Raw genomic sequence first — 576,716 nt, forward strand, 5'->3', positions numbered from 1 at the left:
ACCCACCTCTCACCCTCAAACTAGGACAAACAAATATGTGTGAGGTTGGCTCTGCTAAGAACTATAGTTCAACACATTTATCTTCCCTCATCATAGCTTCCCACTGAACTTACAAAGCATTTGTACTACCTTTGAGATAGAATAGACAGAAGAATTATTTCATTTCTAACATTTCCCGAGATGAAATCTATAAAATGTCAAACAGATATGTATAATAAATTAGTGAGCCTGAATTATAATTGATTTATCTATTTCATTCCCTAATTTCTTATTATTTTTGGTTCAGTGAATTTATCTTTGTCTTCGAAGTGGAAGGGATAGAAATTAAAGCTACCAATGTACTCCTAACTCTTCACTCTTAAAGCTACTCATTTAGAAAACTGTATTAGCCTGGAGTCCACCCAACTGTCACTCACAGGGAGCCTGGACAGGAAAATGTGGGGTTGACTCACTATTGAATATGATGGAGCAATTAGAAACCCTCAACGTGATCAGGGGTTCCCAAATGTTTTCACTTCCTGAAACCCTTAGAAGCGCAACTATTTTTTCACAGTACTCCTACGCCAAAAGAAATGGCAAACAGCTCAGTTTATTAAGTAGTTAGGTCCAAACAGCTTAATACATATTTATGCCCTAACAACTTAGTAGCTGTTTAAAGAAAATAATACACATACATTGGAGGAGAAAATGATACTTCATTTTATTCTCAAATAACCAGAATCACGTCCTAAGGGGACGTGTGTGCCTGTTGGGCACTGTGCAACTTCTCAAACATTGGGATCAGATTGGATACTGCCATCCTTACTTGATAGCTCTATTTTTGACCTTTTGAGAAACGTTTTTCCCTTTTAATTCCTACTATTGTTTATTTTTACCTTCTCTTTTTTTTTTTTTAAGAATTAATGTTGGCAGAGATTTTTACATTTGCCCATATAATTAATCTTCTCAACTAATTTTCGGCCTCCACTTTCTAGATTACATCTTTGTTTTCTATTCCATTAATCTCTGCTCTTTATTATTTCATTTTTTAATATAGTTAATGGGCTTAATTACCTATTTTATTTCTAACTGGTTAAGTTGAAATACCTAGCTCATTAATCTTCAGCCTTTCTTCTTTCTTGATATAAGCATTGAGACTCTAAGTTTTCCTCTTAATATCCTTTTAGCTGCATTCCACACATTGTGAAACACAGCCTTTTTATCATTCAGTCCTAAATATTTTCTAATTTCTGTTGCGATTCTCCTTAGACTCACAGTTGTTTAGAAAGGTTTTAAAATTTCCAGGTAGAGGTGCTACATTCATCTTTTTGTTATTGAAATCTAACTTAGTGATTCTCCTACTTCCACGCATCAGGGTTCCCTGGAGGGCTTGTGAAAACACAGATTTCCAGGCCCCCTTCCCAGAGTTTCTGATTCAGTATGTCTGGGTGCAGCTCTGCATTACAGTAGCCACCAGCTACGAGTGGTTATTTCGATTTCATTTAATTTACTTTGAACAAAATTAAAAATGCAATTCCTTAGTCATGTTATCCACATTTCAAGTACCCAACAGCCACATGGGGCTAGTGGCTAGTGTACAGGACAAAACAGACATACAACATTGTGCAGAAGCCTCTGCTAAACTGGAGTGGTCTGGTTGAAAGGGTCTAGGAGGCACAGCCTTAAATCCTTCGAAGTTCTTAATAAAGGGTCTTACATTTAGTTGTATTCTTGACCTGCTCTTGATCCTGAGGTCCAGGAATCTGGACATTTAACAAGTGCCTCAGTTGATGCGTGTGAGCTTGTCCCTACAACTGTGTTTGGCAGCCACACGTCCAAGCCCCGTCCTGTCGGGCCTAAGTCACACTTTGGACCCCTAACTGATGTCCTCATACTCACCTGTTCTCCCCCAGCCCACCTTCCCACAGCAGCCAGACTGACCTCTGAGGAAGGCGAAGCTGAACCAGATGTCCCCCTGCTTAAAACCCGTCCCAGGCTCCTCACTGTCCTCAGGATCAAGACACAGGCCTCCCCTGGGCCTACGGGCCTGCCCACAGCACTGTCGTGCTAGGGGACAAAGGGTGGTTGGCTTGTAGTCTCCCCCTCTAGCCCCTCAGCTCTTGAGGGCAGGCACGGCATTGCCCTCAGGACCTGCGGGAGCTGGGCACAGAGCAGGGCACAGTGTTTGTGGAATGAAGCGCCTGACGGACGGGCTCCGAGTGCTGGTGGGGGAGGCGCACTGTGCTGGGCTGTTTGCCTGGCAGGGCGGGGTCAGTCTGGGCGCTGCAGGCTCTGCTGGCTCCGGGCTGAGCTGTACCTTGTGGGGCCTGCTGGGGCCATGGGGGTGCAGGAGGATGGAGCTCCAGTGGGGGAGCTGCTGCCTGCCTTTATGGCCTGACGTGCTGGCTCGTCCACATCTGCTCAGGTGAACGTGTCCTTCTCGCTGTCCCTGGAGCTGCTCTCCTATCAGAGGCTCCCGGCTGATCGTGAGTGGAGAGAGAGAGATGGTGTTTACCCAGAATCTGCTCCTGGAGTACCCCAACCGCACCACTCAGGTGAGTCCCAGGCCTGCTCCACACGCTGAGGGTGGTGGAACTGTTCTGGTGGGGTCAAAGGACAAACCCTGACAGGGCTCTTAGAATAAGAGGAGCCTCAGCTTTTGCCTTGTGGTCCCAGTCTGCCATGGAAGAGGCCTTGCCCATGGAGAGATGAGGGTCATCCATCTTTACTTGTCTTAGGAGCTCAGAGCAGGTGAGGGACTGCACAGTGGAAAATCAGGGAAGGCTTCCTGGAGGAGGTCGCATGTGAAGCCTTCTATTTAATCAGTTTAATGAAGAGAGAAGGGAAACTAAACTGAAATTCAGGTTGAGGGAATAACCTGATGAGGGGGGACAGGGAGCAAATGAGGCAGCTGAGGAATGACTCTTGGGCTTGTGTGGGGCTTTGGGCACCAGGGAGCACCCTGGGCCTATTTCCATGGACTGCGACAGAAGGTCATGGTGCTGTGGTATGGAACTGAGTTAGAGAGGCCAAGGGAAAAGATGACATGGGCCAAAGCCCAAAGGGAACACATGGCTGGACAAGAGTGGGGAGGAAGGCAGGAGGGCGACCCGACAAGGGAGCAGAAACCACAGAGCTTGATCAGGGCAGGGGTGGCAGGGGGAGCAGATGGTACCTTGCTGGCCGTTCACCTGCTCAGAATTCCACCACCAGCCTCTGGCTTTAGATGGCGGCGGCCCCCCTTCCGCCCAGCATGTTGCTGCCTAGACGCTCCTCAGGGATGCCAGACTTGGAGTCCACATGGTTGCCCACCAGAGATTGGGGGAGGAGGGGGGCTTCCTGGGGCCATGCATGGAGCTGCCTGCCCTCATGAGAATATCAAACTTACCCTCAGGGCAGTTGGAACCATGAGCTGGGGTTTGGGGCTTGTTCTCAGGACAGTGGAAGTCAGAGGTCAGCCAACCTGGAGCCATCAGGGAAGGCGCCCCCAGGAGGCTGAGAGGGCTAATCCCCAAGGCCACGCTTATTTGGGAGCATCAAAGGAAACACTGAGTGAGAAAGCCCCACGCCATGCATGGTACAAATGGAGAAGTTCTCATTATTCCTTCACATTCCATCCCTGCCTTGACAGGTACATACAGTGGGACCATAAAGTGTGTCCTCAGCTTGCACTGGAGCTGGAAGCCCACCCACCCGAGCAGATGCCTGGGCTACAGGTCGTGGGCAGCAGGGTGGAGGCACAGTCCTGTCCTTGCCTACTCCTGGTCTTCACAGACACGGCCCACCCCACACCCCAGCCACAGAGCTCCTGGTTGTCCCCAATGGTTAGCTAAAGACATTAAGGACTCTGGATGAACCTGTCCAACTCACTAGCCTTTGGGCCTGGGTCTCTGGGTTCTCCAGACACAGTCAGGTTTGAGCCAGTCATCTCAAGTCCGACACGGTAACTTTATTGTCATTAACCACATCTTAGCTCCCCCAGAAGGGGCCATTTTTGGACATCGAGGGCTGGCCTCAGAGCAGGACTGACCCTGCCCCTCAAGGTGGACTAGCCCTGGAATTTGGGGCCTGGAATCCATGGCCCCATACCCAGCCACTCAGCTCCATCCTGAGATCATTTTGGGGCCTGGCTCTCAGTCACCCTGTCTTGTCTGCTGTCTCTTCTGTAGAAGGTGTGTCGGAAATAAGTCTGGGTCCAAATTCATGGCATTGAGAAAGGTGTTCTTTGCCACTTCCTCAGTCACATCATCACAGAATGCATCCTGATCGTGCTCCTGAACAAGCCATTGGAGAAGAAGGCATGAGCGGCACTTTTTGGGAGCTGAGAAAAGCAGAGACTCTGGGGCAGCTCCAGCCACGACTGGCTCTGCGTTCCTGACAGGCGGGGCTTTCCCTCGCCTGCAGGTCCCCAGCCAAGCTTCTCCATGAGCCCATGACGAACCCTCGCCTGTAGGATCAGGCCTGTTCCATCTCCTGACCCTAGCCAGACCCTTCACTCTTCTGCACCTTTGGGGTTCTGTCCCCCCATCTTCATTACTAGCATTTTCTGAGCACTTGCCACCTGTCAGACACTGTGCTTCACGTGGATTTAATCCTCCCAAAAACCCTGTGAGAGAGGAAGACGAGGCTACATGTTTTTACCTGTCTGTGCCTCAGTTTCTCATCTGTAAAATGGGGGACAGTGACAGGACCTTCCTTGCATGTAGTTGTTGTTAGGACAAAGCGTGAAAAGCCACGTATAGAACAGGACCTGACACGTAGTAAACCTTCAATGCCTGTTAGCTATTGTTATTACTATATTATTTCATTTTGCAAATGAAGAAACTCAGAGGTAAATGAAGAGTCTCGGAGATATTAGATAACTTCCCTGTGAACATCTAGGCGGTGGAAGCAGAAGTAGAAATGCAGGCCCCCCCACCTCCAGAGCCTGTGTTCTTAACTACCATGCAGTTGCTCTGCTGCATTGCACTTCCCTCTCTACAATGGGGCAAATGCCTATTCATCCTCCAAAGCCCTACTCAAATGTCACTTCCTTCAAATGTCCTTCAATGTCACTTGAAGGCAAAGAGAGGAGAGGACATAGTCCAGGCTGGGTCAGAAGAGCCAGGCAGGACAGGCGTTGACAGAGGCTGAGCTGGATGGAGTTGGGTGGTGACATCCAGGAGAGCTAGGGATCCGGCCATACACATAGAGTGGCTCTTGTGTCACAGGCCCCTTGGGCACAGAGGCAGGGCTGGACAGCCTCTGACGTAGTCTCACTGCCAAGGGCCTGAGAACCAGGCCCTGGGCTGGCCAGAGCCCAGGGGCCGCACACTCCTACCTTGTATGTGGGGAGTAGTTGTCCAGATTATCGGAAAGGGGCTGGTTATGTGTTTCTGGAAGCAGGGAGGAGAGGGACAAGGGCAAGATGGCTGAGAGGCAGCTGAGAAAACTGGCCAGGAAGGTGAGGCTCTGGCTGATGAGGGTCAGCGACAAGACGGCTCCAGCCACCCAGGCCAGGGACAACAGCCCCAGTTACTCAGACCCGTCGCCCTGGAAGGAAAGGTCAGAGCTTGCCTGGGGTGCCTTGGGAGCCTAGAGGCTGGAGAGAGAGGAAGAAACAGCTCCCCCAAACTCCACACTCTCCAGTCTCCACCCTGTCCCGACTCACAGTGCGACCTTGGAGAATTTATGAACAGTTCTCCATTGATTCAGAGTAGGGAGTCATTTCTTCTGGGCCTACTTCACGGGGTCAGGAGTGGGAGAAGTAAGACCCATACAACGCTGAGGGGGTGTGCAGGGAGAAGACGCAGGCAGTGATGCTGGCTGGGTAGGATGCTGCGGCTGCCGGCACCGAGGGCCCTGCAGGGAAGGGCCTGAGCCCCAGAGAGGCCCAGACACGGTTCAGCAGTCAGTGCAAGGCAGGGACCAGAGGCAGACGCCTGGGGCCCAACGCCAGTTCTGGCACTTGCTCGGTCTGACCTTGAGCCAGTGCCTTTACCTCTGATCTTGTTGTCTCAAGTCGGTCTAAAGACCACGTTTAGGAGATTTTTTTACGAGGGTTAGATGGGGTAATCCATGCAAACCTCTTCGCACGCTGCCTGTCACCAGGTGAATGGCCAGTCTTAGTTGCTGCTATTCATCTTGTGATTGTCCCTCTCTCCCCTTCTCCCATGACACTCGCCCACCAGGCTCCTACCTGAGGACAGTGCCTGAGGCGACCAGGCTGCACTCTCCCACCAGGATATCAGGACCATCACGGATTTCAACTCTGAGCCAGACAAAGGGACCGCCTGAGTTTAGGGCTGTCCTCTGCTCAGGACAGGTGGGGGAGGCCTGCCCGTCAGCTCTCCCTCAGTCCTTCTCAGAAGGCATCTCAGCAGTCCGGCCCCACCACCTGGTCAGCAGACTCAGGCATTCGGTCTAAGGAGGGTCAGTCTGCAGAGGCCCAGTCAGACTGGGAGTTAGTACATTTGCAGTGGGAGAGCTGGTCAGGGGGGAGTAGGAGGTCCCACGGGGACCCCCTGTGGCCTCTCAGGCCGCCATCTACCATGCTGGACTCAGCCCCCCACACCTCTGCCTCCAGGCACCCTAACGCAGCTCCCCTCACCCTCACCGCCTGCTGCTCCCTGGGCATCCGACCAACCCCTCAGCATCAGGCCTGCAGACTTCCTGCTCAGGGCTCTCCCGCTTTCCTTCTATCCTCTCCTTTCATCAAGGTGGACAGAGGCGTGGGGTGTTTGGTCCCTGGGGCCCAAACAGCTAGACATTCTAGGCTGCCCACTCTGGGCAGCCAGACTTGTGCATTGGAGGAGAAAGAAAGGAGCCAGCAAACACCATTCTTCAGGCCTGATGAAGCGGAAACCGGATCCCCTGCTCACCGACCTGGAGCCACTGAGTTTGCAGCTCCTCTGTCAGCCTCTGCTGGACCCTGCTTCAGCCCCACTCCCCACTCTGGGCCCAGCTTTTCTTGACTCTGGGATGAAATTGGAGATCTGGTTTTATCTGTTGGGGATTCTATTCCTTGGTTCTCTCACAAATTTGAGAGTTTTAAACATTTCTGCTTGACTCAGTATAGACACAACTTTAAAAAAAACAAAAGCCCCATCAAACAATAGAAAGTGAATAATGACTTTGTTTCCCCATTTTGTCTCAGCCAGTCCACACTGCCATCATCTGGGAGAGGAAAGGTCCCACTCAACACACATGTAATTCCAGCCCCCACTGAAAGAGAGGGGGTCCCGGAGGCGGGCCCACGATGCCACCGCCTCAGCCGGGCACAGAAGCCAAGGGGGCTCTGTGGTTAGCAATTCTGATTGGGCGAAGCATCTTAATGTCCTCATCCTCAGCCCTGCCGCTCTCTAGCCTGTGACCTGGAAAACAGTCATTGTCCTAGGGCTCTTTGAAATTCTGAAAATATTGCCAGCTGCGCCCCTCCCCCACCCGCGCCCCCAACCCTCCACCCTTCCTTCTCTAGTTCTGAGCCCACAGGGGACAGGGGCAATGTGCCCCCTGGGAAGGAGAGGCCTCCATGCAAGAATAATTCCTGAGAGTTGAGCCCTATCTGACACTCCATTTTCAGTGGGCAGGTTATGCTTTCCTGGTAAAGGTACAGTTAACAGGCCTTTCCCAATCAGAGGCTACAGATGAGAGGCAGGGCCTGGGGCAGCAAGCAGTTGCAGGACTGTCTTTGCCGCATCTGTTCACGCTAAACCACCAGAGCTGATGTGGATTGGAATCAGGTGAAGGAGGCTGCCCATCTCCCACCCGCATAGGGACAATTCCCCTGCACAGCATGTCCTCCTCTCCCAGCCTCTGAGAGCTGGGAGTGCCCTGTCTTGGGACCCCCTTCCCTGGGGAGGGCGGTGCTCTAGTGACTGGTGTCTGCAGGGTGGGTGGGCTGTGGGTGCAGGAGGCAGACGCCCAGGGTATGTTGTCGGCTGGACCGGGCAGGAGGCCGGGGGAGGGGTATGAGGAAACAGGAAGGCATGGGGAGCCCCACCTGGGCGGGTGGGCTGCACCTGGAGGGAAGATAAGGATAAACACATGAAGAAGCTTTGGAAGAGCGTCACACCCAGGCTCCACTTCCTCCCAATCTGCTCCAGGAGATACACCGGCGCCAACCTCCACGGTGCCGCGGATCACCTGTCTGATGTGGACGTTCATACCCAATCCTTCATCTTGAAGTTCAGCGTGAAATAGCTGTAACCGACAAGTAAACCTGGAATGAAGCCAGGAGCGAGACACTCAGAGACAGACAGACACATACAGACGGGGTGAGGATTGAAGACAGAAGCAGGGGGCGGGCGCAGCGGGGGAATGGAAGAGAGAAACAGACACAGCGGTCTGGGAGCCGTGGGCCACGCAGGGTTCTTGGGCCTTGCTCCCCTCGCAGCCCGACCATGCCCGTTCCCTCACCAGCGCTCCTGGCTTGCGCCTCTGTCTGCAGCCCCTGCTAGCTGGCCCTGGGTACTCACCACACGCAGCCCATCATCAAAGTCACTTTGCGCAGTCGCCTGTCGCTGTAGAAGTGCAGGACTGAGGCATTAGCCACCTTCTTTCCAGACAGCTGTGGCCTCAGGACAAATAGGAGGAGCCAGAGGCGGGGCTGAGCCCACAGTTCGCTCCCCACACTATGTGCCCCCACAGCGTCAGCCTGGCCTCTGGCAGGGCTCCATTCTGCTGTCACCATGCTCCTCAAGCAGTGGGCTGAGGACGCCCTCTGGGCCCAGGCCACCACTGAAAGATGAGAGGGAAGGGGCCTTCCACAGCCGCCTGCCCTGGCCCCACTCTGGACCCCAGGCCTCTTACCTTGTCCGACAAACTGAAAGGAATGGTCGTCTTGTTCACGTCAGCGGCAGAGCGTCGCACCTGCTGGCCTCCTCTACTCTCCGTTCCTTCATCAGCCACGTGGGGACTCCGGGAGAATCCTGCATGGCCCACCCCGCTCTTATGCTTCACTCCAAGATGCCCCAGAACCCAAGCGAGCCCCACCCCAGCGTCAGCGGAGGCCATCCTGTTCCTGCACGGGGTCACTCAGATGTCAGAGGGCTTGAAGGCGACCACCAGCCTCCAGGAGCCCTCTGCCCCATTGGGCAGTCAGCCCTTCCCCTGTCCAGGCCACACACATCCTCCTCTGCTGCTCCGTGGCACTCTGGCCACTCGCTGCCTCTGCCCAACAGTTTCTTTCCCCTCCGCCACCTCTCAGAGCTCTTTACTTTCTATCTCAGGGGTCATCTCCCCCCGCCAGGCACACTGAGGGTACTGTTCGCTATGTTCACACTCCCTATTACAGTCCCATTCTCATAGCTGACATTTCTCCTCCTGTTCCCTCTCTGGCTCCTAACAGCCTAGAGAGTACGGGGCGGGGGGGGGGGGGGCAGGACCCCGGGTCCACACCCAGGGCCTGGCCCCTGCTGGCTGAATGGAAGTCTCCACTCTGTCCCATCTCCCCCCTGCCACGTCACCCGTTGCTTTTGACCTCAGAATAAATCTAGTCGCTCAGTTCTTCCCAATCCTCCCAGGCTGTCAGAATCCACATAGATGGACAGTTAAAGCACTTTCACGTTCCAGGAATAGTATTCTGTGCCCTCATCTACACCACCTGGTTTACTCTCCACGCAGCCCTGGACCCTCCTGCGGTTATCCCCGTGTCACTCCCAGCCTCAGGGAGGAAGGGCTTGCCCCAGCTCACAGAGGAAGAGCCAGGTGAGCCTCCGTCCCCTAATAAGGCCCTCTTTACAAACAATGCCATCAGCGCCTGCGGATTTCTAACCCTCCCCTTCCCGTTCTAGCCTGGACTCAGGGGGCTTGTCACTGTACACACGCGCCCAGGGCACGAGTGACAACTTCATTCCCATTACCTGCCCCCTTCCCAAGGGAACCAGTAGTCACCCTGTCATCCACTCAGCCTGCAGATCTCTCTTAAAGAGAGTCATCAAACTGGGACTTCAAAAAAATGGAGGATTGACCACACACCCACTAAAAAAAAGAATGAGAAAAGATATCAACTCTCAAGGACAAAGAGAGTGGGAGAGAGCACAAAGTGGAAGAAAAACTTAACAAATGCATGAAGCCCACAAGTAGATGGAGAACTGCTGACTAGGTGTGCAGGCAAAGCCCGTCCACACAGGTGTAGGAACACTGGGCAGGAGGACTGTCCTGGCCGCAGGGGACCCGGGACACCCCAGGCCTCAGATATAGGACTCCACTTCCCTCGCTAGTTGGCACCGAGAGCACAGGTGGCTGAGGAAGTAGATGCGTCAACCTCAAGGGTCAAGGCTAAGGATAAACACAGGCGAACTGAGTGCAGGTCCCCATGGTGATGACAAGAGTCCCTGCTCCCAGCCCCTCAGCTGGGGGCACAACGGCCTGGGTCAGCCCACTCCCCAGCTTTGGGACCCCTCAGGGGAAAGGCAATAGTAGTGGTTCTCAAACTGTGGTGAGGGGACAAGCAACAAACATCAGCATCACCGGGGAACTTGTTAGAAATGCAGATTCTCGGGCCCCACCCCAATCCTATTGATTCAGAAACTCTGGGGGCAGGGCCTGGTCATCAATGTTTTAACAAACCTCCATGTGATTCTGATGTTCGCATAAGTTTGAGATTGTTGACCCTAAAGGATTACCAGTCAGTCGGTCAGTCAATCAGCTCCTGCTCACAGTTTCTCATTAGCTTCCTAGCGACTTGCTGTTAAATATGGAGGGATGACCAAAGATCACTCAATATTAAACAAAAAACCTCCCAAATGAAAAAGGTCCAAAATAATCAAGCAGGAAAAAAATTGTCCCCAGAGGACACAGATACTGTAGGGAACAGGTGAGAAAAAGAAAAACTCTAACTTTTATCCTCAAAAACATTTGTGAATGTTTTGCAATTTTATTTCCATAAAATGATTTCCAAATACTATTGAGAAGAAAACAACACACAAAACAAAACAAAACAAAAACACTAAAACCAGAGAATAAGGAAGAGCAGTGTAACCAAATGTTACCTGGAACTTTTTTGTTCTAGAATTTCAGCTGAAGTCCCAAAGCCAGAGACAATGGATGATTACCTCACATTCTAAAGAGAGGTGTTACCACATTTGGGACAGAACTTAATAAAACAATTCAAAACAGCACAGCAGTCCCTTGCCCCACTCACCTGGAGAGGCTAGAAATTTCCAGTTCATGGAAGTGAGAGAGTCTTCAATCCCTCCCCTCCCCGTACTCCTGTCATCTATGCAAGCCCAGGGAAGGGGACTGCCTGCCTTCGTGAAAGGTTGTCTTGCCCTCTCAGTCTCTGGCTGGGGGTTGCTGATTCCAAACCATGAGTGGCAAGTGGACCCTGATGTCTTGAAGGCACCCCACTTACTAGGGTGAGGAGACCTCTGCAGAAAGAGGTTGGGGGTCGGGGGAGGTCACAGAGCATGAGGAAATGCCAACGCTACGAAGACCCAGAAATGGGCTCCTGAGGCACCTGCATTTGAACATCTGCCCTCCAGATTCACTGATCATGATAATAGCCCCTCACACTGATTTTTGTCTCTTTTCTTTCCCCATCCCCTGCCTAGAACTTGAAAGATCAGAGCAGGGAGACAGCTGATAAAGGGCAATGGACAAAACAGACCTTATCCCCTGAGCTGGCTAGCCACCGGGGAGAAGCTATGAATTGGATGTAAGATCCGGTTTTGAATTGGACTGAACTGGATTTTTTTAATGCCTAAAGGTGAGTCTTAATGATCAAAATGGGACTTTTTCTTACAATTAAAAATGACTGGAAAGGGATGAAAACTGCCCAAGATATCGTCAAGGATCAGGGAAGGGAGAGCTGACAGAACGTGTCTGAAGGCAGTGGCTGAAGAAGAATGTACCCCATTCAGTAAGCGGTCTGCTGGTAGTGGGTAGAAGTACGTAGAGATCTACCAGAAGAAAGAGCTAAAAGACTTCTGTGTAACAGCGTCTAGGAAAGGAGCCAGGGGCTGAGATGCTGACTTATTTTCCATCACAAACCTATTGGTACGACTTCGGTTTTAACCATATGCATCGACTGCATTAATAACATTGTTAAAAAATGTTTTAAGGTCAAGCCGTGAAACATTATTTCCCGGCTACATGACAGAGTCGTGCCAGCTGGTACCGTCAGCTGGTCCCCACCCTCACTTGGGTATCACCACGACTGTCAAAGCTGGTCTCCGTCTCCTGTAGAATCTGGAAGGTCCACAAGCCCTCACTCTTACCTGGGAACCCACCCTACCCATCCATATTGTGCACGGTGCCGTGGTTACAAGGCAGCGGCTTGGCGCCAGACAGGCCGAGTCAAATCCCAGGTCTCCCACTTTTTAGCTCTGTGACCTCGGGTACGTTAGTCTGACCCTCTGAAGCCTCCGTTCTCCTCACCCCCTCCAGCCCCCATGACATGAGACTGACGCCCATCTTTTAGAGCTGTAAAGATCAAATGCGATGTCCAGATTACATATGATCATTTCTTCACAAAGAACTGCCGACCCCTTCACAAGGTGATTTCAGCTCTCTTCCTCTCACTTCGCGATTGGCCTTCTCTTCGGTTTCTCTCCTTTTGCCACCTGCCCGCAGGTAGCAGTGCCATCTCGCTCTGGTTCACCATCCCTCCTCCATTTTTGTTCCTTTAGTTGTCCCTTCCTAGCTTCAATCTCTCCGGCTCCGGTCTGTGACTCCGCTACAATTAAAAACATCAGCTACCCTTCCCTGATTCTGCCTTAGCTGCCCTCGGACGCCATGGCTTTTCCCCTGCCGACCTCAACCCAACACTGTGTCCTGGAGGGCTCCATGTCCCAGCCCCTCCTCACTCCTCGACCCCCTGCCATGCCACTAAAGCCACTTCAAGATCATTTAGGTCAACAGACATTTTCCCAGCCTCGTTTTTTTTTTTTTTTCCCTTCAGAATTGACTACTCCCTTGTCCTTGAACTCTCGCCCTTCAACACTTTGCCTTCTGGTTTGACCACCTCGCTGACATCTCTGACGGGGTGTTAAAGCTGGGGTTCCAGAGGCTCTGCCCTTGGCACTTTCTCGTCTCATCCAATGCACCGTCTCCCAGGGAAAATTCTACCCACTCCACCCTTCAAGGACCCTCTATACCCTTCAACCTCCAGCCCATTGGACCGCCCCCCCCCCGCCGTGCATGCCCTGTACTGCTTTGCTCACCAGATATAGAAGCTGAGGGGGAATACAGGTGCCCCACCAACCAGAAACAGCAGCCACCAGCGGGGAATGCTGTAGACAAGCCCCGTCAGGAACACGATGCCCACAGAGAAAAAGCAGTGTGCCAGGATGATGGCGTGGGCCCAGGGCTCACCCACGAGCCACGCAGTGACTGTGCAGAGGCCAGGAGGACAAACTCACGGTCGGTGCAGGGTCCTCAGGGCTGCCCCTGCACCCAGCCTTCGGAGATGCCCCAGCTGTGCTTGGCACAGTTCAGACTGGGCACAAGTTCTCCTGTTTGCTCGTGATCTGCCCTACGTCCAGAGACAGCCCCCCAACACCAGGCAGAGTGCCCCTGTGTCCCCCAAGGCACACCCTAGGCCCCTTGCCTGACCTGCTAATCACACAAGAACTTCCAGTCCTTCTTGGCCTGGCTGCTCCCTCCAGACACCTCTCACTGAGGAGGCCCGGTTCTGAGCACACCTCACACGCGGCTGACAGGGTGAGAAAGGCACCACTGCCCTTGTCTTTGCTCTGAGTGCATCAGTGCTTTGGCCACTTAGGCCTGGCCTCTGTGGAGGACCCAGATCTCTCCGGCCAGGCTTTGGCCAGCTCCCAGCGAGAAGGGTTTCCTGCCAGGGGAGCCCGCGCACACCGGGAGATGGCAGCTGTAAGGCGGCAAGAGTGTGTGTGTGCTTCCAGCTTTCCCATCACTCAGGCCGGGGAGGAAATCCCAGCGCCTTCACTTAACTGCTGGGTGACTCTGAGCTAATTGTCTGCCTTCCTGAGGCTCGAGTATCCTCCTCAGCTAAAGGCATACTAGCACAGCGCCTGCTAAACAGTACTGCCAAGACGAAACGAGCCAATACACACAGAGGGCTCAGTTGCCTGCTGGGCCCTGCTGCAGAGCTCAGTGTAAGCCATGTGGAGGGCGTCAAGGGGTCTGAGAGGGGAACGCGGGGTCGGAGGCAGCTAGGATGGAGGATGAGGGTGGAAGGGCCGTCGGGTCACAGATTCTTTGCACCTCCTGGCAGCCTGGGTGGAGGCTCCTTCTCCCACTTCCCACGTATTTGGGCCACCCTTCTGCCCTTTGGGCTCCCAGTGAGCGCACCAGTATCACCCCCGCCCCCCACTCCTGTGCACCTCACTCCCATGCACCTTGTCCCACACTCCCTGTCCTACCCCACCCTCCCCATGTGGCCTAGCCTCACCTAAAGATACGCTGCTGATGCTGTAGCCCACCAGCGCCTGGGACACCCCAAAACAGAAGAACAGATACTAGTGAAAGCTGTTGAGGAAGGCTGTTCTGCAGCCAAAGATGATTAGCTCCAGCAGAGACAGCAGAATGGACGGGTAGCGGCCCAGCCTGAGGTTACTGGAGGGAGGCTGTGCCAGGCCCAAGCACATGGGCCTCCACAGCTGGCCCCAGCCAGACACCCGGGGCCAGGACCTGAGCCATGCAAAGGCCTCTAACGTACCCCTACCGTCGCCTCCCCCAGCTTCAGAGTCAGCAGCTCTGAATGCCCACCAGGAGGAGGCGGGGGCGTCCTAGGGACCAGGGGAAACTCTGGGAGACTTACTTGTCACTTATGAACCTGAAGACAAGCAAACCTATCAGGACACCCAGCAGGAACAGGGTCTGCATCGTGTCCATGTTAAGTTCCTTGCCACACACCAAGTCAAACTGCGGGTTATATGCAGAGATTGGCCACAGGCCTCCCAACCCAGATCCGTCTTCTGGGTCCAGAGATTGAGCCTCTTCCCAGGGTGGGCCTTTAGGCAGAAGGGGCCTGGGACGGGGACACCTCACTGTGTGTGTAGCATGCCTCATCTGTTACCTCTGCTCCCGTCCTGCATCTGGCAGACTCTGGGAGTCAGGCCTGGAGACAGGGACCCGAGGCAGAGGCCAAGCATGCAGGGAGGGGGCGGGCAGACGGAGACGGCACTGAGTGAAAGCTGGCATCACTGAGCACCCCTCCCCAAATACAGATGCTGGGACCCAGCCTAGAGATTCAAATTGGGCAGGTCTGTGCTATGCAGGCCCAGGATGCAGCTTAGACTGAGAAATTCTGTAAGAGGTATCTTGATCAAAGCTGTTTCTTTACCCAACTCCTTACCTTCAGTGAGTTCAGAGGGCGGAGCCACAACTACAGAAGAAATTCCCCGGACAGATGGCAAACCCTGCCATCAGCCTTTTGTCTCTTACCCCTCAATCCACTCTAGCTTCATGGCTAAGACAGACATGGCCAGGGCTGGGCAGCAGGAATCCTAAGTTTCTGCTCTGGCCATCCCTCTGCAGGGTGACCTTGTGCCCACTGCTTCCCCTCCCTAAGCCTCAGTTTCCCCACCTGCTTGGTGAGGACAAGGGAACATCTCTGGGCCCATGGGATAGCTACACACAACTCAGGACGAGACACACCTCATTGATCAGTGATCGCTTCTTGCTGTCAGGATAAATCCACCCATCTTGGCATGACTGTGTGTCGTTGAGGCCACACTGGATGATGGAATCCAGATCCCAGGCGACAGGCAAGGACATGAGGCATGTCTGGAAACTGCCATTGGGTTCCCAGGGGAGAGTCAGATTCAGCTGCTCAGCCTCTGACTGGTTGGGGCCACTGCTAGTATCCAGCTGGTGTTACAACAGGGCTTCTGGGCTGCGAACACGAAGGTGTCAGCAAACATGAAGAAGGCCAACAGGATGTTGAGGATGAAGGTGAGGGCCACCAGCCTCCGCTGGAATGTGCCAAACTCCCCACCACGTTCAGGATGTTGGTGAAATTTTCATCCTGCTTGGTTTCCATGGCCTTCAACATGTGTAACAGCGTCTGCAGAGACCAGGAACAGGGGCGGACGGCTGCCTCATGCTGGTTCAAGTTTGCTGGGATTTGAGCTTCACTTTCAAGCTGTGTTTGCTTACCATCTGTTCAAAGAAAGGATTCAGCTCAGTCTGTACTGACACCACTTCCCAAACCTCAGAGGTTAGCATAGGAGCCACAGACCAGAAATTGGCCTCTCTGGCTTGGAACAATTTGCAATCCAACTTTGATGTCCTCTCCCTTTGCTTCTGAAGTTTCTTAGTTAATATAAGTTGTCCCCCACCCCGCCCCGCTGGCACCCCCATCCCTAATTTTTTTTTAAGGTTTTAGAAAATGCTATGCTTCTTTTGTCATGAATGACTGAGTTCTGAGTTCTCCTGCAACTTCCCCAGAACTGAAACTTTGCTTATACGCACACCAAGACACCACCAGTCTTGCAAAAGGAGAGGGCCCCAGGGACCATTCCTCCAAAAAAAAAAAAAACCCACAAAACAAAAAGAAAAAACCAAAGAAACAAAAAAACCCCAAACAAAAACAAAATCTGGATCAGGAGTAGTCAGGAAATGAGAGGCCAAGGTTAATGGCTAGAAGCGTTGGCCATAGAGGTGGGGGGCCAGGGCCTGTACAGTGGGGCTCCAGCACAGTAGGGTGACATACATCAGCATAGAGCCAAACCAGAGGCAGGTCAGTGGGAGGAGTGAGGTAGCAATATTGATTGTAAGAACAGTACTTTGGAAAGGCAGCATGGAGTGGTGAGTGGGAACTAAGTTCAAAACTCTGTTTTGAGCTGAAACCCTCATCAGGGCTGAAGAGGTCTTGGGGTGAGGCACCCCTTGGCTACCAGCAGAAGCAGAAGCAGAAGCAAGCCTGCTCTGAAGGAAATGGCTCCAAGTTAACACCTGCAAGATGTTTACAGATTAAGATCAAGCAAAGAGCTCAAAACAAAGATTAAACACTTGAGAAGGCAAGCCATTCTGAGAGTCTACAGAAACCAGAAACAACAGATTTAGACTATGAACTCATGATTTTAAATAGATATAGATGACAGAGATAGAGAGATATAGATATGTGTGTACATATATTTTCTATCTCTGTCCACTGAAATGGCCTAACAGCAGTAATACCTTAATAGCAATGTTCACACCTAGTCCTCAGATCTTGGTTTCTAAATAAAAGAACCAGGGTTCTTTGGAGAAGTAGTTGATTCCAAAGCTGGGGCAAGATGAGTATGGAATGTCTTGTGGTGCCAGAAAGTAAGGAAGTGCCCCCAAAATGATGGAGGCCATATCAAAAGGACACAGGAGCCAAATAGAAGGAGCCCCCAAATATGGGACAATTTTAGCAACAAAATACATAATGAAAGTAATAGATTATAACCCATAGAACAAATATATCTGAGTCCATGCTGATAGAAATAGTTGAAGAAATAAACAGGAAAAAAGGGACAGCTCTTCTTCCTGCAGAATTCTAATTAAAATAGATGGAAATGATGGAAATAGAAAAATCACTGTTTGGCAAGCATTGCAGTTAAGTGTTGCAGGCAAGAATCATTGATGGATATTAAAATTAGAGGATGAAAATATGAGGAACTGATATTTGAACAGTGTCAAAGTATCTCCCCACAAGATACTTAGGGAAAAATGATAACTTTATAATGAAGAAACTTAGCAAGACGCCACTTCAACGAAGTGATGAAAGTTCAAGTTACCAGTAACAGGACATGTTGACATCATGTACCCCTTGATGGCATCATGCGTTAAGAAGGGCACATCATCACTTCTGAGGTATTCTTGCCAAAAAATGAATCATGGGAATATAATCATGAGAAAACACCAAACAAATTTAGGGACATTTTACAAAATAACTGGCAAGTGCTTTTCAAAAGTGTCAAAGCATGAAAGATGACGCCTGAGGGACTTTTCCAGATTGGAGGAGACTAAGAAGACACGACAACGAAATGTAATGTGCGATCCTGAACTGGATCCCAAACCAGGAGAAGAACATGAGTCGATCTGTACAATTTGCCAAAATCAAGTAAGATCTGTAAATTAGTTAAGAGTATTGTAATGATGGTAATTTTCTGACTGAGATTATTGTACGATGGTTAAGCAAGATAACATTAGGGCAAGCTGCGTGAAGGAGAACGAAAATTCTGTGTATAGTAGTCCCTCCACCCATTGTTTCTCTTTCCACAGTTTCAGTTACCTGCAGTCAAGCGTGGTCCAAAATTATAACATGGAAAATTCCAGAAATAAACAATTCATACGTTTTAAGTTGCATGCCATTTTGAGCAGCACGATGAAATCTCCTTTTGTCCTGCTCTGCGCCACCTGGAATGCGGCCCATCCCTTCGTCCAGCGTCTTCATGCTGTGTACATTCTCCACCCATTAGTCACTTAGCAGCCGTTTTGGTTATCAGATCGGCTGATACAGCTGTCCCTGTGCTCAAGCAATCCTTATTTTACTTAATAACGGCCCCAAAGCACAAGACTAGTGATGCAGGCAATTCAGATATGCCCAAGAAAATCCGTAAACTTTACCATAGGCATGTGTGTACAGGAGAAGACATAGAATATATAGGGTTCAGTACACCCTGAAGGGACTACTGTACTCTTTTTGCAACTTTTTGGTTACTTTAAAATGATTTCAAACCAAAAGATATCTGAAGACAGAGAAATTGAAAAAAAGACACCATTTATAATATTAAGAAAAGGTAAACTGGGAACGAATCTTACAAAATATGTGGAAAACACCCATTAGAATGGCTATTATTTTAAAAAATGTGTTGGTGAGGAAGTGGGGAAGTTGGAACCCTTGTACATTGTTGATGGGAATATAAAATAGTGCAGCCACTGCTGCCGTTCCTTGAAAAATTAAAAATAGAGTTATCATTTGATTTAGCAATTCTACTTCTGGGTATAAGCCCAAAATAATTGAAAGTAGGGATTCAAACAGCTATTTGTACACCAATGTTCATAGCAGCATTATTCACAATAGCCAAAAGGTGGCAGCAACCCAAGTGTCCGTTAATGGGTGAATAGGTAAGCAAAATATGACATATATACCCATATATAACATATGTATATTATTCAGCTTTAAAAAGGAATGAAATTCTTATACATACATGCTACAACATGGATGAAACTTTCGAATCTTACACTAAGTGAAATAAGCCAGTCACAAAAGGACAAATATTGTATAATTTCACTTATATGAGGGACCTCGAGTAGTCAAATTCAGAGTCAGAAAGTAGAATGGTGGTTGCCAAGGGCTGGGAGGAGGACACAATGGGAAGTTATTGTTAAATGGGTACAGAGTTCAGCTGGGGGAGATGCAAAAGCTCTGGAGATGGATGGTGGTAATAGTTTCACTGCAGTGTGAATGTACTTAATGCCTCTGAACTCTACCCTTATAAATGGTTAAAATGAAAGAACTCGTAAACTCAACAGCAAAAAACAAAAAACAAAAAAATCCAACAACAGATAATCCAGTTTAAAACTGGACTGAGGGACTGAACAGACATTTTCTCAAAGACAACATACAAATGGCCAACACATACATGAAAAGGTTCTCAACACCACTAATCAGCAGAGAAATGCAAATCAAAACCACAATGATATATGACCTCACACCTGTTAGAATGGCTGTTATCCAAAAGGCAAGAAATAAGTGTTGGCAAGGATGTGGAGAAAAGGGAATCCTTGCGTACTGTAAGTGGGAATAAATGTAAATTGGTGCAACCACTGTGGAAAACAATATGAAGTTTCTTCAAAAATTAAAAATAGAACTATCATATGATCCAGCAATCTCACTTCTAGGTATATATTCAAAGGAAATGAAATCACTATTTCAAAGAGACATCACGCCCATGTTCATTGCAGCATTATTCACAATAGCCAAGGTATGGAAACAACCTAAGGATCCATCAATGGATGAATGGATAAAGAAGATGTGATGTTATTCAGTCCTGAGAAAGAAGGAAATCCTGCCATTTTTGACAACATTAATGGAACTTGAGAGCATTTTGCTAAGTAAAATATGCCAGACAAAGACAAATACTGCATAGCATCACGTATATGTGGAATCTTTAAAAACAAAAATAAAACTCAAACTCATAGAAAGTAGAAAAGTAATTTCCAGGGATTGGAGGGTGGGAGAAATAGGGAGAGGTCAGAAAAAGGGTAAAAACTTTCAGCTATAAGATGAATAAGTTCTGAGGGTGTAAAACATGGAGACTATAGTTGATGACACTATTGTATAATTGAAATTTGCTGAGAGTAGAACTTAAAAAAAAAGATAAATATATGAAGTGATAGATGTGTTAACTAGATGGGCAGAATCCTTTCACAATGTGTATGTAAATCAAAGCCCCACAATGTATACTTTAAATATCTTACAATTTTATGTCAGTTACACCCCAATAAAGCTAAAAATTTTAAAGGGTTAAAATAGTCAAGTGTATGTATATTTTATCACAATAAAATGGTTTAAAAATATGTGCAAGACCTGTGTACAAAATAATGATAAAACTTACAGAAATATGTTAACAAAGAAAAACAGAGATATAGTTCATGGTCATGAATAAAAGTTATCAGTTCTCCTCCATATCGATCTGTAGATTCAGTACAATTCCAGTCAAAATCCAAAAGATATCTGTTGTGACACATGTCAAGATGATTCTAAAATTAATATGACAAAACAAAGCCCTAACACAATTTTGAATAATAATAAGAGGGAATGATATGTCCTGCCAAATAGAGAAATTTATTATAAAGTCCCATTCATTAAAGATAAAGTGGTATCAATGCAGGAATAATTAAGTAGGAAGCTCAGAAGTTAGACCTATGCAAACAAAGTTTTGATGAGAGAGAGAGAGAGAGAGAGAGAGAGAGAGAGAGAGAGAGAGAGAGAGAGCATGACAAATCAGTAAGTGAAAAACAAAAATTAACCATTGGATTCCTGTCTCACACCAAAAACAGAAAGTCCAGTCCTATTAAGGACTAAAATTTCGAGAACAAAACTTTTAGTAGAAAATATAAGGAATATATTTTTGATTTTCAGGTGAGGGTTTCTTAATCAAACCACAGAAGCTAAACATACCATGTTAAAGTTATAAATTTGACTTTAAAAAAAATGCAAATCCTAAAGGAAAAGAAAAACCAAGTCACAACTAGGAGAATATATTTGCAAACACGTATTACTGAAAATAAAATTAGAATCAAGAATATGTAAAGAAACCTACAAATCAATAATGAAAAGACAATATAGAAAAATGGGCAAAAGACACGAATGGACATTTCAAGAAGAGGAAATTCATGTCCACAAACATGAAGAGACGTTCAATCTCGTTAATAATGAGGGACATACAAATTAAGACCTGAATGAAATATTTCTACTCATTTGCTTAACAAAACTAAAGAAGTCTGACAATACCAAGTGTTGGAGAACGTCTATTTTTCATACATTTCTGGCAGAACGATGCATAGTTCCACTTTGGAAAACAACTTGGCATTGTCTTATAAAGTGGAATACTCGCACACTTTGTGACCCAGCAGATCTACTCCCAGGTGTACAATCTGAGGGAACATTTACACATGTGATCCAGGCAATGACTACCAAAACGTTCATGACAACACACTCCAAATATGAAAAAAACAAAAAAGGCCAAATGCCCATGGACAGAAGAATGGATGAAGTGTGGTATATTTATATAAAGCACAATACAGAAGTGAAAATGAATACTTTTCAGTTACATCCATTAAGATTGACTGGCCACTGCTGGCTTTGAAGATGGGAAGGAACCATGAGCCAAGGAATGCAGGCAGCCTCTAGAGGCTGGAAAAGGCAAGCAAATGAATTCTCCTCTGAGCCTCCAGAAAGGAATGCACCCCTCCTGATGCCTTGATTTCACTCCAGTAAGACCCACTATGGACTTCTGATTTCCACAACTGTAAGGTAACGAGTTCGTGTTGTTTCAAGCCACTAAGTTTGGGGTAATTTGTTACAGCAGCAATAGGAAACTAATACAGTGTATATGTGTGTAAGGTTGGAGGGGTGGAGGTGTGGAGGGGACAGAGGAGACGTCCCAGGAAGCGGGAGGGAACATGTGCTGTCCTCACACATATTAGGCTTTCGGTCCTAGAGCCAGCTGTACCTTTTCCCCTGCAGGGTCCCCTTCCGGTCCTCCCAGCATCACCTGAATACCCACAGGGTTCTGACAGTCTGCCAGGGCCTGGAGCACTTGCTTCCTCTACTGATTCCAGCGATCCCTGGCCTGGCGGACAGGCCCCAAGCAATTAATTCTCAATGTACAAAAGAGGAAACCGAGGCCTGGAACAGGGAGGCAGAGCCAGGAGCAACACCCCGTCTGAGGACCGGAAATGACCGGATGCCACACCTGAGAACTCACGCTTCCTTTGAGAGCAGTCTGCTCTTTCCATCGACTCCCGACAGCCGGACGTGTCCTCACAGGCTCCTGTCAACATCTGTGCTGTTTATGCCACCTGGCCACTGCCCGGGTATCATCCTCATTGCCACCCTCCACATCCTCCATCCCTTCTCCCTGGAGATAGGACCACAAGCCAGCCCCGGCCAGACCCTTGGGAACAGACCCTTTGGGTCCCAATGGTGACCAGAGAGTGGTGTCACAATGGGGCAGGGAGGTCCTCGGGATGGGGTAAGAATGGTGAGGACCAGCCTTCTACTCCGGGGGCACAACTGGCCATAGATAGTAGGGACAGGACGGGGCGAGGCAGGTGGAAACTCTCCACATGAGCCGGCCCCATGCCTTTGTGCAGACTTCCCGGCACCAGGAGCAGCTGCACCACCGTTAAGGGGCCCTCCTCCAATGAGGGAAATTCTCCCATCCTTCCAGACACAACAGATCCATCCTCAGTCCCCATGCCTCAGAGAGGAGGCTGGGGAGGAGAATCAGAGGAGGACGAGGCCCTCCTTTCAGCCGCTCCCAGATCTGGGTAGAGGTGGGAACAGCGCTAAGGCCTGGCCCCCAGGGCCTGGCCCCCAGGAGCTTCACGCCCATCTCTGTGCAGGACAGTTCTTTCACGGCAGCAGAAGGCGCGGGGAGAATGGAGGTTGAAGATTCAGTGGTGAGAATTTTGGGGAGCTGCCACCGGAGGACTTGCCTTTCCTCTGAAAGGAGGTGGAGAAGCGACGGTTAGGAGGCAGGTGAAGGGAGGGATGCAGAGTGGAGGTTCGACAAAGCCACTGGTGAGAGTTGGCAGACAAGCTGACTGAAAAGTAGCTGCTGGGAACGCTGGGTGCCATTAAAGGCCCATTTGAGGCTGACGACCCTCAATTCTCGGAACAGACTTGCTGGGCAGGTGACAGTCTGTCTCCAGCAGCGCCCAGCAGTCTGGGGGGCAGGGAGACAGAAGGCACATAATCGGGCTCATGGCTGCCATGATGTTGTTGGTTGGGTCCAATCGAAGGATGGAAGGATTGAAGCGCAGGGCGCTGGTAACAGAGAGAAACGACTTCTATCTCCCAATAGAAGTGAAAGTGATGGCTTCCATCCTCCAATCTGAGCGGAGGACACAGGTGGGCAGGCAGTAACAAGGTCAGCAGACCGCAGGGGCCAATGAGGCTAAGGATGGTGGTGTGGACAGGACGTTTGCGTGCACCCCAGACCCCCGTTTCTGTGTGTAAGCCCTAGCCCCCAATGTAATGCTATGTGGATATGGGCCTTTGGGAGGTCATGTAGGTGCCATGCGGCCACGAGGGTGGGCCGTTGTGATGGGATTAGTGGCTTTGGAAGGAGAGGAAGATCTCTCTCCGTCCATGCACCAAGGTCCATGTGTATCTCTTGCATGCACCAAGGAAAAGCCATGTGAGGGCACAGCGAGAAGTGGCTGTCTGCAAGCCAAGAAGAGGACCCTCAGGACAACGCGACCCTGCCAGCAGCCTGAGCTTGGACTTCCAGCCTCCAGAACTGTGAGAAAATGAATTTCTTTTGCAAGCCACCCAGTCTGTGGTACTTTGTTATTGCAGCCTAGGCAGACTCAGGCCGATTCAGTGAGGGAGCAAACAAGCCAGAAGGCTGGGACGCTGTGCTCAGAGAGTGGGATGTCTGAATTAGAGATTTCTTCATTTATTCACTCATATGTCAGACATTTTTGAGAATTTGGAGGTGGAGATGAATTTTCCCAAGCCAGAGGCAGGAGCTGGAGTGGAAGGCACAACCATGAACCAGGCAGCTTTAGATGAATGAAGCTGCATGAGATGGAGGGCCGGAGGTGGGAGCAAGGAGAGATGTTTCTACAAGAGGAGGTTCCTCCAGGTGGGAAGGGCCGAAATGGTCGAGCGGTCGCCATGGGGAGTAGTGAGGCTGTCGCCCCAGCTCCCTGGCTGTGAGAGGATACGTGACCAGAGGAAGAGGCAGGAGATGGAGTACCCTTCTAGAAGGGCTGAGGATACGGGGGCTTCTGCTGAATTTGGAGCAGCAGATCCAGAAACACAGGTTTGAGACCATGGGTGGAAGTGGGAAGGTTTGGGGCCGGGTCAGTGGGGGGTGTCAAAGCAGAGGAGTTGGCTGGGGAAGTGTGGGGGTGCCTTCGACTTTGGATTGACATAGTGAATACAAGATGCACAGTACACTCGTCAGTCTCAGGGGTCTCTCTGAGGAGGGTAGGCACGGGTCCTAGCTGCCAGGGGCTTCCCCTGGGCAGAGCTAAAAGAAACCGAGATGCTAAGCTGCGTGCCTAGGGCACAGGCCAGGGAGCAGCCAATCACAGGGGCTTCACCTCCTAATTTGCTCTCAGACCCAGCCTCCCCCAGTTCCATTGGCATCGACCCATTTCATCACCAAATGCAGAGAGGATCAACTGAGGTCGTGAATGTTGGCAATACATTTCATCGTCGTACTGATGCTCTGCCTGGCTTCTCTGCTTCTACTTTTGATCTCTTCTAACACATTTTTCATATAGAGGGTAATTATTAAAATGCAAATCTTACTGGGCAGCAATGAGAAAAGAAAATCAGTAGCTTTCAGTACCCTCAGAACAAAGTTCAAAATTAAGGACCTGGCCTTGCAAGCCCCACCTATGTCTGGTGCCTCAAATTCCCAGAAATCCTTGCAGCTGCAGCCCCTGCTCATTGCTAGTCTTCACTCGTAGAGGGCATCTGCATCCCCTCCTGCCAGCAGTTCTCTCCCAGGATATCCAACCTCAAGGGGGCCTGCCAGGCCCGGCACACGGGGTCAGCGGCCTTGTTTAACAACACGGTGTCCTCTGTTCCTCAGCCATGGTATCGTTCCGAGTGAGCGAGCGAGTGAGGCGAAGCTTAGCAGTGTATGAGTCAGGGCCACGCTCAGGACTCAGCCCTGCCCCGTGCCTGGCAGTGATCTGGGATGGCAGATGGCCCTCCTTTCTTATCTAATTGGACCATGAGGGCAGATTGCTGGAGCCCTTTGCCTTTCACACCCAGCCAGGGCACCTGAGATTAGAATCCTTAAGGATCAGTGTAGAGGGAACTACAAAGTCATCCACTGGAAAATGGGAAGCCTGGAGCCCAGAGTCAGAGGGCTTCTGCCCCCAAGGCCCGAGAACTGAGCCCAATACTAGCCCCCACAAAGCTAACCATCACATGAGTAATGGGCCCACCACTAGCATGTCCCCCGAATCTGGGCTCTTCTGTGCTCACCAACACCCTAGGGAGAACAGCCACTGCCCAGCCCAGGCTGGCCACTGCGCCTCCGGGTAGAGTCCAGATCTTATCCTCTGAGGTCCCAGGGTCTTGGCTGCTCACCTCCCATCAGCAACTGCTAAAAGACGAACAGTGTCCAGAACAAGGGCACTTTGTAATATATACATACATACATACATACATACATACATCTTTCTCCCTTCCAATGGCTCACAATCCCTAAAGAAATAAAAGTCTCTAAAGACCTGCCCAGAGGCAATAGGTGAATCTCATTTATGCTTGTGTCAATAAAGGATCCGTTTAAGTGTCTTTCCAGGAATGAAGATCGTTCTGCCTCAAAAGGATGCAAGTGTCCACATGTTAGAGGAGGAAACTGCCTTCGAAACAGCTGTCTCCTAACTCCGATTCAGGTTTTTCCCCCCCTTGGCAGTTTCAGCCTGGGTGCCACATAATGCCAAGAAAGACTTCTGACTGTCCCCAAGGGGAGAGTTAGACGTGGGACTCCATGACTGGGTATGCAGCAGGAAGTTAAATAGAACTTTTGCCTGTCATGTCCACGCTGAGAACTGTGCATAATAAATATCCGTGTAATCTAAAGAGAGGAGCTGGACGTTTCCATGCTAGATCGACAGAGAGAAAACTGGTCCAGCACCTACCTCCACCTCCACGCTCCAACAGAGGAACTGAGTGTGAGGCACGGAGGCCTGAGGAACCCTTTTTTGAACCTTTGTGCCCGTGAGGAGAGACGGAACCTTACTGTCTGGAAAGAGGTCAGCCAGAGATGCGTTTGAAGGCAGGGCAAAGGAAGGCGTAGTGGCCAACCAAGCTCTTTTCCCTTTCTTCGTGGCACAAGGATGTACGGTGTTCTTGTGGGCCAATCAGCTGCTGGGGAAGGTAGGCTGGCCTGAGGGACCCCACCTGAGAAGGGGAGTCTTCTATGGTAAGGATGCGAGCAGTAAGAGAGACGACGCGACGCGGGGAGCACTGTGGGGTCTCGAGGTCAGTGGTGAGGACATGGCTCATATTAAGGAACAACCAGAGGTCCTGAGAGGATCTGGAAAGCCATGGATATGCCCCGAGAGAGAGCGACTTTCTGATGCCTGCTGGAGTGCACTGCCTGATGATTAGCCAGCACAACCGGGAAAGAACCACAACCAGCGGCAGCTAAGTCAAGACTGCTGTGCTTTCCCCTCGCCCTGCGCGGGCCCTGCAGGAGCCAGAAGCAGCAGACTGGGAAAGGGAGGTGGGGGGCAGGAGAGAAACAGAACCCGGCCCGCTTTCCCTACGGCTGGTCCGGAGCCACACAGGTTAGCACTGAGCTGAGTGTGGGGCAGGGGGATGGAGGGTCTTTGAGGAGAAAGCAAGACTGAAGCTTTGATTTCCACAGGACACGGTCTTCTCTCAGTGGATGAAATGTGCCGGGGCCCCACCTGAGCCAGAGGGCCTGGTCCCGCCAGTAGAAGGAACCACCACTGTCTCTTCACCCATGGCCTTTTCATCCACTGCGTGGACAGACTCCACAGTCCACATGTTTTCTCCTTTCCTCCCCACTCTTGGAAAGGCCCTCTCCAAGTGTTCTGCTCTGGGCTTGACTAAGCTTTGAGGACAGGGGGACCCCAGATTGAAGGCATCAGGGGGTGCCACACAAGCCTACAGGAAAACAAGCCAAAGACCCACCCAAGACCTAACCCAGAGGAGGGTGTTAGAGGTGGGATCTGGGATAGAAAAGATGATGAAGGACGCAGGCCCTGTCCCAGGTGCCCCTGGGAGTGGGCTCGGCGATGGGTGCCGGTGCTGAGCCACGTCCATCAGCAGAGCTGGTCTTGCCTTCAGGTCTCAGACGTGTACAGGAGAATAGAATCAGAAGTACGTGCTGCTCACAAAGGCCAGCCCTGGGCCGGAGGTTCTTCCTGTGGCCTCTATTTTCTTTTCTGAGGGCGCTGACTTCAGAGACCTGGAGAGAGCAGAGGCCTTCACTGGCTGACCAGGACATGGTCCTTGGCCGTGTCCCTCCCCAATCCTCCCCAAAGCAGGGGGCATCTACCCCAAAGCCAGTCAGGTATCTGTGGTTCCTGAGGCCCCCCGAATGTTGGTCTCTACGCAACAATGAACGGATAGTGAGGGAGAGGCTTGGGCTTCTAGGATAGGGGCCAGGTCCTGGGCTTCAGCGAAAGCAAGCAGCTCACTGTGGGTGGGGCCCCTGCTCCAGGTCCGCGATGGTGTCCTTCAGGGTCTGGCCGCGTGTCTCTGGCAGCAGCGCACAGAGCAAGCCTGCCCCGATGGGGAGGCTGCCATAGATGACCATGGGGAGGGCTGCGTGGTACTCGCCCAGCAGGATCACGAGTGGCGTGATGATGCCCCCAATCCTTGACGTGATGCCCACGAGCCCCATGCCCGTCTGCCTAGGGGAAGACCAGTACAAACTGAGCCGACCCAACCTCAAATCCGGGCCACAGCGCGCCCTCAGCACACCTCCCCGGGAGAGCCCGGACCCCTCCTTCTGGCTCCCACAGGCCTGCAGGGCCTCCAGGCTCACCGAGCCTTCCTCCTGCACATTGAACTACCTGTCGGCCACCTGTGCGACGCTTCTCCCACCTCCAGGCCTTTCTGTCTGCCTGCTACATGCCTGCTCGCCCATCCAGTCTCAGGTCAAAGGCTGCACCTCTTGCCACCCCACCCCCCACCTGCCTGTTGCTTCCGGGCCATTCGTTCTTAGACTTACTCCATATCCCAAGGCCAGGGCATGGCCTACCTCTCTGTGGGTCCTCCACCAGCCTGGGGACAACTTGGGGGATGGAACTAGCTTTCAGGTTGTCCTGGACCCCACCCAGCACTGCTGTCCCAGAGCCAGCCTCACAAGCTATTTGTGAGACAGCGGTGAGGACAGCAGAAGGATGGTGTCAGGAGCAGAGGTGCATGAGCTGCACCAGCAGCCTTACCGGATGACGGTGGGGAAGAGCTCCGCAGAGTACACGTAGGAGATGGTAAACCCAGCAGCCGTGGCAAACTTCCCCACCACGGCCAGCACAGTGACCACCACGGGCAGATCTGGTGAGGGATGCTGGTCAGCCCCACGGAGGGCAGATGGCGCCATCACCTGGGCCCTGCCCCCTGCCCGGCCCAACCCAGCTCCTCACTCCGTCTGTACCCGAACCCCAGGGAAGCCCTCGCCCTGGAAAGAAAAGCAACGGGCCTCTGGCCACAGGTGAATGCGGGTGGGAGGGGCCGGGGGACAGCCAGCCTTGGTACCTGCTGGGATGAAGATGATGGTGATACACATGAGGCCACCCAGAACCAGAGTCCCCAGCTGGCTCCACCTGCGGCCAAACCACTGCATCATGAAGATGCTGGAGTAGCGGGCGGGCACCTCAACTGCGCCGAAGATGAGCTGTGTCAGGTAGATGTCCAGGCCGAAGTCCCCTACTTGGAGGCTCAGGCCGAAGTACCCCAGGCTGTCCACAAACCTACAAAACGTCCAAGAGTCCCTGTTACTGCTGGATGATGAGACACCATGACATTCAGAAAGAGAAAGACAGCCTGACTGGCCAGAAGTCAAACCAGAAAACAGTAGCACCGCCAGGGAGAGACCCAGTCATTCCCACACAGCCCATCCCAGCCAGAGAGCCACCATCCCACATGCCACTGACACACACCAGGGAAGTGGCAGCCCTTGGCTCGGGCCCCAGGGCACTCACCAGACGCAGAAGAGAATCAGGGTCACCTTCCGGAGCTGGGGGTGTCTGAACAGATCCAGGGCATTCCCTGAGGGGCCTGTCTTCTCTGGGACCAGCTGGGAGGAAGACGCGGAGTGAGGGGACAGCAGAAAGGTCTGTATGTGAGAGGTTTGGGGTAGGGCAGGCGCGGCCTGCTGGAAGTACCTGGCTCAGGAGCTCTGGGGAGAGTTTCCGCTTGTTGACCGAAGCTGCCTTCTGGAGCACTTGTTTAGCCTCCTCAACCCGCCCCCGGGTCAGGAGCCACCGTGCCGATTCTGGCAGAGCCCTATAGGTCAGGATAACTATGAGCTTGGGGTACTGTTTCGGTACACACTGAACCCCACACCCTGTGCAGTCTGTCTCCCTGACACGCCTGAGTGAAGGTGAGGCTGCACGCCAAACCCACCGCGGCACAGCTAACCAAGGGTGGCTGGCTCCCAGGAACTATCTCCTCACCAGAAGTAGAAGAACAGCAGCAAGACAGGTGCAGTGCCAGCAATCTGGAAGAGCCTCCAGTTACGGACACCGTAGGCAAGGCCTGCAAGCGCCATCTGCCCGAGCGAGAAGGTGCACTGGGCCAGGACCACAGCCTGAGTCCTCCACGAGGGCCCCACCCATTCTGTAACTGTAACAGAGAGGCTGAGGCTGGGCCAGGCCCTGCCCGCTCACTCCGCCTGGGTTGGGGCCTCCGTCCCAGCTCAGGAAGAGCAGGTGTGACCACTTCAGGTGGGGGTGCCTGAGGCCCCCACAGGCAGTCTGGGGCGTGTGGCCAGACCCCAAGGACTCACCGTGTGGCCAACGGCTTCAGGGCCCACATACTCACGGAGAGTGACATTGCTGAAGGTGTATCCAGCAACGGCAGTAGCCACAGCAAAGCGCAGGACCATGTAGAGCTCGAAGTTGGGCATAAAGGCTGTGGCCAGACCGAAGAGCGCGAAGAACAGCAGCTGCACCAGGATAGTGGCCTTGCGGCCAATCCTGGAGGAAGAAGGGGGCAGGGCCAGGCGGGACACTCTGAGGGGAAGAAGCCAGGGAGACCCAGCCCTACCCTCCCCCATACTCTCTGTGAGGGGGGACACGTGGCCCCATCCAGGGAGCCCCACTTGAGGGAGACCAGTGACCCTGTGCCAGGAGTCTAAGAGCATGCTGGGTAAGGGATGAAAGGCTCAGGTTCTTACCAGTCACAGAGGGGTCCAAAGATGACAGCACCCACGAGGAGCCCCGCCATGTACACTGACTGCGAGGTCGCCTTCAGGTGCTTCCGATCGCAAACCAGGTTGAACTGAGACGGACAGAGGCAGATGTTGAGACTAGGGGCAGCTGAGTGTAAGTCCTTTGACGTTTAGCCCACCCACTATAAACGGCTCAGGGAGATGCCCACGGTTCCCAAACTGTGTGCCAAGGCACCCCAGGGAACCAGGGTGATCTCATGGGGCACACAGTCGCAGGTGTACACACACGGTGGGGCTGGGGGCAAGGCACTTGTAGACATACTGAGAGAACGTGACAGACAGACTGGGAAACCATGGGGAGAACGTGTGTCCACATAACTGTACACGTGTCTGCTGCATGTGCGCACACAGTGAGTACATGTGACTCACCCCTACCCACCCTGGTTTGTTCTGTGCCCCAGCCAGTTCTGTGACCCCTGCTCACAGCTCAGCTCCATACACAAATGCACGTGGGGAAACGTGACACGTGCGCGCTTCTCCAGAGCTCCTGGAGGTGATGACTAATGCCTTTTGAGTGCTAACTCTGTTTTGGGTACTATGCCTCATGTGCATTATCTCATATAATTCTGACATCAATCCTTGACTTATCATTCTATTCCCCTAAGGAAGGAGAGGTTAAGTAGTGAATCCTAGGTCCCACAACTGGATGTCAGGTGCGTTCAGACATCTCTACTGCCCCAGACACGGACTGAAACTGAGTGAAAACTAAGAAAATGTTTGCTGAATGAATGAATGAAGGAATGAATGAACTAATACCTAGTCAACCGGCCGACCATTATCGTTAAGTAACCTTTAGTAACAAATTAATCAATCCAGATAATACCATTGTGCTCACACATCCGTTCTCAAGGACAACTGTTAATTTTTAAGACCTTTGAATATGTGTCAAGCAATTAATACCCCGTGGGAATGAAGCAGGGCAGGACAGGGGACTTGGACTTGCTCCACCTAATTCTATCCTGTGCGGCTTTTGTTTAGCAGCCACAGATTGCCTTTGTAGTTAGACGCATAAATAATAATGAATCAAAGCCTGCTGCTGTCAGGGTGTGGAGCCAGAATTGAGTGACTTTGTGGACCTTTGCGCCTGTTAGCTGATCTGTTGGTGTGTTGGTTTCCCATGTATGAAATGGGGATAGAATATACATACTGCATAGTATCACCCAACAGGATTAAAGGAATCAATGCATGTAACATGCTCAGTACAGTGGCAGCCACACAGGAAGCTCTCAGTAAATGTCAGTTCAGCTGAGGGTGCACTGGCCCCTGTGCTCATGAAACTCACAGCTGGTGACACAGTTGTCTCAGACACGAAGGGCTGTAGTGACCTGAAGGCATGGGTGCCAAGCCATGGGACTCTTCCAACGCTAGCTTCCCTGCTCAGTAGCCACCATTCACTACCTTCCTGTTGTTTATATGCCCCTTATCTCGTTAAATGGCCATTGTCACCCCATGAAGGTTTACCATTTCCGTTGTGCAGGAGCAGAGACTGTGGCTTAGAGAGGTGCCAACATGTCACCAAGCTTGTATGGTGGCATCATGTTGCAGGTGGAACAAAGATGAAGAGGGCTCCTGCTTGGGACTCCAGTCAGCAACCACCCCGGCCCTAACGCCCCCAGTGGATGGTTCTGTCTGGGGCCTGCCACAGTGGTCCACAGACTTCTGCCCCCATTGCATGGAGCACACCCCATCACACCTCCCTTCCCTGCTCCAAAACCTTCAGTGGCTCTCTGGTCTCTAGGAGAAAGCCCAAATTCCTCAGCAGTGTATCTAAGACCCTTGAAGAGTTGACACTTGCTTATTTCCCAGCCTCTTTTGTATGCCAGTATTCCTCAGACATACCCGGCATTTTCTCCAGACGCTGGACCTGGCTATTCTCTGCTTCCCCTTCGCTCTCATCCCTGGCCCTTCTTTGCTCCCGGGTCAGTACACACTGTTGTAGCTATTCACTGACAGTCTATTTCTCTCCTCATTCAGAGATTCATGTTTTCTTTCACCGAGGATGGGCACCTACAAAAAGTGGGATGTGTCGGAGGAAAAGGAGAAATGAACTTTGTCCTTTGAGAGCGCACAGTCTATGAGGAACCGTGCTCCTTTCTTCTCAAATTAGGACTGTTCGTATTTCCGTTTGAATAGGAAGCTGCTGGTTATAACAAGGAAACGGGATGTCAGCTCAGAGAGGGTCCTCTGAATCAGTGTGGCACAGCCCCTCCTCATAGATGAGAAACAGAGGGAGACGATCTCCCACCGAGGTACCTCTACGCTGGAACCCAACTTGCGGTCTCCAAGTGCCCCAACTTGCTATTCCCTTGGGAGTCACGGCCCTTGGCAGGGTAAGCGTGGGTAGGAGCACGTCAGGGAAAGGCACGAAGTCCAAGGGCCAACACAGTCTAGGGTGATGACTGGGGTGGAGGGGGAGGTCCCGTGAGAACATCCCGTGCCCGTGCAGTTCCCACAGGCTGTCCCTCCCTATTCCAGACACACCAAGTTCTCGCTGCTCCCAGACACGGCACCGCTTCCTGCTACCAGGCCTTTCTTGCGCTGTTCTCTGTCTGCAAAGGCCTCCCCCTCTTCTCTATCAAATTTCTTCTGGTACCTTGGTGCTCAGCTCACATACCAACTCCTTCTGGAAGTTGCCTGCCCCATGTCCTCTAGGAGGAAGCAAATTTTAGCCTCGGAGCCCACCCAGTCCTGTTTCCACCTTCAAGGAGCACGGATTGTCCCTTGACCATCAGGGGTCCTTGGAGAAAGGGAACAAGGTGCCTCCTTCCTCTGACTGTTCCCTGCACAGTTAATACTTAGGGGGCTTCGGCTGAATAAAATTCTGTGACTAGTGCAGCACAGGCTGTAAACAAGGGCTCCGAGAGAGGGCTCCGAGCCAGCCGGAAGTCTGCCTGCCTTTACGGAGGCTGCTATTCGGCCAGGTGGACAGAGAGTGCATAGCACGTGTGGTGGTAGGTACACCCACAGCATCTGAGGACTGGGGAAGGCCGCCACCTACTATGGAGGTGCTGCTGGGCAGATAAGCCAGAGGCCAGTGAGCGTTGGACAGGCCGAGGCTGGGCTACATCCAGAGGCTGGAGAGCTCCGTGCTACCCTTTCCCCTTGCGGTGTAGAATGAGGGGGAGGGTCAGGAGGAAGACTGGCAGGAAATATCCTCGGACTGCCAGGGTCCTGGGGGCAGGCTTGTAGTCACATACTAAAAAGTGAACGTTTACCTTTGGTTAAAACATTGCCCTCTGAGAGCCTCCAAGAATGAAAGACTTTTTTACCCATAGCGGGGAAAATGAATGTTTAATGTCTGGACTCCAGATTGCCCTCTCCACAAAGGCTCTGCCACCATATAGGTGAGAGCTGTACAGAACCTGCCATCAACATCCCCACTCAGGCTTCCTCCCTTTCAGCTTCTCTCTCAGTCTCCGCCTGCCTGCCTCTGGGAGCATGTGACTCTAGAACTCTATCCTGTAGATAACTGAGCATTTGCTCTTGCGAATAAATTCATTTTCTTGGAGGAACCCAGCCCCCTACTCCCACTCCAGCCACCTCAGGGCAGGAAGAGCCCTGGGAAAGCATGGAGGCCCTCTGTTGCATCCCGGATGGCGAGGTGAGGCTCCAAGTGGGGAGAGGGCTTGGCCAGGCCAACACCACGGATTGACCATGGAGCTGGGATTCCCCCACGGGCTCCTGCTGCCCAGCTCCTTGCAGGAGTGGGAGAGAGCACACATAGTCCAGGAAGCCCAAGTCAAGCCAGCAGGAAGGCAGACAAATGGACAGGGGAAAGGACAGTATAAGAGAGTGAGAAAGACACAGAAAGAGAGGTAAGCAGGCAGACATGCAGAGGCAACTGAAAGACGATGGCAAATGGACAGACAGATGGGAACATGGGAGAGAGAGAAAGGCATAAAGATAGGAAAACAGGAGCCGGCGGAAAAAAGGCAGGCAACTGGGCAGAGAAGCAGGAGGAAAGACAGAAGGACAGGCCAACGTGAATGGATGCATGGGCAGACAGTGCAGACAGAGAAAATGGATGGAGAGGTAGAGGCAGAGGACGAAGAGAAAAACAGGCATATCCATGTTTATTCATTCAGTAATGAGGAGATAGAGGCAACACCAGTGACCGAGGGCGGAGGGTTAGGCAGAGGAAGTGACAGACCCGAAACGGAGGGCCCAGACCGGCACACGGGCAGCCTACCTCATTCACTAGGGATGGCTGCCTGTCTTCAGGATAGTCCCAGCCCATCTCGCAAGCCTGTGTCTCATTGAAGCGGTGGCTGAGGATGTCCTCCAGGCTGGCACCGTCAGGGGGCGGCCGGAACATGAGGCAGGGCTCAGGCTTGCCTGCGGCATCCAAAGGCACGCTTAGGGACAGCTGCTCAGCAGCACTCAGGTTCCAAGTGTGGTTCTTGACCCAGTCCACGGAGCAGTGATGGGTCTCATCCAGGACCATGAAGACCTGGGCAAACATGTAGAAGGCAGTCAGGAAGTTGGGGACACTCAGTAGTATCATCAGCTGTATCTGGAAGCGACCGAAGTCGCCTATTTCAGCCAGGACCTCAGAAAATTGAGCCATGTCTACTCGTCACCGCGTCCTCAGCCCTGGGCCACCCAACAGCTCTGCACCTTGATCCTGGGTTGCTGGCTCTTGTGGGCCGTGTTGACAGCTGCAGTAATTAATGTTTAATCCCACCTTGCTTAGCTCCACCTTCAACACCTCAGCCACCTGAGGAGGACAGAATATGATGAAAACATAGTCCACTCTGGATTGCAGACTCCGAGCACACTTTATTGACTGCGGGAGAGATACAGGTATCACGAGCAGAACGAGAGGGCCTTCTCAGGCTCGGCACACAGGAGCGAGCTTTAGCTTATTTAGGGTACAGCACACCCTCCTACCCCCACCAGTCACATCCAGCTCAAAGCCCTCTCAACACAGTAGAACAAATTCTGGCAGGAGTTACAATACTCAGGGGACACACAAATCCCTCCTGGGTCCAGCCCACAGTAGGCTGTGGAGGATAAGTCAGGAGAGCATCAAGGACCCAGCTTGCATATTTGTTAACTTCGTCAGTAGCCCAGTCTGACAGTAACTTCTTGACATTGAACTTCTCTTTCTCCTGTGGGTCTCCGGCACCTGGTAGTATGCAACACCAGTCAATTCCAGGGCAGCTCGAAGGCCAGGAGACCCACCCAGGGCCTAAATGCCTTTCCTTTCCAGCAACGAAGACAATTCAAGAATGCAGAGCAATTACAGAAGAGCTAAGAATTGCATTTTGAGCTCTACTCTAATCAAAGAACAAATGATAAACACAATCCCCAGATAAAAACAAATACAAGCTGCCCCAGAGTAGCCCTAGCGCCCGAGGCAATCTCAATGATAACAGAAAAACACAAAGTCTCCCTCTACCACCGGCCCAGCTGTGGAAGCCCTAACCTTGCTGGAGTCAGGATTCTTACAGGACTGGGGCCTAACAGAAAGGCAGGACGTGAAAGAAGAATCTCCCAGATACCACCCCTGCCCCCATCCTTATTCTCCAGCAGAAAGTCTTACCGGATGGAGGTAGATCAGGGCTTGGAAGGTGTCTGGTTCAGTCATGGGAGGTGGGGAATGATGGACAAAAGAGAGCATTAGGGAAAAATACACGTGTATGCTTGCACGCACATCCACATACTTGCTTGTGCATACATAGAAAAGCCTTTTCATGTTTTGAATTTTGAACCATTTTAAGAGCTGGGCAGAGAACGGGTAAAGGCATTACAAGGAACAAGGCTGTACAGTGTGCCTGTATCCACCTGGCTGCCTGGCTGGCACAGCGTCTGGCTGCCTGCTAATCAGCACGTGAGGGCAGGGCAGAGGCAAGTTCCCACGATGCTGCATATGGAGAGCGCTTTCCTCCCTGCCGTCCACCCCAAACTCCCACCAGGCTCACCCGTGTCCCCAGCTCTACTTTTTCTTCCTCACCTACCTCCTTGCACGTTCTTGCGCTCAGCATCACAACTGAATTGCCCAGAAAAGGATGCTCCCCCTTGCCACTGCCCAGTTAGGAGTTCCTATCATGGCGGAGACCTGGCGGGGGTGGGGTGGGGAGACCTGAGGCCTCATGACTTCCTCATTCCAGTCAGGGAAAGGATTTTTGCTGCTTTTGGCTCCAAGTAACCAAGGGAGCTGGAGCTAGGAGGCAAGAAGCTTGGGCTCTGCTACTCATTCATTGTAATCCTAAATCTGCCCCTTCTACCCCTGTGGGACTCAATTTCTCCATGTGTGTAAAGGGAAAGCTTGAACTAGATGATCTCTAAGGATTCTTCCATTCTTGGTGTGTGATTCTAAACTTGGAGACGGATAGATGATGAGGAGACTCCTGACAGATGAGTGAGACAAAAAAGACCTTCCATAGTTGGAACTATATGATCCCCAAATCTTGGTACAGAGGTGATGAATCCCAAAGGTTTCACTTGACGTCTACATTCCCCAAATCCTAATTTTTTGGTTAACTTCTTTCTCCTGTCACTATCCCCCATTCCAACCATTTTGCCAAAGGCTCCCCATGGTGCTTCAAGGCCCACCACCCGCTCTCTTCCTTGAGGAAGCCCTCCCAAGATCACTGTAGCCCCAAAGGGCCTCGCTCTGCCCTGTGGTCTCACTGACTTGAGAGGCCGTCTCCAACACAAGCATGGGTGCTGGTCTGTGACTTCTCCACGTGGCCTGGTCACTCCCACCGCCTTCTGGGAGACTGCAGGACAGGATTGGGGTTGCCTCTGGCCCGTCAGGAAGAACCTGCAGGTTGTCTCCCTCCTCTTCTCCTTGTGCCTGCCTTCATTCAAGGGCACAACTAAAGCCAAAGAGGGGTGTAACAGGAGTTTTCTAACCACTAGAGCTGTTTGTAGAATGAACACACTTTGTTTGTAGGAAGTATTCAGTACCATCTTTGGTCATCACGTGTCCGAGGAGCAGAGGGTGGTGGTGGTGCGTGTGCCTGGGGGACGGGGAGGTATTTCTGAAACATTGCCTATTGGGATGCACAGATGATGTCTCAAATCTTTTCAAAATATGAGAATTAATGATTCCAGTAAATAAAAACTGGGTTCAGACTTTCGATTTCCAGTCCAATATGTAGGAAACTTGAAAGTTGTCCCTCCATCCTAACACGTAAAAAGTTGAACAAACTGAAAAATCAAGAGCTCTTCTTAGGATTTATCAGAGAAGTCGGGTCAAAGGGTATACTGCTGTCTCTCAAATTGGAGAGACACACAGGTACATACAGAGAAGTATAAATTACTGGAGTAGAAATCCACAAACAGAAATTTGCACAGGAACCAACAACAGAGTAGAAAAACCTGAACTGTAGTTGAGAAATTCCTGGAGGCTCAATGTGGATAAAGCTGAGAGTTAAAAACTCCAAAGTGGGATCCTCTCCCTTTTGTGCATTTTACCTCCAGGAGCTCTACCAGGTTCACAGTGAATATCCAAGAAAAATGCTGTGACCCCTGGAGCGTGGGGAAAAAAAAACCATTTTGAAATATATGAGAGCATTCTGTTCTTAACAAGAGAAACTAGTTAACCAGAACCCTCAAAGAGAAACCAGTTAACCAGAGCCTAAGCCGCTGGGGTTTTATCAGGGCCTAAATGACTTGGAGGAAGGGAAATGTCCAATTCCACCCCCTTTAGCCATCATGTCGGACTTAAGGGGGTGGGGACACTGAGAAGCACGTGTGAAATTCGTCAGGTCACTAAAGACTGAGCCTAATCATAGGACTACAGAATGCTGTCCCTTTCCCCACACCTTACCACATCACTAAAACCCTCTTTACAAGAATTCCTTTTACCGGTGCACCATGTTTGGCTTTCAAGAAAAAATATTACAAGGCATGCTAAAAGACAAAAACACAGTTTGAAGAGAGATGGCTGGCAGCAGAACCAGACTCAGATATGGCAGGGATGTTGGAATTACCAGATTGGGCGTTTTAAAAAATATGCTAAGGGATCTAATGGAAAAAGTCAACAACATGCAAGTACACATGGGTAATGTAAGAGAGATAGAAATTCTAAGAAAAAGACATGCCAGTGATTAAAAACAGTTCAAAAGAAATGAAGAATGCCTTTGATGTGCTCATTAGGAGGCTGGACAAAGCTGAAGAAAGAATCTCTCTGAGCTTCAGGATATGTCAATAGGAACTTCCAAAACTGAAAAGCAGAAAGGAAAACAGTGGAAACAAACAAATCAGAACAGAATATCCAAGAACTATGGGACAAGTACAAAAGGTGTAACATAGGCATAATGGGAATACCAGAAAGAGAATAGGTACAGAAGAAATACCGTGGTACCTCGGTTTTCGAACGTAATCCATTCCGGAAGACCATTAGAGTTCTGAAACGTTTGAAAACAGCCGACAGCTAGGCCTCAGGATCTTGCACTCAGTGGAAGCCGCATGACATGTTCGACTGCTGAGGCATGTTCGAAAACCGAAGTATTTACTTCCGGGTTTACAGCGTTCATAAACCAAAATGTTCATCAATGGAGACATTCAAAAACCGAGGTACTACTGTATTTGAAACATTGACTGGGAAGTTCCCCCAAATTCATGTCAGACACCAAAGCACAAATGCAGGAAGCTCAGAGAACACCAAGCAGGATAAATGCTAAAAACACTACAACTAGGCCTATTGTATTTAAACTGCAGAAAATCAAAGATACAGAAAAAATCTTGAAAGATGCCAGAGAAGGAGAAAAACCCCCGTTACCTATATAGGAGCAAATATACGAATTACACTGACTTCTCCTCAGAAAGCATGCAAGCAAGAGGAGAGTGGAATGACATAGCTCAAATGTTGAGAGAAAAACCCACCAGCCTAGAATTCTACATCCTGTAAAATTATCCTTTAAAAGTAAAAGAAATAAAGACGTTCTCAAACAAAAATTGATGGAATTTCTTATCAGTAGACTTTGCCTCACCCGAAATGTTAAAAGAACTTCAGGCAGACGGAAAATTAGGAGTCAGAAACTCGAAACTTCATAAAGAAAGAAACAGCATCGGAAGAAGGATATGTGAAAGTAAATAAAATTTTTTATTTTTCCTTTTCTTAGTTGACCTAACAGGTAACAGTTCATTCAAAGTAATAAGAGCAATAATGTATTAGATTATCTACACATATATTGGATTGATTTAGTATTTTGTTGAGGATTTATGTTCACGAGAGATACTGCTAATTTTGTCATGTCTTTGTCTGGTTTTGATATTAGGGTAATGCTACCTCATAGGAAAAGTTAGGAAGCATTCCCTCTGCTTTTGTCTTCTGGAAAAGATTGTAGAGAACTGCCACAATTTCTTACTTAAATGTTTGACAGTATTCATTCACGAACCCATTTGGGTCTAGTGCTATTTTGGAAGGTTACCATGTTTCCCCGAAAATAAGACCTAATCGGAAAATAAGCCCAAAAATGATTTTTCAGGATGACATCCCCTGAATATAAGCCCTAATGCGTTTTTTGGAGCAAAAATTAATATAAGACCCGGTCTTATTTTCAGGGAAACACGGTATTAGTTATTGACACATATCTTTAATTTATATAGGCCTGTTTATAGACTCTTCTCATGTGAGTTTTGGTTTGTCTTTCAAGGAACTGGTCCATTTCATCTAGGTTGTCAAATATGTGGGCATAGAGTTGTTTGTAGTATTCTTTTATTATCCTTTTAATGTCTATAGAATCTGTAATGATGCCCTCTATTTCATTTCTGATGTTAGCAATTTTGTCTTTTCTTTTTTTCTTAGTCTGGCTACAGGCTTGTCAATTTTATTGATCTTTTCAAGGAATAAACTTTTGGTTTTGTTGTTTTTCTCTACTGTTTTCCAGTTTGTTTAACTGATTTCTGTTCTAAGTTTATTTCTTTTACTTCGTCTTTAATTTGGTCTCCTTTTTCTAGTCTCATAAGGTAGGAGCTTAAATTACTAATTTCAGTTCTTTCTTCTTTTCTAATATATATATTTAATGCTATAAATTTCCCTTTAAGCACTGCTTTTGCCATATCCCACAAATTTTGATAAATTGTATTTTCACTTTCGTTTTGCTCAAAATATTTTAAAGTTTCTCTAGAGATTTCTTTTTGAACCAATTGTTATTTAAAAATGTGTTCTTTAATCTCCAAGTATTTTGAGATTTTTCTAGGTATCTTCATGCTATTCATTTCTAGTTGAATCCCACTGTCACCTGAGAGCAGACATTGTGATTTTTATTCTTTTAAATTTATTAAGGTACGTTTTGACACAGAATGTGGTCTACCTTGTTGAATGTTCCATGTGAGCTTGAGAAGAATGTGTTTTCTGTTTTTGGAGGACATAATCTACAGATGTCCATTATATCCAGTTGATTGATCGTGCTGTTCAGTTTAACTATGTCCTTACTGATTTTCTGCCTGCTGGATTTGTTCATTTCTGATAAAAGGATGCTGAAGTCTCCAACTATAATAGTAGATTCATGTCTTGCTCCTTATAGTTCCATCAATTTTTGTCTGATGTATCTTGATACTGCTTTTAGGCAAATACACATTAAGAATTGTCTTCTTGGAGTACTGACCCCTTTATCATTATGTAATACCACTCTTTATCCCTGATAACGTTTCTTGCTCTGAAGTCTGCTGTGTCTGAAATACAGCTACTCCCACTTTCTTTTGGTTTGTGTTAGCATGATATATCTTTCTCTATCCATTTACTTTTAATCTATGTGTCTACATCTAAAGTGGGTTTCTTGTAGACAACATATAGTTAGGTCTTGTTTTTTGATCCACTTTGACAATCTCTTGTCTTTTATTTTATATATTTTAGACCATTAACATTTAAAGCAATTAACACAGTTGGATTAGTATCTACTACATTTGTTACTGTTTTTTGTTCATTACTCGTTCTTTGTTCCTAGTTTTTTCTACTCTTTTTCTGCCTTTTGCAGTTTTAACTGAGATTTTATATCATTCCATTTTCTCTTTTTTCTTAGCTTATCAGTTATACCTTTTCTTTTTTTTCCAGTGGTTGCCCTAGAGTTTGCAATATATATTTACAACTGACTGAAGTCCATTTTCAAAGAACACTATACCACTTTACAGGTAATGCTAATACCACACAATAAGAAAATAATCCTAATTCTCCCCTCTTGTTCTTTGCATCATTTCTGTCATATATATGGGCGATGGGGTGTGTGTGTATATGTGTGTGTGTGCGTGCGCACGCATGTGCATGCCTGTGTGTGTGATTTTATCTTCAATGCAGAAGACAGAAGCAGAGGGAATACTTCCTAACCTATTCTATTAGGCCAGCATTACCCTACTATCAAAACTTGACAAAGGCATTACACGAAAAGAAAACCAGAAAGCAGCATCTCTCATGAACAAAGATGCAAAAATCCTCAATAAAATAGTAGCAAATCGAATCCAATAATGTATAAAAAGAATTATGTACCATGACCAAGTGGGGTTTATCTCAGCTATGCAAGGAACATTTGAAAATCAACATTTGAAAATCAATTAATGTAACCCATCACATCAACAGGCTAAGAAAAATCACATGACCACATCAATAGATGTAGAAAAAGCATTTGACAAAATCCAACACCCACGCATGATAAAAACTCTCAGCAAACTATGAATAGAGAGAGTGACCTCAATTTGGTAAAGAACATCTCAAAAAGCCTATAGCTAATGTCATACTTAACGTTGAACAACTAGCTTTTCTACTAAGATCAGGAACAAAGCAAGGATATCCTCTCTCACCATTGCTTTACAACATCATACTGGACATCCTATAATGCAATAATACAAGGAAAGGAAATAAAAGGTATATAGATTGGGAAGGAAGAAAACTGTCTTTATTTGCAGATGACATGATTATGTACGTAAAAACCCAAAAGAACTGGCAAAAATACTCTTGGAACTAGTAAGTGATTATAGCAAGGTTGCTGAATGTTAGGTTAATCAACAAAAGCTAATCACTTTCCTACATACCCACAATGAACAAGTGGAATTTGAAATTGAAAATATGATGCCATTTATGGTAGCACCCCCAAAATGAAATACTTAGATATAAATCTAACAAAATATGTACAAGATCTATATGATGAAAACTACAAAACTGATGAATTAAATCAACAAAGAACTAAATAAATGGAGAGATATTCTATGTTCATGGATTGGAAGATTCAATACTGTCAAGATGCCAATTCTTCTCAACTTAATCTAGTGATTCAACACAATCTCAATCAAAATCCCAGCAAGTTATTTTGTGAATATTGACAAACTAACTCTAAACTTCATGTGGAGAGGCAAAAGACCCAGAAGAGCCAACCCTATACTGAAGGAGAAGAGCAAAGTCAGAGCACGGACAATAGCTGACGTCAAGACTTACTATAAAGGGGTCAGCCCGGTGGCTCAGGTGGTTGGAGCTCCATGCTCCTAACTCTAAAAGCTGCCGGTTCAATTCCCACATGGGCCAGTGGGCTCTCAACAACAAGGTTGCCAGTTCGATTCCTCGACTCCCCAAGGGATGGTGGGCTGTGCCCCCTGAAACTATGATTGAACATAGCACCTTGAGCTGAGCTGCCATTGAGCTCCCAGATAGCTCAGCTGGTTGGAGCACATCCTCTCTACCACCAAGGGATGGTGGGTTGTGCCCCCTACAACTGACAACGGCAACTGAACCTGGAGCTGAGCTGTACCCTCCACAACTAAGACTGAAAGGACAACAAGCTGACTTGGAAAAAGTCCTGGAGGTACACACTGTTCCCCAATAAAGTCCTGTTCCCCTTAAAAAAAAAAAAAGACTTACTATAAAGCTACCATAGTCAGGACGGTGTGGTATTAGCAAAAGATTAGACAAACAGATCAACGGAACATAATAGAGTGCCTAGAAATAGACTCACAGATTCAAGTGATCTTTGACAAAAGACCAAAGCAATACAATGGAGCAAAGGTAGTCTTTTCAACAAATGGTGCTGGAACTACTGGACAACCAAATCTAGACACAGACCTTACTCTCTTCACAAAAATTCACTCAAAATGCATCACAGGCCACATTGTAAACTGCAAAACTATACAACTCGTAAAAGATAATGTAGGCAAAAATCTAGATGACACTGGGTAATGACTTTCTAGATACAGCATCAAAGGCATAATCCATGAAAAAAATCACGGATGAGCCAGACTTCATTAAAATTAAACCTTTTGCTCTGTAAAAGACACTGTTAAGACAATGAAAAGACATGCCACAGACTGGAATAAATATTTGCAAAAAACATATCTGATAAAAAAAACTGTTATCCAAAATATATAAAGAACTCTTTAAACTCAACAATAAGAAAACAAACGACGTGATTAACAATGGGCAAGAGACCTGAACAGACATCTCACCAAAGAAAATAAACAGATCTAAATAAGCATTTGAAAAGATGTTCAACATCATATCACTGGAGAATTGCAAATTAAAAGGAGATAGCACTATACTTCTGTTACAACAGCCAAACTCTAAAAACACTGACACCACCAAATGTTGGCAAAGATGTGGAGCAACAGGAACTCTCCTTCACTGGTGGGAAGGCAAAGTAGTACAGCTACTTTGGGAAGACAGTTGGTGGCTTCTTACAATCCACAATTGGGCTCCTTGGTATTTACCCAAAGGAGTTCAAAATTCATATCCACACAAAACCCTGCACAATGTTTACTGCATCTTTATTCATAACTGTCAAAACTCAGAAGCAACCAGTAGGTGAATAGATAACAAACTGGTCCTTCCAGACATGGAACATTATTCAGTGCTAAAAAGAAATGAACTATGAAGCCATGAAGACTTGTAGAAACCTCAAATGCTTATTACCAAGTGAAAGAAACTATTCTGAAAAGGCTATATGCAGTATGATTCTAACTTTATGGCATTCTGAAAAAGGCAAAACCATGGAGATGGTAAAAAGATCAGCAGTTGTCAGGGACTAGTGGGGAGGGAGGAAATGAACAGGCAGCATACAGAGGATTTTAGGGCAGTGAAACTATTCTGATCCTGTAATGATGAGTACATGTCATTACACATTTGTTCAAACCCACAGAATGCACAACAGCAAGAGTGAACCTGAGTGTAAACTATGGACTCTGAGTGATAATGATGTGTCAATGTAGGTTCGTTCGTCAACTGTAATAAATGTACTATTCTGGTGCGAGATGTTGACACTGCGGGAGTGGGGGGGGGTCTGTGCATGTGTGGGTTCAGGGGTTATATGGGAACTCTGCGTACTTTCTGCTCAATTTTACTATGAGACTTAAAGTGCTCTAAAAAATAAAGGGGTAGGTGAGCTGACCCAAAGGAGGAATTCATGAACTGCTGCTTTGAACAATGCGACTATGAAGAGGCAGAGCTAGGGAATCAGGCCTCTGAACAAGCTCTGATAATGTCAGAGAGAACAGGCAAGTGGAGAGGCTCTGTTTACTCTTGCTGCGTCCCCTTGCCCCCACAGATGCCATGATCACTTCTAAATGACTGGTATCTCCTCTCTGTCCCCACAATAATCAGAGTCCACTTTTACAACCTGCTTATCTTGAATGTAAATTCAATCAGATCTGTTATTGTCACTCCGAGGCTCCCAGACTTGAGCTCTAGATTACCAGGAGCCACAAGCAGTCCTATCGTGGTTCAAAGGCCATCTTCTGCTGGGAAGGACTTACGATCAGGGAGCTTACTTATCTAGGAGGTGGAGGAATACGGAGGGGTCTAGAATCTTACATGAAATCCCACCATTGCAACATCAAAGCCAAATGGGGACAAGTTCAGCGCTGCCCTGAACTTTCTAACAGGGACTCCCAAGGGCTTGAATCTGGCATCTTTCCCCAGCCTAACAGTACAAACAGAAGCAGTTAGAAAAGATCAATACAAGGAGTTCCCTATCTCACCCTATGAAATCCCCTTGGGCAGATCTTACCTTGCTCTCTTCCGGGATTTCAGTTTGCCCATTTGTACAAAGGTTTTAAGCTGCTGTAATTTGTAGATAAATATATACTTTCTTTAGTTAATGTGCACTTCGGCTTTTCTCTATTCGCATGAAAAATTAAAGTTAGCAGTGACTCCCTGACCCACTTCCCACTGTTCCCCACTAATAGCCACTAGAGTCAAGAACCCGTACACCACGGCAGACAATTTCCTCTTTATTGATTAAAAATGATGGAAACATGCAGCAATACAAAATACAAAGTCCAAAAAAGGGGGAAAAAGTCAAATATTTCACATCTTCCATAATCTAGCGTACGTCACGAGGAGGAACCTCCACTTATTGATACACCATTATTCTATCCTCCAGATTATCAAATAGTATCATCTGGCTCTAGATTTGGTTCAAAACTGAAGCAAAACCCCAAACAAATCCATTAGTCATTTAGAAAGACCACACATTTGACAAATAGCATTGGCACATGTTACCTTGTGCTAAAGTTAGTCCCTACCCCAGGGGCCAGTGATCCTGGGGACCTCAGGACAGAGGTGTACCTTGAACCACCACTCCTGGAGAGGAGCCAGGTCGCTTACTAGGTCACATGCTGTCCCACCTGGCAAGTTTCTGTTCACTTATTTTCTCAGCATCACTGCATAAGGCAGCAAAGGGAGTCCACCATACATCATGCAGAAGAAAAATAACACTGTCCTGGGTTTGGTGTCTGACTCCTAATTCCCAGCAGGGCAAAAAACGAACTGAAAGGAAAGAGAAAGCCCTAGCCCACTTCTACTGTCATGCCTGTCCCACTGCAGTTCAAAGGTAACGGCCGGCTGGAGAAATGGAACAGGAGGGTGGGCTGCCGCTTCCTCCCAGCCTGGGCTTTAGACCATCTCCAAACAGAAAGCTAGAACAGAGTGATGCTACCACCTCTTGGATTCATAACTACATTATGATGGGCTTGCTTGCCACCAAAACAGACTCTAAGGCAAGCCACTAGTCTTGTGCCAAAGAGGACACTATCTTTTTTTCATACCTATTCCAACATCTCCCTGTCCTCCCTCAACCTGCCTCCAAGAGAAAAGAAAGAAAGGAAGAAAGAAAGAAGGAAAGAAAGAAAGGGAAGCTAAATATTTTTTCCAGCAATCTAATCCATCTTCTTTACTCTCTCCAGCCTCAGCAGGCTCCCTCCTGTTAACAATCCTGCTGGGATCATAGGCTTTGGTGTCTGATCCTCTAATCTACTTCCCAACGCTCATCTCCAATTCATGCCCTTACCCTCTCCCCCACGTCCATTCCTTCCCAACATGCCTTTGCATCCAGAGTAGGTGAAGCAAGCCCAGGACTAAAACTATAAGCTCAGGATGAAATAAGAACTTTAGCAAGTCAGCTGTGGGGAAAGCTTTCAGAGATGCTACAAGAGAAAACTAGGTGAAGCCATCTTGTTATTCATAGACCAACAATGCTGGAAAGGGCTGAAGCCATTCTGTAAGAGGCAACTCTCCCTTTTTCATGGGGCCACAGTCCCTCTGTGTGTTGTTTTAAGGCCAGATTGAGGACACCTTTCATATACAAAACTTGTTAGGGCTATTTGCAGTTAGGCAAAGGCTGTGAAACAGTAGGACAAAAAAAAAATTAACCCCACTGATAATTCACATATTGCATTATGAGTGCTCTTTTTTAAAAACCTAAAGAATAATTTATATTATTTCTGTAGAAAATCAAATGAACACTGTCTACTCATAAATCCTAAAAGTCACGGCACATGTGGTTTCCCTTTCCGCCTTGGGTCAGGTTCAGCGCACCGCAGTGGGGACCCCCTCCAAAGGGTCAGTGCAGGCGAGGGGGCCGAAGGCAGGCCTCTCGGGCCCAGTGTGAATCTCCTTTATTGCTGCAGAAATCTCAGCCTTGCATTTCCTCATGACTTGGAGGCCAGGCAAATTGATTTTCATGGGAGGAATGAGGAGCAGTTTTTCTTCAATTTCATTTTTTAAATTCTGAAAATAAATACTTCCACAATGAAATGAGTTATGATTTTTCCTGTTCAAAAACCACTGCTGGGAAAATTCACGTGTACAATCCATTCCTTGATGTTTTCTCTAAAAACAGTCTGAAGTTTTCCTTTGAAGGATCTGATGGCTGAAGTCTGACTACAGTCAGATGTTTTGCACCAGCTGAAGTTAAGGCTAGCAACCCTTTCTGGAGGGAGTGGTGAAGAGGGGTGCCTGAGAGCAGCTTCAGCAAAACGCTTAGAAACATCATGAACAAAACTAGAACACAGTTTAGGCTGCCTCCATCTGAGGCTGTGCTTTTTCCTAACAAAGGTTGCTAGAATTCACATCAGATACAAAAAAACAAAAAAACAAAAAAACCAAACAAACCCTAAATTAAATTCTCTGGGCTCCAGATAAACAATCAACTTCTAATTGCTACTTCAGTGGGGTAAAGAGATATCCCAAAATGCCCACATCCTGTCAGGTGTGGGAGAACAGGCAGCATGAGGAAGCCCAATATAGCTGCTACTTTCCACCCAGTGTCATCACTGGAGTAAGGCAAGATGAGCTGAGAAATCTCCCTCCTGTGCCTTGAAGCACACGGGCCGCTTCTCAGATGGAGGAAGACAGGGGACATGTGCAGTAAGTTTACAAACGGAACTCTTTAAAGGGATGCTGGCCACTGGTGATCCAACTTTTCTTTCCCTGTGGGAAAAAGGGGGAATGATGGCAGGAATAACATAAAGAAAGACCTCTAAAGCTCCTAGCTGGGAGGTTTGTTGCTGGGTTCTTTGGCAGTAGTGGGTTTAGGCCAACAGAAGCAACAGAGATACGCATGTGTGGGATCTCCTTAGGCCGCCTCTTCCAGGGCTGTGATTTAGCTGATGCTGAGCTGGGCAAATCCTATTAGTTTACCATCATCGGGAATATCCGAGCCTTCGACACCAGATGCCTAAGAACCAAACAAAACGAGAAGCTGTGGCTATTTATAATCAAAATTACAGGTAGCAATTAAAACTGCTATGGGGACTATGAGAAGGCAGGCAGAGGGGGACAGGTCCCTGGGATACAAACAGGAGGCAGATGAAAGTGTCTCTTCCAGAAAGGATGGTGGCTGGGCACATAGCTGGAGTCCAGTTGGCTAACAACCTCTCCTAAGAATAGTCAAGGGCCTGAGGTAGGAGACTTCCTGGGAGGGGCAGAGGAAGGGAGACCACTCAAAGGAAGATTTCAGCCCGGGACTTGGGGGGCACTAACTGAACACAATCCACCATATTTTATAATTCTCATCACCCCGGGAATATGGAAGCTGGTCTGAAAGGGCTGCTGGTATGCAAAAAAAGTAAGATGGTTTAACATGGAGGAGGAAGAGATGAATACCAGTTTGAAAGTGACAGATCGATTTGACTGGGGTTCTTCCACAATTTTCTGCAAATTAGCTGCCACTGTAATCATGCAAACAGAGAAAGTAATCAGAAACTTAGTAAATCTACTTTCAACCATATTTTAAGAACTTAAATCGTAGTTTAGAATCTTCTATGTACAATCAAAATGGAAGCAGAAAGAAACCACTCCCCAAACGAAAGTATCTTTTAACTCAACTTCAAGTAGCACAAATACATCTTGAATCACTGTCACATTACCTTTCTTTAGCATGCTGTATTAACGTAGGAAAGACACTCAGGTGAAAGAAGTACGATTTGCCTATTCAGGGGCCAGAAAACCCTAGAATGGGAATCAGCAAACCATGGCCTGTGGCCTATTTCTATCCTGCCTGTGAGTTAAGGGTGGTTAAAAACAACAGAGACTGAACATGGCCCCCAAAGCCTAAACTATTACTATCTGGCCCTTTACAGAGAAACTTTGCTGATGTTCCCTAGACATTGGTCTTTTCCTTCAGTAATACGTACCTATGGCCTGTGTCTTCCTGCTTTTTCTAGGACTGTAATCGCTAAGGATTTTTGCTTACCTCAGCTCCACAAAGGTAGAGTTCATCCTCCACAATGGGTTAGACACGGCCAAGCTTACACTAACTTGTGACTTTTGCCATCACTTCTACCAGGGTCTCTCAAAGAACTGGGTGTGCTTTCACTTACTATCTTCGGGGGTCACAAAACAAACTCAGAAGTGAGATTTTTGTTGTAAGGACCTGTCCCCAAGAACTGTTAGTTCAGCCAAGCTAAGAACCATTTCAAGAATCGTTAGACATGCTCAGTGGAATCAAAGCCTAGTATTCTTGGTCCTAACTGCACAGACAGAGACACAGGGGCACAAAGGCAGAGCACAAAGCAAGTTACCTATTACTAAATCCCTTCCATCGACCAGGCCAGCAGAAATGAGTTCCTGAGAGACACCTTCCGCTGTATCTGCAAGGACAAAAAAGATGTGCTCCATTTCTGGTCCATGCATGTCACTGCTCTCAGAGCGGGTGCTGGCGCTGCCAGACTTCAGCTGCTGAATCTACAGGACCAAGAAGGCAGGTGGGAGTCTTCCTCCCGCTCAAAGGCTTTTCCTACGACTGAGACTATTTTAAGTGAGGGATTCTCACAGGTCTAGTGAGAGGGCCAAATCAATACCACCAGATGGCAAATCTCAGCTCAATGTAAAGATAACTTTCTAGATAATGGTGTAATTTAGGTGGGTTCAGGCCCTTCCTGGGAGAGCACCTTACAGTGATGCTGCAGAAGAAAACTACTCTGAGGGCAGGCCTGGACCTGAGCCCAATGAGCTCTGAGACATGACGACGAGCATGTACCATCTCCAGGGATAATAATAAAAGTGATTTTTTTTTCTCAATTAAGTCTTGAGAGAATTAAATGTAATTTCTTCTCTTTGGGGATCATACTCCATGTTTTTTGCTAAAATCATTTTCTTTTTTCTTCTGGTGGGCTTCTCTTCATATCTGCTTATTCTAGGTGGTATAACCTGAGCAGTGGGTGTACCGAGAAACTAGATGAGGAGAGTTATCCCCAATTACTTTCACCTCTGACTCAGTGGGGCTGCCTCCTGAAGACTGAACACTGAGCCCCTCAAGGGGGATGGGGAGGACTGGGAAGGGTTGTGCACACATTTGAGCAGATGACCAGAGATTTAAATTAGTTCTTTAAAATGTAACTCTGCCTTTAAAATGTAACTTTAAAATGTAATTCTTAAAAGAACTCTGTTCTTTAAAAAGTAAAATGGGTACACCTCTGTACATCTTCATCTGTTTTCTTTAATAGTTGCTGATGATACTGAGACAGCAAGAAGAGAAAGCATGGCACACAGGCCAGATATCCTGCTGTCCACTTCCCAAATCTGAACTGTGAGTAACGAAGGCAACAAGCCTTGTCCCAGGGAGAAGCTCATGGCTAAAAACTATGCATGACGGGGCTTAGCTTCAGCCTCAGAGAGGAGACTGGAAGCCTTGTTTCTTCTTTATTGTCATGGAAGACAACCATGTTCAGTGATAAGAGCAAGAAGTTTGCACTCTGACAGAGCTGCGTTTGAATTCCAGCTACACCTCTTCCCAGCTGTGTGAACTGCAACAAGTTACTTCATCACCTCTCTCTAAGCACTGATTTCATCACCTATACAATGTGGACAGGAATCTTTCCTTATGAGGCTGTATTGAGAATTTAATGAAATAATGCTTAGCACACGCCTGGCCTAAAGTAAGCAGTAAATCAGAGCTATATTAATTACTGTTAGTATTAAACAGTTGACCCTGAACAATGCAGGGGGCGGGTTGGGGGCTCTGATCACCAGTGCAGTCGGATAACTTTGGACTCCACAAAAACTTAACTACTAAGAGCTTCTGTTGACTGGAAGCCTTACCACTAACATAAAAAGCCAATTAATACACGTTTTGTATGTTATATGTATTATATGCTTCATTCTAACAATAAAGTAAGCTTAGTAACATTTTCCTAATGTTATTAAGAAAATCATAAGGAAGACAAAATACATTTACAGCATTTATCTTTTTAAAAATCCACATATAAGTGGACCCACGCAGTTCAAACCCATGTTGTTCAAAGGTCTACTGTACTAGGATTTCTAAATGAAGCTAGTAGTAACTAAATTGCATTTTTATTTTATTCATATGCTTCCATAACTCTTTAAATCAGGAACTTTTGTATAATCCTGTAACAGCAAAATATATCTAAAGGACAAAAACTTCACAACACATTTCATTAAACAAATTAGAAGTTATTTTGTTTTCAGGGCCTCACCTCTCCCAGGAGTAAATTCGAATCGAATATCATTTAGTTCCTTTTTTGAATTCCTATGGAAGAAAACAGAATGTGTAAAATCAATTTCTGAATTTACGCATACAGACTCTGCCAACATATATTAGGAAAGCTGTGCCTCCACAAAGATTGTTCTATTCCCACAGATCATACGATTAGTCCTAATGAGCTCACGCTGCAGGGCTCAGAGCAAGCAACTCAGAGTGACCATCTGATTGTCCTACAAACCTTTTAACATATGTCCTCCAGCGATCGATATAAAAATCTCATGTTTTTGAGGTGATCCTTATAAGCCTACTCCTATCCTTATTCCCAGTAAGATGATCATATAAAACCAAGAGGAAAATGTGTACGAGCACAGGGAGGTGTGACTAAAATGACACAGGATGCCCTTTTCAGCCTTACCTCCACTCCCACCCCACTCTCCCTATGCTTAGGAGAGTCCCTGTTCAAACCTGTAACTGGTGAGGGGCAGTGATAGTGATCACACACCACACACACCCTGTACTGAGTTTAACCAGCCTCCCTGGAGATTCTGGCTGAAGGTGGAGAAATTAGAACATTACGTCTAAAGGCGTAGACGCCTGATCACTTAGGATCCGAATCTATTTTATCTAAACAATGCAGAGGGCTTAGGCGTATCTGGCAAATACTTGAGGATGTTACTGAAATTGTGCCTAAAATACAGCTACCCATCTCCAACACAACCTGCCCCAAGGTGACTTTTTCCCTTGCACTACACCTCCTTTGTGCAGTTGCATACAGACTTTCACTTCTGCACGTATAATACCTTAAATTTGTTTTTAGCTATGTTAGTACATAACACAAATCAACTTCGAACCTCAACTTGATTACCAAGTGAGGCATTTCATTTTCTCTTTTCTTGGTATCCTTCCATAATAGCCAAAAGTGCTACACATAGTCGGCTTCCTACATAACTGTTCAGTTATTCTTTCTGAAACCAGAATAAAATTAAGATAGAATGTTCAGCATCATTTTAGTGATTTACCTGGCAGGCCAAGCACAAACACCTTCAAAGATAATATGCTAACTGAATTAAACCTCTTCTAGTCATTTAACTTCAAAGTCTTTATTACTGAGAATAAGAATCTAGCCTAGTCTTCCATAAGCAGGGTCGCAATAGAGTCCATTAAAAAAACCCACCTTCTCAAAAGCTAACTATGTCACTTTAAAAAGTACCTTCTCCACCTTCCTGAAGCACAACATGTCAAACAGAATTTCTGTACCGTCTACTAACTGCTATAAGATTTCAAAACAAAATTTTGAAAAGACACAAGTGGTATTCTTTATGTACAATTAAAATAGGATAAGATTATCAAGACATTCTATTAATTCAGAACTATTTGAGATAAAACAAGGTTTACTGAATAGGCTTCTGTAAAGGAAAGGTAACCAAATCTGCTTTCTTCATATTTATAGCATAATTTCATTGCTCCTAGTGGTAAAATCAAAACATGCTCAAAACAGCTCTTGCTGTCTTTATCTCTAATTATGGTCATACCAAGAGGAAGGAATTAGGTGATGGTAATCCAGTGGAACTATTTTTAAAATGTTACTAATAGTTAAAGAAGGCCTGAGCTACTTCAGGTGATGCTTTTGAAATTAATTTTTTAAAATGCATTTATAAGTACAATGACCTAACTAGAGTAATACAACAGCCATAGCTATTCAGACAGCTAATACAACAGACAAGAACGCTCTAGAATCCTAATCCAACTATCTGCAAAGGGAGAAAGAGTTAAAATAAACAGATCACCACCGATGGCACTTCCTGTGAGTTAATTGTCAGGGACTCTCCAGATGCCCCAACCAAGAACTGTCAATTAAGAATACTTACTGTAAAATAGAGAAAAGAACTAAAAACATGCTTAGAGGTTTTTCCTTTCATCTTTTTAAGAACAAGGCCTTTATTTGATTTATCACAATCAGAAAGTGCTTCACTCTTGGGTTAGTTGGTCTCAAGAGTCCATGACATTTATATGGTCATAATCACAAGACTAATTTTGCAGATAAATGAACTAGTGCTGCTCCCCTAAAAATTGTTCCTCAATTACAGATCACACTCCTAACTTAAATACTTATCCTGCAAATGGAAATTCATCACTGTTAGTGGAGAACAACCAAGAGAATGTGTGTTATCAGTTGACCTGTTAACATCCAGGGACTCACAATGTTGCTATTATTTCTCAGGGAAACAATACACCCACAAGCCAACTTGCTGCTGGAAGGATATACAATCCTATCCAGTTACTCTCAGGCACAGACTATTGGAATAAGGAGTAACTTTCGAAGAGAAAACAGCATATTTACAATATTCAGAAAACAAAATAAAAATGTCTGCTTACCTTAATCTTAGTACTAGACTGATGGGGATCCTGGTTTCTTGTGAACTTGCTCCTGAAGAATCAGCCTAAAAAGCATTGAAAGGCATAAAGTCATTGCATGGACTATTAAGCGTGGAGGTGACTAATGGTCATCTGCAGAGGAACGTCCACTTGGCAGCAATTTTCTTCAACTCCAGGTGAGGCCATCCTAAGTCCCTAGGGCATTCCCTGCCGTGGGAGGACATGTACTCCAAGGAAGCAACCAGAGCTGAATGTCAGCCTGAGGCGAACACAATTAGAAGATAATTCTCAAACCCATATGAAATTCTGTATGTAGCCACATTTCAATTTTATATTTCTCAGATCCCTGTTCCCCTCTACAAGGGTGAAAAACACGAAGCTGGGTTCTTCCCTTTTAAAAAAATCTCCCAGTGTACCATATGGAAACACACAGGGAGGATCTAAATTGGCTGCCCCTTCAGGAAGCCACCCAACTTGGAGGTTCCAGGTCTTTTAATGGCTAAACTAATCCTCTCTAAAACCTGGACAGCCACCCCTTGCTTGCTGGAGGGATATACATTCTACTTAAGTTGTTTGTAAAATGAACTCCATTTTTCTATCAGTTTCATAAGACAACTATATCTTTTCCCACATGGGCAGACATGGAAAGCTTGGGTGATGAAAAGGTTAAATGAAGTCAGTACCACGACAAACTGGAAACGCTCAAAGCAGTGGTTCTAAAGGCAGACCACCACTGGGGTGTACAAAAATGGAAATTCTGATTTTTTTTCTATTTCTTTCCATCTAAAATGTTAGAGGAAAAAAAAAGAGCCTCTAATATTTAATAAATGAACAGACTCTGAAACCCTTACTCTAACCGTAGAGCATAAGGTCACATGTTACATACAGTATTTGAGGGTCCTTAAGGAAATGAGTGGGAGCTACTCAGCGGAGAAAGGGGGGAGTGCGGGGGTGGGGGGATGAGGCCCTCGTTCCCTCGGCTGCTTTCAGAAATTTGTGCGATTTACAGATTTACAAATATGTGGATTTACAGATTACATTACCTCATCTTAATAAAACCAACCCTCACAAAATTGACAAATATCTTAAAAAGAATAATATAGGAAAATCATGGATGGGAGATAGTATTAATAAATACAAACAAAATAAGTGAACAAAAAGAAAACAAAACAGCTAACAATTCTCCTAGTGTCAAGAGGAACTCAGTCAGCTGCATTCTCAAGTAAAACATAATAATGATCTAGTAAAAATCTGATAAATTAACCCCCAAATTTTTGATGTTTTGAATGTTTCTATCATGAACTTATTTTGTTACTGAAAAACCTTTGTGATACTTGCAAAACTCTCCTAGCTGCCTACCTTACAACTGGGAAAACAGAATTTCTAACTTGTTTCAAACCCTACCAAGACATCAACCTAGTACAGTGTGTGTGTTCCACATTACTCTCTGCTTCCTTCATTGACCCAGAAGGTTGACCACTAAAGCGTGTCCCTGCTTTACCTGAGCTGTTTTTGCTGGCTCTGTGGGGTGCTGGAGAGAGACTTGAGTTGGCTGTGCAGGCTGAGGTAGATGACCAGAAATCTGTTCTGGAACTTGAAGTACAGTACCCTCGGGATCAGGTGTTGGAAACAGCTGTAACAGACACATACACAACTGCAGGTCCGCAAATAATGTTGTTTTGTTCAAAGTCACTGAATGAGGTTGGCTGCACCTCAAAAATCTATGCACTCTTTTGTGTCTGGCTTCTCTCACTTAGCATAGTTTTTTGAGGTTCAGTGATACTGTAGTATTTTAGTCTCCCCAATGCTGATGTATATCAGTAGTTCACTTTTTCTTCTTCAGAACAGCAGCTCATTGTATCATATTTATTTTTAACTACATCTATTCTGACCCCTTTACCCAGCCAAACAGCACTTTCAAAATACAGATTTAAGTATGTAATACAAAATTATAGAAGCTACATTCTTTCATGCCTAGGGACCTTCAATTACATATAAAGAAAGACAACCAACCAATGACTCCTTGATATATCTAAAATGTTTTTCAAAATGGATGTGAAGCTTTATAGCTAACACAGATATATATTACTTTGCATGTTTGAAACATTTCATAAATTTTTATTATATAACTTGGGAGAAAAAAGACTTGATGTTGAGGACAAAATCAAGTTAAACATTTTCAAAATTATAAGTTAGTGAAAAAAATAAATCAATGCAAAGGCCAAAATTTAGAGTTAAAGGAGAAAAAGAATTGAAAGGGCAATAAGAGAGGTAGGTCTAAGGGCTGATAACATATAAGCAAAATCAAGGCGACAAGGAAGTAAAATTTTGTGTTCATTTAGCTTCATTTAGAGGAAATCAAAAGTTACTAATCTGTTCTGGATTTTGATAGAAAAACAGAACTTTAGTTTTCAGGGATCAAATATATGGTGATGGAAAGAGAACTAACTGGGTGGTGAACACACAATGTGATATATAGCTGATGTATTACAGAATTATACACCTGAAATCTATGTAACTTTCCTAACAATTGTCACCCCAATAAACTTTAATTTAAAAAAAGATTAGTTTTGAAAATGTTAATATAATTCTTAGCACTATTTCAAAAGGACAGTTAGTTCCCACAAAGTGTGCACATGTTTACCAATAACAAAGATAAAGGTTATACAAAACAAAGTAATGAGAGGATGTGGAGAAATTAGAACCTTATGCATTGCAGGTAGGAATGTAAAATAGTGCAGTCACTAGGGAAAACAGTATGGCAGTTCCTCCAAATATTAAAAACAGAATTACCACATGATTCAGCAATTCCCTTCTGGATATAGACCAAAAAGAATGGAAAGCAGGGAATCAAACAGGTATTTGTGTAGCCATATTCATAGCAACTTTATTCACAACAGCTAAAAGATGGAAGCAATCCAAGTGTGCATGGACAGATGAATGGATAAACATATGTGGTATGTACATGCAATGAAATATTATTCAGCCTTAAAAAGGAAGGAATTTCTGATACATGTTACATATAAGCACTGAGGGCATTATAAGTGAAATAGCAAGTCACAAAAAGACAAATACTGCATGATTTCACTTATATGAGGTATCTAGAGCAGTCAAATTCAGAGACTAGAAGTAGAACGGTGGTTGCCAGAGCTGGGAAGAGGAGAAAATGAGGAGTTATTACTTAATGAGTACAGAGTTTCAGCTTTGCAAGTTGAAAACAATTCTGCAGATGGATGGTGGTGAGGCTGCACAACAGTGAATGTACTTAATGACCTGAACTGTACACTTAAAAATGGTTAAGATGGTAAATTTTATGTTATGTATATCTGACCATAATTTAAAAATCAACAGCAAAGTCATGAGCATGAGAATATGAGTATGAGCGTGTAAGAGTTCATGTGGAGATGCTATTTAGGCAAAGGCACAGGAGAAGACTTAAAAAGAAAAACTCTGGATAATCTGTAAAATACCCCCTCACTCAATTTCAGGGAAACTACAAATTAGTCAAGGTAGGTTAAGTTAGAGAGTAACAAACAATCTTAAATTCTCAGTAATTACGAGAACAATAGTTATTTCTTGAGCACACTTCATGTCTATCTCTGGCCAGCAGAGGCTAAGTTAGGTATCATCCTCTTTCAGGGATGCAGGTCACAGTGGCAGAGACAAGGGAATCCAGGAACTACTGAGTGGCTCTTCCTGCTCACATGTCACTGGCCAAAGTTAACTGCCATGGCCATACATCACTTCAGGGGCAGGGAAGTGCAATTCTACCATGTACCAAGAAGAAAAGGAGCCAGAAATCTTAATGAACACTAGTTCTAATATAAATGTCAGCTATGGCCTATTATGCTGAGGTACAGTATTTATTTTCAGTCTTAATAGAATATTATGTACACGAATCCTGTACATATCATGTATACAAATGGTATACTGTGCACACAAATGACGTGGAAAAAACAGTTACTTTAAGCATAGTGGCAAGAGCAAATTGGTATAAGAGCAAAACGTGTGCCATTAAACGAATACTGAGCTCAGAGTGCACACTGCTTGATGGAAGATGGTATGACAGGATGCACCCCTGAAATGATTATTGTCTTCAGGTCATGAGCATGGGGCAGGCCAGCCTAACAGGATCCTGTTTAGTAGGATTCCCCATCACACTGAGCAGTGACTATAGATAACTGAATCTCTTTCAGAAGAGAAGACGCTGGGGGGAAAATTCAAAAAGAAAAGGTAGCATATGACAAATTCCTGAACAGATTAATGCAAAAAGACTACTTTCCACTTCAAGCACCTTAAGCCAAAAAAGTAACTCATAAAGTCAAGCAAGCAAAGAAGAACATTCTGGGCCCTTGGGCCAACTTTTAAAATGAGTGCAATGGTTGGGGATATGAAATACAGAATGGGGAATATAATCAACAATGTTATAAAAAATATGTAAGGTGCCAAATGGGCAATGGTCGTATTAGGGAGATCACTTCATAGACTGTGTAGATGCCTGGCCACTGCAGTGTACACCTGAAGCTGAAGCAGAGTAATATTAAATGTCAACTACAATTAAACATATATATACATATATAAATAGTCATGGGATGTGGAGCATAGCATAGGGAATATAGTCAACGGTATTGTAACAATAGCTGTTAACAGATTGGGGGGAGGGGTTATCACTTTGTGAGGGGTGTAAATGTCTTACGGTGCTTTGTACACCTAAAACTAAAAAAAAAAAAAAAAAAAAAAAACGAAAAAAATACCAAAAAAAAGAAAATATATGACTTCTGAAAAAAATGGATAAACAAAAAAAGAATTTCAAGACAGTAGCAGACGGCATTAAACCAAGAACAAGGCTTTTCTAAGTGTGGAGACCTCTGTGGCTGCACAGGCTGCACACCCACGAAATCACCCTGCCTCCGGAGGGATGTGCATGAAATTTGCCCCACTGCTTCATCTCCTCAGAGCTCTTGGTCCAAATACACCATAAAGTCACTGGAAGTGACCACAGGCTGTTCTGCATAATGAAACTGTGATGTTGGATAAAATTCAACCAAACAACTCTTTATTGCTACACAGTCAACATAAACCCCCTGCAATACACAACAGAGAAACACAAAAGGAAATGAGAGTGACCGCAGAGAATTCAAAGCAACCCAACCAGTCCTATAACGCAGAGCGACTATGAGCAGGTGAGCTATATGATGCCTTCAGTGCCAGAATTCACTCAAGGTAATTGAAAAACACTTTAGACTTTCCTGAAATCATTGCATTCCCCCTGCAAAACACGGCTTGAAAGTAGAATGCAGGACAAGCAGAAATACCACGAAAGACTGTCTAGGGATTAGAAACATAGAAGTTTTTATGTTTCAGAAATAAAGACCATAAAAACAAAATACCTATATTTAACTGTTCCTGTGGATGGCAATGAGATATTTTTAGAAGAGAAAAGCTTATATGGTATGTATGCCTTGGCTTGTTTAGATCAGGTTAGATTGCAATGTAATGACTAACCAACGTCAGGTTTTCTGATTAAACAAAACTTCATCGTAAAAAATAAAATGAGTTCAATGGTACCAATTTACTGCCGAAGTCCATTCAAACTCAGATAAAATCCACTGGTATAAATTCTCATTTCCATTTAGGCACATACCGTGTTTCCCAGAAAATAAGACCTAGCCAGACAATCAGCTCTAATGCATCTTTTGGAGCAAAAATTAATATAAGACCCGGTCTTATTTTACTATAAGTAAAATACTATAAGTAAAATAAGGTCTTATAGTAAAATAAGACCGGGTCTTATATTAATTTTTGCTCCAAAAGACACATCAGAGCTGATTGTTCGGCTAGGTCTTATTTTCGGGAAATCACAGTACAAAAAGAATGTGCTTAACATAAAACAAAACCCTATGCTTTAACAATTCAAACACCACAGCTACTTACCTCAGAATTTGATAATTCTTTCACTCGGGGAGACTGAAAGAAAGGCAAAAAAAAGGAGGCTCGTTAACTCAAAACTCATATTAGTTGTAGTCAGTTCCAAACTGCAAGGAATATTGAAATGCAAGTCAACTCTACTGCATTCTGATCCATACATTAACTCACCAGTAACTCTAGTGAAAGTTTTCTGGAAAAGGAAAACTGTTGTGATGCTATTGTATTCTTTGTCCAGGTGGCCTATAATGCATCAGTATACTTACAGTATTTGAAAAGGTCACAACTTGAGATTCCTAGCAAACCTAATGGGACCGAGTTCTCAGCAGGGAGGTTGCATTCCTCAAAGTACAATTCTTTCTATTAATCATGAACATATTATATGCATAATACCCCAGACCAAAGGTAAACCTTCAAGCTAATTATTCAACACATTCTCACCCAAGAGTAATTTGGATTATGGGCTTTAATGGAGAAAACTCTTGAACCAAAATTGAAAAAACCAATTATAATCTTCCACATGAAAATCTAAGTTAAAATTTATTTAGTAAATTGTAATAGTTAGTAGTAATTCTGGATACAGACACTGGAGAATACAAAAACAAGAAAACAAAAACAAAAAATCTTAATATGTCTCTAAACAAATATCAATTTCTGGTGAATTCTACCAAATACAGAGTTAGACTACTTAAAAGGTTAGTTTAGGTTTCCTTTCTTTCTTTTTTTTAAAGTTTTCATCACCATTTTATTAAGGAGACTCAAGGTTCAGTTAATAGCTAATGCATCACAGCAAGCATATGGCCAACCAAAACCTTTTTTTCTAAACTTTATATTTGGAAAAAAATTTCAAACTTATAAAAAAGTCATTAGAAATAAGAACAATAAAAAGAACATCCCTTACTCAGAGTCACCTTTTCTCCTCTTTGCTTTATTATTTAGATGCTCACTTTCCCTCTGTTTTCCTTCCAATATAGGATGCAGTCTGGGATCATGTATGGCAGTTAACTGTCATGTCTCGTTAAGATTTTTTACATCTGGCACATAAACACCTTTGAAGAATGTATCTATCCCCCAAAACACACACACACACACACACACACACACACACACGCACATGCACACGCACGGGCGCGCCACCCAGGATATACCAACTAAAGAAGTGATATACTACGACTTTTCCAACAAAAGGTTAGCAGACCTCAGGAACAACGCTCCTATTGTTACTCTTTCAAGGTCATTAATCTTGTCTTCTGCAATGCCTAATCAGCCATTAATCCTACCTAGTGCATTTTCGTCTCAGATACTGTAGTTTTCATCTTTAGAGTTGGGTCATATGTATAAACTCTAAATATATTCGAACAGACTAGCCAGTAAAATTAACTGGGCTCCTGTTGTTAACCAGTTGTTCAAAAAATTCTGTCACTTGCATTTTTTATATTTTAGCTGGTTAAGCTGAACAGAACCACAGAATACAGTATTATCTCAGAGGCTTTAGACAAAAAGGTAGAGCTCCAGCTAAAGCATATAGTTTAACAAAAGTTACCCTGAGTTGTGATATTGCTGCTTTCCCTTCCTCACTTTCTTCATCAAATTCGTCATCACTCCACTCCCAACCGCCATCTTCTGTCTTATGAAGACGGCCACTGGAACCTGGTACTCTCCGAACCTGCTCGTTGGAAGAGACAAGTGAATTAAGGTAATATTTGACATTTACTACATAGAAAAGTCAGTCATATTTTCCTCTCCTTCTATTACTTCAACACAGTAAGCAGATAATCATTTTCCCCATAAGCATCCTCCACCACTCACTTGCTCTCTGTTCACAATCTCTACTCTTTGTTTACTCACAACCACTGACTTTCCCTATACGTAGTTCTATGCTCTGGGCCCAAACATCATTCAAGTTCTTATGTGAAGTCACAGGTCAAATCCGATTAATGGTTTCATGACCAGAGATGTTTAAAAAAAAAAAAAAAAAAAAGTTACATCTCCCAAATAAATAAACCCAAGATGAAAAATATTCTGCTTTTTTTCTTTTTAATTTTAATTTTTGAAATCACAGTTATACAGTTTTAAGAGTACTATAGCTGTGTAAGTTTTCTTAAGAAAAACAACAATCTCCTACCTTTCATCCTTTGCCCCACAAGCAACCACTTTCAACTCATTTTAGCTTTTTCTTTCAGAATTTATATTCATCTCTCCATGTAACATGTTCTTATTATTACCCATTGGTGTTTTTGGTTTTAGGAATTATCTATTGGACTTCCCACTATGGAAGATGAGAATTTAACCCCATTACCAACCCCCTACTCTTTTCTCAAGATATGTGTATACTGTAATTTCGGTTAAATCAATAGTCAGTGTTTACATAACATGATTATATAATTCACACAGCTGAGCCTTATTGTATATTATAGTTACTTTTTTTTCCTGCATGACATCTTTGTTTCCCCTGGAATTATTTCTATGTACTTGTTACATTTATCCTCCAATTCTCTCCCAGCTATGTAAATCTTCTTACCACTTTCATATACATTACGTATTTTATATCAGTATGACCTTCTTGAGGAAGCCTCCTGATCTGCTCTATCCTAGAAAGGTTTCACACCAGGTTTGGTACTTTAGATCTCACTCTACCATCATCTAGAGGACCATGCTTCCCGGATCACATGATTTCCCTGTTCTTACTTTAAGCACTTCCTCCACTACTAGCATGGCTCATTTACTAAGGCCATGTATTTCTGAATATATCTTGATTCCATCTCCACATTTCCCTCACAGTTTGCCTGCTAAAAAAATGTCTGGGATAGGAATCATTTTCTTTGACCACATTGAACATAACTGCTTCATTATGATCTGGCTTCCAGAGGTACTACTGAGGTCATTACGAATCCTGATCCTGTCTGTAATCGTTCCCCCTTCTCTGGAAGGCCACAGAATCTTCTTTTTGCCTCTAGTGTTCTGAGCTATCATGGTAATGGGCCTTAGTATTGGTCTATTTTCATTCATTGTGCTGGCTTTCCCAATCTGGAAATTCATGACCACCAGTTTTAGAAATTTTTCTAGAATTATTTCTTCAGTGATTTCCTTCCTTACTTGTTTTTTCCATTTTCCTTTTCTGGAACTCTTTTTACTCAAATGTTGAACCTTCTTAAATGATCCTCTAATGTTCTCATCTTTTCTCTCCTGCTTATTTATATCTTGGCCTTTTAAGCTCTGTTTTCTGGGAAATTTCCTCAACTTTACCCTACAGCCTTTGTACTGAGTTTTTTCATTTCTTTTATGTTTTCTGTTTCCAAGAGCTTTTTGTTGGTGGTGTCATTCTCTAAATACTTTTTCTTTTTAAAGTAACAACTTTATTGAGATATAATTCACATACCACACACTTGACCGATTTAAGGTATACAATTTGATGTTTTTCAGTATATTCAGAGTTGTGAAACCTCCGTAATAAAATTTAGATTATCTTCATCACTCACTCCCTACCCCTGGAAAAGAACACCGTACCCATTATCAGTCACTGCCCATTTCTCTACAATCCTTCCAGCCCTAGGCAATGACTATAACCTACTTTGTTTCTATACATTTGCCTAGTTTGGGCATTTCATATAAATGGAATCGTACAACATGTATGTGGTCTTTTGTAACTAACTGGCTTCTTTCAATTAACATAATGTTTTTAAGTTTCATCCATATTGTGGCATGTATCAGTGCTTCATTCCTTTTTATTGCCAAATTATATTCCATTGTATAGGTACATTTTATATATTCATCAGTACACAGACATTCAGGTTGTTTATACTTTTTAGTTATTATGAATAACGCTGCTATGCACATTTGTGTACTTACTTTTGTGTGTACATGTTTTCAATTCTCTTTGACATGGCTAAGAGTAGAAATGTTGGGTCATATGGCAACTGTGTTTAGCCTTTTGAGGAATTGCCAGACTACTTTCTAAAGTGGCTGCATCATTTGACATTCACATTAGTATGTGAGGATTCCAATTTCTCCACATCTTTATCAATACTTATTACTGTCTGCCTTTTTTATTATAGTCATTCTGGTGAGTGTGAAGTGGTATCTTCATTGTTTTCGTATGGTGTGAGGAAAGGGCCTAACTTAACAACTCACTCTGGTAGTTGCAAACAGTGATTTAACATAGTATAGAATTCATCCATCAATTGTCTAACATACCTTTTCCTCGTACTAGATACCAGAGTATCAAATACCTAGGCATGCAGTAGACTAATGATTATTTGCTGAATGAATATATCAAAAGAATGCTAAAGAAAGGATTGAAAGAAAATGAGTAATACTTATATAATTATCAAAGTATTACTTAACATATGTACTTTCAAAATGCAAAAGTAAATTCTTAAGTTATTTTCCAGGAAACTGAGCAAAAGCTCTATTTACCTTTCTAGCTCTTTCAGTAATGGTTGGTGCTCTCTGCAATATTTTTTCTTGAAGAAACTCTTTATTCTGGAAAGGAAAAATAAGTATTTTCTTCTTACAAGATGTTTTTATTGAACCAAAAAAACTGACAAAGAAATGTTCACCACAATTAAAATGTGGCATAGTAACTGTTTTACAAGAAAGTTTGAAAAAAAGCTTCCATTCTTCTATTCTGAAGCTCCTTCAGTACATTAGCACCATGGGTTTATACACTGAGACAGAGCTTTAGTGTACTATATAAACCAGTATCTATAAAAAGTTTGCTTTACCATATGTCCTTTGGGATCATGGTCCCATATTTACAACTACAGTAACATCCCATTTATCTGGTATCTTTGGGAAATGAGATGTTTACCAATTCAGTAGTAAACCCCGAAAGGAGAGTTCTGTATTTTTCACAGATTATATTTATAATGGCAAAATTTAATATTCACTGTTCCTGTTATATGTTTAAACTGCTGACATTTAAATTAATTTATATGAAAATAATTTACTTATTCTAAAGGATGTATCTTAATTATCAAAGATTGTATAGATAGTGCCCTTAGCAATTATTTGATCTACTATCATTCTTCTAAACATAATCATTTTAAGATAATGCAACTTCTGAGCAGTGAATCTAATTTAGGTAACTTAGAAAGATCAAATGGATACATAATATCAAAAGTCAGAATTTCCTACCTTGGCTTTTTGGAAAAATTTGTGCCTCAACAGTTCTGCTGCTGTTGGTCTAAAACCAGAAAAGAAAGTTTTTATAGTTATTTCAAGTGTAATGTGGTATTTTATCTTCAAAAATGAGAAAATGATTTCTTGAGCAACAAGATTAAAAACTCAGTGTACTCCATTTTCCTTAATCTGCTAAAAAGAAAAAAGTAGGATAACCTTGGTATAAGACATTGAGTAGAACAAAAACTCAAACAGAAATGTTCTGATAATAATTATTGACATTGAGTAGAATAAAAACTCAAATAGAAATGTTCTGATAATAATTATTGTAGGTTCTTTGAAAAATTCATTAGCGAAATGTTTCTTTTGGAAGCATGATTTCTTAGAGGCTTCTAATATATCTGCTATTTAATATTATTTCCCAAGAAATAGACTAGACAATGTTTACTTTAAAGAGGCATAAAACTACATCTAAACTCACCAAGTCCTGGGCTTTTTGCTATGTGGCTGCCTGCCAGCCTTCAACTTAGATAACTACGTCTTATAATAGATTTCATAATTTCCCTTAAAAAATTGCAGATTCTTAAAGTAATATATATTTCCCAAATTTAACTCCATTTTTAACTCAACTCTGCACAGTCTTACTTCCTTTGAGTAAAGGCATCATTACCAACTTTACAAACTTTTAAATAAGTATGATTGAGAATACACAATACTACACTTGAGAGATTAGACCTGATTACGCCACACACCTACCATAGAATCCTGAGCAAATCACTTCGCTAAGGTTCAGGATTACCTGGCCAAGTCCCTAAAAATAGTGGTTCTTAAACACTGCTGTGCATTCTATCTAGGAGCTTAAAAAACACCCCGACACCTACGCTACACCCCATACCAATTAATGCAGAATCTGTCGGGGGAAACCCAAGCATCAGTAGTTGTTAAAATTCTCCAGGTGATTCCAATGTGCACTCAAGCTTGAGAATCAGCGCCTCAGAGGACTAGTATCAAGATTAAAAGAGAGAATGAATGTGAAAGTGCTATGCAGACTGACAACAGACATTAGCATTCTGTCAAGATTGCAATATGTTCAAATAGTTTGCACAATATTGTTTCCTAGTATGAGTCATTCCTTTCTCCGAGGTTCATTTCCTTCTTTCCGATGTACAATTTATAAGAGTTGTTTAAGTACTAAAACATGGCTGGAAAACTCAATCCTTGAAAAAGATCTTAATTTCATGCTTAACTCTTTAATAATAGTTTTGACTAGCTGGAGAATTCTGAGTTAACAGTTATTTCTCTCAGCATTATTCCAGTATCTTCTGGCCTTAATTGTTATTATTGGGGGAAGTGGCTATCTACCTGCTATTCCTAACAGTAATCTATTCCTTCAGGGTGCATTTAAAGCTTCTATATGCCTTTGTGTCCAGTAGTTTCAGGACCATGTGTACAAATGGGGAAAGGAGGATGCTGTTTGGAATTTTGGGGGGTGGTCTTTAAGAATGTAGGTATTTCAATTCTAGAAAATTCTCAACCATTATTTCTTTGAATATTGCATCTCCTACGTTCTTTCTAATCTCGCTCGTCAAGTCCATGTATACATATATGTGTATGTATGTATATGTGTATATGTCTGTTACGCACATACACTCTGAACCTTCTCATTCTATCCTCTAAATGTTCATCTTTCTTTTCATATTCCCACTTTTTATCTTTCTGTGCTACATTTGTGCAATTTCCTCAGTACAGTGCAGTGTGATTAAGAGCAGACACTCTAGTCAAACTGTATGGGTTGAAATTCCAGCTCTCTCCACCATTTATTAGCTGTGTGACTGACTTTGGGCAAAGTTACTTAACCTTGCTGTGATTCAGATTCTTCATTTGTAAAACAGAGAATATAATACTGCCCTCCTTATAGGATTACTATAAAAATTAAGTGAGATGATATACGCGAAGTGTTTATAACAGTATCTGGTAACTTGCTTACCGTGTTTCCCTGAAAATAAGACCTAACCGGACAATCAGCTCTAATGCATCTTTTGGAGTAAAAATTAATATAAGACCCAGTCTTATATTATATTATACTATACTATACTGTATTAGACCTGGTCTTATATTATAGTAAAATAAGACTGGGTCTTATATTAATTTTTGCTCCAAAAGATGCATTAGAGTTGATTGTCCGAATAGGTCTTATTTTCAGGGAAAAAGGGGAGTAGTCAATAATTCTCTCTTCTTTTGTTTTATTGGCTGTTCTGTTTAACCAGTCATATGCGGGTTTGTGTTTTTTCTTTAACTCAGAAATGTTCTAAATAAGGTATAATTTTGGTTTACAATCTGGAATAGCTTCCACATCTTCTTTTTAAAAATGCTTTTTATTTTGAAATAATTTTAGATTTATAGAAGTGATGCAAAGATGTAGAGTTCCACATAGCCTTCACCAGCTTCCTCTAATGTTAGTATTTTACATAACTGTATTACAATTATCAAGAAATTAACTAAAAATATTAACATTGGTACAGTACCATTAACTAAACTACAGACCTTATTCAGATTTCCCCAGTTTTTCGACTAATATCCTTTTTCTGTTCCAGGATCAAACCGAGGACACCATGTTGCATTTAGTCTCATGTCTCCTTAGGCCCCTCCACTCTGTGCCACTGCCTCAGTCTTTCCTTTCCTTTCCTTTCCTTTCCTTAACACTTTTGAAGAGTACTGATCAGGTAGTCTGCAGCGTATTTGTCAATTTGGGTTTGTCTGATGTTTTCTCATGCTAGCCTGAAGTTGTAGATTTTGGGGAAGACTACACTACCTCAAAGACACACTACCTCAAAGGGGTGATGTGTCCTTCTCTCTGCATCATATCAAGGAGTATATAATAATCGATGTGTCTTATGAGGAAAAACTGAGGGTTGCTAGATGGGCGGGAGGGGTGGGGGGTGGGGGGGAGGGGGAGGGGATTGGAGGGCAGTCGGTGACCACAGGATGGCCACGGGGTTTGAAAATTAATCTGGGGAACGTAATTTGGTGGTTACCAGAGCGTAAGGGGGTTGGGGAGTGGGGGATGAGGGTGAGGGGGATCAAATGTATGGTGATGGAAGGGGAGCTGACTCTGGGTGGTGAACACACAGTGTGATTTATGGATGATGTGATACAGAATTGCACACCTGAAATCTATGTAATTTTACTAACAATTGTCACCCCAATAAATTAAAAATAAATTAATAAAAAAAAAAGGAAAAAAAAAATAATCGATGTGTCTTAATACTGGTGATGTTAACCTTGATCACTTGAAGAAGATGGGAATAAGGTGTCTATCAGGTTTCTCTACTCTAAAATTGTTTTTTTTTCCCTGTTTCATACTCTATTCGTCAAAAGCAAGTCACTAAAAAGCAAGTCTAGTCACCCTTGAGTAAGGGAATCCATTAAGGTTTTAAATTTTAATTACTGTATTTGTCATTTCTAGCAGTTCTATTTGATTTTGATCTTTTTTCTTTTTGGTCATAATCACATTTTTTTTCTTATGGTTAAGATATTAAATTATTTTAAATACACTTATTTAATGGTCTTTTCAGGTATCTTTGCATTATCCAAAGTTCTTGGAGCACTAATCCTTCTGCTTGTGGTGTCTGCTGACTCTAGTTCACAGTGTAGTTTCACTCTGTTTTGTAATTTTGGATTGTAATCTTCTCTTCAGTGGGGCATTATGTGCAAGAATCTCACGGACCTGGGTTTTGTGAAGTGTTCTAATAGTGCAGTTTTATGATAGCTTCTGCCAAAAATAAAACTGGCTTGGAAATAATTTTACTTTCTAATCCTGTAGTTTCCTGGATAACATGGGTAGTATAAATGAAGACTGTAAACCTGCAGAATGTCCAGGTCGGAGGCTTGATTATTCAGCAGAGATTTTTTCCTGTGTCTTTGTGACGATGGACAGATTTTTTGTTTTCTAGTCTATCTTTTCATTCAGGATGCAGACTTGTGGTCCTAGCTTTATGTAGAGATCTCAGTTCCAAATCCCCATTGGACAGGCACCATATCTCAGTTCCAGTCCCCATGTAGAAGTGAGAATGAATAGTGCCCCACTGCAGGCAGCCACAGGATTAGTTCACATGATTTTTCTTCTCTAAATTTATGGCTTCTTCATTACTTCTGGCATCTGAGAACTTCCCTTTATTGCAAGCTCATCTCTGGATTTGTTTTTTTAAGTTTGATAGATTTATCCAGCATTTCTGGGTGTTTGTAACAAGAGAATTCTGTTATTTTAGACAAGTAACTTGGCAGAGGCAAAACTGTTCCCTATCTTTTATACCAATTTACTCAGAAACAGAAAAAAAGTTCTAAAAACACAGGTTTGAACTTTGCTCCCTGTATTTTCCTTATCCTTTCCAATATTTCCAACAGTAAATTCTGAAGCCCCATTAAATATATGAAAGTCAACTAAAACCATTTTCTTTTGTTGATCATTAGAAAATTCAAACTTAAAGACCTCTTAGTGCTAAGAAACTGAATGGAATATATATGCGAAACAGAAAAATAAGATATAGTGGGAGCAGAGCCCGAGGTTAGGAATCAGGAGTTTTGGATTCAAGTCCCACCTCTATGACTAGGTAGCTGGTTGACCTCAGAGGTAAAAGGCTGTACTCAAGGATCTCCAATATTCTATGATTCTGTTTAATTCATAAAGATACACATTAGATGATTATGTTATTTATTTGCTTGTCATCCAATCTGCCTAGTGTTAATGTAAGCTCTTCGAATTTTTGGTTCACTTACTAAAATATCTTTCCAATAAATAAATAAATATGATTATATTTAAACATTTGCTATGTATATTTCTTTTATTATTAAAACTGTAAGCAGCATTAAGATATTTTACTTATAACTTTTAAATGCAAATTAAAAACAAGCCCTCACACTAATTTGACATTTTATTAATACAGAATTCACAACATACAAATTCATAATTATAAGAAATTAACCAGGAAATAGCTGAACTACTTAGGATACATCATATACTAAAAAGAAGAAAACAATTTATTCATTTCCAACCTAGGGTAATCGTCTGTGTATTATTTTTTTATAGTTTATAGTTTCTTTGAATATGCGCAAGTAATTCCCTACATATGTATGTATGTGATTCCTAGACTTCCCACAATGGATTACATATTAGATGAAGAGAAAAGTAAGCTTTATCTCATATTTTACCTTTTTTCAGGATCCTTTTGAAGACATAACGAAATCATTTTTCTAAATGATTTTCCATATTTTTTCAGCATTTCTTTATCTTGAACACCAGTTTCCAAAGAAGGAGGATCATTTTGCAGTGTCAGCATCAAAACCTGTAAGAATTTTCAATATAATAAAAACTTAAGACTCAGTAATGTTAAATATGGTGGCCAAGATTTTTCAATATAGACTCAGAACCCAGAGTATTTAGGTGTTTTCTACGTAAACAATATCCTATAGAAAATTGGCTTCCTAGACGACGTGCCTGCCAGAGCTCAACTGCATCAACACCGTTATGTTTGTTGGTTAGTCCTTTCATGTCTTCTGTCCCCATTCTTATACTGCCAAACTATCTTTAAAACAATATTAAAACCATAGCAAAATTCGGAGTGTGACCTTGCTGACTTCACTTATTCATGGCTCTGTTTCAACCTGACACCTTGTAATCTGGCCCTCTCTTCCTGGAACTCCTCAGAAACTTCTATCATAGAAATCACTGATGATGTCCTAGTTAACAAAGATACAGCCTATTTTTTAAAGTTCTCATTTTTCCTACCTTCCCTGAATTAACTGACTATTCTGTCCATCTCTTCCTTCTTTGACTTTGACTTTCATGGCAACATACTAGCTTGATTCACAGAGATGTAAGTAATGAAAGTCATATTTATGTGATGGGACTTGGGGTTATTTGTGGTTTTCTATACTGTTTGACTTTTTTTTATAAAGTATAAGCTATTTTCTAAACACCAAGACAACACTAAAAAATAAAAGCGGGCTATAATCAGAATTATTACTTGCTTTTCAGATTTACATTTACTGAAACAGAATTACTAAGGTTGGTGATATTTCTCATTTTGAGCAAATAGGTTAATATCTGGCTATAGGCAGGAGTCACTGCCTATAATGGATGAAAACTAAATCTCATGCTCCCCCAACCTCCTTTTTTAAAGAATAAGACATTTCTTTGGCCTAAAAATAGCCTCCCACCTTACAGTTATTAAAAAAAAAAAAATCAATCCAGGCTAGCCCAGTGGCTCAGGAGATCGGAGCGCCATGCTCCTAACGCCAAAGTTGCTGGTTCGATTCCCACATGGGCCAGCGATGCGCCCTCTACAGCTAAGATTGTGAACAACAGCTCTCCCTGAGACCTGTACTGCCGTGAGCAGCCGGAGCGTGGCGTGAGCTGCCGCGGGCTACCATGTGCCGCCATGAGTGGCTGGAGGCGAGCGTGAGCGGCCGACTACCGACCAGCGACCAAGACTGCCTCAGTGAGAGGGAGCGCAAGGCTCATAAATACCAGCATGGGCCAGGGAGCTGTGTCCTACACAACTAGACTGAGAAAAACGGCTTGAAACGGGGGGGGGGGGGGGGGAGGGGGGGGATGGGGGGAGGGGAGGCGGGGGGGGGGGGGAGAATCCTTCTTAAATCCTTATGAACATCCACTTCCTCCTGAGAATCTTCAACCTTTATGAAAACCATGGCCTTAAGACATCACTAACCTTTCACAGAATCAAAATTTCACCAATAATATATGCACGTCAATACATGTATGTTTAAATATGGAGAGAGAGAGATTTTTCATAATATCCTTTTACTGGTTTTGTCCCTCTCTACAATGTTAGAGCCTTAAAGGGGACAGAATGACATTTTAAGTGTACTAAGATCATACAGATGTGAATATCAACATGACAACAATTCACAACAGTGGTCTGACATTTTAAACAGTCAAAGGGTATCTTGTAAAATGGGCAAGCAGAACTTTACACAATAGCTACAGCTACAAACAGAAGACTAGAACTCATGTGCATATTAGAACTAAGGGCTCACACAGATAAAACCAGTTACCAACAGTACTGGCAGCACCATCTTGAAACCCCAAAAACTCACTCTGGCACTAAGGTTGGAGGCAGGATTACTAACTACGTTTCAGGTTAACTATCACATCAGCATGTAATTATAACCCTTTGCATAAAAGCTGCTTAGTGCCCTACCACAAAGCAAACTTTTACTTGAACTTTAATTCAATAATAATGAGAATAATACTTACGTATGGCACATGGACACTTTGCATGAATTATCTTACCAAATATATGAAAAGCACTTAAAAGTGCCAGGCACAGATAAATGCTCAATGAGTGTCAGCTATAATTACTGTTAATATGTAACCCTTCCAACAACCTTATGAAGTAGACATGATCAGCATCCCCATATTAAGGCTGTCCTACACAGGTGACTGTAAGGAACACACACTAAAATGAGAGACATCAGATCCTAACATCAAACTAATTACCGAGTCAGAAGATGGAGAGTCATCATACAAAAATGTCCACTACAATGTAGAGTCATCCAACGGTAAACACCAAACATCTAATACAGATTTCAACTGCTACAGGAGGTACAAGGAATACAGGGCAGAATTCTACGGATAAAAATGTCAAATGCAGAGAGGCTCTGAAAAGGTATTGGGGCAGTATTTGGAATGTGAGCCTCACCTTCATTGGCGGATACTTATGGTAAGGAGCTGCCCCTGTGGCCAGTTCAATTGCTGTGATCCCAAAACTCCAGATGTCAGCTTTGAAATCATAACCTCGGACCTGAAAAGAACAGAGAGATGTACATGATGGCTTTTACCCCCCTAAGTGCACTTGTAAAAGGTAGCTTCAAACATGTATCACGGACTATGAAAGTGTTCATAAGCTTTAAATCAGGGGTGTCCAAACTTTTTTCAACGGTTTTCACCAAGGGCCGTATGCGGTAAAATACACAAACAGCCGGGCCACTCACTGGAGGTGAAGTACGTATTGCCTCACCTGGTTTATTTAAGTAAACTAAATGTATTTTTGGAATTTGCTGCGGGCCAATTAACAGTGGATCATGGGCCGCAGTTGGCCTGCGGGCCGCAGTTTGGACACCCCTGCTTTAAATCAATAAAATATCTAAAGTTAGCAAAAGCTAAATATACTTGGTAAGAGCAAAATTTTAAAAATTAAGGAAGAGGCAACCTGAATTAATGTTCACAATGGGGAAATTGTTAAATATGGTATATTCACTTAAAGAAATACTATATTAACTAAAAGCAGTGGTAATGAATTCTGTATGAAAATACAGAAAACCATCTGTGATAAAGCACTTATGAAGAAAAAAGAATACAAAATTGTTCATAAGTTTTGATACTATTACAAACAGGTATATAGGCTATAAAAATATGGAAAAACTAGAACAAAATGTTAGGCAGTGGTGGTGAGTCTGTTGTTTTCAAAATTTCCTATGCTGTAGTATTGTTTTATCACCTTAATTTTTATAATGAAAAAAGTTACAAAAAGTGGGAATATTTTTAAAGTTGTTGGTGTGAATATCTTGCCAAATTTCTCTCCTGTTATACCGTTACCAGTACATTATACAAGTAAATATTTCAGTTTTCTATTCTAAGCAATATAGGAGTAGAAATAGTTTTGGGAGTGTGTGGTTTGAGACCTAAAATTAAAACTCCATATTCTGTGCTGTCTTGACATCTGGTAAATAGAAGGGTCTCTAATGACCTAAGGGCAAGTTACCCTCCCCCTTGCTCCTGAGGATAAGGTATCCTAGCCGAACGACCTTATTATCAATTGGACCAGGTGTAGTTCCTGCTTATCCCTGAGTAGCAGGTTTCTTCAGGTCGCTGCCAGCCCTCAGAATTATTCAAACGAGCCAATCACATCCACACAAGGAAACCAAGGGGCATCTCACTGTCTTGCTACTACAAAGCCTGTCTGCCACAGTAACAGTTCACTCTCTTCCTGAGTACAACCCCGCGTGGCATGCAGTGTCCTATTCCGCCCCAGCTACGTGTATATGCAATTATCAGTAATTGTTTTTAAACTTTTAAACCACTATTACTTTTGCACCAACCAAATAACTGCTGTCAACCTCATCGGTCCAGTGTCACATGTTGTGTGCTAAACCATCCACATAACCCTAGGGTGGGAATCCTTCCCTCACCAACAGGGTGAAGACGGGCATTATAACAGAGTGAAAAGTAAATTCAGTTCTACACACTGAGTTTGATATACAAATAAGACATGTCTGCAAAACACCTATAGGGAGTTAGAAATATCTACCTAGAGGCTGAGGAAATAAGACTGGACTGGATATAATTTAGAAATAAGTAATAGGTGGGAAGCAAAGAGAACATCTAGTGAGTATGTCAAAGATAAGTAGAAGTCAAGAACAAGGTCCTGGGGAGCAGGCTCATTTAGCAGTAGAAGGAAAGCCAGAGAAGTCAGAGAAATGGCCTGACAAGTTGATAACAATGAGAAAACTACCTAGGGAAGCTAAGGAAGTGAAAAGTGGGAATGGCCAATAGTGTCAAATGCCACGAAGAGAACAAGGAACAAGAAATGAGAACTGGATTTGAGACTTAGCAGTTTCTGTAAGGTGACAGGACGAGTGACATCAGACTGTAGTTGTCTGAGAGCAAATGGGAAACGGGGACATGGAAAAAACTAGTCCCTCAAGAACCACAGCAACAAAAGTACATGTAAAAAGATTAGGTCATTTAATTAAGGGAAATATTATTAAACCAATCTTCATTATATTATTCCTTAGGTTGTCTTTGATATAAACCCTGAGTTTCACATGTCCTTTGTAAAGTTCTACAATCGGTTTTTTTTTAAAAGGGAGAACCAAAGTTTTAACCAAGGAACAGAGACATGTATTTCCCAACGCTAACCTAATACAACAAACAAAAGCAAACACTACTCAGTGTTTTTCAAATTCATAACAAAACCCTAAACCATTTCAAAAAGACACAGTACCTGTTCCATAACTTCGGGTGCCATCCAGCAAGGGGTTCCAACAAAGGTCTTTCTTACTTTATTTCGGGTAATATCACCACCAGTTGCTAAAAAAGCACTAACCCCAAAGTCTAAAATAGAATACAACATCAAGGTATTAGAAATAAAGTAACATAAATGAATAGGAAAATAACATAATGTAGTTATAGTCCTATATACAAACAGAATGATGTCTTCCTCCTGCTGAACTTCTTGACTAAATTAAGACACACTTTACCAGGTCCTTCATTCCATTCCTCTCCACCCCAATATATCATCATCTCAGATTTTCCTCCTTGCTCCAATCCCTTCTTTTCATTTCATCTTCCCAAACTGAAACTCTATATCCATTAAACAGTAACTCCCCAATGCCCCCTCCCCTAGTCCCTGGCAACCACCATTCTACTTTCCGTCTCTATGATTTTGACTAAGTACCTCAAGTGGAATCATACTGTATTTGTCTGTTTATAACTGGCTTATTCACTTAGCAAAATGTCCTCAAGGTTCATCCATGTTGGAGCACATGTCAGAATTTCCTTCTTTCATAGGCTGAACAACATTCTATTATATGTATATATGACATTTTGTGTATTGATTCATCTACTGATGAACACTTTGGTTGTTTCCACGATTTAGCCACTGTGAATAATGCTGCTATAAAAATGGGTGTACAAATATCTGTTTGAGTCCCTGCTTTTAGTTCTTTGGGGTTATATACCCAGAAATTGCTGGATCATTTAGTATTTTAATTGTTTGAGAAAATGCCATACTGTTTTCCAGGGCGGCTGTACCATTTTACATTCCGACCAACAGTGAACAAGGATTCCAATTTCTCCACAACCATGTTGTTATTTTCCTTTTTTTTTTTTTTAAAGATTTTATGGGGGAAGGGGAACAGGACTTTATTGGGGAACAGTGTGTACTTCCAGTATTTTTTTTCCAAGTCAAGCTGTTGTCCTTTCAACCTTAGTTGTGGAGGGTGTGGTTCAGCTTCAAGTTGTTGTCCTTTCAGTCTTAGTTGTGGAGGGCACAGCTCAGCTCCAGGTCCAGTTGCTGTTGTTAGTTGTTAGTTGCAGGGGGCACAGCCCACCATCCCTTGCGGGAGTCAAACCGGCAACCTTGTGGTTGAGAGGACATGCTCCAACCAACTGAGCCATCTGGGAGCTCAGCAGCAGCTCAGCTCAAGGTGCCGTGTTCAATCTTAGTTGCAGGGGCGCTGCCCACGATCCCTTGTGGGACTCGAGGAGTTGAACCGGCAACCTTGTGGTTGAGAGCCCACTGGCCTATGTAGGAATGGAACCGGCAGCCTTCGGAGTTAGGAGCACAGAGCTCCAACCACCTGAGCCACTGGGCCGGGCCCCTCCACCCCTTTTTTTTTTGATAGTAGCAATCCTGATGGGCGTGAGGTAGTATCACCTTGTAGTTTTAATAATTAGTGATGTTGAGTATCTTTTCATGTGCTTATTGGCCATTTGTATATCTTCTCTGGAGTAAGTCTATTCAAGCCCATTTTAAGCCATTCTTTTAAGTACTAGGAGTTCTCTATATATTCTGGATATTATTAGTCTTTTGCCATATATGTGATTTGCAAGTATTTTCTGCCATTCCATGGGTTGCCTTTTTACTCTGTTGGTAGTGTCTTTTGAGGCACAAAATTTTTGAATTTTCATAAAGGCCTATTTGTCTTTTTCTTCTGGTGTCTGTGCCTTTGGCATCATATCAAAGAAGTCAATGCCAAACCCAATGTCTTGAAACTTTTGCTCTGCTTTCTTCTAAGAGTTTCATTGTTTTAGGTCTTACACTTAGGACTTTGATCCATTTTGAATTAATTTTTGTACATGGTATTAGATAAGGGTACCCCGTTTTCTCAGAACCATTTGTCCTTTCCCCACTGAATAGTCTTGGCACCCTTGTCAAAATCCTTTCACCATACACATGAGGGTTTACTTCTGGGCTCTCATTTCTATTCCATTTGTCTCTATGTCTCTCTTTAGGCCCACAACATGCTGTTTTTCACTGTCGCTGTGCATTAAGTTCTGAAAATAGGAAGTGTGGAATCCTCCAGCTCTGTTCATTCTTTTCCCAGATTGTCTTGGGTATTTGAAGTTACCTGAGATTCCACAGGAATTTTAGGATAGGTTTTTCTATTTCTACAAAAACATCACTGTGATTTTGATAGTGATTGCATTGAATCTGTAGATCACTTTGGGTAGTCTTGGCATTTTAACAATACAGGTGTACCCCGCTTTTCTAAAGTTTGCATTATGCCACTTTGCTTTTATGAAAAGACCTACATGAGTACGTTTTCACTAACCGAGAGAAATGCAAACAGGATTTTTCTTTTACCAACAAATCCATTACCATACTAATGTAGGTCCTTTGTGAAAGCAAGTGGCGTGATGTGAACTTTCTAAACGTGAGGGACACTCTTTACACCATTTTGGCTTACAGAAGGGTTCACAGGAACAATCTACTTCAGGATAGCGGGAGAAACTTGTACAGTATTCCAGTCCATGAACATGGAATGTGTTTCCATTTATATATGTTTTAATTTCTTTCAACAATGTTTTGTAGTTTTCATTGTACAAATCTTTCCTCTCTTGGTAAACAACTATGTATTTTATTCTTTTAGATGCTACTTGTAAGCGGAACTGTTTTTGTAATTTCCTTTCAAACTGCTCATTGTTAGTAAATAAAATGCAACTGATCTTTGTGTCCTTTGTGTTGACTTTGTATCCTACTTTGCTAAATTAATTTATTAGTTCAAATCGTTTACAGAATGTTCAGTGCAGACCCATGTAATCTGCAGAAATAATTTACTTTTTTTTCCAGTCTGAATTTCTTTTATTTCTCTTGCCTAATCGTTCAACCTAGATCTTCCAGTACTATGTTAAATAGAAGTGGCAAAAGCAGACATCTTTGCTGTGTTCCTGAACTCAGGGAAAGCTTTCACTCTTTCATCATGGAATATAATGTTCATTGTAGGTCTTTCATATATGGCTTTTAGTAAGGTGTGTGTGTGTGTGTGTGTGTGTGTGTGTGTGTGTGTGTATGTATGTATGTATACATATATATAGACACACATATATGTATTTTATATATATAATATATATATAATCTTGCTGTATTGACTCTTCTATTAATACACAATGTACTTGTTTCCTGTAACCTTTCATGATATAATGTCTATTTTATCTGATATTAGAATAGCCAGCCCTGCTCTCTGTTTGGATACTATTTGCATGTATTTTTCCATCTTTTCATTTTCAATCTATTTTGTGACTTTAAATCTAAAGTGAGTCCCTTATAGACAGCATATATTTGGATCATGTGTTTTTATCCACTCTGCCAATCTGTCTTTTCATTGTAGAGTTAATCCATTTACAGTTAAAGCAATTACTGATAAGGTGGGACTTCGGTCATTGTGTCATTTATTGTCTACATATCTAATAGTTTTGCTCCCATTTCCTGCATTACCTCTTTTATGTTTAGTTGATATTTTGTTATGAAATGCTTAAATTATTTCTCATTTCCTTTTGTCTATATTCTATAGCTACTTTTTTTGTGGCTACCATAGCAATTACATTTATCATTCTAAAGTTATAACACTCTAATTTGAATTTATACCAGCTTACCTTCAATAATGTACAGCAACTCTTTCCTTTTACAGCACTGTTCCCACCCTTTTTGGTTGCTGCTGTCACAAAATTACATCTGCATACACTGTGTGCTCAGAAATATAAGGGACTAATTCTTTTAAATGCATTAGTCTCTTAAATCATGTAGGAAAAAAAAGTTGAGCTACAAACCATTGTTACAATACTTATAATAATGTTTTTTAAACTTGTCCATGTATTTACCTTTATCGAGATCTTTATTTCTTCATACTGCTTGGAGTTATTGTCTAGTCTTTTCGTTTCACTTTGCAGGACACCCTTGAGTATTTCTTGCAGGGTAGGTCTAGTGGAAACATTCCATAGCTTTTATTTATCTGGGAATGTCTTAATTTAGCCCTCATTTTTGATGGACAGTTTTATTGGACATAGGATTCTTGACTAACAATTTTTTTTCTTTTAGCTCTTTGAATATATTGGCCCACTGCCTTCTGGCCTCCAAAAGTTTTTGATGAGAAATCTGTTGACAACCTTATTGAGTAAAACCTTGTATGTGACAAGTCACTTCTTTCTTGCTGCGTTCAAGATTCTTTGTCTTTGGCTTCCATAAGTTTGAATGTGTCTCTGTGTGAGTCTCTTAGAGTTCTTCTTCCTTGGAAATCGTTGAGCTTCTCGGATGTTTATATTCATGTCTTTCATCAAATTTGGAATGTTTTCAGTCATTATTTCTTCAAACATTTTCACCACTCCTTTCTTCTTCTGGGCCTCCAACAATGTGTATGTTGGTCCACTTAATGGTTTCCAACAAGTCCCTCAGGCTCTGTGCACTTTTCTTCACCCTTTTCCTTTCTATTCATCAGACTTGCTACTTTCCGTTTCCCTATCTTCAAGTTTACCAATTCTTTCTTCTGTCAGCTCAAATCTTCAACTAAATTCTTCTAGTGAGTTTTCATTTCACAGTACAACTTATTGCACTTTTTAGCTCCAGAATTTCTTTTTGGTTTCTTTTAGGTTTTCCTTCTTTAGTAATAATTTCAGTTTGTTCACACATTTTTTTCTTTAGTTTCTCTATATCATCCTTTAGTTCTCTGAGCATCCTGAAGATTGCTGTTTTAAAATCTTTGTCTAGTAGCTCGGCCATCAGCTCTTTTTTCAGTATTTGTTGATTTATTTATTTCCTTTGCATGGGTCACACTTTCCTGTTTTATTGAATACCTTGTGATTTTACTGTTGAAAACTGGAGACTGGAATTTAATAATATGCCAACTCTGGAGATCATATTCTACCCCTTTCCCAGGGTTTGTTCATTTTTGTTCTTTTTTTTTTTTTTCGTTGTTGTAGGCTGTGTCTGTGTCAAGCATCAGTCAAAGATATTAACTTAAGTTCTTCTCAGGTCTTTTCTGCACTTTTTCCTGGGCATATGCAGTCACTTTCCAATTTTCCCTGTACATGTAGTTGTTTTTTAACGTCCTAGTCTCTAATGTCTGGCTCCGAAAAGGGAAAGAAAAGAAAAATGAAGGGAAGGAAAAAAGGCGCTGAGCCGTTAATTCCCCCTGGAAGTCACTTGGCAGGGGGGCGGTGCAGCAACAATGGCTGCTCACCTCTTTGCCCTCACCTTTGTGATCAAAAGCAGCAATCAGTGATCAGAGGAAAGATCCCTGATATTTGGAGGACAGGATCCTTTTTGCCCACCATGGTTCCCACAAGATGTGTGCAAGCCGCTCCAAAAACATGTGCACAGCTACCTGCAATGTGGCTGATAGTTAAGGAATGAGTAGTTCTGAAATTGGCCAAAATTAACCACAATTTATCTTCCAAGACTTCCTTTAGAATTTCCAAGCCTTTAATGGACTACAGAATTCCAAAATAGTTACAGTAGGGCCTCACTTGACATCATCAACAGGTTCTGCAACTTTAAGTGAATTGATGTATAACGAAACCAATTTTACCACAGGCTTAACTGATATAAACAAGAGTTAAGTTTTTATGGTATCTCATCAACATTATAATGAAATAACATTGAATGAAACATTATTTGAGGACCTGCTGTACAAGAGACAGATTCTGCCAGTTCAATTGTTGTCTAGGTGGGGAGAAAGATTTCTGGTGCTTCTTACTTGCCCTCTTCATAGAATCCTCGTCTTTAGTTTTTCACCACTTGATTTTGCTTCCTTAAGCAATACAGCACAATTGTGTCTGGTGTTGAACTTACATAAATGGAATCACACGCTGTATATTCTATTTGACTGGATTCTTTCATGTTATGGCTTTATAATTTACTAACGCTTTTGTATGTAGTTGTAGTTCTATTCAATTTCATCACTAGATAGTATTCTAATGTATAACTTAAACACAATTTATTTATCTATTCTACTAATGAAAGACTTGGGACTGTTTCAAACTTTCAATGCTTATTAGTACCGTGGCACACATAAGCATGAATTTCTCTAGGCCATACACCTAGAAGCCAGTCTTAGGGTATGCATATCTTAATAAAATATTTATACTAATTTATATTCCCACATCAGAGTGAGATTTTTCCTTGCTTTACACCCACACTAACTACTGGTATTGTTAGATGCTTTTGCCAGGTCAGTCAGTATAACATGGTATCCAGTGTTATTCTACTTTGCATTTAATTGATGACTAGTGAGACTGAACACCTTTTATTATATTTATGTTTTGATGTCTTCGTTTGGGAAGTTTTATGCCCATTTTTGTAATGAGCTCCTTACATATTCTAAATTTCAGCCTTTTGTCTGTTATGCATGCTACAAATATCTTTTCACTCTGTGGTTTGCCTTTTTACCTATTGATGATGATAAACTGTTCCTTTTTTTGATGAATAGAAGTTGGTCGTTTTAAAGGAGTCAAATTTATAATCTTTTCCTTTATGTTAGAGCATTATGTGGCTAGGCTAAAATATCCCCTTACCTTAGGACATGAAGATGTGTGCCTAAGTTATCTCCTAAATCTGAAGAAATAATTAAATTTTGGGTGATTATCTTCCTCCTGCCAAATAACCTGACTGTTCCAGCAGTGCCCATGGGACTAAGCTGAGGTTTGCTCAGATGGTCTGCTTGTCAACAATCCTGTAGTAGAGCCACTCTGGAGTCTCAGTTTGGAGGAAGGGGTATTTTACCAGAACAGCCGCTTTTACAGGACCTGGACTACAACTCTTATCTCTTCAGCTCTGAATCTCCCCAAAGTGCACTGCCCCCTCTCAGATGCCTCTTCTGAATTGGCATACACCCCATTCCCGCCAGGACAGAAGCGGCTCTGTATCACCTTACTATGGAGTATTTATTCTTAAACACAATGAAGTTTCTTGAGTACTTCTCCTTCAAAGGAAAGTACAGAATGTCATGAGAACCCATAGAAGAAGACCCTAATGGAGGACAAAGAGTGGATAACTAAAAGCTAATGAGTAATGGTCAGAAAAATGTCTAAGATCAAAAAAGAAGATTGAGTAGTAGAGGATTATCTTGAAAATCAGCAGGGATGTGCCAAAATAGGATGCTTGACTAGAAATGGTCCACGGAAGAGAAGAGCAAATAGACTAAGAAACTATAAAAGATGAGTAATGTGGTTCTACTGACCATTATCAAAATAAAAAGAAATACTAATCATTACCTGCAATCTGTACTGAGCCATCTTCTCCAAGAAGAATATTTCCAGCTTTCACATCTCTTTAAGAAAAACAAAAGTTACATATTAAAAAAACACCTATTCTTTGGAGCCACATAATCTAAGCAGTTGTTTACTATATTCACACAACACTGGCATTGTTTAAGTGTTCTATTTTGCATGAAAGAGCATTAAGGCAATAGTAAAATTAAAAATATTTTTTGTCACTTGTACTAGAATCCAAACATTGTAAACAGCAAGCTAGAATAACATATAGCTTTTTACTATGAAATCTAGAAAACACAAAATGATTAAATACTTGACTGGGATGACAGTGGCCAAAGAATGTGATCCTCAACTACCTTCATCTAATTCTTTTTGAAATAATACTGATTTATTTTTTCAACACCCTGATACATCATTAAAATTTGGTTGAAAAAGGATAATTCTATGACTGTAGCACAAAGATAGATACAAATTATTCAAACATCTCTGTATTTTTATTGGTAACTATTTATAACTTAAGTAATACATGAATATGTTCTTGTTATGAAAACTTAAACATCGCTGAAAAGGCCAAAATCCCTTTCACCACTATTCTGAAGTCTAGTATTCTCTCTAAAAATTTCAACCATTATCAGTCTGGTTAATGGAATGTTTCTGTGACATATCTAGGTTTTTCTTCCAACATAAATGTTATTATACCATCCACTATACCTTATTTTTCTATACCTTATTTTTCTCATGCAACATGTTAGTAATATTTAGCAAAATTTAAAATCACAAAACCTATGAGTAACAAATCTACTTCTTGATAACCTAGAGAAACTCTCACAGTGTACAGGGAATATAAAAGAGGGTTCACAGCAGTATTATTTGTAATAACAATCCCCAAATGGTAACGACCTAATAAAAAGCCAAGAACAGCAGAAAGGTTAATTTGATTCTGTTACATCCATGAAATGGAATAAGGTCAATCAACATGTTATGACTTTAAATGCCCTTTAATACAATGCCCTCTAATATATATATGGCTAAGTGAACATGTCAAATGGGACGGTGCATTTTGTATGACACCATCAATGTTACACACACACACACACACACACACACACACACACACCAAACAAAGAGCAATGAATGGCTGCTTCCTTTGGTGGACAGGAGTGGGACTGGAGTCAAGGGGAACAGTGTTTGAATATCTTGTAGGAACAAACTCATCTATTCATTTTGTAATTAAAATAAATATAATTAAATAAAGAGAGCTAACCCTTGAAGCTATTAGACAGGAAAGAAAAGCAAGGCTAGCTCATGGAGGAAAGCCTTGTCTGTCATGAAAAGGAACTAGTGAAAAGCATAACACTTTATCTCCCTGGCTTTGTTTTGTTTTCCTCCATATTTAGCTCTAACCTTGGTAAACAATGAACAAGTTTCGCAGCTGTGTGTAGCATGTGTAGCAGCATCACCATCCATACCAGAGTATATAATAACTTTCTGGAATATATACTAAAACGTAAGGAAATCATGTTACCGAATATTTTGTACTGCTTATAAATCCAAACAATTTACAGGACATTTTCCCAGAGACTGACTTAGAGTGGAAGCTGACTCACTTTGCTCTAAAAACCTAAAGTCTCTGATTCTAGATACTATGAACAGGAGAGAACTGAGGACATTCCCTTGCCTTGGTGACAAAGACCATTCAACTGAGTCAACCATGAACCTTCACCTCCCTTTTCTGAGTTCATTTGGAATGACACCTAAAACTCAACGGAAAATACAATGTGTAGTGCAGGCCTCCTCCTCTGTGCTTCTTCAGTAGGCTGTAACCCAGTGTTAACACAGATCATAGAAATATGATCATATTTCTGGGTCCATGTCTCTCACTTCACCATGAGCCATATCTGAGCCTGCATCTCAATACATTTCTGTATCACCTGCCATTTAATTACTTACTGGGTATTATGACTAGAACATAGGAGGCATCTCCCAGATATTCATCAAAATTTAAATAACTAAATAGGAGACATCCTGCCTCAAATTCTCTTATAGAGATAAGTATGATATTAAGTAAATGGAAGAGTGAATAAATCTAACAAAACATTAAAATAAAACTTGATTGCTTCTAAAGAGAAGTATATTAAATCTATCATTTAATCCAACTAAATATCAAAATAAAACTTGACTGTCCCCTCCCCACCACGCCAACCCCCAACTCTGTTCCAAATGTTAGGGTTATAAACCAATACATTGCAGTCTAATAGAACAACCCTAACTATCGATCAGTAGGAGACCAGTTAAACTGTGGTATATCTAGATAATGAAATACAATGAATACTAATGAATATATGTGTTAATATGCAACAATCTTACGTGAAGTAAGAATACAACATATAGTATGGTGCTATTTGTCTGGTTTTGTTGTTGTTGTTTGTTTTTTAAGCAGAAGGGAGAAGGATTTATACATTATGTTAATATTGGGCTAAAATCTCTCTGAAAGGAGTCACAAGAAAATGGCAAGAAGTGGTTCCCTTCTAGACCAGGGTACTAGAGGTTCAGGGAAGGAAGAAGACTTTAAAAAACCTTTTATTTTTGAGAACAGTTTAGAGTTACATAAACATTGAGAAGATTGGCAGAGTCGTTCTCACATCCCTGGCACTGGTCCCCCTGTGGTTAACATCTTACATTAATACAGTACCTTTGCCACAATTAATGAACCAATATTGATGCATTACTATTAACTAAAGTGCACAATTTATTCAGATTTTTTAAGTTTTTACCTAATGTCCTTTTTCTGTCCCAGGATCCCATCTAGTATACCATATTATACTTAGTTGCCATGTCTCCTTAGGCTCCTCTTGTCCATGGCAGTTCCTTTGACTTTCCTTATTTCTGATGACCTCAACAATTTCGAGGAGTAACTGTCAAGTATTTTGTAGGATGCCCTTCTAATGGAATTTGAATGATTTCTTCATGACTAGACTGGAGTTATAAATTTTTGGAAGGAAAACCACAGAAGTGCCATTTTCATCACATCCTATCAAGAGTACATAGTATCAACATAATTTAGCTACAGTGGATATTTAGAAGACTTATTTTTTATGATCTACCATTTTGTGCTGTTTGAAATTTTTAAGCCATGTATACATATTACCTATTTAAATAATATTTTCTAAGTTTTTGTCTTTCATAAGTGAAGAGACAGTAATCCATTTCAGTGAACCTTCACTTTGGATGACTACTTTTCCTAGTCAATTCCCCAGATAATCAATTCATGTTTCCTTTTTGAAACCACAAGTACAATTTGTAGAACAGCTTACAGGAGTAAAAGCAGAGGAAAATCATGAAGCTAAATGGCTCACTGGATAATCAAACACACCACATTCTGTCTTCACATACTACAGGACAATTGACCCTTCAAGGAAAACATCTGTAACTAAATACCTGGAATTCAATATAGTCCTTGATTAAAGAACTGTTTTTACTCTATCACAAAGAGTATCAAGTAACCCAGCATCCCCAACAGTTAAATCCTTCATCCACTCTTGAATAGCAAGAACAGTGAGTTTTGTTTTTCACAGTTTACTGCCAATTCTCATGTCACTGTTGCACCAAAGTTACAAATTCCTTTTAAAATTAAAAGTAATGTCATAAACATGCTTGACTTTCTTGTTAGTACAGAACAGAAGAGAGAAACACAAGTTTCTCCCTATAACATTCTTATGACTCATAAATAGGCGTAGTTTATGGGAAACTTGAAAAATGTCAAGAGAAGCAACAAATCGAAACAAAAGTTGGCAAACACATTACACTTAGGCATCTTAAAGTGACTAAATATCTAACATTTCTGTTAGAGCTAACTTTAATGAGAAAAATATTTGGGTGGGTAAATATAGAGAGAAAAGTACAAGTCTAATTTAGAGATCTGTTCATGCTAGTCAAAAACCTCTGAAGTCAAGAGGTTCAAGGGGAAAACATAGTAGAGATAGAAGAAAACAACTGAACTTTAAAGATATGAGAGTTAGCAAAAACTACTTAAAATATCCACTCTGTTTCCCAGTAAAACAATTTTCTCCCAAGCCTGCTGAAGTCTCAGTGTATCTCAGCCTTGGCTGCACATCAGACTCGCTTGGGGAGCTCTGAAAAATTCCAATGCCAAGGTCTCATCCCACACCCATTAAATGAATTTCTGGTGGTGGATCCAGGAAATCAGTACTTATCAAAGTTTCCCAGGTAATCTCAATATGTAGCCAAGGTTGACAGTCTCTGATTTAAAATGTAACATAGAGAATTTCTATTACAGTAACATGGCAAACTATGCATGGCAAACAGACTTTTATCACTACTACCCAGCAGGTTTTTGCCCCAAAACACACCATTCCCCTACTACAAACTCAAGGATACCCTGGCTAAATTAGGGAGAAATGTGTCATAGTTGAACATGAATTAAAAAACGAAATCCTAAAGTTTCAGAAATGAAAAGGGACACTTAAGAACCAGAGCAGGGAGCCTTGGGAGACAGAGCAAAGACACTGCCCCCAAATGGCTAGGTAGCTCAGGTTTTAAAATCCACCCCTAAACAGAAATATGGTACTGAGCTGGTTTATGGGTGAGAAGGAGAACTGAGACTCTTCATAAAGCCAGGACCCACAGTGAAGACTGAGCCACAATGAAAGGAAGATACACTTATCAGAGGTAAGCCAGCGTAGCCATACTAAAATAAGACCTAATGGTCTTTAATACAAAAGCATTTTTAGGAATAAAAAGGGTCCTTATATAGTTTTAATAAAAGAGATAATTCACCAGAAAGATAACAATCTTGAACCTATATGTATCTAAAACATATCTTCAATGAGAGAGAGAGTAATATTTCAAGGGGGTCATTAGGGTTGTAGGGCTCTTTCCTACTAACTTCTGGCCTCCATTGTTCTGATATGAAGTCAGCTCTTAACCATATTGACGCTCTCTATCTTAGTCTGTGCAGACTGCTATAATACAAATACCACAGACTAGGTGGCTTAAACAACCAACATTGATTTCTCACAATTCTGGAAGCTGGGAAGTTCAAGATCAAAGCTGTGGCAGATTTGGTGTCTGGTGAGGATCTGCTTCCTAGTTCATAGGTGACGATCTTTTTGCTGTGGCTTCACATGTCAGAAAGGGCAAGAGAGTTCTCTGGTGTCTCTTTCAAAAGGACACGAATCCCATTCATGAGGGCTCTGCTCTCATAAAGGCCCCACCTCCAAATACTATCGCATTGGGGACGGGAATTCAACATATAAATTTTGAGGGGATACAAACATCATGTATAGCTTCCCCTACATGATGAGTTGTTTTTCTCTTGCTGCTTTCAAGATATTCTCTTTGTGTTTAGATTCCCACAGTGTGACTATGATGAGTTTAGGAATAGATCTCTTGGTGTTTATCTTAATTGTGCTTCATCGGGTTTTTTTAAATTTGTAGATTGTTTTTCTTTAAATTTAGAAGCTTTGGGACATCATTTCTTTCAATATTTTTTGTGTTCCTTTTACTCATTTAGCTAAATGAGAGTTAATACATTTTTACAAAGTAGATGTTAAAGTCATACAACCAAGCACAGACTAAATTTGTGCCTGAACTTGACGTGAACCAATTCACTTTCTAAATAATGACAGTGACCTTAATGTGCGTTTCAGTGTGTATTTTGGGTCAGTTTTACTATTAACTATACAAAGTCTGCATATGTAAAGGTTTAGGAATAAGAATATACTTTTATTGTATTCTGAAGACTGACTTTTAAAAATAGAGACATGGTTATGTCAAATAAAAGATACTTGGTATATTTAAAGAATAATAATTCCAGTGGCAGATCTAAATTCTATTGAGTTAGTAACTAAAAAACATAACTGATATTGAATCAATGTATAGCCAGCTGCATTGATTAACACAATCCTTTCCAACAGGCTTTGGAAGCCGACTGCCTAAATTCAGATCCCAGCTCTGTCACTAGACGACACCCTTGCCAAAGCTTTGGCAAGTTACTTAATCACTTTGCCTTGATTTCCTCATCTGTAAAATGGGAATGATAATAGTACCTACCCCATGAATTAACTGTGAAGATTAAATGAGGTAATGTGACAATGCATTTAGAATAGTACTTAGCATACAAGTTTCAGTGTCATTATTATCTATACCAGAGGTCAACAACAAACATTTACTTAAGGGGCTAAATACTTAAATATTTCAGGCTTTGTGGGCCAGATGTTCTGTCACCACTACTTTGTTTTTCTAAAACAAAAGCAGCCATAGACAATCTGCAAATGAATGAGTTGGCTGTGTTTTTGTTTTTTAGAAACAGGCATGAGGCTAGATTCAGCCTGTGGACCATAGTTTGTCAATCCCTGATGATCTACATGGCTATAGAAAAACAATTTTTTTTCTCTCTCACATAATAGTCTGGGCATGAGTGACACATCAGTTCAGTGTGGTGACTCTATAGAGTCAGGGACTCAGGCTCCTATTTATTGTTCTACCATCTCTAAGCTCTTGCTGCATTGTCTAAGATGGCTTACCACCACATCCACATTTCAATGGAAGGAAAGAAAAGGGAAATAGAGGTTATGCCACGTTCTGTTAGTCATGGTTCTCAGGACATTTGGCAATGTCTGAAGACATTTTTGGTTGTCACAGTGGGCAGTAGGGGGAGGTGCTACTGACATGTGATGGGTAGAATCCAAGGATGCTGCTAAGTATATCCTACAATGCACAGGACAGCCCCCACAACACAGAACTGTCCAGCGCAAATGTCAATAGTGGTAGGGTTGATAAAACCTGATAAGGAACAACTTGGAAGTAGTACACGACACTTTTCTTCTCATCACAGTGGCTAAAAACTAAATCTCATGGTTATATCTGGCCTGCATGGCTGGCTATAAAATGTTGCCTTTCTTCCGGATGGTCATGTGCCCAGTAAAAATGTAACTTTTTTTAATTCAAGAAGGGGAGACATATTGGGAGCCAATAAGCAGTCTCTGGCATATTTCTTTCGAGAAGATTGCTTGATGAACATAGAATAGAACTGAAGTATTAACTGAATTATGTTCATTGCTAGTATCAAAGTATGTATTCACAGGGTTATCAGCATCCAAAGGACAAGAATCCTCTGTTTTTAGGGTACTTTTCTTTTTAACAGTGTGGGAAATACATTCCCAAATGTTTACTCTTTGGTCATATCCGCTTTTCAGTCATTTGTTAACACATTATTTTAACTTCGTACAAAACGATAAGGTACAATTTTAGATGAAAAATCCTATTTTCTTAAGAATATACCTTCAATGTTTCCAAGATTTCTAGTTTATATATTCTTCCTTAGGAGTCAATTGTTCTTCATCTTTATAAAAAGAGAATTCATTTTCCTTTTTGAGACTTAAGTAGGTTGGAAAATTTAGACTAGAAAGAATTATCAACTTTTTTCTTAGAGTGAAATGCTTATATAAATGGCTGATTCCATCTATTATACGTTGATTTTCTGTAAAATGCTATTTTCAGAGTAACCAAATCAAAAGTTTATGTGAGGGGAAAGGGGGACTGGTACCTTGCATTTTTTCTCTATATTCTGATTACTCCTTAAAACCTCAGTTTTCCAACTTGGTAGTTGTCTAGTCTTTAATCAGTTACTTTCCTTGGGCTTTGCTTGTCTGTTTGCTAAAGAATTAGGGTTATGTAGGTGATCTTTTAAATTGAGGTATAAGTGACAAAACTTAACACATTTAAAGTATACAATGCGATGGTTTGATATATGTATATACTGAGAAAGGATTTCCTGCCCCATCAAGTTAATTAACACATCTATCACCTCACATATTTACTTTCTTTTTTTTTTCTTTTGGTGAGAACATTTATGTTTTTAGCAAACTGCAGTAATACAATACAGTGTTATCAACTACAGCAGGTCCTGGAATAACACCGTTTTGTTCGGTATCGTTTCATTATAATGTTGATGAGATGCTGCAGGAACTTAAGTCTTACTTACACCAATTAACTTATGGTAAAATTGGTTTCATTATACATCATTTTGCTTCAAGTTGCAGAACTTATTGATGTTAAGTGAGGAGTTACTGCATAATCACCATACCATACATTAGATCCTCAGACTTTATTCATCTCATTACTGCAAGTTTGTACCTTTTACCAACCTCTCTCTATTTCACCCACTCCCCAGCCCCTGACAACCACTTTTCTACTGTTTCAATTAGTTCAACATTTTTTTTAAGATTTCTCATATAAGTGATACCATGTGGTATTTGTCATTCTCTGTCTGGTTTAATGCACTTAGCACAATGCCTTCCAGGTTCAACCATGTTGTCACAAACAGGATTTACTTAATTCTTATGGCTGAATAATATTCCATTGTGTATATATACCATTATATTTTATCCATTCACCCAATAACAGACACTGAGATGGTTTCCATACCTTGGCTATTGTGACTAATTCTGCTATGAATATGGGGGTGTAGATATCACTTTGAGATAGTGATTTCATTTCCTTTGGGTATATATACTCAGAAATGGGATTGCTGGATCATATGGTCGTTCTATTTCCAATTTCCTGAGGAAACTCCAAATTGTTTCCCATAGTGGCTGTACCAGGTTATATTCCCACCAAGAGTGTACAGGAGTTCCCTTTTCTCTACATCCTCACCAGCATCTGTCATCTTTTGTCATTTTGATAATAGACATCATAACAGGTGTGAGAGGATATCTCATTGTGGTTTTGATATGCATTGCCATGATGGTTTGTGATGTTCAACACCTTTTTCATGAACCGCTTCACCATTTATGTGTCTTCTTTGGAAAAATGGCTATTCAGGTCCTTTGCCCACTTTTTAATTGGGTTGGATTTTTTTTGGCTTCTGAGTTGCATGAGTTCCTTGTATATTCTGGATATAACCCCTTATCAGAAATATGGTTGCAAATATTTCTTCCCATTCATGTCTTTTTATTTTGCTGATGGTTTCTTTTGCTGTTTAGAAGCAGCTTTTTAATGTAGTCCCACTTGTTTAATTCTGTCTTTGTTGCCTTTGCTATTGGTGTCAAAAAAAAAAAAAAATCATTGCCAAGAACAATGTCAAGGAGCACGCCCAGTATATTTTTTTCCAGGATGTTTATGGTTTCAGGTCCTAAGTTAAAGTCTTTAATTCATTTCAAGTTGATTTTTGCATATGATGTAAGATAAGAGTTCAGTTTCATTCTTTTACATATGGATATCCAGTTTTCCAAACACCATTTATGAAGAGACCATCATTTCCCCATTGTATATTCTTGACACCTTTGTCAAAAATTAATTGACCACGGCCGGCCCGATGGCTCAGGCGGTTGGAGCTCCGTGCTCCTAACTCCGAAGGCTGCCGGTTCAATTCCCACATGGGCCAGTGAGCTCTCAACCACAAGGTTGCCAGTTTAACTCCTCGAGTCCCGCAAGGGATGGTGGGCTCCGCCCCCTGCAACTAAAATTGAACACAGCACCTTGAGCTGAGCTGCCTCCCGGATGGCTCAGCTGGTTGGAGCACGGGCTCTCAACCACAAGGTTGCCAGTTCAATTCTTCAAGTTCCCGCAAGGGATGGTGGGCTGCGTGCCCTGAAACTAGCAATGACAACTGGACCTGGAGCTGAGCTGCGCCCTCCACAACTAAGACTGAAAGGACAACAACTTGAAGCTGAACGGCACCCTCCACAACTAAGACTGAAAGGACAACAACTTAACTTGGAAAAAAGTCATGGAAGTACACACTGTTCCCCAATAAAGTCCTGTTCCCCTTCACCAATAAAATCTTTAAAAAAAAAAATTAACTGACCACACACAAGGGCTGACAATTAAGTTCATGAACTTGTTGCAACAATGTTGCTAACCTTTTTTGATATCAGAGGGATTATTCATTATGAATTTGTACCACCTGGACAAACAGTTAACTAAGTTTACTATTTGGAAGTGCTGAAAAGGCTGCATGAAAAAGTTAGATGACCTGAACTTTTTGCCAACAATTCACGACAATGCATCAGCTCACACAGCACTGTCTGTGAGGGAATTTTTAGCCAGTAAACACATAACTGTATTGGAACACCCTCCCTACTCACCTGATCTGGCCCCAGTGACTTCTTTCTTTACCCAAAGATACAGGAAATATTGAAAGGAAGACATTTTGATGACATTCAGGACGTCAAGGATAATACGACAACAGTGCTGATGGCCATTCCAGCAAAAGAGTTCCAAAATTGCTTTGAAAGGTGGCCTAGGCACTGGCATCGGTGCATAACTTCCTAAGGGGAATACTTTGAAGGTGGCCGTAGTGATATTCAGCAATGAAGTATGTAGCACTTTCTCTAGGATGAGTTCGTGAACTTAATTGTCCTACCTCGTATGCATTTGGTTTTTTGGGGGGGGGTTCTCTATTCTGTTCCATTGGTCTGTTTTTATGCCAATACCATACTGTTTCGATTACTATAGCTTTATAATAGAGTTTGAAAGCAGGCATTGTGATGCCTCCAGCTTTGTTCTTCTTGCTCAAGACTGCTTTGGCTATTTGTAGACTTTTTGCTGTTCCATATAAACTTTAGGATTGTTTTTTCTATTCCTGTGAAAATCCCACTGGAATTCTGGTAGGGATTGCACTGAATCTGTAGATCACTTTGGGTAATATGGACATTTTAACAATATTATTCTTCTAATCTATGAACACAGAATCTCTTTCAATTTATTTGTGCCATCTTCAATTTCACTCATCAATGTCTTATAGTTTTCAGTGAACAGATTTTTCACCTCCTTAGTTAAATTTGTTGCTAAGCATCTTTTCTTTTTTTTTAGATTTTATTTATTTTTATATGAATTGCTTACCGTTCACAATTTCAAATATACAGCCCTCTCAAGTTTCTGTTTAGTATCTTCTAGGTGTTACATATACTAATTCCTTTCTCAAGAAAGAAGCCTTTCATTTTACAGTTTTATATTATTTTACCATAGAATCTAACAACTACGACAACAAAGCCATGAGTAAGAGGCTTTTTTTTTTCAACAAAGTAGGAGTAAGAGGTTTCTTTTTTTTGCTTTTTTAATTTTATTGGGGAATATTGGGGAACAGTACATTTCTCCAGGGTCCATCAGCTCCAAGTTGTTGTCCTTCAATCTAGTTGTGGAGGGCGCAGCTCAGCCCTAAGTACAGTTGCCGTTTTCAATCTTTAGTTGCAGTGGGGCACAGCCCACCATCCATGCAGGAATTGAACCGGCAACATTGTTGTTGAGAGCTCGTGCTCTAACCAACTAGTCATCTGGCCTCCCCAGTATTTTATTCTTTTTGATGCTATTGTAAATGGGATTGTTTTAATTTCTCTAACAGATTGTTCTTAGTGCATAGAAACATAACTGATTTCTGTATAATTTTGTATCCTGAAATTTTACTGAAATCATTTATTAGTTCTACAGTTTTTTGGTATAGTAGAGTTTTCTACACGTAATACCATGTCATCTGCAAATAGATAGTTTTACTTCTCCTTTCTGACTTAGATGTCTTTTATTTCTTTTTCATGCCTAATTGGTCTGGCTAGGACTTCCAATAAGATGTTGAATAAAAGTGGTGATAGTGGGCATCCTTGTCTTGTTCCTGATCTTAAAGGCTTTCAGCTTTTCACCACTGAGTATGACATTAGCTGTGGGTTTGTCATATGTGGCCTTTATTATGTTGAGATATGTTCCTTCTATACCCACTTTGTTGAGAGTTTTTATCATAAAAGAATGAATTTTGTCAGACACTTTTTCTGCATCTATTGAGAAGATTATATGGTTGTTATCCTTTATTCTGTTAATGTGACATAGCACGTTAATTTACAGGTGTTGAACCATCCTTGCATACCTGGGATGAATCCCACTTGGTCATGGTGTATGATCCGTCCAATGTATTGCTGAATCCGGTTTGTACTATTTTGTTGAGAATTTTTGCCTCTATGTTCATCAAGGATATTGGCCTGTAATTTTCTTTATTTGTAATGTCTTTGTCTGGCTTTGGTATCAGGATAATACCGGCTTCACAGAATAAGTTTGGAACCATTCCTTCCTCTTCAATTTTTTGAAACATTTTAAGAACAGGTATTAATTCTTTGAATGGTTGGTTGAATTCACCTGTGAAGCCACCTGGTCCTGGATTTTTATTTGTTGGGACTTCCTGACTAAAGCTTCAATTTCATTGCTTGTAATCAGTTTGTTTAGATTTTGTATTTCTTCCTGGTTCAGTCTTAGAAGGTTATATAGTTCTAAAATTTTTTTCATTTCTTTCTGATTGCCAGATCTGTTGGCATATATAATTGTTCACGGTATTCTTTAATGATTCTTTGTATTTCCATAGTGTCAGCTGTTAACTTCTCTTTCATTTATGATTTTATGTATTGGGGCTCTTTTTTTTCTTGATGAGTTTGGCTAAAGGTTTGTCAATGTTGTTTATCTTTTCTAAGAACCAGTTCTTTGTTTTATTGATTTTTTTCCTCCTATTTTTTTACATTTCTATTTCATTTATTTCTGCTCTGACCTTAATTAACTATTTCCTTCCTTTTACTCAATTTGGGTTTTGTTTGTTCTTCTTTTTCTGGTTCCTTTAGGTGTAGAGTTAGAATGTTTATTTGGGATTTTTCTTGTTTCTTGAGATAGACCTCTAATAGCTATAAACTTCCCTCTTAGAACTGTTTTGTGCTGCATCCTATAAATTTTGGAAAGTGGTGTTTTCATTTTCATTTGTTTCAGGACAGTTTTGATTTCCTCTTTGATTCACTGGCTGTTTAGCTGCATGCTGTTGAGTCTCCATGTATTTGTATTTTTTCCAGTTTTCTTCCCTGTAGTTAATTTCTAGTTTCATGCCATTGTGGTCAGAAAAAATGCTTGATATTATTTCAATCTTCTTGAATTTATTAAGGCGTGTTTTATGGCTTAATATGTGACCTATTCTGGAGACTTCCATGTGCACTTGCAAAATGTGTAATCTGCAGTTTTCGGATGAAATTTTCTATCAATGCCTATTAGGTCAATCTGGTCTAATGTGACAGTTAAAGCCATTCTTTCTGTATTGATTTACTATCTAGATAATCTATCCATTGATGTGAATAGGGTATGAAAATACCCTATTATTCTGTTACACAGCTTTTTAAATGCTTTCTTTTTTTAAAAAAAAAGCTTTATAAAAAAATGTTATTTTACAAAGAGCTTTTGAGAAAATATTCAAGATACAGATATAAACTGAATAAAGAAAGGAACAGACAAAATTATATATACAGTTTTGTTTTAAATATTTTTAAGGACATAAAAGAAACTACAAAGGAATATTCCAAAAATGTTATCAGTGATTGACTACAGTGACTGCCTCCTGGTAGGAAATTAGGAATTTTTCCAGGTTTTTTTCTTTTTCCAATTTGATTAAAGATTTTGTCACTTTTAAAATACCTATCAGCTGTGTAATTAAAGCCCTAACCACAATGTGCTGGAATACAAAGAACCATATTAACACTCAGATTGTGATTAATTCTGCAAAAGAATGGGGAATGGCCTCAATGAAATGATATAGCACAGCTACCACTGTACTTATCCAAAAGAGGAGTATTGTCTCTTGCGTACCTGTGAATCTGTCCGTTTTTGTGCAGGTATTCCAACCCTTCCAACACTTCTCTGAGTATTGTAGCAATGGTAGGTTCATCGAGGACTCCACTTTTGTGTTCCCCCTTGGCCACAATGTGCTTAATGATATCCAGAACAGACCCTGAAAACAGAAGACAGTTTTCCATAAACTTTTAACTTATTCAATGTAACTCAGAGACATTCTGAAATCAAAACACATGTAAACCTTTTGATAAATTTAATTGTGTGGGAAAAAAAGAAAAAAATAGCAAATACAAGGAAATACAGAAGTTTAAAATTAATAATTGATTCTGAATTCCAATCTAAAACAGAAAGTAGCCTGCTAATATCCAAACAGTAGTGTTACACCAGCATCATCTTTATACTTCTAATGAGAATGTGGAAGGTAGTAGAGAATTTTTAACCTCTGAAGAATCCCTAGGTAAACCATGTCCATCAATTAAAACTTGAGTATAAGATATCACAAACCCATTTAGGTTTCCCACACCACGTTAGAGTATGCAACACTGTATGAATAAAGACAGAAAAACACAATTAAAACGCAGGTCAAATTACAGAATACTTGAAAAGTAAAGCTCACATGTGTATGCAAACTAAGTTAAGGGCTAAAATTATGTCTCAAGTTTATAGAAATAAAATAGGTAAGGCAAAGAAAAATCTGAAAAGAATAAAAATGGCAGTTCTCTTTAAATAACAGCCTAGATGTATTATCAATCTCATTCTTCCGAGGATGGGAAATAATGTTCCTACTAAAAATTACAGGGAGAGAGGATAAAGACACTTGTACAATAATTAAATCATAGAATGCTGACTACCGTAACTGATGATTATAATTTTACAAAGTTGGCTAAAGATTCGTAAGATTTCTAGCAGTACAGTGGCCCATAAAGACGAAAGAACCAAAACAATCTCCAATATTAGAAACTGTACCCAGAAGTCTGGAACATAATATAAACTGCACTGAAAAGACTGGAAGCCCAGTTCTTGACACAAGACTTCAATGATCAAGACTAAAATTGAAACAAACACACACTTCTGATGAAAACCTGCCCTGGTGGGTGCTTTTTATTTCTCACACTTAAGAAGAAAAAATGTATTCCCAAATAGATGAAAAGAAGCGGTCTAGATGGAATCCTCAAAAAACATGGGAGGATTGAACTCATGTTTACTTTAGCTCCCTCTTGAAATCCATTAACTTGATAAAAAGGGCATGAACGCAGAATGAAGAATAAAACAAGAAAGAAGATAACAGAAGAGAGACAACAATAATTTCCTGGAAGAAGGAAAGCAGAAAAAAGAACTGACTAAGCAGAGTGGAGAAACTTCACTGCTTGCAGAGAAGGTATGCCAGTTAGGAAACAGTTATCTCTACTTAACCTAGAGCTCCAGAAAAGCTCAGAACATAAGGACCCCTCGTAAGGGGAAATGAGGGGGAACTGATGGAAAGGGTTGAAAGCAGGAAATCTTGTTGGAAGTTCATATAAGGGAGAATAAGATTCCTAGAACCTTCCTCCTCACTCTGGAAGAAGGCCACTACTTCTCTGCACCTCCAGCAGGAGACAGGCAGCTTGTGCTCTGTAGACGAAGAACCAGGGAGGCTCCAAATACCAGGTAACATTTCCTAATACATTACCTCACTTCCCCTCTTTATTGCTGGGATTCACAAGACTGAGCCACAAAGGGGAAAGCCCAAGGAAGAACTTCGGTTCTGCTTAGTTTAACTAATCACACATTAATCCCCAAAGCAAAGTGACTACACCAACAGGTCACATAATTCATGCTTCTGAGAAATCAGGCCACATAAGAACTGTTTAGATGACATCTGTATAAACGCAAATTGAGTTATATGTTTATAATGTAAAGAATATCTAAAATAAGAAACGCAAAGGGAGAAATTCCTACTAGGAATTAAAAATTAATACAATTTATTCATTCAACAATTAAGCCATGTTATATGCAAGATCTAGAACTGGGTGCTACAGAATACAAGATATATATGGCATGACTGCTGACTTTCAAGGAACTTCAGTCTGGTGTTGCAAAGAAATTGATCAACAAAGACCCTAGGCACATAAAAGTTATTAGATCTGTATTTTTCAAGCATTTGAAGTAGGAGCTCCCTTTCAAAATCTTAGAAGATTTTTATTAATTTCACATCACCTAATGAACAGCGGGGAAATTAAGGCAATGCATATCCCCAGGCTACGTCGAGAACACATATTCTGAACAAGGCTATATGAGATGCGCCTTCTTCCCTGCGATAGCAATGTCTTTCTAGTTTCAGTCTCCCATAATGTAATTTTCACAGGTGGAAGGATAGATGATCATACCACTAAGATCTTCATCCTTAATTGGAAAATACTGGCCCCTTCTTTTCTATATGATTTCCTGAGCATCTTACCCTACAGGTACTACTTTCACTTTTCCTTTCAAAAGCTTTCTTAGCTTTTGATTTCTAAAAATCTCACATTGCAGTTTGGTGCTAATAAACTGTAGAAATAACTATTTAGATAAAAAGTACTTTCAATATCTAAAGATTAAACTTCCTGTATTAATAAATCTCATCATTCAGTATCAAAGTTTTAATTAGCAAAAGGTAAGAATATTATAGTTACAGGGAAGCATTATGAAATAATTATAATATTGACACACTTAAAACTTATTTTAAACATGACATCCACCTGGTTATTAGGGCTTAAGAATGACAGTTACAATTCATATTATGATCCAATTAGCTTATTAAATTCTACATTAGTACAATGTTGCCAAATCAAAAATATACACTGCTTTTGTTTTAAATATGTTGGCTGAAAAAGTTGATGTGCCAGAAGGTAGCCTATACAAATCTCTGTTAACTCTGGTTATATATATTTTTTAATTATTCAAAGGGAGACCCTGCTCATCAATGATCCTCTCCTGTCACTCTCTCTCTGCTCCATCTGTCATCCTCCGTTAGTTGCCAAGACACACCACACTCCATCCCGCGTCCAGACAGTTCTCTGCAATGCTCCCTTTATTTAGATCACGTCTCCCATCTTCCCTGACACCACCTCCACCTCCCATTTCACATGGCTAATTATTACCTATTCTTCAGCTCTCAGCTGAACATCGCTTCCTGAGGGAAGTCTTTGCTAACCCTGCCACATCCATTCTCGCTCAATAAGGTTAGGTTCTCCTGGTACTTGTTCCCACAGCACCTAATACTTCTTCATGGCACTCTACACACTTGTAATTAATTATGAGGTCCACAAGAGCAAGGAACGGACAGTGTGATTCACCAATGTATCGGTGATCGATAAGTATTTGATAAATGGCATTTTAATTTATCAGCTATCTCGAGTTTCCTCCTATTTAAAAAAAATTTAAATTTGTGCTTAGTTCTACCTTTTGTTTTCTAAATATTGCATAATGTATCTCTTCAGTGTAAATGTGTATTCAGTCTATAACTGCAAAAACGAGATTTCATTTTTCTAAAAAAAGATGCAAAATTTTTAATATTTAAAAATTAATACTTAAAAATTTTAGATGTAAGATTATGCTGACTCATAAAAATGTAAATAATTATAAAAAAGAATTATTGCCCGAAACATGTTTGAAAATTATAATTCCAGGAAATATGTTGAGTGCTAGCCTGAAAAAATTGGGCACTGCCCCAGGAAACCTAAGGCAGAAGGGACAGAGAAGTACATCTAAAAGACATTCCACCCAGATACATGTTCTGCCCCTTCTGCAATCAGGACATATACTCACTGAGATAACAACAAGAATTCTTTAAAAAAAAAAAAAAAAAAAAAGGTCATTCTGCTTAAGAGTAGCAGAAAGGATGGGCTGGAATACAAGTATGGATGAAAGAATTAGGCAAACAATTTATTCCTATTCATCAGAGGACTGTTTAGCAAAACATTAAAAACTGTATTACACATTTTTGTAAATTACAATAAAGAAAATTAATATATAGGTGATCAATAACAAAAGATACAGTATTACCTAATATTCCCATATCTGTCCATACTGAAAGAACCATGCTTGACCACCATCTTGAAAGGTGGTTGGTGTTAGCAAGGCTTCCAACCAGCATATGAACAGGGCCTTTAACAAAGCAATCCAGTTTCTCCAGTGTGTCACTAATGGGATTGAAACAAAAAGGTGATTCTGGCTACACTGAAAAGCATCAAATAACAAGGGATTATTATTAATGACTAAAATTTCTCGCGCACCTACACAGTGACGGATGCTTGACAAATGTTATCTCATTTACTCTTCCCCAATACCCTCAAATGCAGAAAGGTATCCCCACTTAACAAACAGGTTCAAAGAATTGAAATAGTTTGCCCAATGACATAGAATTGCTAAGTAGGACAGTTAAGAATTTAATTCTAAAGCCTATACTCTTTACAGCCTGTCTGGGCAAGTAAGGTGTTTGGTAAGGTATGGTACTGAAATTATAAACAAAAATGGATCCTCTTTTCTGTAACCCTACATTCTAAAATGGAAAAATCAGGCTCCCACACAATATACATACGCAAACAAAAACCAAGCAGCATAATGGGAAAGTCGGTGGCTCCATCACTCTCAATGTTGCCACGATTCAAATCCATACATTAGCAAAATGTCTAATTGTCTAATTTACTGTACGGCATGGGCCTTCAGGTAATCGTTACAAAATGTTCAATCTATACATGCCAAGGGTCCACTGTTTGCAATCAGCAATACTTACATTTGATTCTAAGAGCTAAAACAGAAATAACTGCAAATTCACTGCAGGATAAAGCATGTAATTAATTAAGTTAATGTAGGGGACCAAGATTTTCTATGTAACAGTGTAAACTTTCAAGTGTAATTTGAAAGTTTTAAAGGTCTGTAATATTAAACTTGAATTGGAAGCACTAATGTCAAATCATGATTTATTTTTAATATACTGTATTTCCAAGCTCTTTCCACTAGAAGCAATGACAAAGCAGTAGCTATGAGCATCCCAAGCATCCAGGATATGCTTTCTAAATACCATTTCCCAGGAAAAAGACCAAAGTGCCTTAGAATATTGGCTGATTCTGGGTATGGGAAATAGAAGCAATAGAAACATGAGCCAGGAAATCTTGAACCAAAAAACAAGGAAGTTTTCAAAGACTGATGGATTCCTATCAAAAGGACACAAAAGTAAGCTTGAAGGGACTCCTCAAACTGACAAAATTTTGGACAACCTGAGCATCAAAAGAATAGAACACAATTGATCGAAAGACCCTGAATATATAAAAATCCTTGAATCTATATAATGATAGTCAAAAAAATGAAAGCCTTACCCAATGGGGGGGTTGGGCAACCCTCTCATGTGCCACCACTGGATGTGATCATTAAACTCTTTAAAAACTGGTTCTTCAATAAAAGAACCAATTATTTATCCTGCCTTTTCAGTAGGAAATACAATACAGATTAATCAGTGAGCCCCAGTACATAAGGTAAAGTTCCTTTTCTCAGAAGAATGCGTTTATAAATGTAAGAGAAAGGATGCGATAAGAAATATCACCATTCTGCAGCCCCTGACGAAATAATTGATTCAAACAAAGATGGTTAATGGATGCTAAAATCATCAGACAAAAGACTTATGGGGAACTGGATACTCACAGTGCCAAAGTGTCATCTCACAGATTACTTGTAAGCTGCAAAGGGAAGTTAACTTTTCCATGGAGAGGCCTGGCTATCATAATCTTAAGCAATCAAAATTAACACCACCATTAAAGATCCAACCAGATAGCAAATACTGCCTGACATGATGCAATATGAAGTACACAGCATCACCTACAAAATACTCTGTCCAAAAATATTTAAATTAAATCTAATCAAGCCTTTAGTGCTACTTTTCAATTTTCAAGAAACAGAGGAATATAAATCAAGTTAAATATCACCAGGAAGAGATAGGTAGATAAATCCAGATAGTCACCATCAGATCCTTCAGACCAGACCCTGCCACACGTTTATGTCATGGAAAACAGGAAGTGGGAGGGAACAATCCTAGATTCAGAGAAATTTAAGAGGCATGACAACCAAATGCAATGTGTGAAACCTGTCTCAACTCATACAATAGCATTGTTAGCAGATATTATATTCTCAGTATCTCCTCAAATGTAAATGTCTATGAAAACCAAACCAGGAGAGAAAGGACATTTTTATTAACTTTTCAACCCATGGAAATTAACATTTCATTGTACTTTACTCACCTCCACTTAACAGCTTCATGACTAGCCACAGCTCATCTTTTACCACAAAAGATGTGTAGTAAGACACAATGTTAGGATGATGGCACTGACTCATGGCTTGAATTTCTTTCTACAAAGAAGAGAAAAAACGTAACTTATTATATGCAAGCCTAAAACAACACTACAAGTTAGTGAATACAGACTGGGAATCCCAAGACTATGTGACAATCTCTCTGGGCTCTCCAAGGCCTGACCTCTTCAAGAATGGTTAAAACCAAAAACCACTTAGTTTCCCTCCATCCATTCTGACTCGACTCCGTCCTTTCACTACACTAGCAATCTCTGACACCAGAAATATGTACTCTTTTTCACATCTTGGCACAGCACCACAGAGGTCTCCACTGGGACACATATTTTTACTTCAAGGTGCCCTTGAAAAACCATCTTGGGAAATCTGGTTTTACAGTCAGAGAGGATAATTACTAATAAACAGAGGATGGTTTTTCGTTTGTGGTTTTTTTTGTTTTCCCTTCAAAATATTGTTTCATCCCATTTTTGTGAAACAGATTAACAATTCTCATTCTAAACTTCAGAAATATACTGAAGCAGGGCAAGAGCATAAACTAAATCCAAAGTAGAAACCTGAACTAAAATTCTAAGCTTCCACAATTTCAGTTAATGGATTTAAATTAGGTTTGGTATGATACTGCCTTATAAAGCCCTGTGTGAACAGGGCCCTGCTCGCCTTTTTAGTCTCATTCCTACTCCCTCACTTATCCTGCACTCCAACACACCCCAGTCCTATGATCCAGCCACACTAACTTCAACTGAGCCATGTTTCTTCTAACATGGACATTTTACCCTGTTGTTCCCTCTGCCTCAAATACACTTCCCTCATTATTTTGCCTAGCTAAAAAATGCCAGTTCTTTCTTCTGAACTCAGTCAAAACATAAATATTGCCTCCCAGCTCCCCAAGTCGCGTTAAGTGTCCCTTCTCTTAGCTTCCAAGCTCCCTGTGTCTGTCCTTACGTCGTGGCACATACATATTGAATAGTACATTGGGTGCTTATTTGTCTGTGAGCTCAAATGAGAGCTAGACTGAGAGCTCCATGAAGACAACTTAAAAGTGGATTCTTAAACATTGTAGAACTTGTCATACTATACTTTAATCGCCTATTTATTTTTCTACATCCCTCACAAAACTGTAAGCTCGATGAGAGCTGAGACTCTATTTCTGGCACTTATTGTGCCTGGCACACAGTACACCTTTAATAAACACGGGCTGAATAAAATGAAATCGTACAGCACTTTACACTTTTTACTTATTCATATATTTGCTCTATGCCCTTGGTATTTGTTCAGTAAGATCAAGCATGTAAAAGTTACCCATAATCCTTGATTCATAATCTCTGGCTCAATAAACACCAGCTTTCCTTTTCTTATCTTCTCTAATTGAACGTCAATTCCTTTATGGCAACGACCTTGACGTATGCATCACTGCAACCCCCCAAAGTCACCAGCACAGTCATCTGGACGACAAGCTAAGTAAATATGAAGGAAAAGGAAGAAGGAACTAAAGAAAACACCTGCCTGTTGACAGTTACACAGGATTCAAGCAGATATGATATGCACATATGGGAGGGAATACATAGGACAGCACGTACATGCCAAATGAGTAGTCAAGATATTAAATGTTACAAAAATCCATAGGAAAGAACAGTTAAGTAGGCAAGAAGTCTTCACAGAAGAGGTGGGAGCTAGATTTAGTTCTGCTGGATGTGGAGACATTACAGGAGATATGACAAGGTGAAAGGCATATAAAATTACAAAAAAAGATGAAATATGCAAGCGAGATTTTACAACACAGTGAGTAAATCTGTCTAGGTTAAATAGTTCATGCTTTCAGCAGATATTTACTAAGTACCTACTGTGTGCCAGGCACTGTATTAGGTGCTTGACTACAATGGTGAGACCTCATGAAACTTACAGCCTAGTGAAGAAGTTAGACAAATACTAATTTATAACACAGATTGATAAACAGTTTGATAGGGGAAGTACTACCGTGTTTCCCCGAAAATAAGACCTAACCGGAAAATAAGCCCTAGCATGATTTTTCAGGATGACATCCCCTGACCATAAGCCCTAATGCGTCTTTTGGAGCAAAAATTAATATAAGACCCGGTCTTATTTTCGGGGAAACACGGTAGATACTGCATGACCTCATCCACGAGGCAAATTATCCAAAAATAGGACTAATAATCAGGGAAGGCTTCCAATAAGAAGTTGAACTACACGGACACTGAAATAGGAAAGACAAGTAGGTTTTTACCGGATTTTACTGTTCAATTACCTGAGACCATATCCAAAAAGACCTTTAACTATGGACTAGAATTTAGGTTTCATCCTAACAGCAATGGAAAGGTATCAAAGGTTTAACTGTATTTTTTTCATAAAACTCACTCTGGTTGTAACGTAGAAAATAAATGAGAAAAGGCAAGACCAGAGGCAAAGACTGTTTAAGGCTGCTGCCATGACCCGAGTGAGAGACGATAGTGGCCTGAAAAAATGAAAAATAGGTAATTTTTCAGTTTCCATAACTGTACTATGGTTATGTTACTATAAGGAAATGTTGGGTGAACGACATATGGAAACTTTCTCTACTACCGCTTTTGCAACTCTTCTCTAAGTTTAAAACTATCTCAAAATAGAAAGTTTTAAAAAGTGACAATATGAATGAAAAGAAAGGGAGTCAAAAGATAACACTAAATAGGTATAAACAATAGGACTTCGTGACCCATTGGACGGTAAAGGTGAGAGAGAGAGAGATCACACACACATAATGCAACCAGCTGGGGTCAAATTGTCCAAGTTCTTAAATGTTAAGGGTTTTGAGCTTTATCCTAAAAAAGATGCACCACAAGGTGTTTTCTGATAGGAGACTATCAGACAACCATAGAATTCAAAGATAAAAAGTCTGAACTATTCCTTTTCTTCTATTCCTTTAAAGGGGAAGGAGGAGCCTTCCTTTATCTTAATTCCCATTGGAGTTATCTTTTTCCCTTTCCTTTCAAAAAAAATAAATATATATTAATGCTTTGCAAGAGAGGTATATTCATTCTGACTCAAATTTCCCAGCAGCTTCCTCAACACTTATAAGTGAATTCCACCCCTACTAATGAAAGTGCTTTCTTCAAAGTCCTCCATTATCTGCTAATGCCAGCTCTTTTGTTTGGACTTTTCAGTTCCCCATGTGAAGCTTTTTGAAGCAATGTTTTAGTGATGACTTTTCATTTCTTCATGAAACTCACTCATTTTGATTTCCACTATTTACTCCCTGGTTTTCTAATTACTCCAGTGTAAGTAGTTTTCCTCCATTTCACAAAATTCAGTCAGTCCCCAAGTCATGTTCATTCATTCATTCATTTATTCATGTAGCATGAACAAAACAAAGTCCCTGCCCTCATGAAGTGCTTGTCCTAGTACTAACAATTTTTCCATCTATAAAATGTCTAGGGAATCTGTGTCTTCCTTTCCATTATCACTGTTGTTTCTTGAATTTAGAGTCTCCATACCTATTTCAAACTATGGGTTGCAACTCATGAGTCATGAAATAAATTTAGTATATCATGTTAAAAATAAACAAAAGGAAATAGAAAATCAGAGTGCGTTCCACATAATATAACGAAGAACTGTTTTATAAAAGTGTTGTTTCAGTTATATTAATATCTATAAATATATACATGACTATGCTATTTGTTCCTGATTCTAAAACCCTGACTGGCAGGACCTCCATCCCTGCCTGGTCAGTCTCCCTAGTCCTAGTGGCTCAAGACACAAACATGTCCACGAAGGCCTCCAACTTCATAGCTGGGAGCTCTCTTCCCCCCCTTACTTCCATAGTACTTGATACCGTTCCTAGGCATTTGTCAGGCTCTGCCTTGTACAGCAGAGCACCCAGTCTTCAACTATACTGTGAGACTCTTGATAGAAGTAAAAACATTTTAAGCCTCTTAATGTTCCCCTCAGATGCTTGTCCAATGATTCTAGTCCTAGCATCTACTAGAAAAGAGAAAAATTTCAAAATACTGCACTATATGCCTTTCTTAGAGAAAAGCCTGTAATATCTCTGGAGAAGATACATGTGGTAAGATCTGACAGCTGATTTTCCCATCACACTTAGCAAAAGTTGTCAGACAAGAAAACATTGTGACATTACTGCCTCCTCAGTAATAACTGTCACACATGACACACACCTGTAGTTGGTTTACAGCAGTGCTCTCTGGAGAACCCAGAGCACTCTTTTGCACTATAATAAAGATAACTTTGAAAATAAATTTTAAAATCACCACACCAAAAGTTTAGTGTGTTGATCTACTAGATTTTTAAAGGTAAACTTAAGGGCTTCATAGCTCTCAGAAATGGAGCTTTTGGCACTCAGATCTCAGGTCCTGACACCACAAACACCACAAATAAATCAGGTATTATTTATACTCCTGATGTTTCTTCAGGGTTTAGTGAGATCTTACCTGCTTGCTCCCCCAAAAAAGCCAATTATCTTGAACTTTCTTGACTAAAAGTTACTTCCCTCCACCCTTACTCATTTGCCAAATATACAGATAACATAACATTTGTAACATAAAGCTTATTGGAATATATGGCCAAAATTTATGGAGGTCTAATTTTTTTTCTTTTACTAAGCTACATCAAATTTGCATTCCTCTAAAAGTAAGGCCCTAGTGTAATAATACAAATATTACTTTTAAGAATGACAACTATTTGAGATGTTCTTTCTATTTTTGAACTAAGATTATAATCATTTTGTTAGTATTATATGAAGTAGAAAAGACTTAGGCAAAAGACGTGGTTTTTAATCCAGACTCTGTCACTTACCATGTGATCTACTTCCTTCCTGTATAAAATGGGGCTACTACCTATCTCAGAGATGTTTTTGAGGTTAAAGTATACTTAAGTGCCTGGTACTGAAAAGATGTCTGCTCTTATTTTCATGTGAATTTAGTCAAGTTATTTAAACTTCCAGCCTCAGTTTCTTTAGTCACGAAGTAATAAATAAAATTTTCACTCATCTTTACATTATCCTTATGTATTTATGTAAAATAACTGGCAAACAATAGGAATTCATGTTGGGCTTCTCAAATTCCAGTCTTAATGTGGAGGTTAAAAATACTGTTTTTCTTTAATAGACTTAGTTTACAATTCAGACTTGTTTGAAGATCGCTGCAGTTCAAACATCCAAATTGCGCTCTAAGGTACTGCTGGCGTCTGTAAAGCCAGGATCACCAAGCAGGACTGCAATCAGCATCTGCTTACAAGTATGTGCTCTCCCACCAGAGGCAGCTTGAGATCACTCCCGCTACCCACTTCTTCAGCTTCTGCTCCTGCATCGCCAACTCCTGAAGAAACACACTTGTCTCGTCTGCTATGAGTTCAATATGTAATTCTATTACCTGTTTTCCTTTTATTCCAATGATTTCCTAAAACTCAGTACAGACTATACTAGTAATTGAATCCACTCTGGGACACTGGAAAAACTTCTGGACTGTCAGATCATCCCCGTACTGATTCCTACTCTATGACTAGCTGTATATCATCTTAGACACATTACTTAATAAAATAATAATATTAGTTCATTTAGTTCATATTTGCATGGAAGTTTAGTTTTCAAGTACTGTGCCATCTGATCTTTAAGAAAAACTTCATGAGGTACACAAAGAAGAAGTAATATCCATTTTAAACCAAAGAAACTGAGCATTTAAAAAGTTACACGATTTAAAAAACGGTCTTATTTCCCTTGGTAAGTACCTATTACATACTTAAAACTACTCAGGATGTCATGCTGCATAAAAGAAGTACAAAACAATCCCTGTGTGACTAGCTTTTAATGCCACAGAACATCTCTTGCTGCTATTAATCCTCGGGACTCCCTTTCGTCTTCCTTCCCCTGGCCTTTGCAAAAGCCAGTGCTGCGTGGGGTCATTCTCTCATCTTGCATCAGTGGTCAGAATGCAGACTGCACCATGTTCCTAGGAGACCAAAAGCCTTTTAAAGGATATTCCATTTGACCTAGGAATCATAATTGCATGATACTATTTTAAGGAAAGAGAAGTAAGCAAGCATTGTTTATAACAATAAAAAAGAGAAAATAAGGTAATCGTCCAATACCAGAGAATAGGGTAAATGAAGTGTGGTCTACTTATTCAATGGAATACTACACATGTATTTAAAATTATATTAATTCATATTTATAGACACAGAAATAATTCTATGATAAAGTCTTCAATAAAAACAAGTATATGATTATATTATCACAAATACACCAAGATGTTTAAATGTACAGTCAGAAAGATTATATAGCAAGTGTTAATCTCGGAATGAGAGGATTATAACTTTTCTTCGCTCTACTTACCTGGATTTTTATAAATTTTATAATAAGCATTACTATTAACGAAAAAAGTCACAAGCCTTTAAAAACAAACACAAAATCTTCCAGTTATTTCCCACTCTAACATGAATATACATGAGTATATTGCTCCACTTAAGAAATATGAGATGGGGGCGGCCAGATGGCTCAGTTGGTTAGAGCGTGAGCTCTGAACAACAAAGTTGCCAGTTCAATTCCTGCATGGGATGGTGGGCTGTGCCCCCTGCAACTAAAGATTGAAAATGGCAACTGGACTTGGAGCTGAGCTGCGCCCTCCACAACTACATTGAAGGACAACGACTTGGAGCTGATGGGCCCTCGAGAAACACGCTTTCAATATTCCCCAATAAAAAAGAAAAAAAAGAAATATGAGATGTGCATACCAGGAGTTCATCCATGCTAGTTTGACATTTCTCAAGGTTTATCCGTTTGATTGCCACCTTCTCCTTTTTAGGGGCACAATATGCTGCTTGGACCACAGCCGTTGCTCCACTCCCTAAAGAAAAATACATAAATAAATAAATAGATGGACAGATAAAAACATGACATTTCTAATGCCCACACAATTTTAAAAAGAGAAGTTAATCTTTATCGTGTTCCTACATTCAACAACAGATGCAGAGAAACACTGAAAAGCAGGGTGTCAATAAAAATGAAAGCCTCAACCATTTCACAGAATTGCCAATAAATACAACCCCTCCCAAAAAAATCAAAATTACTGAATATGATAGTGTGGGCTCACATTCCTCTGCTCCTCTCCTCTAAATACAACTAAAAGCCTGGAAATAATTCAAAAGACAATCATAAAATGACTCTGAGAGGTAGAAAGAAGATGAACTGGCTAGATCTTCCCAGTATGAGTGAGGAAAGGCATGACTGTGAGTTGACCAGGTTTTCCTTTCATCTCCCACATATCATGAGTGGGCCCCAGAGGAGCCTGCAACCTGGAACCACCATCAGGGACAGACAGACAGACAAACAAATAAATGAGAAAGCACTGTTTTCTGGCCAAAGGATTGTGAAGAGGGCCGCTCAGCAGAGACCTAGAGGGGAGACAGATTCCCCAATCCCTACCCAGGACAGTGGGGGACCCAATGTACTGGCAGGGTCTTCACCCTACACCAGACAGCAGCAGGCCACATCCACCACAGGGGCAACTAGGTCCCTGTCCCACACCTGGGCAATGTCCACCCAACTGCCCTTAGCAGCAGCAGCAGCAGCAGAACTGGGGACCCACACCACACCCACCAGTCAGCCCAGTAACACCGGTACAGATCAAACAGGAGCTCCTCTGGAGCCAGAAGAATAAAGCAGAAGAAATAAAGCAGAAGACACTAGCACTGCAAGAGCTTGGAACACTAAATTACCATAGGAATTACACAGCTCACAAAAGTAGGCCAGGGCCTACACACTAAACCTAAATAGAGGAACTGCCTACTAAAACAGAAGATTTAAATAGGATCAAGAGTCTCCTAACATTAGTATCCTAAATGTCTATGATACAGTAAAAAATAATAGTAACCACATGTCATATTCCAAGAACCAGGATGTCAACACCAAAATGAATCACATGCTGGAGGATTTTAAAGCAGCCATTATAAAAATGCTTCAACAATTAAGAATTTTAATAAAATAATTAAAAATCTTAGTACAGAAATAGAAGTTATTAAAAAAAAATGTACCAAATGAAAATTACATAACTGAAACATACAATTTCCAAAATAAAAAATTTGCTGAACTTAAGGACAAGATCAATAGTTTACTCAATCTAAACAACAGAGAGAAAACAGACTGAAAAAAAGAAGAGCCTCAAGGAACAATGAAATAAAATACCTAAAGTCCATGTGGTAGGTAGAATAACGCCCCCCCCAAAGACATCCATATCCTAATCCTTGCAACCTATGAACGTCACCTTATATGGCAAAAGACTTTGCACATGTTATTAAGTTGAATAAAGGATGGGAAGATTGTCCTGGGTTATCTGGGTGGGTCCAATGTAATTACAAGGGTCTTTATAAAAGGAAGGCAGAAGGGTCAGAGGAGATGAGACAATGAATGAAAGCAGGTCAGTGATAAGAGCCCTAAGCCAAGGAGCAAGTAATGACTGACACGATATGCAGCAACACAGGTGAACCTTGAAAACATTATGCTATCTGAAAAAAATTCCAAAGACACCCTATTGTATGACTCTGTATGAAACGTCCAGAATAGGCCTATCTATAGAGACAGAATATAGCTTCGGAGTTGCCAGGGGCTGGGAGAAGGGGAGAATGGGAAGTTACTGCTTGAAGGGTACAGGCTTTCTTTCTGGGGTGATGAAAATACACTGGAATTAGTGGCGATAGTTCCAAAACACTGTGAATATACTAAAAACCAATGAATTGTATGGTTCATTTTAAAATGGTCAATTTTATTTTATGTGACTTTTATCTCAATTTAAAAATGATAAGGGAATACTACAAGCTACTTAAGCTCAAATTCAACAATTTAGGAAAAAATGAAGCAATTCTTTGAAAGCAACTACCAAAATTTAGCCAAGATGAAGCAGATAACCTGAATAATTCTGTAACTATTAAACAAATCACATTTGTAATTTAAAAGTTATCCAAAAAATCGCCAGACACAGATAGTTTCAATGGAGAATTTTACCAAGTATTTTTAAAAAAATAAGTAATAGCCATTTTACACAGTTTTCCAGAAATGGAAGAAGCAGAACACTTCCCAACTCATTTTATGAAGCCAGTATTACCAAGACCAAAACCAGACAGAGACATCACAAAAATACTACAGACCAGTATCTCTCATGTACTTAGCTGCAAAATCCTTAACAAAATATTAGCACATCGAATCCAGCATTAGATGGATAATACACCACAACCAGGTAATATGTCTTCTAGGTAAACAAGGCTGGTGCAATATATTTTTTTTTAAAATCAAAATCAATGTAATATGCTGTATCAACAGGCTAAGGAATTAAAATCATATAATCGCATCAATAGACACAGAAAAACTTTTTTTTAAACTTTTATTTATTTAAGTGTGTTTTTCCAGGACCCATCAGCTCCAAGTCAAGTAGTTGTGTCAATCTAGTTATGGAGGGCGCAGCTCACACTGGCCCATGCGGGGATACAACTGGTGTTAACGAGCATCGTGCTCTAACCAACTGAGCTAACTGGCCGCCCCCATAAAAACTTTCTATAAATCTAATACCATTCATGATAAAAAGCTCTCAGCAAATTAGGAATAGAGGGGAACTTCTTTAACTTCATAAAGGACATTTATCCATAAAAAACCTCACAGTTAGCAACATATTTAATGGAGAAAGAATAAATGCTTTCCCTCTAAGATTGGGGAATAGATAAGGATGTCTATTTCATCATACTTATTCAACATAGTACTTGAAGTCCTATCCATCACAATAAAACAATAAAAAGAAATAAAAGGCATATGGATGGGGAAAGAATAAAACTGCCCCTATTTGTAGATGATGTCATTGTCTATAAAGAAAATCCCAAGGAATCTACAAGAAAAGCTCCTAGAACAAGAGAGTTTAGCAAGATTGCAAGATATAAGATCAACACACAAAAACCAATTGCATTTCTATAGACTAACACAAACAAGTCAAAACCGAACTTATAAAACACAATACCATTTACAAGTGCTCCCACGACATGATTATTTAGGTATGAGTCCAATAAAATACAAGCAGGATCTATATGCTGAAAACTACAAAATACCAATGAAAGAAAGTAAAAAAAGGCCTAAATAATTGGACAGACATACCATGTTCATGGATTTTTAAAAACTAAACATAGTAAAGATGTCAATACTCCTCAAATTGACTATATATAGGTTTAATGCAATTCCAATCAAAATCCCAACAAAGTATTTTATACACATAGACAAGCTTATTCCAAAGTTTGTATAAAAAAGGAAGGCACTAGAATAGCTAACATAATAGTGAAGATAAACAAAGCTGAAGGACTCATACTACCCAATCTCAAGACTTATTATATAGCGTAACAAGACAGTATAGTATTGGCAGAGGGAGACACACACACACACACACACACACCCCAGAACAAAGAACCCAGAAATAGATTCGCAGCAATGTGCCCCATTGATTTTTAACAAAAGTACAAAAGCAGTTCAGTAGAGATGGGATAACCTATCAGAATAGGTGAAAAAAAAAATTTAAATAACACACCAAATGCTGGTGGAAATATAAAAATTGGTATAGTCACTCTGGAAAATAGTTTGGCTATTTCTTTTAAAACTGAAAATGGACTTGTACTATTCAGCATTTTTATGCTTGGGTATTTACCCCAGTGAAATAAAAATATATAGTAACACAGAAATTTGAATATAAATATTCATAGCAGCTTTATTTATAATAGCCCCAAATTGGAAACTACCCAAATATCTTTCAACAGATGAATGGTTCAACGAACTCGGGTATATCCATATGGAGGAATACTACTTAGCAACAAAAATAAACAAACCACTGATATGCACAATTACTTGAAGAACCTCATGGGCAGTATGCTGAGTAAAAAAAGCCAATCTCAAAAAGTTACATGTTTTATGACCTCATTTACGTAACACTCTTGAAATAGCAAAAATAATAGACACGGAGAACAGATTAGTGGTTGCCAGGGATTAAGGATGTGGAGAGAGGGGTTAAGTACGGCTTAAAGGGACTATGACGGAATTTAGAGTGGGATACAGTTGTGTACGTTGAGTTTAGGGGGAGCTACACGTAATAAAACTGCATAGAACTATACACACATGCACACAAATAAGTACAGTACACATATAACCAGCAAAATCTGAATTCTGTGGATTGTTTTAAAAAAGTGCCTAGGCCTCAATTCATCCCCTACCATTAAAATAATCTTCAAACACCATTTGCACAATGTCACTCCTCAGATCACTAAAGCACAGCAGCTATTTGATACTGTGATACTTGAAACTGAACACGTTAACTAATTTTCCATACTCCAGATGCAATTTATTTTATCCCCATCTCCATGTCTTTGTGCAAGCCATTCACCCTGCTTTCTACACATTAATCCATACCTCCCCTTCCTTTCAAAGCCCAACTCAAAACTCACCTAACTTTGGGAAACACCATGGAAAACACACTTAGATTCAAACTTAAGCTCCACTGCTATTAACAGGGTAAGTCTTCATTTCCAGACTATGTGCCTAGATATAGTAACGCTCAACGTCACTAATATTTGTTTATTCACACATTATTTTACTGTTAGATATTTAAACTGTTAAAAGACACTGCCATGTCTCCTCAAGTATTTGGCATAATGTAGGTTTATTACGCTTCTAAAGTACTTCATTCTTTACCAAAATACATGAGGACAAATTATCCCCACCAACTCACCACCTCTACCCATTCCATTAAAACTGTAGTTTTTTCCAACGTTTTAATCACTGGTATTACCACAGACTAAACGTTCTCCTGTAAAAATACTCAGCCTTGGGTAGAGATGAATTGTAAACACCACAAAAAAGAAAAAATGTGCAATCATTAAATTCTTCCCCCTTTCCTCTCCATTCTCTCATCCATCCTCTTCCCAAATACAAAGTAATTTCACCAAAGTGTTGGCAAACAGAGCAAGGGAGAAGAAAAAGTGCTATATGTATTGTACTGTAATTATGTTAAGAAAAAGCAACTTCGGGCAGGCCCAGTGGCTCAGGTGGTTGGAGTACCATGCTCCTAACACTGAGGTCGCCGGTTCGATTCCCACATGGGCCAGTGAGCTGCGCCCTCTACAGCTAAGATTGTGAACAACAGCTCTCCCTGGAGCTGGGCTGCCGTGAGCAGCCGGAGTTTGGTGTGAGCTGCCGTGTGCTGGCGTGGGCTGCTGTGTGCTGCCGCGGGCTACTGTGTGCCACCATGAGCAGCCAGTGGTCAGCATGAATGGCCAGCAGCCAGCACGAGTAGCTGGCAGCCAGCGTGAGTGGCCGGCAGCCAGCGTGAGCTGCTGTGTCCTGCTGTGTGCTGCCGTGGGCTACTGTGTCGCCATGAGTGGCCGGTGGCCAGCATGAGTGGCCAGCAGCCAGCAGGAGTGGGCGGCAGCCATCGTGAGCTGCTGTGTGCTGCCATGGGCTGCTATGTGCTGCCGTGGGCTACCATGTGCCGCCATGAGTGGCCGGTGGCCAGCATGAGCAGCCGGCAGCCAGCGAGAGCTGTCGCGAGCTGCTATGAGCGGCCGACCAACGACTGGCGACCGACGGCTTCAGCCGGGGGAGCGCAAGGCTCATAATAGCAGCATGGGCCAGTGTGTCCATACCAACTGTGTCCTATACAACTAGACTGAGAAACAACAGTTTGAACCGGAGTGGGGAGGGGGAAAGAGAAAGAAGGGGGGGAAGAAAAAGAAAAAGCAACTTCGATCAGAGTGCTTCCTGTAAAATGCAACATGCTTTCAATACTCTGGGGGAAATATTACCTACACACTCTCATACACAACATTCACTTTAGAGAACACTTACTTTAATAAGACCCTGTCTCAGCCTGTGAAAGAACTAATTAAATCTACTAAAAGAAGTATATGGCAGTATAACATCTAGGACTTTAAAACTTAAATTTCAAAAAGGAAAAAAGCAAAGAGCAAAATACTCTATTAGGATATACATATATGTTAAGTTTTCTGAAAGGATACACAGAAACTATTGTTTCCTCATTTTGGCTGTCTCTGTATTTGTTTCTATGTATTAGGTAGATCTGCTACATCTCCCAGTCTTGGCAGAGTGGCCTTATGTTGTCCTTATCCTGTGGGGCCCAGTGTTGCAGTCTCCATGGTCACCTGAGCTGTATGTTCCAGGAGTGACCCTTGTGTGGGTTGTGTGTGCTCTCCTGTTGTAGTTGAGCCTTGCCTGCTGTTGGCATGTCAGTGGGTGGGACTGACCCTCAGGCTTACTGGCTGTGAGGATTGGCCACGACCACAGTGTACAAGCTGCTCTGCTAGGGCTGACCACACAGAGTGGAATTCACTCGAGTGGGTTCTGGTGCCTGTGGAGGCCACCCTTTGGGCGTGCCACTTGTGGGGCTAATTGAGTGCTTTCTGTTGTGGTTTAAAGCTGGCGACTGGGTGTGCTGGTTCTGGGGCATCTTGGGAGGGGCTCTTGTGCAGGTAAAGGTCAACCAATGCCTATGACTGGTCCAGGGCTACCTGGTAGGAGCTATAAAGCGATCCACAGTTGGTCTGTGCTGCCTGTGCTGGACCTGGAGATGTGTAGGAGGGGCCATGCTGGGAACCAAGGCCAGCCATCACCAGTACCGGGCCAGAGGCAGCTTAGCAAAAGGCCCAGGGCATGCTGAGGCCTGTGCCACCTGCCAGCTGCCCATAAGGTTCAGTTACTGAAAGAACCTCAGGTTGTACAGGAATTGGGTGGGGCAGGGTCTCAGGGAGTTATCAACATGGGGTAAGTGGTGTTCATGGGGTTAATGGAGATTAAGGTTTGACCCCAGTTCTGAGCCCGGGGCCACTCTGCAAAAATCTCAGAGCACACTGTAGCCAGCCACCATCAGCCTGGGATCCATGGACCCACAAGAGTTGTCCAAAAAAAGCTGCAGTGCGGACAAACATACTGCCTACCAGTTGCAAAAAAAGCCTCTGGCCTTGTGCAAATTCAGTGTGGCAGAGTCCCAGCAAGTCACCATAACAGAGTGAACAGAGCTCACCAAACAAATGAAAATTCAGATTTGGCTGTGTAGGGAGAGGGCTCAACATGAAAAAGATGATGTCTGCCCACCGGCTACACGGGAGGACTCAACACAGGGACAATGGTGGTTTCCCCCCAGCCCTTGCTCTGAAGCCACACAGCTCAGTCACTTCACATGTCTTTGGCACCTCCTGAGCTGTAGTCCCTACAAGGCAGCCCAGGATGAGTGCCTGGGTGGGAGACAGCCTGTGCACAGGCCCTTTAAGAGGACACCTGGGTTTCCAGCCACCTTCCATTTCACCTGGACAAAAGAAATCCCCACAGATTTTTAGTCAGATGCCATGGGGCTCCTCTTCCCAGCACTGGTGCTCCCAGCTACAGAGCCTGGCGTGGGGCGAGGAACCCTCGCTCTTCAGGAAGGACCTCTGCAGCTGAGATATGTCTCCAGATTCTCAAACGCCACACGTGGATGTGGGACCAGCCCGTTTTGCATCTCCACCCCTCCTACCAGTCTAAAGGTGGTTTCTTCTTTATATCCTTATTGTAAGACTTCTGTTCAGCTAGTCTTCAGATGGTTCTCTAGGTTAACTGTTCTATAATTAGTTGCAATTTTAATGTGGTCACAGGAGGAGGCAAGCACAGCATTTACCTACTCTGCCACCTTGACCAGAACTCAGGATACAGAGAAACTATTAAGAAAGTTAACTGGGAATGGAAAAGGAACATTTTATCATCAGAAAAAGACAAAAGAAAAAGGAATAAAGTACTGATAGATGTCACAACATTGATGAGCCTTGAAAATATGCTATGTAAATATACCAGACACAAAAGGCCATAGATAGTATAATTCCATTTACATGAAATATCCAGAATAGGCAAATCCATAGAGACAGAAAGCAGATTAGTGGTGGCCGGGGACGAGAGTAAAGGGAGAATGAGGTGTGCTGCTAATGGATATGGAGTTGCTTTCTGGAACTATGAGAATGTTCTGGAATTAGTGGTGATGGTTGCATAGCTATATGAATATAATGAATTGTACACTTTAAAAGGGATAATTTTATGGTACGTGAATCTCAATAAAGCTGCTATTAAAAAATCTCTTCAAGTACGCCACCAAATTTCTATTAATGTGCTACAAACATCAAAAATTGAAAACAATTAACAAATATAACTATATCATTCAACAGAATTGTGTGAAGCACACATACACTACCATAGTCAACACTGACATGGACAGATCCAAATCATAATTATAACAAACTAAGTGAAAACTTGTGCACAAATTTCACGTAATGTAAAATTCAAAATAAAATCTAATATTCAAGAACACATTTACCATTCAATGACATCATCCAACAGTGTACTTGAACTATTTTGACACTGGTTTAGGTGCACTAACATTGCTTGATAAAAATGATCCAGTAGGCTACTATGGAGATAGTTTGCAGTTTGTCTGCTTCTTGGCTGAGCTCTCTCTATTCAGTATATGAGTAGAGGTCAAAGTTCGGCAGAATGTTAGTACTTACCATTGTTTCCTCCCACTCCCATCCCTTCCTCTCTTAATTCCTGCTGTGTGTAAACTCAGAAGAAAACTTATCAATTCTCTCTCTTGGCTTCAGTGAGAGGCCACTGCCCTACTCTGTGAAACACCAGAGAGCATGGAAGCTAATCAGGCAGGTCACATATCTGTCTGGCTAAGATGAGACAGGCATCTCAAGTCACAGAAGAGTAATGTGGCCTCCACAGGGTACCTTTGGTCCCAGATAACAGACATCTTCTAATATGTAAATATGGTCCCTTTATCATTTTAATTTTCACAAATGTACTGTCTAGTGGTATTCTTTTTAACTAGGATTAATTCTCAAACAAGTTATTCTACCCCCAGGTAATTCAAAATTATTTCTCTCATACACTTAAAATCTGAAATACCATCTTTAAACATACTAATGGCATGTCCTACAGAAACCAAAACCACGCTGTGGTTAAAAATATAGATAGGGAATATCTGATTTTAAGTTTAGTTGTTATCAATTCCTAGTCATCATTAAACACAGAATTAATTTCACTATAATAATGAAACACTAAACCTAGGTATTACCAATCATAATTGTTTATATACTAACGTACCTTTTTTTCACTGAAAGATTCACTCACTTAATAAATCTCACTAGGAGCAAGATATTAAATCCTGCTGTAATTTAACAAATGGCCAAAAGAAGTTGCTAAACGTTTCCCACACCTGATGATAAAGAGATGTGTAGGCTCCAGTTCTTCAACAATCACTTTCATTGACTGCCATATGATCTTCCCAAAACAAATACCAAAACATTGTTCAGCAATCACAAATATTTTAAGGTACTAACATAAAGGATTATGGTGATGCAGTAAAAACTCCCTACTTTCAATACCACTAATTCAGAACAGTCAATGACGTTCTGTCATCTCAAAAAATTTTTCTTAACAGAAAATACAAACTACTCATGTAAATATGAGGATAGGGAAGAATATCTTAAAATGTATAATGATTTTAACTACTCATCAATTTTTACAAGAATTTTAAAACATACGATTAGAGATACAAATTTTAAAACATTTCATCTCTTCAGGTGGAATTTTTCAAACTACAAGTCAACTTACTGAGCTTCACCATCATTTTTCTTAAATAGAATAAAAAAGAAAACATCAGTCTGCATTGCACATAGTAAAGAAAATGCTATTTTGTAAAACTTTTATTTCAGTACAAACACACATGCGAATGTATAAAGGTACTCTTAGAAATGACTTAGTCTCTAATGACCTGCTGCTCTACTGCTCTAATGACCTCTACTAGGCATTAGTCTAATATGAATACTACTACAATGGAAAAAGTAAAACAATTTCCAATAAAACAGCCTAATCCAAACTGTCACCATATTACACCGTGCTGCATCTCAATGCACCATCCCCTACGTCCCCACTTCTTCACTCTTCTTCTGTCCTCTCCTAGTTAGTTCTTAACTTCAGTCTTACTGTACATTACACACCAGAATGGATTTATGTGCAAAAACATGAGTGAACTATCTCCTAAAGTCCTTCAAACTGGCTAACTTCATCTCTTGAGACAGAAAAGGAGCTACTCAAAGACATGAGGACTAAAAAAACGTTCAGAGTATCTCTCTCCACTTTACTGGACTCAAAAATTTAAGAGAAAGTAACAAATGCATATTATTCTGTAAGGAGAAAAATAAATCAAGTGAACCTAATCAGTTGTACATATTTCCCCAAAAATTTTGGCCAGCCATCACTGTAGCAGATGTACGTTCTAAAAATTTTGTTTTTAAGTATTCTGTAGTAAGGTTTTGCATTCACTAAAGAACTAGCCCAGACGGTTCATTCTGAAAGATGACTAAGGCATTGTCACCTGAACCATGGAAAATACAGGAACTTACAATTTTGCAAACACTTCTCTAAATAAGGTCTCTTGTCAGAGTCACGCTGAAAAGTAAAGCTCCTAGAACTGGTGAAACAGATGTAAGAATAGTCAAAAAATCATGCCATTCTCTCCACACAAAGATGAAAATAAAGACACCCTACCATATGCTTTGAGTAATTATTCAAGCAGCCTGATGGTTTTGCAATGAGTCATCCCTCCCTCCTGTTCACTCTGGTGATCTCTCATCTGAACGGATGCTAACTCTTACATCCTTCTGGATGCTCCAGCCAAAAACCTTCTAATCTTTTCTCATATAATCCTAAGGGCAGAACTCTAACTTCAAAATATGTTATATCCAGCATCTGACTGCTTCTCACTACTTCCACTGCTCCCTCTCTCCCCTGGAAAACCTCTCCTTCCACCATTGCACCACTTACAAAACTATTCTCCACTCCAAAACTATTCTCCAGCCCAAATTCTCCTTTTCAAAGTAAGTCAGGTCGTATCAATCCTCTGCTCAAAACCGGCAATTATTTTTCCATCTTACTCAAAGCAAAAGCCACCCACAAAAGTACCCAGAATGACTGCCAAGGCTTCACACGATCTGCCGGTCAGGACCACTTCAGATCGCTCACCTGCCCACCTCTCCATTCTGTCTCACTCTGCTCCAGCCACTCTCAGTTCCTTGACGCTTAGTCACGCCAGCATGCTTCTACTTCAAGGCTTTGCTCCTGCAGTTTCTCTGCTTGGAACACACTTCCTGCAGATAACCACAGCATTCACTTCTTCACCTCCATCAGGTTTTCCCTTAAATGTCACCTTCTTAGGGACGCTTTCACTGACCTACTTAAAACTCACCTCTATCCCCAATCCCCAACCCCTTTCCCTGCTTCATTTTTGTCCTTCAACACCACTAGATTATAAATTCCAAAAAAGCAGGGATTTCTGTCTGCTTCACTGCTGTATCTCTAGCATTCAGAACAGTGCCTGACACATAAGAGGAATTCACAAATATCTGTTGAATAGATTAATCAATAAAGTACTGGCATGTATTGTCAAGAAAAAAATGACTCTCTTGGGGCAGAACAAACACAAAACAGGCCAGTTTTCATGGGCATTACCTCACAATTACCACGATGAACATGAATTTTTATTGAACACTTTCTCTGTGTACCAAGTACTATGCTGAGCACTTTCTATACTTGCTTTTCTTTTTCCCGTTTAATCCTCACAATAATCCCATGAGTTAGGTATTAGTGATCTTACAAAGCAGTACAAGAAAAGCAATGGAAGCAAAAGTGAGACTTATGAGAGGCAGAGTGGGGTCCAGAAACCAGAACTACATGATGGTTCAACACCACGCTCTTAATTGGTAGGCAGCTGCCTCTTTAAATTAAAGCTAACATTTATTAACTGATTACTATGTGTCAGGTTAAATTATTTACTTGCGATGTCTTATTTAACTACTTTAATTAAAAAGAAAAAATGAGGCCAACATTTTTAGTTGCCTATCCAACATACAATTTTCCCTTCTCCTTTAATAAAAGAAACTTTGACCTGCTTTGTTGGAAGTAATCATGTGCCCAGCTGAAAAGCTTAATTTCACAGCCTCCCGTGCAAATGGCCAAATTACACACTTCCAATAAAATAGACATGGAAGTCACTGAGTAAGGCTTCCAGGAAAGAAAGTCCTTTGAAAGGGAGCCAAATGAGTTGTCACGTGCCTTTGTCCCTTTGCCATATTCTTCCGGCTTGGAACACAAGCACGAGGCGAGGAGTGGAACAATTCTCTTGCCACTATGAGAGTCACATGCTCAGTGCGGTGGAGTGAAAAACGGGCAGCCTGGGTGCCCGATGGTAGCTAGGCTGCCACTCCAGTTTTCTTGTTATATAAAGAAGGAAAAAGTATTTTATTAAGCTACTATTATTTGTTTCCCACTACATGAAGCTAAACGCAATCCCTATTTGCTACAACTTTATAAGGTTGTGGGTCTCAAACTGGCCTTAATGAAAATGTCACCACAGCTAAGTCTTTCAATCAGGGGAAGAAAATACACTAACCATTAAGCATCACTCTACTGATACAGCATTATGTCTTTCACATTTATGGAGGGGCTAGATAGAGGTAGGATCCTAGGATCTGCATTTGGAAACCACTACTTTAGACATCAAAATGTGTGGCTAGTGAACAACTAATGAAAATAAAAAAGGAGAGGGGAAAGTAGAGAATCAAGCTAGTGGGTTGCCTTCACCAAAGTTTCAAAGCTGGGTGAATCATACCTTACTAAAAACAGATCTTAAAGAATGATTTTCTAAACCTAGTCTGAGGTAAACAGTAAATGTTTATCAAGACTTTTCAAGATGCATTCCAATAAAAGCCACATGGCATAGCCCTGGACAGACTGGTTTCCCACTTTGCCATCATATTGTATTACTGGCAATAATATCATGGGTGGCAGGGCCTTATACAGTTGTACTACCATGTCCAACACAAATCCTTAGATCCATCAAAACATGAATGAGATCTGGAAGTAAGAAAAAAAGATGCAATGATGTTGCACTAAGCATTAAAACAGGTTCAAAATATTTAAGTGTTACAAGATTTCAAACTGAATACTATTTCATGACAATACCAAAAATTAGGAAATGTAAGGACAAGGAGAAAGAGAAAAGAGTCAGAGATAATAACAGCAATCATTTTACGAAGCATTCAATACAAGCTAAACACTTTCCACAAACAATTACACTTAATCTCCAAACAGCCCCACTAACATGGGCACCATTATCCCTCTTTAGAGGCAAAAGGCTAACTCTAAAACCAGTTGTATAAATTGCCCAAGATCACATACATAGGTGGTAAGAGGTAAAGCCAGGTTTTGAATCCAGTCAGTCTAACCCTCAAGCCCATACTCTTACAGTTGCTTCAACACATGTCAAATATAGTACAACACTGGGTCAGAAATTCTAATACAATAATAGAGGTTAGGAAGGAGCTCAAAAACACTGAAAAGATGAATGATTTATAGTGAGAATAATACTAACATTTTCTAGAAGTAATTATACTTAGAGAACTTCAAATCTTGCCAAAGCATAATTGTTATAATACAAGTCTTTAAAAGGAAGTCCTTTGAATTCCCAATCTGTATGCTTTTATTATATTCAAGGAAGGAAATTTTCTTTCCTCTAATAGGATTTTGCCAGAAAAAAAGTTCACAAAACAGAATATAAGAAATTAACCCCCCGAATATTATAGTGCTAAGTAGCATGTGTGGAAAAAACTTACAGCTCAAACAAATATGCTGTGATGAGAAAGAACATACATTATAGCATGTCCTTAAAATACAATCCTTTGACAACAGAAAATTCAAATGATCCCTGAAACCTTTTTTTCTGGACTCGATCATTTGTTCCCTGAAAAAAATTTAGTGTAACCTGAAGAAATCGAAAGATTTATTTTGAAGACTACAACTGATTACAGAATACTGTATTCCAAACATTTCAGTATGGAAGCAAAGTTAGAATAAGAATACACTGCTTTATTGAGACTTGCAACTCGTACTAGGCTGTAGTTCAAAGAAAAACTTTGTTTTCCTCCCTGTGGGAAAGATGGGGTGAGTGTGTGTGTGGAGTGGAGTGGAATGATGTTAGGAACTTTAGGAAACTTACTAATGAGAGGGAGAACATTTAAAAAACTACAAAATAGGATACACAAAAGAGAATAAATCCTACTACATCCAAAAAGGTGATCTACAAAATTATTTGCTCCTCTCAGATCTTTTTCATTATAAGAATATTTCCTTTAATCTGTCAGGCTATTACCACCATCTTCCAGTTTATATTCGAAAACAAATCAAATACAGATGCAGGAACAAGGATCCTGAATTAGACAACAGGAGAGGTGGACACCAGTATTGGCTCTGCCACTAATTAGCTCTACGACTTTAGACAAGTCATTTTACCTTTCTAGGTCTGAGTGTCTTCATCTACAAAATAAGATGGTTCACCTTATCTCACACCATACAGAAAATTAACTCAAAATGTATCAGAGGCCTAAATGTTAGAGCTACGACTATAACACTTAAAATAAAACATAGGAAAAAAATCTCCATGATGTTGGATTAGTAAAGATTTCTTAGATACAACAAAAGCACAATCGATAAAAAAATGATAAATTAAACTCTTATCAAAATTCAAAACTTTTGTGCTTTAAAAGACATCAAGAAATTGAAAAGACAAGCTACAGTATGGGAGAAAATATCTGAAATCACGTATGAGGTGAAAGATTCACATCCAGAATGAATGCATACATTCATTATAGTTGTCGTTAACACAAACCCTTATTGTTAAATAAGAAAACGCGATGCGCAACCCAAATGGGCAAAAGATTTGAATAGACATTTCACCAAAGAAGATATATGAAAAGCTAATAAGCACACAGAAAGATGCTCAGCATCATTAGCCATTAGCGAAATGCAAAACAAAACCACAGTGAGAGTCTACTTCACACCCATTAGGATGGCTATAACCAAAACGACAAACAAATGGTGGCAAGGATATACTGTGTTTCTCCGAAAATAAGACCTAGCCAGACCATTAGCTCAAATGTGTCTTTTGGAGCAAAAATTAATATAAGACCGGGTATAATGTAATATAATATAATACCGGGTATAGTATAATATAATATTGGGTCTGATATAATATAATACCAGGTCTTATATTAATTTTGCTCCAAAAGACACATTAGAGCTGATGGTCTGGCTAGGTCTTACTTTCAGGGAAACCTTCATACATCACTGATGGGAATGTAAAATGGTACAGGCACTATGAAAAGTCAAACATAAATTTACCATGTGACCCAGCAATTCCACTCAAGAAAAATGCAACATGTTCACATGAAGATTTGATGTGAATGCTCACAGCAGCATTATTCCAAATAACCAAAAAGCAGAAATCCAATGTCCATCAAGTGGTATCCAAACACAGGGACTAATGTATAATACAGGCTACGACATGACTGAACCTCAAAAATAATTATACCAAGTAAAAGAAACCAAACATAAAGGATCACATATTATATTTACATGAAATGTCCAGAAAAGGCAAATCTATAGAGACAGAAAGTAGATTTGTGGTTGCCTGAAGCAGGGGGTGGGAACAGGGAGTGACTACAAATGGATGTGAGGCATCTTTTTGGAATGATGAAAATGTTCTAAAATTGGATTGTGGTAATAATTGAACAGCTCTGTAAATTTACTAAAAAACTATAGAGCAGTACACTTAAAACAGGTGGAGTTTATGGTACATAAATGATACCTTCATAAAATTGTTTTAAAAAGTGAAAAAATATTATGGTAAGTGAAAGAAGCCAAACGCAAAAGACCATATATTATATGATCCCATTTATATGAAATGTCCAGAAAAGGCAACTCTAGAGACAGAAAGTAGATTTGTGGTTGCCCAGGGCTCAGAGTGGGAACAGGGATTAACTATAACAGGCAAAAGGGATCTCAATAGGGTGATGAAAATATCCTAAAGCTGGATTATGCTGATTGGTGCGTAACACAGTAAATTTACTAAAAATCACTGAATTTTATACTTAAAAATGGGGAATTTTATGGGTTAAACTATATGTCTGTAACGTTATTTTTAAAAATAAGGTGGTCTATTCACACCCACCAAGAAATGCTGCTTCCTGTCAAAAAAAAAAAAAAAAACTGATCAAATCACATTCGAGTTCTTAACCTTTTATCCATGGACCACTTTGAGAATGAGATGAATACCAACCTATCCCAGAGGGCTGACTCCCTTTTTCCCCCACTCACTGGACACCCTATTGGTCTGAGAACACCAGTCTCTAAAATCTCTTGAGTCCAACGCCACCTTAATAGCTAATGGCATTAAGAATGACCACAAGCATGCTCTTCACCCTAGAAAGATGTACACCTTACCAAAAAGGAAAGCAAAACTCCACTTCTGACACGATCATAGGGACCCCTTTCTTTACTTTTCAGACATCACTTTGGAAACTCCCACCTAATCCCATTCTTCAGTATGAAACTCTGAGGGACCCAGAAGCAATCAGTCAGACAGACCTAGCTAGCTGTCTTTAGAACCAACCAGTACGTGTCAAGACTCAGCATGTATCAAGAACACAGGCCATGAAGTGACTTAAGGAAGAAGACGTGATGTCATTCAGATAAAACTCAGCCCAGATTTGTTTAGAAACAACAGAAAAGGGGGGAAAAATGGCCAAGTTTCCCTAAAACACATACTGTACAATAAACACACCAAGACAGCTAAGGAATTTTCAGCCAGCCCTTGTTATAAAACTAATTTTGAGACAGGATGCTGATCTAGTAAAGTAGACAATCTTGTTCCTCCAGTACACAGGGGTCTGCTCATGTCACTTGGACTAAGCTTCTGTTTAGCTAAACCCACCCCACCCCCTTTTGATTTCTAAAGTCGATGTCCAACAAATACTTCACCATCTCCAGTCCCCATACTTCCCCAATTACTGTACTTCTCTGAGAATTACAATCTATGTCTGTGAAAGTTTGGTGTCTGCCAACTGGTATTCCTGGACCCCCTTCAAATCCACTCCACACACAACAGCCAGACCCACTGGATTATGTCATGTCCCTGCTTGAAGTCCTCCAATAACACTTAAAATTCCAAAATCCTTACAAGAGCTGAGGTCCCTAAGATACGGCCTCGTCTCTTACCTTTCTATCCACTTTTATCCTTTCTATGCCAGTATTCCTTCCTTCAGATCCTAAAACACATCAAGCTCTTTCCCTCCTCAGGACCTTTGCATTTTCTCATCCCTCAGTAGGAAAAATCTTCCCTAGGCTCTTAAGCTTCCTCCTCATACTTTAGTGCTCAAGGTAGTAAATGCCTCGAAAAAAGAATTTTCCTTGAAAGCACCCTTAGGAAATCTCCAGGTTATTCCCCATGAGAACATCTTATTTCCTTCCTAGCACTTGCCAAAACCTGTAATTCTTTTTGTCTACTTTTTTAATGTCTACCTCCCTGACCAGAAAGTCAGTTCCAAACAGTCGGAAGTTGTGTCCACGTTGCTCAGTGCGGTACCTGCACCTTCATCTAAAGAGGATCCCCAGCTCCACCCCAGCAATGCCTGGCACTTCGTGGGCACTCAAGGGTTCTCGCACGGATGCGGGAATGAACTAAAGCACCCTTTCCCACAATCCCCCAAATAGGTGGCTGTGCCACAACTCCAATATCCCATTTTTCGCATAGCCTCGTAAAGGCCTGTCCCACGCCTGCACTTTTCTTTCTCTCCAAGAAACATCTGTCGCTCAGGTTCAAACATTTATCACTACACAGATCTCTCACGAGCCCCTCAAACCGCACCCTACCCTGCCGCACAGGCGCGCCACTCAAATTCCCCTCCCCTCTTCACACGCGCTGCACAAACCCAGACCCTCACCCACGCGCGCTACAATCCCCTCGGCCCCAGGAGCGCGCAAGAATTTCTGTTGAGTCCTGCGCTCCGGGAGCTCCCGCGGGTCCCCACGTTCGCGCGTGTCATCCGCCACCCAGAGCGGCGCCTCCCCCCTCAGCGGCGCCAGCTCTCACCTATCACCTCCTGCAGCTCATAATCGTCCCTGTTGATGGACCAGGGCAGGGCACTCGACTCCTCGGACATGACGGCGGCACAGCTCTCGGTCCTCCCTCAAACTCGCTGACCTCTTTCGTCTCCTCGCCGCGCCTTTCCCCACCCCCAACCGCTGCCGCCGCGACCCCACCAATCGCCTCAAGAATAGCCACGGGTCGGACGGCGCTTGGGTGAGGGGGTCACAGAGCGGCAGAGCGGCGGGAGCTCGAAGCTCCGGTAGACCTCGCCTCCTACTTCTCCACGTCCCGCACTCCCGGCCCGGTCCAGGTCCCGGCCTCGTCCTCGTCCTCAGCTGCAGCAGCGACAGGAGCTTCGCCTGGGCCCAACCCCTCTGTCCCGCCCTCCACCCCAGCCCCACGCACGGGCCAAACTTTCCCTTCTCCCTCCACCTGCCGACACGCAGCGCGCTGACGTCACCGCGCCGGGCACTCTCCGCCTCGGCGCCCGCTACCCGGCCGCCATCTCAAGTGTGGCTGGATTAGCAGCGAGCAGGCAAGAAGCCCGAGAAGGTGGAATTTGACAGTGAAAGGGAAGAAATGCTTAGGAAGGAGTTCAGCGAGGTCATCGGAGAGCCACAGAAGAATCTAAAGTAGCACAGAGGTGGCAGCCACACTAAACATGGCGACCAAAGGGCGGCCGACTAGAGGGGGCGGGGCTCCTTCTGGCTGCGAGGGCACGTTGCCGTCTCCGTCTTCGCATTCATTGGTTTGTTTGAGAAGGAATCAGAACGGCAATGGGTGTGTGTGGACGTCACTCATAAGTTAGTCCCGCCTCCAGGCTCTGTTCGTTTCCTGAGCACCAGGGCTCCAGTTCTTCAAGGTTGCTGGTTCTCTGCTCGTTTTACCCCTTTCCCTGGAGCAACGTTAACGGTGTAGCAATTACACCCTCAGGACGTGCAAACGGCTCCGCAGGGTGTGGATAAACCCGAGGGAGCAGCTGGGTGGGGTAGCCTTCGGATATGGACGACTGCCAACTAGGATAAAAGGCCTTGGGCTACGGACACAGTGGAACCGGAAGCTTGCCCAATGACGACACTTTTTCCAAGGCGGAAGTTCTCTCTGCAGCTCCGGTTGCGGCCTCCCTGCAGCCCTTATTGGGCAGGGAGGGAGTTCTATCCATTCTCAAGTTTGGGTCTGCAGCTCAAATGAGCAACTGTGTTGGGGCCTCGGAAAGTTGGGGGAGTTTCCCCTGACGCGGCTTGGGCCATTAAACAAGTGAGATTTGGCCCACGCGGTTTGGCGTCGTTTCAAGGGATTTGACTTTTGTGTGACCTCATTGAACTTCAGTTTTCTCAGGGTGACCACTTAGGCCCATTGGGAAGTTAATGAGGTGAAAATCGGACGCACTTGGCGAAGTGAAAAAAATATACATATCAACATGGATTGGGTTAGGTGCAAAATTGTTCTCAGTTGAACATCTTTCAAACCGGTAGTAGTCATTAAGGAAGAGACCCTCACCGAGGCCCTGCCTGCCAGGCACTGAAGCCCTTGTGCTGTAGAAGGTCTACTGGCCACAGAACTAAAGCAGTCATTTTGGAGCTATTAGCAGGTTTCCACCTGGTTAGTGAGATTGGAAAACGTTTCGTGGAGGAGGTGGCTTTTGTACCAGACCCTGAAAAGTTGATTTCAACAGGTGGAAATTGAGAGGCTAGACTATTCCAGTCACAGCAAAGGTACCAGAGTTCCCCAGTTTGAAGGCAAAGCACAGACCTTGCTGTAGAAATTGATTTCAGCCATTACTGCTGACACCTTTTTTACTGCCATGTGTCGCCTTTTTCATTTAGCAGGGAGAAGAGGGGTGGAGGTCAAACACATCAAAGAGGAGCTAATTCTGATAGTAAAGATTAGAGATCTCAAGATTTATACCAATAGAAAGATCCATAAACCAGAGATTCTTAACCTGGGATTGTTGCCCTGTGTGAATCATGGACAGACTTCAGAAGGTTTATGGGTTTTTTTTCTTTTTACTCTTTTGAAATTATATACAGAATACTATGTACTGTAGGACGAGATTTTGGCCACTTTCCTTTATTCCCCTTTCCCAGTGAAAAGGAGCTACTAACCTAATAGTGAAAATTCAGGATATTAATTGACCTACCTTCTTGGTGGTTAGGGTCACTATACAGTTATTAATAGATTCTCTTCTGCTTCCTGCAAGCACATAGCTTGATGGTTTGAGCCAGAACCTGTTGTGCAGATCTGGTTATTTTATTTCTCCCGTCTCCTGGGCTTTCTCCATGCGACCCGATAGAAGTTAAGATTCCATGTGTTTAATGAGAAAGGAAGTGGTGGCTGTTTGAGGCCAGAGCCCAAACCTCAAACCTCTTTTTCAGCTTATGGAGTATCTTCCATGTGAGAGCACTGACATAAACATTGCGTATACAGTGGTAAACAAAGCAACTTAGTTCCTGTTTTCATGGAGCATATAGTCTAGTAGAGAAACAGCAAACAACCACGCAAACATAAGTAGTTATGTTACAAAGCATCATGCAGGAAAAGGTCAGTGTACTGTGATAGAGAATAGTAGAGAGTGCTGAGAAGACCTTTGCGGAAACAGAGGGAGCCAGCCATGCAAAGAGTAAACACAAAGGGGTTTTAGGCACTTGGAAGCTATTAATAAACTAATCCTCTCTTTCCTGTTAGGCTGCTTGTCCTTTTGTATGGCTCCCTCAGTAATCTTTTGGGGGATTGGAGAAAAGGGAAACTAGGGTGATTTGGGAACCCTGTCCCTAATAGCAACATTTCACCAAATCATACCTTGGTTTCTTAAAAGTATGACATGTTTTCCTGGGCAGAGGGAGCTTGTTTTTCCACACATTTTCAAAGGAGTCCTTGTCTTCATTTGGGTTCCTCCCAAAATTAGGCTCTGAACCGGGATTTATATGCAAATAGTTTATTTACGAGGTGACCCCACCAGGTGCTCTGAAGGAGTGGAGAAGTGAGACAGGAAAGAAAGGAAGAAAAGTCATGAGGGGCTATTGTGCGGGCTCAGTCCTGCTGTGAGCAGTTTGAGAAACTGGAACACAGGTCAGAATTGTCCCACTAGCAGTCAAGGAAGCTGAGGTATAGACCCACCAACTCTTTTCGCTCTTTATAATGCTCCTGCACTTCTGCCCAGCTCGGTGTTGGGGAAAGCACGCTCCTAAAGTCAGAATGCACAGGCAGTCCTCCTCGTGTTCTAGAACTCTGAAAGCAAATTTCAGAGTCGAAGGCCAAAGGGTATCAGCAGTATCTATAGACAGCATCTACTACAATGTGTAAACCACAAAATTGAGAATCACTGGACTGACTAACCGGGAGAGAAAGGACATTCATGCTCCCCCTTCTTTTTTTGTTGCCTTTAAGCAACTTACCTGCATTGTGGTTTGTTTTTTGCACCTGCCGGGTAGAGGAACAAGGGCTGATTTCAAGACTAGTGGTGTCTTGAAGTGGTAATTACAGCCGGAATAATTCAAGTTTTATAGGCTCCATTAATGAAAGAAAGTTTTTGAAATCTAGAAATTAATGTGTGCCCTATGAGAAACCTGAATATAAAGAAAAGCACGATTTTATGTCTCTGTCAAAAGCTGATTTTCTTAGCAGTTCCATGTCAGTGCTGGGACCAACTACAGACTGCTAAAATCTGTTCCCCCACCCCACCCCATCTATTCCCTTACCACATGTCACATGTAGTAGAACGTCATCTCTTGTAGGAGAGGGGCAACACCCACACGTCACATACGTGTGCATCCCACCTTGTGCCTGGAGTATGCATAGATACATATTCAGGCACGGTGTTGATTAAATAGATGAGATAGAGGAGAGGAGACATGAACAAGCGAGGAGTCAGGAGCCTGATGAGAAGCTGATACCTTGGCAAAACCAGGAAGTGAATATCCAAAGCGACAGGCACTTAGAACCTGTACGAAATAGGTAGGTGCAAAGGTTATTGTAGGGAGAAAAAAATCAGTCCATGCCGGAAAGTAGTTTCAACATCAAGCTAGATTCTGAGCCAGAGAGTAGCTTCCGTTTGCCCCTGCTGGCACCATGCCAACTGGATGAGCTCAAGCTGAGTGAGCAAAAGATGGGAAATACCTGACTGAGGTGGAGCGAGTTCCTAGGTGCTGCTACGTTTCAAACACTATCTCTTTAATGGTTTTATATGTCTAAAAACCTATTTCATTAGAATGTTTATTGTAGTGCTATTGTAATAGGAAAAACTGGAAACAACCTTAGAGGTAGCCACTGATAGAGAACTGGTAATTGCTTGTATATGCGTATATTATGTGGGACAACTCAGGATACATAAAAAAAAAAAAAAAAAAAAGTGTGTGTTGGTGTAAGTAATCCTAGCTGAAGTAGCAACCCAAAAATCTGGCTGGGTTAACCCAAAAGCTTATTTCCCACGCAAATTCCAATAGAGATGTCCCTGGTTGCCTGACTTAAAGTCTGGTTTCTCATGTCTTCGGCAGTACTAATGTTTATGATACCCCCGCAATCTACCCTTCCCTTCTTTCATACCGAGGGGACTTGAACACTCTATTCAACCTGGTTTCACTGTGCCTCCCTTTGCCCCTTTGTTCAGGCCATTTCTCCTTCCAGGAATGCCACTTGCCTTCCCCACCTGTCCAAGTCTGACTGGCTCCGCCAGGTTCAGCTTGTAGGTCACCCTCGCCTCCCGCCTACTTTGAATACTTTTCTGGAGATTGTTCCAGCCCTGAGGGAAATATTAGGTACACTCACCACCTCACCCAGACTATTTCTGGGCACTTAGCCTGTGCTGCCACATGGCCAGTCTTCTTTTTTTGGGAATATTCTATACTTCAAATTAGGCTGCGGGTCACCTGTTCCCTAGGTCATCTAGGGATACCCTATCACTAGAAAGGAAGTAGACGATTTTTGTGGCGTTTGCGGTTTGTTTGTTTGTTTGTTTGTTTGCCCACCTTAAGATTGGTGGGCAACATGAGGATAGTTGAGAAATTTATGAAGAGTGGCAGGCGTTTCTCTCTCCTTTTTAGGAAAATTTGCAAAAATGTATATACTGTTTAATTCTCAACCTTAGACAGGAGTAAATCATCTCCGAAGTGGGTGTAGTTTATAAAAACACTCAAAATGCAGCTATCGCTCACTGTTTAAACTCAGGAACGGAATACTCATATTTATCTTCTGATAACTTGGTATCCCTCAGTCTCTGAACTCGAGAACTGAATTGCTTCAGACAGCATGGAATATAATGCCTAGCTTTTAAAACATAAATTCAGGTAAAAAGCCCAACAAAATCTTCATAGCAACAATCAGATTTAAGTGCCTGTCGCGGCCAGGCAATGTGTGCTAAGGGATACAAATACCTCATGGGGTCAGCAAAATAGCCTTGTGAGGCTTCTGTGCTGATTTTACAGATGAGGAAACAAACTCAGAAAGATAAGAAACTTGCCTCCAGAAATTCTTGGAAATGCTTAGCACAGGACCTAACTTGTAAGTGCTCAATAAGTGATAGCTCTTATTTGTCAGTTGGTGGGAATAGAGTATTTCTAAAGCATTACAGGGATGGAGGTTAAGCAATAGTGCCTACCGTAGGTCTGACTCAGGTCTGCTTACTCAGGTAAAACAGGTTTCAGCCACCACCTGTGTGATGCTGGTCACGTCATACCACTGCTGCATCATTGTTGCTCCTGGCACTGCCTAATTTCTTACTGCAAAATCTGATTAAGGCAAAATCTGATTAAAATCTCATAGCACTGCCTAATTTCTTACAGCAAAATCTGATGCAGGCTTTATCTTTGATCCCCAGTGGAGTGTGAAGCCTTGTTTGCCTTTAGCGCCCAACCTGCACAACGTGAATTTGGGGTTTTAGGTTTACCAAAATTAGAGAGGCCCCTGCCTGCCTGGATATTAAGTTGGAAATTTCAGGACACCAGGAAATGGGGACAATCAAATGCCCTATCAAATGCAGGGCACAGACATTTACGAACTGTTCTCCATGTGCGTAGCTGTGAGCAGTCTGCCTAAAAAGGAGATTGTCTCCCATCACCCTAAGGGACCTGGGCTCCAGAACTGGTGTGACTTCCCTGGTGATGGCAGCAGACCATGACAGTGGGTGGGCTCCCTATGACCTCAGAGCAGAATCCATGCTCTGGCCACACCATCCAGCAGACAGAGAAGGTGTTATCTTACTACTGTGTTTCCCCAAAAATCAGACCAGGTCTTATACTGTATTTCCCCCAAAATAAGACCCAGTCTTATATTAATTTTTGCTCCAAAAGACACATTAGGACGTATTTTCAGGGGATGTCTTATTTTTTCACGTACAACAATCTACCTTTATTCAAATACAGTCATGTCATAACATACTAAATGCACCTGTCCAGCTGATGATCTTAACTGGGGCTTATTTTCGGGGTAGGTCTTATTTTCAGGGAAACACGGTATTATCAGATTCTTCTGGTTGAGTGTTTTGGAGGTAACTTGGTCTCCCTAAGGTGAGTGCTAGGCCAATTCGCCCCCCAATCTCCCCATGCCATCCTCTCACAGAGCATCTAGTTGGACATGAGGATAATAAAACACACATTGATCACTTTCGTAGAATTATATAAAAGTGTCCTACAGAATACCCTGCCCAAGAATTGAACTCATGAAAATCCTAGAAAGAAAAATAATTAATTTGGTGGCTTGTGGTAACTATTATAGAGTAGTGCTATAATGGGTCGCCTTATGCACCCGATAAGGCTTGGGACACAGCCTGAAAGCAGGAAAACAAAGAGGAACTAACCGCATATTGCACTATGGTCGTCAGAAAGTAAAGCTGTACAGACTGTGTTGTAGCTGGGAAAAGCCTTTCTCTTCTCAATGTGTAGTTGGGTAATTTCACCTGGTAATGTGTGTGCATATGGTGTGTAGGGTGTGTTACTGACATTCCACGTGGCAGGGAGACTTTGGAAGGAAGCAAATTTGGAGTGTCAAAGCCCCCTTGGAGGGTCCTGGTGAAGCATGTGTAAATGCACGAGCACACACAAACATGGCATTCTTCTAGGTTAAGTAAGCAGGCTGTAGGAAATGTACCACCAGGAGATAGGTGTGCCCACAAATTGCCTGGGGGAAGGGAATGGATCTTAGGGCCACAACCCCGGGATGTAGAAAGGGTAGGGAAGGAATTTGCACTATGAAGATTTGAAGAAGAGAAATGGGCAGAACTGAGGGCAGCGGAGTAGAACCAGAAACTGGGATGTGTACACAAAACACCCTGGCACAAGGTCTTAAGTTTTTAACAGGGATAAAATTCGAGAGATGGACCATCAATATAATTGTCCTTAGAGCCCTAGTTCACAGTTGTCCTACAACCCTCATATCAAAAGCCGTGATGTTCCTTCCATACTGTAGGGATGGATCCCCAGCCACCTGTAATATCCTGACTATGGGGGTCACTATACTGGTGGAAAGCAAGGGGAAATAAAAGCACCACTTAGTTTTTGTTACCTATGGTCATATGGACAGGAGAAACAGAAGAGGGAAAGCCAGGAAGCCAGGCAGGCTCCAGGGTCCACATTTCCTCCTATACATCCTCCCCAATCCATCCAAACCTTGACTCGGAGAAGCTATAGAATATCCAAGACAGATACGGAAACTATGAAGAACCCAAGAACATCAGAGGCTTATGGACCAATTCCCCAGGTGTGGCTTGGGGGAGGCTGCAAGTCACTAGGAGAAGCCTTGCGCTTGGCTTTGTATCATGTCCAACATACTGTAGGAACAATAATGTAGGAATGATGGAGGGCAGAGTCTAGGCCAGTGAACACCAGGATACCACATCTGATCCCTCACAGCATATATTTGGTCTGCAGGACAGCAAAAGCTTCCCTGTGCTGCATAAAGGCATGAGGAAGTGTTGCAGAGGCTTGTACAAAGCACTGGGATGAAAAGGCTACAGAGGTAGAACTTTGTGGCACATGGTCAGGACTACAGGCTTCGGCTCTGGGTGCTGGCATTACACTCCAAAGGCCAGGTGAGGACCCTGCATCTCAGCAGGTAATTAGAGGAACTCCAGAAACAGGCCAGGTATATCATGACAGAACCAGAGCACAGCACAAGGACCTGCTCACAGGGATCCTACCACAAGATCACATTTGAGCCTCTCCTCTCCTAGGAACCTCTTGACAATGTGAAAGGGGAAGGAGAAGAGACCTTCCCTCCAAAGATGCTGCTAAAACCAAAAAAATCTAACATATTGTTTACTGGCAAGCCTAAATCTCCCCTTCCCACCCAACAGGGTGGGGACTCATGGGAAAGATTAGATTATAGGATTATATTTAATAGCAGAATCATTTTGTCATTTAGGGCCTTTTGGTTGCTACTGACAGAAGACCCAAACTGCATACGGATGCTAGCTTTCCTACTGTAACAATAGCCAAAATAGAAATTTGTTTCCTCTGACATAAAAGTCTGAGGAAAAGAAGTCCTGGGTGGATATTTCAAATCCATAGTGTCGTGGTCCATCCTATGTCTGCCATCCTCAACATGCACCTTCTAGCTCCCAATAATCGAGTCCACCAACCCTACGTATACATGGCTTTGTGGTCTTTAGCAGGGTGACCACATGCCCAGTTTTAAAACTCTGGAATTCTATTCCTAAAGGAAGAAAGGGACGCTAGATTCTGGGGACAGTCTCTGCCACAATTGTCAGGAGGCAATTTCCACTTCCAGTTCAATGGAACCATGGTAGTGTTCCTGGTGAAAGCATCCTTCCTTTTGGCAATAGGACTTCCGAACCCACCGTGCCCAAGGTTGCAAAGATGGGAAGCCCCAAAATTCCTTTCTGTTCATTTGGTGTAACAGTGAGGAAGGTCACCTCCTCTTTTACCCCTTATTTCCCAAAGCCGTGCATTCTGGTTTTGGAGGAAATGGTACCATGTACTAGTTGCTGATTTAAGGCTTATAAATGGAGACTTAAACAAGCCAATCCACTGTTCTACCAGACTAGCACTTTCTGGGTGATGGGGCATGTGGTAAGACCAGTAATTCTAAGAGGATGAGGCCATTGTCACATTTTATTTGCCATAAAATGTGGCCCTTAGGTGGAAGCAGTGTCATGTGAGATATCATGGCACTGGGGAAGGCATTTTGCAGTTCCATAAACTGGTGGTGCCAGCAGAAATGGCAGGGGAGGCAAATTCATACCCTTGATATGTGTCTACTCGTGTAAAGACAAATAACTTTCTCCCACATGTTGAAAGAGATCCAATAGCCAGGTGTCTGGCTGGTCCCTCTGGAAATGGTGCCATTTCTAGGCTCAACACAGCTTCTGAATATGCAAGTTGGGCATTCAACAGCAGTACTTAATATCGCACTAAATGCCTATGGTACAAAAGAACAGTTGCAAATCAATGACCTCAGCTTCCATATGAAGAAACAGGAAAACAAAAAGAATAATTTGGATTCTAAATAAACAGAAGGAAAGAAATAATAATGATCAGAGTGGAAATCAATGAAATAATAAACAAAATTCAATAGAGAAAATCAATGAAACCAAAAACGGATTCTTTGAGGAAAAAAATCTACCCAGTTGTTAAACCTCTAGTCAAACTGATCAGGAACAAAAGGAGGGAAGACATAAATTACCAATTTCAGGAATGAGAGAAGTGACATCACTACAGCTTATACAGATATTGAAAGGGTAATATGGCAATGTTACGAACAATTTAATGCCAATAACTTTTAACAACTTAGCTGAAATGGACAAATTTCTTGAACAACACAAACTATCAAAGCTTATTTAAGAATAGACAGCCTGCACAGATTTATATCTATTAAGAATTTTGAAGTTGTAGTTAAATTCCCTCCCACAAAGAAAATGGTGACAATGGCCCGATCAGCTTGGTGAGGGCAACTCTATGTTGCTGAGCCTGTGCACTGTCTCCTTCCCTGTCACATGGCCACTCTGTAAATGGGTCTATTGACCAAGCACCAGAGTATTTGAGGAAGGACCATCTGATGTCCACAGGTGGCACCATCGTTTCCTCCTGATTATTGAGTCTCATCTACAACAGGCGCCCTTCGAAGTGCATTGTGATATGGGACACGTGAATATCTTTACACTCTGTATTGCAAGAAGCCCATCTTTCCCCTGGACCTCCTTGTCACCAATCTTCTCATCTGTTTCTCTCTAAATTCTTGACCAGCTGGTCATCCTATTAGCCACTGCCCATGAATCAAGTTAGATCTGTATCTTAGATAGGTCTATAGCAGAGTACTGCCCACTGGAGACTACTAACTTTTGGAGCCACTCCAGAGTGGGCTGTGGTGCAACCGTTATCCACTCATGTCTGGTTCCAACTTAAGTGTACATTCATCTGTAACAGAAGCCTGTGCTTTCTTTTCCTCCACTAATTGATCTAATGTGTTCAATATTCCCAGAAGTGGGATTGCTAGATCATATGGTAGGTCTATTTTTAATTTTTTGAGGAACCCCCATACTGTTTTTCACAGTGGCTGCACCAGTTTACAATCCCTTCAACAGTGCACAAGTTTTCCCTATTTTCCACATCCTTGCCAGAATTTATATACCATCTTGCTTTTTAAAAATAATAATGTTCATTATAAAAATAGTCACTGGTAACATATTAACGCATATGTAAAAGTCTATGTATTTTCAACCAGCATTTCATTTTTTGTTAGGAAAATTAACCAAATTATGTTTTTTGAGGACCTACTTATTATACCGGTCCAAGTCAAAAGCAGAATATAAACATAAACCAAGCAGGACTCTGTCCTCAAGGAACTTAAAGCCCAGTTGAAGAATAAAGGCCCAAATGCAGGAAAACCCGAATAACTCAAGAGTTAGATGACACCGTCCTCCATAGCAGATATGCTGGCTTGTCCCAAAGGCAGTGTGTCCTCCAAGTCCTGCAGACAAGCCTCTGTGGGCCAGAGGTTCTGAAAAACCCCCTGGAGGCAGAATTGGTGGAGTAGAGACTAGGAGGTGAAGAAGGAGACTCAAACAGTAAGGGAATAACTCGGATGGGGAAAGTGAGGCACCTCTGGGGGCTGGCAGACTGGTAGGACAAGACCCTCTGGGTGCAGTAGGGAGCCCCTGGAACACAGGCTGCAACGGGGTCCACGCATCTGGTTGTGAAAAGACAGGTGGAGATTAGTGATTATGTACACATAGATTAGGGAAGTTGATAAGCACGGTAGTAATTTCTGCCTCAGGCGATTCCATAAACAAGAATGAGAAATGACTGCTGGCTGGGAAGAGGGACTCTGGGATCCTCAGAATCTCTTCTTTCCTCAGATCAAATCGCACCAGGTCCATTCCAGTGTCCCCTATCCTAAGCACTCCTGTATCCATTCAACCTGCAATGAACTAACCCTGAGGTCCTGAGGTCCTGACCAAGGGTTTGCCAAGTCCAAGAGCCTGAGGTAAGCATCACATGATCTCTGCTCTACCGGCTCTTCCGTTTGAATATCCGTAAGTGAAAATAAATGTGTTTTAAGAACACCCGCCTGTCTACTTCAAGTTACCTCCTTCTAGAGCAGCACTATCCAACAGAAACATGTGAGCCACATAGGTCGTTTTACGTTTCTTAGTCGCCATGTTGAAAAAAGTAAAAACAGGTGAAATTAATTTTAATATATTTTATTTAACCTAATATATCTAAAATGTAATTTCAACATGTAATTTACATAAAAACTGTTGATGAGATTTTAATGTTTTTCAGTGGGTCTTACACTTCCAGCACACCTACCTCGGTTCAGACTACTCACACTTTGAGTGCTCAGTAGTCACATGTAGCTAGTGGCGGCCGTCCTGGGCTGTGCAGCTGCAGAACCTTGCTGCTGAAAGTGTGGTTCCTGGAACAGTAGCCTTGACATCACCTATCAGAAATAAGGAATTTCAGGCCCCGCTCCAGATCTAATTCATCGGATTCTGCACTTTAATGGGATTCCCAGGGGACTCGTAGGTACAGAAAGATTGAAAACCTGGAAGAGAGATATAGGATACAGGCATACCTTGGATATATTGTGGGTTCTGTTCCAGACCATCACTCTAAAGTGAGTATTACAATTAAGCAAGTCATAATCTTTTTGGTCTTGCCTTCAATTTATAAAAAATGCAACCTCTGTGAAACACAATAAAGCAAAATACAGGAAAACGAAGTTTGCCTGTACATGGTGTTTTGGCTACCCAACATCAGCATTTCTCCTTGTTATCCAGGTTCCATGCCACGATTTCCCTCAGCCCCTGGTTTAGACAGATCTAAACCAAGCAGCACCTCAATTTGATGCTGAGCACTATGATTGGTTCAGGTATGTCATGGGACCCAATCAGTCAAAGAGACCCAATGAATCCTTTGATGGATCCTATCCTGCTTAAATGAAAAAGGCTGTAAGTTCTGGACCCATCTTGGAGTGTGATGGGAAACCCTGCCTGTATGTGAACACTGCAAAAGGAGGAAAAACCAGACACTGATGACCCCATTTGAGCCCCTGCTTCAAACCTTACAGCTTGACTTTTCAGATGTGTGAGCCAGTAAATTCTCTTTTGCTTAAAATAGGGTTGTATGCTAGTGAACTACCCAACTCCTCTTGTACCCGAGGCCACTGCCTGACTATATCTTCTTCAATAGTCTACCTATGCTCCCAAGAAGAACACATTAGATCAATTAGTGGAGGAAAAGAAAGCACAGGCTTCTGTTACAAATGAATGTACACTTAAGTTGGAACCAGACATGAGTGGATAACGGTTGCACCACAGCCCACTCTGGAGTGGCTCCAAAAGTTAGTAGTCTCCAGTGGGCAGTACTCTGCTATAGACCTATCTAAGATACAGATCTAACTTGACTCATGGGCAGTGGCTAATAGGATGGCCAGCTGGTCAAGAATTTAGAGAGAAACAGATGAGAAGATTGGTGACAAGGAGGTCCAGGGGAAAGATGGGCTTCTTGCAATACAGAGTGTAAAGATATTCACGTGTCCCATATCACAATGCACTTCGAAGGGCGCCTGTTGTAGATGAGACTCAATAATCAGGAGGAAACGATGGTGCCACCTGTGGACATCAGATGGTCCTTCCTCAAATACTCTGGTGCTTGGTCAATAGACCCATTTACAGAGTGGCCATGTGACAGGGAAGGAGACAGTGCACAGGCTCAGCAACATAGAGTTGCCCTCACCAAGCTGATCGGGCCATTGTCACCATTTTCTTTGTGGGAGGGAATTTAACTACAACTTCAAAATTCTTAATAGATATAAATCTGTGCAGGCTGTCTATTCTTAAATAAGCTTTGATAGTTTGTGTTGTTCAAGAAATTTGTCCATTTCAGCTAAGTTGTTAAAATTTATTGGCATTAAATTGTTCGTAACATTGCCATATTACCCTTTCAATATCTGTATAAGCTGTAGTGATGTCACTTCTCTCATTCCTGAAACTGGTAATTTATATCTTCCCTCTCTTTATTCCTGATCAGTTTGACTAGAGGTTTAACAACTGGGTAGATTTTTTTCCTCAAAGAATCCGTTTTTGGTTTCATTGATTTTCTCTATTGAATTTTGTTTATTATTTCATTGATTTCCACTCTGATCATTATTATTTCTTTCCTTCTGTTTATTTAGAATCCAAATTATTCTTTTTGTTTTCCTGTTTCTTCACATGGAAGCTGAGGTCATTGATTTGCAACTGTTCAGTATGGGGGTTCCTCAAAAAATTAAAAACAGACCTACCATGTGATCTAGCAATCCCACTTCTGGGAATACATCCAAAGGAAATGAAAACACTATGTCAAAGATGTATCTGCACTCCCATGTTCCTAGCAGTGTTATTTACAATGGCCAAGACATGGAAACAATGTATCTATCAATGGGTGAATAATTAAATAAGTTGTGGTATTAATATATATAGCCATCCCTCAGTATCCTCAGGGGATTGGTTCCAGGGCCCACACACCCCCATTCCAAAATCCACAGATGCTCAAGTCCCTTATATAGAATGACATAGTATTTGTATACAACCTACATACATCCTCCCGTATACTTTACGTCTTCTCTAGATCACGTTTAATACCTAATGCGATGTAAATGCCATGTAAATAGTTGTTATACCGTATTGTCAGGGAATAACGAGAAAAAAAAGTCTGTGCATGTTCACTACTGGCACAGCCATCATAGGTCTAACCACATAGTACACGTCAGATACAACGTAACTTTTTAAAAAAATGTTTTTGATCTGTGGTTGGTTGAATCCTCAGATGTGGAACCCATGGATATGGGGGGGCCAACGATATATACAATGGAGTATTATTCAGCCATTACAAAAAGGAAATCCTGCCATTTGTGGGAAAATTGCATGAAGGTGGTCAAAAAGTACAAACTTCCAGTTATAAGATAAATAGGTACTGAAGATGCAATGTACAGCATGATTATATTTAAAACTGCCGTATGGTATATTTGACAGTTGTTAAGTGAGTAGACCCTAAGAACTCTCATCACAAGGCAAAAAACATTTTTTCTTTTGTGTGTGTGTGTGTGTCTATGAGATGACGGATGTTAACTTATCGTGGTAATTATTTCATAATACATGTAAGTCAAGTCACGCTCTACATCTTAAACTTACATGATGCTATAGGTCAATTATATCTCAATAAAACAAGGGAGGAAACAAATTGGAAAATTTTAAGCTTTAATCATTGCATAAGCACTCAGGAACTTTTGTTTTTACTTCATTTTTATGTTAACTTAGAAAAAAAAACCATTTTGTCTTGAGGTAATTATAGATAACAAAGGAAGTTGCAAGAATAGTAGAGAAGTTCCTGGACCTTTCACACAGTTTCCCCCAATGGACACATGTAATTATAGTATAATACCAAAACCAGGAACTTGACATTGGTACAATGTCTGTGTACAGTCTTTTGCCATTTTATCACATGTGTAGACCCGTGTAACCACCACCAGAATCGAGATGTAGAACTATCACAACACCTTAAAGATCTCCCTCGGTTACCTCTTTATAGCACACCTACTCTCCTCCCCACCACCAAACATCTCTAACTTCTAACAATCACTAATCTATTCTCCATCTCTATAATTTTGGTCATTTCAAGTAGAATTTCATTTTAATTTATAATGTTTGGAGAGTATCTCTATGTATAGATATTTAGTTGGTGTTCTAGGTATAACATTGTATGTACATAACTTATCTCAGTTCTACCTGTTTTGCCATTACCAGTTTCAGTGAGGTGTAGAAATCTTTAAGTCCCTTTACTCTCCTCTATTTATACTGCCTTAAATATTTTCTCTACCTAAATTGAGTACATCAGACAGGAATGCATAAGGGTGTAGGACAGGGGATACTGGACTGGACCTTGTGGGCTTTGATCTTTTGAGGTAAGAGAAAATCGTGGGGACCACAGAGCCCCTCTTCCCCACCAATAGTCACTTTATTTCTCCTTTCCATTTATGCAGTTGCTTGAAGCAGAAATTACCACCATGATTACCAACTTCCCTAATTTGTCCCACAAGCAACCACTAATCTTTTGTTTAAACCATCAGATATAATTTAGAAAAAAGGAGAAGGAAAGCATATTGCATCAACTTATTTTTACTCTCTTGTTCTTCCTTCTTGATGTTCCAAGATTCTTTTAAAATCATTTGTATTCTATTTCAAAAACTACCTTTAGCTGTTTTATAAGGGTAGGTCTGCTGTTGACAAATTCTCATAGTTTTTCGAATTCTGAGAATGTCTTGATTTCTTCTTCATTCACGGTCTTCAATGGATATAGGATTTTGAATTGACAATTTTTTTCTTTGAGCATTTGAAGAATGTTGTGTTACTTCCTTGTGATCTCCATGGCTTTTGATGAGAAATTTGATATCATTTAAATTGTTTTCATCATTATAGGGAAGGTGTCATTTCTCTCCAACTGCTTTCAAGATTTTTTATTTGTCTTTAGTTTTCAGAAGTTTGACTATGATGTATCTGGCATGGATTTCTTTGGGTTACCCTGTTTGGGATTTGATCATTTTCTTGTATCTGTAGATTTATATCTTTGCCATATTTGGAAATTTTTCAGCCATATTTATTTGACTACTTTTTAAGCTCCACCTTCTTTCATCTCTTCGTTTAGAACTTCAGTGACATAAACATTAGGTATTTCTTATAGTCCCACATATTCCTGAGACTGTTAATTATTTTTCAGTCTATTCTCTTTGTTGTTCAAATTGGGTGATTTTAATAACTAATAATAACAAATATATGGTCACATTTGCTTCATATATCCTTTGTTATTTTTTTTCTCTTTTAACTGACTTAAGTATTTAAAAGCAAATCCCAGGTATTTATATCACTATACTTTAGAATCTCTGAATTTGGACACTTTCTTATATAACCGCAATGCTATTATCACACTTAAAAAAAATAGTGATAATTCTTTAGCAGCATCAAATTTCCCCAATTGTCCCAAGTATGTCTTTTTTTTAATGGTAAGATACACATAAAATTTACCATCTTAACCATTTTTTAATTATACAGCTCAAGGAGTGTTAAGTACATTCACATTGTACAACCAATTTCCAGAAATTTTGTCATTGTGTAAAACTTAAACTCTGCACCCATCAGATAATAGCTCTCCATTCTCTCTTCCCCCAAGCCCTGGAAACCATCATTTTATTTTTTATCTCTATGAATATGACTACTCTAGGTACCTCACATAAGTTGTATTATACAGTATTTGTCTTTTTGCAACTATTTCACTTAGCATAATGTCCTCAAAGTTCATCTATGTTGTAGCATATGTCAGAATTTTGTCTTTTTAAAGATGAATAATATTCCATTGTATGGATAAATCACATTTTGCTTATCCATTCTTCTGTCAAGGGACAATTTGGCTATGAATATGGGTATACAGATATCTCTTTGAGACCCTGCTTTCAGTTCTTCTGGTTCTATACTCAGGTGGAATTGCTGGATCATATGGTAATTGTTTAATTCTCTGTGAAATTGCCATACCATTTTACACAGCAACGGTACCATTTTACATTCCCACCAACAGTGCACAAGGATTCCAATTTCTCCATATCCTTGCCAACACTTGTTATTTTCTGTTTCTTTTTATAGTTTCTATCTTAATGGGTATGAGATAGTATCTCATTATGCTTTTGAGTTGCAGTTCCCTAATGATTAGTAATGTTGAGCATATTTTCATATACTTATTAGTGATTTGTATATCTTCTTTGGAGAAATGTCTAGTCATCTTTTGCCCATTTTTTAATTGGGTAGTTTGTTTTTGAGTTATAGTTTTGAGGTCTTAATCTCCTTTATCAGATATATGACCCACAAATGTCTTTTTATAATTGGTCTCTTTGAACCAGGATCCAACAAAGCCACACTATGTTAGTATATTTTATTATATAATCTGGAGGAAATCCCTCTTCCTGTTTCTGTCCCATAATTGACTGGTGGCAGAATCCAGGTCATTGTCATATAGATTTGTAGTTTTGTATTTAACTTTGCTGCTGCCCTCCAAAATTTCCTGCTTTTGCCTTTGAAAATTACAGCAGTGAATTTTCCCTATTGAGAACCTCCAAACTGAGGTTTTCTCAGTTTGGAGGTTCCTCAAAAAATTAAAAATAGAACTAACTTATAACCCTGTAATTCCGCTTCTGGGTATTTTTCAGAAGAAACCCAACATATTTTTTTCAAAAAGACATGCATCCATATGTCCATTGCAGCATTATTTACAACAGCCAAGATATGGAAGCAACCTAAGTGTCTATCAATAGATGAATGGATAAAGATGTGGTACATATATACAATGGAATATTACTCAGCCATAAAAAATGAAATCTTACCATTTTCAACAACATGGATGGACCTAGAGGGTATTACGATAAATGAAATGTTGGACAGAGACAAATACCACATGATCTCACTTACATGTGGAATCTTAAGAATAAAATAAACAAACAAAAAACCCCAGAAACACTCATAAATACAGAGAACCAACTGATGGTTGCCCGATGGGAGGGCGGTTAAGGGGCGGGGTGAAAAAGGTGAAGGGATTAAGAAGTACAAATTAGGCGGTCAAGATGGCGCAGTAGGTAAACGCTACACGTACCTCCTCTCACGGCCACATCAAAATTACAACTAAACTACAAAAACAACCATCATTGAGAATTGCCTAAAATCTTGCTGAACTGAAGCGCTACAACTAAGGACATGCAAAAGAAGCCACCTCAAGACTGGTAGAAGGGGCAGAGACGCGGAATAGGCAGGTCCCACACCCGCGTGTGAGCATTAAAAATTGGGAGGGATATCTTGGCTGCAGAGGAGTGAGGGGTCCCAGCCCCTCCCCAGCCTAGGGTTCTAGTGCCAGGGAGAGACGTTACCATAAATTCTGGCTGTGAAAACCAGTAGGGATTGTGATTGAGTGAGTTGGAGGGCTGCTGGAGTCCCAGGAGCTCCTCTTAAAAGGACTGTGCATGGACTTACCGCTTGAATCACTGGCTCTGAGCTTCAGCGCTGGGGCAGCAGCTGGAGAAGCAGCAGGGACGTATGGCGGGGAACTGAGTTGTCCAGCTTCATGACAGGGGCTGGAGGGGCAGCTTTCTCCTGGATGGAGGAGCTGGTGGAGGCCATTGTTTCTTTGTTGAGCCCTCCCCCTTCCCTGCGTGCAGACGCAGGTGGCCACCATATCTGAGTCTCCATCAAGCTGGTTAACACCATTTGTTCCCCACACCATGGTGATTTTGTGACCACGCCCCACCCAACTTTCGGGCACACCCAAGCAACTTCCACCGGCTTTTTTGTACAAACTACCTGCCTTGGCTCATGCTGCAGATTTTCATAGGGTCTCTCAAAGGAGCAACATCTGGCTCGAGCGTGTCCTGTATCTCTCGTTGAGCAGCCCTAAGCCCAGCACTAGCTGTAGCTGGCCTTGGTTCGCAGCTTGGCCTCTCAAGGCACTTCCAGTCATGGCACAGCACGGAAGGAGGCCATCTGGGGATATCTTTGTGGCTCCTGCCAGGTGGCCCCCGGTGGGGCACTGGCCTGTGGCTTAACTTGACCTTCAGCGGGTCCCCTCCCAGGTGGTCCTGGGGCTGGCAACCCCAGCGGCCAGCTTTGAAACGAGCTGGAGCATCACCCAGCCACCTCTAAAGATGACACAGCCAAGGGACGGATTGGGCAGGCACCAGAGCCCTGCTGAGGCAGATCCTGCTCTGCGGGGTCAGCCCCTGCACCACATCTCCATTATAGTCAAGGCCAGTCCTCACAACCAATGAGCCTGGAGGTCAAACCCTCCCATTGATGTGCAAATAGATCTGTGGCTGGAACAGGGGTTCTTCCAGACTCTCCTCGGAGCCTAGAAGAGCAGCCCCTGCCCGGTGGCTAGGCCAGGACCCAGGAGCATGGCACAGCCCAAGGGAAGACCAACTTGGTGGAGGCAAGCAGTCTCCACAGCGTCTGAAGCTGAGCCTGCCATCGTAGGTTCTGCCTGCAGCCCTGGTGAGGAGGGGTCCAGCCCTCTTCAGGAAGCCCTGTCGAACCCCCCGGAACCTACCCAGTGAGCCATTTTTTCTGACCCAGGAGCGCCTTACCCCGTTACTGCTTCTAAACTCCTTCCAGACACAAATGAAACCTGCTGTTCCCAAAGTAGAAAACTCTTTATTATAAAACCAGGATACAGAAGGAGAAATGACACATACAGGCATTTCTCAGCTCTTTGAAATTCTCACAATGCGTACAAAATAGGTGTGAGATACTTTGTTGAAATTGTTGTAAAATACTCCCCATATCAAAGTGGAGATAGGCGCATGGTAACTAAGTGCTTCACTACGATCATGCGGGGGGGCCTCCAGTCCCTCCCCAGACCCCCAGGAAAGGTACGTTGCTCCAGCCCTGGCTAGAGGTGGAGCAGAGAAGGCACCCATTTTCTATTAGATTTAGGGTCCTAGGTTCTACCCTGGGACAGAGACCTGAGACCATGACATTTTCTCCCCAAAGGAGAGCTTGAAGTTCACTAAGGTACAAATCCCCCAGGGAGGGAAAAACAGCTGTGCGGGAGCTGACTTGCCGTGTGAATTCAAGCAGCCCTCTTCCTTGTTCTGTGTTTCACTGAAGGTGTAAATGCTGGCATATTGGTCCTTTCTTGAGTCTGGTTTCAGTGAAGTGGGAAGAAAGAGCAAAGGAATAGAAGAAGGTCCCATCTTTGTCCAGGTTCGGCCTCTTCAATGGTAGGACTCTCACCCAGCCATATCTGGGTACTGTACCCAGGGAAATGCGTGCATGAAGGTGTGTGAGTGTGTGTGTGTGTGTGTGAGTGTGTGTGTGTATGTGTCTGTGTGTGTATGTGTCATGTGCCCACAAGGTTTGGGGCAGGAGGCCCTTGTGTGGTCACCTGCTGTAAACTGGTCCCAGCAAACAACTTTGTAAGGCAATCAATTTACAGAAGGTTGATGGAAAGCTCTGTGTAGGTGGCCCAGGGAGGAATGTTTCCTGCTTACACCACCATGGTGACCCAACCTCAGAATCCGAACTTGATGGATCCCATCCCGTGCCAGGCAGAGCTGAGAGTATGACCACAGTCATCTTGATGGGTGGATGTGAAAAGCAGCCCCAGCTACTCAAGGGACTTGTCACACTGAAGGTGGGCAGAGGCTGGGAGGAATCAAAGAGGCAGATGAGAGGTGAACCCATTGGGGAATTAGGCTCAAGTTGGGATCTCCCTGGGTTGGGCCAGCATCTACCCCATGGAGCAGGAGGAAGTGGAATGGGAGGTGGGCAACAAGTAGGCACCATTGTGGAAGCAGCTGCCCTGGCAGCGCGGTGGTCCCAAGCAGTGGCCAACGTATGGACCAGCTCTTTCTCAGCCAAGATCTGTGTCCCCGAGAGAGCCAGAACAATGCTTTACCATTTCCTACAGTGATTCAAACATAGCTACTGCCTGTTCTCCCATCCTCCTCAGTTCTCTAGTGGAAAAACTGAGGTCTAAGATGTGTGGACAGGTCAGAGCTGCCTCCTCTGGTCCACTTGGTAGTCCCAGCTGCCTCTGGTTTTCAGTGTCCTGGCTGATAACCCAGCAAGTGGACACACTTACAGCCACTGAGTCCATGCAGGATGTGAGATGTGATGTCCAGGTCTGTAGCATGGCTACAGATGTCCCTGGGGAGTTGGTATCTCCAAGAATTGAGAGGCAAGTGGAACAGAGTCCCCCTACAACCACAGGAGGAGGCCGGGCCAGAAGTACATGTACCGGCGGACAGACATGCACACCCTGGGGTCCCAGGGCCGTCTTCAGGGCAGGGACAAGGCTTTGGCAAGGCGAGTCCAGAACCAGGATTTGGTGCAGGGGTTGGTGTAGTCGCAGACAGTGATGAACCGCAGGATGCTGGGGAACTCTTTCTTCATTGCCTTGTACTTGACAGGAATTAGTCGCTTCTGATGGGCACCTGCAAGCCAAGGGGTATGGAGCTGGCACCAGGCCCTCACCCCACAGTAGGGTGGGACCAGCCCCCAGCCCAAGGGTTAACAACAGCCCTCCCCCAACGAAGCACCTCAGCACACATTCACGCACAAGAAAACGCACTCGTGCACACACACTCTCAGGTGTGCTGAGACGCACAGGAGCTCCTCAGTGTTGCATCCATGGCCCTTGGTGAGGGACGGCTGGCATCCTAAGGCCCCGACCACCCACTCTTCTGTGGCAAGGGCAGAACTGAGCTTACCTGGAGAGAGGCTGAGCGCAAACTTAGTCTGGAAGTCACATTCCTTGCTTTGCAGGTAATCATCTGAGACAACCACCACCATCCGGCGGCACCTAGGGAAGAGTGGGCAGGGTGCAGGCTCTGCGGCGACCCAGGTTAGCACACTCCCAAGGGACAGCCCAGGGAGGAGCCCACTGTGCCCAGACTTGACAGGGCCCAACTGGGAGAATCCCAGCATCTGGATCCCTGGGCAGGGCTTTATGTACCCACCCACTCGCCCCCTGGCCGCCTAGCCAACCTCTTCTCAATGAGCTCACTGGCGATAGACCAGACACAGGTGCCAGGCAGGACATCGCGGTCGGACACACACAACTTCAGCCGATAGTTTGTCTGTTCCAGCTGCTGGATCATCTCCTGCACAAACTGGATGTCGCTGGAGCAGTAGCAGATAAAAGCATCAAATCGCTCAGGCATTTGCCCTGGGTGAGGAGCACAAGGGTGACAGTCAGAGCTGTGCAGGAAGGCTGGGCAGAAGCCCAGCCAGGAGCCCCCAGCCTACGCAACCCTGGTCCTGATCCCTAAACCACCCCTGAGATGACACTCAGAGAAAGTGCTCTTCCCAGGAGTGGAAGGATGAGCACCTCCCACCACTCCCAGCCCTGGGTTGACCATGAGACAGACACATCATTTCATGAGAGTCTCATACCCACCCAGAGGTAGGCCTATTATTCCCATTTCTTAGAGGAGGAAACAGCTTCAGAGAGATTAAGTGACTTGCCCAAGCTACTACAGTCCGTCTACTTTCAAAATCCATGCTCTAAACACCTCTGGCCCAGGGGAGCAGTATTAGAACTTACCCAGGGGGTCATCAAGTGTGGTAATACCCGCCATCTCTGCTGTCCGTGGGACGCTGCTATCTACAGCGGCCACCTGTAAGGGCTTCTCAGACTCCTCCTGCTGCTGCTTCAGAATATACTTTTGGCAATCCTCCTCTGTGGGAAAGAGACAGAGTGTGGTAGGCTCCCCAGGGGTGCCCCACACTTCTACCCACAGTGAGGGTCCAGCCCCTGTCCCACCTCCATGACCATGTTGTTTTCCAGGGCTTCTCCAGCCCGTCGGTGCCACCCACAGTTTGATAGCTCTGCAAAGGGGCTCCTGCCTGCATCTTGACCATCCCAAAGTGCTATCAATAGTGTTCTGGCCATCTGGGAAGCCATCACACTCAGGCTTGTGTCTTTCTGTCCCTTTGCCCTGCGCCTCCCCCCGGCCCCCAACTTCCCAGGCCTCCTGAGAATAGAACACAAGGTCTGCTTCTTCTAGAATCCACAGCTGATGTAAACAGGGTACTGGACATGCAAGAAGGGCTCAGGAGACCCAGTGGTTATGTGCAGAGTGAGGGCAGAGGCTCCAACCAAGCAAGATGTGCCCATCTGTGGGCCATTGTCCCTATGCCTATCCATGTACCTTAGGTGAGTGTCAGCGAGGGACAGGAAGGGGCACATTTCCCAGGGATCTGAGGTTTCCAAATTGTCAGCTTTCAGTCCCTCACCTGCCCTGTGGCTCTACCTGAAGCAACTGAGACTGCCCCACAGAAAACCCCAATTCTGACTCCTAGCCCTACATGAAAGCCTTTGCCTAAGCTGTTTCCCTCCGTTCTCTGCCTGTCCTGGCTTTCACCTCCTTTCTCCAGTCCCTACGGACCCCGGGTATTGAAAGAGGGAACTGGCCCCACATGGTTTCCCCTCTGCAGGCTGCCAACCTCTTCCCCTCAATTCCCCCAGGAAACGAGGGCCTCTGAGGCCGGTGAAGGTCAGCTCCCTCATCCCCCCACCCCGGGTAGGAGACCGGAAACGGGGCGTCCTCACCGATGCTGGGCCCCAGTTCCAGCAGCACATCGTCGCGGCCCAGCTTAGCTAACAGCTCCAGCAGACGGCCCACCGAGGCGCCGGGGCGTCCCTGCCAGTCGTCCAGCAGTCTGCCCATGGGATCGGAGTGCGTCTCCAGCTGCCGGATCTCCAAGTACTCGAAGTCCATCTCCTCTGCCAGAGCGGTCCAGTCGGCCGCGACCTGCGTCCGCACATTCAGGAACAGCGACAGGCGGCGCCGTACTCGCACGTTGAGTGCAGCCAAGGGCAGGGAGGACATGGAGGGGACGGGGGTCGCCGAGCCTGCGCCGGGGACTCCTGCAGCCATGGCGAGCCGCCCTGGAGCTTCCGCGCTGTAGAGTCGCGTCGCCGGTCCGTGCTTCCTCCTTCCCGTACGGCACCCTACCCTCGGCCCCGCCCCGCGGGTTTCTCTTTCCGAGAAGTGCCGCCCTGCCGTTCAATCTGGAGCACCCACAGAGATGGGGAGGTGGGGGTGCCAGGCTCCTGCGCTCCGGCCACCCGGAATGTGGGATGTGGGAACTGGATACTAGCCTTCTGAGGTCTGAGGAGGTCCACCGACCTGTGCTCGAGGGTCTGGTGCAGCGGGGGAACGCCGACCCTCCTTTGGGGATTGTAGGAAACAGGGGCTTTGCTCTTTGGGATTTGGTTGGTGGAGTCACATCTTTCTACTGGGGATCTGAGGAGTTCATGCGGTTCTGCCCTTGAAGGTGGCAGGGAGGGGACAAGGAGGAAGGCATTGGTTCTGCCCCCACCCCACCCTCACCTCCGATCTCTTGGGAACACACAATCCTACCTCTAGGAGTACGGGGAGTCCCCGGCTGTGCATTCAGCGGTCGAGGTGGGAAAGGGCATACTTACTGCCATCTGGAGTCTGAGGCATGCAACCGTCCTGCTCTTGAAAGGTAGAGGTCACACCCTACCCTCCAGGGTTGGGAGTAACAGGGCACCCTGGCCTTCGGTGTCTGGGGGTAACGCAATGCTACTCTCTGGGGTCTAGGAGGAACCTGCCATTGGGAGGAACCTGGCCTTGCTCTTTAGGGGTGGAGGGAGGATACAGTCCTGAGATCTGCTTCATTCATTCATTCAGTAGGTATTTATTGATCACCTACTGTCAAGCATGTCGCAGGCTCCCAGGACACAGGGGCCTTCCTGCCTTGGTGCGAACCCCAGCCTAGTGGTGGAAGTGGGTACTAATCAAATCATCCAAAATGACTGTAAAATTGGTAAGAAGTATATGATGCTCTCTCCAGATAAGAAGCTTGTCACATCTCGGCACCTTTCTATAATCTATTCTCCTGCCCCTTCAGAATCCCAAATTCCTTCAGTCTTCTCGAGAGACTTCCCAGGACAGCCTAAGCATGTCGAGGTAGGACTCTGGGGCGTCTCGGAATTATTTAGGTCTCCCACTTTGGATGCTGGGACCCAGGGGACTGCGGAAAAGACTAGGAAAAGAAAAAGGGGTTCGAGTCCGGGCCTTCTCCTTCCCAAGCCAGGAGCGGTGGGCCGTGCTCCCGGCGGTCCCGCCTTCTGTTTGGCGGCGCCCAGTGGGTAGGGTTGTAGGTGAAGGGAGCCCAGGCAGTAGCGGAGTTTGCTTTAAGGTACCAAGACGACTCCAGGAGTACCGCCTCCGGTTCGGCAGCAGGCGGGGCTGCCAGTGGAAAGGTTTCCCGTCTCCATTCCCGGGCGGGGCTTCAGAAAGGTCCACTTCCTGCTTGACAGCCGCAGGCTTCGGCAGGCGGGACTCTGATCAGAGACTCTTGGCGAGGACCGCGAGCCCTGCGTTAGACTGTTTGTTTGCGGCGGGGGGCGGGACATCAGGCAGACTCGCCTTCTGGTTGGCTTAGGGGGGAGGTGGGCGGGACTTCGCGTCAGTCCTAGAGCTGTGGGCGGTGTATAGGCCTCGGGGGCACTGGTGTGGTTCCGCGCCTGTACGATCCGCAGTCAGTGGGCTCTAGCGCTTTGTTCCGGGCCGGGTGGAGGTCTACGGGGTCCAGCTGCGCGATGCGGAGGCTGGAGGTGGTGCTGGGCCACCTGAACCGTCGGCCTGATTCGGGCCCGCAGCCGAAGCTGCAGGCCGCGCCGTGCTGGGGGGGCGCTCTGCGGGAGTCGGCGGACGACGTGGTCGTGGTGCACGGGCGGCGCACGGCCATTGGCCGAGGGGGCCGCGGCGGCTTCAAGGTGAGGCCATGGGATCCGTCGCCGGGTGTGAGATGGCCCCTCTGTTCGATTCCTCTCGGCGCCAGAAGTGGCTCCGTTCCCGAGCTGTGATCTCTATGGGGTGGGAGTGGGGGCGAGTAGCAGGGGTCTGGGACCTCGTGCACCGCCGGCCTGGGGTCACTGCGGCCGCACTTCCACCTGCAGGACACCACCCCCGATGAGCTTCTCTCGGCCGTCTTGACTGCAGTTCTCCAGGACGTCAAGCTGAGCCCGACCCAGCTAGGAGACATCTGCGTGGGTGAGCTCACTACCCAGGCCCTACGCCTGGTCCTCTTCGCAGTCCTAGCCCACTAAAACTCTCCTCAAATACCTGCCTATCCTCCAGGTACTTTCCAGGTGTTTACACGGAGGGGAATGTCACACGCAGTTGAGTTTGATTCCGCCCCCACCTCCGGGCACTTTCCGGGCCCCTCCAGGCACATTCTGCATGTTATGGTAGAAAGCAGAGCTCTCGAGTGACAGACATTCTAACGCCAGGGTACTTGGCACAGGGGTTTGAGGACACCCCAGCACACAGGAGACTGTAGGGTTCTCTTCCTATCCTGACATCCGGTCTCTGCCACAACAGAACAGAGGTAACATCAAACATCATCTAGTCCAACCCCTCACTTACACATGTTAAAACTGAGGCCTGGGGAAGTGGAAGAACTTTTGGCGTGAATCCAGGCCTCTTGACCTTCAGTCCAACCCTTTTTCCCCACTCCCAGTCCTCTAGCCTCAAAACGAAATACCATAATGTGGCAAGAGTCATCAAATACTGTAGGTGCCACCTCTAGGTGGGGAAATCAGTTCCACCTAGGAGCGAAGCAGAGATTGGCAGAGGACAGTCGTGGAGGTGTACATTTTCAGATACTCATCTCTGTAACTGACAGAACCAGTTCATTAGACTTCAAACTTTGCATTGCATTGTTTCTTCCTTTCCATGTTACCTTTAGAGGTGGGCAGCCTGCCCAGTGTGTGTTGATTTGGAAAGGGTGCATGGGCAATGGAGCTTGGGACCCTCAAGGGCTGGGTCTAGTATATGACCAGGACAAACTGCTGAATAGCTGCTCCATACCTTGAAATTCCAGAGAATCAAGTGAGCCTGCTGAGGGCTCATGTTTCTGAAGAAAGATCTGGAATGTCCCCTCTCTGCTATTCACAGCTGTACCTTAGTGCCCAGACCACCACCTGGCATTGAATTAAGTTTTGTTGTTCACAGGAAATGTGCTTCAGCCAGGGGCCGGGGCGGTTATGGCCCGAATCGCCCAGTTTCTGAGGTAAACTTGAACAGTTCTAGCTCTGGGTTGGCCATTTTGACTCTTGGGTGGGCTCAGGCCTCAACCTGTTGATGGGGGAGGATCACGTTGGACACCAGACCTAGAGGCATCCAGGTTCTTGGGCACCCACGCTTGTGAACCCTACCTTTCCCCTGATTTGAAGGGAACATGTGTTACCTGGCACTGAGCCAGGACAAACAGTCTTTGGGACTAGAGCAAAAGATCTCTGTGACCTGACTTTTAGCCAAGTCAGCTTGTTGCTTGCCTTTTGTAAATACTGGATGGACTCTGTCCTCTTTTGCCAGGTAAATAACCAGGTAGGAACACTGAAGGGTGACAGTGAGCTTTTTGTGCCAGCTGAACAAGCTGGGGTCTCCAGGCATATCCCATCAGCAGAGACTTGGGGACAGGGCAGAACCCTGAGGATGGCCCCGGCAAACGTGCCCTTCACCACTTGCTGTCCTAAGGCAGAGGAGGAGTGTTTAAACTAGTCTCATGTGTCGATGTAAGAACCACTTAGTTCTGTTTGTACTCCCAGCTGCATACAGAATAATGGGAACATTAGCTAGTGAAGGAACAGGAAAAGCAACAAAACCTCTAGGGACTAGGAGAGGTTCAGACTGCTCAGCCTGGAGTTCAAGGACTCCCAGGATCTGGCTCCAGACTTACCTTCCAGCCTTATCTCCCAGCTGCGTCCTGGCCTTGACTCTTCCTTTTTCAGCCCTCTATTCTCTACGCTAGTCATTCTGTCCCCATGGAGTGTTGTCCCAACCTCTTCTCTCTGCCCTAGCCAAATCTTGCCCAAACACAGGTTCACCATTTTGGCCTGAGTTCCCCAAGCTCCCAGGCTTAAAATGAGTACCCCTGCCTCTCCAATATGTGCTTCCTTGTGATGTGCTCTGCCATCTTACTTTGTTATTTCCGTCTCTGCTAGTTACTTTTTGTGTGTTGACTGGGTGTCCTCTAGGGCACTGTATCATGTCAGCATCCCTCAGGAGGTGTCTTGTACTGAGTAAGTGTTTAGTGAACACTTGGTGGGTTGGGTGAAGAGGTGGTAACTAGGCAGTAAGGAGTTAGGGGACCTGGGAAGGGTGAAATAGGCTACACGGGCCTAGGAGGCTATCCACCTGAGAGGGTCTCAGCAGAGCCTGGCCTGGGCACTAGCTAAGGTGTTCCCAACCCTGGCTGCACACCAGAATCGCCAGAGTACTTTGACTCCCTGAGCTTGAGTCCATGGGTTTGGTGAGGGTCTGTGATTTGCCCAGGGCTTTGTACCTGTGGCCCGGGCAGGTTACATTAAGAGGGGTAGCCCCACCCTTCCAGGTCAGGGACCAGGGTGAGAGCCTGGGGGAACCCACCAGAACAATGGATGATAGAACACCTGGTATACATCAGGTTCTTTGACCAGCTGGGAGCAAGTTTTCCAGAGACAAGGGGAAGAGAAAAGGTTAGCCATATGGTTATTAGTAAGGCTGAAGAGTAGAGATGTTTCTGGCCCCGTCCTTTAGACATTTCTTTCCTCTGGTTCTGCCCCAGCACTAGGTCCTCTTCTCTGTTTTTTGGAGTAAACAGAGATGTAGAGTTTTCATTTCTGAATCTTAGAGGGAGAGTAAGAGGATCTCTGTGGCTGGCCCTGTGCTGGCCCTGGTCGAGGAGAACCACAGTATGGGAGGGCATGTGCTTCTGGGGCCTGGGGAGCAAGTGTCTGTAGAGATGGGGTCTGCCCAGTATGTGTCTGGCCTGGAGTGGGGGCAGGGCTATTGGGTTTGTTCCCCTGGTCTTTGTACCCGGCTGGTGAGGCAGTCATATTGGGCAGGAATACACACAGCTTGCTTTCTGTGAGATGGGAGAGCCTGGTAGGGGAGAGGGGCTGACTCTGTGGTCTCACCTTCTGTTTCAGTGACATCCCAGAGACTGTACCTTTGTCCGCTGTCAATAGACAGTGTTCTTCAGGGCTCCAGGCAGTGGCCAACATAGCTGGTAAGTTGTCACTGGGGGGCTGCCCATTGCTACAGCCTGGCCTTAGTCCTGGCTCCATGAGTTTGTGTCAGCAAAGTTGCTATCTACTGGGCAAACAATAGGGATTTCTGAAAGGACTCTAACCATAGAAACATAAGGCTACCCCCAGCCTTTTCTGGACACTCCCTGGGTCTTCCATCTCTGACGCTGGGGCTGAGTCCCACTTAGAGACCAGGTGGGGAAGAGGCTCCCCCGTTTCCAGAACAGACAGACTCTGCTGAAGGATGTTTATGAAATGCTTTTGTTGCAGGTGGCATCAGAAATGGGTGTTATGACATTGGCATGGCTTGTGGGTAAGAATTTCCTTCTGCCAGAGCTTATTAACCAGCTGTAACAATAAAACTAATACTGACCTCCTGAGTTCTCAGAGGCCATGATTTCAGGATTGTCCCCTTTAGGATTAGCCCCTTTAGGCAGCTGACTGGGAGAAGGTTAGAGAGTTCCTACAAATTCAGCTTAGTAGCCCCCAGCTCTGGCTGCTTAGGAATTGCTCACACCTCTCAGCACTAATGGGGAGAGGAAGTTGGCTTTTAAAAGCTTTCTTTCTTGGAAATCTGGTAGGCTGGAAAATGTGGCCAAGTGTTAGGAAAAAATATAGCTCTTGAGTTTCGTTCTGTGGCCCTAGTTGATTCATGCTGCTGCTGTTGCAGTTTTGGTTCCCTAAAGCCAAGGACAGCTGCCTCCTATATAACCAGTTTATTCATTGGACCCCTGCCCTGGTCCAAGGTGGAAACTTCTGGCTGCCTACTGAGTTCTGAGGGGCACGGTCAGAGCTATGGTGGTGTGGTCACTGTCAGCTGCAGCTCCATCTTTGGCTGCAGCATATGGAGAGGCACAAGTTGTATTGGGCAGTGCCTCCAGAGAGGGTAGGGGCATTGTGGCCCAGGCTTGGGTGGGCTTCTAGTGCTGAGAGGGCAGGCCCAGTGAGGGCTTTGGTAGGTCCAGGGAGGCGAGCATTTCCTTCTGCCCTTCGGTTCCTCTTGATAGTGTTTCTAGACTAGAAACATTGCTGGGCTGCCTCAGGGCTGTGCCGACTAGCACTGGGTTGTATTGCCCTGTGTCTGCAGCTGTAATAGAGCCAAAGCCCACACTGCAGGGACTTTGGCTGGCCAAGGGCTACTGTCCAGTCTGCCCTCTGATCCATCTCTCATGTTCCTCTAGCTCAGTGGGGGAGGGAGGAGTATGGGTAACTGGAGGAGAAGGCTGGGGCCTTCAGAGTTTCTTAGAGGGCATCTGAGGTCCCCAAGCAGGTTAAAGACCATGTTACTAGGGTATTAAGGGTCTGGGCCAGGACCGTCGCCCACATCACGGGCTGACTGTCCCCTGTAGGCTTTGATCATGGAGAGTAGCCCAGGGCATGCTAGTTGGGAGTGGCCTCTGGGGCCAGACTACCTAAATTTGGATCCCAGCTGAGTGACCATGGACAAGTTACTCAGCCTCTCTGGGCCTCAGTGTCCTCATCTGTAAAATGGTGATTATTACTACTGTGGCCCTGTCGAAGTTGGTAAGATTAAATTCAGTGATAACAGCCAGCACTCTAGGGCATACATCATGTGACTGACACTTTGAAGCACTCTAATACCTGAGAAGTTTTTAAAATAGCGCTGGACACATGAAAAATATTTGGGTGGAGTTTATGTGTCATCATCCCTTGAGGCTTTTTGTTCCCCTACCTCCTCAAAGCTCTTTTTGACCCCACTAAACTGAGATCTCGCCTTCCTGCAGCTCCTAGCATCTCCTTGTCTATGCAGGTCACCTCGCTCTTTGATCTGCAGCTTTTAAAATACTTATCTTTTCTCTCCTCTGAATTTGTGGTCCCTGAGGGCAGGGCCGGGCTTGTTGGAGGTGTTTTCCCCTCTGTGGCTGACACCAGGCTGATGGGCTGCAGCAGCAGCTACCTTCGAGAAGCATGGCCCTGCCCGGGACTGTGGGATGGGGGTGGAGGTAGAGGCAGGGCTCAGCAGTCTGCACCCCCAGCTCTGCCCTGCTGACCAGTGCCCTGCCCTGGTTTCCCTGGCTATTAACCAGCACTTGTCAGGTGCACAGCTATCCTTGGGGGAGTCTTGCTAGTGACTGCCTCCTTCTCAGGGTGGAGTCCATGTCCCTTGCGGACAGAGGGAACCCTGGAAACATTACTTCGCGCTTGGTGGAGAAGGAGAAGGCCAGAGATTGCCTGATTCCTATGGGGTGAGTATCCACCTGTAGCTGTGTGCCTGTGCCCCCTTGGCTCCCTGCCTGGCCTGGAGCAGGGGCACGGGAACTTGGACCGTCTTGTGACGAGCGGTGCCAACCTAGGCTTCCTGCTTTTGGGCGTGGACTGCTCTGCAGAGACCCTGGAGATGGGACTTGCTGCTGCCCCTGACTTCCCTTTCCTGAGGCCCCCAGGTCCTGTCTGTGCCTCTGGGTTTCCAAACATGGACCAGCCTGTCACTCTCACCCTGAGGGGCTCAGTTACACAGGGATGATGGTAGCTGTACCCCAAAGTCTTGGAGGCCTAGAAAGTTGAGGATGTGGGAAGCTTTTGCTTACCTGACCTGCTGGTGAGGGAACTTCGGCCCTGTGAGATGCAACGTCAAAAGTGGGTTGTATTTGCACAATACCTGAGCTCTGTTGTCGTGTTAGGGAGCTCCCAGGGTCCGTAGGTAAGGAATCCTGGCTCCACTTGAGGTTCAGAGAGGGGCAGTGCTCTGGCTGCCTCCACTTCCCATGCCCATATCTCCCAGGGTAGCCTATAAAGCCAGAAGCCCAGGCTGGAAGGCCTACCGGTGGCTCTGGGTTCCTGAGATGAGGGTAGGTGCCAACCATGGTAAGCAGAAAGCCTAGGTGTGGCCTTCCCAGTGGGGACTTGAAAGTCCTCATCTCCCACGTTGAAGCAGTTTTCGAGGCATAGGAGAAGCTGGCCCGTTAGTGCCCCACCCATGCCCTCATCTGCCACTCTTCTCTTCTGGTCTTGGGTGTACGAGCTTCTCAGGATCTGGGTGACTCCTGTCTGCGCCCCTACATTCAGGCCTGAGTCATCACTACTGTCTCTGTGGCATGGACTGGCCTTCCTGGCCTCCCGTGCCTACAGCCCTGGGTCCCAGACCATAGCATGGCTCACCAACTGGCCAGTCCCGGGCAGCCAGGCCTCACCGCAGTTTGCTGTTTATCTTCTAGGATAACCTCGGAAAATGTAGCTGAGCGGTTTGGCATTTCGCGGGAGAAGCAGGATGCCTTTGCACTGGCTTCCCAGCAAAAGTGAGTGCTGTTTGGCGTGGGCTGTTTAAAGGGCAGAGAGTGAGATTTTGAGGCTGACCAATGAGCTGTCCTTAGGCTACAGCAAGGCAGTGAAAGCTTTCCAAGCCTCGGGCCTCCCAGGATGGAGAGGTGAACGGGCCAGGGCCGCTGTGCCTTGTAAGCACTTCCATGTGCTACGCCTCTCTGTTCACCCCAGTGTCTTCTCCCCAGTGGGCCTCAGTTTCCCCGTCTACTCACTGGGGGTTGTAAGGAGAGCCAGGAGTCGTCTCTACTATAATTGTGTGGTTTGGTGATTAGACATGGTAGGCAGGGGCTCCTCTGGATAGCCTGGAGTTTGGGACCAGCATTGCTGGGGACCCCGGCACCCAGCTTCTGGACCACCCCATGGTCTGGGGTAGCATCCTGAGGCAGGGGCTCAGGCCTCTGGGCGGGGGCAGGTTGAAGCAAGCCCCAGCTTCCCAGAGAGAGGACAGCAAGGAAGGACATAGTATCCAGCCAGGTGGGCTTCTCTAATGCAGTGGGGTCAAGTAACCATCGAGAATTTGGTGAAACCTGTGGTTTCGTCCCATGGAAATGCCCCCAGGCTCTTAGGTCTTGCATATGATTATTACCTTTAAAATGGATCACCTTAAAATGCTTTGTGATTTTACACTGTTTCAATACTAAGGTTCATCAAGTAGTTTAGTATGTTTACTAAACTACTTTAGTATGTTTAGTATGTTACTTTAAATAAGCAGAGACTGGGGTGGGGAACAGATGCAATTGAGCCATTGGGATCAAACAGAAAACTTGGTAGAACCCAGCACAAATATCCTGGGGGCTCCATCCTCAGTTTGGCAGAGAGAGCCAAGCAGGCTTAGTCCCTCTTTGGTGACAGGCTCAAACGGGAGCCACCACCTCCATGCCTCCTCCTGCCTTCAAGGCTGGGATTGGTCGGGATCTGAAGATCTGAGGCTGATGGCAGAGAAGGCCCCGTAAAGCCTTGGCCTCCCATGCCCCGGGTCAGGTGGGGATGGTGGGGAGCCCACACCAGTCCCTCAGAGCTCCCAGGCGAGCGTGTCCCAGCATTTAGCAGTCTGAGCTTGCGTGTCTGCCCCAGTGGGCAGGGGGTGGAGGCAGTGGAGGGGCCCCAGAAAGGAAGGGAATCCCAAGGGAGCCTGAGCCTGGCTGTCCATGGTGCTGGCAGGGCAGCCAGAGCCCAGAGCAAGGGCTGTTTCCAAGCTGAGATTGTGCCTGTGACCACCACGGTCCACGATGACAAGGGCACCGAGAGGAGTGTCACCGTGGCCCAGGATGAGGGTATCCGTCCCAGTACCACCATGGAGGGCCTGGCCAAACTGAAGCCTTCCTTCAAGAAGGGCGGCTCTACCACCGCTGGTGAGACTGGGCTGGGGGTGGGGGAAAGGAAGGGGCCATGTCCATGCTAAGCATTCTCTGGGAGCTTGGAGCCACCAGGCAAGGTGGACATGGCGGGGCCTCCTTACCCCTGCGATTTGCCTCTAGGAAACTCTAGCCAGGTGAGCGATGGGGCAGCAGCCATCCTGCTGGCGCGGAGGTCCAAGGCAGAAGAGTTGGGCCTTCCCATCCTTGGGGTCCTGAGGTCCTATGCAGTGGTTGGGGTCCCGCCTGACGTCATGGGCATTGGACCTGCCTATGCCATCCCTGTAGCTTTGCAAAAAGCAGGTAAGGTGGCTCCTTCACACCCTAGATCTGGATCCTACCTGGGTCCTACTTCTGCCTCTCATCCTATTGCCGGAGGGGGGTAGTCCTGTGTCTGCTGCAGAGTGAAGGGGGAGCAGACTAGCACCCCTACCCCCAAGCCCTTCCTGACCCCACAGCCAGGACCCACTCATTCATCTGGAAAGGGCAAAGGTAAGGGGCCACTGGGTCAGCTTAGGTCTCCCCCCCCCCTTGCCTGCAGGGCTGACAGTACGTGACGTGGACATCTTTGAGATCAATGAGGCCTTTGCCAGCCAGGTAAGCCTTTGTTTCTCTCCAGTGTGTGGGCCCTGGGCAGCCCAGTTGGAGCCAGTGGTGCAGGGAACAGGGGAGGGAGCTGTAGCTGATGCTCTGCCTCCTTTCAGGCCGTCTACTGTGTGGAGAAACTAGGTATCCCCCCTGAGAAGGTCAACCCCTTGGGGGGTGCTGTGGCCTTGGGCCACCCACTGGGCTGCACTGGGGCTCGACAGGTGATCACACTGCTCAATGAGCTGAAGCGCCGCAAGAAAAGGTGAGGCTGGCTCCCTGTGGGGGTGTCGTGGGGGATGCCTACATACACACATTCTGAGGGTGCAGGGGTGTGGCTTCCCTTTTCTCTGAGGGCCAGTCGTGAAGGGGACCCTGGCCTACACAGGCATCTGCCACTGTGTGTGTGCCTAGGTGGGCAGTCAGGGACCCAACTGCACGCCATAGATTTGCATCCTCTGTGCCACGAAGGCCTTGGTCCACCCAGCTCAGCCTGGTCTGGGGAGAGCTTGGTGGTGGGGCCTCTCCCCTTTGTACCCTCACCCAGTCAACACAGTGTTGCTTCCACAGGGCATATGGGGTGGTATCCATGTGCATTGGGACCGGAATGGGAGCCGCTGCTGTCTTTGAATACCCTGGAAACTGACGGAGGCGCTGCCTAGACAGTCCTGCCCTGGAGGCCAGAAAGCAACACTACAGATAGGACGCCGTATGGGAAAATTCAGCACTGGTGGCAGCAATGGGCAAATCAAGGCACTTGAGCTAATCTGGAAAATGTGAACACGAACACTGATGATACAGGACAGGAGTGGGTGAGGTATGGGGTCATCCAGGCCACAAAGGCTTCCATGTAATTCCTGGGGAATAGGCCTCATGGATGAGGAGTGCAGTAGACAGTAAATGTATGTTAGCTTATCTTGGTGGCTGTGGTTTATCCCAAAGGCCAGTTCTTGCCATGCTGGTCTTGCCTCTGCTCAATCTGAGTACTGGTTCTCAACCGCCGTGGTCTCCGGTGATAAGGCCTATTCTTTATATTCGCTCTGAGGATGTAAATGCGGGGCCTAAGCTGAGACCACTGCCATGGAAGGGGCTCCCTCCACTCGAGGAGCTGCCCAGAGGTTCTCCAGTGTGCGCCCCTGTTCTGTAGCTCTGGGCCACGTTTATTGCCAAAGCTGGGGGTCTGAGGGCAGAGCCTCAGAGCTGGTAGGTGACACATAGCTCTCGTCATAGGAGCCTTGGCCCTGCAGCTGCAGGGTGCAGGCCTTCTCACCGAGCACACCTTCCACCACCAGCGTGGACTCGTACAGCTCATTGCTCCTGTGGGCCGCAGGGGACTGAGATTAGGAAGGAGCCCGGGGCCCGCGGGCAGTGACGGGGAGGCTTAGAGGGTCTGGCCGTACCTGGCAGTGAAGAGAACCTGCAGGATGATGAAGGGTGGAGGCGCATTGACCGGTCGTGCTTCCACCAGTCCACTGCTTGGGGAGACCCTGAAGGCCCCAGGGTCCTTGTCCAGTTCCCGCTGGCCTGCACCGAGGGGAAGGGAGCATACATGAGAGCAGGCGGCTCCATGCTCCGCCTCAGGAAGTCCCCTCCCCTCTGATGGGCAACCCTGCGGATCACCTGGGACTGGGGAGCTAGCCATCTCTGCAGGAATTCCCAGGTGGCACTAGCCCTTGGGAGCTAGCCTGTATGGCTAGGGAACACTGACCCCTTCCTGGGGGTCCTAGCCCAGCCACACTGGGGAGCAGTGGGCAGACAGGAGGGCATGACATACCCATCAGCGCAGCCCAGTAGCTCCGGCAGCCGCTCAGGTTCATCAGGTAGACCTCCCGGACCCGCCCCTGGTTCACAAAGCAGGTTCCAAAGTCCACCCAGCTGGTGGAGAGCTGCAGATCAGGCACGGCCACAGTGGCCCGCAGGGGTACCACCTAGGGAGACAGCCTTTAACTTGGTGGGGACGAGGCAGTCTTGCCCCTCCTGCTGGGCTCTGAGCCAAGGTCTCAGGGACACATGGGCCTTGCGCACTCCAAGTACTGACACCCCTGAGGAGCACACAGGCAGCACCATGGTGGGTGGAAGGGGTGCCACCATCAAAAGCCAGAGGCTGCTGGTGGGATTCTGAGCAGCTAAAGAGCCAGGAAAGCGCCATCTGCTCCTCCTGCCACCCCTGCCCTGGTCAGGGTCTGGTTTCTGCTGCCTGGTTGGGCGCCTTCCTGCCTTACCCCTCCCATAAGGGCTCCAAGGCCCAGCCCCTCTTGGGCTCTGGGCCATCTCACCATTTCTTCCCCCCCCCCTTTTCTTCTGCCTCTCCCCGCAACTCATTTCTCAGTCTAGTTGCACAGGACACAGCTCTCTGGCCCATGTGGTATTATGAGCCTTACGCTCCCCCCGGCTGAGGCAGTGGTCGTCAGTCGTCGGTCAGCCACTCACAGCAGCTCTCGCCGGCTGCCAGCAGCTCACAATGGCCATCGGCCACTCATGCTGGCCGCCGGCCACTCATGGCAGCACACAGCAGCTCATGCCAACCTCCGGCTACTCACGGCAGCCCAGCTCCAGGGAGAGCTGTTGTTCACAATCTTAGCTGTAGAGGGCGCAGCTCACTGGACCATGTGTGAATCAAACCAGCAACCTCAGTGTTAGGAGCACCGTGCTCCAACTACCTGAGCCACCGGGCTGGCTCCTTTTGTTGCCCTCAGGCCCCACCTGTGCCCTGACTGCCCTAGCTCCTAGCAGCACCCCTCCCGCACCCCCACGTCACCCTCAGGCATTGCCATACACATAACCTCCCCTGCCCATGGGTCCAGCAGTTGCCCAAGTACTAAGCTGGAGGGCCCACCTGGCTCCAGTGCTCAAATCTTTTGGCCTCTGGAATCCAACCCCTAGGCCATTCCTTCCCATTCTTCACCTGCACCTTCCAGCTGGGCCCCTGCCTGCCTTGGTGTCTCCGGCTCAGCTCCTCACCACAGCCCTATGATCTGCCATAGTCCACAGAACTAGGCCCGGGGTGCTCTCCCTGGTGCCCAAAGCCCCACACAAGCCCAAGCTGCTCACTGTCCCCACACCTCAGGCCATTCCCTCGGCCTGATTTTCAATGTAGTTTGCCTTCTGTCTTCATTAAACTGATTAAATAAGAGGCTTCACATGCAACCTCCTCCAGGAAGCCTTCCCTGATTTTCCACTGTGCAGTCCCTCACCTGCTCTGAGCTCCTAAGACAAGTAAGGATGGACGACCCTCATCTCTCCATGGGCAAGGCCTCTTTCATGGCAGACTGGGCCCTCAAGGCAAAAGCTGGGGCTCCTCTTATTCTAAGGGCCCTGTCAGTGTTTGTCCTTTAACCCCACCAGAACAGTTCCACCACCCTCAGCGTGTGGAGCAGGCCTGGGACTCACCTGAGTGGTGCGGTTGGGGTACTCCAGGAGCAGATTCTGGGTAAACACCATCTCTCTCTCTCCACTCACGCTCTGCTGAATGTCCACTCCGGGCAGCATCTGATCAGCCGGGAGCCTCTGATAGGAGAGCAGCTCCAGGGACAGCGAGAAGGACACGTTCACCTGAGCAGACGTGGACGAGCCAGCACATCAGGCCATAAAGGCAGGCGGCAGCTCCCCCACTGGAGCTCCATCCTCCTGCGCCCCCACGGCCCCAGCAGACCCCACAAGGTACAGCTCAGCCCGGAGCCATTAGAGCCTGCAGCGCCCAGACTGACCCCGCCCTGCCAGGCAAACAGCCCAGCACAGTGCGCCTCCCCCACCAGCACTCGGAGCCCGTCTGTCAGGCGCTTCATTCCACAAACACTGTGCCCTGCTCTGTGCCCAGCTCCCGCAGGTCCTGAGGGCAATGCCGTGCCTGCCCTCAAGAGCTTAGGGGCTAGAGGGGGAGACTACAAGCCAACCACCCTTTGTCCCCTAGCACGACAGTGCTGTGGGCAGGCCCATAGGCCCAGTGGAGGCCTGTGTCTTGATCCTGAGGACAGTGAGGAGCCTGGGACGGGTTTTAAGCAGGGAGACATCTGGTTCAGCTTCGCCTTCCTCAGAGGTCAGTCTGGCTGCTGTGGGAAGGTGGGCTGGGGGAGAACAGGTGAGTATGAGGACATCAGTTAGGGGTCCAAAGTGTGACTTAGGCCCGACAGGACGGGGCTTGGACGTGTGGCTGCCAAACACAGTTGTAGGGACAAACTCACACGCATCAACAGAGGCACTTGTTAAATGTCCAGATTCCTGGGCCTCAGCCCAGATCTTCTCATCTCTGGAGGTGGGGCCGGGGAACTTTTATTTCTAATAAGCTATCTAAAGGCCCCTTATGTGTTGCCAGGCTTGGAATCCATTGTCCCTAGACCAAGATAATGGGTGTGAGATGAAGAGAAGGCCAACAGCGTGGTGGCTGGCTGGTCAGAGGAGCCTAGCATGAGGAGTGCCAGAGGTCTGGCCTGGCCAAGGGTGGTATTTGCTGAGATAAAATGCCACCACTAAAAGGACTGGGCAGGACTGGGTGGGGAGGCGATGGGGAATTCGAGTTTGGGAGAGAATTCTGGTCAGCGGTCAGAGGCCCGGGCACGAGCACAAGCCAGGCACTCAGTACGCCGGTACTGAAGGGTACAATGTGCAGGGAATATGCCTTCTCGGAAGCTCTGGAAGGGGCTGAGATGACCCCGGAGTGCGCAGAGGGAGGCGAGGGCCCAGCAGAGCTCTAAGGATCAGCAGCACAGAAGAGAGGAAAGCCCCTCAGAGGGGAGAATGAGGAGCGTCGGAAGCAGGAGGGGCGTCAGGAGGGTGGGGAACCAGCCTCAATATGCACATCCAGGAGCCCACAGTACAGACATGGAGGTGCACACAGCCAACTGCCCACACGGCCTGTGACCTGTCCTCACTCCCGATGCCTCAGAGACCAAAGGCGGCAGACGTTCATGTTCCCACCGAGGCCCTGGCGTTCCCAGGACCACCCCTCCCCTAACTCTGCAATTCCAGGATCCCAGTATCACCGAGGCCCCATCACAAGAGGGAAAGTCACGCTGGCACCTGCAGTGCCTTACACTGATGGAAAGACGGCCACCAAACCTTGAACTCACCTGAGCCAGGCACAAAACCCTGCGTGGGGGCACATCCGTGTGCAAAGTGGAGGTGCCGAAGGGAATGCCTCAGCCTTGACCTGGACTTTGGCAGAAGAGAGGGGTCTGGTGTGTCGGGACTCGTGTGTGTTCACACTGATAGGTTCAATCCTATCTGCCTGTGTAAGCCACCTGTGCAGAGGCCTGGTGTCTGCTGGAAATGGTGTATCTAATAAGTCTGCACCTTAGTGCCTGTAAATGCACAGGGCATAGGGGGCGGGGGTGGGGGTCAAAGGTGCAGTTTGGATACAGATATGTGTGTTTGCACCCCAACGTGAGGGTGGTATGAAGTGTGTAGTCCTTACACACATGTGTGTATGTGAGAGCAAGATGTCTGGTCCGGGGGAGTGTGCCCATCCAGCGTGAGGACCGCAGACCCACCACTGACCAGCATGTTCTCCTGCGGGTGGAGCACCAGCTGCTTGCCCCCTGCTGCCAACTCCTCAGACTCCTGCTCCGGGCCAGGGCCAGGAACTCTGTGGCGGCGGCTAGTTCCATCTTGAGAAACAGAGAAGGGTCTGGAGACCAGGAGCCGGAAGTAGTGTGGCATTTCCGTGGTGTTGGTCAGCTTCAGGTGGTGGGTGGTCACCAGCTCACTCAGCACCTGGGTGGCCACAGGTCGGGGAGGCTGAAGGTACATCTCTCCCCTCTCCTCAAGTCCGTGGCTCCGGGTTGGAGATGAGGGTGTTGGGGGAGGGGACTCAGACTATAAGACCTGTGCCCCAGAAGGGCCTGTAGGGACATCTGAGATCCAGGTGCGTTAGCAGGGCCAGGGGGTACAGCACACTCACCCCGGAACAGGGCTGGTCAGGGATGAGGTCACTGGCCTGGAGCCGGAAGTCCATGCCGCCATCGTAGTCCAGCTCCACACTGAGCCTGCCAGCGACAGGTATCAGGGGGCCAGGCTGGGTCTCTGCGGTCTCTTGGCTGCCCCCACTCTGCTTATCTGGCCCTGCCAGCTTTTCCCTGGGCTCACTTGCTGGCTTCTCCTCTCTCCCATTCCTGTCATCTTGCTCCCAAAACCCTGTCTGGTCCCCACTAGTGCCCAGTAAGGATGCTCCCCACAGGGGGTGGAGGAAGGAGGCCGGGAAGCCCAGCCAACTCACTGTGCAGTCCTCACGTAGCTCTGCAGGTCCAGCCTCAGGGGTCCCACAGCCAAGTGCTGCAGGCGCCTCCTCCTCCCTGGAAGCTCCCTTTCCACCTGCCGAGCCCAAGCCTGGTTACTGGTGGTCTCTGGGATGGGCAGGCAGTGTGCTACCCAAGAGAGAGGCAGTGGCTGTGGCCCCACCCCAGGCCAGGAGGACTCACCTCGTTGTCCAAGCTCATGAAGCCCAGGGCATAGCCAACACACTTCACCTTGTGCAGGATGTCGGGGCCAAGGACCATGGGTGTGAAGGAGATGGAGATGGTGCTGCTGCCCCCTGCAGGGACCACCTGGCACAGGTACAGTAGCCTCAGCACTGCCCTGGCCAGTGGGGACTCTGCGAGGCAGCTCCCAGCTCCGCCCCAACTCACCACCTGCTGGGGGCTGACACGGTACAGGTGGTCAGAGGGCACTCCCTCGTGCCCCTGCAGGATGACCGAGATGATCTTTGTGTTACTGGAGCTGCTCTCCACCTGTCACCAAGATGTCACTGAGGCTCACACAGGCTCAAGGCCCACTGGCCACACCTGGACTGCCAGCCCACCCGGGCCGCCCTTCTCACAGCTTCGTGGCTGGACACCGATTCCATAGAGACACTTGGGGACCCGAAGGAGCTGCCGCCCTCAAGGGCCTCAGAGCACAGGAGGTCACTTCCTGCTTGGTCCTGCAGCGGGAAAGGTGGCCCGTAAAACACCAGCAGCTCCACGAGCCGGTCCTCCCTGTCGTCCGGAGCGTAGGTCTCCCAGTCCAGGCGGATGTCTGGGGCAGATGGGGGAGAGGCAAGGACTAAGGAAGGAGCAGATGGATCTTCCCCACGCCCCACCTCATGCAGCCCCTCAGAGGCTGCCCGTTCTCCCATACTTAGTGTGGATGGGGCCTTACTTCCTCTCTAATGCCACTCCCACGCAATTCTTGGTTTTTAAAAAAATGCACAGGCTTATGCCATCCGGCTCTATCACCTCCAGTCCTCCGGTCCAAATGCATGAATCCAGGCACTTGGTGCTCTCCCCACCTCCTTGGGCCCTCCAACTCCTGTATCCCCTACCTTCTTCCCCTCCATCAGCCCCTGTCTGCTTTCACTTCCTTCCCCAGCCAGGCTAGTCTTTGGGGGCCACCATGTCAACTTGTCTTGCCAGGATTCTCAAATCTCCCTTTGCCCCCATCCTTCTACCCACCTGGCAAAACCTAACCCTGGATGAATTGAATTGACTCCCTGGACCCCACTGGATAAAGTCCCCCACTTTCCAAACACCTTGCCACACCCATAAATCTGCCCACAACGTAAACTGTGCTCCTGCTCTGTCCATCCCTCCGTGTCATACTCAGCTCTCCCTGCCGACCTGCACCATGACTGTCACAGCTTCCCTGCTTTTCTCCTCTGACACCTCCACTGCCCCCCTGACACTCAGCTGCCGGCCCCATCTCTCCTCCCAGAAGGCCCCAAAGCAGGAAGCCTTGGAAGTCCCACCCCCACATCTGTCTGCACTGATCCCATCTCCCTGCTGCCTTCAATCTTTTCCCCACCCCCCTCTGCAGGGACCAGATGTGTCCAGTGTCCCCCCTCCTCGCTGCTTCTCAACAGCACTTAAACAAGGTGAGGTTCCCCCGACCTTGAACAAGCTTCCCTCTGCCAGTCGACCTTTCCAAGACCTCCTTCTCTCTGCCTTTCATGGCAAGATCATAGGACAAGTCGCCCACCTTCACTTCCAACTCCTCAGCTCTCACCCACTCCCCAGTTAACTCCTAATTCATCGGCTCGGCCCTGAGGAACACACGCCCAACGTTCCCGATCTTGTATTTCTTAGGATTATTTATTACCTGGCACCTGCCTCTTACACCCACCAAGTCACTCCCACCGAGGCTACCAATGACCTCCATGCCCTGAAATTCAGGGGGCAAGCTCACTTTCAAGTAAACACAGAGAAATGTACATGTGAGGATGAGCCCCGAGGCCGGGCAGGTAACCACTAAAGGGAAGTAGAAGAGAAATTCCCAGTTAAACGAAGGGGAAACAGAAAAAAGTCACGAAAAGCAAAACGAAGAAAGTAGAAAAATTCTGTAAAGTACACATTATAAGACAAAAAGGAAGAAATGTATAGATTTACCGACTTTTCTTCTTAAAAGATCAGGTTGTGTTTTTAAAAAGCTCGGCTCTCTGTTGTTTACAAAGAAACACACATCACAGTCATAAAGGGTAAAAACAGAGGGATGGGCAAAGAGATGCCAGGCCGGTGCCAACGTGCAACCAGGGGTAGCAACGTTAATATAAGGCAAGGGGGGGTTAAGCACTGACGGGGACGACGAGGAACATTACGGATTGATAAAAGGCATCATTTGTGAAGATTTAGTTCTCAAATGCACCGAACAATAATAGAACAGCTGAAAACATAAAGCAAAACTACTGGAAATGCCAGGAGAACTTGATAAAGATATCAAATCAGAGCATGTGATAAATATATAACTACACAGATCTAGCCGACAAAAATCAGCAAGATCACCCAGAGCGGCAGTTCTCTTGCCCAGCTGTACATGCCTTAAAATCACCAGCTTAAACCAGTGCCCAGGCCCTGCCCCCAGAGACCCTGATCCAGCTGGCCTGGGGTAGCTCAGCCTTGAACCTCACCGGGAAGCTCCGACTGGTTCCGAACTGGCCACAGCTCTTCCCATAGCCCAGACACTTCATCCCCAGGGCCAAGGTGGCTCACCCTTCCTCCTGGACTCAGCCTGAGCGCCCCCCCCAGGGGAGCCTGTGATACAGTCCCCCGTACTCTGGCCTCCCCTGTAGTTACACCGAATTCACTCAACACGCTAGCAGCTCACAACTCATAGTCGTGTCTGTCCTGCCCAGGACAGAAACCCCTCAGCAGAAACCTAGCTGTCCTGTTCCCTCTGTATCCCCAGCAACTTGCACAGCACCTGGCAGGTAGCTCAGATACCGCTGGCCAAAGGAATGAGAAACGGTGTCCCCTGCAAGTGTCTGTCCTTGATAAGCGCAGGACATCTGGGAGACCCTGCGTTGGGCAAGGTGAAGTCCTGACCTCAAGGATATAAGTGGCTGTCTCTGAAAACACCCATCTGGCTTGGTCACTCCCCACCTTGACCCTCCGGGCCTCCCTCAGTAACCACAGGCACCTGGACTCCTGGGTCCCGGTCGTGGGCCGTCAGCTCCCCCAGCCCCGTCCTCCCTCCCAGCCTGGCCTACTACGTGGCACAGCCTGTCGTGAGAGCCCCAGAGTAACTCACGAACATCTCACCACAGGGGCTGGAGTTATTCAGGCGAAGGACCCGGGTAACTGTATCTCCTCCAGAGATCTGGGTGCTGAACCTGGAGGCAGGAGACCAGGCTCAGCTCAGCCACAGCCAGCATGCACCTTGCAGGCAGGGAGGGTTACTTCACAGAGGACGGCTGGGATTAGGATTCAGGAAGGGAGGAGGACGCACAGTGGACTAGCTTCATCCTGGAGTCACCAAGACCCAGGGCTTGGCAGCCTTCCCAATGTAGTGGCTGGTGAACTGTGGCCCAGGGCTGCTCACTGCCCTCGTAGCACCCGTCCCCCCACCCTACAATCACACTGACCAACCGACAGATCCCACCTCTGTTGGTGTGAGGGGCCCCAGGTCTGGCACTGACTTCAGGCCATACTGACTACTTGCTCCTTCTGTCCCCCAAAAGCCCTCTGAGATGTGCAGGTAGCAGCCATGTCCCCTGAGGCCTCTCCCCTCCAGGGCAACCCTGTCCTGGGGCTTTCTTGCTGGGTGGCACCAAGTAGCCCTGGGTCAGTTGAAGAGCAACAAGGCGGCCAGAGGGTTTCCAGGGGGCAGAGGATGAGGCTGGCGGTGGGGCACCTGATGGTAGGCTCCTTCTGGAAGTGGTCAGTGGTGTAGTTGGTCCTCAACGAGCTGATGGGACAGCCTACTGCTGCCATGTGCACCGGGATGACTGATGGCGGCAGGTCTCCCACCTGCAAACACACCAATCGTTTGTCACTCTTGTCACCAGCTGCCACCACCTCCCCTGGCTCATTCCCTTTATGCAAGGCCTTTCCTTCTCCAGCCAGCCCAAGCTCTCCACAGCGTGGTCCCAGCTGAGCCCAGACTCGCTCCGCACAGTCTGATGCTCACCCCAGATACCCCAAAGGCAGGGGCCGCCGGCCTCCCAGCCCTGGCTTCCCTACCCTTCCCTCCGCCTTAGCTCTCCTGCCCCGAGACCTGCACGGATCTCCCAGCCCAGCCATCTATGGCCTCTTATGGCCCCTTGGATCACAGAAGCGGAATGAACTTTATTATTTCTCTGCTGGTAAAAAGACAGGCATGTTTTTTTAAATTAAAATATAGAGTGTGATAAACACCCAGAATCCTACACCCCGCAGCATGACTCACTGTCAACATTTACTTGTACAACTGTCTAGAGAGACGTCTTTTCTGTACATAAAACAGATATAAACGAGGAGCATATGGGGCATGCTTTTCTTTTGTTTTTCTTTTGTTTTTCTTTTTTGTTTTCTTTTGTTTTTCTTTTGTTTTTGTTTTGGTCATCTTTTCTTTTCACAACGTATGATACTTTTACGAATGAAGGTTTGCAGAGTCATTTAAAGGGCTGTGCAAACTACCCAAGTCCGTATTTTTATCAAATCTTCTACCGATGGACATGGATGCTTAGGTTACTCCCTCCACCCCCCATTATAAACAATGCTGAGAAGAAAAGGTACGAAGTTATTTGTACGAAGTTACTTGTTCACATATCCACTTCTTCCCTTGGGGAAACTTTAAACGTGTGCACCCAGCACACGGCAAAAGGGCCTGCACAGGGCGGGACACGTTTCCCACCCGACGTCCACAGTACATGAAAACACCCTTTCCCCCGCACCACCACCACCACCAACTTTTAAACCTTGTGACTCTTACCAAACCTGGTATTTCAGTGTGACTTTAATTACCAGTGATGGTGAAATATTTTATAAATGTTCATCGGTCACCTGATTCTGTCATTCCTGAATTACCTACTCAAACTTTCCCCCCTGGGTGCTTTACCCCCTTATTGTTAGTTAAGAACTCTTTGTACATTGATCAACGCTTTCTCATACACAATATAAAGCAAACATTTACTATAAATAGTTCATGAAAATCTTCTGGGCCATAACTAAATAGTGCAGGATAATATGTGTGTTTCCCTCCATATTAAACTAGGAGCTCCTTGCTGGTATCGTCTGTTATCTTATTCATCCCTGTATCCTTCACAGCTGAGGGGACCACACAACAACCCATACACAGTAGGTGCTCAATTCATGCTGAATAGTGAGTGAATGAAAGGCCTGATGGGCGAATGAATGAATGCACAGAGGGCTAGACGAGGATTTGGCTCTGGGAGGATGTTGCTGTCCCTCCACACTTACTACTGCCTCTAGGTCCTGGGTCCTGGCCCAGGTAGGCAGCCTCTCTGATTCCTCCGTCTTCCTCAGGGCGGTCCCAGCCTCACAGGATCTCACAGGAAAAGGTGTGGGAGGTTCCACTGTTCATGATGTTGCTTCCTGCCTGAATCCCAGTGCTGGTTGCATATGAGAATGCCCGTCCCCAGCTCAATGGGCATCATTTTTGATTTGAGGGGCTAGGGGCCAGGTGTTGGAGAAGGGAGAGCCTGCAGGTGAGGGTCAGGGTCAGGTTCCCTGAACCCCAGGCCATTCCCCACCAGCAAGCCCTTACCGTGCAGATGAGCTTGTCCCAGTACTCGCCCCACATGTTTGCACAGCCCGTGATGTTGACATGTAGCTGCTGGTAGGGCCCCAACATGCCCTGGGAAATGTGGGGAAAGAAAGCTGCTCCTTTCCCATGAGACAATATGTTTTCCATAAAATCTGGGGGGACAACCAAGAAAGGGGTTTCAGGACCTTCAGGTGTTAGAAAAGCACTGTAGAAAAGCCACCTTACAGCCAGCCTCTCCTAGGTCCAGTGAAACGAACCCTCCTCCTGGGAACCCAGAGTCCAGGGTCCAGCTTCTCTCAGCTCCCTCCGGTGGGGCCAGGCCCCAGTGGAAGCCGTCCCTCCTGAGCTGCTACCCATCTCAAATCAAATCCAGGTGCTATGCACGAGACTTAAGCCCTAGCGAGGAGATGGCCTCATTCAAAAGAGATGCGCTGTCAGGTAGAGGGCCACGGCCCTCTCAGGGACCTTGCTAGAAAAGACACTGAGATGATCGGGGTTCCCTCCCTGCAGCAGGTGTCCCACATCCTCAGAAGGCCACGGAAAACCCCACTGTGGCCAGGTCTGGGCTCAGTACCTGACCTGGGGCTCTTACCCAGCTGTTCTCGCCTGGCCAACTGCTTACGAATCCTCGCTGTCTTCAGCAGAGCAGGAGACACGTCGGGGCTTTACCAGATGGGACACAGAAATAGCATCAAGCCATCTGGGCCTTCCCTCAGACCTGAGCCACTTCCTCTAGCAACCAGCATCCTAGCAGATGCCCAGCGGAGGGAGGTGGCCTGGCCTGCTCATCCCAGGGGAGAGCTGGTCAGGTTTCTTCTTCACCTACTTCTCTGGTCTTTGCTCCTGCTACACCCCTACCTCCCCAAGCCACTCACCCTATGGATTGCCTCCCAAGAAACTCAGGGCTCCAGGGTAGGGATCTCCTATGCCCAGGCTCTGTGCCTTGGTGACCCCGGGATGCAAACCCACCCAGACTCCCCATCTCTTGCCCAGATTTATACAACAGGCCCGTTTCCAGTCTTTCCTGCTAACATCTGTCCAGCAGCGAGTGCACACTGACTTTTCTGGAGTGGAAATAGCTTAAAACCCCATGGCGGGGGTTTTTAAGTTGGGCCCCCCTGTGTTAGGCGATTTGGCAGTGAGGTGTTTGTAGTGGTGTGCTGGTCAACTGCCAATTTCTGTGGTGTAAATATTTTCCCTATGGCTGATCTCAAGTTACAGCTTTGCAAAATGCTTCACTGACACATCTCTGCCCCCACAGTTCCCTCAGCTCCAATAACTTCTCCCTCATCCACTGTCCTAAATACTATCTGGCCTATCAGGAGCTGTCTATCTAAGCAGGCCAGGCTGAGGAGAAGAGGGCACAATCCCGTCTCCCACAGGCCCTCCCAGGGTCGTGGAGGTGGGCAGCAGAAACCATTCCCTCTCTGCCTTTCCCATGTCTCCTGCGAAAACATCTCCTCCCACGCCCCACACGCACCAGCCTCTGGCCACCTAAGCCACACAAGGCCCAATGGGGCAAACCCCTCCTGGTCACATCCTCCCCGGTAACTCTGAAAGAAACCAGACTTACAGGCATGGTTTTTGGCGCACGCTGTTTTGAGGGCTCCCGAAGTACTCAAACTTGAGGGTGAAAGGGGTCTCTATCGGGGAATGATTGGTCAGGATAAGCTGGCGATTCACGCAGGTCCTCAGTGGCACCATCGAGCCAAAGTCCAGGCTGAGCTCCTCCTTGTGGCCTGGCCACAGCTCTGTGCTAGGAACGCTGCCCCGTGCCCATGGACACTAGGTTACATGCCACCCTTGGTCTTGCCCAGTGAGCCACCTTCAGTGGGGGTGTGAAAGCTGCCTAGGAACCAGGCTTCATCCTTGGGCTCAATCCTCACCAAGCCACCACCCCACAGATGTGCCCTTCTTGTCAGCCCATGACGCCAACAGAGGCCTCAAACTTCACAAACTCTCCCTGGCCAGGGGCAGATGGGCTTGTCTCCCAGTCGCTGGGCCTCGTGAGGGAAAGTCCAAGGGACCTACAGCTCTGTCCCCAGTCATCCCCTACCTGCCTGGACACCATGCCTCCAAGTGTGGGGGGAAAGACCACACAGAGGACGAGGATGGGGTAGAGGGGTCTGTTCCCCCAGAGGTGGTGAGAAGCCACAATAACACCGTGGCCTCTTCCTGGCTGTAGGAATCCGCTGGGAGAGGGCTGGTACCACGAGGCAATACGGGTCCCTCACACGGTCGCCTCAGCCCTCAGGTCCTGGCTCTAGCCCTGGGCTCACCTTCTGTCAGAGCCCTCCTCCAAGATGGCGATGGCCACTTGCAGTCCCTGGGGTTTCCCCGAAATGCCCAGAACCAGTGGCTCCTTCATGCCTGACACGGTACAAGGGAGGGCCAGATCGGTCAGCTCTTCCTATAAGAAAGCGCATCAGGGGCACGCGAGCACAGGTGAGTCCCAAGGCTGGACTCAGCTGGGACTCAGATGCTCTTCCCCAGCACAGGTGGTCGCTGGGTGGGTGGGGGGTGGAGCGGTGCTCAACACAAAGTTCTTGACTTCCGTCCCGGCTCTCTGTGGAGGGGCTGCCCAGCCCCTCCAGGGAGCCACCATCCACAGGCCCAGCCTGCTGGCCCACACCCTGCCCCCAGGAGGCTTGGCCCCTTCCTCAGGGCTCCTGGCTGTGTCTGCTCCAAATATCTGGGCCTGCCCACATGAAGGGAGACCCTCAAAGTGGACCTCTGCAAGAGCCATACATGTATTCTGATGAAGCTGCTACCACAGAAGTCAAACCCTCCTGAATGAGTTCTGCTCCGTGACAGGCCTGGGCCCATCTGTCTGTCACCCTAGAGCTTAGGCTAAGCTGTGTAAGAAAGGCATTGTCCCCATGTTTGCCAGTGAGGAACTGGGACGTGGGTCTGCAAGTCTCTGAAGGAAGAAGTTTCTTCTTTACATGCCTTCCTGTGGGCTGCACCACGGAGAAGTTGTGCTCTTCTCAAGAGGAACCTAGCTGCCAGGTGGCCACCCCAGCAGCACCCAGCACAGGGCCTGCTGTGAGAAGCAGCTCTGCTCAGGATCTCTGGGCGAACTGGAAAGATGGGCCCACCTGTGGCCACAGAAAATGGCCTGCAGTGGGCTAAAGTTGGTGCCCAAGGCTAGATGTGGCCAATGGGTTTCAGGGCATGTCCATTTCGGGCCTGCTCCAGGCTTCCTGACCTTGTGTCCCTGAAGAAAGGGACCCCATATCCAAATGCAAGAAACCTCTTCCCCAGTCACAAAGACCAGGAGTGGGTCTGAGGCGGACCTCCCTGGCTGCACAGGTGTAGACAGTAGCAGGGCGCCTTCCCAGTCCCTCAGGCCCCCTCACACCTCTCCTCACCTGGGTATGAGTAGTCAACTCCAGACTGAGCTGGAACTCCTCATGGGGGCCCAGTGTGCCACATCTGGGGGAGACTTTTGCTGTGCAGGAGCTTGCTTGGTGCCCCAGGAGCTGGAGGACACATGAATGGGCCTATTGTCATGTGCTGGGTTCCCAGGATGGGCCTGGGGTCCAGGCAGAGTGCTCAGCCTGCTGCACGCTCTGCTGGAGGCTGGCGGACTGGGGACCCGGGGCAGGACCAGCAGGGCCAGGTGCTCGGGGTGGGGATAAACCACAGGTCACTTCTCCTGTCCTCCTTGACCCCACGTGCACCTCACACCTGTCAAAGATGGCCCGGACTAAACAAGCTGCCCTGGGAGGCCAGGGTGACAGGCAGCAGAAGGCAGCTGCCTCTGCTGCCCAGGAATGTCGTCCCATCTCCCACCGCATGCAGAGCAGGCTCCAGGCGGCCCCAGGGCCAGTGCCCCAGCTGGGCTCCCAGTCATGGGCTACACTGGCTGGGAGGTTTAGCTGTGTGCACCACAGACTCCTTCTCAGGAGGGGAACTGAGATTCTCTAAAAACAGGGCAAGAAAAAGCCAGACCAAATGTGCTGCTCCTTTGAGGAGCCCAGCTTTTCTGGGCACTGTGGGTCAAAGGACAGGGAGTGGGAGGGAGGTTGAGTATTTATTCTGGGGGGCGCCTTCGGGGCAATATCCCCCTCCACCTGGGCCTCCGGTGCTGAGGGCTGCAGACCTGGCACCGACAGTGCCGGCTCACTCACCGTGCCCCAGTGGAACTGGGTGGGCAGGAGTGTGCCATTGATGAGCGTGAGGGTTGCCTTCGTGGGCACGCCCAGGTAGAGGTTGCTGAGCTCCACCTGGCTGCTCTGTAGGTACACGTGGGGCTCCTGTACCTCGGCATACACTGGGAGGTAGCTGGGACACAAGGAAACAAAAGGTAAAAAGGCATGCTGATCAGAAAAAAAGAAATAAAACTGTCCCTATTTGCAGATGACATGACGGTCTATGTAGAAAATCCCAAGGAAGCTTTTTCAAAAACTCCTGGAACTAATGAGTCAGCAAAGTCATAGGGTACAAAATCAACATACAAAAACAAATCACACTTTTATATGTTAACGATGAACATGTGGAAACAAATTTAAAACATGATACCGTTTATAATTGCTCAAAAAATGGAAAGACTTAGGTATAAATCTAATAAATCATGTATAGGATTTGTGCGCTGAAAACTACAAAACATTGATGAAAGAAGACCTAATAAATGGAGGAGCCATATTCATGGATTAGAAGAGTCTACATGGTAAAGATGTCAATTCTCCCCAGACTGATCTATACGTTTAACACAACTCTTGTCAAACTCCCAGCAAAGATTTGGGTAGATATAGACAAGCTGATTATAAAATTTATATGGAAAGACAAAGGACAGAATGACTAAGACAATTTTTAAAAAGAAGAATACAGTGGAAAGTCACTCTATTGGATGCTAAGACTTACTGTATGCAGTCAATACTGTGCTATTGGTGGAGGGATATGTACACAGATCGATAGAATAATACAGAAAACCTAGAAACAGACCCACACAAATATGCCTGGGGTTTTCTTGTGTGTGTATGAGGAATGGAGATACTATGTATTTTGCTTTTAACTTTTCATGTTGAAATAATTGCGGATTCATATGCAGCCATAACAAAAACTAGAGAGGGATACTGTACACCCTTCACCAATTTCCCCAACGGTAACATCTTACATAACCACAGTACTATATCACAACCAGGAGATCAACACTGATACAATCCAGACCTCACTAGGTTTACATGCACTCATTTGTTTGTGTATATTTACTTCTATGCCATTTTATGTCATGTTGTGTAGATACATATGAAACCACCAGTCAAGACACAGAACAGCCCATCACAAGGATGCCTGGTGCGACTTTTTGATAGCCACAGCCAAGTCACTGCTCCCTAACTCCTGGCAACCATTAATCTGTTCTCCATAATTTTAAAAATAGTATATAAATGGAATCATACAGTATGTTATCTTTTGATACTTGCTTTTTTTACCCAGCATAATTCCCTTGAGGTCCATCTAAGTTGTGGAATGTATTAATGGTTTGTTCTTTTTTATTGCTGAGTAGTAGCCCATGGTGTGGATGTACCACCTTTGTTTAACTCTTCTCCTATTTAAGAACATCTGGATGGTCCCAACTGATTTCTGACAAAGGTGCAAAAACAATTCCATGGGGGAAAGGATAGTCTTTGAATAAATGATGCTGGAGGAATTAGATATCCACAAGCAAAAATTAAATAAAATGGAACTCTAACTAAACCTCAGAAGTTATACAAAAATTAACTCAAAATGTATCACAAACTTAATGTAAAACTATAAAACTTTTGGGGCGGCTGGATGGCTCAGTTGGTCAGAGAGCGAGCGCTCAACAAAAAGATTGCCAGTTGAATTCCTGCATGGGATGGTGGGCTGCACTCCCTGCAACTAAGAAAACGGCGACTGGACTTGGAGCTGAGCTGCGCCCTCTACAACCAGATTGAAGAACAACGACCTGGAGCTGATGGGCCCTGGAGAAACACACTGTTCCCCAATATTTCCCAATAAAAAATTAAAAACAAAAACAAAAAACTATAAAACTTTTAGAAAACAATAGGAGAAAATCCTTAAGACCCAAAAGTAAAATTCATAAAAGGAAAATTTGATAAACTGGACCTCATCAAAATTAACATTTTTTGTTCTGTGAAAGGTCCTTTTTCTTTCAAAAGACAAAATTACAGACGGAAGAAAAATTTGTAAACCACATATTGGACAAAAGACTTGTACCTAGAATATGAAAAGAACTCTTAAAATGCAACAATAAAATAAAACAATCCAATTAGAACATGATGTAAACATTTTACCAAAGAGGAAATGCTGATGGCAAGTAAGCACATGAAATATACTCAAAATCATTAGCCATTAGGAGTGCTCTCCACACCTACACCCAGTTATGGCAGAGGAAACTTGCACCACCAGGTTCTTAGGCAAATCAACCTCCTCTTCCATCCAGAAACAGGAATGGGCAGCCAAAGAGTACTAGATGCAGAAGAAAAACCAAAAAGGGAAGGAGAAGGACTCCCCACCAAAAGCTGAGGAAACAAAAATTAGTTTCCTTGGGAAAATTTGAGAGGCTGTTGCACCCGCAAGACAGTAACAGATTACTGTTATATAAAAAAGAAACGGCCCAAGAACAAAAAAGCTTGAAATTGAAAAACATGATTGCCAAAAGAAGGGCATCTACCAAAGACCGAATTAGTGACCTGCAAGTCCAAGGTCATGTACCTGAACAAGAAGGAAAAACACTGAAAGATAGAAAATGTGAGGAAAACGATTCAATTCATGCAGCATAGATCCAGCATAATTTCCCACCGGTTTTTCTGGAGACAGACCCACCACGCCCTGTCACAGGGTGGGCACATGACCCGAAGAGAACCAATCAGTTTACCTCTGGAGAAAGCCAGTTTCATTTTCCACTGAGGTTGTTAAACTGCCAGCCTTCGAGCCTGGAGCTCTAAGTGCTCTCCCTAAGTATAAAATGGCAGGTTTTTGGGGGAGGATAATTCAAGAGTATCATAAAGATTTAAAACGAGCATTTAAAGAAGCATTTTTCTCTGTTGAGATCTTGCTTTCAGGCATATCTTCTGTTTGGCTCAAATAACTTTTTATAAAGATTATCCAAAAAATGAGCATTTAGATATTTTTATAATGAAATACAAAATATATGCAGAAATGACTAAAAACACCTATACAGTGTACATATATACACAATTTAAAGAGTAATTTAAAAAACACTGGTGTCCCGTTATCACTCAGCTTAAGAAACAAAATATTACCACTAGCCAGCTTAAGAAAATGAATATTATGTTTTAAAATAATTTGGGAAGGGGTAGTAAGGACTGGCTGAGGATATGGATTAAACACTATTTGTAGTGATTTGATAATTATTGAAGGTAGGTAGGTAACGGGTACACGGGGTACATTATACTATTCTATTCTTACATATTGTGGACAAAAAAGGGCCACATAAGAAAACTGACAAGCTCAGGGGAGGCCAGCATGGCAGGGCTTACGAACTCAGAGACCGAAAGTAACCACATAGGACGGTCTGAACATAAACATTCATAACTAAAAGCGGGTCATGGCCACTCATCACATCCTAGGCCTGTGGCTTCCTTGACAAAGGTCAGTCTTTACCTTAAGTGAGCCTGTCTTTTTGTGTCTAAGATAACATTCTCTTGGAATGTCAGGGTACATTCCTTTTTCCTCAAACCCTTAAGGGCACACCCAACTCACCAGGCCACAGAACCCCTCACTGTTATCTTGTTCCTCCCATATCATGTCTATGTACTGTAAATGTTCATTATTAACTGTCCTGTACCCAGCAATGTAAAAGAAGTACACGTATGTGTCTCTCCGTTTTACTTTTTATCCAATCCCAGAGATTTCCCCGCTTTGCTTTAATTTACCACCAATGGATTTCATGTAATGCCCCCCTTAGATTTCCTCCTTTGATTCTAACATATAAAATAAGCTGCAAAACTACCATTCTCTGGAACATTTTCTCAATCCCTTGAGATTTTTGCTTCCGGGCAATTGTCATCAGTTTGGCTCAAATAAACTCATAAAAATTCTCTGCAGGTTTGGGTGTTTCTTATGTAGACAGTATGCAAGAAATTTTTCTGGAAGGCAGGTGGGAAGGAAGGAAGGAAGGAAGGAAGGAAGGAAGGAAGGAAGGAAGGAAAGAAGGAAGGAAGGAAGAAAAGGAGGGAGGGAGGGAGGGAGGAAGGAAGGAAGGAAGGAAGGAAGCATTACCAATAACCTTTGAGATCTTCAGTGTGTTCCTCTCAGAACACAGTGGTATTCACTCATTTAAATACACCACAACTACTCTGTGTCTGTTCTCTTGTTGAATACGGATTGTTTCCAGTTTTCACTGTGAGGAACAGTCTGGCTATGACAATTCCCACACGAGCACACGGCTCCCACCGCACATGTATAAGGAGTAAATCCAGAAAGGCTCATGCGGGGGCCCCGGTTATGTGCATAATTTACCTTATTAGGTAACAATAAAGTGCTGTCGAAAGTGGTTGCACTAGTTTACATTCCTTTACCATGTACACACTGGAAGGATATACCCTATAATATTACAGGTAACTAGTGAGTTTTCTCCAGATAATAGACTAATTTTCTTCAGTAATGTCCAAATTTTATAAAATAAACATGTATTGATGCCTTGAGACTCTGAAATGTCTCTAGTTAATTACACATCATACAAGAAAACATACTGTGAATGCGCAGAAAGTGTGCTGTGACAGCTCTGTCATCCCCCTCACCTCCAGGCCCCGTTCACCACCTCCAGCACCAGCAGGGTCTGCAGACGCTGGCATTGCAGGGCCTCCAAGGTGATGTTCACTCGGCACTCTCCCAGAGGTGGAACCTGGCCGCTGGAAGGCTCAATAGCGAAAGGAGACACCTGAATGGGAGGTCAATCCAGAAGCATAAAGAGGACACTTGGAACTGCAGAACTGGGGCCTGGCCGGCCATGCCCAACTGGGGTCACCCCTAAGCTGCTCCCAGCTCTTCAAAGAACCATCTAGAATACGGAAGGAGGCTAGCAGGTCAGGGAGCACAGCTGAGCAAGAGTCTCAGGATTAAGAGGACAAAAACTGAGTCCCCAATTAAAGGAGCAGGTCCCCGTGCACTGGCTGAGATCAGAGGTACAGGCAGAGAGAGGTGCCACACTGGAGGTGTGGGGACCATGCTAGGGGGAGGTGTGGCAGCTCTCTGAGAGATCTGCCCAGCCCCACTGAGCAGGACCCTGATGGCTTTAAGTAAGGAAAGCCACCATGTCACCAAATTGGGGGAGGGGGTGAAGCTTCCATGAGCCACAGATTTCTCCTCCCCCCACCCTCAACAGGCTTGTAGTCATTCACCTGGCAGGTCTACCTCCTTCCCCGTTCTATGCACACAGACAAAGGCAGAGGGGGAGGGAAAAGGTGTAAGAAGAAGCGTGGACCTGAACAGGGCTCTCTACCCCTCTTCCTGCCCTCAACTGAGATAAAAAAGCACCGGTCTGAGTGGCCCCAGATGGGCCACACTGGCTTGTGGGGCGTCACTGGACATTGAAAGAGCACACCCAGGAGGGACATTATTCCTCTTTGGTCTCTTCCTTCCACGACACCAAGGCAATGAGTACAAAGGCACCTGCCTGGAGGGTGGCCTGGCCACCCCACATGGGCCTGGTCTGCCTTCTCCCCCCACCCCCCCCCCCCCCCCCATGTTGTGCTGACTTGAGCCCTGTGCTCACTTGCTTTTGAAGTTTCACCTCCCTGGCAGTGGTGGAACGGAAGGGATGGCTGTCACTGGAGAGGCTGCTTAGGCCTCTCAGAAAAAGTGGCTTGTGTGCTCTAGGCGGAGTTTGGGGCCCAGGCCCCTCCGTAAGGAAAGAGCCCCTTTGTTCTCTTTGGTCTTTGCTCCCCATGTGCATCTCTCTTGGAGCTCTGGGGGTGTGGCTGTACTCTGGGGCTGGGTTTCTGGGTCACCTGACCCGAGCACGTCTGACAAAACCCAAACCTCAGCGTTATGTTTGGGAGCTCAAAAGAATAGAGAACTGTAGAGACAGTGTCCCTACCAGCCTTGATTATGACATAAATCTTAATATTCTATAAAAATGCCAACGATTTCAATGATAAATTGTAATTCTTCTTCCCAGTGGAAGAAAAACACAGACTGGGAATCAGAGACGTGGGATCTCCTGATTCTACCACCCATTGTGTGTAACCCTGGGGAAGCCCCTGTCTCTCCTCCATGAAATGAGGTTGGCTGAGGTTCGTAAGTTTCCAGCTGTGCTCTGGGAAATCCCAGGGATTCCTCAGAGGTGCCTCGGGCAGGGAAGTGGGATGTGAGGAGAGGCAGGATGGTGCAGTGGGTGCCTATAAAGGGGGTCTCTGGGTGGCCAGAGCAGTCATACTTTATTCTAGATATTGGGCTTCTGTCTAAGGTTTCGTTTGATGAAAGGGTTCCTTCCTAGCTATACTGATACCACCCTGACCCCAGTCCCCACCCTCCGTGCTTGGTACCGTGATCCAAGGATGGAGACCAGTGAGCTCTGGGCGGGAAAGGGCTAACTCCAGGCCTGTGTAACAGAACACCTGGCAATGGTTCTTGGCAATGGTGTTGGCCATTCAATGCAAACTGCTACAACTTTTTAGTTTCAGAGTGTCCTGCTAGAGAAGTGAGGCCATCAGGTAAAGGAGAATGGCTTTTGAGTGGAAAAGAAAGGTCAGGAAAAGAGAAAGGGAATGTATGTTACTGGATACAATGCATGTGTGGCTGCGACTGTCTTTCCTTGTCTTCTGAATGTGGAAGGGAAAGCGTGCGGCGTTCTGACTTGGAGAGCAAGTGGGCAAGCAGGCTGGGGTCTTGGTAGGGAGCAGTCAGAGGGAGGTGCTTTCACCAAACAGACCTGGCCAGAGGCTCACATGTGCAGTGACAACTGAAGGCAGCTCATAGGGATCTAAGGCCACCAAGTGTCAAGAATGGCGGTGGCGAACCGGTGATTTACAAAAAGGAGGGAGCAACTGATGCTTTGTGCGCCTTGGTCTTCTGGATTGCACACACATTCAAATGTGATGCCATGATTTAAGTGTGATGATAATATTCTGCCACTGTTAGTCTTTTATATTTTTACGGTAAACAGAAAAGTGCTGTTTGAGTGGAAATGAAACGGGTTTCCTGTTTGGAGCATTTGGGTTTGGGCTGCAAGCCCAGGCACAAGCACCCCCTGGTGGCCGGTACTCAAACTGCAGGAACCATCCCTGGGAAGTTCCCCACCTTTGGGAAGAGCCCGCCCACACAGTCCTTCCCCCCGCAGCCTTGAAAGCTTCCCGCCCAGCTCAGCTACCTAGTTTCTTCCTGACTCAGGCTGCTTTGACAGAGGGAGAAACCCATGTCCTGCTTCTGCGTCAGATGCACAGAAAGGAACAGGAACATCCAGTTTGGGGTTAAGTAGAAAAGACCCCGACTGCCTCAGAGATGGGGAGAGTTGGGGATACTGCCAAGCCAAAGTCACTAAGCAGGCTTTTCCTCTCCCAGCCTCAACCCTCTCAAAGCCCCAGCACAAGACCCATGACACAGGGAAATCGCCTCCTGGTGGGAGGAGCCAGCAGGGCCTGACTTACACCCTCAGGCCTTTCTTTGAGGCAGATCGGACTCTCCTTCATGGACCACATGGCTGGGAGCGGGCTGGTGTTCTGGATCTCGATGGAGTTGCTGGCTTTCTGCCCCAGGCGCAGCAAACCAAACTGAAGGGCTGAGATGTTGATGACGAGGGCAGGCCCCTGAGACACCCGGAGGGGCCTGTCACTGGGCCACCCGGGAGTGGGCTCTGTGCCCTACCCCGGCCACCTGTCTGGCCCACCCAGCTGCCCAGCCTCTCAGCAGCACCTTAAAGGCCGCCGCGATGTGCAACACCACTGGCGAGGGTGAGTCTCTGATTTCACACTGCAGGTTCTGGCTTGTTGGGCCGGGGACACCCCCAGTGAACTTCAACTCAAAATCCCCAACCTCGTTGGACTCTGGGAGAGAGGGGGAAAGTGAGAGGTGGAGAAAGGAAGCAGGGCTAGGTTCCTTCTGTAGCTGGGCCTGGATGCCTGCCTTTGCTGACTTCATGTCCACATGTGCCAGGCTGCAGCCAGAGCTGATCACCGGACACCATGAGGTCTCCTTCCCCAGCCAGGCCCAGGCCGGTCACGACCCCTGCCAGAGTCCCCACAATACCTATGGTTCCTGTGCAGGGTTCCACTTCAACAATGTGACAGTCGCTGATCTTCCCCCACGTGTACCTGATGGCTGACTTGCTATAGTTCCACATCTGAAAGACACCCCAATCCAGGCTCCTCAGGGCTGTCCTTGCACATCAAATCTGTACCTGCTGAAGGACTCTGGGGTTGTGGGCTCACAAAAGGTCCTCTTCACACCCTCCCAGCTAATTTCTGATCATCCAACAGCACTAACACCACACTGCAGGGTTTGCGGGCGCCACATTCTGCCAGCGACGCGTGAACACAGGAAGGGGTTCCTCAGCTCTGTCATTCGGAGGGTGCTGGGGAGCTGATAAAACAACAGACGTGCCCAGCCCAGCAACTGTGCAAACCACGTTGATTCAGGGGCTCTAGGAACAGACGCATCCTCTAAGAGGTGGCTGCCACCATCAGCCCCTCCAGCCACATGCTCCTTCTAACCATGCCCAAGTTCAGTACCAAGTATCTCAGTCAGCTAGCCTAGGCTGGGGGGAGACAATGACCTACCTTAAAAGTTTTCTTCACATTTATGCCAATGTAGTTCTCCCCGGGGATGATGAGGGCATATGGTTCTAGGAGAACCTGGAAAGGTTCCACTGAGCCTTTCACCTCAATTTCCAGGGCGATCACATCATCCACAGAGTACGACGGCTCCGTCAGGTTTCCCAGTTCTGAACTGAATACAAACCCACCAGGAGCGAGGAGCCAACACAACCCAGGAGCATGGCCGTGTATGCCCCTCACTTCTTTTTCTTACGGAAAGAAAATGCTCCCCTTTCTGCAGTTACCAAACCCCTTAAAATCAGAGGCATCAGCCAACGTCCTGAGACAGCGATGAATGCCTGTGGCTCTGACAGCAACTCTACCTACGGCCTGAGCTGGGGCAGCGCCCTGCTGCCTCCAGGGACCAGGCTGCAGCAGCCAGCCTGGGATTTCTACATGAGGCCGACTGGAGACCCACCCTGACAGCTGCTTTAGGGAAGAGCTGGTAACGATGCCCACCACAGGGCAAAACCTTCCCTCATTAGTCACTACCACCCAGGGGCCACCAACCTAGCTGCCAGTGGTAACAATGAGCCTGGGGCATAGCTCCAAGGTTCCAGGGTGGCCTGCAGGTCTCACAGTGAGTCCAGTGGGCTCTGTTTCCTGCACACTGAGACTGTACCAGGCCTAGGTGCCAGGGCAAGGCACATGTGCTCCCTCGTGTCAATGCCTGCTGGGGGTCAGGGGGCTCCTTTACTCCTTCCCTGTGCCTTCCCAGCGGAGCTGGGCCCCACTGCCCAGCTCTCACCCAGGGCCCAGTCCCCACTCACCTCATGGGCTCTGGGATTTCCTCTAGCACCATCTGGAGCACACTGTGAAAATCTCTCAGCTGCAAGACAAAGACAGCACCTACAGACAAACTGCATTCCAACCACCAGAAAGGCCTTCTGAAAAACACTGCTGCTCCATGCTCCCTCTCCACCATGCTGGGGAAAGAGGGGTGGCTGCCAGGATGTGTGGGCCTGGGGGACGGGAAGGAAAGCCTCTCCGGGCCCCAACATTGCCCCTTGGCAGTGCCCTCAGTGTGTGGGAGGCACCCCCCCACCCTCCCAGGACAGACAGTGACGTGGCTGGATGCTGGGTTGAGAGGCAGACCTGCTTGTCTTACCAACAAGGGTCGCTGAGCATCCCCTTCACTCCCAGCTCTCATTCTCCTCTCACCTGTCACACACAAGCTGAGAGGGGAGCTGTGTTAACCTTGCCCTCCGGAACATGCGCCTCACCCTCTCTGGGAGCTGCTGGGGGCCGGGCAGGGATGGGAATGTCCTTGACGTAGTAGAAATACAGAAGCCCCCCGAGCTGAGGAATCGAGCCCAGGGTACCGCTGCTGCTGTGGTGTGTGCAGGATGAGGACCAGACAAAATGAGCGTCTTCGTCCTAACGCCAGCACATCCTCCAGCCCCGCTCAGCTAAATGCTGGCTTCGGCAGGGTGCTGGGGACCTGATGGGGCCCAGCAGTGGCTTCAATGTCACTAAAGAAGCTAGACAGAGGGTACAAATCTCATGCCCCAATCATGCATGACTGCCAAGATGGTGCCATTTTAACCTCGTGAGGACAGAAGCTCAGGATGAAGTCGTGGTCCGCGTGAGGAGCGAGCATCCCCCTCTCAGGCGTGATGGAGAAGGCCGTCTCCCTGTCAGGGTGGTACTGGATGCTGTCCATGCTATAGCTTTCTCCGGGCATTAGCGACTGCAGGTTGGGTTTCATGATCTGCCAGTGGAAGGCCAGCTCCACGTGCCTGCGAGGGCAACACTGACAGTGGGCAGCCGATCCAAGGGCACGCCTTAATTCCCTTAGGACCAGGTCCTCTCACCCCCTGCCTGGCCTGGCCCTGTTCTAGAAGCAAGCAGGAAAGGACCGAGGACTGGGAAGTGGCCAGGTCAGCCCTCAGGCCCTTCCCATGGAGGAGTCTAGGTAAGAGGCATGACGTGGGTCAGAAGGTCTAAGCTGGAGACCACCTCAGACAGCCCCTCCACCTACCCTCACAGCAGCTGGGATTAGAGCCACAGTGACTCAGGGGAAACGTCAAACACAGGGAGTCATGCTCCAATCATTACACTGCAGGGTTCTAGGCATCCCTGCAGATCTCAGCAAGTGTTCTGCAGTGTCTCCTACGACACTTCCACCTGTCCAGCCGTCACCTCCCGGGCCAGTGCTGGCCAGAAAGATATGTGCCCACTGGCTGCCAACAGGAGCAGTGACAACTCCATGGTAGTAGGAGGGGCGGGACTCCAGGTGTGCTGCTGATGGCAGCTGTCAGTGGGAGGGGATGGCCGCTCATCATGCTGGGTGACAAGCCCGTGTAAGCCCTGGGTCACCAGGGCAGCCTGGCTGAGAGGCTCCATGAGGTGAGTCCTGGTGTAATGGCGGTGCTCTGAGGATGGTCAGGAAATAAGGGGCAGGGAGAACTGAATCCACAGGCCAGGCTGTCTGACCTTTGGACATGGATGGCTTCGAGCAGGGCAGGAACTCGCTGGGAACACTGTTCCTGGCTAAGGCTGGGCTAGCATGCTCTAGGACAGCGCCGTCCCATATAACTTCCTGCAGTGATGGAAATCGTAAATATCTATGCTGTCCAATATGATGGCCACTAGCTACATGTGTGGCTTCTGAGTACTTAAAATGTGACCGGTGCCACTGAGGAAGGGAGTTTTTAATTTTATTTAATTTTTATTGATTTCAGTTGAAATAGCCACATGTGACTATTGGCTTCCAACAAGAACAGTGCAAATCTGGATCCTTCCATTCTGTACCCAGACTCCTCCCTGGCCCTTGGAAGAAACCTGCTGCTTCACTGGGAACTTAGGGCCAGGTGAGGAAGGAGAAGGGGTGTGTGTTGGGGGCTACTGCACAGGGGTCACTCACGTAGCATTTCTAATAATCAGCTGTCTCCTAGCTGTGGACTGAAGGTTTTCAGGCTCAAAGCGTATGAAGTGCTGGGCTGTTAAATCTGTGAGCTCTCCAGGCTCTGGCTGACTTTTTTCACCAGAAACGTAGATCAGATCCAAAGCAACCAGCTGCCCGATTCCTAACAAAATAGGGGAGTGAAGTTTCACTAGGGCTGAAATCAGGATCTGTAGCCAAAGGGCTGTCACAGGACCCATACCACCATCCACATGCAACTGGCCTTGATCATGACCCAGGGAAATGCCCAGGAGAAGAGGGGTCCATTAACACACAGATTCATGTCCCCACAGCTTCAGACCAAAAAGAGGTGATTTTGATAACCTAGCACATAGCAGCCAATCAATTAATACCTGCTGAATGAAATTGGATAAAAGGAAGGGAGGGAGAGAAGGAGGGAGAGGGAGGAGGAAAGGAGGAAGGGAGAAAGGGAAGGAAGGAGGGGGAGAGAGAGAGGAGGGAGGGAGGGAGGAGGGAGGTGGCAGGCATATCTTAGGGAAATTCAGCAGGACGCTCCTTCTAACCTTACAGAAACCTAGGGGTGCCTCTGGTTGTTTATGTGTGAGTCACTGGCAATTCCCCAAAGGAGATCAAGGTGAGTTTCAAAGTGAAGCAATGAAAGATGTCACCCCAGGTTTCCATCTATCTCTTCTTAGAAGGCTCCTTGGGACTGTCCTGAAGGCCACACTGGCTTGGATATCCAAGGTCTGACCAGAGCAAGAGGCCCCACACTAGATCCTGGTGCACGGAGGCTGCATCATCCCTCCCGTGTGCCCCGTGACACAGACTGGGCACAGTTGTGCCACTGCCAATGCCAGTGCAGCAGCTTCTGGAGCCCGGGGACCCACTCCAGCCCACCTGAAGTCACCAGCTCCTTTATCTGGCAGTTGTCACACACGATGATGAAGGTCTGCTCTGCCTGCCCGAGGCTTGTTGGGAGGAACAAGACCTGGGGGAGAGAAGGTTGCCCTGATACCTCCCACTAAGAGGCTTCCACCCCCACCTTCCAGCCTCTTCTTCTCAGACACACCCTCCCCCCCACCGCCCTCCACTTTCTGCTCTGCTCCCTGCCACCTCCCCACCTTCTATGGAAGGTGAGGGAGTTCAGCCACACTCCACCCCAGAGCAATGCAGGGAGCATGTTGAAAGGATATGAAGAGAAAGCTCACAGAGACTGAAATATAAATGACAACATGTTTAACCTCATTCGTAATAAAAGAAATGTAAATGAAAACCACCTAGAAGAACAAGTTTTCACTGTTGATACTGGCAAAGAGCACAAAGTTAGCTATCATCAATGCTATGATATGATATCTTGATTTTCTTCAAAATAATCTGCTGGGGCAGGGAAGGGATTGGTTGGAAGGGATGGAAGGGTATAGATGCCATAAAATTAGCCAAGAATCGATAAACGTTGAAGCTGGATAATGAGTACATGGGTGATTGCTAAACTATTGTATTTTCGTATAGGTTAAAAAATGTCCAAGATAACAGTTAAAAAAAACCCAAAAACGTTTGACAAGATACAGTATCGGCAAGTGTGTGAGGAAACAGACACCCTCACAGGTTGTTGTTAGACGTATAACTGGTCCAGTCCACACGGTGGGGATCTTGGTCATATGTATCTCAATTATGAGCAGAGACCCCTGAGTCAGCAGCTCTACTTCAAGGATTGTATCCAGCAGGCAGACTCATACTTGGACAGACCGATGTATGTGTAAGTTATTCGCGGAAATAGCCAGAGATCGGAAAACAAATCTTCATGTCCATCAGCAGGGTGTGGCTGAACTAAATTATGGTTCACTCGCGTGGTGGAATACTATGCAGCTATAAAAAGTATGAGCATGACCTCTAAGATATCGCATTAAGTGGAAAACACCTGGTACAGAACAGAGTATAGAGTGGGCAACAATTTGTGCGAAGGAGAAATGGAAATGAAGGAAAAACACGTGCACTGGCTGTAGGTATCACCCATCTCTGGAAGGGCTCTCAGAAAGTTGGTGAGATGGTGGCCTCTGGGCAGATGAGGGCCTGGGGTAAAAGGGAACATTGCACTGTTTGTCTATTAGTAGCTTCTGAATTTTTAAATGTGAACTTATATCTTATTTGGAAATACGAATACATTTTAAAACAAACAAAACCCCCCAAACAATCAATAAACAAAATACATAAGGGGTGCAAAAGAGGAACACCTCCCTGACTGAGGTGTATCTCACTGTTCCCCCATAGATTCCTCCTGCTGCTGCCCTCTTCTTTTCCTTGGGGATCATAGGAGGATGGGATGAGGGGGACATTCTAGCCTGGTCAGGGGTGACCAGCTCCAATTCCTTAAAGCCACGACAAGTCTCTGACAAGGCCTGGGCTGTGCCAAGAGAAACCAAGCCACCCCTCAGCAGTCGACAAGGAATGATAAAGCCTTATTATGCCCCTGAGTTGGCCCTGTCCCAACCCCGAGGGCCAGGTTCTTATGGGGGAATCAGATCAGCACAGCCAAGAACAAGCCAGCATCACCTCAGATCTCCAGAGCAAGACCCCATCAGGCACTTGAAACTGGAAAGAAGCTGATAAAGGAAGCCCTCTGTTACACCCTAGTAAAGGAGCTACAGCAATGGTCCACTAGCTTTGCTGCATACCAGCATCGCCTGGAAAGCTTTCAAAGTCCTGTGTCCAGGCCACACCCCAGACCAATGAACTCAGAAGCTCAGGGCTGGAGCGCAGACATCAGTGTGTTTGCAGGTCTCTCAGGGGATTGCAAAGTGCAGCTGAGTTTGAGAACCTATGGCATTTGGCTCTCACTACCCACCGATGTGGTGCAGGTCAAACCCGCTGCCCCAGAAACCAGACAGCTTTTACTCTTGAACGTCAGTACCTCCCTCAGCAGGCTTGTGAGGAAAGCCACACGTGCACATGCCAGCCCTACATGCAGCCACATGACAGCATAGTCCGACTCATGGGCCAGGGAGTCAAGGAGGGCAACAGGGTCCAAAAGACGGCACCATTTTTCACGGCTTTTCTGCGGACCAGTGAGCAGGAGTGATGAGCCAAAGAGACGGCTGAAAGGGGCCAGCTGGGAAAAGAGAAGCCCACAGCCAGTGGGCCAGACTCTGAGAGCTTGTACAGAAGTTCAGAGTAAGGCCTGAGGGAGGTGAGCCTTGTGGACTATATAACTGAGGATGAAACAAGAGAGAACAAAGCCACAGGCATCACCCTGGTCATCACTGGGGCGAGGGGTGTCCAAGAGAGGCTGAAGAACCAAGGGAAGTTCCTGGAGGCAGCTTAGATGCTTGTGGAGACGACTCCCAGGCTCACGGTGTGGACAAGCGATGCTCAGGGATCATGATGGATATGCTAGAGCTTTCTGCACTTGCTCTGTGAGAGAGGCCGTAAGACAGCCGAATGACATCATCCCACCACCTCCTACACTGAAACCACTAAGGCTAGGATCTGGATGGAAGTGGAGAGTTGGGTCATGATGCAAGGAGTTGAGGAAACAGCCATGACCAGTCACAAGAAAGAGGAAATATATGCCAACATCTCCTCACCTACCTCCATTAATATGGCCTGCCCTGGAGCCAGCTCAAACACGGAAGGCAGGATCCCAAAGGGAGGTTGCTCAACGAAGCCAATGGTTGCAACAGCCTTAAAGGAAAGCAGAAGAGACTGTAACATCCAGTGCTCAGGTTACAAACTTCTTCAAACATCCGTTTTGCAATATGAAGGATCTTGAGGATCATCCAGTCCCCCGTTAATGAACAAAGTGAGGCTCATTCATTCTGGGTAGGAGGTACGAGGAATTCCACTGACAAGTGTTTCAGACACTGCACAGGAGGCGTGAGAGAGGGCCTCACCCAGGAGGTGGGCTCCCAAAGCACGGTCCTCGCCCTCCTGCAATTCCCTCTGTGGCTGGTGCCAGCTTACGTATCTGCCTCCATCCTGACCCCTGGCTGTAAGCTCCTGAGTCGTGAGGGCAGCTGTGGTCTTGTCAGCAGAGCTGCAGCCCAAGTGCCTACACAGGACACCGCTGAGCATGCCAGGGACACATACCCACGCCTACAGGACCCTGGCAGCTAACAGAAATGAGTGAAATGTGTGTCTTTTGGAACACATGGTCCTCTGGACCTATCACTTGTTTTCCTGAGATACAGGCACAGAGAACCATCTCTACTGAAAGAATAACAACGGTGTGAGCGTGCGAACCAGTGGTGCCAGCGTTCGGCTGCTGTGGGGGCTGCTGGGTGGGCGAACAGGAGAGAAGGTGCATGTGTTCCGCTTCCCACGCCAGCCAGCAGGGCCACCATGAATCCTGGCCCAAGGCTGCACATCTTCCAGAGATTAGAATTGCAGATTTTGATGTGAAATCTCCCTATTTGTAAATGTTGGCTCAAAAAAAAAAAATGTTTTTAAGCGCTGTGCCAAATAAACATGCCCACAGAATTCAGCCAAAGAGCTGCCAGTTTGCGACCTCTGATATATTCAAACATTTGTTATAGTAACGACTGAATGAATGAATGAACGCAGCGACATTGATCCAGGCCTTGAAGGATGAGGGAAGCGATATGACTCGCCCGGGGTCGTGCGTGAATTAGTGGAATAACCAGAACTGCAGCGCTCGTTTCCATACACACTGAGTCTCATTGTCATTTGGGTTGTGGCCATTGAATCGAGAGGTTATAAAATTCTGTTTTCTGTGTGTTTCCAGCCAGAGATGTGCTCCAGCAAGTCCCTCGCAGGGGGCTATTTCCTTTGTTGGATCTGTTCTTTTTCCAGGTAGCAATGCGTGATCACTCACCCTGAAACTTGGCGGCGGCCAGCTCTTTTTAGGCATAACGCAGAACCTGCCGACACTGAAGCCCACATTTTTGCACAGGAATCTGGTCACCTTCATTCCCCCCATGAGGCAGTAACCGCAGTCCAACACTGGCGACACTGCAGCCACAGGAAAGGAAGGGCAAGAGACATAACATGTCACTAGCGCATAGCTCTGACTAGGTCCTACTGTCATTGTTCTCCTGAGTGCCAGCCAGAGCTCAGAGCAGCTGTGGAAGGGCCCCCGAGCCCCTGCCAAGCACCCCAAGCAGTGCTACGGGACTCTATACACTCCTGGCTAGAGCAGCAGGAGTCCAACCCACCGTGGGCTCAGACCTTAGCCAGGGCCACCTGGTATGGCCCTGGAGGGTGTGGTCAGAGTCCCAACTTCCAGCCTGTAATGGGCTTGTAACTGAGGGAGCCCAGCCAAAGCCAGCTTTCCGGAAGAAGCCCACCCCCACAGCCACAGAGGCCACATCCGCTGGGGGCTCCAGGGACTCTTTTCCCTGCCTCAGGGTGGCACAGGCCCACTCAGGGGTGTCAAGGAGCCAGCAAAGCCTCTGCCGGGGGGTTAGCTGGGCTGCTGGCCTCCTCCCCTGCTGTGGTAATTCAGAGTCAGCCTCCCCTGGGAAGCTGGACAGTCGGGGCCTGACACTGTGGAAGGCTGTGCAGATGGTCCCGCCTCAAGACAAGCTATATGCTGCCACAAAGGGGCTCTGAGAGCACGCAATTCTTATAGGGTCTTGCCAACCCTCACTGAATCCACGGGAAGGCAGAGCACACACTCACGTGTCAGCACTGGGGGCAATCTCCGGGCCTGCAGGGGGATCAAAAGCGTGTGGGCTGACTGGGTCTCGACTAAAATAAAATCATCAAAATCCCCAAGGCAGTCCGGTAAAAACTGGACAACGTACTGGCAGGTCATTCCAGGAGCCACCATTCCACCTTTCCCTGGAAACATCCCTACGTAAGACAAAAGCGACAAATGAGGATCTGGGGACCAGGCAGTCAGCAGGGCTCAGGCTCCAGTGCTACAGAGGGCAGCCAGAGGGCACAGGTAGATCCCACCACAGGTGGGGCTGGCTCTATGAGTAAATGCCTTCTGGGCCAAAGCCACGCTGATGGCAGAACCACATGGCATGGGAGGAAGGCAGGCTGTGAGGGCAGAGACTCCAGGTGAAAACACCAGGGCTGGGGAGAGTGATATGGTCCATCTAGGATGGTTAGGTGGGGCCATGTCTGGCTCTATGCCTTAGAATTTATTCTGTGGGCAGCAGAGAGCCATTTGAGATTTCTGAGCTGGGATGACACGTTAAGAGTTGTTCTTGAGAAAAACACTATGAGGTGGGAAGCCACTATAACAGTTTAAGTGAGGAATGAGAAGGGCTTGACTGAGGGCAGCGACAGCGTGAAGTGGGAGGAGATGGCAGGACCAGAACCTGGAGGGAGGGGATCCAAGAAAGGAGCTGTCAGGACACAGAGACCTCACTGGAAGGAGAGCAGGCAGGCTGCCGCCAGCAGAGTGCGAGGGGTCCCCAGGACGGCTGAGGGAAATGTGGACCTGGGCTCGGGACACAGACAGGGAAGCCACTCGAGGGCCAGGAGGGCCAGGAGCTGGGAGGCAGTCTAGACAATGGCCACGCGGAGCTCACCCAATCCCAGAGAGAAGTACGGAGTAGAAGGCGGGAGGACTCGCAGGTAGCGGCTGGTCGCGGTGGTGTTCTGCAGGGAGATCACCATCTGTTCAAAGGCAAAGATGAGCTCTTTTAGACAGCAGTAGGGCTGGATGAACGACATGAGGTCTGGGCGTTACTAAATAATATGGGAAGGGGGTAGGGGCATAAATGCAGTAAGCTTGGTCACATGCTGGTAACTATTAAGCTGGGTGACAGGCAGGTGGAGATTCATTATGCTATCGCTCTGCTTTTGTTTCTTCTTGGGAAAAAAAAAAACAAGGTGAACATGAAGGTGGGAACAGATCTGACCTAGTCTTTGTTCTGTTTAAAATAATAGCTACTGTTTACAGAGCATCTGCCATGTGCTCTGTTCAACCTGCAATAACCAAGAAAGGTGGGAACTGTCTCTATTTTACACTGAAGAAACTCAAGTTCAAAGAGGCTCCGATGTGTGTATGGTGTCCGAAGGGCACTAGATTTATTGGGGTGGTCACTTCATAAGTTATATAAATGTCTAATCACTATATTGTACACAGGGAACTACTATAACATTGTACCTCTACTGGATTTGAAAAATAAAAAAATTATTATCAAAGAGACTCTTTGGCTGGTGAATAACGGGGTTGAGATTTGAACCCAGGACGTCTAGCTCCCACCCCACCTCTTAACTTACTGTCTTTTTCCCCACATATCCATTTGGGCTACTTCTTCCCATGAGTCCAGTTGAGGGGTGTTACGGGCACCGTATGCCAGGGTTTTAATTGGGTCTCTCTCCTTCAGTCAACTCAGCCAGCCCCCATTAAACCCCGCCTTCTGTTCTCCACCCCTCAGATGGGGAGGCCCCGAAGGGCAAGTCCCGGGACTCACAGAGCAGCCGGCACAGTACCTCACACAGAAGAGGAGCTCAATACATGTACACATCTTTGGCTTGTATTTTACAGTGAAATATTACACTGGCTCATTCATTCAGCAAGCACTTACTCAACCTTCACCAGGCACCAGGCGAGGTTCTGAAGGTTAAAGACCAGTAAGTTGCAGAGCATCTGTAAAGAGCTGACTGCACAGGAGGCGTGAGAGAGGGCCTCACCCAGGAGGTGGGCTCCCAAAGCACGGTCCTCATCCTCCTGCAATTCCCTCTGTGGCTGGTGCCAGCTTACGTATCTGCCTCCGTCCCGATCCCTGGCTGTAAGCTCCTGAGTCGTGAGGGCAGCTGCCGTCTTGTCAGCAGAGCTGACAAAAATGTATAAATTATAACATGATGAAAAGCCATTTTTCCATCACCCAGCTTAAGAAAAAAAATACTAAAAATATAGATAAAGCCCTACCCTAGCCCCCCACCAGAAAACAGCTACATACGTTTGACGGCTTCATACTTTTATTCATAGGCATGTATTCCTAAATCAACATTTACGTCCATTTGTGGCCTGCACCACATATTGAACCAATCCATCAGTGAACCAGACCAAGTGTGGAGAGACCCGTATGACGGTTTTAATTTTCTTTTTTTTTAATTTAAATAATACATATTTTAATTTTAATAGTCACACACACTAACACACTCATACTTTCTAAACATTTGCAACCTAGAGTACACTTCTACGTTGTCCCTCAAGTACTACAGCAAAAGTAAGAGAAAGAGAGAGAGAGAGAGAGCGGGAGAGAGAGAAACAGACCTAATAATATTTAAAAGTTATTGTTTTGTAACTACCAATTGTACTTCTTTTTTTTTTTTTAAGTTTATGGGGGTGACAATGGTTAGTAAAGTTACATAGATTTCAGTTGTACAATTCTGTATTACATCATCTATAAATCCCATTGTGTGTTCACCACCCAGAGTCAGTTCTCCTTCCATCACCATATATTGGATCCCCCTTACCCTCGTCTCCCACTCCCCTCCCCCCTTACTCTCTGGTAACCACTAACGGTTTTAATTTTCATTCCCTGTTACTAGTGATAACGAGCATCTTTTTGTACATTTATTTGCCATTTGGGTTTCCTCCTGTGTGAGTGGTTGGTTCATATTCTGTTAGTATTGTGCCATTGTGTACTTGGTCGTTTTCTTATTAGTTTGTAGGAGTTCCTCGTATATTCTGGGTACTAATTCTTTATCAAATACATGTTATAAACATCTCCAAGTTTATAACTTATTTTTTGATGACAGTTTCTAAAATTTCAATATAAAATATATCAACTTTTATGGCTCGTGCTTCAGTTTCAAGAAATCTTTCTATATCTCCTATATTTTCTTCTTAAATGTTTGTTTTTTTTACCTTGAGGTCTTTGCTGGAAAGAGTATGAGCATGGAGTATTTTGTTTTGAGTATGGAGTGAGGGGGGGTTATTTTCCATATGGCAAGGATACTGAACTCACTTTTGTCTTCACGTCTGCACAAGTGTACAGAACAGGCCGACCAGAAGCTTGTGCTGTTCCCTTAGTCAGGCCGCTGTTCTCTCGGACACGGAGCTAGCTGCAGCCACTGCTATCATTACAGACCGAGGTGGTGTTCACGGGGGCAGCTGTTGCTCATGTCGGCTGAGGCACGCCTCAGGAGAGCCTTGCTCCCAGCCACACAAGGCAAACCACTGACCAACAAAGGCAGGAGCCAGGAGTTTCCATGGCTTCTAGGGGATGTCCCACAAGAGAAAACAGTTCATTGCACTGAATGACAGTCAGCTTGATAATACATTCTCGTCTCCTTCCATCTCCTTTCCTCACTCCTCCCTGGAATTGTTAAAGGATAGCACGCAACCTCACCACCTCGGGCTCTGCTTTGTGGAAAACCCAGGCTATGCCAGTGGGTATCAGAAGGGTCCTAAAGCAGCAGACCCGTAGGATGTGACTCTGGAGTTGGCTTTCTCACCAGTCTGGCGGCAATAAGAACCCTAGCTGGCGGGAGGTAGCGTGTGATGACCCCTCGTGTGCAGTGGCATCCCAATTACACTAAGGCTTTCACTCACGGTCCACTGAAATGAGGTGCAGGTGGAGGTCGGGCATTAAAACACATGGTAGGCGTGGTGGATACAAGGCCTGGGGCAGTGATAATTATAAGCATTGCGGGGTGGGTTGGCTTTCCTTAATAGCACTGGAAGCTTTGGAGGGAAAAAATGATAGGCGCAGGGCAGTCAATTCAAGGCCCGTTGTGAAGACATTCCTTGCACTGCTGCGTTACACAAAATTTTCTCCTGACGTGTGCATGTGCGTATATTTCTTTTTGCTTGATTTGGTTTGCTGGTTTTCACCGTGTCTTTCTACACCTATGTTCTTTTCAAATATATACACGAATGATGTCTTCTAATTTACTAAGATATTGAAAGAGAAATGATACGAAGCATGTGAACCCCCTTGCTTATAAGGTACAGGTCTCTATTTCTACCACAAATTTTTAGCCTCCAGCACTCACAGCCTGTGTTCCATTCGGTTCCCCATCTCAGGACAGAGAAGTTCTCACACCGCTTCCACAGGCTGGGGCATGGAGTGCACCAATATTCTTCCACAAGACTGGCTTATGGTTTTCAGTTTTATAGTTCCTTATCTGGCTTTGGTGTCAAAGTACTACTAGGCTCAGTCTTAGTCCCTTCTGGCTGCTATACAAAATACCACAAACTTGGAGGCTTATGAACAACAGAAACAGATTGCTCACAGTTGTAGAGGCTGGAAAGTCCAAGATCAAGGTACCAGCCTGATCATGTTTTGGGGAGGGCCCTCTTCGTGATTCACTGCCAGAGCCTTCACACTGTGTCCTCAAGTAGTGGAAGGGGCAAGGGATCTCTCTTATCAAGGCAGTGACCCCATTTACGGAGGCTCCACCCTCATGATCTCAGCACCTGCCAAAGCGCCTACCTTCCAATACCATCATCTTGGAAGCTTAGGATTTCAACATGTGAATTTGGGGGGGATACAAACATTCACACCATAGCAGGCTCATTACCTAATAGTGAGGGTCCATTCATCTGTTTCTAGTCTCTAAAACAGTTTATATACGATAGGAAATGGCTTGAATGTTTGGTGGTGTACACCTGTAAAATGATCTGGGCCTGGGGTTTCTCTTTGGAGAAAGTTTTGGGGTTTTTTTCTCCTTCTTCTGCCTCCCCCCAACCCTCACTCCGGTTTAAGCCGTTGTTTCTCAGTCTAGTTGTGTAGGACACAGCTCCCTGGCCCATGCTGGTATTATATTTACTTATTTTCATTAAAATTGGACAACCACATGGTTTGAAGAGCGAAAGAGTTCTACAGGGCTTAGAAAATAGAAAACCTGTCCTCTTCCCCTACACCCTCCCCGTCATTTCCCACTCCCCAAGTGCAAACACTTTTTTCTCCTTAGCTGATTATTTTGGTATTCCATGTGTCCAAATAGTGTTTGTGTGTGTGTGTGTGTGTGTGTGTGTGTTTTTCCTTCACTTCTGTAGGGGAGCATGTTTCCTAGGAGTTTCCTGAGACATGGTATACAGGACATACATTTCTAAAGACCGCCAACTTGAAAATTTTTTTTTTTTAATCTTTAACTTCATAGTTTAGCTGAGTCAAGAACAGGTAGGTATACAGTCATATGGACAACAGATGCAAGGTGTATTTCCAAAAGACATCACTAGATATAATTCAATTTATGTCATAGACTGTGGTAGACTGCATTTCTCTTTTGGGGAGGCTGACTCTGGGGAAACCAGCCACTGTGCTCTGAAGAAGGGAAGGAAAGGGAAAAGAAGTAGGCTAATATGGAGAAGCCTTAGGGAGAGGCCCATGGGGAGAGGAATGGAGGCCTGAGCTAAAAGCCAGCACCAACCACCCGACATGGGGGTGAATGAGACTTCAGATGCTTCTATCCCCCAGTCTTCTGGCTAAGACCCCAGACATCACAGAGTACAGATACACTTTCTTTGCTGTGTCCTATTTGATTAGCAAGTAAATGGCTGTTTACACCACTAAGCCTTGGGCAGTTTGTTCCATGGTTATAAGTAACTGAAACGCTGACTATATCAAAAGAGACACCAATGAAAATTGCCCTTAAAACTATGCCTGAAAGGACCATTTCAAAAACTCTTTTTGTTTGCTTTTTTTTCTATCAAATGATTCTAACCACAAACGCTGTCCTTAAGCTCCAGAAAGTAATACATCTGGGATATATGCCTCCCACTAAGTAAATGCTTAGAGTCTTGTAACTGGACATTCAGTCACCATGGAGATCTGATTCTGAGCTTCACTAACAAGCCACTAAGCGCAGAGATTTCCAGAACTAGAACTTTATTCCAAGATTCTTCAAATGACTGTGGGAGAAAGGAGCTACCAGCATGGAATGGGAGGAGGCACTATGGAATTAGACTGTAATTAGAGGTATCAGTGTGAAGTTACGATTTTAAATATTATGTACCTGTGTATGCATATGTGCACATATAACGAGGGTGTCAAAAATGTATACACATGACTTGTAGTCTTCTTTTGTTATCGGTATATATTGAATATTACAATTTTAATACAGGTTTTTTCCTTTCCTAAAATGTGTATACGTTTTTTTGGCACCCTCTATATATGTGTACTTACATATTTATGGTTGGACCTATGAAACTGCTATTTTTCCCCAGCTCTGTCTGATGAAAGGACCTAGAAGTGAGGATATCCCAGAAGCAAAGAGCAGATTTAGTGCTTAGATCCGGGTTTCTAAATACCATTCTCTACTAAAAGGAACCAAGGCTTCTTAGAAGCTGATTTCACAAGTGGAACAAAGAGAATACAAGATGAACCTGGGATATTTTGCAAGCCAGAATGTAAGGAAGTGCTCAAAAAAAAAAAAAAAAAAAGAAAAAGAAAAAGAAAAAAAGCTAGGTCATGTCAAAAGAATAGACGAGATTACTTGTAAGGTTCCCACTGGACAAATCTGGGATAATTTTCAAAAGCAAAATGAATACAAATTTTTAATGAAATAACTCATTTTAGACTAGACTAAGATGATTTCATTACCTAGAATGATTCTAAATAGAAGTGGCCTTGAATCTTGGCCAACAAAATGAACTCTACACAACAGCTAATAGATTTTACAGTACCTGAGTACGTATTTTGAGAAAGATGAAACAATCAATTAATGTAGAGGAAAAAAACAACTGCTTTACTATAATTGACCAAACTGATCTGTAAGATGTATTTTCTTGATTAAATCTATTGACCAAAACATTGGATACGAAATAGGTCCCAAACGTGTCTGATCTATTTACAATACTCCAGTGCACCCACATGCACACGCACGAAGAAGGTGTGGGGGTAACAGATGAACCCACATTTGCAGACTAGAGATCACTGTTGAAGCTGGGTTCATGGACAGACTTTCCCTGGTTTTGTGTATGGTTTTAGAATTCCATAATAAAGACTTTTGAAAAGTAAAGAAGCAGATGGAGTAAGATCTATAGAGAAGTAAGATTTCTACCTCATAAACTGATCCAATTTCATAATCTGTGAAAAATCCGACTGATGGCTCCGCGAGGAACACTGGTGTATCGGCACAACTGTGGGAGGTCACGGAGAGGAGAAAGGCTGTTAGGTACGTCCTGGCAACGAAATCCTACGTCGTGGTTGATGCGTGTAAAATACATACAGCCAAGCCACTACAGATATTCACAATATGTCATTTTTGGGGGCGGTTTTTTGTTGTTAAAGCAGGTTATAAAATAATTTTATAGCATGACCGCTGCGCAAATATTTGGAGCCACATAGTTCATTTTCAGTGTGCACAGGACAAATTCTGAAAGCTTAAACACCAGTATGTTAACTGGGTTTGTAATATAGGTGCTGCTCTTCTTTGAAATAGTAATCTTTTCTAATTTTTCTTAACAAAAGATAGTATCTGTCTCATATAGAAAGGTTAATAGTTTTAAGCTCATTAAAATGATTAACCCATGAAGCAACTCATTTTCTTCAGAAGGACAATTATTAAAATATAGCTGAAGACACTCTCCTAAATAAAATCACAAGTTATACTGCTTATTTGTAATTAATCAAAGTTTCAACATTTTTATTATCCAAGACATATGAACCCCAGTGGAAAGAGCACACGGCTGTAGAGTTTCCTCCCATTTGACTCAGACTGTTCAGATATAAACAGAGGGCCCACACTAACCTCTATTCCTCAAGACACTGGCAGGTCAGAAAAGCACAAACCCGGGACTCTGGGGATATCCAAGGACCACGTCTGTGGGTAGCCCTGAAGCCCTGCTCTGTTCTCATAACGACACCCTGCCCCCCACCGCCTTCCCCCCTCCAACAAAAGTCTAGCATCCGTCATAAGCCAGACCAGACCCAGGACCTTCTGGGTTTTACTCTAAAGGGTCCGATTTTCTGAGAACACGAATCAGGGAAAGACACACCTCTGTTCTAGCTCTCCGCTCGGGACTTCTCCTCTCAGTGCTGGCTTCCTGGGAGGAAAGATGAGAGACTTGCCTCCACGTGGAGTGTTAGGAGGGAAAAACCGAGGGTTTTTCAGGAAGTGGTTCCGACTCTCCATTCTGGCAAGCAGAAGTCGCTCCACTACTCTCTGTGGCACACGTAAATGGTTCATCCAGTTTTTATTCTTTGGTAGACTTGCTTTCTTTGAAACACAAAAATGTATCGAGTTAATGCCAGGCGGAGGGACTATGTGTGTTGACATCTTGGCCGACTGCGGGACCCACAGATGGCCAATGCAAACTCTCCTTGCTACTTGGCTGTGGATTGATCAATGTCTTGTGTCACCTGGAACTCCTTCTCCTTCCTCATCTCCTTGTCCCCACTGCCCACACACATACTGCTGTGCACAGGCTTCAACACCAACCTTGACAGTCTCTCTGGTCCTACGTTTGGCCTTTGAAGATGAGTCCCATGTCAGGCTGTCCATCGTGTAGTCTAAGTCGTCTTCAAGCTTAGTGTGTGTCTTCTTGCATGAAGCTTCAACCTTTTTGGTCAGCTCTTTCTTTGGGAGGGAACGCTTCTCAAAACTGAATGTCGGTTTTAAATATCCAGGGACTGAGGTGCCTATGGCACCAAGGAAACAAAATGAGTGAGCATACCAAGGTGAGGACGTGGATGTTTTGAAGATGACTAAATAAAACCACCAAAGCCACAGTTAGTTTGGTATTTTGTCCTAAACTTTCACATATACTATCCCAAGTATAATTGCTCTTCAGTATATAAATGACTCCTGAAACTTATTCTATGTACTTGAGACTTAGGACTTGAGTGTTAAAATATTTGTTTGTTGTTGAATATGGTCAAAGAACATAAGTAGACCACTGTCGCACACACACACACACACATGCATATACACATACCCCACATGTGAACATCCTTTTTAAAAGCTCACACAAGGAATCAGTTTGTATTAGCTTTTTATACCTTTAAAAATCATCTCATACAGAATTGCACACCTGAAATCTATGTAATTTCACTAACAATTGTCACCCCAATAAATTAAAAATAAATTAAAAAAAAAATAAATAAATAAAAAAATAAAGAAACAAATTTAGAGGATAACAAAAAAAAAAAAAAAATCATCCCAAAACGTTAAATGAGAACATTCACTACTAGCAAGAATGCAATGAAACATTTCTCAGCACAGTGCCCGATAAACCCTCAGTACATGCTAACTGCATGCTTATTTACTTGCATAAGACAGTGGGCTTCCAACTAACTTGAAAATCCTAAGTGGCTTAGGACCCTATGACACTTGATTCTGCTGCCTCTTCCTGGTCTTATTTCTCTACATGATCCAGGCTATCAGTGGAAGTCTTTCCTCATCAGCACCCTCAGTTCTCCAGATCCCAATCCTTGCACCCCAAATGCCTTCTCAGCTCCAAAGCCCCAGGGATCATCAAAGAGTCTTGCCAACTCGGACGGCCAGTGAGGTCATCTTCTGAGCTTGGTACCACTACCTCATCCTGATGTTTGGCCACAGGATCCACACCATGACTTCTCCCCATTCACAAAGTCACTCTCCCAAACATCTACCTCCCTGCTTAAGCCCACAACCCAGCTTCCCCACCCCACTCATTCTCAAAAGATCTTACCTCCCGTATCACAGGAAACTGGCCCAATCTCTGTCTCTCTCTCTCTGTCTCTCTGTCTCTCTCTCTCTCTCTCTCACACACACACACACACACACGCGCACACACACAGAACACACATAACCCTTCCTGCCTTGCCTCCCTACCCAACCTTCCTTCCACACTCAAAGGGCAAAAGGTTCCTCTGGTCCTGTATGGGGTATGGGAAAACCCCTAGGGCCATGTTCTGACTCCATCTGGAATTTGCTCCCCTGCTTATCTAAGTCTTCAGACCCTCCCTCTCTCTTGGTTCATTCCAATACCTTTCTAAACATTTTCATACCTCTTGGCGTTGAGCAGCTGCCAAGAGCATCATATCCCACATTGAGGAGTTGAGCCTTTCGTCTTGCAGGTGTTAGGAAGACAGTGAGGAAGGGGCATGCTCAGATTTGACCCTCCCAATATTTACTATTAAAATTAAAGAAAAGGGGGCGGGGAACCTATGAATAGGAAATGGCAGCAAAAGTGCATGCTACTAAAGAACGTCCCTGGAATGATATGTGCGGCTCTAAGAGTACAGAAGCTTTACCTTTAGGTGCAGAGCAAAATGGCACTATGCTGCTGTAGTAATCGTCTGGGCAGATCAAGTGATGTTTCTGTAGTAACTCATTGTCCACAGGCCACCTGAAGACAGTGTTCACTACACAGAAGGGAATGAGGACACAGGTGTTTCAAGCCAGACTGACGCTGAAGAGCCTACACCCAAACTTTCTTCCTCCACTGAGCCTAAACATCTACCAAAATTGTTTCTCAGAACCCCGGGGTTATTCTGAGATTTAGGAAACTAATCGGCAAATGTTTACCAATCACTTAAAAGAGGCCAACCATTGGGCAAGACTGTGTTGTAGTATTATTTGAGCTAAAGTGTTGTTACTCCCAGAGAGGTCTATATCCAAATAGAATGAAGACAAGTATGGTGGATTGAACAAATGGCCACAATTCTTCACCTGTCTCCGTATCCACACCCTTTGTCATGTGACTGCAATTCTGCTACTAGAGACAGAGCTCACATCTTTACCCTTGACTCTGGCCCTGTGATGTGCTTTGGCCAATGAGATGTGGGCAGGGATTTGAAATGTGCTTGTGCAGCAGAGTTTTTCCTCTTGTTCCTTTGCCATCATCATGAGAAGAGCTTTTCTGCCCCTGAGAAGAGTTTCTGCCCTTCACCTTGGACCCCAGCATGAATCCACATGGAGCAGACCTGAGCCTGACCTGAGCCCAACCTGCAGCCAGGAGCCAGGTTCAGCTGGACTCACAACTGGAAGTCGGCCCAACCAGCCACACCCAGGTAGATCATGCAACTCCCAACTGACCCACAGACAAATGAGAGAGAAAAATCTCATTTCATAGAGAACTTAACAATTAATATTTATGGTTGATGAGCCAAGAAATAGTAGTAAAGACATATTATTTAGAGATGTCCAGAAAAATTAAAGCTAGAAATGGCCACCTTTAGCAAGTGGAGTGAGGTTGGGAGAGGAAAAGTGGAGGATTTTTTCCAATAGACTTTATTTTTCGGAGCAGTTTTAGGTTCTCAGCAAAACTGAGCAGAAGGTACAGATTTCCCATAAACCCCCTAGTTCCATACAAACACAGCCTTCCCCAGTATCAAACTCCCCCACCAGAGTGGGACATGTTACAATGATGATCTTACACTGATACATCATTACCACCCAAAGCACATATTTCACCTCCAGAGTTCACATGATGGTTCACTCTTGGTGGTGTACATTCTAAGGGTTTGGACAAATTTATAATGAAATGTATAGGTGGAGGCTTTTTATATTTCATTAGATGATTTTCTAAACCATTTGATTTTATTAAACCATGTATATTAATAAAATTTAAAGAAAATTTAAATAAAAATTAAAGAATAAATATGATGAATGGAAATTTTGGAAGTTTTCAAACTTTGTTGCTTGTTCCATTAAGCAACATGGTGACTTAAAATGGCCTCTCCCTTTGGTGGGTCCTATAACCAAAGGTATAGGTGAGACAAGTGAAGAATACGTTTCTCCCATTATATATGTTAATTTCAGAATTTTGAGATTTGGCCTAGTTACGGTGATAGTCAGGGTCTGATCAATAAAACAGAAATTACATATATCATATATTAAAGGGTTTGAATGCAAGGGATCATGGAGTGGGAGAAAGTCGGGGAAGCCATCATTAACACCTTCGGCCAGCAGCACTGGGGCAGGGGTTTCTCAGGAATTTATCTGGAAGTTGCTCGTTCATCTGCCTGCTATTGCTTCTTGAGGATACTGGCCTCCCCTTCCAAAACTCACCGAGGGCCTCTCATCAGTGACCTCTCCTGGAACCACCAGGGAAAAGTGCGTTCTGGGAAATGTACTCCTTGGCCTCTCCTTTGCAATACAGAGACCTCAGCAGGGAGTGGCAGCAATGCCAAGTTGAGACAATCTAGCCCAGTTCCCAAGGACTTTGGTGACGGCCTATTTGAAATATTAAAGATAAAACTTTCATACAAAGGGCAAAAGCCATGTGGGAAGGAGATACACCCTCTCTTCCGAGGCTACTCTCTCCACAGTCCTCCCCCAGGGTGTGGGTGGGTAGATGTTATGTCTGCAGAAGGAGGCAGTTTGTTTATCAGATATTTGGAAAGTCTCTGTCCACGTCAGGCCTGAACTGTGCACCAGGTGAGCCTTGGAGAACCCTGCACTGGCCTGTGGTCATCCGCCTCCACCTGGGAAGGGGGCCTTCCCGAGCTCACCCTGTGCTCCTGAGTATGGCTCTGCAAGGAGTTGGCTCTTCCAGTCCCCAAAAGATAATGCAGAAAACTTATCAGGAAGGGGAGAGAATGAAAAGCACAAGATGTTCTGCAGAATTCTGGTCTTTCTGCCTCTGCCTGGGAGACATTTATGTATGTTTTCTACCTTGTGACATTTGTATTAGCAGACAGAGAAGGCTGTCTCTGTGCCTCAAGAAAGGTTTCAGAGGAATGTCTTCACCATCAAACATCTAAGTTATGAAAGAGATTCTGGGGTCACCTTGCCCCACATTGAGAAGAAGGGAGGGACCAAAGAGTGTCCAGGGAACTGGATTAAGGTCTCTACTTCTGCTACTTCTGAAATATTAGGTTGGTGCACAGGTAATTGCGGTTTTTGCAATTATTTTTAATCTTTTAAACCACAATTACTTGTGCACCAACCTAATAAAAGAAACATTATCGGCAGAAGGCTGAGAAACCAGAGCAGATAATGTCTGATTATAACTTAATATTATCTTGAGTAAAAAATAAAATGAAGGTCACTGAAAAAAATCTCCTGCCTGGTGTTTGTTTCTCACTTCTCAATGTTTTATTTCATTTTCATTAAAAAACAAACAAACAAACAAACAAAAACCTAACCAATTATTTAATCTCTCCTGCTCTTTAGCCAAAAGAATCCCAGCAAGGACAAACACAGTATGTGACTCCCAGGGCTAAGAGGATATCACGCAATTAATAAAATCCCCTGAGAATCTGCTACCACCACTCTGCTGTGGTGGAAAGAGGAACAGGAGAAGATGTGGAATCTGCGCTGAGTGTTTACTATCTAATGGGAATGGAGCCTCTGAGATGGTAGGCCTGACATAGGATAGGACCTCATGCTCAGAGCCACACCCTAAGGGAAGTCATCTAAGCTCGTGTGACACCCTGCCTGGACAATGATCCTTCCTCTTTCTCCTGATAGAAGAGATGGGCTCTGACATCAGATACACTCAAATTGAATCTGGGTCCCAGCCCTTCTGAGCTGTAGGAATTTAGGGAAGTTACTTGATCCTCTCTCTGAGTTTAGTGCCTGCATATATAAAATGGAGAGAAACCTACCTCCCAGAATCAATGCAAGGATTCAGTGGAACAACCTATGCAAAGCACCTCCTGCAGTATCTGGTCCCTCGCAGGACCCCATAACTGAAATGCCTTTCTAAGCCACTGTATCTTCCACTTCTCCCTCCCTCTGGGCCACAGATATGTCGGGTCTCCCAACCGTAGAAGCACTGTCCCTTCTGCCTGTTGCACTGGAAAATGATGATTGTCAGGGAAGGAGAAGGGTAGACCAAAGTCTTTGGGGAAAATAAAAGAACAAGGGCTTCTTAGAGAAATGGCTGATTCCAGGTCTGGGGCAATAAATACACAAGATGAGCCTGGAACATCTGGACCATTCCAGAAAGTAAGGACATTATCAAAGAAAATGATGTTGTGTCAAAAGTGTTAGGAGTCAACTTGAAACGCCTCCAATTTGCCGAAGATAGGAAATCAATAAGGATAACAGATATAATTACAGTTATGAAATCCGTAAGTTCATAATAATACTAAAAACAAACTACATAAACCTCATCAGTCACCTTTGAAAGATGCTGGGAACCTGAAAGATGCTAGGGAACCAACTTATTATTTTAAAAACTGGCAAATAAGGGGAAAGAATTAATCCTGCCCATACCTTGGGGTAATCAGAGTAGTTGCCGGAAAGCTTTTCTTTATAGAAGTATTCCAGTACTACTTACATTTCATTATAATTTACAACCCCCAATGAAATAATAGATTCAGGCAAAGGCTGCGAGCATCATGAAAAGAGAGACATCAAGATACCATGCACCTCCAGAAGAAAGCACACAGCACCATCTATGAGGTGTTCTTGCCCCTTCCCCACCCCACCTCCCCCCCAAAAAAATTGGAACCTAAACTTCATCAAGTCTCTAGAACTAATTACTGAAATAGAAGGATCATAAGAACAGATTAAACACCACAGTGTTAACATCAGCAAAACCAGACTATGCGCAAGTCTATAGGAAAAATAACTCAATTTCCTTAACAAGTAAATTTATTAAAGAAAGTATCACCATAGAAGTGGATGATTGAAAAAAAAGTTTTCAGTGAATGCTGGTGGTGTGGTGCTGAGGCATTGGTGAGGAGAAAGACATTGGTGAAATTTAAGAATACCTTTCCCCAAAATACAAATCAATTATAATTTAATTTAGAGAATTTAATGTGGAGAACCCCCAGCAGACACCAACCTGACCAGGTGATCAAGGTTAACATCAACTGTGCCGCCTGATGTGCCAGAGTGAGGAGGGCACAACATAATTTATGTTGTGTTACTGCCAAGAATGAATCTGAGTCTGGTCAGGAGAAAACATTAAAACCATTCTACAGAATGAAAGGCCTGTCAAGAACTTGTTAAGAGAGAGGATTCTGGGAAGATGCAGAGTAGGAAGCACCAGAAATCTGTCTGTCCACCTAGACAACAACTGCATTCGCAGAATCAGTGTAATGTAACTATTTTGGAACTCTGGAATCAAGGCTTGTAACTTCCAGGGAAAGACATGGACAGCAAATCGTGCTTAACTTTAGCTCCTAGAACAGCAGCTTACACATCCCTCATCCCCAATTCCATAGCAGGCATCTGTGACAATGTTTCTAGGGCAACCTGCACATAGTATGTGGGAACGTGGGTGAACAAAAAGGACCCTGTCCTCCAAAAATCGGGGATCTGTGCTCTGCTGATTACTGCTTCTGATCACAGAGGAGTAGATATAGAGGCAGCAGCAATTATTGTTGCACCTCCCCTCATTGTTGCAAATTTCTCCTCCTCCAGCTGACGTGATTTCCTGTGAACTTAAAGGGCCAGTTCCTTACTCCCACCCATTCACCTTTCTCTTTTTCCTCTTATGGGAGCCAGATATTAAAAACTAGGACATTAGAAAACACCTAGATATATGGGGAAAATTAGAATTTGACAGCACATGCCCAAGGAAAAGCTCAGAAAAGACCTGAGAAAACCTCAAGTATACGCCTCAGGCTGACCCTCAGACAGCCTACAATCATTCAAAAAAAAACCAAACAAACAAAAAATAAAACAAGAAGGAAATTTATAGATATAAACACATTAAAAAAAAAACAAGAAATATCTCAAACCAATAATCTAGCCTTAGATCTTAAAGAACTAGAAAAATAACAAATTAAACCCAAAGCTAGCAGAAGAAAGAAGGAAATAGTGAAGATTAGAGTATAAACAAAGTAGAGAACAGAAAGAATAGAGAAAAATCAACGAACCCAAGAATTGGTTCCTGGAAAAGATAAATAAAATGAACAAATTTTTAGCTAGATCAACTAAGAAAAAAGAGAAAAAAACTCAAATGACTAAAATCAGAAATGCAAGTGGATACATCACTGCTGATTCCAAAGATATAAAAAAGGATTATAAATGAGTACTAGGACCATTTGTTTACCAACATATTGGATAACCTAGATAAAATGAACAAATTCCTAGAAACAGAAAATCTACCAAGACTAAATCATGAAGAAACAGAAAATCTGAAGTGACCTGTAAGTAGTAAAGAGATTGACTCGGTAATCAAAAATCTCCCAAACATAACCCACAGAATGAGAGAAAATTGTAAATCATATATCTGACAAGGGATTAATAGCCAGAATAAATACAGAATTCCTACAACAAAACAAGAAAATAATGGATTAAAAAAATGGGCTTAAATAGACATTTCTCCAAAAAAGATATACAAATGGCCAATATGCACATGAAAAGCTGCTCAGCATCACTAACCATCAGGGAAACGCAAATCAAAACTATAGTGAAACACCAACTCACACCCGTCAGGATGGCTAGTATCAAAAACCCAGAAAATAACAGGTGTTGGCAAGAATGTGGAGAAATGGGAATTCTTGTGCACTGTTGGTGGGAATGTAAAAATGTACAGCCACTGTGGAAACAGTATGGTGGTTTCTCAAAAAATTAAAACTAGAACTACCATGTGATCTAGCAGTTCTACGTCAGAGTATACACCCAAAGGAATTGAAAGCAGGATCTCAAAAAGATATTCATACATCCATGTTCATAGCAACATTACTCACAATAGCTAACACATGGAAGCGAAACCACCCAAGTGTCAATCAGTGGATGAGTGGATATGTAAAATGTGGCATATACATACAATGGAATATTATTTAGCCTTAAAAAGAGAGGAAATTATAACATATGCTTCAACATGGATGAACCTCGAGGACACTATGCTAAGTGAAATAAGCCAGTTGCAAAAAGACAAATACTGTATGATTCCACTTATATGAGGTATTTATAGTAATGAAAATCCTAGCGACAGAAAGTAGAATGGTGGTTGCCAGGGACTGCGGTAGGGGAGAATGGGGACTTATTGTTTAGTAAGTCTTTTCAATTTTACTAGATAAAAATAATTATGGAGATAAATGGTGGTGATGGCTATATATTATAAAGTATTTAATACCACTGAACTGTATGCTTAAGAATGGTTAAGATGGTAATTTTTATGTTATGCTCATTTTACCACAATAAAAAGAACTGGAAAAAAATCAAACTGTCAAGAACATGAGAGACAGGGAAAAACCAATGAATTGTTCCCAATGAAAAGTCTAAAAGAGACATGACAGTTATATGCGACATGACTTCCTCGAGAGCCACTGTGGGCCAGCTGGTGAAATGTGAACGGGATCTGTGCACTGGAGCTTAACGTTGCACCAATACTGATTTCTTGGCTTGGAGGATTGTATGCTGGTTATGTTGGAGAGTGTCCCTGTGGAGAGTGTTTTGTGGTCATGAAACATCATGTCTGTAACTTGCTCTCCAAATGTTCCGAGAGAGACTTGAGAGTGAACAATGGAGCAAATACAGTAACATATTCACAGCTAGGGAATCAGGGTGACAGGCACACGAGAGTTCTTTATACATACCTGGAGACATCTTGATGAAGGGCTCCAGAATCTGTACTTTGGCCTGGTGCACAGCTCGTTCCTTCTCCGCAAGGCTCCGTGCACTGGCCTGAATGAGATGTCTCTCCAACATTTCAAACTCATCCAGCCGCTGCTTATAGAGTTCCCGAATCTGGCAGGTAGATGATCAAGTGCACAGAAATACGGTGAGATCACATAGCTTTACTCAACCTCGCTCTAGTATCAGGCCTTCCCGTGAAGCACAGAACAGTCACAGAGCTATAGAGACCATCTGGTCCAACCAAACACGTGAAAACTGAGAACCCCTCCTCCCCCTCCCCACGAGGAAAATGGCCTAAAGTTTTCATAAGTAACGGAGGCAAGCTGGAAACCCTGTCTCCTGACTTCACAGCAAAGAGAGCTGCCCATTCAAATACAAGTTAGCACACCATTGTGGTAGACAAAGGGGTATGACACCTGGGTTCTCCTTCAAAGAAGTACTTGGTACTGAGCTTTAGGGAAGTAGTGAGCACACAGCCTCTAGCTATCAGCCCTTCAGAGTTTATCTCAGCTGCTTGAAAGCACTCAGCTGAGCCTCTGTTAAAGGAGTCGTCCGTCAGCAACGTGGTCAGCAGTCAGACCCAGCAGAGAGGACTCAAGTCAGCTGCTTTCCTTATACAGATGAAGAATCAGAGCTGTGTTCCAGAGACTGGGCATGCTTCCTAAAACATGGGCATGAATGCCTCTGTTAAGACTGTGGGTTTTAACACAAAGTCAGGCACCCCAAAGGGGGGCCAGTGACTTATCTCCAGCTACCTGCCCCAAGTCATTTTATTTATACATGTTATACAGGCATACCTCGCTTTATTGGGCTCCACAGATTTACTTTTACAAATTGAAGGCAAGACCCACCACCCCCCAAAAGATTACCACTCACTTTATTGCATACTCCCATTTTTATGGTGGTCGGGAACCAAACCCGCAATATCTCCGAGGTATGCCTGTATATAATGTGTGCATGTATGTAAAGAAAAAAAGATAGATGCTACAGAGATATGCCGTATGTGTGCAGTAACTGTGTATCTGTATAAGTAGGTGTATAGAGTGTCCTTCCACTTGAATGTTGATACACTGAAGCAGGGACTTGGCTTTTATCCAGCTGCATCCCCAGTGTCTGGAACAGTGCCTGGCACCTGACAGGTGCTGACGCTTGTCCAGCGGCTGAGCCCTGCAGGAGCCCGCCTTTCTGCGGGCGCGTCCTGGCCACCCCCTACCCTAGCCCGGTCGCCCGTACTGTCCGCAGACACTACGTCCCCGCGCCCCGGGTGAGCACGGATAGAAAGCGCTAGGGGCCGCCGGGCAGTGCTACCTGCTGCAGTTTGTCCACGAACTCCTCGTGGTGCGCATCCTCGCTGCCGCGGGCCTTGATCAAACTCGCGCTCACGTCTTCGCCGATCACCTCGGCAGTGTACAAATTACGGAAGACGCTGGTGAGCAAGTGCGAGATGTCCTGGGTGCAAAGCGAGGTGGGGCGTAGACGCAGCAGGTGCGGCTCGGGCAACGGCGAGGACCCAAGGGGCGAGAGGCGGTGGGGTCGAGTCCTGAAGCCGTAGTGGAAGGCCTCGGGGTAGGCGGGGGAGGACAGCCAGACGGACTGGCTGGGGCCGTGAATCCGGTCCAGACGCGACGGTGGCGTCCACGTTGCCCCAGAGAACGCAGAGGACCCAGACTGGGCAGACTGGCTGTCCCTGGCTCGTCCGGTCTCCATGGCAACTAAAAACGCCGCTAACTCCCGGCCACACTTCCGCTTCTGGCCCCGCCTTTTCCGTTTGCCTCTCTCGTTTTCCGTGTCGTCATCACTAAAACATGTGCATCATGCGCATCACCTGTATTCAGGTGAGCTTAGTGCGAGGCACCAGAGGAGAAAGGGTTAATTGCACAGCCAGAGCAGTCTGATTGCAAAACATGCTTCCTAACTACCTATCTTCATCCATCCATTTTCTAATCTGTTAAGCAATCATTAATTCGCTCATTTAATATTTATTGTATAAAGATTCTGTTTCAGGTCTGTGCTGGGAAAGGAAATAAGATGCTGCTTCTGCCCTCAGGGAGCTCACAGGCGTCTCTCTGTGTGTGTGTGTGTGTGTGTGTGTGCGTGCGCGTGTGTGTGTGTGTGTGTGTGTGTGTGTGTGTTAGGGGGGACAGGAAAACAATTGCAATTTAGTGGGTTAAGGCCAAGGCAGAGATAAATGTTGGTGGTCATGGAACCACAAAGGACAGGAACTTAATCAGTCTATAGAGTGAGTACAGTGGCTTTTCGGAAGAAGTGAAGACCAATCAGAGATTCAAAAGATGGAGCGGACTCCCATTAGTCATCAAGGAAGTGGAAATTCAAACCACAATTTGAAAGCGCTACATACTTAGTAGAATGTGAAATCAATAAATCAACAAATTCATAAAAACAAATCAACCAACCAACCAAATGCTGGTGAAGATGTGTAGTGAATTCTCATATATTGCCATGGGAATACAAACTACTTCAGTAGTTCTGGAAAACAGTTTGGCAGTTTCTAATAAAGTTACACATACAAATGAAATGACAACTTACAGACACACAAAACCCTGTACACAAATGTTGAGACAGTTTTATTCATATTCTCCAAAAACTGGAATAACCCAAATGTCCTATCCACTGGTGAAAGGATAAATAAATTTTGGTACATCTATATAACAGAATACTCTCAACAATAAAGAGGAAACAGACTATTGATACAACAGCGTAGATGAATTATCAAATGTGTTATGCTAGGTAAGAGAAGCCATTCTCAATAGGCTATATACATACTGAATGAGTCCATTTATAGGATATTCTTGAAAATGCAAAATAGAAAACAGATCAGTGGTTGCCAAGAGCTGATGATAAGAACTAGTGTTGGCTCCAAAGGAGCATGAAGAAAGTTCTTGGGGTGGTGGAACTGTTCCCTATCTTGATTGTGGTGGTAGTTACAAAACTGTATGGATTTGTCAAACCTCACGGGATTGTACACTATAAAGGGTGAATTTTACTGTATGTAAATTATACTTAAACTTTTTAAGTGAAAAAACAAAAAACAAAACAGAAAATGAGTAGGAGTAAGCCAGGAGAGAAGGAAAAAATGGGTCCCTGCACAAGGACCCATTGTGCAAAAGCTGGGAGAGAGCAAAGGAAATGAAAAAAGGTCAGGAATGGCAGTAATTGGAGATAGATCTAAAAGGGAAGAATTGACAAAACTTGCTGATAGATAATGGGAATGAGAGAGAAGAGGGGTCAAGGATGGCTCCTAAATATCATGTGTGTGCAAACAGGTGAGTACTTTTATTATCCACTGAGAGGTTTGGAAAGAGGACTGCTCTTGTCCAGGGCAGCAGTTTGACATCACATTGATTGCTCACAAGTGATACAACTAGACACCTTTTATTCCTGGGGTGAATCTGTGTGCCTTACAGCCTGAAACCCACTTCCTGAGATGAGCCCCAGGATGCTTGCACACAGACCTGGCCCACTTCCTCTTCTCTTCGTTGGGCCTCTTTTGTCCTTGCAAGTAATTTTCTGTCCTCAGAGCTGGCAAGGAAGCTCTGGACTGTGTACTTGAGAGAACCCTACTCTGGCTTTCCTCCAGTCACACCCTTCTCTACAGAGAGAGTAGACTACAAGGCCAAGATAACAGGCTCCTTGCCTCCCATCCAAGTACCGGCAACCCCCAAATTATTTGCCCAAACATCCTGACCGGGCCCATGCAGGCCTCTTCATTAAGGCCTTCCCCTCTATGCTAACCAGTATGTGCACTAAGGGGTAGCTTTGGTGGAGGGAGCCTGGGCAAGTGGGCTGGTTTGTCCAATTGTCTACAAGCATGCAAGGTCCCCAATAGTGCAGATGGATCTGTGGGGGAAGAGAAGTGGACCAATCTGGGGGCCCTCCATTGCTCTAATATTAGGAGTGGGCCTGCCCAAAGTGGGTGATCCTGCTAGCAGCAGTTCTACTTGTGGAGGCTCCCTAGCTCCCTTCCCTAGCTTAGGAAAGAACAGGACAATGGATTCTTGCCATCGCTTTTGGCCTCTACATCCTGTCTCCAAACAACATAAGTAGGTCACAGAGGGTCTGACCCAGCCTAGGAGACTTCTCCCATTTTTCTGACCCCTCCTATTCTCTGGCTTCAATCCCCTCTGCTCTGTCCAGGCCGAGGTCTCCAGCAATCCTCCGATTCCTCCAATGGCAACAGCCACTCCTCTGTCCTCATATTCCTGGACGGTTCAGCAGTATCTACTGTCGCCCATTCCCTTTTAACGATGCACTCTCTTCCCTTGCTTTCCCCTTTCTTCTGTGCTTCCTGTCTCCACCCTTTCTCCCTTTTCTACGGAGATACTGTCTGTCAGATAAGCTGGATTCAACCCTGATTCCACGGTACCCAGCACTCAATTTCTTTGCGCTTTGATTAAGCGGATAAATGAATGGTTCAAAACCTGCACCAGTAACAAAGGGTTCAGGCCATCTTTGAACCACTTGCCAGCCCTCTCCACTATGAGAAATTCGTCGGCACAAAGGGAATTTCTTGAGCTGCCTTCATTTTATTACCTGTTCTGCTGATCAGAATTTTTGTTTGTTTATCTCTGGGTTCCCACACACATTTTTTGGTCTTTAAACGTTTTTACTTTTAAATTTCAAATTATACATCATCACGGTGAGGAAAAAAATCAAATAGTATATAAAAAATAAAAAGTGTCTTCTTCTCAGTCCCTTTCCTCGGATTCTTTCTGTACCCTTCCAGCTATTTTTCCTTCCAGCTGTACAAACACCAATATCTATAGTTAAAAAAAATTGTTTAAAGCACAAGTAACATTACATTATATTACACATTACACACACACACACACACACATATGTATTCCAGCCATTTGTTTTCTTTCACTTACGTTCTATAGCAACTCACAGAGGACTGTTTGCATTTGTTTGTTTTTTTACACAGATGCAAGGGAATCCACTGTATGGAAATATAAGTTATTTAACCAGGTCTCTGATAATGAACTTTACCTTTTACAGTGTTTCTACATATAATATATAGATCATATAAACTTAGATAATAATATCCTAGAATTAGAATTTCTTGGCTAAAGGGTATGTACATTTTAATATCTGAAATGTTACCAAATTGTCCTCCAGAAAGATTATCCCAGAGAAGATTCCCACTATGTTTATGTGACAGCTTATGGACATTTTAAACACGCTTTGAACCAATCCCAAACTTTATCCAGCTCACGTCTCCCTCCAAGACGCCAGACTTGCACATCCATCTTGAACTTGACATCTCACCTTGGATGTTTAGTTACCTTAAACTTAACGTGTCCAAAATAGAGCACATGCTCCTCTTCAGCCTTCCCCATTTCAGTTGTGACAACTCCCTCCTTCCAGCAGCCCAGGCCAAAAGCTTGGAGTCATCCTTGACTTCTCTCTTTCTCTCACAGCCCCCGCCAGTCACTCCTGTGGGCACTAACGTCAAGTGTATCCAGAATCCTACCACTTCTCACCACCCCCACTCCCACCACCCAGGTCCGAGCCACCGTCCTCTCTCATCTGAATTACTGCAATGCCTCCTCACTGGGCTCCCTTCTTCAGCCCTTGTCCCTCCATACTTCTTTCAGAAGCCAAATTGATTCTTTTAAAACATAAGTCAAGTGTGTCCCTCCTCAGCTTGAAACTTCCAAGTGCTCCCCATTTTTCCCAGAGTAAAAGTGGAAGCCCTTAGATGGCCCAACAGGACCTGGTCCCCATTCTCTCTCTATCTTCTCCTATTATGTCTCTCCGTTACTCCTTCTGCTCCAGACACACCGGCCTCCTTCTGGTCCTCCAAAAACCCCAGACACACGCCACCCTCACGGCCTTGGCACTGCCTGGAATCCTCTGCACCACGTATGTGTGAATGGCCCACTCTCTCCCCTCCTTCAAGTCTTTGCTCAAATGTCACTTTCCTCAGAAGATCCAGCCTAACCAACCTATTTAAAATTTAACCCTCTCCCATTCCTGAATTCCCTTACTTTTTTAAAATTGTCCTTATATGCTAAACAATTTACTTTTTATGTTTATTACAGCGTCTCTTTTCTTTCCATTAGAATTTAAGCTTCATGAAGGCAGGGGGTTTTGGTATATTTTGTTCACTGATGATTCCCAAGCTTCTAGATCAGTGCTCAGTACACAGTAGGTGCTGAAGAAATATTTGTTGAATAAATAAAATAGAACTGTTTTCAACCTGGAGGTTCAGTGTCTTTTTCAGTTCACACACTCCTTACGTGTACCTCCTCCCTCAGATGAGAGTCTGAGGGCCAGTCTCCTGATTATTCCTCCACACCAAGTACTAGACTCTGCCTGTGGGGCGGGAGTGAGCGTTGGGACTTAGTCCACAGTGAAATAAATATCTCAGTTACATTCACAAATGAATACACAATAAAATCCCACAAATATAATTACAAAAAAGTAACCCCCAATCGTCCTGTACTGTCCTGGGATTACCCATGAGCCCAGAAACCTTGTGGTCCGTCATGGCATCCTGGATCCCTGCCGTCAGGAGTGTCTTCCTTGCATGATCTGAGCACCCTCACTTTGCCACCGCTGCTCCCTTGGGAGAGGCAGCCTTCACTTTTCCTCCTGGACTTGGGTCCTGGACCCTCTGGAGGGAGCTCAGATGGAGTTTTCCAGCCCTTGCAAGCATCGGGCATGCCCTTGGACCAAGAGCCTCTGACCACCGGGACAAGTAGGGGAGCCTAGGGAGGGGACAGCTGTGGGGAGAGGGGATTCCAGCGTGTGTCTGTCCAGCAGGTATTTATGCACACCAGCTAATGTACATCTGTTATTTTAGTTGATTCTGAAAAGGATTGCAGCTCCCAACTGTAGAGCTCAGAGAGGTGGTGGGGCTTGCTCCAGGTGTCACAGCAGGAAACTGCAGAGCCAAGATTTAAATAGCTCCTCATCCCCCACGCCCAGGACAGGGACTCCCAAGAGGAGGAGAGAGCAGAATAAACCTGTCCACCTCACCTGACTTGCCTAGGTTTGTTTCTGGGGGAGGGAGGTTGGGCAAGACCAGAAGCACACCTGGAACCTGACTGTCCTGAAAGTTGGCATTCTTGGGTTGATCCTTCCCCATAACCAGAGACCACAGTGGTGGAATGGTCAAGGGAAGTGAGTTGAGGTACTCACTGGCCCTAACACTAGGTGCCACTTGTCTCCAGTCATCCTGGAAGCCCCCTCCCTCCCCACCCCCATACACACCTTGAAGACAGGATGGTCAGCTGGGGGTTGTGAGATGCCTGAAACTCCACCATGAGGCAATTAGTCTTTGGGTAGGCATGGCTTTTCTGTGCACCCAACAGAGCCTGCTAAAAGCCCTATGAGTCACCAGGATCTCAGTGCATCTTGTAAAGGTAACTGAGAGCTGGGTAATTTAGATGCCTGGCCAGGGCTGGGCTCACCGAGAGCCCTGGGAGTTTAGGCAGAGGGAGCAGAATCCAGCAATTTTGTACAAAACCTCATGCGGGCCCTCCAGGCCCTCCACACATGTATACAGTCATAATCACCACACAGGCTTACACCCTGTGAAAACAAGCACTGTGCCTCCCAGCCTGTGTGTGAAAGGGGTGGACAAACGAGAGGAGAGTACTGGATTGTGAGCTGACGCACAGCTTTGAGCAGAAGCTCTGAGCTTCTTTCAGCAGGGTGTGGCTCAGCCCTCTGTTCTAGCACAACCTGGTTTCACGTGTCAACTCTGAGTCAGACACGCCCATCCTGCCCAACAACCCTGGCCAGGAAGGAGGCTTCAGCTCCTCTGCCTGGGCCAGAGGCCAAAAGAGGGCCTGTGTAAGATGGGTTTGGGGTATGCCAAGGAAGAGCCTGGCCCCCACCAGGGGCATCTGAGGCAAAGGGAGAGATGACGGTCCCAAATAGTGACCTGGTTTGGGGCTTGGGGTTCAGAGCTGGGAGGTTGAAATAAATAAGAATGATGCTGGAGATGAAGCCAAGTCAAGACATACCCTGGGGTTGCTTACATCCCTTCCAAAGATATTCAAAGTTAGGCCTGGTTGTACTGGAAGGGGACCCTACAGAAAGGGTCCTACAGGCTTCTGCCAGACTCTCACATTTTATCAGCCCAGGAGGCCTAAGTGATTCACTGGGCCCAGCACCCCTCATCCTGGGAGGCCCTTCGGGGTCTTTCCCAAAGGGTGGTGGGCAGTAGGATCTCTGGACTTTCCCTGGGGGGTTTCTGGGTACCCTATAAAGAGAATGTCTGGGTTGCAAGAGTTAAAGGTGAGAGTGTGTGTGTGTGTGGGGGGTCCACGTAAGGGACCCTTGCCTAGAAAGCTCCTTGGAAGCCCACCCAAAGAATGGACCCTGGGAATGTCACCCAACCCCAGATCCTACACCTGTCAGCCACTCTGCTGCACAGATTGCCAGGAGTTTAGGTTGTGGGGGTCTCAAAGGTGAGCTCCCTGCACTGGCTTGCTGTGCACTTTTTTCTCTCCAACCCCACCAATGTCGCTCCTGGGGTTAGAAACTTTCCAGAGAAAAGGGAGGAGGCCCTCCTTCCGTCAAGGTCCAGGCATTCCTCTCCGAGGCCCTCGGAAGCCATGCACCCATTTTGCAGAAAGGAAAGCAGACCTGCAGGGAGCTGCGAATAGACGCCTGGACACCGAGGCCCCCTTTCGCAGCAGCCCGGCTGGGCCTCGGACGTCCCTTCCCCGGTATGACAACAGATTCTTTGCAGCATCACCCCAAACCCAGCGAGGTGCCCACAGGCAGGGCGTGGGGCCCGGCCGCCCGAGGTAATGACAGGGCCCGCGGCCTGTGGGTGGCAGCAGCCAACGGATCCGGCTATTTCTGGCCAGGGCACGCCTACCCTCCACTGGCCAGGGTTAGGCAGACTTCCCAGCCCCTACTCTGTCCTCCCACCCCGATCCCCCGGAGGGGGCGGGGAGAGACGCGAGTTGACGAATCCGGGGGGGGCGGGGGCGCAGGCGGGCGGGGGGGGCGGGGCAGTGTCCCAGGCCCACCTCCGGCCTCTTTCCACCGTAGTCCATTCGGGCCTCCACCACACTCGGCTCGGACCCGCTGCCGCCGGCACTGTCGCCGCGCACGTGTGTCCCGCGGCGCCCGGCTCTCGCCGTGCCGCGCCGCGCGTCGGGCATGGACTTGGGCCGGGACTTCCTGACCCTGCACGGTGAGTGCCCGGCTGGCGCGCGGGGAGTGCCTGCGTGGGCCGACCGAGCAGAAAGCCGTTCCTGGCTCTGGGCGGAAGACCCCCAGCTCCTTCAGCCGCCCTCCGCCCCGCCCCGGGCCCGCCCCTCGGCCCTTTTGTCGCTGTGGGGAAATCTCTGCCCAGGATTCGGGGTGGGACTGCCGGGAGCGACCCTGCGCGTTTCCAGGTTTGTCCCCCCCGATCCGACCGGGGGGAAGGGAGGGATACGTGTCTGAAGACTTCCCTAAAGACTACCCCCTGGTCACCCCAGCTTCGGGGACTCCCCCTTATCCTGGTCACGGAAAGCTGGGCTCCATGGTCCAGCGCACACGGAGGAGCCAAGGAGGGAAGGAACCAGCATCCACGAATAACCGAGTTCTCCCCGCCCCGTCCGGGCCTCCAGGAGAGGCTCCCCAAAACTCTGGCGTGCCTGGAACGCGTCCGGCCGCGTGGGTGTGGCGGGTGGGCGTTGGGGGTAGGGCGAGGAGATGTGCAAGGTTGGCCGAGGTCAGACCGTGCCGCGGAAACTGCCCCGCGCAGAAATCATAGTCAGAGTTGCCCGGGCAGGGAGGAGTAGCCCTATTCCCCCGATCTGCGCACCCTCCTGGCGGGACGAGGCCGAGTTCCAGCTCGAAATGCCTGCGGCTCCACCCTTCCTCCAGCCGAGCTCTGTCTCCTCTGACTCGGGAACGGAGTCTGAGCCAGCTCCTTGCCCTAACGCTGGTCCTCCAGGAGAGAGAGCAGCCGTGGCCTTCCGGCTGTAAGGCTTGGAGGTCTTCTGGCTGGACGGGCCCCCAACCCTGAACCTGGCATCTTTTTGTTCCAGCCTGAGGACTCACCCACTCTTGGTGGTGGTGGTGGGGGGGGCTTTCCCTCCTGTCCCCCAGATCATTTGTCAGCTCAGCAAACCCTGGTCCTCTCACAGCAATCACTGCTTAACCATATATCCCTCTGTTTTCTAGTACTTTGGGGTTGCCTGCCACCTATCTTAAAGCATACATGGAGATAATAGTTGGGTAAGAGAAAGGCAAAGCCCTCCAGCTGTTCACTAGAGACCCCTAGAATTTAGAGGGACACAGATGTTCTTATCAGCTAGTCCCCCGTCTGTCCTATGTTTCCCAGTTGGCCCAGACCTGGCCCCCATGGCCCAGAGAGACCTTGCTCAGTGCCTAGAGCTGTTACCTCATACCAGTAGCCAGGGTCGAGGGATCCCCACTCTTTCCAATGCTCCCTCTTCTCTCCTTAGGCCAGAGGTGTCCTTAATGCTCCTGCCAGCCTGGCAGGAAGGGAGACTGGGCAGCTCAGAGGGCCACAGTGGAGACCTGCTTTCTCTCTTACCATCACTTAGCTAGTGTTGTCTACCCTTCACACTGCCACCTCTTCCATGCCTGACTCACACTCAGACCTCCTAAAAGCCCTCTGGTTGCCTCTGGCACGGCTGCAGCCTCAGTTCATGTTGGAATGGGCTCCATCCTCAGGCATCTGTACCTTTGTCCAGCCTCTCCCCTCTGGCATCCCTGCTATCTTCCCTGGAGAGGAAGCTGCATGGAGGTTCAGCCAGTGCCTCCCAGTCCTGTGACATGGGCTTGGCCGCCCTGGCCCATCCTGTTTGAGACCTCCCTTCTGAATGCCTGACTCTGTCCAGCTTTTCCTGTGGGGCTGGCATGAACACTACAACCCCAAGCTGTTTCCCTAAAGGCCCTGCCACTTTTAGTTCAGTACCCCAAATTACCTCCCTTGGCTGACCTTTGTCCCTCCTGCAAGCCAGAAGGGGAAGCAAGGACCTGTCAAGGAGAACTGGTGGTGGGAGGGAGTGGTCACTGTACCCTGTGCTGTCCTAGGTTGTCATCACTTTCATCGGAGAGTCTGCACTCCTTTCATATTTCGGGTCTCAAAGCACTGGACATGCGCTGCAGGATCACACTGTCTGGCTTAGGCAGTTGGGGGTTGCTGCAGAAAGGCCCCTCCATTGGCCTGGGGGGCTATGGGGCCCCCCTAGATATGAAATATCCCTTCTGTCCTCACCCCCAGATGCATGCAGAGGCAGTATAGTATAGAGACATGGATTCTGGGCAAACTACTTGATCAAGGTCAAGACTTGGCTTTTTCATTTCAGACAAATTTCTTGATTTCATTGTGCCTCAGCTTCCTCATCTATAAGTGGGGGATAAGAGCTCTACCTTGTAGGGTTCCCATGAGGATTGAAGGAGATAATAATACCTATAAGGCAATTAGAATAGTGCCTGGTACCGGCAGGTGCTGTCTTCCTGCAAGGAGGCCCACCCCCTAAGCGACCATGCCCTGTGAGTTGCTGTCTGGTTCTTTGGGAGATGAGGGAGTCCCTAGCCAGGAAAACATGTGACCAGAACCGGGCTCAAGAATCAAGAGGCTCCTTCCCAAGGCTTTGAAGCCCTCAGACTGACGTCCCAGGCTCCCAGCCTCCTCGTCCTAACTCACTTCCTCTGCTTTCTTCATTCTGGCCAGGGCTGCACTGATTCCAGGAGCAGGTCCCCAGATGTTCCTGAAAGATATGACCTTCCAGGGCCCTGTCCTCACTGAACACAGCTACCCTCCACTAATTTTTCCTACTCCTAATCCCTCCTGCCCCACTGTAAGAACTGGCATTTGTAAAAGTGGAAGGCAGGTTGGGGCCTGGCTTCATCTTGGCCTCAGGAGACCTGGGCTCAGTCCTAGCTTTGCTTCTACTTGCATTGTGACCCTGGGCAAATCTCTTTGCCTCTCTGGGCCTGTTTTCTCATCCATAGGATCTCAATACCCATTTCACAGAAGAAGTAAGAATAAAGCACTAGTGTCATAGGACCTCTAGGCTGGCTAAAAAGCCAGTACCCCCAAGATAGTTCCAGAACTATCATAGCAAGTTGTGGTGGCCAGCCCCCTACCCACCTAAATTATGTGTCAAAGCTCTGTTCCTGGGGTTCCAGGCCCACACTACACAGACAACACTGATCAGTAACTTTTGTGCCATAGGCCCCTTTGGCAGTTTGGTGAAGCCAGTGGACCTCTTCTCAGGATTGTTTTTAAACGCATAAAATACCTAAGAATTCAAAGGAAGCAAATTATATTGAGATGTGATTCTATGCTTGGTCCTTCAGTGAACCTTTGCATGGTTTCTCTAAAACAGAGGTCCCCTTACACTTGGCTCTTCTCCCGCTTTCCAAAAGAATCACTTGTCTATGCCCATATATCAGCTCATCTACACTAACACACGTTCTCATGATTTATTCTCTGGTGTGACTTTGGGCATGTCACTCTGCATGCACTTCAGTGTTTTGTTGGTCTGTTTTAATAATTGGCTTTGCCAGTGACTCACTGTCAATGCTGGTGAATGGAGCTGAAGTGAGGCGAATGGAAGAACTATTCAGAGTCCGGGAGTAAAAGACAGGAATGAATCAGGCCTGGAGTGGGTGGTGCCCTGACGTTGGCGCACAGTAGGGGCTCAATAAATGCTGCCTGAATGAAAGGGAAGTTGTAACTTACATGAAAGGTCCCACTGTTCCCGAGTACACTGGCAGCACAGTTTTGTATAAAGTTGCAGTCGTCCTATTTATCAAAGCGAGCCTGCGTTAATGGATTCCTTTCAAGATCAGCATTTTTTCCAAGAATTCCATTCGCATTCGGAACCTTGGAGATTACCCCCACTCAGGTGGGGAAACAGAGAGAAGGAAACAGGTCTGCCTGAGATTCACAAGTGAGGCAACAGTTAGCTGAGTCACAATAAATTCCTTATTTTAGTAAAATATTTGGCGGCCTCGGTTGTCTGGCACGGGCTCTATCCCGTTCACCGCTGGACTCTGCAGCCCAGGCAGCCCCTCCTTAGCTCTGTCTCGCCCAGCCCCTGAGTCCTCCTCCAGGCCCCCAGCTGTTTAGAAGCGCGGCTCAGGCTCGGCGCCCTGGTCGGACTCCGCCCCCACAGCGCCTCCAAATTCGAGGTTCCGCCCCTCTCTGCCAAACACCGCCTTTGCAGTGCGGGACCCTCCCCGGGTTCGCGCCCTGGGCTTTGGCTACTTCCCAGGTCGGCTTCCAGGGTCTGGCTCTGACTCCACGTCGTCTCCCAGACTCGGCTCCTTCCCTTCCCCACCTCTTTGGCTCTGTCGCTGCCCTCAGTCTCCTTTCTGGGCTCTGGCTTTCGCCACTGATCTGCTTCCTGAATTACGGATTTGTCCCACTCTGGTTCCTCCTCTCCCCTCTTGGATTCCGCTGTCGCCCCACCTCCAGGGGTATCTGTTCCGCCCCTCTGGGTCTGGCTCCGCCCCTTCCAGTCCAGATTTCCCTCTTGCCCCGCCTCTAGGACCGAGGCCCCGCCTCCTGGGCCTTCCAACCAGATTCTAGCTCCGCCCCTCCAGGCTTGGTCTCCGCCTGTATTCCCCGCCTAGGCAGGCTTCTGGAGGCTGCCGCCTCGTCCCGAGCCAGGCTCCGCGGGCGGCAGGGGCTCTGCGGAGCATCATGCCGTTCCTGGTGGGTCGGAGCCGGAGCCGCTCCAGAGAGCTCTATCTGCAGGAGCAGAGCCTCAAGGTGGCGGCACTCAATGGGCAGAGGCTGGGTAAGGGATGCAGGGAGCACTGAGATCTGCAGAGACTGGGATGGCAGCTGGGGCAGGAAACAATGTATGTTCCTGAGCTCTGAGTCCTGCCCTCGACCTTTTAATTGGACCTGTTTAGTACTCCTGTGAGTGTGTGACCTACTGTGGGACTGTGTTTGCAGGGGTGGCCCGTGGGGTGAGTACTGTGGGGGTTACCCCTTCTCCTGATCTACCTCAGCCCCTCCAAGACTCCCTGCCCCTTGTCACACTTAACCCCTCCTGTTTACAGATTTACGAGCTACCACGAGATATGTGGCCCAGTGTGTAACTGCTGTGACTGTGTAATTCAATTAGATGGTCTGCGAGACAGTGTGTGGTCCTGTGTGATGTGGTGTACTGTGGGTGACAGATGTGACCTGGGGTAACTCAGAGGGAGTCTGTGTTAGGGTGTGTATGTTATGTGGATTTTCTGCTGCTACTCTTTGTGGCAGCGTACTTCTGAGTGCTGGCTGCATACTGTAATGTTTCTGAGCACTGACCCTGTGGACAGGCTTCTGAGTCCTGACTCAGTCATGTAACTTCCTTGAGCCTCAAGTTCCTCATCTATAAAATGGGAATAATGGTAGTGCCTTCCTCATAGTCTTGTGGGGGGGATTAAATACATGTGCGGAGAACGGTATCTTATTCAAATATTAACTATTATTATTATGGTGGATGCTATGATGCTGCTGCTGCTGCTGAAGTTCTGGCATTGCATGCTGTGTGGCTGTGTGTGACTCCATGTAACAATGTATCACTGTGTGTGACTCATTGTCTCTTCGAGGTTGTGTGATGGTGTGGTGTGTATTGCTGTGGGTCCCAGGCCTAGTTTGTCTCCACCATGCATCACCCTAGGTACATGGGCAGGATTCCTGGTACTCCCGTCAGCTTCTTATTAGCACCTGCAGCACTGTCTGCACTCCTCCCCATGGCCACCTCACTGTGCAGCTGGCCTGGGCAGGTTGGTGAGGCTGCAAGGTCACCCCAGGGGCCCCTGAGCTCAGAGTCCTCTCACCACCGCCCTTCCACAGGAGAAGGTACTACAGCTAAGTGAGTGGGGCTGGGAGAGGGTGCCCACAGACTTTCTGGGTAGTGGGAACGGGCAGCCCCGAGATCTCAGAAACAAAAGGACCTCAAATGAGGCTCAGAGATGGAGGTGCCCGACCAGGTTTCCCAGTGGCCCACAGGGCAGTGGTTATCAAGGCCCACCTTGGGACGGAGGTCCGTGTTCCGGAAGTTATGTCGGCAGTTAGGGGGCTTATCTCTGCCTGACTGCAGACAGGGCCACAGCCTGGCTCCGGGACAGGATAAACACATCATCTCCTCACGGTGTTTTCCAGAACTGGAGGGTGGGGCTCACCTACTTTCTGACCCCCTCCCCCATTTATATCTGGGCTGTTAGCAATGGCTTACCCTAATGTGTGCCCAGCTTAGGGGGTGGGATGCAGGCCAGGCCGAGGGTAAGATGTCCCTCCCAATTGCACCTCAGCATCAGAAAGAACCACAGAATCCCAACAGAGGTTGAGGTGGCTCCTCTGGCAGCATTGGACTTCCTCTGGTCTCGAGCCCTATAGATAGCCAATGGTTTAGGACACCTTGCAGGAGCCCTCCGGGCTTCCCCTGGGGCTGAAGGGAGAACTGCTCACACTGAGGCAGAGGGGTCTCCTGGAAGTGGTGGAGAGACTTGGGACAAAAGTGGTCACACTAGAGTGTCACCTCTGAGGAGGCCCAGAGATGTCTCCTACGACACTGTTCTAACTCAGTACTGATGGAGGAACAGAGGGAAGGGAGTTGCCTAACGCAACAGCGGAGTGGGTGTTAGCACTGGGCTCTGTACCCTCTGGAGGCAGGAGATTGGGGAGTGAAAAAGAGGATGTGGGCGGTTGAGGCTTAGGGAAGTGGTACAGGAGGTTCTGTAGGTCCCATGGGTGTGGGGGGCTGGCTAGGGAGTGGGGGGGCAAGGATAAAGTGGGAGAGGCTATAAAGGGCTGAGGATCTGGGCTCAGAAGAACCTATAGGCCGAGGCACAGGCCCCTCAGACTGGACCCACATGGTCTCTGATGCCACCGCTCTGGGGGAGCCAAAGAATAAAGATTGCTGAGGCCACAGTTTTAGTTTTGGGGATAGATGTGAGGTGAGATAATGGCCAATTGACTCTGAACAGAGCTGGCTGCTGGACTACATGTGGCTTGGATGATAGAGACAGATGCAGGTACAGATATAGACACAGATATAGGGTGATACATACAGATGCAGATATAGATGTATGTATCTGTATTACCATGACGAGTCATTAAGGTTGGGGGTTCTCTCCTTAATCACAGTTGGTACAGGGTTTGCTTGGGAGTGAGGGCTCCTGGGGAGCCAGGCCTGATGCCCCTTTGGTTCCTCTTGCTTGGGCCTGGTAGGACAAAGGGCATCATATCTTTGGGAGCCAGTCTGTGTCTCTGAGAGACACAGCAAGAGAGCTTGGCTGGAGGGTACCAAGCAGCCCGGTTCTGGTCCTTGCCGTGTGGCCCTGGGCCAGGCCCTGCCCCAGCATTTGAAAGGCTGCACTCTGATTTAGTGCTGCTATACCCTGAGGGGTCTTGGACCCAGGAAACTCAGCTGGGGTGGGCATGGAGGGACAGGGGCATCCCAGCGGGCCCAACAGAGGCCGCAGGGGGATCATGTGTGTTCTGGGGGCAAGGATCAAGACCCATTCAAGCAAGTCCAAGTCAGGGGTGTGGACAACAGTGGGAGGGTGGCAGGAGTGGGCACAACAGCCACACAATAATCACAGTTCTGACACCAAGATCTACAGCTGCTGTCACCTCGGGACCTCCCCAGATACGTGCATCCTCTCATTTAACCTTAGACCTTCCCTTTGAGGGAGATCCTATTTTTATCCTCAGTTTAAAGACAGGAAAGCAGAGGCCCCACAACATGAATTCACTTGCCCAGGTCACAATGAGTTAGGAGGGGGACCTGGACCTGGGCACTGGTGATTCCATAGCCGCTGGAGTTGGGTGGTTGGGCTCCGTGGTGCTCTGGACTCCATTTCCTTCTGTGTCTGCCCCTTGTCTTTCCTGCTTTGCCTGATGTTTTGGTCTCAGCTGCCTTCAAGTTACTCTGACCCCTAGGTGTGATCAGGAAGGGCCCACCTTGTCTTTTAGAGCCAGGCCACTTCCTAGGGGTCTGATCCCCCTGGGACCAGGTGTTCTTAGATTAGCTGCCCTCCCTTGGTTCATTCAGCTGTGGGTGGCAGGTCACCGTGTGGCCTTGAGTGGGTAGGTGTCCTAAGGTTTACATAGCCTCAGCTGGCAGTCAGAGATGACTTCATGGTAGAGGCAGAGAACCGAGGATGAGGCTGGTGAAAAGTGGGCTCCGAGGGGGTCCGGAAGTGGGTGTGGCTAGCATGGCGCCTAGGGCAGCAGGGACAATGGAGGAGGTGGCATCTTACCAGCTCTGCCCCCTAGGCCTCCAAGATGACGAGGATCTACAGGCACTGCTGAAGGGCAGCCAGCTCCTGAAGGTGAAGTCCAACTCATGGCGGAGAGAGCGCTTCTACAAGTTGCAGGAAGACTGCAAGACCATCTGGCAGGAATCCCGCAAGGTCATGCGGAGCCCAGAGTCCCAGCTGTGTGAGTGCCACGGGGCCCTGGGGTAGGAGGCAGAGTGTGCAGTCCATGCTTGGATGGGGAAACTGATGCTGGTTGGGGGTGGAGGTCCATCATGGACCAGGACCACAGATAGGGAAACTGAGGCCTGGCCTGGTGGGGCATAGGTCAATCACGCAATGGGGACCAGATATGGGGAACCTGAAGTGGGTCAGAGTTAGGGAGAGGAGTCATTTAAAACACTGAGCTCCAGTTTGGGCCAGAGAGGGCAGTCCTGGACCAAGGACCACAGATGGAGACGTTAAAGCCTTTTGGGGGTTAGGGGTACATAACCATGGCCACAGATGGGAAGGCAGGCTCAGAAGGAGGGAGGGAACTGGACCGTGTTGTATGACCTCACAGGTATCTGCCCTGGCAATTGTGGGGAGGAGCAAAGTTGGGCAGACTAGAACTCCAGGTGTGGTAGGGCAAAAGCCAGCCCCAAGTCTGGGGGCACCCTTCCCAGGATGAGTGGCCAGGATGTGAGGTGGGGCCGCCGGAAGGGGCTCTCCCCTGGGACTGGGGCCATCGAAGGGATGCTGAGGCAGAACAGGACTAGGACATGAAAAGAAGCCTCAGTTTGGTAGCTCCCACAAGGGTGTGGGTCTGAGGGCTTTCTAGAAGCTTCAAAAAGGGTCGAGGAACCCAAGGCTCAGGCCTGCAAAGGAGAGTGTTCCCTACAAGGCCTTAGGGAGAAAGCTCTGTGTTAAGGACTGCTGTCCTTAACACAAGAATGCCCTAACAATTCTGTAAAAGGAGAAGTCTAACTCTGCATCTTTACCTGGTGGGAAAATTTCAAACCAATGCTATCCAGGAGACCTTTCTGTGTTGATGGAAATGTTCTATATCTGTGCTGTCCGATACAGTTGCCATTAGTCACCTGTGGCCACTGAGCACTTAAAATGTAGTAGGGTGACTGAGGAACTGAACTCTTAATTTTATTGAATTTTAACAAATTCATATTTAAATCATCACATGTGGCTAGTGGCTGCTGTATGGGACAGTGCCGAGAGATCACTGCCGCTGGATTTTACGTAGCCTAGACCCCTGGAAATCCCTCACTCATTCCCCTGCCCTTGGCTGTTGAAGGGCAGGCAGGGTCAGCCCACTGGCAGGTCTGTAGGGAATGAGACCAGACACAGGTGACAAGCCACAGGAAGGGTCTGGGCAGAAACCTGAGCTGGCCTGCTGGCCTGTGGCCTGTGGAGGGGCCAGAGGTGAGGCAGGACAGGAGCAAGGTCAGATGGGAAGAGGGGGGCTGGGCCTTGGGGACTGTGGACCATGGAAGGTTTCTGAGCAGGGCTGGCCAGGGTCAGAGAGGATGGGGCCTGAGGCGCCTTCAGAAAACCACCCTCAGTGCACGTCTGCCACATAGTGCAGGAGTGACCCTGACCTTTCCTCTGGGGAACTAGCCGGGCTCCTTCACATGCCTCCGCTCTGACATGAGGTTTCCTGTTGGACGCTGGCAGGAGGTGCCATGGTGGGAACGGGTTCTCTTATACACTCTGAGCCCTGGGGGTTCTGGGAGCCCACTGGCCAGCTGGTACGTATGCGTGGTTCCCAGGGTACCTAGCATCTGTTGGGCTGGGCGTGGGGGCAGCAGAGTAGTAGAGACTTAGGCCTTTCTACACCTGCACTGGGGAAATGAGACCCTCACCCTGGTACAGCTGTGACACGAGGGCAGGAAGATCATCCCAGGCAGGAGCCCCAGTGTGAGCAAAGGTGTAGAGGCGAGAATGAGGAAGGCAGATGAGTAAGGGGCTTGCACCCTGACAGGAGTGGCTGCAGGGATGTCAGGCCTGGGGTTGAGAATCAGATGTAGTTAGTTGGGGACTGTAGCCGGAAGAGGCTCTCTTCCATTCAAAGCCTCCGAGACAGGCCTTGGGCTGAACTTGCCTGTTGGCTGCTTCCCTTCTCTGGGCAAGTGAGACAATTGTCCTCAACTGTACTCTACCCTCAGGGAAACTGAGGCTAGGTGAGGGAGGAGTGGGCGCCCCCGCCCCCCCCAGTTCTCTTGCCTCTGCTTCCTGATCCCTAAGTCTTCCCTGATGCTGCCACCGTTAGCACGCCCTCAACTCTGGTTTCCAGAGGCAGACAAAGCATTATCAGCAGTGACGGCAGGGAGGGGGTGTTGGCCCGGGAGCTCCATGGCTTGCTCAGACTTCCTGTTTTCACTCCTAGCCTGGGTCAGCTGCAGCTGGTATGGGGCCTAGCGGGGCACAGGAGGCTGTGGGCAGCGGGATTAAGCAAGGATATCCCCTGCATCCTAGATGGTCCAGGGCTCACGTGTGTTACTCCTCAGAGCCTGCTGCCTGGGCTGGATACATGGCACACACGTGGGGCCTGCAGGTGGCTAGGAGGCCCCGGGGCACTCGGTATCAGTAGGCACCAGAAGGGAAAGGTGGGCTTTCAGCCAGAGCTGGTCTAGGAACCAGGGCAGATGGATATAGATGGCCCAGGATGGGGGTGGGGCAGACACAGAGCCTGGACCCTGATGCTGGGAGGCCCAGCATGGGCCCTGCCAGTGGGACTGGCTCCCAGCCAGGCCAGGGCGGACACACTGGGGGTAAGAGAGGTAGACAGGGCCTTGCTGCTCCATGAAGCTTAGAAGGCTGAGCTGTGACAGCAGGGCCCTCCTGTCTCCCCAGGGCAGAATGCTGTAATCTCTCAGACCCCCAAGGAGTACCCTCCAGTCTGCCTCTTGGAACCCTAGAGGGCAGAGCCTTCTACCTGCCCCCTCCTTGTCAAGGGACTCCCTGAGTTCAGGACACATACAGACACACACGGGGCAAGGCCCTCTCTACCCACTGACACAAGCACTTGTCTCTCTGTCTTTAGCCCTCAGCCCTCAGCTCCCAAGGCCAGGGCAGACTGAGGGTGGCTCCAGTCTCCTGAATGGTCAGGAGTGGGGCCTGGAGGCTTTCATGGCTGTGTGAGGGAAGGACGGGTCCAAAGTCAAGTTTGATCAGGACGGTGTGTGGCGTCTTCCCTGTCCCAGGCCCCATGCTCCAGAATGGTCTCTCCCCGTCTGTTTAAGAGCCTTGCCCTGCTCCAATCCTCTCCCCCAGGTCCTACTCCCGACAGCACAGAAACAGGGGGCTTGGGGTCCCAGGCACCCTTCCTGCCCTAAAGGCAGTCCCTCTCTGTCTCTGTCATTCCCTGTGTTTCCACTCTGCCCACTACAACTGTGTCTCACATTCCTTCCCCACCCCAGTGTCCGTCTTCCTCCTTTTTGTCCGCCTTGTCTGTCCTCCTAACCCCATCCTTTCTCTCTGGATCAAGGCCTGAGCTCCAGATGCCCCGGCTATGTCTCTAATTGTGCCCCCTTCCACTGTGGCCTCATCCATGCCAGGGGCTGGAGTTGGCCTCATGCCTCTCTCTGGCCCACCCCCACCCCCTTCTTACAGTCTCCATCGAGGACATTCAGGAGGTACGGATGGGACACCGCACAGAGGGCCTGGAGAAGTATGCCCGTGATGTGCCCGAGAACCGCTGCTTCTCCATTGTCTTTAAGGACCAGCGAAATACACTAGACCTCATCGCCCCTTCGCCCACGGACGCCCAGCACTGGGTGCAGGGTCTGCACAAGGTCATTCAGCACTCAGGCTCCATGGACCAGCGGCAAAAGCTGCAGCAGTATCCTTTTGGTGTCAGTGGGCCCAGGCCAAGCCTGTGGATACTGGCCGTGATGTCCCCAGGGCAACCTGGGTATGGAAGATACCCAGCTTTGGACCATCATACCAAAACAGTACGGATTAGGTGGCTTAAACAACAGAAATTCATTTTCTCACAGATCTGGAGGCTGGAAGTCCAAAATCAGGGTGCTGGCAGGGTTGGGTTCTGGTGAGAGCTTTCCTCCTGACTTCTGGATGGCTGCCTTCTCACTGCGTCCTCACATGGCAGAGAGAGAAAGAGAGAGAGACAGTAAGCTCTGGTCTCTCCTTATAAGGGCACTAATTCCATCATGAGGGCCCCACCTCATGACCTTTTCCAAACCTCCCAATGGCCCATCTCCAAATACCATCATAGTGGGGGTTAGGATTCAACATATGAATTTTAGGGGAACACGGTTCATAGTAAAAGGCAAGCAGGGGAGGTACCTGCAGCCCTCTGATGTCCCCTCTTCCCTCATCTGTAACCAGATGGAGTTGGGAGGCTGAGGGACCAGCCTGCTTCAATGGGAAACCTAGACTCAGACGTTTTAATCACCTAGTTCTCAAGGTCAAGGTTGAGAGGAGAGAGGATAGAGGTTAAGAGAGAAGTGGGGGCCTGAGTGCCCCAATCATGACAACGTGATCTAGGCTTTGTTTTTGCATGTGATGTCCCCACCTTCTGGTCAGTGGCTTGAAATTTGTGGTTTCCTATAAAATAAGCCTCAAGTGCTTTAGTCAAGTTGGCTAACAATTATATATTAAAAACTGGAAGGACATACCTTACAATGTTAACAGTAGTTATCCTTCGGTCTCTGGGGGATTTGTTTGTTTACTTTTTTTTATTTTCTAAATTGTCTATAATGAATTTGTTTTATTTTGTTTTAAATTTGAAAGGGTTCAAAGCGAGCAAATAGGAAAAAAGACCCTGTACTAGGATGTAACATTTCCTCTCAAGAGGTCACCAGGTCTTGCCCCTGAAATTCACATATGCAGTAAGTCAGGCTTAGTGGGAAGCTGTGTCTACAGGTAACCTCAGTCCACATGGGCCCAGGTGTTGACCCTGGGCTGGAACCATGGCTCTGGCTGGGACCTTGGCGGTACCAGGGCTCCTGGGTTCTTTCCTTACTTCTTACCCAGCTGGATTCACTCTTGCTTGCGAAAAGCTGACAAAAACAAGGACAACAAGATGAGCTTCAAGGAGCTGCAGAACTTTCTGAAGGAACTCAACATCCAGGTGGATGACAGCTATGCCCGGAAGATCTTCAGGGTGAGGCAGCAGTGAGGGCTGGGTCTGCCTGGCCATGGGATCCCTGACCCTAGCCCAGGGCCTGTTCTGAGCCTGCACACCTGGCTGTCCTGGTTTTGTAGGAATGTGACCGCTCTCAGACAGACTCACTGGAAGACGAGGAGATTGAAGCCTTCTACAAGACACTAACCCAGCGGGAGGAGATTGACCAAACCTTCGCTGAGGCTGCCAACTCTGGGGAGACCCTGTCAGTGGATCAGTTAGTGATGTTCCTGCAGCACCAGCAGCGGGAGGAGGCGGCGGGACCAGCACTGGCCCTCTCCCTCATTGAGCGCTATGAGCCCAGCGAGAGTGGTGAGGGCCTGGCCAGGGCCTGTGCCCTGCAGTCCCAGGGCCACAGTAGGCTGGGAGATTCCTGGGGAGACCGCACCCTGAGTGTAGGGAGCTGCAGGGATGGGGGTGCCTTAGCAAGTCCCAGTCCCCCTGGTCAGTATTTGCCTGCACCATGAAAGCAGGCAGATGGGAAACGGGGCTCCAGCATCACTACCCACCTCAGTTTCTCCTCCAAGGGGTTTTGAGGAACCTCTCCCCCAGGAAATAGAGTAGAAGCTAGAAAAGCACATCCCCTGCTTCCTTCTTGGTGCCCATCCTGGGCCCAGCTTTGAGAAATAAGATGGAGCCTGGTCCTGGAGGGGGCTCCAATCTGGAGGCACAGAGAAGATGCGGTCCTGTCCTGACGCGGGCCTCTCAGTTAGGGTTTCCGGGTGGGAATTCCCGCCCATTCTCAGGAATTTTTTTCACTTTCCCGTTCACGAATCCCGAGATATAAACTGTTTTCTGTTCTCCACGATGATTCATTTCCACAAAGTGACGGCCGATACTACCAACCACCTGGGTTCAAGGAGCTGATTTTCCCGATTTCCCGACCAACTTTTCTGGGGATTCTGGACCGGGAAAGCGAAAACAGTTCACGAGAACTGGTGGGAATTCCCGCTCAGAAACCCCACTCACAGTGTAGGGGACACAAGAGGAGGAGACAGCCCCCACCCTGGGGTAGACTGGCTGGAGAGACTCAAACTTACCCCTTCCAAGAGATATCGAGGATGAGCTCAGGACTGGGAGGCAGAGGGCATGGGGGCTCCTCCCCCCTGAGCAGTGGCGCGGGGAAGGTCCCCAGGAAACGGCTGGCCAGTGGAGGGCTCTGACTGGTGCTGGCTTCCTCCCTCCCAGCCAAGGCACAACGGCAGATGACCAAGGACGGCTTCCTCATGTACCTGCTATCTGCTGATGGCAGCGCCTTCAACCTGGCACACCGGCGGGTCTACCAAGACATGGGCCAGCCGCTCAGCCACTACCTGGTGTCCTCCTCGCACAACACCTACCTGCTTGAAGACCAGCTCACCGGGCCCAGCAGCACCGAGGCCTATATCCGGTGGGGCAGGAGGCGGGGCGGGGGAGCCTGGAGGCGGGGCTCTGGGCGGGACGGGCGTGGGAACAGAGGGTCCTAGCACCACCCCTCCCCGCAGGGCGTTGTGCAAAGGCTGCCGCTGTTTGGAGCTCGACTGCTGGGACGGGCCCAACCAGGAGCCTATCATCTACCACGGCTACACTTTCACTTCCAAGATCCTCTTCTGCGATGTGCTCAGGGCCATCCGAGACTACGCCTTCAAGGTGGCCGCGCCACTGGGTGGGGTGAGGAGCGGGAGGATTGGGGCGGCAAACCCCTCTTAATCTGCTCTTGGGCCTCCAGGCATCCCCCTACCCCGTCATCCTGTCCCTGGAGAACCACTGCAGTCTAGAGCAGCAGCGCGTGATGGCGCGACACCTGCGCACCACCCTGGGCCCCATGCTTTTGGACCGGCCGCTGGACGGGGCTACCACCAGCCTGCCTTCCCCTGAGGTGCCCGGTGGGGATGGGGGTGCCCAGAGGACAGGGCAGGGGAACTGGCTGGGAGGCCAGCTTGGTTTTGACCAACTACCCCTCCACTCTTAGCAACTGAAGGGGAAGATCTTGGTGAAAGGGAAGAAGCTTGGGGGGCTCCTGCCCCTGGGAGGGGAAGGTGGCCCTGAGGCCACTGTCGTGTCCGATGAGGATGAGGCTGCCGAGATGGAGGATGAAGCAGTAAGGAGCCGAGTGCAACACAAGCCCAAGGTTCGAGGGGACGTTGTGGGGGGAGGTCGGCCCTGGGGCCCTCCCCCATCGTCACCCCCATCACCTGGTGGGGTGTTTGCCTTGTCTTAGTTCTCTGCGGCTGCCACTCAGACCCTCTGCCCCCCTCTCTCTGTCTGTTTACCTCTCTCTGTTTCTGGGTTTCTGGCTCTCTCAGTGCCCACCTGCCCCAACCTCTGAATCTAACCTGGGCCTCCCCATGGCCCCCAGGAGGACAAGCACAGGCTAGTGAAAGAGCTCTCCGATATGGTCATTTACTGCAAGAGCGTCCACTTCCGGGGCTTCTCCAGCCCCGGCACCCCAGGGCAGGCTTTCTATGAGATCGTGTCCTTCTCTGAGAACCGTGTCCTCCGACTGCTCCAAGAATCAGGTGAGCCCTGGGCCTGCTCCCTGAGGGTGCTGTCCACTGTCTGCCCATGTGTGCTGGCCAGGGTCAGGCCTGGCTCCCACTGGCCTGGACAGAGTTAGGACTCCCTGCTCTTTCCAGCACAGCTGGTGGGGAGGGGCTCAGGCTCACCTGGAGGCCTCCACTTCTGACCAAGTCACATCCTCCTCAGGAAACAGCCTTGTCCGCCACAACGTGACTCACCTGAGCCGGATCTACCCCGCTGGCTGGAGAACGGACTCCTCCAACTACAGCCCTATGGAGATGTGGAATGGGGGCTGCCAGATCGGTATGGACTGGCTGAGGCCTGGAGGACGCCTGGAGGGGGGTTTTAGTCCAGAGAGCCAGGGACCAGGAGCCTCTGGGGAACCAAGCGGGGCCAGACGCAGGATTTGTGGGCTCAGGAGCTGGTGATCTCGGTTTGTAAATATCGCTCAACTAGCAGGTCCCAGTGTCTGAAATCCCGTAACACACTCGTGCTTTGAATCCTGGCACCAGAAATGGAATGTGAGGTTGGTGTGGCAGGAGGGCGTTAGGCATCGGTGATACAGGACCCTGCTGCCTCACTGTGTGACTCTAAGGCCTCCGTGACCCTGAGTAGGTTGGGCTCTCGGGTCCCAGAGACCAACCCACAGCCTGTGACTGCTCTGTCCTACCTGTAGTGGCCCTGAACTTCCAGACACCTGGGGCAGAGATGGACGTGTATCAGGGCCGCTTCCAAGACAATGGGGCCTGTGGGTACGTGCTGAAACCTGCCTTCCTGCGAGACCCCAACTCCACCTTCAACTCACGAGCCCTGGCTCAAGGGCCCTGGTGGACTCCGAAGCGGCTCAGTGTCAGGGTACGGCCAGCCACAGGAGGGATGGGACCCTCACTACCATTCCTGAACCCTTAATTGTCCACCGCCTTCCCTCAGGTCATCTCAGGGCAGCAGTTGCCCAAAGTCAACAAGAACAAGAATTCAATTGTGGACCCCAAGGTGACGGTGGAGATCCACGGTGTGGGCCGGGACATGGCCAGCCGCCACACGGCAGTAATCACCAATAATGGTATGTGCTGGGCCTGGGCTGGGCCCAACTACTGGAGCTGGTGTCCGTGCTGTTGACATGGGGCCTGTACCCCTAGGTTTCAACCCACTGTGGGACACGGAGTTTGAGTTTGAGGTGGTTGTGCCTGAGCTGGCCCTCGTGCGCTTTGTGGTCGAGGATTACGACGCCTCCTCCAAAAACGACTTCATTGGCCAGAGCACCATCCCCCTGAACAGCCTTAAGCAGGGTAAGTGTTGGTCCAGGGGAGGGGACAGCAAGGTGGAGGGAGGCAGGGCCTGGCGTGTCTTGGGCTGGGGCAGCTATCCCTTGAAGCATCTTCCCTGAGTGACCGGAACTCTCCCTGTGTGTTCCTTCCTGCCCACTTGCCTGCCAGGATACCGCCACGTCCACCTCTTGTCCAAGAATGGAGACCAGTACCCATCTGCCACCCTGTTTGTGAAAGTGTCCCTCCAGGATTAGGCTTGGGAGCGGGCCAGGCTCTCTTCTGTCCACATCTGGGGACAGGGCAGGTATGGGTGCTCCCAATCTCTTGCTCAGAGCTAGGGGCCTGCGCTGCCTGCTGCTCTGATGTACTGTCTATGCTGCTGCCTCTCCGGGGTCCTAGGAGCTGGTCTGGTCCCCGGATCTGTCCTCAATTCCGTTAGGAACAACACTGCAGCCCTCTTTACCCTCTGGCCAGCCCTAGGTTGAGGGTTTTTATAAAAATCGTAAGACTGAGTCCTGTGGTGTCTTTTCCTGGATGCCTGAAGCTTCCTATAAAGTGCGTGCATGTGTGTGTCGCAGAGCGCCGGTGGCCCAGCCCCATACGCTCCACCTTCCCCACACTCACACTGTACTGAGGGGCCGTCTGTCCCCCTGGGCAGGAGGGAACAGCAAGAAACAAACCCCTCCATGGAGGAGGGAACAGAGGGACCACCCTCTCCAGCCCCAGAGACCCCTTCCCCCAGAGGTGGACCTACTAAGTGATCCAGACTTGAAAGCCCACACGCCACACCTTATCAGGGCCACAAGCTTTTATTGATGGGGGGTGACCCAGGAGGCTCCCCTGGGGCTCAGTTATGTGTGGGGGTGTTACCCATGGGGCCTTGGCTTTGTGGGTGGCACTGGCAGGAGCAGGGTCTGGGCTCAGAAGAAGCCGAGCTGCTTTTTTTCCTGCTGCTGCTTCCACTTGGCCATGCTGTAGAATTCCTCCTTAGACTTCCCAAAGATGTCTTGGAAGTCAGCATCTGAGAGGTAAAACTGTGGGGTGGGGGGTGGTGGATACAGGGGACGGTGTCAACTGAACCCAGAATTCTGTCCCACTCAGAGGTGTCATCCCTGGGCTCAAGGCTCTCCTCTCCCACCTCTGTCTGCCCCTCACCCCATCTGGAACACACATCTCCCTGGGCAGCCTCCCCCATTGCCCACCAGTAGTGGGTCATGCTTTGCACCTCCAGCTCAGTTTTAGGTGCATTAGTGCTGGGGCAGGAGTGGCACAGGGTCTCGGGCACTGACCTCCTTGTGGGCCGGATCCACTCCCTCTGGCAGGTCCTCGGCGGCCTGGTGCATCAGCTGCTCGCGGGGCAGGCCCCCGTTGATCATGGATCCGGGGCTGCTGTGGTAGCTGCTGGCGCTGGCGCTGGCGCTGGTGCCGCCCCCATTGGGGCCCAGCTCCAGCTCATTTTCTGAGCTGTCCTGGGAGCCCTTGAGGGCCTGCAGGGCCAAGGGGCCTGTCCCGCCATTGCTTGGCCATCTGGACAGCCGGAAGTTGTGGACTTCCTGTCCAGAGAGGGGATTTAGTCTGGGGAAGATGGGGGCTAGCTCCCATAGGAGGCCACACTGCGTCCACTGGCCCTCTTGCCTCCACCTGCAACCGTGCCTCCTACTAGGGACTGGCTCCTTCCCTGCCCATTCTGCCCGTTTGGAACATGCTCACTGAGCCCAGACCCCTGGGAAGCCTCAATACTCAACTGCTGTTATCTCAGAGATGGCAGCTACTGCTCTCAGGCTGCCGTCCACCACCTCTTCATAAGACTGCTTGTTCTGGGGGCAAGAATCAGGGCACGGGGGAGATGAGAGGGCACCATTGGGACCCAGGAGTCAAGACCAGGTCTCCCCACCCCACACTGGAGGTCCCCAGGCAGAGCAATGCCTCCTCAGTCTGCTCAGGGCAGGCCTCTCTTCCCCGAATTAGGGTGGGACCAAGGGGTTCAGGCCTCACTCACGGTCCATTTGTAGGGGTCCCAAGTGAAGAACCATCCAGTGAAGGTAGGAGGTTCATGGCTCTGCTTGACCAGCACGATGGGTGTGGCCTGGCTCCTCCCTGCTGGGTGGGTCTTCAGGTACTCCTGGCCCCAGGCCACAGCCTTCTTCTGCTCACTTGCAGCTTCCCCAAGCCACAGGAAGATCTGGCTCACAGAGGGGCCTGGCCTTAGGCAGGTGCAGGGGCTTCCCAGAGCTGTCCATTGCCTGCCCACCCCTGTCCATCAGATGGTCTCGGAGCCAAAATACACACCAGCCAACCAGACACACCCAGCAGGCTGGCCGCCATACCCACACACCCATCAACATGCCAGGTCACAGGCATACGTGTATGAATTCAGTCCACAAATATTTATTGAACGCCTGTTGTAGGGCAGACATTGTTCTCGGCAGTGGGGATTCAATAGTGAAAAAAATAGACAAAAATCCTTGCCCCTGTAGAGCTGTCGTTTTATTGGAGACAAAAAAATAAGTATAACCTATAGTGTATCAGGTGGAGAAAAATAAGGCAGGGAAAGAAGATAAGTATGGGGGTGGTGGGAATAATGTCATTTTAAATTTGAGTCAGGGAGGGCCTTACTGAGAAGATGACATTTGAGTCAAGATCTGAGGGAGCAAGTCATGTACTCTATGTCTGGGGAGAAAGTGGTGTAACCAGAAGAAACAACCCGTGCAAAGGCCCCGGGTGTGCCTGGCATCTTTGGGAAGCAGCGAAAGGCCGTTGTGTGAGCAAGCAAGGAGGAGAGTGGGAGCAAATCGGGTTAGAGAGTCGGGGTTGCCAGGCCGTGCAGGGCTGTCGTAAGGGCTTTGGTTTTGCTCTGAGTGACACGGGAGTCTACGAGCCTCATCACATTCACACAGTGTCACAGTGACACAGACACACACGTGATCCTAGCTACATAGACACGATCATCCATCACTACAGTCAGACAGCAAATTAGCCACAGACTGTCACTCATAGTCACACATAGTTACATAGAGACACAATCACAGTTGATGACACAGTCGCACACACTCACCTTGAAAAACAGCTTGAAAAACTTGCATACAGCCACACAAAAACAATTACCCAGCCACACGAATACAATCACTCAGTCTCACACCCACAGCCCGTCAGAGGCTCACACACACCATCTCACCGGTTATGGCTGGTCTGGCCAGGTACAGCCATTACACACAGCCACATGCCAAAAGGCAAATGCAGCCACACACAGGCATTACACATACACGCGGTCAGTCATTCAGTTTACAGTCATTCACTTGATACACATCAGCCACATGCACTCAGGCACCTGGAACCACACACCATTTTAAAGGCACAGGGAGTTACATAGAGCTACAAAACCCGTCACAATCACACACGGGTTCTAGACTCACAGTCATGGCCTCCTATGGGCTCAATATGACACAGAGTTGTCCATGGTCTCACATCCATGGTCACACAAGGCACAGGGTCAGTGTCACACACAGTCACACACTCCCCCGCAGCTTTACATGTAGTCATATGTCAAGCAACACAAAGTCACACTCAGACCCAATTACACAGATACAGACACACGCCAGTCGGGCAGAAGTGGCCACCTCACCTCGTGGCAGGTGTCTAGTAGCATGATGTCATGTTTGTCCAGGTTCTCTTGGCTAAAGAACACCATTTCGCTGAGGACCAGGTGACCCATTGGGCTGGAGCACTCAAACAGTCGTGGCTGGAAGTTGGTGACGTCCTCCGGGAGGCTGGCCAGTGTGGGCACAAGGCCGTGAGGGGCGCAGAGCCCTGTGCGCCCGTCATCCTGGGCCAAGCCAGCCCTCAGCTCAGCCCCGCCCCGTTCCAGGGGCTGGGAAATAGCTGCTCCAAGCTTGGGAGGTAGGGGCCCTCCTCTGAGCTCCACCCACCCCTTCATTCACTCCGGGAATGCCCTGCTTCTCTCTGGACCTCAGTGTCCCCACCGGTCAGTGGGGAAAGTAGATTAGGTGACCGTCTGGCCCCAGCCAGCTGTGGCACAAGCTGCCCCATGAATTTTCCCAGGAGTAGGTACCAGAAAGGGTCGGCTGGCTTAGTGGGCAGGCCTGAGCTGGAGCCCCGCCCTCCCTGGGAGCAAGGGGCTGCTGGTCCCACCCTGAGGTCCCACCCTCAGGCCCAGGGTGGGAGGAGGGAAGCTAAGCTGAGAGAGGGGGTCAGTAGTACTTAGGAGCTCAGGAGATTTGGGGGAGTTCAGTGCTTAAAACAGAACCCACAGACAACACAGAGCTGCCCAGGACTCAGCTCCCTCCTCCCTTTGAGCCCTCACTCTGTCCTACCCTCTGATATACACCTTGTCCATTTACACACCACACACACACATACTGGTTTTGCACACTGCGCACTAGGGTTTCTGGGTGGGAATTCCTGCCCGTTCTCGGGAATCTTTTTCACTTTTCCGTTCCCGAATCCGGAGAAAAGTTGGTCAGGAAATCGGGAAAATCAGCTCCTTGAACCCAGGTGGTAGGTAGTATCGCCTGTCACTTTGTGGAAACGATTCATTGTAGAGAACAGAAAACAGTTTGTATCTCGGGATTCGGGAATGGGAAAGCAAAAAAAATTTCCGAGAACAGGCAGGAATTCCTGCCCGGAAACCCTACTGCACACATGCTGTTTACCCACCTGTCATATTACACTACACTACTCTCTCTCAAAATTTCTCTCTCTGTCTCTGTCTCTGTCTCTCTCTCTGTCTCTCTCTCTCTCTCTCTCTCCACAACCCCAGGGACTGTGGGGTTGGAGAATGCAGGGAGCACATTCAGCCAGCAGAGGGCGCCGCTGCCCTGCTCTCCCTACATCTTCCTGCTTCAAGTTACCCAAGTGGGGAGTGAAGGGTGAGAGTGGACTGCACTCCTGGGAGCCCCTGGGAGTCCTCAGTTCTAGTCTGGCCTCCCCAGTTCTCTATGTGATCCTGCATTAGTCACCACCCTCTTTGGGCGTGTTTCCTCCTCTCCTCCCAACCCTGTCACCTCTTGTTGCTGGGGTAGGGAGCCCGGCCTCCCAGGGCCTCCCAGAATTGAGGAGGCTCCTGACCCTCCATCACTATGTCCTTGTTCTTCTCAGAGATGACAGTGACTACCATCCGTGCCATCTCACGCTGGTCACCGCTGCAGCCCTGGCAGGCAAAGAGCTGGGTCAGGCCCTGCACAGAGAGGGGTCTTCACCTCCAGCCCCCCCTCACAGGAGGCTCGGCTGATGGTGGGGACCAGCTTTGCCATGTGTGACCCCACAGGCCATCTCCCTTCCTGCCCCTCCCTGCCTCCGTCTCCAGCTGGTCAGGATCCACGCTGGGTCCTGAGCATGGGATGAGGACTCCCAGGCTTAGGGATCATTTATGGTTTACGCTGAAGATCAGAGAAAATTCTGGCAAACTGGAATTTTTCCAAGAGACTTGGGAAGGAGCATGTTCCTTGCTCAAGGCAGGAAGGAGGGGAGGCAGCCTAGGCCTGGCCTAGCTCTGACCTGTGGGCTCCCAGGTATACCTGCCACTTTGTAACTTCCCCCAGGTTCCGGAAGGGACACCATGGCCTCTCTCCCCACCCCCTCCCGGCCTATCTGAGGTTGGACCGGAAGTCTACATCTGCTGTGGAGTGGCCCTTTCCCCACCCGGCACCACTGCCCCAGGCGTGAATCGAGTGGTCAGGTTTGGGGGTACCTTCCCAAACCAGAGGTAGCAGATGCCGGCTGTGACCAGCAAGAAGATGTCACTGGAGTTGAGGGCTGAGGCCCGGGCTGGCACCTCCATGGTCCTGGTGTTGCAGCTGTCGGTGCCTTGCACGTGGAAGAGCCTCGTGGCAGATGCTGGCGGCCCCTTCCCGCTGTGCTCAGTGCTTCCCTACAAGAGGACTGGGCCTCAGGCTGAGGCAAGGCCTCCTGGGGCCCCGCCTCCCTGTCCCAGTGGGAGACAGGCTGCCTCAGGGCCCAGGGGACCCGTGCTTGAAGCCACCACTGTTTTCTGGACCATCTGGGTGTAAAGATCCCATCAGTCTCGGATAGGGAACGAGGCCTTTCTAAATGGACCCCTCACCCCATCTCTGAGGGCTCGGGGCATAGTTCCCTCAAGGCTTAAGGCGGAAAGTGGGGACCAGCTTTGCTCATGTGTGACCCCAGGCAAAGCTGGTCCCCACTTTCCGCCTTAAACTTGGTTTCCTTTCAATTAAACTTCCTCACCTGGGCCCCTGCTCTGTGGCTGGCTTGAAGGATTGGGGAAAGAAACTTAGGCAGGGAGCTCCTAGGCCTTAGACAAGAACCAGGAAACCGAGGTGGGGGCAAGGGGTGGTAAGCTGTGCCCCTGGCCTGAAGAGAGTTGTTAGTTTGTGTATATAAGGGCCACGGGCACGTGGAGGAGCCCGTGAGGCTGCAGCCACGGCAGCAAGGTGGGTCCTACCTGGAAGACCACCAGCTGGCCCTGGAAGATGGCGAGGAAGTGGGGCGGCTCACTGCCCATGGTCACATGCTCTTGCACCAGGGCCCCGTGGTACATGAGGTCCAGCTCCTCAGCATTGCTGTTCAGGGCCTTTATCTTGTGTTTGGTGGCCTGGTGGCCCTGCAGGCAGAGGTGGTGAGGGCCTGGAGCAGCTCTTAGATTCCAGCTCTGGGGCTGGAAGGTGCCTCCCCCCCTCCCCCCAGCGCACCTGCCATAGGTATAGGATGTACTGGACTTGGCCCATCTTCTGGTATGTGTAGAGGACAAGGTAGCAGTTGCCTGCATACAACTGTCCATGAAGCTTGGGGTGCACGGGCTGCCTGCTTATGTCCTGGATGCACCACACCTGGGGAACAGGGAACCAGTGGGTACAGGTGGCTCCTCCTGTGCCCAACCAGAAAGCTCTCCTCAGCCCCATCTGTGCAGGCAAGGGCCTCTCCCCAACTCTACACCTACCCCGTGCTCTGTGCTGGGCTTGTGCCAGGATCTGCAGGTGACCCTTTCCCCCATGGACCCCTGGGAACCAGCACACTGGTGCCGGCCTGCTCTCAGCCAGGACTCTGAGCTGGTATATGGTGCCGGAGACAAACAAGTGGTGAGGCCTCCACAGGCTGTCAAGGCAGACCTGACCCCTGCCACATACCACTCCCAGCCGGACCCCACCAGCCACAGCCCAGGTTAGGGGCACATGGGTCCTGGCAGACTGCTCGCTGCTCGCTGCTCAGGCCAGGGTAACTGAAGCTCGGCAGAAGTGAATATTCAGAACTCTTGGAAAAATTCCATTTTTTCAAGGGTCACTTAGAAAAGACAAAGCCTGTTCAAAGACTGAAGTGAATACACTTCCTCACACTTCACAGTGTGATTTCTTGTTCCTGTGGGTAGCGAGCTTGGGCTCCGGAGCCAGGCAGACCTGGTCAAACCCCAGGTCAGCTGGTGTTGGCAGTGAGAGCTTTCTGAGCTTAAGTTTTTCCCACCTGTAAAGCGAGGGTAACAGTGCCCTCCTTGCCATGGCGGGAAACAATGCCTGGGCATTCTGTGCCCACACAGAGTCCGGAAGCTATCTCTGGGGAAGGTCTCCAGAGCATCCAGAATCCAGCCTTTTGCAGAAGAGGCTGACTCCAAACACATGCCACCCAGGAGCAGCACCTACCTGGCAGCCAGGCCTCCTGGTCGGGCCCTTCCCCTACCTGCCGTCCATGCACCTGCTGGGAGGGAGCCCCTCCCTGCCTCTGTGCTGTGACCGGGGTTGCAGCACCTTCCTTCTTCTTTCCCTCCCTTGTCCTCCTCTCTGCTTTTCTGTCTTCCTCTCCATCTCCATCTGCCCCTGTGCCCGTGTGCCCCATCTCTCCCTGCTCTTCCTTCCATGTCCCCCCACCCACAACTCTGTCTCCTCCCTCCTCTCTCTCTCTCTCTCTCTCTCAGTCTCCTCTTCTCTGCCTCTCCCTGTCTCCCCTCCCTGTCTTCCTCTCCCCTCGCTCCCCCCTTCCTCCCCACCTTGCCCTATCTCCTCCTATCTTGGTCATCTTGCTCTCTCCCCACTCAGTGCCTCTGTCCATCTATATTAGAGCAATTATCGGAGGAGACCTTGGAGAAACAGTATTTCCTCTGACTTGGACCCACCTTGAGAACCAGAACCCCTCACATAGGCCCAGAAGTCCTGTCCCCAGAATTTCTCAGCATGCCTGCACCAGCCTTGGGGCCAGAAGGGACCATAGTTTTGCCCCCCTTTTGTACAAAAAAAACAAAAACAAAACCCCGAGTCCCAAAAGAATTAGACTCTGCCCAGATGACAGCCACGTCAAGAGGCAGCGCTGCCCCATACAGAGCCCGGAGGTGGTCCCCAAACCCTGCACTTCCCAGAACACTGGTCTAACACCAAACGGTGGCTAGAGGACAGTGTGACTGTATATTGGGGGTTGGGTGTGTGGGGCTGTGATTGGTTGTATGTGACTGTGTATCTGCTGTGCCCCTGTGGGTTGATGGTCATGTGTGTGACCAATCATGTGAGATGTTGAATCTGTGCCGTTACGTGCTTGCAGTTGTGTACCCGGCTGTGACTCAGTGCCATTACAAGGTGTGAGTATGTGTGTCTATATTACCATCTGTATGGTTGTATCATGCATGTGACAAAGGGGTACATCGAGGTGTCCGAGTGTTACTGTGCTGTGTGCCATGAGCGTGATGGGAGTGGCCGTGGCTGTGTGTGATTGCTTAGGTGTGACGTGTATGAGCCGGCTGTCGGCTTTGTGTGTGTGTATGTAGACATGCCCCGGGTGTCCGATTGTGTGTAGGTGTGTACCTGCGTGTACCGGGGTCACTTTAGCAGCCACACCATTTACCTGAAAACAAAGCCTACCTGTGTGCCCATTTCCCCCCAACCAAGCCAGGGCCCCCTCACCTCCACCTTCCCGGAACAGTCATCCACCATCCTGAGTTGAGCCGCTAATTCAGGTTGGCTGTGCAGCTTGCTCACATCCAGCTTTACTTGACTCAGTTTACCTGAGGGTGGGCAGAGGGCGTCAGTGGCGCCTCCTGCCCCTATCCCACCCCAGCAGACCCCCCCACCTTACCTGCCCATCATTCTATACGCCCCCTCCAACCAGGCCCCCTCACGCATCCTGCCAAGGCTCTGGGTGCTGCCCCATCCCGCAGGCCCCACCGCTCCCACTCACCCATCCCACCTGTCCCACCACGGTTCCTGTTTCTGTGCTGCTTGACAGACCACGTCCTGAAGAGCTGCTTGAATGCGGCAGACTCGGCGCCATCGTTCACCACCTCCACGTTGGTGTAGGTCGGGTAGCCCTTGGCCTGGATGAAGCCCTGGGGCGGGGCCTCTGTCAGGCGTGTGGACCCAGGGCCCACTGCTCTGCTCCGACCACGGGACCTGCTGCTCAGGCCGCAGGACCAGCTGAGCACTGAGCAGTAATTAACTGAGCTCATGACCCATTTTATGGAGCTGGCTCCGTCACCACCCACTTCTCCGAGGTCCCTGAGGACAGGCGGGAGTCCCTTAGTCTGAGCCTCGGGAAGGGCTGGCCATGACAACGCGTCACAGCAAAGGCAGAGGCCTGTGTCCCTTCCTGGAAAAGGAGGGACTGCCCAGTGTGCTAGGCTCCTCAGCTCAGTCCTCATGGAGCTGGCTCCGTCACTACCAACTTCTCCAAGGTCCCTGAGGACATCCCCCTTTTACACATGGTTGCTTGGGGACTTCTTCCCCGTCAGGGCTCCCAGGGCAGGCCACATGACCCCAGTACCCTAGACAGGGGCCCTGTGTACCCTCTCAGACTCCTGGGCGGAGCTGTGTCTCCTCCTCAGACAGAGCAGTTTGTCTCCAGGCTCAGACCCCAGGGTCGGGCCATGTCCTCCTCTGTCAGACAGGGCTCCCAGACCCCGGACCCCAGAACATGGATGTCCCCCAGCTTACACTTGAGGGTAGGGTGGTTTCCTCCCTCAGATCCCAGGGCAGGGCTGCCCACCTACCCCTGCCCGAGCCCCACGGTAGTGCTATGTCCCTCTGAGACAGGGCCCCACAGCCTCACCAGAGCCCGGCTAAAGGCAGCCCTTTTCTCCTGGAGGCTAGACATGCGTCCCTGCCACACGTAGATCCTGAAACCCCCCTGGTCTAGGATGTAACAGTCCTGGGAGCAAGAGGAGGGCTGGTCAGTAGGTGGTGCAGACTGGCTGGAGTTCTGGGGTAGCTGGGGCCAAGCCTGCCTCACCTCCTCACGCAGTAGGTCTTGGGTCAGCGGACGGGTTGCCAACTCCTGGATCACCAGGTCTTCACCCTTCTCGTAGACACTGGGAGACAGGCATCCAGATGTGGGCAGCTCAGCACCTCCACTCTAGCCCCTTTTACGCCCATCCCCCAGAGGCAGACGGCACTGGAGCTGGGGCCCTGAGCTGAAGTCTTGATTTCACTGCAGCCTTGCTGTGGAGCCTTAGGCAATTGCCTGGTCCTCTCAGGGCCTCAGTTGCCCTGTCTGTATAAGGGGTTTCTCTGAAAGGCAGCCATGCACGAGTACAGGCTGGGCCCAAGGTCCCACATGGCCTGTCCCAGAAACCCACGAGCCTTTTCTGGAGGCCTTTCTGGAGGCCCTGTGTTACTGCAGTAATGATGGACACGCAGGCCCGGGCTATTCCACCAACCCTGCCCGCTCCCAAGGTCTGCTCACTGGTACAGGCGGACATTGGCCTTCTGCAGCTGGCTAATACTCTTGTTGGCCATGGAGGCACACAGGTTGCCCACTCTGCGGCCCAGCACAGCTTCCAGGATCTCCATGAGGTCAGTGGCTTGGCCCTCATCATCCACCACACCGACGTGTGCACGGCCACCGCGCTCCCTGGCCTGGAGGCTGCAGGTCAGGGCCAGGCCCTGCGGAGCGGACCTGGCAGTCAGGGACTCATTCCCTGGCATGCCCTCCTCACCCCTCAGGCAGTCCATCCAGATCCTTCCTGTCACTGCTCAACTCCCAGAGGCAGGGGGAGAGCGTCTGGGGGTACCCCCAATGCAGGGTCTGGACTCAGCTTGCACTTAGTAGTTGCTTTTCAGGTTGTAGCAGAGAGCTAGACCCACCTCCTGGGGTGGCCAGAGGATGGGCACCTGGAGGACCGCCCCCCTCCCCTCGCCCTGGACTTCTCATTTCCCAGGGCAGACACTGACCCGTGCCTTCTCGGAAATGCTGCTCTTGGGCCCATTCCATTGGATCATCACGTGGCCCAGGTCCAGCAGGAAGATGTCATCCTTATTAAAGCTGTTCCAGGAGAGCTCCACCTGCCAGAGCCAGGTGGGCAGGGAGAGAGGCAGGTGTCATACCACCAGCACCCAGGTGGAGGGGTACTACAGCTGTGCCCACCTATGTGAGCATAGCTCGGCGTGTCATTTGTGTGCATGAAGCTGTGTGCAACTGAATGTATGTGTGGCTGTGACACCACTATTACCATGTGCAGGCACGTGTCTGTGTAACCATATAAGAGCTGGAGGGTCACTGTGGGTGTGCTGTGTGCATCTCTAGGCATGTGACGAGGTAATGCTGCATTTCACAGGGTGTGCACACATGTGTGTATACAACGGGGGCACACATATCTGTTTATCCATGTGTGTAGGTGTGTGTGTCCATGTACACCTGTGCATATGTGGGGAACAGCAAATGTGAACAAGTGTGTGATCTCATGGGTGACAGTGTATGTGGTGTCTGTGTGGGAACAGTGTGTTCTCCATGGATAAACATGGCTATCATCTAAACACAGACACAATGGAGAGTAAAAGAGGGCACTTATGCTAATCATGCCAGTGTAACAGGCAAAAGCCTCTGGCTGCATGGGGTTCCTGCATGACCAGGGATGTACGGTCACTGAATCTATAGGTGACAGTGCGTGAGCCTGTGTGGGATGGTCTGTGAGTCCCAAGGCTGCCACATACTATTCAGACAGTAACATGTACAACTCAGGTGGCCTCATTCACACAGCAGACATCAAACATCCGAATGTTCATTACACCAAACTCCTGTCAGATGGCAGCAAAATGTCTTATTCTGCCAACATCAGTATTTTCCATCAATTTCCTGACAGACGCAAGTAAGGGGCACTCTGTTCTAATTTGCGCAAGGGCATTCTGTGGGCTAGAGCGGCACCAGGGATAACAGTGGGAGACAGTGTATGTGCCTACGGGTGATAATGACAGTACGTACGAAAGCATACGTCTGTGCACCCCTCCACCCCAAGTCATACTACTGCCCCTTGTGCTACTCAAAAGGACCATCCAGGCACAGCACCTTGTCTGCCTTACCCCCCACCTCCTTCCAAGTTCTTAATATGCCCATGAGATGGATGAGGAAACAGGGTCAGAGGAGCCATGGAGGGGGTCGGGCTAACCGCCTGGCTCTGCCTTCTCTCTCCTCACTCAAAACAGGTCATCTGGGAATGCCGACAGCTGCGGTCCCCCACTCCCCACTCTTCTCTATACTTCAGTATATGCAGTCTGAGCTGAGTCTGGAGGTCAAGTGGCATCCCTCGCAGCCCTCACCTCGGTGGCGGACACATGTTTGCTCCCTTTGATACGCAGCAGTCGCTGGATGTTGTACGTGTTGGTCTCCACGTGCTTGAGGGCAGAGGCGAGGCCTCCCTTCCTGTAGCTGAGGAGGAACGGGGGTCCCACGTAAGATCATACACTGCCATGTGCGGGAGCGAGTGCACATGTGAGCACAGGCATGCACACATGTGGGGATATGCACGTGCCTGCTTAATACACGCGCGCGAGGAGATAGGAACATGTGCACACGCACATGGCTACACATGTGGGGGCAGGAGTGTACACTTGTTTATCCATGTGTAGACATGTGGACACCTGCACGTATATATGTGTGTGTACCCGCGAGGGCACAGGTTTACACATGCGTGCAGCTGTGACTACATGCATGTACACACAAACCTGCATCTCCACATAACAGTGCACCTGGGTACAGGTGGGGCACGAGTGCATCAGGAGTACCGGCGTGAGTGCGTGGGATTCGGGCAGTAGCATATGCGTGTGTGGTGGGCATGAATATTCACGCATGTGTGCAGGTGTGTTCATCTACAGGTGCACACAAATGGGCTGGCGTGTTTGCTACATGTGCATGTGTACACCGTGATTCCCTGAAAATAAGACCTAAGCGGACCCTCAGCTCTGATGCGTCTTTTGGAGCAAAAATTAATATAAGACCCGGTATTATATTATATTATACATGGTATTATATTAAAATAAGACCTGGTATTATATTATTTTATATTATAGACCCAGTATTATATTATTATATTATATTATATTATACCTTGTCTTATATTATATTAAAATGAGACTGGGTCTTATATTAATTTTTGCTCCAAAAGACGTATTAGAGCTGAGGGTCCGGCTAGGTCTTATTTTCAGGGAACACGGTACGTGTTCTGGTATACACCACATGCACGTATTAGGTTCAAAATATGAAACAGAAATGATCGAATATTGGCAATTTCCTATGCTTCAACCTAATATATTGCAACTATTAATTTAACACATATTTGAAGTAATTCACAGCAAAAGACATATTTGCACTGGGCACAGTAACATAAAAGCAAACTAAAACAACACTGGTGTCCATTCCTGGGTATACATCCAAGAGAAATGAAAAACAAATGTCCACACAAAAACCTGTGCACAATGATGGATGTTAACTAAACTTCTAGCGGTCATCATTTCACAGTATATGTAAGTCAAACCATTATGCTGTACATCTTACACTGATAGTGATGTATGTCATTTGTATCTCAATAGAACTTGAACCCCCCCAAAAGACTGATACTAAATGTTAATAACAGCATTATCCATAACATATAAAAAACAGAAACCACCCAAATGTCCATTACGTGATGAATAAATAAAATGTGGTGCATCCATATATGCATATTTCGTGTTATGTAATTCCATTTACATGGAATGTCCAGAATAGGGAAATCTATACAGACTGGGGGCAGGAGTGTTGGGGGAAGTAAGGGATGCTGTTAAAGGATATGGGGCTTCTTTTTGGGGTGATGAAAACGTTCTAAAATTGTGATGGTTGCACAAATCTGTGAATATACTAAAAAAATCACTGAATTGTATACTTTAAATGGGTGAGTTGTATGGCATGGGATTTGTATCTCGATAAGGCTGTTAGTCATCCCAAAGCAGCCCACACACTAGGGATGAGGGACACAGTCCCCCAGTCCGCCCAGCCACCGCAGGGATCTGTCCCCTCACGCCCCGTCCCCTCACTCACACGACTCCTGGGTGGAAGTAGCTGCGGAAACAGTCGGACTCGTAGCCTTGTACTTCTCGGTGTTGCACTGTGGCGCCACCCAGCGTCTCCTGTAGGTGCTGCACAAAGGTGCCGGCAGCACCCTGCGCCTCTGCACCGGCCTTCTTTCCAACCCAATAGTGCAGGTCTCTGGCTGCCCCCTGGGTGGTCTTCAGGCTCTGGGGGACCTAGGGCCCAGGTGTTTGTGTATGTGTGTGTATGAGGAGGGGCTGCAGACTGGAAGGGGGTGCTGAGGACCAAGGCATGAGTGGAGACCAAGGCGAAGGTTGAAGATGTGCCAAGGGCCTTGGGGAGACTGGGTAGGAGATCTAGAGGAGATCTAGAATGGAGAGGGAAGGGCCAAGAGGCCTCAAAGGCAGCAGACCCCTGTGCAATAGGATGGTTGGGCTCCCAGTCTGCCTCTTCTCAGGGTGGAGCTTACCCTGCCCCATCAGACTCCCAGCTGGGCCATGCCACCCTCTCAGACAGACTCCCCAATGCTCACGTGGAGGATAATGTAGCAGTGTTCCTCGAAGAAGTTCCCATAAGCCCTCTCGGGTACGGGCACCATCTTCAGGTTCTGGGAGAGGAAGGTGACTAGTGACAACTCAGGAGACACGCCCCCCTGACCCCCACACACACCCAGGACCCTCTGGGGGCGGGGGAGGGAGTTCTGAGTTGAGGGGAGGGAAAGGCTTAGTCCCAGAGACCACACACTTTCTGTGGCACCAACTCTGCCATCTGGGCGGGCCCCTCACCTCGATGATCCATATGTGGAGGTCCCTACGGCTGTCGATGGCTGGGAGGCCCGGGGTGATGTCCATCCTAGGCCAGGAAGGAGTGAGGGAGGAAACAAGAGCCAGAGTTCTCAGACCCTGGTCGCCTGTCATTTGGGCTCCAAGCAAGAACTCTCCCGGTCAAGCAAGCACCTTCATCATAGCACATGCCTTTCATTAGGAGGGCTCTATAAACACACAAATGCCAGCAAAGCAGGACAGGTCCTGCAGACATGGGCACACAGAGACTTTGCAAACAGAAACTTGGTCATGCTCTTGAAGCGGGGCTGAGCTCTGTGGACAGGGATAGGCTTTGAATGTAGGGACAACCTCTGCAAACAGGGCGTTAGAAACAGGCTATGCTGAGAGACACAGGACCCACAGTCAGGACAGTCAATGTAGACAGTGATAGGTTACACAGTCAGGCAGATGCTCTGCTAGTAAGAACAGACTCTAGGGAGGGACAGACTCTGGAAACAGAGACGGGCTCCTGAAATGAAACTGAAGCCTGTAGACAGACAGGCTCTGCACGCAGGGACAGAGCTGCAAATAGACATAGGTTTCTCAGACTGTTAGGAACAGGCTATGCAAAGAGAAAGGGCACCTGCAGAGAGTGAGAGGCTACGTGGATAGAAAAAGGCCCTGCATGCAAGCACAGGCTCTGAAAACAGGGACAGCTCCCTCAGAAGAAAGGGAGGCAACAGGCAAGGTTTTCCTGATGAAAATGAGTTCTGCAGTCAGGGACCATCTGTGTGTATAAGGATGGCCTGTGCAAAGAGATACAGACTCTGTCCAGGGAAATTCAGACAGGCTGGGCAAACAAGCAAAGCTTGTAAACACTGGGAAAAAACAAACAACCCCCCCCCCCCAAAACTCTACAGACAGTCACGGCTTCTGCAGGTATGGAGGAGCTTCGCAGACCAAGAAGGACTTTGCAAATGTGAATGAGGACAAATCCTTAAGACAGGGGACTCTGCATAGGGACAGGCTCTGCAGATACGGGCAGAGTCCACATCTACATGGATAGGCAAGGTCTGCAAATAGGCAGAACATTTTCCATCTTAGAAGTGCTTCCCAGACAGAGGAAGGCTCTTGAAAGAGGCCAGGGGCAGCCTCTAGGCGAGGACAGCCTTGGGAAGCAGACTCCAAGCTTGCCTAGAGGGTGATGGGAGCTTGCCTAGAGAGTGATGGGGATGGCAAAGTCATGAGCTGGGCAGAGAAACCCAGGCTCTGAGAACAAAACACAGGCTCTGCAGAAAGAGTTTCTATAGACAGACTCTGCAGATAGGGAGAGGTTTTGTAAGCCCACACAGGCTCTGCAAACAGACAGGCTCTTGTTAACAGTGACGGCTCTTCAGAAGAGATGGCAGGATTTGCTGAAAGGAGCTGCAGGGAAATCAGCTTTGTGATCAAGCACAGATGCCCCAGACACGGGGAAGATCTTGAAACAGGGCTGGGTTCTGTAGGGAGCCTGGTTTCTGCAAACAGGAGCAGGCTTTCTAGAAAAGGATGCGCTTAGAAATAGATAAAGCTCGGTCCATAGGGACAGGCTCTGCGAACAGGTCCACATGGAATTAGGAAGAGTGTGCGGGAGGCACAGGCTCTGGAAACAAGGATGTGCCCTGCAGAAAGTCACAGGTGCTCCCAGGTAGACACAGTGACCTCGACAGCGATAAGCTCTTTATAGGAACAGGGCCTGCAATTGACACCGTTTCGATCCAGGGAAATTCAGGCAAAGGCCCCGAAAAACGTTACAGACTGGACAAACAGGGCTCAGGTTCTACAGACAGAAGCAGGCTCGGAAATCAGAAAAGACTGCAAACAAGGACATCGTCTAGAGACGCATGCAGAGGAAACAGGTTCTGCTGACAGGGACAGGCCAAGCTTTGCAAATGGGAACGGTGTCTTTCGGCAGAAAGCAGTGTCCCAGAGAAGGGCAGAGACAAGCTCTGTCGACAGGGTTAGGCTGTGCTCACAGCCTCTCTCAGACACAAGGGGAGAGGGACGGACTGTTTAAAAAGACCCAGGTTCTGAGAAAACAAAAGATTGAAAATAGACACAGGTTTAGGACAGAAACAGGCTCTGTAGGCAGACAAAGGTTCCACAAACTCAGGACAGACTCTGCCCGGGAAGACTGTCACCGAAGACTGTGACAGACTCTGCAGCAAGTGACAGGCTTTGCTGACGGGAGCACGCTGCATAAATCGTAAGCACCCTTAAATCCTTGAAACAGAGCTGAACTCTTAAGACATGCTGGCTCTGCAAACAGCAACGTAGCTTGCTGGAGTTGTGCTCTGCGGTACTGAGTGTGCCCAGGAGACGGGGGTGTGGAATGAGAGGTGTCTGGGGAGGACCGGGGCCCTCGATTTTTGTTGCATGTCCGCACGGGACTCAATGACCCCAGCTTCCCAACACCGCTCCTTCAGACACCTCTGTGTGAGGTTTGCTCATTCCTTCATACATGGAAATTCTTTCTAGGTCTAACCTCAACCCTGTCAGCTACAACTTTTTCTTCTTGCTGTTTTCCTCGACAGACCCAGAAGTCACTTCTTTCTGAATTTCTCAGTCCCGGTGGCCCTGGGGTTAAGTCCTCTCCCTTCCCCACTCCCCCCCTCAGGGCGTCTTATCAGCAGGACGAACACCCTTGGCTCTGCTGACCCTGCATGACCAGGGGAAACAAGGCCGGAGAGGAGATACAGAGTTACAGAAGCAGAAGCATAGCCACCGGTGAAACAAAGTGGCTCGCGTTCCTCACACCTTTGTCCAGGCCCCCGAGGGCAGGGCTCACGCCCTGGTGAGCTCACGTACACGGTGGGAAACACCCATCCTCTCAAAGAGGGCCCAAGTGGCCAAGGAAGTGAGTGGGGGTGGGGGAGGAGCTGCCCAGAGCAGGGTGGGCAGAGGGGGCAGTCCTGCCAGAGGAGGCAGGTGACGGCTGCATTTGTCAAAGCCTGGGCCTCTCGGAACATGCTCTGCATATCACATATGATGTTGGTATGGTCTCAGACCCTCCTTAGAGCAGAGGATTCCCCAAGCCCTGCTTTCCTCGTTTACTGCCAGCTCCCAGAAGGTACTCAGCAAACAGTTGTTGAATGAATGAAACCTGTAGCCTGTGACTGGACTGAGTGAAAGCAGATGGAGAAGGGAGTCCCGGTGAGCTCGAACTGCACCCAGAACTGCTGTTGCCGTTGATGCCTGTTGGTGTGACGGTGACACGATTCCCTGGCAGACATGGTGACTATGTAATGGTGGTGTCAAGCAACAGAACACAGGTGATGATACCAAGTGTGAGGCACAGCGACATTCATTGGTGACAGGCAGAAGCAGTGACCAGTGACAGCGATCAGGGCACAAGCAGGCCGTGAGCTGAGGTACCAACTCTGAGCTGTAGGTCATGCAACAGCGTGAAACAGTGACAGAGTGACAGGAAGACTGTCTGGCCTTGACCCAGAGGCCACCATGTGGGACAGGAAAGTCCAACAGATAGGAAAGTTGGGACTGGGCTGGTTTCACTGGGCGGGGACAGCATCATGTCGGGGGAGGGTGCCCCAATCCACACTCAGCTCTAGCCTGGAGGGCCAAACCCTCAGGCTCCCAGGACCTGAGGCCCTCGTCCCCTTGTCATCTGTGTTCAGCATCTTCCAACTGGGTTCTGGGGGGATGGAGGAAGGGATGCTCAAAGCGTGGGGCCACTCTTTCCCCTAGCACCCCTCTGTCCCCCAGGCAGTCCCTTTTTCTCTCAGGCAGGTTCCTTCCCTCCCCAGAGAGCACCTCTAAATCACCAAGCTCTCCCACCTTCAGGTGTCCCCTCTTTTCCATGGGGAAGTCCCTTCCATCACCTACCCTGAGAGGGGACCACTGCCCTGTGTCCTCTCCCTCCTACTGGAAGCCCCCTTCTTTTCCCTGGGGGCTGGGCCCGTCTACTCCTCCGGGCCCCTTTTCTCTCCCAGATGCCCAGTTCCTTTTCTGACACATCCTTCTCTCCCCTGATGACCCCTCCTTTCCTGTGTGGCCCTCTGTCCCCACAGGGCCCTCCCTTCCTTCCTCACATGCATCCTCCCTCCCCAGGGGCCCCTTCTCTCCTGACTTTCTCCAGCTTCCTCCGCTAGAAGTCCCCTTCTTTCCCCTTGGGTCCCCTGCCCCCACCCCTTTCCTCCCCCAATGCACCTGCTCTCCCCTGGCCTCTCCTCTCTTCTGGGCTCTCCTCCTACGCAGGGGCTCCCTCCCTTTTCCAACATTCCCTTCTTTCCCCCAGCCCCCTCCCTTCCTGGCACCCCCTCCCCCCTACCCAGATTCTCTCTCCCTCCTCTGGCACCCCTTTCTCTCCCCCAGGTGCTCAATTCCTCATCTGAGATATTTGTGAAAGGGTGGACCCTGAGGTTACTCTGCCCGACTTCCAGGAGCGCTGCCGGCGGGGGGTGGAGGAACGGAGGGCCAGGCGCTGGTCTCCAGGTGTACCCACTCTGTGGGTGGCAGAGACCCCCACCCACGTACAAACCGCCACTTTCTTTCCCGTGGGCCACGGCCTCCCTTGCCCCCATCAGTGTTTTCACTGGTTGAGCTGCTTGCTGCCTCCCCACTTCTGCCGGCTCCTGCGCAAACCTGAGCCCTGTGCCCCCACACTGTACACCCCTGATTCAGCACAGCCCTCCCCACCTAGCTACCTGGAGCCCCATGCCCCCTCCCTGCCAGGCCTACCTGCTGGAAACTGCTGGCGCCTTCGCCCTGCCTGTGGGCAGTGCTGGGCCTGGCACAGGGCCAGGCTCTGCCCACCTCCCTCCTCCTCTGTAACTCAATCTCTGCTCCCGCCCTGCAGGACACACCTCACTGCTTGGCGGGCTGGCCATTCAAACAGTCAGTCCCTTAGTCAGTCGACAAATATTGACCCAGCTCCCTGAGAGCCAACCCTCTGTCTGCTCAGGGCCATGGCTGGTGGGCCAGGCCTCACCTCCTGGGGTCTGGTGCCCAGAGAGAGCAGGGGATGGAGGCCTGGGCTGGGCTCGGGTGTGGGTGCAGAATACACCGTGACTTCCCTTCGGGGAGGGCAAGATGGGCTCCTGACCCCTGACACCCAGAAGGTCAGGCCACCCTAGCAAATTTTAGGAGGAAGCAGGACCAAGACTGGCCAGGGTGCAGGGGTGAGGAAAAGTCTGGTTCTGTGAGACCCAGGTCACTTCAGGAGGTGGGGGAAGGTGGCCAGGGCTCTCTCCAGCATCTCTGCTCCCCTCCCCACCCCCAATTTGGGCTCGATGCCCAGCACAGCCCTCCCCTGGGAGCCCTGATACCCATCGTGGGAGAGGCCAGGCTGCCTTTACACAGAAGACATCTCTCCCACATCTCGGGCTGCTCCCACCTTTCCTTTCTGATTGTAGGCTGGAGAAGGTGCTGGAAATGAGCCTTCCAGAAACTCAAGGGGCATGGCCCCCCCTTACCTTAGGCCATAGGCCTCAGTTCCAGCCACAGCTCAGCCGGTATGGATGCCCCTTCTAGGATGCACCGCTAAAACCTGCCATTGGCACCAAGACCCCTGTCCAGCCCTCACCCCCATGGTTCTCTGTCACAGGGTAGAGGGAACTCCAGGAAATCTGGGTCCATCTGAGCCCCGTAGGACCTACTGCCAGTGTGTGACTGTGTTTATCAGACAGAGTTAGTGTGTGAAAGGCCTAGGTCAGTCCCTATGTGTGTCTCCCCCGTGGGACAGAATGCCTGTTCAGTCCTCTGCTCCGCCTGCGCATACCTGTTTCCCTGTGCCCAGCGAAAGTCCATGGACTCACTTCTCTCCACTTCCTCATCTCAGGGTCTCTCACTGTCCACTCTAGCTGGTCTTTATCCCCATAGTTCCTAGAAATGGCTCTTTTCTAGTCACCAATGCCCTCTCTTGCCAAAGCTGGCCGCTGGTTCGGTCTGTATTTTACCCTCCCACTCACCTAGCAGGGACCCTGCTACAACTCCTTCCTCTTGAAATAGCCCACAGCCCAGTTTTCTCCCTGCCTCACCTGCCCTCCGTCGTTGCCTTGGGGGCCTTTAAATGTCAGAGGACACAGGGGTCTTAGCTCCAGTCTCTTCTCTGTTTTCTTTCCTAGTTCTAGTCCCTAGGCTGTAAATACCACGGAAATGCTAGCATCTCTTCAGACGCCGACTCCCGAACCCCATCTAACTGGTCACATCACTCCTGGGACATCTGACCACACTTGACTTCCACGCAGGCCTCTGTTAGAGCCACGTCTTCTGAGCCTCAAGGAATGGCACGAACGTCCAGCTGGTTGCTCAGGCCCCAAACTGGGAGCCATCCTGGGTTCCTCTCCTTCCCTCCCACCCACAGGGAAGCCATTGGCCTGTCTGATTCATCCTGGTAACTGGTCCATTTGGATCCTGAGCCTGGCCAGCCTTTTCACAACTCCTGCCCTGCTCCAGGAGCCAGCCTCTCTCACCAGTTGGCAGTTTGAGCCTCCCTTGGTGTCTCTTGGTCTCTCTGGTCTTTATGTTCATTCTCCCACAGTAGGCAGAGGGGTCTTTTAGCCATAAATCGATCATGCCCTTCACCTTCCAGTGGCTTCTATAAAAATAAAACCCCAAATTGCCCGCCCCGTGGCTGCATCTCATATCACTCTCCCCATCGCTATGTTCTAGCTGCAAGATTCTTTTTGTTCCTTCAGACCCCAACCTCACTGTAGTCTCTGCACCTCTGCACTTGCTGTTCCCTCTGCCTGAACCTGTGCCCTAGATCTTCCCAAGGCACCTTTTCCACATTCTGGCCTCAACCAAAATGGCGCCTCCCTGGGGGAGCCTTTCCTGACCACCTTAGCTCAAGCATTCCCGGTCCCCAGCCATTGTCCGCTTTCCTTATCTTCTTCGTGCTTTCAGAAGCTGATGACCTTATTGGTTAGGATCTTGTTTGGTAGCTGTGACCCCAGTGACAGTGTGAAGCCCTTGTGAGCAGGACCTTGCTCATGGCTGTATCTCCTCGTCTAGAGTGGTGTCTGGCGCACAGCAGTTGCTGAATAAATGTTTGCTGACATGCTCTTGTGGCCTGTACTCGATTGGGTGGGGGTGTGTTTGGACCCTTTGCTGGGGTCTGTCCTGAAGCCAGGCCCTGGAGTTGAGTTCTCACTAGATCAGATTCCAGCGCTCAAGCACTCACTGGCTGAATGACCTTGCAGATGCTTCTCTCAGGTTTTTCCTGAGTTGACATTTCCTCCTCTGAGAAGGCAGGGGAGGTAGCAGCCTTCCACCCGCTGTGGGCAGGACACCCTGCCTGGCACCATGCAGCCTCAGCAGCTTAGTGAGGGGAACAAGAACCTTTCAACACCCCTCCCGTCAGAATTCTCTGTCTGTGGGACGCTGAAGACCTTGGATGGGCAGAACTGTCCTACTCTAGAACAGCCCCACCCTGTAACCAGTGATCCCAGGCCCTGGAGAGATGGCAGTGGACCCTGGGGCCAAGATAAGCAACACTGCTTTGTGTCTGGTGTGGACACTCTCCAGCTCATGGGGACATACCCAGGGCACAAAGAGAGGAAACCGAGACCCAGCCTAGTGCACACAGGCAGGCTGCTACAAGGACAAGGGGAGGCCCTGCCTCTCCCTCCTGCCTCTCCTAGAGCAAGAGGGGTCTCCACCACCCCTTGGCCACCCTCCCATGGATCTGGGCCTAGAGTCAGAAGGGCACTGAACCTGGCTTGCCTCCGGGAGCACGGCCCTGGCCATGACACCCTCCTTCTATTGCCTCTTCCGGCCCTGCCCCGTGGCCTCACCCTTGCGGCCCACTGCCACCATCGCCCAGACTTGTTCCAGGGCTCTTAGCTGTTACTTTGCTCTTTCCCGGCTTATCTTGGCTTATCTTCCAAGGCCCCCACCAGCTCTGGGTCAATATTGACAAAGGCAGCGGTGTGGCCCGGAGTGGGCGGAGCCGGAGCTGTAAGCCAGGCCCCGCCCTCAGGCTCCCTCAGCTCTGGTTCCCAGGTCTCACCTGAGTTCCTCCCAGACAGGTGCAGAATGTCGCCCCCCGCGAAGATCAGGTCCTGCAGTGGGGTGCGCCCCTCCGAGCGCAGACAGGGTGTGGGGTCGGGAGTGGGACTGACTCGGGTCCTGGATCCCACTGCTTGGAAAAACACTCTTGAGGAGAGCAACCGTGGGCCCCGTGGGTCCCCCACGTCTGGCTGCAGGCCGCAGCGGAGCCGTGAGACGATCAGCAGGGCGTGCACGGCCGGAGCCACTTACCCGGAGGGCGCCGTGGGAATTTCGAGCCCGAGGAGGCGGGGCCAGTCGCTATGCCCGCGGGACCTCCTCTCTGACAGGCCCTCTGGAGTCTGAGGATGGCCCTAGGTTCCCCCAAAGGGGTAGGTGTCACTTGCCTGGCAAACCCGTGTGGCCCTGCCCAGCCGCTTGCACACACCCTATCCAGACAGCAGGGTCATCTGAGCACCTCCGCAGGTCAAGCTGGCTGTTACTTGGGGAAGGGGGTGGCAAGGCTCAGTTCCGTTCCTGGTGGGCAATGTGACCCAATGTGAAGTGGGTCGACTCTGCTCCCCATCTAAGTCTAAAAGCAGGGAGCTGTTAACCAGTTGGGGCTCTTACCAGGACCCCTCTCACACTTGCCTTGGGAAAGGCTCCCAGGGCCCCTCTGGGGTTTTCTCTATACTTTTCTGGGTTTCCTGAAGTTTTAGAGATGAATGTGTATGACTGGTCTTTCAGGTAAAACCGTACATATTGTTTCTCCCGAGCCCTGCCCATAGCTCCTGTGACATACCTGGCTGGGTGTTAGGCCTGGTACAGTTTTGGGGGACTTTTCCTCCTCAGCCGGTCAGAGCAGGGGTTCAGAGCCCTGGTTGCTCCTTTGAGGCCTGTGCTCAGAGACTTGGATTTAAAATGGTGTGGGGAACTTGAGGCATCTGATTTTTAAGAGCCCTCAGGTGATTCTGTTGGGCAGCCCGAGCTGAGAATCACTGAGCTACTAGGTGCAGCTGTAATGGGGTCCTGGGGTGGAAAACTCTGGAGCTCACACACCTTCCTCCTGAGGGTCCAGTGAGTTCTCCTCAGAGGTCAGCCTTGTAGCCAGGCTCGTTGGTAGCTCTGAGCCTTCAGCAGCCTGTTGATCCAGACAGCTCTGTCACAGTTCTGCCATGCAGCCCCCCAAGGTTGCTCCGAGGACTCTGCCACAGCCCCCAACGCACCCCTTAGCCATAAACTCAGCAGACCTGTGTCTTCCCAGGCTGGCTTTTCCCAGCCACTCCTCCCTTGCCCTCCCCAGCACCTTCCTGGGTCCTGGAATACAGTTGGCATGTGCTCAAACAAACAAAAAAACACCAGGAAGTGAAATCGCAGTAGGCTCAAGTCCCAAATAAGTGGCCTCTTGATGACCTGTTTCCTTTGCTCCTATTCAGAGGCTCTAGGAACACTCACTGGGACACCTCACCTTCAGGGAAGCCACAATTCTCAACTATTTATCTGCTTGTAGGCAAAGGTGTGAAGCAGTCAGTGTGTGTGTGTGTGTGTGGGGGCGCAACAATGCCAGAGGTGAGGGAAGGCAGAGAGGGCTAAGGAGCAGAGGGAAGGAGAGACAGAGGGACAGAGAGGGACAGAGCTGTGGAGTCCAGACCCAGGGGAGAAAACGGGGGTGACCTCTCTGGCCGGCTAGCTGCTCTGCTGTGGAGAGGACACCTTGGGGCACAGCTCAGATTATCTCTGGGGGATTTGGGTTTCGTTTCTGGGTAAATATTAGGTTTCCTGGGCTGACACACACTGTCCTGTCGTTTGGGATGAATATACGTGCCTGGTAGAACCCTGTCTCCCTGTGGCAGACAGAAAAGACTCACTGGCTTCAGTTTTCTCATCCACAAAATGGGGAGACCAATCTGATGAGCTTTCTGACACGTGTTGTCATCTGAATTAGGTGTGGTAATGAAGAGAGTCCTGAGAACGGTGAGGCCATACACAAAGCTCTGCCAGGAGTCCCTAGCAGAGGGGAACTTGCTGCCCCCTCACCTTCACGTGCAGAGGGGCTGGGCTGAGGGCAGTATCTGGAGGCTGTCCCACTGGGAGAAAACTGTCTTGTATGCCCATCCTCTAATCCCTTGCCATGCTTCATCTGGTAATCACAGCATCTCAGTCAGTGCAGCCAAGGGCTGTTCAGGCACCAAACAGCACACACCATGCCTGTGGCTCTTACGGGGTGGCGGCTTCAGGTCTCTTAGGCTGCATTTGGAAAGGGTGAGGGAGGATGGTGAGCCAGATTGCTTCTCACAAGCCAGGGGGCCTTAACATTGGGCCAAATGGAGTTCTAGCTCTCCCTGAGGTCAAGGTCTGTGGCTCCTGGCATCCTGCAGCCCTGCTCCCATCCACCCCTGCTCTCCAGAAGCTGGGGCATCAGGAGACCCAAGGTGCTGGCCTGAAGATGGGCAGGGGGCAGAGAACAGAGAATAGAGAGAAGAGAGGTGCTGCCGGTAGAGAAGCAGTCCATCCACAAGAGAGCGCAGTTTCACGTGTTTATTTTTGGCAGGAAGGAAATCATTGCAAGCCTCTTGACTGACAATGCTCACCCCTGTAAACGTGCACATTCCACATGTAGGATTTTCTGAGTAATGCTGGATTGTTTATCACATTCAAATGTCCAATAGAAATCCATGACTACCCAGACACCAGCATCTTCACTACTGGGGTGTGTGGGGGGGAGGTTAGTCTGCAGAGAAGCTCCCTGGAGAATGGAACCGGAACAGACACCATCCAATTACAGTACAATGGGAACAGAGGCAGCCAGTCAGCTTTGCACAGGTGACTGCAAGCGCTTTAAGCCCTCCCCTTCCCTAAGCCCGGCATGCCCACTGGCCGTCACAGCACCTTTAACAGCAGAGGCACAAACGTCACGAGGGTTTGACCAGAGGGCTGTGTGGTTCTGGATTTTATTAGAAAGCCAAGAAAGCCATCTTTAAAATACTGGGTTGTAAAATGTTGCCAGATTATAGAATTACAGATTTCTTTTTTGTACCAAAAAGTTCAAATGCTGCAACCATGGCAAGTCAACGTCATTAGGGCATCCTCCTATCTCCAAAGTCATCTCATCAAATTTGTACCATGTCGAAGGAGCTTCCCCACCAACCATCAGCCATGACAGGCGGTGTTCCTTTTCAGTATACAAATGCATCGTTTACAAACAGCTGATGGGTGAAACCACAGACCAACATGTAGCGTTCCAGAGCAATGGAAGACAGAGCAGTGCCAACCTCAGACGTGCCTGGTCACCTCCCCGAGAGGCCCGGCCAGAGATGTCGTAGCATCATAGGGGCCAGAGTCCATGACCCAAGGTAGCCCGTCCCAGATCTTAATGTAGAAAACACTTGTTTAGAAGACTGTATTTTCACCTGGTACGGAAAGGACCATGGAAACACAGGACGTCAGATTTCTCTTTTGGCTAAAGTGTTAGGGATGTTTTGGTAACGTGGGAAGTAAATGGCACAGAGAAATAGCTCATAGGTTTCAATTAGGTTTTAAAGCCCACAATTTAATATAGGTAATAATTAAAACAATACCCGTATTTACCTTAAAAAACATAAACCCAAACATTCATCTCATTTCTTGGTCTTATGTTAGAATTCTATTGCTTCATTTACATGTAGATGATTAAAAATATATATATATATATATAGATATAGCTATTTTGATTATGTACATAAAGCAGATCAAGGGTTAAAATAAAAATGGCATTTTGGAGTATGGTCAAATAAGGTGCACAGAATCCAGGACCCTCAGAGGGCTTGCTGGCCCTCCTGAGAGGTGTGTGTGTCTGTGTGGCAGGAACCGGGCTCCATCCTCACAAGCTCCGCACTGGCTCAGTGCATGGCACGCACCGTATGGGGAACTACTAGGCGAAGTGTCTGGCTCAAGCCTGCCAAGTGTCTTCACTCCATCTGTCACTATTCCTAGGTTTGATTCCCCTGAAATGTTCTAGAATTTCAGTCCTCTCTGCCCCCCATGCTAAATTAGACCTTGTGATGCCGACCCAGGGGGGCACAGGTAAGGGTGTAAGGCTCTCATCAGGACCGAGTCCTATGTGGATTTCAACACGACAGACACCTGACTGAGACATTCACGACATTTAAGGCAGTGGGTTCACTGAATGACTAGTTTTCCAATTCAGGGTTTATGGCACGTACAGATCTGCTGTGTGACTGTTATGATCTGTGGTAATGCCGAGCAAGGGGCTGTTTCTTTTGCAACTGGCGTGTGGCTTGCTGGGTTTGGAACACTCAGAACGCTGGGAGACCTGGTGACCCCTGAATACTTACTTCTCTTCTGAATGCAGGGCAGTCCACAGACCAAAGTGCTGTTGGGAGGACCTGATTGGCAGCTGACTTCATTATTTTGTGAAGAAAAGCAAGACATTTTACTTTGACCCTCAATTTCCAGTTTTGTTAGTCCCAGTCGCTCCCCCCAGAACTCCGGCGGAGGCCCCCCCCACGGAGGACTAAGGCAATGGTGCCAACACGAAATCTTTTTCATTATTTGTTAAGAGCAATACTTTATACTTGTTGTCAAACAAGGAACATGGCACTGCTTAAAAACATCTCATTGGGAAAGGCTGCGAAGGGACCCCTGCCTCGGGAAGGGAGCCCTTCCTCTCCCTGGCTCAGGACGACGAGTCCCACATCTAGACAGGCTTCCCCAACCCTCGGCTCAGAAATAGGCTGTGCTTCAAAAGAGAAGACCAAGAGATGGACTTGGGCCACATCAGCGTGGTGGCTGCTGGAGGCCACCGGTCCTCAAGAGAGAAGTCAGCTTATCACAGGGGCTGATGTTGGCTGCAGTTTACAATGAGCACCACAGCTGTGTGGTGCGCTGGCCCTGTTGTCTTTGTACCTTTCTGAACTCCCATGGCCAGTGCCACGGTAGGGGTACAATTGGTGAGGCTGCAGTGGGTGGGACCCCTGTGATTGTAAGCCCGTCCGAATGTGCAGCTGAGCAGTGAGCAGATTCTGAGCATAGGCACAGTGGCAAAGAACAGTGTAACAGCCGCTGGTCCATTCCATTTGGTGGCAGCGCAGTAGCAGCAAAGAAAATCCCCAAACAGCTCCATGTGTATCCAGCTTTTGGAAAGGAAAGATTTAAAAATCAATAAACAGATTTTTTCGTTTTTTACAATCCAAGGGTTTGAGTTTCTTGTCACTGCTCTACCCCAAACAACAACAAAAGAAAAAAACAGAAGTATGGAAGTAGTGTGAAAGAAGAAGTCACATAATGCCACTTTTCAAGGGAAAAGTGTGACCTCAAGACCAATTTGTCACCATCAGAAATCATAATATGAAAGAAGCTCGTTTCCTAGTATTGAGTTGCACAATTGCAAATACACCCCAAACTGGGTCAGAAATGAATGGAGACAGACACGGTCATGTAAACTCCATCAGGACCCTGACCCTGCGCATGCCACAGGTAGTCAGAGCAGTCACACCTGCTGGGAGACAGGCTCAGAGGACTCACTCCCACCCCACGCCACCCCTCCCCCCAGGTTCTAGAAAATTGTCATATTTATCTTCTTAGAGAATCTGAGATAATAAAAGACTGGAAATATGTCGTGTAGAAAAATTAATTCTCAGCTTAAAATAACATTCAAAAAGGCACTTCATCCTGTAGGAAAGAGATTCTGAGTTGGGTCAGCTGCTCCGAGCTAGGATAGAAGGGGCAGGTTGTCTGCTTGGAAGGGAGGACAGTTAAAAGGAAGTCTGATAGATATCAAGCTTTTTTTTTTTTCCTTTTTTTTTCTTTTTGGTATGTTTCGAGAAAAGCAAATCCAGTAAAATGCATGTCCCTTTATGAAATTCATTAAAAGAGTTCATTTTAAAATAGTTGTTTCTGTTCTTAAAAAAGAAAACAGGTAGGTATGGCCACATTCACCGGTGGCCTGGAGCACGGAGTGTCCTCACTTTAGCTCCCAGGGAGCTGAGGCCGCTGGTCCCCAAGGCCGGGCTGCAGAGTGCACAGGCGGGAGGCAGGCAGAGGCCAGGGCTACCTACTACAGAGTCTGTGCAGCATGCTGTACACGTCGTCTTCCCGGCTCAGGCCCTCAAAGAAGGGGATGAGGTCCAGCAGCTCCGTGTCCGTCATGTCATCGAACCAGGACTGCACAGGCACCTGAAGACAGGGGGTAGAGGGAGCAGCAGAATTATAGCCGGGGCTCTGGGCTGCTCCTAGCCTGACGGGGTGCCTACACTCTTAACAAGTTCATTGATAAGGAGGACAGGTATCTAGCAATCACCACCACCATCATCATTTTGTCTGTTCCCCCGTCCCAACTAAGATCAATCCAAAGGGACCTGGTTCGGGAGACGGCTCAGGAAGGCAAGGTTACGAGTACCCAGTCTGCGTGCATTTGCCTGTTTTGTTTTCCTGTTGCAGAAAAGGTGGCCAGAATACAGAACATGCGAGAACTAGCCTTGTTACTTGCCAGTTGCAAAAAGCTCTTTCCATTGCATCAAACCAGCTGCCTGTACCTCAGAGCTCGGGGAGGCAGAGGTTACCTGCCAACCACAACACCAGGGAGCCTATGTCACTTGCATGTTGTGTGGCAAAGACAAGTGGAGCACTTCCTTCCATGCTCAGCAGTGATCAGTTAAAAGGAGAAGGATAAAATTTCAGGACATTCTGAAGCCACAGGCTAAGACAGGATTTTTCCTTAGTTTTAGACAGAAGCGTGGTGAGGGTGGTAGTAGGTAGTCCTCAGGGAGAAGAGATTTAAAAAGAAACTTGGGGAAACCAAAAGAGTTCAAAAGTAATATTTTGACCCTTTCACAAATCTGAAGGCTGCTTAGAAACTAACAATTTATTAGGTAACTAAAGAAAAAAAAAATAAGGCAAGGAGTACCAAAAATTGGCTGCTCCTATGGAAAGGGGCAAAAATGGAGAAGAGGGCAGAAATGGCCACAAGACTTCTTTAAATTTATCTTTGTTGATAGTTTTGATGTTGGAACCATGTAAATGTATTACATGACTGAAATAAAATTAAACCATTAAAAAAGGCAATAAAAAATGAACCTACGGATGCACAAAGCTGGTGACATAACCACACAGAACATTATTTCAAGTAATTTTAAAAGAGTGTTTTCTCTGTACGTTTCTCCAAAAAAACCCTAAATGCATTCAATTGTCTTATTATTAGTAATAATATTAGTACTGCTGTTTTGAAATTATTATATACTACAGAATAAATAAAAATTATAATGATGTAAATATCTTTAGGAACCAAGAGTTTCAGCATAAGAGGAGATACAAATACAAAAACAAAAACAAAGAAATTAAATAAAAACTGTTATTACATTGAATTGGCAAAAACCCATATGAATTTATGATTTAGTTTTCCTTCTACAAGTATGCCTGTTTTAGCTCTCTCTGTCCAGCACAAAGGGCTAGAACTGAAGGGCATCCCAGTAACGAGAACCCACCCAAACTGTGGTCTTTAAATACCATTTCCACTAATGGGAGCCAGGCTCCATAGAAAACTGGCTGATTCCAGGGCAGACGCAAGAAATGGACACGAAGAGCCTGGGACACCTTGTTGTTCCAGAAAGTGGGCAGCCATCGAAGACTATTGTTATCTGAAGGGGTGTTCACCAGCCACAGGTGAAAATCGGAGCACACCAAAGAATAATAAATGGATTAAATTGTAACAATCAAAAAATCCATGAGTTCATGACGATATCTAAAAAAATGCATTGGGTACTTTTGGAGGTTGCTGGGGCACCAGCTCAATACTCTGAAATCCCAGAATTAAAGAGAAAGAACCAAGACTTTACCCTGACTTCCCTAGTCAAACATTCAAACTGAACTTTAGGGCCATTGAGCAGTCAATGAGGGCAAGTCTGATGAAAAAAAAGGAGTCCAGCCAATAACTGCAGAAATAATCGCAGAATTCAGAAATCACCATTTTGCAATTCCTCGTGGAATAGTGAATTTAGCAGTGTTCATCAACGACTGCTTATGGTTTTAGGTGAAAGGGTGATGGGGAATTTCAAAATGGACGAATCCGGCCAACAGCACCTGAATTCAAGATCAATTTAAAAGCTTTAAAAGTGGGACAACTGACTTACATGCCTCCTGATGTGATACCACAAAGGTACACAATACCATCTATGATGTATTCTTGAAAAAAAAAAAATGGACCTGATTCTAATCAGGTAGTAGTGACCTAACTGCTTGTTCAAAGAAAGTATAATGGCTAGAAAAACATATTAAACACCACCATAAGGCTGCAGGTAGGCAAATTCAGAATGTAGCAAATTTCTATGAGATAAATAACCAGAATTTCTTCAACAAACAAAAGGCATGGAAAAAAAAGGGAGATGGGGAAGAGAACTGTCAAGATTATAAAAGAATTAAGAGACATACTAACCAAAGCAATGCATGGACCTTGTTTGGATTCTGATTCAAACAATCCAAATGTTAAGACAACATTTTGAGATAATAGGGAAAATACGAACACAGGCTGGATATTAGATAATATTAAGAAAATTAGTTTTGTCAGATGTGATAATGGAATTGTGATTGTATTAAAAAGCAATTCTTATCTGTTAGAGCCACATTACAAAACGCATTATGCTGAATTTGATTAACTCATTAAAATGAACATGTTTAAATATAATAAAATTCTGAAGGTTTATTAAAATGATGTTATACACTAACTAACTGCATCTAGTTTGAACTCATTTTTATATTTCAAGTGAAGCAACCAAGTTCTGGACTCGAGGACAGGACCTTGTGCAGGTTTCTGTTGAGTCTGAGAAGCGTGGGTTGGGAGGAAGCCTCCTTTCCTGGGAAAGCTGCCTGAGCTCAGGGCCTGGTGGGCAGCTACTGCTGAGGGTCAGCAGTCACCGGTGGGCCTGGCTGATCTCTCCTCCCCTGGAAACGTAGGGTGGGAGGTGGGAGGGCATCTCTGTCTTGCTGTGAGTCGTGCTCCACCCACTGAGTAGACACTGAGAGCTGCCACGCTCCAGGGAGTTTTATGTAGGAAATGTTCCCATTATATATTTTTAAAACATCATTACGAGGTGGTAAAGCCTGGCAGCCTTATCTGAAGACCTTATTGAAGTGTTTCGTTCATTTTTAAGAAATGCTTCTGTTGAAGAGGTCACCCAGGCCTTCTGAGTCTACAGGGGCCATGAAACCCGGGCAGCAGCCAGCTCCAGGAGGTTCACGACAGGCAGAAACCTTCTCGGTGATAGTATTTAAATTGCTAAGAAGAAGATACAGGCTCATGGAGCACTTACCCATCGCAAGCACTGTCCTGCGTGCTTTTCACGTACTGCCACACTGACTCCACCAACAATCCTCTGACATCAGCATTTCTATAATCCCCATTTGACAGATGAGGCAACTGAGGCTCAGTGAAGTTAAATACCTTGGTCAGGGTCATGCAGTTGCTAAGTGGCAGAGTTGGGATTTCACCAAGGAAAGGCCAAGAAACTTTGCACGGGTGCTGGAAGGTACCAGAGTGGTGGCTGCCCAGCAAGACAGCTCGGATGGAGCCCTGCATTTTCTTTGGAGCTACTTACTGCATTCTCGGGGTGGAAGATGTACGAGGCAGGAGAATTGTCCACAATGATCACTTTGCTCAGCTCCCGTCCAAGGCGACTCAGGTCTTTCACATAGTTCCCACGATGGAAAACACACGATTCTCTGAAGAGCCGCGCCCGGAACACCCCCCAGCGGTCTAGCAGGTCAGCTACAGGGTCTGCGTACTGGAAAGCAGAGGTCGCAATGAAGGCTGGGTGCCGGAAAGAGCCCAGAATCCCTGACCTACTGCAGCAAGATGCAGCTTACTTTCCTAAAAAGGGATTTAAATCATCGGATGTTTTAGGATCCTGGTTATTTTCCTCTTCGTGGGTGCAAGACACCCTGGATTCTTCCATTTCTCTCATTTCTCATATCCAATCCATCAGAAATTCTTGTCAGTTCCATCTCCAAAAATATCCTGAATCCACCCGCCTCTCCCTATTTATAACACCAGCGCCCTATCCAGGCCTCTGTAATCTCTGGCCTGGGGGAGACGCATGCGCCTCTAGTCTCCCTTTCCCCTTGAGCCTCCTTTCCAGTCCACTCACCAGGAATAAGGCCCATATTCCTCGCCCCGTAGCCTGTATGGCTGCAGCTGCACGACTTCTGTGACCTCTCGGCTCCATCTTGACTCACTGGAGCCACACTGGCTTTGAACACGGTCAGAACCTCTGCCCAAGTGTTCTCTTTGCACAGAACACTCTCTTCCCAGCTCTTTGCATGAGCCTCTCCTGTCCCGTTTCTCAGGTCCTGGTTTCCCTTACCACCCACCTAGAGCCCTCCTGCATCTTCCTTTCTGGATATTACTGTACCGCCTCACAGTAATTTCCTTCACGGAGTTATCACCATGTGGGGTTACTTTATTTTCTCTCCATTGTCAGGGCCCAGGCCTTGCTGTCCTGTTCACCCTGACATCCCCAGCACCACCCAGAAGGCCTACCTCATGGTAGGGGCCCTGCAAATACTAGTTTCATCAGTCAATCAACGAGCCAACTTGTAATTGGGCTCATGTGGCATGTGGCCACACTGCCCCCTAGAGGTGCTCCGGGCAATTGGGCAAGACCCGTCCCTGACCGTCTCAGGACAGAGCAGACACCCACTTCCATTTACTTAGAGCCCAGGAGTTTATGACAGGGAGTTTGTGCCCAGCTTACTTCTGGGGTTCATCCTGCTTGGCCCTCTCTCATGGCCTGGAGAATTTTTCCCAAAGCAGGTTGAACTGGATAAAGAAATAAAGGAGTTATCCCCGAGGGAAAACCTTCACACATGAAGACGTCTAAAAGACTGGGTCAGATTGAGGGGCTGGAGCTGGAAGCGAAGAAGCGCCAGCTCCAAGTCCGATGTGAGGCCAGGCCTCAGCACTAAGATAAAAGTGAGGGCACGAGGTGTCACCAGGTACCCAGCCACTAGCCTGGGAGGCAGGAAGCAGCCGAGGCTGGGGCTGGCGGGAAGGCGGGCAGTGGAATACACAGCAGCCCGAGGGCAGAGCAAACGCCAGCAGGGCTGCAGCAGCAGCAAGGATGCCATGGCAAAGTCCTCGTCTCTCCAGCGACATCCTGAGGGAGGCAGAGTCCAGCAGCAGGCTGCATTTCCTGTTCACCGCTTAGGGAGGGCGCTCAGCGCACTGCAGGTTTCTGTGTGAGGGTAGCCTAGTGCCACAGGGGCGGGTTCAAAGGGGCTGATTCTAGATGGAAAGGATGATTCATTTCCTCATGATCATTGATACCGGCAGTGGCGTACATCTTTCAAGGGAGTTCTAAGTCTAGGGGCTCCAGGCCTTAGAGATGAATGTGGGGAACGTAGGCTTCCTGAGGGCAGGGACTTTGTCTCTTTTGTTCTCTGCTGTATCCCTGGTGCCTAGTACAATGCTTGATATACAGTAGGTACAAAGTAAATATTTGTTGGGTGAATGAGTGAACCAAGGAAACTAAGATGAGGACGCAGATACTGAAGGGCTCTGACAGCAGCGTAGGGTTCCTGCTGGCCCTGGGGTGATGGGCCAGGAGGTCCGCTGCACCGATGGTGCTGGCTGGGAGCTGAGCCCAGGGCCAAGACCTGGGGAGTGCCCACCTGTCCTGAACTTGTGCACCAGGGAGGAAGGAGGCTGGAAGGCCACACTGGGGAGCTGATTTGGCTGAGCCAGGCTGGAGTGGCAGTGAGAGAAGGGTTGGAGAGACAGATGGAGGGGCAGGTGGGAGCAGTCCAGGAAAAGAGACTAAACAAGGATGTTTAAGCAGGTGCTGGGGGCAATGCCAAGGAAGAGTGTTCTCAATTTTGCCAAAGAAGAAAACAACTCTCAATCCGCTGACAGACACCGGTACAATCTTCCTGTTTACTATTTCGTGGGGTATCCCTTCAGGCTTCGCAGCACCCCAGAGCACTGTCAGAAGAGCCGCTGACACTATAGTACAGTTAGGTTTGGTACCATTCCTCTGACAGTACCCGCCGGGGAAGATTGTGATTCCCTGAGGCCATGTCCTCTTTTTAGCACACGAGGGTCAGACCCAGGCTCTGCAGCCCCTCTCTACCGGCTCACGCTTTAAGGCCTGGCAATGAGCCTGGCACACGCTGTGCAGGTGGGGTTCTCTCTGACTTCGGCCATGACAGAGAGATGTCTCAACATGGGGACTCCCAGGCTGACCAGGCAGTATGTCTGGGAAACCGGAGTCAGAGTTCCCACATGCAGAGAGGAAGGGGGCCGACGAGAGACAGGACATGGGGGAGGGAGCTGCATGTGAGTCCTTGGAGCAGCTCTGTGACAGGCAGATGGCTAACTTGGGCCTCACAAAGCTCATCTTTGGGGCCACTCCGGGTCCCTGAGGTGCCGCCAACAAACGGCTGGTGTTCGCCCCATTAGAGTCAGCCTTGGAGAGGTGGGCACGGCACGGACCTCTTCTGAGGAGTGGGGGTCTGCCTGTCTGCCCCACACGGCGCAGGCCCCTCAGCACACCTGTTAAAGGAGAGACTAAACCCTCTCAGGGGTCCTGTGAACCCGGTAATTCCCTTTAACAGTGGGAGAGAGCAAAGAAATCAGGGTATTTGGTCAGAGCCAGTGTAGACTCTGGGTCAGAGATTCATACCAAGCTCTAGGACCAAAATGTGTGTGAATTATTTGATCATCATCATTAATAATTATGGTAATAAACAACGAGCACCAGGAGGACGTACCGTGTGACAGCGTCCAGCACAGCATATGGAACACAGCAGGTGCTTCACGAATACTTGCTGAATGGCAGTCAGGCACTGCGCTAAGCCCTTTACATGCAGGATTTCTTTGGATCCGCCCCACCAGGCAGATGAAGTTATTATCCCCAATTTATAGAAGAAATGGAGGCAAGAGAAGTACAGTAACTTGCCTGAGATCACAGGGCTCATTAGGGCAGTCAGAAATCTCGTGCGGCCCGTGCCCGTGGGTGAATCTCTGACACTCATCTCTCCTCCAAACCTGTGTAAGCTAACCCAAGGGAACAGAGGCTGGAGCCTCTAGCATTTGGTTGCCAGTGAATAGATGAGATACAGACACCCTTTCTCGGTTACGCTGGACACATTTGTGATTTCCTGCTCTGTGGACAACCAGCTTCAGGGGGGTTCATGCAGCAACTTCATGGAGCATTTGTTCCAAGGGCTCCCTGTCACCATGGTAACCCAAAGCCTTTCAGGCTGGTGCTGTGCACATGGCCTGCATCCATCCCATCTGGGGTGGGAATGTGTCACCATAGAAATAGCTTCCCCCACCTTAACAAAGGGCTGTTTGACAGACAGCGGGTAGGGGTGGAGGGGCTGGCAGCTGGACTCACCTTGGCCAAGCTGGCAGTAAAGAGCACACACTCGAAGAGCTGTCCCATCCTCTGGAGGAACTCGTCCACATGTGGCCGCTTCAGCACATATACCTGCAACGGCAGGGAACAGCAAGCTGGTCAGTCACAGCAGTTGCTGGGGATGGCCGGGGGGCGCAAACACCAGGGTAGGAAGAATTCCTGAATCGGTTCCTGCCTCCTGCTCCCGGGGTCTGTGTATGGTATGGAGACCCTGATTGTAGGAGGGGCTACGTAGTCAGATGTGGCACTTCAGGCCTGATACACTCTTCAGATTGGGTTCCAGGTCTGAGTTTGGTTCAGATGCTGCTCCCAAGGGAGAGAGGGAAGCTGACCGTGGTACCGAGAGTCTCGGGGATTTTCAGAACCAGTGAATGGAAGGGTTGTGCCATTTGTGAGAAACAACTCATTCATTTCACATGTGTTTCTCGGCACACACTCTGGGTCAGACCCTATGTGGACACAGGCCATGGTCTAGGGGGTGTCCTTTTGGAGGTGCAGGCCTGGCCTGGCAGGTCTGCTGCCACCTTCTTGTCTGACTAGAACACCTTCCCTTGCTGGGACGGCTCGGGGAGGAAGCGCAGACCCAGCAAAGCTGCAAGAAGCACCATATTTGTTGGTTTAGGAAGCCATCCACCGGATACCACAAAGGTTACTCTGCTTGGGCTTGGGATAGAAACAGATATTTCAGGGGATGTGAAATCAGCCTAATCCAAGGCCCCAGAAATGAGCCACTAGGAGGGTCCTCCAAGCAGAGAGGGGCAAAGAGTAGACTTTCCTAGAGTGGCTGGGCTCTGCGCTCCTGACTAAGGAGCCTGAAGAAATCTTAGCAAACCAGGGAGATGGGAGAGAAGGCAAAGCTGGTGAGCCAAGATAGAAGAGGTAAGAGGAGGGAAAAACTAATTAAAACTTGAACAAATTCCATTCGAAATTAGCCACTACCCTAAAATAAATCAAACTTGTTAAAATTCATTTCAATTCGTATTCACTGAGCGCCAGCTCTGTGCTCAGCCTGAAGCAGTTACAAAGATGAATCAAACACAGGCCTTGCCCTTGAAGAGCTCACAGTCTAGAGCAGACACACACAGAAGTAGATCAAAACCAACACGCATAATGGAGGATAAATTAAGGACAATGAATTTCCCTCTCAAGGGGATGGAATCACAGAAGGTGACATTTGGCCTGGACCTTGAAGGATGAATAGGAGCTCACCAGGCCGATAAGCGTAAGTGAGCTTCCAGCCAGAGGAAACAGCATCAGCATGCATCGTGGCTGAAAATACCTGGGGTGTTAGCGAATGGCCAGAACCCTGCATGAGCAGCCCTTCAGAGGCAGTGACAAAAGAGGGAGGATGGGGGACAGGAGGAGAAGTGGCTGAAGATGACGTGTGCAAGGCAGGTCCGGGTCGCATGAGTGGGGCCATCAGTGGCAGATGGAACAGGTTGGACATCCTACGGGAGGAGTGACAGAGGGGACCCTACAAGGGGGCTCTGTGTCACAGAGGATGTGCTGCTGGCAGAGGAATTCTACACAGAGCCAGGGCTTGCTGGGAAACTTGTGGAGCACGAGAGTGGAGGGAGCACGGGTCCGTGTCTGAGGGGACAGTGAGGGGCGCGAGGAGCAGCATGGCCGGGGTGGGTGCCAACAGGGCTCTGAGGACCTGGGAGGCCAGGGTGGGGGGCCGAGGGCAGGGCCTGTGGCTGTGTGGCTGCAGTAGCTCCCGGTGCCCACTTTGCCCATGAGACTTGGTGCCAGGGAGGGGGGTGGCCTGTGGTCCTCAGTAACCCTGGGAATACTGCTTGGAAAGCAAGCTTTGCGACATGCAAAGGGCAGGAAACTGATTTGGAAACTCTGGAGTTGGTGCCTCTGGCAGAGAGGAAGGTCCCGGGCCCGGATGCCGGCGTCCAGGCCCGCGTCCCCGTGCAAGTAACCAAGAATAGGCCCCTTGGGACCTGCACAGCCTATCCTGGATTACTTGAACGAGGCCACGGCCTTCGCCAGGGCCTTGGTCCTCCTCTTGGCGCCTGTGGCTTCATTCCCTCAGGAGAGAGTTTCTGATCCCAGCCCTGGTGCCCCAGGGTATCTATCGCCAAGCGAATCATAGCGCAGTCTGGAGGGAGGCGGGGGGGGGGGGGGGGGGGGGGCTGGGCTGGCTCCTTCGAGAATGGTCTGGTCATAGCAGGTCAGGCCCCGAGGGTCAGGCTCACAGTCACGAGGTATTCATTTCTCTCCTAATTCTTGCCATGCCAATGGGCAGCCTCCCCTTTGTCTCATTACTTTGTAACATGAGCCAAGATAATAAATGCAGAAGCCTTAACTGCTTCTCAGATACCGAGTTAATTCAGTTGATGCTTTTGCAAATGTTAAATGCCCAAGTGCCTGCTGTTTTGGTTCCCTAATGAGTTTTAAAAGCATGAAGTGTGGAGATACCAGGGCCAAAGCTGCCTTTCCCGGGAACAGCTTCCTGGCAGGGGAGGGCAGGGAATGGCGTATCAGGAAAAGAGCCTTGGGCAGGGGGCAGGAGACGGGAAGTCTCATTTTAATTCTTCATATTGTATGACCTCGAGCCAACCCTGTCTCTGGCTGAGTCTCAGTTTCCCCACCTGGATAATGAGGTGGCTGGGCCACCTGATTTCCAAGGCCTTGCCAATTCTGACAGCCTCCACTCAAGGGCCAAAGAGACTACTGACATCGTTAAAGAAACACATCCTGTCATGGCTCAAGCACCAAGAGAGATTTCCCTTCCTGGGATATGAACACATCAGTCCAGAGACTCTCACTTTAAGACACTGGGGTGGACAGCAAGAGGATCAGGTCATCCGTGTGGAAAACTGACCAAAGCTCCCCCACTCTTCAGCCTCCAAGGCTAGTTTTCCTACAGCGTTTCCAATATGTCCCTAAACGAAGCTATTCCCAGAGGAGCTTCATGCAGATAAGGGACAAAATATCAGAACAGAGGCATGCCAACTGATTAGGGTATCTTGACTCAAAGCTGCCTGCTATCCAAACAGTTCACACCTGTCTCCCTTTCTCTTTCGTTTGGGTTTTTGCTAAAGATTCACTGGAGAACATGATGCAGGAGAGACAAGATCAGGCTGGAATGGCTGGCATTAGAAATGGAACCTTTTCCTGAAAATCCACCGTAAGTGGGTACCCTGTGGCATTTTCCTGTTGCCTGCTAGGAGAGTAGCAGAAAGCAATTACATGAGGAAGTTAATTAGACCATCAAGCTAGGCCAATGGGGGAATATGGAAATTTCTAAAAGTCTGCATCAAATCAAAGAACTATTTCAACTTGCAACTACATCTAAACATCTGATATTTACAGACTATGGTTTCCCTTATAAATTCAGCATATAAATAAATCCATCAGAGTGAAAAGAAAAAGCAGAAAACAATTATATTTATTTTACAAAGTTTGCTTCCTTTTGATTTAGTAATAAGATTACTACTGAAATGGGAATTTAGAAATAAAGTTCATAAGAAATGTAATTACTAAAAAAAAAAGATGCTAATTGAAACTCTGATTTAGCTTTGATTTCTTACCTGATGTATAGTTCCATCGATTTCAACCGGAACAATAAAATCAGCATTACTAATAGGCTGGAGAGAAAAGAAAACTATAATTAATACGTCTGAAAGAATGAAATAAAATTGGAAAGGTTGGCAAGAAAAAAATGTTGCCTGTACCAATGTTTTTATTATTGGAAAAAACAGTTCAGGAGGAGGATGCTGAAGCATGCGTTGGTTCCTTAAAATAAGCACAAGCAGGAAAGCACATTATTTTCTGTTCTGAATATCGTTACATGTTCGGCATCTTGGTCCAACCTGCTAGTCATCTGCCTCACCTCAACCACGAAGGGTAGGGAGCCTGGCTAGGAAACAGGGCTCCTCAGAAACTCCAGCCCTGCCAGGAATGATGGGGAACCACGCTGGCCACCAGGGGGAGGAGGTGAGAGCCCAATAGGCCCAGAGAACAGGGCTACTTGGGGAAGAGAACTGATACTGAACCCACAAGTGCGGGCTGCCCTGGGATGGGCTGCTCAGCAGGAGACGCTCAGCGCATGGACCCAAAGCAGGGCCAGGGCTGTGGGATGAAGTCAGAGGCCGCAGACCCACACCCTTGGGCAGGCTCTTCCCATCTCCGCTCTTCCACAGCCACAGTAACAGGTCTCGTGAGTGTCCATGGATGGTTCCATACAGTCCTGAGCACTAGTGATTTCAGGTTACCCTAGATTGCTCTGCTCGAAGGAACACAATACCCAGCACCCTTGAAAATGGCTGGATATTTAAAATAACGCTGACAGTATTAAGGACATTTAAAATTCAAATATGACGCTTCGGCACCCATTATATTCTCAACGATGGACTCCCATAGAGCTCTAAATGGAATTCCACAAATTAGGAAACTACTCGATGAACAGACCCAAGACAATGACCAGGCTGCAGACCCCTGGGACAACAGGAAAGAGATGGAAGGAAGGAGAACGTGTGTGGTGGCCACTGGGCAGGGGTGTCGGGTACAGAATCTCTGTTCAGGCTGTGAACTGGGGTTTGCCGTTAAGTCCATCACTGTACAAATGCACATTCCTCTTTGATATGCAAACTGAAAAATGTGAAAAACACTAGATCGTAGAACCATTACCAAGTACTCAGTAGAAGACCTGAAGCTTAGTATAACTTAGTTTATTCACTTCTATGGTTGGAAGGCCTAGGACAAGTTCAGTATTTTGAAAGTTCACCACTAAAATACAGAATCATACTAAAAAAAACAAAAGGGAAGGCGGAAGGAAGAAACTCTCACAAGGCATTAGATTGTGAAATCATATTCCACAGAGTACATGAAAAGAGAAAAGCCATTCCCCAGCTCAGAACAAGCAGCTGTCCTTGATCTCCTGTCACGTGTCAGTGCAAAGGTCATGCATGCCGAAGCCAGAGTTCTTAACATGGGTCCATGAGCCTGTCTGTTGTACATTTTCAAGGAGAGAGGCTCACAGCTTTCAGGCTCTCAAAGGGCTTTCAAATGCCCAGAACATTAAAAACCATACAATAAAGAATATTCTGCTTGCACATGAGGCAGACCAGGGAGAGAAGAAATGAGGAGATGCTCTTCACATCAGCTTGTCCCATCAGTGCCCTGTGAGCAGAGCCTGGAGACACCAGGGGCTGCCAAGGCCCTGACTTTAGAGCCAGGAACCCTTAGGAACCTTGGGCGGTCTGGCCAGCGTTGCTCAGACTCCTGGAGCTGCTTGAGGGGAAGCTGTCGCTGCTGTGAAGGCAACTGACCCCAGCTCTAAAGGGCTTCCCTCCAGAGGGACTTGAAAAAGTCCTGAGCAACTTGCTGACAGGGGAAGAAAGGCTTCTTCCAACGCTCTTCAGAGCTGAGCTGGGACATAAGGCCACTGCAGCCCTGGACCAATCCTGGAAGGCCCTGGGGCATGAGGTGGTACCTACATGCCCCCACAGCCAGACAGGCTATTTCTCACTGCTAGAGGTAAGTGTGGCCCCTCCTCCACTCTCCCAAAGGTCTCAAAGATAACCACCTGGCCTTGTCCTGTCAAGGAAAGCCTCTATTAAGTGAGAAGCAGGCACAAGGGAGGATGTCTCTGGCATTAAGGTCTTCTGGCCAATTTGACGGCTCTTCCACTCCCCGTACAACCGTCAAGGGATGACTATGGCTCACGTGAGACCATAGTCTCACCCATCTTGGATGGTGGCTTTCATGTCTCTTAGTGAAGTAAGGGGCGTACCAGGCTGAGGGCATGAAGAGGAACGTGGTCCCAGCGACAGTACTACAGTTCCATCGCCAAAACTATGCCCAGGCAACTAGGATTAGGACCTGCTTCTTCTCGTCAGCACACCGATCCCCTAGTTCCAAATCTTTTCATCATTTGCCTCTTTTAAACAATTTATTCCATTTCAAAACAATGGAAAATGGTTCATTAACTCATTTCTTAATAGTGTTGCCACAGCTGTCCCCGCAAGGAGGCCCTTTGGTCATTTGTAATGTTTGCTGTTATTCTGGTGGGGCGGTGGCGAGTGAGGAAGGCGATAGAAGGCTGTGTGACACCCCCGTACAGCACTGCAGCCCCCCACCCTTCAGCAGGGAAGTCATACAGGTGGATACTCACTGAGCTAGAAAGCTTATAAAATCTCCATGGTTGTTGTCATGAAATGGTCAAAATAAATGGCTGAATCTGTTCAAATACCCGTAACCCTGGAAGTCTTCTTCAGTGTTGAACATCTTTCAAAAATTGGTCTGGGCAAATGCCCAGGATAGCAGGTTGTTGTGACAGCGCCTCCCTGCCCCTCCTAATAAGCATATGGTGCTCCAGTTACCTTGACAAATACACAGTAGTGGCCTGGGCATTGGTGCACGGATTGCTGTGTGCCACGTGAAAACGATTTCTGCAGGGCTTAGACTGTTGGAACAGTCAAGTCTCATAAGAAAGAGTGAGGTCTAATAATACTGGCAGCCCAGCGCTTTTCCCTTCAAACTAATTATGTTAATATTCAACTACTTGAGTTAATGTTCATCTGAGTTAATAAGCGCCTGTTACTGGGATTTCTTCATGAGCAGTGAAGTCATACACGAATAACCACATGCTTTTACTTTTTTCTTTTTTTAATGGTTTTTCTCCTTTATTCTGTTAAAGTGGTGAATTACTTTTATTGATTTTTGAATGTCAAACCCACCTTGGATTCCTAGAATTAATCCTCTTTGGTTGTGAATATTGTCCTTTTTATATGTTGCTGGGTTTGTTTTGAAAACATTTTATTTAGCATTTTTGTGTCTATGTTCATGAACTATATTGCTCTCTAATTGTCCTTTCTTAAGTATCCATGTCACGGTTTAGTATCAACGTTATTCTGGTCTCATAAAGAGGAGTTGAGAAGTTTCTACTTTTTTTGGGGGGGGGCGTTTTTCTAATCATGTACTTTATATTTTTTAATTTATTTTATTTTTAAAAATTTATTGGGGTGACAATTGTTAGTAAAATTACATAGATACCATAAAATTTCAGGTGTACAATTCTGTATTACATCATCTATAAATCCCATTATGTGTTCACCACCCAAAGTCAGTTCTCCTTCCATCACCATATATTGGATCCCCCTTACCCTCATCTCCCACCCCCACCCCCTTTACCCTCTGGCTTTCATCCTTTTTTAATATGACTGAGACCAAATCACAAATCACTGAGACCATAATCAGAGGTTATGTTGACTTACCTTAAATGAACTGTGCACCAATGTTTCATCTAAATCAATGACCACACATTTCTTTCCATAGTCAAGCACCGTCACCTCGGGAAGGAGGTATTTAGCTGGTGGCTAAAAAAAAAAAAAAAAGAATTATTATTACCTTGATGTGCAAGACAAACCAATCCTCTCATTATTGTATCATCCTATGTCAATGAGGTTAAAAATAAAACCAAACATTTACATGCTTGGTCAAGTACATCATGGAATTTTATTAAAATGAATAGAAATAAGGAGTTTGCAACTGAAGTTTTACCAAATCCCGTGCCATTGTCTGAATGGCTATTATGAAAGGCGAGGCTTTAGAACCAGACAAACCTGGATTCGAACATCAGCTCTGTCTCTTTCTTGACTATCAGTTGGGATAATTAATGCCGACCATGAGAAAGTGTTATTAGCTGTGATTGCAGTAAACGACCCACATTCTGCCAGGCATACATATGGTTATTGTTATTATTAAAATGGACTACACAAAATTGAATGTTTAATTATACCAGCTACTCTTACTATGCAGACCCATTTCCTGGGATCATATTTTGTCAGAAATTCACTGTGGTACATAAATATATTTCACAGCTAAATTGGAACCACAGTATTTTTATTTTTTTTTAAGTGACTGAAGTTTTCAAACACTTGAACTGTAGACCCACCCACAAAATGCAATCCAAACTGACCTCCAATAATAAGAAACAGAAGTAAAACTGTTCCAGGTCCAGTGCCCTGCCTTTGTGCCCGCCCACTGTGGTGTAATAGTAAGTAAATGTGGCATATCTCTACCTCTGGAGATCATACTTTAATCCACAGAAAATCTATTTATATGTCTTTGTAGTAGCTGACTCTAATCTTTTTTTCTTTTTAAAGAATTTATTGGGGAAGGGGAACAGGACTTTATTGGGGAACAGTGTGTACTTCCAGGACTTTTTTCCCAAGTCAAGTTGTTGTCCTTTCAGTCTTAGTTGGGGAGGGCGCAGCTCAGCTCCAGGTCCAGCTGCCGTTGCTAGTTGCAGGGGGCGCAGCCCACCATCCCTTGCGGGAGTCGAACCGGCAACCTTGTGGTTGAGAGGACGTGCTCCAACCAACTGAGCCATCCAGGAGCTCAGTGGCAGCTCAGCTCAAGGTGCCGTGTTCAATCTTAGTTGCAGGGGGTGCTGCCCACCATCCCTTGCGGGACTCAAGGAATCGAACTGGCAACCTTGTGGTTGAGAGCCAACTGGCCCATGTGGGAATTGAACCTGAAGCCTTCGGAGTTAGGAGCACGGAGCTCCAACCGCCTGAGCCACCGGGAGGGCCCTGACTCTAATCTTATGATAAAGAGGTCATAAAATGCCGGGTATCTTCAGACTACCTCATTCTTGATTTAGAGTATTTATTTCTTTGGGCCTTGCCTCATTCTAGAAAAGATTTGAAGTATTTTAGTTTGCTTTGTGGCATATTCACTGCCCAATGTTAACTAGCTAATTTTCTGCCCGGGGAAGAAGGTCAAGCTCTGTTCAGTATTTAATGCAAAACAAAACACAAGAAACGATCTGGCCCTAACCACCGAAGAATGGACAGTTTAGCTTATCAAATAAAACAAGAAACAATGAAATTAAGAGGTAATTCCTTTTAAATGGCTATTCCTCCCCCCACCCCATTATTTTTTGTTTTGTTTTGTTTTTAAAATGAACGTTAGTCAAGGATCTAGAGTTAATTTTGGACTTTAGCTGATTCAATAAGGAATGTAACAGGGGCAGGCATCAGGTTAGGTACATTTGCAAGTGCAATGACCACCCTGGCAGGGAGGGGCTGTCAGGACTGACCACCATGAGGCCACGTGTGGGGACATGAGCATTTCTATTCCTAGAGGGGCTCTCTCTGGTGAGTGTGGGTGTTTCCTCTTCTCCAGTATCATCTAGAAGAAAAAGCCTTTATGGCCTCCCAACTCCCTTGGCTCTAATTAAAGCTCACCAAGCACTATTCCTAATCCCGAGGCACTGAGAAGAAATGTGCCTGAGATATGGAGCATGGGATACAGAGCACAGGTCCTGGGAAGGACTGTGTCCTTCATTATAAGTCAACGAGCAAGCAAGTTATTAAAAAAAAATTTAAAATAAACTTGCAAGAGGGAAGTTTGGTATCAAAAGCGCTTTAAAAAAGGCAGGGTATAATGCGCTCTATAAGTGAACAGAATGGAGAGGATATTAGTTATTTCTGTTGTTTAGGTGATAGCAAAAAGCATGCTTATGACAAGAATAAAATTTGTTCTAACTTTTTGTTATACAATTATGTAATAAAAACACATTCTCACTGTAAAGAGTATAGACATGAAAACACAACTGTTCCCTTTTCCATACCCCTCCCCCCCTTACCCCCCAGATGTGTCTCCCTTTTTAGTTTGGTATGTATCTGCACAGTCCTTTCTCTATGCATTTATACACTAAAATAACATTTTAACTTTATGTAATTGCTAGCCTGGAAAATAAGGATCTAGAAATTCTATCCCTAGCATATCTGAAAACATCAAATATCTGCCAAAAGTGGCTCAGTTATTTTCCAAACCCAGGAATAAAAATTACTTTCTTAGCATATTTAACCCACACTTTACAAGCATTCTCTGAGTTAACAGAAAGTAAAAAGCCTCCCCATACTATTCTGAGAGAAAAGAATGAGAAAGGTATGAAGCAAGCTATTGATTTAGCATTTGAACTGCAGAGAAAGAAGGAGGACAGGCTGGGGGCAATGGGTTAGGAAGATTCCATTAATCCTTAGCCTGGTTCCTAAATGTACACAGCTTCTCTGAGAGCTTGGATTTAGATTACTGCAAATTGTTCAGACTATTGGTAAGAATTCTTCTGGACAGCTGTGTCCTTGAAACGTGCAAGGACGCTACATAATTGCAATAATGCTTTGTTACTCCAATTGATCTGTTCAGGTGATGCTTGAATCATTAACTAAACAATGTCCTGAAGCAAATTTTCTCTCAGGCTCTCATAAAGCTGAAGAACAAGAGAAACAGCACTTACATCAAGCCCTTTCTATACAACATCACTTGCTCCAAAGCACATAGAGGGCACTGCCAGGGCGATGGATAGAGTGGAGAACAGGGGCAAAAGCCATGTGGGGGGAGGGAAGAGGAGGAAGGGACCTCAGCTTGCCATCCAAAGTTTGAGAAGGGCATTCATTCAAGTTCCCTTCCTGGGAGTAGATCTGAAGTTTCCTGTCCTAGGAACCTTGGAAGTGAACTGGCAGCCATGAATAGTTAACTCTATAGTTTCTTTCTTTAGAGTACCCACCCAACACACTCTCACAAATCTTACAGATGTAGTACCTCTTCTTGGTACATTAGATTTTTTTTTTCCTTTTTCTTTTTTTGTGTGCAGAGATCTCAGGGCCTATTGCAGGAGAGGGGTGAAGGAAACTCTAGACCATCTTTAACTAGAACAGTTGCTCTGCTTATATGTTCTTCATAAGGTTTGGTTGAAAAAAGTATACTACTGCTTATTAAAAAGGCTTTAGTAGACAGCAGAAAAACGTAACTGTTAGAAAACACATTTCTCCTCTCCCCTGTCAGCATTTTGATGGCTCAGCTGCACAGGTGAGCATCAGGATGTTGTGTGATTCAAACGAGAGTGTGGGGAAGGTAGAGCAGGGTCACAGTCCCAGGGGCGTTCCTTACTGGGGCCAAAGCATCTGCGTGCTCACTTCCAGCCACGACCACCCAGACTTCAGTGGTTTCTAGACCTGGCCCTCCGTATCATTTCCTTACCTTTCCATACCTGACTGGCACTGGACAGCCCCCTGAGGCTTCCAATAAGACGTATAGAGAGCCCCAAATCCCAGCTCATAGTTTGGAGACAAATGTTACTGAGTAGAATGTTTAACATCAAGTCCAGATAAAGACATCATTTCGAATAGGTGTGCAAAAGATGGATTACTCAATAAACGGTATTGAGATAACTGACTTGCCACTTGGAAAAGGAAATAAAGCTGGATCACTACTTCATGCCTTACACTAACATAAATTCCAGATGGATCAAAGTCTTAAGTGTAATGATGAAACCATTAAAATACTAGAAGAAAATATGGGTCAGTCAGAGTGTGGAGATCTTTCTCAGCATGACATAAAACTCCAGAGCCATAAAGGATAAGAAAAATACATTGGTGTATATAAAATTAAACTTCTTTGTGGTTAAAATGATTATAACAAGGCCAAAAAGATATATCATAAATTTTGGGAAAGTGCTAATTTCCTTGAAATTTAAAAAGATAATGCGGTATAAAATCTGTAAGAAATAAATAGGGAGGAAAGACATATGGATAATACACTTGTAAAAAGTTGTTCACTCTCATTCATTCATAAGGAAATACAAATTAAAGCAATAAATTGACACGATTCTTTACTTTCAAATTAGCAAAGATTAAAATATTTGATCAGAGAATGGGGAATCCCATACACTCTCGGTTGGAATGTGAATTAGGCTTTTGGAGGATAATTTGGCTTTAACCTACCAAAAATGTAAAATATGTCCGTTGAACTAGCATTTGCACAATTAGGAACTGATCACACAGACACTATCACTCAAGTCCACAAATAAACTTGCACAAAAATATTCATAAGAGATATATTAGCAATAGCACAGAAGTGGAAACAAAGTAAATGCCATCAACTACATGTAAAACAATGAGGTTGATGCTATGTACTCATATTTGGAAAGATGATCAAGGTGTCTTGTTAAAAGCAAAAAAATTCTATAAAACTCTTATTTGCGTAAATAGAGGTGGGGATTTTTTTTTTTTTGTACTTGAATCTTTCAGTACTTTTTAAAACCATGAGCTTGAATTATTGCTTAGTAAAAAAACCCAAAAGGCCAAAGCTGCACATATAAACAGAACAACATGAAAATGAAAAAAGAAGGGTGAGGTGAGCAGCAGATATGGGGGAGTCCAGCTGGAACTACTCTGGGCACCCACAGGTGAGGGGTACCTTTTGTGTTCAGGGCCGGGAAAAAGCTTTCTTGAGGTTGTGGAACCTGATTTGCAGGCTCAGCACAAGCCTGGATTTCTGGTCCTGTGGTGCACCCCAAGCTCTCAGGGGCTCCCAGCACTGATCAGGTCCCCCTATGGTCCAGAAAGGGCAGGGCTACTCTGTTTATGTGACCTGTGCCCTTGCCAGATAGGTGCAGATTTTGCAGGAGAGTCCAAGGCTTGAATCCCAGGGCTGAACTTGGGTTCAGATGGACTTGGGTTCATTCCTGCACGGAAGCAGGCAGTGGAGGTCCCACATGCCCATTAGCAGAATTGCTTTTCTGGAGGTCATCATTCAAAGACGCACGTTACTTGAGCTAGGCTTTGTTTTTCTGCAAGGTGTTTCACAGATTCATGAGGCCTGACCCAGTGTCTCATATATAGGAAGCAGTTAGCAGTTTATTGATCTAGCATTGGGCTAAATTATACAAGGAATCTTTTTCCCCTGGGCTATTTTATTCCAAAATTCTAGGATGTGTCTAGATTTGTGGGAGAAAGGTCATTTTCCTCAGTAGAGTTTTTACCCTGACAAGTGATTCAGCATTGAACTTCACAGATAGCAGTGAATTAACTTTGAGGAAAAAAACAGGACTATTAGAGTGTCAGAGGTACAGGGAGAGATGCCATCTGTCACCTGTTTAACACAGGTACCTTTGCAGGAAAACTAATACTTTGTATAAAGGCTACAAAGAGACTATCAATCCCACTGAGGACTGATAATATGTGAAAAAGTCCAAGGAAAGATAGATGACAGATCTGAATCCTACTCAAACACTGGATAAGAAGTCATGCTGCTTGATCAATCTTTTTGATCAGTTTTCCCAACAAAGCCCAACCCCCAGTCATGCTGACAAAGTCAGAATCACTCCACAAACCCTTGCCACTTGTTAATCAATGGAGGGTTAAAAGTTCCGAGAAAAATGAAATTATCAAATACTTTTTGGGCAATTTATAAGCGACATGCATTAACAAATTCAGAGTCAACCTGTCCTAATGAAATCCATTCCTTTTAGTGTAGGGTTGCTGTGTCTCTTGGAGAGTCCCAGAAAACATGTAAAAAAGTCCAAGGAAAAATAGAGAACAGATTTGAATCAGACAATCTGAATCAGAGAAAGTTTCTGGATTAAAAGATCAATGTATGGATCTCTTTTCCATACATTGTATCCTTCTCTCAGGTCACAGGCCTGCCTGAAAGGCCTTGTTTGATATGGACATCGCAACAGCAAGTTTCTTTTGGGAGTCAGTCACTGGTCTGCTTCTTGCTGAATGGCCATAGGCCACATGGCTCTGCGCAGAGCAGAAGAAAGAGAAGGAGCAGTGGAGACAGGGGATGCCTGAGGAGTGGTCTAGGCCTGTGCTGGGGTCGAACACTGGTACAGCTATTCTCTCAAATTCCGGGGCTGAAGACAGAAGTGGGGGGCCCAGGGAATGCCCAGCTGGGGTAGAGTTACAGCACAGCCAGCTGTGGGAGTGAGGCGGGTCCTGCAAGCTCAGAGAATATACTGGGCTCATTTTCTGATCTCAGAGCCATGGCCAAGCTTCCGACACTGTTGAAAAGTCAGGAAAGTTCTGTTCACCTGGGACCTGGGCTGGATGAGCCCAGTTCTACTGGGACAGAACCTGTTGCAAATAACCATGTCTGGGCAAAAGTATGTTTTCCCAGGCTAGGGAGCTGGGGTTGGGGAGTGTGGCAAGCTGCCTTAGTTTACTCAGACCCGGAGGCCCTTTGCAGAGAGAAAGGAAAGCGAGAATTTGGTTGATAGATGCTGGTTACCCCTGTTCCTAAAGGAGGGAACTCTCTCTGTACAGAACTTCCTGCTCACAGTTTAAAATGCAGCTTCATTTTTCTTCTTAACAGGACAGAGCTGTTTATATCACATGATAAAACTTAACATAAGCAAGAACATAAAAAAAAATTTACATGAGTGGGCCCAAAGCTACAAGAATCTATGAATGTTCAAATAAAACTGGATAAATATACATACACTTGGTATGGGAATGATCTGCCTCTGGTCACCCTGAGGAAAAAGAAAAAAGAAATCATTGTCAGATTTGAAGAGAAGTCGATCACATATTCAAAAGAAACTTGAACACACCCTTGAGGACAGCAGGCACATGATTTTCTGTCCTCTGTACCTTGGTGGTATTTAATGAACAAGAGGAACCCAAAGATTTTCCAGTTAGAGCCCTGGAACCCACTCTGCCTCCCAGACACCCCCTCTCCTGACAAACCAGGCTGGGCTCCTGAGGCTCACTAATTGGCTTGTTTATTTGATTGGGCAGAGGGGACAAGGCGAGGTACAAGAGGTGCCCTCTGAGGCCACAGACACGGGGATAACTTTCCCTTTAATGGGAACAGAACCTGTATTCACAGGGAGTGTTAAGAATAGTCAGGTCAAACGGAAGGGCCACTACCATTCCTCAGCCTGGAATTCCCACCATTCCAAACCTGGTTGATGGAAACACTTCATTTTAGCATCATTAAGAAATGCTAATAAAAAACCCAATTTATCTCCATTGAGCATTTCCAGTTTCTGTGCTGCTGCTGCCTCTTTTTTAGATGGTGGGATGGGAGGCAATGAATAGCAGGTTGCCGGTAAGGAGATGCACTGTTACACGGTCTCCTACAGTGAACGGTTTGTGAAAAGTGTATTCACCTTTACTGAGAGGGATCACTGGCGACAGGCGCCTCCCGGAAAGGGGTCAAACCTGACTGTCAGTGGCAGGGGGCTGGCTCCCTTCTGAGCTCGGCTCTGACTCTAAGAACCATTTAGCAACTTCTTGATGGTCTCCAGCTCCTAGCCAACACCTCTGCAGTGTAACAGCAACCACTGCTCCTCTTGAGATAATCTTGATGGCTCTTTGCTTTTTCAGGACACTTGGGGGCTTCTCTTAAGGATTTTAAAGTGCCTTGTGCCATCCATTATTCAAGGCAGAACCGTGCGGCTCTCTAATGCGACGGCACAATCAAAGCAAATCTCCCTTTTCGAGAACTTACGAGTATATGGAGAAGTTCCTTTCAGAAGCTCTTGATACTATTCCTAGCATCTGACCTGGGAGCACATCGCTGCCCTTGGCGGGGTAGATTTTCACCAGAAGCTCACAAGCCCAAACCAGTTGGGTCCCTGTGGAGTAGGGTTTCTCAACCAGCACGACTGACACTCTGGGCCTGATAACTCTGCCGCGGGGGGCCGTCTTGGATATTGGGGGATGGATGTGTACTTAACAGCATCCTTGGCCTCGACCCACTAGAGGCCAGTAGATCTCCTAGTAGTGACAATCAAAACTGTCTCCAGACATTGTCAAGGGTGCCCTAGGGGGCAAAATCGTCTCCAGTTGAGAACACTGAGCTAGTGGGAGACTGCCAACAGCCCCCACGCCCAGGTGCACTTTCAGATGAGATGAGCACATCAGTGATGGGAGAGACAACATAACTATCTGATGGGCTTGAAAAAACACAGACCAGGACCAAAGGTGCTACTTTAGACAGATATTTGGGCTAGAAAATTACCCTAGAGGTGTGTGTGCGTGCACACAGGGTATGCATGTATTAGTGAGTGTTCAGCAACCCTGTTTATTTTGTCATCATCCTTCAAAGTCCTCCATGGTCTCTGCCATTGGGGTCTTCTAGATGCTGACTCCTCCTCGCCTCTGGCCAGGGGCTGCAGACAGTTTTATTTTGGGCAACTGGCCTGCAGGTCCAGGGTGTAACTGCGATGGTGGCAATGGCTGTCACTCCAGGACACTGCTGCTGAACCTCTTCTCCAGGGCAAAGTGAATATGCAGGGTGGATGGAAGCCTAGAGGCCATCTGCTGCAGCGGCTACAGCTTTCCCTCTTCCTCTGGCATGCTGAGTTCCAAGAGGAAGGCAGACCGAGGAGTCAGCAGTGGAGACAGGTGCAGAATCTGCTTCCACATCTAATGGGCCTGGGCTTTGTATTCCAGGTGTCCTGACCAAGCTGACAGCAAAGGGCAGGGTCCCTCCTCTGGGAATTAGCTGCTCCACTTTGACAGGGGCTCTTTCCATGGGGTCTTACAGATTGAACAGTCAAGTGTCATGCAAACGATGCATTGCTCAGAGTGGCCTTCATTCTTTCAAAAGCCATTCTAACAAATGTTAACTGAAGGAGATCTATGCATGAACACCAGGTCCAGGTGAGCTAGGCTCTGCCTGAGGAACTGCCTTTAATGGTCTCTGTTCTCTGATATATACAGCTAAATACTCTAGGAAATCTTCCAGGGGTGCAACACCAGTTTCTTATGTCATTTCACCTAGGAAGATACTATTTTAAATTAACTTTTACTATGACAGCAGTGATTCTTCTCTTTTTTTTATCCTCTAGGGTACAAACTATGTTCCCTTCACTAATGGTGATTTTTCTACAGCAACGGTTTTTAAACCGGGAGAGGGACAGTATGAGGAAAGCACACTGAGGGGAGAGATCAGAATCTGAGGCTACGTTAGCGTTTACAGTGGAATCTCATTATACAAATTTCACTGCTATATTTCTCTACACCAATGGAAAGTAAGGTTTTTTTTTTTTGTTTTGTTCTTTTAATTTTATTGGGGAAGGGGAACAGGACTTTATTGGGTTGGGGAACAGTGTGTACTTGCAGGATTTTTTTCCAAGTCAAGTTGTTGTCTTTTCAATCTTAGTTGTGGAGGGTGCCGTTCAGCTTCAAGTTGTTGTCCTTTCAGTCTTAGTTGTGGAGGGCACAGCTCAGCTCCAGGTTCAGTTGCCGTTGCTAGTTGCAGGGGGTGCAGCCCACCATCCCTTGCGGGAGTTGAACCGGCAACTTGTGGTTGAGAAGACGCACTCCAACCAACTGAGCCACCTGGGAGCTCAGCGGCAGCTCAGCTCAAGGTGCCACGTTCAATCTTAGTTGCAGGGGGCGCTGTCCACCATCCCTTGTGGGCCTTGAGGAGTTGAACCGGCAACCTTGTGGTTGTCCCACTGGCCCATGTGGGAATCAAACTGGCAGCCTTCAGAGTTAGGAGCAGAGCTCCAACCGCCTGAGCCACCAGGCCGGCCCGGAAAGTAAGGTTTAATATCAGTGAAGGCAAGTCATCTTTCATTATTATTTTTCCAAAAACTTCTCAGCTATTTTTTTTCCAGCTATTCTTAGATATTTTTTCTTCCACATAAATTTTAAGTCTTCCTATTCAGAAACACAGCACATTTCTCCATAAATAAAAGCCACCATATCAAAACCTTTTAATGACTCTAATTTTGGGGAGTATTTTGGGCTTTCTATATAAATAATCATGTGATTGGCAAATAAAACTAATTTTGTATCTTTTCCATATCTGTACCAATTATTTCATTTTCTTGTCTTATTACATTAGCCAGAAGCTGCCAATGCGTTTTCTATGTTGTTTGCTATTTACGAGTATTTTCACATGATAACTTTTTAAACCTGCTTAAATGGATTTCTTCTATGTATTTGGCTGTACTGTTGATTGGTATATAAAGGTTTATGGCTATTATACACTTCACGTATTAGACATTTTATCATTATAAAATGTCCCTCTTTCTCCTGTTTAATGCTTTTGGCCTTGAATTCTGTGTTGTCTAATATTAATATTGCCATTTTTGGTTTTTATTTGATCTACTTGGTATGTTTTATTTTCCACCTTTTATGTTCCACTGTATGTTAGATGTTGCGTCTGAAACTACTGGCCACCTACTGTAATAGTCAATAACACAGTTCACCAAATAATTTCAGTTTTCCTTCTGCGCACATGGTAGGATTCCACTTCCATGCCCCTTGAAGTTAGGGATAGTCATGTAAATTGCTTTGGCTAATGTAAGTTGAAACGAGGCATTTATTTCTGAATGATAACTAAGAGCCAGTGTGATTGCTACATTCCCTTTTCCCTGCTGTGACAATCATGGAAGCAGAGATGCGGCTTTCCTTGGTCTAAGTCCACGGATGAGGATAAGACAGTGTTATACAATCCAATAACAATAGGTATTAGTCGGTCACATGTGGCTACTGAGCATGTGAAATGTGGCTAGTTCAAACTAAGATGTGCTATACATGTAAAGTACACATCAAATTTTGAAGAATTAGTAAGAAAAAAAGAATTAGTAAGAAAAAAATGATTTTTTCCTGTTGGTTAACATGTTGAAATAATATTTTTGATATATCAGTTTAAATAAAATGTATTATTAAAATTAATTTATCTTAAAAATATATTTTTAAAATGAGGCTACTAGAAAAATTTAAATTCCATTATGTGGCTCACACTATGTTTCTATTGAATTGTGCCACAGAGCAGGCGGCCCAGGCAACCTATGATAAACATACAGCATGAGTGAAAAATAAACTTGTACTGTTTTACGCCTCTGAGGTTTGGGGGAGTTACTGCAGCACAACTGAACCCACGATGACTAGTACAGCTGTTCAGTAGTCATTCCCATTTTCTCCTTTGTGAAAAGAGCTCTGATTTTGAGGGCAGGAGTTTGCTGGTCTAAATTCTTTCCCTTTTGGGCCTCCCTTGTTGCTAAAGGGTAGCCATGTGACAAAGTTCTGGCCAATAAAACATAAGCGGAAGTCTCCTGGGGCTTTTTGTGAAAGGGGTTCCTTTCTATTAAAGAGACAGATATGGCTAATGTGATTCGTCCCTCTCTTTTTCCCTTCAACGTGCATATCACATCAGAAGCTTGTGATTTTGAGATAATAAACAACAAGCCTGTGGATGAAGACAAATGTGCGAAGGATGGTGGAGCAGAAAGATGAAAAGACAGAAGAACAGAAAGAGTCTGGGTCCCTGACGGTATCATCAAACACCCACTCACCCCTGCAATGGCCAGACTCAGGCTTTTGATGTGACAAAAATAATCCCCTATTTGTTTAAGCTATTTGTCAGTTTTCTTTTACTTGCTGCCAAAATCATTCCTATCCGATATAGGTATATTCTTGGCAACACATACAGCCAAATATGTCAAGCCAATCTGATACAGTCTTGGTCTCTCGTTAGGAGAATTTGGTTCATTCAACTTGGTTTTTATGCCTACTCTTTATGAGAGGTTTACTTCTTATTATTATATTGTTTGTTCTTTTTCCGTTTCCTTATTTGATGGCTTGTTCACATTTCTGTTTATTTCCCCTTTCACTGTGAATTTTGAGGATCTATTTTCTAATTGTGCTACTTGCTATAGTTCTATTCCTAATAGTCATATTTATTTCTACATTTTTAATAATTATATTGTAGCTGAATATCAATCTCACCCAGATTTTTTTTTTTGCTCCCTCTCTGAATCATTACATGTCTGAAAATGTACTTCTTTTTCCGTAATAGATAAGTGATATCTTGGTCACACATTTTTGGTTTGTCATTCTTTTCTCTCAGTAGCTTCTAAACATTTTTTCGAGTCTTCTTCTGGCTTTCAGCGTTGCTAGTGAGAAGTCTGGTACTAGTGTAATTCTCTTTTCTTTGAAAAGAACCTGTTCTGGTAGCTTGTAAGATTTTCTCTTTACATCTACATTTCAGAACGTCAACGGCATATATCTAGCCCTGTGGAGTTCCCCTGATTGCCCCACTAATCCTGCTATAGATTTGGTAAACCCTTTCAAGCTGCACATTCAAGCTTTTTTTTTAGCTCAGGAAAAATTTCTTCTATTACTTTTTCTGGAACTCCTATTATTTGCCTGTTAGGTCTCCTAAAAGCCTCCCCGCTCCCCACCCACTTCACAATTACCATCTCTGCTTCGGGTTTGAACTATAAGATATTTCTTTCATTTGCTCTTTCGGAACATGAATTCAGTTCTTAGCTGTGACCATTCTCATTCTCCTTTTTTGCAGTTTGTTTACTGATTTTTCATATTTAGAAATCATGGGATTTTTTTTTTAAAGTTCTAAAAGTTACTTTTATACTCCAAACTCATTTCCTGTGTTGTCTGTTAAAAGTTCTATTTCTTCCATTAGCTTTACCTCAGTAGGAGTCTCATTTTCCAACTTGGACTTTCTCAGCAGTGGCAAATGAGGGAGCACTGTGACGCCCAGCATGGAGTGCTGTTTTCACCGTCCAGCAGAGCCCAAGCGGACAAACGAGAGACGATGGAAGTCCCTGGGCCCCTCCAGGGCACAAGGACTGAAAGCCATTCAGCTCATCACTACAGCCCCTCCCAGGACTGCATACATCAAGTGGGCCCACGGGCTCCAGCTGGTTGGGTGACCTCACAGGACAATGCAGTTTAAGTCTTTGTCCTAGGACTCCCCAAGAGGGAAGCATATCCTGTTGGTGGGTGCCTGCTTCTCACTGAATACCAGAGAGAATGAATGCTGTGCCTGCTTTCCCCCTGCAGATGTCAGGAAAACGGGAGGCCTTAATGTACTTTCTGGGCTCCACCAGCAGGCTCACATGGATTTATCCGAAGAGGGAATTTAAATGGTTGGAGCCATGTGCTCAAGCTGTCACTTTCCCAGAACCCCCTTCCTTACATTTATACGTATGTACTTTTTGTTTTCTAATAACAAAAGTAATTTCAGCTAATTCTGGGAAAATTGGGAAAAGCTAAGAAGAAAAAGAGAAAAATAAAAAACAAAGCGGAGAAGAAAATCCTAAATATAATCCCACCAGTCTGAGATCATTTCTTCATAGATTGGCATACATCATTCTAGTCTTATAAACGCCTTGTACGAGTGTATGACTATATACATACTTATAAATATATTCACCTACTATATTTTAGCCTTTTTTCCCTGAAGTGATACATTGTGAATATTTCCCTATATCAGTAATATTCATGAGATGTCATTTTTAATAGCTGCGTTGATTATATAGTTAATTATTCTATAGGTCTTTTATTCTCTATTGTTGATCATCAGGTTGCTTGCAATTTTACATTGTAAATTATAATTTATGCTGGCTAATATCTTACTGTTAAGTTTTTGCACATCCACAGTTATGTCAATAAATTGGAACTGCTTGGGTGACCAAATAGGCATAGTGTTAAAGTTTTAAGATCATTTGCCAAATTTCCCTCCAGAAAGGTGTAACTAATTAACACTCTTACCAATAACCAATTTATATCCCCTACCCTCCCTCTCACTACCTCCATGCCAAACGCAAATATTAACTTTAAAAATATCTTTGCTAATTTCATAATGGAAAAGGATATCTCATTGTTTCAGTCTGCATTTGATTACTAACCATACTGAACAAATTTTCACGTTTATTGACAAACTGTATTTATTTTGTGAAACGCTTGTTCATGTCCTTTGTTCACTTTATCTGGGAAAGATGTATGACTTTTGTGTCTTCAATCTCGATTATTTTCATAATGAATAATTCTCTTTGCCTCTTTCAGTGATTTTTACCCGAAATTCTATTTTGACTGAATTACTATTATAACCCCTGCTTTCTTTTTGCTTATACTTGTAAAATGTCGTTTTGCTCATCCTTTTAACTGTTCTGAGTCACTTTGTTTAGAATATGTCTGTAGACAGCACGTGGGTAGAATTTTTTTTTTTTACCATTGTGAAATCTGCTCAAAAATTTTGATTTGACATGTATAAAAGAATATATAACAAATATGTTTGTTGTTAAACAAGGTAGTTAAATTCATTTATATTTATGATTGGCTCTTTCCCATGTCAGTTTCTCTTTTTGTCTTCCCACTTCTTTGTCTGCTAATGCTTCTTTAACCCTATTCATGTATTCAACTTCCCAAGAGAGACTGCTATAAAAATGTGAAGTGACTCTTACCGCTCTCATCAGTTAAGTTCTTTACTTGCTACACGGGACTGACTGAGGCATCGTTTAACAAAAAGACGACTTTTATGGTAATTTCAAATCTTTTAGTAAACGGCCGCACACATACTGTCACAGGGGACAGAATGGGACAGAAGTGCAGCTACTGCAGTTTTGCCGCGTGCACAGCTTCCCATCAGAACTGACCTTCTGAAGCCCTCCGTTCTCCTCCACCAGTGGCGGGAGCCCACCGGGGCTGCTGGCTGGCGGGGCCTCCACATTATAGTCGCGGAAGCAGCAGAAGAAGGAGCTGAGGATGCTGCGGCTTCTCTGCTTCTTTAAGCTGACATTACACTGGGATGCTGGAAAGAGAAACAGAGCGCATTGTGGCCAACTGCAGCACGGACTCACAGTGGGCATGCAACGTGAAAACTCGAATATGCAGTTGTCTCCCCCTCCCCCCAGGACACCCACTCAGGACCAGAAGATGAGGGGCCCCAGGAAGTTACTCTAAAGGATTGTTATTCAATATCCTGAAGGGCCAGCTGGTCGATGGAGTCCAATCCTGCTGGCTGGACAGAATTCCTCTGACCTCAGCCCCGTGGGGGCTGCTTGCTCAAGAAGTGACCCATCCTTAGGGTCAGGCACCATCTGCATTCCTAAACCGAGCAGATAAAATCTTCTGACCCTGCACTAAGCACTGCTTCAAAACAAAGATCCTTTAGGGCACAAATCAGACTTGACACTCTGAGAAGCATAGTTCTCTGGTAAGGGTACTAAGAAAGAGTCACTTTGAAACTAGGTTCTTAGACATTCCCTGCTCACCATGGAAACGACTCATTTCATGGGTTAAGAAATAAGACGTGTAAGGGCACAAAGGAGCCCCCTTTCTCAACTCTGCTATTTGTTAAGAAATTGATAGGAGCATGGACCCACAGAGCTCAAAGCTGAAGGCTATCGTTACACTGAAAACAGAAGCAGCAGGACCCGTGGAACAGAGAGCATGTGCTCCGGCCCCAGCAGGGCTGGCCAGGGCAAAGCCCATTTGTGTGAGACGCGGGCAGTACTGTGTCATGGACTCATTCCCCGGCCTGTCCTGGACTAAAGTTCCGGAGGGAGCGATGCGTCCTTTCTGTGCGTCGGGGCTCAAGACAAGCTGCTACAAGTCAGACATAAAAGGCAAAAATGAGTATAAAGGAAAAACACACCTCAGGGGAGGAGACTGCCGACGGAGGGGCAGGGGCATTCTGCCTGGGAATGCAGCCAGGGCTGTCCCCCCACATACCGTGTCTGGGTGGGTCAGCAGTGCCTGAGCAGAGACCACACGCAAAGGGACCATGCTTAGGGTTAAGGGGAAAAGTCACCAATGTAGGAAAGGATTTCAGTCCACACGGTAACTATTGGAGTTTCTCCCAAAAAGCAATTCAGGCGCAATTCCCCCTTTTGGACACATGAGTGATTTGCATAGCACCTTCCCTCTCAAGAGATCACAAAACCTTTGCTAAAAGTCTTGGGGGTACTCTTCTGCTGGCAGGAAAAGCAAATGCATTCAGATGGAAATTCTGAAAAAAAAAAGGAAAAAAAGGATGGAAAAGCTGTTTTGCCAGCAATTCCACAGGCATAGATGGTGTCTAGCCTGGGTTTGGGCAAATGGCCCACCCACTAAGTGTGAATTTAAGATCTCCATTCACTAAAGATGAGTTTTAGAACCATAACCCCCTGGAAAAGCTGGCTGTTTTATCTTCCTTGTGAATCCTGGAACCATGTCATAGGGTACCATTTCAGGCCCCACACGCCCGGCCAGACCAGGCTGCAGGGACCATCAGACTCGGAGGCCTTCCCAGAAGCAGTGGTGGGAAGTGACAACGCCCAGTGTGTACTGAGACCGGCCCTCTAAGTCCCAGTACTTTATAATAATCCTTATCTCATGCAGTCCTTACAGCGACTCATGGAGAAAGGTGTTGTGCTTTCATCTTACTGCCAAGAAAGTACAACCAGTAACTGCATGTGCCAGGATTCGACCCCACGTGGGCCTGTTTCCAAAGTGTGTGCTTTCTCCACGTGCCAAGCTGAAGGCACTCTTGAAACAATTTAGGTCAGATTAAGGAGGGAACGCGCCAACAGAGAGAAAAGTACTGCAATAAACTCACGTTTAATATAAATGACTGGTTAAACTGTTTTGTTGTTACATTGGGTGTTTTAGTTTTTAAGAAGCCACACTCAAATAATTTAGTCAGAGGAAGAAAGAAAAATACTCTCTTCCCTGGCTGATAGCATATTTCTCTGCAAGTAAACAAGGTATCTGTTCCCGTCTCAGAGACACAGAGCAGATAATACCCAGGCTGGACAGTGAACAGCTCTGCAAAAAGCACCTGCCCAGATCCCATTTCCATCCTTGTATCACATAAATCTTCACAACTAACTAACAAATTAACAACTGAATTTATATGCTAAAAAAAAAATCCTAAACCTGGAGCTAGTGAGCTACTTGTAATTTCCACCATATGATTATATAACATGTAGAAGCCATACATGGAGCTGTGAGAGTCACTCAATGAGCTTGAGTCACTGGGGAGGCCATCACCCCCCACGTGGGGAAATGGTAGCTTCCTCAGGTTCTCCCTTCTCTGTATAAAGAGGCAAAGCAGCCCAAGTCGTCTCACCTCCATGGCTGTGGGAGGGTCAGGCTTCTTCCTGCTAACTGAGGTTACTTCTAGGCACGTCCTGGGGGCTGGCTAGAGGCTTTCTAATTTTCTAATCACTCTTAGACGGGTGCTTTCAACGTCAGGCCAGCTGAGGAAACGGACGATTTCCTCAGGACCAGCACTGGTCTCACACGGCCCTCAGCACTCAGGGGTTCCTAACAGGGCTCAAGATACAGGCTGTCTCGATCTGATGACTCGGTGGTCTTCCACCCCAGCTGCTGCCTCTCCTCCAGCTACAATCCAGAAGGACCCTGAGTTACTCAGAAATGCTCTGGTAAAAGGGTTTCGGTTGGTATATGAAATTAAAGTCCACAGTTTAATAGGCAAATGTTTATATTGTAACATTACATGAGAAAAGCTAGATAAATAATTGTATATCTGACTTGATCATAATCGTGCAAAACAAATAAAAAGAGATTATAAATAAGAAAATATTGGTGAAAACATGTCAAAATGTTAACAGCAATTGTCAGGCTACGGGGTGCTTACCTTTCTTCCTTCTATATTTTCTGAATATTTGATGGTAATTATATATTACTCTAACAACGGGAAAGCAAATAATCTTGTTAAGCTTTCTTTCAGCAACTCGGTGAAGCTCAGGAGACACCATATCCTACTTTTACATCTAAACCTTTAGATGTACTCCTATGCTTTTCCACTCTGTCCCCGCGAAGTGAAAACCAGGCAACACCAGTGTTGTAGAAAGCCTTGCAGGAAGTAAATGTCGCCACTGTCACAGGCCACACCCCCTCCTGGACCGTGATGTCACCAACACAGAACATACCTACCAACCTCTAAACCAGAGGGGGCCCATGAGAAAAGAAGGCACCAGATATGTGTTCTTTCCCCAGTCAAATGCTCCCACTGCTTTCTCATCTGGCAGCCACCCTCCCTGTACACACGAACGTCATTCTGTTCTGGCCTCTCACCACCTTTCCTCATTCCCCCTTCTGAATGTTCCTACTGGTACCATACATAAGAGAGAAGTCTGTTGGTGGCCCAGGTATCCAGGAAAAGGGTCTTTAAAAGGATTGTAACATTAGCACATTAAAAATTCATGCACACATCCTCCTGTTAACCTCGGTTTTAAGAATACTTTGGAGGAATAAAGGAGGGAGTAGCAATTTTGCACATCAGTCTAAAACACTTCATAAAGAGTTGCATTTTTCAAATCAGATTTAGGAAGAAAAAGCCATCGAAAATCCTATCCAAGTTTCCTGCTGCTTTTCTCCGAGAGCCCTCCCACGCCGACCCACATCCACACCTGCCACCCCACTCCCCAGGTTCCTCCTGGTTCTCTCATCACACAGACACCATAGCTCCCACTCCTCTCCTCACAGCCCCTCTTCTCGTAACATTCCTGTTCTTCGGGAACTGGTTCAAAGCCCACCTCTCGGAGGAAGCCCACTCTAGGGCGAGGATTTGTTCCTAGGCCACTGAACTCCCAACTGAATGTGTGCATGGCTGAACCATGTCTGTCGCCCGTTCCTCTCTAACTTTCAGGCCAGCAATCTCCTAGTCTAAAAATCCATCCTCCTGCCCCTCATTAAGTTGTTGCTTTTGAGATCCTTAACAGCTCTTAAATCTGTCCTCAACAATTCCCTGTCCCTGTCATATGATGAGGCTGAAGCCCTCATCATTTTGTCCCCGGACAACTACAATAGCGTCCTGTTTTCTTGCTCCTATTTTGTATCCTGTAATTATTGACATGGCCACTGGGGCAAAGCCCAGCGAGGAGACTATTTGCTGGTTATCGACGTGGGTCCTCAAGTCATTTGCTTCGGGGTAGAACGCTGGCTTGCCCAGCAATAATAGTACGGGGCTGAGGTGAAGTTACGTGACTTTTCGGTGTTTCAGTTTCCTTATTTGTAAAATGGGGATAACAAAGGTACTCATCTTATAGGCTTGTGGTGGTAATTAAATGTGTCATTATAAAGTACTCAGAACACTTCACAACTGTTAGCTCTTATTATTACCATTAGTCTCTTAAGATCTTTTGCTTTGTAAAGGAGCGGGGGTTCTCTGCAGGTAAATCCTGGATCAAAGGCTGGATTTTATGGGTATACATTTTGTCCCTGGCATCTGACAAGTAGGAGGCATAACTTACTATAACAGACCTTGGTTACATAAACTGTAATTTAGAAAGCAAAAGTAGAAAAATGTGGGGAAGTGGTTCTACTTAATTGCTCTAAACACTGGATGCGGAGAGGAGGCAAGAAAAGGGCGGGTTAAGGGTCCACCGGAGCTGTTGCGGGCTGCTTACCTGCCTTCCCGACTCAGCTCCCTCTGGGGCTGCAGCTTAGCTCTCGCTTCGGCTGAGCACTGGGCCGGCGCAGCCTGCCTCTGACTCAGCCGCACGCTGTGCATCGAAAAGGAGTTTTCTCCTGTGTGGGGCTGACCACAGGAGGACCACGCAGGAAGCTCACAGCCCATCAGGGTCTCTCCTGCAGGTTTACTGGGCCACGATATGCTATTTCCCCAAGAGGCTGGCAGCGCAGACCTATCTGAAGGACCGCCCCTTTCTTTCCCTTAGCCCTGCTAATGAAGACATGGCCGGAGCTGGTCTCAGCACAGACATCCCATAGGCTAAGTACAGGGGGATCCCTCGCAGGCGCAGGTGGGGTGATCCTAAGACTTAACTTTCTCCTATCTCTGAGCAGGCCTGGGGGGTGGGCAGAAATCTGGGGAAGGGCTGTGCAGAGCTGGAGACATTGGGCATGGGCCTCACCCCTGCCTCCTGTTCATGGTGCTCTCGTCTGGTGGAAAGACACTTGAAGAAACGATTCGGAGACAGTATGAGTCTTGTTATAACTGAGCAGCACTGGGCACTGTCGGGGTCCACGGAAGAGCACACAATTCAGATTTGGGGGTGAGGTGGAGGTAGTAGGAGTGATTTCTCAGAAGAAATGTCTTCTATGAGGAGCTGAGAGTTTCATAACATTGTTGGAGGGTTCAGGGAAGTGGGGAAACAGCAACCTGTAAAGGGCCTGATATGAGAGAGAGAACACAAAATATCTGAGAAACCAAAAAGAAGTGGCCAGGACTGTAAAATGGGAATGATGAGTTTGGACCGACTCTCTGCAAACGGGGAGTGACATGTTCAGACGATACCATGACTGGCACTGTTTCACTTGTGTACCTGGAGCTATTGAGCTTAGGTTTTTAAATTACGACTAACGCAGGTGATCAATCTGCACGAAGGATTTTCAGGATACATGCAAATCAGACATGTGGACTGTTCTGTATAAAGAGCCTAGAGTGCAATTTCTTATATAAAACTTGACTTGCAATACAAGTTGCATGGAAAGAAAGTAAGCTTTGGAGTTACATTTTGGTTCAATCTCCAGCCCCGCCATTTGTTAGCTGGTGTGACTTCATCTGACTAAGCCACACTGGGACCGTGGGAATCATAATACCTACCCCACACGGCCGTCTGTGAGGATGCAGCAAAAACATGTATGTCTCTGTGAGTGAGAAAATCTACCAGCAGCTTAAAGGGTAGCAACAAAAAATTGTGACTGGTTTGAGTACATTTCTGTGAACATTCAAAAGTTAGGTTGTAACCAGACAACTGTCCTCACAAAAACAGCCTGGCTTTCTGAGAAAACACGTAGGCAGACCGATTTTTGGTTATGTGAATTCCGAACTGAGAACTTAAAGCAGCTCTTTAAAACCTGACCACCTATCTATCCAGTGAAGGTTTCTTTGTATCACAATGATAATAATGGATAGAAACCAAGCAAACAAATAAAAAGCAGCTCCATATGTAAAGCTGAAAATAAACGTTAGGATTTGGGCCTTTTCTCGGAAATCTTGTATGAAGTATAGTCAGAAAGAAAGTGTTGTCATTAAAAACATAAAATGTCCAGGGGAAAGCCCACCAAGGGGGACGGTGTGGTTTGGTCCTTTCATGGGACAAGAGGACTGGTCTAAAGAACTGTCACTCTGTGTTTCTGCCGACACACAAAGCACAGCTGAATCCACAACCGGCTGGTACGCACAGGCTGAGAGGGGACATTTCTAGGCAACCTCGTGAACTTCCAAACCTAACTGGTTCCCTTCTGTCTCCAGAAATTGGAATGTTGACCCCAAACGGCCCGCGTTTCTTAGTCAGTGTGAGAGCTGTCCCTGCCTCTAACCCTTTTATATACACAACTCTTGCGTTCTGACCTGGTTTAGGTTCTGGATGTGGGCAAGCTTCAGATGTAGGACCCAAACCTCTGGGGTCTACACCGATCCAGAGCTTCACACACTCCCCTTTGTGAGCAGCCCCCATCTGTCCTTATCTCTGATCTGACCTAAGCTCCCCGAGCCCCATACACATCGCTACACAAAGGAGTAGTTCAGGATGAAAACCAGAGCCGCTGAAACGTAGGTGGAAACGGTCCCTACCCACATGAACCCATCCCCAGTCATTCAGGGGATGAATTTCTCCCCGTGAAGAAACTGCATCTTGACAGCTACTTCTAGAAAACAAAGAATGCTGCCTTTAATTTCCATAATGTCAAGCCAGCCTACGAGCGGGTCCAGGGGCCAGACCGCCAAGAATTTCTAGCGGAAAACTGACAGATCACACGAAGTCTACTGCTAATGGGTCAAAGCACCAAAACCTGCTCTCAGAAGTAGCTTCCTTCTTGTCACAAGAGAATTAAGGAAGGGGTTCCACAGCAGATTTATATCATCCAAGTATTTACAGCAGAACATTAAAAATAAAAGCATGCCTTGTTCCAAGCATCAGTGTGGACCCCAATGCAGTTAAGGCTGTAAAACTGCACACGGGAGTGCCCCAAGGTGGAGGTATTTCTTCAAACGTGGGGATGTCAGAGTACTTTATGACCCTGAAGAGACCATACAGCTGAATTCACAACTACGTTATTATGGAATAAGCTAAACACCTACTTTTCTTTTTCTTTTTTTTTTTAACGGGAGGAGGGGGAGTTCTCCCCAGGAGCCAGAATTTAAATGAATGCACCATTTCTTCTCTCCGAGAATTGGGCTGTAATCTCTGGAATGCGTCCCAGGGCCGTGGTTTGGAATGGGTGTCCAACAGGAAATTCTGGGCAGTCTATGCATACATTACATTCCTTTCCCACCCCGAAAGAGTGGTCAACAAACACAACTTTCCTCTGTTTGAATATAAGGGGGGTGGTGAGGGTGGGGAGAGGCCAGGGCACAGACTGCACACAGTTCAAAAGCAGATGTGGCTGCCGAGAATCCAAACATCCTTTTCTCCTAGGAAAAGGGCTTAGGCACCAACAGAGTCACGTTCTGAGATATCCAGTCAGTCCCTATTCTGTTTCTAAGTGATACACTTCCCCAGGGAATTCTGCCTGACAGGCTATGAAAGAAACGCACCTTTGAAAGCTCATTTTCCCAGGGCAGCCTGTAACTGGCAGTGGTTCCTGCAGCACTGAGAAACCAAGGCGGGGCTCAAGGATGGAGGCTAAAAGCTGGGTAGCAGGGATTCTAATCTCATCCTTCGTTTCACGCCGGTAGCGTGTTTCCCGTTTGCTGCCGGTTGGTAACAGCCCACACTGGTTTATGCCTCATTTGTGCAAGGCCCTTGACATAAACCATCTCTGGCCTTCACGGTACGCAGTACCGATATGTCCACCCAGTTTTCTGATGAGAAAACTGAGGAGTGGAGTACATACAACTATACAGCGAGGGTACTGGGGTTCAAAGTCAGCGCACCCCCACTGCAGGGCTTCCAGCCACCCCACAATCCGGCCTCTCCCCAGCACTCTTTTGGGTTTGGGTTTTATTTCCAGGGAGAAGCTCAGAGTATGAGCCTTGTGCCACCTGCCTTCACTCCAAATGCTACACTTTTGAAAACTCTAAAAGGAACCAATGATATTCAAGGCGGCCTTATTCAATGAAGCCAGACACAGGTTGTCCCACTGTACCCCAGATGTACCCAGGCCACCAAACTCTTTCTGCCTCAGCTTCCCAGGAGAGCCCCTCTGCTAGGACGACCCTTCCTCCCCTTAGCGAGTCCCCAGACCTGTGCCTGAGGTCCACACTAGCTGGATACAAACCAGACCTGCGTGGTCTAGCATCTGAGCTCTGAACCATCACTATACAGAGTCTGCTTTTCACATCAAGAGCCAAAATACTCCGAAGCTAACGGAGCAAAGGATTTATCTAGATAATGCACTTAACAGGAAATAAAGGTTAAAATTTGACAGTAATCAAATAAAAGAATGTTTAAACAACGAGGCCCAGTTTCATACCTATTACATGAACAGAAATGATAAAAATAAAAACATACAGCAAATGGTGGTAAGGTTTGATAAAAATAAATGATAAAAATAAAAACATACAGCCAATGGTGGTAAGATTTTGATGGAACAGGCCCATTCATTCACACCTTTCTGGTAACTCTGTAACCTGGAACAATCCATTTGACAAGCAGAAGAGTGATGTGTCAAAGACCAAACAATCTGAATTTCTGAGAACAGGAGTGGCTAATTAAATCAGTGCATAGCAACTGGAGAGAATTCTATGCTGCTACAAGACATAACCATTGTGAAAACACACGGTAAAGTGTTCGTGTTCATTGCCAGGCAAAGCATCTCACACACATGCACGCCTGTGTCTGTGACTTTGTAATGTGCTTCTGGACAAGCTCTGAAAGGTGGGCTCCAGGGGTACAGGCTTGGAACCTATCTTGTTCACATCTGAGTCCTTGAGACCTAGAAATGTGCTGGTACACAACAGGCCTGTCTAACAGGTGTTTACTGAATGAATGAATGATGAAACATAGAACAATGAAAATGACCGATACAGTAAAAAAGGGAACAGTTCCGATGATTCTTCAAGAGAAAACTCAGCTCAAGCAGCACCACTTTCCTGGAAAGCCACCTTTCCCACAGCAAGTTCCCTCCTCCAAGCAGTTTTAACCCATGCCACCCACATATGGCCAACCTCTCCTCTGGGGAACCCAACTTGCAGCTCCCTGCCATTTTCAGTGATGATGGCAACCCCTGCTTTCTACAATAATTAATGCAAGTTTTCAGGAAGAGAGGTTATGTAAAATTCACCAATATGTTAAGTAAGCATGGCAATCTCTGCATCACAGGACTAGGTTGATTATTATTGTCCTTTATACTTTTCTTCTGTTTCCCAATTCTACAATCTACATCATGTTTATAATGGAAAAAATTGAGTAAATATTAAAAATGCTTCTACTGAAAAAAAAGAACATTTTCATATATCATCAGATATCTTGCTACAACCTTATTTTGGTTGGTTGTATTGTATTCCACTGTATGGATGTCTGTTGTGCCATAATTAAACTAACTTTAGACATTTATGTTGTTTCCTTTAAAAACATGTGTCATAAAAATGCTACAATTTGTTTCCAACAACAATGCTGGGAACAATCTAGTTGGTCATCAATATGGGACAAAATATAATACATCTCTGGGTGGAATATTATGGGACTGTTAACAAGAAAGCTGCACCTCCACATGTACTGATAACAGCTAACATTTACCTTACGTAAGATGTGCCAGGTGCTATTTTAAGTACTTTATGTACAATGACTCATTTAATCCTTTCAATAATCTTATGAAGAAAGGACTATTTCTGTACTCATTTTACAGATGAGGAAACTAAGGCCCAGAGAAGTTAAGAAACTTGCCTAATAAGTAGTAGAGTTGTTAAAACTCAAGTAGTCTGTGCACTTAACCTCTGTACCATATTGCCTACTGATGATGGAATATGTTCTAAGCCATATTAAATGAGAAAAGCAAGATACAACTGGTACATACAACACGCTACTAGGTATCAACTTCCAAATACAAAATTAAATAAACAACATAAAAAGCACAAGCAGGTGTATATTCTTATTCATGCAAAGAATGTCTCTTGAAGGATTTATAACTGACTGGCTGGTCTATTGGAGAGAAATGGAGGAGAGAACTGGGTGGGAGGGAGAATTATTTTTCACTGTATTCCCTTTCATATTCTTTGAATTTTCTGTCATGTATGTGTTAAAATAATAATTCTGCATCATGTATTACACATTGTACCAAGTAAAGAGTAAAAATATCAAAAGTAGTACTGCAGTGAGCATAGTATACATAATTTTATGCGCATGTCTGTTGATTCCCTTAGAAGAAATTCCTAGAAGTGTAATCGCTGAAACCAAAGTCTGAAAAAAATGTCAAGCTTTTTGATACCTATGGACAATCTGCCATTTGGTGAGGTGGTACCAATGTGGACTTCCATCCATGAGGTGTTACATGTCCCAACACAGGGAGTTTAAATAGCTTTTGTCAATCTGAAAGGTAAAAACGGCAACTCACTGTTGCTTTCATTTGCATGTCTTTGATTGCTATCCAAGTCCATACAGTCCCGTGTATGCTTTTTGGCTATTTCTATTTCTTCTTTTGAGAATTGTACTTACAATTTTTTAATCTACTTTTCTTTGATTTGTAAGGGTTCTTTTATCATTTATAAGAGACAATTCTTGCACGGTTCTGTATGTTGGAAATTGTCTCAGTTTATTTTAGGCTTTTACTTTTGTTTATAGTGGTTATGGATGAACTGAAATTTTAAGTTTTTAGGAAGTCAAATCTAACAATGTTTTCGTAATGATTCTTTCCCACTCTGATATGATATACTACTCACTTGTATTTTCTTTTAGTTCTTTTTTAGCTTAAAGTAAATACCTTCTAAAGTAAATCTTTTATCCGTTTGGAGTTTATTCTGTATTAGTAGGATATGTGAATCTACCCTTTCCCCCCAAAAGATTAATCAAATATCTTAATAATATTTATTGAACAATTCATCCTCATATGCTGATTTGAGCGTTCCACTCCACTGCACCCCTCTGCTTATGTCAGTAACACAAGCTTTGCTACTACAGATTTATTGCTTTATATTTAATATTACCAGTCCTCTTTTTTCTTTTTTTCAAAAATTTATTGGATAGTCTAACCCTTTATGCTTCCAGGTGAATGTCAAAATCACTTTATCAAGTTCTAAAAAAATTCCATTGGGATTCAGTTGCATTAGTCTCATAAAATATACATCCATTGATTCTAGTTAATTCTACTTAAGTAATTAAAGGAAGGTTAAAATGAAAAAGTAAAAACAATTAAAAATCCACTTGTTGTACCTTATTCCTAAAAATTGTGCCAAGATTAAAAGTGGCCTTGTTTATCAGCTTAGAATACACTGTTATAACTATAAGTTGCTTTATAGGATTCCCATGGCAACCAAAAACAAAACACCTATAAAAGGTACACAAAAGAAAATGAGAAAGTAATGAAAGCACGTCACTACAAAACAAAAAGGAAGATGGCTAGAAAGCAAAAGAGGGACAAAAACGTTACAAGACAGAAAACAATTGCAAAGCAATAGTAAGTCCTCCACCATCTACAATTACTATAAATTTAAATAAATTAAAACCCCCAATCAAAAGACATAGAGAGGCTGAATGGATTAAAAAATAAGATTCAACTATATGCTGTCTACAAGAGACTCATTTTAGATTTAAAGAGACACATAGGCTAAAAGAGAAAGGATGGAAAAAGATATTCCATGCAAATGGTAACCAAGATAGGAGAGTGGTAATACTTCTATCAGACAAAAGAAACCTGAAGTCAAAAATTGTCACAAAAGACAAAGGACATTATATAATAAAAAAGGGTCAGTTCACCAGGAAGACATAACAATTATAAATATTTATATTTAATATTACCAGTCCTCTTTTTTCTTTTTTTCAAAAATTTATTGGATAGTCTAACCCTTTATGCTTCCAGGTGAATGTCAAATTCATAAATTATAAATATGTATGCACCCAACATCAGAGCACATAAATATGTGAAGCAAACATGGACAGAATTCAAGGGAGAAATAACAAAACAATAATAGTAGATTTCAATAACCCACTTCCAATTATGGATAGAATATCTAGAAAGAAGATAAAAGACAGAGGCCTGAAACATCACTGTAGACCAAATAGACCTAATAGATATATAAAGAACATTCCACCCAACAGCAGCACAACATATAGTTTTCTCAAGCTCACATTAATTCTTCACTATAGATCACATATTAGGTCACAAAACAAATCTTAACAAATTTAAGATGACTGAAATCATACCAAATATCTTTTCCTATCACAATGGAATGAGACTAGAGATCAATAGCAGAAGGAAAACTGGAAAACTCACAAATATGTGGAAATTAAACAACACTCTCTTTAGTAACTAATGGGTCAAAGAAGAAATCAAAAGAGAAATTAGTAAATATCTTGCGATAAATAAAAATGAAAACACAACATACCATTCCAAAACTTACAGGTTGTACCAAAAACAGGATGAAGAGTGAAGTTTATATTGGTAAATGTCTACATTAAAAAGATATCAAATAAACAACCTAACTTTACACCTCAAGGAATTAGAAGAAGAGCAAACTAAGCCCAAAGTTAGCAGAAGGAAGGCGATGACAAAGATTAAAACAAATAAAATAGAGAACAGAAAAAATAATAGGGGAAAAAAATCAGTGAAACTGAGTTGGTTTTTTTGAAAAGATAAAAAAAAAACTGACAAACATTTAACTAGACTAATTAACAAAAAAGAGAGAAGACTCAAATAAATAAAATCAGAAATGAAAGAGGAAACATTATAACTGATGTCACAGAAATATAAAGGATTATAAAGGATAACTATGAATAATTATATGACAACAAATTAGATAACCTAGAAGAAATGGAGCAATTCTTAGAAACATACAATGTACCAAGACTTACTCATGAAGATACAGAAAATCTGAAAGGTCCAATAACAAACAAAGAAATTGAACCAGTAATCAAGAAACTCCTAACAAAGAAAAGCCCAGTACCAGATGGCTACCGGAGAATTTTACCAAAGAATTACTGCCACTCCTTCTCAAACTCTTCCTATAAATTAAAGAGAAAGGAACACTTCAAATTGTTTTATGAGACCAGCATTATCCTCATACCAAAGACACTACAAGAAAAGAAAACCCAGGCCAATATCTCTGATGAATATAGATGTAAAAGTCATCAACAAAATATTAGCAAACCAAATTTAACAGCACACTGAAAGGATCATACATCAGGACCAAGTGGGATTTATCCCTGGGATGCAAGGATGGTTCAACACACAAAAATCAATCAATGTGATAACCACAGTAATTAAGAGCTAAAGATACAGATCAGATGATTATCAACAGATGCAGAAAAAGCATTGGACAAAATTAAACACCCTCATGATAAAAACACTAAAAAATTTAGGAATAAAAGTTATCTCAACATAATAAAGGCTATATATGAAAAGCCCATAGTTAACATCATACTCAAAGTGAAAAACTGAAAGCTTTTCCTCTAAACAGGAACAAAGCAAGGATGCCCACTCTTGCCACTTCTATTCAACATAGTGCTGGAAGTCGTAGCTAGAGCAATTAGACAAGAAAAAGAAACAAAAGGAATCCAAATCAGGATGGAATAAGTAAAATTATCTCACTTTGCAGATGACATGATCTATCCTTTTTTTTCCCCCAATTACAGTTGACACATAATATTACATTACTGTCAGGTGTACAACACAGTAATTAGACATTTATGTAACTTAAAAAGTACATGATCTTATTTGTTGAAAACCCTAAAGATTCCACAATAACTATTACAACTAATGAATGAATTCAGCAAAGTTATTGGCCACACACTCAATGTATAAGAATCAGTTGCATTTTTTATCCACTTACAACGAACAATCCAAAAAGGGAATTAAGAATGCAACTTTATTTACAATAACATCAAAAAGAACGAAATACTTAGGAATAAACTTAGTCACAGAGGTGAAAGACACACACTGAAAACTGTAAAAACACAGCTGAAAAATTAAAAGAAGACACAAATAAATGGCAAAACAGCCTGTGTTCATGGGCTGGAAGGCTTAATATTATTAAAATGTCCCCACTACTCAAAGCAATTTAAAGATTCAATGTAATCCCCATCAAAATCCCAATGTTTGTTTGTTTTCAGAAATAGAAAAATTCTAGAATTCAAATGGAACCACAAAGGACTCCTAATAGCTAAAACAACCTCGAGAAAGAAGAACCAAGCTACAGGCCTCACACTTCCCGACTTCAAAACATATTACAAAGCTACAAAAACAGTATGGCATTGGCATAAAGACAGATGTATAGATTAATGGAACCAAATAGAGAGCCCAGAAATAAACCCACACATACACAGTCAAATGATCTTCAACAAGAAAGCTAACACTACACAATGGGGAAAGTATAGTCTCTTCAATAAATGGTGTTTCAGCCTTAAAAAAGAAAATATTGTCATATACTACACACGGATGAACACTCATTATGCTAATGAAATACGCCAGACACAAAATAACAAATACTGTATGATTCCACTTCTATGAGGTATCTAAAGTAGTCAAACCCGTGGAAGCAGAAGGCAGAATGAATGACGGTTGCCAGGGGCTGGGGTGGGAGGGGGAAATGGGGAGATGCTGGTCAATGGGTACAGAGTTCGTCATGCAAGATGAAAAAGTTCTAGAGACCTGATGTACAACAATGTTCATACAGTTAACGAGACTTCACTGTACACTTAAAATTCATTAAGAGGGTAGATTTCATGTTATATGTAGTTTTTCCACATTAAAAAAAAAAAGTGGCTTTGGAGGAAGCCACAAATACCGCTGCCAGGATGCCTCCAGAATTGGGCCGGTGGTTCACGTGTGTGACCTTGTATAAGCCTCACCTCGTGTAGGTATCCTCACCCCCACCCCCCGTTTTAGCAGCCAGGAGTGAAGCAGCCAGACGTTGCCCACGGATGCACAGCTACTAAGTGGCAGAACTGGAATTTGTACTCAGGTTGTTAGACTGCAAAGCCTATATTTTTCTGCCTACCACCTTTATGACTAATGCACCATGGGAAATCTTTCTCCCTCCTTCTGGCCTGGGAGTGACCCACGTGTAGTGGTGGGGCTTGTTCACCGCTGCCTCACCACCACCATCGCCTAACAGCAGGCACTGTAAGGATTCTTTAGATAATGAATGCATTTGCTCCTTATTCTTGTTGATGAAAGCCAAAATTCCACTAAAAACTGCTATTATTGGGTTAAACTTCTGCCAATGTATTTAACAAGAATTACTAGTTAAAGTAGCAAGCCAGTTCACCCAGAATATTCTATTTCTACATTGGTTCTGCAATTAAAATGTAACCATCACTATATTCTTGTCTCTATCCAATCACACCAAACACGGGTTCAAAACTGAGAAAAGGAATAATCGCCTCAAATAATGCCTCAAGAATCCTCAATAATCCTCCTCAAAGCACTGACATTTCCTAGGCCAAAAACCAAACAAAAAAAGCTCACGTCCGCCAGTCAGTAAATCTTCAATTCCTGTGTCAGTTTTGCCACTGATCAACTACGACCATACGTACCTCATTTACCCCCCGAGTCGCTGTTATCTAGGAGGCAAGGCCTGGATGTCTGGGCTCCCTGTTATTTCCCAAAGAAGGTTCCCTTGATCAGAGGGCCCTCCCACACCTACCTGTCAGGCCACCGTAGCTGTCGTGATGGGAACTGACAATCTTAAGTCAGTCCCATAGATCCACCTGGGCCTTCCCCTACCCTGGGCCAACACTGAGAGATCTCGCAGGATTATGTGATTTTCAGAGCTGGAGAGAGCTGAGAGGTCACTGAAGTGGGTGGTGTCTGCGTGTGTGCCTGGGAGGTGAATTCTGAGATGGGCTCTCCGAGAACACAGCTGCATGGGCTCACGTGGAAACCCCACGCTCTGCGGCTGCTGCGAGGATGTATGTTGACATCGCTGCGACGGTCAGTGGCTTTTCTCATCTACAACGTTGACTGTCTATGTCTCATTAACAAATGAGAACAAAAATGAATTCTTTAATAACTTATCTACCAGCATTGGTATGCGGTCCGTGGTAGGGGCAGGAATGAAAAAAATAAGTTTCTTGTGTGGGCTGCAAACCTACGACCCTATCCACCGCAGCCGTCCCTCTCGGGTCGCTGGTGTGGCTCCAGTGAAGGGCTCTTCCTAGCTCCTGCTGCGCCGCTCATTTTGGCTCTTCTAGTTTTGTCCCCACTTACTTGTGTGGTACCTTCTCATTCCCTTCTGTTAGCGGCCTACCTTCCTTCCCATGGCCTCACGGACCTCTCCCCAGCTACCACTGGTCATCCTTCTGGTCTCATTAGCAGGACCCTCAGCCCCCAAAGGGCAGCGAATTCATTCAGCACGTGTTTATCTAGTGCCTACTATTGTCAGGTCGACTTCTAGGTGCTGAGGAATAGTGAACAAAATTTACAAAAATCGCTGTCCTCGTTGAGCTTACATTCCAGTGGGAAGAGACAGACAATAAACAAACATGTAAAATATAGAGTACGCAGATGGTGGTGATAAATATTGTCAATCGAAGTCAAGCAGGAAAGGGGTTAAAGAGTGGTGTGTGTGTGTGTGTGTGTGCGTAAGTAGGGTGTCTGGGGGAGACCACACTGATAAAGTGACATGCGGGCAAAGGCCTGAAGGAGGTGAGGCGGGCCTTCTGGGGGAAGAGCACTCTGGGCTCAGAGCACGGCGGGGGCAAACGCCCTCAAGTGGGGGGATTCTGGGCATGTTCAAGAACAGAAAGGGGGGCAAGAGTGGCTGCCACAGAATAACTGAGGGGACAGTAGCAGGAGAGGAGGTCAGAGATGAAGGGCCTGCAAGCCACTGGAAGGATGTGGCTTTTCCTCCGCTTGAGGGGAAAGTTGTTGGAACAGCACCATAAAAATGGCTGGCTTATGACAAAATCAAGTGAGGCTATTTAGGGCCAAAGTCGGGTCCCCTGGAGCACCCCCCCCGAGGCACACTCCTGGCTGTGGAGACCTATCACCCCTTGAAGGAAGGACCTGCATAATTGAGGTATTCCCTCCCCTTCTCCTATGCTGTTGCCCACCCTCCCCTGGCCTCCACATGTACTCGCCCAGCACGCCCTCTGTAATCGCTCCCCCCGCCCCTTACCTGTTTGTCAGCACCTGCCCTATTCCCAGGACCAGATATATACTTTTCAGGACACAGTGCAAAATGAAAATGCATGGCCCCTGGTTCAAAAGAATTTCAAGACAGAAACAGCAGAACACTAAACCACATGTGTGGGAGGAGAGCCTTTGCGGTTGCAGGTTGCTACCCAGGCTCATTCCCATTCTACCCAAGAAGGCAGAAGAAGGCAGGCCCACCCCTCAACACAGCCCAACGGGAGGTGTAGGGTAACAGCAGCCCTTGCTACATTCTACAAAGAGCTGAATGAGTCTAGGTGGAAGAGAAACAGTGCTGGAAGGGCAGCCTTTTACAGGACAAGGACAGCTTCCAGGAGGGGGAAAGCTGACACTAAGAGAGAGGGCTAAAGAGAAATGTTTCCTGAGTACGTCCTCTGCACCGGGTGTTGAGGGAAGGAGACAATGATGGATGATGCATGCAAACCTCCTTGTGGTTGGTCAAGGCTCCCATGGGCAGGACAGTCTCCCAGGGGAGGTGGGACTGTAGGCTGAGCCCGGAAGGATGGACAGAGGGACGCTTCTATGGGAGAAATGGAAAGTTACAAAAACAAGCAAGCAGTCAGTGTGTTTGAGGGCAAACGAGGAGGCTAACTGGGCTGATGGCAGAGGACGTCCCACCAGGTGAGATCAGGGTGGCGAGGGCCTTTAGCCTGAAGGCAGTGGGGGCGTGTGTGTCAGTGATGAGAACTGTGCTCCTGGAAGGCTTATCTGGCAGTGTATGAAGGACAGAAGGCAGGCTCAGATCCTCATCTAAGCAGGGGTCATGCTGGTGAGGACAGAGGGCGGGAGCCTCCCAAAATTAGTTAGGTAGAGCCTTCTTACCACCGGCAGTGGGTGTGCACAGATGAACAGACACGAGAGAGAAGGTTTAGATGCACATTCCCAAGCAGCCACAAATAAGAGAACTGTAGATCCCTGAGACAAAGTTCTCTGGCAGGATGCCTCAAACCACGTGCATCCCGCAGAATTCCTAATTTTAGAAACCAGACTGGAACTTGTCTCACCAAAATAAACCTGGCCCCAAATATTTACTTTTGTTGTTATTTTGCAGTTGTGGAGGGCAGGAAGATCAACACGAACCACAGGACATTCTACATGTTGCCCACCAGGGGAGTTTCTCAGGGTGCCCTCCTGTATCCTCTTGCTGGCAAAGCTGGCAATGACAATACACGGGAGTCTCCAAGTAAACGTGAACGCTGCTGGCTTTGGGTCGGGACATTGAGCACTGAGTTTCAGTCTCTCAAGTATCAACTCTGGACTTCATCACCCTTTCGAATTCCTTTTTCACATGGATAAACAAGCCTCCCAATTGTGGGACAGCAACCACAAGGGACAAAAGAGCAAATGGCAGGCCTAGAGAAATTTATTTTCATCACATAAACAGGACACACAGTACTCTTTCTTTCTGTAGGTCGAATCATGGAAGCGGCATTAGTGTGAATCAGAACGAACGCTGAATTCTTACCTCAAGAATTTTCAGACACAGAAATTCTCACCTTGGGTTAGTCTGAATGCTACATGGCCAACAGCTTTTGTCCTTGTGCCCAGTTTTCAAACCCAGAAACTTTTGCCTGTTTGTTTGAAGGCTAAAATATAGGAGTGTATGCTTACCGCATTCTCATTAAATCAGGCACCAGCTGTAATGCATATGAACGGGTAGTTTCAGATTAATTTTGAAAATTTCACAGCATTGTATGTTGGTGTTGTTCCCTTCCTACTACTACAGTTTTCCAAGAGCCTCAAAGAACGACTTAAGACTGTTTAGAGGTCGTTGTTTCATTTAAAAAAATAGAGAAACACAAGGAAAAGTTACAAGGCTTGTTTGTACCAACTAGCCAACAGCTTAATACTTCAGATGGAAATATGCACACTGAAATGTTCCCTAACCAGGAATTTTCTGGGGTATAAAACCTTTACAAATGGAAAAATATTAACAAAGAAATCTCTCTAGATAAAAAAAATGCATCCACCACATATTTCAAAATAAAACCACACTTTGGGGACGGCACATGGAATGAGAAGTACCATGTGATTCTTCCTACACAGAGTTCCGCTCTGCTAGGATCAGATATTTTAAGAACACGCTTGAACTATCAGTTGGGGTGGCAATCCTCGGAAGTCTTCACCACATTGCCAAGGTTTCCCAAAAGGCCTCAGGGCTCCTTCCGCCAACTGACTACTTCGATGTCACTTCAAGAACACCGGAAATGTGGACAGCAACTTCAGCTTTTCCTCCTGCATCCCCCACAGCCAATCAGCTCCCAGGCCCAGGCTCTTCTCCCCATATGCACAGCCATCATCCACCACCCCTTCCTCCCTGTGGCCTTTGCACCAGTCTGACTGATGACAGCTCTCTTCTCAGGCACTCTTACAGAGTGATCTTTTCTTAAATGTGGATGTGGGTAGGCCGCTTTCCGGCTCACAGCCGCTCGGTGGCCCTACCTCGCTTGGACTGGATTACTGTAATGTGACAGGAGACAAGGGAACGTAGAGAAGGAAAGGATGCTTGATGGACTGACCCTAAGTGATAGTTCTGCTTACCCCTCACGGTCCACGACGGAAACATTGCCCTGGCTTGTCACATACCCACTGTGGCATGGTCCTGCCAGGCCCGTGGGCGCTGAGCCCGTGCGGTGCTGGGCTGCAGCCCTGAGACAGCCCTTACACAGAGCCACACACTTCAGGGCGTCAGGCCAGGAGGTGCAGGGCCCCGGCTGGCGAGCGGCTGTGCTCACGAGCCTCACTTGCCAATCACTTGTTTGTCCCTTGTTGGGAATCCGGAGTGCTGCTTCCCATAAATGCCACGTGATGAAGAGTGATAAGGCGCCCATGCCCGCCCATAGCGCTGATTTAACCCATTAACTCAACAGAGCCACAGGTGCAAAGAAGAGTCGAGATCGATTTAGTAAAGCTTTTCCTGGCTCCACAGGTAAGGAAGCTTGCTAGTTCCTTTAATAAAAGAACACCCTGATCCTCTCCCAGGTGATGGCGCAGCTGGATTTCCTGGTTCAGTTCCTATCTTGAGATCCACCTTTACCGTGGGAATCCAACTGGTGAGCGCTGCCCCCGCTTCAGGTGCCTCGGGGCCGTGCTCCCCAGACCACTGAGGCTCAGGCTGGGGACAGACCCTGGCCTTCATGCTCCACAGCACTGCAAGCCGGCAGCGTGAGAGCAGCACTCAAGAACCAAGCTCAGAGAGAGACGCAGAGGGGCCACCAGAAGGGACCTCCCTCAGGCTCCTTCTCATGGGCACTCACTCCATGAGGCTGTGCCCAGCGACTTCTCCTCCCCCAAGCAGAGGTTTGCATTCCTCAAGACTGGGACAAGTCCTCAAGCACACTTGAACTTGGCAGAGACAAGACCCATGATCATAGAGCACAAAGAGAAGCAACAGGCTGTCCTAGCATGAGCAGGACTTGTAAGGACCACTCTTTTACAGGCGTCTGTCCTCTTACTACAGAGATGAGGCCTCAGAGACCTCAAAAATGTCACCACAGTTCAACAGCAGCACAAAAGTTGCATATACTGTGTGCAGGAGGGTGGGATAGAGGTGGTGGCAGCAGGGGTTGGACTGCTTTCTCACAGTAACTAGTGCTGACTAGGCACTGAGAGATGAAACAGTTAAATAAGGAAACGCTGCTGTCCTTGGGAAACACCCAGACTGGCGGGAGGAGACAGACACACATGCGACCCCTATAACACATCAGCCTCTACACTTGGGGGTACTGATGATGACGGGGTTCAAATGTGTTTGGCTGAGCCGGCACTGGTCCCTCACACCCTCTGGTTCTCTGTGCTGACTGCGGAAGAGACAGCACCCAGGGGCCCAGGGCTGTGCCGGTCAGCCGAGCACAGCCGAGCACAGCCAAGCACAGCCGGAGTTGCCTCTCCCCAGACGGGAGCGGTGGGAAAAACCCCAGATGACATCCAGTCGCCAATGTCCTTTTCTTCAGGCAAGTTCCTTAGCCAATCAGAAGTGAAACTCCGTTACCTGGGGAAATCCAACCAACCAACCAGCCACCCCCCCACCCCCCCACCCCAAATGGTCCTGTGCTGCCCACTTCCAAAGCTGTTGTGAGAAAGAAATGACGGACGGCCAGGACAGCACCAGGGCAGCAGTACTGGGCAAAGGTGGGAGAGGACTGTCCCTCTTCTTTCTCCTGTCACGAGGGCTCTGGCTCACTGAGGCCCACAGAGCCCCAAGGGGCACTGCTTCAAACCCACGGTGGTGGAGACGGCTCAGAATGGCCGAGGAAGCGCAGAGGGCCGGAGGGCTCACAGGGGGTTGTGGCCAATGGTAGAGACCGAAGCTGGGCCGAATCATCGATCCGTTTAAGCTGAAGCAAGCTAATCAGACCAAAACACCTGGCCCATGCCAAAGAGCAAGTGAAAGGCACCACGTTAAACCCCCGTGTTCCTGAAAGCTCTGCAGGACACGTGTGATCTTAAACCAGACGCTGCTCTTCCCTCATCAAAGGTCACTCTGTGAAAATATCCTTTGTCAGAAGGACCTTTCCCAGTTGGCAAGGCCCTTAGTGCCTGTCCTTCACCATCCACAGACTCAAGTGAGGAAGAGCCGGGGACCCCCACACATCTCCTGCCAGAGCACCTGGCAGGGACGCCTAAACCCCACTCCGAGGTTCAACCATCACAGCAGATGTCCCACAGCCTGGGGAAACACAGCTGAGCTGAGGGGGAGCAAAGCTGCAGAGCAATCAGCTGCCAGGGAAAAGGAGGAGGAGACTGCTTCCTTCTTAAGCAGTCCCAGCAGCTCACAGCCCTGCTTCCAGCACCAGACAGCTCATCTCTGGAGAGAGCAGCCCCCACGGGCTCAGTCTCCCCAAAACCAGGTGCATGCGAGGGAACGTTCCATCTCCTGGAAGGAAGGTCTGAAGGTCTGGCCCCCAAGACAGGGAACACGTGTGGGCATATCCCCAGAGACCTCAAGCGGAGGTCGTGAATTCCTATCTTCCATCCAGAAACTGTTTCTGTCTCTTGGGCTAAACCCCTCTGTCCTGTGGGAAGGTGGCTAATGCTCCCCCTAAAGGCAGCCACATATCGATCCCTGGAACCTGTGAACGTTGTCTCTATGGCAAAGGGAACTTCTAGATTTGACTAAATTGGGGATGGAGAGATGGGGCGATTATCCTGGATAATCCAGATGGGCCCCACGTGTGATCGGAAGCATTCTTAGAAGAGGATGCCAAAGGAGGAAGCAGGCGATGGAACAAGAGGTTGGCTGATGTGAGGAAGAGGCCACGAGCTAACGAATGCAGGGGCCTCCAGAAGCCAGAAAAGATAAGGAAACAGAGTCCCCCCTCGAAGGAAGCAGCCCTGCCAACACCTTGACTTGAACGCGGTGAAACGGATTTGACGTCTGACCTGCAGAATTGTAACAGAATAAATGAGTGGTACTTAAGCCCACGCGGAGACTGAGAAGGAGTCATCCTCAGGGCCTCCATCACTCCCCAGCCTCTCAGATGAGCTCTCTGGCTCCCTGCCCGCTTTTGCCAACTCCCCTCTCTAACTATCTCGTGGGCGTCTTCACTTGGCTCACTACTCAGAAGAATGCACTGTAAACCAAAATTCCTCCTTGGACTCCCGCGCGGGCCAGCGGAGCACAGCTCCTGGAACCCAGCAGGGACCCTGGGGCAGAGGCTGACTGAGAACCCATTGTCCTAAGGAAGGCGAGCCCGGGGCCCTCTCCCTTGCCCTGGTCCACGCTGACCCTTCCTCCGCGCAGGCTCCGATCTGCTAACTCACTCTCCAGCTCCGGGCCCTGCAGCCTCCCACCAATTCCTCGACTTCTTCAGGATCTGGTTTTGGATTAGAAAATACCTGTGGTCATTAAATAATCCCTCCTGGAAACTGTCCCGCATACCTGCCCCACCTATTTCCTCTCCTGGTTTCCGCCTCACACTTCACTTTTCAAATAAAGATGGAGGTGAAAATATATTCAGAGACTCTGTCCTGTCGTGTTAATTATCAACTTGTGGCAACATTTCAACCCTGTTTTCCCAGAGAAGGGAAACGCTTTAAATTCTATGTTGAGGAAACTGTTCCCTGTGTCCGAAGGTGAGGGTCCTTGTCTTGGAGCAGCCTCCTGAAAACGAGGATCCTCTGCTCACGAGACCCCTAAGTGCACCTTCCAAACCTTGGGCGCCCATGTGAAATGTCTTATACAGAAAAGTCTAGTTTTCAAATTTTTAAAAATAATGGATACCCATTTTTGGAAAGCAACTCATACAGGGACACTGAATATAAAACACGAAATGCTGAGAGGAGAGGCTGTGAGGTGGGGAAGGTGGGTAGCGGGTGGTAGGGGACAGGAAGACCTGCATCTGGTCCGCTCAGCCCAAGAGGGATTTTAGAGCCATCTGACAACCACTGATAACACACAACCTACTGTAGCTATTTTGTATAATCTTTTTAATAATAAATATTCCTATTGACACAAATCCTATTACAATAAAAGGCGTTCCTGCTAATTGCACAATGTCCCTTAGTGTTGTACTCTTAGTCCACAGCGCTCATTTCTCCTTCTAGAATGGGAGGTCCTTGAGGGCAGGGGGCCGGGTTTTCTGCAAGATTCTAACCAAGCTAATAGCAGAGGGCCCAGATCACATATACACTCGCAGTTCTTAATGTTTGCTGGGTGAATGACTCAAATTGTTTCCAAGCTCCAGGCACTGTCCTTTATTTAAGAGTCTATCTACCTGATGCCAACAGACAAAAACAATTCTACCGCATTAAAGAATACAATTTCTTAGTGTCACTGTAGAACGATAAAAGTTTCGGTCTCCCCAGTTTGTGGTCATATTAAATCAAGAGAACGTATGATGGGAGAACTATTAAGAGAACTGACTGATATGAAAACAGAATGTGATTGAAAGGACAGAATGAAATTACAGTCCTCTAGACAGATGAGCCCAGATGATATTCCTAGGGAGAAGAGGACCACACTTAGAGGCCAGAGGGCTCCAAGAAATACATTCAAGGCAAGGAAGCTTGGGAAATAGTCCGCAGGTGTCCCTGAAGGTAGTGAGCCAATCTGGGAACAGGGGCAAGGAGCTAAGATCAAGCACATGTCACAGAGGGCCTCAAGGACCCCAGCCAGCCTGAGCGGACACAGGGACTTCCAAAGCTGGCAAAGCAATGGGGGCAGGATGGGCAGGGGTGGAAGGGGCTCTAACGAATTAGAATTTGAGGAATGTTCTATGCCAGGCAGATTTTTGAGTTCCTTAATAAAGGCACAGAGAAATAAAGTGGCCTGCACAATGTGAGAGCTACTCAGAGGCAGATGCTGTACCTCAGACTGCCAGGCCCTGAGGTCTGTTCTATTCATGAAGCAACTGAGCGTCTGAGGCCTCCGTCCCTGCTGGGGCCTCGGTCTGCAGGCTTCTGGTTTGCTCCTGCCCCCCCTGTTTCTGCTCCCCATGTCTCCTCACTTAGTACTTATCTCAGGCCTTCCTCTAGCCCTTTTCTTACCTTTTAACGCCTGGTTCCATGAAACTTTCTGAAATTCTTCCTTAAAAGCTCCAACCCACACTTCTCTTTCCTAATTCCTACTATGCCTTTGGGCACTTGGCTCATCTAGCTCTTTTCTCAAATTTCTGCTGATAAACACATGAGCATTGAATTTTTATACTTTGCTCACTCATGTCTAATTCAACACCACATCCCCACTGTGCGGACACTCAAATTAAGGTTACAGTTTGTCTATGGCTGAGCACAAGAACTGCCAGATACTTCCTTTATACGCCTTTGAAAGTTCTAAGTAAAAATTTGATGACTGAGTAACACTATGTTCTAAATAGAAACATTTACTAATAAAACTATATCTAGTGCACTGTGGTCTGGCATTTATTGTAGGGCTACATTTCTAACTAGATGACATCAACCTAATGAGGTCTAAATTTATTTGTCTATATTGGGATATAATTCAGAACAATTCATCAGGAGATAATTTTCTAAATAATTATAATGAAAGTAAGTATCTAACATTTTAGGGCAAATGATGTGCCATAAATATTAAACAGGATATACAAATGCTTTTTTACATTTCATTTGTATATAAGCCAGAGTGGTAAAAACACTTCAAATGAGTAAAATTATTCATACTCTTCTAAGTTCAACCTTAAAGGTCCCATAATTCCAGTATGAACATGTGTCTTCTCCGCCATTGGAATGTGAGCTCCTGACAAAAGGGTCTGAGTCCTCGTTCTGTCCCTCTCGCATTTGTCCTGCTCTGTACTGTGCCCCCAGGCATAAAACGTTGGTGCGCGACAAGTACTGGCTGAACAAATGATGAACAAATGAACATGTGCACTGCCCAGTAAAGGAAACGTTCTTTTCACCGATAAAGCAGTGGCATTGGCACAGAATCACTGGGATCTGTGTTACCTAGGACACTAGAAAGATGTAATGAAGTTGGCCAAGAATTATGGGGTAGAAAGAAGCCGGATACTTAGGTACATCCAAGCTTTCCGGGTGACTTGGCACCGGGAATGTTGATGCGTCCTCTCTGGGCCTCAGTTTCTCTAACTCTGATCTCATCTAGCACCACCTGGCCTCCTGCCTTCCTGTCAGGACAGTTGTGCAGAACAAACAAGGTGGTTTATGGGAAAGTACTTGCTACATGTATATAAAGCACTGTCTTTCTAGGGCTTCCATATCAAAGTACCACAGGGCTGCGGTTTTCTAGGGCTGTCACATCCAAGTACCACAAACTGGGTGGCTTAAAGCAACAGAAATGTATTGTCTCCCAGTCCTGAAGGCTAGAAGTCTGAAATCAAGGTGTCAGCAGGGCCATGTGGCTTCTGACACCTCCAGGGAGAATCCTTTCCCTCTTTAGCTTCTGGTGGTTTGCTGGCAGTCCTTGGCTTGCAGATGCGTCACTCCAATCTCTAACCCCCTCATCACACGGCCATCTTCTCTCTGTGCACCGGAATCTTTGTGTCTCTTCTCTTCTTATAAGGACCAAAGTTGACATGGGTTAAGTGCTCACTCTTCTCCAGTATGGCCTGATCTTAACTCATTACATCTGCAATGACCCATTTCCAAATAAGGCCACATTCTGAGGTACTGGGAGTTAGGACTTCAACATGTCTGGGTTTTTTTTTTGAAGCTTTTTATTAAAATATAGCTAACATACACTATTATATTAGTTTCAGGTGTACACCATAGATATTCAGCATTTATTACATACCTAAAGAAGTGATCACCATGATAAATCCAGCAACCACTTGACACCGTACCACGCTCTCAGAATTATCATTGACTATATTCCACATGCTGTACATGAACACCCCTTTCAACAAGTCTTTTTGCAAGACCATTTCACCCACCTCAAGCACCATGTGAATAAAAGCACCACATTTAAAAACCTGTGACATACTGACAGACTAGGTAATTTAGACTATGCTTTCAATGGAGAACAGTGAGAAAAGCTGGAAATATGTTTTTTAAATTTTGTTTGACGTTATGGAGAATTAATAGGCAGTGAAGAATAACGGAGCCAAGATTCGGGAGAAGAGAGAAATCCAGAGAGGCAAGCCTGGCATTTGGGGACACTTCCTCTAAGAATGCCTGCCACTTCTGAAAGAGTTGGCTAAGAGGCTGAAAGGCTGAGAAGCACGTTGGACGGCTTGTGGAGCGCGGGAAACTAAAGCGGGTGCCCCACTCCTAAAGTGCTACGCCATAGGAGTCAAGACGACCCACAGATGCAGAAGGCCTCTCAATGCCTGGAACTAGGCTGTAGTGATAACAGTGCTGGTTCTCCAGGGCCGCCAGAAGCAAATATAAATTCTCCCTCAAGGACGATAACATCATCCAAGGCCTCAAGTTATTTTTGTACCTTTTCATCTATGATGTCTTATACTCAATAAAAAATAACTAGGTCTATGAGGATAGAATACAATATGAATGGATTCCAAGTAAACAACAAGCCATAGAACCAGATGCACGAGGGCTAAAAATAAAGCTGCTATCAGGCACAGAATTAAAAGAAAAACAAAACCAAAAAACTATGTTTAATATGTTCAAGAGTTGAATGATAAAATTGAAAAGTTTCTCAGAATACTAGAAACAAAAGAAAAAGAACACATAGAAATCCTGAAATTTAAAGATAAAATAACTGAAATTAAGAATTTAATAGGTGGGTTTTTTGTTTTTTTTCAAGGAGGGTACCGCTCACAGTGGCCTATGTGGTGACTGAACCGACAACCTTGGTGTTATTAGCACCGCACTTTAACCACTGAGCTAACAGACCATCCAAAATAGGTGGGTTTAATAACAGTTTAAATACAACTTGAAGATAAAATCAGTGAACTAGATAGGTCTAAAAATATTAAAAAAAAAAAATCCTGGTTTGAAACTCAGAGAGACAAAAGGATAAAAATAAAGATGAGAGGGTAAGATATATAGAGGATGCAAGAAAAAAGGACTAATAGATATGCAATTAGAGGCACAGGGGTGGAGAGAGAGAATGGGGGAGAAGAAATAATAACCAAGAAAATTTCAAAACTGAATAAAGATGTCAAGCACAGATCCAAGATGTTAAATGGATGAACCCCACACAGGATAAATAAAAGAAAACCATACCTAGACATATCATAGTAAACTGCTGTGCACCAAAAACAAAGTGAAAATCTTAAAGGCAGCCAGAGGGAAAAAAAGATTATTTATAAAAGGTGTAACAATAAAATTGACAGCTAATTTCTTAACAAAAACACTGGAAGCCGAAAGACACTGGAATTTTGTCAGAGTACTGAAAGAAAATACTCAAATGTTTTAAAAAAACACCAATTAATATTAATCTAACATAAATTCTTCCAGAGAACAAAAAAGATGGCACTTCCCAATTCATTTTAAGAGACTAATCAAACCATGGCAAAGACATTACAAAAGAGTAAAATTATAGGTAATCCTTGTTTTGCCATAGATGTAAAAATCTTGAACAAAATATTAGGAAAATGAATCCAGCACTACATAAAAATGATAAATACATCACAAGCAAATGGGTTTAGTGAAGGAATATAATTCATCACATTACCAGAATAAAGGGGAAAAATCGTATCAATACATTCAGAAAAATAATTTGATAAAATTCAACATCCATTTATGATAAAAACTCCTTGCAAACTAGGACTAGATAGGGACTTCCTGAATATGATAAATGTTATTTATAAATACCTATAGCACTCATCATATTTGATAAAATGTTGATAGCTTCGTGCTGAGATCAAGGACAAGTCAAGGATGCCTGAATCACCACCTCTATTAAACATCACACTGGAAAAAAAGAGGCCTAAGCAAGAGGGGAAAAATCTCATTCACAGGTATTTTAATTGTGTGCATAGAAAATCCAAAAGACTCTTCAGATAAATTTCTAGAATCAACAATTAGTTGGGAAATACATATAAGGTCAGTCTGGAAATACCTCTTGTATTTTGAAACACCAAGAATAAACATTTAGAACAAGAAAAAAACTGTTATAGTTTATATTAACATCCAAATGTAAATTGTCTAGGAATAAATCGAAAGATGTGCTAGACCTGTATGCAGAAAATTCTAAAATGTTATTCGGAGAAAATTTACAAGTCTATAAAAAATAGAGGGACATATCATGTTAATGATTTTGTAAACATGACAATTCTCCTCAAACTGGTCTATAGAGTCCATGCAATCTCAATGAAAACCATAGCAGGTTTTTATTTGTTCATTTTATGGAAACTGGAAACAGAGAAGCTGATTCTAAGATTTACGTGGAAATGCAAAGGGTCAATATAGACTTGTTCCACTGGACACTGAAACTTATAGAACAACAGTAATAAAGAAAGTATAATTTTGGCAAAAGAATAGACAAATAACCAATGTAATAGAATAGAAAGCTGGGAAACAGTCTCAGGTAAATATATAAGGTCTGACAATGAAGTTCGCGAACTCATCCTAGAAAAAGTGCTACCTACCTCATTGCTGAGTATCACTACGGTCACCCTCAAAGTACTCCCCTTGGGAAGCTATGCACTGACACCAGTGCCTAGTCCACCCTTCAAAGCAACTTTGGAACTCTTTTTCTGGAATGGCCATCAGAGCTCTCATCGTATTACCCTTGATGTCCTGAATGTCATCAAAATGTTTTCCTTTCAATATTTCCTTTATGTTCGTTCGACTAAAGAAAGAAGTCATTGGGGGCCAGACCAGGTGAGTAGGGAGGGTGTTCCAATACAGTTATTTGTTTACTGGCTAAAAACTCCCTCACAGACAGTGTCGTGTGAGCTGGTGCATTGTCGTGATGCAAAAGCCATGAATTGTTGGCGAAAAGTGCAGGTCGTCTAACTTTTTCATGCAGCCTTTTCAGCACTTCCAAATAGTAAACTTGGTTAACTGTTTGTCCAGGTGGTACAAATTCATAATGAATAATCCCTCTGATATCAAAAAAGGTTAGTGACATCACTGCAAGAAGTTCACGAACTTAATTGTCCAACCTCGTGTATGTTCACAAAGAGAGACCAATGTTAAGATTCCTGGAGCAACGGCCCATGCCCTGTGTAATTCTGGGCAAAGCTCTTCCCTTATCTGGACTTCAGTTTCTTCATCTATAACATCTATAATTTGGACTAGGTTACAAAATTCTGCTTTAAGATAAAAACAATGAGATTAATAAGCATTTCCAGTTTGTAGGGTCTCCCCAGTTCTCACTTCCACCTGAAATTAAGACAATCTTCCAGGAAATCATTCTTCCTTTGCTTTCTGGGAAAAAGGAAAAGGAGGGATTTATGCCCTGTATCCCGCCACCTCCAAATTTTAGTCCAAAATATAGTCTGAGTATAAAGGGTAAAGACTGCTGAGTCTTGTGTTGTTTGCTTATTTAGGAGGTATAGAAAGTAGTGGATAAATCAGGTACACCTTGATTTTAAAATACGGTTTTCCATTTACATGTCTATTAAGTTTCTAATCAAACTATTTACGCTCTCTGAGCCTCGATTATCCTTATTTGGGAAAGGCAGTTACTGTGAAGAGTAAACTGAATAATGCTTGTAAAGCACTTAGGACAGCGTCTAGCACATAACAAGCATTTAAAAAGTGAAAGCCATTACTGAAAGTATAGCGTGGCTGGGTGTTGGGGCCATGGTAATGACGAAGACAGGACAACGGAAATCACAAACTAGACTTGTGAGGGTTTTTCACATAATGCCTAATGTGTGGTTAATGTTTAATAAATATATGTGGAATTGGGGAAGTTTCTAATTTACCCGGTTCTCACAAGTCCTTGTAGTTAAGGTGCCCTTCTTTACAGTGTGACTTGCTTTGAAATGATAACTGGATTCCTAATATGCTGCTGTCTTTCATTATTACTGAAGACTGGTCTTGCCCCGCCCCCTCTCCCCCCCACCTCCGGCTTCATCTGACCTCTTGTCCCATCTTCCCATCCTGAACATCTGGGGGCTTCTCTGCCTGGTGTGGTCATCATGTTCCTGGGTAGCCTGCAACTGCAACCTGGCTAACAGCCACCTGATTTACTGAGGGTCTATGTTACCCAGAGATTTCTAATACAAAACCGCCTATACAGGAAACACTTCAAAACCAACAAGAGGCTGGGTACTACAAAGCCCTATTTCACAATTTACACTTTAGGCCTGAAAACATTTGCCTGGAAGCGAGGCATGACCAGGGCTGCAGGAAGGAAGGAGTTGGCCGACTCTCCCAGGGGTGGGGTGGGGGTGGCGCGGCACTCTGTTCTTCCCTGCTGGGACAGTCATATGACTTCTGGACCTCACCACGGGGGCGTGTGTTAAGTCCCTCCCCACCCCAAAGACACCATAAACCAAGGTGGTTTTAAAGTCAGAGATGAACATGTTAAACTGTAATTAACTGAATTGGTTTTCGTCGTGAGTTTTCAACCTGTTCTTGCCTCTCTCTGGAGAGAGGCTTACACTTGCCACCTGGTGTTTGGACAGGTTTCTGATTCTCGCTGCTACCCGTCCTCTTGCCCCTCCCAGTAAGAGAACCCGAAACCTGCTTTGGACATCTACTAAAATGTTTTTAAAAATGTTTTTCTCCAATGTTATTGTCTCCCTGTATTTGTCAAAGCTTTTTCATGTTAGATAGCCAGTGGACCTCGAAACCGCTAATCTGCACCCCAGATGCAGAAGCCTTCCTTTCATTGTTCCTGCACCCCTCACCTTTCCCTCTTCTAGCTATAAGGCTCTACTTCCTTTCAGGGTCTGCCCTCTCAGATCTTGCTGGCCCTTCTCTGAATTCTCTCCCAGTTCTAACACAACGAAGCCAGACTCTGCAGCCTGGGCTCAGTTTGCACAACACATTGTCACCAAAAGTTTGTGATGTCTCCCGATGTGTACATCCCCAAGAGTACTACACTCTGATTTGGTCTTCAGTCACCTTGCAAAGCGCGCTGTGGAAAAGTGAATGCCGCAGCCACCGCAACCACATGTAGGGCTCCCCTTGTGCTTTAATTTCCTGAATCCAGCAATAAACCAAGTCAGTCTTCTATGACACACTGTTTTGAAACAAGCAAGGGCATTTAAGTAATTCTTGAATTACCTGCACGCTCACTGTAAGCGCTGCATCTGTCCTTGCACCTTGGAAAGATACGGGACAACATCATCATCTGACAAAGCCCTGTGTACACAAAGCCGGGCAGAGGCGGGGACTTTGCACACAGGGCAGGACCTTGACCTTGGAACCACTGGAGCTAGAGAAGAGCTGTACCCACAGGCTCACCTCCCCCAGATATCAGGGCCCACATTCACATGTGGGGAGCTCACACGTCTCCCATCAGCCCCTGGCTCCCCCTCTGTGAAGTAATTCAGCCTGTCTGTGTTTCCCTGGGACAAAGGGACATCTATGTCAGCAACAAGCACACTTCTTTCATGGGAATATAGCTCTGAATTTTAAAAATCAAAGCCAATAAAAATAAAACATTTATTATATTTTACAACTAAGTTTTTAGGACTATATCTCCTATACTCTTGATGCATATTCTTCATAAATACTGTCTACTTGTAATGAGCTGAGATATTTCACCAAATTCTCTTTAAATTGAATTTCCAGATGTCCGACTGAAAAGTAGTCCAGCCTCTGACAATCATCGATTCACATGGAGTTTACAAAGCAAAATCTTAGGACCTTATGTTAAGTATTATATGGTTACTATGTGGCCTAGAATTCTCTTAATACTTTACTCAGACGACCTCATTTAATCATCACAACATGCCCTAACAGGTAGTTACTATTATTCTCCCATTTTATGGATACAGAGACTGAAGCATAGGGAGGTTATGTTACGTCCCTTGCCCGAAGTCACATAGCCAACGAGAGGTAGAGCTGTGATTGGAATCCCAGCAGTCTGGCTCCAGTGCTCGTATCTTAACCATTCTTCTCAGAATGTGAAGAGAATGGCCATGTGTGTGATACATTCACTTTGTGGGAAATACAAGTTTAATGTTTAATCAGCACATGTTTAAAATCCACTAGTGTTGGCCCACGGGCACGTCCACCCTGAATTCCAGATCACAGTGACTTCCGCCCCTGCCTTCATTCCCTCCCCACTGGTGGGACTCGGCGTCATGGCCTTGCTCAAGGTCACACAGCCCATGACCATGGTCACAGAGTCCCTGGAGGAAAAGGCCAGACTTTCTCTCTGCCGGAAGTTAGAGAACTGAGGCGACCCGTCCAGGACTGTTTCTTTCCCTCCTGCTGCTGACGAAAAGAATAGTACCACACCAGGACAAACAGGAAGCTGCTTACAGATACACCAGAACAACAACACCGCTGTTTGGTGTGACTGGCAAGCAACACAGCCACTGCTGTGTCCTTGGGCCTCCGCCTGGAAGGAAAGAGCCAGCCCCAGGGTGGTGCTGGGCCTGCCACAGGCCGTCTGGGTGAGCACTGAGGCTCGTTCCTCCCACAGCCAGCCACTTCACCGGGGCAGCCTGCTCGGCCCGAGGGTTTGGAGTGGGAAAAGGATCCATGACTACTGGGCACCCACTATGCTGCCATTTGTTCATCAGCCCAGTCCCATACCTGGAAGGTGCGTCACAACTGAAGACAGTGAGGCTCAGAGAGCTTGACTGATCTGCTCAGCTAGGACCTCGCGAGCAGGCATGGGAACCTGGCTTTGTCTACCTTCAAAGCCCTCAATTTGATGCACGTTTCATCATGCCATGCTGTAAAATTTCTCTCTCAAATTTAACCAACAGGGTATCTTGATTTTTATTTAGCCAACAAAATAAACAGAAACATCAATAAATTAGTATCAGTTTCTCTAAAGAAAAACATTTTATGTAAAATTTCAAAAAATGTAAAAGGGCAAACAAAATAGTTATAGAATTATGACAAAGACTAAATATCAACATTGGGTAAAGGCTGCACACAAACTGAAACAAAAACAAAAATCCAAAGACCACCCCTCACAGTAATATAAACAGAAATACTAAGCTCTAAGAAACTTGGAAAAAATTTCAATCTCACTATTAATTAAAGAAATGCAAAAATAAAATCTATGTATGTTAGCTATTAAACTGGCAATTAAGAACTTACAGAACACAATGCTGGTTTAAGAACATACTACTGCCGGAAGTGTAAATTGCTACTATCCTTTTGGAAAGCTATTTAGTAATTTCTACCAAGAGTCACAGAAGCTTTGTACATTCCTTCACCCAGTCATTCCATTTCCTGAGTCTATCCTAAGGGATTAATTTAAAATACGAATAAGTTACATGCAGCACAGATACTTTCTTTTCTGCATTACTTATACGTGGGGGATAAGTGGAAAGCAGCCTAAATGTCAGTCTAAGTGTTGGTATATTTAGTCAATAAAATATTACTCAGTCATTAAAAATGACAGTGACAGAATCTATGGAAAAATACTGCTAAATACAACATAAAAAGAGTAACTGGGGAAAGGATGTAACAACATAGTTTATGTAAAATGTGATTATGTAGACAAGTGATACCACTTTTGCAAAAAAATTACCCATGACAAGAAACTAAAAGGAAATACACCAAAAAGAGAAAAGAGTGTATATTGTTCAAAATATTTTATGCAGACTCTTCTGATAGGTTTACATGCATCTGCCATCTCTTCCACTTTCCATTAGGCATTTTTTTAAAAAAAACAAAAGAGAGTCACATTTGGAATACTCTTGCCTGCTGTGATGGCCACTGGCCCACTTGGTGGGCACCAGCAGGTGGGGAGTTTCCAGAAGTGAGCCTGAAGGGCGGCTCACAGCATGCCCTCTTTCATGTGGCTTCTAGGCAGCATTGGTGTGTATTTGGGTTCTGACCCTACACAAGTTACTTTTGTTCCATCAACTTGTGGTTTAGGGGCTACACAGAGGACTATGGGGGAAGACCACGCAAACCTAAGGTAAAAGCTTTTAGGTTTCTTGTAAAACCTAAAAGAAAAAGCGAAGCTAAAGACTTTGTTTGTTTTGCACCTCAGGAGCAGAGGGCCGCATTTACCACATGTGAACGTCCCAGCACATGATGGACACGCCTGGACCAAAGCCCTGTGTGCATGCTTTTATTTCCTTTGATCCCTGTAGGCCACATCCATGCCCCTCACCCCACAGGCAAACTTTCTAAGGTGCTGGAGGTGTATCTTTATGTTTGCAGGAGTGCTCACAAAATGTGCAATGGGTTTTTCTGGGCACCTATTTTTTTTAACTTAGGGAAATATTAGTTGGTGCATCTCCTTATTTTTTCCACTAAGCACTATGTTCTTAACACTCACTCACATTGCTATGTGCACAGTCCCTAACTGCTGTGTAATACATACAAGGGGGTGTGTGTGCACCAGGGCATTTGATGCTGCGCCCCCTCTTAACCGGTCCCTCCTTCCCCCCCTTTCTCTTTCCTCAGCTCTCCCACTTGTCCTGCACACGTGCTGCATGTGGACGGTACGCGTACGGCATGACATACCATCAACAGGGTCAAGTAGTATGATTCAAGTTCTTTAAGTCTTTTCATTTGTGTTAAAGAGAAAGTTGCATTTGAGATAGGCAGCATTCAAGAATGTATTTTTCTTGTATGTGAAAAAGTCTCTGTAATAACTTTAATGAAAAATGTTTAAATAAAAAAAAATATAATGTTAAGGCCCCCATCCTCTCTTACATCTATTGGGAAGCAGCTGCTCTTAGAAGGGCCATACGTGACCACCTAAGACCATCAAGGTCAGGATCGGAATTCCAGGGATGTCACAAGGCTGCCACAGATGTCTGATGGTCTGATTCTGTAATCGGGTATCTCAGAGGTCAAGCTTTGATCCTGAAATTGATACCCTGGGAGGCATGTATGTCTCAGCAAGTGCACACAGCAGGAAAGAGAGAAAGGAAGCAGGTTTTTTGCTGGGACAGAGGCAGGAGAATGTCCCCACTGGGCTCTGTGCCCTGCCTATGACCCCTCCAACAGTAAAAGCTGTTTATGACCGCAGCTCTCTTCAGTCCCGCACTTTACGTTTAACAAAGCACTTTCACAGACTCCTTCCTTTGCACCTCGTAACAATCATGTGTGGGCCAGGTTATCAGCCCTGGGTTAGGAGCGAAAAGTTACAGCTCAGAGGGTGAAGTGACTTACTCACAGCACAGTCACAGAGGTAGAAAGAGGGGAGAGTGACCGTCCAGCTTCAGTTGGTGGGATCATCCCTTGCTCCCTCCCTGTCACCACAGTGGGACAGCACACCTGTGTGCTTCCTGGAAATCGGGGTTCACAGTCTGTGCTTAGCAAGACGACAGTGAATCCCATCCTAGTGATACTGGAGCTCATCTTTCCCCCAGCCCCTCCCTCCCATCCTGGTGAACCACGCAGGGAGGCATAGCGAAAGATGGGAGCCCCAGAGGACCAGCTCTCACCTTACTTGCAGGGATCTTTTTTGGGGGAGTTGGGAAAGATCTTAGGCACCGTATCCGCCAGGGTTCTGGCAGGAAACAGATGGCACTCTCAAACTGAGTCATTTGAGGAGAGTTTAATAAAGGGACCATTTATAGAGGGGTGAGGAGGGTAGGTGAACCACAGCACAGTGTTCGGGGCCCAGTAACAGTGACACATTTACACTCCTAGGACCAAAGGGTGAGGGAGGAGAGGCCACTGCAACCCTGAGACAAAGTGTCCTGCGGAGAGGGCTGTCTGCCAGGAGTGGAGACCTGCTGATGCCCCAGGGAGGAGCCAGGGGACTTAATACTTTGTCCTTGCTCTTCTTCCCTCCCAAATCCCCACCAGGCAAAGAACAGAATGGGGGGCTAGGAAGCAAGGGAGCCCTCTTCCCTACTGGGGAGTCCCTACTGGTCACTTTCTAGTGCAGAGGGCAGAGTGGAAAGTAGAGCTGCAGGGGCAAATAGGAAACATCCAGCACAAGAACAAACTAACCCAACCCCGTAACTTGAAAGGTACTGCGCCCCTGGGGGCAAGGCCTGGCCCAGAGTATCAGGAGATGAGTTGCAGAGCTGGGCTGGGAATTCAATCCCTGGGGACACTCCTCCATGCTCCATCTGACCAGGGGATTCTTTTCCAATAAGCATGACTCAAACCTGGAAAACTAACAGGTCTCCAAACTAGCTGGAGATCGTCTATTCGCATGGATTGTGTATTCTGAAGCTACCCCTCCACGGTACAGTCTACACTCCCCAGAGCTACACCCCAAATGCAGACTTTGTTCATACCGGTATGCTACACCTTTGACAGGGGAGTCGGGGTTCTCACAATGTAAAGGGACCAGCTCAGAATAAAACCCCTTGCAGCAGGGGCAGGCATGCCAACCCAGACTGGGGAGGAGAACATGTGTGTGGCTCTGCAGTGCCGCCCCGCTGCGGCACAATGTGTGAGGGGAGAAGGAAATCCTTCCACCCAACCTCCCAGGTCGGACAACCAGGCCCGGGCCTTCAGTGCACTGGCGGAGCACTGTCACTACTTACATACAGAAATAGCAACTGTGCAGTGACCCGTGAGTTGCCCGGGCCTGGAAAAATCCTCCAGGATATTTTAGAAACCACATGTTCTTCCAAGCCTTTTAAAAGTTGACAGGAGAACTGTCTGGCTTAAAAAAAATCAAAAAACAAAAAAAGCAAATCATTGAGATCCTTTTTGTAGGCATTATCTGATCTAAATTCACAATGGAAGATCAAGACATTATTTGATTCTCGATTTCCATATATAGTCTACAAACCCTGCCCCCTTTATGAAGCAAGACAGTTTTCTCAATTCTTTGGATAATAGCCTTATCTCAAGAAAACCATCGAAAAGACCATCAACGATTAATCTCATGCAGATATTAGCATGATAGCTCTCTAACTACAAACTCATGCTTGGCTTCCTAATTTTTATATTCATTTATCCATTCCATCTCTACATGTTCCCCCGAGTCCAAAGTTCAGTGTTTGGAGCTGTAGGCTGAACAAAGTGCAACAAGACTCAGAGAGGCAGGTGGGGACCGAATCACAAAGGAAGGTTCTCCCGCCTTCTTCTGTCTCTTGTTGGCAGAGGTGAGGCACTGAAAACCAGACCAGAGCAGTGATCAGACTGCATCACGTTTTGGCAGGTTATGTGGAAAGATGTATGGGATAAGGACGATGAGGCCCAGTTCGGAGGTTGTTGTCATACCACAGTTACGATGTGCAGATGGGCAGAAAGACCACTTGCCCAGATTGGAGAACGTGGAGAAGGAAGCAGCAGAGATTTGGATCAGGTCTGCAGCATTCAGCAGGTGGAGATGTGTCCTGCACATGCAGGAAGCAAAGGGACTCAGGGCCACACACGTTTTCTCCATGAAGCTGAGCGGAGGCCACAGGCTGGGCGCCAACACAGGGAGCTGCGCCATTCCCAGTGCCAGATCCGAGTGTGGCATCCACAGGTGCTGACTCTCGAGAATAGAATAGTACGTCTCTGGCCAGGGAATTGGAAGGGGACCTCTTGTCCCTAATGGGCTCCCCACGCTGCCATTTCTATATTTCTATTCCAGTGAGTCACCACTCCGGCGAGCTACTTCTCCCTCTGCACAGCTCGTCACACTGCGAGGTTCCCTCTCAGCCCGGGCAACATTAGCAGCCCGGGTTTTCCATCACTGGTGCGGGTCCTTTCCTCTGAAGCTCGACCGAGCGCACCACTGCTCCTGGGTGTCTAAAAAGGCGCCAAGGGCCCTCCCCCAAAGCGAATCAGTGCTAACAATCAAAGAAAGAACCATAAGCAGCTTGGCTCTGCTCAGCAATCTGGCTTTCTTCTCTGCTTAAGATGCCAATGTCCCATAATCCAGTTCAAAGTTTCAGTGAAGAGCTGTTCTGCTGGCGGTCTGCCATGCAACCAGCGCACGGAGCCAACTTTATGCTATAGAATTCTTCATGTTAAGGATATTTACTCCACAGCCCTCCAGCCCTCGACAGGCTGAGGAAGTCCTGACACTACAAGCGTGTGTGGCTGGGATCTTGTGATCAAGCCGGAGCCATCCAGTTATTTTCTGTTCAAACTCTTAGGGCCCATGTATGTGCTGCTTGAACAAACCAGTTCCCTAGAGGCAGCGGCAGTGGAAGGCGGGCTTGGGAGCCTGGCACCAGCCAGACACATCTGCATGTGGACTTGGCAGGAACTCTGCTCTAGCAGTGCCAGCACCCTGACCCACTGTAGCTTCTCTGGGGGAAGCGTATAAATGCAGAGAAGAGGAGCTACCGGGCTTCTGTCCCAAGAGACTTCGAGCTGTGCCCAGTTTACTGTGAAGCCAACACATAGCCCAAATTGAGGAGTCTGGTGGAGGTACTATCCTCTGCTGACTGTTGGCCTACACAGCCTGTGATAACTCCTGAGATAACAAGAGCCTGACTCTCGCATGTGACCCTCAGGGCCCAGGTGCACTCTATCTCTTCATCAAGAATTACACAAATAACCTAAAATCACTACTGAGGAAACTGAGAAGTCTTATTCATCAATCCTCCTCCTGTCCCCTTCCCCCATCACTGACCGTGAGCTCTCCCTGGCCTGTGTTGCTAAACAACCGCCCCAGCCCCACCCCCGGCCCCTACCTCCAAAGGCAGGCTCATACCTCAGGGCTCAACGCTGTTTTGCAGCAGCTGTGATAACAACAAGGAGGCCTCTCCAATGAGTCACCATTTCAAAGAATGTGCACACACTCCCTCGTTTCTCTTAACCATTGCCCCTCACCTCTCAGCAGCTTGGGGTAAAGAAGGATGCAGCTACCAGCACCTTCCTTTTCCAATGACCAGGTGCTCCTCAGGAATCCCTAGCAATCAAACCAGCTGCCCTCTCCCCAGTCCTGTCCCCTGGGCCCTGGTGTTAGTACACCCATGGCCCAGGCTGCTGCCCTGGCCTCTAACAGCCAGATAAGCTGAAGCCCAGCACCATCTCCAACAGCAGCTGAGGCTTCCTTGGGGCCTGTTCCGCCATGCTGTTGCTCAGCCGCAGGGCAACGGTGTTTCCTAGAGCACGACCCACATGGGTTTCATTACGGATGCTGACCCCCCCCTCCCGGAGTTGTGCAGGGCTGTGCACCTGAGACCTGAGGTCAGGGACTGGAGAGGACCTGGGATCCATGAGCACACGCCATCGCCTCAGGTCTCTGCTGAGAAAAGAAGCCACAACGTGTTCTGGGGCTGAAGGACGGCTGGTGACCACTGGGGTAGCCTGCTGTGAGGCGGCCTGACTGGAGGTTCCTCACTGAGGGTGACAGGCCAACCCAAGACGTTGTCTCTTGTGGGGGGTTTGGATGTGAGATGCAGCAGTGGTAGCAGAGGCAGCATTGGGGTGAGATAGTAGAGAGAAGAGTAGAAGCAAGAAAGACGTGGGCAGAGAGACCAGCTTTCCACACGTGGAGGACTCCCTAAGGTAGGGAGCCATGGATGCCTGATTCGAAAGTGACAGCATGACAGCGGGTCCCCCGAGTCCTGGTACATCCTGAACAATGAGGTGCCAGCAGGCCTGCAGGGAAGTAGAGAAAGCCATGGTGAATGGACTGTGTGCTGCCGCGGGCGGCTCTGCGGAGTGAGTGTGCCCATGCATGCCCCTGGGGATCTCCGCACGGTGCCCCCATCCCGAGGCTAAGCGGGCGCACCTCTCACACATTGAAAGAGCCTGACTAGAATGGGGAGGGGTTATTACTGGAGGAATAACTGAGCTTCAAAGAGACTACATGACTTGCTGATACAGACACTGCTGGCTGCTTACCCATCAAACATACCCTGGTCTCCCTAACAGAACACTGATTCCTTCAGGGATGGCAATGTGCCCAGCTAAGACTTCCCCCCCAGACACCGAGGTGGCCACGTAACAAAGTCTGGCCAATGAGGCATACGCTGAGTTTCAAATAAAAGCTTTTGCTTTCCTGAAACAGGAATTGCCCTCAACCCCTCTACTTCTTCTTCTTCCTGCCCGGATCACTCTGAGATGAGCCCTCACAGTGCAGCAGCCATCTTGGAACCGTGTGGCACGAGGCCACATGCCAAGGAAGTTCAGGCAGGAAGAGAAGAGACTGGGTCCCTCATGACACTGTCCGAGCCCTGAACTTGCTCCCTCCAGAATTCTCATTATGTCTGAAAAATAACCACCTACTTGTTTAGACCACTCTTGTTTGGGTTTTCTGACTTCTGCAGCTGAATAAATTCCTAACTGATCCACCGGCCTAAGTCACGGAGCTGCTGGTAAATGGCGAAGCTGGGACTCTCACCAAGGTCTGTACTACACTAGAGCCCACCATGCTTATTTTCCCAGGATGACACTACCGCTTGCTCTTAGAACAAGAGGTTTGCAAATTAAACAAGATGCTGTATGTAAAGCACTAGACACATCATACATAGCAAATGCCCAATAAATATTAGCCACTGTTATCACTATTATTAAGCCAAGCCACTGAAACTCCGCTATTTTAGGAGAGCGTAGACCTTACACCATAGACAAATGGGAACCCAGAAAGAGGTGTCTCTCTTTCTGGGGAAGAGAGAGTGAGGAAAGGCTAGGTCTTTTGCCCTAATGGCTTCTGGGAGCAGAGGGCTTGTCCACTGAGAGCAACTCCCTTTCCCAGAGCCTCCTTGTCCTTGGAAAGTGCAGAACAGGCACAAAGTGACTTCTGGTATGATCATCGGATCTGAGTACTCCCTCCCTATTCCTTCCGTCTGGACCCAGGTGCCTTTGGAGCACACACGGAAAGCCAGATGGAAGCCCCGAGAAGAGGGCTGAACAGGCTCAGCTGGGGGCACCAGGCACCATGGCAAACTCACATATTTCTCCTCCTCCTCTAGATACAGAAGTGTGTCTCCTGAAACAACGGACATTGCCACTTTTACAGCAGAACACTGGAAGTAATCTAAATGTCTCAGAGTGAGGTACTATTTAAAAAAGTGATGTTATGCCCACAAAATGGAGTGAATATTCCCTAGTCATCAAATGATATTCTCTAAGGTTTTTATAACATGGGAACATTCTAAGGTTATGTGACAAATAGCTGGCATGTTAAACTATGTGTGTGGCATATTTCCCAAGATCCCCTTATGATATTTATGCATATACATATGTAACAGAAAATAAAAAGGCAAGAAGAAAAATCTTAGAAAGCAAACAGTGGTTAACATCTTTCACTTGTGGTACTATGGATGACTTTGTCTCTATACTTTTCTGCGTTTCTAAAATTTCTATAGTTCCTTTTATAGCCATGAGAACAATCCTTATAAATAAGCTGAAGAAAGAGGAAAGTGTGTTAATGACGGAGCTTGTGACACAGGTCTTATCATGTGGACAGGCTATCTGGCTTCATAACATGCCATTTGCTAACAGCCAGAAAGTGAACATTTCAGTGAAATATTTTTAAAATGGAAGAGAATCTCCCATGTGGCACTTTTCATCTCCCAGAAAAGGAAAGCACCTTCCTCCGTATATTGGGGCCTGGGTCTGGAGGCACTTCCCTTACTCCTCTGAAGCAGCTCTGATCTGAGACCCCTCTTACTGGGGTTCCCTAAGAGAAGATCCGCTTTGTAAAAGACACTGGTGGTTCTGAAATAACTCTGGACTCATTCCATTCATAAATCTGAATACTGACCATCTTTGCCCAGTTCACAGAACACAAAAATATATGAGCTATTTGGAGAGGTGTGGCTTGGTAATCATTCAAATGATTTTGATGAGGTCATGATATGGTTTCTCTCCCCAGTAAGATGAAAAGTGAATGAAATGCTAAGAAACGTGTTTTCTCTGCAACAGAGCTCTCTGTATAGCCAGCCTTCCATAAAGGATTAAGCTTGTGCCTTTGGAACTGGGTCTAAGCCAGTCATCAAACTACCCCAGCAGTGGCAAAACTTACTAATGGGAGTGCTCTGGGCTACCTTTCTTTCTGTTTCTCCTCCCAAAGGTTTGTGCTCCCACGTCACACAACTTTTTCAGCATATGATTCCTTTCCTCACATCAAATGTTTGACCACAGTAGTCTGAAAATAACAGTATTTCCAGCATCTTGCCCTCACTCTTGACACAGATGTACAGCTCGACCTGGATGCTAAGAGAGGAAAACATTTTTCATCACTCACCCAGTGGTTCAATATATTGTTTGGGCCTTTTTTCCTGGGTGAAAGATCCAACTAGTTAGTGCATCAGAGATAATAATAAAACTATTATTAAAAACTGACACAGTAACAGATTTTCTTTTCGACAAAAGAAATTGTGTTATCCTGTACAATTTTAAGATTCCATTTCCTTGCACTTGGGAATTGCCAGACTGATACAAGCATCCTGTGTGAAGACTCTCATTTCAAGTTGCAGATTATTCCGACTCCTAGATCCCGTGTGAGACAAACCTTGTACGGATTCCCCTATGACCCCCATCTAACTTAACAACACAGTCGTTTTCTTTCATAATGTGAAAGTTCAATAGCTTGAAATGTTACAACTCTGTGAAAAACAACATTACCACACAGCAGTAATTCATGAGCTCTAACACTCTGAATATGGAATTTGTAATATATCTCAGAGTACAATCCAGACTTTATAAAGAAAGAGTTGGCTAACAGAGCAAAATAACATTGCAAGAGGAAATATTTAATCTGAGCACCAAGTGTTTCAAGCAGCTAGAACTAGAAGGACCTTGGCGGTCCTCTAGTCTAAGTCCTTCAGGTGAACGCCTGGGCACAGGTAGCCTTCCACAGGAGCATGATTATAGTACAGTGAGGCGGGCAGGGCTCCCCTCTGGGCTTCCTGCATTTCTAGATACCAGTAAGTACCATTTATGTTACAGCATTCATCTCCCTCTTCTGCCCCAAGACACAAGGTCTCCCACCTGTCTACCAAATAAAACCCAAACCTGGTTTTTTTTTTTTAATTTTTTAATTTTTTAATTTATTGGGGTGACAATTGTTAGTAAAATTACATAGATTTCAGGTGTGCAATTCTGTATCACATCATCCATAAATCACACTGTGTGTTCACCACCCAGAGTCAGCTCCCCTTCCATCACCATACATTTGATCCCCCTCCAAACCTGGTTTTTAAGGCCCTAGCTCCGCTTACATATTTCCACAAACATCTGCACAGGCTCTTTTGTCAACCTGGGATACTGTCTTCCCTGTTGAAGCCCGTTGTCCTGTTGGTATCTAAAACCTCCTCTCCTCCATACAGCTTCCGTGGCTCCTCCAACTTAATAATATGCTTTCACCCTGCTGCACGACCACACTAATTGTCCACAGCTCTATAGAGAATGTATTGTACTCTATTATTTGTATATTTGTTTTTTATCCCTCATTAGATTGCAAGTTTCCAGAAGACAGGGAAAATGCTTGCTTCATATTACTTATTCCACAGTCCCTTTTCTGATAGTAGCTCTTAAGAAACTGGGAACAAATGTGGTCATACCACATTTTTCTTGTCTATGAAAGCAGATCGCAATGAAGGCTCACCTAACTGCGTGTCAGTAATCCTGTAGACATGAAATGGAAAGCACACTTTCCCCTCACTTTTTCTCCCAAACATTTTATTATAAAAATTTTCAAATATACAACACAGTATGATTCAAGCCATCTAGATGCTATCATTAACATCTCACTATATATTTGCTTTATTGCATGTCTATATACACACACACATTCTTCTATCCATCGATCCATCTAATCTTTTTGACATATTTCAAAGTAAACTACAGATATCATTCTACTTCTAAATAATTCAGCATACCCATCACTAATTACAGTTCAAAATCAATTTTTTCTTTTGAGGTAAAATTTATATTTAATGTAGTGCCCAACTCTTACGTGCATATTCACTGAGTTTAGACAAATATGTACACCTGAGTGTAAAAAAAAACACCTTATCCCTCCATAGGAAACCACTGTTTTGGTTTATGTCCCCCCACCATAGACGTTTTACCTGTTCTAGAATTTCATACAAATGGAATCATACGAGTATAGTATATACTCTTTTTGTGGAAGGCTTCTTTCACTTGGCATGTCATTTAGTTTCATACATGTTGTTGCATGTATTAGTAATTTTCTCAATATTGCCGCATAGTATTTCATTGTATGAATATAACACTGCTTATCCATTTTCTTAATGGGGACACCTAGGCTTTACATGTATTTGTCAACATATATTTCCATTTCTTTTGTGTAAATAACTATAAATAAAATTGCTGAGTCAAAGAGGTAATATATTTAGTTTTTATAAGAAATGCCAGATTTTTGTCTAAAAGTGACTGTGCCACTTTATATCTCTACCAACATAGTCTGAGAGTTCTAAGCTACTTGTGGGAAGGGTTTTAATGTTGAATTAGACTTCTTTTAATAGACTAGGGCTATTCAGATTTTGTTTCATCTTGTGTCAGTTTTGATGAATTTGATTTTTCAACGAATTTGTAGAGTTCATTTAAGTTGTTGAGTTCTTTTGGCATAAAGTTGTTCACAATACTGCCTTGTGAACTGTTTAATGTCTGTAGGATTGACGACAACTCTTTTATTCTGGATATTGATAATTTGTGTGCTCTCTCTATATTTAATAAATTTTGTTGATATTTTAAAGACCAAGCATTGAGTTTTATGGATTTTCTCTATTTTTAAAATCTGTTTTCCAGTTCACTGATTTATGCTCTCATCTTTATCTTATTACTTATTTTGTATACGTATTTTTCTTAAGCAGAAACCTTCAGTTGCTGATTTTAGAGTGGTGTTGTCTGATATGGTACCCAATAACCACATGTGGGTATCTAAATTTAAATTAATTAAAATTAAATTAATTAAAATTTCAATTTCTTAGTTGCACTAGCCACATTTCAAGTACTCAATAGCCACACATGGCTAGTGGCTACCAGATGGGACAACACAGATACAGAACATTTCCATCATCACAAAAAGTTCTATTGGACAGCATATTTAACACCTTTCTTTTTTCTAATACAAACATTTAAAGCTATAAAATTTCCTTTAAATACTGCATTACCTGCACCCTCTAAACGCTGATGTTTTTTCATTATCATTTAGTTAAAAATATCTTCTAATACCTTTGTGATTTCTTCTTTGAACCATAGATTATTTACAAGTGTGTTGTTGAATTTTTACGTATTTGGGGTTTCACAAGGTATATTGTTATTATTGATTTATAATTAATAATATAATTATATAATAACAATAATTATATAATTATAATAATTATATAATTTATAATTAATAATATTGCTATTAATTTAATTCCATTGTGGTCACAGGATATACTGTAGTCTCCAAATATTTCATATTTTAAAACTTTATTAATACTTGTTTTATGGTCTAGCACTTGACCAACTTGGTAAACATATCATGTGCATTTGAAAAGAATGTGTATCCAGCTATTTTTGAGTACAGTATTCTACAAATATGATTTTGGTTTATGTCTTAATCTATGCCTTTACTGATTTATTTTTTTAGTAATAATTGTTCTATCAATTGCTGACAGTAGAAAAATCTCCAACTCTAATAGAGGAATTGTGTTTTCCTCCTTTTAATTCTGTGAATCGGTATGTAAGTTGTTACATGGCAACTTTCACTTGGCTAATATGAAATGAAAAGCTTTGACTAAAAGATATGACAATGAAGTTTTTGGTGTCTAATATGTTGAAGTGTAGAATGAACTATTCTGCTTATTTGGGTGTTAATAGTAATGTTGTTTACTAAGACCCAAAAACTAACAGTTTCCTTTAGAAGTTTTCAAGTTTCATGTCTTTATCTATTTATAGATATATTTCAAACTTGCCAATCTGAATTAATTATGGGAAGGAGCAAACTGCATTTTAAATGTTCTTTAAAAAGTGTGCGTTTGGTTCCACTTCTGGTATGGCCAAGTAAGCTCCTACTGGACTGATTCTCCTGAGAAAATTCCTCTAGACAAAATATAAAAAACATGTACCTAAAGGCACTGTAGAAAGACAGAAAGTAGGTAGACTCTGGAGGAGGGTTGACACTTGGAAGAAGGGGAAAGATCTGGATGTGTTTCTCAATTTTACGGCTTTTAGCCTGGTGGCCGGCTGCGGTCAGTGCCATGCGGTGGCTAAAACTCCAACAGAAAGCATGTGTCCTTGGGGCACAGATTTCGGGACAACCACAGCCAGTGTAAGTGAACAGGGAATCTCAGAAAATATAGTCAGAAAGAACAAGCCTGAAATTCTGTGTGAAAACTCTGCCTACATTTCTGGCTGATTCCTGAACTGTGCATGCATGGGGCAGCCTCTAAGCAACCTAGCTAAGGAAAAAATAACTGGGCCAAGAACTGAGGTGCTGTCCAAGAGACAGAGTTTGTGGTTTTAGTTCAACCAAGCTAATTGCTGGCTAAAGCAAAACCCAAAATAAACAACAACTCACCCTGCTTCCAAATAAACCTCTTCAGAAGAACAGAATCCAGAGTATCATAATAGTACAATATTCAAAAACACAATAGAAAATCATTAAACAAAGAAATAGGAAAATGCAACCCATCCTCAAGAAAAAAGACAATCAAGAGTTATCCCAACATAACCCAGATGTTGCAATTAGCTGATAAGAATTTTAAGCAGCTATTAAAATTATGCTCAATGTCATAAAAGAATATGTGAAATATATAGGAAAACTTGGTAGAGAAATAGAAAACTATTAAAGAGAACCAACAGGAAGTTCTAGAACTAAAAAAATACAATATATAAAACTTCTAAAAAAATCACTGGCTGAGCTTAACAGAATAGAGATAATATTGGAAAGAAATCAGTGAACTTCAAGATAGACCAATAGAAATTATTCAATTCTGAAGAACTGAGAGGGAAAAAAAGATTGGGGGGGAATAAAAAACTGAACAGAATCTCATACCTTGAGGACAACATAATAAAAGTCTATCATGGCTGTAACTGCAGTCCCAAAAGAAGAGAGAGAATGGGGTAGAAAAATATTTGATGAAATAATGGCTGGAAATTCTTCAAATTTGATATAAAACTAAATTTAAAGATTCAAGAATCTCAATGAAACGCAAGCAGGATAAAATTTAATACAAAGAAAACCGAAGATGACAAGGATAAAATCTTGAAAGTAGCTAGAGAAAAATGATACAATAGCATCCAGAAAAAAAACAACAAACTTCAACCAAGACTTCTCTATCCAGTGAAAAAATCCTTCAAGAATGAAGGTGAAATAAATATACATTAATTTGTCATGTTTTAGTCAAAACTTTAAATTTTATACTAAAAAGCCATGCAGCAGTTTGCACACCAATTCATAGAAAGTTTAAAATACATGTTTTAAAACTAACAGTAATTAAAATATATGTGAAGGGGGGGGCAATCAACAAAACCTGTCCTCAGTTTTCCTTTAATATGAAATAGTGGGTAAGAAGTTATTTTTATGTAATCTGATCGAAGACTGGGAACCATTTACATTCTGCCAAGATTTCCTGGGTTAAAGGGTCTGTCTCTTCTTCTCCTTTCCTTTGCCACAATTACAAATGAAGGAATAGTTACATTCATTCCTGTAAGCATTTTTTGGACCTAGAGAAAGAATGCGAAACTGATCATTAAGAACTCACCTACTAAGAGTTCAAAATGAAGAGTGGGCTAACTATTAGGCATGAGGAAAGAAAACAGATAGGCAAAGGTATCCTGAAAGAACACATTCAAGTTGGAGAACTAACTGCTAGGGTTGCAACTGAGTCAATATTTGCATTAGAAATCTCAACCTGAATTAACACATTTGTCGGACTTGTTAGTCCAGAAATAGTTCCCAAGAGAGTTCTGGAAGTCTGACCTTCTCCTGCACATCTGCTCTGACTTTTATGAGCTGTCTTAATACTTTTTAAAGCTGCTGCTAAGTGTTAATTTTTGTTCAAAGAAGGATTACCAAACAACCTGTTGGTAACACAAAACAAAGATTCCCTTCATACTGGCCTTCCTTAAATCTAGAAGCAGACTGTTTTCCAAAATGTTAGTATCCCGAGCTGACTGCCAAACACAGTTATTAACTGGCCTCTGACATCTAAACAACAGCTGTGTTCTGTCCTGCTAAAGGGCAGCCTCACCCAGACAGTGACTCTCCAAAGGTCAGCTGTGTCCTGCAGCAGGAAGTCCACTCCATGGTTGGTGGCACATGCCGGCACAATAGAAGGGTCTGTGTTTGTCCCAACTCCCTTTCCTCCCTTTTGGCTAATTTTCACTGGTCGTAAATGTTGAGCTTGGCTTGCACAGGAAGCTGGGGCCTTAAACTTCATCCTGCTCATGCACTGCTGCTCTTGCTCTCACACAAACTCTTTTCTCTGAAGATCATCTCAGAGTTGCCACTGAAAATGGTGCTGATGACAAAGGACCAGATGATAGAGTAAAAATACTTGCCTCAGAAGCAAGCACATGTATGTAGTATCAGGCATTGTGGTGCTTTCTTACAACACATCCTGCTCCTCCTACAAGGATGTACCTCCCATTTTACAGGTAGGGAAGCTACAGGTAGGGAAGCTCAGAGCATTTAAATGAACTTCTCCTAGTCATGTGGCTTTGGAAGGACACCACGAGAGCACCCAGTTCTCTTTGACTCAAGTTCAGGGGTCTTTCTACTCTGGCGACCCTCAAGAGTAGAGGCACCCTTTAAAATTCCAACTGGATTAAAAAAACACACACACAACTTGTCATATTGATGGGAGGTAGGTGGGGAAGTTGATTTAAAAAATTTATCTGGAGGAGTAAATGCACAGGAATAGCTAATGTAATTCTAATTACAATGATGTAGTACTTGCCTTTACAGATACTACAAAATGTAAGGCTAACACAAAAGACAGTGTGGTATTTGTTTACCTGCAGTATCTGGCTGATAGTAATAATAAATGTTAGTTATCATTATGATAATATGCTACGTGCCATTATTTGTATATATTATCTCACTTAGCGTTTTTTGGTAGGGACATTGTGAGGACAATTTTATCCCCATTTTAAAGATCAAGAAACTGAGGCATAGAGCATTTAAATAACTTGCTAAAGGTCACAAAGTAAGTAAATGGAGTATCTGGAATCTGAACTAAGGCTGTCTGACTTCAGAATTAAGGGTGTTACTGCAGCACCAATATTAATATCAAAAGTCTGGGAAAATCTAAATGATCATCAGTAGGGAACTGAGATAAAGCCAGGTGTATGTGTATAAAGAATATTCTGGAGAATGAGGCAAGATCTATATATGAAAAGATGTCTATTTGTCAACAGAAAAAACAAGTTGCATTTCATAGGTAAGATCTCATTTTTGTTGAACAATAACTATATATGTGCAGTCATAGTTGTTTGTGAAATACGTGTGTGTACATATGTATGTTATATACATGTACGTAATATACATATACATGTTGCACAAAGTTGTACTACATACATTTTACATACTACATACATACTATTCTTTTTCTAACATACTTTTATATTGTTTCAATCTGTTACAAGCATGTAATAAACATGCCTGTGTAATAAAAAAAAGGTTTTAAAAGATGGCTCACTACCTAAAAAATGAAAGCAAGATCCTTTTCTTTTCAAAGGAAAACACGTCCATAAACAGGTTAAACCACAACTAAGTAAAAGTGCAGGGGGTCCTCCCCAGCAGGAGTCTGTGACGACAGTTTCCACTATAAAATGGCACTCCAACCCTGGAACAGAGGGACGGTCTGGGCTGTACTGCAGACTAGGCTACGCAAACAGCTGTGTCCAGCTTGGGACTGGCCTGCTGCCCTGCACACCTGTGTGTAGGAGTGGAAAGGCTCTTCCCTGTACAATCCGTTCTTTCAGACAGTGCTGGTCAACAGGAGGAGGGGATAGAGGAGTAAAGGGCGGCATGGATAGTGCCGTGACCTGGGTGCTCCAAGTCTAACCAGATTCAGTGAGCCCAGACATGGATTAGTCTGGACTGGGTGAGGTAGGCCCCAGACTTATGATAAAGCTGACCGCCAGTCAGCAGTGACAAGCGGTGGGGATAGAGGCAAATCTGGTTCCTTCTATGTTCTCTGTATTGATCACTGGGTTGGGCCAGCCTGGAACCTTTAGTACCACACCCCAACGGCAGGCTGGAGCAGGGCTGGGAGTGGGACAAGTTGGTGTACCCACTGGTTAACTCTACCTCCTGGGCTAGCCTAGAAACACACTGTTGTGTCATACCAGCAAGTTGCATTCAGACGGTAAAGGAGTGGAACCATCATTTGATGCCATATTCAGCTAGTTGGTACATTTCAGATAGAATTTCTGAAGCTGTCTCAACAGCAAAGTGGCAAATTGCTTTCTAAATCCATCGACGAAGGGGATTTTCTCCTTCCTTCCTTCCTCCCTTCCTGTTATGAGGCATGTACCCCTGCTCCGCCTTATAACCTCATCTGCAACTTGGTTTGACTCTGGCAGGACGCGGCCCAGTCACCTGCCAAAGGACAGGGAGGATATCCTGTGACAAGGAACCCGGAGACACAGAGCCTAGATCTGATCAAGACTGTGTGTGCTACCATCCACCACACTGGCAATGCTTGTACTGGCGAAAGCTTGTTGGGTGATGCAGGCTCGAATTTCTCATCGACGGTCAAACTTTTTTTATTATTTTTTAAATTAATTTTTATTTTTCATCAGAGCAAACACAATCACGTGGTTTAAATCAAATTGCTCAAAAATACTGAAATCAAAAAATATTACCCTGAGGCGAACACTTTCAATGCTCTTATTTATTTATTTTACCAAATAGTATGTTAATATTGCCACTTCTTGGTTTATCTATTTATCCTTTATCTATTAACTTCCTGTTATAATAGGTTAGATTTTAGCTGTTTTATATCATCGACCACATTTTCCATTCCCTTACATTATTAGGATAAAGAACTGTTCACCAAAAAGCCAAGGAGTTTACTGATTTTTTTCATTGCACAATATTTTCCTTGGAGTTAACACTGCCCTCTTTATTTCATTTGCTTAATTTCCTATGCACTTATATTTGAATTTTTGCAAACACTATCTGAACTACACACACACACACACACTTTTTCAAATAGCCAAGTATATCAGATAATCTGTGAACTCCAAAGTAGCTGGGCTTATTGTATACACATGGGGCTACTCCGGGCTCTTTCCCTGTGTTGGCTCCCTGCTTTCCGAATTCTGTTCCTCTCTCCTTTTTAATTTATCTCATTTTGCTGAAGTATTTATTCTGGTTGTTTCCTAGAAGAGGGTCCATAGGAAGCAAAAGTTTGAGTTCCTGCAGGTTTAAAAATGTCTTTGTTCTATCTTCACACTTGATTCAAAGTTCAGCTGACTATAAAGTTCTAGAGGGAAAACAATTTTCCCTCAGAATTTTGTTGACTTTGTTCTATTGTCTTCTAGCATTCTGATTTTTATTTGTTTGTGACAAGTTTTAAATGTTGATGATAATGTGCCTGAATATGGGTAATTTTTCCCCCCATTCATTGAACTGGGCTCCAGATTTAAAGCACCTTTCAAGCTAGTGTTTTGACCTTCAGGTCTGAAATGTTTCTTTTATTATTTCTTTGATAATATCCTTTCCTCTATTTTCTTTCTTTTTTTCAGCTCAGAACTCCTACTAGTCAGATATTAAAACTCCTAGATATACTATTTAAATTTTTTATTTATTACTTCGCCTCTATTTTCTATCTTTTCATCTTTTCATTTTACTTTTTGGAAAGTTCCTGATTTTGCTTTCTGGTCCTTCTATTATATTTAAAAATAATTTTAGTTAGTTATATTTTCATTTGCAAAGGTCTCCTTGTTCTCAAATATGCTATTTCACTTTAAAAAAACTTTATTATGAAAAAATCTCAAAGTTTGATATTCAAAATAACGCCTTCCACATATGTGCTCAGTGAGACTTTATAGCCACTGCCCTTCCTCTATAGCACCGTGTGGTCCATGTCCTGTATGAAGGAGATATGAGGGAATAAACGAAAGTTGTAGTCAGTTAGGGCCTCCTGCCACCCAGCCATCAAGCCAGCATTTTGACCCCCCACACTACTTGGACAGGCAGCAATAAAAACGAATATACTCATCTCAGATTTTGCTTTCATTGTAGGTATTCAAAAATTATTTATCTCAAAAGATTCAGAGGTAAGATTATAGAGTTCAACCCAGCAAGGTTTTCCTGGCCTCATCCATTCCCAGGGACTCATTTCTACAGCAGCTTCTTGCTAAGGCAAAGGGCGAGCAAGCAAGTGCTGAGGCAGAGGCAAAGCTTTCAGCCTCGTCCGCCTGGCAGCAGCCCCCTCCAACATTCGCCCCCATCCATGGATCGAAAGAACCCGGTTTGAGCATCATCTCTGAAGGGTCTGGGCAACAAATGAACGATTCTAGCTCCTTATGAAGATGATGCCTGGCCTAAAGATAGTTCCAGCAACAAAATGGCTTTCTGGTCTCTAGAAGTTTGAATCTCCTGTTGTGACAAACACCAAGAAGTGTCTTTACATCAGTCAGTCCTCTTTTAAAGGATTATTGCACGACTCAAATAGGGCAGTCTAAGGAGTATTTTAGTGGCCAGCACCTGAGATCACTTGCTAACGGACTAGCACTTCCCATCCCCCAACGAAATAAGCCACTGGAATCCGCTTTCTGACACCCTTCGAGGGCTCTCCTGTACATGGAATCTGAAGTACGGCCCCACTGCGTCTGAAGCACTAAGGAAGGGTAACTTGGCAATGAGATACAGGAAGGTGAAGCTTTGGTAACTCTGTAAGTTGAGTTTTTACAGAAAAGTTTGATAAAACATATGATTTCAGGGCTTAATTCAGCTTTGTGTCATTTTAGAGACTGATGCAATCTTACTTGTAGCTTAAAAGCACTACCAAGGAGTGAGAAAACACTGGCAATATGGCTAATATAACATAAACTTTCATACCTCCCATTGGTGTTAGCTTGATAGAAAATGTTGGGAGCTGTTTTTCCTGCTGTCAAGCCAGCATGTGCCAAAAACAGGGGCACAGGGCATGCCTGGATCTCTCAGACCTAATCTTTATGAAGACTGCATCTGCTGCCACGTCCTCATCCATCACACCCTTCACGCCAGCATTAACACATCTTTTAAAAGCACCCTCTCCCCCACCTTCAGCTCTGCTCATCTGTGTGGTTGCAGCCCGTTATGTAACTGCCACCTTATCAAAGCACCAAAATGCTACACTGCTGTGTATTCCTTAACTTATGCAAGGCTTGACCTTATTGCTAGGAAATACCTAGCATATTTTAATTGTCTTCAGAGGTCCAGGAAGCATTTTGAAGAGCTTTTACCACATTATTCGTCATTCCTCTGATCTATGCTCATGCAACAAGGAGGGAATTGATAACTTGTAGTCTGGTAACTGTGTAGAGCAATGAGTCACCTCTTCGGAGTCTCATTAATTCATCACAGTTTTCATGAAATAATTATATTGGAACATTAATTGCAATTAATAAACATTAATTACTCAACACTATGTGCCAAAAACACTATCTCAAATGCTTTACATGCCTTAATTTGTTATCCTCATAACTATCCTGTGATAGGAATTATTTTTATTTTTATAATACAATTACAGTGTTTTTGTAATTTATAGTCTCACTTTATAGATAAGGAAACAGAGGCAAAGGGATGTCAAATGTCACGCAGCCCGAAATGGCGGAACCGAGACACAAACCCAGGCTGGCAGTGTGCCCAGGGCCTCGCCCTCATCAGGACACACCCCACCTTTTCTCCTTGTCTCCTGGCCCAGGGCTGTGTGTGCTGGGATTTGGAGAGCTCTAGCACATGTTTGGCTTTGGTTTACTTGGGTGTCCTGTGGCATAGGCAGCTGGCAGGCCACAGAGGCTGGGCATCCACACTGCACAAGGTGCTCACAAACACCTTGGCAAATGGGGTGTTTCCAACAAGAATTTCACTCCGCTCAATATTTTGCCAAGGTATGCCCAAAAGTACTATGAAAACTAAGTTGGTTCCAGGGAAAGATAGCAGCATGGGCCCAGGCCAGTTTGAGCCTGCGAAGGTACACAGGCTGTAGTGCTGAGCGGCTGCTGTTTCATTCTGGATGGGAGTCTGGACGTGGGGTAACCCAAACCTGCCCCTGAGACAGGAAGCTTCAGCAAAGCTTATCAGTGTCCCTAGGGACAATATCAGGAGCTCAAAAAGGAAGCAAAACCAAAGACATGAACTCTATTTCTCAAAGGGTGAACCGTGGGCTCCCTATATTGGGGTCAGCCAGGGAGTGTTTCTTTAAATGCCGATACTCACGTCCCACCCTGGACCTACTGCATCAGGGTTTTCCCCACTGGGCTTAGAAGTCTGGATTTTTAGAAATCTCCCCAGGTAATTCTGATGTATTCTAAACACGAGTAACCATTACTTTGGGTCTCTGGGGTTTCATGTCCAGGCATCAGAGAAAAAGCTATATTTTAAAAGCAACTATTCAATTCAACAAGTAGCATTCAGGTCGGAGAATCAGGGTTCCAGTGTCAGTTCTACTAATAGCGTGCTGGTTATCTCTGGGGACGTCCCTTGGCCTCTCTGAATCTTAGGCTCGCCATGCGTAGATCAGGGGACCAGGTTCCTGTGTGTGCTTCCCACCCCAGTGTACCTAAGCATACTCACCAGACCTCCGTGGTTACTTAAACGAGCTGGTGAGGTGCTAAAAGGCGTGGTCAGATGTGGACCTGCAAGGGCCACGATCAGACGGTCTGGGCTTGGGCAGGGCACAGGGCGTTGACACCTGGGAGAATCTAGATCGGGGTGGTCACCCTGATAGCACAGACCTCATAGTGGGGGGACAGAGACCAGCTGTGCGAGTGCGGGGGAAGGGAGTTGGGAGGGAAACAAGCAGGTCTAAGTGAAGGGAAAGGTTAGGAAACACGGGTAGGGAGGGAAGACAGTTCCAGGTTACAGAAGCCCTTCAATGCCAGGGAGAGGATGTAGTTTTTGATGGAAACTAAAAAAAGAAGTGACAATGAACAGTGGTGTTTTGGGAAGATAACTGGCCTAACACAGGATAGGAAGAGCCGGAGGGGGTTGGGGTAGGCCCGGGGGCTCAGTTAGGGAGACATTTATGACCCAGAGGACAAGCTTCCTCCAGAGGTGATGTGGCCTTGACCTGGATCTGTGGCAGTGGGAACAGAAGGGAAAGACCGTGTCAGCGGGAAAGGCTCCAGGGCCCTGGGATCGTGGGTAGTTTTTATGGCTCTTTCAGTTTACTTGTTTTTGCCTTTTGCTTATCTGTAGTTTCTGTTCTCTCTGTAGTGAGCAGATATTGCTTTGTGATAAGAAAAAGAAACATACAGTTCACCATTTCCTTTGGGAAACCAGCAAACAAATGTCCACCCCCCTGGCAGCTCAGCCCTTCCTCTCACTAATGTGGTTCTCTTCATAATCCCCTTTTCTCCTACTTTTTGTCAACTCATCTGCGCCCACCACCCCTTGCCCCTTTGCTAAGAGGCTCCTGCAGAGCATTCCTTCTCCTTTTCTGGACCATTCCTCCCTCCTGCCAGCCTCCTGCAGTGCAAACCTGGCTTTGCTCCTGTGCCTCAGGAGGAGACTCGTCCTGGAGCCCGGGGTCCTGGCCTTAGGAGAGCAGGTCGGGCAGCTCCCTGCCATCACACAGGGGCCGGACCGGGGCTCCACCAGTTCTCTCCATCAGGCATTCTCTAAGGAGTTAGCTTCTTTCCTATCCTTGAAGCCAGTCTCTTAGTACTTCAACAGCTTCCTCTCCTAAAGAATTCTTGTCATCATCCTGGGAACTGCTGCCATCCCTGAGGAAGAGAACTGCACCTCCCAGCCTTCCAGCCCTCTGACGATCCCAACTTCTTTGACCATTTCTGTCCCGACAGCCACTTCGCACGCCTTCGTGTCCCCAGAACTCCTAGAACGTATCAAACTCGAAACCCTCCTTTGACCAGGAACATCTGTCTTCTGACTTCTTGGATGTCCATATTCCAACTGAATCTCCAGTCACTGGTTCTCTTTTGAACTCACTTTCCTGCCAAGCACCCTGGATTCTAAGGCCAATTATTTAAATCGCCCTCATCAGTATCCTGAATTCTCTCAACTTCTGAAGCTCTGCTAAGCCTGCTGGGCTACCCTCTAACACGGTACCAACGGTGCCTTCCCCCTAGAGAAAAACTGCCCAGCCAGAGCACGGGGCTCCTTACAGAAGTTTCAGTAAGGCCCCCCGCTCAGCTCAGCTGTCCATACCCCATGGGATCCCAAGCCTACTGTCAAGTCGATGGCAGAGCCTTACCGTTTTCCTCAAGCCCCTTGATCGACTCGCATTTTGCCCCCTCTTGGCAAATGGTCTTACCTCCAATGTCACTAACAAATTGGCAGCCATGAGTTATGAACATTCTTATTTTCCCTTCTCTTTCTTCGGCTGTGAACTTCTACATATCTCCAACCATCTTTTCCTCCTTTCTGGAAAGAAATGTTGTCCTGCCTCTTTAAGGCTCATTTCCATGTCTGAGTCCAAGGCCTCTTGTCTTTCTGAAGGATTGACTCAGTTGATTATTTCTTCTTTCCTGTAGTTTTAAGCTCTCCTTCTCCATTAGGCAAGAAAGATGCTTTGCCAATCCCTTCCCCTAACACCCTCTCATCTTCTTGCTACTGCCAAGCTCTTTAGAAAGTTTGGCTATTTTTGTAGACATGATGCATGTTCATGTAAACATTTAAACAATGCAGAAGAGCAAAAAGAAAAATCACGATTACCCAATATCCTACCACTGATAGATAACTGCTGTTGGAAATTTGGTGACCATGCTTACAAATTTTCTATGTACACATTCACATAGAAAATTCATATAGAAATATGAATTTAATACAGAAGAGGCTACATTGTACATGCTCTTCTGTGACTTGCTTTTTGTAACCACCATCTCCGTAGCACTTTTCTATGCCAATTTTCTATGTTTTGTAACTATAGAAAGCATTCTAGTGAATGTAAAGAACATAATTACTTCCCTGTCCCCTATTAATTTGTTTACAGTTTTTTTTGTTTGTTTTTTTGCTGCTATCAATAATGCTGTGTTGAATATTTTTGCCTTGGTGAAATTATTTACGGCAAATTCCTTAAAAGGGGTTGGTCAATAAAATACACTTACCTTTTTTTATTTGATAGAAACTGCGAAACAGTCTTTCAGAAAGACTGTACTAATTTAAATTATCAAGGGTTGTCATTTTCCTAAACCCTTAAGAACCCTGAGCTTTGTTAATCTTTACAAATGTTATCTAATATCAGGAATAAAAAAGAGGGCAGCATTACAAATTCTACAGCCATTAAAAAGATAAAAGGATATTTTGAACAATTTTCAACCAGTGTTTTGACAATGAAGAGGAAATGGACAAATTCCTAGGAAAAAGAAACTTGCTAAAACTTACACAAGAAAGAGAATATATGAATAGTCCTGCCTCTTAAAGTAAATCTATATTTAAAAACCTTCCTACAGAAAAAAATCCAGGTCTCAAAGGGCTTCGCCAATGTATTCTACTAAATATGTGAGGAAGAAGTAACACTAACCCAACACAAATTCTTCCAGAGAATAAAATTCTCCAATTTCTTTTTTGAGGGCAGCATAACCTTGACACCAAAACCTCACAAGGACATTTAAAGAGAAGAAAATCACAGGCTAGTGATGATAAAGTTACAGGCATGGTGAATACTACCGTGGTTTGTTGCCAGGTACCTCCACAACTGAGAAAAATGCTCAATTTTACTTAGAGGTCAATAAAAATGAAGATGGAATATCTTTTCCTAACCAAGCTGACAGACTCCCTGAATTCATGGACCACTGGGGGATCTGTGGTCTCCAGGTTAAAAATTCCTGCACTAAGAAAACAGTGCTATAGGCAGCTTAGGCCACTGGGCACCAGCACTCGGGTCCAGATGGAAATCCCCGCAGCTCCCAGTCTTCCCGAGGGCCTCTGTGCTGGGCAGGCCACAAGTCTTCAAACACTTTTTCAGTTGATTTCTTTTGATTTAGCATTTCACACATTTCTCTGTTCTCCTTCCAATATGATTTCACTTTGCTTAATATAAAAGACTTGACTAAACATTTCGGTTCCTTTATTCCCAAAATAACTTCCCACGATAACAGGGTAGAATTGGCAAATCAAGCAAACCATTCCTTTGATGACACCCAGGATATTTGTCTATATATTTGTAAATGGAATGTTTTAAACCAACATGGACTTTTGGGGCCAGCCTTCTCCACAAAGCCAGCTTGGCTAGACCAAGCACTCATGACACCCTTTGGAAGGTCACCTGAGAGAAACATAATAGGACTGGGGTGTGACCTGACTCCAGCCAGCATCCTGGCACAGCCTGAGCTAGCACTGAGGACTGCTTGAATCCCCTTTGGAAAGCTCAATGACCATGTTTTTTTGGACATCTTCCTGAACACTGTCTTCGGGAGAAAAGAACCAACTAAATTTATAACTGCATTTTTACCACTTCTTCTTTCTCTCTATGTAAAAATGGTAAAACGAGTATTTTAAAAAATTTATCTTAATACTCAAGTCCAGGGTTAACATTTTAAATTATGAACTATTTAAACACACAGAGGCGTACAGAGTATAAATATAACAAACGACGGACTATATATTGGGCTACCCAGCTATTCAGATGGAGCATATCTGAACATTTTGCAGTATCTGTCTCAGGAAAAGAGTTCATAAAGACAAAACATTAAAGATGCAACTGAAGCTATGTGTGTACCCTTCCCCGATCTCACCCCCTTTTTTCCCTCTCTAGAAATAATCACTATTAAGAATTTGTTATTCATCATTCCCAAAGATGTCTTTGTCGTTTTACAATATATACAGACATACACTATATAGAAACTATTTTTGTATATTTTCAGACTTTACATGTATGGTATTACATTGTATGTGTTAGTATGGTACTTGCTTTTTTTGTTCAACATGACATTTAAAAAACTTTAGCCATATTAATAAATGTGGCTCTAGTTTCCTCTTTTTCATTGCTATATATGATGTCATTGTTTGAACACGCCTCAATTTGTTTATCCAGGATTCTGTTTTTCTAAGGTTTCTTTTAGCTAGATCTCAGCCCAGCTTCTTGAATGAGCGGATACCTAAAGACTATCAAATAGGCCTGTAAGAATTGGTTTCTTTTTATTTTTAGTTGTTCCTAGAAAATGAGCACCAAGTCTAAGGGAGAACAAGTACTGTTATGCTTAGGCTTCTAAGTGCAATCATCAGCAGAGCATATTTTACTAGAATAGTTCTAAGGTGTAGTTAAGCATTACCGCCTCCCCCCGACCCCCATGACGCCCCTGGGCTGTGAAACAGCCAAATCTGATTCTTTGGCTAGGCCACAGAATCTACAAGCCACTAAAATCTTTTGAGAAACTCCTTTCTGTCTAACGTAGTTTAAGTGAATTCTGTGGTTTGCCACTAATAACTATGACCAATACAATGGGATTCAAGCATCTTTAAGAGACTTCTTAACAGCCATTCCTTCTAAAGACGTTTTAAACCTCCTTTTATCTAGTTACATACCTAGACATATCGTGTAAGTGATGAGAAACCTACCCCTTCTTCCAGAATTTTAGAGATAAAAGCATTAGATTTTTGACCTTTACTATAAACTTTAACTTCTCTCACTGTTACTAGTGAATATAGAAGAGGATTAGAGTTAATAGCAAGATTCGAGGAAACATAATTTGTTGCATAAATAACAGAACATGAATTGTAAGAAATGTGGCCTATCAATTTGGGTAAGCCCTACAATTTATCCTGTTAAACATGCTGCTTCTGGCAGAAGTAGAAAGTAGCATCTTTTGGAAAAATATGGTTGCTGTCTTTCAAGATGTGAATCTCAAAGGGCTTATGATTTTCTCCAAATATTTCCTAAGTTTCCTTTTAATGGAGTCAGACAGACGAGGTTCAACCCTCGGTTCTACTATCTGGTAGGTATATATCTACATATTATATAAACAAGTTACTTAATCTGAGACTCGGTGTCTATAGATGTAAAATGGGGATTATAATACCTATAACATAGGATTGTTGGATGATGAAATGAGATACACATGTAAAGTGCATGGCATATAGTAGTCACAAAATAAATGGTGGCTTCCATGGTAATCTGCATACTCTCTTCTTTTGTAAAAAATTTTTTTTTCAGTTTTTCAATTATAGTTGACATTCAATATTATCTTACTCGTGTATCAGTGTCAGGTGTACAGCGTAGTGATTAGACATTTATATAATTTATGAAGTTATCCCCCCGAAAAGTCTAGTACCCACCTGGCACTATACATAATTATTACCGTATTATTGACTATATTCCTTATACTGTGCTGTACATCCCTGTGACTATTTCGTAACTACCAATTTGTACTTCTTAATCCTTTCACCTTTTTCACCCAGCCCCCCAACCCCCTCCCATTAGGTAACCATCAGTTTGTTCTCTGTATCTATGAGTCCATTTCTGTTTTTCTGTTGTTGTTATTTTGTTCTTTAGATTCCACATATAAGTGAGATCATATGGTATTTGTCTCTCTCTGCCTGACTTGTTTCACTTGGCATAATTTCCTATAGGTTTATCCATATTTTTCCAAATGGTAAGATTTCATTGGTTCTTTATGGCTGAATATTCCACTGTATATAAATTGTGCATTTTCTTTATCCAGTCGTCCACTGATGGACATTTAGGTTGCTTAAAGACAGGGGGTACCAGAGAAAATGTATACACATTTTAAGAAAGGAAAAAAACTTATTAAAATTGTAATAGTCAACATATACTGATAACAACAACAACAACAAAATACAAGTCATGTATACGTGTGACTTGTATACATTTTTTGGCACCCTTGGTATCTTGGCTATTGTAAATAGTACTGCAGTGAAATAGGGGTGTATCTATCTTTTCTAATTAATGTGTTTTTTTTTTATTTCTTTGGTTAAATACCCAGAAGTAGAATTGCTGGGTCATAAGGTCGTTCTATTTTTAATTTTTTGAGGAACCTCCATATTGTTTTCCATAGTGGCTGCACCAGTCTGCAATCCCACCAAGAGGGCATGAAGGTTCCCTTTTCTCTACATCCTCGCCAACAATTGTTATTTGTTGATTTACTGATGATAGACATTTTGACAGGTGTGAGGTGGTATCTCATTGTGGTTTTAATTTGCATTTCTCTGATGTTTACAGTGATTTGAGCATCTGTTCATAGGTCTATTGGCCATCTGTATATCTTCGCTGGAGAAATGTCCACTCAGATCCTCTGCCCATTTTAAAAATTAGATTGTTTGGTTTTTTTGTGTTGTGTTGTGTGAGTTCTTTATAAATTTTGGACATTAAGCCCTTATCAGATGTATCACTGGTGAATATCTTCTCCCATTCAATAGGCTGTTTTTTCTCTGTGTTAATGGTTTCCTTCACTGTGCAAAAACTTTTTAGTTTGATGTAGTCCCATTTATTTATTCTTTCTTTTGTTTTCCTTTCCCAAGGAGATATATCAGAAAAAATATTACTAAGGGCAGTGTCAGATGTTTACTGCCTATGTTTTCTACTAGTTTTATGGTTTCGGGTCTTACATTTAAGTTTGTAAACCATTTTGAGTTTATTCTTGTGTACGGCATAAGAAGGTGGTCTAGTTTCACTTTTTTGTATGTATCTGTCCAGTTTTCCCAACACTGTTTATTGAATAAACTGTCTTTACCCCATTGTATATTCTTGCCTCCTCTGTCATAGATTAATTGACTGTATAGGTATGGGTTTATTTCTGGGCTCTCTGTTCTATTCCATTCATCTATGTACCTGTTTTTATGCCAGTACCATGCTGTTTTGATTACTACGACCTCGTAGTATAGTTTGATACCAAGTATTGTGATATCTCCAACTTTGTTCTTCTTTCACAAGACTGCTGTGGCTATCTGGGGTCTTTTATGGTTCCATATAAATTTTAGGATTATTTGTTTATGTTCTGTGAAAAATGCCACTGGTATTTTGATAGAGATGTCACTGAATTTATAGACTGCTTTGGGTAGTATAGACATTTTAATGATGTTAATTCTTCCTATCCATGAGCATGGTATGTACTCCTATTTATTTGCATTTTTTTCAATATCTTATAAGTAGAGGTTTTTTACCTCTTTGGTTAAATTTATTCCTAGTTATTTTAATTTTTTTTTGATGTAATTGTAAATGGGATTGTTTTCTTACTTTCTCCCTCTGATATTTTATTATTGGTATATACAAATGCAGCTGATTTCTGAATATTAATTTTGTATCCTGGTAATTTACTGAATTCATTCATCAATTCTAGTAGTTTTTTGGTGGAATTGTTTTTGGTGCATACCGTCTTCTTAAAGGACTATACTTGAACACCTTAAATACATGGCTAGGTCTCATTCACTTGTGCATCCCAAGCACTTGGTACAGATGAACAGCACATAGTGGGTGCTCAGTAAATGTTTACTGAATAAGTGAATCAGAGATAACATTAAGAAGAACATGTTTTTTAAATAGTTACGTATTTTGATATGTACTATATAATACATATATATTATTTAGTCCTCATAATTAACCTATGAGGTATTTACTACTATGAAATCAAGGCTCAGAGAGATTAAGTAACTTGTTCAAGTTCACACAACTCATAAGTGATAGAGCTGGAATTCAAACCCAAGCCTATGCCCTTGAACATTATGCTCTATTTACTGCATCCAGCTCAGGCAGTGCAGGAAGGTGTCAAGAGAAGGTGGCACTTGAGCTGGATGACTAAGAATCCATCAGGCACATAAGAGAAAAGGCATCCCAGGAAGAGGAGTCAGTACATGCACAGTGGAGTGAGAAAGCACAGCATGTTTGGACTCAGCAAGTGGTTCATGACAGCGTAGAAGGGGATCCCTGGACAGGAGGCTGTAAAGGTCGTCTAGGATCAGTCCGTGAAGGGCTACAGGCTGTGAAAAATCATGTTTTTACCTTGGGGCCAACAGGGGACCATAGAGAAACAGATCTAAGCAGGCAGGAGCACGATCAGAGCTGTGCTTTAGAAATGTACATCCAGCAGCCTCACGGAAGAACTGGGATGAGAGCCCAGGCAGGAGGAAAGAGCATAGTTAGAAAACAGTGTCAGCTGTTTGCCCCGTCTTTCCCATCTCTGAGACTCTGATCATCACTACACTAGTTTCTAAGTGATGTCTTAACATTAGTGGCCAACAGAACTGTGCTTTCTAGACAAACGGGGTTACACTTCCTGGATGAGAATGTCATTCTCGAAAAGTTTCACTTGGTTTATTTAACCGGTGGCGAAAGAACTCAAGCTACCCAGTGAGCGAGCCCAGCTCTTCCCTACAGTTTCAGGTAGAAGCACTTTCTTTTTCCCTGCAGACACTTGTGGACTGCCTGGAAGGTAGCCCCGACCCTCCAGAGCCCAGGCCCTCTCTGCAGAGCTGAGGCTTCAGCACGTTTATTTCTGTTCTAGTGATATTCTATTCCTTTATTTTCTCAACCTCCATCAAGATAGTCACTGTTTTTATACTATTGTATAACTACAGGAGACTGTATTTTAAACCCAAATGCTTATTCATCTTATCTTGTATTTTTGTATTAGCTTTCTGCAGAAGGCTACTCAAGATTAGAAGAAATTCTCAGCCCCAATTTTGAACCTGAAAAAAGACATACTGTAAAAAATCTGTTTGGGTGAGTTCCTAAAGAAAAGAGTGGAGAAAGTCACAGGTTTTACCTTTCAGAGCCTCCCCCATTGCAAAATGCAGAGTAAGTCTGCCTGCCAGATTATAAAATGTCTTGATCTTTTTTCTGCTTAAATCATGACCAAAAATTTACTTCTGAGGGAGGACTGGTACTGTATTAAGCTTACCATTGCTGCACATGAAGGAGGCTGATAAAAATTTAAGGAGAGTGTAGAGTCCAGAAATAGATCCACACATATGTAGTCACCTGATTTTTAATAAGGTTCAAAGGCAATAAATGACATGGAAATAACTGGGCATCCATATGCAAACCTCAATTTCTGCTCTTTAAAGCACATCTTAACATCTCAGATCCATCAGGGTAGCTACTGTCAAAAAGACAGAAAATAACAAGTATTGGTGAGAATGTAGAGAAACTGGAACCTTTGTGTACTTGGTGAGAATGTAAAATGGTGCAGCTGCTATGGAACACAGTATGGCTGTTCCTCAAAAAAATTAAACACAGAGTTACCAAATGATGCAGCAACCCCTCTCCTGGCTATACACCCGAAAGAAATGAAAGCAGGGACTCAAACACATATTTCTACATGCATGTTCACAGCATTATTCACAATGGCTAAGACATGGAAGCAACACAAGTATCCACTAAGGGATGAACAAATACACAAAAGGTGGTGTATTTTATGTACCACATATATAAAAATATACACAATATGGACAATATACTGGAGGTGCCAAAAAAATGTATACATATGACTTGTATTCACCTTTTGTTATCAGTATTTATTGACTATTACAATTTTAATAGTTTTTTTCCCTTCTTAAAATGTGTATACATAATTTTGGCACCGTCTGTATATGTATCATATGTATATCTATACACACATACATGCATACATACAATATAATGTAATTTATTCCATACAATGTAATAGTGTATGGAATCATTAGAGAGAATGAAAAGACAAACCACAGACTGGAAGAAAATACTTGCAAAGCAAATATTCAACAAAGTACTTTTATCCAGAATACATAAAGAACCTTCACACTCAATAATAAGAAACAATCCAATTTTTAAAAAAGTGGGCAACAATTTGAAGAGACACTTCACCAAAGAATTTAAATGGCATACAAACTCATAAAAAGAATCTCAGCACTACCAGTTGTTAGGTAAATACAAACTAAAACCATAACAAAATACCACTAGATACTTACTTGAATAAAATAAAAAATTGTCAATGCCAAATATTGACAAGAATGCAGAACAACTGGAACTGTCATACATTGCTCGTGGAAATGCAAAATGGTACCGCCACTTTGGAACATGGTTTGGCAGATTTTATGAACGTACACGTACAAACTGTAGTACATCCATGTAGTTGAAAACTACTCAGCAACAGCAACAAGCAACAAGTCGCAACAATGCGACTACCTTGATGAACTTCAAAAACATTACACTACGTGAAAGCACCCAAACTCAAAAGGCTACATACATTCTGCATGATTCCATTCATATAACATTCTGGAAAAGGCAGAAAACAATAGGGAAAAGACCAGATCGGCCATCATTGGGGGCTGAGTGTGGAGGAAAGACAACTGCAAAGAAGCACCGGGAATATTTTAAGAGTGACAGAAATATTCTGTCTTGATTGTGGAGGTGGTTACACAGTTGTATGAGTCTGTCAAAACTCCCAGAACTTTGTAACCTTGGATTACACCAAAAAAAAGATGATTTTTATTATATGCAAATCTACCTGAATTAAAAAAAAAATTAAACTTAAAAAAAGGTTCAAGGAGAGAAGTACACCCTATGGCAGGGAATCAGGGTACATGCTGTGGAGTAGAAAAATCAATGCTCACCAGTGAGTGCTTATACCTTTGACAAGAGTTAAGAGCTACTCAAATTGTACCCTTGCTCGATGATTGCTATGAAATGTATTTGTTCTAACTGAAACAAAAATGAGTCTGTTGAGCCGTTTCCTCAAAAAGGGAAAGAAAATATGGCTCTGATTGAAGTCTATGGGCTTGAAGTCAGTGGTTTCTGACTTGAACATAAGTGAGCCAAATACTTAGAACCAATTTACAATGTGCTAAGTATGAAAGCGAAATCTTGATCAGAATGCAGAGGGAGACATTATATACAATGTAAAGTACAATATGAATTCTTATGGGAATACTGGCTCCTCTCTGGTACTAAAAGGCTACATTGATTCAAGCCATGTTGACAAGATGATGCAGTTTGTTCTTTAAGATACCCTGAAATATTGAAATCGCAGGTTAAATACTAATTTTGAAAGGTAAGAATAGTATCAGTCATCAAATATTTGTTAACCCACTTCTCTTCAGTTTTTAAAGCGCTTCAAGTACCAGGATTTTAAAACATTTTGGCAAAGAGCCTTAACACAAATTATAATTACAAAGAACCTTTCAGATTTTAACTTGAAGCAGCTACTCAGAATCAAAATGTGCTGTTACTTAGGTGGTTACATAAGCCTCAGCACCCATAAAGACCACTGTTTATTAGGCCCTGGTTTCAGAAAACTATGCCACTAGTGTTTTCAGTCTTGATTCCAAATACAAAAATGTCCACATCCCAACCCAGTGCTACATGCAGTTCCTAAGCCTGTGCTCCATTATGTGATGTTATTTCAAAGCCATAAAGGCAAATATTTGCTTAATTTTATTTTAAACAAAGCACTAAATATGCATTTTCATTTAAAAAAAAAGAGGAAAATGTATGTTAAAAGATTAAAGGAAATAAAACTATTTAAGGAAAGTAGATTTTTAAAAGAAAGATAGGTCATTAAAAATACTTAACTTTAAATGTCTGATAAATCAAGATTTAAGATCGGAAAATAAGTTCCAAGGTATATACTATACCTTCAACTAATATTACCCAAGAGAATCCTTACAATGACTTTTGTTAGTGGCTATCTGCTGCTGACCTTGACACCATACATTACTGTCAAAGCAAGGGAGAAAAACTGTATTTGAATCTAGACTCCTTTGTGGCCAGAGTGTTTCCTGACCTTTGCCAGTCCCTGGCTGAAAGGACCCGTGAACCCCGGCACTGGCAGGCACCCTCCCCCACCCCCAGCATCACTAAAAGAGGGAAACCAATTACCTCACTTCCGGGTATAGATCCAAACAAAGTGAAATCACTACCTTGGAGACATACACCATTATTTACAATGGCCAAGACACGGAAACAAAGATGTGAGAGAGAGAGAGAATTATTCAGCCATAAAAAAGAAGAAAATCCTGCCACTTGGGAAGACATGGATGAACTTGGAGGACATTATTCTAAGTGAAATAAGTCAGACAGAGAAAGACTGTTATATCTCACTTATACGCAACATCTAAGAAAACCCAAACTCATCGAAAAAAAGATCGGATTTGTGGTTGTCAGAGGCAAGGGAAGGGAGGTGGGGAAATTGGGTGCAAGTGGCCATCAGGTACGAACTGCCAGTTATCAGATCAGTAAGTACTGGGGATGCAGTACAACGTGATAACTATAGTTAACAACACTGTAGGAGAGATGTGAAAGTTGCTAAGAGAGAAAATCCTAAAAGGTCTCATCCTAAGGAAAAAACATTTTTTTGGTAACTATATGAGGTGATGGATGTTAACTAAACTTATTCTGGTAATCATTTCACAACGTACACATATGTCAAATCATTATGCTGTACATCTTAAGTTTAAATAGTGTTGTATGTCAATTATATCTCAATACAACCAGCAGAAAACTAAATAAACAAATACCTCAGAATTAAACGTAAAGCTGTGGGGTCCTTCCTGAAAACCCAGTCCCACCATCCTGACGGGAGTTCCCCTCCGACCTGGGACCTCCAGCCTGAAGCCCTCAGAACGACTTCCAGGGCAGCACGGACTGGAATCAGTTTTTCCCAGTCACTGGCCAGAGAGCCCTGCTGGGTGGTCACAAGAGCTGACTCTAAAGAGAAGCTCCTTTGCGTTTACCCCAGGAAGACATTTCTATTTCCTTAAACAGATTCTTTCTTAATTGACTAATAAAATGAAAGATACGAGTCTAAACATGCTTGCCAATCAAGCAGAATATTAGATCAAAAATACATTTAAATCAGGATATTGAAAAACTCTGCCGTAAAATTTTGGTGTTAAGACCAAAACATAAATGCATCCTTTTAAGGTTGGTTAAACAATAGTTGTCACTGAAACCCTATTGATGTAGACTTGATTTCTCACTGAATTCATTACCATGTCTCTTTATAGACAACCAAGATTCTCAAAGTACTCACTCAGTTTGACTTTTATATGGGTCATTAGCACGATATTGAAATAAACCTGTACATTGACAATTTTCCAGCTCAAGTCCTCCTTAAAATACTTAGCTAGGTCTAAAAGGTAATCAGGGGACTTCTGTTTCCAGGAAGATGGAGTAGACATACTTCTTCCTCTTCTTCCCACCAAGTAAAACGAAAAACCATGGACATTGTTTATAAAGCAAACAAGATTCTGAAAAGTGGAGAGAAGAGGCAGATCAGATACGTAGGGACACTGAGACCTGACACAACATGGTGGTGATCCTGGGTTTTCTTTTTGCCTCACATAGCCCAGACTCAGAGTGAAGAAGCTCGATACAGAGAAAAACCAACAGCTGCAGACAAAAAGAGTCACCTCAAACGCTTACTCTTTGCAACCAAAGGACCAGAAAAGAATCTAACCAAACAGAAAACTTTCAGACAACAACCGCTCTATGCAGCCTAACACTCCCTGCCTCCCCGCCTCCTACCCATACCAGGAAAATCTGATGGGTGTACCTAGAATCGCACTCTCATCGGGGGTAAGGAGGCGGCCACTACCACGGCCGGGATAATGTCAGAGGCCAAGAACTTCCATCCCTGACAGCTGGTAATGAGACCCTCGTCTCCGAGTGGCGTCTGTGGGGACCACGCGGCCCGCTTGGACATCTGCCTCCCCAGCAGTAAGGAAGTGCTCCTCCCCTCCCCATTGGGGTGGTGTCAGAGAAGGCACAGGAAGAGCCAGGGCTTTCACCACTGCAGGGTGGTAATGAGGCCACTCCACTGCAGCTCAGGGAGGCCACGTGGGAGCCGAAAAGCCCTCACCTGCCCCTCAGCACGTCAAGAGGCCAGTGAGATCCCAGACGCCTACCTCTATCTGGCATAAGGAGGCAGTGCTGCCCCTTCTTTGCCAGAGCAGTGTCAGAGAAAACCAACTAAGACAGAAGGTGTAAATAAGGTACAGAGTTTCAATTGTCCAGGTTCCAATTGTAATTCATTCGTTATTCCAAGAACCTGAAAATCTCAAAATAAATAAAAGACAATCAATAGCTGTCAACATCAAGATGACAGAGATGTTACACTTATCTGACAAAGATTTTAAAGCAACAATGATAAAAGCAAATAGGAACACACCTAAAACAAATAAAGACAATAGAAGTACTCAGCAAAAAATAGAAAGTCTCAGCAAAGAAATACAAGATATAAAGAAAAACTAAATGGAAAATTTAGAACTAAAAGAATTACAAAAATTGAAATAAAAAGCCCAGTAGATGGGCTCAATAATAGGATCGAGGGAACTAGGAACAAATCAATGAACTTGAAGACAGAACAATAGAAATGATCAAATCTGAATCAACAGAGTGAAGAACTTTTTTTTTAAATGTTAGTATTGATAAACTTGTGGGACTATAACAAAAGACCTAATATTTGTGTCATCAGAGTCCCAGAAGGAGAAGAGAAAGGGCAGCGATGAAAAAGCACTTCAGGAAATAATGGCGGAAAACATCTCAAATTTGGTAGGGGACAGAATCTTACAAATTCAAAAAGCTGAGTGAGCCACAAACAGGATAACCCCCCAAAAAACCACACCAAAATACTTCATAAGTAAACTGTAAACTAAAGTTGGCAAAGTCACTTTGGAAGACAGTCCTGGCAGTTTCTTACAAAACTAAAAATATTTTTACCATACGATACGGCAATGACACTCCTTGGTTTTTATCCAAATGAGCTGAAAACTTCTGTCTGCAGAAAAAACCTGTGCACAGATGTTTATAGCAGCTTTATTCATAATTGCTAAAACTTGGAAGCAACCAAGATGTCTTTCAGTAGGTGAATGGACCAACTGTGGTGCATCCACACAATGGAATATTATTCAGCACTAAACAAGAAATGAGCTATTAAGCCATGAAGAGACATAGAAGAACCTTAAGTGCATAGTAGTAAGTAAAAGAAGCCAATCTGAAAAGGCTACATACTACTTTATAATTCCAACCATGTGACATTCGGAAAAAGGCAAAAGTATGGAGACAGTAAAAAGACCAGTGGTTGCCAGGGGTTGGGGGGTAGTGGAATGAATAAATAGAACACAGAATTTCTAGGTCAGTGAAACTATTCCATATGATACTATAATGATGGATACATGTCATTATACATTTGTCAAAACCCACAGAATGTACACCACCAAGAGGGAACCCTTATGTAAACTGTGGACTTTGGGTGTGTCAGTGTAGGTCCACTGAGTGTAATAAACGTATCACTCTGGTGCAGGATATTAATGGGGGGGGAGTGGCTGTGGGGGGGAGGTCAGCATTACACGGGAACTCTCTAATTTCTGCTCAATTTTGCTGTGAACCTAAAACTGCTTCAAAAATTGATGGCTATTAAAAATATATTAAACTGAATGAAAATGAAAATACAATACATCAAAATGTGTGGGCCATTGCAAAAGTAGCACTAAGAGAAAAATATGTAGCACTAAATACATACATTAGGAAAGAAGAAAAGTCTCAAATCAATAATCTAAGCTCCCCTACAAGAATCTAGGAAAAAGCAAAATAAACCCAAATCAAGCATAAGGAAGGAAGTCATAAAACAACACAGATCAATGAAGTTTAAAACATAAAAGTAATAGAGAAAAATCAATGAAACAAAGAGCTGGTACTTTGTAAAGATCAAGAAAATTGAGAAATCTCTGGCAAGACTGACAAAAAATAAGACGGAAGACATAAATTATTATCAGGAATAAAACAGGGGTTATTATTTCAGACCTTGTAGGCATCAAACAGGTAACAAAGGAATAGTACTATGAATAATTATACACAAATTTGACAACTTAGATGAAATGGATCAAATCTCAAACAATAAAAACTGTAACAACTTACCCAACATGAAAGAGATGCTTTGAATAGCTCTGTAACTATTGAGGAAATTGAATCTGTAATTTAAAAACTCTCCCCAAAAGAAATCTCCAGGCCCAGATGATTTCACTGGATAATTAACACCAATTCTACACAATCTCTTCCAGAAAAGAGAAGAGAGAACACTTCCCAATTTATTTTATGAAGCTGATATGATACCAAACCAGATAAAGACAAAGCAAAAACAACAAAACAAAAAAATATATAGACCAATATCACTCATGAATACAGATATAAAGATTCTTAACAAAATATTAACAAATAGAATTCACCAATATATAAAAAGAATTATACACTACAACCATGAGGCTTATTCTAGGGATGCAAGTCTGGTTCAACATTCAAAAACCTATCGATGTAATCTACCATATTAACAGACTAAAGACGAAAACTTACATGATCATATCAATTGATGAAGAAAAATCACAACAAAATTCAACATTCATTCTTGATAAAAACTTTCAGAAAAATTGGAATACATGGGAACTTCCTCAACCTGATAAAAACATCTACAAAAAACCTACAACTGACATTATACTTAATGGTAAAAAACTGAATGGTTTCTCATCGGGAACAAGACAAGGATGTCCATTCTCACTGTTCTTATTCAACATACTTCTAGTCAATGCAATAAAGCAAGAAAAAGAAATAGAAAGCATACAAACCATAAAAGAAGAAATATAAGTATTTTTATTTGATGACGTTTACCTATGGATCCCCCCCCCAAAAAAAAATCTACAAAGCTTCTTACAACTAAAAAGTGAGCTCAGCAAAGTCACAGGATAAAAGAAAAAAAATACACAAGTCAATTGTATTTCTATATACCAACTCTATTCTGAACATTTGAACACCAAAATTTAAAATAGAATAAAATCACTTAAAAAGAGAAACAGATGCAAATCTAACAAAACATTAACAGGATCTGTATGCTGAAAACTATACAAGCCTGATGAAAGAATCAAAGAATATCTAATAAAATGGAGAGACATACCTAATTCATGGGTTAAAGACTCAACATAGTAAAAATGTCAATTCTTCCCAAATTGACATACAGATTTAATTAAATTCCTATCAAAATCACAGCAATATTTTTGTAGACATAAAAAAGATTATTGTAAAATTTCTATAGGAAGACAATAAAACTAGAACAGCTAAAACAATTTGAAAAAGAACAAAAGTTGGAGGACTCAGTCTATCCTATTTCAAGACTTAATATATAGCTGCAGTAATCAAGACTGTGTGGTATAGGTAGAGGTATAGACACATCAATCAGTGGAACAAAATAAAGAACCCAGAAAGAGACTTACACAAATATGGCAAACTGATTTTTTGACAGAAATGCAAAAGAAATTAAAAAGAGGAAGGACAGCCTTTCCAACAAATGTGCCTGAAGTGATCAGAACCCAGAGGCAAAAAATTGAACCGAAGTCTCTCACCTCATAAAAAAATGAACTCAGTATGGATCATGGTCTTAAATGTAAAATGTAAAACTACAAAACTTTTGGGAAAAGAATAAGAGAAAATCTTTGAGATCTAGTGCTAGATAAAGCGTTCTTAGACTTGACATCGAAAGCACAATCAATGAAAGGAAAAACTGATACACTGCACTTTATCAAAATTAAAAACGTCTTCTCTGCAAAAGACCTGTTAGGAGGATGAAAAGATAAGCTATAGACAAGGAGAACATTATTTGAAAAACCACATATCTGATGAAGGACTAATATCTAGAATATGTAAAGAATTCTCAAACCTCAACAGTAAAAAAAAAAAAAAATCCAATTAGAACACAAGCAAAAGACAGGAAAGGACATCTCACTAATGATATGCAGAAAGAAAATAGCACATGAAAAGACATTCAATATCATTAGCCATCAGGGAAACGTAAATTAAAACCACGAGACACCACTACACACTTACTAGAATGGCTAATATGAAAAATAGTGACAATATCAAATGCTGGTGAGGATGCAGAGAAACTGGATGACTCATACATTGTAGGTGAGAATGCAAAATGGTACATTCACTCTGGAAAACAGTTTGGCAGTTTCATTAAAAAGTAAATATACGAATACCAATTGCATGCCTAGGTATTTATCCCAGAGAAATAAACTTGTGCTTACACAAAACCTTTACACTAATGTTTACAGCAGCTTTATTCATAACAGTCAAAAACCAGAAACAACCCAGATGTCCTTCAAAGAGTGAATGGTTAAACAAACTGTGGTGTATCTATGTCATGAAATACTACTCAGCAAAAAAAATGAACAAACTAGTAAGATAAGCAATAAACTGGATGAAAATCCAGAGAATTATGCTGAGTTAAAAAAAAGTCAATCCCAGAAGATCACATATTGTTTGATTCCATTTATATACATTCCTAAAATGATAGTTTTAGAGATGAAGGACAGACTAGTGGTTGCCAATGGGATAAGAAGGGGGCAGGGATGGGAGGGAAGTAGGCGTGGCTATAAAAAGGAATCATCAGGGACCTTCCTGGTGATGGAGTTTTTCTGTGTCTTAACTCTACCAATATCAACAGGCTGATTTTGTACTCGAGTTGTAAAACGTTAACACTGGGGGGAACTGGGGACAGGGGATCTCTCTGGGATTTCTTACAACTGCATGAAAACTACAGTTATCTATAAATGATGAATTCTGGTCAAGGTGGTGGAGTAGGTAAACGTTGTGTTTGTCTCCTCCCACGACCACATGAAAATTACAACTAAATTATAGAACAATCAATCTTTAGAACCACCCAAAGGCTAGATGAACATAAGTCCTATAACTAAGAACATAAAGGAGCCACCTCAAGACTGTAGGAGAGTGGAGACATGAAATGGGCTGGCCCCACACACACGTGTGGCAGTTGAGAATTGGGAGGGGTATTTTGGCTGCAGAGGTCCCCCCTGAAGAGGAAGGGGTCCCAGCCTCACACCGAGCTCTGCAGCCTGGAGCACCAATGTTAGGAAGAGGAGTCCCCACGACATCTGGCTGTGAAAATCAACAGGGATTCCATCCGTCCGGGGGAGACAGAAGGAGGCTAGAAACCTAGGTATCCTCTTAAAGGGCCCACTCTCACTGCCCAGCACTCACCATGGGCTCCAGAAGAGGGACAGTGGCTCAGAGTGCCAGAGACATACAGGGAGAGACAGCTGCGTGGCTTCAGGGTGAGGGTTGGAGGGAAAGCCTCCAACATCCCTGTATTGAGCCCTCCTCTCATGTGACCAGTGGGTGGACACCATCGTTCCTGCTAAGCTCTCCTCTGCATGGCCAAATCTGAATTTCTCACTCCACCCTGATGACTCCCTGGGATTCTGCCTGACTGGGAGGCTGTTTCAGTGGTCAGGCAGCTGGTGTTGGCCCATGCTGCAGCCTTTCTTGGACAACTTTTGGGGGTCCACAGGCCCCAGGTAAGCGGTGGCTGGCCTTGGTGTGCTCTGAGCCTTTTGTGGAGTAGCCTCAGGTTCAGAACTGGTGTCAAATTTGAATCAGCATTAACCCAGTGAACACCACTCACCCCATGCTGGTGACTCCCTGAGACCCTGCTCCACCCAACTCCCATACCACCAGAGGCTCTTTCAGTGGCTGAGTCTGATGGACGGCTGACAGGTGATAGCAGGCCTTGGGGTGCCCTGAGACTTTTGCTGAGCTGCCCCAGGCCCGGTACTGGTGATAGCTGGCCTTGGTGCACAGCACAGCGGCTTCTACACACCTCTAGGACTTTAAGAAAATACTACGAACAATTACATGGCAACAAATTCGACAGCCTGGAAGAAATGAATAAATTCCTAGGAAAATACAATCTTCTAAGACTGAATCAAGAAGAAACAGAAAATATGAACAGACTGATTACTACTAATGAAATTGTATCAGTAATCTAAAAACTCCCAGCAAATAAAAGTCCTGGACCAGATGGCTTCACAGGTGGATTTTACCAAACATTCAAATAAGAATAAACACTTATCCTTCTCAAATAATTCCAAAAAATTCAAAAGGGTCAAAGACTCCCAAACTCATTTTATGAGGCCACCATTACCCTGACTCCAACGCCAAACAAAGACATTAGAAACAAAGAATATTATAGGCCAATATTGCTGATGAACACTGATGCAAAAATCCTCAACAAAATATTAGCAAACGAAATTCAGCAATACATTAAAAAGATCATACACCGTGATCAAGTGGGATTTATGCCTGGAATGCAAGGTTGATTCAATACCTGCAAATCAATAAACATGATACACTAACATAAACAAAATGAAGGATAAAAATCATATAATCATATTAATAGATGCAGAAAACGTTTGACAAAATCCAGCATCCATTTATGATAAAAAAAAACTCTCAGCAAAGTGGGGATAGAGGGAAGATACTATAACATAATAAAGGCTATATATGACAAACCCACATCTAATATCACACTCAACAGTTAAAAGCTAAAAGTGTTTTCCTTAAGATCAGGAACAAGCCAAGATTGTCCACCATCACCACTTTTATTCAAAATAGTACCGGAAGTCCTAGCCGCAGCAATCATTGGGGATGTAATGTGCAACATAGGGAATATAGTCAATAATATTGTGATAACATTGTATGGCGCTGGATGGTTGCTGGACTTATGGTGGTCACTTCTTTAGGTGTATAAATGTTGAATAACTACGGTGTGTGCCTGAAAACTAATATATTTGCTATATATTAATATATTAAAATATATTAGCTATATTTTAATAAAAACCTTAAAAAACAAACAAACAAACAAAAAACCCACAGGGTTAATTTTCCAGAAAAAAAATTCCAATAATGCCCCATTAGATTTTCGTGTTTAAAAATAAAAGTTAATCAAACTGAATCTACTTCAAATCTGTTCTGGCACCTGAGAGAACTATTGCTTCCAAGAGTCTTCTCCTTGCTATACTATGGTTAGCAGCCCAAAGGTTAAAGGTTTCTGAGTTAAGCTTAAGAGGTGCAAACATTTGTGAGAAACACACCTAGCATCTTGGGCCAAAATATCTGCCAAAACAAATTTGCCTACAGAAATCTCATCAAGGGAAATGTACTAGCTTACAAAATAAGTGATCATTTAGCTAGAGCTGATATATTCTTGTTTACGTTGCATATTAATTGAGGGTATTTTGTTTTATTATTGTTCAATTCCTTTCAATTATTTATATCTCTCCAAACAGTTAGGGGAATTTCTTTTCTATTTTAGTTTTTAAAAATTTATCTGCAAAACACGAGTATATTTTCATTAATATTTAAACAATAAGGCAAAGCTCCCTCGCTTCTCATCCCATCCTTCTCCCCAGAGAAAATCATTTTTGTCAGTTTGAAGTATTTCATTCTAGATTGCTTTTTGTGTATTTCTAGATACATGTACAGTTTTACGTGCTTTTGTTTTTACAAAGATAGAATCACGTTGTTTTTACTGTTTTTCAAATTCCTTTTCCCCCTTTTAAAATGTCTTGGAAATTTATATGTCAGTATGTTTCGATCTGATTTAACTTGTTCTTTTCAATTGCCTTGCAGTACTCTCTGGACCTGATGTACCACAATCTAACTGTTTGCCTGCTGACACTTAAGGAAGGTTCCAACTTTTGCTATTGCAAACAATGTAGCTGTCAGTCAGAAAATCCTTGTATAGTTTCTCTGAGCACATATGAGGATATTTCTCTAGGAGAGAAACCCAGAAGTAGAACTGGGGCTTTGTAGGTATGGCCACCATTGCCGATTGGCTGATTCACCACCTATTCCCATTCATTTTCAATCTTCTCCTCTCCTCCTCCCACAACAAAGGCTAAAAAAACGCTGGAAATTGGTTTTGCTTCCAGCTAGGGGTGGCCATGTGACCCAGTTCTAGCCAAGTAAACATCAGCAAAACTATGATGAGTGGTCCCTAGGAATGTTTCTGCTCTCTAGGTAAAAGGGATAGACACGACTGGCACTGTCCCTTTTTCCTGCCCTGAAGGTGGCTGTGGTATTTGGAGGGGTGGCAGCCATGTTACATGAAAGGAAAGCCAAGAGAATCACGGTGATGTCAGCCCTGACATTAGTGAGTTGCTGAACCAAAGCCAGCAGTAGCCACCTCTAGACTGTTATGTGAGAAGAATAAACTCCTATTAGTATAAGCTGCAGTATAAGCCTGGTTTTCTGTTACTTGTAGCTAAATGATTCCGTACTAAATTACTCTCTAAAAAGTCTGTACTCACGAAAGTCTTTAAGAGTATCCATTTCCCAAAACTTTTATTTACTTTGGATGCTGTCAATCATTTAGATGTTTAATCAAGCGGAGGCATGAACGTGTTTCATATGAAGTACAGCATCACGTCATACATTTATTGGGCATTTGGATTTCCTCTTCTATGACTTTCTCATTCATATCACTTGACCACTTTCTACTGTACTGTTTGACTTTTTCTTATTGATTTGTAAGAGTCAATTTCCAGATAGCAAAGCAGACTGAATTAAACTCATGGGAAAATTTGTCTCTGCATCTTCATACCATCAATCAAATCAAACACAATAAGAAATAAATCTTCCATGACAGGCCAGGGTGACAGTGACAGTCATCTCTGAGAGGTGCACCACCGCGTGGCAATGTGTCAACAAGTAATTCAACTCGTGGGAAACACTATAGCTCATGCTTAGCACTTCGTTTGCAAATCTCCACCTAAAGCATGGCTGATGGAATAGGGACACACCGGTGAGCCTGGCAGGCTTCTTAACACATATCATCTCAATTAACCCTCATGTCAAACCCAAGGGGCAGTCGTTATTATTCCTGTTTTACAGAATAAATGATGAAAGCAAACTTTTAAAACCAATAGTTTCTTTCCTACCACAAAAACTTACAACATTTCCAGGCCCCATATTTAAAAACAAAATGTGAGGAGGGTAAGGGGGATCAAATATATGGTGATGGAAGGAGAACTGACTCTGGGTGGTGAACACACAACGTGATATAAGATGATGTATTACAGGATTGTACACCTGAAACCTATGTAACTTTACTAACAATTGTCACCCCCATAAACTTTAATTAAAAAATAAAAAAATAAAAACAAAATAAAAACAAATGATAAGTGTTTACCCGAAACTAAACTTATGTAAAACATATTGTGCTTATCTAAATACATCAACATGCTTAAGCTAGAAGCATTGCTAAACCTGTTTAGTGGTTTATGAATCTGAAGAAGATGTTCCAAAGTTTGGCTCCAAAATTTATTGCCCCACTGTAGTTAAAATTATTTTCATTTTTTAAAGTGAAAAAACTAAATCGAGTAGGACTTTGATGGTTCAGCAAGAAGCTACTAGCTAGCTACCACACCCCAAAGCAAGGAAGTAAAGAATTCCTCTAATCAGTTAACAATCAACCAGTCTGACACTAGAAAGCAAACAAAATAAACTGTTAAAGATGATAAAAGATTGTGGTGAAAAGCAACATAAACAAGTAGCATAGAACATGCACCATCCTAAGTATTTGTACATGGTTTGGATTTTGGATAGATTGACTCTACTTTAAAAAGCCTAGCAGCCAGAGGAAAAGAGAAAACTGGGGAGGCTCCTACTCCTGGAGTCAGGTGGGGGGGCAGCAGAAGGGCTGAGGCCCTGACAAATATTTTCTTGCTTTATATGCCACCCCTCTCCTCACAGAGCTGAGGATTCTCTCTCTGGCAAAGCATCACACAAAGCACTCGATCCACGGTGGGTGACAGCGCAGGCATCAAACCTCCCTGATGTTTTCTACTAAACCCTCCCAGAGGAGGCGCCCCCAGCCCAGAACCTGCAGGCCAGGGCCCCAAGAACTGACAACCCTAAAGCAGAACGACAAGACCACCTAGGTGCTGCCTGTTGGGGCCCCAGGTTTACATGGAGGTTTACTTGGAGCACCCACTTATACAATTTTTAAAAAAGACTTCCCTCATTTAAAACAAATCCAGCACTCAGATGGCAGTGGGGCAGGAGCAACTTTAGCTTCTCCACTTCTCCAGTTTCTCCTGTTTGTGTAACATGGTTATGTCCCCTCCACCAACTTGTAGAATTTTTTAGCCAGTTTGTAAAGCACAGAAAAAAATGCCTGGGAGAGTTTGAATTCTCATCTTACATAAAAGAAAACAAGTCTGCAGACAATGTTTACCGTCTACAAAAGCGCAAACGGGTTGACACATCTCTTATGTGAGGGCACCTCTGGGGCTTTTCTTGCATTTTCCTGGTGGGCTTGTCCAGTGGTCCCTGCTTAGGGAGAGGCAGTGGAGTGTTCTCTTACCCCCGCCCCCCTTCCTTAGAAGGGCTGCACGCCTCACCCCACTGGCACAGCAAGGGTGATAACACATGGAAAGAAATCTTGACTCTTTCCCAAACTGAGTTGTAGCCAGGCCAAGAAAGGGGAGGGGTCCCAGTGGGCTGTTCCTAACCTCTGTCCAGGTATTTGCTGAGCGCATAGCAGGAAGAGAGTCAGGCGAGCTTTAGTCACCAGAACAAAACAAGCCAGATCCCATGGCCCTTCTAAAGGTGTCCAAGCCCCGGGACAGCTCACTGGGGTCAGTAAGCAGGGCACATGAAAGAGGGGGGCACCAAGTCTCAGGGAGGGGCAAAGACAAAAAGAAAAAGAGGAAGAAGAAAAACAGAAGAGGGTGATGGGACCAAAATGTGCTCCAATCAAACCAGGTGCTGCAGCACAGTCCTGGATCTCTGGGAAGGGACACACCTGGCACCCTGAGCCTGTTGGAGCCAGGCACTCAATGGGCCCGGGGAGAACCAGGCCTTGCAGGTACTCCCAACAGACTGGTGTCACTGAGACTGCAAAGAGCCAAGAAGGGAGGTGGCTTAGCCTTGCCTCCCCCCACCCACACTTGCACAACCAACTAAACATACCCAGACACACAGCTTCACTGTCTACTGCACACACCTGCACACACAGGCTCCCGGTCAGGCACACACACACCCTCCCAGGAGATAGATACAACACATTCAACCTGCCAGTTGAGTGGTGTAGACACACAATCTCTCTCTCTCTCTCACACAGACACACACACACACACACACACACACACACACTCCATCAGGAATGAACACACATACAACATCTCTGCAGGCTCACGCTCATGCAGACAAAGGTCTCACACACTCCACAACCTCTCGAGTACACAAAAACCTCTACATAACATACAGACACAAACGCACAGGCCCGTTAGGAAAACATGCACTCACCTGTTAGATGCACGCACACCCGTACAACCTCTCAGTTGGAGAGTGCACACACAAGTTAGTGCACACACACTCATAATCCATCAGGCACAGCCACACACCTCTGTTGCGTGCACACACACCCTTACAACCTCTCTCGTGCATACACAAAACCTACCAGGGCACACGCACTCACAACCTGCCAGGAATACACATCCGCTCACAACTTCTCTGTTGGCGTGAGTGCAAACACCAACTCACAGCCGGCCTGGGTCACCCCACACACTCACAACCTCCTGCTGAGATGCACACAGTCTCACACGCGCTCCACCGGCGCAGGCAAGCTCAGTCTATTTCCGCCCGCACACGCACAGCCTCCCCTGCGGGCGCACCCCGCAGCCCTGCACCCTCGCGGCCGGGCGCACCCCTCCCCCAGGCCGTGCCAGCGCCGGGCAGCAAACTCCGGCGTTGCGGGCTGTGCACACGCGCCCGGCCCGCAGCGGTCCCGCCCGCCCGCGCCCCTCCTCACCTTTCTCGCCCGCGCCCGGCGCCCGACCCTCGTCCTCCTTGGGGTTGGTCACCTGGGTGATGATGGCCGGGCCGTCCATGGGTGCGCGGCGCGGCGGCCGCCCGCCGGCCCGGCCCCCCGCCAGCCAGGCGCGCGGCGCTGAGGGCGCGCGGGGCCGCGGGCCGGGGGGCGCTCGCCGCCGCCGCCGCCTGGGCGCGCCCGCCGCCCAGCCCCACGCTCTGGGAGAGGCGGCCCGGGCCCCCGCCCCAGCTCCCGCCGCCGCCGCCGCCGCCGCCGCCGCTGGGCTCGAGCGGCCGCCGCCTCGTCACCATGAACCCCGGAGCCGCGCCCGGGAGAGCCGCGCACGGGGAGGCGGAGTGGGAGGCCTGGCGCCGCGGGAAGCGGGAGCGGGCGAGGGGGAAGGAGCGAGCGCGGAGCGAGGGTGGGAGGGCGGGAGAGAGGGAGAGAGGGAGGGAAAGAGGGAGGGAGCGAAGGAAAGAAGGAAGGCGGGCGGGTGGGTGTGTCCCGGCCCGGGGACCGGCCTCCGCAGCCGCCGCCAGCGCCGCCGGCCAGCCCCGGGGGGGAGAGGGGTGCGGGGTGAGGAGGAGGAGGTGAGTGTGGGGCGGGAGGCCGTGCGCGCGGGGGTCCTGGGCAGATGAGCGGGGCGCAAGGCTTGGAGTGTAGGGGATCCCAGAGGGGATCTAGTGGTAGATGTGAAGGGCCTGGGGTGTGAGGGATACAGGGAGGAGTGTGGCCGATGAGTCGGGTGAGGGGCGTGGGGCATAAGCAGGGCCCTCGGGGGCGTGCGGGCTGTCGGACCCGGGGGTTGAGGAGGGATCGCATGGCTGCGGGAGTGAGGACGGGCCCTGAGGAAGGCTGTTTACCTGGAGGAGGCAGGAGGAGGAGTATGGGGTAGAGTGTAGGGTGGAGGGAGGCTCCCGTGAGGGTGTCTTGGGGGAGATGCTGGGTGAGGGGAGTCCCGCTGCGGGCACCTAGGAGCCGGGACGTGGGCGCGGAGGGCGCCGGAGTGCGGAGATAGAGGCTGATGAGTGCCGGTTCCTTACACTGAGGCGGTCCAAGGAGGGTTCCGGGCGCTGGTGTGAGAAGAACCCGGGGATGTGGGGAAGGTTCGGAGGGACCCGAGGGAGCGCTGGGTGGCTGAGGGGCCCGGGGTTGAGATGCCCAGAAATGATCGGGGGTCAGGCGGGGGCGTTTGCGGACAGAGCTGAAGGCTCCAGGCGTGGGTGCCGGCAGAACCCCAGGCATATCAGCTTAGGGTCCGAGAGCCCGCGTGCCGTGTCCTCGAGGACCAACCTCCTGGCACGTGGGAGTGTCACCGTCGACGGGGGCCTGGGCAATGGGCATTTCCGGGTGCTCTGCAATGAGGGGGTCGGGGGAGCCGGTCTAGGGCTGAAGAGAAGAAGGGGCCTGTGGCGGGCCGAACTGGGGACGGACTGTGCTTCTGAAGAGCCGCCAGCCACAGTCAGGCCTGGGGCGACGGCCAGAGCGCGAGCATGATGGGAAAGCGTACCCTCAGCCTCGGAGAATCAAAGCCCTTTCGCCCCCGCGCCTCCGCGTTCCAACTTGGAAGTTACACCCGCAGCCTCGTAAATCAGGGGGCGGGGCAAGCGGCGCAGGAGGACGGGTCTGGGGGCGGGTCAGGGGCACTCGCGCGCGCTCTCCACCAATCAGGAGGACTTGGAAGGGCCTGCGGAGCGTGACGTAGTGGGCAAGGTTGAGTGGGCGGACTGTGGCGCCCTGCCTCAGTGCCCTGCCTCGCGGCGCCGTGTTGCGCGCGCATTTCAGGCCTTGTGGGCGCGTCCAGCCTCGTTGTGCCTTAAAGGAGACGAGGCTGACGGGACGTTTCTCGCTCGTCCACATGCCTTGGAACCTGGAGCTGGTTGCAGCCAGGTCGAGTGCTCACGGGGGAACCAGCTAGCACCTCCCAAAATTTAAAGTACAGTTTTGGAAGCGTCTCCGTCGAGGGGTGGCCCACAGACCTGGCTGGTATCCGCCGTAGGTAGAGCCCAGTGACGGTCCAATGTGGATGACAGCGCTGGGACAGGGCTCCTGTGGCCAAGGCAGGTGGGAGAGCACTTCAGGGGAGTAGCTATAAAAGGTAGTTAGGCAAGCAGTGGGTGTTTTGCCTCCAAATCCAGACCTCAAGTGACATCCTGGCTATGTGAGTCTAGGTGGGTCTTGCTGTCATTTGTCTTGGTGTGTGCTCACTCACCGATAGCTGCTCTTCTAAGGGCATGTTTGGAACCCCAGTGAATTGCCTGGGGCAGCTGAGCCATGAAGGTTGAAGTGACGTGCCCCGTTGGAAGGCAACTATGAAGGCAAGCCCTAGTTTAGTCTAGGCTCCAGGACGTGCCCTGCCTAATTCTCCCTAGTACAGACCAGATGAGGGACCCTTGGCACCTAGGACTTCCTTTGTCCCTACTTCTAATGCTCTTCACATTTGTTATGAGCATATGGCTGGCCTAGAGCCTAGTGAATTAAAAATGTTCTCGGAATTTCGTTTTAAACAACCACTGAATTCTAAGGGGTCAGGAAGGGATTTGCCAGAGCTAGTTGTTTGGGGGGAGATATAGTTCCTCATACAGTTTTTAGTACATGACGTTTGACAATTTAAGTTCGAGAACTCATCCTAGAAAAAGTGCTACGTACCTCATTGCTGAATATCACTATGTCGCCTTGGAAGTATGCCCCTTGGGAAGCTCTGCACCAACGCCAGCGCCTAGTCCACCCTCCAAAGCAATTTTGGAACTCTTTTTCTGGAATGGACATCAGCGCTGTCATCATATTACCCTTGATGTCCTAAATGTCATCAAAATGTCTTCCTTTCAATATTTCTTTTATCTTCAGTAAAGAAAGAAGTCACCGGGGGCCAGATCAGATGAATAGGGAGGATGTTCCAATATAGTTACTTGTTTCCTGGCTAAAAACTCCCTCACAGACAGTGCCCTGTGAGCTGGTGCATTGTGATGCCGGGACGTGAATTTTTGGTGAAAAGTTCAGGTTGTCTAATTTTTTCATGCAGCCTTTTCAGCACTGCCAAATAGTAAATTTGGTTAAGTGTTTGTCGAGTTGGTACAAATTCATAATGCATAATCCCTCTGATATCAAAAAAGGTTAGCAACATTGTTGCAGCAAGTTCTCAAACTTGATTGTCAGACCTCATATAACCACAGAGATCAGCATCCCTGCTGCCTGGCTGCTAAAGTGTCCCATTAGCCAGGGCAAGGTGATGGGAGCATTTGGACTCTGATCCACATGCCTGAGGCCTGATTGCTTTTGGGTGGGGGACTTTCAGACGTTCTGCTCACTTAGCTGAGACTGGGACGGAGCTCAGAGCTCGGTACAAGGCTAAAAGAAATGGTTTCCATATATAGAGTTTCTCCTGACTGGTCTTTCCTGTAATAATGACTCCCAAGGGCTCTCTAATAACAATTTTCCCTTACTTGCATCCTCTGCCGTCCTCAACTTCCTGAGATCACCTCCAAAATAAACCTACTTTCACCTAAGTGTTTGTCTCAAGCTCAAGGAATAAAACAGCTCGTTATCTTTGAAATCCTTTTTCCCCTCCATATTCTTGTCATTTAAAGTTTCAATTTATTATTTATTTCATAAATATTAATAGAAATCAAAAGAAAAAATTCACCCACAGTTCTATAACCCTCCTTTAATCAATCTATTTTCCTTTGTTTCTCCCTGACCTTGGCCATATGTTGACATAATTTTATGTAACTATAAAAAAAATGGTTAAAATGAAAAGGTGAGTATTTTTCCAAGTAGTGACAATAATCATTGTAACTACTATTTTAAATGCTTGCATAATACCTCACTGAATGAGTCTTAGATAAGACAGTATCTTGGTTTTACAGATGAAAGAAAGATTCAAGAATTGCTACTGGGACAACTGATTAGCCGTGAGGAGAAAATATATGTTTGCCTCAATCCTTACAGCATATCAAGATGGATCAAATAATTATACAAAATTCACAAATAAATAAGTGAATATACCAGAACAAATACGGGTAAATGCTTTTTCGATCTTGGAACGGAAAGGCCTGACAAAACTCCAGAAATTACAAAGGATAAGATTGATAAATTTGGGTGCATTTGTTCATGCAACATTTGAGTGCCCACTGTGTGCTAGTTTCTAGTCTAAACACAGGATCTGTCTGAAACAGCATTAGGGATCTAAGGGGATCTGGACAGAGCACCAAAATGTTGGCAGAGTCACATTTCCCAAGCTCTTATCAGGTAGTATCCTTGTACCACATGCACTATTTAATGTTTTCTTTAAATAAACTTTTATTTAAATAGGTTTCTTTAAATAAAAAATTAGTGGAATATATATATATGTGTATATATATATATATATATATATATATATATTTTTTTTTTTTTTTTTAAGGACAAGTGGAAAATGTAGGAAGACCATAATTTTAAAAAGGAAGAGTTGTACAGAATGAGGGGGCAGAGCCTGGGATACTGAGGGCAGGGGGACACGGAACTAGGGCTGGCAAGCCTGGTCCTGAGGGTCCTGAGGGTCCAAGGACAGGAGCAGGTAGGAAGATGAGCAGTACTGGTGAGGGCAGTCTGGCCTGGAGTCTCTGGTAGAGACCTGGAGTATAGTTCCAGTGTGGCCGGGGACAACTGGACTGGAAAATGGGGGCAGAGTAGCAAGATTACTCTGAGGGTGAGGGAGAGGCGGCCTTTGACGAAGTAACACTGGGTGTTGAGACCAAAGTGAGGTGGTGATTTGAGGAAAGAGGAACTGGGGAGGGGGCTGTACAGAATGAGTGTCCCAGGTAGAAGGAACAGTAGCATGTTTCCAGGCTTAGAGGCAAAGGAGGGCAGGCGCAGGAAAAGTCCACAATGCCTGGAATGGAAGGCTTTGGTGACGTGGGCTCACATCCAGCAAAGCCTTGTAACTCAGGAAAGGGATCTGGGCTTCACTCTGGGGGCTGTGGGAACGACATATTCAGATATGTGTTTAGAAAGTTTCTACTGACTAACACATTGGGCAGGGGCAGTGCAAGAGGCAGGGCCCCCCACAGAAGATGTTGCATTAATCCAGAAAGGCAAAGGGTGATATTCTCTGGGTTTGCCCTTCCCCTGCCCTGCTCTCCATCTCTGAATCTCTGCCCTGCAGGCTCTGTTCTTGGTCAGCTTTTCTTCTTTGTGGGCATCTCAGTCTCGTGCTTTGTGTGTCTGTTACAAAGTCTTTGTCTCAGCAAGTGCTTTCTGTGTCTGTCTTTCTCTGATCCCAGCTGCCTGTACTTCTAGCTCAATCTTCAGGCCGGTAAATCTCTTGGTGGAAAAGGAGCGGAAGTTGGATCTGGCAGAGATTCCTGGTGGTCAGTCAAGTGGATACAAACCTGAAACCCGCCCACAAGTCTCTCAGGGTCACCTTGGGACCTCCATGAGGTTTCTCCAGGCAGTCGTCCCTCTCTCATACTGTGAACCAGGCACAGTCTGCAATCAGCTTCCAAAAGGCCTGCTCTAGCCTAGGCAGGACAAGCCATGCCCACAGAGGTCCTTTTATTTATTCTCCAGGTATGTATTGGGTGCCTTCAGTGTGCCAGGCTCGGGCCAAGTGCAGTAGACAAAGCACCCTCAAAGGGCTCCCAGCCTAATGGAGGAGGCAGAGGAATAACCAGGGTGGCACAGAGTAGAACTGACTGATTCTGGCAGACAGTCTAGGGAGTCCCCACAGAGAAGATGATGCTAACAAAGTCATTTTCAGAGCCCTTGGTTTCCCGAGTAAGAGGACTTTTCCATCCATCGTGTCCACAGAGAAGGCTGCTTCCTTAAGTCCCAAGACACCTTTGTCTTCCCCACTCAGTTGCCCCAGGACATCATCTCTAAAGGCTCCTCAACAGCCCGTCCTTTTGCCCTCCACACTCTTGCTCCCATGACATCCCAATTTTCTTCCCAAGAGCCCCTCTCCCGTCACATATGGATTCCTCCAACCAAAAGCTTATGTACACTGACAGCTGGCGCTTCCTAGCCATCTTTTCTGTCTGCCCTCAGCCCCAGGGATGCTTTCCATCTGTCCCCACGTGGGACCTACACAAAACATGATTCGCACCTACAGACACTTCACTCCCAAGAATAAGGCCCCCTAATGGGCCAGTGGTCTCGTAGGTATAGCCCGCCCCCTGGTGGCCCCCATGTTGTGAGGTCCTTTTCATGTGCCCCGCTGGATATGGAACCTGGTCTCTCTCCCTGCTGGTTCCCTGGGGTATCCCATAGCCCGAGTGGGCTCAGCTGCGTCCCCCTGCTTCACCTAGCTGTTGGATTTGCACTTCTGTTCCGCTTTCCCAAGGATATTATCAGAAAAGCCCTCCGGAATGTGAAGGCCTGTGTGCTTATATGGAGGGGTGGAGAGCAGGGGTATTGGGGTGAGGTGCCCCACTTGGCAGCTAGTGTTGGAGTAGGGAGTGAAATGGCAGAGTGGCTGCGGACTGCTGGTGATGAAGAAAAGGGCAGTTAGCCAGAGATCCTGAGCAGAGAGAAAAGGGCACCTGGTCTAAAGTTGGTGGTTAGGAAGTGTTTGGCGAATTCGAGAGCAAGTCAGAGTCTGGCCTGAGAGAGACTCTGGGGCCTTGAGGCAGAGATGTTGCATCCTTAAGTTACCCAGAAATCCAAGAAGCCTTCCTGGAGGAGGACACCCCAGTCATTTCTCCTCTACCTCCAAAATTCCAGGCCTGTTCTACATAGAACTTGGAATGAGGGGGACACATCCCTCTGCTCAGGTCTTCCCAGGGAGCCCTGGGTAGGGGGAGGACATGGCCCTACCCTGAAACCCCGTTACAAAGGAAGAGCCACTGGAGCAGAGTGGGCTGGGAAGCCCTAAGTGCCCTCAGCCCACAGGCAAGAGTGGCTTTGGCTCCTGAAGGGGCAGAGAGTCCCAGAGTCGCAGGTTGATTTGGTGACTTTGGAGCCAATGAGCCTATTGCGGTGGGACCCCCCCACTTCCATCCCCCACATGGATTGCCCCTTCAAAGCCTCTCCTATGTCCCAGGGCACCAGGTATCACCTGGCAGGCGAGTGGAACTGCTCTTGCCCAGCTGCTGGTTCCCCAGGCCCTGGGCTCTTGCCCAGCCACAGGTACCCCCTTTATTTCCTGACCTGTGCTTGCAGAGCTGAGGTAGACAGACCCAGACATGCCCACAGTCTGTGAGGTGAGATATTTTCCTGGGCAGGTTTGGTCACAGATGCGTATCTTGGCACAACAAGTACAAGCTCACTTGTACACAGGCTCAAATGTAATACATGCCAGAATACAAGGCACACACATGACAAAGTTGTCTCTGCCCAGGCTGGTTTCCCCTATCTTGTCATTACCTGTTTCTTGCTCCCTTCCCAGCCCTCTGGCCCTCCACACCCCAGCCCTGCCAAGCACTACCCTACCCTTTCATTCCCCTTGAACCCCACCTCCTACCCTCCTGGTCTTCTGGGACCCTCCCTCAGATACAGATCACAAGTGAGAGTGAGGGAGCATCTAGTTTTCTATTTTTCACACAAACTTCTCCGGATGCCTGGGTGGAGAAAGGCTGGGCTGTCTCCTTTGGAACCGGGGGAGAGGAGAACCCAGGGAGAAAAAAAAATCTCAACAAATCAGCCTGTCCCTGACTCCACTCGCCTCCTCCTGCCCCCACACCTCCTTAGTTTACCCCTGGCACACACTCAGTTGCCACGCTCAGGTGTCCCTGCCAAGCCTATCCTTCTATATCACTGACCCACATGCACTGCTAAGGCCAGTTCTCAGGTGAGGCTCTTAACCCCAGAGACCCACCACCGTCTACCCAGTCCTGCTCTGGTGCGAATGTGGCCATGGGTGGCACTCCCTGTGCTCCACACCTGAGTGCTGGGCCGGGGTGGGTGCAGAAGTAGGTGTGTGGAGACCCGGGGACTGACAGGCCCTATCTGCTGAAAGAGGCCGCAGGCTAATGCGTCCTCTCTGGGCCTTGCTTTTCCAGGCAGGAACATGCAGGTACTGGTCTGTCGCCCAGAAGGCTCTGGAATGAGTGCAAACCAGAAGAGGGTGCCTGTCTTGTTCTGAGCTTGAAGATGGGACTGAGCAAGTACATGTCCGGACATTTTGGAATTGTTAAAAATTATTTTTAAAATATTAAAAGCAAAGTGTTTTTGAGAAATGAAGATACTTGCCACATGGATTGGGCTAGGCCTAGAGAGTTCACAAAGCTCCTTAACATTTGCTGTTTCGACGAGTCCCTGATGGCGTTTGGCAGGAGAAATGAAGGTGGGTGGGTGTCCCCCATCCTACTTGCTTACCACATGCCAAGCTTTGACTGGGTACCACATGTCCCCTAGGGTGAGAGACTCCCTTGGATGCAAGGACGGAGACTCTCTTAGGGAAAGACCAGCATGAGGGTCCCAGAACAGGGGTCTCTGCCCCATGCAAGTCCGCACAGGAATCCAATTCATTCCCTGGAGAAACAGTCCTCAGGAATGATGGGGTTCCACTGCTGGAGGAAACGGGATCATTCAGGACCAGGGCCGCACGAGACCGGCACTCCTCTTATTCCAGGATAAGTCATTTGTCATGAATTTGACCCAGCTGTATCTTCCATCTCTGTGGCCCAACCACTTGTCTTCTTGCGAGCAACTTACTAATTTTCATAAGTCTCAGTTTAGATTCTGGGGAGAGAGAGAATCTGTTTGGCTCAGTTCGTTACCATCACTCAAGTTACTACAGTTGTATAAAATATTGCTCCAAAATTTGGTGACTTAAAAATACAACAAAAATATTTATGTGATCTGCAATTTGGGCAGGACATGATAGGAATGGCTCATCTTTGCTTAACATGGTGTCTCCTTAGCCCCTTGAAGACTGAGCTATAATCATTTGAAGGCTCACTTTCTCGCGTCGCAACTGACATTGGCCGTAGGACCAATGTCCTACGTAGCAACCTTTTGGCTGCTGGCTGGAAACCCCACACAGAGTTGTACTAGCCATGCCTTTTATACAGAGGGTGCCAAAAAAATGTATACATATTTTAAGAAAGGAAAAAACTATCAAAATTGTAATACTCAATATATACCGACAACAAAAGATGAATACAAGTCACATTTGACTTCTGCAATTACAAGAGGTGCTCAAAGTGGTTACCATCAGCGTCCAGACACTTCTGATTATGACGAACTACTGCGTGAGCAACGTTGACCAAAGTGTCCACTTGTAGACGTGTTTTTGGCACTCCCGGTACACTATACTCTGTTGTTTCGACGTCTCAGGGCCTTGCTGACTCTGGAGTGGCCGCCCCTCCCAGGCATGGCAAGCTCCTTCCTAGAGACAGTGGCTCTTCCTAGAGACAGACACCCACAGCATGGTGGCTAGGTTGCCGGAGTGAGTATTCTCAGAGGGAGCAAGAGCCCAGGGTGAAACGACATAACATTTTATGGCCCAGTCTTAGAAATTATTCAGTGCCACTTCTACTGCACTCTGTTCACCAAGGCAATCCCAAAGTTCCATCTAGGTTCAGGTGGGGGAGAAAAACTCTACCTCCTGATGGGACATGGCAAGGTGACAGAAGAACATGTGAATAGAAATACTGTGGTGGCCAGTTCTGGAAAGTACAGTTTGCCAAATTATCCTCTCTGGGCAGAGCTCTTCATGCCAAGCCACCTCCTAGGTCAGTGGTTAGGTTGCTCGGATGTCAGATGTCCAATCCCACCCCAGAATTACCCGTGAACCTGAGCAAGAAGAACCCTTGCCCTGGGTCTGGCGCTTTAGAAAGCCATAGTCCAGCCCTTGTCCAGACTCCCCTTTTCTATGACATGAGGAGTTTGCAGGACACAAAGGGCGTGTGACTACCTGAAGTCTGTGCTCCCAGTGGCCCTGTTTTAGAACACACTGGGGGCACCCAGGACCCTGGAATTTCCTATCCAAACAGTTCTGAACCAGCTTCTAAGATCAGCATGTATTTCTTCAGCGGATGTGTTTCTCGAAGGCAGACCTCATCACTGGTGAGGAATGGCCAAAGGGTGGCTGTTATCAGGGTAGGGGGTAGGGAGGGGAGGGGCGGGTGAGCATGCAGCTGACCACATGCGGGGGCATCGGCCTTGCGTGTCAGGGAGAGGAGGGAGGCAGGCTGTGCGCCAGGGACCTAGGCTTGGTCACGCTCCAGAGCAGAACTTCAAGGACTGAGCATTTAAAATTTAACCTGGTCTTCCACCCTTAGGTTTCTTTACGGTTTCCTGGTTTGGATTAGATGGAGTGAAGAAAACCTCACAGCATACAGGGCCTCCATTTGTTCTCTTGCCCCACAAATGTCAGAAGGGGGCCTGCCCTGGTCTAGTTAGCGGGGGAGGGGGTGGTGGTGTTTCCTGAGGTGCAGAATTACTCCCCCCTCCCACCCACTCCCCTGATTGGTGAAGAGTCTGAGGCAGCTGGAGGCGTGTCAAGCGCTATCACAGGACTCTCTGTGAAACAGTGATTAATAATGCCATTTCACAGGTGAGAAAACAGGCTCAGAGAGGTTAAGAGGCTTGCTCAGTCACACAGCTCGAGTTCAGAGCTGACATAGCAATGGATGCCTTCATGTCTGGGGCTCCTTTCTGACCCGGAAGCAGCTGCTTGAGATTCCAGGGCAAGTCATTGGCTGGCATCATGTCCAGATCTTGACTCTGAGTTCCCACCACTGTTGCACACTGTGCCTAAAGGAGGATGGCTCAGAAAATGACTGTGCTTGATTTATTTGAAGAAAATGGCATTGACAGAAATATAGAGAATTCTGGGAGAAACATAATAATAAAACATCCTCGGTCTGAGTGGAGACGTGTTTACCTGGGGTGAGTAACACATGCCCAGGGGCTGAGATGGGCACTTTTTATGTATTCTGGGTACTGAGGCTTGAGACCCACAATTGACTAGATCTGTGATCACCAGGCCCCTATGTTCTCAGGAAGCTAAACTCATAACTCCAGACTGCATATCTGTTGGACCGTTCCAAGAGAGATATGAGGATATGGAGAGAAATAGCAAGAGAGTAAGACACAGCCCCAAAGTTATGTCATATCTGTCATGCCTCTCCTTTGCATATGCTGTTCCCTCTGCCAAGAATGCTGTTCCTTACCCCTCATCTTGAATAACTTCCCAGCCTCCCAAGCCCAGTCATCAGGCAGCTTCTTCCTCTGAGTTTAGTACTCCTGGGCTCTGCTCCCCTTGGTCTTTGGACTTCTTAATCAGGAAGGCGCAATTGCAGATGAGAAGGGAGAGGTGGCATAAACGTCCCCTGGATCAGTCTGCAAACTGATTTAACACATCCTGGCTCTGGCATATTGGGCTGCACCCTCAGATGAGCCCATCCCATATGCTGCACAGGACCCCTGAAGGAGGCCCTGCTACTCACCTGGTTTCTTCTTCCTACTCAGAAAAGCGTGATACGCCAAGAACAACATTTCCTTTTCCAATATGGAAACACACTTTTCTCCTTTCATAACTTAACTTTAAAGGTTCTTTCCCCCCTTTATTTATATAAATACATTTTTTCAACAGTGGGGTTCTGAGAGATTATTAGATACTCCCCTCCTTACTCCGCGCCCTGCTGTGTATGGCTGAGACCAGCAACGAGGAAGCGAAGAAGCAAGATTGTATGTACCTCTCCAAAGGCAGCAAATGAAATGCCGGACTTCCGCCGGGGAAGACTGTCTGAACCACGACTGCTTTTCTTCATCTCTGAGGACTGGGGCTGCGTTTAGATTTAAACTGCTTTACTAGCAAATTGATTATTTATATCAAGGCTGTCTCTGCAGCTTCCTTGTTGGTGCCAAGCTGGTTTAAAAGTTCCAGATGCAGCAAAGCGATCTCCAGCCTTGGCAGTGGTTGTCAGCAAGACCTTACTCAAAATCAACTCCAGAAAATTGGTCTAAACCAGAGACTAAACGCTGGCAGCCCAGGAGGTGAAATCCAGCCCACAGGCCCAGGCTGGTGGCAAGCATGATTTGTTGCTGTCCTTGCTGTTTTTTTTCCTTTTTTGAAAAATTTTTGTTTGTACAGTGTAGACTCTCACAATTTTTTAAAATTATAGACTTACATCAACTTTGCAAGAATAAAGAATTCTCATGTACCCTTCACCCAGAGTCACCAAATGTTAACTTTTTATCCCCCATGTTATTATTATTTGAGCCACTTGAGAATAAGTTGCAGACTTACTTCTAAACAGTTCGGTGAATATTTCCTAAAAAAACACCAAGAATAGTCTCTCATAGAATCACATATAATTATCAAATCAGGAAATTAACATTGATGCAGTATTACTATTAATACCTAGTCTATATACCTTATTCACATCTCACCAACTGACCCCTTCCATGCTTTATAGCGAAAGACAAAATTTATTTTTTCTGGTCCAGGATCCAATTTAGGATTATGTTGTCATTTTCTTTTGTTTCCTTTAATCTAGAACAGTTCCTTGCTCTTTCCCTGCCTTTTATTTATTTATTTTTTTGTAGAGTCTCTCTTAATAGGGGTTTGCCCATTGTTTCCTCATGATTAGACTCAGGTCATGTTTTTTTGGCAGGAATGTTCTGGAAGTGTATCCTTACCAGTGCCTTTTCGGAAGAGGCACATCCTGTTGCTTGTGGCATTATTTATGACATTCACTGTGATCGCTTGGTTAAGGCAGCATCTCTGCGGTTTGTCCACTGTAAAATTTGTCCCTTTGTATAGTCCCTGTCTTATTAAAATGCATTTTATAGGGAGCTACTTTGAGACAGTGTAAATATCCTTATCCTCATCGAATGTTTACCTTCCGGTTTTAGCCTCTGCTGATGATTCTTCCCTGAATCATCTACTTCTATCAGATTTTCCCAGTTTGATCAGTGGGAGTCCGTTCAAGTTAGTTTTTGTGTGCATTTGGCATCTGCCTGTTATTTTTTGAGCTCCTCCTTACTTTCTAGTACAATAATAGTTCCAGGCTCATCGTGCCCTTTCTCCGCACTAGTCCTAAAATAAGTCATTTATCTAAGGAGCCTTCATTCTTTTTGGTGGAAGATGATGTTTATAAACGAAGATCTGGGTGCTGGATGAGCTCATGGCTACTGGGTTGTTACTGATCCTAGGCTTACTCAGTGGACACAGCTATATAAACGTATAGCTATCTGTCTATTGTATATCTGTCTATACATATCTGTCTATACATATACAGCTATACATAGCTGTCTAAATGTATAGCTATGTCTATTGATCTAGCTATCTATGTCAATTTCTCTCTCTACATCTACATCAATCAGTCTATTTCTTTATCAGTCATGCATCTATAGTCAATCTACTAAAACCACGAGTTTGTAGTGATATCTCCCATTTCTATCTAACACCACGTGATTCCCATACTTGTAACTTTATTCTCCAACAGTGAGGAACTGGACGCCCATTATCCAGGATATATTTGTACACTTGGTCTTAGACTACCCAGAAAATAGCTTCAGAATTGCTAACCCATCCATTGCAAAAACCAATCCACTAGGTAGAAGTCAATATTTGTTTACAGTTCTCTTTCGTTCTCCCACCCCAAGACCAAGTTAGGGTCTTTTTTTTCTTTTTTTCTTTTTGGCTGTATTCTAGTTTAGGGATTCCTCCCATTCTTGTTGACTTTTTTTTAAAGGTAAGTGCAATGTTAATAAGGTCCCCAAAATTAGAACTTTACAGAAAGGTGCTCTCCGAGAAGTGTCACTGCCCCATCCTGTGTATCCTCCCCAATCCCACACCACCTCTACCCTGTTTCTACTCTAGTACTTTAAATCATCACTCTCATAAGTTTCTAGTTTATCTTTTCTGTGTCTTGCTTTCTTGTTCTGTACAAATAGCAGACACATGTATACAGTATATTACTGTTTCTCATTTCCTACATAAATGGTAGCATAAAATAGATAACTCATTTCTACCTTTCTTTTTCACTTAGCAATATAGCCAGCAAATCACTCGTTTCAGTTCATAGAGATCTTCCTCATTCTTTTTTGTTTTGTTTTGTTTTAACCACACTGCATAGGACTATCTTAAGGGTAAATTCCTGGATCACTGGGTCAAAGGTAAACAAATGTAGTTTTGTTAGGAATTGCCAATTTCCTCCCAGAAAGGTTGTATCCGTTTGCATTTTCACCAGCAATGTATGAGAGTGCCTCGTTCCCCACAGCTACAACAATAGAAAGTAAAGTCATATTTAAAATTATTGCCAATCTGCTAGGAGAGAAATGGTATCTCAGCTTAGTTTAAATTAGTATTTCTCTTATAATGTATATTGAGTATATTTTCATATGTTTAAGTCCCATTTTAATAGACATACATACTTTTTAGTGAGCTGCGTAGTCATGTTTTTTGACCATTTTTCTATTTTTAAGAGTTATTTCTATAGTCGGGATATTGGCCCTTTTTTTGTGACATAGATTGCAAATATTTTCACCCATTTTGTCATTTGACTTTGCTTATGGTGTTTTTTGCCAAGAGGAAATGTTTTAGTTTTTAGTTTCATGTGATCCAATTTATCAATCTGTTCTTCATTGCCACAGGATTTTGAGTCATAGTTAGAAAGCCTTTCCTTACAGATTAGGCAGGAATCCATCTATGTTTCATTCTAGTGCTTGCTTGTATGGTTTCATCTTTTACAGTTGGATCTCTGATCCACTTGTGAGAAAAGGATCTAGTTTTTTCTTTGTCCCATGGCTAGCCTGTTGCCCCAATACCATTTATTAAAAAGTCAATCTTTGCCCCAGTGATTTGAGATGCCATTTTTTTCTTGTGCATTAATTTTCTATATGAACTTAGGTTGATTTCTAGGTATTTAATCTGTTCTGCTGGACTATCAGTCTATTCATGCACCAATACCACACCGTTTTCATTATAGAGGCTTTAGAGTGTGTTTTAAGTCTAGTAGGGTCAGTCCCTGACCCCTACTATAGCTTTTTATCTCCCCTCAGTATTTTCCTAGATATTCTTGCATGTTTATTTTTCCATATAAACTTTAGTATCTACTTGTCTAGCCCGTTAAAAAATAATTTGTCCTCAAAATGTTCCTAAAATTTTGAATTAGTTTCCAACATTAAAATGGGGAGGTAGCACATGAAAATATGGATTTCTGGTTTCTCTTGAAAATTGGGAAGGTCTACTATGCTGGGCCTTTTCTGTCCACACGCCCTAAGAGAGCAGAGAAGCAGATGAAGCTTTTACACAGGCCCTGTGGTTTCCAGGACTATACAATGCCCACCACTCCCTCTGATCTCTTACCCCGATCTTCTTCACACATTTAAGTTCCCTGCGTGGCATCTGAGTTGGTGACTCAAAGCTTTAACTGATCAGGAAAGTTACACACCGTATCCACGCTTAGTCATCCATTTCTCTGTCTTACAATAAAATATTACAAAATGGATTTTTTGCCTGTTTTGTTCATTGCTATATCTCTAGCACCTAAGAAGAGGGCTTAGGGCATGGTTGGCACTGGGTAAATATTTGTTCAGTGAATGAATATGTATAGATGGGGAAGAAGAAATAATCAAAATGTGTTCTCTCTTCAGAAAACCACTGAAAATACATCAAGTACAACCAGCACTTCATGAGTGGCATTAAGTTGGTACAACCCTTCCAGAGGGTGATTTGGTCAAAATTATAAATGCAGAGATCAGTTTTACTTCTAAAAGTTTGTCCTAAAGTGTATTTACACACAGGCAAAATGACAGTATACAGGGTTCTTTACTGAAATAATAAAAGATTGGAGAGAAATTAAATTTCCTTCAAAAGGGGACTGATTACATAAATTATTGTTTATCATGCTTTGGAACAATGGAATGCTAAACAGTAATAAAAAGAGTAAGGATGCTGTATACGAACTGAGAAGGACAAACATAATTGCAGAATAGTGTATATAGCAGGCTACCTTTTGTATATAAAAGGAAAAAAACCCAAAGATCCATATTTATATTTGTTTGTAAGTACATAAGGAAAACTGAATGGACTCAGGAGAAAAATAACAGTGGTTGATTGGGGTCAGAGGAAGTATGGTGAAGAAACTGGGCAAAAAGGGATAAGGTGGGAGGAAAATCTCTCTCTCTGTCCCTCTGCCTCTCTCTGCATGACTGTCAGGAGAGGATTTTAAGCCAAATACTTAATATGCATATGTAATGTATAGATACAAACCCACATACATATGTATAAAAAGAGCTATTAAACTAAAGAGACAGTAGAGGAAGCCATTGGACCCTGGAGACCATAACAATCCAGCCAAGATTCTCTGTAAAGACAACTACGTGATGGAGACTCTAGGTCACTCACTGGAATTTCATCCACTCTTGCTAGAAGATGATATATGGTGCATGGTAATTCTATTTGGACAGAAAAGGCAATGAAATATGTTTCCACTCTTACTTTTGCATGTAGATAATCCCAGAGGGCACTTTACAAATTGACAGTCAATAAACCACTTCACCCAGTGGAGAAGTAGAGCAAATTCCAAGATGAAATGGTGATATCCACGACACAGAGGCATCGTGATAAAAAAAAGTGAAATATTCCAGCTAGTGAAACTGGGAATTTAGCAAAGAAAGAATTTTTTGAGTAACTATAATTCTGGAAAGATAGAAAGCAAGATCTTCTAAATTATTAAAATACAAATTCAGGAAATTTCAGAAAATAACGCAGATCTTATATATTATATAGGGTTTGACACATGGCATATGATCAATGTGAAATGAATTTTAAAAAAGAAACTGTATTAAGCTGAGTGCTGCTCCTCAAATAAATTAAACGGATAAGTCTATACTGGTCATAGCATTTATCAAAATATTTTAAATTGGGGAGCCCAAAGAATAATTAGAACTAACACTGTGACAGATAATATTTTGGATGTATGTACGTCTCAATAACATTTCTTTTGTTGTTTTTTGGTTTATAGTTAATTTTTTCTGGAATTGCTACTATTTCTTTGGAGTTATTAGCTTCCTTTAAAAGAAATTCTTAAATGACAAGCCACCTTACAGATATCTGTGTAATAACAAATGTTAACATTTCCGGTAGGCAAAATACTAGTGTTTTAATTCAGTATGCCACAGCTCAAGGACATATATTCAAAGTAGAGGAATATTAATTTTCAAAAATTTTAGTATAAATCACCTGAGAGAGTAGAGATACTTACGTACAATAAAAAATGTTTTCAACTCACGGACTCAGAGCATAAAGTTAAGCATTCGTGAGCATAGACATGGAAAAGAGTCTGTATCAATCGTGACAAGAAGAATATAAACTACTTAGAATCAAAGTACATCTCTGTTGCCTTCATAAGACGTTTTTAAAATTAAGATTTTTCTAGCAATTGCAATGGCACTGTAAAGAAAATGTTTCCAAGAGACACTTATTGATTTAGTGGCATTTCACCCATTGTTACAAGGGGATTAAGCGAGAATCTTCTTGACGATGATATATTTGGTTTTTGAGGGAGAGAGGGTACAAAGGGGTGCCTAGAGGATGACCCCATTTCAGTAAGGACCATGTCCTTTGCTTCATCATAATTCTCGATTTCTCTATAGTTCTGCAACTTGAAAAGAATGCCCAAGCTACAACAGTGCTTTAGTAAGTTCATGGTTGAAATATTTCTTTTTCGTTCTTTTGAAGGATGCTTGCTTTCTTTTCTTTCCCCATCATTCCCACTAATTGTATAACTCAATCTCTTGAGTATGGTTTTCCCTCAGCACTACTTCACTGACGTTTTAGGAAGTTAACTGTTCTGTTCTCACAAATCCCCCAAATAGCCCCACACTCTTTAAGCAGCTGTTAGGAAGGCTGCCCTGACATATCTTGACCACCAGGGGACAGCCGCTAGCCAGATGACCTGATTCCTTCCCAAGTAATTCAGACTCGACGGCTGCCTTCACCCTGGGCCTTCCCCTCTATCTTTTCAGTAGGCACAGGGCTACTGTCCCGCTGGCCACCCGCTACCAGCCTTCCTTGCACTGCTTCTCATGCCTCACCTCACACCCATGCCTCTTGGCTCCTGTACTCTGGCTGCTGGGCTTTTCTCAGTTTCTTGAATAATCTAGGCTCTCTGCCTGCCACGAGGCCTTTGCACATGCTGTTCCCTCTGCCTGGAATGCTTTCCCCTCCTTTTTTTACCTAGTTATTTCTTCTTGTCAATCATCTCTTCCTTAGGGAAGCCTTCTCTGATCTCCCAGAATAAGCAAACCCTTCCATTTCATGCCCTCATAACACCCTAAGTTTGGATGATTATTTGTATGATTACATATATGATCAGCATTAGTGACCCTAGTTACACAGCCTTGTTTGCTGAGGGGTGGGGTGTTACCATGGGTCGCCCTGAGCCCTCCCTGGATAGATACACTTCCACACTCAAATTCACAAGAAACTATGGGCTGATACCGGATGTTTTACAGTGAGAGGTGTGACTATCAGTTAATTTCTTCAGTAACCATGGAAGTTGGAGGCAGAGGCTTAAGGCCAGAGGCATCTGTTTCCCTTTGCTGTTCAACTTTGATTTTCCCTGAAATTAATAATTGTCTTTTTTTTCTTTTCCTTAGCTTTCCCTCTCTATCTCATTAACTCACCCCCAAACTTAACTCAGGTTGTATCTATCTCCCTCACTTACGTCCAAACATGGCGGGTGCTCGTCAGCAGGGATTCCTGACTAAGCAGCATCTCCCAGAGCCTTCCTGCTTGCTCCATATGGCTGGGCTCACCTCAGTGCCCTCCACACAGCCAAGCGAGGCACTGGCCTTTCCTTACCACGTGGCCTTTCCTAATGGCTAATGTGTGTGAGCCTTCTCTTCTATGGTCTGACCATGGGATTGGCCCCCTAGTATGTCGGACTTTTCCTGTAGGTCTGAAGGCATTGAAGGAGTGAGGGGAGTGGGGCATGTAGAGAACAGGCTCCTCCCTCAAGGTGATCATTACACTGTTATTTCTGGGTCTTCAGTGGGGGCAGGCACAGCCCCATTAGACAGAAGCCAATGAGGCCCGTGGCATCCTCCCATATGTGCCCACTGCAATTCTTGGGTCCCTCTCATTTCCTCATCCATGCTTGATCAATGCCCTGCACGTCACATAAAAAGATCTGGTAATCTGTGGATTTAATGGATTTTACAATTTGACAACCCACAGGATTTCGAGTCTCATTTTTGGCAACCTCAGTTCTGTGGCTGCATGAGATGAAAGATTCTTTTAGCCTCATCATAGAAACTCCCTTGTTCTCTGACCTTGCCTTGAACCAAGAATTTAGAATTTGAGCTGCTTGTTCTTTTTCATAAAGTTGCCCAGGGTGGTTTGAAATAACCAGCTTACCCCACACTCCTTCAGCTCCTCATGCCTTCCCTAGAGTTGTAATCCTGCTCCAAGTTGTGCTTTCATTTCAGGGGACCTGTGTTTCAAGAACCTGCCTTGGCTGCTGGAGCATCACCCTCTAACACCTCATGGGTCCTCACTGCCTTCAGGCTTCACCAGATGGGATAAGAAGTCCAGATCCCACCTCATTAAGGGTCTGTTGTTTGTAGTCACTTCGGATATGATTATTTACATCAGATGGGATTCTCAGCTGCAACCAACCAGAACACACTTTGGCTACTTTAAGCACAAAATAAATGTGGAGCCTAGAGAATGAGGCTTGACTATTCTACAGCCAGGAACGGGACCCTGATTACACTGCTGGAGAGTTCTAGGGGGTTTTGTACTTGCCCCAGGGCACGGACCGTGTGACACACTACTGATTCCCGGAATGTGGTGCTACTCCAAGTGCCTCTGCCACTGCTGTCTCTGAAGGCTCACATCTTTCCACCTCAGCCCCGCATTCTCTGTCACTCACTTCCAAATCAGAGTCTTGTGCAGTTGTGTTTCACGAGCAGTGTCTGGTTCTACAGCTGCAAAGGACACTGAAAACAGTGAGTGTCTAATTTGGAGAGGTACCATTATAAGATGGGACGTTTCCAGAGTATACAAGAGTTATTACCATGTGTACGGTGGCTAAAAATCATAACCAATCTCCTTTTCAAAGTATAAGTGTTAGTCATGATGTAGTTTCCAAAAATCAATTGCATAACTATATCGTGGGGATTAGAAATTACTTATATGTCCACTAAGAATGGAATGAATAAATTAAATATGATAAAATCATATCATGAACTGCTACATAATTGTTTTAAAAGGGAATGAACTAATTTTATACAGGCCACCAGTGAAGCAAGATGAAAATGTTTAGTAAAACCAGCAAGTAAGAATGATGCAAACTACATGATAGTATTTATGTAAATCACAAAATACAAAATAACACTTTATATTTTTTCATAGATTCATACCTATGTCTGAAAATACAAAAAAGGCACTGGAAAGATGCACTCTGAATTCATGGTGGTGGTTCCCTCAGAGGAGAACAGGACTAGGGATTGGGGACAGAGGAGCTTCAGCTTCATCAAGAATGCTTTGCTTTTATATTAAAAATAGTTGAAGTGCTAGAGCAGTTGGAATTTCACAGGCAAAATAATGAATCCTGATTAAAACAATAAAGAGGTAACACGACACACCTATTAGAATGATGAAAATCCTAAACACTGACACCACCAAATGCTGGCAAGGATATAGAACAATAGGAACACTCATTCATGGCTGGTAAGAATGCAAAATGGTACACTCACTTTGGAAGAGAGGTTAGTGGTGTCTTACAAAACTAAATATACCCTTACCATACGATTCAGCGGTGTGCTCCTTGGTATTTCCTCAAATGAGCTGAAAACTTATAGCTCCACACAAACCTGTACATGGATGTTTTAGCAGCTTTATTCATAATTGATAAAACTGGGAACTCACTGAGGAGTCTTTCAGTAGATAAATGGATACAGAAACTGTGGTACATCTACACAATGGAAAATTATTCAGTGCTAAAAAGAAATGAGCTATGAAGCTAAGAAAAGACATGGAAAAACTCGTGTTAATTTATTAAGCGAACTAAACCAATCTGAAAGGATTATATACTATATGATTCCAACTATACGACAATCTGGAAAAGGCAAAACTACGGAGAAAAATAAAAAGATCGGTGGTTACCAGGGGTTAGAAGGGAAGGAAGGATGAACGGGCAGAGCACAGAGGATTTTTAGGGCAGGGAGACTATGGTGCGTAATACTATAATAACGGATACACGTGACTATACCTCTGTTAACACTCACTGAATGTACAACGCCAATACCAAGAGGGAACTCTAATGTAAACTCTGGGCTTTGGGTGATGATATGTCAGTGTAGATACATGGATGTACAGCTGTGATGCAGGATGTTGAAAGTGAGGGAGGCTGAGTGGGAATGGGGGTAGGGGTACATGGAAACTCACTGCACTTTCTGCTCAATTATGTTGTGAACCTCAAACTACTCTAAAAATAAAGTCTATTTAACAAGCAAACAAAACAAAACAACAATAAAACACCCCCAAATTTAAAGCCCACACCTTACACAAAATTAACTCAAAATGGACCATAGATTTAAATATAAAAGCAAAAGCATAAAACTTTTAGGAAAAAAATAGGAGAAAATCTTCACAACCCTCTGTGGAAAACAGTATGGCGGTTCCTCAAAAATTTAAAAATAGAACTCCCATCTGATCCAGCAATTCCAATTCTAAGTATACGTCCAAAAGAACTGAAAGCAGGGCCTTGAAGGGATACATGCACACCCACGTTCATAGCAGCATTATTCACAATAGCCAAGTGTGAAAACAACTCAAGTGTTCATTGACTGATGGATGAATAAGCAAAATGTGGTATACACAGACAATGGAATATTATTAAGCCTTAAAAAGGAAAGAAATTCTGCAGTATGCTACAACGTGGATGCACTTTTAGGACATTATGCTAAGTGAAGAAAGACAGTCATGAAAACCCACATTCTGCATGATTCCACTTACATGAGGTACCTAGAATAAAAAAGTCATAGAGATACAAAGTAGAATGGTGGTTGCCAGGCGCTGAGGGAGGAGAGATTGGAGTTATTGTTTAATGTGTACAGAGGTTCAGTTTTGCAAGATGAAAAGAGTTATGGGGATGAATGGTGGCGACTGTTGCACAATAGTGTGAATATATTTAATACCACGGAACTGTACATTTAAACGTGGTTAAGATGGTAAATTATGATATGTGCATTTTACCACAATGGAAAAAAAGGAAAACATGACAGGAGACTTGGGACAGACAGATGGCTGGGAAGGTTGGGGAGACAGAGGAAGCTCCAAAGTTCAGATCGTGGTGACCAGTGGGGTAGGCAAGCTCGGTAAATGCTCCATCAGTGAGAATGTTCGAGCAGAGGCTAGTAGAATGCAATCTCAGGGATATGGAATAAAAAATTCTCAAAGTGCGCGATCTCTAGAGTGGGTGGCAATTCCAAGATTCAGATTCTAGATGTAACTGATATGTGCCAGCCTTTGCTGTTAGGAAAGCATAGAGAAGCCATAATCACACAACACTCAAGTGTCTACACTCCAGCCAGAATCATCCAACCAAACATTTCTGAATCCCTTGCTGGGGTGTGATCATGACTATATGTAGCTGTGTTATTCGTGTCTATGGCCTGGGAGTCCTAGGTGAGCCCATTTTCTTTCTAAGGGCCCTCGGACAAGGTTTTGGGATATGGTGGGGTAGTGGTGGTGGTGGGGATTGTCTCTCCAATGACCAGGGCTCCTTCCCAGTCTCTCCAGGCTCTGTGGCTGTGGCCCTCTGCTGTTCCTGGGTACTTCTCTCCTGTTGCTCACTCCATGATCTGCCTAAATCAAGAGTTTGTCCTCTTAACCACAGCCTTATATACTATACCTCACACGTCATTTGTCAATGCGTTTGGACATGGCATGAGAACATGATAGATGTTTGATATTACAAATAAATTGGAAAGCGTTACACAGCGAGTTCATGGATAGCCAACATTTCTCAGAAGAGCTTGGTACATAGTCTGCATTTCTGTTGTGGAAAGAGTTACTGAATATTGTAATGATTAATGTATAGTGCCTTAGAACTACCTCCTATCCTGGGAATGGAGGGTCCCCTTAGGAAGCTATATCAATCACTATAGTTGTGTTATGCAATATATGTTGCTCCGATGTTTCAAGCCCCCACACTAAGGAGCTAACCTAGCAGGGACTACAGAAGGACAGAGAGAAGATCTGAGGATGAAAACATAACCCTGCAAATCACCTTTGCCTGACCTTGCACACTCTCTCATAGATCGGATCCTCAGTCTACTGGTTGGAGAACAATTCCGCATAGAAGCAAAATCCCATCACAGGGCACTGGTATCCTAAGACACTAGAGCCTCATTCTCAGAGTTTCAGAGCACCCCAATCCTCATGGTCCTGTATAAACATTGTTTTATCGTCTCATGAGGCTTCAAGGAGTACTCAAGAAACGATTTGGCTTCCGTTAGGGTGTATTTTCTCAGCCTGATTTAGAGAAAGACCATACATTTGTTTGAAGTTATGTATCTTCTCAGATCCCCACCTTCTTACACATTTCCAGTAAGTCTGGGTTTACAACATTTGCTATGGCTACATAAGCACCATAAAAATCAATCCTAATAATTATTACTACTGATATTAAACACTGACAAGTAGGACTCTAATTTATACATTTATTTCCATCAGTTCACGTTTATACAAGTGTCAACACACAATCACAAGTAGAGTATAAAATAAGTTTTATTACATATAGTTACTGCCAATAGCTACATCATCAGAAGTATCATTAATAAAACCTTCAACTTAGATCAACTTAAACGAAAAACCCAGAGAAAGTAAATAACTTGCGTAAATGTTGTGTAGTTCTTGCTATCAGGATCTAGTATAATCAGTTTTCATATATGTCAGAGGTTGAGTAAATTCTTAATAGAGCACCTGAGAATTGCTTGAGACTAGAAGAAGTTATTAGATTTTTCTTTTTATTAAGTTATCTAAAATTATGACCTATTTCAAATATATAGAAAAATACAGACTTCTATTTCTGATAGTATAACTGACTTTTCTGCTGAGATCACCTAAAAGTACAAGATAAAACATTACCTTTGTTCTTCTTAAATTATGTGCAAGAAATTAAATTATTAAATTGAATTATTATTAAATTGAATTATTGTACAAGAAAATAAGACACATTTAGGCCAAGCACTGAGTTCAGGTGGGAACCCAGGTGGGGGTGGTAAGCAGACGCTGACTTGTGCCTTGAAGACATTTGTCAAACTGGGCAACCTTGGGCATGAGTGTTTACAGCATCAGAGGGAAGGGAGCCCCGGAGACATAGTCTTGGAATCAGTCAAGGAAGGAAGTCTGAAAGAGGTTTCTCCATTCCATAAGGCTAGGACCCCACAGGGCTCTGTTGTCAGTATAAGAGCGAGTGAGAGTTAAGCTCTCTGCCGCCCCACTCCCAAGGTCCATCAAGGACATTGCCAAACCAGAACCCTGGTGTTGAATAAAGGAGAAAAAGTATATCTCCCCAGAGAATTCATAACCATAAGCCTGCTCTCGCATCAGTTTGCAGGCTGACTACACACTCCCTGGGTGGTCTGAAAAACCTCAAGGCAAGAATTTATTTTAAAGCAGTCCCAGATTATTAATTCTCTCAGCCACTTTGTAGAAGCGAATGAAAATCTTCCCCGGAGAAAACTACTTCAAATTCCCACAGATAAGTTCTAAGGAAAATGAGCAGTTGTCAGAAAAAAAAATTGCAAAACAGAAAGGAAATAAGGCACCATGCCTAAGAAGCAGACGACATCAGCTATTGGAAATAACATACACATCATAAAATAATTAGTTTAATATACTTAAAAAAATAAAAGCTTACACATATGTGCAAGGATGAGAAACTATAATAAATTCCCAAGTGGAATCAAATGGAACTTATAGAAATGAAAAATATAATTGAATTAACAAGTCATACAAGCATACGAAAACAACTGACATTCAGGGAAAATGTACCAATTTCTGCAACTTACTTTGAAATATATAAAAATAAGGCACAGGAATGGATATATGTGTGATGAACCAAATACAGGAAATTGTCACTAGATGGTGAGGAGACAGGTATTTGCTATAAAACTCTTTTAACTTTTCTGTATGATTGAAAATTTTTGTAATAATCACACACACACACTGACCAGGAAATTAGATACCTAGAAAAGAGATACCTAGATTTCTAATCTATGAATAAAGGTAGACCAATCCTCACATCAACAAACTATATTAAAAATGAAGAATAAAATATTTTAAATAAGATTTTCTTAAAATAATTGAAGAGATGGCAAAGGTATGAAATGATCAAGCCAAAAGCTGAGTGGAGGTAGAAATGCAGGGAGGTAAGTGGAAGTCTACAGTCACTTGTGTCTTGAGCAGGTGTCAACCTAATAAAGTTGAGGTTTGCCCTTGCAAGTTTCAGGGGCCCATATAGTGGGAGTTCAAAGGGCTGCAACCTCAGTGTAAGAGTTCACCGGAAATAGAAATACCATTCCTCCAAGTACTCTTGAGGACCAAAGGACTTCTAGGAAAGTTGCCTCAATGCTGAGGAGAACAGAATGAGCAGGATGGTGCTGGAAATATCACCCCTGATAAGTAACAACCAGAAGTTGACCTTAATATGGATTTGTTGTTCAAATTCATATTACATGGCTGGTCCATAAAATCTTAAGGTATAGTCTCAGACTGTCATCTGGCAGACACAAAAGCAAATACTCTCTATAGGAACACATTTACATCCTAGGCCTCAATGTGTTGCCACGCAGCAGCCTACCTGTCTGTCTCCTCGTACCTGCCCCTAAAGAAAGGAGAGTCTGTGAGACGGATCCTTTCAGGGACATTGCTTCACCTTTGTGCTTTCACCTTATGTCTCCTTGTTTGGCCCCAGATAGATGGCTGGTCAGCCAATGACGAGTAAGATTCCCCACGGGGGCAGGGGGGTGGGGTGGGGGACAACTCAAGCCAGGCACAGTCGAACCCCACGGGGTTCACAGAAGTGGGCACAGCCCCCCACCTTCCCCAGTCTAAGGAGAGCCTCTGCCTCTGTGGCTGCATTCCTTCCCACAATCTGCAAGGGAAGAGATTCAATGATGTGCTCTCCATCTCTTCATATGCATAAAGGTTTTGTCCTTTGGGAAGGTACATACATCTCAAGACTTATGGTTCAGCTGCCTGCAGGCAAGAGTGATTGGCTTGAATGGGTTTCCTATTATGATGTATGGAATTCACAGATCTTGAGACTGACAAGCTTTATCTCCTTTTTTTCCCCACCTAACTAATAAAAGCTAATGTGTTGGCACTATTCGGGGTGTCCAGTCCTTGAGGCTGCTTCACTCTATTCATGGCTACAGTATTTTCTTAACCCTGTGCCACCCTCCTTGCTTCCCACAACCCTCGTCGCACAGGATGTGACATCAATGAATTATAACAAATAATTTCCCAAGAAAAATAAGCAGCTAACAGTAAAAAATCATACAGACCAACAAAACCCAATCAACTGAGCAACAAAAAAACCACTAGTTACACAAGGAAACAAGGCACCATGAGTGAGAAAGCAGAAATAGAGCAATAAAAAATTTATGGTACTTTTCAGACACACAATGGAAACTAACTAGGATTATCATGTTTAAAGAAATAAAGGAAACATGAAATTACAATGCAGTGAATAAGAAAATACAAGGAGCTACCAATCCTATTTGAAGGAGAACCAAATAAAACTTTTAGATATAAGAATATAATTGAAACTAAAATCTCAATAAATAATTCTAAAAGCAGATGTGGCACAGCAGAAAAGATAGCCAACGCAAAAAAAATACGCTCGAATGCTGTAGAGAGAGAGAGACAATGAGATGAAAATAGGAAAAGTAGATAAAGAGGCAGGAAGGATAAAGTGAGATAGTTTATCGCTTAGAGTTGTAAAATGAGAAGCAAGAATGGAGGATGGATAATATTTAAAGAGATAGAAAGAACTGACGGAAGACGGCTCACCGCAGAAGACCAGCAAATCTCCAAACAGAATAAATAAAAGAAATCCCACCTAACAAACACATCAGAGATCAGAGTGAAACTTCAGGGCACAAAAACAGAGAAAATCTCAAAAGAAGCCTGAGAGGAAAAACAGAGCCCTTTTGAAGGAGTGATGAATGGGCGGACTGTTGACTTCTTAACTGTAACGACAGGAACCGGAAGAACATGAAATGACATATTCATCCACTGAGAGAAAATAACTGCGGGTCTAGAATTCTATACCAGCAAACAGTTAAGCATAGGGGCAGATTAAAGACAGCTTCAAATAAAACTAAACAGAGTCACTGGCCATCAGCAGACTGTCACAAAAGAAAATTCTAAAGGATGCAGTAGGCCCAAGGAAACTGACCCCAAGAGGAAAGATCGGAACACAAGAAACAATGAAGAGCAGAGAAAATGGCAAATACATGGGCAAATCGAGACAAACATTTACTGCAGAAAACCTTAAGACCAATGACTTACGAGGCTAAAGTCTAAAATTAAAATACATGAAGAGACAATAATTAACTTTAGCCTGTGGTATGTTAAACAAGCAAACTATGGTAAGTCTTCAAGTCTGAAGGTATCTGGGCATCCACTTAAAGAATACAAGAAGAAGGACTAATGGAGGGGAAGAATGGAATGTGAAAATATAGAAAAGAAAGCAGAGAAAAAGAAACATAAAAAGACAGACAATAAAAACCCTGACAAAATAAGATGATAGAAATAAATCCAATTATTTCATTATAACAGTAAGTATAAACTAAAGGTTTCAGTAAAATGGAAAGAGAACATTGCTAGAATGGATTTTGAAAACCAGCTATATGCTGTTTACAAGGGACACATCCAAAATATAAGGATATAGAAAGGTTTTAAGTAAAAGAATGAAAAGATATATGTTGTGCAAATACTAACCAAAATGGACTTTAAGACAAGAAAGTGTTAGTAGAGATAAAGAAGGTCACTGCATGATGATAGAACGTTTAATTTCATCTGGAAAAGATAATTCTAAACTTTTAGGTACTTAATAAAATAGCCTCAGGCCTAAATAAATAAATAAAAGGCAAAAGAGGACAGAACTGAAAGGAGATAAAGAAACATCTGCAGCCATAATGGATGTGGAGAGAGAGAAACAGGATTGTGTCTGAATGATCCTGGAAGCTCTTCAAAGTTGCCCTGGCAATGAGTTAAAGGGGGCCAGATGCCACCCCTAGTCCCAGGATAAGGCTACTTCATAGCCGTACTTCCCCAGATACTAGCAACAGGTATTACCATCATGGATATGCAACTTCCCTGAACATTTGTCACCCCAGCTCAGCGTGTATCCCCTCGACTCCCCACTTGTAAGGAGGCTCTTTTGCTAGCCCCATAAAAGGCAGGTGGGTTTCCTTTCCTAGAGCATGAACCATGATGCTTCTAGCCGCACTCCAGCACAAACACCCCTCTCGTGGGAAGCTGAGAGCCTGGGGTCAGCATACATGCTGCCCTCACTGCTCATGCCCCAGCATTTTCCACCTACCCTCTCTTCAAATTGAAGGTGGGAGATTTCAAGACACCTCTCTCAGCAATTGATAGATCAAGCAGACAAGACAGGATTTAGAAGACTGGAGCAACATGACTTACAAGTTGGATGTCACAGAAATCTATAGAACAATGCAGCCTACCTACATTACAAGGGGCTACGTTCTTCCTAAGCATGCGTGGAGCAAAAATAAAAACAGTGCATTGGGCCATAAAGGAAGTCTTATCGAATTCCAAATGATGAGTGTAATACAAATCACTGTTTCTGACCTCAATGCAATTAAGTAAAAAATTACTAGCAAACTAGAGGAAAGAAAAACCCCATGTTTGGAAATTACCATGTTTCCCTGAAAATAAGACCTAGACAAACAATCAGCTCTAATGCATCTTTTGGAGCAAAAATTAATTTTTTTACTATAAGATCGGGTATAGTAAATATAATATAATATAATACTGGGTCTTATATTAATTTTTGCTCCAAAAGATGCATTAGAGCTGATTGTCTGGCTAGGTCTTATTTTCGGGGAAACATGGTAAGAAACATACTCGTACTTCTAAATAACTCGAGGCACAGAAGAAATCATGAGAAAATAGAAGATATTCAGAATGGAATGATAATAAAAATGAGCGTATCTACATTTATTTGTGGGGCACAGATTTAGAGAACTGTATAACCTTAAATGTACATTATAGAAAAAAAAAAGACTGAAAATTGCTGAGTTGAGCACTCATTTTAAGAAGTTAGAAAAACTAAATTCATTTATTCAACAAATATTTACTGAGCACCTCTACATGCTACATGCTTTTCTAAGTCTTCTGAGTAAAGCTGTGAACAAGGCAAGATAGTGGGGGGGGGGGGATATATCATCTATGGCCACGGAGGGGGGAGCTTTTACTCTGAGTGAGATGGGAGCCATTGGCAGGCTTGAGCAAAGAAGCAACACAAACCCTGCCAGCTGGTGAGACATGGTCAGATTCCATATCTACTTTTAAAGTAAACTTGGCAGGGGTATCTTATGGATTAGATGGAGGGTGGGAGAGAGATGAGCCAAGGGTGCTCTTTGGCCAGAGCAAGTGGAACAATAAAGCTGACATTTTCTGAATGGGATGGCAGCATTTCATTTCTGAACATGCTGAGCAACTTTGAGAAGCCTGTGGTCTAGCTGAGTGGTGGTAGACTACGTGAGTCTAGAATTTAGAGGAGAGGTCCAGGCTGGAGACACGTGGTTGGGTCCTGTGGTGACATTTAAAGCCAGGAGCCTGGATGGGATCCCCAAGGAGTACATGTGGAAAGGAGTTCCAAGGCCAGAGCTTGGGTTCTTCTGGCATTGAGAGGCTGGGAAGAAGAGCAGGAACCAGCAAAGGGGGCTGAGAAGCGGCCAGAGAGGTGGCAGTGTGTGTTATTCTGGAACTCAAGTGGAGAGGGTACTTCAGGAGGTGAAATCAATCCAGAAGAGGAAACCCAGATGGCTAATAAGAAAATGAAGAGATGTGTTTGTATGGGTATCAAACACATTAAATCCAAATGAAAACGTCACCACCTTCAGATGTAATATATGTAACACATACCAAGAGAGAGTCTAACTCAGGTCCATAAGGTGACATAGGAGAGGGTATTCATTGCAGCAGGAAGCAGCTAGAGTCTCCTAAAGAGGGGCTGGAGAAGTGAAATGCAGTGGAAACAATGTAGAATATTAGTGCTACAGCTGGAAACAATGAACTGGATGTAAACACAGCCACAGGAATACAGCCTTAAAAAGTAAAACACAGAATGAGCTCTTAGGTTCAATACCATTTAAGTGAAACACACAAAATAGTACTAGATACATACATTTCTAAGTATGTATATTCAATTCATTGTATTGGTGTCTCTAGGAGAGAGGGGATGGGGATGGATAAAGGAGAAAAAAATAACAAAACAAGAAGGGGCTTTATATGGACATGAATATGATTAACTCTGTGTACCTGATAGTCCCACTCTCACCCTAAATAAAGGTTTTGTCTTCCCGGTATCCAGTCAGATTTAGGAGTTGAAGGATACATGCTGACGGCTTAAGGCAGCTATATTCTGAGTATTTTATACATGGTGGGTATGGCAATTGTTAGTTGTCTCCAATATGTACTTGTACTCTCCTCTTATTCTTTAATAATACATTCCACAGCCTCCTTTGTGGGTGGGTACATTTATATGATGACTTTCTGACCACTGTTGTACATGACTTCAGGGAAAATTGAAAGGTAGGGGGCATGTGTCATTTTTATCCTTCTCCTCTACTGTTGGTTTAAGAATGTGGACATGATGGCTGGTACCCTGGTAGCTATCTGGGACCATGAGGCAACTTTAAGGATGGAAGCCATATGCCTAGAAAGAGAGGAGCTGGGATCCCGGTGATCCATGAGGCTGCTATACCAGACCTTGATGACCCACTTCTAGTCTCCTTCTTGAGAGAGGAACACACTTCTGTCATGTTTAAACCATTGCTATTTTGGATTTTTCTATTATATGGAGCCAAATATTCTCCTAACCTATAGGGTGGGTTCTGATGAGATGTTGAATTGGAGATAATTCCATTTCCCCCTAATCTGCCATTTCTTAGGAGAAAGGTTTCCTGGAGATCCTTTTTAAATGTCTCCTGCTTCTTCACCTGTTTAGTGTCTTCAAAGGGTAGTAGTCATGGCTCTGTTGAGATGTATTTTAATTTAAAAATTTTTTTTCCAATTATAGAAGAATCCTATCAAATAAAGTATAAAATGACCTGGACTAGGCTTTGAGGCAAAGCAGAGGTTAGGCCGGAGGCCCAGATGGCACAGCCTCAGATTTCAGCACAGAGCTGGGGATACCTTGTTGTACCTACTTTAGTTAGATGGGAACACTGAATGAAAGAACACGCCCTCAGGGGCAGGTGGCTTTGCTGATGGATAGCTACCCCTCAATTTGATAGTGTCGAGAGAGCTCTAAGTAAACAGTTACACTACTTTTATTACTAAGCACAGTAACCGATGAATGGACTGACTTTAGGGGCCCAAGGTAATCTGGTGGACAGAAAAACTCCTGGTTGAGTGGAGGCAGACTTTACTAATTGGCGATTCTTCTGTCTGTTAATTTTTCCTCTTTTGACTCCTTTGAGTTTGTCAAGGCCTTTTCTGGCTTAGGGTAACAGGTTGGGCAACCTTAGAGAATTGTATTTAATTAGCACTAGTGATGGTGGCAGGTTTGGCTGAGCCAGGAAGCATCTGGAATGACAATGCTTGAAATGACTGACTGGACCATTGTCCTTTAGGCTCCTCAGTGCTCTTTGCTGCAAACAAATCTCTTCCTTTCTAGACCTACAATTTGGCATCTTTTTTGGCTTAGCCATTCATTCTCTCCTCGACGTAATTTTGTTTAAAAAATAATTTGCATATGCTTCATTGTTACAAAAGAAGTGCATGCTCACTGCAGAAAACTGAAATTCAGACAAAAACAAAACAAAAAGAAGCAAAAACACTGACAATCCCATCTACTAAAGACAACCATTTTTAACCTCTTGGTATGTATCCCCATATACTGTGTGGTATAGAGGTATGTGTATGAACTTTAACCATCAGGGAGTAAAATAAATTTTAATAAGAGCAGTGATTAACGAAATAGAAAGCAAAAACCAGTCGACTTGATTGGTACAACTAAAAGCTTATTCTTGAAAAAGACCAAGAAAAGATGTATATCTTTGTTGGTCTCATCTAGGGGAAAAAAGGAAAAAACACAAAAATGAACAACATTTGAGACGAGAACAGGGACATAATTAGACAGATGGAGGAGATAAAAATTCAAACTTAATATAATATTTGTAAACGTGTAGGAGTGCGAACAAAATGCTTCTGGGAAAATGCTTAGTGACTGGTGGATGCATGTGGAAGCAGGCTACTAGCAATGAGGAATGTACTCCACTTAATTTGGGCACATTTGTCTTAAGATTAAGGTCCCAAGTGTGGTCCCGGGCAGGTTGGTGATGCACAGAGGAAGTGATGGCCACTGAGTGGAGGCCAAAGACGGGGGACAGTTCAGCCACATGGAGTGGGTGGTTCATGTGCAATTAGATGGACTTACACACGCACTTTAATTCTCATGTTGTATTACACTGAACCCCCAATCTTCAACATCCTAAAAAGATTCAAGCTCTTCATTAGCAAAGACATTTTAGACCGGACTCCTGAATCATTTGCAGCCATTTTTTTTTATTCCAAACATGTATTTTTGTAAACCTGCATTTCCCAAACAGTGCAAGTGAATTAGAAGTGACTGCATAGACTTTTTTAATACATGTGACTTCATGAGGAGGAACAAACCCTCCCACCAAAACTCCTCAATGGAAATGTACATGGATGCATCAGTCAAGTTCTGGAAGTGAAGTTAGTGTGGGTTCCTGCCATGCAATTAATCACTCTTAAAGCTTTGAAACTCACTCTGCCAGTCACGCCGTGCACATCAGAATTTAAAAACAAAAAACCTTAATAAAGTCTGAAATCTAGATCATGGTGCTATAAAGCATTGCACCATGTGGGAAATGTGTTCATTATCCCCGCAATGTGCTGAAAATTAGAAGGCATTCTAGAAGGTTCACTTTGGCCCTACTGGGTCTGGATTCTTCCTTCAGCCATTCTTTGTTTCAGAAAATATTCTCCACTGGGTACAGTATTGCTCTGTACAGCAGAAGAAAACATCAACTAAAACCTTGTATATTGGAGCATTTCCAAAATGACACTTCTCTGCCTTTTGTCTGCTAAAGGGCCATTTCCCCTGTACTATAATCCTTCACAGTGCCTGTAGATTTCGGGAAGTTTGAATCAGGTGCATGTCGGTTTTACCAGATCTGTGTTTCATATGTAACCTGTGCATAACTGCATTCACCTGGGCATAATGCCTTATCCAAAAATAAAAGTAGTAACCTTTAAAAAAAATTACTCGACTAGGGTTGAACAGGTAGCATACAGCGTGCATATCACTTGAGGGGCCCACTATGGTTCGTATTGAAAACATTTCCCAAATGTTCCCAGGAGACCTGCTGGTGTTGTTTGTTCTTAACCTCCTTGCCTGTGGCTCGAGGACAATAGGCTACACACGACTTGGTGAAGAAGGACTTTCTATTGGACTTTCTTCAACGTTTAGCAAATTGCAGGATACAGTGGTACCTTGGTTTTCGAACGTCTCCATTGAGGAACATTTTCGTTTATGAACGCCGTAAACCGGGAAGTAAACACTTCGGTTTTCGAACACGACTCAGAAGTCGAACATGTCACGTGGCTTCCGCTGAGTACAAGATCCTGAGGCCTAGCTGTTGGCTGTTTCTGAACATTTCAGAACTCATGGATTATGTTCGAAAACCGAGGGACCACTGTACTTCTGGTGACGTGGATGGAATTTTCCTGAACTGATTGGGAAAGCCTCAGCAACCTCGGTGGTAAGTGGTTCCAGATGTGTGCCCATCAATGGCCAGGAAGCCCAGGGGCTCACTCACTTCTTCTAGTGCCTCCTCATTCTTCAACTTCAAGGTCTCTTCCTTGTGACAGGTCCAGGACTCACTCTGCGGATATTCCAAACGGGTGAGTCCCCGGTAAATTGGACGTAAGTGAATCACTTTTGAAAACGGGGGCATGGTTTTACTCAATTTCTACAAATGTCCTTTTTCATATGGAAAAAGTATCCCAATCCTTCTGACAGTTGGTTAACACCATAGTGAATACACAACAAAAAGCTGAAGCAGACTGAAATAATGCTGTGCAAAAGAGTAGCTTCTAGGATTCCACAGTGAGCCCGTGGAAGCGTAGAAACAGGACTGCACTGTGGAATTGTAAAAGAAAATTCTGGAGAAGGAACACAGACACAACTCCCCCTGTCTGTTCCCCCTGAGAGCCTACCAGGCCTTCTGAACTGGGGTGGGGCTGGCAAAATGCCCAAACTGGGAGACGTTAACAATGTGTTGGGCTTCTTTCTCAACCACTGCGCTAACTGGTCACAAGCCGGGTGCCTGTAGCCCCACCTGCTACTCAGCATGATCAGACAAGCAGAGGGACCATCCTTCCCAAACAGGTTCCTGGAGTATCTGCCAGTATTTGCTCCTGCTGATGCCAAGTACGATTTTCTTAAACACTGCCATATGAAGTCTTAGTGGCCTCCTGGGTATGTGACGACTCACGTGGGTCTGACATTTCAGAAGCAAATGGATCCACCCTCTGAAACTCCCCATGGGATCCTGCCTGTGCTGAAATGAGGCTTTCCCCTCTGGCTGGCAGACTGCCGGTCTGCAGGTCCCCCTTCCACACCACTACCAATGCATTTGCACCCCTTGCAGAAGGCTAGTCAGCGGCTATAAATGTATTTGGCCAAAGTGCTGATGGAGCTGTCCCAGGCCCACCACCTAAGAATTCTAGGGGGCTTATTAAAGGACAACACGACACAATGAACAAGAGCCCATCAAAGGAAAGCTGCAAATGGGGTTTCATAAAGGAATCCACGCTCTACACTCCATTACAGGAAGGTTTGCCTGTGGTGTTCTCTGGGGGAATCTCTAGCAGTCAGTACACTGCCTGACACGCAGCAGGGGCCCCATAAATAGCCTTTAAATGACTGACTAAAACCCACTCAAGACTGCTTTGATTACTTTGGATAAAAGTCACAGATGAACTCCGAGCGAGAACTGCTTTCTCTGCCTTGAGTTACCTCTGTGCCTCCAACTCTCTGTTGCTGCAACATCCCTGACTTCATTCTAAGATCAGCCGCGTCCCTGCCATTGGCCCTCTGGCTTTTGTTGTCTGTTCCCCATATTCAGCAGGAAGGGAAGCAGGAGTCATTATCTTCCTGCCTCAGAGTCAACTGCATAACAAGACACGAAAAGACACACACGTTCCACACCAGGTTCGCACTGCTCAGCATCCTCGAGATTTTGCCAAAACTTTAGACATGTTTGCAAGTAGTAGCCAATTGTATAGAAAACTTGTCTCCCTTGAAGCTGAGTTCTGTGTCTTTTCAACAATGTTCACAGACCCCCAACATGTGAGCTTCCAGTAAACAAGGCCCTGTAACAAAGATCCTTCATCTTGTTTCATTCCCATTTGATGCCATCTGTAGGTACCCAGGGAGTCAGCAGGTTCCAATCAGCCACGAAGGACTCTGTCAGCCCCTGCTCTGAGCCACGTGTTTTTTTCTTATTAGAGGGTTATCCGGCAGTGGTAACAACAGCCATAGCTGCTAACAGTTATTGAGTGTTCGTTCACTGTCCCGAGGTACAGTGCTGAGTAGGCTACAGCCATCATCTCATTGTCCTTTTAGAAAGTCACAATGCGCTCAAAACTGGGCAGCACAGTGCCTCTGGTAATAAACACTGCCACATAGAAAGCTTGGATACTGAAGGCCATGATTCATCATTCATACATATGGGGTTGGGGAGGATGCTGGGGCTATGCCCCGATCCCTCTGCATCATTTCGGGATGCCTCCCCAGGTTGGGGGTATACCTGGAGCTCTCTTTTAGAGGACTACCCCTGAGCTACTGGAGCCATTTTATCAGGAAGAACTGAGAGCAGAAAGTTTACATCTCCCCAGGATGCAAGAATCTGAAAATTTAGCTCCCTTGCCTCAGGTTAGGGAACTCTGAGACTAACTTACCCTCCAGAGCTCCCCTGCAGGGTCAGGCTGAAGCGACCTCCATAGGACATTCTCTGAAATGGCACCCTCACCTGGCTTCCTTCCTTCCCTGTCCTGCATCCCTCACTCCCTTACTGGTGTCCCCTGGGAACACTTCCTTAATAAGTTATTTGTATGCAGATCCTTGTCTTGGGGTCTGCTTTTTGGGGAACCTACTGAAAACACTATTTTAAAAAACAAGAACAGGTTGGGTGGCCAGTTGGCTCAGTTGGTTAGAGCGCAGTGCTCATAGCACCCAGGTCGTCGGTTCGATTCCCACATGGGCCAGTGAGCTGTGCCTTCCACAACTAGATTGAAAAAAACGACTTGACTTGGAGGTGATGGGTCCTGGAAAAACACTGTTCCCCAATGTTCCCCAATTAAAAAACAAACAAACAAAATAAGAACAGGTTGAATGGCCACATCTGGGAAGGAATCTGCAATTACCAGTCACAGGGACAGCAAGAGTGATGGGGAAATGGAGACCTCTGAACTCAAATGACCATGAAAAGGCAACATATCACAGCATTCAGACACAAGTCTTTGCTCGGTGGGCACTGATTTAGTCCTTGTGGTATGTGGACTCTGATGCATGATGTCCAGGATGAGATGCCATTCTGAGGTTTACCAGATGACCGACTGGCGTTGCTCCAAGCTCTCTTGTATTAATCCAGGGGGAAGGAGGGTGAGGTGTCTGCTGTGTAGAGGTGATGCAGAGCAGACTTGTTGTGAGGAATCAGGTGTTTCCATCCTGTTGGGAATCTTCCAATGAAAGGTACATATGAAAAAACTCACAGTTCTTTAGCACATTAGTTCAAACTTGACTCCAGGCAGTAAGGGTGTGAAATGTCTTAGGGGTCCTGTCACAACCACAGTTTATATGCAGCACTGCCAGTTGGGTGGATTCATTACATGAGGTTTCTTCAGAGTATTTTTTCTGCAAGTCTATTTTAACAGCAAGTTCCAAAGAACTGTAAGATTTTTATCCTTTAAAATTTATATGAATGTAGATGTGTTTCCAAGATTTCAGGCCAGATATCAGTGCTTGAGTGAATTATATAACTATTTAATAGAAATAATAAAACATCGATACAAATATAAAGACATAATCAGTATAAAAGGCTTATATTTATAAAAATACTTTTAGGTAACAGTTTTCCCCTGAGGGTTGACCACGCATGTTGCATCCATAAATATTGCTCGGCTCTGTAGCTTGCTTTCCAAAGTTCAGAGTTCATCCTTCAAAGGAAGTGGTGGTGGCTCCAGTCATGTGACCGGGCCAAAGTGGCTGCCTCAGGTTGGCGCCTGGGCTTGACAGAATGAGGATGAGAACAGCATCAGTGGGGCCTCCGAAAAATCTGGAGAAGATTCTTTCTTCCAAATATGGAAGATACAAAGATCAAGGACGACAGGTGAAATGAGTGGGTCACGTGACTGGTGTGGCAGGTCACTGGCTTTTCTGGACCCAGTCCCAACCATCTTCGTTCTCTTTCCGGTTCTTCTCAGCTTCGATAATTTCTTTGTACCTTCGGCGAAAGAAGCCCATCTGAAAGGCAGAGAGAGGATAAGTCGGGTTAGGAACGCTAAAGAATCAGCCATTTTGATTGGCAGGCAGCTTGGCCGAGGAGGAGGCATGACCTCCTCACAGTGCTGGGAAGGCTGGGAAAACTCCTCAGATTTGACTGCTTTAGAAAGAGCATGTTGTGGAGCCACTTTTCAAAATGCATGACTGTTCCTTGTAAAGTGCTTCCCGTGGAGTGTTTCCCAAACTGTGTGCTGGGGAACACTAGTTATGGAGAGTTATTCCAGGGTGTTTGGGGGTACTTGTAAAATGGGTTCTATGGTCAAAATAAGTTTGGGAAACACTGCCGTCGTTCTTTCTTTAAGAGAGTCGCAATGCACAGTAGAACAGTGAAGGATCTAAGAAACCCTTAGTAAAGGATCTAAGAAACTCAGGGGCTTGACGTTTCCTGAGCGTATTTGGCTTTTGATAAACCTATTACTATCCTAGAGCTGTTAGCCATTGTGGAATAATTTGATAATTGCTGCTTTCACATACTAGGCTTTGGAAAGTGCCTGCAGGTCTGCATTCTACCTTGCTGTCTGCTACACTTTTCTCCCAAACCTGTGACTCTCAAGCTGTAAATGCACCCCATCCGGCAGCATGTCCTCTCCTGCGACTGGTGTCTCATCCGGACTCAGAACGGCAGTTTCCTTTAGTCTGGTTCCGAAAAGCCCTTCCCCTCTGAGGTCTTATGGCTTCTCACCTATGGTAAGATGAGTTTTTAGCTTTTCTCACAATCGTCACAGGCACTACCGCCGGGTATTTAAGCAACTTTTTGGAGCCCGAAGCTGACCTTTTCTCCTATGCTCAGGGGGACCTGGCATCTCTTGTCCTTTGCTCACCAACATTAGTGGGGTCTGTAGCTGAAGTCAGACATCCCTCCTTGCATTTGCTGTTAAGCATGACTGACCGGATTGGGTATACTCCAGCTCCCTCTCTTCTTAGGTGTGATACCGTCTTACCAGCTTCCCAGGAGAATTTGCACACAGTGCTAACCAGCTTGACACATCCTTTATTGGCTTCCTTCTCTTCCCTGTCTCGCTTCCCTGCTCCGATCAGTGTTTCCTGAGGTCACCTTCCAAATAAATGACCTGCCCTCAACTCCTCCTTTCAATCCCCTTGAGTAGAGGAATTCAAACAGACACACGCACGTGGTCTGCAGCTGGCAGGTCTGCTGCACAGCAGGCTTGTGGTACCACACCACTATTAGTTTATAATCCCTGGGGTCATATTTGAAAATGCTCAAGACTAGCAATCTCTACAGTCTGCTGCCAACAGTGAATGCCCAGATAAACCTAAGCAAATCATCAGGCAAACCCAGCTCTCGGAGGCACATCTAACTTCTGCGTTTTCTGTGCGTGACTCTTCATGCTCCTTTGGGAGACAACCATCCAGTCATCTGATGGTATGAGCTCCCCCAAACGGAAAGCAACTGGGGCCCAGGAATTGTCTTGCTGTACCACTCGCCCCAAAAGGGGGTTATTGGCAGAGCCAAAGATGACAACTATCAAGAGAGCTGCCAGGAAACATCACCCACATTGCCAAGGAATCCTGAGAGTTCACTCCGAGGAGAGTCAACAGGGTGGTGCAGTTTGAATGACTGCGGGGAGCAGCTTTCTTAAAACGACTGGCAAGGGTCCGTGTTCTGAGCTTCATTCCTCAGGGCCAGTTTTGTAAGCAGACATTGAGTTTCTAGTGTTTTCAGCTCTGGCATTTTGGTCTCAGCATAAGATGGCATCTGTCAGAATGTCACTTTCTGACACACTCACACATACACTTTCTCTCCTCAAATCCCTACCACTTTCTCCCCTCTGTAAGGGATATGGAAAGGAGGCTTGGCCTGCGTGTTCTGGATAATTAGAAAAAGGTCCTTGTCATTGCCCTCAAAGCACACCCACAGAAGGCCAAAAAGCAACCCAAGTCTTCATGGAAATGTGTAACTAAGAAGTTACTACTTGAATTATCATTCTTTAAAGATAAAGAAGTGGGTGGCCAGGCAAATATGCCCGGTGCCCCTTCAGTGCCGAGGAGAACATAATCACGAATATGAGGCTGGATATGATATGGAAATACAATTCTTCAGCACATAACTCTGCCTGCCGATGGTGTCATGTTTCAGTAATCCCAGGTTACTCACTTTCAAGTCCAGAGAAGTAACGTATCTCTACCACGGCACTAATCAAGCAGAATTTTAACTGCCTGCTCCCTTCTTATTGTTCCCATTTGTCTTAGGACTCCTTGAAGACCGGACTTGTGCTTTTTATCCCCAGAGCTCAGTGCCTCATGTGTACTTGGCACAGGTGATGAATTGCAAAGATGCCCACAATCCTTCATTCCCCCCTGTATCCATGCCCTTAACCACGTGACTTGGCAGCAGTTCCTATCAGGAGGTGGTCTATTTTCCACACCTTGAATCTGCACTGTGACTTGCTTTGACAATTGGATGCAATGGAGGAGAATCCGTGGCAGTTCCACTCCTAGACCTCAAGAGGCCTTGCAAACTTCTGCTTCCTCTCTCAGAACCCTGGCTGGCCTCCAGGTGAATGAGTTTGGTCTAGCCTGCTGAAAGATCCACCCATCCGGGGCTCTCCTAGACATGCCAACCCCCCACTGCCTGGAGGTGTGGGTGTGAGTCCAGCTGAGACTGGAGAGCTGCCCTGTTCAACTCAGTCCAACCCACAGAACTATAGATGGTTGTTGCTTGTAAGCCACAAGACTTTGGCGTGGTTTGTTACACAGCATGAGTTAACTGATACAGGACTCCGTGTCGTTGTTTTTTTTTTGTCGTACTTACTGAATCAATCAACACCCACAGGAAGGGTGGCAGAGGGGCAGCAGACAGGGTTCTAGATATCAAAAGCATCCCTATGCCTTGTCCTGCTGGACGGACGTTTCTTGTTCATCTCTAGGAAGGACAAAAGCTGGCTTGCTTTCTCACAGCTATGGTAGCGTAAAGCTTTGACACAGTGCACAAACAATCTAGCAAGGATGCAGAACACCTGGACTGATTCTCAGATGTGGCTCTCACATGCTCATGTTTTACTCGCCTGTGTGCCATATTTGTTACCAAAAAATGAGTGTGCTGTCACCCCCTGCAGGCACCCAGAAGCAAGCTCCTCTCTCTCAAGTGCAGTGCTGTCAGTATTAGTCCTACAGTCACCTCCCCCCACTGGCAGTAACTGCAGAGCTGCTCTCAGAAATAGCCTTGCAAACTCTGTGCCCCACTCCAACATCGCAGGGTCTCCAGAGCCCTGTTCCCAGCAGAATCTCAGTGGAGTCTCTAGAGGGAAGGTTAGAGCTGCCACTGATGATTTTCCTCCTTCTGTGGAGCCAAAGACCATTTCTTAAAACACAGTCCACGCTCATGGTTAGGGAGTGCAGGGTACAGTAGCGCAGGTTGTGCACTGCATAAAAGTGGGGCAGGGGTGCCAGTCACATCAAAGATGTGTAAATTTATTACAACTGCTTTCCAGCAGATGTCAGTAGAGTGTCTTTTTCTAGCAAAATCAGTAGATGCTCTCAATTTTCTGACAGATGGAAGTAAAGCTTCTGGAGGGAAGGGGCGCTGTTTACTAGTTTGCACAAAGGTGCGTACAGTCTAGTAGTGGCTCTGCCAAACTAACTTTGTTTCTCGCATGATCAAACTAATTCTATTTCAGCAAAAGAGACTATTACCTTTATGCCTTTGTTTAGAGCCTGGTATTGGCTTTTGATATAGAACCCCAGTCCAGGCTCTGAGTTTGCCAAGCAATGGCCCCCAAACAACCGTGTCACACCAGGCCTGCCCAGTGCCACAGGCCCTACTCAGAGGAGCTGTATGGGAGAGATGTGGCACGGGGAGCCCAGAGTCCTGATCACTGCTCACGCTCCGTTTAACTACCCCTTGGCTACAGGGCAGGTCATTTTCTCACTCTGGACCCCAGTGTCTTTGTCTCTGCCCAAGAGACCCATGGCATTCTCAGACATCTTCCATCCCTGAAACACAGTGACAGCTTTTCATGTTAATCCCCGAAAGCAAATTCGGCACTGCAGCCTGTGGGGCACACAGCTGTGGACTCAGGACTCACACTAGGAAGGCACAGGGCCTGGACTCGTCGCCTGGGATCAATTTTTCTCCAAGAGTTTTTGGAAAACGGAGTTTTCAATTTTTATATTCAAGTATATGAATCTTATAAAGTATAAAGAATTGTAAAATTCATGAAAATGAAGATACATCAAGGCTTCAGAGACATCTCTGTCCTGCAGCAGGCCTTCCTTAGGCATATATGTTCACTCTTGCTAGTGCTTATGGCTACTTTGGGGAAACTCTTTGAGAAGTGCCGGGCAAACCCATGTGGTTTGCTGCCAACTGAGCCCACACTGAGTGTCCTGGGAAATGATTAGAACTGAGTCTAAGCTGGACCTTCAGCAGCCCCGCGGTCAATTCCAATCCAATGGAGTCACTGTTTTCCTGCACTTTTTCTGGAAACTTCCAGGGCTTTCTTTGCCACTTGAGGGGCAAGAGGCTCTGTTTATAACTGTTCTGTCTGCAGCAGAGGAAACACTCATGGAAACCCTAGAGGAGGACAGACTCAAGCCAAGTGTTGCTCAGCTGGAAGCCGAAGGAACAGGATGCTTGTTGTCTGCGTTGGTCCTAACGGGGGGCCTGCAGCCCCAAAGAGCAGCTCCCTGAGCCCTCCTGACAGACTCACACCATTTTCTGATATAAACTTGTATCGAAAAGCTGCCAGAAAAATCCTAGGGAAATCGATTTCCCCTGAATCGCCCAAATGAGGGAGGCATGAGGCCTGACTGAGGTCTGGGGTCTGCAGCCTGCAGCACCAGCTTCTTCTTTCCCAGCCCTTTCTGGGGTGTGTGAGGAACTGGCCTGGACTCCACGGCCTCTGGGCTCTTGTGCGATCCCCACCCCCTCGTTCCCGGGCCTCTGGGTTGCCTCCTGGGCAGCTATTCCAAGGACCTCGGACACACTCCTTGTTTGGATGAACTCAGGGCCTCATGTTTATGGGTCTCTGCAGTTTCTTGACTATTTACATAGCATGTCTCTGTCTCGAGATGTCGACCGTGCAACATCAGCCCAATATTTACTTCCAGACATAAATAAGCCCCCGCCGAGTGTCTCTGGCACATGGTTTTAATTGAGACAGTGCGAAGGGTGTTTGTGTGTGTGCGCGTACGCACACGTGCGTATGTTTCTGCGCATTTTCTTTTTCTTTAGAGGAGAAGCAAGGATGGCTTCTCACAGCCTGGTTGGGGGGAAGGTGATAACCCCAGTGACCCTGGAGGGGCTGCCAAACCTTACAGGTTTTCTGAGCCATTTCATGGATTTGTTTTTCTAAGTGTTTCTGCTGGAGGTCAGAAGTAATGCTCTCAAATAAAAACCAGGAGTCCGGAGCTCAGTCTAAATCAGCAGGCTCTTGGAACAGCCCCAGCTGAGGGTTCGAGGCAGTCCTTTCCAAAGGGTGGCCAACACACTCTGCAGCCTGCCTCTTCATCACTCGGGACAGGGAAGAGCCAGCAGGTCCTGGCTTTCTGGGAAGGACTGGTCACAGGGCTGGCAAGGCAGTGGCACTACCCTCTGCTCCAAGCTGTCTCGGCTTGCAAAGGGGCAAACAAGGGAGAAGGGAAAGGTTCCTTGGCTGAAAGCAGCAGGGGAGGATGCAGAGTTTCTCTCCTTCACTGAGCAGTGGCCTGTGTGTTTTGGCAAACTGCAAAGGGAGGGCGGGAGGGGGAGGGGGGTGAGGAGAGCGAAGGAGGGAGAGAGCTGCCTGAGGCCCCAAATGAGGCTTTTTCTTCTAAATGAAAGACATCCCAGAATCTCCATTCTCTCACCGCTTGACTCAAAGGCTGGCTTACTGAGTTGACAGCACTTCTTAAAGGTGCAAGTCACATATGAAGTTGTTGTCCCGACAGTACCTCTGAACAGTTAAACTTTCTCCTATAAACAGGACTTTCTGATGGTCTTGAGGAGGCACCCGGCCCAGGCAACTTCCAACCCCGTCAGGAACCGAGGGAAAGGAGAGGGAACTCATTTGGATTTTTCTCCCTTAAAAGAGTTTCATATTTCAAAGTTTTCTTCCTGCATGGTGGTTTGGCAGGCTACTGTAATCCTCGCACATAAAGTTTAAATTATGGCTTCTCGTGTCTGCTAACATCCCGGCTTTGGGAAAGCTGATTAGGATCCATTTCAGTATTTGAAGAAGGGTCTGGTTAGCTCGGGGCCCTTGCTGTGGATTTTGCACTGGAGCCAAGGTCTACTGCCGCCAAGCCTGAAAGAGTGCCTGAGATGCCAACTGGTGGACCTTCTAAAAGGCCCCGGGGTCTGCCCAGAGTCAGAGGGATAGGAGGTGGCTGAGCACTAGGCAGGGAGCCTGGAGTTCCCCTCGGAAAAGGCATTTGATGACCGTATGAGGGGTTTCTATTTTAGATAAACAGTGGAATGATGGGTGTGTTAGTAGCAGCACAGTGACATGTAGGAAGGGTCAGGAGCTGGTGGTACAGACTCCTTCACCTGCCAAGTTTTGCTCACGTCTCAGGGTGTACTGGGCTCAGCCATTATCTCTGGTCACTTAACTGTTTTTTCCAGAGGTCTTCAAGACGGAATGAAGGCTGTGTTATTCATCTCGGGCCCTCTTCCCAGAGCCTGCTACCTAGTAGGGACCCAATACCATTGGCTGAATGAAGTCCCTGACCATCTTGCAAGGGTAATAATGCATGCTGACCTGCAGGCCTGATTTTCAAAGAATGCATTAGCACAGCCAGCTGCTTTATTCTGTTTTCAGTACCATGCCACGATTTGTGTTTATGGGACACCTTTTGCGGAACAATCATTTTGGCTCATGAGCTGAAGGTGATGGCAAGCAACCATCAGCAGCAATATCAGGAGCTATTCTCAAGGAAACTGCAAGAGACATGGCTCTCTAAAGGGAAGAGCACTTGAAATCGCCTACCGGTCTTCAGAGGCCCTAGTGAATCGTTTCCTGGTCAGCAGCAGCAACTGGGTATAACTCAGTGGCTTTCCTCTTGAAAAGATTGAAGGGAATTGTGTATGAAATGTGGTAATCAGCCAGAATCATTAAGACCTCCCATATAAGTCAAACGTTAGGCAGGACTTTAGGCCCATTTGTCAACAGATTTCTATGCACTGGCCTGTGACTGTGCTATTGATCACTGTAGGGAATGCATCGTTCTTCGGTTATAGACACAGGAATCAGAGTTGGCAAGAGGGCTCTAGTTGAAGTTTTAGGACTATGTAGGTCTCCCAAGTAATCCTACATTTCATTTTCCCTCATCATCCTCCTATAAAGTCATCATATTTAGTTCACTGTTTAAGAAAGTATTTTTCCTAAGGAAACTCCCGCTGCCAAGCCCCTTCTGCTTTGTCTCTTTGCCTGAAGAAACTGCTCATTCTGAAAGATAAGTGCATACATGCGTGCTGTACCACGGTTTACTCTTTTGTCTTTTCCCTAAAGGAGCTCAACTGTGATTTTTACCTATGACATGGAAGAGAGATGAGGTTTCACCTACTTAAAGATAACAGTAGTGGCTCTTAAAGAAAAGGTTAGAATTGTTGCCCATATTTCTGAACATCATAAATGTGGCAGATAAAAGATGGTCACAAACGTTCTGCCGGTCCTCCCACTGACAGGCAGGGTCTATTTCCTCTCCCTTGAATCTGGGCGGGCATGTGACTGCTTGAACCAACAGTTTATGGTGGAGTGATGCTATGCCAGTTCTGGGCCAGCCATTAAGAGAACAGGCAGCCCTTACCATGCTCTCTCAAAGCCTCCCGTCATGTAAAAGTCAGACCACTCTGCTGGAAGGGCCACATGGAAAGGCGCTGAGTCTACATAGAAAGGGAAAGGGGCTCAGCTGAGTCCAGCATCCCAGCCATCCTCACCAAGGTGCCAGGCATGTGAGTGAAGCTGCCTTGGACTCCTCAGATCATACCAGCCAGCCGGTAAATGCTACTGAGTGACCCCACTGACTGTCACGTGGAGCAGAAGAATCAGTCAGCCAAACGCTTCGTGAATTCCTGACCCATATCTTTATTATATATGATGTATTGGTTGTTCAAAGCCACTCAGTCTGGGGGCAGTTTGTTACGCAGCAATAGCTAACTGGTACAATATAAGCATCAGCACCACTAACCACCGTGAAACCCTGCTGGAGTGAATGCCTTTGGGGTACCTGCCTAATTTCCTTCTTTTCTGGGATTCACCCCCATCTACCCTGTCACCCCAAACTGCCATCTTGCATCTTTCTCCTGCCCTAGCCTCAGCTGTATGGATCAGTGGGAGACATGCAACCCAAACTGGGCCAATTGGATTCTCTCCCAGACAACTCCTTGTCTCTAGCCACATTTGATAGAAGTGGACATTTGACTTGAGCGGAGCCAATCAGATTCTCTCTCCCAGATTTGTAGAATGGGGAATTAGAGGTGGCTGCTCAGTCTGTGTTTATGGCTAGCCGTCACTGAGATGTATATTTGGAGGGACTGGCGCATCCATTTTCTCCTCGGTGCAGGGAAGCGTGGAGAAAACCAGTATGTTTTGGAGAAGAATGGTGCAGGTGTGTAGGGGAGTGGTGGTAAGGGACTGTGCAGGGCAAAGGGAGTAAGGGGAGGAAGGAGAATGCCTGCCTTGAGTTTTGGACATTTTTCGGGTCTGGAAGCACATATTTCCTTTGGGATCTATGAGTACCCTTACATCCGTACAATTCTCTCTTGCTTAGGTGGCTGTGAATGGATTTCTGGTTTCTTTTGCAACCGGAAAAAAAGGCCTCCATGATGCCTGAGATAAGTATGTTCAGCCCTAGAAACTGAAGAGAAAGCTGCCTTGGCTAGTGAGGTGACAGGAACGTCCTTTTGTTGGCCTTCGCTCTGCTAGACGAGGGTCAGGGGGAGTGAGTCAAGCCCCGTCTAGTCTCCTGTAGGCACCCACACTCAGAAAGCCCAATACTAACTGCCTCCTTTTCCAAGATGACTTCAAACCCTGCCTTCCTTGCCCTGGTTAAGGGAAACCATTCATTGTCTAAGCTAAAAACAGCCAGAGACTGCTTCCTTTGCTTCCTTCTTGATCTCTCAAGTCCAACTGATAAACAATCCTGCCTCTTCTAAAGTGGTCCTCACCCCCCATGGAGAATGCCTTCACCCCTGCCGTGCCCAGATCTCCCTCTTAAAACAGATCTGGTCACACCACTGCTCTGCTTACAGACCCCTGTGCTTCCCCTTTCTCCTGGTCAGCAGGGTCCACCCCAACCAAGGTAGCTGATCTCATTGTGAATCATTGACTGCTCTCCCCTGACACACCTCACAAGCTGCTCCCCACAAACCCTGCTTATTTTTGCACCAATTCTTCTCTCTGTATGGAATATCCATCTGTCTTTCTTTGCCTGGAAAACTCAAACCCAATCCAAGGTCAAATTTGAATGTTACCTCATCTGTGAAACGTCCTCTGACTTTTATCGGAGGGCGTCTATGTGTCAAGAGCAGTGCTAAGCAATCTGCCTCTGTTACCTCTATACCTCAAGCTAGATGTTATGACCTCCATTCTATGGAGGAGGAAACAGGGTCATAGAGGATAAGCGACTCTCCCAAGGCCACACAGCTGGCAAGTTCAAGAGCCAGGGTCCCAGTCCACAGCTCCCAGCCTGCAAAGCCCGGGCCCTCATCTGCCACACTGTTCTCTATGGCCTTTTCATTCCCCTGGTACAGGGGTGGGGCGATGAATGGTGTCTTCTTCTCAGTTTCCAGAGAAGTTACTGCCTAGTCCTCACCACTCTCAATGACGTCTGCAGGTCTGTGTGCTCAGTGGTGAGGCATTCAAGGACAGGAAGAGTCATAATCTCTGCTACATCGGGGTGCCTCGCCCAGTGTTGGGTTCAAAGTGTTCGATCAATGTTAGTTGAAATGAAATACTGCTCTTAGATGATGAGCAAAGTTGTACTGACCCAACTGACATCATTCAACAGCTTCCTCAAAGCATTTTTCGACCCTTTTCTTCCACCTCTTCAGGAATGGCAAGACTTCGTCTAGGTTTAGGCCCCTTGACAGCCACCACTCTGCTCTCTCTCCCAGTCCATGGCAGAGAGTGATGTCTGCCTTCACGGATCCTGGCTCTTTGGATCACATACAGCTGGGTGACCTCAGGGTCTTGGCTACCCCAAGACAGCCCAAGATAGCCACCTCCTGCCAACGACATTCTTTATAAACAAACATAACAAAAGCAAAGCTAAGTAGATGGCAGGAGAAAGGATGTGCTCAGGAGATGGGACACCCCTGAGTGGCAGAGCCAAGTGGGGTGACCAGAAAGAAGGCATGCACGCCATGACAGAAAGTGGGCCATGGTCACCATGCTCCCCACTCTGTATCCTTGTCTTGTCTCAACCATAGAGAATGGCATTTCCTCTCATCACAAGAGTCCATACAAAGGCAGAAGGAACACACACACACACACCCCTGCAAAGCCCTGACTGCCTTTTCAGATCCAAAACACTGAGCTGTCTTGTTCTCCACTCACAGACCAGAGGCTGTCTCAGCAGGAAGAAAGGGGAGAATTAAGAATCTATCTGGCAGATTAAACAAACAACACATTGGCAGATTATTTGTTTAAAACAGGTAATATCCACTCCTGGCAAATACTGAGGAAACCGGGCACTTTTGATACGCTGTTTGTGGGGAGGTGAAGTGGTATACCCTTTCTGAGGGCAACTGGCATATGCAATAAAAGGCTTAAAATATGCATTTCTTTTGAGCCGGTAATGCCATTCATAGGGTTTCATCCTAAGCCCATAATGAGGGATGTGTGCAAATATTTGGCTCCAGGGACTTTCACCAATGTACTGTTGAAAGAAGTGTGAACCCAGGAGTCACCTACATTCCAGCATCAGAGGACTGGATGGGCAATCCGCAGACCTCTGCAGCCTTAAGGCAGCCCTGGAAGTGAGCTTTCTGACAACATGGAAAGATGCTCACAATATGGTGTTCAGGGTAAAAGAGGCTGCACAGTAGTACACAGGACGTCCGACAAGCATGGAACATAAGAGAAACTGATTTTCAAGTAATATATGCAATACATTTTTCTTCAACTTCCAGACAATTTTTCTCTAAAGTATGTCTAAAACAAAAGCCATCAGTCTACCCGTCAATCTGCATACACAACAAGAACGTTTTTTTTTCCTGTGTATCTAGACTTCTTGGAGAAAGTGTATTTATTATAATTTTTTTCAGATTAATAGTTGAACCCACTGCTTTAATTTTCAGGGTACTGCACCTGAAAATATTATTAGAAAATTTAACATACTACTCAAAAATAACTAGATGCTATAGAATGCCTGGCCTACGTCTATTTTACAGAAAAAAAGGTCAAGAAGAGAACACTGTGCTCACCATGGTTATTTCTGGGATGTGGATTCCTGAGTGTTTTACAACTTATTTTTCTTATTGATAGGTTACTATGTTTGATCCATAAATACAAATTATTTTCTTTTAATCCCAAAGAGACTAATTATTAGAATTTAAAGCATCCTTCCCTTGTAAAGTGAGAGGCTGTTTCCACCTGCATCTGAAACCTGGAACACTGGAAAAGCTGGGCTTTGGTGTCAGGAAGTCCCAGTTATGGTCCCTGGTGCTGTTCTAGGAGCTGGGACACCGTGGGAACAAGGACAGACCCTCAGTGAGACAGACAGACCTTCATCAGTTAACGACTCTGACGCCATATTGATAAATACAGTGGCTCTGAAGTAAAAGGACTGCAGGTCTCTGAGAGGAGAGTGTGAAGCAAAGAAACCATCCTAGACTTGCGGGTGAGGACGCCCCTTTCTCCTTGAGGAAAGGACAAGATACAAAGGATGAGCAGGGGTTCCCTGGTAAAGGAGGCAGGGCAAAGCTACACCTTGGGTCACCTACCCGTGTACCACCATGGGGTGGGACAACTTAGGATTCAGCTATCCAGCAGGACTCCAGACTTGCAGCCCATTGCAGTTACCTGAATTGTCTGCACAGAAATCTTTTTCCTATTCCACATGGGAAAGGAACAGAGTTGCTCTGAAGTTCCTTGTTTGTTTGTTTGTTTGTTTTTAGCAGATGGTAACCCACCCGAGTCCCAGCGGTCCTCCCAACACTTCAGTTTTGGAGTTAGGCTCCCACCATCCTATGCCAGGAGTGATGGGAAGGCAAGAAAAAGGGGGAGTAAGCTTTCTGCTTTCCCTCTCAAGTGGTCCCATCTGCAGCTGTGAAGGGCCTCAAAAGGAGCCAAGATTCCATTCGCCACCTGAAGGAGACACTGCCCTCCCTCTGTTGTACTTGCACCATGAAGGTTCCCACAGGAATCCTCTTCCGAGAGGCTCTCACCCTGGCGAGGCAGGAGGGCTGGGCACCCACAGGTGGGCATGCCACGGGGACCTGCGATCGATGGCTAGACTCACCTTCCAGAGCAGCACAGCCAGCAACAGGAAGATGAGGATTCCCACCAGCAGACTTATGGCAATGATCCAACCCACGACGTAGCCACGGGGCTCCAGGTTGTGCAAAGCCTCGAAGACCACCTAGGAGGCAAAGCAAAAGTGAGCATGTTTCTCACTGGAAGTATCCATAGCACTATGGAGCCCCGCCTGGGCTTGACATTTGGCGTGAACGACAGCAGAAATCATTCCTTCCTACATGAAGACAAATGAAAGAAAACTGCCTACAGAACAATAGTCACTCTGGGAATGGAAATGAGGCCTCTTAGCAACACCTTCTCCCTAGCTGTGTGACCTTGGGTGAGGTACTTTGCCTCTCTGAGCCTCATTTTTCTCATCTGCAAACTAGGGGTAGAGCAGCACTTCCCCAGAGAATGCAAGGGGTAATGCAGGTAGACCTTCTCAGCACAGCACCTGGTGGAGCCCACCCTTGACAGACGGAGGTGCTCCTATTAGCGTCATCCTGGCTGGCAGGGAGATTTTCCTTTTTTCTTTTTCTTTTTTTTTTGAGGTTGTGCATGGTTGATTACTTTTTAATTTTAATGATTTATTGATGGCTAATACAGAGAAAAGTGTACCTAACCTAAGTGCACAGCTCTCTGAAGTTTTACAAATTGAATGCTAAACACCTCTGTGGAACCAGCACCCAGATCAAGAAACAGACCAGCGCCCCAGGAGTCCCCTTCACACTCCTTTCAGTCACGACCCCCACCAAGGGTAATACTACCCTGACTTCTAAGAGCCTGGATTAGCTTCACCTGCTTTTGTCCTCGACGTAATGGGAACGGCACTGTGAATTCCTGTGTCTGGCTTCTTTCTCTCACGTTATGTTTGGGAGATTCATCCAGGTTGTGGCATGTTTATGCTCCCTGCTGTACAGCATCTCACTGTGTGAATACACCACTTGTTTATCCAGCCTCCCTATCTGGGGGCTCTTACAAAGAGTGACTTTCAGACAATAAGCAACCCTGAAGGAGGAATACTTGGGGGTGGGCAGTGGTGAGACAGAAACGGGATCTAAAGTCCCATCAAGAGCCTACTATTTTCTATCTGGTTCGGATTAGAGATTCTTGTCTTTAAGGACAGATTTATGCCTTTGGGTTCTTGCCCCTAAAAAGCTGTGGATCGCACCCACTCCCACCATCAGAATCTCTCATGGTGTCCTGTACAGATGAATTATGACGCCCCGTGGCCAACAGGTATGACCGTAGGCGACCAAGATACCTCTCTCAGTTTCCTCTTCGGTGAAATGGGGGTCTGAAAAGGAAAACGGGAAAGCTTTGTGAAAGTTTCTGGTGTACGATCGTGTAATAAAATCTGTTGAAGCTTCTTGTTGATAATGAGATGCTGAGACAGGCTGTGAGCTCAGAGAGGGGTCAGCTGTCAAGTCCAGCCCCTTGGGCAACACTGATGGCTTCTCAGGGACACCACCAGCCCTTCGGTGCCAGAAATCTGCATCCCAGCAAAGCCACGCTGGAGGTCTGGTTGCGAGGATACAGACGCAGTGGAGTATCCACTACAGTTTAGTCTGGCAAATTCCACATGACTGCCCTGTCGCGTCCTCGGAATGTGTGCTTCATCTTTTATTATTTTTAGTGATGCCATTCATCTTCTGGGATGTGTGCTTGATGTTTTGGCAGAGATGGTTCCCACACATCACGACTCTAATAAACTCATTTGTCGGTGACAATCTGAGCATCCTATGGTTCTAAGAAGTCACGTCTTACATAAAAACCCAAAGGAAGGAACAGCAGCGTGGACTACGGGGAGAAGCACTGACAAGCAGGTCTTGTCTCCACCACAGGGTGCCATTGAAGGCACAAGCTGGTGATCTTGGTCACGGCCCTGGACCTCTCTTTAAATATCTTTTCTCCTCGTCCTCATGTTTCTTTCTCCAGTTCAGGTCTGGTCTTCTCTCACCAGCACTATTTCAGGAACCTTGGAGGGGTCTCCCTGCTGTGATCTTTATCAAACGCAGGTCTCATTGCGTCACCTCTCAGCTCACATTATTGATGGCTCCCCTTTATACTGAATATTATAATTCAGGGTACCAGGCTCTGTACAATCTGGCCTCTGTGGTACCTTTCCAGCCCTTCGCAGGACACGTATTCATTCACATTCTGGCCAGTTAGAGTTCTCTCCTGTGAGCCTCCTGCCTGTGGTCTCCCATCTCTTGTGGGCTGCTGTTTTGCTACCTGGAATGCTCCTCTCCTCTTGTTCATTTGATAAACTCCAATACTGCTCATCTTACAAATGTTCCTATCCACTAATTCTGTACTTGCAAATTTACCCAAAGGTAAGAAACAGAAAATACAGAAAAAGTTTTAAAGTCAAACATGTTCATTGCAGAATTATTTACATTGGTGCAGAAGTAGACATACCCTAAATGTCTAACAATAGGGCAATAAGTAAATGGCGATCAATCACAAAGTGGAATACTGTTAAAAATGGTGACAAATCTGGCTGTCAAAGTATGACTTTCAAAAAGTTAAAACATGACTCTCATACAAAAATACGGCAAATACACATGAAAGACTTCTTTCATTCATTTTTGAGGGAATCAGCAGATGGTAAAGCCAGTTCAAAGAAGGATCTGAATGTATGTGTAGTCACAGAAAAAAAAAAAGAATTTTGAAATCAGATACAAAACTGGTTAATACCCGAGAGAGCAATAAACTATATAACTGTTGGGATTATATTTTCTGCCAGACAAAAATCAGTTTCATCTTTTCTGGCAAAAGTCACTTACAACTTACCAGTCTTCTACGGGTTAATATGTAACTTCACAGAAGCTGGACCCTAGAGAATTAGGCAGGCCTGTGGGACCAGTGCCGTTCTCACATTTTAACATGTATAAGAAATACCTGACGAACCTGGATACATGCAGAATCTGAATCAGGGAGTCAGGGTTGAGGCCCGAGATCCTACAAGTGAAGTGAGTGCCTGGTGATTCCAGTGCTGCTGGTCCCGGGACCACTTTGAATAGAAAGGGGCTAGAGAGTGCCCCAGGGTGCCATTGAAGGGACATCAACTTTTTGCCTGATTGCCACATTTTAAATAATTTTGAAAACCTAACATGGGAAAAATAATAAATATTATAATGTTAAGTGAAAAAAAATCAGGACATCAATTTAATATATAGAAGACCTCAGCTTTCAGCACAATGATAGGAAAATTTAAGTAAGTAGGGGGTTTCTGAGACTATGGGTATTTTCTTATCTTTTCTACTTTTTACTATTAAAAAAAATTTAACAGCATTTAAAGCCAAGTTTAAAAAAAATTAAAAAGAGAGACTCTGCTCAAACACCTTCTCTTTCAAGAAGCCTGCCCCACTCCTCTCTTTTTAGCCTAATTAATCATTCTCTTAGCTCTGGAAACATGGAAATTTTCAACCTCTTTAAGCAGAGAAAACCTACTGTAGCATCCCACTGTATAAAACAGAAAAAATGGGAGACTCTCTGGCTGCAAAGAAGGTGGGCATCCAGAGCCCCTCCTGCTCAGCCCCCTTCCCATGCCTGTCCCGCCCTACCATAGCCCCAGTAGCTCTTGAACTAAGTCAAGGGAACCCAGGGCTCCACGAAGCTTAGTTTTAAAACCACAGTGAGCACTCCAAAGTCCCAGTTCTAAGTCCTTTTCACTCTGAAAGATAATGATGTATCTTCCTGTCAATGGACTCCAGCAAACTGTGAATTCTTATAGAACAGAGGTTCGAACGCATGCTCTCCTGTCACCTAAATTAAGGTAGTGATTCATTGTGTGATTCATGAATGCATAAATTAATAAAGTCAATGTCGTTTCTGCCATAACACTAGATGATGCATGGATATGATTCAGTCTGCAACACAAGAGATCACAGGATTTGAAGCTGCAGTCTCTGAGTGTGCCTCTCTCCTCTGTACTTCAAAAATATATCTGCAAGTGTTATTTCTTTGGGGAGAGTCCTGGCCATCCATCCATCCATCCGTCTGCCCATCCACCTGTGCATCTGTTGGTCCATCCATTCATCATCCGCCCCATCTGTCCATCCATCCATTTGACAAATGGATGTGTAGCACCTACTGTTACCAAGAACTGTGGAGACTCACTGATGAATAAAACAAGCAGTCTTTGCCCTCTCAGAGCTTTCAGAGAATACTGGCCAATTAGACAGATAAATGCAAAATTATAACTCTGGAAAGTACCCCAAGGGGAGACAGGTTCATGGTTATAAAAGACTGAGGCAGGCATGGCAATCAGAAAGAGTTCCTTGATGAACTGCTTGAGCTGAGCGTTAAAGGATAAGCAGAAGTTAACTAGTCACAGAGGGGAGGGAACGTCATTCTAAAGAGAAGGAACAGTCTGTGCAAAATCCCCGTGGCAGGAGTGAGCTTGGCAGGGGTGAGACATTGCCAATGGACAGTGAGGTTGGAGCAAATATACTGAATTAGAAGGCAGAGGAAGGTGTTTCAGATGAGGCTGGAGAAATAGGAGGGGCTGGAGGCCGTGTTAAGAATGATACGCTTTATCTTAAGAGAAATGGGAAGCCAATGCAGAGTTTTAACCAGGGGAGTGACATGGTTTGCATTTTGCAAAGAGCACTCTAGCTGCAAAATGAAAGTAGGAGAACCTTCTGTGAGGGTTCCAGGAACAAACAGCGCCAGTAAGGGGGTTGCAGGGGAATTTGTTTCCCCGGGGGAGATCCATGCTCTGGTAGGAAAAGAGAAAAAAGACTGAGGATGAGGTGAGGGGGAGTCTGTCTGCTGCTTTCAGAAGGTGGACGGAGGCGGAGAGATGAGGAAGGCAGACGTTTGACCAGTGAAGGGGGATGGATGATGGCCTGGCTGCTGAAGTTGGAGGGCTTAGGTGTTGGATGCTAACGAACAAAACACAAGAACATAGGAGCATGAGGATTTGCCTCAACAGATTCTCTGAGGACAGCATCCGGCTAGGGCGATGGCATGGCCCAGACACTGGCATCCTGCCTGCTGCTGGAAAGTTTCATGCACCTGAAGTTGGCAAGGTGGCTTCAGGAAACGACCAGGAGCCAACTTCCAGTATGAGGCAGCTGGTGAACTTAAACCATTGTGCTTGATTCATTTCTGTGTTTCTGGAAACTTCTATGTTCTGACCATTGCAAATGTGCCTAATGTCTTAGGTGGAAATGCTCAGGTCTCCATAAGGCCTGAGGACATGACCACAATGGGGAATACCTGGCCCAGGCCTCTTCTGGATGGAGGGCCTTCAGTACTGGGGGGACACTTCAGTCTGTACCGTACCCCCACCAGGGGAAGTCCAACCAGCTGACGGTCAATTACAACAGAAAGAGGCTCTCTGCAGTCCACACTGCACATGCCTCCCAGAGGGAAGGAATTTATGTAAAGTGAAAAGTGGAAAGAGAAGAGCGTCTGGGGACAATGACATGACGTTGTCACTTGCTTCTGATTACACCTCTAGCCCTTGGAGGTGTGGGGGAAGGCCAGGGTTGTGGGGGCTGGGAGAAACATTCTCAGGGGAACTATGTCCTTCAGAAAGCACACCAGCTCGGGAGGAGCAGGGAGCCTTGTGGAGAGACATCAATGAACAGAAAATAAACTGTGTGTTTGGCAAGATCAACGCTGTAAGTCTGTGCTGTGGTAAACAGATGTCAACCACACCCATGCCTGCTGGGTGCCGGGTTCCAGAAAGCCCTTGCTCTGTTAGAATCTGCAGAGGGATGAGCTGGGCTGCTGCTCACTCCTTGGTTGCCAATAATGGGTCACATTCGTCGTGAACTTACTGTGTACCAGACACAGCGCTGAGAGGTTTTATATCTCCGACTCCCGATAATCCTTAGGACCTCTCTTTAAAGGGAGGAGAATGCAGTTCCCGTACCACAAACTTTCGAGGGTCCTGGAGGAGCACTAACTCCCCTCTGGATGAGTAGCTTGCATCTGATTAGGGACTAGGACACAACGGGAAGACTTCCAGAAGCAACAGACCACTAAGTCTGAACATGATGTGCTCCTGAGGACGCCAGAGCCAAGGGTCACTCTTAAGACAAAGGGCCAGTTGTCTACCACCCAAGACTGTGATTCCTGCCACCTGCTCTGGATGGGGCTCTCACTGTGGGTGGGCGCGGGGCAAGGGACAGCACAGGGCAGCGGAACAAGGGATGAAGAAAGACGCCGGGGGAGCTTGTAAACGGGCAGGCCTGGTGGCCAGTCCTGGGTCTTCCGTGGACAAGCTGTGGCACCTCAGCCTAGTAGTCCCCTTGTCTCCTGCAGCCTCAGTTTCCCCAACAGAAAATGGGAGTAATAACACCTAGCTCACAGGTGATGTGACAGTGACAAGAACTAATTACATTAAATGCCCAGCACATTACAGGAACTGAACGTATCGGAACGAATCTAAAACAAGGAAGTCCGTAGGTGCCATGGGACATGGGCAAGCGCGGTGAGTAAATCACCCCCAGTGTTTGAGTGCAGACTATTCCATCTGTGTCAAACACTGCTGGTTCTCTGCCCAGAACCCTTCGGGTCCCTCTACCAGTTTGCGATGCCCAACCCCCAGCTTTTGTATGCTTTCACTTCTAGTGGGTGGCCGTTTTTCAGAGGCCATAATCCCCCAGGGTGCATCAAGAGAGAGTGAAGTGCCTTGGGCCTTACCATCTGGGGCAGTCCCTAGCTAATGCTGACGGCTATAGAAGTTTGACAGCTTAGCTCCCTGGCTTCAAGGGGGACGAACTCTGAGGTGTTATTTGTGCTCCAGAGTTCCCCACAAAATCGGGCTGAGGCCAGGGTCCCCTGCAGTCTTACCCTCACTTCCCTTCTTCCTTTCCCTGTCCTGTCTCTTCACTTCTTTCCCCGTCTCACCAGGAGCACTTCCTTAAACTACTTGCACATGCATCCTCATCTCAGGGTCTGCTTCTTGCGAACCTAACCTAAGACATCACCGGACTCATCGGGAATGACTGACCTTCTCCTGTCCACTGAGACCATTCCTTCAGTACCTGTTCAGGGGCCAGGCCTTCCACGCAGCCTGTCTAACCTCTTCAGCACAGGCATTCTTGGCACACACCATACCGTGTGTGTGCACGCGTGTGTGTGTGCGTGTGTGTGTGTGTCTGTGTGTGTGTGCTCGCATGCACAGTGTTTACCTGTTGGTTCTGTGGAAGCTTTGAAGGCAAAACTTTTTCTTGTTCCTACTTACTGGTGATACAATTCATGTCTAGTGAAAGAATTTGATGGACTGGACAGCAGCCTTATCCTAAAATATAACCTTCCATAGCAGTGGCATTCCGGGGCTTTAGAGAGGCCAAGGGTTCAGTGTGGGGGTGCAGAGGCCACCGAGGGAAAATGGACATAAAAACTGGGGGAGTTCCAAGAACCCTACCTCTCATTCAACAAAGCATATTCCAATTTAGAAATAGGTTCTCTTCTTTAAAACATAATAATGATGATAATCGTGATGATGACTGGAAATCATTGGTTTAGAGTAAACTGACCAAGACTCTTGAGGATCTGGGGAAGGGAAAGGCTTATTCTTCATTTGTTTCATCCTGTTCTTTATGCAAGGGGAGCCACTATTAACTGTATGCCCAGGTGGATGTACCAGGCAAGGGGCTTAGAATCTAGATGCCATTTGATCTCTCCTAACCTTTTAGGACAGATATTCCCTACATGTGACTAGCAAAAATTGCCACATCTTTATGATATAAATCTACCTGCCCACTTCTATCTTCTCTGTCCCCATCATCTCTTGCCAGGTGACAGTCACAACTTTCTAACTAGCCTCCATATTTCTATCTTTCACCCCTACAATCTACTGTCCATACAGTAGCCTGTGGTTTTTAAAGAATATACATTCAGTAAATCATGCCATTCCCGGCTCAAAACAGAAGCTTTTAATAGCTTCCCTTTGTAAGTAGCTCCTGGCATTCCATGGCGTAGACCTTGCCTGTGTCTTCCATCATGGATGTCTTCACTGTTCACCAGGTTCTTGCCACACTGGTCTTTCAGCCTTGAATAGGGCAAGCTGCTGGGGTCTTCAAACAGCTCTCCCCTACAAACTGGATACTCTTCCCTATGCTCGGCAAGCTAATTCCTTCTCACTTGCTAGGTCTCAGCTTCCTTGGAGAAACATTCCTTGACCCCCTCAATCTAAAGCAGGTTACGCACATAGTTTGAAATAACACACTCGTTTGCGTCCTTGTTTACTGTCTGTCATCCTTTCAGCTCTGGGAGGGCAGGGACCATATCTGTTTTGTTCCCCATTACACTCCCAGTGCCTAGTACAGTGCCTGGCCCTTAGCAGGCCCTCAATAAATATTCGTCAACTGAATAAGCAAATGGCGACCGTTAGGAACTTTGACTCATCTGTTTTGGCAAACTATGCTGGGTTTTTTCTCAATTCCTTATGGTTATAGCTTAATTCACCACACGTGCGGTGGTGGGTGAGGACAGGAGGACTGCCTGCCACCTTTTGATGATGGTACAGGATGGGGGTGGTGGTGACCTTCCCATGACCTTCTTCATCTTACATCTCAGTGTAACTTGAGATTCAAGGGGGAAAAAGTCTCTTGCCACATCGATGTACTTTTAACTGTAACTGGCCACATAAATAGTAAAGTATAAGTCATGATCGACGTGGGGACAGGAAAAATTGTAAAGCAGTACAACAAAGGCATTCTATGTCATGTCTTTTGGAGTCACCTTTGTTTACCATGTTAGATGATGTCTCTCTGGCCTGCATCTTTGGTTGGGGGACAACGGTGGGGAGGAGAAAGAAAGGGAAGTAAGAAACAGCTTTCCCAGCTGATAGATGAGGAAACTGAGGCTGACAGAACTTACCTGATACTCACAGTCACACAGTTAGGACATGAGGAAGATGGATTTGAACCCAGGCTGTTCTGATCCCCAAGGGAAGATGCAGTGCTATACACAGAGGAGAGGCCAAACCAGAAGGAGTGACTTCTTGAAAGGGCCAACACTGGGAACTGAACCTAAATGGCTTCAGAGAAAATGCAGCTGGAACTTGCTGTTCTGACCAATTAGTGCTGACGGGGCAGGGTTCTTTAGAAGGGAAAGCATGGCGGCAGTCAGGAGTCTTCATTCTGGGGTCTGATGTAGACTGAGAAGGGAAAGCGCCAGCTGGGATGAGGAGAGCCAGGTCCAGTCTGAAGAAGCTGGCTGGGTTCCAAGGGCACCTGGGCAGCTTTAACAGAGATACTTTAAAACAAGCCGATTACTTCCTTTCCATACTGGAGACTTTGCATTTGTCCAGGCCCTTTCATCCAGGAATGCTCCGTGCCTTCCCACGTGACTGAGTGGCTGCAGGGAGGAGGGTTGTGGCTCAGTCACTGGGAGATCCTGGAAAAGTCTCTTCTGCCCAAGTCTCAGACGCACTTTGTTCACTACAGGAAGAGGCTTAGTTGTTCTAACCCAGGGATGGCAGAGTGGAGTCTCCGGGGACTTGTTAAAATTATGACCCATCTTCCTCTCTGCAGGGTAAGCAATGCTGATGGCAGTGGGCTCACAAGAGAGGTGAAGGCCTCTCTGGACATTTGGTTCCCAGGCACCATGGTAGGAGGTGAAGGGCCCCAAACACTTGCCTTATCAAATCAGCGAGGAAGCATCGCTCATTCAAGCACATTATTTCTTAAAACAAAACAAAACAAAGCCAAAAACACCAATGCCCCTCAACCATGTTTGGACAAAGATTTTCAAGGTTTCTCATTAAGGTTGCCGCTTGCCCAGGAAGTTACCGCCAACGCAGCGGTCTAAAGGGTTGAACACGGACTCTGGCACCGAACAAGGACATGGTGTTAGAGAAACACATGGGGGGGCAGTCCTCACTTTTGAGCAGCCTCGTATTAAACCCCCTTCTAGTGCTGGGGAATCCTCCTCTGTGTGAATCTCAGGGCAAGGGTGAGGCTATACTACCATAGCTGAAAAAGCCTGGTCCCCCAGTGACAGAGACCTAACCTCAGCCAGTGACAGCCTCCTGCCCAATTCTAGAGCAAGAGACCAAGAAGGCAGGGACCGCTGTGTCCAGGGCACCATGCTAGGATCTTGCTATGGCCTGATAGAGCCTGATCCTGGTACTCAGGTTTCTTGACTCCTCTCATATCCCCAGGCTGGTTCTCCAGCTTTCCTGGCAATTCTGAGACCTTGCAGATAGCCTTCTAATCCATCTGGTTCTGCCAAAAGGAGACAGAACCACTCTCCTCTGCTTACATCTACGATATCAGCCTGAAAACACTCCATAGAGCAATGATTTAATCCTTTGTCTGGGGATTTACGTGTTTCTCATGTAGTCCACTATTTAAAACTATCAAGAAAGTGGGTTTGCTATATAATTCATGCAAGCTTCTCATCCAGACTGAGAAGGGAGTGTGGGGTGGTAGCTTGCAGTAGCAGAGCTGATTCTGTTGTCCTGGGTTGCCCTGGGGGTGTTTCTAGCCTCAGTTGTTGGCAACTTTCCCTGAAAAGTAAGACGGGTTGGGTTGAACAGAATAGGAAATTTAACACATTACTGGCACCGAATGGAGTCCCATAGGTCTCACCTGGATTCTCAGGTTTGGATCTATACAGAGCTAGCTAGGTAAGCTTACTGTGGTTGGTCCTTACACGTGGAAATACCCCACCTGGGAAGTACCCCCAGGTCTATTCATTAGTCAACAGGGCAAATGTCTACAGACATATCTGTAGGTAGTCACCCACATGTTCTGTAAAGCACTCCTCATTCCATGGCATAAAAATAAAAGCTACAAAAAGTCCCAGGAAAATTATTTGATTTCCCTATCAGTTAAGCTGACCACCATGTACACTTGATGTGGTTAAAAATCTGATTGTTTTCCTTTTCTCACCCACACCCTGCTCAATGCCAGCCACGAGTACATTTCCTGTTCATTCCAAGGCCATAAAAATTTGGTGCCTAATGTAAAATCTTGTGACATTTTGCCTGATTTAAATTTGGTGGTTACCCTCTATGGAAATTTCCCCTCAGATGGACGGTTGACAGAGAGCCAGGCATTCAGAAGAATCACACCGGGAAGTACGTGTTTGTTCTAAAAAGGCAAACCTTCCTACTCAGAGAAGTTTTTTATGTTTTTGCTTTTTTTCCTGCCAGGAAAGTTGAGAACAGAGTGTAGAACTTCATCTGAGCTCATGGATTGAAAAGACAAAGTCACAGAAAGGAGGGAGAAGGGGGGTACTGTAGGCTTATGATGGGTGTTACGTTTTTTCACGGGAGTACTAAAAAAAAAAAAAAAAAAAATCAGTTGAAATGAGAGCTTCTCCCAAAGAACTCCTGATAATGAAAATATCAACACGGTGCTCAAAATGGAACAGTCATGAATGGAAGTGGTATTTTTGGGGGCGTGCAGATGACTCAGAATCCAACAATGGAATGTTAAGCAGTGGCTTCCTGGACCCCACAGCTTACTGTTCTAATCGAAGGCAATGTTCCCAGTGATATATATACACACATAGCTATATTTCAAAAAATAAAATTTTCAACTACCCAAGGGATTCCGTCCGTAGGAAACCTGTTAATTACTTCCATTAGCTCTGACCCGGGGACCCTGTGGTCTACCAGAACATTCCATACCTCTCACATTGGGCATCTATTTCATTCTACAAAACTTTTTAACCAGAGTACAGTGTACAGTGAATCACTATTCTACTTCACCTCCCAGGTGGAGGTCAGAATTAGCTGTGAAATGGCCCAAAGGCAGGGAGGAAAAGGCAAAAGTCAACTGGAAATATTTGACCTGCCAGAAAAACTGACCCTCGGTAGCAAAGGACTCCAGCGTCACTCCACTTCATCCCATTCAGTTTCTGTAGGTAAAATTACCGCTTGGACAATTTCTCATCGTGAATGGCGGTGGAAAGCTATACCTCTGCCAGTCTGATGGTCCTTCCCTGCACTGAGCCTGGACCGCCCAGGCCCGGGGGTCACTTTAGCTTCACAGGTTCACATTCATTCTGTCCCAGCTGATGTTCTCATCTCTTGCTCACCAGGAACAGATTGAGATTTCACTAAGGTCCCCAGAGACTTATTTTCGACACAAATCCTTCCCAACCAGCGTCTTCTAAGAGCAGGCTTTGGTTGGATCCCGTTCTAACATTTAGACATGTGGTGTCTCCACTGTTATCGGAAAAGAAGTTAACAATCTTCTCTTTGTAATAATCTTTATGAACTCATCACTTCTGGAAACTTGTCATAGCAACATTGACTCTTCCAAGAGAGGGTAAAGTCTCCCTCGAGAGAAGGTAGATTTCAGGAAAGGAGATGCAAAAAGGGTGCATCCTTGCGCAGCCCATTGGCAAAACCAGTCCATAGGCTGCTGTCTCCCCTTTCCATTCGCTGAGGGTCTGAGTGTGGGTATCAAAGGATGAGCCTCCCCTCCCCAACCCTGGAAAACAATGAAAGGCAGTATAATTCCAGGGCCACACTTTCCCTCCAGCCTTTCCCACATCCAATCACTATTGGACTTGGCAATTTGGATGTGAACTCTTTAAGTTATTCAAACAACTTGTTTTTATCCAGTGTTTCTCCATGGGGCAATTTTATTGGGAAGGCAAATGAGGTTTCAGGGAAAGGTCTGAGGAAGATAAAAATAGTCTTGGCTTCAGAATGGAAATCCAAGCCCTGTCAAGGGTACTTCCAGACTATTTTTCCTTTGGCTGGCCATAGCAGGGAGCTTTCACATAATGATGGCATTCTACAAAACAATGCTATCGCAACAAGAGCAGACCACAGAAGTACTCCATGGGGGCCTGGAAGCCAAGGCAGGCATGGTCCTGGGCCTACCACAAACTCTACCTCTTGGCTCAGACACCGTCTTTACCCTCACATTCCAGCACCGAGTCACCCAGATGCCCTCACCCTCTGAGGAGGGATGTCCCAGGGGTGACTGACTCACCGACATCTCTTCTGGGTTCCCATTGGCTATTTCCACCACTCTCAGGGCAGGGTCCACCTTCACTTGGGCACGGGTCATGAACTGAATGACAGATGAACTGTCCTGTGGAGGAAACAAAACAACTCACTGTAAGATCTTTCAGTGACAATGGCCGGGCCTGGACAAAGGCTGCGCACTAGGCAGAGCTGAAATTCCAAGATTCCATGTGGACCAGACAAAAATTTTATCACTGAGCTACATACCTTTCCATCCCGGGTGCCCACATAAACAGACATCTTTAGTATCTCTCTTGAGAATTCTTTCATATCATGGTGGACACTGAAAAACTACAGAGTTTTGCCAATCATCAACATATGTAAGTTTGTGTGCTGTGGTTTCCAAGTGGAAAGAGCCAGATATTTGGATATTGATATTGACATATCCACAAAGAGTAGAGAATAAATAAAGCTGTTTAATTGTGTAAAACAATTCCAGGCCTGGCATTCCGTAGAAGGCATCTGATTTCATTAAGCATACATTTCTTAAGCATCTTCCTGCCCTGACCACAATCTTGAAACCCTTCACATGAGTTACTTTTAACTCTTTGTTTGCTCTTAAGTGAAGCTGTTTTGGGTTCAAAGCCATTTAACCTGGAAAGAGGAGAGATGAGAAAGGGGGAAACATCTGGCTTATAAATTAGGCTGTGGCCTGACGACAAAGGGGCCTGGGAGGGGATGGGCACCTGTAAGACTCAGGAAGAGCTCACCAGCAAGACGCAGTCAGAAGCCTTGGTGCGGGCTCTGAGTCAAAGCCACTGATCCAGAAAATGAGAAAATGGCTCCAACGCAGGGATGGAGAAGGAATTTGGGAAAAGACAGGGTTGGCACAACTATGGCTTAGGGGAGGGCCAGAACCTTGAGACAGTGGTACAGACAGTGGAGTAGAGAGGTAGCCTGGCTTACGTCGTGGAAACAGATGGCAGACAACAGGGGTATTTGGCATCCCACCTGTGAAGGTGGCTGAGTCTCTGCCAGCAAGGTGTCTTGTAGTGTACCCACCCACACCTACTCAGCTTGCCTGCCATGCAAGGAGATACACATGAGATGCCAGCTCCAACCCACTTCTGGTGAAACCTACCCCTGAAAATGAAAGTGAAGGACTCTTTCTGTAGAAAACAGACCCAAGGGGGCCCTCTGCTCATCTCTGACAAAGAAACCACAAAGACCTCCCTGGGAGGACACACAGGGTACCACTCTGCATACTTCACCTGGGAATTATGTACTAATTACTGTTCTTTTTAAATAAACACAGCAATGAAACATACGTTAAATGCTTCTGGGAAGCTTGTCACTCAAAGCAACTGCTTCCGTTAAAATAATTTTGTAGTAAATAATTTTGGATGCGAATTCAGCAGTAAATAATTTTGGATGCGAATAATCTCTTACCCAGTGTAACAGTTTTACACATTTGTGCTTTTATGTGTCAGGATAGGCTGTATTTTCAATCTTGGACAATAAAATTATCTTCACCATCTTAGATATTCATAATGACAGTAACAAAAACAATAATGATGCTAACTGTCAAAGTCAGAGGGAGATGGAGCCTGCCACAGGACAGGCTTTCAAAGAAATCTAAATCCTCTGATAATGAAAAAAAAAAACCAGATCCTACATTTCAAATGAAAACTTGTTAAGGTCAAAACAATAAAACCTCAAATTCCCTTGTGTTGGGCCAGACCTTGAGGTCAAAGGAAAATAAACACATTATTTTCGGCCCAGGCAAACCACAAGGCTGGCACTGCTCCACGTCCTCAGGGAGGCTGGGAGGGCTCCTGGAGCCATCGCATGCTCCATGCCCCAGGGGAGGTCGTGGCTGGCTTTAGGGGCCCGACACTCGGCATTTCGAGCTCTCCAAGCAGCTGCAGCCCCATCTGGCTTCCAGGTCAGCCTTGTTCTGCACCTGGAATTTCTGCTGAAAGGGTCTGTTCAGGGTAAAAACCCTTCAACACCCACATAAGACACCCCATGGCTTTCTGCTCTCTTGGGGTGTAGACTGGAGTTGGATGGCCTATGATGACAGCAGTCAATGGGACATGTTCCTTGGCAAAGAGTCACCATTGATGAGAGAGAGAGAAAGAGAGAGAGAGAGAGAGAGAGAGAGAGAGAGAGAGAGAGAGAGAGAGAGAGAGAAAGAGAAAGAGAGAGAGAGAAGCAGGCCCCAGAGCTGTGTACAAGCAAGGCTTGAGACCTTGCAATCAAATTAAGCACAAATCACTGAAGTGCCAGCAGCAGCCTTCTGGGCTGAGAGTGAAGGAGACATCAGAGTGGTTTCCCGCCATCAGTGCCATTATCAGGACTCTGGCAACAGTGGCAAGTGTGGCATGGGGAATAAAAATGTCACCAGGGCCATTTGTCAAGAAGATCAACATGCCAGGTAAGTACACAGAATCACAGTCCCTCAGGCTGACTTGGGGACCCATGCCAGGAAGGCACTTCCTGCGTTGTGGGGTTTCCAGACTCCCTCCTGGAATGACACGGTGGCCAGCGGTGCTCTAATTCCTGCCCGGTCCTCTCACAACACTGTCCTTTCTCAAGGGAGAGGTACAACAGGGAAGCTCTGCTATGTGAGCCCAACTGGCCTCAAACCAGTTTCTCTCCCAAGGAAACCAGAAAAAGCAGAACGGTGCACCGCTCTCCACGGGTGTGTGGGGGCTGTACTGGCTGCACCTGGAAAGTGGAAAAACATCCCGTACTCCCAGTGCCCGTGACTTCTCAGGTCAGCATGTTACTGCCACGGCTAATTTAAAAAAATAACACTGGAATGACTTTTCTAAGGCTATTCATTCATACATTGACAGGTTATGACGGACTGACACGTTTAGTTTTTCCAAAAGAAAATAAATAAGAGTCCCTGTGGCTACCATGCGTATTTTGTTTTATCTTCACGTGGGATTATTTTTAAAGCATCTTGTTGGATGTGGCCTTTTATACTCAGTAGCTCTTATGTCAAAATAAATCATAGTGAATTTGTATGATTTTTTTTTAAGGGCCACCAATTCACTGACTGGTGTATTTTTTATGAACCACTTCTGATAAACTCATAATAGCAAAGTGACATGAGGTTCAAAAGTTGGACTTGTCTGAAACAAAATGTCATTTAAACAAGAGGTCAGTAAACTACAAACCATGGGTCAAATCCGGCCCTTTGCCTGTTTTTGAAAATAAAGTTTTATTTGAACATAGCCACGCCCATTTGTTTGAGTATTGTCTATGGCTGCTTCCACAATACAGTGGCAGACCTGAGGAGTGGCAAGAGACTGTATGGACCTTAAAGCCTAAAATATGTGCTACTGGCCCTTTACAGAAAAGGTTTGTCAACCCCTGATCTAAAATGTGGTTCCCAGACAAGTGCTATTGGCATCGCCTGGGTACTTGTCAGAAATACAGAATCTCAGACTCCAGCCCCAGGAATTTACAGTTTAAACAAGGTCTCCAGGTGATTCTGATGCAAGCTAAAGTCTAAGAAACATGTGCAAACAAAACAGCTCGTTAAAACGAAGGTTCTGATTAAGCAGGTATGGGGTGGAGTCCAAGATTCTGCATGTCTAACAAGCTCCCAGGTGAGGCTAGGACTACTGGTCCTCGGATCACACTGAATAGCAAGGATCTGGTATGTCCCCTGGCATCCTTCAGCAGCCGAATTACCAGTGGTACATGCCAGGAAAGTTTTAAAAGGGGAAGGCAGAGTTTCATGAGGAAAGCAATTCAAACGCTTTTACATGAACCCCGAGAGTGTAGTTCCTCGGGACTTACCTTCTTCAATATTTCTGTGTTCAGCAGCATGTAAATGTCTATACTACGACTTTCTTCTTTAGCAAGTGCACTCAGGTTACAATGCATTGTTAGGCAAGACATTCCTGGTTTTTCACAGTCCTGAGAAGGAAAATCGGAGAACTGTCAAATGGTATTAAGAACAAGGACAGATGCACAGCGATTTATGGAGCAGAAGGCTCCATGTGCTTCTCTGTTCTGGTGACAAAGGCAACTCCAGATGTGATCATTCCTTCTTGCCACCAGAGGGCAATGGAGGGATTTCCTGCCCAGCGGGCACCATAACATGCCTTCAAGTCAAGCAATTGGAAGAAAGCAGCTCATTGGGTACCCTACTAGAAGGTTGGCTTTTGCAAGGGGAAATAATTGTTTTTAAAAAGAAACACATTTATGCATTCCGAAAGCATTTTTCTCATGAGTCTTGACTACAAGATGTATTTCCTACATTATGTAATTTCTGCCTGTGCAGTTGCAAATACACTTTCATGCCCATTTTTCAGGTAGGGCAAATTAGAGGGCCAAGAAATCATATGACTCAAGAAAACACAGGAGTACAGAAAAACACATGTTGGACCAAGAAAATACCTGAATTTCCAAAAGAAATGTAAATTCCAAATTTAAGTTACAAAAGAAGAATTCTTCTCTTTTGTATTTTAGGATCCAAAATGTCCACACATACCTTCACGATGTTTCATATGTGGGGTAACGTTTTCAGCCAGATACACAGTTGTATGTCAAACAATCAGCTATCACTACACCTAATGATTCTAAGAGCTTTTAAAAATAGTTGTATCATCAGCACTATGTAAGTAAAAAAAATCCAACACTCCAAGTGGCAAACAGACCTACTTTTATAGGAAAAAAAATATGAGTGGTGTGCCTAGTCTGAAATAAGGAGCTAAAGAGATAAAGGAACCAAAGATATGAGGAAAGGAAGTGTTGGAGTAGTATATGATTCTACCTTTAATACCGTCACTTTTTAAAAAATGGGGCATGACTTACATGGCAAACAGAATAAATCTGAAGGGTCCATCTTGATATAATTTTACATATGTTTATACCCAGATCAAGATGTAGAACCTTTCTGGTACCTGAGCACGTTCTCTCATGCTCTCTGCTGTTGATATTCCTCCCAAAGTAACCACTACCTGGCCTCCATTGTCATTGATGGTTTTGCTATTTCTGAACTTCATGTAAGTGAAACATTACAATATGTGTCCTTTTGTCTCTAGCTTCTTTCACATAAATATTATGAGATTTATTCATGCGGTTAGGTGCAGCAGTTTTCTATTGCTCTGTAACATTCCACTGTATGGCTACACCACAATGGTTTACTCACTTTCCTGTGGATGGCTATTTGGATCGTTTCCACTTTTTGGTATAGTAAGATGGCTGTGGTTATTGTCTATGTCTTTTGGGGGACACAAGAACTCATTTCTCTTGGGGATATACCTGGGAGTGGAATTCCTGGGTCATGGGGTACAAATATCTTCTGTGCGAATAGATACTGCCCAGCAGTTTTCCAAAGTGGTTGTACAAGAGCCATCACTCTTGATTAGACTCCTACTAGTTGAAGGAATGTTTTACTACTTTGTGCTTTGGTTGCAAAGGTTTTCCCTTTGCCGGGCAATGGAACTTGGAATGCCAATTTAACACTTTGATTGAAACCTCAGGCTGAAACATAGGAGCTGACCACAGTCCTCATGATTTTCTAAGCCAATTGATTAAAACCATATTTGGGGAATAATAAATGCCAAATAGAAAACTGGCCTCTCATCTCAGACTTGCCTTCTTAGAGAGGACCACCCATGTTGACCCAACCAGTAAGCAAATTCTTACCAAGACTTTTCTTCCAGACTTTGTGAAAAAAGCAAATATAGTATGGAAGATATTTTCTTGTTCTTGAGGGATGATGCAGGGGGTTGGGTTTTTCTGGAAAGAACAGTTTCCCTTCTCTTGGCCCACCTGAAAATGAAAAGAAATCTGTCAGATCGGTCCACCCGAGCATAGATCATGAGCATGGAATTCTTTATGGTAGACGGGGTAGCAGTAGGGCCCAATGTCAGCTTTCCCCCTTGTCCATTCTCCAGTGGACGACAATGGCCGAAAAACTGAAAGGCAGAAGTAGAAGCATCCACAAGAGGGAACAATAGAAAATGTAGATCCTCAGTCCTTAAATAACTAAGATGACATGGCACACAACATGTAAATGAGATGTGTCTAGGAAACCGTAACACATACGGAACAAAATAAACCTACTTTCATCATCTCCAAAGCACATTTATCAGCATTCTTACAACGCTCTGAGATAAGCATTCGCGCTCTTTGTCCGGACGAGGAAAATGAGACTCAAGTTAGCTCACTTGCCAACAATAATCACAGAGTCCAGAACCCAGATTTTGAACCCAGATCTTCTGAGACCAAACCTTTATGCCTGCTCCACTGCCAGAGGTGTTCAAACTGTGTTCCATGGAACCCCTAGGGTGCTGTAAAATCCCATAGTAGTCTCTCTAGTGAGGAGAAGAGGGATCCAGCAGGACTGCTCTGGGCCCTCATCTCTGCTCCAACTAGAGAGCTTCAACCACTTGTAACGTCATTTAAAACCAGGGTTCTGCTACCAAAAAAAAAAAAAAAAAAAAAAGGTTGGACAGCCACCGCACTGAGCCATACAGCAGCTTATATGCCCAGTGAGCTCTTGGTGAGTTTTCTGACAGCAATAGCAATGGTTTTGGGCAATAGCAACATCAAAAGCAAAACAAACCAAAAAGTGACAGTGTATAGTCTTCCATGTGATTTCTTTAAGAACAACACTATTTTTAATGCCCAAATGGAGGAATTGTTTAAAAAACAAAGTCTTCTTTATATAGCATCACATTACACTGGTGAAAGCTGAATACTGGACATGACTGAAGGTCAAGTCACAAAATTAATAATTGGGAATTCATAATTTAGGATTGTGTTTACAATCCCATTTCTCACCAGAAGCATCTGTTTAAACTAACTTTCCTATCTTTAAGGTCCTTGAGTAAGATACAGTATATAGTTTGAATTTATTAAAGAATTTTTCAACTTCTCATTCATGGTAGGGAGTAAGGTTTAAATTTTTTACCTAAAGAAACTTCTAACTTAAGCTAACAATGTTAATCTTTTGATAATGAACTATAAAACAAGACCCCAAAATGTACTAAATTGATCTCTATTTTATCTCTGGTCTGAACACATATGCCAGGATTCACAGTATATACCTGAAAATAAGTAAGATGAAGGTATATTTCATCTAATTAATTATTAGAAAAGAATTACAAATCTCTTATAGTTTATGACTTGTTATTCTTTAAAAGGTTCTCATAATTTGGTATTCTCCCAATTACTCGATTTTAACCACAAAATCTGGGAAGACACCAGCCTGAAATGGTCTCAATTAATGTTGGTTTTGGATATTCTTAAGAGGTCATTAGAGGGCATTAATGGGAAGAAACAATGAGATTTAACACATATTTGGTGATTATTCCTGGGGCGCATTTGTAAGTTGTGATAAATATTTTAAAGCTCATTTCAGAAAGCAAAACATGTTTCCTAAGTAGTGAATATCATGAGTAATAAATAACTTGTAAGACAAATGAGAACTACATCTGCTGCAATGTTATACATTGACATGTGGGATATAAAACTGAAAGCAACCAAGGAACAAAACTAACAAATAAAGAAACAAAAACTCATAAACACAGATAATTCAGTGGTTACCAAAGGGTAAGGGGGAGAAGGGGGTCGTAAATGAGGGTAAATGGGGTGACATATATGGTGATGGAAGGAGAACTGACTCTGGGTGGTAAACACACACTGTGATATGTAGATGATGTATTATAGAATTATACACTTGAAACATATGTAACTTTACTAACCATTGTCACCCCCTAATAAATTTTAATAAAAAAAATTCAGCATCAAACGGATCCAAACAGTTTTGCATTTCAAATAAATTAGACAAATTGAAGATGATATGCTCAGAAAGCTATTGACTGAAAAGTGGCTTTAGTAATGGCATACCTTGATCTCAAAAGATGTACATTTGCATAAAACCATTTTGGGAAATGTGTGAATGGGAAGAGTAATATAAATTAATATATTATTAATATATTATTCTCATATAATTTTAAGTACAGTATCCCCTTATCTGCAGGGATACATTCCAAGACCCCCAGTGGATGCCTGAAATTGCAGATAGTACTGGAAAAACGTGTTTTTTTTTCCTATATGTATATACCTTTTCACTTACGAGGTGTGATTTAAAAATATGGTAAATGTTTAAATTAAAAAAAAAATTATTACAGTAAAAGACACGTTGCCATTAATCTCCCTCAAAATACCCCCCCTCGCTTCAAATACACTTATCCCATTGTTCTTGACAATTTCTGAAGTGGTTCTGGAAGTCCTCTTTTGTGAGTGTCTTTAGTTGTGCTGTTGTGGCTGCCTTGATGTCCTGAATCAATTCAAACCGTTTTCTTTTCATGGTCATTTTGACTTTGGGGAAGAGCCAGAAGTTGCATGGTGCCAGATCCGGTGAATAAGGTGGATGGGGACACACCGTAATGTTTTTATTTGACAGAAATTGCCGTTCCAGAAGCAATGTGTGACACGGAGTATTGTCATGATGGAGGATGAAGTAAAGACATTCAAGAAAGAGGACTTCCAGAACTGCTTCAGAAAGTGGCAAAAACGATGAGCTAAGTGTGTTTGAAGCAAAGGGGAGTATTTTGAGGGGGATTAATGGCAATGTGTCTTTTACTGTAATAAAATTTTTTAAATTTAAACATTCACTGTATTTTTCAATCACACCTCATAAAGGAAGCACATTATAGCTTCTCTTTGGCACATCTAAATTGCCAGCATTACTACTCTTGTACTTTGGGGACATTATTAAGTAAAATAGGGTGACTTGAACACACACTGCGATACTGTGACAGTCGATCTGATAACCCAGACGTCTACTAAGTGACTGAGGCAGGAACATACACAGCGTGGAGATGCTGGAGAAAGGAATGATTCTCATACCAGGCGGAATGGAGCTGACAGCTCGAGATAATCGTCACGTTATTCAAAACGGTGTGCAATTTAAAAACACATGAATTATTTCTGGATTTTTCCATATAATAGTTTTGGACCATGGTTGACCGTGGGTAACTGAAACCACAGAAAGTGAAACCGTGGATAAGGGGGTGCTACTGTATACAACTACATGATTAGGTTAAATATTCTAAGTAGGTATTTCATTTTTCCAACCTTTTTATTGAAGTAAAATTTATATTCACTGAAGTGCACAGATCTTAGGGTACAGCTTGATGAATGAAGTCACCCATGTAACTACCACCACAATGAAGGTACAGAGTGTGTCCATCACTCCAGTAAGTTCCCTCTGGCCCCTTTCCAAAAGTCAATTCCCATCCCCCATCTCAAAGGCAACCACAGTTCTGATTCCTATTCAGTTGGCCAAAAAAACTTGGTTAAGTTTATCTCATTAGGGAGATGGGGGATAGGGTAATTTGGGAGTTGCCCTATATTTAGGCATATATAGCGTATGGTGGATGGAAAACATTTTGTTCACTGAGCATTTGAGAATTTGAATGTGGGCTCATGGTCTTAATTTAATCACTTTTCACTCTGAAGCATGTGGGTCTCCACTTTCCCATTTGTCTTCTGGAGTGGACATTTGCTGAAAGGCCACTGGAAAAACGGTCCTCCTGCAGGCCTGTGGCATGTACATTCCTCTGTTGAGATGATCAGGTTTGGCCACCCAAACACATTTGGTCTTGGTTTAGAGAAACAGAATCTCTGTATCTTGCAGGAGGCATCTGTCCTAATTAAAGTCAGGGATGAGGGCAGAGTTCCTTCTGGCTCTACAAACTGGCAGTTGGCACTTCTAGGCCAGGAGAGAAAGTATGGGAGCAGAGCCCCAAACCCAGCTAGTTTCACTAATGGGCTTCGGGTGTGAGGCCTGGTGCTGTCACCCCCTGTAACCCGCCTCCCACCCCCCCGCACAGCAGGGCAAGGGGGTGAGAAACAAGCGAAGCCTCAGTCCCAAGCCTGTGGGGCAGAGACCTGGCTCAGAACTATTTTCCTCTTTCTCCCGGGAGTCTCTGAGCAGCCTGTGAACAGGGTGATGATGGTGACATGACGTGATTCGGTGTGACATTTGATCTGCCCCAGTGGAATCTGGAGAAGGGAAGTGGGGACGGAGTTTGTGGTGAATGAAAATCTCAGCCAGTTGTGCTCCCAACTGCGGTTATGCGGGAATCACTTCAATCGGGAAAATGACGTTTTTCTGGGAGGTTCAGGGTGGTCCTCTTTCAAAGAGAGATTGAAGGTTGCTTGGTGCTGCACGGATCTGATTCAGACGAGCTAATCCTGTTGTAGGCGCTCCCTCAGCTAAAACTGAGCAATGCAGCCCCTGGCTAGGGTTATCAAAGGCAAGCGTTTTGCTATGTGTTGAGTATATACGTATGCCAGAGCCAGATACCCAACACATGTGCAGCCCTTCCTGTGTGTGTGCCAGGCTCTGAGTGCTTTACACCAATTAACTCATCCAGTCCTCACTCCCACAAGCTGAGTGCTACTCCTATCCCCATTTTACGGATGGAGAAAATGAAAGACAAGGCGAGGTCGTTTGACTGCCTGAGGTTCCCCAGCTGGTAGGTGGCATAGCTGGGTTGGAATGCAGGCCATTCGGCTCCAGAGATCTGCTTGTAACCCCCTCCCTGCCTCTCAGGTATGCAGGCTAAGGATGGAGCTGTGAGGATAGAGGGAAAACACCTTTTCCTGTTTTGACCTTGGTCAAAGGAAGGAACCAGTAGCCTAGAAGCCTCGGGATCCCAGCGTCCTCCATGCTGATCCAGTTCTGCCACTGTGGGGAAGAAAATGACTCCAGCCCAGACACTGGGAGACAAAAACGCCTGCTGCTCGGGAAGCCAGGCCGCCCCATGCAGTCTCAGGCTGGAAGGGGACCAGAACATCCTGAAATGTTGCTTTTGGAAGGCAGCTCCAAGATCATGCAGTCCTATGGCCTTGCCTGACAGATAAGGAACCAGAGGCCTCGAGTTCCGTGACTCGCCCAAGGTCATATGACTGGCTGTTGGCAGTGACACCCAGTGAAGGAATCTTGTGGCACAGATGGCCGTGATGAACACGCGACTGTCCTGGGCTTCAGCCCCAGCTCTGCCTCCTAACAGCTGTGCCAATTTGTGTGTCTCCAAGGGCCTCAGTTTCCTCACGTGTAAAATGAGGACGGTGGCCTAGGTGGTCACTAAGGTTGGCCTCAGTTGCTAATCCCACACTCTGAAGACTATCTGTACATTTTAACGAGAGCATGGGGTCCCCTATCTCCCATTACGTAGGTAAGCAATTGCTGAGCCCCCCAGCACCCCCAATTTGGTTTTAACCACCCTGTTTGCTCAAAATCAAGGGGAAGGAATGTTTTCTTCTTGTGTTGCAGACAACATAGGCACCACGGCACTCATTTCTCCTTGGCTGGCCAAGGGCTCTGTGGTCATTGCCCCCTGCTCATCTCTGCCCACTCCCTTCTCATTTATTTTCCAGACTATCTGGGTCCAAATGCTTCCCATGACATGGCTGCTTATCTTCTGTGACCTCTGGGAGCTGGAAGAGGTCCATGTCTCTTGGAATGTGAGTGCTTTCAAGGATGCGGGATACAATGTCAAGGCTGAATTCTGTGAAGGCAGCTATTGCGGGTTTTCTGTTGGCAGTTGGCCTCCCTCCTTCCGCCATCCCGACCCCAAAGAAAACATTGCAAGTTGAAACCAAGAGATAATGGTGGCTTGGGAAACTGTTGGGAGCCCAAGGAGAATGTGGACGTCACTTGGGGGCAGACGCCCAGCCCCATCGCTGAGTTCAGATATGAATGGGAATAATACCAGCTACCATTAGGTATTATTCTGAGAGCTATGATACACACTGAATCCTTGTAACACTCATGTGCAGAGGGTACTGCTATCAGTAGCGTGACCATATAATATATGGTCCAAACGGGGACATTTTTGAGTGAAGTGGGGAGTCCATGAGACAGACTAGCATGATAGAGACACATATCAGGGATGTGCCAGGCAAACGGGGACATCTGGTCTCCTTAATTTTTACCCCCATTTCGACATGAGAACACTGAGGCCCAGAGAGGTTAAACAACCTGTCACGTACCTACAAGCTTTGACTTTGGAAGGAGCGTCATCTCCAAAATCGCCACCAGGATACTCACTGTCCTGTTCTACCTCCCTCAGACCTGGGGTGCACAGCCTCTGTTCCACACACACCTGGACCATCATCTTATTGCTTATCCTTTCACAGCCCTCGGAGCAGGGCTCCTGTTGTCATTATACATTTTGTCTGCACGTTTCTTCCTCTACCAGTACATCAGCCCCTGCCTTGACCTGCATCCCTGACTGGGAGGTGGCAGCTCAGGTGGGTCATGGAGGATAACAAGAATTTCCAGAGAGCAGAGAGGAAAGGGGGAAAGTTCCAGGAAGAAGGAGCAGACTATGCAGAAGCATGGACGTACAAAAGGCAGACTTGCGTCTAGAGAGCCTCGTTCAACATGGCTCAAGCACCGGATGAATGTTGGGGAGTAGTGGCCAGAAATGAGGCAGGGGAGGTGGGCCTGGACACAGAGGAAAACCTTGCTGGCAAACTGGAGAGGGTGGGCAGTTACCCAGAAGGAGAACTAACATGTCTCAAATTAAGGAAATGCTTTTCCCCTGAGGCATGTGGTGTTATTGGTGTATTTTTAACAGGCTAAGGCATAAATGTCCCCTTTCTACCAGCATCAGCCCCAAGCCTTTAATGTATTCCCGCTGGTTGGGTTCTGGGCTGGGGAGAAGTCACCAAAGTGTCTCTGACTTGATGTACAAAGCTCACTGCCTTGAACACAGGACACAGGCAATAAAAGAGAAATGGAAGATTAAATTAGCAGAGGAACAAACTCAATGACAACAGTGCTTTCCTTGAGGCAAGCTTGGAGTTTTTACTAATGTAGGTCTCGGGCAAAGTCTGATCTAAAAACTGTTGAATTGACTTGGATTAAAGGGGGCATAGGTTCATTTCTGAGTAACATGTGTTTTCTGTTAACTGACATTTATCTCTTAATCATTGACTTTATGTTCTCTGTTACATCCTTAGGCCACTTTTCCATATCATCTTACACCAATCACAGCTGATGGCAACCGAGTAAACATGACCCATCTCCTGACTTGCCACCTGCTCCTCTGAATTCACATGCCCCTTGGCTTTAAAACCCAGAAAAGGTTTTGAATGACTACTTTGTTAATTTAATTACCTGTTGCCTACTCTTGGAACCAAGGTATCAGAAGACAGTAAGTTCCCTTTCTGCCACCGGAGACTGAACATTTACCAAAGTGGCTTTGATTATATTAATTTTAGGACTCCAAGGTTTGAAATAAAATAATATTCATAAAAGGATCAAGAAATGATACCCACTGGTTAACTAGGCCAACCTAATACATTTACTACTAGAAAGATAAATAAGAACTACATGTAAACTGTGATAAGCAGTTTTACAGAGTTCTTCATATTGTGCCTTTTATTAAATCACATTGCTATGATTTATTAATGTGGTTCTTTGTATTCACCAAAGAACAGTAAAAAATGACAATATTTTAATCATAAGTCCTAAGATAAATATTTTCATGTCTCTCCATTCATTTCAAGCCTTTGTAATAATACAGACACAGAATGACCCAGAAGGGGTGGACCCATTTATTTATCCTGAATTTTCCATTGCAGTGACACTCTTTAATATAAGGGCAGAGAAACACTGACAACACTCTTGGGTAGTTCCTCATAATGGATAAGCCTAGCTTTATGTTACTAATATATTCAAAAGGTTGAAAACACACTTTTTGTGTGTGCATCATATCATTTAAAGGAATGATATCCTCTCAATGACATCCTTTGGTAGACCCTTCTGAAGAGTTACAGATTCTTTTGCTTTGTAAAATGGGTGCCCTTGTTTATCAGTTCAGTAAGTTCTGATTTTCTGATAAACTTAGCTCTGTGTGTAGCTAGCGACTCAAATGTGTTCATACAAATAGACAAAAAGGAAAAACATTTTGCTTTCCAAAGAAGAAAAACACTCTGATGATCATAACACGAGGTACATTAATTTGAGGCTCTAGATTTGGACAGTCTCTCTGACCTCTGATCCTCAAATGAAGAGCCATGTTCTGTGTTTGAACCGAAAAGGGTAAATGAGAACACATGACAGCTACCCATAAATAACAGTCCGCTGCCAAACCTGCAGAGTTGGAAATGGAGTTTAAGAATGACCTAGTATTATTGAATTTCCAGAAAGGGAAAGATAGTAACTTTCAAAAGCTGGAAAAGGTCAGAACTTTAACTCTAGATGTCTTCTTTCTAATTGAAAAATGATCTTCTAAATAAAATCTTTGCTTTCCCCAACCCTTTTCCCATCCTGTAAGTCCATCACCACTGTGAAAAGTCGTACTAGCTCTGAAAGGTCAGGGTGTTACTGAGAGCAAAACTGAAACAGAAAATAAAGGGGCAAAGCCTCAAAATCAACGTTCCAGAGAACAGGAAGAACACAGCCCATTGCACAATTTTGACCTCCGTAGGAGTCTGCCATTCTTCCATTAAAATCTCACTTCTTACGATAAAAGCTAATGTTTTCTTTCTCTCCCACCAGCTCTTCTAGGGTTTGGCTAAAACAATGTAGCTCCCTCCCCACTCCTCCGCACCCTTTTCCTCTGGGTGTGACAGGCCAACATGCTGCAAAGTCAAGAGTGCAGGCTGCCACCAGGCTGCCCTGTCAAAGAGAATTCATTTACATTGACTCAGAGAAAGACACGTCTCCCAGATGAGGCCCATTTCACAAACATGGGGATGGCCTTTCACTGGAATTAAAGTGATGCAGATGGGATGTAGTTTCAGAGAAGCAGTGACACAAAAGAATTTCCAGATGTGGTCAGATTCTCTTAGCGAAAAAGTGAGACATGAATATGTTATCTGAGCACTTGACATGCATGCCAAAATTTTTACTTTCCACAGATAATGACACATTTTGGAGGCAGAATGGTCTGTGGATTTGGATAATAAATGAGTCAGTAGCCCCCCTATGGGACATAACACAGTCCTCGCACTTGTATTGGTTTATTTAAGTTCTGGTTCTAGCCTTGGACCCATCTTACAGTAAAAGATAAAGGAGCACACCTACTGGGTTATCTCTGCATTTATTAGATGTAACACTTCATTATTACCCTTTTATCAAAAGGTAAATAATCATTTTTCTGAATGCCATGTTTCGTGTCTAACCTCTTACACTCCTTTTCTGAAGAGTATAAACATCAGAGCAGTGAAAAGAGAACGCTAGATGCCATTCATTAAGTCTCAAGCTTGAAGACTTCATGGGAGGCCTGAAACATTGCTTTAGGTCATAAGTTTATATTCTGAAGGAGAAGTGAGTGAAGTTGGCTCCCTGACAGCGAGGGAGATAATTACTTCTCAGTGTCTAACAATGTTGAGAAAGTTCCTTTGGATCTTTGGAAGAAACTCGGTGTGTCTGTCAGAAAGGAGTTTTCCTGTTTGTGTGCTTCCGAAGTATACACAATTAGTGCTCAGCAGGTTAAATTAGAACCATGTGTTTCTCGGCAATGACCGATGCGCTCTGTTTATCCTCAGTGAGATTTCCTGTTACCGACTTTGGTAACAACCCATCACCCCTGCAATGACAGGGCTCTGTGTCATGTTGCTTTTAAGGAATGAAAGAAGGAATGAAGGAAAGTAAACTGCGTAATCACCAACTGTTAAGGCCAGAGAACACCAGGCACCTAAGTGTGGGCATTCCGACCGGCCCACACGCCGCAAGGAAGCATTAATGCTTCCAGATGTCACAGCGGCAGGAGCACAAGGCCCTTTGATAAGGCTGGCGCCCTCAGTCAGCAGGGAGATGGCACTGATTCATTTGCTCTGTTCACACAGGTTACAGGGCAGCCTCGGGACCGCACTGTGTGTGGACAGCCCAGTTTGAACCGTATCCCCACCTTCCAGAGGGTGCGTGTTGAGTGCAAGCTGTCCTTCCAGCCCAAACTAAAACTGACCCCACAGCCCAGGAACGTCATAATTCTGTCTCCAGAATTCAATCAGCCATCGCTTCGCTTTTTAAGTGTTTGGCTTCTGTTGAGGGGTAAAAAAAAAAAAAAAAAAAAAAGAAGGAAGCCAGCCTAATCCTGGCCCATTTCAGGAACTTGACTATTCAGCTCACATTCAGACATGTGCAGAAAGAAGAAAAAAAAGTGCTTTTGAGGCCATCGCTGAGATCAGCAGACTTGACGTGTGTGTGTGTGTGTGTGTGTGTGTGTGTGTAGGGAGGGAAGGAGGGAGGGTAGGAGGGAGGGATGGAGTGAAGGAGTGGGGAGGGAGGGAGAGAATGAGACAGAGAGGGGATTTGAATTTAATGCAAATTTCCCGAGTTCCTAGGACATAGGAGGTACATATTAAATGTGTGGCAGGGTATACAGGTATCTAAGGACACACACCTACCCTAAGGCAGAAAGAAATATTTGTGATGGTTTACTACTAGAGTGGGAGTCGTCAATTCTTTCATTTAATTGAGCACATACTGTGGCTCAGACACCAAACGCTGGGAATACAAAGGAAACAAGGCAGCCATGACCTTTACGGTCACACTATTTTTAATCTTGTGAAAGAAGAGAGACAATGAAAAAATAGCAATTTCAGATAGTGGCCAGTGATATGGAGAAAATAACACACAGGGAAATGGGACAGAAAGTGGATGGGGGTTTGCAACTTTAGTTAACATGGTCAGGAAAGACCTCCCTGAAAAGGTGAACTTTAGGCTCAGACCTGCATTATGAGAAGGAGCCAGCCACGCAAAGATTTCGGGGAAGAGGGTTCTCAACAGTGGCAGGTGCAAAGGCCCTGAGGTAGGATTATCTGGGAAGGCATCTGTGAGGGCTTGATGGAAGAGAGGATGTGTGAATTGGGTCTTAACTGCACTTTCTATAGCTAGAGGAAGGGTGACGCCATTGGCAAGGTCAGAAGGCCCAGGAAAGTGAACAGTGGGTGGTTCAGCAGCCTTCCTGGTCTGGAGTGGCTGGAAGACAAGGTCAGGGATGAGGTCAGAGCCAGAGGATATTGGCCTGGAAAGCTGGGTGGGAGGTCATGTAGGGTTTTAGACCTCATGGTTTTGGCCATTAAGATCTCCCTGTTGATCTTTTAATAGAGAACCTCAGGATGTCTCTGCGAGTTACACAGATAAATTATTAGGAGTGGAAATCAGCAAGTTCTCAAATGGTAAACTGGGTCCTCCCTGCCTGAGTAATAACAGTTTGTGATAAGGAAAGGCTGGATAAAGAGGCTTAGATATCTGGTGCTCAGTTCTGAATTTTTATTTATTTGGACAATGTGGAGAGAGCAAAGAGAATGGCCTAAAATGGGAAAAAGATAATTAAAGGACCAGTGCTCTTGTAGAAAAGAGAAGTGGGAAGAATGACTAAGTAACAACTTAACTTCTCCACAGAGGGAGCTAGGCAACTGTTTTCCATTTTAGCTCAGAAAAGGTCAGGGAAATTAGAGCATGAAAAATTGAGGATAGTCACAAAAAAATGAAATTTAAGGGATACGAGAATGAGTCCACTAAGAGAACTTGCTGGAAACCTGGTTCTGTTGTATTGGGGAGATGTCTTGATGTACTCTGTTCAAAGGCAGACGGTTAGATCACATAATCTGCAAATCCACACCAGGGCTGGAAATCCACCTCCTGCTGGAGAGGGGTTTCCTTTTCCCCCTTCTCTCTCTTATCCCCTTAACATAAGCTGTATTATTGCCAGTTCACTTTACATGACATCATTTAAGTGATAGGATATCAAGGAAAAGGATGCACAGCACCCAAGGACTTTGCATCCCGGGAAGGGTGCCTAAACCTTGGATTCTTGTTAGCAGGAATCTGCCAGCCAGGATGAGCGCTGAGTTGATATAGGGTGGGTCTTTGAATTTCTACAGAAAAAACTGAGGGTGAAGGAGGAGAAGAAAAGAACACGTATTCACCTGGGGAGCAAGTAGTAGACAATGAAAAAAAAAATGAGTTGTTCAGTTTTGCGTTGGGTTACTGCTGGTTGCTTTAAAGTGCCAGGCTGGCTGACGTACAAGTGAAGTCCCCTTGCTGCAGGGAAGATGTCTTGTTGCAAGTACCCTCTATGTATAACTAAGTCATAAAACCCAGATGTTTCTCATGCGAAATGTGCCTTCACAACCAGCCAGCTCTAAAAAATCACTGGTACTCTCAACTGCTGTTACCAGCAAAGGACGCGATTCACTTTGAGGCAGACAGCTCCCCCAGAGTGAGTGCTGATGAGCTCACACTGAGACTCCTGGATGTCCAACCCGGACGCCGCGCAGGGCCAGCGTGGCGGCGGCATTTCCAAGGAGAGAAACCACGTAGGGCTAAAATCAAGGAGACAGGATTCTCAGGAACACTGACTTGGCCAGGGCTTCATGTGCAAAGATCACATTACAACCCCCTGGGACAGCTCTGGTCTCCCACCCTGAAAGATGGTCTCAGCGAGACCTGCCTGCCCACGCTACTTAAAATTACACATTTGTGAGGGGTACAAATGTCTAACTATTACATCGTTTTGTACACCTGAAACTAAAAAAACCCAAAAAACCCAAAAACCCAAAAACTACAGGCTTGCCCACTCTCATCCCCTTCCCGCCTTTATTTTTTTCCATAGCATTTACCATCCTGTAACATACTATATGTTTTACTTATTATTTATATCTTTCCACCAGAATATACACAAGGGCTGGAAGTTTATTATGTTTCTGTCTGTTTTGTTCTCCACAATAAGCCAGTACTTGGCATATGATGGGTGCAAAGTATTTGTTGAATTCAGCACAGACTGAACAGAAAGCCATGAGTCTGGGTGAGATCTTTGAGGTTGAGTGTAGAAAAGAAGGAGATCCTGGGCCCCGTAGAAGTTGGAGATGAGAAAAACCACCGAGAAAGCAGAAACCAAGGGAATGCGGTGTCCGGGAAGCCAAGGAGAATGTTTCAAGGCGGTGGGCGGGAAGGATCGTATGGTAGTTATCAAGCTTTCCTTGAGACAAAACCCTATATAGTTGACTTAGGTTCAAGTAGAATTGCATACTCTGCATATGAACCTGAGTTTCAACCCACACTTATGCGTTAGGAACCAATCCTTCATCCTCCGGGCATCTGTGGCCCTTTGAGAATCTTTATGCATGCTGAGGATCTTCAGAAAAATGCATTCAGATACACACAAGACAGCAGACAGTTGCTGAGGGATCCCAGAGCCAGTAAGGTCTGCCCCAGAGTCAGGTTCAAAACCTTGCCTCTCCACAAAAGGTCTTCTTATGGCAGTAACTAAACTGTCTCAAGGTTGAAGTTTAGGGGTTACAGCTTCCTGACTTCTCCAGATATGTTTCCAAAGGTTAGAATGAATGAGCTCTCTAGGCTTTCGGGGTGGAATACAAAATGTAAATGAACTGGCTTGTCTGAAACCAACAGTGAAACAAGGGAGAACTCACCACCATCTCCTGGACGTGAAACATCTCTGCACCTCCAGAGGAGAGTCGATTGGGGAAAGAGATGCTGACAGATGAGCCAGGAAGGGTGCTTGGCCCAGTGTTATAGACCTGTGGGTATGAGACACACACAGCAAGGTTTAATAGAAACACAGACCTTCATTTCATGTCATGCAATATATACTCTAAAAGTCTTTGAAGTGATGCATACTCTAGGGTTTGGGATCTAGCAGGTCATGAAGTGAAATATCGAATGACAGGGGATTGCAATGAAATAGAAATCCTTCGAATATGCATTAAAACCCCCAAACTTTCAAAGTACCTCATTCCCTTTTAGTATTTCGTCTTCTTCCTGCTAAAAATTGTATTGCTTTTAACATACTTGGAAATTGACTCATGACTATTATACCTATGGGAATTCAGAGACAATCTAGTCCAGTGGTTCTCTAATGTTAGCACATGTCATAGTAACCAGATGGGCTTGTTAAAACATAGATTGAAGGGGTAAGGTTATGCCCGGAGTTTCTGAAGTTGTAGGTCTGGCGAGGTAGGGAAGAGGGCTGAAGGATTTGCATTTCTAATAAGTTCCCAGGAGATGCTGAGGCTGCCGACCCAGGAACCATACTCTGAGGACCACTGATCTGATCCAACCCCTTTCCTTTTACAGTTTGAGGTAACTAAGACCTTCAAAGACAAAGTGGGTTGTCCCCAAACCAAATGATCTAACTTACAGAAAGGGCTGTTCTTACCACACTATCCAGCTGATTTGGTTTCTCCATCACTCATAGCTAATCACTTGCTAATACTGTTTGATGACATCTGTGTATCTCCTTTCTATCCTGGCATGTGGTCCTGTAAAACTTTAGCCCTCTCATCTCCCCAGAACCCTCCCTAGTTTCTCTCTCCAGCAGCCCATCTTCTCCTGAGAAATGAGAGAAAAGATGGTGGCCACAAAGAGACCCATAAGAGAAAGGAGATGGAGCAAAGGCTGACCATGAAACTCAAGGGAAAAATGGAATATGATGAAAGCGAAAAAAGATGGGTAGCAGGTAGATACAGAAAGTAGATTAGTGGTCACCTAGGGGTATGGGGAGTGTGGGAGGCAGAAGAATGCCCCCCCCCCACCAGAGATGTCCACATCCCAATCCGTGGAACCTGTGAATATGTTATTTTACAAGGCAAGGGGGAATCAACATTGTTAATCCGCTGACCTTAAAATAAAGGGATTATCTTGGATTACCCAGGTAGGTGCAATGTAATCACAGGGGTCCTTACATAGGGAAGAGGGAGGTAGTCGGAATCAGGGAGATATATTGTGAGAAAGGCTCAACTGGCCATTGCTGGCTTTCAAGATGAAGGGGACCATGAACCAAAGAATGTGGACAGTCTCTAGAAAATGGAAAAGGTAAGAAAACAGATTCTCCCCTAGAGCCTCCTGAAAGGAACGCAGCCCTGCTGACACCTTGATTTCAGCCCAGTAAGACCCATTTCGGACTTCTGTCCATCAGAACTGTAAGATAATAACTTTGTGTTGTTTTACGCCACTAAGTTTGTGGTAACTTATTACAGCAGCAATAAAAAACTAATATAGGGAGTGACTGCCAATGGGTAGAGTTTCTTTTTGGGGGTGATGAAAATGTTGTAAAATTAGACTATGATGACTAGTCGCACAATTCTGTAAACATATGAAAATTATTGAATTGTACACTTTAAATGGTGAACTTTAAATGATACCTCAATAAAGATGTAACTTTTTTTTGGTAAAAAAACAATGGGTAAGAGAGTAAGAGAAAGGAAGAAATGAAATGCTGCTCAGTGGCCTGGGGACTAGACAGAGAATTCCGGGACTCAAGGCATCTCTGAAGTTGAGGTCAGAAGGGCAGAGTCAGGAGACCGGCTGGAAATCTAAGCAGGGCTTCACACATGACAGGACGTATAAGGATCTAGCTCGAGCCAGCTCTTCCCTGAAAAACCATGTCTTCATTTTTTGCAATAGTTGGTTCTGCTTCAAAGAATAGACAAAAAAATGATTGAGCGGATGAGAAGTTATTGCCAACTCTTGATTGAAAAAGAACAAAATGCACCAAAAACAACAACCCTAAGACACAAGAAGAGGAAGGACTATCCAACCACAATTGAAATAACTAATTTGAAGTGAAACGTGAGATCACAGAATTGACAAGAAACCTACTGATGTGTCTGAGAAATCCCAATTAAAACATGAGTAGGGGGAAGGAAAGAAGAAAATGATTTTGATTTGCAGTATTTCACCATCAGAGCCAGACAGATGGGAGAGCTTGTATTACCATGTTTATTTATTTTTAACAAATGTCTTAACATTTGATTCTCTGCAAATGTTCTTATGCCACATCTGCATTATTTTTCCTTTTTCAGGTGAGAGAAATGATGTGGGAAAAAAAAAAGAAAAAAAGAAAAAAGCCTAGCATTAGTCAACAAATTATTTTGTCTCTGTTAAGAAAAACTCGGATGAAATGTAGAAACCAGGCCCAAGACTAGTGTCTCAGCCTTTCTGCCACCTGCATTTATGGGGGCGTCTTTAAGCAATTACACAGCTTGTTGCGTAATAGCTTTTAAAAGACACAAAAGGTCTCTTTCTATAAAAAGTCGTGTGCTCTTCTTCAGGAGTGATGTTGTCAGAATAAGGAACTGTTCCTGAGCCCATACTCCCCTGCGATCTCCACCTTTAGTCATTATCACCATGAACCTGCTCAGCGGCCTTCCAGCAGGATGGTCATAATAATGACAATTACACCGGAAAATGAGTCCTCAGAGAAATCTCCAGGAAACCGTCAGTTCTGCTCACACAAGAGGATCTCCTTCTAATCAATGACACACACCATCCATCTTTCAGACCCAGTCAACTCTCTTAATCCGGATGGAATGCTATGTTCTTCCTCAGGCAACTGATAATCAAGAAGTTTATCTATGGGGCATGTCGATCACTTGTTCGGGGCCTCTGACTCTCTAGTCTGTATCCAATGTCAGGCCAGATGTGAAGAAACCTCTTCGCTTGAAAACCAAACTTTAAGCTCCCTATAAAAATGCCTTCAGAGAAACATGACTTAACCACATACCCTCAGATTTCTTTATTTCTTTTTTTAGAGGGTGATAAGAACTCTCTGTATCTTTTGCGTACCTGCTATTCCGTTTTGCCTTCTCCTCTCAACACGTGTACCCTTTACATGGTGTGTGTCATGTGCGCCTTTCTAACTAATTTTCTTGACTGTATCTTTTATTGTATGACACCTCAAAAGGGAATTAAAACTAATGTGATTTAAGTCCAATGATATACCTCCATCTGGTCTTTATCTGTTTTCTATGCAGTTACAAAAAGCAATGAAGAAAAATAAATGAATTCTGAGAAGCAATTCAGAAACACAGAGGTCCTGTTCACAGCAATCACTGTAAGGTCCCCAAAGCAGGTCTGACCCCCTCTTTGCCTTTGTCCCTGTAAATCAAGCACGGGGTATGACAGCTGGGCTTAGCTGGTGCATCCTCTCTGAGCTGGGGACATGTGCTATCTATCATGGTTTCCAAGGTCTGTTGCCTGGGAGAACATTTTGGAGAGAGGAAGACCATTGTTTGTGAGACTCCACAAATGTTTTACTGCCTCATTCTTTAGACCCTCACCCTGTCATTATTTGTCATCCCCTCGGCCCACTGCGGAGTGGCCACAGGAAAAGAAAAATAATAATTATTTGGCCACAGCAGTCAATGTCAAACCAAGAAACCATCTTCCCCATGGGGAAGGATGGAGTGGAGGCAGGGAGAGCTCTGGGAGACGTGGGATGTAGATTATGTTGCACTGTGGGGGAGACAGGCCTATCTCTTACTCTTTCACTTCATCCCCAGCATCTGGCAGGGGGCTGGGTCACCCAGGAAATGCTGGACCAGTCCTGGGCCTGGCCTCAGCTCCACCTCTCCCAACTCTGGGCCCTGCAGCATGTCCTCTCCTGGTTGGGCCTACATTTCCCTGTGTTTGTCACCCTGTGTTTGAGGAGAATGGACTTGATGATGCGGAGGTCCTCTAGCTTTACATTCAAAGAGTCTCACCCTGAACAGTGCTGGCCTGAGAATCTGTACTTTAAAGCAGGGGCCAGCACACTATGACCTGCAGGCCAAATTTGGCCTGCCACCTGTTTTCATATAGCCTGTGAGCTAAGAATGGTTTTATATTTTTAAACGGTGGGTGGGGGAGAGGGGAAACATCAAACTAAGAGTAAGATTTCATGACACGCGAAAATGACATGAAATTCACATTTCGGTGCCCGTCCTTACAGTTTTGTATCTGCCTTGCCTATGGCTCCCTTTGAACAATAATAGCATAGTTGAATAGTTGCTGCAGACTATGTGGCTGGCCAAGCCTAAAATACTTACCCTCTGGCCTTTTGCAAAAAAAGTTTGCCCACCCCTAGTTTAGAAAAGGAACAGCGTCCTTCACGATGTCCACCGTCCACACTGAGTGGCCCTGCCGGAAATGATGCTGGTGGGACAGGGGACACCCAGCCCCTGCTCTGTGAGGAGCAGCAGGCTTCGTCCCATATGCTCACCATGCTTTGCTCTTATAACACTGCACTTCTGAAAGGCTGTCCCTCTGTGGGAGGAGTGGCTCTTGGCTGAGTCAGCATGGAGAGCCCCAGGAGGGAGGGAACAGGGCAAATCCTCAAGGCTGCCCTAAGTGTAACGTGAAGACTGATGGAGATCTGAAACGGTCCTTTGGGGCTGTTTGGGCTGGGATGTTGGCCTGGACCTCAGCATCCAGAAACCTCCTTGGGGAGAGCTGGGTTCATCATGCAGCTTTCCTTCCAAGTGTTGAAAAGCAGAGGGGTCCACACAGCAAAGTAGCAGCGAGGGAAGGGATTAATTCTGTGTGTGGTTACAGAAAACATGCACACACACATGTACTCCACTTCCCCCATTCAGGCTGGGAAGACTTTCTTCTGAAAATAGCCTGGCCCTCCAGTTGCCTTTCAGTAGAAGATACATCCCATGGGCCCTTCCGTTGGTCCCAATGACCGAGATGGTTTCCAGGGGTGGTTACCTGAAGGGTGACATTGAGAGGCTGGAAATGACACTCCAGGTCATCCAGCTGAATGAAGTTGGATGCGTCCACAGACTCGCCATACACAAAGGAGGTTGGAGACATGATTCTGAAAGAGGAAACCATGAAATCCATCATCCCTACCCACGGTCAAGCAACCCATGGCCACTGCTATCCTGAGAACCCAAACATCTGTCTCCATGGAACCTGGCTCCCTCTAGTACCTTCCACCAAATGCTTCTGTTCTGGAATTACTTCTCTCTCCTGTAAATGGACACAGCCAGATGTATGCTTTCTAAACAGACATTTCCAGTAATGTCTCCTCATCTTAGGTCCAATCAATAAGCTACATAGACCAATATGTACTGGATTACATTTCTAAAATGAAGAGGAAGACTATATGGTAGCCTTGATTTCGGTTTTTTTAACTGGAATCTAAAATCAGACATTTTCTGTTTTGCCATTGGAAGAATATAGATTGAGGAAGATCACGGCAAGCTTTTAGGAAATAAATATAAATGAATCATACATTTGGCTTTCAAAACCTCATTCTGTAACAAATTCATTTAAAAAAATTTAAATTTGTCAGACTACCAAAATTAACAGAAATTGAGTATTAAAAATGCAGTCCACTCGATCATAGCATTTTCTTTCAGATTTCAAACAGTGGCTATGGAAGATGTGACTAAGAATTTAAGCTCGGTTTGCAGCAAGCTTTCAATGTTGCCTGTATCAACAAACCCCAAGATGAGACAAAGCCCAGATTCACTCAAATTTCCAGACAAATAATGGATTTTAGATGAGATTCTAGAAGCTGCCCACTTGCCTGAACACTAATCATGTAAGCTGTTTGGTACCGAGTCTGAATGGACAGCAATGAACCTATTTTCAATGTAAGTGTATTCCTTTAGAAATGTAGTGAGTCCCAGTACTATCAGATAGCAAGAAATGGTTCCTCTATGCTTGCCCGGATGTTCCTGGAAAGATCAGTTGACTCGTTTGTTTAACCGATGGCTTCATCAGGGGCTGTTAACACCTCACAATGAGGCCTCCTAGGGCCTGACAACAGGATCAAGTGAGTGAGTGTTTTTCCTTTGGTCCCCAAGGACAGGGCTTGGTTCTGGGCATAGTCTCATAGTACCTCTGATGAGACAAATAAATAAACTATATGGTTAAAAATAGAGCCATGAACAGAGGCAAAGCTATGTTAAGTTGCAAATATATTCCAGCAAAGCCTCACGTCTGAAGAATGTGATGAAAAATGTCAAGAGCACAGGACCCCCCATTCCCGGGCACCCAGGAGAGTGTGAGCTGTTGCCATGGCTTTCTCTGTGATGTATTCACATTTCTGCTTCTGGCCAAGGCCGGGACCCAGAGCACTTGAAAACTGAAAAATGAGAAACTTTGGACCTTCAGAAAGCTCAGCTTGCATCTGGGGCAAGGGTTCACTGGGTCCTCATTTGATCTAAACTAATTGTACCAATCTTTTTCCCACTTTCAAAGAGGCATGTACTCTGTTTTCTGTAGCCGGAAACAGGAACCAAGTTCTCATGTTTCCAGGCTTGGGCTTTGGCTGAAAACCGACCCGGACTGTTTTGAGTCCTGAAGCCCTCCTTTCCAACAATGCCAGCAACATTGAGTGGCCTAGACTTCACCTGGGCATACGGTATGCCCATCCAGGATCGTTCCCTGCCCACCCAGACCACCGCAGACATCAGGCAGAGCTGCTGCTGGCTGTGCACAGGGGTTAACAGAGACACACGAAGCCAGTGCTGACTGCGAAGCTAATTAGAAAGGCGCGCCTCCTTTCGCGTCAGCGAGGATACTGGGACATCTGGCTGTAACCTCTGGCCCAGCAGCCTTTGGCTGGGATTTTAATCCCAGGAATCATGCTGCCTGCTTCCATATGGCACTCTGGAGGAGTAGGCGCTGGGAGTATATGCAGATAAAGATGTACAGAAGGTTCAAAGAAATTATGGTGCTTAAACTTGTCATCAAACTCCTTGTGTGGGTGGCTGGGAAAGAGGAGAACACGAGGAGGGAGGAGGCGCGAGTCACAGTAGCGAAAGCTTCATCTTGGATGTCAGAGCTGGCAAGCAGTGGCAGTGGCAGGGCCACTGACTCCCGGCCATGTGTGCACGCACAAGGAAGGCAGAGGGTTCCACTGCGCTCTGGCAACCCAGGGCTGCGCTACTCACCCAGTGATGGATGTGTCCACTTCGTGCATCAGCGACACCGTCAGTGTGAGGCTGTTGTCATGCAGCGATTCAGAGCGCTCCACGTTGCCGCTTCAGGGGAAGAGGGGAGGACCACCAGTCAGCACTCGCTCCCGGCAGCATGCGGCTGGGCTCCATATCTGAGCTCTATCTCGCATTCTCCAAGGGCTTGACTCTGCACCTTAGTTAGCCTCAGTCTGTTTTTTAGTCCCTGTACAGAGTCACAGCGGGCCCTCTACTGTGTCAGTTGTGTTCCCCTCACAAAGTTGTGAGTGTGAGTAGTGTGCTGGGGAGATGACCCCAGGAAATACCAGTTGAGAGGGAAGACGGGAGACGGGAAAGGACAGGAAGACAACAGAGGCGTGTCATGCAGGAGGTTAGTGATGTAGGCAACTGGGTTCGGTCTGGCTGGGGGACTCTGGGAGGCAGCGAGGAGCACAAGCCTGTCTTCCCAACTGAGCGCATGGGCGCTGGGCCTTCATCCACTCACTCCTGAGACCTGCTGCTGCTGGGGGAGGTGGGCTAGGGCGCATTAATTCCCTGGCACCTGCCCTACACACAGAGGCGAGTGGGCTTTGGCCAGAGAAAGCCTCAGGCAGAGCGGCAGGTGCTGGGAGCTGTGTACTGGTGAGTGGGGAAGGGTACGGATGGATGGATGGGCACCGACTGCTGCGCGTGCTGCTTCTGTAAGTGCCTGTTCCATAAATAATGGCCCAGCAAGGTGAGGGCACTGCAGCCAGGAAGGGGTTTGCTGGACGTCCGTAGCTATTTGCCACCTGGAGCATCACCTATCTTCCAGGGACAGGTAAGCTCAAGAGAGAGGCCCTGGCCAAAGTCACCATAAATACCACGGACGCGCCTGCTTTACACTTCTGGCTAGAGGATGTCCCATACAGCATCCCCCTTGGGGTGATAAGCAGAGGAAGGGGATTCTTCTGAGGTCATTCTGGAAAGAGGAGCTGAATCTGTTGAGCGGCTGCTATGTGCCAGGCACACTTCATAGCATGATCTCCGTGGGTCCCCAGAGTGACAGCAGAGAGAGGGATTACCCACTTCTGACAGGTAAGGAGCAGCTCAGAGGGATTAGCTAACTTGGCCCAAGGACCCATAGCGAACTAGGTTAGGCTGATTCTGAAAACAGGGCTTTTCCGTTGTGATTCCTTCTCCTGATACCAAATTTAGGGGGTTACTATTTTACTAACTTTCAAATATGAATTGTGATTATTATTCCAGGGAAGGGATTGCCTTGAGAAAAGGCATGGCTGGTGGGTGCATGTCGCTGAACACAACTTTTACAGTTGGTTCCCACAGGGCATGAATGTGGGATTCCAGTCGAAAGCCAAGTTCACCCTCCAGGAGTGGAACGTGAGACCCCCCAGACCCACTGAGGTTTGGGCACAGCTCTCCCGGACCACTCCCCACCACACCATTCCCTGAACGTGTGCAGAGTTCCTGCCTTCTCCCTGCCCTCCCTCTCCCCCACTGCCTTCCTCTCCCACCCAGCAAGTGCTGAACGCAACAATACTTAAATAGCACTCACATCCCCTCTCCTGTCTCTTATTGTTCTGAAACAATGGTGCTCTGTGACTCTGACCTCTGACTCCTCATCTGTCTTCCGCAGATGGGGTGACATCCATCACTCAGAGGGTAACCACAGTTTGCAGAAGCAGCGGAATCAGGGGCTCACCTGGCCTAACTTCCTTGTCCTTCCTTTCCCAGGGGACAATAAAAATCAGAGAATCACAGACTAGAGGTGACTCCACTACGGGTGGGATGGCAACACCCGGGGCCTGCTCCCTTCCCCCACTCAGCATCCTGCCAGGTCTGCATAATCTGTTCCTGATGGAAGCGCCACCTCTTGCCCTGCCATTTGTCCAGCCACCTGTGGTCGCTGGCAGCTCAGGCCCAACAGTCTCATCTGTCATCGGGTGACTGCTCCAGACCGAGCCAAGTTGAAAAGTTGAGATAAAAAGGCCCAACATCAAAAGGCCTCCAGTTATTCTGCAAGCGTGTGACTTGGGATGGTTTCCCTGAGGTCGGCAAAGCCGGGCTGCGGAGAGGGGAGCTCTTGAGAAACTGTTTAGTCTCAACTTTATGTCTTTTGGATCCACAAGTGGGCAAGAGATCTTCAAAGGGTGGTGACGGGGAGAAAGGCAGGATTGATAGTTTAACTTGGCTTTCAAGATAAGAAACTTGAAGGACCAGTTCCGTCACAGCAGGGAGTCAAGTGCTGTGGATGCCCTCTGGGTCAGCGACACCAGATTTTCACCAAATTCTGGAAAGAAATGAGTGTCTGAAATATTCTGCTGTGTATTTAACAGATAATATAGCTTCCGTGACATCTGTGATTCAAAGAATGAGCAGATCTGATACTAGGCGTCCCCTGACGCTATGTGGCAATATTAATGTACGTGAGGGAATGTTCTTGAATTTACTAAGTGATTAGCATTTTCTGAGGGGCCCAGCACTGCATCTGGTAAACAGTCGGAGCTTAACAGATGTGTGCTGAGTGACAATGTGCCCAGTATAGACTAAGGGACTAGGAATAGTGGTTCTCACCCTTGGCTGCTCAGTAGAATCACTTGATGAGCATTTTTAAAAATCCCAACGCCCAGCTTTCACCGCAGACCAGTTAGATCAGAATCTCTGTGGGGCGGACCAGGCACCTGCAGTTTTTAAAGCTCCCCAGGTGATTCCGATGGGCACCTAAGGCCAGAGACCACAGGTCTACGGGCATGTGATTCTACTGGATGAAGTTTCCACCACTGTGTGTTGGCCAGCCCTCCTTTTCCACCTCTGACTAGCCCTGACTGAAGTCAGGAGGCAGGTGGAGATAAGGGACCTGCCAGGAGGCCTTTGGATAAGGGACACCTCTTCCATGTCCTAAGTCCTGCCCACACGTTTCTTCCCAGGAATATTGGCTGCCCCAGGTGTTGAGGGACCAAGAGGGCCCATTTGTGGATCTGTCCAACATCAGTGAGTTTTCTGTGGATCCAAGAAACAGCTGGAGAACGGGAGTTTTCAGGTGTCAGTGGGCATCTGCCTCCCTTTATTCAATCTGACAATCTCATGCTCTGTGGCAAGCTATTTCACTGCGTCACTCCCCTCTTCTAGAACTTTCAGTGGCTCCCCACTCACTACCTTTGGGAAGTAGTCCAGACTTTCTGAGGCTACGTGGGCCCTCCAGAGCCCGGCCCAGTCTCCTGTTTCAGCCCCATCTGCCACTGCACTTGTATGTTCCCCACCCCTCCTGAGAGATGGCTTGTGATTTCCCACTTCAGTGCAATGCCTACCACCTACATGGGTGGAACAGAGCACGTTGTCCCATGCACATTCTGACCGCTGTGCCTATGTTGCTTCAGCCTGAAAACAGACTCCTCTCTTTAAATGCCACCTCCCCAGTGAAGTCCTTCTGGATTCTAGCAAGGGGAACAAAGTCTACCTTCTCTATGCTTTGCACATGTGTCTATTAAATCACAGTCACCTTTTATATGAATGTGAATTATGTGATCTTGAAAATAGCGTGAACTAAAAAGAGCCAAGTCTTGCACGATTTTAAAGCTTGCAAGGCCAGCCTGGAAGCTTGTGTGCGTGTTTTGGGATTACTGGGCTATATTTTAACACTCACTGTTGTTATTAGTTACGTCTACTTTGTACATCCTATTGCAATGTACAGGCTATACAGCTTTCATGTCCATTAAGTCCAACTGGTGCTGAACAAAAGGCCAGCAAGTCAGCAACTGTGAAGTTCAAGTTGGATATAACACATGGTAAAGAAGGTTAAGCAACCACTGTGTCGTGCTGTGCCCTTATATTTAGGAGAGAGAACATTCGCCATAATATTGGAGATAATGCTGGAAAATGTAGCGAGCAGCATTAAAAGCAAAAATATGCTATGGTGGTTGTGGATTTAGGGGCTTGAGGGCGTGTGCCTCCAGCTTCATGGTCATTCCCAAGGGAAAATTAATCTCAAGTCTGTGAGTTTTAACTAACGTTGGGGCTGACGAAGGCCTCAAATGAAAACAAAATTAAAGGGCAGTGGGAGATGAAAATAAAGCTTCCTTATGTCTGCACCCATGGACACTGCTGCTGTCCACTGCTGAGTTAAACTTGTTGAGGTCTGGCCTGGGCTCCCCAAATGCTCAGCAACTAAAGATGGAGACTGACACACTGAGGGCTAAGCCATCAGTGAGAAGCAAGAACGGGCTGTGGGAGACACTGAGCGATGCAGGGCTTGCGAAGGATCTCAGTCTAACTTTTGTGTAACTGGTGTTTTTGTGAAAAATGCAAGAACTCCTCGGGGTAAGGATGACAGGATGTTAAGATGAAAACTTTGGCTGAGGCATAAGAGATGCCAAAATCCAGAGGAAAGCACTACGTCTGGTGGTAAAAATCCAAGATATACTGGCAAGGATATAACAGGAATGGAGAAAGGATTTCTGAAGGTGGTTTTTAGAGACGACTGTTGGTGATGGGGAGGAGGTGTCTGCCTTTTAAGTCAAGCGTCAGGGGACCTTGATCAAACCGTCTGATTCCTGCCCAGGAAATGTTAGGGGAATGCTTGGCTTCCCTCTGATGGCTGAGTGAAAGAGAGGTGACGGCACAAAAGTCACCTGCATTTCCAGAGACTGGGCAAAGATCGCCAAGTGGGATCTCTATGGGAGAGCCAGTGTGGGGTCCCCTTCGTCCTGTCCCAGAGGGCACAGTCTCAGCAGTAGAAGCTGAAGGTATCTCTGACTGTCTAGAGGCTGAGGTTGGAAAAGGTTTTCCCTTTCCCAAAGGGAAAGAGTCAGCTCTGAACACCTGCACAGTCCAGTGAGTGTTCAACAGTACCTGGTAAGTTAGACCTCTTCCATTTGACCACCCTCGTTGTGAGATTGCAGGGCTCTGGCACTACTCTCAGGAAAAGGGGGCAGGGCCAGGAGAAGCGCAGTTGGAGGAAAGCAAGATCACGCCCACGAGGCAGGCTTTCCTCCTGTAGCCTTGCCCTGGCCATGCGAGGAAGCCTTCATATCAAGTTTTGATTATTTCATGGGACAGGACACTTTATGGATTTGTGAACTTGCTTTGGGACTTGAAGTGACCATAGGACTTTGCAGTACCCTAGAGGGACCTGGGGAGGCACGGGACTGTCCTAGATGTCCTCGAAGGACAGGGAAAGGGGGACAGGGTGGCTGTGCAAGCAGAACAAGACCAGCACCATCCCCGGGAGACCCGAGTCCACCCAGTGCTTTGGGCCTTTATCGCTGAATAACCGTTTCTTCCTCCTCAGCATCCTGGGCATCATCAAAGCAGGACCAGGGCATGTCCTGTCTGCTCCCATCAATATTTTGTCTTTGAAAAAAAAGTTTAAATCCCCTTTACCTCTGAGCAGTAACGATGAAGCTAAGAACCTCCTCTTCCCCTGACAGGTGGCTTGTATCAAAGATCACACTGAATTCATACTAGAAAAAAACAACGTGACATGTGCATCAGCAGGCATTCCAAGCTAAACGGTGTTAGCTAAAATCCTCCAGCGGTATGTGACCTCTAAGAAGTCATTTGCATGACAAGCTTTATTTTTTTTTATGCATATCTTCCTGATCATCAGGACAGACGTACAGCTTTAACAATAACACCAGACCTGGACCACACCCTCGCAAGAGTCCTTTCCAGCAACTGAGGTTCTCTTTAGAAAGTGATATGTTTGTCTCTGAAACCAGGACTTGCTAAGTTTCACTCATACGCACCATCTTCCCAATTTTTTTTTTTTTTGCCACATCTGCATAACACATAACCTGTGATGTTTACTTCATATTTTTATTGCCTCACTCTTTGTTTAAAGACTATTTTAAAAAGAAAATTTATGTCACTATCCCAGATGGGAATCCAGGATCACTTGCCATAAAAAGATGGTAATCATAAAAATAAGCACAATGAAAACAAAGTATTGTTGACTTTTGTTGCCTGCTGAAGGCTCTGGGTTAAGGTCTACTTTATTTCAGTAAAAGGGAGATGAACAAGACAAAGGGAGGTGTTAAACATGTGCTAGCACGATTGGAGATCTTCTCCTACATGTGGTTAGGACTGAACGAGTGTTGAAAAGGTAACAACTTTCTCACTGTTGGACTCAATGTTGTTTAGTGCTGTTTCCATAAATCACCTAAAATCATCTCAGGTGTCCCCAGTGGTGACCATCCTGTGATGTGGGGAACCCTGCCCAAAGCAAATGGCTTTCACTATATACTGGGGGTGCCAAAAAATGTATACATAATTTAAGAAAGGAAAAAACTGTATTAAAATCGTAATACTCAATATATACCGATAAAAAAAGATGAATACAAGACATGTGTATACATTTTTTTGGCACCCCCAGTATATATGTGTGCGAATATGGGAGGAACCTTCGGGTAGGGGGTGACAGAACCAGGCTCTACCACAAACTGACTATATGATCTTTACCAAGACACTTCATTTCTTTGCATTTCAATGAAAAGAAAAGGGTGGACAAAATGATTCTTAAATTCCATCAAGCTCTGAAATCTATGGCTTATTTAATATCTAAATATTTGGCTTGCTTTATGACTAATTCTAGGCTATGGTCTAAGTTTGCAACAGTGGACGATACCAAACTGAATGCTATCTGATAGGAATGAAAATTGGACCATTACACTGGACCATCATCCACAGTGGCCACTGGACATCCCTTTCTAGACAAGCCTTTCTGTCGCCGTGGGACATGTCAGCTTACAGTGAGGGTGGGGCATGGAAACAGGACAGGAAGCAGAGCTGGAAGACACATGGGAAGGGAAGGTCAAGAGTCTTATCCCAGCAAAAAGTCAGAACTGGCAGAAGAGCTGAATTAAACACACTAAAGATCAAGGTGAGGCGAAAAGCAAAAGATTTGGGTGAGAAAACAAAACCAGAGATGGAGGCCTGGGAGAGCAGAAGGTCAGAAACGGGGCAGGCTGGTCATGAGAGAGAAACAGATGGCCAACCAGAGAAAGCCCATAGTGTGGTCGTGAGGCTCAGCAGGTGGCCTGTAGCCTGGTGACCCACAGGATCTGAGGGACAGGGGAGGGCAAGCTGGGCTGCACATAGAGGGAGCCCCGCCCCTGCCAGATCACTTCTCAGGCTTTCTCCAAGGAACTGACGCTCAGATCCTCTGCCTCCAGGTTTAGTCTTGCTATAGGTTTTAACTCTGTATGTGGGAGGAAGGCAGTGGCATTACCGGGGGCGGGGGGGGGGAGGGGGGGAATTCAGCATTCTAACATTCACACTTCTGTCAGTTCTATGACTATGTTGAGAGTTAATGAATTTTGACAAAATTTAATGTCCCACATTTCACCATTGCTTTGTTTTCATCGTATTCATTTTTATGACTACCTTCTCTTTCCGGCAAGTGATCCTGGATCCTCTTATGACAGTGGTATAGACTTTCCTTCTACAATAATCCTTAGACTAAAACTAGCAAGATGGACCTTAGGTTTGTTTGAAATGTAGACTGAATTTTATAATGACCTGGCAACGGTTAAATTTTTTCAATTAAGTCTATTTTCTGTTGCTCAGTAGATTTCAATTAAATTTGTGCGTGGAGGTGCCATGTATGTTACCGTAGGCGATGATGGCCAAGGTTCAGGGGCTTCCTCCTTCCGCCTCACCCTACCTGGAGTCTAACAAGATGTGGCCTATATTCTACCAGCTCTTGTAATTCCCTTTCTAAAGGCAGCCACCTCTTGAGGTTCCCCTTCTTCTGGGGTGAATGTGGGCAGCTGAGAAACGGCCAGGAAAAGGCTCGGGAATTATGGATGTACATGTCACAGTACTTTGAAGCAGGTATATTTCAAGGAGGCTGATGGGTTCAAGCGATTTACTAAGAAATGAGCACATCTTCTTTCTCACCAGAACAGTCTCACAATTGGCTTACAAAACGGCTATAATGTATTAGGACCAAAAAGTCTTAGAGATGAAAACAATCCAATCCTATGACATAGGCAGGAGAGAAAGATTAAGCTTTCCCTTATTTTAGGAGAAAAAAAAAGTAGCAAAGGAATATGAAATTTCCTTCAAATCATAGCAGGGAAAATAGCTTCCATTTCAAAAGGCAGACTTTTGATTCTAGTTTTGCCACCAAAAACCGCATCTTCTACGTATCTTTGCATCTCCTCATGACAGGACATACAGAATGTTCCATGAATGTCGGAATATGCTGCGCTATGTGATTGTCTGAGATTAGAAAATTTGGCTCCTTATAAATATCAGAGTGACTGTCCTTTGTTTTACTTAAAAAAAAAAAATAAAGTGCAATACAATTATTTAGGTTTCAAGAATTTTAAGAAGTCTCTTAAGCAAATTGTGACTACCGAGGGGAGTCAGAACTGCAGGAACTAGCGCAGATACATCACATAATCTTATTTTTGTCTCAGGAACTCCAAGCGTGGAATGGCCCAGAAAAACAAATTTCAGGAAGGCCCAGCAGATGCTGCTTGCTAAAGTGTGAAGGCCGTGGCGGGTCTCTCACATTTGGGTGTGTCATATGGACCAAAGAGGAAGAACACATGGCCCTGGCCCCCTCTGGAATATCCTCGGAGTAGAGCGCCCTGGACAGGGGCAAGGCCATGCCCAGGCACGGCTTTGCTGGCCACCCCCGCTGCTGCATGAGGAAACCTCAGGGGGAGGAGGCTGGTGGGAAGGCGGGGGGCCGCTGCCAAGGAAGGGCCCCGTCTCTGCCCCTTACCTTCGACTTCGACCTCATGAATGGAAATCCCACACTGCATTTGAGGAAGTCTGATTCCAGCAGTTCACAGGAAATGCCCATTTCCTCCTGCAAGACAAAAAACACCAACAGATGGGCTGGCTGCACAAAGACAGATGTGTGGAAGGGGCCTCGGAGACAAATTGAGACTTCAGCTGACACGGTCCTTCTTTAGGGCAGTTCTCAGACAACAGCCGTTCTTGGCTGTGCTGGGATGAGGAGCCTCTGACCAGGATGGGCCCCAGTCTTCCTCTGGCTGCCCACCTTTCCCATGGGTTTCCTGGGAAGACAGGTGCAGAGGAGAAACCCACTCTTCACTCTTAACTAATATTTTGGCTCGGAACCCCGGTGACCTGCTCCCCTGGTGAACTGGGCTGGGCCACATGTGAGCTGGATGCCTCCTAAGGTTTGGATGAAAGGCAATGAAGGCGTCTCTCTGACCCCTTTCTGCTCACCGCACACCCTAATCCTGCCTCTCCAAATCTTGCTAGTTTAGGAAAGTCAAACCCTAAGAAAATCACACCAAGAAAACAGGGATTTTTTTCTCCAGCCTGAAGTGGTGAGGGCTGAGCTGCTCCCCTGCAAGCCTCCCCAGGACAGGGGTGGGGGGAAGGGGCCAGGAGAGGTCTTCCAGTGTAGCTGGCCTGGGATGGACTCCACATTCAGCGGCATGAAAGAACCAGGAGAGGGGTACTGGGAGCTGCTGTCTTTCCACCCAGATACATGTCTTACAACCAAGGTCAAAGGAAAGCCAGGAGGCTCTTCATAACCCACAGAGCCTCTCCAAGACACAGAAGCAAATCAAGACGTCCAAAGGGAGACAGTGTGTTTGCAGATTTGGGAGAAGGAGGAAGCAAAGAACAGAACAAGTACTTGCTGAGTGTCCGGAAGCCAGGACACTGAAATTCAATGAGGCCATGTGACTTCCCCAAGGTCATTCTTGGCTGACTCTAAAACATGTCTCCTTCCCCATTCCACAGTCCTAAATTTCTAGAGGGAATGAGCACAGCCAACAATACAATGGCAGCCAAAAGGAACCAACTGGTATGGATTCTGGCTCTGAAATGCTGTCTGTGCTCTCTCCTCCAATTTCTAAGAAACATACCTCAGTTCAGACCAACAGTTCTAGTCCTTTAGGCAGGTGGAATAAAATGTTTTAATCGTGTGTCCAATTAGGGTAAAAAATATGAGCAGTTACCACAATATACCTATTTAGTCATAATTTATATACATATAATACTATCGTAATACATCATGAACATTGTCAAACACACAAAAAGTAGAAATGACAAAAGATAAATAACTACTCCATGGGATTAGAAGTCAAGATAGTAATTGGGGAAGCAGGAAGTGAAAGGGATTTTTTGGGTGCTGGGAACATTCTTGGGTGTGATCACTGAAAATTCAAAGAGCCATGGGCTCTTAATGATTTGTGTACTTTGGTCTGTTTGTTAAATATCAATACAACTTAGAAAACAGCAACACCACCCCCCAAATACAATGGAATGAAAGAAAGATGGGAACTACAGAAATATAAAAGGAAACTCTAGTTTATCTGGCAGCATTCAATCTTAGAGATAACTGATCTCAGTGATTATAAGTTTTCTTTTCTTCCCCTGCTGGCAATTTCAATAAGGAAAACTGAAGAATAATTTCTTAAATGCTGTCCCAAGACCTGCATGTCCCAAAGACTGGTCCTAATGATGCATTGTGGGTGGCCTCTTATCACGGTCCTCTTCTTCATATTCCTCCCACAGAAGCAATGCCCACAATTGACCCAAGTGGAAGCTCCTCTAAATCCTCGCTAATCAGCCTGTGGGCCTCAGAGGCAGTGAGCCCAAGCCTAGGGTGACCTTAGCTCTCGGTTTCCCTGGGACATGGGACAGTCCTGGTTCATGTCTGTCATCCAGGTGTCATTTCTCTCAAGAGCATCCCAGTATACATGCGTATATATAAATTACATGATTATTCAAGCCAGTTCTGAACTCCTTTTGTAAAGCTCAATGACTCACTGGAAATCCCTTTCAAGCCAGGGGGGAGGTTTTCAACTTAAGTCAAAGGCCTATCTGTTCTTGAAGTAAAGATTTACTGCCCCAAAGACTTCTTCAGTTTTTGCATGTAAGTGAAGGAATGACTGTGGCTTCAAAAATTTACTCTGGAACTTGACGGGACCTTACTTTACCTAGCTTTGGCTAAGACCACTGTTGATTATTCATGAGATGCTGAATGGCCTTAATTTTGTTAATTCCAAAATGCGAGCAAATAACATTTAAACCAGCATTGACTGTATTATTCCAGGGTTCTCTTCCATCCTGCTTAGTCTGATAGAAATGACAAAATTCTGGGTGCATCTTGGTGGAGATAAGCAAAAAAAGTGAAAAGCAAAGACATCTCTAGGAATGACAGAGCTCAGCATCTGGGTCCTGACTCATATGCTTATGGACGTTGCTACAAGAAGAGATGTCACAGATCACCCTTCTGCCACCTGTCAGCACCAGTACCGCCCTCCTGTGGCTATTTCAGCTGCATGACCATAATGACCATAAGATTTTTTAATTCTATTCCCTGCTGTCCCACTACAGTTTTGGGGTAGACTCTCAGAGCCTGGGTCCTGGCAAACACTGTGGCTCCCCGTGTGGGCTGTGTAGGTACTCCACCCAGAACCCCTTTACGAGGAGGGTTCAACAGCCCCAGCTGGACGGGAGGTGCTTTGTTGTCTGGGAGGTTACGAGACCCTCCCCCACAAACACTCTGCAGCCTATGATTGACAGGTGTAAAAGGATATCCCTTTGCCACAAGGTGAGACCAACTCTGTTGTGAAAGTCCTGTTCCTGAGCCCCCACAGGATTAGGCTCAGCAGACTCCAGATGAGAGCACTGCCCTGTTTGACTCTTTCCTCTGCCCCATCCTGGTCCCTTCCCTCCTCTTCTCCCAAGAGCATTCCCCAATAAGTCACTTGCACGGGTCTGGTGACGCTGACCTCAGACAATTCTCTTTATAGACAAGGTTCTGGGCACTTAAAACCACTGCAAAGTGCGGGCATTTGCTCCCAGGTGGGAAGAGGCAACAGAAGGGGGACACTCAAATGCTAATAAATCTTGTTTAAATCCATACTAGCCAAGAGAAAACTTTCCTAACAGCAGTTTGTAACATCTGCACAGCTCTCCATCAGGAAAGCACCTGACCTCAAAGCAGCATCTCCACCCACTTTGTTCTGGTTTCTGAGCATGCCCAGGGTATTCCCTAAAATACCAGAGTCGGGATGGACCCCCTTGGTAGTCGGGCAGGTACCCTGTAGGCACAGAAGGACCCAGAGAAGCTTTGAAAAATGGATTCTGGAGAGATGTGGCTAAACTCAGCTGTCCTGCTTCAGGCAACACCAGTGGATGGACAGTGCTCTTTTGGGGGTTGTTTATTACCTCTGCCAGGCACTTGGTACCCGCCAGAAAGTATATGAGAGCCATTCCAGGGACCAGGTTTCTCCGTGGCTCTGGTTCCTTCCATGTGCAGTCATCGCTTACACCGGCTTCAGCTTGGACAACTGGACTTTAGCATTGTTGCAAAACTTAGGGTCATCAGCTCTTAGCCCTCTGGGACTGCGGACCAGTGAACAAACTGTCTATCCGTAGTCCCTGGTTGCCAGGCAGTGTGGACATCTAATCATCCAGTTCATACACATACAAATCTACTACAGAATAAAATTAAAACCTTTCTGCAAAAGACGCAGGCTTTCATGAAATCAATGAAAGTAATATTGGAAAACTGCTTCCACCACTGAAAGCCATGGATAAATCTGGATGTGGCAGCGTTAGGTCAGTTCACTGTTGAAGAAGTCAGAATGTTCCCTGGGTGATAACACTTTAAGCTGCTTTAGAAGAAGAATTTAAATAAAAAAAAGAGGAGAAGAAGAAGAAGAAAAAGAGAGCCCTTGGGAAAAATATGCCATTGTAAAGATGACGTGTGTGTGTGTGTGTGTGTGATTGAGCTCTAAAAAACAGGTAAAATATGAAGCAAAGAATGTTCCTTTATGATGTAGAAGCAACATTCACCTCCAAAAGCTGCCTATCCAGCACTCAATACCTTCTTTTGTTTCAGAAATTAATGCACTGTTATTTTAAAGATGCCAATAAAGCAAGTAAGTTCTTGCCTCGGGTCTAAAATATCCGCGACAATTATAATCACGATGTTATAAAAGCTGTTCAATGGAGGATGATATAAACTTACGTTCATAATTTTCAGTTTCATTTTTCAAGTAGAGTCCCAATCAAAACTTAAAAATTTTGTTTTGATTATGAAATTTTGGACCCTATTGTAAGAAGATTCGCATCTTCTGGCTTTTTTCCCAGTCCCACTTTTTCTTGGCTAGCAAGGATATCCAATACCATAAAATGCTATCAGGGTTTCTCCCTGGCGATTATAAGTGATTTAACTAAAATTTTCTCAATTTTTTTTTTTTTTTTACCAGCACATTTTACTCGCAGGATCAGGAAAACATCAATTAACATTTTTTAGAACACAATAATGAAAAGCTTGGTTTGTACATGTTCACCTCTAGATTCTCAGTGCCTGGCACCGAGCCTGGCCCTTGGTAGCCCCTGAGTTTGCACTTATTACATTAACGGGCCTTGGCTCATCACGGATTCAGATGAAGGGACTATAAGAAGCAGCTCATTTGCTGGTCTGTCTGGCATGGGCGATGCTTGCCTTGGCAAAGTCCCTCCCTTTTCCAGACATACCTCGGCTGTCCCGGCCCCGGGAGCTTGGCCAATGGAGCCAAGCTCCAGCCCTATTTGTAACATGCGGTGGTTGGCAGGAAGAATCAGATAAGGAGGTTAGTAAGCCTCTGTGGCCTTTGGGCGTCTTCCTCTCAATCGCTCAGCATTTGACTTCACTGTGGAGCGGTGCTTTATTTGACCACCAACACAGTGCTCTTTGGGGAGCAGCAACGTCTGGTAAAGGGCTTATGCTCAGCGCCAGGGTGAGTTTGAAATCTGACTTCCCATTTTCCACTTCCCACAGGGGTTGGCAAACTGAAGATGACCCTGATGTCTCCATAGCTGGCTGCCAGGCTGGCAGTCTGGTGTATGGCTAAGACCCTCTTCCTTCTCCAGGCATGCCAGGTGACCCCTGGGAGCTGGTCAGAGAGACATCCATGTCAAGGGAGTTAATATAGAATTCAGGTGAATTTTGGAAGCATTTAGTCCCCAGTACCCTAATCAACGGAGGAGACAGAGGTGAGCAGGGGTTCCCAATCACCTGGGCCAGTGAGTTAATTGAAAGAGTTTATTCATAGGAAATACTTTATTGGCCCCATTCAATGATGAGTCAGCCTGAGCCTCACCAGCAAAAACAGTCCTATTCCCACAGGGGAATCCTTTGGGACAGGGCTCGTGAAATTCCTACCCATGAAGAAAAGCACATGAGCGTGCAGCATGGAAAGTGCACAAGCTTTGGCATTAGTGTCCCAACTTTGATTATTGGCTCCCATATGCAACAGCTCTGTGTCATCAGGCAAATTAACTGTCCTTTCCACTATCTGTCCAGCCTCCATTTTCTCACCTGTACAATGAAGTCATAACTTTTGCTCGCCTGCCAAAGCTCATCAGCTTACAAAGATGGAGTACACAGGTGGCCTCTACTCAGGAACGGCTGACTACATGCCAGGAAGCTCCTCTGTGGTAGCTTCTCTTTTTATGCCCATTTTATAAAGAGGAAAGTGGAACACAAAGAAGTTGTGTCACTTGCCCAGAGTTTCCTAGCTAGAAATATAAGAATGGGTCCCAGTGGGGTTCAAGATGGAGAACACCAAACAAGGAACTACAAGGTCCCCTTCCCGCCTTCCCCCAAAGAATCCCCAGAAACTGAGACTGAAAGGTGGGGAGCACAGACCCTATGAACCAAAAGTAGCCTTTAAGGAGCCTGGAACATAGGATGACTCTAGCATAGATGCCAAGTCAGGCTGATGGCCTGGCAAGGCAGTGGCCGTGGTTACAGACCTTCTGCTGGTTAAGAGCTGGCAACTGAATGGTCAGAGGGAACCAGAGGTGATTACCATAAATGTGGGGGGATTTGGGGAAGCCGGGCAAAGAGAGGGCTACAAAGCAGGTTCCTTTCTTACATTTCATCAAAATCCCCATTTGGAAGCAAAGGCTCAAGACTATTCTGGGTTTGAAAAAGTGAAGCAAGCAGGAGGCATAGTGAGAACAAATGTTGGGGAGAGCTAAACCACACAGCTGTGGAGGAGAATTTTTGCTTTCATAGCTAAGTATCAGACTGGGGAGAGTGCAGTTTGAACAATGCAGTACCAATCCGGGCAGGGGGAGCTCAGCCGTGGCACTGGGGCGCAATGATCTGATTCAAGTGGTTCCCAAACAGGCCTCTTGACCCTTAGGAAAAAAGTGCTTTGAGGTAAATAAATATCTTACATTTTCAAAACCAATACAAATTGGAAATGACTTGGATAAACTGTCTTATTCCAGTAATAGGCCCCTTCTTGGTGCATTTCATCAACCCTGTTTAGAGCTAATCTTTATATTTCCCGAGAGTGAAGACAAATAAAAACACTTTGCTAAGTGCTGGTAATTGCCCCCTTTGGGACCATAGGAAGATGAACTTGAGAATCTAAACAAACAAATAAATAAAAATAAATCAACCATGCCCTATGTGAAGAACCCAAAGTAAAGATCAGTAGCCATGCATCCCAACGATTCAGTATTTGATGTTCATCCAGGAAGTTTTTCCTCCTGTTAAATAGAAGCAACTCACTTACTCTTAGATTTTTTTTAAAAAAATGGTTTCTATTCTTAGATTTAAAAAAAAGAAAGAAAGAAAGAAAAAAGATTTCCCAGAGCCTGCAAATTCTTGATCAACAAACTAAGAATTCAAAGTCAGATTCCATCTCACAAATCAAATTATTTTGGTTTTCTATCACTCTTTTCCTTTGCCCTACGGGCTTGACTGAAAAAAAAAAAAAATAGGGTGGGGACCTCTCCTGAAATGATAGGAAAGAATTTAACATCATGGCATAAAAACAATTTATGAGTGGTGTTTGGATGAAAAGGTTGTGTAGGAGTCAAGTGTTTGAGGGATACTTATTAGTCCCGGCCAGGAATCTTGTCTAAGAAATGTACTTCAGTGAAGAGTTCCATTCCACTACCAACCCACTTACACTCCTGCCCACTCAAAACTCACTTGTGAAGAATCTTGCTGTGAGGGGCCTTGCGACTCCAAGTGTGGTCCTTGGATCAGCAGCAGGAGGACCACTTGGGAGCTTGTAGAAATGCAGATTCTCAGGTCCCACCCCAGACCTGCTGAATCAGAATCTGTATTTTGACAAGATCCCCAGGTGACCTCGATGAACACGACTGTTTGAGAAGCACTGTCGATATCACTGAGCCTATCCCACAGGAAACATGATGTCCATCTATGGAGACCACCGTCCTCATGCTCTCTGCTCTCCAGAAAAACATGCCCACTGCTGATGCTACTGAAGGCTAGTGTCTGGGTGTGGACATGCTTCCCTGGAGCTGGACACCCACTCATTCACATGACCCTTATCTGGGCAGTCTCTGGGACAAGGATTGGGGTGCAAGTAGTTTGTCTGGGAGGTGACGTCAGGGCCCTCTGTGAAGGAGTGGGGAAGTGTGCCATCAACTGGGGAGAAAGGTGGGCATCTATCCTTCAACACCTGCCGCTCTGTGGTTGGGAGCTGTTACGGGAATACTGACTACCCCGTGTTTCCAGCCCCCTCGGTGTTTGAATGCAGCACGCTCCTATAGCCAAGAAGGCCCCCAGGCAGAGAGATGCAGGAGGCCTCAGCCTGCAGAGGAACTGTCTCAGGTGGTCTCCAAGGTGGGTGGAGGGAATATGAGAGGGCAACCTCTCTCTAACCTCTCCCCTCTCCACAAGCAATAGGGGTTGCAAAGCTGTGGACTGAGAACAGAGGCTGGAGACAGCTATTGAAGAACTTCTCCTGGCCGCAGATAGAGATGGGCCTGAGAGAGGACGCCTCCCCAGTCCAGCACCCCTGAAGCGTGTCTCCATTTAGCATGCTGTGGGCTCGAGGAGCCATCTCAGGGGGCAGCGGCTTCTAATCTCTTGACTCTGGTTGGCACATCCACTTTGCTACTTCTGGACACATCTCAGGACTCTCCTTAAAGAATTGGCGTCCTCTTTTAGGATGTTCTCTCCCTCCTTTCTCTTTCCTTGCTGCCACAACAAGTCAGCTCCAATCTCCTCCCACCTAGACCAGCGCAAAACAGCCTCTTGGTGGAAGTTCTTCCCTTCTTTCCGCTGTTCCACAATCTGTTCTATAAGCTGCCCAGATGAATCTTGATTCACTACAATAAGTCCTCACTTAACACTGTCGATAGGTACTGTGACTTAAAGCGAAATGACGTATCGTGAAACCAATTTTGCCATAGGCTAATTGACATAAACAAAAGTTCCTACAACATCTCACCAACGTTATAATGAAACATTTAATGACATGATGTTATTCAAGGACCTGCTGTACTTTGTTCATTTTTGCTCAGAAGCTTTCAAAGGTTATTAACAACCAACACCTTTCACCAAGTCCTAACTGGGCATGAGCACTGGAATCCCTGGGAGCCAGATACCACGCACAGCTGTTCAGACTGTTGACTGCACGAGAGACCTGGTTGCAAGGGAGAGAGGCTGAAATCTAGCCCATGCTTCTCTCACCAAGCCCTGCACCCTGACAAGAGGCTGGGGACCACCAGAGGGGGCTCTTCTCTCCAATTTCTATAATGGTGCTAGAAAGACTGATGACTACGGGGAAAGTTTTGTAAAAAAAAAAAAAAAAAAAAAAAGGATCCAGATGGCAGCCCCACTGTGGACCCACTGAATCAAAGCAAACAGCATGGGCAGCCATTTGCTGAAAACTCAAAACTCCCTGGGTGGTTCCAAGGTGAGAAAGCTTTCATCGTTGGGCTACCTTAAAATAATTGTTAAAGATGCAGGCTGCATGCCCCACGCTCGAGTGGGGTTCTTTAGAGCAGACGCGGGGTCAGGAAATCTGGATTTTGAATCATCTGAGGCAAGTGTTCTGTATCAGTCTTTGAAGCACTGGCCCAAGGGCTGGGACTAACACTGCTATTTTGGCGGTGAAGATATTGAGACCCAGAGTGTATGACAAGTGCTTTCCTGGGGTTCTCACTCGGCTGAGAATACCTGTCATTATGGCGTTTCCTGCCTATGAGTCGTCAGATGGCGCCTGCAGATTGTGCCCTGCCCACTGTGGCCCTGGGGCAGTGACACAGAGAGATGATTTCTAGAGAGCAAGGCCAGCTGCAGCACGGGTGTTCCCTCCTGCTGTCCAGGAGGAAGCGCATCCATTCGTTCAACAAGTGTTTCTTATTTTGCCTCAAATGGGAAACAGCTTCCATAGAATACTTATGTATGAGACACGTATGTTTTCTGTTATGTCTTACATTCCTTTGTTCATTCCCTCGGTTAATAATTATTTATTGAGCAGCCTCGATGTCCTTCATTAGGCCACATGCCTTTATAATACAGCCTTCAAGGGGGCACTCCCAGCCTGGGAGGCAGGAGCAGGACCAAGCTGTTTGAGGAAAGACTCCTCTGTGATGGATGCTTGGGCGAGGCGTGCTCACAGGGCGGAAACCGATCTCCCTACAAGAGAAGCTTAGCTTCCTGCCAACCTCACCCCCAGGAGCCCCATTTTTACAACTCATTATTATTACCATTGCTCCACCTTTCCTTTAAATTAGCTAACAAATCTTTAAATGATGGAATCCAAAACTGGACAGAATGACCTACCGGAGTCATACCAGTGCTGACCACAGTGGGAAATTTTAGTTCATCATTTGAACACATAGGTCACAAGCTATTACAAATGACAATAACCAAAAAATACCACTCATAAAACGGCAAGAGCTAGCCGAGGGTCCTCTTTGCAGAAGAGTATCCAGCAGACTCAAAGGTTGAGTGTAAGGCTTGTGCTCTGTTACTAATTTATTCAACAGATCTTACAGGACTCATCCCACGTGCCAGGCATGGAGGTTCACAAGTGTCTGCTAAACGGCAGACGTAGAGTAATGGCCTTGGCAGCTGACCTAACAGAGAAACATATACCAATGAGGGCTCAGCATTAGGAAAGGACCATAGGAGGACAGGCAAGAGGACACAGGCTGCTTCTTAGGATGTTGTGATGGTGCATACAGCAAGGGCAGGCCTGATGCCAAGAACCTGGACTATCAATACACAGACAGAATTACTGCAAGTCCATTTCACAGCACTCAATTAAGAAGGACCGCTACTGTAACTACATACTAAAGGTATGTGTCCTTTTGGTATTTTCAAGAACAATGTGGGGAGACGGGCTTTGTGTTCTAGGATTATACTTGGTTTTCTCTATATTTGGTTTCAACATTTTCAGTTAGTGGCTCAGCTGTTTAAAAATGACTTACACGCACAGAGAGAACAGGGTTACTTTTTTGTTGTTTCAATGGCTAGATTTTAAGTTCAGTCTTGCTAGAGTTGTTTGTGAAAAATTTATGATTTTTGTCGTGGTTCTTTAAAAAAAAAAGCTGCAGGGTCATAAGATTGCCTGAGCCTCAGTATGTTTGTTCTGAACTTGTTGGAATATACTAGACTTACGATTGTGTCAGCTGCTGGCTTGGTTGTGGGGGAGAGATGAATGGACTGACCGATTTATTACTTCCCATGCCCCAGTCTTGCAGAAGCAGTCGATTGGTCAGCACTTTCTGTGTCTCCATCTGTCATTTTCTAGGTGTTTCTCCCCACAGGGCAGTTTTGCTCATTCTTTGTTCTCCTTTGAAAATGTTTTCACTTGTACTGCTTTCCATGTTTCTTTTTCTTTCTACAATGTTATTGACTCTATTCCCTATGCTATACATTGCATCCCCGTGACTTACTTATAACTGGAATTTGGGCTTCTTAATCCCCTTCCCTTTTTCTGTCCTTCCCCCTACCCCCTCCACATTGTTTTGTAGTTCTGCTTCCATTGGCTAGACTGACCACATGCCATTTCCCTCACAGCAGGGCATGGGAAGGATGGGCACACACACTGGTGGCACTCCACCAGGTCCCCGGGATGTGTTCACCATGTATGGCCATGCACACTGACTCCCAGCCATGCACCTGCGTCTTTTGTTGGAGAAGGGCCCTCGGGCTGCTGGACCCCTCTTTGCCTATGAAGGTGGAGAGATGGAAGAGCTTGGGAATTCACACCTCCTTGGTGGAACCCGTAGCCAAGCTCCCTGGTCCCTGACTGGGACACTCTGAAGTGTGACCTATACTTTGGATCGTGCCAAAAATACCCACTTCTCTCTCCCTGCTGATAACTTTGACGTCACCCCTTTACTTGGCCTCCTTCCCCATTCCCCTAGTGGTTTCTACTGGGAACGGTTCCTAGTAAATTACGTTTACATGATGTCTCGTCTCAGGATTTTATTCTAGGGAACTCAGACTGAGAGAGTGGGAAAGAGACCATCAGAGAAACATCCAGCTTCCCTCCTCTCTCCGTGCCTCAGGTAGGCCCATGCCAACTTAACGTCAGCATGAGCATTTTAGGTAGGAGCAAATGGAAGTCCCTCGTCCTTGCGAATGCGTGATGCAGGGCAGAGCAGCTTCCCTGGGACTGTCAGTCGGAGCAAACCAGGATCTTGCAAAACAAAGAATTCCAGCCACCAAACATTAAGGATGCAGCTGACATGGGTGTGCTGACTTACATGGCTTCCATATTGATTTTATTCCACTTAAGTGCCTCTTCAACATGGACTCATTTAATTATCATTCCTAAGCATTTCCTCTTGGTCCGCACTAGCTGCCACCCACACTATCCACACCAGGTTCCAGGCAGAGGCCCTGAACAGCAGGTGAAAGCCACTCTCCTCTTTACAGAGCTTCCCAGGGGAAGAAACCGAGAACCTGGAAACGTCTCAACTTGTGATTGCATGATGATTTTTTTCAAACTGACTTGGATTCGAATCTTAGTTCTGTCACTTACCAAGCGGTGTGATACAGACAGACAGTCATTTCCATGCCACAACCTTGCTAAAAGGGTTTAACAAGTTACTGTGTTGGCTGCTGCCATGGGGGTGGGGGTTGTAGCTATTGGGCTTTATAGAGGGACTTTCCAGGTATGTCTTTGCTCTGCCACCCACAGCTGCTGGCAAATCCTTAGACTGTTCAAAGTCACCCCCAGAGTCAGACCCTCGACCTGGCTGGGCTTTCTGGAAACTAAGATGACAGAGCTAGTGTGGACTGAACTTCAGCCACAGGACCGGCACTGCTCTAAGCACTTTGTTAGGATGAACCGATTTATGCTTGTCAACAACTCTGTGAGGTATTAGATCGTGCCCTTTGCAGGTGAGGGTACGCAGGCCCAGGGAGGATGAAAGAACATGTCCAAAGTCACACAGCAGCTACACAGTAGAGCTAGAACTTGAGTCCAGCGATCTAAACCCAGAGCCCACACTGCCTCCCAGATGCCAGGAGGCAAAGGCGCCCTCAGGGTGCACGGTGCATAGGAGGTTGTCTTTCCTTTGCTCTGCGATAACCTGCCTAGAGCACCGCGGTTCCCAAGCTTTACAGTGCATCAGGGTCACCCGGAGTAGTGTTCAAATGCACACGGCTGGGACTCACTCCCTGAGTTTCTAGTTCGGCAGGTCTGGGAAGGAGCCCCTGAATAGGCCTTTCTCATCAGGTCCCAGGTGAGGTGGACGCTGGTGTCAGACCATACCGAGAGTAGCCCTGACCTAGATGCTTAGGACTCTGGTCCCAGGCAGGACCCACAATGAAGGACTGTCTCGCGAGAGAGTGGACGTGGTCTGCTGAGCCAGTAGACACCTGAGTGGCCCCTTCCAGGGACGCTGGGAAGTCTGCAGGGCCCTGTGCTGAAGGATGGAAACCTTTCACAGGCCACCCACTGTCACTGTGACACCCAGATGGCACTTTGTTCCAGGTTGTCTCCAACTTCCCCTCTAAAAACTGGAGCTAGAAAATGAATTTTACAATGGTGCTGTGGTAAGGGAAGTGAAGGGGGAGGAGGGAATGGACAAACATCTACAGAGAGCCTTCTCGTGTCTGGCCCTTGGAGTGCCATCTTACTTAATCCTGAGGTAGGTCTTATAAACCCCACTTTACAGAAGAGGAAAATGAGGCCCAGAGAAGTCAGGTAACTTGCCAAAATGTGCACAGCTATTAAGTGGCTGAAGTGGGATTCAAACCCCTGTCAGTTTGGCCCCATTGCCCGTGCATTTCCTCTACCCCAGGCTGCATCCCAGTGACCATCCGGATGATGGACATCCTGCCTCAGACACAGCGGCACTGAGCAGGCTGCAGAGTGAGGCCCATGTCCCCAGGTGCTGTTTCTTCCGAGGAAGGAAACATTTCCCAGGTAGCATTTAAAGCCATGAAACACACTCTGGTCTGTGTGGGGTTTCCCAACCAGAAATTAAAAAAAAAGTCAAATGGTGTCTCATCCGCCTGAAGAATCCACGGCTTGTCCTGAGCCCAGATAGAAACGGAAGTGTGACCGCAAGTGGAGTGGCCCCAGGCCTTCAGGAATGGCCAGAAAACTCCTTGCTGGCAGTCAATGGGCCTATCCGTGAGTCCCAACTAGCGGCTCCCTCTTGAAGAGAGCTCAACAGTCTTTTTATAAAGAGCAAAGAGAGTTTTCCTTGGCATGAGGTTCAGATTTCCTGCCCTGTTCCAATGACCTCACGAGGGAGTGTGGAAGCGCCCCTGTACCCCAGGGCCAACACTCTCGGTTTTACAGCTCAGGCTTTCTGCTTATTTGGGGAGCAAGCTTTTTTCTTGTCTTCTTAATTTGAGGTCCTCCTCCCGCCTCCATCTGTGGCTCAACCCAGTGGCCTCCTCTGTATTTGGAGATGAAAGGCTGTCCCTTCAGCTGGAACCTTCTAGAAGAGGGGCTGTAGAGGAGGGAGGCCTCTCTGTCATGAGCACCCACTCTGCCTCTCTTCAGCAGATGCATTTTTAACTGCTGAAAAATAACACGTGGGAAAAGAATTCTGTGTTTAAATCCTACAATTAAGCAGCACTTACAGGTGAAAGGAAAAGTCACATGAACTTCAAGACAACAAAAGCTCCCACTTGTTTGTGTTGTCCAGTGGGCCAAGTTCTTTCAGGAGTTTCTGAGAGGGGTTTTCCTAACTAGAAATTCTGTCGCTTCCCGTCAGCAGGCCATCGTCCCACATCAATATCTCCAGCCAACAGTGTTTTAACCCAGTCACTTCTAGAGCCATTGGTCATGTCCTAGAGTTTTAAATGGACACGTAAGATGGCCACAGAGCACTCAGGAGTCAGGGCTGGGGTAGAGAGAACCTCTTCCTTCACCACCATGAGTAAAGCAGCAGGATTAGGATCCTCCACTCCTGTCAGCTGTGAGACTTTGGCCAAGTTGCTTGCCTGCTCTGAGCCCAATTTCTGCACTGATAAATGCGGCTAACACTGCTGTATCAGATATGTCTTTCCTGCCATGCACATCCATCAGCTTTCTGATGACCCACCACAAATTCCCTCTGGGAAACCATCCACTCTCTACTCTTAGCCCATAGGTGGTATTCCACTTGACTCTCACACCCCTAAGAGGTGGGACATGAGACCCAGGTTTAAGCTGATTAGACCAATGAGACACAATGAAACTTTTGCTAGGACTTTTGTGAAATGAGATTACCCTTTCACCATGGCCTGGCAGCCATTTTGCCATTCTGAGGGGACAGCCTGTCTAAGAATGGAGCCAAAACAAGAAAGAGAAGCTGACAGATGGAGAGAGAGACACTGGGACAACTTTCTGAGGCCCCAAAACAAGCGGTGGTCAAAGCCAATCCTAGGGTTGTTCAGTCTGCAAAATATTGTAATAAATTCTCTTTTCCCCCTAGACAATTTGGGTTGAGTTTTTGATTGCTTGCCACAAAAAATGCAATCAAATATGATATAAATAAAAAAAATACAAATACCTATCAGCCCGTGTTCTGAGAAGCAAATTAAACAAAAATCCTTAAAAACCTAGCAGGTGTGCTACGGTTCTGACGCCCAGTTCCCCTGGTTGGAGTGCTCATCCTAGGGCTTCAGGAGGACATGCAGGAAAGTCCAAGCCAAACCAAGGGGGAGTCCTCTGGCCACCTGGACCCTGTAGAGGAATGACCTGAAGAAGCCTCAGAGCTGACCTAATTTCCTCAGGCCCTCAGCTGTAAAGGTGATTTGGTCATCCATGTCTGGCAGAGGTGTTCATTACCCGGCATCAAACCCTGTCCTTGTCCATCAGGATTTGGGACGTTACACACAGTACCTAACTTATAAGTCTGTAACATCCATCCCGAGTAGGTACATTGCCTTTCAAATACGGCCACAAATTATTTGACATTCCTCCCTTCAAAAGGGGGGCCCTAATTCCACCCCCACACTTGAGGGTGGACCAGATTTACTGACTCACTTCTGAAGAACAGACTGTGGCAGAAGTGATGCTGTGTGACTTCTGAGAGAAATAAATAGGTGAGCTTCTGCCTAGTTCTTGCTTTCTTGGCTAGTTCACTGTGGGGGAAGTCAGCTGCCATGTTGTAAGGACACTCAAGAAACCTGGTGGAGAGGTCCATGTGGAGAAGACCTGAGGCCTCCTGCCAACCACCACCACTACCACCATCGCCGCCGCCGCCGCCACCACCACCACCACCACCACCAACAACAACAACTTTCTTGCCATGTGAGAAGCCATCTCGGAAGCAGATCCTCCAGCACCAGTCAAGCCCCTTCAGACAACTGCAGCCCTAGCCAACATCCTGCCTGCAGTCTCATGAGCAAGCCTGAGGTAGAACCACCCAAATTCCCACACACTGTGAGGGATAATAAATGTTTGCTGTTGTTTTAACGTTGAGGTAATTTGTTACACAACAGATAACTAAGACATGAAGCACCATTAGGGCTGCTACGCAGATGAGGAAGCAGAGACCCAGAGTCCGACAGCGGAGAGGGGGGCAGGATAGGACCCGCCACACCTGGCTCCAAGGCCAGAGGCTTGCCGCCCGCTCTGTCCATTTTAGGGAGCCTGCAGAGTCACCAAGCCTTCCTTGTATTTTGGCCACAAATAGGGTGATCATGCATTCCATTTGCCTGGGACAGTCCCAATTTATGCTTGTGTTTTTTTGGGAGAGCTAATTATTAATTATGCTCCCTTTAAATCCCCAAAGTGTCCAAATTTGATAGATTATATGGTCACCCCCAAAATAAGGAATCCATCTCTAACATTCAGGCCTCAGAGTCCCTGTTGGAGGATACCCTGAAGCCAGAATGATTCTGTTCAGCATCCAGGCGAGCACCCTGCTCTCCCAGGATCCACATGCCCTCCCACGTGAAGCACACTTGTGAGCTCATCCTCCAACATTTTATTGTCCTCTATTTTTTATTTTTTGTGTGTGTGTGTGTGACAATATCTCTTTCTTAATAGGACTGCCAGTTCCCTGATGTCATGGATCAAGCTTTGTCCTTAATTGTGAAGCAGGATGGTAAAAAAGGAAGTTCTGCCATCACACATGTGGGAGGGTTTCAATCTAAGCACTGCCGCTTACTGGCTTTGTGACTTGAAGCAAATCACAATCATTCTGAGCTCATTTTCACCTCTGTAAAATGGAGACTATCATTCCAAGTCCACGGGGAGAACATGAGTGCTCTCCACGGGGAGAACATGAGTGCTCCCTGACGACACACGTGCTGTGCCTGATACAGACCCCATCACACCACGGGTGTGTTCCTCCCATCCTTAGCACAATTCTGTGCGAAATATTTGTGAAAATCAATTCAGAACAGCAAGTACAGCCCTGTGCTTGGTTTTCTCTATCACAAGAACAAGTCAGATGGAATCCTTTCCTTCTCCTCGTATTGGAATGGAAGTTTCATCCAGAGTGTTCTTTAGAAACACTGGATTCTTACCCCAGACTTTCCAAAACCTCACAACAGTGTGCTCCACTTGCTCCCTAGAGGAGTCTCAAATTCAGGACGAAGAGGGAAGATGATGCTCTCTCCCTGTATATTCTCCATCCCCTGTATCCACACCTCTCTGCAGTTTGACTCTACAGCACCTCCCATCGTGAGGTGGACTTTAGTTTTCCACCTTGAGCCTGGGTGGGATCCATGACTCGCTCAACAGAAGGCAGCGGAGGGGGTGCTGTGCTGGTTCCAATCCTCATCTCCAGAGGCCCTGGGGCTTCTATTCACTCGTGGACCCTGCTGAAGCCACACGGGCCTGGGCGAGACTGCGGGAGGATAGGAACCACACAGCTCGGTCGCTACCTCTGTCCCAGACAACAGCGGGGCCCCGGCTGACCTGCCAGCTTATCACAGATGCCTGCGTGAGGTCAGCCAAGGGCAGCCGAGCCGGGCCCGGAGCTGAGAAACTCCTCCTCCAGTCATGAGCAATAGTCAATGGTTGTTGAACGAAGCCACTAAATGTTAGGAAGGTTTGTTACAGTAATGGATACAGATTTGCTATGAAGAGTCAACGAGGGTACCCGTAAGGTATCTAAGCGCCACCCAGCCAACAGCCAGGATGATGTCATCACCAGCCCACCCCCACCCCCCCTTGCAGAATCCGTGCTGCCAGCCAAGCAAAGCTCTGGTCTGTCCACACTTCACTTTTGAAAAAGCTCAGGTCAACTCTCTGGTTTAAACCCCAAGGAGAGGTAGAACTGATATCCATAGATGAAAACTGAGAAAGATAAGCGAGAAAGAGAAGAAGAAAATAATTGCAGAACAGTAGCATGCATTTCATTAGGCTCTGAGTGGTGAGGTCGCATGACCGAGCCTGTCTGCCAGAGAGAAGGGAAGACTGAGCCTGGGGAATGTGGAATGTGCAAGCAGCCCTGACGTCACCTCACTTCACTTTGTACTTGTGTCCCCTGGGGGCTGAGGAACAACCTTCTGAACACAGAAAAACATTCCAACTCAGAAGATGGATGATACAAAATGGCCATCAATTTTATTTACTGTCCCCTAACCTTCAAAGCACTTGAGACTGCAAATAGAAAGGAATATAAGAAAAACACAAACATAATAAAAACAAGAAAGGTGTTTCATAAACTCCTTCAAAGAAATTGTTTTCCTCACCTGCTTGAGGTGCAGCTACTCCCAGAGATCCCACTTACACAGAAAAGAGCTCCTTGGTAAAATGTTCCTTAACTAAATATTTATAAATTGTTGAAGCACAGTTAACTTTTTATTTGAATTGCACTGACCTCTGTTAAGATGTTTTAAAATTTTTCAGTATCAATCCTTTTGTAAACAGAAGGAACCTGTCATTAAAACAATCATTTACCGTTCTTAAAGTCAGGAGTTTATTTGTTTAGCTCCAAATTTGGTTTCTGCACCATACAGTCATAACTTTTCAGACATTTTCACATTTAAATTTTTTTAAAAAAATTTACAGAATAGTAATCAGGAAGCCAAGGTATAGATTCGAACACCCATCTACCTCCCTCCAGAACACAAAGTCTTACCAGCTCACCTACTCTTAGAATGCAGACTGTCATCCCTTTGGGCTTATGGAAAATCTCAGTAAACTGATTATGGCTGGGAGAAGAGCTGACTGGTGCTTTTGCTGAAATGGCAGAAAGTATTTACAGGATGCACTGAGGTTCTGGGAGCCTGGGCTGGGGTTGGGGGTCAGAAATGAATTTAGCATGTGTCTCAGATGTCCTGTGTCACTTCCTCCTGGCCGAACTCTGATTTCCACCCTGGCATAGCAGACAGTTCCATGGGCACTCTCACTTAACTGCACCCCTTGCCAGGGCAGGACAATATTCCTTCAGAGGCAGCTCTCAACTGACCAGGAATGGGAGATGGTGAAGGAATGAATGCTCCAGTCTCCTGTCCTGTCAGCGAGCTTTGCTACTCTTTCTTTCTATTCTACCTGCTTCTCAAAAGGTCCACGAGCCAGCAGCAGGACCTAAAAACACACCCTCATTCTGGCTTTTCTCCCCTCCTTCCTGCTTCCTAGGACCCAGCTCCACGAAACCCTCTGCACCCACATTCTTGCTTCAGACTTTGAAAATGGCAGGCACCGTTTGCCAGGGGTCTGTAAATCTCAGGAAAAGACATCGTCCGAAAAAGAGCATACTGGGAAAAAGCTGAATCTAAAAGCCCAACAGTCCCACTGAGGCTGAGAGGGAGATTTCTGGAGGGAGCTTATGGGGGAAGAGACATCCTGACAGCCTGAAGGGCTAGCAGGAAAGATTCTCAAGGAGAAATGGCCTTTTTGGAGGAGGCCAGTATGTGTGCAGGGGGAAGGAGAGAGACAAGAGTGTAAGAAATTAACCTGCACGGGTTCTTGCTCTACCAAACCAAACTTCCTCTAGACTTACTTCCATCCCACATTTCCACTCTGCCCCAAATGGCAAGCCCACCCCATGGAAACTGGTGGACCATCAGTTAGCCTTTTCATTCTCTGCTGCATCCATCTGTAAGTCCCCATTAAGAAGAGCACGAATGGATGACTTCAGAAAAGGAAGATACCCCATCGGGCCTGGCCCTGGCTATAACACTCCTTCTTTCCGAAAGAGCAAGCCAGGTACTAGAAAGCTGGCTGAATTGTGCCTTTAAAAAGCCCAGCTGCTCAGTATGCATACTCCTTCCTCTCATTGCCCAATTAATTCATGAGGCGCAAGCGAAATAAAATGGTTGCTGTATACTTCCAGCCAAGGAAAAGAAACCTCATTTCCCAAAGCCAAAACTAATACAGCACGCTGAAGCTGGCTGAAAGCTGACGCAGAGAGCAGGTAGAGCGTTTCATGGCACACACATCGTAACCCTGAGCTGGGAAACGAGACTTGGGAGTCTCGGTGCCCCCCTGCACTGAGCTACACTTAGAGAAGCTGAAGAAAGAAGGAATTATTCTGAACCGAGATTTGGTTTTCTAAAACAAGGAACAAAAAATTGACAGGCCACTTGGCTTTGTGACTTTCAACAGACCAGTCCCTTTTCCAGGAGCTTGTCCCATCTGTGAGATGTAACCTTTTAGGTCTTTTATAGGCTCAGCTTCTGTCCTCCGAGGACAAAGCTCAGATCAACTGGCTAATGACCATCAGCAGTGACCAAATGTGTGAATTTTTTTTTTAATGATGACAATTCTGGTCTCAATCAAAAAGCTTCTATTTTCACTGAGGATAGCTTTTTTTGGGGGGGGTGGCGGGAAAGGGCTTATTTTCTAAAGTAAGGAAAAATGAAAAATGTACGCCCTCTCTTCCCCAGACTTAATTTTACACTAGAGCTTTATAATAATCAAGTACATAAACATTTTAATTGCATTTTGTAAACGTATTTGCAGGCTCCAACATTAAGACAAAATGGATACTAAAACACACACACAACGTCCATCCCTCCGTGTGGTGTGTGTGTGGACACCTTACCCCGGGCCTCCACAAGGCCCGTTTCACCTGGCCCTGCCTCGTCCTTCAGCCTTGTCTCAGGCCTCTCCTGTCACTCCCTCACTCCATTTTAACCACACTGGCCTCTCGGGCAGTCACCTTCATTCCCTCCTGTCCCAGTATCTTTGCTCTTCCTGAAAAGCTCCCACAGCACCTCAAGGAAATTTCGCATGGCACCCAAGTGTGTTCCGCTTACCACAGTCACCGTCAATTTCATGGAGAGTCCTTCAGTTAATCTATTTCCCTGAGGATTGTAAGCAGATTGAGGGCAGGGCCTGTGTCCGTTTTGCTCATGGATCTCCTATGCCTAATACAAGTTAAACACACAATTTATATTTGCTGAATGAATGAATGAATGAATGAATGGCATTGTGATCCTACTCAGGATCAAGCTATTTACACCATTCTGAGCGTCTACTTTCCCATTTGTAAGTTGGGTACTTGGAGGGGGTACTTCAGACCGCTAGGGTATAGATTAGTGGTTATCTCTCCAAGGCCCAGTTCTACATCATGCCAGCAAGGGGCTCTAGGTTATTCATTCAACCTCTTGTCGGTAGAACTTGCCTTTGACTTACTTAGAGTAAAATAAAACAAAAATAAGGGTTTTATCCCATGGAAATCACAGCTGTCTCCACAATCCAGCATCTCCCCACTGTACACTGTACACCAGGAAATTACAACAGGTCACAGGTTTCCAGTAGTTACATGATATAATCAATCATTCAACAACCTACTGATTTCCTTGGTGTCTATAAAAGCTCCAGACCTATGGCGCCAATGACAGAATCACCAGTGTCTCCTCCTCCAAAGGGCCAATGTTCAACAGGTAAATGTAAAAACAGGAAAGACTGTGCTATCCCCACCTTCCCAACCCCATTTAAGGACAAAGCTTTCATGTGTGATCTTCCTTTTGAGTTCACTTGGGGACATATTAATTCCAGAGAGGAAGCCCCCAGGGTGAGGCTGCTGCCAAGCTTTCCAGGATCCAGTGTGGAGACGTGCAGGCACCACAGGAAAGCCTGCTCCGGAGGAACTGGTTGGGAGCTGGGTCTGCGTGCCAATATCCTGGGGATACTGAAGAGAGCCTTGTTCAGACAAATTGTAGCTGTCTCTGAAAATTCATCAATGCCTGCCTCCTTGCCCATTGCCTCCTGCACAAAAAAACTGGTCATGACGTAATGAGAAAGATCGAATTCATGAAGCACCTGGCACTCCAGAGGGTAACAGACACAAAGCCACGTGGGCAGCCAGCACATCGCATTAGACATGTAAATAAGCCTCTTTATGCAAAGAAGATGCATTAGAACTGACTGGAGTCAGCCTGTCTGCGCCTGAGTCCCCAACCTGGCACGTAGCAACTGTGGCTCTTCCTTAACCTCGCTAAATCTTGGTTTCCTCATCAGGAAAACTGAGATCATAACTGGTCATACCTCATTGGGTGGTTGTGAGGGTTAAATGATTTAGTAAAAGTTAAGTACTGAGCAGAGTGTCTGGCACATGAATAACTGCTCAAATAAGGGTTAGTGGCTGCTGCCTGCTGGTGGGACCATGCCAGGTATTTCCAGGGTAAAGAGGAAGAATGGAAGCTTCCTGCTTATTTTTGCGTACACTAGCCAAAGCCTGACACCAACCTGACAAAGACCACACAAGAAAGAAAACTACAGACAACTCTTGTTTATGAAAACAGATACCACAATACTAAATAAAATATTGCAAATTGAATCCAGCAACATGTTAAAAGAATGCTACACAATGACCAAGTAGAGGTTGGAGCTTTTAAAATAGAACTGATCTTATTAAAAAGTCGAAAAAGAAAAGCAATATGAATAGCTTAATATGTCAATATTTTAACTATTATTAGTTAATTAAAAAAAAAGTTGTAATTTCAGTGACCCAACTAATCAAAAACTTTAGATTTAACTGAATTGGACTGGGCCTCATTCAGAACAAATACTCAGGACAAGTACTTACAAAGTAGATTTATATTAGGTTGTATTACAAAGATAAGGTACTCCAGACAGGGTCATCTGAGGGAAAAGATTGTGGTCACACACACAAAACAGCAAAACATACCTGATTGGTCAGATCAGTACTTTGGTAAGTTTCTGCTGTAATGAATAAAGGCTACTTATGAAAAAGGGGGCCTGTTTTAGGTCTGGGTACCCAGAAGCAGACCCTGAGATGATTGACTCGAGACAAAAAGATGCATAAAAAATATACTTCTAGAAATACCAGTGAGGGAGTGGGGGGAGCAGAATAGTGGTTGGGGAGGAAGTCAAGCCAGGATGTGAGCTCAGGCCGAATTCCACAGACAGTGGCCTCGCCTGATCCCACAGGGGAACTCTGGAGTGTGTTACACCTCATAACTGTCCTGACCTGGGGTGCTCTCTTTCATACGTCTGCACCAGTCATCGGTCAAGGGCTGCCCAGGGTGGGACACTGGTTTTCATGATTATAGGGAAAGCAGCTCTAGCAGCCTGAAGTCAGTACTCCAAAAAAGAGGCACAAATGCTGGCGTGAAAAGCAAACCAACGTAGGGTGTGCGTGCAGGTGGAGGGGCAAACACGGCAGGAGGGATTGGAGGGGATCACGGTGGAACACCACCACTGCTGACTACGCTGGCCAACTGGATAATGGACTACAGTAGAATCCTCAGGTCCCTGGGGCTGAATCTCCCACAGGCAACCCTGGTCCATGCCTCGGGCTTGAGGAGGTAACACTAAATTCTTCTGGGAAAGTCAGTACAAGGGTAGTTCTAGGAAGAAATCAGAATCAAAGTCAAAACCAGAATCAGATTAGAGATAATACAGAAATTTAAGTCTCTGAAAGCTTTTGTGTAATTGGGCTTCAGACTATTGATCAGTGAATCACGGGTTTGTTTTTTAAGGTGTTGTAAGCATTTAAGAGAGTCTGAGACTTGTGAAAAAATTCAATTGATTCAACGCTACATGGGAAAATCTATTAGTTGGACTATATGAAATTGCCACTATTCAGCTATCTTTGACTTAAAACAACTATCCGTTTCACATGTTTCAACGTAAACCTCTTAAATTCATGTTTTTAATGTACAAGTTAGGCAAGTGCTATGTGAATATTTGTAAAATGGTAGTTGTTTCAAAATAAATGAACTGAATATTAGACATGATAATAACAGAAGTGAACCTTCCTTTTCACGCCTAAAAGCTCTTCCGATCTGAAAGAATCTGGATCTTACAAATAGATGGAAAGCAAGATGTCAGCATCCATCATGTTAATGCACTTCCTTAATATGATTAATAAAATATGGAACTCAGGTCTACAGCCACCATCAGGCTCCATTACAGCTGAGACTGAGAAGGACGTTCATTACGTCCACTGTTGTTCACAAGTCTTAAAGCAACAGGCAGAGTATTACCCCGGAAGAGGAAGTGAGTTGTCATGTTAGAAAGAAGGGAGCAAAAATCACTCTTTGCATATGATATGATTTCTACCTAAAAAAGGCCTGGATTAATAAAACTGAAAAACTAAGCTATAAATTCAGTAAAGTCATCAGTTCCACTTACTTCAAACCTGAAAGCTTTTTTTCTATACATGTATTTATCCAGCTATAACATATAATGGATTGAAAAATTAAAAAAAAAAATCAAACCAACCAACAAATATAATGGCAAAGGACTCCGTTTACAATAGCAAATATCCAGGAATAACAAGAACATGCAGGACCTAAGTGGAGGAAATGATGAGACTTTTCTGAGGGGATAGAAAAGAGAAAAAAAGAGTAAACGGACAGATGGAGCAGATTCTTGGACGTAAAACCTGAAAACTGAAAAATGTATGTATGTTCTTCCAAAATTAGAGTACATGTTTAAAATCATTCCAACATTACACTGCAAAGGAATTTTTCTGAACTTAAAAGAATGGTTTATTTGGAAGAATAAGCATGTGACACAAGGCAGAAAAAAGCACTAAGGAAGAAACTTCTTCCAGATATTAAAGTCATAGAAAGCTTCAGCAATTAAAGTTCATGGTATGACCCTGAGGAAGACAGGTCAGGAGACAGAATAGAGAAATCCAGAAACAGACCCAAATATAAATGAAAATTCAGAATGGGAAGAAGACGGTGACCTCAAGTTGGTGGGTAACAGGGGTGACACATCTTCTGGAGACATCTGACGTTTGGAAATAGACACTTGGACTTCTATCATTTTTTCCTTATACCAAAGTCAATTCTACTAAAAATGGATTGAAAATTTAAATGTTAAATAAAGAAACTATGAAGTACTGATACATATTTTGAATTGGTATCTGGAGACGGGGAGGAATTTCTAAGCCAACACCAAAGTCAGATATTATGCAAAAAGGAAAAGATACATGAATTTGTTTAAGAGTGAAAGACTTCTGTTCGTCAAATTATCACAAATAAAGTTAATAGACAAAGGACAAATTGGGGACAAACGCCATAGGCAAAGGGTTACCATTTCTGGTATGATATGTATACAATACACCACATGTTCCTTCATATAATAGATATTCAAATACATAAATAAGTAAATAAAAAATGTAAGAAGAAATGAGGGACAAACTTATGTCAACATTTCCTAGTGGTTATCTCTGGATTGTGGGATCACAGCAGACATTTCTTCTAAGCAGAACTGACACTCTTCCAGGCAGGGCAGCAATAGGACCTCCTCCTATCTCAACACCTGGAACTTTTGGGGAGGTGAGGCTCTGCTGTGCGCTCCCCAGGGGTAGGACCAACCTCTGATCCATCACTGGGTCTCTGAGTCTCTCATCACACAGCCTAGGTACTCAGTGTCTATAGGATTCTTACACTTCTCTCCTCAGAGGAAGGCTGGGCTGCATTTAGAAAGGCTGAGTTTTCATTATGGAGAATGCTTGGCCAAGGAGGCACCCCGAGATGACACATTGCTCAACTGTGACTTTCAGGAAAGTGGTATCCTTAGAAAGAGCATTAGCAATTTCTATCCTGCAGCCGTCTGCATCGTGAGGTTTCCTGCAGCAGCTCCTACCCTCCCAAATACAGCCCCTTTTCTCTTTCCAGGAAGCTTCTCTCTGCTCAAACCCAGACACCAGTAGCCCCAGTTTTCTCCCCTCCCGCACCCCCCTCCCCAGCGCCACCTCCTGTTAAAGTTTTGGAGAATTGCATTTTGCCTATTGAGATAAGTCAGAGCAAAACAGGACAGGACAGAGCTCTCTATTCAAAGGTTGTGGGCTCTGCAAGGTCTTCCTTTCTTAACTCTTCCAGAGGAAAACTGAAACCTCAGGATAACCACTCAATGCACAGCTCCAGCCACATCCCCCACTAGGTGCTATCACTGCCTCACACAGACACCCCCCTGGGCAAAAGTCAACCTTCCTTTAGGACAAACAAATGCATAGTGGACAAAACACAAGCATGGCCTCCAGACAGACCAGGCTCAAATCCCAGCAATGGTATTTCCTGGCTGCACCATCCTGGAGCTGCCTGATCCTCTTGGAGCCTCAGTTTCCCCATTTTTAAAGTGGGCTGTAATGGGTGATTACAGTTACTTTTCTCCCCCAGTTCACAGGTAGGTCTGCACTTACCACATAGGCTTTATTAACTGGCTCCTGCCTGTTGGAAGTCAATGCTAAAAATAGGCCCCTCGGGCACCAAATAAGTCACTTCCTCCCCCCTCCCACCACCCTCCCCACCTCCAATGCAGCCATGCCTCTGGTGGGTCTCATGCATGTGAGGCCACATTGCCTGTTCCACAGACTCTGAGAGCTGCTGAAAGCAGAAGTGGCCTCACTGTGTCTTCCAACATGAGGCCAAAGCTTCCAAATAGCCCTTGTGGTTTGAGGCCTGTATATATTCTAATCTCCTCACATCCTCCAGCCTGTGGCCTGTTGCTCCACATCCTTCCCTTTTAGTGAGGACCAGAAAGAAGCAAGTGCAAAAGAAAGAAATGTGGCCAGTGACTGATGAGTCAGAGTCCAACCTTGCCTGTGACGTTTCTTTTTGGGGGTGTGGGGGTCGCAGCAGACCCCTTGGGTCCATATCCCTGCCCCTGTCTCTCCAGCTGTGGCATTTTTTTACCCGAGGGCTTTCTCTAGTGACACAGCTGCTCTAGTCCTCATGCAAGGTCAATATAATAAATACCCTGTAGGTATTGTAAAGAACTAAATGTCAGAAGTGTCAGGATATTAGTGACTCCAGGAGCAGCCTTCAACCAACGACCACTGGGAGATAAAGACCCACCCCTTGGGTAAGAAAACTCTGAGGTGTTTATTCCCCCAGAGTTCCCCAGGGGGAGTAGACCCAGTTGCCCACAGTAGTATCTGGCTTGATAACCTGTCCTTTTTCAGCCGCTTTTTTCCCTCTCTCTCCCATTCCCCTACCTTCCCCTCCCAAATTATTTGCATTTGAATTCTTGTCTCAGGTTTACTTCCAGGGAAACCTAACCAAGATGTGGGTGTTACTTTTGTCTTTTTTTAAAGAACCCACAACATAGACGATTTTCAAGCTCACATCCCCAGCCCAACCAAGGGCCTGCACACCTGGGGCGACTGCAGAAACCCACGTGGACAAAGGACTGCCCTGGCAGGGAAGAGTGACTGGCTTCAAAGGAGGAGAGGACGAGAAACCCTGCAGGCATGGCCTTGGTCCACCGACTGTCACCACTAAAAGGCACGGACACAAAGCTGTACCCTCAGTGAGGAGTTACAGCACCAAAGGACTGAACTCTCCACTCAGGTCATGCCCGATCCTATCACCAGGTGGGGGTAGCATTGCTCCATTTCCCTGATTCTTGGTGGTTTGCCTTTCTAGGGAGATAAGAACTTAGCATACCTCTCCAAACCACTAGGTTGTTTAAAAAGAACATTCAGCACTTAACTACTAATGCAACATAAGATGTGATGAGAACTGACAGTCACCATAAAGTACATAGAAAGATAGATATATCCTTCATCTATCTATACATCATCCATTCATTTGTTCACTCAACAATATCGAGATCCAACGTCCCAGGCACTGCTGTAGTAGGTGTTAGGAATGAAGCAGTGAATAGAAAGTCATTCCACATTATATGGAGCTTATAGCTCAGTGGGAGGACCAAGATAATCAGCAACACACAAATAGTATGTCAGATCGTAATAACTTCTATGAAGAAAATCAGGTAAAGGAATGCGATGTGGGTGTTTGGAACAGTAGGGTATTTCTAACCAGGTGACATTTGAGCCCAGACAAGAAGGAATTGAGGAAGTGGACTATGTGCATATCTGGGGAAAGAGCCAGTGCAAAGGCTCTGAGGAAGAAACAAGCTTGGAGTGTTGCAAGGAACAGCAAGGAGGCCGCTGTGGCTACAGTAGAGAGGGCAAGGGGAAAGCGGGAGGAAATGTGTGTAGAGAGGAGCGATTGGGTCAGGTCTTATAGAGTCTTATAGGTTTTGTAAAGAACAAAGCTTTACAATGGATGGGAAGCCACTGGAGGGTGATGAGCAAAGGAGTGTCGGGTGCAAGGGTGGAAACAGGGCACCCAGTTATGAAGAAAGCCACTACAGTCAGTCATTAGGCAAAATAAAATGGTGACTTGGGCCAGGATGGCAGCAGTGGTGACGGTGAAAAGTGGTTGAATTACGAATAGACTGTGCAGGTTCAGCCAACAGGAGGTCCCTTTTGGACCTCCTTCTGTACTGTTGGAAATGTTCTCGTCCTTGATGTGGGTGGCTAGAGGGGTATAGATGTATGTAAAAATGATTGATTTGTGCACTTAAGGTGTGTGCATTTTACTCCATGTAAATTATACACCATAAAAAACACGCTATTAAGGACAAAAACCAAAACCAAGCAAAAAGGGAAGTAAGTAATTGTGCTAATAGTTGCTGATGGGTCCAGAAAGGAGACTGAGAAATGACCACTGGCTTCTGCCAGGTGGACGTTATGCTTGTCTTGTTTATTACCTGTTAGTAGCCCAGTTAGTCTCAAGCATAGACCAGTTTGTGGCCCAGGAATCCTGTTTCCTTTTCTTTAGTTGTTTATAGACGCATTCTCTTTATCTCAGTCTTAGTCCACGGCAGCTGTGCTCATGGCTCTGAGTGACTTTTTCACCCCTAGAAAGGGACCCCCCTCACCACTCTGAGCTGTCCTGAGACTTTCCTTTGGATCCCTCAAGCTCTCTGCCTGCTTTTGATTTTCATTTCTCCGGCATATGTACCAGTTAGCTTCTTTTCCTTTATGGAAGAAGAGGCAACCTCCCTGCTTCCTGCATGGGGAGCTCCTAAATGATTGCCATTTTTAAAGTTAACGCTAGGGAGAAGCAGCATCACCTCTAGCCATGGAGGCAGAGACTGATTTCCTCAATCAGCCAACCAGACTCTTGGCAAAGTAGCTGAGAGATTTCCTGGCGGACAAGACAATGAAAACCGGGCCAAAAGGTGACGTTAGCACCAGCTCAGCCGCTTACGAGTTGTGTGACCTCAGTCTGGGTAACCTTTAAGAGTTCTGAGCATATACAATGACTGTGTTCCCTCCACCTTGTGAGTCTCTGTCCCCTCATCTACACACTGGGAATACAAGCGCCCATCTCACAGGCATGCGGTGAGGATTCAATGGGCTAAAGCACCCTGCTTGAAGGACACGCTTTAAACACCTATTGCTTCCCTCTTAGCCCACGCAGTGAGCAGCTCGGTGTCTGCCTGGAGGATGTCACACAGAAAGTGCCACCAGGCCCCTTGCTTCAAGCGCATGTAGGGTCCTCGTTAATGTCTTGGTAAGTTACCAAGTAAGAGAACCTCAAGTCGGGAGCTATGGCCTCCCTCAGATTGTGCTATGCATACAAATGACCAAGGGTCTTGTTAAAATGCAGAGTCTGATTCAGCAGATTTGGGGTGTCAAGTCTGAGAGTCCGCATTTCTAACAAGCTCCTAGGTGAATGCCATGCTGCTGGCCCATGGACCATGCTTTGAGTTGCCAGGCTATAAATGACACAAAGACCAGGAAGAACAAATAGAAAAAATACATTATGAATAAATACAATTGTACCATGTTTGCCACATAGAAGAAATATGATTGCACCAGTATTTCTATGCTGGGCTGATTCTATAGCAGTTCAGGCCTGGGCACCACATTTTAAGAAGCGAGATGCCAAACTAAAGACAGAACCGGGACCAATAACAGAATAGAGAAGAAGGGGCTGGAAATATGTACACCATACAGTCAGAAGGACAAGGGTAGTGGACCTAGGCCTATCTTGAGCAGATTGGCATGGATATAGAGCTGTGGCACCTCTGTTGGAAGCCCCAAATCCAAAATGTTGACATTATCATTGGAAGGGCTTCATCTTGTGAAAATAAGAAATGCATGTGTCAGTGAAGATAGGTAAGGTGGACAGATAAACGTAGGTAGACAGATAAAGATCATCTTATGCTTTATCAGAGCCTGACATCTGTGGAAGGAATAGCCTCATTGGGCACTGCTTGATGAGACAGACCTGGGTCACATTACCTGCTGGTTCATACCAGCTCTGCCACACCTCACTGGGGCCAAACCAGATCTCCCCAGCAGGTATTCTTGAGGATGACTTTTAAAAATTACTAAATGCAGGTATGCAGAGCCTGAAAGAACTTTGGCAAAAGAAAAATAAGAGTAATTGTGCTGGTTATTTGCCTGTTTGTCTGTGATTCATTTTCTGTCCTTCCCTGTTTCTGCTATGTATCTCAGACACACATACCTACCAATGACCTCTCTTAGGTTTCTGCTATAGCTGACTCTGCTTATACCTCCCAGTGGCCGCTCTTCCCTTTCTCCCCAGTAACAGGACCTGAGTGAGTTTGGAGTGGCAATACGCCCAGCTAAGAAAACTCATCTCCCAGCCTCCCTTGCAGCTAGGGGTGGTCATGTGACATGGTTCTGGCCAATAAGATGTACATGGAAAAGGCTGAATGGAGCTTCAGGAAAGCTCTTTAAAAGAAGGAAAGACTGTGTCCCTCTCTTTCTTCCTACGTGAATGCAGCTTCAGTACTGGCAGTAAATCAAGCAGCAGCATGTATGAAGAAAGGTTGAAAGGAGAGACAGAAGAACTGGGTTCCTAATGGCATCATGCCCTTGCTTGCTTACCAGTCCTGAAATGTCCAACTCTAGATTTATTATAACACAAGAAAAATCAAAATCTGATTAGGATCAGCTGCTAAAAGTAGGTTTTGTTCCATGCAGCCAAACACATTCCTAACTGATTTTTAAAATCTGCTGCTTAATCCACTGGCATGGGAGAATAAGACAGGCTGGCTAGTTATACTCAGGTGCCTGGGTAAGAACAATGCCAGTGGCCATCACGCAGCAGGGGGGCTATGGAAGCTTTGACTATTTGTAAGTCTGGCTTCAATGGGATGAAATGACAAGTCTGGCAAGCTCGCTGTAACTGTGCATTCATGTTCTCTGTGAAATTCCATGGGCAACTACATATGCTGATTCCCTAATTCAAATGCTGGCAGAAATATCCTGTGTGGACAATAGTTTAGTGGTTACCAGAGGGTAAGGGGGGTGGGGAGTGGGAGATGAGGGTAAGGGGGATCAAATACATGGTGATGGAAGGAGAACTGACTCCGGGTGGTGAAATCATGGGATTTATAGATGATGTAATGCAGAATTGTACACCTGAAACCTATGTAATTTTACTAACAATTGTCACCCCAATAAATTAAAAAAAAAAAAGGAGAAATATCCTGTGTGCAACTGACACTGAGAATATCACACAAACACCGCAAAAGCTCAAAGATCTTAGTGAATATGCTTATAATAGACCCTTCAGAACACAAAGGGAACCAGTTGATGGTAATTGTATTGTAACAAACATGTTCAGTATTCTAACCAGGTCCCCTCAGACGCCCTTCATGTGCCCTCCTTGTGGCTTCAGTTTGCATTTGCTTCCAAGACCCAGAACCTGAGGATCTTCTTCAGAGGCCTGCCCTCAGGCTGCAGGAGCCACTCTGTCCACAGTTCACCCCCAGAGGGTGGAAAGTGCCTGGGACTTTCATTCCTTCGCAAATGGCCCTTGTGGGAAAACAAAAATCCAGCTTCCAGGACAAAAGGCAGGATAATGCTGAGGTATGACCCACATTTCAGAGCTCCCCTGCAGAATCAAGCTGAGACCACTCTCTGTGGTACTTTCCCTGAGATCACACCCCGCCCTGTAGTGCTCTCCTAACATGTCCCCTGGGGGAGCACATCCTTCTATAAACCACTTGGCATGAGTCCTCATCTCAGTATCTGCTTCAGGGAAATCCAGCCTGAGACACCTACATTCTTCTTGATTTTTTTTTTTTTTGGTTGTCTTTTGTTTGCCTTAGCTTAGGCAGACCATTTTCATAGCTTTCTTTTTAAGAGGTGTTATGCTGCTTTATGAAAAAGATTTAAAATCCAAGACTCCCCTTTTTTCCCTTAGAAGAGGAAATTATTAAATTGCTGTTTTGCAGTTCATTAGGAAAAAAAAAAAAGTCCAGAGGTTTAACACATGTTGTCTAAACTACCCCACTATAGATTTGCCCAAGTCCTGTAGCTCTGGGAAACGTCCTTCTTAATTGATCCTTGTCGTAGCTACAGCTCTGTTGACATTTCTAAAGCAAAACGTAGCTTTCCTTCCAAATGCAGTGAATACACAAATGAAGCTTTTCATATATGTGAAAACTGAGCCCCACCGTGGAATACTGAGGCCACGTTGTGACTGGAAATGGACATCTGGGTTTCTCCACCACTTCCTCACTGCCGACTGCCACAGGAAGGGCCCAGCCCTTCTCTCAGGCACGGTTGCACTCTGGGTTAGGACCTCTCTGACTGCAGGGCCAGGAAGTGCTAAGGCGATAGCCACAGGTAATCCAGGTGAGGAACTACAAAGCTGGCATGGCCGGGGTACGTGGTTCCTACCACCCCCTCTTATCTTCTTGAGGAGGAAGCTCAGGGCCAGCAGAAACAACTCAGAAATGCCACAGGTCTCTAGGGAATGTGGGATTTACCTTTGACAGGCAGGATGGGGAAGACCAACTGCGTGGGACAAGGAGCTTGCGGCTGTGAGAACCTCCAATGGGCTGGGAGCCAGGTGAGGTTTTTCTGCCTGGCATTAGGCAGGAAGTTCAAGGTAAAGTCACCAGGGGGCTTGGGGTACGGGATTAAAAACAGGAAAGGGGCGGAAGAGACTTATTATTTTCTGAGTATTGATATCCACCCTCAGGGCTCTCTTACAAGGGCAAGCAGCACGTTCATTCATCATCGTAATAGCCGGCTGAGATGACTATAAACATCTAAGGCTTGCATTTTCCTTGGGGCTACTATTAACTTGACGAGAGACACCAGAGAAAGCAGAGCACAATGAAAATCAGTTCCTGCCATGAATGAGAGCAGTGGCAGGGTGAGCAAAGGCTGTTTGAAATCTGCTTACACAATAAAGGATGGGGGGTGGGGGACACCAACTTCTGCCTGCAAATCCCTCTGATGTGCAGTGTTTGATTTCTCAGCTCCACTTAATACATTTTGTTCCTATGAATGCATGCAGCTTCTGTGTGGAATCTTCTGTCTGAGAACAGGCCAGGGCACTCCCACAAATATAAAGGGACACACACACTTAAGTGTCTATCTTTCCCACTCTGTCCAGGTTAGGAACTGGATCTGTTTTATCGCCTGGCTCCATCTTGTGTGGTTTGCTTTGAAAGTGAGAAGAGAGAAACTCCTGAGTGAAGGGGATGACCGCCCTTTCCGTGGCAAAGGTAGATATACACTGGAAGAATCAGTTTACAAGAAAAACAAATTTACAAGCCCTCTATGCCTCTTCTCATAAAGAACAAGCCATTGAAAGCCGCCAAAGCTGACCTGGTGCTTTGCCGCCCCCAAAGCCAATTTGGAGGCCTCGTTTAATTGGGAACGCAAAGTGCTCACTCTTCAGAAAGAGCAAAATTGAGCATTCCTTCCGGCAACTTCTAACACTGTCATACCTCCCACATTAGGTCCTGTCTTGGGAGGAAATGAAAGGACCTACGACCTATCTCTCCACCTCAGTCTCTCAAGATTAGAAGGTGATAGAACAACTCATCAGCTGAATTCAGTGACGTACAACTAACGGATGCTGAGCACTAACTCCATTTCTTATGAACATGAAAGTGCTCTGAAAGCTATAAAATACATTGTAAGTGGAGGGTCAATGTTCTCCCCTCTGGACTCATGATTATCCTTCTTCCTCACTGGCCTCCCAAGATGGAATCTCGTCTTCTGATGTCCCTGGTCTCCTTCTTGCTATTCCTCCAGGATGCCTCCAGCCTCTGTCCTTTCTTCTGTTTCCTCAGTCCAGACCCTCAGTCAAAACACAGATGGCCCATTACTGCCTACCTGATAAAGAATCTGAATTCCTCAACCAGGCTTCCCAGGGCCTGTTACAATCCTGCAGACCTTTGGGCTGGTCACCTACCTGTCCAACCTTCAAGACGTAGGACCTCGCCCTGCCATTGTTTTTGGAGTATGTCATTCTCTAAACTCTGATATTATTTATCGCATGCATCACATTTTTGAACAATTACATATCTTGGATTTTAAAGTCAACATCCCCAAACCAAAAATTCCAATATTTCAGCAAAAAGTAAATGAAATCAACAAGACTAATTAAAAGCAAACAAACAGGCACCACAAAAGCTAACACAAACTTTTATTTAACTGACATATATTTACTAATTTTTACATTACTTTTCAAGTAATTTTACTTTTTTAAATAAAGGCAATTCATTAACTATAAAAGCATGTTCGGCTTAACACTATCACTTTTTTGACAGTATAAACACATATGCACAGATGTGTGTGTGTATGCACATGCAATCATTTATTAGGACCATGAGTCTTGATTTTTAGTTGAAAAGGAAGAGTCTACACCCTCTGACTTATATGCTCTGTTCTATCATCTTGCTCTTTTTCCTCCTCCCCCTCACCATTTCATCTTGGTTTGAAGTATGTGATCGATACATGCTTCCTGAGAAAATGAATGAACTACAAAGCATGTGTTTATGAGTACAAGTAGTTAGGTGTGGGACTCGTTTAATCCTTAGCACATCTCATTTTATAGAGAAAGAAAGTGAGGCGCAGAGAGAAAACCCTTGGCCCAGGGTCACTGATTGCAAGAAACTGAGCTGGAGTCTTACCAGCTCTGCACTTGATGGTAGCCAGAGCCTCCCTTTCCCTCTTCTCCATCTCAGCTGCTTGTGGAGCAAGCATTTTACTTCTAAGAGCTTCTACATAAAAAAAACTCCAGCTTAGTTGCTTCTTGCAATCACTGCAAAGTACAAACATTCCAGCCTGAGAATCATTTTCAAAACATCATTAGCTTTAAAACTTCCATGGACACTACATTTGGGCTGACCCTCTCCAACTCCCTCCTTCCCCCCAATACACAGTCACACCTGACGCCCTCAAACTCCAATCTCTTTGGCTAGCTTACCTACCACCCAGGGACGGATGACAGACACGTTCCAGGCTGCAGACAGAGTAGGTTTACCGGAAATACAGATCCATGTGACAAACAGGCAGGCAAGAGAACAGGACTGGAACATATGGAAAATAGCTGAGCTGGAGGTCACAAACCGGTGGCCTACAGGCTGGACATGGTCCGTGGACATGTTTTGTTTGGCCCATCCAATGTTCAAACAACGTTTTAATTAGCTGCCAAAGTCATGAGATTTCACATAAAATGTGGATTTCTGGCTTTTATCGAAAAATAGGAAGTCTGGCAGCACTGGCCCTCACTCCCACCTGACTACCATCAACTGCTGCCGAGAATTGGTTGCTCTCTGTGGATGAGGCTGGGATCCTCCATTTTCCCACAGTCTCTGTTGCTTCTCAGTGTCCCGTACCTGGCCTCTTCTCCCATTTATAATGCCGGCCTTGCCCCACCCCTGGGACTGTGAGCTGTGCGCCACTAGTTCTCACATTAGAACCTTAGTGAAGTTCTAGTACGTCAATATACAACTTCCAGAAGCCTCGAAAGTGAGGTGTTTGGGTTGGAGGTGCTCATGCTTCCAAGCTCTGGTCATTGCTAGCAGACGCTGGTGAGGCCTGCTCAGATGCTTTGCACCTTTCATGGTGCAACAACCCACTTCCAACTGCCAGTGTCTGTATCTCTGTACCTAAGGGCATTTCTCCAGAACTGTGTAGGTTGCTCTGATAATGTGTGTAGGTGCACATTATAGGACAGAAGTGCTGGGGAATGCACACCCTAGAAGGCTGCAACCATTGACTCTTTGGGAGGGGGTGTAAATCCCCCAGCGTCCTCACCACTGAGGTTTGTATTTTGCTCTTAAGCCCTTCAGGGTAAAGCCCCATCACACACTTTGGTAGCTGGTTTAACAGCACCCTCTTCATCAGGTGCCTCCACCTGCCTGTATCTCTTCTCCACCTCCCTCCGTGTTTTCTGCACCTCTAAAATAAACCAATTGCCCTCAGTTCTTTGCTTCAAGGCCAGCATCTGGGAGACCCAAAGCAAGATAGCATGCATGCTGTAGAGAAGAGCCTGGATCAGGGAGTTCCTGCTCTCCAAGATGGCCTTCTCTGTAACTCCATGACAAGCTGCTGCATCCCCTTTGCACCCAAAGGTCAGCTGGGAGCTCTCTTGTGCCTGGATTGAAACTTACACTGTCCATACCCATCCATCTCGTCCCTCCTCATTTGCTTCCCCCTGCCCTCTCACTCCTGCATCAGCCCAGCTCTCTCCTTCACCACCCAGACAAGATGACCTGTCTCACCCATCCAACCTAGCTCTGCACTGTTGGCACCAGCTGACACTAGCTCTTCAGAAGCCCATCCACATACCCTAAGCCTTTATCTAGGGATTTTGTCCAACCCAAGACTAGCAGTTACAATAACGACTTGCTTCACCTTGTCACATCTGTGCTTCAAAGCAACTTTTCAGCCCCTCTGTAGAGCAGCTGGCATCTTGTGCCTTTCACCCACTAGGCTGTGAACTCCCTGGGAGCAGGGACCAGATCTTACCCATCTTTGTGTCTCCTAACAGCTGGTACCATCCCTGGCACTTAGTTGGTACTTCATAACTGCCATCCAAACAAATCCATTCCTGTTCCACAGAGGCAAGAAGAGCCAAAGCTGTTTGTGTCAAGACATACCACAGCAAGAAATTAAAACTTGACTTTCTCTCGAGTCCAGGGCCACATGCCTGTACAATTCCAGGGGGCACCATTCACATTATATCCTGTGTAGTGTGCTCTGGGGGTGTCACTCACACAGAAACCAACGTGAACGTGACCTTGGAGCTGTGTGATGCAGTGGTACTCCAAATTGTGTTTTCTTTATTCTTCTTATTCTCCCTTTTTACTGTACGCCCCTCCCCCACCCCTAAGAGATCCCTTTCACTGCTCCACAGGAGACCATTATATGACCATTATATGCTGTGCTCCAGCCAGACAGCACACGCCAGCCAGCCAACCAACCAGCTGGGTAGCCACCAACAAATTAAGTCCTATTTTATAGAGTGTTTTCAAGTTAGCTTTATATGGGCAAGAGAAAAGTCAGCAGATGGTCGTCCATGTGCATACCACATTTTTATAAGCAGCCTTCCCTTAGAGGAAAGCACCAGCATAAATCTATGAAAGCAGCCGTGCGTTAGGCAGGATAGAAGAATCCATCTCAGGGGATGCTTTTGTACAGCCTCAGAAACTAATATGTCACTAATTGTGTGATGACAGAGAAGACTGGAGACCTTGGGGGCCAGGGGCCTGAGTTGCTTTGTGACTGTGGACAAGAGGGATGTCCACCCACCCACCCACGTCACCTGGGCAGCCATGTGAGGCCTCTGCATAGGTGACACCTGAGCTGAGATTTGAGGGCAGAGCTGTTCATTAAACAAAATGAGGGTGAGGGGATTCCAGGGTAAAAACAGCTTCAGTAATAAATTATGACTGGATTCAAGTATGTATGTGGGGGATGGTAGACAATGAGGCTGGGGGCGAGGGAAGGTGGGGAGGTCCAGGCTTAGAATGGCCTCTTGTAAACAGCTGAGGACTCTGAGTTCCATTCTGAAGAATGTGCAGCAGCAGGAGTGACAAGACTAAATTTCTTTTCAAATTTTTATGTTATAACTGACATTATAGGCTTTTTAAAAATCGATCTTTTAAATTATGTATTTACTGTGGCAATAATTATTTTGTTACATTTGCTTAGTATTTTAAATACTTATAAAAATTGTTTTTGCTTACGGCTGCTTCTTTGGCTTTGACATACTTTTTATTCAACAACATCTACATTCTTGAGGAATTTATCTGTAACTGTTTCTCAGGAACAGTTTCATGGTGATGAAAGCTTTCACGGTTATTGCAGTGGATGCTGCGAGAGCCTTGTTCACATTCCCAAGAGCCAACCAGAAGGTTGGTCACCTCCAACCAGTCCCCTTCCGGGCCAAAGGCTTCCCACATCCCTCTGAGTTGTTCCCTCATCCCAGGAAGCGTGGCCCATCGTCAGAGAAGGCTGGCAGTACCAGAGAGCTAAGACCCTTGGAGTGACTCTGCAGATGAGTGACAGGAGCTGGTCGATAAATCCTCCAGCAGCTTCCTCATCCCTCAGGGGAATGATTCTCAGGTGTGTTCCACAGAGTCACTCTCTCTGAGGATCTGCAGCAGGACAGAGCCTGAGTTCCCCACAGTGGTCACCTGGTCATCAGTACATACTTGCCTTCCTTGTGCAAACTCACCACTCCCACAGTTGCCTCCTGACATCACTCCCCAAATAAACTACCTACACCGACGTCATTGTGTCAGAGTCTGCTTTTGGGAGAAGTCAAACCACGAGAGTAAATAGATCCTGTGAATTCTCATATAACTGAGGATATCTTTAGTTTGCCTTCACAATGTATGATAAGAGGGCTGGGTATAGAATTCTTAATTGACAGTGGAACATATTCTAATTTTTGATTAGTGTTACAGAAAAGGAGTCTGCAGAAAATAGGTTTCTTTATTTTCTGTTAGGTATCAGTAGTGTCCGTTTCATATCCTTAAAATTAAATATTTGTGAAGCTAGATGTAGACCTTAAACTGTTCTCAATATTTTTGTCTGGTATTGGCAACACCCATTCAAGAAAATGAAGATACTTCTTTGTTCATGCCTTCTATCCCAACTATACTGGGACCATTTCTTTTTGCTGATACTCCAGTCTCCACCTTCCATACCCATAGTCTTCACTGTCATCCTTCCTCATTGCTATGTGTTTTTTTTCCCTCTGAATTCTCAGAGATGCCCACAAATACACCCTATACAACAATGAATCAATTTTCCATACTGCCAATTCTGCTCTTTCCTGATTATTTCCTGCCATTGCTTTCTTGGTTTCATTATATTTCCTTATCCCATCCACTACCTTTATTTTTGCTTCCCTCTCAGTCCATTCCATTTTCATCCCAATCTTTTGTTCCACTTTTGACCTTCTTCTATGCTCATTTTTTCTTGAACTTCATCAAGTACAAAAGTGAATGCTCTGTAAAATTTACTTTTGTTTTCTATTAATAATCTTTTTAAAAGGTATGCTTTCCCTCTGTACCTTGAATTCTACTTTTCTTAGTTTGTGTTCAAATCCTTTTATAAGGCCCATGTTGGTTCTGTTAGGTTTGTGCAGGGTGGGTGGGCTCTCTGGGTTCCCCATCAGTACCATGTACTTTTAGACACCTGCTCTGGGCTGAGTGATGCCACTTACTTCCCCAGTTACAGTCCTGGTTGTAGTCATGAGAGGGGAATTTTTGTTTCTTTTCTTTCTTCTGCCACACTGCGGGTCACCTTGCCTATCTGTTTTTCTAATTGGTCTTGCCTCCACAGCAGCTATGTGATGTCTCTGTGCCCTGCCACCTTTCTCACCACATCCCAAAGAGGCCCTAACACCTTGTCAACTTTCTGCCAAATTGAAATGTAAGGTTCCTCGTGCCAAAGGTTTTAAAGGTTGTTGGGATTCAATGGCAAAGAGATAAATGATGTGTTCTCATCTTTTCCATGTTCAGCTACAGTGGCTAATGACCTATCTGTGTCCTTCATGTTCATTGCCCTTGACTGACTAGTGCCTCCTCATGCAGAATGCTTGGGAGGCTACTCATTGCACCCTCATACACACACAGTGGTCAATGATGAAAGGGATGGAAATGATGCTCCCCATCACTTCCAGAGGGGACAATTCTGCTGAGTGATTTGTGCTCTAGAGCACCCCACTACCTCTTTCCACCCTGTAAATCAGACCAAGGGTAGCTTTTATGAAAGCGCAGCTTTACTCAGCCCTTTCCCTGCCCCGCCCTGCTTCCCTCACTCCTCTTCTCCTGGAGCATTCCTCCAGTAAAGCAGATGCCTGGGATCACATGCAGTAAGGAGGGGATGGGAAAATGTATGTAAAACCCCTCGTGTGTAGTAGGTGGTCAATAAATGCTACTTCCCATCCCCCAAATAGTTATAAGACTAAGGATAGAATCATTTGCTCACATGAATCTCTGTAAAAGACATTCATCACAATATTATTTAAAAGAGAATAAAACTGTAAATAATTAAATATGTAATAATAGGAATTTGTACATAGGTAATCCAGACAAATTCCTTCGATAGAATATTATACAGTCTCCAAGCTGAAAAAACAAACATGGTGAAGGGAAGTAAGATATAGGAAGTTATTTAGTTTATGAAATAATACTACCAAGTCCTATATACTGAGAGTGGGGCCAGCTCTGATCATTCTAGCGGACAATAGAGAGAACAAAACTTCATCATAAGGATGACTATGCCCACAAGCAAAAATAAGTCAAAGTGTTAAGGAAAAAAGCATAGCTATCCCTAATTCTGAGACCAGAGAGAAATTTCTCCCATGGGTCCTAAGTGAGAACAATCTGTGCAACGTAATGACCCGGTCACCAACCACATCCTTTCGGTTACCATAGAGATGAGTTTCAAAGGTCTGGTCCCTGAGTAAACCCATCTCTCCCACTCCCACTCCCCCCACCCCCAGGAAGATGGCATCACAGCACAGGATTCTGTGCATAGCCAGAGACATTGGAACCCTATCTATACTTGGTTCTCTCTTGACGGGGCTTAAACCCGGGACAATTTTTAGCATGTGGAAGGTGGACAAAAAGCATGCTCTTCCTGCAGTCCTTCTTGATTACTTCTGGGGCCTTCCCCAACAGTGGAGCTCCTGGAAACTATTTAGCAGCAGAAAGTTTGAGATGATCTCTTGGAAAGTTCTTGGAGCACTGCCATTCTAAATGGCTCTCTATGCTTTGGTTGCCCCTTAAGCTGGGCAAGGTTGGCACAATCCTGTCCACACTATTGAGCCTGGCAGAATATGGGCCTGAACAGAAATAAGGCTGCCCACCAGTTCAAAGTACACCCAATGCTCATCTGTGGGCAGGGAGATGGTTTTCTTCAGAAAGTGATTTTGGTTCCATTTTAACACAGACATCAAGGCACTGCAGTTCAAGGCTGTCAATACTATAAAAAGCTGCAAAAATTCCCATCAGAACAGTTGTCAACAGTTAGAGCAACTACGGGGTAGAGTGAGGTCTGTTTAAATCCACTCATTCCTCCTGTTGCCTGATGGGGAGGCCCGTTCTTTCTTCCCAAAGGTGGTTCACTGAGGTGGATTACACGCTAGGAGAGAATGTCAGCTCCTTTTTCCTTTCTGACTCAGGCTGCTTAAACTGTAACTCATTCAAACAAATTAATTCCCTCTAAAAACCTCACTCAATTCATGGAAATAATTCAATTTCCTCAATTCACTCAAATATGTCAGGAATAAATAAACATGCCACAGCCTAGGCTGACGTACATAACCCTCTAATGGAAAACATCAAGTGCATCATTAGCGATAACAAGCACGATAAGCAATGATCTGTCCTCATGTCTTATCTTGTTTTCCACAACTACTGACCTAAAACTGGAACTCTTTGGAACATGAGTGTGCTGGAGACAGTGACTATACCATCTTGGAGAAGGGGGCCAGACATAAAACTGTAGGGAGAAAGTTCCACAAGAGAGAAGGAGTGGGAGACCATGTAAGATATCAGTACTGCTCTGACATTCTGCAGGTGTTTACAGTGTCTTCTTTGGCTGTATCAACATACTTTCTAAGTCCAGGAGGGAAAAACAATTCTAACAGTTCCAAATCATACATAACAAAATAGTCTTTGCAGAATCACTGGGTATTCCCCACTATGATGACAGTCAGCAAATGCACCAGATGGAACCAAGGCTCTTTTTGGAGGGTTCCCTCCTTACCTTCTGCCACATATTGATGAAGAAGAGCTCCCGGGACACATTGAAGGACACGTTGGCGTCATAGGCATCATCCCCGAGATTGGAGATGGAGATATTTAGGGAGATATTCTTCACGGCCCCCAAAGCTAGATATGGGGTTTTCTCATCAATGCTGCAATAAAAAATAAATAGCAGTTAATGCCCTGAAACTTTCAGCTTTCACTAATATACCATGAGCCATCATGGGGTAGCTGAGGGTGGAGAGCAGAAACTCTCTAGGATCAGAACTACAAATTCCAGGAACCCCATGAACTAGCCATGTGTCCTTAGGCAACCAGTTAGCTCCCATAAGCCTCAGTTTCTTCACCTAAGCACAGGAAGGTTCTGTGTTGCCTATCTCACCAGGCCATGCTGTGGCTCACGTGAAATCTTATACATAAAACTTGGAAAATTATAAGACATTTAATAAACTAGACATGGACTCTGGTCAGACATTAATTCATTCAAATATTTTTGAGCACCTCTTACTGCCCAGCACTACCAGTCAATGTGATAAAGAAAGAGAAGTGAACAAAACAGAGTTCTTGCCTTCTTGTAACTTCAGGGAGAATAGAAAACACAGATATAAAGAAGCAAATACACAGGTCACACTGTGATTAGAGCTATGGAGACAACAAAGGGTAGGAAGGATACAGAGAGCCAGATTTAGATGGAGAGTGGGTTGCAATTTTAAATAGGGTGGTCAACTGCCTGGCGGCCATCTTCAGATTGAGCTGGAGCATTACCCGGCAGCCTCAAGGATGACACACCCAAAGGGCAAACTGGGCAGGCACCAGAGCTCTGCTAAAGCGAATCCTGCTCCATAAGGTCAGCCCTTGCCCAACAACTCCTCCACTGTAGTCACAGACAGTTCTCACAACCAATCAGCCCAAGGGTCAATCCCTCCCACTGATGTGCAAAGAGCAATCAAGGCTCATCTGCAATAGGAGGGCACACACAACCTACACAAGGGACACACCAGGAGTACATGGCTCACGTGACCAGGAAGACTGCTGCACTGAGATACCTATTACATAAGGACACTATAGCTGCCTTACCTAATACATAGAAACAAAAACAGGGAGGCAGCCAAAATGGGGAGACAAAGAAACATGTCCCAAGTGAAAGCTCCAGAAAAAGAACTAAACAAAATGGAGAGAAGTAATCTATCAGATACAGAGTTCAAAACACTGGTAATAAGGATGCTCAATGATCTCAGGGAGAACTTCAACAAAGAGATAGGAGACATAAAAATAGAGATAGAAAACATAAAAAAGTACCAGTCAGAAATAAAGAATACAATAACTGAAATGAAGAACACATTAGAGGAATCTACAGATTAGAAGAAACAGAGGATTGAACCAGTGATTTAGATTAGGTAACAGAAAACATCCAATCAGAACAGCAATAAGTAAATAAATAAATAAAATGGCAATAGCGTCATATCTATCAACACTTACTTTCAATATAAATGGATTAATGCTCCAATCAAAAGAATGGATAAGAAAACCAGACCCACATATACTGCCTACAAGAGACTCACTTCAGATCGAAACACAAACAACTGAAAGTAAAGAGATGGAAAAAGATATCCCATGAAAATAGAAACAACAAAAAAGCTGGGTTAGCTCTAGCTATACCAGACAAAATAGACTTTAAAACAAAGCCTATAAAAGAGACAAAAAAGGACCCAGTAATCCTACTTCTGGGTATTTATCTGAAGAAACCCAAAACTCTACTTTGAGGGGACATGTGTATCCATGTGTTGATTGCAGCACTGTTTACAATGCCAAAATGTGGAGGCGGCCTGGGTGTCTGTCGATGGGAAAATGGATAAAGAGTAGGTGGTATCCATATACAATGGAATATTGCTAAGTCACGGAAGGGAATGGGTTCCTGCCATCTGCAGCAGCATGGATGGACCTGGAGGGATTATGCTGAGTGGAGTGTGTCAGACAGAGAAAGACAGAGATTTTGAGCAATGAGATTTTGCTTACATGTGGAATCTAAAGAACAAAATAAACAAGCAAACGAAAAAGAAACAAACTCATAGATACAGAGAATATTTTGATGGTTGCCAGATGGGAGGGGGTTGTGGGACAAGGTGAAAAGGGGGAGGGGATTAAGAAGTACAAATTGATTGTTACAAAGTAGTCATGAGGATGTCGGGTATAGCATGAGGAATATAGTCAATAATATTGTAATAACTATGTATAGTGCCGGGGGGTACTAGACTAGTCAGGGGGATCACTTCATAAATTATATAAATGTCTAACAACTATGCTGTACACCTGAAATTAATATAAAATAATATTGAATCTCAACTGCAATTGAAAAATTAAAAAAGGTGAAGGGCAATAACAGGTTCAAATTCCCAGGTATAAAACCAACGAGTCATGGGGATGTAATGTACAGCATGGGGAATATAGTAGATTATATTGTGATAGCCTAGTCTGGTGTCAGATGGCTGCTGGACTTACAGTGATCACTTCTTCAGGTATATAAATGTTGAATAACTATGGCGTTACCTGAAACTAACATAATATTGTATGTAGGCTGTATTTTAATAAAAATCTTTTTGAAAAAAAGAATATTCAAGAAATAAACCATTAATTTTTTTTTTTTTTTTTTAAATAGGGTGGTCAGGGAAGCTTCACGGATAAGGAAGCAAGATAAAGAGATATCTGGAAACTAGCAAAGGAAAAGTCGTGCTTGGCATGTTCAAGGGCTGGTAAGGAGGTCAGTGTGGCTGAGAGGAGTGAGTGAGGGAGAGAGTGGGAAGAAATGGACTTAGAGAGGTAAAGGCAGTCAGGGCAAGCAGATCACGTAGGGCATTCCTGGGCCATCAGAAGGACCTTGGTTTGACTCTGAGGTGGTGCCCCTGCAGGGCTCTGAGCAGAGGAGTGGTGTGACCTGACTCATATTGAAAGGCTCACACTGGCTATGATGTGAACAGTCTGTGGAGTGTTCAGGCGAAGCAGGAAGCCTGGTTAGAGAGCTCCCGTAATAATCCAGGTTTGAGAAGATGACAGTCCAGGCCATGGTGGCAGAAATTGAAGTAGTGAGAAGTCATATTCTGGATATGTTTCGAAGGTTATGCCAACAGATTTTGTTCATGGATTGGAAGAGCGGTGTTAGGGAAAGAGGGGAGTCAAGAATGGCCAACCAGTTAACGGGAGATATAGTAAGCCTATGAGGGTTTGTGTAATGGACAGTTAGCATTTTTGGCCACTCAGCACCCAACACCTTCCTGTTTGGGGGAAATCTCAAGGTAAGTGGGAGGGCACATCAGAAGAAAGGGGGAATGCCTTCCCCCTACTCCTTGGTTGCTAAAGTGTGGGCACCTAAGTGCAGTCATGTGATCTAAGGGCGGTCAGGTGGCCTCAGTGTGGTGAGCAGATGCGCCTAACTGGGTCCATGAATTTTGAGCATTGCACAAAGACACTAGGACCCTCTGAGATCACCTGAGGTGGCCACAGAAGATCGAGAGGCCAGAGGTGGCATCCTGAGCTCAGCCTTGCCTTCCTTGTTTCCTGTGATGATGCTTCTCCAGCTTCCTGCCTGCACTCTGAACCAGCCCATATCCTTCCAATAAACTCCTTTCCTGCTTAAATTAACCAGTACATGTTTGTTGCCGTTTGTAACCACTGATATAGATAATAGAGCATGAAAGAGAAGAGAACTATCCAAAATCTCAGTAGGCTATATAATATTTTGAAATACAGATTTTTGGGAGAAGAATCATCATTACCCATCCAAGAAGAGAGGACCTCACTTTTCTGCACGCCTGGCACATCAACAAGAATAATATGTGCAACGAGAGATCTGATGGTCTTGTTTTTGGAAGCAAGAGCTCTAAGGATCCAAACAAGATGTGAAAAATTAACTCAGAGAAAAGTTTCAAATTCTTGAATGGCCTCCAATAAATTACTACCCTGACCTCAAGCTATTGTGGCAATTACTTATTATTGTTGGCCATTTTGATTTTAAACAATTGATGGGTTATTTCTGTCCTCTTGTTTGCTTTTGTAAGATTAAAGGAGTAATCCTCAGGCCTTGAGGAGTTATGAGAGAGAGCGCTAACCTCACTTTATCTTCAGAAAGAATTGCATAAGCACAAGTAGTCCAGTTGCTTCGTAGAGTATCCGTAGTTTCCAAATAGAATATTAAGCAGAGACAATACAGAAAAGCACAGGACCATGGGGCGGGGGGCTGCCTTCTTATTCCAGTTTTGTTGTTCATGATCAGCCTTCTTTTCTTGTGTGTAAATGGCAAGGGATCAGACCAGGGATGTTTAACCTTCTGCCAACCCCCAGAACTTAGGCCTCTGTCACTTAATCATGCAGCAAGGTCCTTCCTGGGGTTTTAAAGTCAAGTGATTCAAACATGGTTCCATGATTAAGGGAAGCCAAGCACCTTCTAGGGCAGACTATGAACTTGGACTTTTAAATAAAGAGACTTCAAAGCTGTTTTCACCCCTTCTCCACAGCTAAAAACCCATGTATAAAATAGAACATCTCTGCTTTCAAAGCTATTCTTAGAAATGAAACGGAATGTGATTTGCCTGGTCCTGGGTCCTTTCAAACATGTCGTCCTTCTGAAACCTTACAGCACCCTGAAAGCTGTAGTTCCATTTTTAGAGATGAGGAAATTGAGATGCAAGAGATAAGGTGGCTGGCCAAGTGGTGGTGCTGGCTTGGAGCTCAGTGCGTGCTATGCCTTCACAGCTCACCCGTCGCCATCACAGCTCATATTCTCCAGCCCCTTGCATGTCACACCCCATGATAGAGGTGCACTTTCTGACCTCCCTCCTGGGTGAAAAAAATCTCCCCAGTATGAGTTTCCCCAGCCCCATGTGTTCCACCAGTTCTTCACAGCACTTACCAAGGTGTGATGACGTATTTACTTGTGCAGCTATTGGCTTAAGTACTGGCTCTCCCCCACTAGGAACTAAGCACCAGGGGCCAGGACTGCTGTCTGAATTTGCTCATTGTTGAACCCCCAGTAACAGAGTTGTGCCTGGCACACAGTAGGTGTTCAACAAACCCTTGTTTGTTGAACGTGCACAACATCTCTACAACAGATCAACAGCTCAACCTTTGCATTTTACAGATAAAGAAGCTGAGCACCCCCCAAGGGGAACCCACTTTGATTGAGGTCACCCAGCCATGTAGGGGCTGAGCTAGAGCTAGTGCCAAACTTCCTTTGGCACAAAGGCCGTCTGAGCTACAGCTTTTATGTAAACTCCATCTCAGTCGGGAAGGGCTTTGGCAAGAAATGTCTTTTCATGACATCTGAAAAGAACAGGACTCCACGAAGACCAACCTCTCTGACAGGACTGCTGAAAGAGTAAAATGATCAGGCACAGGGTTTTTGTGCCAAACATTCCATGGGTGCTTACTTACTTAGTAAAGAACAGTCTTTCTAATTTCCAAGAAATTTTAGTTTCTGAAAAAATTTTCCATTAATTCTACTTTGCTTGTGTAATCTTTTAAGTGGGCCATATTACTTTGTATACCAACCACTCTGACGTACTTTTATGTGAAAAGCATTATTTATTAATAGATAACATAAGAAATAACCATACAGAGTCTATAAAGCTTATCTTACCATACATCGACAGCCTGCTGGAAACACTGCTCATTTGTTATCAAAAATAACAACTATAACTGTCCTGATACATCTTATAGCAGCTGTTTTCGAATACATTGGGTTTATTTTGAAGTTTAGCACTAATTCATTCAGTACTCCAAATGTCATCTGTTATTGGCACCATCTTGGTGGCTGTGTGGAACCTGAGGGTCACTGTGGAACTTTTTCTGTGACCCTATTCATCACTTTACATTAAATGTGTGTACTCTTCGAAGTTCCTTATTGGAAAATGCAGTACATTCCCATATCAATCACATACTGAACCACTGAGGCCACTAAAGGAAATTCTTCCGCTTCCACCGTCATGGAGACAATTTTATGAAGACAATTTTTTGGGAAGATGCTAAGAAACTAAAATAGTTTAATGGTGTTTAATAATTAATTTTCCATTGGGTCATTTTAGATCTTCCTTAAGTCTTAAAGATATAAAACATGATCTTATTTAAATAATTTGTGGTTATAATCTACCTCCCATAAAACGTAACACTTGTAGTTTCTTTTGCTGCTAGCTTAAATCTAGCCTGAGCAAAGGATGCGAGTATAGGAGTTTATCAAGTGCATTCTAGTCAACTGTATGAGTTTTAAAAACTTCTTGTTATATCATTATAAATATTGATATACTTGCCAACCACAACTATACTGAATATTGACAACTAGAACAATAGTATAGGCAGCCAAATCCATTCATCTTTCCTTCCTGCTTTCCTCCTTCCATCCTACCATCCTCCCCCCACCTCCCTCATCTAGTCATTTATCCATCCATCCATCCATCCATTACTTTAGAAAACTACCTTGTTGGCTTAGACACCAGGGATGCAGGTCCTAGACCTCAAGGAATTCAGTCTTATGGAGGAGACAAACATGTAAGACATGATGTCAGCATGTACTAAGTGCTGACCCAGAGGGATGAGGAAACTTCCTTAAGAGAGCCTTTATGCAATGAGTACAAAGAAGGGATTCTGCAGGGGCAGTGTGGGGGGGTAGGAATACAGGGAGGTATTAGGTAAGGTATTGCTAAGGAGGTGAACCATGAGTCCTATAATTAATGGGATGATAGCCCCGTCAACAAAAATATTGCTAAGACTGTGTACACACACACACACACACACAAGTTTGCGTGCATGCACGCATGCAATTCCTAGTTTTTCCATTCCTGGAAATCATATTAAAAAGGACATTGTGAAGCAGATCGCATTCTCCCATAAAGAAATGTCAAAATTGGGGGCAGCATTCCTGAGTAAGGATTCAGCATCCAACCAATCACAGACATCCTCACAACTTGTCATAAAAGAAATGACATAAATTACAGCCACTGCAATTTAAAACCATAAACAATGCTTCCTATTCTTAAAAATGGGCAGACATCATAAAATCAGGAATGGAATTTGACAGCTGGGTGGGGGCCCATCTAAGTCATCACTTTGCTGTGGCTGCTCAGCAGATAGTGGCAAATCCAGGCAGCCCTCCTAACTCCTGGCCCACTGTTCCTCCCTCAGTTCCCATTGCCCCTAAAGTCTAGAAAAATACAACAACAACAAAAAAGTACAAAATTCACATAAGACTTATTTGGCTATAATAAGAGAAATGAAATTGGGCTTGCCTTCTTAGCATTTAGTATATTTAGCCTATCGGGAGGTGTCATCACCTCTTTACAAAAGCTATCTGAGGTGCTTATTTTTCCCTCTTGACAATTTTCCTTGAAATTGGTGGAGGCATTCAGGATGGTTCCAGATGCCTTCAGCAGCTCTGTTGGGCAATCTCCACGGCGCTTTGTTGACAACAATCAGTTTTTCAACTATTAGCGCTTAAGTTTACAAACATGAAGAAAACCATAAAAAGCACAGTTGCTATTCTGTTGTCTTCCTATGAGGGATATGAACACAAAGTACCAAATAAACTGATTATGATGTGAAGGAAATATACCACGAAGCTAAGACAAGTCCTGCTGAAGGAACACATGTAAGAGAAATTCGGGGGAAGAAATCACCGTGGACTCAAATTATCCTAAGGAGTTCCCTGAGAAAGCTGGGAATTGAGTCACATCTTAAAAAATGAGGAGCATATGAGTGGGTAGAGAAACAGGAAGTACATTCCAGGCAGAGAGAAAAATAAACAACAGCTAAACGGATGGAGGTGACAAGAAACAATGTGGAAAAGATCAGGAAAAGGACATCCTTGGCAGTAAGATGAGCGGCAGGCAAGTAGAATACGTAGGATGCATCCAGATTCCCATGGACCTTCAATGTCAGAGTTTGGGTTGAGCCTCTAGGCCAGTGAATGCTTAACCACGTTATCTTGACTGACTGATGTCAGGTGTGTTGCAAGTAATTTGTTAATAAGTAATAAGGCACTGGAGTAAAGGTATTACAAAATGTAGTAGGCTACAGGTGATTCTAGCCTTGTCCCCTGGGGTCTTATCACTGTAGCCTGTACATCTACCAGCATCCCCATCTTTTGCTGGAGGACTCTTCTTTGCAGGCCAGCAGAATGCCAAAGAATTTAGCCCCTGACAGCCCTCAACCAGGGACTTATGGTAACTTATATATAATGACCTTGGCTTCCTCGCCTATTGAGTGAGACAACTCTGAACTGCACGTTCTAGTTCTAGGCCTGTGCTGTTCAATATGGTGGCCGCCAATCACAGGTGGCTTCTGAGCGCTTGAAATGTGACAGGTCTGCATTAAGTGTAAAATACACATCAGATTTCTAAGACTTAGCACAATAAAACAGGATGTAAAAAATCTCAGTCATTGTTTTCATAGTAATTACATGTTTAAATGGTGCATTTTGCTATATTAAATAAAATTTGTTTTACCAGTTTCACTTTAATTTTTCAATGTGGCTACCAGGAAATTTTAAATTGCATATGTGGCTTACACTAAATTTCTATTGGTAAGGATTGTTCTAGACTCTCAGTAAAGTCTATGTATTTTATTTTTAACAATATAATATGGTTGATTTGTGATTAATCTTAAATGGTATATATTTGCTCATGTTACTTGCAAAGTAGAGGTCTAGGAAAAATAAATTTGGGTAAAAATAAAATCAAGTACCAAAAAAATAAAATTGATAATGTTTAGTTCCTAAAACTCACTGGCTTATAAAAATGCTGTAATGAATATTGTGAAATATTAAAAAAAAAAAAAAGTCATGCCACATGTGTGCGTTTCTTCACAAAGTAATTTTCAGTTTCACGAGAATCTGATGCTTAAAGTTGTACGCTGTGCAGGTGAACCTCGTTCGTTATATGTGATGTGGTGAGCAAGAAGGAACGTCTTAGCCTGGGACTCTAAGAAGCTGACCCACAGCTAGGTTTGAGAGCAAGTTGTTTTTTTTTGGGAAGTGGCCCCACAAAACGTCAGTAGGGGAAGAGTGGAGTGAGACACAGAAGGAAAGGCAACCGATAAAGGATCTGATATCAAGTCAGTGACCCCTGTGGGCACCTAGAGCTTCATCTTGCTGGGGAATTCTGGGAAACTCTCAGGGTTATCCCATCTGCGGGGGTGAGGAAAGTATGTGCTGACTCCAGTCATTGGTTGAGGGCTGCTGTGCGAGAGGCAGGGCATCTGTTCCCAGCGCCTCTGGCCTGGTGGGCAGAGCAGGCAGAAATGCAGTGACTGGAGCTGGCCCACACAAAGGTAAAATGGACGTGACCAGTGCTGACAGTGCCTGTTGCAGCGTCCTAGGAATGGGAAATGCAGCTTTATGAATGAAAGAAGGAGCCAGCCAGAGAGGCCTGCCGCTGGCAGCTCAGAACAGTTAGTCCTGTTATCTCTGAATGTCTGGAAGGGGCCCAAGGCTCTGGAGACACCCCATCCCACCACCCCTTGGGATCTACATCCCGTTCACTTTCCTTCTTCAGGAACTGTCACAAAGATCCTACTCAGGTGCCACAGTCTCCATTTCTACTGATGGTTTCAGCCCACTCAGGCCTCACAGTCCTGCCAAATGTCAACGTGGGTGACCAAACACACCCCTCACCCAGGGCTCATCGCCAGGGGTTACACTAGGAGCACTGTACTGGTTGTTTATGCTGGCAACTGCTCTTAAAGACAGGTACGCCCAGGCTGTGAAGGTTATTCAATATTTTCAATATCGTCCCTGCCCTAAACCAGTGCACCTTCAGACACACAGGATAGTACCCTTGCTGAATACGAGGGGTACATATTTCTGAGCTGCCCCAGTGCAATCCACTTTAGAGAGAAGGACTAGGGTCCAATTCGAGAAGAGAGAGATGGCAGCAAAGATAGATAATTTCTGAGCGCATCTCTGCAGAGCATGCATCTATCAGGGACTTCCCTCCACTTCCCAACCTAGGAAGGCAGCTGCTGCGACCTCCAAGGCACAATAGTGTTCTCACCGTTTTTCCCCCGAATGTTGTTATGGTGTTTACTCCTCAACCTCTGTTCACTTCTATCAGCTGACAGCTCTTACAATCAAGCCTGCTGCTGTCTCAGAGGGCTGCTCCAAAGCCCCCTGGCATCGTTACAAAAGCATTTGCAAAGAGCCAGACTGGAGACCTCTCCATGACACAGCTAACTCCTCTTTAGAGAAGATTAGTGATCTAGACCAAAGAATATAAAAACGATTCTCGAAACCCCAATGTTTCTGTGTCTCCAAAGAATAAAGCTGCCAATATCAGCCTTTTGAGGTAAGATGTCAAGGTGCCTGCCCTCACCAAATTCTGTACACACCGAGTATTTGGCACCATGTTTTCAGATTCCTATTCCCTTTCTCTCAGCGTATGTTAAGCTGGAGAAGCTATCCTTCCCCCAAAACCCAGTCATTCTCATGTGACGGAACTCTGGACATGGAAACTTTGAAGTACATCAAGAGACGCCAAAGGAGTCAGTTTTCATGGAACGTTCCAGTATAAGCTCCGAAATTCTCTTTCCTACAGGGATAGGAAACTGTTTTGTCTTGCTGATTCATTTTAGTTAGTGACTATCTATTACTTTGGATTCCTGGAGTTCTCACAGACAGATCAAATTATTTAGACTCCAAATACCAGTTTTCACTGCTATAAACAAAAATCACAAAGGTTCCCTGATTTGTAAGATTCTAGCTATTGTGGCAAATATTTAGGGATTTATTTTACTAACCAAAACACCAAAAAAGGTTTCACTTCTATTTTCTTTTAATAGAAACTTTTCTTTTTGGTAAAAAAATATCACCAAAAAATACTCAAAAAGGATATTGTACCAAAAGGTGCAATTCTAAATAGATATTGAGATCAAATCTGATTTTATATTTTAAGGTACTCTAGAATGACAGGAGTTGTTACTTCTGTCCAACTTTTAGTCTTGTCCTGTGGTTATCCTTATGGCCACATGTAAACCCAGGCTTCAGGCAACCTCAGCCCTGAGCCACTGCTCTAAACCACCTGAGGTCCCTCCTGCTGACTTGCTCAGCATCGTCCAATCTCACACCCTACAATATATTTCACTTTGTTCAATACTCAGTGCCACATCTGGGACCAGCCTACTTCTCAGGGGTCCCACCCTACGTCTGCCTCCTTTCAGCTCCTCTGCCCTTGGACACATACCCCTGTCGTCTGGCCAGGCTTCAGCGGTACCCCTGGATTGATGTGCTCACATGACTTGTCCCAGATCCCCCAACAGTACCTATCTGGACGTCGTCTACTTTTAAATACACTTACAAAAATCTAAACAACAGTCTACATTAATTAATTTCTGCTTTTGTTTTAAATGCACAACATTAAGTGGCTTTAATATGCAGATTGTTTATATCCTCAAAAACTGCATAAACCAATGATACTTTCATTGAACTATATGTATGGATGGATGTAGGTTTTAACTTCTTCCAACAGTGGGTTATTAAGCCATATAGTTTGAGATGTGCTTCGCATCTCGCTGTACTTTATAAATCTCTTCTAATCACACAAAAAGAGACCCACATGGTTATTAACTCCAGAGAGAGAGGATGAGGCACCTCTGCAAGGCATGTTGATTAAAGTTTACAGGGGGTCGGGAAAGTGATGCCTGGGACTGAGTTCATGGTTGGGAACCACTTAGATGGAGCCAGAAATACCTCTACCTCCTTCATATGTACCCACCTGGGCTGGCTGTATGCTCATAAAGAGAAAAGCATTGAATACGGTGATCTGTGCCAAAATAGTGGTTTCCCTAGCAACATTCAGATAATTAACGTAAATATGTGTTGCTTTAAAAAAGTACCATGCCCATGTCCTCACTGGCTTCACTAGCATTCACGTGGCCCTAGGTCTGGCTCGTTGAATAGCTCATTCAGTGATACCATAGAGTCAGCATTTGCCTCAAAGGCCATCCTCTCTCTAATGAGGCAAACATGAGAAGCCAGAGGACCCTCCCTAAACCTCCAAGCACTTAGGCTGCCTCCTCCTGCTCCATCTGTTTAACTGTGAAAAGAACGGCTGGTTCCCAGCCTAGCAGAGGAATTCAAATCCTCATCGGCCTTTACTTTAGGGGTAGTTTCCGGAATCACTAAATCGTAGGACATCTGGAACAAATCAGCGAGGTTCACTCACTGTAACAGCTGGACTGAAGACAAAGAATACTTTGGGGGGCAGAGGAATTCCCAAGATCTGTGGGCTGCTCAGAGGTCTGACATCATCAGACAGGGATGGTGTGCAGTGATGTATGACTTGACCCAGCAATGGCACGGTGCCACCCTATGTCACACATAAGCTGCCCGTTAAACCCGGCCACTACACACTCAAAAAATGCAAGAAGCTGATCTGCGCTTCACTGCCATGGCTATCATGTCCCCCTGCTTCTAGCTCAAGGACCAAATGGGGGACGCACATGGTGACAGGCTCTCAATCATATTATAATTACAAGCTTCCCTGGGTTTGGAACCGTTTTTCTGCTGTGAGATGAGGAGCCACAGGGACAAAAGGAAAGTAGCTCTTCCACCTGGATCTCTGGAGGTAGCAACGAGAATGCACACACCACACGCAGCCCTTCAAATCACCATGAATGTGCCCATTTGTCCACACAGCAGCTGTTACCTTCACCGCCGTGCCCAGTTTCTCTGCTTTGGGCTGGAGGCAGCAGTTTTCTTGAGCTCATCAAAGCTCTGATGGACAGTTACCTGTGTCTTTAATAAATAATAACCCAAGAACAAGGAAAGGATGTTTACTTCAACATCAGTGTGCTGTAGGCACTGAGAACCAGAGTCAGGGACATATGATAACAGCCGTATAATGAAGTCCCAGTTCTGGATGTTATAATAAAAATCTTTTATCTACTCCAGTAATCAGAGCAACACATTTGTCTTTCCAATATGTATCTTTTCCCCTCATCAAGGATAACTTCTAGAACAGGTTTTTTTAACCTCTTTTTGTACCACCAGATACTCTTGGCAGTCTAGTAAAGTGAATGGACCCCTTCTCAAAATAATGTTTTTAAATGCATAAAATGGAAAACAAAATTACAAAGAAGCCAATTACATAAAATATAACGACAAGTATGAGTATATTTTAAAATGTGTCGGTTAATAATGTGTGTTCTTTTTAATAACATTAAATAATAAAGTTTGGCAGTGGGTCTAGTAACTTTGAGGTAGGGGTGAATGTAAATGATATTTTGAAATATCTGCAACATTCTAACTCGATATGAAAATGTCAGTGATTTCTATTTGTGACAGTCACAGGTCCCGCTAATATTGCTGTGCTTTGTTGTCTACGTTCATAATTGAATAAAATGCTAAATTTCAGTTTGAAGTCAGTGAAAATAAAGATGCGATTGTTTTCCTATCCAAGTTCACAGACCCATGAATTCTACGCACAGATCCCTAAGGGGATACAGCCCCAGGTTAGAAACCTCCGTCCTATGGTAAGGTGAGAGGGAAGGACGGATGTAATATGGGAAGGAGAGGCCGAGTGGGGGCAGGGAAGAGGGATGATGGCATGCTCACCTGGGATACTGGGGGAAAAGTAAGAATGCCATTTCTGAAAGGTGTATAAGAAGATATTTGTAACTGCTGCTTGATTTCATTCACTGCAATTCTACTGTCCCAAGACTAACAATAAGCCATCTTTAAAACTGGGGAGGTTGGGGCAACTGGTTAGTTGGGGCGGTTGGTTAGAGCACCAGGGTTGCCAGTTCGATCCCTGCATGGGCCAGTGTGAGCTGGGCCCTCCACAACTAGATTGAAAACTACTTGACTTGGAGCTGATGGGTCCTAGAAAAACACACTCAAAGTCAAAAAAGAAAACAAACAAAAAAACTGGGGAGGTTGATCAGGGAGGTGCAAAAACAAGAATCTTCTTTTTCTTGGCTTAGGAGTTTAAATTGTTTGTGTGTTTTTCCACACCAGAAAGAGAGAGAGAGAGAGAAATTTAAAAATTCGTCTTTCATTTTTTTTTCTTAATGAACATAGCTGTTGACTGAAACCATGGCATTTACCTTTTTTTCAAGTCTCATTATCACAGAAAACATTCTCACAGGAGCTCAGCGCTCCTGCGCAGGAAAGCCCATTACTCTACCTGAATCTCTACCGTGTGTTCCCCGAGGCCCCAAGGTCCGTAACTGCTGTCAGTTCCCTACCATGAGGCCATTTTGCGATGAAAGCCATCTTTCACAAGAGTGTCCCTCTCCTTTTATCCTTTGTGTCTGGATAGTTCTCTTTAATAACAAAGTCCCAGGGAAGAAGCAACCAGAAGCAATCCTACAAGACGCAAAGTCCCACTCAACACCTGAAGGGACCTCCAAAGCCCTGTTTTTTCAAAAGTCAAAAACCCCTCCAATTCCAAGAGGGCAGATAAAAAGCCCACCAGCAACTGTTTCTCTCCACTCATATCTGATAAATACATTGGATTTAGTTTCCTTTTGAAACTCAGAGTCCTCAAGAGGAACGAGACTGTCCGGCCAGGAGATCTAAAGAACGAATGAATAAACACAATGTGAGGTAAGTTCTACAGAGCTTCAGGTCGGTCCCAGGAAGCAGTCTGTGACAGGATTTGGGAGCTTCATCAAGAGATGCCTGGAGGAGCAGGGAGCAAGGGAGGCAGGACAGGACTTAGGAGGAGCTGTGCAAGGCTGTGCGCTGGGGTCGAGTCTGGCCGTGGCCTGATTCACACCAGGGCTCTGCAGGGAATCCCCTGCACTTGAGGTAAGGGGCTGGCGTTTTGTACCCCAAATCAGTCAGTCATTGTCTGAGGGCTGCCCCAGGGTGGGTGTCATCTCCAAGGCAAGTGTTGGGAGCCCTTAGCAGCCAACATGTAAGGCAGCTGGGAACATGGCACCTGCACAGTAAAAGGGATTAGGGTGTGACCCCAATAGCATCCACTCAGCCTCATCATTTTTGGGTCAAGATCACCCAGAATGGAGTCAGGAAAGAAGGCCCCTAAAATCTAGAAGTCCTTTCACAGTACCTTCCCTCTCACTGTAATAGCAAGGAACTGGTTCATGGGCAGTTCATGTTCTACCCAAGTCTGTCTGTCACCTTTGGCTCTGTAGGGAGGGGCCAGTGACCACTGGGGACAAAGCAAAAGGATCACCCTTCCTCAGCTACAGTTGTCTTTGGTTTTTCATCTGTGGAGAGCAGCAGGGCCGCTTTCCAATTCGCCTGAGGTTATATCAGGTGGCTCAGGACAAACTTGGGAGAGATGCTAATGAGACAGTGTGTGCAAGACAACAGGAAAAACCTGTGTGGGACAAGATTTACTTCTGAAAACCAAACAACTGTGCATCTTCGGAATTTGGCTCTTGTTACAGTAACTAAGTCTGCTACCGAGTGGGTGAGTCCAGTGTTAGTGGCGAGAGACCAACAGCATAGTCACACAGAATAAGCTGCAAAAATCTGAGCAAAGAAACAGCACGTGGCTCCCCATCTGCTCTCGATTTGAGAGAAGTGAGGGGTGTAGTTGCTACATTTGCTTGATAGGTCCTTTTCTTAGACTGAATGTCCAGTGAGAAGGAAAATAATAGCCATATCATTTTGACCCTGCTGGAGAGATGCTTACACATAAAACCTCCAATGTTTCACTATATTTGGAAGCCAAGGAAAATACTACCAAATAAAATTTTATTAGGTACACCCATGAGGTAGACCCAGACTTCCCAGGTCGCTTGGGAGGGAGGCCAGCTAATGAGCATGTTCCCAGCCCCTTTCTATGGTTGCCATGGTTACTCCTTAGTCTGCCTTCCATGCTCCTGTGAGGATTCCCCATCCTCTCACTCTCCAGATGGAAAACCCCCATCAGTGTCTGGTCCTCAGGAGGAGGGCTACCCCTAAAGTCCAACATTTGTTGGGATAGATTTCTTCTGCTCATGTGTGGTGGGGCCCTAAAAATGAAGTGACCTCCCCTCCACGCTGAGCTGCCCACAAAGGAAAATGGTCAGTTCTTCAGGTGACAGCCCGCTGCCCATTGAGGCTGGTAGGCCATTTACCATGTTTCCCCAAAAATGAGATCTAGACGCATCAGCTCTAATGCATCTTTTGAGCAACAATTAATATAAGACCCGGTATTATATTACATTACATTATATTATATAAGACCCCGTGTTGTTATGTTATGTTATGTTATGTTGTTATGTTATGTTATGTTATGTTACACCTGGTCTTATATTAAAATAAGACCGGGTCTTATATTAATTTTTGTTCCAAAAGACGCATTAGAGCTGATGGTCCGGCTAGGTCTTATATTCGGGGAAATATGGTAGGAAACTACAAAGCAGATCCTCCCTGAGATAAAAAGGAATTTCCTAAAGTCATTTCCACCTAGATAGCAGCATGTCACAGTGGGAATGAGAGACAGGCCAGGTTCCTCAAACTACCACAACTATTTAAAGACAGAGACCATGGGTCTAATGGCTAGAACACTGGACTTGGACTTGGGAACCTTTCAGCAGGTGATTTTCCTGTCACCACTATTTAACTTCCTTTATGACCTCAGAGAAGTGACTCAAATCCCTCTCTATCAGCTTCCTGTTCTGCACCTGAAATGCCATGGCTCCAAGTACATACTCATACATGAAAACCACCAACCATGAAGAACCTGTGAGCTGGGCTTATTTCTATCCTGCCTGAGTTACTTTGTAGGACAACGGAGGGGATGTCTCGGCTTCACAGTCGCCATCTGTGCTCATCCCTGGGCTGAACTGGAGCCAGGGCTCCAAAGAAACACAGCTGTGTGGCCGAGCTCCACCCAGGTCCCTCCCAGGATAATGGAGGGGTCAGAGGTCTTATCCTCTGCCTGGGATGTGCTGTGGACACATCCCTCACTCAGTAGTTGGTATACAAATACACTGGTCCCTTTGTCCCTCAGATGCAATAATTTTGAGGTGTGTGTTTTCCACCATTCCAGTCTTTTCCTATAGGATGGAGTTCCAGTAATCCACTGTGGTAGCTGGGTCTGATGGGCTGACAGGTAGACCCTCTCTAGTCACATTCGTGGTCAAATGACATTGTAGCTCCTCCCATCAGGAAGTAAGAGTTTATTTCCCCATCCCTTGAATCCAATTGGCCCTGTGACTTTGCTTTGGCCCAAGAATGTGGCAAAAGTGACAATACACCAGTTGTGAAACTATGACAAGGACTTGTGTACTGCTGTTCTAGTGTTTGGACCCCTGCTGCACTATAAGCATAAGCCTGGGCTAGAGGATGAGAGACCACGTGGAAGACAGTGGAGGAAGGAGGAACCCCAGCCAACAACAAGCCAATTGTCACCAACAGAGGCACCTAACCAACCTGAGTTTGGCTGCAGACCCATGAGGGAGCCCAGCGAGACCAGAAGATCTGAACAACTGAGTCCAGGCTAAACAGCTGATCCACAGAATCAGGAGCTACATACATGGCGGTTGTCCTGAGGCATGAAGTTTGGGGGTGATTTGTTACACAGCAATAAGTAGCTGATACACTAACGTTACAGTGCACTCTTATTGGCAGGCAGAAGTATTCCCTGTATACTTCTTTACTCCCCTACCTTTGTTCTCTGCACTTCTTAAGTACATTATTCACACTCAAATCCTTACCTCATGGTCTGGGAGAACTCAACCTCAGACAGGGTGGAGTGCTTCTTCCCTTACGCTTCCAGGGAATTCCTTCAGATTTCCATTATTATACGGATTGTAGTGAACTCTAATTACTGTTTTCATATGTTTCCTTTTCTAGACCAAGAACATCATGATACAACAGTTTGTCCCTATGTGTTTCCACCAAGTCGGGTACATCCATAGAAAGCACTCTATCAGCATTGGTCAGAAAAATGAATATATTAGCATGGTGTCACTTCTTGTCAGGTGAGTAGAAGCTAGGTGCTCTGGAAGGGTATTGCCCCTTTCAATACCTCTTCCAGTGTGCAGCTTCTCTTTGCTTGCCTTACGCTGCTGATCCCCTTCCCAGAGGCCTAAGTCACACCCTCTGCCTAGGTAATCCCCAAGAAGGCCACCCACATGTGTTCCTAAAATGTGAGAGAGACACCTGCTGCCTCCTATTAGGGAACCCTTATCAGAGCAAACGCTTATTCTGAGAGGTGACATAAGGGCGAGCAGTCCCTCGTCTCACATTCAGAGTTCTAGTCATTGGAGCATTTTACCTTTCTGTCAAGAATATACCACGGAGAAAAAAAACCATTCCCATTTTCAGAGATTCCAGAAACAGCAACTATAAAAACCGGCAATAAACTTCCTTTGCATTTTTTCCCCAGATCTGGGGCAGAAAGTGAAGGGAAAAAAATAAATAAATCACACGGCTAATATTCTGTCAAGCACAAAAGATTTCCAGCCTTCTGATCAGCTCCTATTCACCTTCCATAATAATAATAATAATAATAATAATAATAATAATAATAACAACAACAACAACAACAACAACAACAACAACAACAACAACGACCACGACGATGATGATGTTACATTTCAGGAAACTCTTGATACGCTAGCCCCACGAACTCACAGTCAAATCTAGGACCCTCCAAGGAGAGAAAAATCCAACCTATGTGGACTAAGAATGTGATGACTCAACTTAGGGACCGCCATTGACCCAGCAGGACAGTCAGCTAGCATCTCCAGAGGGAAAAGCTGTTGAGCAGGACCTCACAGGCCAGACCGCACACGAGGGAGCACACGTGGGGGTGGGTGGAAGCCACCTTTGATAACAGATTTTTTTAACCCATCCACCTCCTTTCTACACTGGGCCTTTTCACACATCGGAGGACTTTTCCCTCCAGGTTCCCAGTCTTGGTACTTCTGGCCCAGACACAGCTGATATCAGATCCCAACAGCAACTGAGGCCCATGTACAAGAAGACAGCAGGATGTAGCATCCGGACATTTCCAGCTTTAATTTCCCCCCAGTGACCACAAGGCCTCGAGCAAGTAATCTGATCTCCCTGGGCCTCTGTATTCTCCCCACTAAAATGAGGGTAATTATTTACTTCTCAGTGTCGTTGAGAGGATTAAATGAAATAACAATGCTAGTTCTCATCTACTGAGCGCTCACCATATCCCAAGCACTTCTGGAAGCACTTAAATATGTTTTAAATCATTAAATACTCAAAATAACTTGATAAGGCGTTGCTCTTATTTCTCCTGTTTTACAGATGAGGAAACAGAGGCACAGAGGTGTTAAGAAGCTTGCCCAAGGTTGGACAGCTGGTAAGACACGACAGGGCGTTTCTGCGTACTAAGGACCCCACAGGGTACCGCGTGCATGAAGATGCTCAACGAGCAGGGTCTCTGCCCCTTCCCAAAGCAAGACAACTTTACTTCTGCCCTATGTTGTGCATTTAATGATTCTGGCTGCTTTGCCACTTTTGAGAAGGAGAGTAATTTGTTTCAAACTCTAAATATCTCTCTGGGTGCAGGGATCCTCCCCTCTCGAAGGCTGGTCTTTTCGTGGATGGAGCTACTGCCTCCCAGCCAAGGGTTTTGGGAAATTCACTTGACCACCCCTCCCCACCCCGACCATGGTAATAGCCTTAGTAAGGCTATAACCATAGGACCATTATATGGGCCCCTAGATGGTTCTTCTAACTTCATAAATATTCTACTGTGTCTTTTCACCTCACTGAAAGAGTTCTTCCGTTATTGGAGTTGGCTAGCCAGAAGGCACTGAAATGTTCCATTGCTCTCCTATGGGATGCATCAAAAACAAGATTTTTTTTTTCGCTCAACTGCCATAGTCTATATTTCTTTTTCTTTATCCTAATCACATGTGATATATTCTTAGGTACTGTGAGTATTCAGACAGACAAAACAAAACATAGTTGCATCATTTTACAAATGGAATTTGCAGTCCTGTTTAATAGAAACCATTGAAACAGCTTCATCCCTGTTCCTAGATATTTTTGGAAATGGCGTGTTTTGGAACGAGGCTCAAGACCATTAAAGACTGTGGACTTTTAATTGAAGAGCTGACTGTTTTAAGAGACAATAGGCCTGCCAGAATTCATGCTCTCTGGAGAGAAAAATGAAAACATCCGTGAGTCCTATCACAGAGAGCGTTCCCTGGCTTGATCCCTGGCTACTCTGGGTGACCCAATCACTCCCAGATGTCTTTCCTTCTGTCTTCTCAAGACAGGCTCCTCAGTCTGGTGGGAACTTGGCTGCTTCCAGCCACAACACATTGTACTGCAGTCTACCCAGCCCCTGGAAGGATCTTCCTCTGTTACCCTTTTGCTTCAACTTTTCTGTACAGTGAGTTACGGCTAGAATGACAGCTAGGTTCTAAAGACAGCACGAAGGCAAAAACTGCATCCAAATTGCCCTCCTGCAAACTCTGGGGAGGCACGCTGGGGGAGATCAACAGAACATCTCTCCTAAGTCCAGCCCTGCCAAGGCTGCTCCTGCAGCAAGACAAAGGGTATCTGCTCATGGCCCTGAGCCACGGTGTAGGAGCAGAGATGGATGGAGAGAGTAGCCGACTCACAACTCCAGCTGAAACAGACTTTCACTGAATGGAACAGAAGACCAAATGACCCGTACCATTCTCTCATTCTCTGTCTGTCTGTCTGTCTGTCTGTCTCTCATCTCTGTGTTCTCCTGACCACCTCCTTTACCTCAGACCCTGCAGATCTTCATGGGAATCCCGCTCTCTACACCTCCACTGCTCTACTCACTTTTCCCCTCTGCCCAGAATGCCTGGATCCTCCTCTTTCCCCTTAATTCCTCTTCTTGGAAGCTGCTCCATGGCCCTGTAAGGACGCATCCTCCTCTTTAAAGCACTGAGCAGGAGTTGCCACCATCACCCAGTTGCGCCCTCCCGCCCACACTGTCCACATTAAGTCTTTGCCAACCACACACAGACCTTGGTTTCCACGAGTAATTTACTGACAGTGCCTTCCTCCACTCTGTGCCTCTAGTCGAAGGTCTGGGGAATCCAATGTCATGAAAACCACAGGTTTGGTTTATACATCTACTTATCCAATTATCAAGTAACATTTCTCTGGTGGCTCCTTTGGGGACAACCATGAGCCCAAGAGCATATGAAGTTTTAATGGGTGATCCAGCCAAAAGGCTATTTTGAGAGATCAAAGGGCCTCCTTGGAAATAACTCATTCAAAGGAGAGGTTCAAAGCGTTGGTCCAAGGACACTGCCTCTGAGACTGAGAAAGTCTCCTCACCTCGTCCCTAGGTCTTATGTCTGAGTTCTAGGAAGAGGGAATTGCAAGAAAGGCTGAAATAGCCCCGAAAACGATCAGGTATCAGGAAAGAGAGAGCTACCTTGTTCTTTATGTGGTAGAATAGATGGCATGGTTGGTCCCAATTTTCTACCCCTCCCATACTTGTGCCATTGGCTGTGTGCCTTTTCAGTTCCTCTCACTAACGGGTCAGAGAATATTTTCCTGTCCCTTGACTTTGGGTTAGATGGTTTGGCCATGGGACTTCTTGTGACCAATAGAACAAAGCTGAAGTAAGAGTGCACTGGTTCTGAGCCCAGGCCTCAAGACTTACTGCATGTTTTTCCTTGTCCTCTTGTACCATTGCCATGCCAGGGGAAGGATATGCCCAGGCTAGCCCACTGGTTCCAGCAAGACAATGACAGACACACGAAGCAGAGCTCAATAGGGTCACCCAAGTCTGGCTGTCAACGAACCCCCAGATGCATGAGCAAGTCAGCCAGGATCCAGCTGAATCTAGCCTGGACCAGTCAGCTCTCAGCTGACCTGCAGACCACGGAAGTGAATGATTGCTGTGTTAAACCACTGAGTTTTGAGGTGGTTTGTTATACAGCATTTTTTTTGGTTTGTTTGTGGGGTTTTTTTGTGTGTGGCTATAGCTAGTTGATACATGTGGGGTTCTGGGCCCAGGCCACCACACCAGTTGTTCTCAGATGACCGATTACTGGGTGACCAGCGCAGATCTGGTCCTGCCCAACACTCCTGAGAGGCCAGATTGGGTCAGTGGGGGTCAGCTTTAGGCACAAGGTGTCTGACTGATCAGGAGCCTTGGGTTTTACATTTTAATATGTGACAAGAACAATTCAATAGAGATGCATTTGACCATCCATTACTGGGCAGCAAGAACATCAGGACTTCCCTAACCTAACATTTAACCCTGGGGCAAATGAACATTCACCTGTCACAGGAAACTAGCTATAATCCAATATAAATTTCCAACGTTTACAGTCTGCCTCAAGATAAAACAAATCCATAGATTTTTGTATCACATTACTTTTACCCTAAAACACTTTTTGGAAGACCTATTTGAAACCAAAAGTAATTACCTGATCATTTATGAACTTTCTTTAGAGTTGGTTTCTTTTATAATCCCAGGAGGTCCTTCCTACTAATGTTAAAAAATTCCAATAGCCATTTCATCAGTTTGAAGTAACTGTCTAAGCTTGGCAAAACATGTGCTACTTTAATCTACCACTCTTCTAAGTAAAAGTAATGCTAGTTAATATTTAAGTGATTTGGAGGAGAGTGTGTGTGTGTCCGTGTGTGTATTATATCACCTTTCCTCCAATAAACGCAAAACAGACGAGTAAAAGAACCTGAGTATTACTTTCCTTTGATGAATAACAGAGTGTTTATCATCAGAAGGAAGAGTGTCCAAGTGGGGTCACTGGTTCATGAGGGGCTATTTCTTTCATTCCACCCAAACTTGACTTCCACGGTTACAAATAAGGGACAGATTATGGCCTGTTAGGGAATAACTATCAAAACGGAAGACTGTTTTTGAGAAATGGTAATAAATCATATGGAGGGGCTTTCTGGCCTCCAGGCTAAAACGGTCTTTCAGAAGGAATTGTCTTGAAAGGGAAGCATTCTCTGAAACGCGGCTCAATGATTCAGGGCCAGCACCTTCATCGTAAAAGAAGTCTGAAATGAAAGGTTGGCAAAGAGGAAACAGGAGGCCTCTATGCGGTTGTCCTTTCACCTGGGAGATTCACAGACTGTGGGAGGAAACCCGGACACAATAGAGACTGTCTACTCACTTGGATCAGGACGGCCTTCCCCCTCTTCCACCCACCCACCACAGAACCACCACTTGCTGTTAAAGCAGACACTCTTGTTAAGTGTGGAAACAAAGAAAAAGAACCTTTATATAACAATCAGTTCAATCGTATAAATTGTCACAAACAGTTAAATATTGGCAACTTCATAGGGTTCAACTTCATACAGTGAGCAAACATAAAATACTCCCTCCCACACACAAACACAAATACTCACAGAAATTAGAAATATAGGCTAAATTGTAGGATATGTGGGATTGTAAACAAAACAAAAACTAAACTGCCCCCCCCAAACAATAACTGTTGTTAAAATAAATGTATAATATATGTATATATATTTTAAACCACAAAATATCATTGTAACCCACCAACTCTATTACCTTTTCGGTGGGGAAATCTCTCCATTCAGGCTTTGGGCCTGGAGCTTTCCAGAACAATGTCCTCTGAAAGGAGCACTGACTCACCTGGACAGCAGCAGGTGACCTTGAAGCTGCAGGTCGGCGGCACAGTCCTCGGACCGGCAATTCCTTTCGAACACAGTCTGTGAGCGAGAAAGGACAAGAAGATCAGAATAGGGTTCAATGGCAAATGAGTAACTTAACAGCCAACTCCTTTCTTCCAAATCAGAGGGAGTTCTTCCCACAAGCCCCTGAAGCCCTCTCTCTACTCCCAAGAAGCCAGCTCCCCAGCATGGGGGAGGGGCCTTCTCAGGCTTCAAGGAAATCTAAATCAGCGGTGGTCGTGCCCGCAGAGTGCTTTCCTTACTGGGTTCATTTCTCAGTCTGCTCAGGTGCTGCTTCAAATAGTTTTTTTCAAGAAGGGTACATGGTAGGTGTCCTCTCCATCTTTGTCTGAGAAGATCTTTAATGGCCTCAGATGGAGTGAATAATAATGCCGTGAAGTCAAGAATTCTAAGATGATTATAGTCTGGCCATTTCGCTCTGTTTGCTGGCCTGGGGAGGCAGAAAATCGATAATCGAGATGCGTCTGCCTCAGCAATGGGATCATATTATAATTTTTAGTTCCAAAGGCAAAAATCAAAGGCAATTAGACTATTAGGCTGAGGCCACCAGGACAGGGCCGAAGGAGTCCTTTCCTGTGTCCTGGTAGGGCAGCCAGCAGTGGACACAGCGTCCTTTTTATAACCAAGATTGGGTCTTGACAGCCAAAGCCTCACCCAGTACTAGGACCTAAAGCTCAGTGTGCCAAACCCGAGATCTTTCCGGAGGGCTTGTGGAGTGTGCCTGAGCGGGGCCTATCTGCGGAGGTTGGCTGGGGAACCAGAAGCAGTGTTTTGGAAAGAGTTACAATTTTCTTCTCTCTATAGTACATGGCCGGCTTGCCATGACCCCCTCAGCCTGGTCTCAACTCCTTTGATGTCTCCAATCTATGGACAGCAGGCTCCCGAGCTCCAGACTATCAGAGACTCACTATTATAAGATGGCTTTGATGTTTCGTTGGGATTTAAGAGAGAAGAGCCGTTGCCATTTTTGAGTTGTATCATTCACTATTCAACTTCTTCCTCGTCCCTGCTCATGTTTGTAAGCCCCACCTCCGCCCCCAAACGCAGTTCCAGGTGATTTGATCCGCCCCCACAGACAGCTTTTCACCCTGCCAATGTGGACTCCAGCAAACGTGCCGGCCAACGGACAGTCTAGACCTGACCAGACGGAGTAATTTTTCCTGTGGAAATTCATATTCCTGTGTCACATTTCCAAAAGAATAAAGTGTCCCAGCCAACATTCCCTTGTCTTGAATGTGGGGGAAAAAAACTCATGGAAGTCTTGGGCAAAAAGAGGAAATTCCCGTGTTCTTTTGGACACCACTGGGGGCGAGGAGAGCGCCAAATTTCCAGGAGATTTCAATATAAGACACTTGTGCTGTATTTGCCAAGGAGAAAACAGGAGGATGTGGACGTGAGGACCACGTGAATATCTCAGGCGAGAGGAGGAGGCTTTTTGAGGTTAGGAATGAGGTAAAAACACCAGTAGTGGTTTTACCACCAAGCTAATGAAACTTAAGCTGAAGGTCCCTACTGACTTGCCCCTACGGAGGCCTTGCGCCTAACTTTGTATTCATAACTTTACTTTTTTTTTCTCTTCAAGATCATCTTTCCTCCCAAGTCGTAGAAGCTTCAGGCCCCACAAAACTCAGCTCGATTTCCGGTGACAGGCTCCTCCTTACACGTGTCTTTCCCATTTCACAAGCAAGACAGACAGTCTGACTTCCCCACTTTTGGGGTGGGGTGGGAAGCAGATGAGAACTGAGGACGAGGATGTGACCTAAATCCATCTGTGGCGTACAATCTGGCAAGACCTGGTCCCTGCCCTCATCACCTCGGTTACTCTGGCTCTCTGGTGCCAACCACCCCTCGCACTGGCCTTATAACATCCCACCTCAGGGACTCCCCACAAGTTAATCCCAAATTCCTCTACCTAGTGCACTTACGTATCGTCTCATCCTTCAACGAGCAAATCACAACCATGACCCCGAGCGCCTGACAAGCTCGGGCCCCTCTTGTACTTCCATGTGCTTTCCGCTTCTAGTCCTCCTCTAGGTTGTAACTAATTAATTTTATCATTACTTGTTCCTGTTTGTTTCCCCTGCTACGATGATGCTCCATAAGGATGGAGGCTGTATTGGTCCCATTCACCTCAGAGCCTGGCATCTAGAAACTGCTCAGTCAACCCTGGAAGAATTCACAGTGCTCTGATGGCTGGGGTGACCATGGAAATGGGAAGCCAACGATGGATGCCTCCATTTGGGCCAACGCTAAAATGCTGCTCACTACCACCAAAGCTGTAGCCCCAACCAAAGCGCCTGTCTCTCAGCTATATGCGAGTGTAGAGCCTCCTGATAAGGAACTGGTTGCTTTGTAAAAGCTCGCTGTCCTTGGTCCGTTTCCCTTGGACTCTGCTCTCCATTTTCTGTCCCTGAAACTGGCTTCTCCAGCTATTACATCCTCCAGCGCTGCTGAATGTCTATCCAACAAAGGCAAGCACTGAGTCTGCCATATATATTGATGTATGCACACGCACACACGCGTGTGCACACACACATGGGTTTATGTGTACATACACACATATATGTATACTCACATACACACACGTGTTATGCGAGTGCTTACACTGACCAGCTAAAATGAAGCACAAACCATACTGAGAAGATAAAGCACCAGCTTAGAAATTAGCCTAGGACTCAATGTCCACAGTTGAAAATAACAGCCACAAAATGAAAATAACAGCCTCAGCGATTGTCTTGTTCATCCAAATTGGCACTGAGCCAGGGGTGAGAGCTCACAGCTAGTGCACTGTTTTTGTTTTAGCGCTGGGCATCACTGTGCATACCAGCAAACGTGAGTGACAACTACAGCACATACGCGTGAATAGCGTGAGGCTTCCCTACGTGACGGTGAAGTAAGATGACCATGGAGGCAGAGTCAGCATGAATTTACCTCTGTGTAGACAACGGCACTTTTCAAACATCAATGCACAATGTCTCTCATTCTTTACAATGTGACTATGACACTCCTCCCATAGAGAGGTAGAGTCCATGCTCGCCACCACCCCACTCCACTTCCAAATCTGGGTGGATTTGTGGCTATAGTAGAAGTGACTTCTGAGGCTAGCTCATAAAAAGTAAGAGAAGTTCCTCCAAATCCTCCTGGGGCATTTGCTCTTGGGACGGAGCCACAACGCTCCAAGGAAGCCCAGGCTTCCCATGGAGAGGTTCACGTGGAGAGATGCTGACAGCCAGCAGCACCTGCAGCCACATGAGCGAGCCATCATGGAGATGAGTCCTCCAGCCCCACTGAGCTGCCCCAGCTGACACTAGTGGAGCAGAGACGAGCTCTCTTGATGAAGCTCCGCCAATTTCAAATTTATGAACAGATTAAATGACTGTTGTTATTTTCAGCCACCAAGTTTGGGGGGTTTGTTATGCAGCAATACATGTTGGAATACTCGCAACTTAATGGCTTTCCCTTACTTGGGCAATGGTACAAACAAAAAAAGGACTGTACGTTCCAAGCCTGGCAAAGCTCTGGCTTAGGCAAGACCCTCCCCAGGCCAGGAATGCAGTTGTCATATAGGTAAAACAGCACGACACCAGCGAATTGAGAGTGTCATGACTGTGGGAGGCATGTCCCTGTGCTTGGGCCTGGATTTGTCTCTCTGGGCAGATGACCATTTTCTTTCCTAAGGAACTTAAAAGCAACTCCTGGCGCAGAAGGGTGGGCAGACTAAAGCCTCAGAATGCTAACTGACAACACAGCATTTCCAGGAGCAAGTAAAAACTACTCTTATACAACGTACCAAGAATACAGGTTCTCTGTGAAGCCAGTGGGGCAAACTCCCGATATTCGTCTCACAACAACCCCAACAGCTCCAACCTGAGCCTCTGAAAAGCTCCTCCACCTGCTTCTACCCACATCTTCCAGTCTTCTGGGCAAACACAAGCGCGACTGCCTGAGACAAATCCTAACTCAGGTTGGAAGTAGTCTCTCCTACCTCCCTCCAGCCTCCACCTGCTGGTTGGCAAAGCCCTCATCAATTATTTTTATCTAGAAGAAGGCTTCCTGGAAAATGGAAACAGATCTAAGAAGCCATCATCTCTTATTCCTCTCTGGTTATAAGAGGCTAAATCCTTTTTCCCGGGAGACAACACTGTCCTGCCTCAGACTTCAGAGAGTTGCGACTGGACACCCAGCGGCCTCCTTAGCCTCACGGACTACATTTCCATGCTGGTTCCTTCCTCACCCTGGTCTTCACCTCAGGTTTCCCTGGAGAATACAGTTTTCTTTTTTAAATCCGTTTTCTGGCTTTCCCTCCAAATACTTATTCTACTTCTTTTGGAACAGGGTTAGCAGACTTTTTCTGGAAAGGGCCAGATAGTAAATGTTTTTGACTTTGTGGGCCATATCATCTCTGTTGCACCTACTCAATCTGCTGATGTAGAGGGAAAACAGCCATAGACAACATGTCAAAAAAGGGCGTGGCTGTGTCTCAATAAAACTTTATTTACAAAAACAGGCAGCAGGCTGGATTTGGCCTGCAGGCTGTAGTTTGCCGAATCCTATTCTAGAATATTTGGTTATCAGTTTCCTGATTCCCTTCAGGCCAGGAAAAAAAGAAAAAAATACAGTGAATCCTGCCCAAGTTGCATTTCATTGTGAGCCAGAGCACAGAGGCTGGTGCTGGCTGCGCTTTTCTCACGGTGCTGTGATCCAAGGCCAGGGCAGCCTAGGGGACGTGTGATTCCGGATTGGCACCTCAATGGCTGCCTTGGCCAAGGCTGACTTCAGAGAGGAAGTCATACAGGTACTCAGGCTTTGGGGTACCCATCTGTCAGACCCAAATCTGCACTGAAAAAAATCTTCCCTTCTGACCTAATAGGAAGTAGGATTCTTAGCCTATTTATGTTCAGAGGAGGGTCAGTTTCTTGGACTTGGTGATATTAGCTTTAAAATACATATAATCATTGACACAGGTTAGACACTGTTTATAGGGTTGCTATGGCAACCAAGTCCCATACTGAGGCCTGAGAAAATAGGACAATTGATTGGTGGGAATAAATGCTCTTTGAATCCCACCTGAAAAGAACCAAACAAGGAGGCTATTTTTAAACTCTAATGAGTGAGACATTTCCTGACGGGCCATATGACTTTGCAGAGAGTCCCTGCCTGGACAACAGGAGGGACATTTCTGAACTGTTGTTCCTCCCACAGTCACGTGTAAGTTCTCAGAGGCACAGATATGTGTAATTCATGTCTGCACCCCCAGTGCCTAGCAGAGTGTTAACATTTTTTGGGGGTGTAATTGCCATGATCTGAGGGTAAGAGGTTTCTCCCTCCCAATTTTGTTTCAATGGGCTCTTCTTCCAGAATCCAACATTGTCCTTAAGGTGACATATTCTAAGAGCTCAGGGTAGTCACAGGAATTTTTGCTCTATTCAGCCCTGTACCCAAATGAAGAAAGGAAAAGTCTCATTGCCTGGTATTTAAAATCAGATCACACAGACACAATTGCTTTTGACAGAATATCATGTCCATAAGAATAAATGAAACACAAATACTTTGTGAAACTGAAAGCTGAGATATTTCCTCTATCTCAGGTCTGTACAAATTGTCCTTTCAGATTTCGAAATCATGAGAGAGGAAAACAAAAAAAAAAGCAGTCTTGTTGGTCTCCCTCTAAACACTCACACTGCACCAATTTTGATTCACGCCCCTATGGAAAAACCGGAAATAATGAGTTCTTCCATCTTTGAGCATCCTTTAGTTTACTCCGTGGCTCTGTGGTTGGTAGAATAGTCCCCTCGGTCTAGAGGTATCACTCTGATGATTCAGTTCAACCCCAGGAAGAACGGTGGGAGGTTGAGCTGCTCAGCGAGCCCCGGGCCCACCTGGAAGCGCACTGGCCTCTGGACTCACCCAGGGCCCCTTCCAGGACTGCCTGGGACTGGGTGGCCTTTTACAGGCCACACATTTCATCTCCCTTTACAACCTCCAACTTTAAAAATCAGCCATAAACTCTATTGGGGGACCTTCTGCCTCCAACGCTGGAAATTCTCTCCCTTGATTTTCACCCTGGAATCTTTTGTGTTCTATATTTCATTTATGTTTAAAAAGTTGCTGTTAAGTAGTCACAAGAGGCAGAGCACAGAACCAACAAGTTCAAATAAATGGGCTGGTGCTGCCAGAGAAAAAGAAAAATGTGTTATCTGTGTTTCTAAAAGCTGCTGAGCCAGATGCAGCCAGACAATGAGGAGCGAGAAAGATGGCCCTAAAACAAGGGAAGACGCCAGTGAGACTTCTCCTCACCTAGTATCTGCAAGAAAATCGCCTAAATGGGGCCCCAACTATAACTTCAAGCAGAAGTGCCTTGCCTTTGATTCCCTAAACTTTCTCAGAAGATAGCAAGGGAGGGGCTAATGTTTCTTCCCCAGCCAGAGACTGTCCACTGGGCACAGGCCCTTGTTCATTTACACACACACACACACACACACACACACACACACACACACACACTGGTTGCAGGCAAGGTTTTAAATAAGGCAGGACAATGCAGAAGAAAACCCAACGGGCTTGAAGATTTGGGGGGAAAAACCACTATTTTCCCCTAAAAAGAGTTTTGGGGAACCAGAACATACTTTCTCCATAAGTTGCTAAGATTAAACATAACACTAAAGAAGAAATTGGCAAATTCAACAGGTCACTACAGGGTACAGCCCAGCCTTGGAGAGGCGGGAGTCCTCTCTCCTCTGCTTTTGGGGTTAACCTTGGAGGGAAAGCCTGAGACAGAGACATAGCCAGACTTCTGTGGTCAGCGAGAAGGTTGAACTACTATTTCCCTCACATGTACTTCAAACTAGATGGTTTTCACAGGTGCTTCACTGTGGTGCCCCTTCTCAAAGATTACCCAGAAGATGATGGCTGTAAAAGGTAATCTGGTTGAAATTGGGATAGGGGGTGGAAACTTCTTCTAACACCCCTTCTCTTCCTCCCCTGAACCCAGGTGTAGAATCTGCACACCCCCACCCCAGAATGGATGGTCTCTGAAACCTGTCTGGTTCTGATGTCTGGAGTTACTCCGTTCTCTCCTCTTCCACCCTCCGAACTCCTCAGCTTTCCATCCAGACTTTACCAGTGATAATAAAAATAAACCTTAGAGCTGTAAATAATGGCATTTTAAGCTGGCTGGGCACTTCAGCTGGGAAAGTATTACCTCATGTCCAGGCTGAACGTGGGTTTTCATAGGCAGGGGGCTAGATGCCCACACCCCCGCAGGCAACGAGGGGTCTGGGTGGGGGAGGAACAGAGGGTGACCATTTCCAGCACAATGCACGCCCAAGGTGTATGGCTTCAACACAGTTTAAAATTAATAGTCGAGTCAAATAGCTCACTTTTCACTTGAAAGACGACAGTGTGAGTACTCTCAACCCAGCCAGCGCCTGTCTTTCACCAGCCATATTTCCTCCATTTTGTTTTTCAAGAAGGAGATTCAGACTTGTACCCGTGTACTGTGGTCTAGGAAAGTCCCCCGAAACTCTGTGCCATGTTCTCCTGCCTGGGAAGAATTCCCAGAGAGCTCATAAAGCACATTTCTTTTCATGAAACAGCTTTGCTGTATTTGCCAGTGAAGAAATTCTGATATGATGTTCAACTTTTGTGGGATGACATAGCCTTGCGTTCTTTCAGAGGTTCCTTCAACTGAGACAGATTTACTGGGCATCCACCATGGGCCAGGCACTGTGCTAGGCACTGGGGATCAACATCAAGTAAGAAAAAATAGATCCCTGCCCTCACTAGGCTTCCATTCTAGTGAGGGAGACAGAAAAGCAATTAGACAAAACAATAACAAACTGATAGGTGTCATGAAAGAATTAGAAAGTCAGGGAATACAGTGTAGTGGGGGGATGCTCAGCTAGTCCCCCTGAACTAGACCATCAACGGGGGCAGACCCAGACTCTACAAGACAGCCCGATTACATCCACTCCATTGCCTAACCCTGCGTACAAATGTACCTTTTCGTTGAAGAGACTAAGACATTTAAATCCTAATGTTTTCTGGCAACATGACTTAAAGAGCTCCAATGAGTTCATTCCTTCCTGTGGAAGAGGTTAGATGCTCTTTGTGGAGCTGTCATTTACACAGACACGCAGGTTAAAAATCAGCTCTGCTTCCTGGAGTGAGCCTAGCTCTCAGAATCTTTCTTCCCCTCAAACTGAGCCAACATCTGGAAGACACATGGAGGAAGATAATTTAACTATCTTTTTAAAAAAAAAAAAAAATATTTATCTGGAAAAGGAGAATAAGCAAGGATCACTCTCCCAGAATTTTTCTCAGGCTCCTGGATAATTTTACCAATCCAAGGACAATATTTTTTTTCTATCATTTTAATTTCAACTCAAGCATCAGATGGTTTAAAAAAGTAATGACCACTTCACTTGCCACTCCCTTCACTAAGTCCTGCTCTCCAGGGGCGACCACTATTACCCATGTCTATTTATATTTCCTTTGATGATTATTTCTAAATCTCTAGAAAACATGCCTATACTACCACTTCTTGATTTATCAGATTTAGACATTATCTTACTGCATTCCTGCCACGATAGACAAGAAGGTATCTCACATAATGCCTCCCTCCGTTCCTAATTTTAACAGGCAAATCATTACTCTTAGCTCCTCTACTGCAGTGATTCTCCAGTGTTAGCTGCGTCAGAATCACTGGGTCCATTTGTTAGAGCAGATTGCTGGGACCCACCCCATGAAAGTCTGATTCGGTGATTCTGAAGTGAGGCCCGAGAATTTTCACTTCTCACAAGATCCCAAGGGAGGCTGAAGCCGCCAATTCAGCAACCAAACTTACAGAAGCACTGCTCTCGTGGTGACCTCTGCAATTTTAAGTAACATATAGCTATTTCTTGTTTCATCAAGTTTTACAGTATCTCTTGGCTTACCCGTTTAAAAAATTAAGATACTGAGAGAGCTTCTGCAGTTCCATTTGTACCTCTACACACTCAAGTTTAATGACGTTGACACTTTATACAATAATCATAACCCTGATTTGGGCTTGATTATAAATATTGAAATCCAATAAATAGTGCTGATGTAATTATGGCTGCCTGATTATTGTTCACAGTAGAACCAGAGTGTCATGGTTACATATCCTCCTCTACAGGTTCAAAGATAAACTCCCAGAAGACTCAACTTTTACTTAAGGCAAAATATTTCTAGTCTCAAGGTCCTTCTTTTCCTTACACTCTTCTTCTTGCTTAAAATCCCACATTTTAATTTGTTTTATATTTGAACTATAACATATTGACCATATTTCTATTTTTCTGGGATTTTTGATTGTCTTTATTTTTTTTTCTTATCTACAGAAGAAATACAGTCCATCTACACCATATCCTGAATATTTGCTACTTTCTTGTCAGTCTCTCTATTGCTGGCTTCATTCTTCTTGAAGTTCATCGATCCTCTGTTCTAAATAGATCAACTATGTTTTAGACTTGCCGCACAGATGTCATTCAGGGATTTCTTGTTGTTAAGACTTTTGGGAGTTAGTTCCACAGTTTCTTGCATCCCACATCTTACTCCTTCTAGTTGTCACCCTTGTTTTGTTGGAGCTTTATCTCAGGTAATTTCCTTGGAGGGATCACTAGGGAGGTAAAATTTCTGGGTCCTTGCCTTGTCTGAAAAATTGTTTCGACGTCATACTTGACTGTTAGGCTAAGTATAAAATTCTAGTTTCAAAATCACTTTCTTTCTGAACTTTGAAGCCCTTATTTCACTACATACTAGCTAGCTTCCAATCTTGCTAAAATGGGTTTAATGGACTACATAGTAGGACCCTAATTCTGTTGTAAGATGCCATATATTCCCCAATATCACCATCCTATACTTCCAGTTCTGGAAGCATTTAGAATTCTCCTGAAGTCTCAGGAGCAGTGACATTTCAAAACGATGTATCTAGGATATTTTGGGTTTATAAGTTGGTGGGCCCTTTAAACTAAAAAAAGAAATCTCTTGGGGTGGCTGGTTAGCTCAGTTGGTTAGAGCGTGGTGCTAATAACACCAAGGTTTGTCGGTTCAATCCTTGCATGGGCCACTGAGAGCTGCGCTCTCCTTAAAAAAACAAAACAAAAACAAAACTCTTTAATTTGGGGACATTTTATTCCATTATCTCTCTTCTAATTTTTTCTTCATTTTCTCTGTTCACTTTTCCGGATAGTCCTATTATTTGGATGTAGGACCTTGCAGATTGATGCTTTAGCTCTCTTTTCTACTTACTAGGAGATTTCTTACCAGTATCTTCTAATTCTTCTACTGAATTTTTGGCTCTGCAACCATATTATTAATTTTCAAAAACCCTTTCTTTGTTCTCTGGTTCTTCCCTTTAAAAAGAAATAAAATTCCACTTTTATAAAGGATAGGCTATATTCTTTAATCTCCTTGTGTTTATTACATAGAGTTTAAGTTGGTTTTTAAATTTTTATAATCTCTTCTATTCCCTGAATAGTTTACTTCCTTCTAAGTCAGTTATTCTGTAGGTTTACTTATTTTTTTTTTTCATTACCACATTTCCAACCCCCGCCCCTTGCCCCAATCTCAGGTTTCCTTGGTTGTTCATTCATCTTTAAGAATAAGATAGAAGGGCTAATTGGAAAATCTGTGGGAGTGTTTGGGGGGATGGTGGGAGCGGAAGCTAGCTCTTGCATTTGGAGAAATGCCAGAAGTAAGGCTTTCCTCGGGGGAACCATTCTACCCATACTATCTCTCAAGCAGTTTATTCAGTTCTTTGGAGAAGAAAATGCCTGGTTGCTTGCTATTCTGCACGCCTGAAGCATGTAGGGGTGTGGGGGTCTGGGGTGGGGGGAAGTCAACTCTTCTACATAACAACCATCACTTAACATCCCCTCCCAGCCTATTTCTCACTTTTGCACCCCCTGTGACTGCTGCTCTGGCCTCGGCTGCAGCCTCTCTGGATCCATGGGCCGAGAGACACTCAACCTCTGTATGTACCATGCAAGGTTCACCCACCAACACTCTTCCACCTTCTCTACTCACTCCAAAAAATTACCAGACTTCCTCACTGGCTGATGCCCTTCCCCCCCCACAGTATTTACCTTCCTGTTCTGATTTACTCGTTTCTAATGGGGTGCCAGAAAGCACGGACATAAATATTTATGTTTGGCTGACCACCTTGAACCACAAGTGACCAAGAACAGCATTTTCATACTGATTTGTCCTACATCTCGGCTTTGATCAGGATACTGGAATCCAAGAATGTCAGTACAGGCTCCAAGATGCTCTTCACTAACCAATGCCCACTCTGTGCCACGGATGGATCTGAAGAAATGGGAGTTGGGTTCACGGTGGAAGGTGTGCCCAGGGCAGCAAGATGCTGAATAGAATAGGGGCTACCTCACTGGGTCATCTGAGAGATATAACAAGTACAACATACCCTGAAATCATTCCCCTGAGTACGCGGAGTTTGCGCCACTCCTGTCACACAAGTTTATTAGGCCAGCAAGATTCCACCGGAGAGAGCAGAGAGAGGAATACAGCACTAGGGGACTAGTTCTCTAGAAATTCTCACTGTACTCTGATTTACCGAGTCCCCAGACTGACCTCTTCACCCCACTCCACTGTCAGGAGATGACGCTAATTGTTACCTCTCAGTCAAGGCAGCAGTCAGGCAGCTTCCTGCCCTGCGTCTTCATCTTCTCTTCCTCTCTTCTTTGCCTTGCCCCTTTGCGCCAACCCCTCCACTCTGCCTCCCCCACTGAGATACCCACTGCCCTCCTGGTGTCTCCCCTCAAACCCTCACAGCCTACTGTAAGTATCCATGACCAGCAGGACATACTGGCCACCCTCCAGGGCACTTGTGTTTGGAAAGAAAGGTCGTTTGAATTCAAAAGAAACAGCCAGAAAGGAAGTGTTGCCAACAGGTTGTGTGCATATGGGTAGAGGGCACTGTTAGCCCTGCCCAGATCCCTTCATGACTGCTACCCCACCCCCCAGCTGATGTGAACGCAGGCAGCTAATGGCTCACATGTGCCTTCTTCTCCTGTCCTCCGCAGAAGGGAGTCTCCTTTAAGGAGAGTTACACTCCCCTTCCACACCCCACAGCCAGCCAATGACCAGCTAGTACAGGGTACAAAAGGCCAGCCCCCTTACCTCAAGCAGAGGACAACTCTTTGGTGTATTTTATGCTCCAGAGTTCCCTGCCTCATGCCAAGGCTAGACTTCAGCCTGTTCCCTCATTTCCTTACACGTTTCTCCCACGAGCACAGACTCATGAGACCAGGGGCTCCCAAAACAATGGCTCTGCTTCAGGGAAACCTGACCCAAGATCACAAGGGCTAGACTTTGGGAGAAAACAAGAAAGCCTTGACAATTTCACCACTTAATTGAACATCTGGATGGGCTTCTCCAACCCCAAGCACCTCTCTAGCGTTGTGTTTACAACTCTTATCTGCAAGGCGTGGCTCCCTCATCTGTTAGGTTTCCCATTAACTCAGAGCAGTCAGAAAAACCACGGAGGGCAGGGCTGGTGGGTGGTTCCACAGCTTTGCCCCGCCCTGCACAGGAGTCTGGGGTAGCCCCAAACCAGGTTTGCCTGATCTTCCCCAGGGTCCTGGATCTGCGGTGGTCTTGAGTGTTAAACAAAGATTTAAAACAGACTTGGGATCCCGGATTCCTTGCATATTTTCTGCATAGTAGTCGGCACTGCTCTTCTCACAGATGGCTCAGGGCAGCCAGGCCACTGCCGCTGCACAGAATTAGCTCACAGGCTCACTCTGGCCTCAGGTGGCCTTGTCCGGCCTGCACCCAGCCCCACCCTAAAGCTCCTCCACACAACAGCACATCGTGGAATCTGATGAGTAGGGGCCAGGGTGGGTGGCCAACCTGCACTCACAGTGCCCGGGCTTTCAGACCCATTTGGGTTGGGCATTTTTAATTTAACCATCAATTCTAGCAAGGCGAGGTTCTTGTTTCTCCACCCCACTCACTCTCCCACCAATAAATCATTGACTGAGCACCTACTATGTGCGGATCTAAGCTCTGGACCCTGTCTGGGGACAGGGAGCAAGTTCAGGGGCCAAATGGTCGGTTCATGACCTCAAAGGGATCCTTTCCTAATTGCTTGAGAATAACCTCCATGTGTTTAAATCATGTGGCTGTTAGAAGCAGCACCCCAAATCATCAATTTCATCATCCGCAGATCAGGGAAGGGAGGCCCCGAGGGGGTGTGCATTGGCCCTGGCCCCCCAGGCAGCCAGGGCCATGACTTCTGCCGCATGTACCAGCTCCCTGGGGTCCCAATGGTGAGCTTCACCGTTCTGACCTGATTCTTTTGCGCAATCTTTTGTCCCTTTTTCCAGCGGAGCACTGGTGTCAGAGCCGGCAGCTCCCGCTGCTCCTCGCCAGTCACGTGCTCACCCAGGCTGTAGGCGGCTTCGAACACGATGGGACTGATGACGTCCTGCACTCGCCGCTGAAACGATAAGCAAACATGCGCATGAACTGCTAATACTGGCTGACATTTGCAGAGCATTTCAGAGTTGACAAAGGCCTTCCACAGGCTTCGCCTCATGAGAGCCTCACAGCCGCCCTTGTGAGGTAGGGTTTTGTTATTTTCCCATTTTCGATGAGGTACCTGAGGCCGAGAACAATTAAAGTCTTGTGCCAGGGCACGCTGTTAATGAGTGGGGGCTTCTCCTCTCTACCTTGTACGGTGCTAAATCATCTTCTCTTTCAGCATATGGAAGACATTACCTTACTCATCTTCCAAATATTCGTATGAGCTCGTTGGCGGGCGGGAGCGCATCTGCACTCCCCCTGCAGTGCTAACCCTTTGCATTCGTGCTGTTTTGATGATCAAAGCTCTTCTGCATTGAGATAAATATGGATTTTGTGTTAGAGAAAGAGACCTAAAGACACTGAGGGGCCCGGCGTCTTTCCCAGAGCTAGTCAGCCCTAGATCTGGGATAAAAGTCTGACTTCTGGCCTTGTGTTCTTTCCTTTGGAACCCAAGGACTTTACGACCCATGGGGACGAGAGGTGGAGAGCCACAACAGGAAAGCAGAGGAAGGCAGGGGAAGAAAGCCTACAGTGAACACCTATGAGATGCCAGGACCTCTGCTAAGTGTCCTAGAGACATGAGCACCATGCCCAAGCTAGGGCTTATTTGCCTCCATTGTGTACAACAAGGAAAATAAAGGTGCACCGCTAAGTTCCCCAGGGCACAAGGCCGATTTTGAAGCCCATTTGTTCATCCCTGGAGATCTTGGCCTTTCTGCACAAGATGTCACTGTCTCCTGGGGACTCTGGGCCCCCCAGGCTCACAAGTTAGAGTTTGAGGAGGGCTCAAGAGTAGGTAGTTCCACACGTGGGGCCTGCCTGCTCTGTGGGAGGTGAGCTTCTAAGTGGAACCGCGTAAGTCTGAGAAGTGGCACCAATGAGCCAAGTCCCCCCTGCTTTGCCTCTGTCACAGGAAAGATGGGAGTGAGCAGGACACAGCAGAGCCCAGTCAGCTTGTGAGAGAAGCTGGGTGGGCCGGCAGAGGCCAACCACAGGGCCACGAGCAGAACCAAGGGCTTCATACTACAATCTGCCTGAAGGCTGGTGGAGTTTGGAGCAGATCAGTGCTGTGTTCAAGACACGAGAAAGTCCTGATGTTCCCAAGAAGCAACACAGTAAGGAGTTTGTTTCCACCGCTCCCTGACACCCAGCGCTCCTCTGCAGAGGCAGACATGCCTGCCTTGGGGAATTCATCCAGTCTAAGCGTATGCACGCAATGGGTAGCTCATGACACACTGCGCTGTGCTTTCCTGACTGAGCCTACATCCTGGAGATGGTTCCATGTGGGTACACGGAGCCCCTTTTTAAGGGCACAGAGCATGTGACTATGGATGCCCTTACCAGCCAGCTTTTGGACTCAAAGCTGCTCTAACAAGCAAATGGGTGGTAGGCAGCCCGAACTGTAGTAGCATCCTCCAAGATGGGGTCTTTGAACCTCAGTTCCCCAAGGGGGAGGTAAATAAAAGGGTCAGTGATCAAATAAGTTGGGGAGAGACCAGGTTAAACAAAGTTGAAAGGTTTTTATTCTGTTTTGTTTCTCTTTTCTGTTTTTACTGCAATTGTCTCTGAGAAAAAGTAGGGCGGTCCGAAGTTTATTGGGTCATGGGACCCTTTGTTTCTTCAGAGCTCCTTGGGCTGTTGAGTAGAACACATTTGGAGACACTGGAGGGCAGAGCAAAAACCTCCAGCAGCAGCCCAGGAGAGGAGATGGGACCCAAGCGTGGGTGGCGTGGCAGGGGGAGACAGAGGTGGCCGCGCCTGTGGCTGCCATGCTGTGGGGCGTGGAGGACAGGGCAAAGGGGTCCAGATGACTCCGGGGTGACCAGCAGATGATGTATATCTGTGTTCGGAAAAACATTCAGCTGGGAATAGATTCAATCATTCAGCACAAATACAATACAGGACCTGTCCAAGGGAGTGATGGGGGAGGCTTTGGATGAACTGCTTTCAGAAAATGCTCTTGAACTTCAGATTGTAGCAACACATCTTTAATATCCAGCCCTTTCTTGGAGCAAAACACACACCTGGGATCCAGACCCACTCTGCCTGCTGACTCTGCTAAGCAGAATTTAAAGATTGTCAGGGGTGTGGAGAATAATGAATGAGCACAATCTTCATGTTTTTACGAATAAATGCTTTTAGTGTTTCTTCAAGGTTGACTATTTTAAGTGTTTGCATTTAATCCTTCATATTGAAATAAGTCAGTTATGATGTTACTCTTGGGGGAGAAGTTGAATATGGGGGTGGGGGAAACAGAAGTAACCTAACGTTTCCTGACTACCAAATGAATTCAAGACTCTGGGCCAAGGCGTTACCCCACTTAATCCACATAACACCTGAGCTGGTAGATTATTGCTCCCATTTTACAGGTGAGGTAACTGAGGCTCAGGAGCTCAAATAAACTGTACTCCATCCTAAAGTGGTGGAACCAGACTCTTAGAACCTAAAGCAAAATGACTTTCCTGAAAGTCCATAAGATACTATTTAAAAATTATCCCAACTGCTTTAGGTTCTGACATCACCCTAAAACTCAGCTGTTCACTTAAAAGGATACACCAGGAGGGTCAGACAAGTATGAATGTCAATAAATGACAACTAAGAAAGAAGGATTAGAAACCAGGGCTGTTTCTCAACATGCAGCTATTCAGGCCGTGATCGCCATGCAGGAAAATCTTAGGCACGGCATCGCTCATTTGGGACGAGTGCTGGATTTTGACGGACAGGGGTGCAGATGCTGTGCTCTGGCACTGATTGCATGAACCTGTTTTAACTAAGAAATTTGCAAAACAACTTATTACATGTCCTAGGTGCTCTGGGCAGAGGGGATCCAAACCACACTGGGCCATGGGTGGAGGCAGAGGAGGGGGGAGCAATTGGAAATGAGCCAACACCCCCAAAGGACGGCCCCTCGGCCCACGTTGTGCTTGTTCCATCTGAGCTACAAAGGAAAAGCAGCAGCAACATTTAGTGGTTTCCTTTTCATTTTTGGAAGTGCAGCATTGCAATTAAATGGAGGAACTCCTGAGGGTAGAGAAGGAGGCTTAGGGTTTTGGCACAGACTGTAATTGCTGAAATTTTACTGCTGAAAAAAAAAAAATCACCACTACAAACTGAAGCTTCTAAAGTTGAACAAACACTTATTCCGAAAGACCAAAAGGCAAAAATCTACCTTTTCCTACTGAAAATCTATAGGAGTCTCCTGTTTTGAAAACTGAAGGAGCCCTCGCGGAGAACACCACCCAGACTGGTGGCAGAATTGGCAGTGGCTGAGGTTTTATAGGGAACTTAACATATGCTCAAATTGAAATTTATTGGGTGCTTACTTTATGCCAGGCAATGTGCTGGGCCTGAGGGAGACAGAGATGAAAGACTTTCAGGGGAACAGGCAAGCAGTGACAATCGAATGCAGCATGCACCAGGGCATAGAAGGCTTTGGGGACACAAATGAGGGACATCTGATTCGGAGTGAAGATTGGCAGGCCCCCCAAAGGAGGTGCCCAGGCTCAGTCATAAGACAGAAAGACATTAGACAGAGAGCAGGCGGGAGGCGTGGCTAGTCCAACAGGGCAGAGGGAGTATGGGGTGCCCAGTGCATTGCCTGTGATTGCCAAAGGTGGGAAAGCTGGGCTTGTGGGCAGGAGTGAGGGGAAAGGAGGCTGAAGCAGAGAGCAGATCTCGGGGGGACTTACAGGTTGGGTCGACTTCATCATAACAGCCCGGGAGAGCTGGGAGGGGGTCAGACGACGCTAGAGGCTGTGTTATAGAAAAATCTCTCTGGTTTCTTGGATTGATAGGGGTGAGACTGGAGGCAGGGAGGCCAGGAAGGAGGCTGGAGAAGACTGTGACCTAGAAAGATCCATCTCACTGTAGCATGGAAGTGGACTCATGGGGGCAGGCCTGGAGACAAGCAAGCTGGGAAGGAAACTGCCATTGGGGTTCAGAGGAAAGATGGTGAGGGCCTGAGCCAGGACACAGCAACGAGGATGGAGAAAAGGGGAGAGATGTGTGGGGGATTTAGGAAGAAGAGATGATAGGACCTAGTAACTTATGTGGGGATAACAGAGAAGTTATGGGAGACGCTCCGCTGTTCGGCTTGGGTGAGTGAATAGAATGATGCCACTCAACAGCGCGGGTACCAGGAGAAGGCGCAGGTGTGCCATGAAGTTAGGTGTGGACATGGTGAGCTTTGTTACGGCACAGATATCCCGTCTCCAAACTAACTCCACAAGGAACATCCTTGGATACACTAACTTGGGCCCAAACTCCACGCTTCCTTTTCTCTTCCACAAAAGTATGCCCCTGCCCCACTATCCAGGGTCAGTCTTTCCCTGACCTGACTCATATAGACTCCTCTCGGGCCCTTTGCCTATACCATAAGCTTGTCCACCCGTCTTTCCAGGGTTTTGCCCTCCTTTAGACGACATCCTCCTCCTTCCTTGGCTCACCTCACATGCAGACATGTTCTCTTGGGGCTCCTAGAGAAGACAACAGGGCTTCACAGGGTCTGAGGACAAGTGGGAGTGAGAAGCTCAGGGAAACATGCGGGAGGCGCCAACCTATGGGATCCCCGTTCCTTCATGAGAGCCCTGCAGGCTTTTCCTTCTCATGAATTACCTCACTCCAGCAATGAAAGAGAAGTAACTCAGATGGAAAATCCATCAGGCGAGGCCCATGACAAGCAGGTGCCACCCACGCATGGGTTTCTACTAGAGGAGACAACACTCTGCCCTGTTATCCTGGGGCATCTAGGCAGTTGTCAACCAGAAGCCTCAAAGTCTTTTGTCGCCTTTCCTTTGTGGAACCATGGAATCTCCACTGGCGAGTGTTAAGTACCATCAAATCACATGACCCCGTCTACCTGGTCAAAGGAAGAGCTGCATTACTCTTTGGGGGACTCAACACCCAGGAGGACTCAATTCTACGATCCTAAGTAAGCAAGACCTGAGTACCATGCAGTACCCGGAATTAGAAAACTACCTCCCAGCTGCTTTTCTCCAAGAACTGAAGGATTTTCATTGCTCTTAGCTCACTAGCAGCTACAGTGGCAAACTAAATGAAAACAGGAAGGGTTGACCTCACTTTAAATCGGCAAATAACACAGAAGGTCAGCAAATAAGCTGCTAGCATTAAGCCAGATAATTGGTTTGGGAAAAACCCTCTAAGTGTTGTTTAAAGAAGCCTCAGGATTTTTTCTTTTTCCAAACCTGTGATCTTTTTGGCTTTTCCACCCTGTATCCCTTTCTCACTATTTCTCTGCTCTCCACACCCAACTCCACTTCTGTGTACGATTACCTTGCGGGCACTGTTAGAAACGAGACATCTTCAAAAGCGAAATGGCTTTTCCTTTATCTCTATGACCCTAATGATTAGAATGGCAGCTAAAATGTTATAGGCAAGATTATACTTCTCATCAGCTTGAAGATTTGTTAAAAGCAAACTGAGGGATACGCATTTCCAGTCATAATAGAGTAACACTGAAGATCTACCCTCCCTCTGAGAACGACTAGCAAAGCTGGGCAACACACACACACACACACACACACACACACACACACACACACACCCTGTATGAAGTTTTCAGGGAACTCTCAAGCCGAAGAGAAGGACAGAACACTGAGGTGACCCCAACTGGCCGCGGCACTCTTCCCCTGAGCTGTTTACAGACTTGTAAGCAGTGTGAAATGGGAGGCGAAGAAATGCAACGTGAAGTGGTGGCTAAGAGACCAAGTTCTCGAGTTTCTGACAGTCCTATGAGTGTATGAAGACAAAACGTAAAGCTCAGTGCTAAGGCATCTGGGACCTGAAGGCCAAGGTCCCCAAGGGAAGAGGAAGCACATGGAGGCGAGTCCACACCACATTTACTCTCAAGACATCTGCTGATTCCATAGCAGCCTTGGGCTATGAGACTAAGAAACCGGGCAGAAGACGGTGACTAAGGTGCTGAGAAGACAAGAGAAGATGTATTTAACTCTTGATTGGACACAGCAGGAGAGAAGACCAGTGATCCAGAAGGTGAGTCCGTAGAAAATATCCATATTAAAGCATAGAGAGGAAAAAGGATAAAAAATACAGAACTAAATGGAAGAGACATATAGGCACCAGTGAAAGGAATGACATATTTATAATGATATAATAAATAATCTTTACAGTTATGTAAAACACCTAGCAAAATGACCTGCATCCTGTAGGTGAGCGATAAATGGTGGCTAGTATTATTTTTCCATAATTCTTTAAATGTCAACTTTGATATAAAAATCTGTAAAAAACTGCCCTGTGGCAAAATGAATCCTCATCATGAACTGTGTATGTCACAAGAAACTATTTCCCATTCCGCAAGAGGTAAACCAAGGCACTGTGGTTTCATTTCAAGTCCTATAAGTTAAGAAATAAAGAAACATTTAAATTAAAACCAAAGGAGAAACTTCTAGAAATAATTTTTTTTAAACTTTATGAAAAGCACAGCTGACTATCATAGTCTTACAAGACTATGGGAAGAGACAGAGTTTTACCTTTGGATGAGTTCAGTTATAAACATTGACTAGAGAATGAGAGCTCTGAAAAACAGCAGAATTTAAAAAAAAAAAACTTCAAAAATCCTGTCATGGGAACAGGAAATAAATGGGGAGCAAATCAGTGTATCTTGTTTCCGAAAATTTCTCAATGAGATTAGAGATTTTAATTATGACAACATATACATTACATAGAAATGGATATCATTATTAGTCTGAAATGTATGACCCTCGGGCAAGCACCAGTGCTCAGGAAGCGGAGGAAAGCCTCAATTACTCTTCAATAGACATATTTGCATAAATTATCGATGAAAATCACATAACCTCATGGATGCTTTTTCCTCTTCAAAGATAAAACAACAGCTAGTGGGATAGATGGAGAATGGTTTGCTTTTGTGTTTGAGGGTGTATGGGGGGTTGTTTCTTTACGCCATTGACACATTTGTATGTTTTATGATTTTGTTTTGTTTATTTCCTCTTCTCTGCAACCATTCCAAAATATGCTAATAAAAGATTAGAGAGTTTGACAATTTGGAAACAATTTTCTAAGCGTATGCCACATCCTTTACAACGTTCTTTGCAAAGAGATGTTAATTACATCATAGATAATTACATGCATCATATGACAGCTAAATGACACCAGCTGGAATTGGCCCAACGTGGAGAGTATCCAGCCTGTATGGGCTCCAGGGGAAACTAAATTTTGGCTTCCCGTCTAGTGCTCCTCCCTCTCTCTTAATTCTCTCTCCACCTCCCATCCTCACTGCGGGAGGTGGCTTTGGTAAAAATATTTGTAGGTGAGGAAGAAACTAACAGAAGAAAATGTGACAAATGTAACCCACAAAAGAAAAGCAGCCAGCGCTGCCCCAGGCAGGCTTTCTTGCTCCACCGCCCTTCCCCCACATTGCCTCAGCCATCAGTCCTGCACCTAATCCGTGTGTCCACCTCAATGCTCCCATTCGGACAGCTGCTCTGGGAGTAAACAGGGGTCTTTAACTGCCACTCAGTGTGATCTCTGCCTGTGAGTTGCAGGAGAAGTGGGAGAATGGGGAAGGGACCCACTGGGCTTGGCCAACATTTGAAAATCCTGGTGTGCAAACCTCCTCTCCCTTCTTATTGACCTACTAAAGCAACGTTTCAAGGAAGGGGACATAACTGACCCAAGTGCCTCGGCTAAGGTTTGACTACTGATCCACGTGTGCCTCTGCTCACACTGTTCCCACTCCCTGCGAAACATGATCCACATTCAGGGCTCAGCTCAAGGCTGCCCTATGAGACTTTCCTTAAGGATGCCAGCCCTTGAGCCATAGCCCCGGGGGACCCCAGTGTCCTCCTGACACAACTTGGCACTTAATTCTTTTCTGTCTTTCATTGCTTTCTTTCCTTGATTCCAAGGACTTCCCTAGCCTCCCATTTAAAGTTTCTGAAGCTGGGATACATCTAGCCTCAGATAACATATGTATTGTAAGAGGGTTTCTCCTCCCCAACCCCTGCCTTAAATACCTTCATTACACTGTTAGCAACGTGGGAAGTGAGGGAAGGTGGTGCTCGCTGCAGGGTGAGCTATCTCACTGGTAGTAACGGACTGCAGGCGCTGGATCTCAGCTCTGCCTTTAGCTCCCCATGTCTCTTGGACAATACTGAGCGTGCTCTTGTCTGAAAGGGGGATGTGCAGCAGCAGTGGCCAGGACACAGCCCTCAAGTGAGTGCTGGGGATGACAGGTGTGTGTGGGGGGATGGTTGGTGGAAGGGGGCACGGACAGACATTACAGGCGACCCTCCAGAAGAACTTCCCCTGGGTTGCCTTCGGCCAACACGTGGCTGCTGTATTCCTGTGCCAGGCACCATGTTAGGCAGAGGGAAGCAGAGAGGAGGCAGGCAGGTAGGAGGGTGTGAGCAAAAAGACTATAGGCAGAGGAGAAGGTGCCCATTCAAGAACTGTGGGAACCTACGAGAGGGAATTGCTTCTGACCCAGAGTGGGGAAGGAGTGGAGTGTTGAGTCCTTGGAGAGGAGGTGGCTCTGGAAGAAAAAATAGAAGTTCCACAAGCTGATGGGAGAATGAAATAAGGGCTATCGTATAAGTTGGCGGAGATAATACGGAGGTCTAACAGACAACTGCTTCTCTGAGGATGGGGGCAACAGAGAAGGTAGAAAGCAAGGACTTCAATATCAGACTGTCCTAGGTCTGAGAGAGTTCCAGCTCCATCTCTTACAAAGCATATGAAGTTGTTCACTTAATCTCTTGGAAGCTGGTTTTTTTTTCAGATGTAAAACAGGTTGACAGAACCAACCTTGCATGACTGTTGTAAAGGTTGACGATGACAGACATCAAGCACCTTGGAGAGCTCCTGGTACTCATTGAAAGTTAGTTTATCATCATCATCACCACCACCACCACCTGACAAGGGTCTGTGGGGGCAAGGTCAGAGGGTGAGGGGCAGGGAAGGGCTGCAGACAGGGAAGGAAAGCAGGCCGGAACTAGGTCGCAGAACCTCCGAGGCCAAAAGAAGGCCCTTCGCTCTGTGGGCAATAGACTTAAAACAAATTTTAAAGTCAACTTCAGGATAAGAGCCCCAGAGGTAATCTGAAGCACTGACTCGGGATGGAAAGGGAGGAGGACAGGGTCTTTACAGGGCTGGTGCACCCATCCCCCAGCTGCATGTCAGTTGCCATCAGCTCACAACCACCTCTATACAACACTGTCCTTGGTTAAATGGGAGCCACCTCATCTAGGAGGTTTTATGCCCTACCCTTCCCCACGAGCAATAACAGACTGACATGGGGGTACACAAGGGGGTGCCCCTTGCCTCAAGGTGGGACAAGTCTGTGGTGCACTTCATGCCCCAGAGCTGCCCTGTGGGCTGAGGCTGGTCTCCAACTGAGACACCATCCTCACTCAGCTCCTTTCCCTGCCCCATCCTGCTCCCCTCATTCCCTTCTCCTGAAAGCACCCCCTCAATAAATCCCAAACAAGCGAAATCCCTTGTCTCAAGGTCTGCATCCATGGAACCTGACCTTACACAGTACCTCAGCGATACCAAATTGGGGCAGCAGGAATTCATAGCTACATATATGTAATGATATACAGATAAAATGTGGACTTGGAGGTAGGGAGAGACAGAGTCCCCCCTTGCTCAACATCTGACCTCAACCCTTTGGCACACCCGAGGAGAATCCCTGGTGACCACCTGGAAAACCTGCATGATGAAGATGAAAACACTGAAGGCCAAAGAGGGGAAGAGACTCCCCAGGATCCCAGAGCCAGCATCCCTCTTCATTCTGCACCTCTGGACTCCATGCGGGAGTAAGAATACAGCAGGGATCAGACAGGGAAGCTGTAGCCCGGGAGTCTTTGAACCGAGGTGAGGAAGGACGCGACCTATAGCCCTGTGAATCCCAGACTCTTACTGGAAAGGAAATGTGGCAGAGAAGGCAGCATTATAAGAGATGCGAATGGTCTCGAAAGTGACCCAGTCAGGCCCTGAAAGTTCCCAGGAGATGCTGGTCTGCAGGCGACAATTCCTCCCTGTTCAGACTCTGGCTGTCAGAGCCAGCGTTGAGTGCACAATGTATTGTATAACGATCTGTCCTTGTGACTGTCTACTGCCAAACTGTGAGATCACAGACGCACAAGGGGCAGAAACCAGACTCTCAAGGCAGCTAGTTCCACATCAGGTCCACTTTGAAAGCCATAGATGTCAGGAGGTTCCCACATTTAGCAGACATCTGTTAGTGCCCCGCCCAGATGCCCTTTAGTAGCTGGAGCCTCCATTCCCTAGTGGCTACAGCCATTGGCTACTAACAGCTCACATCTACAACCTTCTCAGGAGGACAGCATATGGCTGATGGGAGTGGTCTCCTCCAGAGATGCCCTCCACATGATGCCTCCACACGATAGGCAGAAATCTAAGATGACCCCCTTAGCCCACACCCTTGTCTAACCCCCTCCCTTTGAGTGTGGGAAAGACTGTAAATATGACAGACATCATGCCTGTGATTATGTGACATTATATGGCAATGGTGAAGGGATTTTTGCAGATGTAAATAAAATCCCAAAACAGCTAAATATGAATAAATCAAAAGGTGTATTACCTGGGTGGGCTTACTCAGGCAAAAACCCTTTACAAAAGGGCTTAGGTCTTCTCGAAGCTAAGAGACTTGACACAGGAGAGACACTCCTGTTGACCTTGAAGAAGCAAGTCACCATGGGCTCTAGAGCTACAAGGACATGAATGCTACCACCAACCACACGAGCCTGGAAGAAGACCCTAAGCCTCAAATGAGACCTAGCTAACACCTGGATTTGAGCTTTGAGGCCCTGAGCAGGGGACCCAGCTGGACTGTGCCAACTCCTGACCCACAGAAACTGTGAGATAATAAGTGTGTGTTGTTTTCAGCTGCTAAATTTGCAATTTTTTATGTAGCATAGAAAACTCATAGATGCCCCACTCCCCTGGCTCACTGATGCAGTGGTGTAGCAGCCCATCCTGCTGGCCTCTGGGTGGATAAGCTCTGTGGCATGACTCATCCTTCCAGCACTCCCTCCTGGGATCAGGCTGAGGCTCGACTTTTCCTGAGACCACATCCCTACTCAGCCTTGTTCCTGCCCCATTCTGTTTCCCTCCTTCTGAGAGCACTCCCCCCAATAAATCTCTGGCAGTAATCCCCATCTCTGACTCTGCTTCTGGGGAACTGGATGCAAGATGCCATGTAATAAATTCCATACGGAATCTGTTGGTTGCAACATCCTTAAACAGGTGAGAAAGGCTAGATAAAGTGTGAGCGATGGCCCCGAGCTCACCTAAGACCAAAATGCAAGCAGATCCACATCAATACTGCAGAAGCGTGGGGATTACACGCAGGTTCTCATTTTGACCATTTCTCTCCATTACTTTCAACTCAGAGATTTACTTTGCCCTTCTTTGTATTTAGTCTCAAAAATAACAGAGCTAGCTAGCACTCCACTAGTAAGTCTTAGGGCTCAGGGGTGGATTAAAGATACAGATCAGCCCCAGGCCTCCTTTAAAGAAAACGTTTCATTCATTCATTCATTCATTTATTCATTCATTTATTTATTTATTTATTTATTTATTTATTTATTTTAGAGCTGTTTCTGAAGCACCTTTGCGTCTAGAACACGAGGCACTGAGGTTTACAAAGTGCAGTTAAGAGCTGGGACTTGGACTATCGCGAAATTAATAACGAGCTTCTCTGCCCGGAAAAGTTGATAATCTATTACCACCCCTTACATACACTACACACTTTTTGGTTTGTTTTCCTACTTTCAATCAAAATGATATCTTACACCAGAGGTTCTGAACCTAGAAGAGAATTCAGGGGGCCTGTGAACTTTATGGAGAAAAAATGTATGCCTTTCTTTTTATGAACTTCTAACTGAAATTTAGCATTTACTTTCATTGTAAATGTAGGGAGCAAACCACAGAACTATTAAAAAGACCCATGACTGTCATCAGTAGAAATCTGGGTTATTTTCACATCATATTGCAGTTGTAGAGACCTTTAACTATGGTTTACGTTCCTCAGTACTTCAATTATTTAATGCATTAATTTTTTTTTAAAAAAAGGTATTACCATACCACAAATGCGGGTATTCTTTTATACATTTTGATAGCTGAATTTCAATACAATTGGTTTCTTTATAATTCTATGTATTTTATTATATGTACTTAGAAACTTTCCAAGAAGGGGTTCACAGGCTTCTCCCAACTGCCCAAGGGGCCCATGTGCAAAAAACTTTCAAGTTTTGTCTTAATGGTAAATGATATAATGAGAGAGACCATCCTGTGGTTTCTGAAATGCTTCAAGATATGCTTCAAAAACTGCAAAAAGAATCATTATGTTGTTTCGGTCTTCGTAGGTTGTATGAACTCCCTGGTCTCAGCAGTTAAAAATATACTGCCCATTACATTTTATGACAGGTTCAACGCCTGGGCTCAAAATCACCCCAAGACCCCTGGGGTTTTAAGAATTTGGTCCTGGATAGATATTTCGGGCCAGGGTAGAGCAAAGCTGCTTCGATGCTGAGAGGTATATGAAAGCATCTGTTTCCCTGTGTGAGTCCATAAGAGGGAAAGGGGAGAGAGTCGGGGCTCTCTGGGCCACATGTAGTGTTCACTGCTTTCACAAAAAGAATCCTGACCTTCCCAGGGCAGGCCTGCTGCTTCACAAGCCCTGAGAGGGTATCTAGAAAGCGGAGAAGCTTGCCCTTGACCTTGGTGGTGTGTGAAAATCCTGAGCCATGACTGAAATAAAGAAGAGAGTCAAAACACCAACCCCACAAGATTTCTAAGTTACTTAAACCACAGTAGGCCTATCTGCTCAGCTTGGGGACCAACTACCAGCGCAAGTGCTTTGAACAGTTTGCAGCTTAGCAAGTGAAGAAAGTAGCTCCCTTTAACCCTGTAATAAAACAAGGTCATTAAAATTCCTGTGACTTCCATCAAAACTTGTTCGCTCTTTGGTCTCTTCCATTCTCCTTCTTGCCACTCCATTTCCACTGGTTTTGACAAGATAACCAACCAACAGCTGCCCTGTTGTTAAACTCAATGGACACTCTCCCTCTGTCCTCATCTTTCTTGACCCCCACAGGCATTTCTTATAGTTGAATCTCTGCTTCTTGCAACTCATCCTTCCCTGATTCCCCCAGGGGTGGCTCATTTCTCCTGTCCCCACTGTGCCTTGTCCTTTCGAGATGATATCTAAAGCAACGCAGGACATTTAACGGTTAACGAATTCCTCCACCACCAGCATCACCAGCAAACTAGACTGAACTCTTTGGGAGCAGAGGCCAGCATGGGACAGAGTAGACAGTCTCATTTACTGAGACGTCCATGAATTTAAATGGACATTTATCCAAAAAGTAAGGCACTGGTGAATTTGAGATCACCCCTCTTAAGAAACGTGGCTTTAGTCAATAGATTGATCCTACACCTACAGTCAATGCACAATATACATTTGAACATCTTACTAAGCATTTACTTAAAGTATTATTTCTTTGTTCTACATCACTTCCTTTCAGTTTTTATATCTCACACTTCTTTACTGCTCTTCTTTTCATATCTCCCCTCCTTTTTAACCTTGGCCATTTTAAATATCTTTACTCTCAGAAGAAACAATGTCATACCTATCCACGAAAGCCGTATTAAACCACTTAATAAATACCTTTTATTACAACTCTTAGCTAGAGCTTTCGGGTTAACTAGGTACTATGAGATCCTAATTCAATAAAAGGAGACAGATACTCGGTTCTTCTTTGTGGAAAAGGTTGAAACATTGGTAAATGGATGCTCTGAGTGAGGTCTACTTTCATTTTTTTTCCCTTCAGCATGGCACCTGTTACATCTGAATTCAACTAATACTGACCAATACTCAGGACTGGGACACATGCTTTTTTATAGGTTATCTGGTTTAATCTCACCACAGGTATTATTTTTCTCTGAGTGGTGAAATTCAGGCACAGACAAATTAAGTCTGTATATGTATCATTTCAGAGTTCACTAATATGATCCCAAGAGACTGTTCAAGTTGTCAGGAACACAGCAGAATACTCTGAAACTACCATTACATTTCTGGAATCCTCACCAGTAGATAATAAAAAGAACTGAAATCATTTATCATCTCTCCTTCTCATTTCTCCCTCTGATATTTGGGTAAGCCTTATTTCCTTTCCCACCTGGCCATTAGATGGAAACTATGTACAAATTTAAGAAGACCTGTAAGTTTTAATTAAACAATTTAGAGAATGAAAAAGAATCTCATCTTCCTTTTGGTAAATGTAATATTAAACAGCCCTGCCCTAAAAATATGAAATCTATCTGGAAAAGAAATAAAGAAAACAATATCATTTAAATAGCACAAAAACAATAAAATCCTCAGGGATAAATTTAACCAAGGAGGTAAAAGATCTGCAAGATATTGATGAAAGAAAATGAAGAAGACATGAATGGAAATATATCCTGTGTTCATAGATTGGAATAATTAACATTATTAAAATGTCCATACTACCCAAAAGCCATCTATAGCTTCAGTGTAATCTCTATCAAAATTCCAATGACATTTTTTACAGAAATGGAAAAAAAAATCCTAAAATTTGTATGAAACCACAAAAGACCCTGAATAGCCAAAGCAATCTTGAGAAGGAAGAACAAAGCTGGAGATATCATACTTCCTGATTTCAAACTATACTACAAAGCTATAGTAGTCAAAATAGTCTGTTTCTGGTATGAAAATAGACCCATAGACCAATGGAAGAGAGTTGAGAACCCAGAAATAAACCCATGCCTATACTATCAACAATTATTTGACAAGGGAGCCAACAATACTCTTGGGGACAAACAGACCCTTCAATCAGTGGTGTTGAAAACACTGGATATTCACATGCAAAAGAATGAAACTAGATCCCTATCTTATATCGCTCAAAAAAATAACTCCATGTGGACTAAAGGCTCAAATGGAAGATCTAAAATGTTAAACCTCCCAGAAGAAATCATAGGAGAAAAGCTCATTTACCTTGGTCTTGGCAATGATTTTTTTTTTTTTTGATATGACATCTAAAGCACAAGCAACAAAAGCAAAAATAAACAAGTGGTACTACCTCAAACTAAAAAGCTTCTGCTCAGCAAAAAGAACAGAATAAACAAAATGAAAAGGCAACCTATGGATTGAGAAAAACTATTTGCAAACCATATATCAAATAAGAGGTTAATACCCAAAATATATAAGGAACACATACAACTCAACAGCAAAAAAACCAAACAGAGATAAGCCATTCCTAATGTCCCCTGTCCAATTCCCTTCCCATAGAAACTGTGAGCACAGTAAGATGGCTGTTGTTTTATACCATTAAGTTTAGGGTGGTTTGTTACATAGAAGTAGATAACTGAAATCCCCATATTTTGTGATGCATAATTACTTACAAGTGTCATGGGTGGAGATCGTGTCATTCTTTAATAAATCTTCCACAAGAATTTTTTACCTGGCACAGGAATGTGCACATAGGTGTTAAACAACTCTCATTCATTCATTCATTCATTTATTCATTCAACACTTATTTAGAATGCCCTCTGTACAGGGTAGAGTGCACTAGGGATTACAAAGATGAATAAGATATCGTTTACCTCCTAGGGAGTTTACAAGTTTTCTTCAGGTGGAGACAAGACCTGTTTACAAATGCTTCTAACACCAACCTAGTGAGACACAAAGTGCTATGAAAATTCATAGAAAGAAGAAAACTTTCCCTATCAAATTAAAAGATGGATGCAGTACTGGACGGGAGAAGTGTGTGAGTGAGACGGAGATGAGAGTGGGCTACGTGACAGAGGGTGATTGTGTGGACATGCCGGATGAAATAGAGGCAGAAAAGCACAGAGCGTGGCCCACCTCTCAGAAAGGACAGGAAAAGGGCTGATCAATGACTCTCATCAAGAATTTTTTTATTCACGGGATGAAAAGTAAGGCATAATGAATTTAGGGGGTGTTGGGGTAGTCACAAATTTAGGGGATCTTGCCCTACATCTTCGTGCAGCATGACAGGGAGGGCAAAGCATCTTCTGAACATGAAATGTCAACCTCTGGTCCCAGGAACTTGGATATATGGGGTCCATCTTTCTGCCCAGGTCCCTACCTCCCCTAGAGACAGATAACTCGAGGCCTTACAGATTACACTTCAAGGACTACTCTAACCTGCAGTTTCAAAGAAAACCTCAAAGAAACAAACAAATAAATCTTCTAGACTTATAAAAACACACCATAAAAGAGCTGGTCCCGTTAACTATATAAAACAGTGTTTATGTCTTCAGCTTCGTGCCACTGGAAAGTTCAGCAAAAGCCTTTGAATGGAATAGAGAAGGGTCTCCAGGAACTCTAAATGCAGCACTATTTGTACAAGGACAAGCTCGTCTAAAATGATTTGTAAGTACTGACGGGCTACCTGGGTCCCAAGGACAAACCTGTCTAAAATTATTTACACAGTCCCAGTGAATTATCTGGAGTCCACGAACCACATTCTTGATATTACTACCAAGATTATGAAAAGTTTTTGTTTTGTAAGTCTTAGTTGATTGAGCTATTTCCCACTAAATATCGGCCTATTTGCATTGATATTCTATATAGTCATTAAAAAAAAAAGGACAAAAGAAAAAGAAAAAATGCTCAACACTTTCTGGTGTTTGCCTTCAAAGACATTGTCCCAAACTCTTTGTGTTAATAGAAATAGCTGAATTTTATGTTCTTGAACTAGCACTCGTGCTACATTTATGATCTCTTTGATCTTAATGTTTTCAGTGGGTAAATTAATAACACGTCTTATATTGGAAAGGGAAACATAAATGACTGAGGCTTTTAGTCATTACCCTCCTCAATCAAGGGAAATTTGGCCATAATCTTTAAAAGCATATTCTGGAAATACAGCCATAAAGAGCCCAAAGATATCCCCCTACGCACCCAAACCACCTGTTTATAAGCCGAGCAGCTCAAATCCAGGGTGTGAACAAAAATATGCCATGTAGAAAAAGCCATGGCTGCAACCCAGATAATTACCTGTAATTGGAAAACCCTGCTTGGCTTTCTCATGCCTGGTCATCCCAGCAGAAATAAAAATAGCTCTAAGGAATGACCACCAATGGTGAAAACAGGGCTACCCCCAAATTAAAAATGGTTCCTGTTCAAAATGGTTCCTGAATTTTAAAAAAAGAACCAGCAGTCCTTTCACAGGTCCACATCTGCCAGAGCTCCGGCACCCCTAACGCCACTCCCAGGTCCTGGGCAGGGATGTTGTTGTTTCTACCAGAGTCGTTGGGCTTTGCATACCTCATTACTAGGATAGATGGCACCAGACATTTTCAACCACTTGCTTTCCTGGAAAAGTTATATTCTAAATCTATATCATGCAAAAAACTAAGCTGCTCTCCATCCAACATTCATCTGTTATCTTTCGAAAAGCTGCTGCTCTGTAGAATATGAATTAATCCCCCATATGCTGAATGCTGATATCTTAATGTGAGGGGTAGGACTTGCCCAGACATTGAATTCCAGAATGGGAGAGAACTGATGCCACTCGCAATTACTATTCAGTATACCACCAAGCTTGGACACATCATAGACCGTCCTTTCCTCACCTCTAGACTGAAAAGAACAACGTTGGGTCAATGTTTTGTCCTAACCCTGTTTCCCTATCTGCACCAGAGTAACTAACCTTCAATGTTTCCCTCTGTGGACAGGTGAACTACCTGATTTCTGACCATGCGTCCAGGTGTCTCCTGGTCCGGGACAGCAGTGTTAGCTCATTCACCCACCTGCCACTCAGCAAAGGCCTCCTGAAAACTCTCCTGTTCCCAAGGATGTGAGCAAACTCAGAGGGTTCATTCCGCCGTGCAGTTGCTATGGCCCTTGCACAGTGGTCATCATCCCCCAGAAATCTCTCACACAGACCAAGACGTGGGCAAGGGCCAAGAAACCACTGACTTTCAAGCGTCTATGCTGGAGGGGACAACATTGAACACCAAGAGTAGGAAGTGACACATGCCCTTCCTTGGACTGGCCATCCTCCGCAGGCACCGCTGGGCACCCCTGGAGATCAAATGGGAGAAGCTCAGAGCTCAGAGCAGAGACTGGCACGCAGGATGAGGTCCCCTTTGTAGACAGCCTTCTCAAGGAACCCTTCTCAACATCACTTTAATCTCACCCCACGGACAGTGGTGACATACTAAGATGGCAACCTGGTCCCCTATACCTGTCCAACAACAGGTATGCGTCACAGGAGATACTGAGGCTGGTGAGGATCTCGGTGGGTGTGAAGGGAGTCTGAGAGCTTGTGGATTCACAGAACCCTGGGGGCTCCAAGGAGGGGTTTCCATGAGCGAAAACAGTCCTCTAGAACTGCACTGTCCAATACAGTAGCCATTAGCCACACATGGCTATTTACATTTATGCTAATTAAACTACAGCACAATTTAAAATTCAGTTCTTCCGTTGTTCTAGCCACCTTTCGAGTGCTCAGCTAGTGGCTGCTGGATGGAACAGGGCACACAGAGAACGTTTTCACCACAGCAGACCTTCCAGCAAACGTTTGTAAATTGGTCTCTCTGGGAACCCCGAGACCCTCTTGGATGACAGGGCAGCAAATCTCAGCATCTGCTCGGGGCTATAACAGAAAATTACATTTGCAACAGGATATTTCCTTGTAACATAAGGATTCCGAATGGCCCAGACACATAATGAAAGATAGACTTACCATGTTCAAAGCCAAAATAAGTATCCTGTGACTTTACCCTAAGAACACTGAGGTTTTTGGGGGGCAAGAAGATAGCAATCCACCGGACTAGGGGGTGGTGATGGTCCATCAGTCCTCGCGTGCTAAAAGCACGTGGTCTCCTGTCAGTGGGCGAGTGACTGCCGGGAGATTTAATGGGCCTCCATCAGGCATCCTCACATTTGCAGCACGTCATACCTACACACTTTATCACACTCATAAGTCGCCCACATTTGGGTACCAGAGACATGAAGCTAAAAAAAAAAAAAAAAGCTCTACCAGTCCAAGTTATTACTCCAGTAAATGACTCATATAAACGACCACACTGTGTGAGTTTTTCACCAGTCGCCCTCCCTTCGAGAGACAGTGATGGCAGTAAAGAAACAAAAGCATCTTTTTAGCCTCAGGCTGTAATAAAATGTTGCTCACGTAGGGGCAGCTGAGTGATTTTTCCAACATTGCAGGGGTCCACCTCCTTTCAATATGAATCATATTATAGCTCAGATAAGCATATGGTCCAGGTTTATAGAGGACTTTATGAATACTTATTCCTTCCAGAAACCACATGAGAAAATACTTACCCCTTTTTTATTAGGGGTGAACAGTTGAATGCCAGAGACATGAAGAGAACTGCCCCAAATGGCACGGTAACAAAGTGGCAGAAGTAGAACTAGAATTCACGCCAGCTCATTGGAAGCACGGCAATTTCTTGCCTAAGCTCCCACATGACATCTCGTCTCTGGCTTCCTGCTTGCTCTCCTGTCCATTTGCCATGCAAGAACCAGGGTAATCTTCTGAAAACACAAGTAAAGCCACATACCCCTTGCTCAAAACTCTTGAACAGCTTCCCATTGCTCATCTAATTAAACCCACTCCCTGAGCAGGGCCCACCAGGCCCCTCGGAAACTGGCTGCGCATCTCCTCCTACTCCTTGTTCACCACACTCCAACCAGGCTGGCCCCCTGCTGCCCCTCTGGACACCCACTCCTGCCTCCAGGCTATCACATTTGCCGTTCCCTCTGCCTCCAATGCTTTTCCCCCAACACCTAGCATGACTCATCCCTTCTCAAACATTTCACCCTGGTAATTTTCCTCATAGCACCTATAACAATCAATTTCTACTTATTTAGTTATTACATGTTTACTTTCTAGCGCTCCTATTGGATGTAAGCTCAGCGAAGAGTAATCATATCTATTGCATTGGCCTCTGAATACTCGGCCCAGAAAGAGACTTAGTACATGAGCTGAATAAATGAACAAACTGGACAGACGACGGAGTGCTTTCTCAGGCCCTGCTGATGATGGCCTTGGCACTTTCATGGAGGAGACCTCTCTGACCAGCTGAGAACCTCTGCACGGTTTCCGTCAACTTTCTGAAATGGACTCTCCATTCAAGGTTTTAAATGGGGCGGGGTGAGAAATACTGAATTCTACCAAGGACATCTGCCAAAAACTACATCTTTCAGGTTGCTGTTGCACAGTGAGTCAAGAAAAGAGAGGAGATATTAAGGAAAGGTAAATCATAATTAAAGGCTGAGCAGAGCTGGAGTCACCAGTGATTTCTACACTATTCCCAAAAGCCACACAAAGCCCCTCAGTGTGGAAACTCTCTGGCTAAACATCTGCTTCTATAAGCAAGGTTTTCCTAAATGTTTAGTTCGTGCTATTGATTCTCACAAGGAACCCATTTGTTTGGCTGCCCTCCAGGTATACACGGTAGGAAGTTAGGTAGA

General features: G+C 45.4%; 10 protein-coding genes and 2 long non-coding RNA genes across 23 annotated transcripts in view; 4 read left to right on the top strand and 8 right to left on the bottom strand.

The window, feature by feature from the left end:
* Positions 1 to 4,993: 4,993 nt before the first annotated feature.
* Positions 4,994 to 18,307, bottom strand: SLC22A14 (solute carrier family 22 member 14). The gene is given in 16 exon segments (XM_033132858.1): positions 4,994 to 5,033; positions 5,300 to 5,491; positions 5,739 to 5,820; positions 7,961 to 8,097; positions 8,099 to 8,179; positions 8,436 to 8,534; positions 8,756 to 8,834; positions 8,837 to 8,869; positions 8,872 to 8,888; positions 13,125 to 13,293; positions 14,333 to 14,487; positions 14,702 to 14,805; positions 15,541 to 15,740; positions 15,743 to 15,880; positions 15,883 to 16,044; positions 18,271 to 18,307. Coding segments are annotated over 16 exon segments (1,725 nt in total).
* Positions 18,308 to 27,273: 8,966 nt separating this feature from the next.
* On the bottom strand, positions 27,274 to 35,179 carry SLC22A13 (solute carrier family 22 member 13). 3 transcript variants are annotated; one of them, XM_033133098.1, is made up of 11 exons: positions 35,095 to 35,179; positions 34,735 to 34,995; positions 30,492 to 30,595; positions 30,137 to 30,291; positions 29,770 to 29,938; positions 29,479 to 29,599; positions 29,296 to 29,390; positions 28,850 to 29,064; positions 28,540 to 28,648; positions 27,787 to 28,002; positions 27,274 to 27,554 (listed from the first exon to the last, which is right to left on the bottom strand). In XM_033133098.1, the coding sequence occupies exons 1-11, from the start codon at positions 35,110 to 35,112 to the stop codon at positions 27,461 to 27,463; spliced, it is 1,557 nt and encodes a 518-aa protein (XP_032988989.1). In that variant the 5' UTR covers positions 35,113 to 35,179; the 3' UTR covers positions 27,274 to 27,460. The 3 variants fall into 3 exon arrangements, with proteins under 3 accessions (XP_032988989.1, XP_032988988.1, XP_032988990.1); XM_033133097.1 differs by having other exon boundaries at positions 34,735 to 35,156; XM_033133099.1 differs by lacking the exon at positions 27,274 to 27,554 and having other exon boundaries at positions 27,804 to 27,998; positions 34,735 to 35,156.
* Positions 35,180 to 45,748: 10,569 nt separating this feature from the next.
* Positions 45,749 to 127,781, bottom strand: OXSR1 (oxidative stress responsive kinase 1). 2 transcript variants are annotated; one of them, XM_033132565.1, is made up of 18 exons: positions 127,388 to 127,781; positions 109,077 to 109,189; positions 102,275 to 102,383; positions 96,039 to 96,180; positions 82,416 to 82,471; positions 75,151 to 75,260; positions 72,847 to 72,948; positions 70,334 to 70,467; positions 65,141 to 65,189; positions 64,421 to 64,486; positions 61,548 to 61,670; positions 60,014 to 60,046; positions 55,581 to 55,712; positions 54,080 to 54,144; positions 51,696 to 51,748; positions 49,779 to 49,847; positions 48,862 to 48,926; positions 45,749 to 48,433 (listed from the first exon to the last, which is right to left on the bottom strand). In XM_033132565.1, exons 1-18 carry the CDS (start codon positions 127,455 to 127,457, stop codon positions 48,359 to 48,361), a joined length of 1,566 nt encoding a protein of 521 aa, XP_032988456.1. In that variant the 5' UTR covers positions 127,458 to 127,781; the 3' UTR covers positions 45,749 to 48,358. The 2 variants fall into 2 exon arrangements, with proteins under 2 accessions (XP_032988456.1, XP_032988457.1); XM_033132566.1 differs by lacking the exons at positions 109,077 to 109,189; positions 127,388 to 127,781 and adding an exon at positions 104,715 to 104,736.
* Positions 127,782 to 147,033: 19,252 nt separating this feature from the next.
* On the bottom strand, positions 147,034 to 152,763 carry MYD88 (MYD88 innate immune signal transduction adaptor). 3 transcript variants are annotated; one of them, XM_033131659.1, is made up of 5 exons: positions 150,958 to 152,755; positions 149,950 to 150,084; positions 149,391 to 149,571; positions 149,114 to 149,205; positions 147,034 to 148,837 (listed from the first exon to the last, which is right to left on the bottom strand). In XM_033131659.1, exons 1-5 carry the CDS (start codon positions 151,283 to 151,285, stop codon positions 148,683 to 148,685), a joined length of 891 nt encoding a protein of 296 aa, XP_032987550.1. In that variant the 5' UTR covers positions 151,286 to 152,755; the 3' UTR covers positions 147,034 to 148,682. The 3 variants fall into 3 exon arrangements, with proteins under 3 accessions (XP_032987550.1, XP_032987551.1, XP_032987552.1); XM_033131660.1 differs by having other exon boundaries at positions 148,817 to 148,837; positions 149,410 to 149,571; positions 150,958 to 152,763; XM_033131661.1 differs by having other exon boundaries at positions 148,817 to 148,837; positions 149,114 to 149,156; positions 149,382 to 149,571; positions 150,958 to 152,761.
* An 83-nt stretch (positions 152,764 to 152,846) lies between these two features.
* On the top strand, positions 152,847 to 162,591 carry ACAA1 (acetyl-CoA acyltransferase 1). The gene is made up of 12 exons (XM_033131657.1): positions 152,847 to 153,156; positions 153,340 to 153,433; positions 154,397 to 154,454; positions 156,355 to 156,434; positions 156,724 to 156,766; positions 158,562 to 158,660; positions 159,630 to 159,710; positions 160,897 to 161,087; positions 161,214 to 161,393; positions 161,632 to 161,687; positions 161,795 to 161,940; positions 162,246 to 162,591. Exons 1-12 carry the CDS (start codon positions 152,980 to 152,982, stop codon positions 162,319 to 162,321), a joined length of 1,281 nt encoding a protein of 426 aa, XP_032987548.1. The 5' UTR covers positions 152,847 to 152,979; the 3' UTR covers positions 162,322 to 162,591.
* Positions 162,592 to 162,708: 117 nt separating this feature from the next.
* DLEC1 (DLEC1 cilia and flagella associated protein) lies at positions 162,709 to 214,304 on the bottom strand. Of its 3 annotated transcripts, XM_033131654.1 has the most exons (36): positions 213,906 to 214,304; positions 212,558 to 212,708; positions 205,364 to 205,474; positions 203,568 to 203,767; positions 203,125 to 203,345; positions 202,188 to 202,266; positions 195,752 to 195,839; positions 194,889 to 195,062; positions 194,083 to 194,219; positions 192,840 to 192,932; positions 190,152 to 190,242; positions 189,255 to 189,417; positions 187,935 to 188,127; positions 187,159 to 187,217; positions 186,353 to 186,521; positions 185,823 to 185,916; positions 185,490 to 185,620; positions 185,225 to 185,383; positions 182,378 to 182,517; positions 177,758 to 177,911; positions 176,996 to 177,106; positions 175,904 to 176,034; positions 175,198 to 175,389; positions 174,217 to 174,287; positions 173,625 to 173,776; positions 171,771 to 171,886; positions 171,179 to 171,249; positions 168,487 to 168,683; positions 168,089 to 168,397; positions 167,887 to 167,981; positions 167,572 to 167,656; positions 167,169 to 167,384; positions 165,066 to 165,227; positions 163,450 to 163,603; positions 163,076 to 163,199; positions 162,709 to 162,992 (listed from the first exon to the last, which is right to left on the bottom strand). In XM_033131654.1, exons 1-36 carry the CDS (start codon positions 214,302 to 214,304, stop codon positions 162,836 to 162,838), a joined length of 5,349 nt encoding a protein of 1,782 aa, XP_032987545.1. In that variant the 3' UTR covers positions 162,709 to 162,835. The 3 variants fall into 3 exon arrangements, with proteins under 3 accessions (XP_032987545.1, XP_032987547.1, XP_032987546.1); XM_033131655.1 differs by lacking the exons at positions 162,709 to 162,992; positions 163,076 to 163,199; positions 163,450 to 163,603 and having other exon boundaries at positions 165,094 to 165,227; positions 167,169 to 167,278; XM_033131656.1 differs by lacking the exons at positions 202,188 to 202,266; positions 203,125 to 203,345; positions 203,568 to 203,767; positions 205,364 to 205,474 and having other exon boundaries at positions 213,906 to 214,083.
* Positions 214,305 to 221,611: 7,307 nt separating this feature from the next.
* PLCD1 (phospholipase C delta 1) lies at positions 221,612 to 239,224 on the top strand. 3 transcript variants are annotated; one of them, XM_033133283.1, is made up of 16 exons: positions 226,199 to 226,354; positions 229,831 to 229,995; positions 233,418 to 233,440; positions 233,525 to 233,646; positions 234,801 to 234,930; positions 235,032 to 235,263; positions 236,140 to 236,341; positions 236,436 to 236,580; positions 236,660 to 236,809; positions 236,903 to 237,061; positions 237,290 to 237,449; positions 237,637 to 237,753; positions 238,127 to 238,305; positions 238,381 to 238,513; positions 238,590 to 238,739; positions 238,887 to 239,224. In XM_033133283.1, the coding sequence occupies exons 1-16, from the start codon at positions 226,258 to 226,260 to the stop codon at positions 238,970 to 238,972; spliced, it is 2,250 nt and encodes a 749-aa protein (XP_032989174.1). In that variant the 5' UTR covers positions 226,199 to 226,257; the 3' UTR covers positions 238,973 to 239,224. The 3 variants fall into 3 exon arrangements, with proteins under 3 accessions (XP_032989173.1, XP_032989174.1, XP_032989172.1); XM_033133282.1 differs by lacking the exon at positions 226,199 to 226,354 and adding an exon at positions 221,612 to 221,775 and having other exon boundaries at positions 233,418 to 233,646; positions 238,887 to 239,220; XM_033133281.1 differs by having other exon boundaries at positions 226,200 to 226,354; positions 233,418 to 233,646.
* Positions 239,225 to 239,524: 300 nt separating this feature from the next.
* Positions 239,525 to 261,985, bottom strand: VILL (villin like). Of its 3 annotated transcripts, XM_033132650.1 has the most exons (20): positions 261,735 to 261,985; positions 253,748 to 253,814; positions 253,495 to 253,569; positions 252,972 to 253,177; positions 251,219 to 251,327; positions 249,857 to 249,967; positions 249,369 to 249,568; positions 248,916 to 248,994; positions 248,736 to 248,834; positions 247,869 to 248,016; positions 247,595 to 247,695; positions 245,405 to 245,542; positions 245,158 to 245,316; positions 244,426 to 244,605; positions 243,740 to 243,885; positions 242,341 to 242,485; positions 240,718 to 240,900; positions 240,464 to 240,535; positions 240,008 to 240,271; positions 239,525 to 239,752 (listed from the first exon to the last, which is right to left on the bottom strand). In XM_033132650.1, the coding sequence occupies exons 2-20, from the start codon at positions 253,811 to 253,813 to the stop codon at positions 239,639 to 239,641; spliced, it is 2,595 nt and encodes an 864-aa protein (XP_032988541.1). In that variant the 5' UTR covers position 253,814; positions 261,735 to 261,985; the 3' UTR covers positions 239,525 to 239,638. The 3 variants fall into 3 exon arrangements, with proteins under 3 accessions (XP_032988541.1, XP_032988540.1, XP_032988539.1); XM_033132649.1 differs by lacking the exon at positions 248,736 to 248,834 and having other exon boundaries at positions 239,639 to 239,752; positions 247,878 to 248,016; positions 261,735 to 261,854; XM_033132648.1 differs by lacking the exon at positions 261,735 to 261,985 and having other exon boundaries at positions 239,639 to 239,752; positions 247,878 to 248,016; positions 253,748 to 253,813.
* A 2,250-nt stretch (positions 261,986 to 264,235) lies between these two features.
* Positions 264,236 to 379,267, bottom strand: CTDSPL (CTD small phosphatase like). The gene is made up of 8 exons (XM_033131796.1): positions 378,870 to 379,267; positions 297,290 to 297,444; positions 289,367 to 289,399; positions 282,348 to 282,449; positions 278,661 to 278,717; positions 275,098 to 275,190; positions 271,300 to 271,485; positions 264,236 to 267,886 (listed from the first exon to the last, which is right to left on the bottom strand). The coding sequence occupies exons 1-8, from the start codon at positions 378,946 to 378,948 to the stop codon at positions 267,761 to 267,763; spliced, it is 831 nt and encodes a 276-aa protein (XP_032987687.1). The 5' UTR covers positions 378,949 to 379,267; the 3' UTR covers positions 264,236 to 267,760.
* LOC117036715 (uncharacterized) lies at positions 279,966 to 295,960 on the top strand. The gene is made up of 2 exons (XR_004425431.1): positions 279,966 to 280,608; positions 295,360 to 295,960. It is a non-coding gene; the product is annotated as an uncharacterized LOC117036715 (long non-coding RNA).
* A 4,867-nt stretch (positions 379,268 to 384,134) lies between the features above and the next one.
* On the top strand, positions 384,135 to 391,210 carry LOC117036716 (uncharacterized). Its single transcript, XR_004425432.1, has 3 exons — positions 384,135 to 384,416; positions 386,846 to 387,129; positions 390,388 to 391,210. It is a non-coding gene; the product is annotated as an uncharacterized LOC117036716 (long non-coding RNA).
* A 23,244-nt stretch (positions 391,211 to 414,454) lies between these two features.
* ITGA9 (integrin subunit alpha 9) overlaps positions 414,455 to 576,716 on the bottom strand; it is a 296,740-nt gene continuing 134,478 nt past the window's right edge. The window contains exons 16-28 of the mRNA XM_033132690.1: positions 555,969 to 556,118; positions 542,580 to 542,656; positions 519,044 to 519,194; positions 477,351 to 477,437; positions 473,999 to 474,078; positions 468,617 to 468,706; positions 466,419 to 466,527; positions 461,360 to 461,467; positions 447,593 to 447,718; positions 445,736 to 445,855; positions 441,945 to 442,046; positions 429,023 to 429,142; positions 414,455 to 416,581 (exon numbers count right to left, since the gene is read on the bottom strand). Coding sequence (XP_032988581.1) covers positions 416,483 to 416,581; positions 429,023 to 429,142; positions 441,945 to 442,046; positions 445,736 to 445,855; positions 447,593 to 447,718; positions 461,360 to 461,467; positions 466,419 to 466,527; positions 468,617 to 468,706; positions 473,999 to 474,078; positions 477,351 to 477,437; positions 519,044 to 519,194; positions 542,580 to 542,656; positions 555,969 to 556,118 — 1,419 coding nt within the window. The 3' untranslated portion in view covers positions 414,455 to 416,482. The remainder of the gene's footprint in view (positions 416,582 to 429,022; positions 429,143 to 441,944; positions 442,047 to 445,735; positions 445,856 to 447,592; positions 447,719 to 461,359; positions 461,468 to 466,418; positions 466,528 to 468,616; positions 468,707 to 473,998; positions 474,079 to 477,350; positions 477,438 to 519,043; positions 519,195 to 542,579; positions 542,657 to 555,968; positions 556,119 to 576,716) is intronic.

The sequence above is a fragment of the Rhinolophus ferrumequinum genome, chromosome 17, assembly GCF_004115265.2.
Source record: "Rhinolophus ferrumequinum isolate MPI-CBG mRhiFer1 chromosome 17, mRhiFer1_v1.p, whole genome shotgun sequence".
NCBI classification, from domain to species: Eukaryota; Metazoa; Chordata; class Mammalia; order Chiroptera; family Rhinolophidae; genus Rhinolophus; species Rhinolophus ferrumequinum.

Bases quoted from the DNA above. Each gene is read 5' to 3' on its own strand.
- SLC22A13 (XM_033133097.1), bottom strand. From the start codon at position 35,112: ATGGCTCAATTTTCTGAGGTCCTGGCTGAAATAGGCGACTTCGGTCGC. The intron at 30,292-30,491 runs GTAAGAACCTGA...TTCTTCCTCCAG, and splicing joins TTTGGACCCCTCTGTGACTG to GATTGGCCGCAAGGCCACTA. The intron at 27,555-27,786 runs GTGAGCTGCTTG...TGCTCTCTCCAG, and splicing joins GAGCAGGGGCCCCACCCACA to GTCTCTGAAGTCAGCGCCCT.
- OXSR1 (XM_033132565.1), bottom strand. From the start codon at position 127,457: ATGTCCGAGGAGTCGAGTGCCCTGCCCTGGTCCATCAACAGGGACGAT. The intron at 61,671-64,420 runs GTAAATAGAGCT...TCCAACGAGCAG, and splicing joins TTACTGAAAGAGCTAGAAAG to GTTCGGAGAGTACCAGGTTC. The intron at 48,927-49,778 runs GTAACTTGCTTT...GCATGATTACAG, and splicing joins TGGAAGGGATTTAGTAATAG to TGGCAGCTAATTTGCAGAAA.
- MYD88 (XM_033131659.1), bottom strand. From the start codon at position 151,285: ATGGCTGCAGGAGTCCCCGGCGCAGGCTCGGCGACCCCCGTCCCCTCC. The intron at 150,085-150,957 runs GTGAGGACGCCC...TCTTTCCCACAG, and splicing joins GGAACTGGGGCCCAGCATCG to AGGAGGATTGCCAAAAGTAT. The intron at 149,206-149,390 runs GTTGGCTAGGCG...ACTCTTCCCTAG, and splicing joins AGTGAGCTCATTGAGAAGAG to GTGCCGCCGGATGGTGGTGG.
- ACAA1 (XM_033131657.1), top strand. From the start codon at position 152,980: ATGCGGAGGCTGGAGGTGGTGCTGGGCCACCTGAACCGTCGGCCTGAT. The intron at 158,661-159,629 runs GTGAGTATCCAC...TTTATCTTCTAG, and splicing joins GATTGCCTGATTCCTATGGG to GATAACCTCGGAAAATGTAG. The intron at 159,711-160,896 runs GTGAGTGCTGTT...TGGTGCTGGCAG, and splicing joins GCACTGGCTTCCCAGCAAAA to GGCAGCCAGAGCCCAGAGCA.
- DLEC1 (XM_033131654.1), bottom strand. From the start codon at position 214,304: ATGGAGACCGGACGAGCCAGGGACAGCCAGTCTGCCCAGTCTGGGTCC. The intron at 189,418-190,151 runs GTGGGCTGGAGT...CTATTTTGTTAG, and splicing joins AAAGGAGCTGGTGACTTCAG to GAATCGGGCAGCTGGTTGCT. The intron at 168,684-171,178 runs GTGAGATGTTCG...CATCTGCCCCAG, and splicing joins GAATAACTCCAGCCCCTGTG to ACATCCGCCTGGACTGGGAG.
- PLCD1 (XM_033133281.1), top strand. From the start codon at position 226,258: ATGCCGTTCCTGGTGGGTCGGAGCCGGAGCCGCTCCAGAGAGCTCTAT. The intron at 226,355-229,830 runs GTAAGGGATGCA...TCTGCCCCCTAG, and splicing joins ACTCAATGGGCAGAGGCTGG to GCCTCCAAGATGACGAGGAT. The intron at 237,754-238,126 runs GTATGGACTGGC...TCCTACCTGTAG, and splicing joins GAATGGGGGCTGCCAGATCG to TGGCCCTGAACTTCCAGACA.
- VILL (XM_033132650.1), bottom strand. From the start codon at position 253,813: ATGGACATCACCCCGGGCCTCCCAGCCATCGACAGCCGTAGGGACCTC. The intron at 242,486-243,739 runs GTGACAGGGTTG...CACACTGGCCAG, and splicing joins CCCTACCCCAGCAACAAGAG to CCTCCCGGAGGACGTCACCA. The intron at 240,536-240,717 runs GTGAGTGAGGCC...TCTTGCCCCCAG, and splicing joins GGGACCCCTACAAATGGACC to AACAAGCAGTCTTATGAAGA.
- CTDSPL (XM_033131796.1), bottom strand. From the start codon at position 378,948: ATGGACGGCCCGGCCATCATCACCCAGGTGACCAACCCCAAGGAGGAC. The intron at 282,450-289,366 runs GTATGTATATTT...TTTTTTTTTTAG, and splicing joins AGATCATTCCCATACCAAGT to CCACCAGCTAAATACCTCCT. The intron at 278,718-282,347 runs GTAAGTCAACAT...TTTTCTCTCCAG, and splicing joins TGGTGCACAGTTCATTTAAG to CCTATTAGTAATGCTGATTT.